At 44.3% G+C, this 576,716-nt stretch overlaps 1 protein-coding gene and 1 long non-coding RNA gene across 6 annotated transcripts; both read left to right on the top strand.

Annotated features, from left to right (window-relative positions):
- Positions 1-146,228: 146,228 nt before the first annotated feature.
- OTUD7A (OTU deubiquitinase 7A) lies at positions 146,229-471,838 on the top strand. Of its 5 annotated transcripts, none has more exons than XM_073586903.1 (16): positions 146,229-146,492; positions 246,461-246,569; positions 272,225-272,308; positions 274,201-274,347; positions 275,100-275,333; positions 323,217-323,379; positions 356,184-356,366; positions 356,749-356,967; positions 374,236-374,337; positions 376,986-377,113; positions 378,648-378,760; positions 410,156-410,283; positions 414,940-415,089; positions 454,138-454,252; positions 456,854-456,938; positions 470,210-471,838. In XM_073586903.1, the coding sequence occupies exons 6-16, from the start codon at positions 323,295-323,297 to the stop codon at positions 471,635-471,637; spliced, it is 2,736 nt and encodes a 911-aa protein (XP_073443004.1). In that variant the 5' UTR covers positions 146,229-146,492; positions 246,461-246,569; positions 272,225-272,308; positions 274,201-274,347; positions 275,100-275,333; positions 323,217-323,294; the 3' UTR covers positions 471,638-471,838. The 5 variants fall into 5 exon arrangements, with proteins under 5 accessions (XP_073443004.1, XP_073443005.1, XP_073443003.1 ...); XM_073586904.1 differs by lacking the exon at positions 275,100-275,333 and adding an exon at positions 250,191-250,289; XM_073586902.1 differs by lacking the exon at positions 275,100-275,333.
- Positions 227,610-228,016, top strand: LOC141098994 (uncharacterized). The gene is made up of 2 exons (XR_012234402.1): positions 227,610-227,673; positions 227,809-228,016. It is a non-coding gene; the product is annotated as an uncharacterized lncRNA (long non-coding RNA).
- Positions 471,839-576,716: the final 104,878 nt, after the last annotated feature.

The following is a 576,716-nucleotide window of genomic DNA, read 5'->3' as shown; positions in this document are numbered from 1 at the left end:
TTGTCTCTAGTATTTACCCTGGCCTCCAACACCGCCAGTTGCTGCTCAGAAGTGCCGTCTGCACAATCAACACTTGTTCCTGTGTTACTGGGGTTCAGTAACGTCAGCTGATCCCCTGATGTGTGTCCGGCAATGTCTCCTGCTCTGTCCACATTCCCACTATTACTGAACCCTAAATGGCGGCGGTGGCTTTTATAGTGCATCATGACATCATTTCAGCAGCCAATCACAGCCATGCCATTAGTTAACATGCCTCAGGCCTAACAGGATGTGCCCACACTTCTGAGGATTCCTCATTGGCTGAATCAAATCAAACTGGCTCATAGCATTATGGGAACTTCCGATTCCGGTATTCGATATGCTAAAAGTATCGGAACTCAGTATCGGAATTCCGATACAGCGAATATCGGCCGATACCCGATATTTGCGGTATCGGAATGCTCAACACTACTAGCAACTAGGCACGTGACAGCGGTGGGGGGAAGGACCCGCATAGGGCGTTAGGGGAGCTTAGGGATAGGCACAGGCTGTGTTAGAAGGTGCCCCTTCCCTCGTTCCCTATTGTCAGGACCTTCGTCTCCCTTGTTCCATCCCTGTTGTTGGTGTTTGCCATCCTCTGGACTGATCCTTGTGGTTTGTGACACCTGCTATGTGTAGCAGAAATGATCGTCTGCTATGAACACCGGCCACAGGTCTGCATTCATAGCAGATCTGCAATGACCAGCATAGTGGTCTCCTGAAGACCCCCGGCTGTCATGCCAACCCATCTGCGTGCCACAATCATGTGACAGGGGCGCCGATGGGCGTGGTTTATGAAGAGATTCCGACACGTTCATATTTAATGTCACTGTCAGTGATTGACAGCGGCATTTAACATGTTAACAGATCAGCTGTCATGTGCCTGAAAAGATTTGGGCTTCTGGCGACCTATGACGCATAGGTATGCTGTAGGTCATAAAAGGGTTAAATAAATCTAAATAATGTCTGTTTGTCATCACTTTTTTGGAAGTTCCACCTCAGTCTCCTGTATTCAGATTGTGTGATCATTGTAATCAAGCCAAATGGCTTCATTCCGCCAGATATCAGAACGTGATCACTGCAGGTGAGCCCATCAAACAGAATGAGGTCTAAGGAAGCTCACATTATGTAAAGCTGATTAAAGTCTCATTTATTAACATAGTTATAGTGTAATTTCTGTTTAAAGGTTCCATCCAGTGTGATGATTTTATGCTAGACTGCTAGCAGCTCTTTGCAATATATTATGTATGCTAACAAGAATTGAGTCTTGTCTTACTGTAATGTAATAATGTAAAGAAGCTTGTAAGTTAGAAAGCACTAAAAAAGGTCCCCAGTCTTCTAGCATGTTTGCTCAGTGTTTGTTCCTTGAGACAGCATTGTAAATTGTGCCCATATTAATTAATAGGGTTGTGTTAGAGATTTGAATTTTTCTTCTATAATTGAGCAATTCTATTAGATTTATAAGGATCTGAAGTCCAATGTACAAATGGTGTTTTGGGACGATAGGAGTAAAAAATGCAATATGATCAAGGTTATTCCCCCTAAGTGTAAAAGACACAGCTTATAGTTTCTGGATATTGAGCAAGTTTGGTAAATCACACTAGAAAACCATAGGTTTGCTCTTGACCAGAGATGAGCAACAATTGATGCAAAAGTGGCCTAGTTGCAAGGTTCAGTGCAAAGTGTAACTGACTAATTTTACTATTGCTAAAAGCAAATATGAGGAAGGAATCAGGAATCTTTTTAGGATATGTGATTCATGCCAGAAGAACAGTATACATACTCCGGCAGAATTTTTGCTTTCTTGGCCTTTTTTCAAAGAATATGAATCATAACACCAAAACTTTTTCTCCACTCATGGTTAGTGGTTGGGTGAAGTCATTGTCAAACTAATATGTTTTCTCTTTTTAAATTATAAAGACAACCCAAAACATCCAAATGATCCTGATGAAAAGTTTACATACCCTGGTGATTTTGGCCTGATAACATGCTTTAAATGGCTACTAAAGGTAACATCCTCACCAGTGACAAATGCCAGGAAAATTGGTCAGGATGCAAAGAAAAACCCACAAATAACATCAGCTGAAACACTGGGACTCTCTGAAAACTAGCCGTGTGGCTGTTTCAAGATGCACAATGAGGAGGCACTTGAAGAAAAAGGGGCTGCATATAGGTGCTATGTAGCAATTAGGTGCTATGTGTATGGAGTCCGCAAACTATTATAGGAAAATCTGCGCTCCAGGAGGCAAATAGCGCTCTGTCCCTCCTGAATCTTGCCGTGTAGCTAGCAGTAGTGTACAGCCATATACAGGGTATTGCTACATTCAGTAGAAATTGTGGGACAAATTTTGGTGACATTTTTACCCATTTACCAGTGTGAAATGTAAAATCTGGGACTAAAACAAAATTTTGGTGGTAAAAATGTAATTTTTTTTTTTTTTCACTGCCCAATGGTATAACATCCTGTGACCCACCTGTAGTGTCAATATGATCACTGTAGGTAAATTATTTGGGGTTCATATTCTCCTGTAATGTTGTGAAAATAAAAAATTTGGGACTAAAGGAATTTTTTTTCTGGAAAAAATGTGATTTTTTTTTTTTTCACAGCTCTACAGTGCCTTGCGAAAATATTCTGCACTGTGTGTAATCAAGTCTCCGTATAAATGCACCTGCTCTGTGATAGTCTCAGGGTTCTGTTTGAAGCACAGAGAGCATCATGAAGACCAAGGAACACAAAAGGCAGGTCCATGATACTGTTGTGGAGAAGTTTAAAGCCAGATTTGGATACAAAATGATTTCCAAAACTTTAAACATCCCAAGGAGCACTGTGCAAGCGATCATATTGAAATGGAAGGAGTATCATACCAGTGCAAATCTACCAAGACCCGGCCGTCACTCTAAACTTTCATCTCAAACAAGGAGAAGACTGATCAGAGATGCAGCCAAGAGGCCCATGATCACTCTGGATGAACTGCAGAGATCTACAGCTGAGGTGGGGCAGTCTGTCCATAGGACAACAATCATGAAAGTTCTGAGACTAACAAAGTGGCATTTGCAACGTGTGCCACGTTAAGATTAGCAGAGGCATGACTACTAAGGACCTAAGGACCATCAGTAGGATCAGGCACTTATCATCTAAGCACCTGACTCGGTGGGCCGAACGCCTGGATCCATGATTGGTGTTATCGGGTGACACCACTGCCTCTTCCCCTTTGTTATGTGCTTGCCAATTCCCTGTCCAAAACACTGACACAAATGTCTCCTGCCCTGCACCTATCCTTGCACATTCTGACTTACCATCTGTTAGGGTTCTTTAGAGAAAAATCCGAGAGTGAAACCTCTGGGTCGTGTCTCCTGAGCCCCCGAGGGCGAACGGACCCGGTGAAGACCACACCCTACACAGGGAGTGTTAGAAGCAGGCCCAAGGGCGGTGAAACCACAGCCAGAGCAAAAGGGGGGACTCAGGGCAGAGCTGAGTGGGTATGCAGGAGAGTGGAATTGCTGGGCCGGAGAAGTTACACAGGAACGGAGGATACAGGAACGCAGATGGCCACAGCTGAGACTCCAGGCAGGCAGGCAGGCAGGAACACAGGACTGACATGCACGGCTGAGACACAAGGCAGGCAGTTACGGCATGAACACAGGACTGACAGGCATGGCTGAGACACAAGGCAGGCAGGTAGGTACAGCAGGAACACAGGACTGACAGGCACGGCTGAGACACAAGGCTGGCAGGTACGGCAGGAACACAGGACTGACAGGCACGGCTGAGACACAAGGCAGGCAGGTAGGTAGGGCAGGAACACAGGACTGACAGGCATGGCTGAGACACAAGGCAGGCAGGTAGGTACAGCAGGAACACAGGACTGACAGGAGGCAAAAGGTTAGGGACCTGAGATGAGGGTAGTTACCAGGTGCAAACTTGCTAGCGCTAATCCCCAATGATAATCAGGCGTCTTACCTGAGCAGATGCCATGTAGAAATACCCGGTGAGCACCACCATGTTTGGGGCGGAGCCACCGGGTCAGAGCTCCCAGGGACCCTTGAGGAGGAAAGGGTGCAAGCGTGCATGCACAAAGCACCGATGTGCCAAGACAGCAAGTGAACAGTCGGGGAGCGGCGCGGGACAAGTACGGGGACTCGCAGGTGAGCGGGGACTCGCCGGTGAGCGGGAACGTGCCGAGAAGCAGGGAAGCGTGGGTGAGTACCGGCGGTGGCCGTGACACCATCATCAGGCACTTCCAAATCCTTGTCCCAGCACAGCGTTCAGCTGTACCTCCCCCAGACCTTGGAACGAAAAAAAAAGTTTCCAGACACCCACCCACAAGCCTAAATGCTAAACAGACACATTTCCAGGCATCTTGCCGTGGAAATGTTGCCAATTAGGCTAGTAGAAAAATATTTAGAATTGAGAGTCCTCAGTGGTTGATACCTTTTAATGGCTAACTGAAAAGACGGTAACAAATTGCAAGCTTTCGAGACTACTCAGGTCTCTTCATCAGGCAAAGACTAATACAACATCTGAAGAATCACATATTTATGCACAAAACAGCACAGAAATAACGCAATATATAAGACAAGTGACGTGAAGCAGAATTGTCATTATGGGAGAGGGATAAACATAAATGTCGGAACAGTTCATAGATAAGGATTGTGAAAGTTTTATTGTCCTCTGATTGGGGTCTGTTACTGTGTTGTGATGCCCCCACAAGGTCTGAAGAACAAATTCCTTAATTGATGTAAAAAGACTTAAATCCATGCGACACATTCATTCCTGCACTGAGTGTGTCAAAGGTTGTCAAAAATTTATACTCCCAGACCCTCCTGTCTCTCTGAGACTTGAAGTTACTGTCATGGTCCAGTCCAGAGTTTATCTTCTGCTGTCTTCACTCCGGACTGATCATGCGGGGGTTAATCTCCTCAGCCTCGTTCTGGAGCTAGCTGGGCTATTTCAGTCTCTCACAGCCTGCTGACCAGTGCTAGTGATAGCTCAAGCCCTCAGTTTAGAGCCTCTGACCCTTGTACCTTGGTGATTCTCCTGCCTTTGACTGATATTCACGTGTATGACCCAGACTGATCTCTGACCCCGTCTCTTGGTATTCGTCTCTGCTGTTACGTTCCCTCTCTGGCATCTGACCCCCCGGCTTGTACCCCGACCACGTATTTCGTCTCACGTTTTGGACCCCGTGCTCATGTTCTGGCTTTCTGACTCTCGGCTTGGTATTTTGACTACGTGCATTGCTGCTCCTTCTGGTACGTCTGCTCCTGCTAGTTTCTGACTCGGTTCGTCTGACTATTCTCTCTCGTTACCTGTGGCACCTGTGCTGTTGCTCAGGGTTGCTGCTCTTAGTGTACAACCTCTCTTCCCTCACCAGCTCCCCCTGGTGGAGGTTTTACTACAGTTACCTTTTAAAACAAGTAATTTGTTAGGTGTCGGGTTCCTGTCGCTGCACAGCAGGAAACTCAAGCCTTGCATCCGGCAGTCTCCCATTCCTCCTCAGCCGCATAGGAGCCTGCTCAGCAGACTCGTCAATCCCAGCGTTCTGCTCAAACTAGCTCTGTGGGTTTGGTTGCTGCTGCCACCTCTGGTCCAGCTATAGCAATGCATGCTGGTCAGCAGCGAGCTACTCCAAGGACTAAGTCCTCCTTTCAGTCCACTCAGCATGCCTGTGGGACGATCTTTCATTGGAGATCGGAGGTCACATTCTCAGGTCCTTCTCCAGCTCAGATTGGACCATCAGAAAGGTCAAAAAGGTCACGGAAGGACGCGGCTATAAAAGGTTCGCATGGCCGCTCGCCCATGCGCAAGTATAGACTGCATTATCAGACTATGAGTGAGTGTTGTATGCAGGTATGAATGTCTCTGGTGAATGACTCATTAAGAAACCCCTACCCTTGGTACGCATGTGTTGTGCAGCCTAGCCTGTTAAGCGCCCAGGCTTAGGTGTAGGTAGTGCATTATATTGACTCTTCACATGACCTTGTACACTTTTTTGTATGCTATTTTATAATAAAAATGATCGATATTTTTGCAAATCATCGTTTGCTCCCTTTCTTCTCTGGTTGTTAATGGATTATAGGAGCTGATGTGGCTTATACAGTGGGTGAACAAATTGTTTTGATATCACCCATTGGTAATTGAGCAATCTATATAGGATTTCTGTTAATAATTAGGTGTAGGTAGGACAGAGTCTGAGACAGGCATCAGTGTCTACCGGTGGCTCGGCACAGAACGGTGCACGTGCTCGACACTCCATAATCAGCGTCTATAGTGGCATCCACAGGTGCGACGCCGCGCGCTCAGAAGGTCTAGAAGGACTCTGACCCCATGTCCTTGGGGCAGAGTTCTGTGACCGCTTTCTGTGCGCTCCGTGGCCGGGTCCTGTGAGCTAAACAGGCACCGACATTTACCTTCTGCGGTAGCGTGGCTCTGTGAGTTCACGGAGTTCGCTTCTGTTCACACTGGGTGACGTTAACCCACGTGTGACCCTTTGTACACCGCTTTATACTTCCGCCATTACTAAGCAGCAGTTTACCACCCCTGCACGGTGGACCCCGGGCTGCAAACGCACCTTACTATTATTTTATTATTTGGTGCGTTCCGCCAGCCCTAACAATTTAATGTCCATCATGCTATGACCGGAGATGCAAAAATGTTTTGCAACAGGTAGATCCATTCTTTTTTCTCTTATTGTGTGGCAATGGGAATTCATCCTTGTTCTCAGTTTTTGCCCAGTCTACCCCACATACAAACCCCATTTGGACATTTAGTACAAATAATTAGGTATACCACATTAGATGTGATGCAGCTGAAAGTATCTGGGATCTTGTAGTCCTGATGTGAGTTGGGGATCTTTATCTTGTTCATGGTCATTATAAATGGAAAGGTTTTACATTTTGTTCTGGTTGCAAGGAAAGGTTCCTGTAGCTGTTGGAGAGAGCAAGGAGCTTCGGACAATGATGCTTCCTAAATTTGGGGGCTGCCTAAAACCCAGTAGTGGGGGGTCTGGAAATATGGATTGTAATCGGGCATCTTTTTATAGTAAAAGTTGTAACTTCCGTGCAGCTCCCCTTCGCACCTCTCCAAATTTGGATTGTAGGTGACCACTAGAGGCACCAGTTATTTTCATCTTTAGCTGTTATGATTGAGTCACCATAGTAGGCAAAAACAGAAATGCTAGCTAAGTCCAGGAAACCAGAGAAGTTGGCAGCTATCGGATTGCAGACCCCGAACCTATCAACACAACTAGCAGTAGCCGTGGGGGGTTCCTACGATGCCCTAGACCCCTCGATCACAGCCGGAGAATTAAATAGGCCTAAAGAAAGAAAGGGGAAATCTAAACTGCCCCAGAGCAGACCCCAAAGCAATAGGCAGCCCCCAACATATAATGACGGTGAAGCAAGATGAAAATACTAACACAGACAGAAAGATAGACTGAGCAAAGACGGGGCCCAAGCTAACTTAGATAGAAAAGGACAGGAAGGCTGCTGTCTGCAATCCGTGAAAAACCCTATGAAAATAAGAGCCAACAGACTGACAGTGAAAAAGGCCCTGAAGACGCTAGGCTTCAAAAAAGCTATGTCAGTACTCAGGAATATTCTGAAGACAGAGCTACAGGCAAAAGGAGATTCAGCTCACCCCAGCAGGGAATGGCAGAATACAGAAAAGCAAGGAAAGCAAAAAACAAAACAAAAAAGCTAACAGGCAAAAAAGAAAACTTAGCTTTAGAGGAGCAGGAATCAGACTGGTGTCCTAGAAGTCCACAGAGAAATCACCCGCAGGGCAGAAGGGCGTCGGCAGCCTTATATCCAGTCCGTGACTCCACTCAGCCAGTCATCTTTATTAGACTCAGGTGCCTGATAATCAGGCTCATTACCTTCCTTTACCAGAATAGGGAGTTCACCAGACCTCAGTGACGAAGGGGAAAATGAACTCACAACAGTACCTCCCCCTTGAGGAGGGGTCACCGAACCCTCAACCACGCCACCAGGGCGATCAGGGTGAGCCCGATGAAATGCACGCACCAATCATTTGGCATGAATATCAGAGGCAGAGACCCAGGAATTATCCTCATGACCATAACCCTTCCACTTAACCAAATACTGGAGTCTCCGTCTAGCCAGACGGGAATCCAGTATTTTCTCTACCTCATATTCCATGTTACCTTCAACCAATAAAGGGTCAGGAGGTGCCACCCCAGGAACAACTGGTTCAACAAACCTCTTCAACAAGGACTTATGGAACACATTATGGATTTTAAATGTGACAGGAAGAGCCAAACGAAAAGAGACCGGATTAATAATCTCCAAAATCTTGTAAGGTCCAATAAATCTAGGCTTAAACTTAGGAGAAGCCACCTTCATAGCAATATTTTTTGATGATAACCACACCATATCACCAATCTTAAACTGGGGACCATTGGTCCTATGTCGATTGGAAAACCGCTGGGCCTTTTCCTGGGAGAGAGATAACTTATCCACCACTTGGTCCCAGATCTGGTGCATTCTCTCCACCACAGTGTCAACACCTGGGCAGGCAGAAGGCTCCACCTGCCCTGAAGAAAATCGAGGATGAAACCCAAAGTTACAAAAAAAAGGTGACATCAAAGTGGCAGAACTAGCTCTATTATTTAAAGCAAATTCGGCCAAGGGCAAAAGTGAAACCCAATCATCCTGATCAGCGGAAATAAAACATCTCAAATACGACTCCAAGGTCTGGTTTGTTCTCTCTGTCTGCCCATTGGTCTGAGGGTGAAAAGCAGAGGAGAAGGACAACTGAATTCCCAGCTTGGAACAGAAGGTCCTCCAAAATCTAGACACAAACTGAACTCCTCTGTCAGATACAATGTTCTCAGGAATCCCATGTAAGCGAACCACCTGTTGCAAAAACAGGGGCACCAACTCAGAGGAAGATGGCAACTTAGGGAGTGGTACAAGATGAACCATCTTAGAGAACCTATCACAAATCACCCAAATAACAGTCATTCTTTGAGAGACCGGCATATCAGAGATGAAATCCATTGAAATATGGGTCCATGGCCTCCTGGGGACCGGCAAAGGCATCAACAACCCACTAGAGCGAGATCAAGATTTAGACCGGGAGCAAGTCCCACAGGACTGCACAAAATTCCTGACATCATGAGACAAGGTGGGCCACCAAAAAGAGCGACTCACCAAATCTCTAGTACCAAAAATACCTGGATGACCAGCCAATGCAGAGCAATGAACTTCAGACATGACTCTCTTCTTCCACTGGTCAGGAACATACAACTTTCCACTGGGACAACGCTCAGGTTTGTCCTCCTGGAACTCTTGCAGAGCAAGTCTCAAATCGGGTGAGATGGCAGAAAGAACTACCCCTTCGCCTAAGATGGTAGCAGGCTTGGTCACCACAGGAGAATCAGCAAAGAAGCTCCTAGAGAGGGTGTCTGCCTTGACATTCTTAGTTCCAGGAAGAAAAGAGACCACAAAATCAAAACGTGTAAAAAACGAGGCCCACCTAGCCTGTCTAGGGTTCAAGCGTTTAGCCAACTCTAGGTAAATCAAATTCTTGTGGTCAGTGAGGACCACAACTTGATGTTTAGCTCCCTCCAACCAATGTCTCCACTCCTCAAATGCCCATTTCATGGCCAACAGTTCCCGATTCCCCACATCAGTTACGTTCAGATGGTGAGAACTTTCGGGAAAAGAAAGCACAGGGATTCATTTTAGATGTTACAGGATCCTTTTGGGACAAAACAGCTCCTGCATCAATCTCAGAAGCATCCACCTCTACCTGGAACGGGAGTGAGACATCAGGTTGCCGCAAAACCGGGGCGGAGGTAAATCTTCGCTTCAGCTCCTGAAAGGAAGCAACAGCCTCAGGAGACCAATTCAACACATCAGCACCCTTCTTAGTCAGATCAGTCAATGGCTTGGCAATACTAGAAAATTTTGCTATAAATTTCCGATAAAAATTAGCAAAACCCAAAAACTTCTGGAGGGCCTTCAAAGAAGTGGGCTGAACCCAATCATAAATGGCCTGTACCTTGGCCGGGTCCATTTCAATAGTTGACGGAGACAAAATAAATCCCAAAAATGAAATCCTCTGTACTCCAAAAAGGCATTTAGATCCTTTGACATACAGGGAATTCTCCCTCAAGATCCAGAACACAGTCCGAATATGTTCCACATGAGAATCCCAATCCTTGGAGAAGATCAAAATATCATCCAGATAGATAATCAAAAATTTATCGACAAAGTCTGGGAAAATATCGTTCATGAAGCACTGGAAGACAGAAGGGGCATTAGTGAGCCCAAAAGGCATCACCAGGTACTAAAAATGTCCCTCCGGAGTATTAAACGCCGTCTTCCATTCATCCCCCTGCTTAATGCGGATAAGATTATACGCCCCCCTGAGGTCAAGCTTGGTAAACCAGCAAGCACCTCTAACTCTAGAGAATAGATCCGAAATCAGGGGTAACGGATACTGATATTTAATAGTAATTTTATTGAGGGCACGATAATCAATACAAGGCCTTAAAGAACCATCCTTTTTGGCCACAAAAAAAAAAAAACGGCACCTAAGGGTGAAGAGGATGGTCTAATATGACCCTTCTCCAACGCCTCCTTAATATAGGACCGCATAGCCTCGTGCTCGGGTACAGATAAATTGAAGAGCCGACCCTTGGGAAATTTACACCCCGGGCTTAGTTCAATTGCACGGTCATAACTCCTATGAGGAGGCAAGGACGCAGACTCATTCTCACTAAATACATCATAAAAGTCTGCCAAATAGTCAGGAACATCATGCGACTGAGGAGAGGTGGAAAACACCGGAGCCTCACTAAAGGCACACCGACAACCCCAACTCACCACAGACACAGATTTCCAATCCAAAACTGGATTATGAATTTGCAACCAGGGAAACCCCAGAACAACGGCATCATGCAGACCATGCAATACCAAAAATCTGCAATTTTCTTGATGGTCTGGGGCGACCCGCATGACCACCTGGGTCCAAAACTGAGGTTTATTTTTAGCCAAAGGAGTAGCATCAATCCCCCTCAAAGGGATAGGCGTCTGCAGAGGTGTCATCGGAAAACCACAACGTTTAGCAAAATCCAAGTCCATTAGGTTTAGCGCTGCTCCCGAATCCACAAAAGCCTTGGTGGAAAATGTGGACAGGGAGCAGATCAGAGTAGTTGCCAGAAGAAACTTAGGTTGAATACCAACAACAGAAAACAGAAAACGTGTGTGCAATGCGTTTCTCTTGTTTAGGACAAACAGAAATAATATGCGAGGCATCTCCACAGAAAAAACACAGCTTATTATGCCTTCTGAACTCCTGACGTTGCACCTTAGGCAAAACTCTATCACATTGCATAGGTTCAGACGTCTGTTCTACCGGTGGCAACACCTCTCGTGCAATCCTGCGTTCACGTAAACGCCGATCAACCAGAATGGCTAATGACATAGAATCGTCCAGACCAGAGGGAACAGGAAATCCCACCATAGTATCTTTTACGGCTTCTGACAAACCCTTCCGAAAGAGAGCAGCCAAGGCATTATCATTCCAGGTAGTAAGGACCACCCACTTTCGGAACTTTTGACAGTACAACTCTGCAGAATCTCGACCCTGGTTCAATGCCAACAGGGTCTTTTCAGCCTGATCAATAGAATTAGGTTCGTCATACAACAACCCCAAAGCTTGAAAGAATGCGTTCACATTAGTCAGAATAGGATCATCTGGTTTCAAAAAAAACGCCCAATCCTGGGGATCGCCACGCAGCAAAGAGATGACAATTTTAACCTGCTGCGCGGAGCTCCCTGACGAGTTAGGCTTCAAGGCAAAAAATAATTTACAATTATTTTTGAAACTCAAAAATTTAGATCGATCCCCAAAAAATACATCAGGTGTAGGGATCTTTGGTTCAACAGCATGCGAACGAGCAAGGTAGGCGGAAACTCCCCGCAGTTCCGCAGCGAGCTGCTCCACACGATTAGACAATTGCTTTATCTCCATTGAGAGAGAAAAAAAAATTCCCCCTACGGCCTCAGAGATATAGAGGAAAGAATATACACACACTTTTTTTTTTTTTTTTTTTTTTTTTTAAACACAATTCTTTCCTGCTATTGAGTACCCTAGGATCTGCGGTATGGCGCGTGATTCTGTTATGATTGAGTCACCGTAGGAGGCAAAAACAGAAATGCTAGCTAAGTCCAGGAAACCAGAGAAGTTGGCAGCTATCGGATTGCAGACCCCTGAACCTATCAACACAACTAGCAGTAGCCGTGGGGGGTTCCTACGATGCCCTAGACCCCTCGATCACAGCCGGAGAATTAAATAGGCCTAAAGAAAGAATGGGGAAATCTAAACTGCCCCAGAGCAGACCCCAAAGCAATAGGCAGCCCCCAACATATAATGACGGTGAAGCAAGATGAAAATACTAACACAGACAGAAAGATAGACTGAGCAAAGACGGGGCCCAAGCTAACTTGAGTGTTAAGTTGATGGGATGAAATTGATTAAACTGTTTGTGGAAAGTCTTTAGCTGTTGCTCAGACTCCATCCAGATGATTAAAATATCATCAAAGTAGCGGTAGTAGGCCAGAGGCCTGATGGGACATGAGGACAAAAAGTCTCTTTCAAGCTTGACCATGAAAAGATTTGCATACTGTGGAGCCATTTTACTTCCCATAGCTGTGCCAGTCTTCTCTAGATAGCTCTTGCTGTCAAATACAAAGTAATTGTGGGTGAGGATGAATTTTGTGAGTTTCACAACAGAATCAGCATCATACCCCATGTTTTAGGCTGGTAGACACTGAGGATTTCCGCCGATTCATGGCAGCAGACGTTCCTTGGTACTCGGTCCCCAGCCACCATTTTTTCTCCCGATGTGGCATCCCCACCTTGTATCAGCACGTGTCTAGGAACATCACCCGTGCCCTTACTATAGCACTTATTTGCATTGTCCACTTAACGACCAACCTATGGACAAGCACTTGTGGACAGGGATGCTACATTTCCCTGATGGCACACTATGTGAACATTGAGGAGGCTGGGGCCGAGTCACAAACTGACAAACTGACTGACAAACTGGACTCTGTGATAAAACACTCCGGGATCGCCTTTGCTGGGGTCAAAGGTCACGTGCGTTCAGCATGAAACTCAGGCGCAGAGCTGGGATTCGGGTATAACTGACACTGGGTCAGGTTTATTAACGGTGAAAGCAATGCATAAAAGAAATAAAACATAAAACAAATCCTTGCCTGTCCGGCACTAACTAAACAAAGTACAACCTAACTACCAACTGGCGGGCTTCTCCCGTCCAGCCAAACCACAGTTGCAGTGGGCACTGCTTCCACTCACGTGTGTGTCTCTCACACAGACAAGCTCTCTGTGTTCCCAGGCTGAGACACTCACACAACCACCTGGCATCCTTTTATATCCACCTCCCATTATCCATTAGTAAGCAGGTGCGATACTGACCAGACTAGGCCACATAGGAAAGGAATCTGGGCGAGATATACCTGCCCTCATCCACTATTCCCACATGATTCTCACATATCCCCCCCCTCTGCTCAGACCACTCCGGTCGAGCAATGACACCCGCCAAACAGTGCACTCGGGACAGGGCATCTGCATTCCCCATCTGTACCCGTGGGCGGTGCTCCACCGTAAAAGTGTAGGCCTGCAGGGAAAGGAACCACCGGGTCACCCGGCTATTCCGTTCCTTGTTCAAGTGCATCCACTTGAGAGGGGCATGGTCAGTGATCAGCCTGAACTTTCGGCCCACCAGGTAATATTTGAGGGCCTCTAGAGCCCACTTAATGGCTAGGCACTCTTTTTCCACGACTGCATACCTTTGCTCGTGTTTATTCAGCTTCCTGCTGAGATAGAGGACTGGGTGTTCCATTCCGTCCCTCACTTGTGAGAGCACGGCCCGATACCGGTATCAGAGGCATCCGTTTGTACCACAAACTCGCTGCGGACGTCCGGAGTCACCAGTACGGGCTGAGAGCAAAGTGCCCGTTTTAGGCCATGGAAGGCTTCTTCAGCCGCTAAACTCCATTTAATCATGACGGAGTCTTTCCCTTTTGTAAGATCTGTCAGGGGGGTAGCGATGGCTGCAAAATTGGGTATGAACCGGCGATAATAGCCGGCGATCCCCAGGAAGGCTTGCACCTGCTTCTTGCTGACAGGTTGTGGCCAGTCCTGAACCGCCTGAATCTTATCAACCTGGGGTTTAACAACACCCCTCCCAATTACATACCCCAAATACCGGGCTTCTTCTAGCCCGACGTGACATTTCTTGGGGTTCGCAGTTAGACCTGCCTCCCACAGGTCGTCAATCACAGCTTGTACTTTCTGGAGATGAGTCTCCCAGTCCAAGCTGTAAATGACAATGTCGTCCAAATAGGCCGAAGCGTACTGCCTATGTGGCCTCAGGACTCGATCCATCAGTCTCTGGAATGTCGCCAGTGCTCCGTGCAGTCCAAACGGCATATACACATACTGAAATAGACCTTCTGGGGTAGCAAATGCTGTCTTTTCTCTGGCAGCCTCCACCAGAGGGATCTGCCAATACCCCTTTGTTAGGTCTAGGGTCGTAATATACCGGGCTTTTCCTAACCGATCTATTAACTTGTCGACCCGGGGCATGGGGTAGGCATCAAATTTTGAGACCGCATTCAGTTTCCTGAAGTCATTGCAGAACCGGATGGTGCCGTCCGGTTTAGGAATTAGCACAATCGGGCTGGACCAAGCACTGTGCGATTCCTCAATGACACCTAACCCTAACATTGCCTTCACTTCTCGGGAAATGGCTTCACGGCGCGCTTCCGGGATTCGGTAGGGCTTTACGTGAACTGTGACACCAGGTTCCGTTACGATGTCATGTTTTATTAGCGTAGTCTGCCCGGGTTTTTCTGAGAAAAACTTTTGGTTGTGAAGTAGAAACTGCCTGACCTCAGTCTTTTGCCTCTCCGAGAGAGTCTCTGCAACCCGTACCTCCGGTACAGTATGCGAGCAGACAGGACGGGCCAGCTCCGCTGACAAGGCAGACCGATCCTTTCAGGGCTTTATCAGATTTACATGATAAATCTGTTCAGGTTTCCGTTTACCTGCCTGGTATACTTTGTAGTTTACTTCACCAACTCTTTCCTTAATCTCAAAGGGGCCCTGCCACTTTGCCAGGAACTTACTGTCCACCGTGGGAACCAGGATCAACACCCTATCTCCGGGTGCAAACGTACGGATCTTGGCGCCCCTATCATAGATTCTTTTTTGGGCTCCTTGGGCCTGTATCATGTGTTCTTTGACGATAGGCATAACAGCCGCAATACGCTCCTGCATTTGTGTGACGTGATCTATCACTGTTTTAAACGGAGTGACCTGACCCTCCCAGGTTTCTTTTGCAACGTCTAATAGTCCGCGAGGACGTCGGGCGTACAATAACTCGAAAGGCGAGAATCCCGTGGAAGACTGGGGTACTTCCCTGATGGCAAAAAGCAAATACGGAAGTAAATAGTCCCAGTTCTTCCCATCCTTGTCTATCACCTTTCTCAGCATCTGCTTCAGAGTTTTATTGAACCGTTCGACGAACCCGTCTGTTTGAGGGTGATACACGGATGTGCGTAACGGTTTGATTTGTAACAACCGGCAGAGCTCCTTCATTACCCTGGACATAAAGGGGGTCCCCTGGTCGGTGAGTATCTGTTTCGGTATACCGACCCGACTAAACACATGCACCAGTTCCTTGGCAATCGTCTTGGTGGCCGTGTTACGCAAAGGGATGGCCTCTGGGTAACGAGTGGCATAATCCAAGATGACCAGGATATGTTGGTGTCCACGTGCAGACCGTGGAAGGGGCCCAACTAAATCCATCCCAATCCTCTCAAACGGGACTTCAATAATAGGTAGGGGTACCAAAGGGTTACAGAACCGGGGCTTAGGTGCAGAGGCTTGGCAGTCAGGACAAGACTCACAATATACACGAATATCGTGATGCATGCCTGGCCAAACAAAACAGTGTAATATCCTTTCGGTGGTTTTCTGGACTCCCAGGTGACCTCCCATCACATGTCCGTGGGCCAGGTCCAGCACCTGCCGCCGGTAGGGTTTTGGCACGACTAATAGTTGCACCGTATCTTCCCCCTTTTTCTCTATCTGATAGAGTAAATCATTCTCCAGAACCATGTAAGGATATGCCAGCCTAGAGCCAGGTTCAACGGGTACCCCGTTTATCACTTTTACATTTGTCCTAGCCTGAGAAAGGGTAGGATCCTTTATTTGCTCGCTTTGGAAGTCATCTTTCTGAACTTCCAAATCCGGCAAACGGGGAGGTGGACGGCTGTCGGCCTCCTCCTCTTCCCCGGTCTCCTCCGTATCACCCGCCATGACTGAAAACGGGAACTGCAGGTCATTTCCCGCAGACTCTTCCCCCGAGTCTTCCGGGGAGACCTCTTCCAGGGGTTCGGGACCCCCACGCGCCCTGGGAGAAGAATCATGTACACGATTACCCAAGGGCATCAACTGATTCTCCCACAATTGCCAGAAGTGGGGAAAATCCCGGCCCAGGATAACATCATGCAATAACGCCGGGACGAGTCCCACTTTATGTTGCACAGACCCATAGGAAGTAGTAATGCATATGACCGTGGTGAGGTACGAACAGGTGTCTCCATGCACACACATTACAGAAAATTTGTCTGATGGTCCAGTCGGGGCTGACACCAGACTGGCCTTCACCAGAGTCACCACACTTCCCGAGTCTAACAATGCCACCACATTTTTGCCATCAACAGTTAAATCACACAAGTGTTTTTCCGCATCCTTTTGACCGGCATTCACACTCACTACCCGTGCAACCATCGAAATGCTGTTTTTAGAGTCTGTGACGTCGCACTGAATGGGTTCAGTAGTGACCGGACAGTTCGCAGCAATATGTCCCATCTCTTGGCAGCGGAAACACCTAACGGGCCCCTTGCTTAGACCATAGTTCGTTACTCTCGGCCTCGCAGTGCGGGCAGTCCCGTTTTCCTCCCCCACTGTCTTAGGGATTTTTCCATCTCCCCTACTCCCTGGAACAGTCTTACCGGTTCCACGTGGAGATGATGAAGAACGAGGTGGGGTAGCGTCGTCTCGGAGTCCTTCCGCCACGGAGTAACGTTCAACCAGATCCACCAGTTGATCTGCCGTCGTAGGATTTCCTTGGCTTACCCACTTCCTCAGGGCTGGAGGTAGAGCTCTCAGGTACTTGTCCATGATGACTCTCTGGATTATCTCTGGCGCTGTCAACACCTCGGGTTGTAGCCACTTCTTCGTCACGTGGATCAGGTCGAACATCTGTGACCGCGGTGGTTTATCCGGCTGATAAGTCCATTGATGCACTCTCTGTGCACAGACAGCGGTCGTCACTCCCAGCCGGGCCAAGATCTCAGCTTTCAATTTGTCAAAGTCCTGCGCAGCTTCAGGTTCCAAGTCATAATACGCCTTTTGGGCCTCACCGGAAAGAAACGGGGCAATCAGGCCGGCCCATCGTGCCTTCGGCCATTTTTCTCGCACCGGCGTCCGTTCAAACGTGGTCAGGTATGCCTCGACGTCATCTTTGGTCGTCATCTTCTGCCAGTACCGACTCACGTGAATCACTCTCGACTCGGCTTCCAGGTTAACCTCATGTAGGCTTGCCAGGCGCTGCGCCACCTGCTGGAGAAGCGAACGATCGGTAGCTGTCATGTCCACCAACTCCTTCAGCTGGGCCATCATCACCCGATTAGCTTCTTGCTGGACGGCGGTGGACTGTACCAGCGCTTTCACCACGTCCTCCATGCTCATGCTTGCAACGTGATGCCCGCGTTCTCCACCACAATGTGATAAAACACTCCGGGATCGCCTTTGCTGGGGTCAAAGGTCACGTGCGTTCAGCATGAAACTCAGGCGCAGAGCTGGGATTCGGGTATAACTGACACTGGGTCAGGTTTATTAACGGTGAAAGCAATGCATAAAAGAAATAAAACATAAAACAAATCCTTGCCTGTCCGGCACTAACTAAACAAAGTACAACCTAACTACCAACTGGTGGGCTTCTCCCGTCCAGCCAAACCACAGTTGCAGTGGGCACTGCTTCCACTCACGTGTGTGTCTCTCACACAGACAGGCTCTCTGTGTTCCCAGGCTGAGACACTCACACAACCACCTGGCATCCTTTTATATCCACCTCCCATTATCCATTAGTAAGCAGGTGCGATACTGACCAGACTAGGCCACATAGGAAAGGAATCTGGGCGAGATATACCTGCCCTCATCCACTATTCCCACATGATTCTCACAGCTCCCAACGCCAAGGATTGCTGGCCCTACTTTTATCAGGGTTTCCTCCAACTCCTACAGCAGTTCCTGCACCCCCTCCTGCTCCTCCTCACCTTCCATCTCCGATGTGTTATCTCAGAGCACATCATCCACATCAGCAGGAAGTTCTGCAGCCCTACCTCTATGAAGCAGCAATAGGTTCTGCTGAAGCTAATTTGTCTAGGAGACAAACCACTCATAGCGGCAGAGTTACTAAAAGGAATAACAAACCAGACATCTGTGTTTTTTGCTGCTGAACCTCCATACAGGTATGGTCGTGTATGATAATGAGTGTAAACTGGTGGCGGTTGTGAAGCTTGGCAAGCTCACATAAATACAAAGCTTGGAATACTTGCTCAATTTTTGGTTGTTCAGCGATTTCTGAAAATATTCCCAGATTTTAGAGAGCTTCTAGTCAAGGTACATCGCATCAGCACCCATTTCCGCAAGTTGACAACAGCGGCTGCCGCTCTGGCAGTGCTGCAGCAGCGCATGTAAATGCCAGCTCACATTCTGGTCCAGCTTGAAAACTATTAATCCCCAGACACGGATTTCGACATGGGACAGAACATTGGACAGGTGAGGGATATTTTTGTTTTATCACATACAACTCTAGGATTAGTAATGGATAGATGTCTTGTAGACGCCTCTCCATTACTAAGCCATAGGCTTGATGTCACCAGACAATACAAAGGTGACATCAATACCACAAATATGAAACAAACTTGCCACTGCTACAGGGCAAGTGGGAAGAGTCGGGCAAAGTGCCAGAATTGGTGCATCTAATAGATGTGCCTTTTCTGGGCGGCTGTGGGCTGATATTTTTAGGCTGAGGTGGTCAATATCCATGGCCCCTTACTGGCCTGAAAATACCACCCCTCAGCTTTCTGCTTTAGCAAGGCTGGTTGTCAAAAATGGGGAACCCCTTGACATTTTTTTAAATTATTTACTTAAATAATTTTAAAAAACAGTGTGGGGACCCCTCTATTCTTGATAACCAGCCTTGCTAAGTCTGACAGCTGGAGAGTTGCAGCCCCCAGCTGTCAGTTTTGCCTGGCTGATTATAGAAAATACAGGGAAACTTGATTTTTAATTTATTCATTTATTTATAGCGCAGGCGGCGGGTGATGAATACTCATTGTTATCACTTGAAAATAACTGTCATCATTCTCCCCTGCTCTCACTGATCACCAGCAGAGCAAGGGAGAATGATGAGAGCCGTCTTCAGCACCCAGCGCCGGGGAACAGCGATAACTGTACCGCTGCTTCTCAGGATACATGTCACACAGATGACTTCCCTGTGTGTTATTCATGTGCATGTGTGCGGTACGTTTTGCGGCACATGCTCCTGTTAAAAAATGAACTTATTAGCATGTTTTGCACAACGGACACACAGTCCATGAAAACACTCTGACATGTGCACAGACCCATTCACTAGAATGGATCTACGTATGTAAGTGTCTCCAGTACCTGTGAAAACTGTCACCACACATACAGGACACATTGACTTCTGAAAGAGGCTTTAGGCTGGGGCCACACATGCGAGAAACTCGCACGAGTCTTGCATGTCAATACCCAGCACTGCCGCTGGCAATCGGGACCGGAGTGCTCAGTTGCATGTATTTCTATGCAGCTGAGCGCTCCGGGCCCGAGTGCTGGCGGCAGTGCCGGGTATTGAGATGCATGACTCGTGTGAGTTTCTCGCATGTGTGACCCCGGCCATAGATTAAGCCTGGCTTGGCACATAGAGAGCACCTGCTCATTGGATTGTACCCAATAATTTCCTTTTCCTGCAAAAGTAAAGGGCTTTGCAGGACTGCAATCCTGCAGAACAGAAACAACAGAAAATTTATTATTCTGGGCAAGCCTTCCCTGACATTGTGCCTATTCTTGCAATTTTTTTTACTTACCGCTTTGGTTTTCGTGATATCACACAAGGGAGTGCCCCCTTTTCATTTTGCCTTTCAGACAAAAATCTCTCTGGAATATCCATTTATATTCATGGAAATGCAGAAATGAAACCCCCCTTTTCTCCTTCGCCTCATTGGGGGACAAAGATACTGTGGGGTGTATGCTTCTGCCGCTTGGAGGCTGTCATTAAGTGAAAAAGTGAGGTTAGCCCAAACCAACAACGGGCGAGCATGTGCGAGTATCGCCTCCACGTATCCTCTCCCGCAATGAGGGACATGTCTGGTCTTTTTTCCCAGACTTTTTTATTTTTTCCATGAAGATGAGACAGGGGCAACGGATCCTATTGAAAGGGTCCGATTTCCCCAAACCAACAATGGGCAAGTACGTGCGAGTGTCGCCACCACATATCCTCTCCCACGACGTGGGACACGATGCCGGACTTAGCCCTGACCACCCCTAGGTATTGAAACCATGGGCTGTACAGAGGCACAAGACTAGACCGTGCGGCCCCCACTGCTCCACCAATGCTTATACTGCGGTGCTGCAAGGCGGCGGACGGTCCCTCTCCTCATCCCCTGAAGGGGTTAGATGGAGCTAGGGTGCCTGCACCGTCCTATTGTTTGAGGCCCCCCTCACCTAGCTACTAAAACCCTGTTGCCCGTACCTAGTGGTTCTTTTATTGAGGATCCCACAGATCGCCTCATAGGGAGCTTGGCTCACTCAGTATATGAGGCGTCAGGATCACCGCTCTCTCCCTCGTTCGCAGCAACTTGGTAGCCAAGGCCATGATTTCATGGTCAGAATCGTGCAGGAGCAAGAACTACCTGCAGAGATATCGGAGATCACGAGCAAGATCGCGATGGCCTGAGACTACGTAATCAATGCATCTTTGGATACCGCCAATTGCGCGGCACTTGCTTCCGCTAACGCAATTTCTATCAGAAGAGCTCTATGGTTAAGGACATGGTGGGCCGATTCTACTTCCAAGAAGTCCTTGACTTCCCTGCCTTATCAGTACGGCCGGATATTTGGGGAGAAGTTAGATCAACTTATCTCTGACTCCACAGGAGGAAAGAGCGGTTTTCTCCCTCAACAAAAGGTCAAACCGCCTTTTTGCCACCCGTTTCAGGCATGTTTTCGGGCCTTTCGCAACCCCAGGGGGACCACAAGCAGCCAATTCCGCCGCTTCAAGCCGCCCCAACCAGGATAGGGAGCGGCAGGTCTCATATAGAACCACCCCATTGGGGAGAATGCGTGCTCAGCAGCCCAGATGAAGGGGAGCCAGATCCCAAAGTTCGCCAGCCAAAGGACTCGAGGCGTTTACCAGACGACACCAGCAAGGTGGGCGGCCGACTACTCTGGTTTCGTCACGTCTGGTTCAGTGTCGCATGCGATGCATGGGTAAAGGAGTTGGTGGCCTCAGGTTACAAAATAGAATTTGTCAGATGCCCTCCAAGATGTTTTTTTCTTTCTCGCCTTCCCAGGGTGGATACCCAGGCAAGGGCTCTGTTAGGAGCCATCGAATCGCTCCAGCACAACGGGGTCATTGTTCCCGTGCCAGAGCACAAAAGGGCTCAGGGTTTCTATTCCAACCTGTTTGCGGTTCCCAAAAAGGACGGACCTGTCAGACCGGTTTTGGACCTGAAGCTTCTGAACAAATTCATCAGGATCAGACATTTCCAGATGGAGTATCTCCGTTCAGTCATATCGGCCATGAAGCAGGGAGAATACTTGGCCTCGATCGACATCCAGGACGCATATCTGCATATTCCCATTTTTTTCCTCCTCATCAAAGGTTTCTACATTTCGCCATCAACGGTCATCATTTTCAGTTCGTAGCGCTACCCTTCGGGCTAGCCACGGCTCCCAGAGTGTTCACAAAGGATATGGCAGTTGTCATTGCCCTACTGCATTCTCGAGGCATAGTCATCTTGCCTTACTTGGATGACCTCTTGGTCAAGGGCCCTTCAATACGGGCATGCGGGGAAAATGTCAACATCACGCTAGATACTCTTGCCCGCTTAGGGTGGTTGCTCAATGCGAAGAAGTCATCGCTTGTGCGAGTTCAGAGGATTTCCTTCTTAGGAATGATCTTCGACACTTGCCGAGGGTTGGTAATTCTCCCTCAGGACAAAGCGCTCTCTCTCCGGCAGGGAGTCCGGACGCTTCGCCAACCAGTCCCTCATACCATCCGTTTCGGGAAGAGGATTCTAGGAAAAATGGTGGCAGCAATGAAAGCAATACCATTCACCCAGTTCCTTCTTCGCCCTCTGCAGCGTGCCCTCTTGTCAGCCTGGGACAAGAATCCTTTCACGCTCGATCGGCGGTGCCGATTGTCCCCTCAAGTCAGGCGGTCACTCGGGTGGTGGATCATCAGTTCCTCTCTGACCCAGGGGAAACCCTTCCCCCCAGACCATTGGTTGGTGATGACCACCGATGCCAGTCTCCTCGGCTGGGGAGCGGTGTTTCGCCACCACACGACCCAGGGGAGATGGTCTCCACAGGAGGCCCACCTCCCGATCAACTTATTGGGGATACGAGCAATTTGGCTGGCTCTGTGACAGTTTCATCACTTCTTAGCAGGCCGCCCCATCCGAATTCAATCAGACAACACCACGGCGGTGGCTTACATAAATCACCAAGGGGGCACACCCAGCAAAGCAACCATGCGCGAGAGGGGGCACGTGCTTCAATGGGCTGAAGCAAACCACTCGGTGATTTCGGCAGTCTACATCCCGGGCGTGGAAAATTGGGCGGCAGACTTTCTCAGCCAGCAGGGTCTTGCGTCCGGAAAGTGGTCACTGCAACCCGAGGTCTTCCAGCTGATTTGTCAACTGTGGGGAACTCCGGATGTGGACCTGATGGCTTGCAGAGTGAACCCCAAGGTGCCCACATATGTCGCTTGGGCCAGGGACCCGCAGGCAATCGCTGTGGATGCATTGGTTCTGCCATGGAACCAATTCCGCCTCCCATATCTATTTTCCCCGCTGCCACTATTTCCCAGAGTCATCAAAAAGATCAAGACAGAAGGGGTTCCGGCGATTCTGCTGGCCCCAGACTGGCCCCGTCGAGCGTGGTACGCAGATCTAATGTAGCTGCTCGCCGACGTCCCTTGGCGTCTACCGGAGCGCCCAGATCTACTTTCTCAAGGGCCAATTTGCCACCCGAACAGTTAGCGCCCGGAAGCCTGCTTCAGCACGAATTTACCACCACACCTGGAAGGTGTTCTTTGCTTGGTGTTGAGGCCGGGGTGTCTCTCCACTGAGATTCTCGATCCCCAACATCTTGGCTTTTCTCCAGTCAGGCCTAGACTCTGGGTTAGCCCCAAGCTCCCTCGGGAGACAAATATCGACCTTATCCGTTCTATTCTAGCGTAGAATTGCTACCAATTTGCAGGTGAAGACTTTCATCCAGGGAGTCTCCCATTTGGTACCTCCCTATAGGGCGCCTGTGGACGCCTGGGACCTTAACCTGGTCCTAAGTGTTCTGCAGAAAGCTCCTTTTGAACCTCTTCAGGAGGTCTCTTTGAGGTACCTTTCCTGGAAGGTGGTGTTCCTTGTGGCCATAACCTCAATCAGGCGGGTTTCGGAGCTGGCAGCCCTATCCTGCCGAGCTCCGTTCCTCATTTCCATATGGATAGGGTGGTGCTCAGACCAGCCCCTCCTTTTCTGCGGAAAGTCGTGACCTCATTTCATATGAATGAGGATGTTGTCTTGCCTTCATTTTTGTCCAGCACCGGTGCACCATGTGGAAAAGGCTCTTCACACGTTAGATATGGTAAGAGCGCTCTGGAGGTACATGTCGCGGACGGCACCCTTTCGTCAGACGGACACACTGTTCGTGCTCCCCGAAGGGCGCAGGAAGGGACTCGCTGCCTCAAAATTTACCATAGCCAGATGGATTCGTTTGACTATTCAGGAGTCCTACCACATTAGAGGCACACCGAGTCTAGTTAGGCGAAGGAGAAACATTTATTTTTGTGTTAAACTCACCGTAAAATCCTTTTCTCCGAGACGCTCATTGGGGGACACAGCACCCACCCTGATAGCCAAGTTGGCGTCTGTTTTGTTTAATTAATACTCATTTATTTATGTGATATGAGGGTGGTCTTTTTCTGGACATGTTGTACCTGTATATGGCTGATTTTGTTGTCCTCCTACTGCTTTGGCACCAAACTGATTTCCGCCCGCAATGGGGGCGAGGGTGTATACGGCGGAGGAGGAGCTAACCTCTTTTTTTACTTAGTGTCAGCCTCCAAGCGGCAGAAGCATACACCCCACAGTATCTGTGTCCCCCAATGAGCAAAGGATTTTACGGTGAGTTTATCACAAAAATCCATGTTTCCGTGCTATTGTATCTTGCACAATAATTAATACACTAGTCTTTTTTCACAATCAGCGTGTACCACTTAATATAAGAATACAGTATATAATCACACCCTGAGAGAATATATCTCAGGTCCAAGAAGAGACAATTGCTTGCCGATTCATACAATTTGCACATTTTTATTTAGACAATATATAAAAACAGAATATTAAAATAACAGGGAATACCTACAGGGGTCTCTACACACATAGTGCTGGACAATGAAGACTACTGACTAGAGATGAATGAACGTATTCGGAAAACGTTCATCAATTTCAAATTCAGCATGAACGTAGCACATTCGGATTCATGTTGCTTTCACAGTCATTTTTACTCAAAGTCAGCAAAAGTCGGTCACAGTTTATTAAATCATCGCGTTTCCACTAATGCTTTTGTTATTACTTTCACTAGAATAGTGATGCTGTATGTTGAGCTGCCTAAGTCACATGTCCTTGGCCATATAAAAAGCGGACATCTTGTTTTGCTGACGTAATTGTCTCAGTGTCACAGTGCAGAGAAGTGGCTGGTGCTGAAGGTGAACTTGTCAGCTAAATTGATAGGATCCTGTCCTGTGTGAAATCGATCTTCCAGCATCGAAGTAGATTGTGCTTTTGCATGTGTGGCAGTCTCCGGAGACACCGTTTGCTATTCAAAATCATTTGTGATAAAACGGTGTTTCAGTGGCAAATCAGAAGGCCAGATTTACACTTAAAAATTGTCAGGCCTAATATTGGGGTGCAACCTGAAGGGTCAATTAGCTACTCCAAATCATTTGTGGTAAAACTGTATTTCAGAGACGAATCATAAGGCCGGATTTCCACTTAAAAATCATTAGGACTAATATAGGGGTGCATCCACGAGGCCCAATTAGCTACTTCAAATTGTTTGTAATAAAACTGTGTTTCAGAGGCAAATCAGAAGGCCATATTTCCACTTGAAAATCTTTAGGCCTAATATTGGGGTGCAGTCACAAAGCCCATGTAGCTACACCAAATTGTACTGTATGTAATAAAACTGTGTTTCAGTGACAAATCAAAAGGCCAGTTTTCCACGTAAAAATTGTTAGGCCTAATATTGGGGTGCAACCTGGAAGGCTAATTAGTTAATTCAAATCGTTTGTGAAAAAAAACTGTGTTTCAGTGGCAAATCAGAAGGCCAGATTTCCACTTAAAAATCGTTATGTATAAGGGTACCGTTACACTTAGCGATGCACCAGCGATCCCGACAGCGATATGGATCGCTGTTGCATCGCTAAGTGCTAAGCAGTCGCTAGTGAGCTGCCACACAGGCAGATCTCACCAGCGACATAGCAGGGGTCGGGGGTCGCTACTTACCTGTCAGACGAGGCGATCCTGACGTCCTCCCGCCCACGTCCACGCGTCGCTCGTCGGCGCCACAGGAATCCCAGCAGGAAGCGCCAGATGAGAAATGGTCCAGGACGTTCTCGCCCGACCAGCGATGAGCAGCGGGGGAGCCGGTCGGAGGTAAGTATCACATGTAGCGATATCGCTAGCAATATCGCTGCTACGTCACAAAATCGGTGACGTTACAGCGATATTGCTAACGATATCGCTATGTGTAACGGGCCCTTAGCAGTGTTGCTCAGGCACACTATCTAAGAAAATATATAGTGATTGTTCATTTAGTGACAGGTGACTGACAGCTGTGGGCTTAAGGTTGTGTAACAGAAGGTTACAAGAGCAGGGAAGGCTACTTACAACATGAGTAGGAAAAAGCTAGGTCATGGTGGAAAGGGGAATAGGCTTGGTGTTCGACGTGTTCGTGAGCTAGGTGTTAATGTAAATGAAAGCTCAACTGAACAAACACCATCTCGTACTATCCAAAAACCACTGACAAGATCTGTTACTGGCCGGCCTACTCGACTATCTTTCTATGGCAGCCGCACAGCGGTATGCCTTGCAGATGAGGCACAGAACGAGCATGTGCTACAGTGGATGGCAAGCGCTGCATTAAGTGGCCTTTCCTCCTCTTCTTCTACCTTAACATCACACACAGTACAATCCTCAGAGTTGGCACCCTAGTCATCTTGTTTCCCCTGCATCAAAAATTTCCAAACGCTCAACTGACTGTGGGGAACCTCATATGGGCCATTCTGCAATGCTGTTCAGGCATTCTTTTCCATAGGTACCAGAATTGGTGGACTGTACTGTGGTGTCAGGGCAGCAAGAGGAGGAGGGTGACTCTCAGGGTGAGGAGTGTGAGAAACGAGAGGATGACGATGAGGTTGTAGATCCCACTTGGTGTGAACCCGGAGGTATGCAGCTGAGTTGCTCAGCAGAGGAGGTGGAGGAGGAAGATGAGGAGGTTATGTTGCGGCTTCCCACACAGACATCAAGTGATGCAACCATGACAAGCACTGCATCCTAAGCCCCAACTCTGGCTGTGGCCAGCACCGGTTGTGAGTGTGCAGTTCGCAAGGGCAGCAAGGGTTGCCTAGCCTGGGCCTATTTTGAGACCGCAAAGGATGAGCCAACACACGTTATCTGTCAAATTTGCAAAAAAACTCAGTAGAGGCAAAAATTGCAATAATTTGATAACTACATGCATGAACCATCACATGTGCGATCAACATGCCTTTGTGTGGGAATCTTACTGCGCTAAAATGCAGACTAGCGGGCCTCGCCAACCACCGGCCATCCCATCAATCCCAGAGGCCGCTATCTGCAGACCGGATATAACTTCAAGAGAAATGTGCTGTCTTCCAGGTGCAAAAATTAAAGATGTGTCTGACAGGATATCAGAACTCTTCAGACCTACAGATGACTACCCATTCCTGCTACTACATGTGGGGACAAATGACACCGCAAGAAACGACCTGGAAACCATCTGCAGAGACTTTGAAGACTTAGGCAAGAAAGTGAAAGAACTGGGAGTGCAGGTGGTCTTCTCTTCCATCCTCCCAGTGGATGGCCATGGAACAAGGAGGTGGAATAAGATTCTGCAGGTGAACAACTGGCTACGTCGATGGTGCCGTCAGCAACGATTTGGATTTCTGGATCACAGAATGAACTACTTATACGATGGACTACTTGCTAGAGATGGGGTGCACCTTACGAAGACTGGAAAGCATGTATTTGGAAGTCGCCTTGCTACACTTGTAAGGAGAGCTTTAAACTAGAACAACATGGGAAGGGAAGCAAAAGACCAGAAAAAGCCATACACCTGACAAATGCTATTGAGAACTCTGCTATTAGAAGTGGAAAGGAAGAACAAAGACAAAAGAATCTAATTAATAAAAATATTGGAGAAAGAGAAACCAATCACAAACTAAAATGTTTCTATACTAATGCACAAAGCATGGGCAACAAACAAGGAGAATTGGAACTACTAACACAGGAAAAGAAATACGATGTCATTGGAATCACTGAAACTTGGTGGGACAATACACATGATTGGAATACAAGACTAGAAGGCTACAACTTATTTGCAAGAAACAGACTTGATAAACGAGGAGGGGGTGTCGCATTGTATTTTAGAAACGCGTATATCTGCACAGAGATTGAAGCTTCAGAGACTGGGAGTTCTGTGGAAACTGTTTGGGTAAGAATACAAGGACAGAACAATGGAAAGGACACCATTGTAGGCATTTACTACAGGCCGCCTGTGCAAGCTGAAGATATGGATGAACTCTTTATGCATCAAATGGCCAAGTTCTCCAAAAAATATGACATAGTTGTCATGGGAGATTTCAACTATCCAGACATTTGTTGGGAATCTCTCTCAGGCAAAACTACCAGGTCAAGGAAATTCTTATCCTCTCTTGCTGACAACTTTATCTTCCAAAAGGTAAGGGAGAAAACAAGGGGAACTGCTACCTTGGATCTAATCCTTATAAACAGGGAGGAAATGGTTGAGGAGGTAAAAGTGGTTGGGACCCTAGGAGGTAGCGACCATGCTATTTTAGAATTTTGGATAACTAGAGGCGGAAGACCTGTGAAGACTCAGACGTCAAGATTAGATTTCAGAAAGGCAGATTTTAAGGGATTCAGAAAGAGAATTGGAGGGATCCAATGGCTGGATATCCTTAAAGACAAAAATGTCCAGGAAGGATGGGAAATCTTGAAAAATGAAATTCTCAAAGCACAGTTGTTAACAATTCCGAAAAGAGGGAAGAATAGGAAGCATTTAAGGAAACCAGGATGGATGAACACAGAACGTAAGCACATGCTAAAAAGGAAGAAAAAAATGTTTATAAAATGGAAAGAGGGAGGCATATCTAAAGAAGAATATAATGCTGTCTGCAGAACCTGCAGGGCACAAATCAGATTAGCTAAAGCTGAAAATGAATTGAAGCTTGCAAGAGATGTCAAAAGCAATAATAAAGGATTTTGGGGATATGTCAAAAGTAAAAGAAAAGTCAAAGATGCTATAGGATTTTTACAAGATGAAAATGATGAAATGGTAAGACAGGATGCTGAGAAGGCTGAACTTTTAAATTCCTATTTTGCATCTGTTTTCTCTCAGAAAGGAAATGTAACATCAACTGTTATTCACTGTTCTATTAAGGGAATAGAAGAATCCAGGATATCTATAAACAGAAAGACAGTGAGGAAACACTTAGCTAACCTAAATGAATTCAAGTCTCCAGGTCCAGATGAATTACACCCCAGAGTACTGAAGGAGATAGCAGAAGAAATTTTTGAACCCCTCTCCATAATCTTTGAAAATTCTTGAAGAACAGGAGAAGTGCCAGAAGACTGGAGAAGAGCAAATGTTGTTCCTATCTTCAAAAAGGGGAAGAAGGTGGACCCAGGCAACTATAGGCCGGTGAGTCTGACTTCTATACCAGGAAAGATCTTTGAACAAATTATTAAACAACATGTATGTCAATACCTGGATAAGAATGAAGTGATTAAACAGAGTCAGCATGGGTTTGTAGCTAATAAGTCATGTCAGACTAACTTAATTTCCTTCTATGACGGTATCACTGATTGGGTGGATCAAGGAAATGCTGTAGATATAGTATATCTTGACTTCAGCAAAGCATTTGACAAAGTCTCTCATACAATCCTTATTGAAAAAATGACTAAGTATGGAATGGACAAGGCAACTGTTAGGTGGATTCATAACTGGCTTAGTGATCGGACCCAAAGAGTGGTCGTAAATGGCTGCACATCCAGTTGGAAGAATGTCTCAAGTGGGGTACCACAGGGCTCTGTCCTGGGCCCTGTATTGTTCAACATCTTTATCAATGATTTAGATGAAGGAATTGAGGGTAAACTGATTAAATTTGCTGATGACACAAAGCTAGGAGGGATAGCTAATACTAGAGAAGAGAGAGAGGATTCAAAAAGATTTAAATAAACTGGAGAAGTGGGCAGCAACTAACAGAATGGTTTTTAACAGGGAGAAATGCAAAGTACTACATCTGGGCAATAAAAATGAAAAAAGCATATATAGAATGGGAGGAATAGGGCTAAGTGACAGCACATGTGAAAAAGACTTGAGTATACTAATAGATCACAGACTGAATATGAGTCAACAGTGTGATGCAGCAGCAAAAAAGGCAAATGCAATTCTAGGATGTATTAACAGAAGCATACAGTCTAGATCACGTGAAGTCATTATTTCCCTCTACTCCTCTTTGGTCAGACCTCATCTGGAATATTGTGTCCAGTTTTGGGCACCACATTTTAAAAAAGACATCAACAAACTGGAGCAAGTTCAGAAAAGAGCGACCAGAATGGTGACCGGTCTGCAAACCCTGTCTTATGAGGAAAGGTTGCAGGATTTGGGAATGTTTAGTTTGCAAAAGAGAAGACTGAGAGGAGACTTAATAGCTGTCTACAAATATCTAAAGGGCTGTCACATTGTAGAAGGATCAACTTTATTCTCATTTGCACAAGGAAAGACTAGAAGCAATGGGATGAAACTGAATGGGAGGAGACACAGATTAGATATTAGAAAAAACTTTTTGACAGGTAGAGTGATCAATGAGTGGAACAGGCTGCCACGAGAAGTGGTGAGTTCTCCTTCAATGGAAGTCTTCAAACAGAGGCTGGACAGATATCTGACTGGGATGATTTAGCGAATCCTGCTTTGAGCAGGGGGTTGGACCAGATGGCCCAGGAGGTCCCTTCCAACTCTACGATTCTATGATTCTATGATTCTATGATCTGCTGCTTCTTCCTCCTCCGTCACCATTCCAAGTCTTCTGACACAGGTCTCTGGCCGCAGAAACGACCAGAGGTGGACCTACCGCCTGTGCAGACCGTGCATTGCACGGAGGCCCCGGGGGAGAGGGGGCCCCTCCAGCCTCTAGCACCACATGGCTAATTATGTCAAAATTGAAATTAGCCATGTGTAGAGCAATGAGGAGAGCAGCACTTCAGGAGGCAAAGGGGCCCCCAACGCCGACTCCACCCTATCCCCCCCTCCCCGCTCCCCGCATTGAAGGAGGCAATGATGGAGCCTGGAGGAGAGAGAGTCAGCTGACGCTCCCTCTCCCATCATTCCCCGCTCTGCCTCTGACACAGCGGGTGCGCGATGACGTCATCGCGCTATCACTGTGTACCAGGCAGTGCAGGAGAGGAGACTGGAGTCGGGAGCAACGCAGGCACGAGGAGAAGGTGAGGAGTGTGTTGTTTTTTTTTAAATCAGTGTGAGTACTGGACTGTGGGACCATGCTGGGGGGGCTATATACCATGCTGGGCTGTATCATACCATGCTGGGGGGGCTATATACCATGCTGGGCTGTATCATACCATGCTGGGGGGCTATATACCATGCTGGGGGGCTATATAGCATTCTGGAGGGCTATATACCATGCTGGGAGGCTATATATAATGCTGGGCTGTATCATACCATGCTGGGGGGGCTATATACCATGCTGGGTGGGGCTATATACCATGCTGGTGGGCTATATACCATGCTGGGCTGTATTATACCATGCTGGGGGGGCTATATACCACGCTGAGCTGTATCATACCATGCTGGGGGGCTATATACCATGCTGGGCTGTATTATACCATGCTGGGGTTTGATATATACCATGCTGGGCTGTATTATACCATGCTGGGAGGGCTATATACCATGCTGGGCTGTATCATACCATTCTGGGGGGGCTATATACCATGCTGGGCTGTATCATACCATGCTGGGGGGCTATATACCATGCTGGACTGTAGGGCCATGCTGGGGGGCCTGTATACCATGCTGGGGGGCTATATACCATGCTGGGGGGGCTATATACCATGCTGGGGGATATATTCCTTGCTGGGGGGCTATATACCATGCTGGGCTGTATTATACCATGCTGGGGGGGCTATATACCATGCTGGGCTGTATTATACCATGCTGGGGGGGCTATATACCATGCTGGGCTGTATTATGCCATGCTGGGGGGGCTATATACCATGCTGGGCTGTATTATACCATGCTGGGGGGCTATATACCATGCTGGGCTGTATTATACCATGCTGGGGGGATATATACCATGCTGGGCTGTATTATACCATGCTGGGGGGCTATATACCATGCTGGGCTGTATTATACCATGCTGGGGGGCTATATATCATGCTGGGCTGTATTATACCATGCTGGGGGGCTATTTATCATGCTGGGCTTTATCATACCATGTTGGGGGGGCTATATACCATGCTGGGGGGCTATATACCATGCTGGGCTGTATTGTACCAGGCTGGGGGGCTATATACCATGCTGGGCTGTATTATACTATGCTGGGGGGGATATATACCATGCTGGGCTGTATTATACCATGCTGGGGGGCTATATACCATGCTGGGCTGTATTATACCATGCTGGGGGGGCTATATACCATGCTGGGCTGTATTATACCATGCTGGGCTGTATTATACCATTCTGGGAGGCTATATACCATGCTGGGCTGTATTATACCATGGTGGGCTAGATACCATGGTGGCCTGGGCTATATACCCATGTGGTGCTTGGCTATATACTATGCAGCTGTGTTATATACCATGGGGGGTACATTTTGCATTATATTCTATAAGGGGAGGCTGTGTTATATAATATGGGGGGCTACATTATATTCTATGGGGAGGTGGGCTGTATTATATTCTATTTGGGACTACATTATATTCTACAGAGGGGCTGTATTATATTTATTATATTCTATGGGGGCTGCATTATACTATATGATGAGGGCTACATTGTATTCTATGGAGGGGCTACATTATACTATATAAGGGGCTGCATTATATCCTATGGGGGGGTTGCCATATATTCTATGGAGGGGCTGCATTATACTATATGGGGGGGAATGCATTATATGCTATGGGGGGGTTACATTATGTTCTATACAGATATTATATCCAGCCCTGCATAGCCTCAATATTAGATAACAACAAATAAATAACTTTGTTGCCCTATGAAGGGTTGGGGGGCCCGAAAAATTTCTTGCACAGGGGCCCACTACAGTCTGTGTCCGCCCCTGGAATCGACACTTGTTTACCCCCTACAGACAGGGTAAGTGAGCTGTCAACTGTTACAGAAGTAGACATGACTGCTGCTTTTGTGTCACCTAGCACAACACATCTTTCTTAATCCACCATAAAATCTCCGCTTGAACCTCACTCACAGTCCAGAAATTTGTCCTGTTCTCCGTACTCCACCCTCTCTCAGTATAGCTGCCAGCCCTTGGTCCCACAGTTGTGGTCATGTAAATTAATGTTTTCTCCTTCATATGCCAAAAAAAAAAGCCGAGTTAGAGCAATAGCTGTCTCCACCCACTTAACCTTAAGTCAAGGCCATGTGCGATAACGATGCAAACCTAGTGGGGGCCCTATGCCATGGCTACCTCACACATCTGCCTTGCATGGCTCACATCCTCAACCTGGTGGTATAGCAATCTCTCTGTCACTATCCCGGCATGGATGCGCTGCTGCCCAAAGCACGGTCGCTGTGTGCTCACTTCCGATCGTACTCCGCAGGTCATTGACTTGCATCGCTACAGAGGTCTTTCGGCCTACTGGTTAACCATTTGATTGATTAGCAATGTTCCAACATGGTGAAACTCCACTCTGCACATGTTGCAGCGGCTGTGGCAACAGCGATGAGCCCTGGTACAGTATGTCCTTTTGCATAGCCTGGGCCAACGCGGTACAAACATGGTGCAAATCACGCTTGCGGTGTGAGCACAGATGAAGGACCTCCGCTCCCTTCTGACAGTTTCAAAATGTCTACTAAGATGTTAGTAAGCTGAGGATGCCGTCATCACCATCACTATTCCAGTCATACACATGCTGGAGCACACTTTGAATAGTCTGCATGAGGAGGTGATGGTCATAAAAGAAGAGGTGGTGGAAGAAAAGGAGGATGCAGAAGGGATAACAATATCTCAAATATCCAAACTGTGGTCAGACAGGTAGGTGCCATGGGAGGGTGGCTTACAGCAGTTAAGGGGGGGCTCATGGTACAAGACAAACCAGTGAAGACGCAGGAGCTGAGGGACAAATGGAGGAGGACAGAGTGATGGACGGGCAACAGTCAGGAGATGAAGAGGATAATGTTCCGCTCTGTGTTGTCTGTGGTTGGCGGGAGGGGATGGAAGAAGCAACCATGAGTGCTACACATACCATGGACTTGGACCTCATGGAAGTGCCCGACACATGAGTGCCTTTTTACTGCACTATTTTCAACACGATGCCCATATTCTTAGGGTTAGAAATAGTCCTGACTACTGGGTTGCCACTCTGTTAGATCCACGGTACAAGAGTAAATTTTGCCAGATGTTTTCCCCCATGGAAAGGGATGAATGCATGCTGGAGTATCAATACACACTTGTAGTCAATTTTAAGAGTGGTTTTGCAAAAGACAGCAGTGATGCACACAGTGTGCATCACAGATCTAGACGGTCAACCCCGGGAACGTCACAAAAACGTTAGCAACAGCAGCATTGTATGTGGCATAAGCAATTTCTGTGAGTCGTTTCACAAATTTTTTAGACCAGCTCGTGCACCAGCGCAATAGAGTATAAGTCTGACATGTTCTGAATGACTGGAGAGAATGGTGCAGGAGTATCTGGAGCTCAATATCAATGCCATCAGTGAGGGTTTGAACCTTTTTGCATTTTGGTCTTGAAAAATGGAAGATTGGCCTGAGCTTGCCTGTCAAGACTTGGAGGTTTTGTCATGCCCGGCAACCAGTGTTCTCTCAGAACATGTCTTCAGCACTGCTGGTGATGTCCTGATGGTAAGCGCATCCAGCTGTCCCCTTAAAATGTAGACCGCTGAACTTTCATCAAAATGAACAAGTCATGGATCTCCAATGACTTTTGCACCCCAGACAGATTGAGCAGACTAGGCGATGGTGTCATTTTTAGTGTCATGTATTGATCTTGCGTTATTGAAGTCTGTGCCATCTTTGTGGTTTCTTCTGTGCCTGCTGTTGCTACTGCTGCTGATGTTGCAAACATTTTTTTGAGATGTGGAAAAAGTTGGGTCTCCATTTGGTTGGTTGCCTGTGGTAGAAAGTGTGTCAGAGGCCTATTATACTGTTTCTACTCTGTGAAATTGATGCCACTTTAGTGGCGTGTGACAATTTTTTTTTAAACTGTGGAGACTACAAGTTGGGTCTTCATCTGGTGGGTTGCCTGTGTAAGTAGGGCTCCCAGACAGGCAGGCCTGCACTCAATTTCAGTCAACTATCTGTGTTACTTTTCATACATTTTTGTACCAATAGTACTGTACGAAACTGATGTGTGTGCCATCTGAGTGTAGCTGGAAATAAAATAAAAATAAAGGTGTTGAATAGGGTATCAGGGCTCCCAGATAAGAAGGCTTACACTGCTCCCTTAGCCACCATGTCTTAATTGAAACTTCAATTCAAAGCTCTAAATGCTGGCCCACACTCTGATTTCTCATCCATGGCACATGGCTGACTTCTGCTGTGCCATTATCAAATTTCTACTGTAGGTAAATTGATTCCACGTTTCCTGTTGTCTGACCCTAAATTTGAGAAATATTTGTGCTGCAAATTGGGTCTCCTTCCTGTGTGATTCCTTTTGCAGTATGACTCCCAGACCGGCAAACCTGCATTTACTTTTAGTCAACTACCAGTGTTACTATCCTTTCACTTTCTAACATTAGTGCTCTACCAAGCTGATATTTGTGCCACCTAGGGAGTCTGGCTGGGGAAAAAAATTGAGCTCTTGCATCAGGTATCAGGGCTCCCAGCAAAGAAGGCTTATACTGCTGCTCCCTTAACTACCACATCTTCATTGAAACTCCTAAATCTAAAAACTGGCCCAGACCCTGATACAGCATGCATGGCCTATTGCTGGATGCTGCTGTGCCATTCTAAAATGTCTACTGTGGATGAATTGATCAGTCAACTTCCTGTGTTACTATCCTTAAATTTTTCTACCAATAATAGTCTACCAAGTTGATATTTATGTCACCTGAGTGTGGCTGAGCAAAAAGTAGTTTGAGCTGTTGCATGAGGTATCAGGGCTCCAGCACAGCCAGCCTACACTGGTCCCTCACCAATCTCATCTTAATTTAAACTTAAATTCAAAGGTCTAAATGCTGACTCAGTCCCTGACACAACATGCATGGCCTATTGCTGACTGCTGTTGTGCCATTATAAAATGTTCTACTGTGTGGTTCAATTGATCAGTCACTTACCTGTGTTACTATCCTTACATTTTTCTACCAATAGTAGTTTATGAAACTGATGTTTGTGCCACCTGAGAGTGGTTGGGAAACTAAAAAAATTGAGCTGTTCCATTAGGTATCTGGACTCCCAGCAAAGAAGACTTACACTGCTCCCTTAACCACTATGTCCTCATTGAAACTTCAATTCAAAGTTGTAAATGCTGGTCCAGACCCTGACATCTCATACATGGCCCAGCAGGGCTCTCCTCACCAATCCCTGGCTAGCATCCGCTCCGCCTCTGACGCTGGCTGGACAGTGGACCCACCTCATACTTCCCCCATCTCAGGTGAGTACCAAGATGAAAGCATCTTTTATGTATATACAGCATTTGCAGTTTGACCTATATAATGTATGTAGACTGCTGTATATACAATATATAGGTGATACTGCTGTATATAATCACTATATCACCTATGCAATATATGTACAGCAATCTATATACATCATATAGGTGATACTGCTGTATATATATATACTGCCACTTCTGTGTATAGCCCATATAAGCCAGCCGCAGTGCACAGTGGGTACGGAAAGTATTCAGACCCCTATAGATTTTTCACTCTTTGTTTCATTGCAGCCATTTGGTAAATGCAAAAAAGTTCATTTTTTTTCTCATTAACCCCTTCATGACCCAGCCTATTTTGACCTTAATAACCTGGCCATTTTTTGCAATTCTGACCAGTGTCCCTTTATGAGGTAATAACTCTGGAACGCTTCAACGCATCTTAGCGATTCTGAGATTGTTTTTTCGTGACATATTGGGCTTCATGTTAGTGGTAAACTTAGGTCTATAATTTTTGCGTTTATTTGTGAAAAAAACAGAAATTTGGCGAAAATTTTGAAAATTTCGCAATTTTCAAATTTTGAATTTTTATTCTGTTAAACCAGAGAGTGATGTGACACAAAATAGTTACTAAATAACATTTTCCACATGTCTACTTTACATCAGCACAATTTTGGAAACAATTTTTTTTTTTTTTTTACAACAATATTTACAAAACCATTTTTTTTAGGGACCACCTGACATTTGAAGTCACTTTGAGGGGTCTATATGGCAGAAAATACCCAAAAGTGACACCATTCTAAAAACTGCACCCCTCAAGCTACTCAAAACTACATTCTAGGAGATTATGAACCCTTCAGGTGCTTCACAGGAACTAAAGCAACGTGGAAGGAAAAAATGGACATTTTATTTTTTGCACCACAAATTTTCTTTTATCATTAATTTTTTTCATTTTCACATGGGCTACAGGATAAAATGGATCCTAAAATTTGTTGGGCAATTTCTCCTGAGTACACCAATACCTTATATGTGGTCATAAACCACTGTTTGGGCGCACGGCAGGGCTCGGAAGGGAAGGAGCACATTTGACTTTTTGAATGGAAAATATGCTGGAATATTTAGCGCTTGCCATGTCGCGTTTGGAGAGTCGCTGTGCGCCTAAGCACTGGAGCTTCCCCACAAGTGACCCCATTTTGGAAACTAGACCCCCCAAGAAACTTATCTAGATGCATAGTGATCACTTTGAACCCCCAGGTGCTTCACAAATTGATCCATAAAAAAAAAATACTTTTTTTTCACAAAAATTATATTTTAGCCTCAGTTTTTTCATTTTCACATGGGCAACAGGATAAAATGGATCCTAAAGTTTGTTGGACAATTTCTCCTGAGTACTCCAATACCTCATATGTGGTCATAAACCACTGTTTGGGCGCACGGCAGGGCCCGGAAGGGAAGGAGCACCATTTGACTTTTTGAATGGAAAATTCGCTCCAATCGTTATCGGACACCATGTCGCGTTTGGAGAGCCCCTGTGTACCTAAACATTGGAGCTCCCCCACAAGTGACACCATTTTGGAAACTAGACCCCTTAAGGAACTTATCTAGATGTGTAGGGAGCACTTTGAACCCCCAAGTGCTTCACAAAAGTTTATAACGTAGAGCAGTGAAAATAAAAAATCATTTTTTTTCCTCAAAAATGATTTTTTAGCACGCTATTTTTTATTTTCACAAGGGTAACAGGAGAAATTGGACCACAAAAGTTGTTGTCCAGTTTGTCCCGAGTACGCTGGTACCCCATATGTGGGGGGAACCACTGTTTGGGCGCACGGCAGGGCTCAGAAGGGAAGGAGTGCCATTTGACTTTTTGAAATGAAAATTAGCTCCAATCGTTAGCAGACACCATGTCGTGTTTGGAGAGCCCCTGTGTGCCTAAACTTTGGAGCTCCCCCACAAATGACCCCATTATGGAAACTAGACCCCCCTAAGGAACTTATCTAGATGCATAGTGAGCACTTTGAACCCCCAGGTGTTTCACAGAAGTTTATAACGTTGAGCCGTGAAAATAAAAAATATTTTTTTTCTTAAAAAAAATATTTTTAGTCCGCAATTTTTTATTTTCACAGGGGTACCAGGATAAATTGGACCCCAAAAGTTGTTGTACAGTTAGTCCTGAGTACACTGGTACCCCATATGTGGGGGACCACTGTTTGGGCACACGTCGGGGATCAGCAGGGAGGTAGTGACATTTTGAAATGCTGACTTTGATGGCATGGTCTGAGGGTGTCATGTTACATTTGCAGAGCCCCTGTGTGCCTAAACAGTAGAAACCCCCCACATGTGACCTCATTTTGGAAACTAGACCCCCCAAGGAACTTATCTAGATGTGTGGTGAGCACCTTGAACCCCCAAGTGCTTCACAGAAGTTTATAACGCAGAGCCGTGAAAATAAAAAAAAAATTTTCCTCAAAAAAAAAGATTTTTAGCCCGCAATTTTTTTTCACAAGAGTAACAGGATGAATTGGACCCCAAAAGTTGTTGTACAGTTTGTCCTGAGTACGCTGGTACCCCATATGTGGGGGGGAACCATTGTTTGGTCACACGTCAGGGCTCGGAAGGGAAGTAGTGACGTTTTGAAATGCAGACTTTGATGGAATAGTCTGCGGTCGTCATTACGTTTGCAGAGCCCCTGATGTGCCTAAACAGTGGAAACCCCCCACAAGTGACCCCATTTTGGAAACTAGACCTTCCAAGGAACGTATGTAAGATGTGTTGTGAGCACTTTGAACCCCCAAGTGCTTCACAGAAGTTTATAATGCAGAGACGTGAAAATGAAAAAATCATTTTTTTCCACAAAAATAATTTTTTAGCCCCCAATTTTTTATTTTCCCAAGGGTAACATGAGAAATTAGTCCCCAAAAGTTGTTGTGCAATTTTTCCTGAGTACGCTGATACCCCATTTGTTGGGGTAAACCACTGTTTAGGCACATGTCAGGGCTTGGAAGGGAGGGTGCACCGTTTGACTTTTTGAACGCAAAATTGGCTGGAATCAATGGTTGCACCATGTCGCGTTTGGAGACCCCCTGATGTGCCTAAACAGTGGAAACCCCTCAATTCTAACTCCAACCCTAACCCCAACACACCCCTAACCACAGCCCTAACCCTAACACATCCCTAACCACAAGCCTAACCCTAATTCCAACGCTAACCCTAATTCCAACCTTAACCCTAAATCTAACCCTAATTCCAACCCTAACCCTAATTCCAACCCTAACCCTAATTCAACCCTAACCCTCTTTCCAACCCTAACCCTCTTTCCAACCCTAACCCTCTTTCCAATCCTAACCCTAACCCTCTTTCCAACCCTAACCCTCTTTCCAACCCTAACCCTAACCCTCTTTCCAACCCTAACCCTAACCCTCTTTTCAACCCTAACCCTCTTTCCAACTCTAACCCTAACCCTCTTTCCAACCCAGCCCTCTTTCCAACCCTAAACCTAACCCTCTTTTCAACCCTAACCCTCTTTTTAACCCTAACCCTAAAACTAATGGAAAAATAAAAATAAAAATATTTTCTTTACTTTATTAGTTGTGCCTACCTATGGGGGTGATAATCGGGGGGTTCATTTACTTTTTCTTTCATTTTGATCACTGTGAGAGTGATCAAAATGAAAGAATGGAATCTGCAGCTGGCAGATTCGGGCGGGCGCACTGCGCATGCGCCCGCCATTTTCCAAGATGGCGGCGCCCATGAACCGGACCCGCCGGACACCGGGAGCGACAGGGGGACTTAGAAGGTGTCGGGGGAGGTGAGAGGGGGTGAGGGGGTTATCGGAAGCTGGCGGGGAGCAGAGGGAATGGGAGGGGGGCAGATGATGACAGCGGCGGCAGATCGCCGCTGTCATTCAGTTGCGGGGGGGTGATCGCCAGTGGGGGGGTCGGATCAGTGTCACCAGCCATGTCCGATGCTACAGCAGCATCGGCCATGGCTGGATTGTAATATTTCATCAATTTTCATTGATGAAATATTACTATCGTGCTGATTGGCTGTTTCACTTTTAACAGCCAATCAGAGCGATCGTAGCCACATGGGGGCGAAGCCACATCCCCTGTGGCGAAGAACAAAGCCCCCTGTATCTGCGGGTCGGGTGACCTTTCAGTGACCTAGGTCACCCGACCCGCAGGGGGGCTTTAAAGTCATGACGCCACATAGGCGTCATGGGTCGTTCTGGCACGACTTTTCATGACGCCTACGTGGCGTCAAAGGTCGTGAAGGGGTTAATGTACAGTCTGCACCCCATCTTGATTGATAAAAACCAGAAATGTAGAAATTTTTGCAAATTTATTAAAAAAGTAAAACTGAAATATCACAAGGTCATTAGTGATGAGCGAACGTGCTCGCCACTACTCGGTACTCGCCCAAGTATCACTGTGCTCAGGGTACTCGGCGAGCATCGAGTATTTCCGGGATTACTCGGCGGGAACTCGGGTCTCCACCCAGCAATTTTGGCAGACTTTAGAGACCCAATCATGGTGCACAGATTGTCTGCCTGTATTGCCAACTGTTCAGCAATAAGGTTCGGATATGGCTTTAAAGAAGGCTACTACTTGGATATAACACAATTTTATTATACAATGATTATAAAACACCAAATTAATGGAATGGCAGATATAATATTACCCTGTCTTGTTAATTAATTTCATGTTAATCATACAATTATTATGAATTATAGTACATAGAGAAATAAGTATCCATACTATACATTACCAAGCATTGTAGCATCACTTCTCTACTGGAGGGACCACCGTGTCGAGAAGGAAAATACTCTGGTCTTGTCATCACAGAAACCGTGATAGCTTCTGGAAATGTCCCTTCCTGGAAATGTCCCCTCTCTTCACTGACATAGGGTCCACCTTTTTATACACAGCACTCCCACATTACAACTGTGCAGTATGTTTAGTCTGCATCAGAATCTTGAATCTGCACAGTACGTTGTTGTCTTGATAACAGCACAAGACTTCAAGGTCTGTTTGTTATAGACTACTACAATCTTAGCTTGTTTGCACCAACCAGAGATTAGTTTTCCATTAGCATGTCTCTTAACAATAGCACAATGTTTTGCTACTGATTATAACCCAGGATCTGTTTGCCTCTGGTCAACTTGTCAAAGATGTCTATCACCGTTCAAAGTTCAACATATGTTGCTTGTTACAAAGTTAACTCTTCATGCTCATAGCATAATGCTCTAAGATGGTAGCATTGGGCAGCATGACTTCCATAATCACCTATTCTGAAAACTGGATACCTATCGTAACCCAGGCACACACGCATACATGTCAAGATGTGTATCACAATCGGTCCTCGATTATTGATGTCATGCATGACCCAATATTGCTACATGAGACCATAACATTTTGGTCTCTCTTGTCAATCGAGAATCATACTATTATTGAGCACAAGACTTCTTTGTTCAAGCAGCATAAATATTCATTATCTATACAGTTGTTATTCCTATTGTAAGAATACACCACACAGAATTAGTTGGAAAGCTCCTTGTAGAATTCCCATCAACCACCCCCCAAGTGAAAGTATTCAATATCTATCACTGTTTGTCAACGCAAATATCACAGTGGTCACTTGTGTACAAATCAGGATAATGAATCTTTGAAACACAGAGCTTCAAAGACCACAGAACAATTCCTTGTCTTACGGTATTGACACAGAGCAAACGCTTTGTGGCTCAGTGTCAAAGTTCAGCATTGATGATATTACACCATAGTATATTGCAATATAGTGTTTTAGATTCAAACAACCATATTTCATATTTGCAATACTTTCCATCCTTGGTCTAATGACCACACTATATCAAAGCATATAAACAATATATTACAATATGTAGGCTATAAGATATCCATATTTTTATTAGCACCACACTGCCAGGCCACGAAACACCACCAGCCATCTTTCTCGTGGTCATGCAGTGATTGGCTAGTTGCACAGCATTATCAGGAGTATAAGGGACCGGACGCCGCCCTGCTCGGCGCATTCAGCTCCAGATTGAGAGAGTGTAGGGAGAGCGGCTGCCTTGATAGGGTCAGAATTAGGCATTTCTCAGTTAGTGTAAGGTCTACAATCCTAAATACTCACATCCAGCTAAACCAACAGTCCTTGTAAGGACTAATTCTGAAAAATATACACTACTGTTCAAAAGTTTAGGGTCACTTAGAAATTTCCTAATTTTTGAAAGAAAAGCACTGTTTTTTCCAATTAAGTTTACATTAAATGTTTCAGAAATACACTCTATACATTGTTAATGTGGTGTCGGGATCCCTCAGATATCTCTTTCATCTGAAGGACCGATGTTCTTGGGTGTAAGGCACCATATGTCTCTAATTGATTGCTCCGTCGAGAAGAATAACACAGACATAAGCTGTATGATACGACTCGGGATGCCTGCCAAGACGCCTCTGGCTTATCAGTTAGGCTTCCATCTTTTATAGCAAAGAATTTAGACATTTACAGACATGCGCAATAAAGAAAAGAAAAATAGTTACTTCTACAACAGCTTTGCCATGTAAGCAGGAAATATTTGACCTTGGTTCACAAGGGAGATGTCTGAGACATCTCTTCGAAGAAAAGATAAAGTTCAGCAGAATTCATTTAACTCATTCAGTTCTTATCATTCCCCCACTTTGACATCTTCATTTTCCACAATCTGGAACACTGGATCCTGCAACAACAGCGGATAGTGGCTCGTTCACCAGGTACTATCCCAGGCCGACGGGTTGCCCAAGGGAGACAGGTCTTCTACCTTCTCCATCCCCCAGACACTGAAGCCACGTCCATCATTGCAAGAGTACGCTCCTTCATGCCAGAAATGAGATGTCAAAGGAATAATAGTTAAATTCTTGTTGTTTACAGTCAAACTTCCTTATCTATTTCTACATCTTTTCTTGCATACAGAGATACACCAAAAAACAAGTTTCAGTAACACATATATTATAAGGAGACAAACGGCAATACGTAATAAACTTAGTATAATCCCAGCTATCCAGCCTCCAATACCCTTAAACCAATTAGCTGGATTAAGAAAAGAGAAGGTGTCTGACCACCAACTGTCCTTAGTACGATTATTGTCTTTATCGTACTGATCTCTAAGTCTCAGGACTTCAGAAGGAGACAAGCCAGTGTTTCTATTTGGAGTGCGTCTGACTGAAAAGAGTGCAAGAGGCAAGCACTCCACCCAGCTCTTTCCTGTGTCTGCCATGGCCTTTTGAATTTTCAGTTTGTGTCCCATTTAGTCTTTCCACTTTCCCACTACCTTGTGGCCTATATGGTGTATGAAATGTTTGTTATACGCCCGGGGCCTGCATGACTTCCCTCTTTATTTCTCCCGTGAAGTGTGCACCCCTATCTGTTTCTGTGGTTTCTGGGACACCATACCTGCAGATCAGTTCTTTCATCAGTTTGTCTGTAGTCATTTTAGCATTTGCACGTTTTACCGGATAGGCTTCCGGCCACCCAGAGAAGAGATCTACACATACTAGGATATTTGCATACACTCCTACCTTGGTAGCTGTATGTCGTCAATCTGCCGTCTCTGAAACGGGTAGAGAGGCCTAGGTGTCGCTTTCTTAGGGACTTTTACTGTTTTACCTGGGTTGTGCTGTGCACAGATGAGGCATGATTGTACAAGTTTCGCGGCTGCGTAACTGAAGCCAGGAGCGATCTAGAAGGCATCTACCATGGCACACATGTGACTTTTTGAGGTGTGATTGGGGCCATGTGCTGCTTGCGCCATGATTGGGAACAGGGACTTTGGTGGGCACATTTTATCCTTATTCTCCCATACTCCATTTGAGTTCAGCTCAGCTCCCAGTCTCCCCCGGTGTACCTTCTCTGTTTGGGCAGCTTTATGCTGGAGGGATTTCAGGACATCTAGACCCAATGTGGCTGGAATACGCTGACTCCCCGCCACCGTCCACTGCTCTCTCTAGGCCGCCTTGTGCTATTTTAGCAGCCTCGTTCACCCTTCTATTGCCCTCTACCTCCACGGAGTCACCTTTGTGTGTGCTTTTACCTTGACAATGCCAACCTGGACTGGTAACATCAATGCCTCCATCAATTGTTTCACCAGCTCTGCATTTTTAATGGGTTTTGAATCTGTGAAAATATTAGCGACTTTACCTGCAGCGGCTCTACACGCCTCAGTGAGTGCCTTCAACTCTGCCTCCTGCGCCGACATGTGAGGAGAGAGTGGTTCCGCTCGGATTACCTCATGTGAGGATACTACTGCATATCCAGTGTAGAATCGTCCATCCTGGTGGTATCTGGGGCCATCTACAAAAAAGAAACTCAAAGTCTGCATTAGGAACAGGTTTTTCATGAATGTGTGCAAACCCAACTGTCTCCTGACTCATCAGTTCTATGCAGACATGTTCATGCGTCATGTCAAAGTATCCTTCCTCACTCACTAATATGGTCACCAATTCCCGCTTTTCTGAATCCACAGGCAGGAGGGTGGCTGGATTCAGAACGTTACATCTTTTGAGGAGTGACATACTCAGGAATTAGTAGAGCACACTCAAGTCGGAGCTGTCTGGCCATAGACAGATGTTTTGGTTGAACTTGTAGGAGTATGGCATGGATGTCATGTGGGGAATAGATTGTCAAAAGAAACGTCAGTGTGATCTCACATGCCTTCCCTATTACGTCTCCACTTTTTTCCTTGTGCTCCAGCATACATGACAGGTTGTCTTATTGTCCTTGTTTGCTCAATTTCTTTAGCTACCTTAAGGAGGTCTTTCGGATCTACATGTCTCCATTCAGGTCTGGCTGTCTGTACTGCGTCTAGTAAGTCTTTGTTCATACCGTCAATGAATGCATTCACCAGTATTCTAACATCAAGTGGGTTTATGCAAATGTACCCCATGTCTGCCCATTTCAGCTGTAACCGTCCAAGGTATATCTCTACCCTCTCTCCTTTTTGCTGTGTCACATTAGTCAGGAGTACAGACTGTTCTGATTGTTCCACTGCAGCCCATTGTCTTAGTGACTCACAGTACGTCTCCCCAGATCGTGCAGATTTATCATCCATGCCCCAAGCCTGATCCTTTGTCACATCTGTGTGTCTTAATTATATGTCCTAGTGCGTCACCTGCCTTTAAACTCACCAACCTCTCTAGGTCTGCCCAGGTACACTTATATGTCTGCTGTACTTCCTTTATGTGTCTGTAAAACGGGAATGGTTGGTCTTCAGGGTCAGGCAGCTGCTTCAGCAAAGCTAGCTGGTCAGAGGGGCTCCAGGGATAATACACCTGTATCTTTCTTATTCTAGTCACACTTCTAGGTCCTGATGGGGTTGGTCGTCTGATGTCTACTGTCAGCTTACTCCTCAAGGGCCAATGTCCCCACTACCCACTATCCGCACTATTATGTCAGCTTCTTATGATCTTGTCTGGATAGGATTTAGTGCAATTCGCTTAGGTCAGTAGCACAGGTCACACAAGTAGCTATTCAGTCTGGGTTTGTCTGAGTCTGACCACAGTGTTTACAAGTCCATCTGTTTTGTCTGGGTCTCTGGTTACACTTTGTCAATCAAACATTCATAATACACCTTCCATACTGCTGCACATTCTCAAGCATCATTTATTCACTTGCTATTTTCTTCCCTTGTCTGTGCCTTTTTGTACATCCAAACATTCACACTCTGGTATTTTTGCCTTTTTCAATATTTGTCCCACTTGTTTTACTGCTTCCTTCCTTCTCTGTCTTTTGTAATTTGACACAATTTGCTATACAAATCAATCACACAACTAGAAGCAGGTTCAAACACATTAATGACCAAGCAATCACTTACAATGACCAAACAATCACTTACAATTCCCTTCTAAATTAGGCACCATATCTTACTTTTAACTTCCAATCTTCAATTAAGTACTGTTGCTTTAAAATGCACAAATCTTTCAGCGCGTACCTTACGGATAGAATTACAGAGAATTTTGAGCACAGCTCACACTCAGCAGAGATAAGAGCGAAGGGAGAAGAAAAACTGCGCAGCGCCATCCTTCCTCCCTCCCGTCAGAATGCAGCGTCGTCCTTCACAGAATTATGTAGTTCTTTAGACTTATCAAAATCAATTTCTACAAAGAAACTCAAAATCACGGGATTTCACTGTAAGGGCAGATAACTGTATAATGAGATTAACCATGCCTTGCCCTTTTTCTGGCCAAATGCATTCAGGAAACTTTACAATGTAATGCCACATATAACACGAACTATATCATTACTCAATTCATTCAGTCTCAGATGTAGATTTGAAATATCTATAACGCATCTGTCCGGGATTCCACCACAACTAGAAAGGTCACAAATCTCTTGACACAAAAATGATGTGTGATGATTCATTCATACGTGCTCATTCACTGATTTTTTTTTTTTTTTTTTACTTTTATACTCAATTACTCATCTCTCATCTTATTCAGAGGTTCTCATAGACATATATACAAGGATTCACACAGCCTGCCTATCTTGCACTTTGGATTTGATTAATACTTTTTCCAGGTTCTTTGCTGCACTACTTCCATATCTATCCTCAATTATATCACATAACCGGTCTCCTTCTTCGGGTGTCTTTCCCTGATTGTTCCCCATTTTATCTTTTATTCTTATCCTGTTTTTCTTGTTTCTTTCCTGTTAATCCTCTCTTCCTTAGGTGGTGTATTGGGTAAGCTCAAGACTAGGCTCTACTATACCTCGTTACCTTCTTCCTAAGGTGCCAACAGGTTAAACGGGGTGTCTGTTCCTCCTTGTACTATGTGTCTCGTGTACTTATATGCTAGGTAGCATCCGAACAGTAACACTCCCACAACACACAGGATTGTAAACAAAGTATCCATTTATCGGGGTTCTTCAGTCATATCCTGTCACAGGCTCATTTCGTGGTCCTGTGCTCATTCGGTCACACTCTTATCTGTCACAAGGTTTATTCGTAAAGGGTGTTGATTTAAGCTTAGGCGGTGACCTCCCCGAAAGGACGCTGTCACATAACCCAGTTAGGCAATATCACCACTCTTTGAACGAATACCTACTGTGCAGCTTATTTTTCTACTTTCCACAACCTTTCAAATCAAAGTAGCCATTCAACAACCTCCCTGATTCCTAACACGGAATCTTCTATTGTGGAGAACTTGTCCGTCGGGGCTTTGCAGCATGAACTGTTCACCCAGCCTTATATTCCGTAATGTCAGACCTCTCCCATTTCGATTTGCATCAGCTCTTTTTCTAAAAATAGCTGTGCACAGACAGAACCTACAGTAACCTCTCATTCGAGCAGAAATTACATATGCGTGTCACACCCGATTTCCTCAGAGTTCTTATATGGACCTGATTTTACGGCCCCATCCTCTACTAGATTCCCCTTGATACGGACCTTAGTTATAATGATAGATTATGAAGAGCAGAGAAGAGAAGAATTGATCTCTTACCTGGCCAGGTGTTTAGGTCTGCTGTTCACAATTTCATCAGTAACTGGAGTGGTCTGTAGATCGGGTAGTCTTGGAGAGGTGCCTATATCAGGTCCCTGTTCGGGCGCCAGGAAACTGTCGGGATCCCTCAGATATCTCTTTCATCTGAAGGACCGATGTTCTTGGGTGTAAGGCACCATATGTCTCTAATTGATTGCTCCGTCGAGAAGAATAACACAGACATAAGCTGTATGATACGACTCTGGATGCCTGCCAAGACGCCTCTGGCTTATCAGTTAGGCTTCCATCTTTTATAGCAAAGAATTTAGACATTTACAGACATGCGCAATAAAGAAAAGAAAAATAGTTACTTCTACAACAGCTTTGCCATGTAAGCAGGAAATATTTGACCTTGGTTCACAAGGGAGATGTCTGAGACATCTCCTCGAAGAAAAGATAAAGTTCAGCAGAATTCATTTAACTCATTCAGTTCTTATCAGTGGTAAATGACTATGCTAGCTGCAAATGTCTGGTTTGTAATGCAATATCTTCATAGGTGTATAGAGGCCCATTTCCAACAACCATCACTCCAGTGTTCTTATGATACTTTGTGTTTGCTCACTGTGTAAGAAGGCTAATGGATGGGCAGAATACCCTTGAAAACCCTTATGCAAGTATGTTAGCACAGCTGAAAACAGTTTGGCTGATTAGAGAAGCTATAAACCTGACCTTCCTTTGAGCTAGTTGAGAATCTGGAGCATTACATTTGCTGGTTCCATTAAACTTTCAAATGGCCAGAAAGAAAGAACTTTCATGTGAAACTCGACAGTCTATTCTTGTTCTTAGAAATGAAGGCTATTCCATGCGAGAAATTGCCAAGAAACTTTCCTACAACGGTGTGTACTACTCCCTTCAGAGGAGAGCACAAACAGACTCCAACCAGAGTAGAAAGAGAATTGGGAGGCCCCGCTGCACAACTGAGCAACAAGACAAGTACATTACAGTCTGTAGTTTGAGAAATCAACGCCTCACAGGTCCTTAACTGGCAGCTTCATTAAATAGTACACGCAAAACGCCAGTGTCAACGTCTACAGTGAAGAGGCGACTCCGGGATGCTGGCCTCAGGGCAGAGTGGCAAAGAAAAAGCCATATCTGAGACTGGCTAATAAAAGGAAAAGATTAATATGGGTAAAAGAACACAGACATTGGACAGAGGAAGATTGGAAAAAAGTCTTATTGACAGACGAATCCAAGTTTGAGGTGTTTGGATCACACAGAAGAACATTTGTGAGACGCAGAACAACTGAAAAGATGCTGGAAGAGTGCCTGACACCATCTGTCAAGCATGGTGGAGGTAATGTGATGGTCTGGGGTTGCTTTGGTGTTGGTAAAGTGGGAGATTTGTACAAGGTAAAAGGGATTTTGAATAAGGAAGGCTATCACTCCATTTTGCAACGCCATGCCATACCCTGTGACAGGGCCGGACTGGGACCAAAAAGCAGCCCTGGCACAAAAAAATTCACCAGCCCACATACAATGAATGTCCTCACTGCACACACATTACATTCACACACTTCAGATACTGCACACACATTACAGATACCGCACACACACTACAGATACCGCACACACACTACAGATACCGAACACACATTACTGATGCCGCACACGCATTACAGATACCGCACACACATTACACACACACTACAAATACCGCACACACATTAAACACACACTACAGAAACCGCACACACATTACACACTCACACACTACAGAAACCGCACACACATTACACACACACACTACAGAAACCGCACACACATTACACACTCACACACTACAGAAACCGCACACACACTACAGATACCGCACACACATTACACACACACTACCGATATCGCACACACATTACACACACACTACAGATACCGCACACACATTACACACACACTACAAATACCGCACACACATTAAACACACACTACAGAAACCGCACACACATTACACACTCACACACTACAGAAACCGCACACACATTACACACTCACACACTACAGAAACCGCACACACATTACACACACACACTACCGATACCGCACACATATTACACACACTACAGATACCGCACACACATTAAACACACACTACAGAAACCGCACACACATTACACACTCACACACTACCGATACCGCACACATATTACACACACACTACAAATACCACACACACATTAAACACACACTACAGAAACCGCACACACATTACACACTCACACACTACAGAAACCGCACACACATTACACACTCACACACTACAGATACTGCACACACATTATAGATACCGTACACACATTACACACACTACAGATATCACACACACATTACACACACACTACAGATAACGCACACACATTAAACACACACTACAAATACCACATACACATTACAGATACCGCACACACATTACATACTCACACACATTACAGATACCGCACACACATTGCATATACCGCACACACATTACAGTTACCGCACACACATTGCAGATACAGCACACACATTACAGATACCGCACACACACTACAGATACCGCACACACATTACACACTCACACACTACAGAAGCCGCACACACATTACACACTCACACACTACAGAAACCGCACACACATTACACACTCACACACTACAGATACCGCACACACATTACACACTCACACACTACAGATACCGCACACACATTTCTCACTCACACACTACAGATACCGCACACACATTACACACACACTACAAATAACGCACACACATTAAACACACACTACAGAAACCGCACACACATTACACACTCCCGATACCGCACACACATTACACACACACTACAGATACCGCACACACATTACACACACACTACAAATACCGAACACACACTACAGAAACTGCACACACATTACACACTCACACACTACAGAAACCACACACACATTACACACTCACACTTCAGATACCGCACACACATTACAGATACCATACACACATTACACACACACTACAGATACCGCACACACATTACACGCACACTACAGATAACGCACACATTACAGATACCGCACACACATTACATACTCACACATTACAGATGCCGCACACACATTACACACTCACACTACAGATACCGCACACACATTACAGATACCGTACACACATTACACACACACTACAGATACCACACACACATTACAGATACCGCACACACATTACATACTCACATACATTACAGATGCCGCACACACATTACACACTCACACTACAGATACCGCACACACATTACATACTCACATACATTACAGATGCCGCACACACATTACACACTCACACTACAGATACCGCACACACACACATTACACACACACTACAGATAACGCACACACATTACACACACACTACAGATAACGCACACACATTACACACACACTACAGATACCACACACACATTAAAGATACCGCACACACATTACATACTCACTCACACACATTACAGATACCGCACACACACTACAGATAGCGCACACACATTACAGATACCGCACACACACTACAGATACCGCACACACACTACAGATACCACACACAAGTATTACTTACACACACACTCTCGCTTCTGTGGTGCAGAGGAGGCTGATATCCATATGCAGCTCTTCAGGTTCTAGTGCTCACAGCAGCTCTGTCTCGTCACCTCCCATGATGCAGATCAGAGCAGAAGACGAAGTCACCGTGCTGACTTGAGCTGCTTCCCTAGCTCTCCCTGGAAGCACAGCACACACAGGCAGGTATGGTATTACCTTTTATGTTGCGTGCTGCTGGCTCTCTCCACTGTTTTCTGATGCTGATACTTTCCAGCGTCAGACAGAGAGGCAGGAGTCCTGTGCGTGCTGCTGTGGCGGCGGCCTTTTCAAACTTCTGACAAGGTCCTGTGTGCTGCGCACGCTCTCCTGTTTGCCTGCACTGAGGAGGGCAGCAGCCACGCACACAGTCACGGACGTGGGGCGCGCTCACGCACTGATGCCGGCAGGCGAGGCCCTTGTCAGCGCGTGCAACGAGAGGGAGCACGCACACAGGGCCTAGTCAAAGGTTTTAAAGGGCCGGCAGCCCATTTACTAGTTCAGAGCCGCCGGCCCACCGGGAATCTGCCCGGTTCGGCAGATTACCATTCTGGGCCTGCCCTGTGAACAACGCTTAATCTGAGCCAATTTCATCCTACAACAGGACTTTGACCAAAAGCACACCTCCAAATTTTGCAAGAACTATTTAGGGAAGAAGCAAGCAGCTGGTGTTCTATCTGTAATGGAGTGGACAGCGTAGGTACCAGTTCTCAACCCCATTGAGCTGTTGTGAGAGTAGCTTGACCGTATGGTACGCAAAAAGTGCCCATCAAGCCAAACCAACTTGTGGGAGTGGCTTCTGGAAGCATGGGGTGAAGTTTCTCCAGATTACCTCAGCAAATTAACTGCTAGAACGCCAAAGGTCTGCAATGCTGTAATTGCTGCAAAGGGAGCATTCTTTGACGAAAGCAGTTTGAAGGAGAAAATTATTATCTAATATATAAAGCTCAATGTGTGTGTATGTTTGTATGTATGTGTGTATGTCTGGGATTGGCATCTGCACCGTTGCAGCTACAACTACAAAATTTTGCACAGTCACACGACTGGACCCCGAGAGCGTCATAGGCTATGTTGTGAGGCGAAATTTTAACTCTGCACCTTCCAATTTACCAAACAATTTTGCTCCTAGGTACATAATAGGGGAAAAGTGTATGTATGTGTGTATGTCCGGGATAGGCATCTGCACCGTCGTAGCTACAGCCACAAAATTTTGCACAGTCACACGTCTGGACCCAGAGAGCGTCATAGGCTATGTTATGAGGCAAAATTTTAACCCCACGCGTTCCAATTCACCAAACAATTTTGCCCCTATCTACATAATGGGGAAAAAATGAAAGGAAAAGTGTTGGAGGAAAATTGACAGCTGCCAGTTGTGAACAAGGGGGACTTAAAGAATGAGAGTGATGGTGCCAAAGAGTATATACCGTACAGTTGCTAAGGTGGGGCCCTGACATGGGATACTCACCACACATGGGGATATGAACACACACACAAAATTATGCCACACACTACCATGTGTATCGTGAGTTCTCTCTCTGGCTTTACTGAAGGTAGTGGAGCTGGTCAGATTGACAGAAGGGTTGCAAGTTCTCTTTCTGGGTTCCCTCTGGTGGTTACTGGAGGTAGTGGATCTGATCTGATTGACAGAGGCTTGCCACCTGATGATGAGGAGGACGATTGGAGATCTGGGGTTTCTGATTGGGATTTAAGACAGCTGACTCCCTCTATCCCTGCTGGTGATTTTCTTGCTGTGCCTTCTGAGGTCTGATGTCTCCTGCTCTCTACTCCCCCCTTATCTCTTCTTCCCACAACCGCATACAAGACTTCTCCCATGCTTCCCCCATACTCTGGAACTCCTTGCAGCAACACATCAGATTCTCACCATCAACGGAAACATTCAAGAAGAACCTGAAGACCCACCTGTTCCGACAAGCTTACAGCCTGCAATGATCCTCGGTCTACTGAACCACAGCATTACCTGCTCTACCCTCTCCTACTGTATCCTCACCCATTCCTGTAGACTGTGAGCCCTCACAGGCAGGGTCCCCTCTCCTTATGTACTTGTGTGTCCCTTATCTTACACATGTTTACTATACTTGTCTATATTTCCCCTTTTCACATGTAAAGTGCCATGGAATAAATGGCGCTATATAAATGCATAATAATAATAATAATAATAATAATAATAATAGTAATTTGATCTGGTTTTGTTTATCTCAGCTTTGTGCGGGTCAGCCAGCTCCGGCTTGTGCTGTGCTGAATCACCACCCATATGTTAATGCTTGTGCCAGTTTGTTTTGTCCCCTTTTATATTGGTCTCTTTTTGCTTTGCTTTCAGAATATACCAGAGTGCTGATATAGTGGTGGCGAAGTTGTGTGACTTCAGTGTTTTTTGTGCATCAGACGTGTTGGACTTTTTGCAGGGTTTTTTGCGTGATTGCAGTGTCTTTCCTTTCCTGTCCTGTCTAGTCAGTGTGGGCCAGTCTATTTTTCTGCCTGCACTTGTGTTTTCATCTTGTCTCACAGACAATATATGTGTTTGGGAGCTATCTATTCCTTTGGGGTCTGCTCCGGGGCAGTTTAGATTTCCCCTTTCTTGCTTTAGGCTTAGTTAGCTCTCCGGCTGTGCCGAGGCGTCTAGGATCATCGTAGGTACGCTCCATGGCTACTGCTAGTTGTGTGGACAGGATCAGGGGGTCTGCAATCCACTTAGCTTCCAACCTCTCTGGTTTTCTGTGGCTTAGCCTGGGCCTGCTATCTTCCTCGTTTACCCATTCATAACACACATGCTCCAACACATATACCACCTTCAGCACACATTTCACCACACATACACCAACCTCGCCACATAAAAGTCGAAACACAAAAGTCGCCACTCAAAACTCGCCACGCTGTCCCAGAGCTGTTTAAAAGATGAAAGCTGTGATTGGTTGCTATCAGCAACAGTTTTCTTTGTAGACACTCACAAATGAAAATTATAACACGGAGGACTGTGAAATTACATATGAAGAACAAAAAGAAATTTCCTCCAATAATAATACAATTTTTTACATTTTTATTTAAACATATGTCATGATATAAAACAGAGTCGGCAAACCATACTTGAAATGAAATAGCGACAAAACACACAGCCTCTGGGTGAGAAACACTTTTTCATAAATAAGGTAGAATGTACTTTTACACATAAATGTGCAAACTGGCAATAAATGATCACATAAATCTCATAGAGCACATATTTTTAGCAAAAAAATTACTTGCATTAAAGAGCATACATGTATTTTCTGGACATTGCTGGTTCTTCACATTCAATCATTCCCCATATGGGAGATAACCCACAATACACAATTATAATAAAATTATTTTGTAAATTTAGATGAATGTGAAAAATACACCTTATGCATTAAAAAATGTACCCAAATATTCAAAATATTACTAGTTTCTCCCATCTCATCCTTCTCCAAAAGGGAAATATCCCACAATGTAAAAAGTTGTACAAAAATTGTAAATATAAATTCATAAGGAGAGTAAGGATAGATGTGAAAAAATAATACCTCGTGGCTCCATTGGTAGCATGCTGATAAGAGTCGTTACCAGAAAGAATCACCCAGGGACCCCCTTAGTAATATTTTGAATAGGATTAGGTACACAGCTCAGCAGACATTATCACACAGGATAGGGTTAGATACGCAGCTCAGAAACAGATTGTGCCAAAGGAGAGGACATTTTCATTCCAAGAATTCCACTCATTCCATCTGATTTGTTTTTTGATTTTAAACGCCTCCAGTTTCCAGTTCAACTGCTATTTGCAATGTCCCAGGGACGGGATAGTACATCACAGCGGTCAGCGGCGCCCACATGGTGAGCGCCGCTGATCACGGCCGGGTGTCAGCTGATTATCACAGCTGACACCCGGCACAATGTGTCAGGGGTGGTCACGGACCACCCCTGACACGTTAACCCCTTGCACACCGCGTTCAAATACGATCGCGGTGTACCGGGGGTTAAAGGGAAGCATCGGCAGGGAGGTGGCTCCCTCCGTGCTTCCCTGAGGACCCCACAGCAGCGCTGCTGCGGGGGGCTCCATCCCTGCAAGTCCCCGAATCCAAGATGGCGACGGGGACCTTCGGGGGCCTGCAGGGAGCTGGCTTCCTCAGTGCCTGCAAAGAGCAGGCACGAGGAAGCCAAGTGCAGTGCCTGTGACAGATCGTGACAGGTATGTCCCCCCTGGGACAATGTAATAAAGCTAAAAAAAAAAAAAAGTATAAAAATAATTAAAAAAAAATCGCTAAGGCTGGTTTCACATTAGCGCTTTTTAAGCGCACGCACGGCCGGGGGTAGCTCCGCCCCCGAGCCGGCTCTCTGCCCGGCGTGCCCGCCCCTTGCTTGTAGCGCCGCCTCCTAGCGCACAGCGGCGCCTGCGATCGGCGCACCCTATCTTTAGCATAGGGTGCGCAGATCGTGCGCAGGCCGTGCGCTAGTTGCGCTTTGACCTGCGCTGCGCACTTTTGATGGTGCGCCGTGCGCGCCAAAGTCAAACTTTTCGGATTTTGGCGCGCACGGAAAAAAACAATAAAAGTACACATATTTGGTATCACCGCGTCCGTAACGACCCGCCCTATAAAACTGTCCCATTAGTTAACCCCTTTAGCGAACCCCTTAAAAATAAAAATAAAAAACGAAGCAAAAAATAATGATTTATTATCATACCGCCGAACAAAAAGTGCAATAACGCGTGATCAAAAAGATGCATATAAATATCCATGGTACCGCTGAAAACGTCATCTTGTCCCGCAAAAATGGGCCACCATACAGCATCATCAGTAAAAAAATAAAAAAGTTATAGCTTGCAGAATAAAGCGATGCAAAAAAATTTTTTTCATATAAAATTGTTTTCATTGCATAAAAGCACCAAAACATAAAAAAACGACCTAAATGAGGTATTGCTGTAACCATACTGACCCAAAGAATAAAACCGCTTTATCAATTTTACCGCACGCGGAACGGTGTAAGCGCACCCCCCCAAAAGAAATTCATGAAACGCTTGTTTTTGTTCATTCTGCGTCGCAAAAATCGGAATAAAAAGCGATCAAAAGATGTCACATGCTCGAAAATTATACCAATAAAAACATCAACTCGTCCCGCAAAAAATAAGACCTCAAATGACTCGATGGGTCAAAATATAGAAAAATTATAGCTCTCAAAATATGGTGATGCAAAAACTATTTTTACAATAAAAAGCGTCTTTTAGCGTGTGACAGCTGCCAAACATAAAAACCTGCCATATATAGTAAATCAATCACCCCCTTAGTTAGGGTAAAATAATAAAATTAAAAGAAAATGCCCCGCTAGGGTTAGGGCTAGGGCTGGGGCTAGGGTTAGGGCTGAGATTAGGGTTAGGGGTGTGTTGGGGTTAGGGTTGGAGTTATAATTGGTGGGTTTCCACTGTTTGGGCACATCAGGTGCTCTCCAAATGCAACATGGCGTCTGATCTCAATTCCAGCCAATTCTGCGTTGAAAAAGTCAAATGGTGCTCCTTCCCTTCCAAGCTCTGCCATGCGCCCAAACAGTGTTTTACCCCCACATATAGGGTATCAGCCTACTCAAGACAAATTGCAAAACAACTTTTGGGGTCCAACTTCTCCTGTTACCCTTAGGAAAATAAAAAATTGGGGGCAAAAATATCATTTTTGTGGAAAAAAATTATTTTTTTATTTTCACGCCTGGGCGTTATAAACTTCTGTGAAGCACTTGGGGGTTCAAAGTGCTCACCACACATCTAGATAAGTTCCTTGGGGGTCTAGTTTCCAAAATGGTGTCATTTGTGGGGGGTTTCCACTGTTTTGGTACATCAGGGGTTTTCCAATCACGACATGGTGTCCGATCTCAATTCCAGCCAAAAAAGTCAAATGGCGCTGCTTCCCTTCTGAGTTCTGCCATGCGCCCAAATAGTCGTTTACACCCACATATGAGGTATCAGCGTACTCAGGACAAATTGCACAATAACTTTTAGGGTCATGTCACCCTTGGAAAAATAAAAATTGGGGGTGAAAAGATCATTTTTGTGGAAAAAATATGATTTTTTAATTGTACCGCTGTACGTTATATACTTCTGTGAAGCCCCGTGGGTTCAAAGTTCTCACCACATATCTAGATAAGTTCCTTGGGGGGTCTAGTTTCCAAAATGGGGTTACTTGTGGGGGGTTTCCACTGTTTAGGTACATTAGGGGCTCTCCAAACATGACATGGCGTCCGATCTGAATTCCAGCCAATTTTGCATTGAAAAAGTCAAACGGTGCTCCTTCCCTTCTGAGCTCTGCCATGCGCCGAAACAGTGGTTTGCTCCCACATATCAGGTATCAGCGTACTCAGCACAAACTGCACAATAACTTTTGCAGTCCAATTTCTCCTGTTACCCTTGGTAAAATAAAAAAATTGAACCTGAAGTATTTTTTTTGTGAAAAAAAGTAAAATGTTCCTTTTTTTTTAAATATTCAAAAAATTCCTGTGATGCACCTGAAGGGTTAATAAACTTCTTGAATGTGGTTTTGAGCACCTTAAGGGGTGTAGTTTTTAGAATGGTGTCACTTTTGGGTATTTTCTATCATATAGACGCCTCAAAGTGGCTTCAAATGTTATGTGGTCCATAAAAATAAAATGGTGTTGCAAAAATGAGAAATCGCTGGTCAACTTTTAACCCTTATAACTTCCTAACAAAAAAAATTTTGGTTCCAAAATAGTGCTGATGTAAACCAAACATGTGGGAAATCTTACTTATTAAGTTTTTTGTGTGCCATATCTCTGTGATTTAAGGGCATAAAAATTCAAAGTTGGAAAATTGCGAAATTTTAAAAATTTTCGCCAAATTTCCGTTTTTTTCACAAATAAACGCAAGTTATTTGAATGAAATTTTACCACTAACATGAAGTACAATATGTCACGAGTAGTGTTGAGCGATACCGTTCGATACCCAAAAATATCGTATCGGATGGTATCGCCCGATACAAAAAAAATATCGGGTATCGCCGATTCCGATACCGGAAGTCCCATTCAAGTCAATGGGACTTCCGGTATTGGAATTAAAAAAAGCCCTTTATTTCCTTGTTGGCTAATTCTACATAATTGAAAACAAATAAGAATCATGTAGAATGTATTGTGGGAGGTGGAGGAGACATTAAAAGCATAGTGGTTTATTCAAATCACATGGCATAGCATTAATTCCAATTTTTTTTTCAATACGTTCGGAGTTAAAAAGATATTGACTATGTTAACCTTTTTTATATTTTGACAGATATGTTCTGTATGTTTCACAACTTCCATGCTCTTCACCTTCTTTTGTACTTCTCCCACACTTTCTCCTTCATGATCCGCAGCAGTAGTATTTTTTTCATCAACTTTTTCTTCACCTTATTCATCTTCTTCTTCTTCATCTTCTTCCCATTAATTTTTTTTCCATTCTTCATATTCTTCTTATTCAGCTATTAATTTTAATATGCTATTTCTTCTTCTTCTTCCTATTCTTCTTTCTCTTCATTTTCTTATGGTGACAGGCATTCCTGTAGTACTTATCTATAAAAGTTATAAGATTACACCTTACGTTCTGCCTGTCACAAAAGATTTACAACAGGATTTGTCCGCGTTCAGTTTGGCCTGCAGTAGCAGGCATTTTCCAGGGGCACCACGAGGAGGAACCGACTCACCCCCATTTACTGCTTAGTCTTCTTCTGCTTATAATTTTGATTTCTTCTATGCTGATTTTTAGTCTTATGCTTAATGTTCTTCTGCTTTCTGTTCTTCTGCTTTTGCTTCTTCTGCTTCTTGTTCTTCTGTCTTTTGTTCTGTATCTTGGTGGTTGTCTTCATGTTCTTTGTCCTCTTGGTCTTATTATTTAGGGTCATATTTCTGGTCTTCTTTGGTGTGGTCTTCAGGGTCGTCATCATCAGGGTCGTCGTCATGGAGATCGATAAGGATTACCAAAGACAATTTCAAAAAGCTTGATCTTGGAAATGTAGCAGAAGGTACAAGAAGGCTGAGAAACTGGCAAGAACCAGCAGACAGTGCTGGCACCCGGATGGGTAGCAGAAGGAACAAGAGCCAATGGCACTAACGAGGACCAACTGACGGTGCTGGACCACGGTTACTAAGCAGAAGGTACCTGTGCTAAAAAGCACTACCAAGGACCAGCTGACGGTGCTGGACCTCGGATACCGAGCTGGAGGCACCTAGGCCAAAGGCTGTGGCGAGAACCAGCAGACAGTGCTGGCACCCGGATGGGTAGCAGAAGGAACAAGAGCCAATGGCACTACCGAGGACCAACTGACGGTGCTGGACCACGGTTACTAGGCAGAAGGTACCTGTGCTAAAAAGCACTACCAAGGACCAGCTGACGGTGCTGGACTTCGGATGCCGAGATGGAGGCACCTAGGCCAAAGGCTCTGGCGAGAACCAGCAGACAGTGCTGGAACCCGGGTGGGTAGCAGAAGGTACCCATTCAAAGCAGTCACCTAAACTGCAGGCACCGTAGAGTCGGCTAACCCGGCCGCAAGACGACAGGACAACGGATTGGTGGCATAGTGACCTTGACACTACCCGGAAACAGCAGGCGTGCTGAAAACAGGCTGGGCAACAGGGAGTACCCGTGCCAAAGACACTGCCGAGAACCAGCTGACGGTGCTGGAACCCAGATGGGTAGCAAAAGCTACAAGAGCCAATGGCACTACCGAGGAACAGCTGACGGTGCTGGACCACGGTTACTAGGCAGAAAGTACCTGTGCTAAAAAGCACTACCAAGGACCAGCTGACGGTGCTGGACTTCGGATACCGAGATGGAGGCACCTAGGCCAAAGGCTCTGGCGAGAACCAGCAGACAGTGCTGGAACCCGGGTGGGTAGCAGAAGGTACCCATTCAAAGCAAAGTAGCCAGGCCGCAAGCCGGCCGCAGTTACCGAAACCCACAGTCCTACAGGGGGTCCATGTCCCGTTGGCACTACGGATCCAGCCTTCAGTGCCAGTTCCCGCAGCCCACATAGGAGTCACCTAAACTGCAGGCACCGTAGAGTCGGCTAACCTGGCCGCAAGACGACAGGACAACGGATTGGTGGCATAGTGACCTTGACACTACCCGGAAACAGCAGGCGTGCTGAAAACAGGCTGGGCAACAGGGAGTACCCGTGCCAAAGACACTGCCGAGCACCAACTGGCGTTGTTGGAGCCCAGGGACAATCATGGTGTAGGCCGAGGCCTACTTGGTGGTAGTTTTAGATTGTTTGTAGGCTACAACAGACTGTCAACGTGCTCCAATTAGGCATCTGTCTCCACTCTGTTTCCAGGATTTCACGTGACCACCAACACCGCCAGTTTATGCGTACAGTAGCCATCTGCCCAATCCACACGTGTTCCTGTGTTACTGGTGTTCTGTAATGTCAGCAGATCCCCTGATGTTTGTCTGCCAATGTCTCCTGCTCTGTCCACATTCCCACCACTTGCAGTGGGAAGGTGGACAGCGCAGGAGACAGTGCCGGACACACATTGGAGGATCAGCTCACGTTACAGAACACCAGGAACACAGGAACAAGTGTGGAATGCGTGGACGGCAACTGTAAGCAGGAACTGGCGGTGTTGGAGGTCAGGGGAAATACTAGAGACAGAGTGAAGACAGAGGCCAAATCAGAGAATGTTTAAATCTGAAGTAGTTACAATTTGGAGTCAGCAGCAGTTTGCCCTCCACACAGCAGGGGATCAGCTGACGTTACCGACCCCAATTTCACATGAACGAGTGTGTTTTTCTGTGTGGACAGCACTTCCGAGCACCAACTAGCGTTGTTGGAGCCCAGGGACAATCATGGTGCAGGCCGAGGCCTACTAGGAGCCAGGTGTAAAGCTGTGGTATTTTGAATTTGGAGGCAGCAGCAGTTTGCCCTCCACACAGCAGGGGATCAGCTGTTCGTTACCGAACCCCACTTTCACATGAACGAGTGTGTTTTTCTGTGTGGACAGCACTTCCGAGCACCAACTAGCGTTGTTGGAGCCCAGGGACAATCAGGGTGCAGGCCGAGGCCTACTAGGAGCCAGGTGTAAAGCTGTGGTATTTTGAATTTGGAGGCAGCAGCAGTTTGCCCTCCACACAGCAGGGGATCAGCTGACGTTACCGAACCCCACTTTCACATGAACGAGTGTGTTTTTCTGTGTGGACAGCACTTCCGAGCACCAACTAGCGTTGTTGGAGCCCAGGGACAATCATGGTGCAGGCCGAGGCCTACTAGGAGCCAGGTGTAAAGCTGTGGTATTTTGAATTTGGAGGCAGCAGCAGTTTGCCCTCCACACAGCAGTGGATCGGCTGACGTTTCTGAACCCCACTTTCACATGAACGAGTGTGTTTTTCTGTGTGGACAGCACTTCCGAGCACCAACTGGCATTGTTGGAGCCCAGGGACAATCATGGTGCAGGCCGAGGCCTACTAGGAGCCAGGTGTAAAGCTGAGGTATTTTGACTTTGGAGGGAGCAGGACACTTTGCCATACACACAGCAGGGGATCAGCCGACGTTACCGACCCCCACTTTCACATGAACAAGTGTTTTTTTCTGTGTGGACGGCACTTCCGAGCAACAACTGACGATGTTGGAGCCCAGGGATAGTCATTTTGTAGGCTGAGGCCTACTTGGAGGCAGTTTAAGATCAGACGTTGTTTGAATTTGGAGGCAGCAGCAGTTTGCCCTCCACACAGCAAGGGGATCAGCTGACGTTACTGACCCCCACTTTCACATGAACAAGTGTTTTTTTCTGTGTGGACAGCACTTCCGAGCACCAACTAGCGTTGTTGGAGCCCAGGGAGAACCAGGGTGTAGGCCGAGGCCTACTTGGTGGCAGTTTTTGATTGTTTGTAGGCTACAACAGACTGTCATCGTGCTCCAATTAGACATCTGTCTCCACTCTGTTTCCAGGATTTCACGTGACCACCAACACTGCCAGTTTATGCATACAGCAGCTGTCTGCCCAATCCACACGTGTTCCTGGGTTACTGGGGTTCTGTAATGTCAGCAGATCCCCTGATGTGTGTCTGCCACTGTCTCCTGCTCTGTCCACATTCCCACCGCTTGCAGTGGGAAGGTGGACAGCGCAGGAGACAGTGGCGGACACATATTGGGCGATCTGCTGACGTTACAGAACCCCAGTAACACAGGAAAACGTGTGGAATGCGTGGACGGCAACTGTGAGCAGGAACTGGCGGTGTTGGAGGTCAGGGGAAATACTAGAGACAGTGTGGAGACAGAGGCCAAATCAGAGAATGTTTAAATCTGAAGTAGTTACAATTTGGAGTCAGCAGCAGTTTGCCCTCCACACAGCAGGGGATCAGCTGACGTTACCGAACCCCACTTTCACATGAACGAGTGTGTTTTTCTGTGTGGACAGCACTTCCGAGCACCACCTGGTGTTGTTGGAGCCCAGGGACAATCATGGTGCAGGCCGAGGCCTACTAGGAGCCAGGTGTAAAGCTGTGGTATTTTGAATTTGGAGGCAGCAGCAGTTTGCCGTACACACAGCAGTGGATCGGCTGACGTTTCTGAACCCCACTTTCACATGAACAAGTGTGTTTTTCTGTGTGGACAGCACTTCCGAGCACCAACTGGCATTGTTGGAGCCCAGGGACAATCATGGTGCAGGCCGAGGCCTACTAGGAGCCAGGTGTAAAGCTGAGGTATTTTGACTTTGGAGGGAGCAGGACACTTTGCCATACACACAGCAGGGGATCAGCCGACGTTACCGACCCCCACTTTCACATGAACAAGTGTTTTTTTCTGTGTGGACAGCACTTCCGAGCAACAACTGACGATGTTGGAGCCCAGGGATAGTCATTTTGTAGGCTGAGGCCTACTTGGAGGCAGTTTAAGATCAGACGTTGTTTGAATTTGGAGGCAGCAGCAGTTTGCCCTCCACACAGCAAGGGGATCAGCTGACGTTACTGACCCCCACTTTCACATGAACAAGTGTTTTTTTCTGTGTGGACAGCACTTCCGAGCACCAACTAGCGTTGTTGGAGCCCAGGGAGAACCAGGGTGTAGGCCGAGGCCTACTTGGTGGCAGTTTTTGATTGTTTGTAGGCTACAACAGACTGTCATCGTGCTCCAATTAGACATCTGTCTCCACTCTGTTTCCAGGATTTCACGTGACCACCAACACCGCCAGTTTATGCATACAGCAGCTGTCTGCCCAATCCACACGTGTTCCTGGGTTACTGGGGTTCTGTAATGTCAGCAGATCCCCTGATGTGTGTCTGCCACTGTCTCCTGCTCTGTCCACATTCCCACCGCTTGCAGTGGGAAGGTGGACAGCGCAGGAGACAGTGGCGGACACATATTGGGGGATCTGCTGACGTTACAGAACCCCAGTAACACAGGAAAACGTGTGGAATGCGTGGACGGCAACTGTGAGCAGGAACTGGCGGTGTTGGAGGTCAGGGGAAATACTAGAGACAGTGTGGAGACAGAGGCCAAATCAGAGAATGTTTAAATCTGAAGTAGTTACAATTTGGAGTCAGCAGCAGTTTGCCCTCCACACAGCAGGGGATCAGCTGACGTTACCGAACCCCACTTTCACATGAACGAGTGTGTTTTTCTGTGTGGACAGCACTTCCGAGCACCAACTGGTGTTGTTGGAGCCCAGGGACAATCAGGGTGCAGGCCGAGGCCTACTAGGAGCCAGGTGTAAAGCTGTGGTATTTTGAATTTGGAGGCAGCAGCAGTTTGCCGTACACACAGCAGGGGATCAGCTGACGTTACCGAACCCCACTTACACATGAGCGAGTGTTTTGTCTGTGCGGACAGCACTTCTGAGCACCAACTGGCGGTGTCAGAGCCCAGGGAAAATCAGGTAGTAGGCCGAGGCCTACTTGGTGGCAGTTTGCGATTGTTTCTAGACTACTACTAACTGTCAACGTACTCCAATTAGGCCTCTGTCTTCACTCTGTTTCGAGTATTTCCTCTGGCTTCCAACCACGCCAGTTACTGCTCTGAAATGCCATCTGCACAACCCACACTTGTTCCTGTGTTACTGGGGTTCTGTAACACCAGCTTCTCCCTAGAGGTGAGTCAGGCAATGTCTCCTGCTCTGTCCACATTTCCACTACAAGTAGTGGGAATGTAGACAAAGCAGGAGACATTGCCGTGCTCACCTCTGGAGATGAGCAGATGTTACAGGACCCAGGTAACACAGGAACAAGTGTGGATTGTGCAGACGGCACTTGAGAGCAGAAACAGGCGGTGTTGTAGGCCGGAGGAAATACTAAAAACAGAGTGGAGACAGAGGGCAAATCAGAGAACATATTAAATCAGAGGTAGTCAGAAGTTGTAGGCAGCAGGAGAGTTTGCCGTACACACAGCAGGGGATCAGCTGACGTTACCGAACCCCACTTACACATGAGCGAGTGTTTTGTCTGTGCGCACAGCACTTCTGAGCACCAACTGGCGGTGTCGGAGCCCAGGGAAAATCAGGTAGTAGGCCGAGGCCTACTTGGAGCCAGGTGTAAAACTGAGGTTGTTTGACTGTGGAGGGAGCAGGACACTTTGCCATACACACAGCAGGGGATCAGCTGACGTTACCGAACCCCACTTACACATGAGCGAGTGTTTTGTCTGTGCGGACAGCACTTCTGAGCAACAACGGGCGTTGCTGTAGCCCAGGGAAAATCAGGTAGTAGGCCGAGGCCTACTTGGTGGCAGTTTGCGATTGTTTCTAGACTACTACTAACTGTCAACGTACTCCAATTAGGCCTCTGTCTTCACTCTGTTTCGAGTATTTCCTCTGGCTTCCAACCACGCCAGTTGCTGCTCTGAAATGCCGTCTGCACAACCCACACTTGTTCCTGTGTTACTGGGGTTCTGTAACACCAGCTTCTCCCTAGAGGTGAGTCAGGCAATGTCTCCTGCTCTGTCCACATTTCCACTACAAGTAGTGGGAATGTAGACAAAGCAGGAGACATTGCCGTGCTCACCTCTGGAGATGAGCAGATGTTACAGGACCCAGGTAACACAGGAACAAGTGTGGATTGTGCAGACGGCACTTGAGAGCAGAAACAGGCGGTGTTGTAGGCCGGAGGAAATACTCAAAACAGAGTGGAGACAGAGGGCAAATCAGAGAACATATTAAATCAGAGGTAGTCAGAAGTTGTAGGCAGCAGGAGAGTTTGCCGTACACACAGCAGGGGATCAGCTGACGTTACCGAACCCCACTTACACATGAGCGAGTGTTTTGTCTGTGCGGACAGCACTTCTGAGCACCAACTGGCGGTGTCGGAGCCTAGGGAAAATCAGGTAGTAGGCCGAGGCCTACTTGGTGGCAGTTTGCGATTGTTTCTAGACTACTACTAACTGTCAACGTACTCCAATTAGGCCTCTGTCTTCACTCTGTTTCGAGTATTTCCTCTGGCTTCCAACCACGCCAGTTGCTGCTCTGAAATGCCGTCTGCACAACCCACACTTGTTCCTGTGTTACTGGGGTTCTGTAACACCAGCTTCTCCCTAGAGGTGAGTCAGGCAATGTCTCCTGCTCTGTCCACATTTCCACTACAAGTAGTGGGAATGTAGACAAAGCAGGAGACATTGCCGTGCTCACCTCTGGAGATGAGCAGATGTTACAGGACCCAGGTAACACAGGAACAAGTGTGGATTGTGCAGACGGCACTTGAGAGCAGAAACAGGCGGTGTTGTAGGCCGGAGGAAATACTCAAAACAGAGTGGAGACAGAGGGCAAATCAGAGAACATATTAAATCAGAGGTAGTCAGAAGTTGTAGGCAGCAGGAGAGTTTGCCGTACACACAGCAGGGGATCAGCTGACGTTACCGAACCCCACTTACACATGAGCGAGTGTTTTGTCTGTGCGCACAGCACTTCTGAGCACCAACTGGCGGTGTCGGAGCCCAGGGAAAATCAGGTAGTAGGCCGAAGCCTACTTGGAGCCAGGTGTAAAACTGAGGTTGTTTGACTGTGGAGGGAGCAGGACACTTTGCCATACACACAGCAGGGGATCAGCTGACGTTACCGAACCCCACTTACACATGAGCGAGTGTTTTGTCTGTGCGGACAGCACGTCTGAGCAACAACGGGCGTTGCTGTAGCCCAGGGAAAATCAGGTAGTAGGCCGAGGCCTACTTGGTGGCAGTTTGCGATTGTTTCTAGACTACTACTAACTGTCAACGTACTCCAATTAGGCCTCTGTCTTCACTCTGTTTCGAGTATTTCCTCTGGCTTCCAACCACGCCAGTTGCTGCTCTGAAATGCCGTCTGCACAACCCACACTTGTTCCTATGTTACTGGGGTTCTGTAACACCAGCTTCTCCCTAGAGGTGAGTCAGGCAATGTCTCCTGCTCTGTCCACATTTCCACTACAAGTAGTGGGAATGTAGACAAAGCAGGAGACATTGCCGTGCTCACCTCTGGAGATGAGCAGATGTTACAGGACCCAGGTAACACAGGAACAAGTGTGGATTGTGCAGACGGCACTTGAGAGCAGAAACAGGCGGTGTTGTAGGCCGGAGGAAATACTCAAAACAGAGTGGAGACAGAGGGCAAATCAGAGAACATATTAAATCAGAGGTAGTCAGAAGTTGTAGGCAGCAGGAGAGTTTGCCGTACACACAGCAGGGGATCAGCTGACGTTACCGAACCCCACTTACACATGAGCGAGTGTTTTGTCTGTGCGCACAGCACTTCTGAGCACCAACTGGCGGTGTCGGAGCCCAGGGAAAATCAGGTAGTAGGCCGAGGCCTACTTGGAGCCAGGTGTAAATCTGAGGTTGTTTGACTGTGGAGGGAGCAGGACACTTTGCCATACACACAGCAGGGGATCAGCTGACGTTACCGAACCCCACTTACACGTGAGCGAGTGTTTTGTCTGTGCGGACAGCACTTCTGAGCAACAACGGGCGTTGCTGTAGCCCAGGGAAAATCAGGTAGTAGGCCGAGGCCTACTGGGTGGCAGTTTGCGATTGTTTCTAGACTACTACTAACTGTCAACGTACTCCAATTAGGCCTCTGTCTTCACTCTGTTTCGAGTATTTCCTCTGGCTTCCAACCACGCCAGTTGCTGCTCTGAAATGCCGTCTGCACAACCCACACTTGTTCCTGTGTTACTGGGGTTCTGTAACACCAGCTTCTCCCTAGAGGTGAGTCAGGCAATGTCTCCAGGAGGGGGCTGGAAGTAAGCCCAGCTAGATGGAGGCCCCCCATGACTGCGTTGGGCAGGTCAAGGTTTTTTTTTTGAAATAAGGGTGGATTGGGTGAGGCAGATGATGGGAGGAGTATGGGGGAGGGACAGATGTTACTGGGGTGAGGAAAGTGCGGGAAAACCGCATTCTGGCTGGAAGAGAACGCCGAGGGAAGACCTACCAGAGGATCCTGATCCCACACTTCGCCGTCCGGTCTTGATGGAGTCGGTGGAGGCGCTCGTAGGCAGGCTGCAGGACGTGGCGAGGTCCAGGAGGGGAGGCTGGCTCCAGGCGCAGCTGTCCTCGCTGCTTCGTGAGGCCGGGACCCAGGAGAGCGCGGGCAGGAGAAGGACGCGGCCCCCAGAGAGACTTTCCCCGGAGGTAGCTACGCGTAGCAGGCGCAGGCTCCGGAGCCCCTCCGGGGACCCTGCGGAGGCTGGGTGCAGCGGCGCGGCTTCTCCACGCTGCCCCAGCTCCGGCAGGAATCCGCCCAGCCGGCCGGCTGGCGCTCAGAGGCGGCGGGTCACCACGGTGCGGCCTGGGCAGGAAGTGAGGGCCGTACCGGAAGTGCGGCCTGTCGCAGCGCGGCGGGCGGCGGCTCGGGCCCGCGGCGCTCCCGGGAGGAGGGATGATTCATCGAGGGATGGACCAGCGGCGGTGCAGGCTGGGAGGACAGCGACGGCCGGCACAGACGGTGTCGGGGACGCCGGGAGCAGCGGCGCAGCGGGCACCCCTAGTGGAGGCCGTGGGGGGGGCCCTGCAAGGAGGACCACGAGGAGGAGGACTTCGGCGGGCGGGCAGCAGGAATGGGATGCCCTGCTGCCAGGCCCTGGCACTCAACAGATTGCGGGGGGAGCGGCGGGCAGCAAGGACGTGCTGTCTGGCAGGGGTCGTGGATCGGACCAGGCAAACCTGCCTGGGTCTCGCGGGCGAACTCGCTCGCGATCAGGGTTGGGGTCGGGGGTGCGTGGTGCTGCGGGCGCTCCGGTCCCCCCTGGTGACGAGGAGGCCAGGGGCGCGGGCCTGGGGCAGCCAAGCGGCACGGAAGATTCAGACTCTAACAGCGAGCAACGGCAGGACGGAGAGCGGCAGGATTCCGGATGTCCGGCTGGCGGGGACACAGCACCCGCGCAGCTTGGTGAGTATGAGTCCATGTTTTGTCTGTCACCCATAGGGGCTGTATCTGATGTAGCGGGTGTGAGTCGGGGGTTTGAATCGGGCGTGAGAGGGATGGGGGGAGCGAATGGAGCGGAGGGGCCCGGCCTGCGGGATCTTTTGCTTAGCGTGTCGCAAATGTTGGAGAGGCTGCAAAGTGGGATGGCGTGCGGGTCTGGGATGTCACCAGCGGGAGCGGGGATCTCGGGGGCGGGGCATGGCCCAGCCTTGGCGGGGGACGCATTGGGGCCTGTGGGAGGGGTGCGAGCAGCTGCAGGGGGAGTACCCGTGTCCGCAGTGTCGCCAGCGGGGGCATGGATCCCGGGGATGGGGGCAGGGGCGCATGTGGCGAGCGAGGCAAGGAGGCCGGTTGGAGGCGGCCAAATACCAGTGGCGGGTATATCTGTGTCGGTCCAGACAGAAACTGAAAAAGGGGATTCGGTGAGATTGGATGACCGAGCGAAAGGGGAGGTATATGTGTGTTTTGAGGGGCCTTTGGGTGCACATTTGAAGAAAGAAGTGAAAGAGAAGATCTGGCGGGATGAGTTTGTGGAGATTTTCTCCCTTCCATTGGAAAAGTTTAATTTGGATAAAGGAAAGAAGGACGATAGTAAGAAGGAGGAGGACGAAAAGCGGAGATGGCGGTTGATCCCGCAGACATTTGTCAATTGGCTGCAGGCGTTTGCGATATTGGCAAGTGTGATTGGAGAGAGGTCTCCGGGCAATTGTTCTGGCTTGTTTTGCGATGAGCAATTTAGGCAGCGGAAGGCGGTGCGGCCGGAGATTCGGTGGGACCAAAAGGATATCGGGCATTGGTTAAAGGTGATGGCACCGGTTAGGTATGGGCAGCCCTTTCTTGGTGGCGGAGGGAGTGGCAATCAGCAGGCCGCACAAGGGAGCGGCAGTCAAGGGGCGTCAGGGGGAAAAGAGAAATCAGGAGCGTGCTGGCAGTTTAACGACGGTCAATGCAAGTATGGCAGTACCTGCAAGTTTAAGCATGTTTGCTCCCATTGCAACGGTAGTTCGCATGGAGCATCCAAATGTTTTAGGAAAACAAGGGGGAAGCCAGCAGCCGGTCAAGGGGGAGACACCGGTGTGGCTTCAAAAGATGGCCCCCTTTCTAAGTAGGTACCCTGATCAAGAAAAGGCTGGTGTGATACGGGATGGTTTTGCGGATGGTTTTATAATCCCTTCTCCTAGCCATACGGTCCCCTTTTCGGTTAAGAATTTGAGGTCGGCTGAACTGCATTCTGAGGTGGTGAGTGCAAAAATACTGAAAGAAGTTGAATTGGGTAGGATGGCAGGTCCATTTACGGAGGTTCCTGTGGAAGGAATGGTTGTTTCCCCATTGGGGGTTGTTCCCAAGAAGGAACCGAATAAATTCAGGTTGATTCAGCATCTGTCTTACCCAAAGGGGTTGTCGGTAAATGACGGCATTGATCAGGAGTTATGTTTGGTTGTTTATACCTCCTTTGACACGGCGGTGAAATGGGTTCGCAGGTACGGTAAGGGGGCCTTGCTGGCAAAAACTGACATTGAGTCTGCCTTCAGGCTGCTACCGGTACACCCGGATAGCATTCCCTTGTTGGGATGTTTTTGGAACGGAGGTTATTATTTGGATAGATGTTTGCCAATGGGTTGTGCAATTTCGTGTTCACTGTTTGAGACGTTCAGTACTTTTTTGTAATGGGCGGTTAAGGACGTTGCTGGTGTTTCGTCCGTGATTCATTATTTGGACGATTTCTTGTTCATAGGCCCACCGGATTCGGTTTTGTGTCAGAATACGTTGGCCGCAATGGAATGGGTGTCGGAGTTTTTTGGGGTACCATTGGCGAGAGATAAGACGGAGGGTCCTTGCACGGTCTTAAGTTTTTTGGGTATACTGATTGACTCTGAAAAAATGGAGTGTCGGTTGCCAGAGGACAAATTGTCGTTGCTGAGGCTGGAGGTGCGGCGAATCATGAGATTGCGTAAAGTGACGTTAAAAGAATTACAGTCACTTCTAGGCAGGTTGAATTTTGCCTGCAGGATTATGCCCATGGGCCGGATTTTTTGCCGACGGTTGTCGGGCGCGACGGCGGGAGCTCGGTCGGCGCACCACTTTATCCGGTTAAAACAGGAGCACCGGGATGATTTGGCGGTGTGGCAGCGATTTTTGGAGACTTACAATGGTAGATCTCTGATTCAACAAGAGATATTGAATGATTTTGATTGCGAAATCTATACGGACGCGGCAGGTGGCGTTGGTTACGGGGCTTTTTGTAAGGGGCGTTGGAGCGTTGGTAGCTGGCCGGATTGGTGGCGGCAGAGAGGCTTCACGAAAAATCTGGCTTTGTTGGAGTTGTTCCCCATTGTTGTGGCGGTGTTAATATGGGGTGAAATGTTTGAGAACCGCAGAGTTAGGTTTCACTGTGATAATATGAGTGTGGTGTCAGTAATCAACACTTTGTCCGCTTCTTCCCCCCCGGTTGTTAAGCTCATGAGAGAATTCGTTTTGCGGTGTCTGGCGTTGAATGCGTGGATTTCGGCTGTGCATGTGCCGGGAGTGCAAAATTCTATAGCGGATGCTTTGTCTCGTTTACAGTGGGAGCGGTTTCGGGAGCTGGCACCAGGCGCGGAGATTTCCGGAACGGAATGCCCTTCTCACTTGTGGCGGATTGTTACGGAGGAGCAGGAAGGTTAATTCGGGAGTCTGTTACAAGCCAGACTTGGGCGTCGTACGAGGCATCATGGAAAATATGGCGGAGTTGGGAGTCCCATTGGGGAGGTTTGGGGTCTGTAGAGGAGAAGACGTCGGGGGTTTTGTTTTTGGTTGCTAGGGCAGAGGAACTGCGGTGGTCTGTTTCAAGGGTTAACAAATTTATGGCTGGCCTTGCTTTTGGCTTTAAGTTGGAGGGTTCGGTGGATGTGACGAATGATTTTCGGGTCAAGCAGGCTCTCAAAGGTTTTCGGAGGTGTAACCGGGTTTTTGATAGGCGTAGACCAATTTCTTTTAGTATTTTGGAACGATTAGGTGGAGTCCTGGAGGTGGTTTGCTGTTCTACTTTTGAGTCGGCATTGTTCAAATTAGCTTTTTCTCTGGCGTTCTTTGGGGCGATGAGATTGGGTGAACTAGTGTCGCTCAGTAGGGGCAGGGCAGGTGGCCTGCTTGCGGAGGATGTTGAATTGGGGTCGTCAGGTGTTTCTTTTTGGATTCGGCGTTCGAAAACTGATCAGCTCGGGAAAGGGAAGCGTGTGGTGTTGGGGAGCGTGGGGGGTGCGTTGATGTGCCCAAAACGCTGTTTGGAATTGTATTGGAGTTTGTGGCCGGGTCGGGTCGGCCCATTGTTGTGCCACGAAGACGGGGCGTTCTTGTCTCGTTTTCAGTTTATTGCGCTGCTAAAAAGGAGTTTGGGAGAGTTGGGCCTTCCACCAGGCATGTATGGATCACATTCCTTTAGGATTGGGGCAGCATCTGAGGCAGATAGCCTTGGAATGGGGGAGGCCGCGATTAAGTGGATTGGTCGTTGGAGTTCGGGCTGCTACCGAACATATGTACGTCATTGATTGGAGCGGCATGGCTCGGACTGGGGGGATTTAACGATGTTGTTGTGGTTATGTATTTCAGGTCGGCAACCCTACTTGGCTTGGATTCTTGGACACTCGTTCGTTCATTGGGGTGCGCTTCGGGCAGACGTGAGGCCGGATGGCAGGCAGCTTGGTTTTAACAGGGACCTGGTCGTCATTCGTTGGTTGGGTGTTCGGGGATGGTGTGGAGCAGGGCGTTACCTGAGTTTTGCCAAGTTTGCTCGTTTGGATAAAGCGCCCGACATCTTGGTGGTGCATTTGGGAGGGAATGATTTAGGCGTTAGACCTGTTAGGGAGTTGATCAGGGATATCCGGTTTGACTTCCTTCGGTTGTGGTCGTCTTTTCCTGGGGTCGTTACTGTATGGTCGGATATCGTCCCAAGGCTGACATGGAGAGCTGCCCGATCTGTGAAGGGTATCAATAGGGCTAGGGTGAAGTTGAATAGGGCTGTGTCGAGTTTTGTTTCAAGGAATGGGGGTATAAGTGTGCGACATTTCGAATTGGAAGCTGGGGTGGGTAATTTTTGGAGAAATGATGGGGTTCATTTGAATGAGATAGGGATGGATTTGTGGTCACTTGCAATGCAAGAAGGAATTGAGAGGGCTGTGGCGGTGTTGGGGCACTCACGAGCCTGAGGTGGTCAGGGCTGTTCGTGTGTGGCGGGGGGTGGGGTTCTTGGAGTTGACGCTGATTCAGCGTAAAAAGGAATTTTAGGTAAAATTCCGGACAGTTAAAATTCTGTGGGTGATCTGGCATTTTGGTTACGGGCTCTGGACGGGGGTTTTACCCTGGGAGCTGTTTGGTGGTTGGCCTTCCCGGAACGGGATTTATGGTGCCCTCGAGCTGGTGGTGTACGGCTGGGGGTAACTTGGCGGTTGGAGTTATCGTTGGAAAATTTTTGCCAAAATATTTTAAGCCAGATTTTTATGGGCTCCAAGAACCCTCCCCTTCATGTCATTACATATGACATATTAATATTTAATATTTATTGTTAAACATGGTTATGTTTTGTTTGTTAATAAACTGGCCGCTGTGGCCAAAATTATCCAAAAATATTATTTTGTGTAGTGTTGTTATTTTAAAGGTAAGTTGGTGTTGCCTACCAGTTCGGGTGGGCATAAGATGGTTTCTCGGTAAGGAAAAAACCCATATTGGCCGTACGCGGTCAAGGAGGTGGCTGGAAGTAAGCCCAGCTAGATGGAGGCCCCCCATGACTGCGTTGGGCAGGTCAAGGTTTTTTTTTTTTAAATAAGGGTGGATTGGGAGGGGATTGGGTGAGGCAGATGATGGGAGGAGTATGGGGGAGGGACAGATGTTACTGGGGTGAGGAAAGTGCGGGAAAACCGCATTCTGGCTGGAAGAGAACGCCGAGGGAAGACCCACCCGCCCTCCCCTTTTATTTTTTGGGCCCCCCTCGTTTTGCGGGATGGGGTGGGGGGTTTGTTTGAGTCGTAATGGGGTGCCTGGGCAATGTAGTCTGGGTATATTCTGTGGGGAAAGTTACTTTGTCACAGTGGCAGGTGGCGGGGGGTGGGGTTCTTGGAGTTGACGCTGATTCAGCGTAAAAAGGAATTTTAGGTAAAATTCCGGACAGTTAAAATTCTGTGGGTGATCTGGCATTTTGGTTACGGGCTCTGGATGGGGGTTTTACCCTGGGAGCTGTTTGGTGGTTGGCCTTCCCGGAACGGGATTTATGGTGCCCTCGAGCTGGTGGTGTACGGCTGGGGGTAACTTGGCGGTTGGAGTTATCGTTGGACAATTTTTGCCAAAATATTTTAAGCCAGATTTTTATGGGCTCCAAGAACCCTCCCCTTCATGTCATTACATATGACATATTAATATTTAATATTTATTGTTAAACATGGTTATGTTTTGTTTGTTAATAAACTGGCCGCTGTGGCCAAAATTATCCAAAAATATTATTTTGTGTAGTGTTGTTATTTTAAAGGTAAGTTGGTGTTGCCTACCAGTTCGGGTGGGCATAAGATGGTTTCTCGGTAAGGAAAAAACCCATATTGGCCGTACGCGGTCATGCTCTGTCCACATTTCCACTACAAGTAGTGGGAATGTAGACAAAGCAGGAGACATTGCCGTGCTCACCTCTGGAGATGAGCAGATGTTACAGGACCCAAGTAACACAGGAACAAGTGTGGATTGTGCAGACGGCACTTGAGAGCAGAAACAGGCGGTGTTGTAGGCCGGAGGAAATACTCCAAACAGAGTGGAGACAGAGGGCAAATCAGAGAACATATTAAATCAGAGGTAGTCAGAAGTTGTAGGCAGCAGGAGAGTTTGCCGTACACACAGCAGGGGATCAGCTGACGTTACCGAACCCCACTTACACATGAGCGAGTGTTTTGTCTGTGCGCACAGCACTTCTGAGCACCAACTGGCGGTGTCGGAGCCCAGGGAAAATCATGTAGTAGGCCGAGGCCTACTTGGAGCCAGGTGTAAATCTGAGGTTGTTTGACTGTGGAGGGAGCAGGACACTTTGCCATACACACAGCAGGGGATCAGCTGAAGTTACCGAACCCCACTTACACATGAGTGAGTGTTTTGTCTGTGCGGACAGCACTTCTGAGCAACAACGGGCGTTGCTGTAGCCCAGGAAATAAAGTTCAGGTCATAGAAACATGAACACAACAGGAGACCTGGATCCTGTTGCCAGCCAATTATTTATTCTGGAAGAGGACTGGCAAATTCAGGTGAGATCCAGGCCTTGTTCATTTTCACAAAAGTAAGCCGGTCAACATTATCGGCGGATAGTCGCGTACGACGGTCTGTTACCACACCACCTGCAGCACTAAAGACACTTTCCGATAATACACTGGCAGCAGGGCAAGCCAGCACCTCCAATGCATACTGGCTAAGCTCTGGCCATGTATCCAGCTTAGAGACCCAATACTTGAACGGGGAAGAGCCATCTGGGAGAACACTAACAGGGCACGACAAGTAGTCTGTCACCATCTGACGGAAACGTTGCCTCCTGCTGACTGGAGCCGTCTGTGATAGTGTAGCCGTTTGTGGCGGTCCCACAAAACTTTTCCACATTTGGGCCATACTGGCCTTGCCTTGTCCTGCGGCACTGCCTCTGCTACCTCTTTGCGCAGAGCTTCCTCCACTGCCTCTACCCACATGGCTGCTTTGAAAAGCACTACCAGCAACACTTGCGGGGGGAATGGAGAACATGATGGCCTGCACAAGTGTTTCTTGGTACTCCCGCATTTTTTTCTCCCGGTTCAACTGTGGTATGAGGCATTGTAAGTTGTCCCGGTAGCGAGGATCTAGGAGGGTGTACACCCAATAATCAGCCGTGTGGAGAATGTTGGCGATGCGGCGGTCATTTAACAAGCACTGCAAAATGAAATCAACCATGTGCTGTAGACTGCCAACTGGACCGGAAACGTTGTCCCCAGCTTGAGGCAGCATCTCTGCCTGCTCAGCATCTCCCCACCCTCGCTGTACACACTGACTACTAGAGCCTTGTGTACCTCCCTCCTCTGGAGAGATGTGTTCCTCCTCCTCCATTGACTCCTCGTCATCCTCCTCACTAAGTGTCCCCTGCCTGGGCCTTTGTGTAGAAGCACGTTGCGCAGATTTGCCAGAAGCAGATGGCATTTCTGACTGCTCATCCTCGACCTCTTCAAAAACCTCCTCACTTAGTGCTTGTAAGGTTTTTTGAAGCAGACAGATGAGGGGGACAGTCATGCTGATTAGTGCATCATCTGCACTGGCCATCCGCATGGAGTCATCGAAGGCACGCAAAACTTGGCAGATGTCCCTCATAGTGGCCCACTCAGTGGTGGTGAAGTGTGTCCGGCGCACAGTGCGACTTGTTTGCGCCTGATGCAGCTGGTACTCCATTACTGCTGCCTGCTGCTCACACAACCGCTCCAACATATGTAACGTTGAATTCCACCTGGTGGGGAGGTCACATATGATGCGATGTTCTGGCAGGCGGAATCGTCGTTGCAGAGATGCAATGCGCGATCTTGCCATGCTGGAATGCCGCAAGTGAGCACACTCTAGGCGAACCTTGTGCAGCAGTGCATCAAGATCCGGATAGTCCCTCAGAAAGCTCTGCACGACTAAATTGAGCACGTGTGCCAGACATGGTATGTGAGTGAGGTTGCCTAGGCCCAGAGCTGCCACTAGATTTCGGCCATTGTCACTCACTACCAAACCTGGCTGGAGATTCGCTGGTACAAACCACACATCGCTCTCCTGCTTGATGGCATTCCAGAGCTCCTGTGCTGTGTGGCTCCGATTCCCCAAAGAAATTAATTTAAGGACGGCCTGTTGACGTTTGGCCACACCTGTGCTCATATCTGGCCTAACAGGCTCACGCAGTGCTGATTCCGAGGAACTAGAGTAGGAGGAGGACTCAATATGTACAGACTGCATTCCTGCAATCCTTGGAGTTGGCAGAATACGTACAGAGCCACTCTCCAGATCTGTACCCGGCTCCACAACATTGACCCAATGGGCAGTGAGGGAAAGGTATCGTCCCTGTCCATGGCTACTGGTCCACGCATCGGTGGTCAGGTGGACCTTGCTACTGACGGCATTTAGTAGCGCATTTTTAATTTTTCCCTCCACATACTTTTGCAGGGCAGGGACGGCTTGCCTGCTGAAATAAAAGCAGCTGGGCACATTGTATTGTGGAACTGCCAATGACATAAAGTTCCGGAAGGTGTCAGTCTCCACCAGCCTGAATGACAGCATCTCAAGGGCCAGTAGTTTGGCAATGCCGGCATTCAGAGCCAGTGCTCGGGGATGGTTTGCCGAGTATGGCCGCTTTTTCTCCCATGCCTGTGCTTCCGATTGCTGGTGAGTGGCCTGGGAGTGTGCTGATGACTGCAAACGTGGTTCAGTGGGTGGAATTTCACTGGGTCTCTGGACAACAGTGGCAGTGGTTCTTCCATGGCGTTCCAGTGAGGAAGCCGAACCAGCTGTGTGTGAGCTGGAGGAAGAGGCCCCAACACGAGCTGAAGAGGTGGTAGGTGCTGCTGAAGGTTGGCCTACATCTTCAGTGTGTCTGTGTAACTCCACCTCGTGCTTGGTACGCACATGTTTCCACATATTTGTGGTATTGAGGTTGGTCACATTTTTCCCTCGTTTCACTTTCTGATGACACAGCTTGCATTTGACAAAGCAAATGTCATCTGCAACTGTGTCAAAAAAAGACCACGCACTGCAAGTCCTGGGAGCGCCCATTTTGTGTTTTGGAAGAGGATTGCTCCTCACGGGTGCCAAAGTGGAGGCTACAGGCAACCAAGTCTGCCCCCGCCCTCTCCCTCCTCTTTTGGCCGTTCGGGGAATCTCTTCCTCAGAGCTGCTCCCACCACCTTCCTGTGGCTGACGCCATGATGGGTCAAGGACCTCATCATCTCCACTCCCCTCTTCAACCACCGGCTGGTCCTGGGTTGTCTCGCCAGCACCGTACGCACCAGAAATTGGCAACTGAGTCTCATCATCATCTGATGCATACTGAGGTGTGCTGACCATAGGCACTGGCCCACCCACCTCTTCAGATTCAGAGGGACAAAGCAGTTGCGCATCACTGCATACTCCCTCTTCTTCACGCTCTAGAATGCTGCTTGGCTGGCCACCTCTTTCCAAGCCAACAGATTCTGAGAACAGAAGTAAAGATTGAGATGGCTCCTGTCCAGGGCTCTCAGACTGCCTGGGCAATTTGGCAGGTGGTGAAGAGACAGATGGTTGCTCTTCAGTGCTTTGGCCTTGGGAGGATGCGGAAGTCATTGAAGTGGATGCGTTAGCTGCCATCCATCCGACAATGGCTTCAATTTGTTCGTCACGCAGCAGTGGGGTACGGCGAGGTCCTACAAAGCTGCGCATGAAGGACTGTTGCCTGGTAAAAGTGGGGGATGCCGGGTCACTGGTGGCCGCAGCAGACACCGAATCCCCACGTCCTCTCCCTGCTGAATCCCCCCGTCCTCTCCCTGCTGAAACTCCACGGCCACGACCACGTGCCTTACTCCCTGCCTTCTTCATCTTGGTAGACTGATAAAGATAGGCAGAAAAGTAAAAAAGGGGTGGCTTAGTGTTCTTATTCCTGAACACCTGCTAACCAGTATAAGAAACACTAATTTGGCTAAGAGTGTGTGTGCTACACTTTAATATGATCTAATGTGGCCTAGACAACTGTAAAGTGGAGTGTTTGGTGAACTTTATTTCCTTTTTTTTTTGGGGGGGGGAGAAAAGGATGTGACCAAAGTTTGAAAGCTATAGTATCACAAACTTTTTGGAGCGATTACAATGCAGGAAGCTAACCTACAATGCAATTGATGAGGCTCCAAAAAATAGGGTGATACTAGTCTGGCTGGCCCTGAAGGGCACAAGCCAGCAAAAAGGCTCCTCTATCTAATCCTATATAGTGTTTGCAACCAACCAATGACAATGGATGCGGTTGGAAGCACACTAATATAGGAGCAAAAATCTGGCTAAATTAGCTGCAAAAAAAGGACTATGTATGAGGCAGTGATGCACGCTGAGCGGACTACAGCTAGCGGTGGCTGTAGAACACACTGCAACGTGAGCTGCACTCACACACAGAGAGACCTATCAGACAGCCAAAAACAGTGCAGAGAAATGGGCTATAGCACTGAAAGGCTGCTGAAAGGCTCCGCTGTCCACTCCTTTAGTGTTTGCAACCAACGTATATGGATACGTATGGAAGCACACTATACAGGAGAAAAAAAAAGCAGCAATAAAAGAAAAATGTGTATGAGGCAGAGACACACGCTGGGCGGCCTACAAGCAGACGTGCCTGCAGGACACACTACACAGTGTGGGTCTGCACTCACACAGCCCTTGCAGACAGCTGTGAAAACAGCGCTGCTAGGGAAAAGCAAGCTACAGTGGTGGTTTATGTAGCCTGGGTTAAGCACTATATGTGTTTTGAGAATCGCTATTTCTAACTGTCCCTCACAGTTTTCAACAGCAGCCTGTCCCTAACTGAATTCACAGCAGAGTGACCAGAAATGGCGGCTGCAGCGGTTTTTATAGTGCATCATGACATCATTTCAGCAGCCAATCACAGCCATGCCAGTAGTTAACATGCCTAACAGGATGTGCCCACACTTCTGAGGATCCCCATTGGCTGAATCAAATCGAGCGGGCTCCTAGCATTATGGGAACTTCCGATTCCGGTATTCGATATGAAAAAAGTATCGGAACTAAGTATCGGAATTCCGATACAGCTAATATCGGCCGATACCCGATACTTGCGGTATCGGAATGCTCAACACTAGTCACGAGAAAACAATGTCAGAATCACCTGGATCCATGGAAACGTTTCAGAGTTATTACCTCATAAAGGGACAGTGGTCAGAATTGTACAAATTGGCCCGGTCATGAACGTGCAAACCACCCTTGGGGGTTAAGGGGTTAAGTAGTAGGGATCGATTTGCAATCTCCATGCTTTTCTCATGGTCAACTTTACGTGATCTGTTCAAGAGTTGGAACTGCCAAAAATCTGTTCATCTTTGCACCGAAAGGAAAAACCAAACATGTTGTTTATCAAAAGGCTCTTGAACGAGTTGAAAATAAAATACTATCAATACTTGGGTAATCATTTAGTTAATTTGTGTTGCAAATCCGTAGTGTTGAATACATGATGTGAAATGTTTTTATGTGCAATATAATCATTATAATTTGTTATAACTAACCACAGTTGGTTACTATGCCCAGGCAACGCTGGGCTCTTCAGCTAATTTCAAATAAAAATCTTTTTTTCGAACCTTGTCAATGTCTAGACTAGATTTTAAATTCATTTGGCAACTCATTTGATTAATAAAAGTATGAGTTTTCATGGAAGAAAACACAAAATGTCTGGGTGACCCCAAACTTTTGAACGGTAATGTAGGTTCCAGTGTTAGGCAGGCAGGGGAGTGTACGTCGCTGTATACACATCAGTGCAAGGCCTGCAGGCACTGTAGGTGTGTATATAAAGCATTGCATGTATCATATCTGTGCGTGCTGAAATTTTGGCCAGTTTACAGCTTTTTTCTCTTTTTTGCCTGGCTGTTAGTTTTGCTTAAATAAAGCAGTATTTAGGCCAAAAAAAAGGCCACCCATTTTTGGTGCGGTATCTTCATGCCAGCTCTTAACTGTACGTGGTGAAAGTTTGACCAGTTTACGTTGGTTTCCTTTTTTTGGCCTGGCTGTCACAGTTGTTATATCCAGCAGTCTTTTGTATCCAAAAAATAATAAAAAATTAATACAGTCAGTTATCTCAGGCTGAGGCCTGGTGTATCTGTGGTGGAAAATTGTTTGCTTTGCAGGCATATTATCACATCTAATTTTTCTCCCAAGAAATCCATTTGTATTGAGGTTTTGAAATCTTTCAGTAGTCCATTTAAAATGGGCAAGGCAAGGGGCAAGGGATGGGGAAGTGGGCATGATGCTGATGGTGCATGTGTAGGAGGAGGAGTTCCCGCTGTGTGTCCGGGCTGCAACCAAGGGGGCCATCACCAAGGTTCCTAGGGGGACTGTTTCCGGGGAACATAATTAGAGGACGGATCGCAGAGACTTCTAGAAAGGTTGGGAGAGGAGCTAATATAAAAGGGGCTGAGAACGCCAGCAGAGGGCAGTCGACGAAGCAGAAGAGAAGAAGCAAGGAAGCTAGAGGGTGCCAGAGAGCCAGAGCAAGGAGAGCAGAGCAGCGACTGGAGAGACTGAAGGGAGACTCACCGCCGACAGAAGGGAGATGCACTGACCCGTCCAACGGAGAGGCACCGACCGCCTGCCCGTGCTCCCAGCGGCTGCCACCGCCCGACTCCACCCAGCGGGTGCGGCCGCCACCTGACTCCACCTCGCGGGTGTGGCCCGTCCGCTGCCGCCCAACTCCACCCCGCGGCTGCGGCCTGTTTACCGCCACCTGCGGCTGCCGCTGCCCGTCCCCAGCTGGTGACTGTGGCCTACACCGTCCGGTCCCCGGGCAACGCTGTCCCACCTCCGACGGGAGGTGCGAAGCAGAGGAACTCTTCAGGGGCCTGCTGTTCCCCCATCTTCGCCGGGGCATAGGAACGCCCGAAGTCTCCGCCAAATCCTCGTCGGATGGGCCCAGCGATTAATACGCCGAAGCATCATCGACCATGGCACTGCCGGACGTCAGAGAGGATAAGTGACACATTATAGTTAACATTCTGGACCCGTAGTCGGCCATATCGCGGTCCTATAGTGACCGGTCTTTGCCGGGTTAGTCGTGTTTGTGTCACCAGTGTATTCTTGTTTTGATCCCTGCGAGGATAACTGCTGTTAGCTTGTTTGGTTGCTTGAGATAGCCCCTATAGGCATCTATATTTATATAAAAGTTACATCTTAAAGTTCATCCCGTCTCGTCACTGCATCCCGCGTACCTGCGATTACTATATTTGACGTAGTCGGCAGGATGCAGTCTCCGAGCGCGAGCAGAGATGGTGTGGGCCAGGGGGGCAATGGTGGGCCCCGGCCCAGCCTATCCTTGGGGGCTATGCTGAGCAATCTACCCAGGTTTTCCGGCAGAGATACTATACTGTGGAACTGGACGGAGCGAATGCAAGGGCTATTTAAGATGCATTCGCTGACCCCTGACCTAGAGGCAGAAGTGGCCCTAATGGCGTTGGACGGGGAGGTCCGGGATTCCGTAATGTTGAGGCCCCCGGGGCAGCGAAATACCTTTGTCAGGGTGTTGCAGAACTTAGAGAAGACCCATGGGGACCCGACTGATGTGGGACAACTGAGAACCCGGATATTTAGTCGCATGCAGAAAGAGGGGGAAACAGTGAAGCAATATATGAATATTTTGCAGGAATTGTTTGTAGCCATTGAAAGGAAGGACGGGATCGGCGTAGGGACTGTGGACAAAACATTACGTGACCTTTTAGTGACCGATCTATGAGACACCCTGACAAAACAGTCACTGCGAGAGCGGGTGCGAGTGGACCCGCATATGACCTTTTTGGAGATAGGAAAGGAGGCATGTGTTTGGGAACAGGAGCAATGGGTGAAGGTCCCTGTGAGGATGGCTCGGAGTATCGAAGCATCCGTAAGCACCCTGGAAGAACCCCACTGGGTACAAGAGATGAGGCAAGAGCTACAAAGTATTAAAGGTGAATTGGCCGAAGCGAAGAAAGAGGCCACAAGAAGTCGGCTGGGGCCGGGCAGAGAAGGCACGAACCATCGCTGCCCTCACCAGAGTCGGTTCCCACGACCACTCGCCTGTTACGATTGTGGAGGATTGGGACACTCCGCCCGAGAGTGCCCACATTGCAGGAGGAACCTGCCCCACCGGCCATTACAATCAGAGGACCCTGAGCTGGGAGAACGCCGCTCGGAACCAGAGCCCACCACACGGGGTGGTGGAAGTCATGAAGATCTGATCGCGCAGTATCCAGTGGTATGGGCAGAGGTCGAAGGCCGTGCCGTACGATGCTTAGTAGATACAGGGTCGCAAGTAACGACCATGCCAGACACTTATTTTCGGCAGCATTTTCCCGAAGCAGTGAGACCTCAGTGGGGGTCAGTGATAAAGTTGGTAGCCACCAACCAGCTACCGATTCCTGTTATTGAAGTAGTCTGGATGCAGATTTCGCTATGTGGCAAATCACTCGGCCACCGGGGAGTGATCCTAAACCAGGGAGACACAAACGACAAACATCCGGTTACCCTGGGTATGAACATACTGCGAGAGTTTGGCAACCTACTCCTCAATGAGCCCATGCAAGAGACTCTGAGCCAGTGGGGCTCCTGCATGCCCCAAGGGCGGGTCTTCCAGCAGTTGGTGCGGGGAGCACAAGTCCTCCAGGACTGCCAGGAGGGCGAGGTACTGGGGAAGGTGATCGCACCGGCGGCTCCTCCACTCGTGCTGCCGCCCGGGCAGACAGTAGTGGCCTTGCCTATCCAGGCCCCTGGAGGGAGTGGAGATGCAGGTGGAGCCGTGCTTTTCGGAGCGCCTACCCCCTGGAGTCCTGGTGGCTGCACCTTGGCCACTGTGCGGAAAGGGACCGTCCTCGTGTGCTGCGTCAACCTAGAAGACCAAGACATCGTCCTGAAACCATGGGCCGAAATGGCGAAGCTGGTGAGACCTTAGGAAGAGGTGCTTCCAACCCCTGCGTTCCATTTAAAAGTGCAGGCAGGGGACCCTTGGGCGTTATCTATCTGGTCTCTTCAGACCACCGGGTCCTCGACCGAAGAAAAAGGCCGAGCCATCCTGGAGAGAATGCGAGCTGAACTCTCTGGCCTTACCCCAGCCCAAATCCTCCAGGTAGAAATGCTTTTGGGCCAGTACCAGGAGGTATTCGCCAACCATGAGGATGATTTTGGATGTACCACAGCCATCACGCATGGCATCCCCACTGCAGGAACGGCTCCCATCAGGGAACGATACCGACAGATTCCCCTGCAACTAAATCAGGAGGTAAAAACATTACTGGGCCAAATGCTGTGGAAAGGAGTTATCCGAGAAAGCCAGAGCCCCTGGGCAGCCCCCATCTTGTTGGTCCGCAAGAAGGATGGCACCTTGCGTTTCTGTGTGGACTATCGAAAATTGAACACTTGTACCATCAAAGACTCGTACCCACTGCCTTGGATAGAGGAGTCCCTATCCGCCCTGGGGAAGGCTACATACTTTTCGACTCTGGATCTGGCCAGCGGGTACTGGCAGGTGCCAATGTCAGAGGAAGACCGTGCCAAGACTGAGTTCATGTTACCCATGGGACTGTTTGAATTTAATCGTATGCTGTTTGGGCTGGCCAACACCCCTGGGACCTTCCAACGGCTGATGGAGTGGTGTCTGGAGATCTCAACTTCAAGGCCACGTTGATATACCTGGATGACATCATCATCTATGCTGCCATATTTGAGGACCACCTGCGGCGGTTGGGGCAGGTGCTCGCGCAGCTGCAGAAGTACGGGTTGAAGGTAAAGCCCCAGAAATGCCACCTGTTTCATACACAGATCGAATACCTGGGACATACCGTCTCTGCCGAAGGCCTTAGACCGTCCATGGAAAAGGTCACCGCAATCCAAGGGTGGCCTACTCCCGAGACGGTAAAAGATGTACGAGCCTTCCTGGGGTTGGCCGGATATTACCATCGCTTCGTAAAGAACTTTGCACATCGAGCCCGAGCCCTGCAAGACCTGCTGAAGGGGGCCCCTGCCGGAGTGAATGGATGGAAGATTCAGTGGCGAGAACCGCTGGAAGAGGCCTTCCGAGATCTCAAAGCCGTACTCTCGGACACCCCGATGTTAGCTTATGCGAATTTCTCGCAGCCATTTGTACTGCACACTGACGGGAGCCTATACGGGCTAGGAGCTGTATTGTTGCAAGTCCAGGATGGCCAGGAAAGAGTGCTCGCTTATGGCAGTCGATCACTCCACGACTCCAAAGGTAATCCCGACAATTACAGCTCCTTTAAGATCGAGCTCCTCGCAGTAGGGTGGGCCATGATGGAGCAGTTTGCAGAGTACCTGGCGGGCTCCGAGGTGGTGGTACGAACCAACAACAATCTGCTGGCCCACCTCGAAAATGCCAAATTAGGGGCCCTGGAGCAACGATGGGTGGCCTGGATGGCCAAGTTCAAGTACAAGATCATCTATAAAAGGGGAGCAGAGAATGTACATTCTGACGCCCTCTCCAGGATTCGACGTACAACCCCGGGGCACAGTCGAGACGACGAACTGGAAGGAGAAGAGACGCCGCTCGCTCTAACCCCCGCCGGGCCCACAGCCACGACCCGAGAACAATCCCACATAGGACTCACTAGAGGCATGCTAGAACAATCCCGGGACAAGTGGATCCAGCAGCAACAAGAAGATGGAGAGATTGGGAACCTGCGCCAATGGGTGGCCACCGGCAAAATACCTAACGACACTCAGAGACAAACTTTGACTCAGGACACTTTGTTAATGTTACGCCAATGGGAGAATTTGGTAATCAAAGGAGGACTATTGTACCGCAAGTCGGTATCGCGGATGACATCAGCAATAGCTTGGCAAGTAGTCGTACCAGGAGCCCAACTCAATGAACTAGCTCTAGAGGCCCATGAAAAAGGGGCTCATTTTGGGGCTCAAAAGACTTTTCAGTGGTTATAACAAATAGCTGTCACGTCGCCGTCAGACTCGGGGCCTGCTGTCCCGGCCTCGGCCACTAGGAGGCGCCGGACTGTCACGTTGCCGTCAGACTCGGGGCCTCCTGTCCCGGCCTCAGCCACTAGGAGGTGCCGGACTGTCACATCGCCGTCAGACTCGGGGCCTGCTGTTCCTGCCTCGATCACTGGGAGGCGTCGTGGTTCGCCCGAGTGATGGCAGCGATAGAGAAGGAGCTCCTGCGCAGGCATCTGATGGACGCAGGCTCCGCTCCTCGGTCGGTCATGGAGGGGTTGGTGCATCACCATCTGGCCTGGTCCTGGAGGCGGTCCTGATGACATCATCAGTCCGGGAGCCTGTGAGGGATGACCTGATCCCTCAAATACCTTTGGACTGGTCTTGCAAGCCGCCGGATATAATCTTGGTTCCCCTTTGTGCTACCGTGTGATTTGCTATTGTTTGACTCTGACCTCAGCCTGGATTTCTGACCCCTCTGCTGCCTGACGATTTTGTACCTCTGCTATTCTCTCGGTTTGTGACCTTGGCCTGGATATTCGACTCTGCTACTGCCTGCCGTTTTTGTACCTTTACCGCCCTCCCGTTTTGTGAACTTGGCCTGGAATCTCGACTCTGCCACTGCCTGCCGTCTCTGTACCTCCGCTGCTCGCCCAGTTTTTGACTACATTTTTTGGCTCCCTGCCTTCTTCCCTATTGGCGACCGTCCTGCTCTGATGCACTGCTTCTAGACAGCCACCCCCTGGGCCTTGCTACAATTCCAGATCCCTGTATAGGGGTTAAGGGTCTCGGGGTTTCTCGGGGTGCTGTCCCTACTGTACAATACCCCGAAACAGCTGTCTGTGGATGGATACCATGTTTTGGCATAGGTGGTTTCCTTCATTGGAGACTGCCCTTCCCGTGGTTGTTCCTTCCCGGGGAAAGACCTGGCTAGTCATTGCTTGCGTTGAGAAACATGTGATGGTGTCTCCGCGGCTGTTGATTTACATGCTTTTGCATATTTCCCATAAGGGATGGGGGCATTGCTCTAGATCACTGCGTTGAGAAACATGTGATGGTGTCTCCGCAGTGTTGGATGTTGATCTCCATGAGGTCACTCATCCTTATGTTCATAGCCTTTCACTAGGCATTGCTCCTACTAGCCAGTTTCCTACTCCACACTGATGAGGGGCAATACCCCGAAACAGCTGTCTGTGGATGGATACCATGTTTTGGCATAGGTGGTTTCCTTCATTGGAGACTGCCCTTCCCGTGGTTGTTCCTTCCCGGGGAAAGACCTGGCTAGTCATTGCTTGCGTTGAGAAACATGTGATGGTGTCTCCGCGGCTGTTGATTTACATGCTTTTGCATATTTCCCATAAGGGATGGGGGCATTGCTCTAGATCACTGCGTTGAGAAACATGTGATGGTGTCTCCGCAGTGTTGGATGTTGATCTCCATGAGGTCACTCATCCTTATGTTCATAGCCTTTCACTAGGCATTGCTCCTACTAGCCAGTTTCCTACTCCACACTGATGAGGGGCAATACCCCGAAACAGCTGTCTGTGGATGGATACCATGTTTTGGCATAGGTGGTTTCCTTCATTGGAGACTGCCCTTCCCGTGGTTGTTCCTTCCCGGGGAAAGACCTGGCTAGTCATTGCTTGCGTTGAGAAACATGTGATGGTGTCTCCGCGGCTGTTGATTTACATGCTTTTGCATATTTCCCATAAGGGATGGGGGCATTGCTCTAGATCACTGCGTTGAGAAACATGTGATGGTGTCTCCGCAGTGTTGGATGTTGATCTCCATGAGGTCACTCATCCTTATGTTCACTGTCCCTACTGCAGTCCTGATCCGAGGACGGACGTCACATTATATCCGGCCCGAAAAACTGCTTCTTGTGTATATATCCAACATATACAAAAGCAGTCTCCCTGAACTTTTTTTTTTACTTCCATCTCCTGCCTGAGCACATTTTTGGCCTGAACACCTGTTACTTACTTCAGTGCACAGCCTGGAGGATCACTCTCATTTTCCTGCACAAGCATGCTGCAGTCTGGAGACTTCAGGGAGAAAGCTGAATGTCAGAGATCCATACTCCTGGGACATCGGCCCCTGGACAGCTCTGGCCATGGTTGCCCAGGGGCTCAGGTACTGCCTGCAGATGCGGCTAAAGTTTTATTACCTATCTCTCTTTCATTTGGTCAGAAATTTCTGTGTTTAAAAGCTTATGTGGATTGTGGATCTGAAGGAAATTTTATGGATTCTTTTGGCTGTTAGGAATCTTGGTGTACCGCTACTAAGACTTAATGCCCCTATTAAAACCACGGCTATTAATGGCACATCTATTATTCAGGAGGGGGTTAAATTTGTTACTGCCAAAATTGCTATGTCTGTGGGAGCATTACATACCGAGCTTATGTCATTTTTTGTGATGGATAATTTATCTTCTGCAGTTATTTTGAGGATGCCGTGGTTACGCCAGCACAATCCTGTCATCGACTGGCACCTGGGTGATGTACACTGGAGTTCGCAGTGTCAGGATAACTGCATATCATTAGCAGTAAACCAAGTTAAGGTTAAAAACCCCCTCATACCGTTTGCTTTCAGAGACTATGAGGATGTCTTTTCTATTGTAGAATCTGAGAAGCTACCCCCTCACAGAGAGTATGATTGCCCTATAGACCTGATTCCAGATGCCCGTCTCCTAAAAGGGAGAATATTTAATCTCTCCGGTCCAGAGCGTCAGGCCATGAATGACTATATAGCAGACAGCTTAAAAAAAGGGTTTATTAGACCATCCATTTCACCAGTTGGAGCCGGGTTCTTCTTTGTAGAGAAGAAAGATGGTGGTCTCAGACCCTGCATTGATTACCGGGAATTAAACGCAATCACTATAAAGAACCAGTATCCGCTTCCACTCATCCCTGATCTTTTTAATCAGTTAATGGGAGCCCGTTGGTTTACTAAACTTGACCTCCGGAGGGCATATAATCTGGTCCGCATAAGAGAGGGTGATGAGTGGAAAACTGCGTTTAATACATCTCTTGGCCATTTTGAGTACCTTGTAATGCCGTTCGGACTCAGTAACGCACCTGCTGTGTTTCAGAACTTTGCTAATGATATTTTCAGAGACATTTGTGGGGTGTATGTCGTCGTGTATTTAGATGACATTTTGATTTACTCTGCTGACCCTGTGACACATGCTCAACACATCTGTTCTGTGCTGCAGAGACTGCGAGAACACTCCTTGTTTGCTAAACTGGAGAAATGTGTTATTTTTGCTGAGGAGGTCCAGTTTTTAGGGTACATGGTCTCAGGCAAAGGGTTCCACATGGATCCTGCCAAGATCCAACCTATTAAAGCTTGGGTGCAACCCAAATCGCTAAAAGCGCTGCAGCGATTTTTAGGGTTTGCTAATTACTACCGCAAGTCCATCAGGGGTTTCTCTGAAATTGCCAAACCACTCACGTATTTGACCCGGAAAGGGTCAGACGTGGCCAATTGGAACCCTGAGGAAATTCAGGCATTTTCTACGCTAAAAGAGTGCTTTGTGGCCAACCTGGTTTTGGTTCAGCCTGATCTGGACCGCCCACTTATTGTAGAAGTAGATGCCTCTGAGGTCGGAGTGGGAGCAGTGCTGTCGCAAGGCACTGCATCCCTCACTCAGCTTCGCCCATGTGCTTTTTTTCCTGCAAATTCTCTGCCACTGAGAAAAACTATGATATAGGTAATCGGGAATTATTGGCAATCAAATGGGCCTTCGAGGAATGGCACCACTTCCTCGAAGGCGCCAAACATAAGATCACTGTAATTACTGATCACAAGAACCTGACCTACCAGGAGTCAGCTAAAAGACTAAATCCTAGACAGTCAAGGTGGGCCTTGTTCTTCTCTAGGTTTGATTTTTTAATCACCTTTCGCCCTGGTACTAAAAATGTAAGGGCCGATGCCCTCTCTCGCAGTTTTTGCCCCTCACAAGTCGAGGACTGTGAGCCAGTCCCGATATTGCCCAACGGGATCGTTGTGTAGGCAGTGTCTTTGGACCTTCTGGAGGAGATCCGTAGGTCCCCAGAACAAGCTCCTGACACTACGCCACCCCAAAAATTGTTCGTCCCGGCTACGTTTCGCCCACAAGTTCTTAAATAATCACATGACTCTGTTCTGGCAGGCCATCCTGGTCTCAATAATACCACCAGACTGGTAACTAGGAACTTTTGGTGGCCGACAGTGGTTAAGGACTGTAAAGACTATGTTTTAGCGTTTGAAGTCTGTGCCTGCGCCAAGTCCCCCCCCCCCCGGCTGGCTCCAGTCCTCGCCCACCCCTGAAAGTCCATGGACCCACATCTCCATGGACTTCATTACGGACCTGCCGCCCTCAGATGGGAAAACGTGTATCTGGGTGGTGGTGGACAGGTTCAGCAAATAGTGTCATTTTGTCCCCCCACGTCTGGGTTACCTAACTCCAAAACCTTGAGTGAACTGTTCATTGTGCATGTTGTACATCTTCACAGTGCTCCGGTGAATATTGTGTCCGACAGAGGTACCCAGTTCGTCTCAAAATTCTGGAGGGCTTTCTGCAAATGCATTGGGATTGAGTTGTCCTTCTCCTCTGCCTACCACCCCGAAACCAATGGTCAAACCGAGCGTACCAACCAGGCTCTGGAGCAACACCTCCGCTGTTATGTGTCAGAACATCAGTCCGATTGGGTGCAACATCTGCCACTAGCTGAGTTTGCCCTAAATAATCGATACCAGGACTCCATTAAGACTACCCCCTTTTTCTGGAACCATGGACTGCATCCGCGCGTTGGTTCGTTCTCGGCCAGGATGTCGGAGCTCCCTGGGGTAGAGAAAAATATACATCACTTAAAAACGATTTGGTCTGAGGTAAACTCGAACTTGAAAGTGGCCCAGGTTAGACAGGCTTCGGCTGCGAACAGATGGCGATCTAAGGGGCCGCACCTGGGAGTTGGAGACAAGGTTTGGCTCTCTACCAAAAACATCAAGCTTAAAGTGCCGTCTGCCAAACTGGGTCCCAGATTTATTGGCCCATCCGAAATTATAGGGGTGATTAACCCGGTAGCCTTCCGTTTAAAACTTCCTCAGTCATTTAACTTACCCAAGGTGTTCCACAAGTCTCTCCTCAAGCTGTATCGCTCCCCAATTCACCCTGTCCAGTCCCCTCCTCCTCCTGTTTCGGTCGGGGGGACCTTGGAGTATGAAGTCCGGGGTATCCTTGACTCCCGCCTTGTGAGAGGCTCCGTACAGTATCTTGTACACTGGAGGAAGGGCTATGGCCCAGAGGAAAGGTCCTGGGTCCCCGCGGGGAACATCCATGCTAAAGCATTAATTAGGGGATTTCATCTCCTTCATCCTGACAAACTGGGTTTTGAGGGTCCGGAGGCCCCTCTTAGAGGGGGGGTACAGGGTGGGCCTGCTGTTCCTGCCTCGGCCACTGGGAGGCGCCATGGTTCGCCCCGAGTGATGGCGGCGACAGAGTAGGGGCTCCTGCGCAGGCATCTGATGGACGCAGGCTCCGCTGCTCGGTCGGTCATGGAGGGGTTGGTGCATCGCCATCTGGCCTGGTCCTGGGGGCGATCCTGATGACATCATCAGTCCGGGAGCCTGTGAGGGATGACCTGATCCCTCAAATACCTTGGGACTGGTCTTGCAAGCCGCCGGATATAATCTTGGTTCCCCTTTGTGCTACCGTGTGATTTGCTATTGTTTGACTCTGACCTCAGCCTGGATTTCAGACCCCTCTACTGCCTGACGATTTTGTACCTCTGCTATTCTCCCGGTTTGTGACCTTGGCCTGGATATTCGACTCTGCTACTGCCTGCCGTTATTGTACCTTTACCGCCCTCCCGTTTTGTGACCTTGGCCTGCACTCTCGACTCTGCCACTGCCTGCTGTTTCTGTACCTCCGCTGCTTGCCCGGTTTCTGACTACGTTTTTTGGCTCCCTGCCTTCTTCCCTATTGGTGACCGTCCTGCTCTGGCGCACTGCTTCTAGACAGCCACCCCCTGGGCCTTGCTACAATTCCAGATCCCTGTATACGGATTAAGGGTCTCAGGGTTTCTCGGGGTGCTGTCCCTACTGCAGTCCAGATCCGCGGTCGGATGTCACAATAACTTACCATCCTCGCTTGCAGACCGCAGTGGAAGAAGCTTGCCGTGCGTGCCGCCTATGCGAGCTAACTAAACCACCCGCACAACGGGCCCAAGTACAGACCTTAGTAACATCAGCGCCCTCGAACTCTTGATGATTAACTATTTGACCATTGGCCACACGCACCAGGGGTATGAACATTGTCTCGTCATGGTGGACCATTTCACCAAATTCACCGTGGTAACCCCTACTCGAGATCAAACTGCAGAGTCGGCCGCCTACGCGATTTGTAAAAACTTTATCCAAGTGTACGGCTGCCCCCAACGGATACATTCAGATCAGGGTGCGTGTTTCCTGGGAAAAGTCATGGAAGTACTACACAATCTGTATGGTATCGTTAAATCCCGGACCACTCCATACCCCCCACAAGGGAATGGGGCCTGCAAATGATTTAAACGTACGCTAATCCAAATGTTACGCACCCTGGAGAGCAACTGGAAGGCCCGCTGGTCTGAGTACATCCCTGAACTGGTGTGGGTTTATAACAACCTGGTACACCGAGTCACCGGTTACACCCCTTACTCGCTGCTATTTGGCCGGGAAGGCAAGGGGATCACGGAGGTGGAATTAAATCAGGAAGAGCAACAACCGTGGACAGGGGTCTCATTGTGGGTCCGGAACCACCAGCATCGGCTACAAACCCTGCACTGAATCGTCCACACAAAACTCCAGGACCTGGATCATCCAGGGGGTACTCTGCCTCAACCCACCGACCTTCGGGCCGGGGATCCGGTACTCGTACGAGATCAGCGTGCTCAGAACAAGCTGGAACCCCGCTGGGAAGAGAGTCCATATCGAGTTTTGAGCCGAGTAAGCCCCGACGGGACAGTGTACGAAATACAACCTGAAAAAGACGGGGATCTCCCTACCCGTACCGTGCACAGTAATATGTTGCGGCCCTGTACTTCCACCAACCCCACACAACCCGAGACCACGCCTCAGGTCTCAGAACCTCTGCCAGCAGTATGGGATGAGGACGACGAGGAAGACCTCCCGGCAGTACAAATGGACACTTCAAAGAATAATATCCCAGCGGACCCAGTCGACACACCAGGCCCGTCCGACCCGCCACCTTCCACCACCCCAGAAGACTCCACCACAGTCGAACCAAGATGCGCCAAGCGGTCAACAGCTGGCAAACCCACCAAACGCTGCGAACAGATCAGTTTGTATGGCAGAGGAAGCTTTCGTTTCGAGAAGCTGGCCCAGGCCTCCCCAAACCCTTGCCCGAGCATACAGGAAGGGGGAGTGTAGGAGGAAGGGTCCCCACTGTGTGTCCGGGCTGCAACCAAGGGGGCCGTCACCAAGGTTCCTAGGGGGACTGTTTCCTGGGGACATAATTAGAGGATGGTCGGCTGGGCCCAGCGGCTGATACGCCGAAGCATCATCGACCATCAGGAGCAGAAGTGAACCTTCGCTTCAGCTCCTGAAAGGAAGAAACAGCCTCCGGAGACCAATTCAGCACATCAGCACCCTTCTTAGTCAAATCAGTCAATGGTTTGGCAATACCAGAAAAATTAGCTATAAATTTATGATAAAAATTAGCAAAACCCAAAAACTTCTGGAGGGCCTTCAAAGAAGTGGGCTGAACCCAAACATAAATGGCCTGTACCTTGGCTGGGTCCATTTCAATAGTTGACGGAGACAAAATAAATCCCAAAAATGAAATCCTCTGTACACCAAAAAGGCATTTCGATCCCTTGACATACAGGGAATTCTCCCTCAAAATCTGGAACACAGTCCGAACATGTTCCACATGAGAGTCCCAATCCTTGGAAAAGATCAAAATATCATCTAGATAGATTATCAAAAATTTATCCACCAAGTCTCGGAAAATATCATTCATGAAGCACTGGAAGACAGAAGGGGCATTAGTGAGCCCAAAAGGCATCACCAGGTACTCAAAATGTCCCTCCGGAGTATTAAACGCCATCTTCCATTCATCCCCATGCTTAATGCGAATAAGATTATACGCCCCCCTGAGATCAAGCTTTGTAAACCAGCAAGCACCTTTAACTCTGGAGAATAGATCAGAAATCAGGGGTAACGGATACTGATATTTAACAGTAATTTTGTTGAGGGAACGATAGTCAATACAAGGCCTTAATGACCCATCTTTCTTAGCCACGAAAAAAAACCCAGCACCTAAGGGTGAAGAGGATGGTCTAATATGACCCGTCTCCAACGACTCCTTAATATAGGATCGCATAGCCTCGTGCTCGGGTACAGATAAATTGAAAAGTCGACCCTTGGGAAATTTACACCCAGGGCTCAGCTCAATTGCACAGTCATAACTCCTATGAGGAGGCAAAGACGCAGACTCATTCTCACTAAATACATCATAATAATCAGCCAAATAGTCAGGAACATCATGCGACTGGGGAGAGGTGGAGAAAACAGGAGCATCACTAAGGGCACACCGACAACCCCAACTCACCACAGACACAGATTTCCAATCCAAAACTGGATTATGGATTTGCAACCAGGGAAACCCCAGAACAAAGGTGTTAGCACCGCTGCTACTTCGGGTCCCACTGTCCCTGCCGTCCCCATACTCACCGCTGCTGCGTCGGCGTCCGGCCCGGGTTCTTCTGGTCTCTCGCTCCCTGCGCGCACCGCCAGTCGTCCTCCGTTCCGGCGGGCGGTCTTCCGGCGCGTTCCTCCTCTGCCTTCGGCCGCGCGCACTGTGCCTCTGCGCACGCGCCGGGGGGCCTGACCGCGCGCTCTGTCGTATGGACGCCCGCTGCCTGACCTGAGCCTGACCCTCCACCTGGCCAATCGGGGGATACCAGCAGGTATTTCAGGCCGCCCTCCCTTAGGGGAGGCACCTGACTCTCGAGTTCTCCTCGCTGCGCTCAGGCCCTGCTTGCGCTCGCTGGCTCCTGCTCTCGCTCGCTCTCCCGGCTCCTGTAGCTGCATCAGCCATTGTCTCCCTGCTAACCTCCCTGTGTCTTCCTTTTTCAGCCTCCTGTGCCCCGCTTCCGCCTGGTTTCCGCTGCTCTCCTCACCCTTCCGCAACTACCTCCGTTCCCTGGACCCTGGTTACCCCGGATCTCTCCTCCTCCTCTCCGCTGCTCATCCTCTTGAGCTGACCCCTGGTCCTGGCCGCCGTGACGTTTGAGCTTCCTGAGCCTGCTCCCAAACGGTCCCTGTATAGGGGTCGGTCCACCTGGTGCGCTCGCTCAGGGAGAGTTCGGCGTCACGGTCCAGTGGGTCCACTCTTGCCCCCGTATCCAGCCCCGTGACAGAATAGTCAGGCCATGGACCCCGCCGGGGCCGCCGGCCAAAAGGAGCTAGTGTTCCTACGGGAAAACCAGACCCGTATAATGTCTTTTATGAAGACTATGGACTCCCGCCTCTCGGCCTTGCAGGCCGCAGATCCCAGTAACGCTTCCCAATTGGCCAGTCTCCAGCAGGAGCTGGGTCAACAGCGAGATACCCTGGCCCATATTCTGTCCTATATGGCTTCGGTCGACGATCGGCTGCTCTCCCTTCAGTCTGCAGCCGCACGTGAGCCGTCTCGCAGCCCAGATCCTGTCCCGTCCCCTAGGCTTGGAAAACCGCCACGGTATGGCGGCGACCCTAAGCTGTGCAGGGGTTTTTTGAATCAGTGCAGGTTGCATTTTGAACTCCTGCCCCAGCAGTATCCCACTGACCAGGCCAAGGTGGCCTTCATTGTGTCCCATTTGGAGGGAGAGGCCCTCTCTTGGGTGAATCCCCTGTGGGAGCGGGACGACCCCATAGTCTCTAGTCTCCAGATCTTCACGGACACTTTTCGGAAAGTTTTTGATGAGCCCGGCCGGTTGGCTTCCGCTACAGAGTCCCTTTTCTGCCTCACTCAGGGTTCTCTTACGGTCGGACAATACGCCATCCGGTTCCGCACCTTGGCCTCTGAGTTGGGGTGGAATAATGAGGCTCTGGTCGGGGCCTTCTGGCGTGGTCTCTCGGGCAAGATTAAGGATGAATTGGCAGGATGTGATACCCCGGCTACCTTAGAGGATCTCATTTCCTTGGCTACTCGGATTGCCCTCCGGTTTCAGGAACGCGCCCGCGAGGCCGCTAGGGAGAGGAGACCGCTTAGACCTTCTGCTTCTCTCCACAGGCCATCCAGTCCACGTTCCCTTGGGTCGTCCTCCTGTCCGGCGCCAGAGCCGATGCAAGTAGATCGGGTCAAGTTAGCGGAACAGCGCCGGAGGGAGAGATTGACGGATGGGTTTGTATTGCGGCAGCGCGTCTCACTTCCTGCGTTCTTGTACTGAGAGGCCGGGAAACTCCTCCACCTAGGCCAGGTAAGAGAGGCTGTCCTAGGTGTGTCTCACTCCTCTCATCCTCTTACTCTTTCTGTGCAGCTGGTTTTTGGTCCGAGACGTGGTTCGGAGGTGGCCTACGTGGACTCGGGCGCGACGGGGAACTTCATCCGGTTGAAGGAGGTGAAGAAGTACCGGATTCCCGTTATTACCCTGAGGACTCCACGGGTTATCGCCTTGGTTGACGGGAGACCTTTACAAGTGTCGGTGTCTCTGGTTACGGAAGAGGTGCGTCTCCGCATCGGGGCATTGCACCAGGAGCTGATCTCGTTCTATGTCCTACCCAACCTGTCCCACGCTCTGCTACTTGGTCTCCCCTGGCTTAGGACACATGAACCCGTATTGGATTGGCGTTCCGGTGAAGTTCTCCGCTGGGGGCACCCTTGCCAAGAAAGGTGCCTAGCTCCCGTCCTCCCTGTCAGGGCTGTGGAGTCGGAGTCGTGGAGTCGGAGTCGGAGTCGGAGTTAGTTTTGGTTGGAGTCGGAGTCGGTAGAAATGTACCAACTCCGACTCCAGCTTTAAAAAAAATGTATTAATATTTCATAATTGAACTTTCATATGAATTTTATAAATGTTACTCAAATATATATGTTCTATCAAACTATGAACAACAGTGATAAGCAGTTCTGCTGGAGATAGAGACATTTCTTACTTCTTGTGTGTCACTGTTCTCCACTGCCCTTATCTAATCTTATACTTGGTTAACCTCATGCTGCCCCAACCCCCCTACTTACAATGTATGAAACTGAAAGTGAAAATGTGTTGCAAATTCTTAGTAGTAAAGCTCCTCCTCTAGACTAGATCATACTAGGTGTGCGTCTTCCAAGCATCTCACAGCTGCCTGCTACTCAGAAGAGGAAGACTGTAAGAAGTATTATCCTTTCAACAAACTTTGCATCAGTTAACTGTGAGTACATGAGGAATAATAACAGTATTACTGACCACTATATCAGTTGTACGACCTGGCAATAATTTTGTACAATTGTTTTTAGGAAAAACAATTGTCATTTGGATTGTGAATGCAGAATTAAAAACCTGAGAATGTCAAAGAAGCATCACATTAAATCAGCTGTATTTGAACATTTCACCATCACTCAAGATAGAAAACATTATGTCTGTCAGTGTATGACAAATGATCCAGACGAAAACAAATGCTGTGAAGCCAAGATGAGTGCATATTCAGGCAAAGATAAAAATGTTCCTACCAGAGCTTCTAATCTAAAGAGACATTTACAGCGCTTTTATCCAGAAGTACTGAAAGCAGTGGATGAGAAAGACTGCATCCAAACCAATGAACCAGTGCCCAGCTCTTCCAGCCAAACAAAGGAGCAGAGAACTTTGCAGCCATCAGTTGAAAGATATTTTGTCAGTGACAAAGTTACTGTGACAATGACAGTAGATACATTTAAAAAACAGATCATAGAGCTTGCTGTAAAGGATAGTGTGCCTATTTCATTATTTTCATGACCAGCTTTTATGTGTCTGAATGGGGAAATGGCCCGCAAGCTTGGTGTTTCTCTGGAGAGAGAGAGTATTAGAAAATTAGTAATCGAAGAAGCTTTTAAACAAAAGGAAGAACTTAAAAAAACTCTCAAGGGACGCTTTCTGTTTCTTAAAATGGATGCCTGCACACGTCACAGAGTGAACTATTTTGCCATCAATGTCCGATTTGTTTGTGACAAAAATGAAATAGTTACCAAGACATTGGCAGTAAAAGACACCAAAGCTCATCACACCAGTGAGTTTCTCCAGGTCTTGGTGGAAAAGGTTCTGCAAGACTATGAACTTAAAAAAGAGCAAGTTCTTTCTGTCGTAACTGACAATGCTTCAAATATGATAAGTACTATTAAGCTAATGAATGAGAGTAATGATGGTGACCAGCAGCTAGAAGAACATTCTGGGTCCACAGACACAGAAATGTTTGAAATAGAGGAACACAGTATTGTAACTGAGGAGCAAACTGAAGTTGCTTCAGATGATCAGCAACATGATAGTTTAGATGATCTTGTTGAAACAGTGTCAATATGTTCTTTCATTCATCACATGCGCTGTGTTGTGCATACGCTACAGCTGGCTATAAGAGACAGTCTGCAAGAAGGACATGCTGCTGCACTGATTGGCAAGGTGAGAAAATTGGCTACTGTTGCCTGAACCCCTAAAGTTGACTCAATTTTGAAGAGACGTGCTGGAAAAGGGGCAATTATTGATCAAGCCACACGATGGGGCAGTACTTACTTAATGATTCAGCGCTTGGTTGAACTGAAAACCTTTCTTGTAGACATGGCTAACCCTCAACTGACGCTAAATGAAAGTCAGTGGAATCAGGTGACTGAGCTGGAAAAATTGCTAGAGCACCCATTTACAGTGACTAAAAAATTACAAGCAGAGGACTTAACTCCAGGTATTTTCTTAAAGGAGTGGAAGAACCTGATGTTTCGCCTGTCCCAAAGAGGAGGGTTAATTGCAAGTGGCATTGCTACATCAATGAAACGGAGAGAGGAGTTACTATTACAAAATAACATTCTTTTGGCAGCTGTTTATGTAGACCCAATGCATCGGATTCTTCTAGATGATCAACAGCTAAGTAAAGGAAAAGAAGCTCTGTTTGAAATAGCAGTAAGGATGAAAGGGTTGCAGAACAGTCAGGAGGAACAGGAAGAATTTGGTCGTCCTGCCACATCTTCACCCTCATCATCAACTGATGAAAAATTTAATTTCGAAAAATATTTGGATCACAAGGACCGTGCAAAGCGTTCCCGCATAGAAGAAGAGTCATCCCCATCAAGGAACACAGCCAGTACATTTCAGCAGAATTTTTCATGTGCACTAAAAGAAATTGAGAAATTTGACCGTTCATCAAAAATAACAGTGCAACGAGGGATTCCTCTGTATCCTGACATTGTCAGAGATGTTGCCCGAGTGGTTACTGCTTTGCCACCAACACAAGTTAGTGTAGAGAGGTTGTTCTCTGCTCTCAAAATAATTAGATCAGATTTGAGGGCATCCATGAAGGAGGATCTGACAGAGGCAATACTTTTTCTGAGGACAAATTTATAGATTTCTTCTTATTAACTGCATAAAAGTGTTTATTGCATATTTACTTACAGTTTAGAAAAGTTTATAAAAGTTATTTGCTATATTCTAATTGTATTCTAATAAATGTAGTTTTTGCTCTAAGTGGTCTGATTACTTATATGATGGTAAGAAACTGAATAAGCACGATGTTTAATATTTTACAACAGTAAATTTGTTGTTATGAATTGGCCATTTATGAAGGAGTCGGAGTCGGAGCCGGAGTCGGAGCCAGAGTCGGAGCCTGATAAAATCCAGGAGTCGGAGTCGCAACTGTGGCTTACCGACTCCACAGCCCTGCTCCCTGTCACTCCTCATCCAGTTTCCTCGGGTCCTGCAGGCTTGCCTGCCGCTTACTGGTCGTTTTCGGACGTCTTTGATAAGAAAGAGGCAGAGACACTTCCCCCGCATCGCCCATATGATTGTCCTATTGACCTACGGCCGGGGACTACTCCGCCCAGGGGTCGAATTTATCCTCTCTCTCCAGCGGAGACTACTGCCATGTCCGAGTACATTCGTGATGATCTTGCCAGAGGGTTCATACGGAAGTCTTCTTCTCCAGCCGGAGCCGGATTCTTCTTTGTGAAAAAGAAGGACGGTTCGCTCCGCCCGTGCATCGATTTCCGAGGATTAAACGATATCACGATAAAGAATAAATACCCCTTGCCTCTCATTCCTGAGCTCTTTGACCGCTTACATGGAGCCCGCATCTTCTCGAAGTTGGATCTGCGCGGAGCCTACAACCTCATTCGCATCCGCTCCGGTGACGAATGGAAAACGGCCTTTAACACCCGGGACGGGCATTATGAATATCTTGTTATGCCCTTTGGCCTCTACAATGCTCCCGCGGTGTTTCAGGAGTTCGTGAATGACATCTTCCGAGATCTGCTGTACTCCTGCGTGGTCGTGTACCTAGATGACGTCCTTATTTTTTCCCCGGATCTGGTATCCCACAGGAGGAGTGTTCGTCTGGTACTGCAGCGCCTGCGAGAGAATCACCTCTACGCGAAGCTTGAGAAATGCCTCTTTGAGCAGTCATCGTTGCCCTTCTTAGGCTACATTGTTTCGGATTCTGGGCTGGAGATGGATCCTGAGAAATTGTCGGCAATTCTTCAATGGCCTCGTCCGGTAGGGGTCAAGGCGATTCAACGGTTTCTTGGCTTCGCCAATTATTATCGTCAGTTTGTGCCACATTTTTCTTCTCTCATCAAACCCATTTCCAGTCTTACTCGCAAGGGCACCAACTCCTCGTCCTGGCCAGCTGAGGCTGAAGAGGCCTTCTCCAGGTTAAAACAAGCCTTTGCAACAGCCCCTGTGCTCCACTGACCCGAGGCCAACAAGCCATTCGTTTTGGAGGTCGATGCCTCATCCACAGGAGCGGGTGCAGTGCTCTCTCAACGATCTTCCTCCGGACGACTGGTTACCTGTGGGTTTTTCTCGAAGGCCTTCTCCCCTGCCGAGTGTAATTACTCCATCGGGGACCGCGAGTTGTTAGCCATAAAATTGGCCATGGAGGAGTGGAGCTATCTCCTTGAGGGAGCGGTCCACCCGTTTACCATCTTTACCGATCACAAGAATTTGGCATACCTCCAGTCAGCCCACAGACTGAATCCCCGACAATCCCGATGGTCTCTCTTTTTTGGCCGGTTCGATTTTGAGCTGCGTTTTCGTCCCGGACCTAAAAACGTCAAGGCTGATGCATTGTCCCGTTCTCTGCAGTCTCCAGATTTGGTAGAGGAACCGACTCACATCATCAATCCGGCTAAGATCATCACGGTGGCTCCTGTGAGTCTAATCACTCCTCCTCCAGGCAAGACCTACGTTTCTGAGGCGGACAGAAGAGAGGTGCTGCATTGAGGACATTCCTCTAAACTTTCCGGGCATGTCGGAGTCAAGAAGACACTGGACTTCATTGCTCGTTTTTATTGGTGGCCTTCACTTCGTCAGGATGTAATTGACTTCACGGCGTCTTGTTCCTCGTGTGCCAAGGTCAAAGTTCCTAGACGTCCACCCTCCGGTCTTCTGCTTCCTTTGCCGATCCCCTCGGTTCCGTGGCAACATATAGCATTGGATTTCGTCACCGATTTGCCTAAATCTTTTGGATGTACGACTATCCTGGTGGCAGTGGATCGCTTCTCTAAGATGGCCCATTTTGTTCCTCTTCCAGCGCTGCCCTCTGCTCCAGAGTTGGCGAAGATTTTTATCCAGCATATCTTCCGCCTTCACGGCTTCCCGCAGCATATTGTCTCGGATCGTGGTGTACAATTCACTTCTCGATTTTGGAGAGCCTTATGCAAACTTCTGGAGGTCAGATTGGACTTTTCTTCCGCCTACCATCCTCAGTCTAACGGGCAAGTGGAACGTGTCAATCAGGTACTAGCCTCATATTTACGCCTGTTCTCGAATGCGCACCAGGATAACTGGGTCCATCTTCTCCCCTGGGCAGAATTCTCCTACAATAATCATTCCAGCGAGTCCTCAGCTAAGTCTCCATTTTTTGTAGTATTTCGGATGCATCCCGGTATTCCACTGCCGATATCCACTGCTTCCGGTGTGCCTGCAGCGGATTCCCTGGCCATTGAATTCTCCAAGGTCTGGTCCGAGACTAAAGAAGCTCTCAAGAAGTCCGGGGAGCACATGAAGAGACATGCTGACAAGAGGCGCTTGGACTCCCCGACTTACCTCCCGGGACAACAAGTTTGGCTGTCGGCCAAGTATATTAGGCTAAAGCTCCCGTCTTACAAGCTTGGACCCCGCTACATTGGGCCTTTCAAGATTCTCAGGCGCATCAACAACATGTGCTACAAGCTGGAGTTGCCCGCCTCGCTCCGAGTTCCCAACACCTTCCACGTCTCTCTCCTTAAGCCAGTTGTCCTGAATCGTTTCCACCCTGCTCCAAACTCTTCTCCTCCACCAGTCAGCTCTGATGATGTTTTTGAGGTGAGAGATATTTTGGCCTCAAGAAGGGTAAGGGGTAAAACATTTTTTCTCATCGACTGGGAGGGTTTCGGCCCCGAGGAGAGGTCTTGGCAACCGTCCGAGAACATCAATGCTCCACGTATTCTTAAAAGGTTCCTTTCCAGACACAGTAGAGGGGGGTGTAAGGGAGGAGGTACTGTTAGCACCGCTGCTACTTTGGGTCCCACTGTCCCTGCCGTCCCCATACTCACCGCTGCTGCGTCGGCGTCCGGCCCGGGTTCCTCTGGTCTCTCGCTCCCTGCTCGCACCGCCAGTCGTCCTCCGTTCCGGCGGGCGGTCTTCCGGCGCGTTCCTCCTCTGCCTTCGGCCGCGCGCACTGTGCCTCTGCGCACGCGCCGGGGGGCCTGACCGCGCGCTCTGTCGTATGGACGCCCGCTGCCTGACCTGAGCCTGACCCTCCGCCTGGCCAATCGGGGGATACCAGCAGGTATTTCAGGCCGCCCTCCCTTAGGGGAGGCGCCTGACTCTCGAGTTCTCCTCACTGCGCTCAGGCCCTGCTTGCGCTCACTGGCTCCTGCTCTCGCTCGCTCTCCCGGCTCCTGTAGCTGCATCAGCCATTGTCTCCCTGCTAACCTCCCTGTGTCTTCCTTTTTCAGCCTCCTGTGCCCCGCTTCCGCCTGGTTTCCGCTGCTCTCCTCACCCTTCCGCAACTACCTCCGTTCCCTGGACCCTGGTTACCCCGGATCTCTCCTCCTCCTCTCCGCTGCTCATCCTCTTGAGCCGACCCCTGGTCCTGGCCGCCGTGACGTTTGAGCTTCCTGAGCCTGCTCCCAAACGGTCCCTGTATAGGGGTCGGTCCACCTGGTGCGCTCGCTCAGGGAGAGTTCGGCGTCACGGTCCAGTGAGTCCACTCTTGCCCCCGTATCCAGCCCCGTGACAAAAGGTATCATGCAAAAATCTGCAATTCTCTTGATGGTCTGGGGCGACCCGCATTACCACCTGGGTCCAAAACTGAGGATTATTCTTCGCCAAAGGAGTAGTATCAATACCCCTCAAAGGGATAGGCATCTGCAGAGGTGTCATAGGAAATCCACAACGGTTAGCAAAATCCAAGTCCATCAGGTTCAGAGCTGCTCCCGAATCCACAAAAGCTTTAGCGGAAAATGTGGACAGGGAGCAGATCAGAGTAATTGCCAGAAGAAACTTAGGTTGAACACCACCCACAACAAATGTGTGTGCAAAATGTTTCTCTCGTTTAGGGCAGACAGAAATAATATGAGAGGCATCACCACAGAAGAAACACAGCTTACTACGCCTTCTGAACTCCTGACGTTGCGCCCTAGACAAAACTCTATCACATTGCATAGGTTCAGACATTTGTTCAACAGGTGGCAACACCTCTCGTGCGGTTTTGCGTTCACGCAAACGCCGGTCAACCTGAATGACTAATGACATAGAATAGTCAAGACCAGAGGGAACAGGAAATCCCACCATAGTATCTTTTACGGTTTCTGACAAACCCTTCCGAAAGAGAGCTGCCAAGGCACCATCATTCCAGGTAGTAAGGACTGCCCACTTTTGGAATTTTTGACAGTACAACTCTGCAGAATCCCGACCCTGGCTCAATGCCAACAGGGCCTTTTCAGCCTGATCAGTAGCATTAGGTTCATCATACAACAACCCCAAGGCTTGAAAAAATACGTTCACATTAGTAAGAATAGGATCATCAGGTTTCAAAGAAAACGCCCAATCCTGGGGATCGCCGCGCAGCAAAGAGATGACAATTTTAACCTGCTGCGCGGAGCTCCCCGACGAGTTAGGCTTCAAGGCAAAAAATAATTTACAATTATTCTTAAAATTCAAAAATTTAGACCGATCCCCAAAAAACACATCAGGAGTAGGGATCTTTGGTTCAGCAGCATGTGAATGATCAAGATAGGCGGAAATTCCCCGCACTTCAGCAGTGAGCTGCTCCACACGATCAGACAATTGCTTCATCTCCATTGAGAAAGAGAAAAAAAAAATTCCCCCTACGGCCTCAGAGACAGAGGAAAAAATATACACAAAAAAAAAAAAAATTCTGACAAACTCTTTTTTTTTTTTTTTACAATTCTTTCCTGCTATTGAGTACCCTAGGATCTGCGGTATGGCTGGTGATTCTGTTATGAATGAGTCACTGAAGGAGGAAAAAACAAAAATACAAGCTAAGTCCAGAAAACCGGAGAGGTTGGTAGCTATCGGATTGCAGACCCCTGATCCTATCCACAACAACTAACAGTAGCCGTGGGGGGTTCCTACGATGCCCTAGACCCCTCGAACACAGCCGGAGAACTAAATAGGCCTAAAGAAAGAAAGGGGAAATCTAAACTGCCCCAGAGCAGACCCCAAAGCAATAGGCAGCCCCCAACATATAATGACGGTGAAGCAAGATGAAAACACTAACAAGATAGGTTGAGCAAACAATGGGGCCCAAGCTAACTAAAAAGGACAGGATAGAAAAGCTGCTGTCTGCAATCCGTAAAAAACCCTACCAAAAAATGTCCCAACCGTCTGATAGGAAAAACAGGCCCTGAAGTCGCTAGGACTTCAAAAAGACTATATCAGCACTCAGGTAAATTTTGAAGACAGAGCAAAGAGACAAACTGATCAGAGACAAAAATGGAACTCAGCACTCCCCCGACCGGGGATGGCTGAACTCCAAAAAACAAGGTAAACAAAACAAAACTAATAAGTTCAATAGCAGAGCAAAAACTTATCTTTTGGAAGCAGGAATCAGACTGGTCTCCAAGAATCCAGCAGAGAAATCACCAGCGACTCAGAAGGGCGTCGGCTGCCTTATATCCAGTCAGAATTTCCTGTTACCCAGTCATCATCTACCAGATCAGGTGTTTGGTAATCAGCCTCACTACCTTCCTTCACCAGAAGAGGGAGTTCATCAGACATCGACGGTGAAGGGGAACGTGAACTCACAACAGGAGACCCTCACTCTCCTTGGAGGCCCAGATGGCATCTTGAGTGCGATCCCAAATATTACGTGCCTCCACCGCCCAGTCTGCCACCCTAGAGTCGGCGGATGACATGGGCACAGGGATGCGCGGATGCTGGCCGTAATTAAGGAGGAACGGGGTCTGACCGGTGGAATCGGCCACAGCATTGTTCTAAGCAAACTCCTCCCACAGTAGCAAGGATGCCCAGTCATCCTGCCTGGCCGAGACAAAATGTCGTAGGTATGTGACCAGGGTCTGGTTGGCCTTCTCTACCAACCCATTCGTCTCGGGATGATAGGCCGAGGAGAGATTTAGCTCAATGCTGAGGAAACAACAGAGCTCCCTCCAGATCCAAGACATAAACTGAGTACCCCGGTCACTGACAATCTTGTCCGGCATGCCGTGTAGGCAAAAGACTTGCTTAATGAACAACGCTGCCAAGGCCCGTGCAGAAGGTAGCCGAGAGAGAGGCACCAAATGTACCATTTTGGAAAAATGGTCGGTGACCACCCAAATGACCGTGCTGCCACTGGACATGGGCAGTCCCACCACGAAGTCCATGCCGACCATCTCCCAGGGCCTGTCTGCCACCGGCAGGGGGTAAAGTAGCCCAGCGGGCCGTTGCCGAGGAGACCTATTCTGGGCACAAGAGACGCACACCCGAATATAGTCTCCAACGTCACGGGCCATATGCCGCCACCAGTATGTCCTTGCCTGAAGCTCAGAGGTCCGTTTTGTCCCAAAATGTCCACCCACCCTGGACGAGTGAGTCCAAGAAAAGACCTCCGGTCGCAGATGGGCAGGAATGAATGTCTTGCCCGGAGGCACCGACTCGAGGGCGACTGGAGCCACGGTCCTCAGGCTCTCGGATGGGACAATCAGCCCAGGGTCCTCCTCCGATGACACCATGGAGCGGGAGAGAGCATCGGACCGGACGTTCTCTCCGGAAAGAAAGTGGAGGGTGAAGTGGAACCAAAAGAAGAAAAGGGACCATCTGGCCTGGCGAGAATTTAGCCGCTGGGCTGTTTGCAAATACACCAAGTTCTTGTGGTCGGTATACACCTGGAAAGGGTACCGAGCGCCCCTTCCAGGAGGTGTCTCCACTCCGAGAAGGCAAACTTCATAGCTAGCAACTCCCTGTTCCCGATGGAATAGTTCCTCTCCGCCGGTGTAAAGGTCTTAGAGAAAAAGATGCAGGGTTGCTTCCGACCTTGAGCGTCCTTCTGGAAGAGGACCGCTCCGGCACCGACGGAAGAGGCATCCACCTCCAAGATGAAGGGTTTATCTACATTGGGGTGATGTAGAATGGGAGCGCTAGCGAAATGGGACTTGATTTAGGAGAAGGCCTTGGAGACTGGTTCCGACCACAACTTGGCATTTGCTCCCTTCTTGGTGCGTGCCACCAAGGGGGCTACCAACGTTGAGGAGTGGGGGATGAATTGGCGCTAGTATAATGTTAAGGGCTGGCGGAACGCACCAAATAATAAAGAAGGTATTTAGGTGCGTTCGCAGCTCGGGGTCCACCGTGCAGAGATGGTAACTGCTGCTCGGTAATGGAGGACGCTATATGGCGGTATAGTAAATGAACAAACACTGGTTAATGTCACCCGATGTGTACGGGGGCAGACTCTATTGCTTCACAGAGCCGCACTACCACAGAATATAGATGCCGAAGCCTGTTAAGCTCACAGAACTCGGCGTAGTGAGCGCTGGTGTAAAGTCACAGGACTCAGCCACAAAATACAGGGTCGGAGTCCCTCTAGACTCACCAGCACTCGGCGCCGCAGCTGTGGTGCCAAGGAGGACTAACTAAAGAGAAACCGCACTAAAGTGCATACAGTGCCACACTGGAGGACGCCACTAACCAGCCTAGACTTAGGACTGGAAAGCACACTTTAATAATACAGACGTGTGCATGGCACTGCTCTGACAGGCGCTACAGTAGATGCGATACAACCCTAAACCCTACAAACATGTGTATCCAAGGGAGGGGTGTTATAATGAGTCTGTCACCAGTTTCATGCATCCATCGTCACTCACACAATTAGCATAAAGAGTCTATACTAGCGCATGGTGGAGCGGCCATGTGAGCCTTTTTTAGCAGTGTCCTTCCGGTTCCTTCCTGATTGTCCAATCCGAGCTGCTTGAGGACCTGAGCATGTGACCTCCGACCTCCAAAGAGCGGTTGTCCCACGAGCATGCTCAGTAGGCTGCAAAAGTACCTAGCCTCTGGAGCTGCTCACTGCTGGCTAGTACGGATTGCTAAAGCTGAACCAGAGGTGGCAGCAGCAACCAACGTGACAGCACTAGCTTGAGCAAGGCGCTGGGATCGACTCCTTTGCTGAGCAGCCTCTGTTGTCGGGACTGAATGGGAGACCGCAGAAGGCAAGGCTCAGGATTCCTCCTGTGCAGAGGCAGAAACCTGACACCTAACATACCCCCATGGGGAAATGTTTGTCAGTCCATGCAATGCATGCATGGGCATTACAAGTCTAGGAGACCCGCTCCTTTACATTGGGCCTAGGTTTTGATGAGGCCTTCATCAATGTCTCCTCATTCTCCGTCACAAGAGCACCAGGGTTAACATCTTCTGTGCTGCTACAGGCAGTCTAATTTTTGGCAAGGTTGTCTCTGATGCCCATATTATACTTTTAAAAAATGTACCCCCCATGGGGAAATGTTTGTCAGCCCATACACTTACTGTATGGGCATGATGAGTCTAGGAGACCCGCTCCTTTGTAATGGGACATTTTTTTTTACGAGGCCCTCCTCCATGTTTCATCCAAGGGGGGATTGAGGTGCGTGCAAATTTAGGTCAAGGCGGCCTTTGCATTCAGTGCATAAGGAAACTGTATGGCAGGACCAACTGAAGACTGTGAAGTGGGTTTTCATGTGACCTTCCAGTATCTGGGTTCAAAGGCTTATTGGGGGGCATATGACTTGATATCAGGGCAGACCTTCCATTCAATGCAACATTTTTTCAGGAGACCCTCCTGTACCTCTCGTGAAAGGGGTATTGGGGTGTGTTGTAATTCTTGGCAGCCCAGCCACTCACTGCATAGGCAATAACAGCATAGGAGACACACTGTTTAATAAAGGCCTTTTAAGCAGATTAATGCCACCTGATGCCCCTCTAAAAATAGCCTTTGTGACTTTAACAGTCCCTCCTTCAGAAATTAAACAAGATGTGTCTCCTTATGTGTCACACAACACATGGCCAGCTAGGGTTGTTAAAGGTTACAATGACATTTCACAGTGAATGCATTATTATTGGTTGAAGGCAATGTTAAAGTTGAAATACGCTTCAAAAACACTGCGTCTGAACATAGCCCAAGTGGTGGAGGAACATTTTGGTCTGGGGTTAATTATTTTGCCTTATATACAAGTCATTATCCTGGAAAGGATGTTCCTTAACATATTTCCAAGCAAAATACGTTTTGGTTTCGTTTTGGTATGTTTTTTGGTGCATCGGTAAAAATGGCATGAAACTCTAAAAAAATTGTGTAAAGCTGTGAACTAGGACTCAGGAATGCTTCCAGGGTCGATCCCCTTTTGTTCTCTTGTCATCTTAGCAGTGTTTCCATCATTTTCAGACGTTTTTAGAGCCTAAAAGGACCCCTGGGGGGGGATCACGGTAAAAATGCTCGGGTCTCCCATAGACTTACATTGAGCTCGTTGTTCTGTCCGAGTACCCAAGTATTACAATTTGCTCCACCCGAACAACGAGCAACCGAGCATTTTAGTGCTGGCCCATCACTAATGGTCATAAGTATTCAGACCCTTTACTCAGACACTCGTATTTAAGGCACATGCTGTCCATTTCCTTGTGATCCTCCTTGAGATGGTTCTGCTTCTTCATTGGAGTCCAGCTGTATTTAATTAACCCCTTAAGCCCCAAGGGTGGTTTGCACGTTAAGGACCAGGCCAATTTTTACAATTCTGACCACTGTCCCTTTATGAGGTAATAACTCTGAAACGCTTCCATGGATACCGGTGATTCTGACATTGTTTTCTCGTGACATATTGTACTTCATGGTAGTGGTAAAATTTCATTCAAATAACTTGCGTTTATTTGTGAAAAAACCAGAAATTTGGCGAAAATTTTGAAAATTTTGCAATTTTCCAACTTTGAATTTTTATGCCCTTAAATCACAGAGATATAGCACACAAAAAACTGAATAAGTAACATTTCCCACATGTTTACTTTACATCAGCACAATTTTGAAACCAAAATTTTTTTTGTTAGGAAGTTATAAGGGTTAAAAGTTGACCAGCGATTTCTCATTTTTGCAACACCATTTTATTTTTACGGACCACATCACATTTGAAGCCACTTTGAGGGATCTATATGATAGAAAATACCCAAAAGTGACACCATTCTAAAAACTGCACCCCTCAAGGTGCTCAAAACCACATTCAAGAAGTTTATTAACCCTTTAGGTGCGTCACAGGAATTTTTTGAATATTTAAAAAAAAATGAACATTTAACTTTTTTTCACTAAAAAAATACTTCAGGTTCAATTTTTTTTAATTTACCAAGGGTAACAGGAGAAATTAGACTGCAAAAGTTATTGTGCAATTTGTCCTGAGTACGCCGATACCTGATATGTGGGGGGGAACCACTGTTTCGGCGCATGGCAGACCTCAGCAGGGAAAGAGCGCCATTTGACTTTTTCAATGCAAAATTGGCTGGAATTCAGATCGGACGCCATGTCGTGTTTGGAGAGCCCCTGATGTACCTAAACAGTGGAAACCCCCCAAGTGACCCCATTTTGGAAACTAGACCCCCCAAGGAACTTATCTAGATATGTGGTGAGAACTTTGAACCCACAAGGGCTTCACAAAAGTTTATAACATACAGCCGTACAATTAAAAAATCATATTTTTTCCACAAAAATGATCTTTTCACCCTCAATTCTTATTTTTCCAAGGGTAACAGGACCCTAAAAGATATTGTGCAATTTGTCCTGAGTGCGCTGATACCTCACATGTGGGGGTAAACCACTATTTGGGCGCATGGCAGAGCTCGGAAGGGAAGCAGCGCCATTTGACGTTTTTGGCTGGAATTGAGATCGGACACCATGTCGCGTTTGGAAAGCCCCTGATGTACCAAAACAGTAGAAACCCCCATAAATGACACCATTTTGGAAACTAGACCCCCCAAGGAACTTATCTAGATGTGTGGTGAGCACTTTGAACCCCCCAGTGCTTCACAGAAATTTATAACACCCGTGCGTGAAAATACAAAAATCGTATTTTTTCCACAAACATGATCTTTTAGTCACAAAGTTTTTCCATTTTCCCAAGGGTACAAGGAGAAATTGGACCCCAAAAGTTGTTGTCCAATTTTTCCTGAGTACGCTGATACCTCATATGTGGGAGAAAACTACTGTATGGACACACGTCGGGGCTCGGAAGGGAAGTAGTGACGTTTTGGAATGCAGACTTTGATGGAATGGTCTGCGGGTGTCATGTTGCTTTTGGAGAGCCCCTGATGTACCTAAACAGTGGAAACCCCCCACAAGTGACCCCATTTTGGAAACTAGACCCCCTAAGGAACTTATCTAGATGTGTGGTGAGCACTTTGAACCCCCCAGTGCTTCACAGAAGTTTATAACGACCGGGCGTGAAAATAAAAATATCGTATTTTTTCAACAAACATCATCTTTTAGTACCCATTTTTTTTATTTTCCCAAGAGTAACAGGATAAATTGGACCCCAAAAGTTGTTGTCCAATTTGTCCTGAGTACGCTGACACCCCATATGTGGGAGAAAACTACTGTATGGGCACACGTCGGGGCTCGGAAGGGAAGTATTGACGTTTTGGAATGCAGACTTTGATAGAATGGTCTGCGGGTGTCATGTTGCCTTTGGAGAGGCCCTAATGTACCTAAACAGTGGAAACCCCCCACAAATGACCCCATTTTGGAAACTAGACCCCCTAAGGAACTTATCTAGATGTGTGGTGAGCAGTTTGAACCCCCAAGTGCTTCACAGAAGTTTATAACGCCTGGGCGTGAAAATAAAAAAATCATTTTTTTCCACAAAAATGATATTTTTGCCCCCAATTTTTTTTTTCCTAAGGGTAACAGGAGAAATTGGACCCCAAAAGTTGTTTTACAATTTGTCCTGAGTATGCTGATACCCTATATGTGGGGGTAAAACACTGTTTGGGCGCATGGCAGAGCTTGGAAGGGAAGGAGCACCATTTGACTTTTTCAACGCAGAATTGGCTGGAATTGAGATCAGACGCCATGTTGCATTTGGAGAGCACCTGATGTGCCCAATCAGTGGAAACCCCCCAATTATAACTCCAACCCTAACCCCAACACACCCCTAACCCTAATCTGAGCCCTAGCCCTAACCCTAACCCTAGCCCTAACCCTAACGGGAAAATGGAAATAAATACTTTTTTAATTTTATTATTTTTCCCTAATTAAGGGGGTGATAACGGGGGGTTTGATTTACTATTTATGGCGGTTTTTATGTTTGGCGGCTGTCGCACGCTAAAAGACGCTTTTTATTGTAAAAATAGTTTTTGCATCACCACATATTGAGAGCTATAATTTTTCCGTATTTTGACCCACCGAGTCATGTGAGGTCTTATTCTTTGCGGGACGAGTTGACATTTTTATCGGTACCATTTTTGGGCACGTGACATTTTTTGATCGCTTTTTATTCAGATTTTTGGGACGCAGAATGAACAAAAACCAGCGTTTCATGAATTTCTTTTGGGGGGGTGCGTTTACACCATTCCGCGTGCGGTAAAATTGATAAAGCGCTTTTATTCTTCGCATCGGTACGGTTACAGCGATACCTCATTTAGGTCTTTTTTTATGTTTTGTCGGTTTTTTGCAATGAAAACAATTTTATATAAAAAATATTTATTTTTGCATCGCTTTATTCTGTGAGCTATAACTTTTTTATTTTTTTGCGGATGATGCTGTATGGCAGCTCGTTTTTTGCGGGACAAGATGATGTTTTCAGCGGTACCATGGATATTTATATGCGTCTTTTTGATCGCGCGTTATTGCACTTTTTGTTCGGTGGTATGATAATAAATCATTATTTTTTGCTTTGTTTTTTATTTTTATTTTTTAAGGGGTTCGCTAAAGGGGTTAACTAATGGGACAGTTTTATAGGGCGGGTCGCTACGGATGCGGCGATACCAAATATGTGTACTTTTATTGTTTTGGGTTTTTTTATTTTCAAAAAATGAATTTATTTGGGAATATTTTTTTTTTTTTACTAATTTATTTAGCGATTTTTAAAAAATTATTTTTACACTTTTTTTTTTTTTTTTTTACTTTATCACATAGTCCCAAGTCAGCTCCCTACAGGCCCCCGAAGGCCCCCATCGCCATCTTGGATCCGGGGGCCTGTAGGGAAAGAGCCCCCCGCAGCAGTGCTGCACATTGCGCTGCCGTGGGGGGCTCAGGGAAGCACGGAGGGAGCCCCCTCCCTGCCGAAGCTTCCCTTTAACTCCCGGTACACCGCGATCGTGTTTGATCGCGGTGTACAAGGGGTTAACGTGTCGGGGGCGGTCCGTGACCGCCCCTGACACATTGTGCCGGGTGTCAGCTGTGATAATCAGCTGACACCCGGCCGCGATCAGCGGCGCTTACCATGTGGGCGCCGCTGATCGCATTAGACGTACTATCCCGTCCTTGGAAATTAAGTCCCAGGGCACATGGACGGGATAGTACGTCTAATGGCAGAAAGGGGTTAAACTGATAGGACTTGATTTGTAAAGGCACACATCTGTCTACATAAGATCTCACAGTTCACATTGCATATTAGTCCAAGTGAGAATCATGAGGTCAAAGGAACTGGCCAAGGAGCTCAGAGACATAATTGGTTCAAGAAACACACCTGGTCAAGGTTACAAAATAATTTCTGCAGTATTCAAGGTTCCTAAGAGCACAGTGGCCTCCATAATCCTTAAATGGAAGAAGTTTGGGACCACCAGAAGTCTTCCTAGACCTGGCAGTCCAGCTAAACTCAGCAATCGTGAGAGAAGAGCCTTGGTGAGAGAAGTAAAGAAGAACCCCAAGATCACTATGGCTGAGCTCCACAGATGCAGTAGGGAGAAACTGCCACAAAGTCAACTATCACTGCAGCCCTCCACCAGCTGGGCCTTTATGGCAGAGTGGCCCGACAGAAGCCTCTCCTCAGTGCCAGACATATGAAAGCCCGCATAGAGTTTGCTAAAAAAAATACATATGAAGGACTCCCAGACTATGAGAAATAAGATTCTCTGGTCTGATGAGATGAATATAGAACTTTTTGGTGATAATTCTAAGCAGTATGTGTGGAGAAAATCAGGCACTGCACATCACCTGCCCAATACAATCCCAATAGTGAAACATGGTGGTGGCAGCATCATGCTATGAGGGTGTTTTTCAGCTGCAGGGACAGGACGACTGGTTGCAATTGAAGGAAACATAAATGTGGCCAAGCACAGAAATATCTTGGATGAAAACCTTTTCCAGAGTACTCTGGACCTCAGACTTGGCCAAAGGTTCACCCTTCAAGAAGACAATGACCCTAAGCACACAGCTAAAATAACAAAGGAGTGGCTTTTGAACAACTGTGGGACCATTCTTGACAGGCCCAGCCAGGGCACTGACCTAAACCCAATTGAACATCTTTGGAGAGACCTGAAAATGGCTGTTCACCAACGTTCACCATCCAACTTGACGGATCTGGAGAGGATCTGCAAGGAAGAATGGCAGAGGATCCCCAAATCCAGGTGTTCCCAAGAAGACTCATGCCTGTACTAGCTCAAAAGGGTGCTTCTACTCAATACTGAGCAAAGGGTCTGAATACTTATGACCATGTGATATTTCAGTTTTTCTTTTTTAATAAATTTGCAAAAATTTCTATATTTCTGGGGTTTTTTCACTCAAGATGGGGTGCAGAGTGTACAATACATTAATGAGAAAAAAATTAACTCTTTTGCATTTACCAAATGGCTGCAATGAAGCAAAGAGTGAAAAATGTAAAGGGGTCTGAATACTTTCCGAACCCACTGTGTATGTGTGTGTGTGTATATATATATATATATATATATATATATATATATACACACATGCAAACATACACACACTGTGGCTGTCCTATATGAGCTATACACAGTGGTCGCAGTGTATATACACACAGTGGTATCACCTATATAGCATACTTACCGCAGTCACAGTTTCACCTATATTATGTGTATGTATGTATCTGCGTGTGAGCGAGTGAGTGTCTGTCTATATACTGTATATACAGTATGTACACACACAGCACTCTGATTTAGGGCTCATACTCACTTGCGAGAGGCTCGCACGATTCTCGTGTGAGTCTCTCGCATGAAAACATGGCACTGCAGCCGGCACTCGGACTGGAGCATGCGGCTGCATAGAATCCAATAGTGCCTACTTACTACCTTCTACCAAAGGTCCATAAAAATCCTGTTGAACCCCCAGTGCGTCCGATTGTCTTTCGCATAGGAGGGCTTTGTGATTCCACTTGTAAATTCATCGAATATTACCATATGTACTTCCCATAGTGGAGACACTGCCCTCCTATGTCAGGGACACTACGGACGTCCTGAGGAAACTCGACGGCCTCAGTCTTGAACAAGGTATGCTTCTTGCTACTGTGGAGGACGAGTCCTTATACACCAGTATTAGACACATGGATGGACTGTAAGCTGTGAAATTTTCCTTTGCATGAGTAGCCTGAACATAGCACTGCCATCCTGGGTCCTGCAGCTATTCAGTCTTGTTTTGACTCATAACTTTTTTACCTTTAAGGACCGTTTTTTGCTTCAAAATTGTGACACCGTGATGGACGTAGCGAGCACGCCGTCATACGCAAATCTCTTTCTCGGTTCCTGGGAGAGAGAGATTTTGAGAGACGACGTGTGCGCTGCCTCCCGGGCACAGTACTAGTACAGATACATTGATGATGTATTCATTATCTGGCAGGGTAACGAGCCTGACTTTTGGAATTTCTTGAATCAAAATAATCAAAACATCAAATTGACATAAAAAAATCGCTATAAGCGAGATTGACTTTTTGGATATTAAAATCATGGTGCATACTGATGGTGCCATCCAAACTGATGTATTCTGTAAGGAAACATCAGTGAACACATTACTTCATGCAACATCAGCACAAACATCCTCAACAATGCAAGCGGTCCCTATTGGACAATTTTCGAGGATGAAATGGATATGTTCAATGGATGGGATTTTTGAGGGTCAGGCCCAGGACCTCTCAATCGGTTCCAGGAGCGAGGCTATAGTAATAGAAACATCAAGAAGGGCTATTAATTTGCCAGGAGGGCTCCACGAGAACAGTTACTCTGTAGGGCACCAACTAGTGTTAAAAAGGACCCACCACTTAGATTAATTTCGACATTTAACAATCAGTGGCACTGGCACATGATCGACAGATAATGCAGAAACATTGGTCAGTGCTAAAAACAGAATCTACTCTAAACCAAATCTTACCGGACCGCCCACTTCTTACTGCAAGAAGAGGCACGAACCTTAAGGCTATGTGCGCACATTGAGATTTGCTTGTGGAAATTTCTGCCAGGTTTCTGCATCTCTTGGCAGGCAAAAAGCTGCGGCAAAAACATCCATTTTTGTATGCGTTTTTGTACAACAATTAATGCTTTTTTGAGCTAAATAAAGATATTTAAAAAGAAAAGTTTTGTGATGTATTTTATTGGTTCAACACCACCTTTTTCATGCTGAGGCAGTGGCATCAGAAGAATGGGATTAGGGCTTGGTGTCAGCAGCTGTCATTGACAGAAAAAAGAAGGTATCCAGCTCAAGAAATAAAATCCAAAATCTTTATTGAAACAAATTAAAAAAATAAGCTGCTTGATAACCAGTATATACTGAAGGAAGGAATGTCCTGAGCGACTGGACGCGTTTCGAACTCGTGTAGTGCTCTTAGTCCTCAGTTTCACAATGAGCAGTCTTGCAAAAGTTAAAATACGCCCCAAGCAGGTGGTAAACAAATGAACATGATTGCTCCACCAAAAAAAAAAGTTTGACACTTAAGGGCCTGCCACACTAAGCAATATCACTAGCAATATCGCTATAACGTCACTGGTTTTTGTGACATTATGGCGATATTGCTAGCGATATCGCTATGTCTGATACTTACCTACGACCGCTCCCCCGCTGGTTATCGCTGATCGTGCGAGAACATCCTGGACCGTTTCTCGTCGGGCGCTTCCTGCTGTGGAGATGAGCGACGCGTGAACGCGGGCGAGAGGACGTCAGGATCGCCGCGTCTGATAGGTAAGTAGCGAACCCTGCGATGTCGCTGGTGAGATCTGCCTGTGTGGCAGCTTACTAGCGACCACGTAGTGATGCACCAGCGATCCTGACCGCGTCATATCGCTGGTCGGGATCGCTGGTGCATCGCTAAGTGTGACAGTACCTTTAAATGACATGGCAAGAAACACATAACATGTTTAAACTGCAACAATGCATGACACTTATAAGAAAAACAGACAATCAGTAGTGCAACATAAATTCCTTCTTCAAATTCAGACCCAAAGTTACTCGGGTATTTAATAAATCCAAAATGCTTCCCTATCCCGCAATTTCTTTTCTCTATCTCCACCGCGTATATTACCATGCACCTGTTCTATTGCATAAACATTAAAATGTGCAACTTGTCTGTTGTGCAGGTTTACAAAATGGTTGGATGCATTAGATGTATGACGGGTTGTGGGCTGAGTAATATCATAAAGTTGCTCCCTAATCCTGTCTATTAATCTTCTGATCGTGGAGCCTACATATAGTAGTCTGCACGCTGAACACTCTATTATGTATACAACATAATCTGAGTTGCAATTCAGAAAACTCTTTATTTTAAACTTCTTTAGATTTTTTGAACAAGAAAAAACAGATGTTTTTCTGGAGCATAGACATGTTTTGCAAGGAGATTGCCCACATCTGAAAAACCCTGTGGTGGACAACCAAGTGGAGACATTTTTTGTCTGAACAGCGCCATAAAGGCTATGGAATAATGAATTGGCTAAAGTCGGAGCACGTCTGGATACATTCCTGATACCATCTTTCAATATAGTATCCATGATATCATCATCTCTCAAAATATTTAGATTTCGATATTTTAAGTCAATTTCTGACATAGTTTAAGTACTATATGTGAGAACTAGAACCGGCTGTTCTGAACAGAAATTAGGGTTGTTACTTTTAGATTCGATCGGACACTCAGAATTTGGTTCAACAGTCGGTGTAATGAGTTCAGCTCTGGATTTTTTATCTACTATATTGAAAGCACGATTCACAGTCCAATCAGGATATTTTCTATTTTTAAGACGTTTTTCAATATTCCTTTTTTCACTATCAAAAACTACATTGTCGCTACAATTTCGTTTGGCTCTAATGACTTCACCCACTGGAATTGATTGAATAGTATGTGGTGGGTGGAAACTACGTGCCTGAAGTATGGTGTTTCCTGCAGTCTTTTTGCGATACGTACAGCTACTGATGATATTGAAAGGGGTACCGATCAAGCACAGATCCAAAAAATTAATACTTTTTTTTATCAAATGTATGGGTAAATTTAAGATTAAAAGGATTATTATTAATATAAAGCTGGAATAATTCTAAAGAAACGAAATCACCTTGCCACACTAGTAGCAGGTCATCAATATACCCAGAATACCATTTGATGTTAATAAACAATGGATTTTCTGTGCAAAAGATATACTGTTCTTCCCACCACGCCATGACTAAATTCGCTACTGACAGGCACAATTTAGCTCCCATTGAAATTCCATTTTTCTGGAGAAAATTTTTTTATCAAACATAAAAATATTATGAGATAAAAGAAAAGCAAGCACTGAAATGATATACACCTGTAACTCATGATTGTCTGAACTGTATTTATGCAAATGAAACTGGACAGCGTGCAAAGCAATTTTATGTGGAATGGACGTGTACAGGGCAACTACATCACAAGTTAACCATGACCATTCAGGGTCCCACGTTACCCCATTGAACATGCTTAATACATCCTTAGAATCCTTCAGGTAACCAGTTCTATGAACTAAAATTGTATCTAGCTATTCTCCTAAATGTTCGCTGATGGATCCTATCCCCGATACAATGGGACGCATGGGGGGTGGAAAAATGTTTTTATGGGTTTTTGGTAATGCATGCAAAATCGGAATGACTGGATTTAATACATGCAAATATTCAGCTTGTTTTTTGGTGAGAAAACCCAGACTGAATCCCTCATCAATTACATATTTACACATTTTTGAAAATTCGAAGGATCCGCTTCAAGAAAAAAATAAATATCACTATCTGATAGCATTTTATGAATGGCATTTGCATAATCAGATTTATTGAGAACCACTACAGATCCACCTTTGTCCGACATCTTAATAATGATGTCGGTATTTGTTTTCAATTTAGTTAAAGCATTTCGTTCATCTTTTGACAAATTATGTTTATGAGGACGAGAAGGAATCTCTGATGCGAGAATACGCAAATCTCGTTCAATATTGTTCTGGAAACGTTCCATAGAATCAGTTCTGGTGTGTACCGGATAAAAAGAAGGATTTCTGGTCTTAAAGGTGGAAATCACTGTCATTTTTTACGGTCATGTCAGTGGTATCCAAATCCATAAGGGATAACAATCCATTTTATTCCAAAAAACATTTTCCAACAAACTCATTGGTAACACAAGTCGATGTTGGGACCTGCGTTTTCTCTTCTGTAAAAAAACGTTTTTTCACTGTCAGATCCCTAACAAATTTATTAATGTCTTTTAAGGTAGAAAAAAATATTCAAATCTGTATTTGTTGGAGCAAAATTCAACCCCAACGATAACACTCTAGTTTCAGTTTCAGATAGAACAATAGAAGATAAATTAATTACGTCTAACGAGAGGTCTTGGATTGACTTCTCAATCTGTTCTTGAATATAGAAGGAATGTTTGCGGTGTTTCCTGCCGCTTCTCCTAGTGCGTTTTTTTGCACCTAGCTCTAGGCTTATTACTAAGCCAATAAGTAAACGCAAACACACACATAAATACACACAAACCTACACACACACATTGTCACCAGCCTATGTAGGAGCATTAACAGAATGAGCGTACATAGGCTGTAACCAGACAGCAACTGTCAATTTTAAAGAAAATAAAATGGCGTGGGCTCCCGCGTAATTTTAATAACCAGCATAGGGAAAGCTGACGGCTGAGGGCAGATGTTTATAGCCTGGGAAGTGGGTAATACATATGGAGCTTCCCACGCTCTTAATATCAGCTCACAGCTGTTTGCTTAGACTGTACTGGCTATTAAAATGGAGGATGCGTTGAGTTCTCGCCTCAATACCCAGCACTGTCGCCGGCGGTTCGGATCGGAGCGTTCAGCTGCATAGAAAGACATGCAACTGCCACTTCGGTCCCAAGTGCCGAAGGCAGTGCTGGATATTGAGGCGAGAAACTAGCGTGAGTTTCTCGCATTGCACTCGCAAGTGTGACCCCGACCTTAGCCTCGCTCATCCCACTTTCCCTGTAGTGGTGGCAAGTGGGGTTCATATTTGTGCAGATGATGTCACCTTTGTATTTTCAGGTGACATCAAGCCATTAGTAAGACACCTATACATTAGTAACCCCATAGTGATATTGTATAAAAACCCAGACCGAGAATAAAGTCCTTTATTTGAAATAATGACACAGACTCCTTTATTGAATCTTAATTAAAACATACTCATGGAACGCCTAATCAACCGAAGCCAACACTTCCTGCAACAAAAATAAAATAAACCACACTATCCCACACCTGTCCACAGAGAAGATTATCCATAATGTCCCACGACGATCCTGATCACTTTGAGAGCAGTCAAATCAGTGGTGTGACTGCTCTCAAAGACAGCTGGCGATACACTGCGGAAGCAATTAACTCCTGTCAGTGTATCACTGAGTTGCAGTGAGAGAGGTCACCAGAGTGTACCGCTGGTGGCCAGGTAGAGCGGTCACATCTCCCGATGTAGTTGTTTTACATGTGAGATCACCGTGGGACATTCTGGATTACGTGGACTACGGTGGACAGGTGAGTATATGTTGGTTTATTAATTTACATTATTTCTGACAGCATGATGTCGCAGCGCTGTGACCGACAGTATGCCGTAGCATTACTGAAGGTCACAGTCACAGCTACGCTGATATCTGACAGCATGATCCCACAGAACTCTGACCGATGGTCTGCGGTAGTGTTACCGCAAGTCACAGTCACAGCTGCGGGATCATGCTGATATCTACCAGCATGATCCCACAGTGCTCTAACCGACAGTCTGCAGTAACATTACCGCGGGTGACAGTCACAGCTATGGGATCATGCCGACATCTGCCAGCATGATCCCGCAGCGCTGTGACCGGCGGTACCGGCGGTAGCCTTACCGCAGGTGATAGTCAAGCTAAATCTCATGCAACACTAGCTATGTCATTTATTATGCTACTTGTACATTCAACTTGATTTAGATAGGTCTCACCTCTCGTGAATTTCGTATTAGGCAAGAGAACATGTCAGGGACATTAGGGCTGCCAGGTCTCTGACCTTAAGACGATTAGGCATTTCAAGCTCTGTCATGATTGCAATCCGAATGGACTCAAAATACGTAGCATAAAGAGGGTGCATTGTGGCATCAGAGGTGGTGACCTAAAATGGACATTGGCAGGGCTTGAATGCTGCTGCATAGTCTAATTGGGGACCATGTCCCCTTATGGCTTAAATGGGAAGCTCTCCTTTGTTCCATTTCTATGAAGGCTACTGATAAATCTGTCCTCTGTTGTTCTCAAACTTGTTCCCTGATTCAAAATAGCCGCCATGTTGCATGCATGCGTGTCAGTTCCTGCATCCACACGTGTCCCAGAAGTCACCCTTTTGGCACAGTGTGGGCTGTGGATGTCACAGGAACTTTTTCTTTTGACCCACACGGTTGCCGGGATAGCCAGAAGTGATGCTACCGAGGATGTGGACCCAACCCTCATGTGCTCATTAACTGCGGCGATGCCTGAATACACCTGTGCAGGGAATATTTACAGTACCACATCTACAGCAGCCCACACTGCCCCCCGATGAAGCCCATAATGCGAAACGTGCATCGGGGCTATCGCACGTGCGCTCACCAGTTTATTTCCCACATGGGGAAGCACTATTACTAGCACTTTACTTATGCTAAGACATTTCAGACCATGTTTTATACACTTTTTTGAATATATTATCTGATTGTACTGTTGGACAAAAACTGCTTGTATATCAGTTCTACTTACCAATTTGAATTGTAGGCTCATAACCCAGGAGAGACGGGTTTGTTCATTTAACTGTAGGCTGATAGCTTGAGAGGTACAGGGAGGGTGATGTCAGGCTTGGAAGCAATGAAGGGTCTCTCTGGCAGTTAACCATAACATGCAACACAGTTCCCTCTCCAGGCCAGCAGAGGGAGCTCTGAACCAATACTAAGGGGAAGAACTTCTCTCTGGGGGCCAGGAGGGGAAATCAGTCAGTTAGTGTGAGGAGGCCGAAGTGTGTAGCCGTGGAGAGAGAAGCTGGGAGACTGAGCGGAGTTGAGAGCTCGTTCCCAGCTGGAGCGCATGATCTGGAGCCTGGTCTCCAAGGTTGTATGGATACTGAAGGTCCTGCAACAGAAACCAGAGGAATAGGAAGCTGTAGATGCTCTATTCCCACCTAAGACTCGGAGGCACAACAGCAACGGGTGAGCCAAGAGATGAGATAGAAGGCTACAGCTGTCTGCCATACGAGATAGATCTGAGAGGGAAGAAGGAGGAAATACAGTGTAACACAGTACTGCATGTACCTCAATTAAGCGCTAGAGAGGAGACTACACAACCCATCTGATAGAGAGATTCCTAAGTTGCTTCCAGGCTAATCAGCTCCTGTGCCATCTGGACCCTGGACTGCACTTACAAAGTAAAGGTAAAGAATCTACACCCTGTTGTGTCCTTGCCTCCTTCCTGCAACCTCTTCAGCACTGCTACATCTCTGTGCCAAACACTGCACCCTCTTCCTAAACACCTATCCTCACTGCCCTGGGACTACAGCCCTGCCTGTGGAGGGCTACAACATCATTGCTGCACTACACCATCTGTCCCAGGGGATCTGTCTGCAGCGTCAGTTTAACACCTCCTTTGCCGAACACCACAGGTGGCGTCACGAATCATCCACTCAAACTTTATTCCCATCACTCAACCCCTTTTACATGGGCACCCAGGGCCACGGACCGGGTCACTGCTGCTGTGACAATCCCCTCTGAGAGACTGACCCGGTACCGAGTACCCCACAGCCCTGGGAGGGCGACCCATTTTAGCGTCACAAACAGGATTTATGGAGCCCGGTGTGTCCGGGTCCTGTGTGCCAGAGACTGTGTTGTGTGCTATAGACTGTTTGTGAAAGTGCCGCCATTACCCCGCTGCTTGGCACGCATGGGAAACCAACGAGGTGGGCCGTCGTGGGCGGAGCCTGCCGAAGAGCACGAAACAGTGAAGTACCGTGCGGGAAGAGGACAGCGCGCGAGAAGTGAGGAGCTGAGGCCTGCAGCCGGTAAGCCTGCTCAACCCCAGGGCCTGGCTAACATTAACTAGGGGGGGGGAAGAGAATGTCGGAGGCACGCGCCGATGCAGCGGCGGATGCCCCCACCAACCCCTCAGTACCGCAAGATGCAGGGCCCAACGCGGCTGCAGCTCCAATAGCACCCATCTCAGCGGTCCCCATAATGCCGCTGTCTATGCCTTACATACCAGGAGCAGCATGGCTACCGCAGTATTCAGGGGAGTCAGATACCCTGAGTGACTTCAAAGAGAGACTGTGCAGTTTATTTGAAGTGTATCCTCTGTCTGAAAGCCAGAAGGTGAACATCCTTATTGGGCAGCTAACAGGTGCAGCACAGAGAGAGGTAAAAGCCTGGCAGGACACTGATAAGGAGACTGTTAAAAAGATCCTGGCTAAGCTAAGAGGCACCTGACGCTGAAATCAAGATGAGATTCTTTGGATGTAAGCAGAAAGCGCAGGACAGTATACGGGACTATGCTCTTAACCTGCAGGAGGCGCTGCGGGCCGTCAAGCAGATTGATCCAGACAGTGTGAAAGATGGAGACGGACTGTTAAAGGAGCAATTCATTGAGGGACTCCTATCCAGTACCCACAGAGCACAGCTGCGCATCATAGCTCTACAAAACCCTGACCTAGACTTTGCTGATTTCAAAGACAGGGCTATCTGGGTGCTGCATGAACCAAATGTCAGCCGTCCAGCGCCCCCTAGGCGCCCAGCGATTACATACCACCAGGAAACATCTTTCCCTTCCATCCCTGTGGAGGCTGATGCACAGACTCTGGACAAAGATCCATCTGCAGAACTGCATCTTCAGTTCCAGGAGTTGACCAAGGGTATGGCTACACTTGCTAAAACCGTGCAGTCCCTGCAGGTATCCTCCAAGGAAAAGATCCAGCTCGTCTCCAGTCCAGAGAATGTCCCGTGGCTAAAGAAGAAGAGGATCCCGCCACTCTGAGGAAGGAACACGATCGCTATGACCAGGACGGACGTCCCATCTGTTGTCACTGCCACAAGGCAGGCCACATTTCAAGATTCTGTTATTTAAACGAGCATCCCCTGGGGCAGAGGGCCAACCCCCAGGAGTAGGACCACAAGGCCCAAAGAACTGGCGAGCCAAGTATGTTGGAGGGAGACCAGTCCTCCCAGTGGTGATTGACAGTATCCTCATGAACGCTTTGCTGGACACTGGCTCCCAGGTGACAACTATGCCCTATATCCTTTACAAGCGGTATTGGGCTGATTCTGAACTTACTCGCAGCCCAAGTGATGAACTCACAGTAGTTGCCAGTAATGGTCAGTCTTTGCCGCAAGTGGGATGTAAAGAAATTACTGTTAAAGTGGGTAGAGTAGAGTTAAAATCTCAAAGTCTGATAGTTGTAGATATTGATCGACAAGAATGTAACCCAATGATGACTCTTGGTACCAATGTGATTGAAAATTGTCTTTCCGAGGTTATTGTCTTGTTGCAACAGGTGGCTGAGACTGCTGGTTCCAGTGAACAATGAGTCCTGCAGAAGTAGATCAAGGCCCTGATGAAAAGACAACTGGTAGAACTCTCTGGTGGAGAAATTGGCAGCGTCAAAGTGAGTGATTCTTTCCCCATTGCAATACCCCCCAGATGTGAAATGTTGATTTGGTGTCGGGCAGCCATAGGCCTCAGAGGAAAAGATTACCAGGCATTGGTAGAACCAGTTTACTCTGACAGTAGGACCATTGTCCTGACAGCCAGAGGGGTAGTTGATGTCCGTAAAGGGAGGGTACCTGTACGCCTCTTGAATTGTGGGGAAGAGGAGGCCACAATACCTTGGTATGCCACGGTTGCTAAGTTGCTTACTATCAGCAACAACGCCATACAGGCAGCAGAGCCCTTGGTCTCATCCAACAAGGTGGACAATGGCTCTGTAAAGCAGCTGGAGGAGTGGTGTCAGCAACTGCAGGTGGGGACTGACTCCACCCCTTCATGCCAAAAGAATTGGGTTTACCGAGTGACTCAGGAGTATGAGCGGGTATTCAGTAAACACCCTCTAGATTTTGGGAAGGCAAAAGGTGTTCAACACCATATCCCCACTGGAGATCATCCACCCATAAAAGAAAGGTACCGGCCTATACCCCCAACACAATACCAGTGTGCCAAAGGTATGTTGCGGGAAATGAAGGAGGCTGGGGTGATCAAAGACAGTTGTAGCCCCTGGGCAGCTCCAATAGTCTTTGTGAAAAAGAGAGATGGTACCATGAGAATGTGTGTTGATTACAGAAAAATTTACAGCATTACACACAAGGATGCCTACCCATTACCCAGAATTGAGGAGTCATTAGCTGCACTTAAAACTGCTATTTTTCCACCTTAGATCTCACTAGTGGGTATTGGCAGGTTCCCGTGGCAGAGGCAGACAAGGGGAAAACAGCGTGTACCACCCCAATGGGTCTCTGCGAGTTCAGCTACATGCCATTCGGGCTCTGCACCGCCCCTGGGACATTCCAACGACTGATGGAGTGCTGTCTTGGACACAAGAACGTCGAGACAGTCCTGTTGTACCTTGATGATGTCATTGTTTTCTCCAAGACTTATGAAGACCATCTGAAGCACCTGGCTGAGGTGTTTGAAGCCTTGTACAACTTTGGCCTGAAGGTGAAGCCTTCCAAATGCCACCTCCTGAAGCCCAAGGTACAGTACCTCGGTCATGTAGTGAGTGCAGGTGTGGCACTGGATCCTGATAAAGACACAGTCATCCAGGACTGGCAGAAGCCCAGCAACCTCCATGAAGTACGTCAATTCCTCGGGCTGGTAGGCTACTACCGAAAGTTCATCAAAGGCTTCGCTGAGATAGCCACTCCTATGCAAAATCTTCTAGTGGGTCAGCCCAAGAAGGCCAGAAAGCAGAGTCCTACATTCGAATGGAATGAGGAGCTGGAGAGGTCCTTCACTCGACTGAAGATGGCTCTCACAGGAGATGAAGTTCTGGCCTACCCAGATTATAACCAACCCTTTGGGTTGTATACTGATGCCAGCAATGTGGGACTGGGAGCAGCACTGTCACAGGTACAGAATGGCAAAGAAAGAGTGATCTCCTACGCCAGCAGGAAGCTTCGTCCCACTGAAAGGAACCCTGACAACTACAGTCCCTTCAAGCTGGAGTTCCTTGCCATAGTCTGGGCTGTGACTGAACGATTCAAGCATTACCTAGCTTCAGCCAAGTTTACCATCTTCACGGACAACAACCCGTTGACTCACTTGGAAACTGCAAAACTAGGTGCACTGGAGCAGCGATGGATGGCTCGGCTTTCTAACTATGAATTCACCATCAAGTACCAAGCGGGGCACAAGAACGCCAATGCTGATGCACTGTCCAGAATACCTAATATGCCAGATGCAGGAGAAGACCCTGAGGCACTTGAAGAAATCGAGTTACCTGCCTTCCACCGGCCAATTGCAGCCCAACATGCCCAAGGAGTGAGAAACAGACGGTCTGGCTTGAAAGAGGCCACCCTAAATCCATTGCCTCATCATGACTGGGCAGAAACGCAGGATAGCGACCCCGCAGTCCGCCTGGTGAAGGAGCTACTGTCACAAGCTGACTCACGCCCAGAGTCGGATGCTCCTGAAGAAACCCAACAGTTGTGGAAGGAAAGAGGTCGGCTGTTCATCTATGAAGGAAAGTTGTGCCGGAGGAGTATCAATGCCCCCACTCATGAGCTGGTCTGGCAGGTGGTAGTCCCAAAGAGAGAAGCATCAATGGTCTTGGAAGCATACCATAATGGAGCTGGACACTTCGGATGGAAGAAGTTGGAAGCCATGCTCCGGGAGAGATTTTACTGAGCTGGTATGAGGAAAGCCATTGAAAATTGGTGCCGGGAGTGTGGACAATGCAACCTGCGCAGAAAGGACCATAACAGCCAGCGAGCTCCTTTTCAGCCAATAATAACCAAGCAGCCACTTGAGTTGGTCGCCCTGGACTACATTTATGCTCTTACCATCGTTGACCACTACTCAAGATTCTTGGTAGTTGTGCCTGTCAAGGATCAAACAGTCAGGACAGCAGTCAGAGCCTTGCAACAGCACTTTTGTCGACCACACGGATACCCCGAGCGAGTGCTTACAGACCAAGGTCCAGCCTTTGAGGCAGAAGTGTTCCAGGAATTCTGTAACTTGTACGGTTGCAAGAAGATCAGGACAACACCGTACCATCCACAGACCAATGGCATGTGTGAAAAGATGAACCAGGTGGTGATCGACCTACTGAAGACCTTGCCTTTGGAAGAGAGGAATCTGTGGCCAGAAAAGTTGCCAGATCTGGTAGACCTCTACAACCACATTCCTGTGAATTCCACCAACTGCACTCCAGCCTACCTAATGAGAGCGAGGCCTGGTAAGCTGCCTATTGATTTGGATATGGGAGTCCTTACACCTGAGGTGACGTCACCAGATGCTGACTGGGACACAGAGAGGCAGCAACAGTATCGAAGAGTACAAGAGTGTGTAGAAAAGAGTCTAGCTCAGGGAAGACAAAAACAAGAAAGGCACTACAATCAACATGCAACTGCAGTTCCCTTGTCACCAGGAGAACAAATCCTAAAGAGGAAGAGGAGGATGCATAAATTAGATGACCAATGGGAAGCTGAACCCTGCACCTTTTTTTAGCATCAAACTTCGATAACACCAAGGTGTGCCTTATCAGTAAGGATGGGGGAGAAACCTCAGCAGCAGTATCATGGGATCATTTTAAATTGTGCCCTGACCAGTTAAAAGAAAGAATGGAAGAGCAAAACAACATCCAACCCATAGAAGAAGAAGAAAAGGTCAGCACTGTACTTGAAGAATTCCCTGTAAATTGGACTAGAGCAAATAATGACATAGTGGTGCCAGTTTTGACCTTTCCCCAACTGGTAGTACAAGAAGTGACTCAAGAGAACTCTGAAAATCAGGAAGTTCAGGTAGCAGATGCCACAACAGCAGTGGAGCCAGAGAATCCTCGCCCTGCCAGTGGTGAATCTGTCATGCCCATGGTGAGTCTAAGAGTTCACAGACGGCTACTACCCAGTTTACACAGACCAGAGCCACGTAGGTCTGTCCGTAGTACGCAAGGCATACCACCCATCAGATATCGTGTCTAAATAAGTTCATGTAAATGTTAACCTGTACATGTATATAGGTAACGTTTTAAGTTTTGTGCCTACAGAGACTCTGTAAGAACTCCTTGTATATAGTTTATCCATTTGCCCAGGAATAGACCATGGACTAATCATCACAGGACTATTTTTGGAGCTTTGGGTTTTTGTATTTTTCATTTTTTCTAAATCTTGCACATTTATAATTGTTCATTTGTATCAAGGTCCTGACAGTGCAGGCGTACAGCCTCCGCTAATCAGTGACTCACCAGTACTGTAGGGACCCCTGGAGACAAGAACAGCCGGAAAATACTGATGCACAGGACCTGAACGCTGAAGTTTAGGAAGCCGGCACGGGACCTACGGTCATGTAACTGCAAGGGGGCAGGGCTTAGTGTCCTGCTTTCAGAGAAAGTAGAAAACTCAGAGTCGGGCAAAATGGAGGTCATACACAGTACAGGCAACAAGGTACAGGAGGGATAAATAGACGGGAGGTCAGACAAAGCCAAAGGTCATACACAAGAGGGCGGTACGGTACCAAAGGGACGGGCAGAGAGAAGTCGAGTCACAAGCAGAGAGTCATACACGAGAGAGCGGTGCGTGTTATGAATGGGTCACCGAGGAGGAAAAAAAACAAAACAAGCTAAGTCACAGAAAACCAGAGAGGTTGGTAACTATGCAGATTGCAGATCCCTGATCCTAACCACAACACTAGCAGCAGCCGTGGAGCGTACCTACGATGGTCCTAGATGCTTCGTCACAGCCGGAGGACTAAATAAGCCTGAAGCAAGAAAAGGGGAAAACTAACTGCCCCAGAGCAGACCCCAAAAGGAAAGACAGCCCCCACACATGTATTGACGGTGAAACAAGATGAAAGCACAAACACAGGCAGGAAAATAGGCTGAGCAAACGATGGGGCCCAAACTAACTAGAAAGGATAGGAAAGGAAAGACACTGTCTGCAATCTGCAAAAAACCCTACAAAAATAAAGTCCAACACTTCTGATAGCAAAATTAACCCTGAAGTCACTAGACTTCTCCCACTATATCAGCACTCTGAAATATTCTGAGACAGAGCAAAAAGAGGCCAATCTAATAAGGGACAAAAAGCAAATTGGCAAATACAGATAAATAAGAGTGGAAATTTAGCGCAGCCCCAGCCGGGGCTGGCTGACCACACAAAAAACTGAATAGACCAACAAAATCAAGTGTGAACATTAGCAGAAAAACTTAGCTTTAGATGACTGGAACAGAGCTGAAAACCAAGACCTGACAAGCCAGAAGGAATCACCAGCACCAGAATAGGGCGTCACCTGTCTTAAATCCAGTCTGAGATTCCTGAGGTCCAATCATCATCCTCATTATCAGGTGGCAGATCTCTACTGATTAAGTCAGCCTCACTACCTCCTGTTACCACCAGAGGGAGCCTGGAAGGAGAACTCACAACTGGTGGACCAGAAAATGAACTCACAACAGGTGCGGTACAAGAGGGGCAGACAGAACTCGTAACAGGGACAGAACCGGATCACAACCAAACAAGCAACAAGTAATCAGGCACAAGGCACACGTATACAAGAGGTCAACTAACTCAGCTGAGGGAAGGAGTATAACTGACACTGGACCTAGGTCCAATGAGCATTAAATAGCCGCCCTCTGCCAGAGAGAGGCAGAACAATTAACCTCCAGTCTGACCAGGACGGGCCAAAGTGAAACCCCATCCTGGATCATGACAGTACCCTCCTCTCAATGGGGGGCCACCGGACCCCCAGGTTTCTCAGGGTACTTGACGTGAAAGGCCTGGAGCAACCGATCCGCATGAACCGATCGAGCCGGATCCCACGAGCGTTCTTCAGGACCGTAGCCTTTCCAATGTACCAGATATTGAAGGGCACGACGGACCAATCTGGAGTCGACAATTCATTCCACCTCGTACTCCGACTGCCCGTCTACCAAAACCGGTGGCAGGGAAGCTGATGATCCCTCCCCACCAGACCTCACCGATTTCAAAAGGACCTTATGGAAAACATTTGGGATCCGCAGAGCTGGCGGGAGACGCAACCGAAAAGCCACCGGGTTAACTGCTTTGGTAATTTCATAGGGACCTATAAACTTGGGTCCAAGCTTCGCAGAGGGGACCTTGAGCCTTATATTCTTGGTGGACAACCATACCTTATCCCCAATCTGAAACACCGGTCCCACGGATCGTTTTTTGTCCGCAAAAAAATTAAATTTGTCCTGGGCCTTCGTAATGTTACTCTGGACCTCCCGCCATACCTCCCCCAACCGCTGGATAGTCTCATCCGCCCCAGGACACCCAGAATTCAAACGGGAAAATTCTCCAAAATGAGGATGAAACCCATAATTGCAGAAAAAGGGAGATGTACCCGTAGACTGGATAATGCGGTTGTTAAATGCAAACTCGGCCAACGGTAACGCAGAACACCAATCATCCTGTCGGGCTGAGGTCAAGCAACGCAGAATTTGTTCCAGAGACTGATTGGTCCGCTCGGTCTGCCCATTAGTCTGCCCTATTATAATTGCCAGACCTGAATTAACAAGCATTTCTCACCTACTGTGTCCCCCCATTTCCTTGTAGATTGTAAGCTTGCGAGCAGGGACCTCACTCCTAATGTCATTGTTTGAATTGTCTTAACTTGTATTGAATTTATTGTCTGTACATGTCCCCGCTTAATTGTAAAGTGCTGCGGAATATGTTGGCGCTATATAAATAAAAATTATTATTATTATTATTAGTCTCTGGATGATAAGAGGATGAAAAGGACAGACCAATACCTAACCTTTTACAAAAAGCTCTCCAAAATCTGGAAACAAATTGCACTCCCCTATCAGACACCACATTCAAGGGTACCCCATGCAGCCGCACCACATGCTCAACAAACAATCTGGACAATGTTTCCGCATTAGGTAGAGCTGGCAAAGGTACAAAATGTGCCTGCTTACTAAACCTGTCCACCACAACCCAGACCCAGACCAGTATTACACTTGGAGGGGGGAAGATTAGTAATGAAATCCATGGACAGATGAGTCCATGGTCTCTCAGGAATTGGCAGTGGTACCAATTCCCCGGCCGGTTATGGGGGGTTTTTGCACGGGCACAAACATCACATGCAGACACAAATTCCCCAACATCAGAGGCTAAAGACGACCACCAGAATACTCTAGCAATGGCCCTCCGGGTAGCCGATATCCCTGGATGTCCACCCAGAACTGAGTCATGGAACTCTCGGAGGACCTTGAGACGAAACTGAGCTGGCACAAAAAGTTTATCCACCGGCTTAGCCGGAGGTGCAAGAGACTGGGCTTCCTGAATCTCCCGTTCCAACATATTAGAAATACCTGCCACCACCACCCCAGGCTGAAGGATGGAGGTTCGGGGGGAAACACTGGATCTAGGCTGCGTGACAAGGCATCAGCTCTGACATTTTTAGATCCTGGCCGAAAAGTGATCGAGAAATTGAATCGAGAAAAATAAAAATGACCATCTAGCCTGCCTGGGAGTCAACATTTTAGCTGACTCAATGTAAGCTAGGTTTTTGTGGTCCGTAATTACGGTTATAGGATGGACAGCCCCCTCCAAAAAAGCTTCCATTCTTCAAAGGCCAACTTTACGGCCAGAAGTTCACGATTCCCCACATCATAGTTTCTCTCCGCAGGGGAGAACTTCTTTGAGAAAAAGGCGCAAGGTCTCAAATTGGTCAAAGTGGCGGGTCCCTGGGACAACACCGCCCCCACCCCCACCTCCGAGGCGTCCACCTCAACAATAAATGGTTCAGACGGGTCCGGTTGAACAAGAACCAGGGCAGTCATGAAACATTTTTTCAAAAACTGAAATGCCGCTACCGCTGCGGTAGACCAATTCTTAATATCGTCCCCCTTTTGAGTCATGTCTGTGAGGAGTTTAACCACCTGTGAGAACCCCCTTATAAATTTACAATAATAATTGGCGAATCCTTGGAAATGCTGCAGAGCCTTCAAATCACAAGGGTGAACCCACTCGACAATGGCCTGCACCTTATTAGGATCCATGCGATACCCTTCAGCAGACACGATGAACCCCAGAAAAGACAGTTCCTGAACAAAAAATAAACATTTTTCTAATTTGGCAAAGAGACAGTTCTCCCGGAGCCTTTGGAGAATTGCCCGAACATGACCAATGTGAGCCTGTTTATCAGGAGAGTAGATCAATATATCATCCAAATATACCACCATAAAATGTCCAATAAAATCAGAAAACACGTGATTTATGAAATTTTGGAAAACTGCTGGAGCATTGGTCAGGCCGAAAGGCATGACCAAATTTTCAAACAACCCTTCTGTAGTGAGAAAAGCGGTTTTCCACTCATCTCCGTCCCGGACTCGGATAAGGTTATATGCTCCTCGTAGATCTAATTTCGAAAACCACTTAGCTCCAGATAACTGGTTGTTTAAATCAGGAATAAGTGGAAGGAGATACGTATTCCTCACAGTTATCTTATTTAACTCACGAAAATCAAGGCATGGGCGTAAACCACCATCTTTTTTCTTTACAAAAAAGAACCCCGCTGCCACGGGAGAAACAGAAGGACGAATGTGTTCCTTACGGAGACTCTCAGAAATATATTCCTTCATTGCAGCCCGTTCAGGACCCGAAAGGTTATACAAGCGGGCTTTGGGCAATTTAGCATCTGGAACTAGGTCAATGGCACAATCAAATGGCCGGTGTGGTGGTAAAAACTCAGCCTAGTCTTTCAGGCACTCTGGAATACCTTCCAGACCCACGGATGACACAGACACAGTAACCAGACAATTTTCAGAACAATAGGGACCCCATCTAACAATGTCCCGAGATTCCCAATTAATCACAGGATTATGCAATTGTAACCAGGGGAACCCCAACACCAGTCTCGCAGGCAGGTTGTCCATCACAAAACATGTTCCTGGTGCAAGCAACTCACTTTAAGGAGAAACTCTTCAGTACGAAACATAACGTCATTCTTAACCAATGGTGTTTTGTCAATGACAACAATGTGCATAGGAGTCTCCAACCTAACTGTCCCTAACTTACACCTGGACACCAAGTCAGAGTCAATAAAATTCAATGATGATCCGCAATCCACGAAGGCAGAAGTTGATGTGGAGACACTCCCACAACAAAGTTCCACTGGCATCAACATTTTAGAGAAGGCAGAAAAGGGTACCTGAGAGCCTGGGTGACCTCCACGATAATCACCTGAGCTCAGTCGCTTGTTGGTTAGTGGACGGGAGGGGCAATCCTTTTTCCAATGTCCAGAATCGCCACAGTGAAAACAGCATTTTCCCACGCGCCGTTGTCTCCTTTCATTCTTTTTGAGGTCGATGGTCCCCATCTCCGTGATTTCCAATGTAGGACTGGCTCCCCTTCCTTGGGAAAATAACGGTGTCTCCAGTTGCATCACTCCCCTCGCCCGTAGCCTGCGATCCATTCGGACGGCCTGTGTCATAGCCTCCTCCAGGGAATCAGGCGGAGGGTGGAGAGCCATGGTATCTTTCAGATGTTCAGACAGGCCTCTATGGAATAAACCCCGGAGGGCGGCATCATTCCAGCAGACCTCAGCAGCCCATCTTCTGAACTCTGAGCAAAACCACTCGGCTGAGTGCTTCCCCTGCCACACACTCATCACCATGCCCTCAGCCATACGCATCCGATCAGGCTCATCATAAATATGCCCCAGGGCCTCAAAAAATGCATCCACAGTCCTACGCTCAGGGGCCATGGTCGGAAGGGAGAAAGCCCAAGCTTGGGGGACTCACCTTAACAGAGACATAATGACCCCCACTCTCTGACTTTCATCTCCAGAAGAGTGTGGTCTTAAAGAAAAAAAAAGCATACAGCCCTCCTTGAAAACTCTGAATTCTTTTTTGTCTCCAGCAAAGGTATCCGGTAACTTAACCGGAGACTCAGGGGAAACTAATGTAACCTCCCGAGCCCCTGACGAACAAACCCCCTGCACAGTGTCAGCGATCAGCTGCTGAGACTGAGCCAGGACTCGTTGTTCTCCAAGGAGTTTCTGAGACATCCGAGTCAGGTGCTTTACCTGCTCAGAAAGACCATGCATAGGATCCATCACACCCTCAGGAGAAGGGGAGCAGAAAAAAAAAAAATGGTATGTGGGTCAGTTATAATATCAAGGTCCTGACAGCGCAGGCGTACAGCCTCCGCTAATCAGTGACTCACCAGTTCTGCAGGGACCCCTGGGGACAAGAACAGCCGGAAAATACAGATGCACAGGACCTGAACACTGAAGTTTAGCAAGCCGGCACGGGACCTACGGTCATGTGACTGAAAGGGGCAGGGCTTAGCATCCTGCTTTCAGAGAAAGTAGAAAACTCAGAGTCGGGCAAAATGGAGGTCATACACAGTACAGGCAACAAGGTACAGGAGGGATAAATAGACGGGAGGTCAGACAAAGCCAAAGGTCATACACAAGAGGGCGGTACGGTACCAAAGGGACGGGCAGAGAGAAGTCGAGTCACAAGCAGAGAGTCATACACGAGAGAGCGGAGCGGTACAAGAGGGGCAGGCAGAACTCGTAACAGGGACAGAACCAGATCACAACCAAAGAAGCAACAAGTAATCAGGCACAAGGCATACGTATACAAGAGGTCAACTAACTCAGCCGAGGGCAGGAGTATAACTGACACTGGACCTAGGTCCAGTGAGCATTAAATAGCCGCCCTCTGCCAGAGAGAGGCAGAACAATTAACCTCCAGTCTGACCAGGACGGGCCAAAGTGAAACCCCGTCCTGGATCATGACAATTTGTTTATATGTTCATATGGTTTTTTTTTATGAGTCCAGGAATACTGAATTGCACTAGGGGGAATGTGGCGCCCCCAGGAGTATGGTCGCCACACTGGCATTGCCTTCCTCCAGGGAGGATGATGTCAGGCTTGGAAGCAATAAAGGGTCTGGCAGTTAACCATAACATGCAACACAGTTCCCACTCCAGGCCAGCAGAGGGAGCTCTGAACCAATACTAAGGGGAAGAGCTTCTCTCTGGGGGCCAGGAGGGGAAATCAGTCAGTTAGTGTGAGGAGGCCGAAGTGTGTAGACGTGGAGAGAGAAGCTGGGAGACTGAGCGGAGTTGAGAGCTCGTTCCCAGCTGGAGCACATGATCTGGAGCCTGGTCTCCAAGGTTGTATGGATACTGAAGGTCCTGCCACAGAAACCAGAGGAATAGGAAGCTGTAAATGCTCTATTCCCACCTAAGACTCGGAGGCACAACAGCAAGGGCGAGCCAAGAGAAGAGATAGAAGGCTACAGCTGTCTGCCATACGAGGTAGATCTGAGAGGGAAGAAGGAGGAATGTCAGTGTAACACAGTACTGCATGTACCTCAAGTAAGCGCTAGAGAGGAGACTACACCACCCATCTGATAGATTCCTAAGTTGCTTCCAGGCTAATCCGCTCCTGTGCCATCTGTAATCTGGACCCTGGACTGCACTTACAAAGTAAAGGTAAAGAAACTACACCCTGTTGTGTCCTTGCCTCCTTCCTGCAACCTCTTCAGCACTGCTACATCTCTGTGCCAAACACTGCACCCTCTTCCTAAACACCTATCCTTACTGCCCTGGGACTACAGCCCTGCCTGTGGAGGGCTACACCATCATTGCTGCACCCCACCATCTGTCCCAGAGGATCTGTCTGCAGCGTCGGCTTAACACCTCGCTCGCCGAACACCACAGGTGGCGTCACGAATAGTGTTGAGCATTCCGATACCGCAAGTATCGGGTATCGGCCGATATTAGCTGTATCGGAATTCCGATACTTAGTTCCGATACTTTTTTCATATCGATTACCGGAATCGGAAGTTCCCATAATGCTAGGAGCCCGCTCGATTTGATTCAGCCAATGGGGATCCTCAGAAGTGTGGGCATATCCTGTTAGGCATGTAGGCATGTTAACTACTGGCATGGCTGTGATTGGCTGCTGAAATGATGTCATGATGCACTATAAAAAGCGCTGCAGCCGCCATTTCTGGTCACTCTGCTGTGAATTCAGTTAGGGACAGGCTGCTGTTGAAGACTGAGGGACAGTTAGAAATAGCGATTCTAAAAACAATATTGTGCTTTATCCAGGCTACATAAACCACCACTGTAGCTTGCTTTTCCCTAGCAGCGCTGTTTTCACAGCTGTCTGCAAGGGCTGTGTGAGTGCAGACCTACGCTGTGTAGTCTGTCCTGCAGGCACGTCTGCTTGTAGGCCGCCCAGCGTGTGTCTCTGCCTCATACACATTTTTCTTTTATTGCTGTTTTTTTTTTCTCCTGTATAGTGTGCTTCCATACGTATCCATATACGTTGGTTGCAAACACTAAAGGAGTGGACAGCGGAGCCTTTCAGCAGCCTTTCAGTGCTATAGCCCATTTCTCTGCACTGTTTTTGGCTGTCTGATAGGTCTCTCTGTGTGTGAGTGCAGCTCACGTTGCTGTGTGTTCTACAGCCACCGCTAGCTGTAGTCCGCTCAGCGTGCGTCACTGCCTCATATATAGTCCTTTTTTTGCAGCAAATTTAGCCAGATTTTTGCTCCTATATTAGTGTGCTTCCAACCGCATCCATTGTCATTGGTTGGTTGCAAACACTATATAGGATTAGATAGAGGAGCCTTTTTGCTGGCTTGTGCCCTTCAGGGCCAGCCAGGCTAGTATCACCCTATTTTTTGGAGCCTCATCAATTGCATTGTAGGTTAGCTTCCTGCATTGTAATCGCTCCAAAAAGTTTGTGATACTATAGCTTTCAAACTTTGGTCACATCCTTTCCTTTCCCCCCACCCAAAAAAAAAAAAAGGAAATAAAGTTCACCAAACACTCCACTTTACAGTTGTCTAGGCCACATTAGATCATATTAAAGTGTAGTACACACACTCTTAGCCAAATTAGTGTTTCTTATACTGGTTAGCAGGTGTTCAGGAATAAGAACACTAAGCCACCCCTTTTTTACTTTTCTGCCTATTTTTATCAGTCTACCAAGATGAAGAAGGCAGGGAGTAAGGCACGTGGTTGTGGCCGTGGAGTTTCAGCAGGGAGAGGACGGGGGGATTCAGCGGGGAGAGGACGTGGGGATTCGGTATCTGCTGCGGCCACCAGTGACCCGGCATCCCCCACTTTTACCAGGCAACAGTCCTTCATGCGCAGCTTTGTAGGACCTCGCCGTACCCCACTGCTGCGTGACGAACAAATTGAAGCCGTTGTCGGATGGATGGCAGCTAACGCATCCACTTCAATGACTTCCGCATCCTCCCAAGGCCAGAGCACTGAAGAGCAACCATCTGTCTCTTCACCACCTGCCAAATTGCCCAGACAGTCTGAGAGCCCTGGACAGGAGCCATCACAATCTTTACTTCTGTTCTCAGAATCTGTTGGCTTGGAAAGAGGTGGCCAGCCAAGCAGCATTCTAGAGCGTGAAGAGGGAGTATGCAGTGATGCGCAACTGCTTTGTCCCTCTGAATCTGAAGAGGCGGGTGGGCCAGTGCCTATGGTCAGCACACCTCAGTATGCATCAGATGATGATGAGACTCAGTTGCCAATTTCTGGTGCGTACGGTGCTGGCGAGACAACCCAGGACCAGCCGGTGCTTGAAGAGGGGAGTGGAGATGATGAGGTCCTTGACCCATCATGGCGTCAGCCACAGGAAGGTGGTGGGAGCAGCTCTGAGGAAGAGATTCCCCGAACGGCCAAAAGAGGAGGGAGATAGGGCGGGGGCAGACTTGGTTGCCTGTAGCCTCCACTTTGGCACCCGTGAGGAGCAATCCTCTTCCAAAACACAAAACGGGCGCTCCCAGGACTTGCAGTGCGTGGTCTTTTTTTGACACAGTTGCAGATGACATTTGCTTTGTCAAATGCAAGCTGTGTCATCAGAAAGTGAAACGAGGCAAAAATGTGACCAACCTCAATACCACAAATATGTGGAAACATGTGCGTACCAAGCACGAGGTGGAGTTACACAGACACACTGAAGATGTAGGCCAACCTTCAGCAGCACCTACCACCTCTTCAGCTCGTGTTGGGGCCTCTTCCTCCAGCTCACACACAGCTGGTTCGGCTTCCTCACTGGAACGCCATGGAAGAACCACTGCCACTGTTGTCCAGAGACCCAGTGAAATTCCACCCACTGAACCACGTTCGCAGTCATCAGCACCCAGGCCACTCACCAGCAATCGGTAGCACAGGCATGGGAGAAAAAGCGGCCATACTCGGCAAACCAGCCCCGAGCACAGGATCTGAATGCTGGCATTGCCAAACTACTGGCCCTTGAGATGCTGTCATTCAGGCTGGTGGAGACTGACACTTCCGGAACTTTATGTCATTGGCAGTTCCACAATACAATGTGCCAAGCCGCTTTTATTTCAGCAGGCAAGCTGTCCCTGCCCTGCAAAAGCATGTGGAGGGAAAAATTAAAAATGCGCTACTAAATGCCGTCAGTAGCAAGGTCCACCTGACCACCGATGCGTGGACCAGTAGCCATGGACAGGGACGATACCTTTGCCTCACTGCCCATTGGGTCAATGTTGTGAAGCCGGGTACAGATCTGGAGAGTGGCTCTGTACGTATTCTGCCAACTCCAAGGATTGCAGGAATGCAGTCTGTACATATTGAGTCCTCCTCATACTCTAGTTCCTCGGAATCAGCACTGCGTGAGCCTGATAGGCTAGATATGAGCACAGGTGTGGCCAAACGTCAACAGGCCGTCCTTAAATTAATTTCTTTGGGGAATCGGAGCCACACAGCACAGGAGCTCTGGAATGCCATCAAGCAGGAGAGCGATGTGTGGTTTGTGCCAGCGAATCTCCAGCCAGGTTTGGTAGTGAGTGACAATGGCCGAAATCTAGTGGCAGCTCTGGGCCTAGGCAACCTCACTCACATACCATGTCGGGCACACGTGCTCAATTTGGTCGTGCAGAGCTTTCTGAGGGACCATCCGGATCTTGATGCACTGCTGCACAAGGTTCGCCTAGAGTGTGCTCACTTGCGGCGTTCCAGCATGGCAAGATCGCGCATTGCATCTCTGCAACGCCGATTCCGCCCGCCAGAACATCGCATCATATGTGACCTCCCCATCAGGTGGAATTCAACGTTACATATGTTGGAGCGGTTGTGTGAGCAGCAGGCAGCAGTAATGGAGTACCAGCTGCATCAGGCGCAAACAAGTCGCACTGTGCGCCGGACACACTTCACCACAACTGAGTGGGCCACTATGAGGGACATCTGCCAAGTTTTGCGTGCCTTCGATGACTCCACGCGGATGGCCAGTGCAGATGATGCACTAATCAGCATGACTGTCCCCCTCATCTGTCTGCTTCAAAAAACCTTACAAGCACTAAGTGAGGAGGTTTTTGAAGAGGTCGAGGATGAGCAGTCAGAAATGCCATCTGCTTCTGGCAAGTCTGCGCAACGTGCTTCCACACAAAGGCCCAGGCAGGGGACACTTAGTGAGGAGGATGACGAGGAGTCAATGGAGGAGGAGGAACACATCTCTCCAGAGGAGGGAGGTACACAAGGCTCTAGTAGTCAGTGTGTACAGCGAGGGTGGGGTGATGCTGAGTAGGCAGAGATGCTGCCTCAAGCTGGGGACAGCGTTTCCGGTCCAGTTGGCAGTCTGCAGCACATGGTTGATTTCATGCTGCAGTGCTTGTTAAATGACCGCCGCATCGCCAACATTCTCCACACGGCTGATTATTGGGTGTACACCCTCCTAAATCCTCGCTACCGGGACAACTTACAAAGCCTCATACCACAGTTGAACCGGGAGCGAAAAATGCGGGAGTAACAAGAAACACTTGTGCAGGCCATCATGTTCTCCATTCCCCCCACAAGTGTTGCTGGTAGTGCTTTTCAAAGCAGCCATGTGGGTAGAGGCAGTGGAGGAAGCTCTGCGCAAAGAGGTAGCAGAGGCAGTGCCGCAGGACAAGGCAAGGCCAGTATGGCCCAAATGTGGAAAAGTTTTGTGGGACCGCCACAAACGGCTACACCATCACAGACGGCTCCAGTCAGCAGGAGGCAACGTTTCCGTCAGATGGTGACAGACTACTTGTCGTGCCCTGTTAGTGTTCTCCCAGACGGCTCTTCCCCGTTCAAGTATTGGGTCTCTAAGCTGGATACATGGCCAGAGCTTAGCCAGTATGCATTGGAGGTGCTGGCTTGCCCTGCTGGCAGTGTATTATCGGAACGTGTCTTTAGTGCTGCAGGTGGTGTGGTAACAGACCGTCGCACGCGACTATCCGCCGATAATGTTGACCGGCTTACTTTTGTGAAAATGAACAAGGCCTGGATCTCACCTGAATTTGCCTGATTTGCCCTCTGTTTCCACTCTGTTTTGAGTATTTCCTCCGGCCTACAACACCGCCTGTTTCTGCTCTCAAGTGCCGTCTGCACAATCCACACTTGATCCTGTGGTACCTGGGTCCTGTAACATCTGCTCATCTCCAGAGTTGAGCACGGCAATGTCTCCTGCTTTGTCTACATTCCCACTACTTGTAGTGGAAATGTGGACAGAGCAGGAGACATTGCCTGACTCACCTCTAGGGAGAAGCTGCTGTTACAGAACCCCAGTAACACAGGAACAAGTGTGGGTTGTGCAGACGGCATTTCAGAGCAGCAACTGGCGTGGTTGGAAGCCAGCGGAAATACTCGAAACAGAGTGAAGACAGAGGCCTAATTGGAGTACGTTGACAGTTAGTAGTAGTCTAGAAACAATCGCAAACTGCCACCAAGTAGGCCTCGGCCTACTACCTGATTTTCCCTGGGCTCCGACACCGCCAGTTGGTGCTCAGAAGTGCTGTCCGCACAGACAAAACACTCGCTCATGTGTAAGTGGGGTTCGGTAACGTCAGCTGATCCCCTACTGTGTGTATGGCAAAGTGTCCTGCTCCCTCCACAGTCAAACAACCTCAGATTTACACCTGGCTCCAAGTAGGCCTCGGCCTACTACTTCATTTTCCCTGGGCTCCGACAACGCCAGTTGGTGCTCGGAAGTGCTGTCCGCACAGACAAAACACTCGCTCATGTGTAAGTGGGGATCAGTAACGTCAGCTGATCCCCTGCTGTGTGTACGGCAAACTCTCCTGCTGCTTACAACTTCTGACTACCTCTGATTTAATATGTTCTCTGATTTGCCCTCTGTCTCCACTCTGTTTTGAGTATTTCCTCCGGCCTACAACACCGCCTGTTTCTGCTCTCAAGTGCCGTCTGCACAATCCACACTTGATCCTGTGGTACCTGGGTCCTGTAACATCTGCTCATCTCCAGAGTTGAGCACGGCAATGTCTCCTGCTTTGTCTACATTCCCACTACTTGTAGTGGAAATGTGGACAGAGCAGGAGACATTGCCTGACTCACCTCTAGGGAGAAGCTGCTGTTACAGAACCCCAGTAACACAGGAACAAGTGTGGGTTGTGCAGACGGCATTTCAGAGCAGCAACTGGCGTGGTTGGAAGCCAGCGGAAATACTCGAAACAGAGTGAAGACAGAGGCCTAATTGGAGTACGTTGACAGTTAGTAGCAGTCTAGAAACAATCGCAAACTGCCACCAAGTAGGCCTCGGCCTACTACCTGATTTTCCCTGGGCTCCAACAATGCCAGTTGGTGCTCGGAAGTGCTGTCCACACAGAAAAAAACACTCGTTCATGTGAAAGTGGGGTTCGGTAACGTCAGCTGATCCGCTGCTGTGTGGAGGGCAAACTGCTGCTGCCTCCAAATTGTAACTACTTCAGATTTAAACATTCTCTGATTTGGCCTCTGTCTCCACTCTGTCTCTAGTACTTCCCCTGACCTCCAACACCGCCAGTTCCTGCTCACAGTTGCCGTCCACGCATTCCACACGTGTTCCTGTGTTACTGGGGTTCTGTAACGTCAGCAGATCCCCCAATATGTGTCCGCCACTGTCTCCTGCGCTGTCCACCTTCCCACTGCAAGCGGTGGGAAGGTGGACAGAGCAGGAGACAGTGGCAGACACACATCAGGGGATCTGCTGACATTACAGAATCCCAGTAACACAGCAACACGTGTGGATTGGGCAGACGGCTACTGTACGCATAAACTGGCGGTGTTGGTAGTCACGTGAAATCCTGGAAACAGAGTGGAGACAGATGCCTAATTGGAGCACGTTGACAGTCTGTTGTAGCCTATAAACACTGTAAAACTGCCACCAAGTAGGCCTCGGCCTACACCATGATTGTCCCTGGGCTCCAACAACGCCAGTTGGTGCTCGGCAGTGTCTTTGGCACGGGGACTCCCTGTTGCCCAGCCTGGTTCCAGCACGCCTGCTGTTTCCGGGTAGTGTCAAGGTCACTATGCCACCAATCCGTTGTCCTATCGTCTTGCGGCCGGGTTAGCCGACTCTACGGTGCCTGCAGTTTAGGTGACTCCTATGTGGGCTGCGGGAACTGGCACTGAAGGCTGGATCCGTAGTGCCAATGGGACATGGACCCCCTGTAGGACTGTGTGTTTCGGTAACTGCGGCCGGCTTGCGGCCTGGCTACTTTGCTTTCAATGGGTACCTTCTGCTACCCACCCAGGTTCCAGCACTGTCTGCTGGTTCTCGCCAGAGCCTTTGGCCTAGGTGCCTCCATCTCGGTATCCGAGGTCCAGCACCGTCAGCTGGTCCTTGGTAGTGCTTTTTAGCACAGGTACCTTCTGCTTAGTAACCGTGGTCCAGCACCGTCAGTTGGTCCTCGGTAGTGCCATTGGCTCTTGTTCCTTCTGCTACCCATCCGGGTGCCAACACTGTCTGCTGGTTCTCGCCACAGCCTTTGGCCTAGGTGCCTCCATCTCGGTATACGAGGTCCAGCACCGTCAGCTGGTCCTTGGTAGTGCTTTTTAGCACAGGTACCTTCTGCTTAGTAACCGTGGTCCAGCACCGTCAGTTGGTCCTCGGTAGTGCCATTGGCTCTTGTTCCTTCTGCTACCCATCCGGGTGCCAGTACTGTCTGCTGGTTCTCACCACAGCCTTTGGCCTAGGTGCCTCCATCTCGGTATCCGAGGTCCAGCACCGTCAGCTGGTCCTTGGTAGTGCTTTCTAGCACAGGTACCTCCTGCCTAGTAACCGTGGTCCAGCACCGTCAGCTGTTCCTCGGTAGTGCCATTGGCTCTTGTAGCTTTTGCTACCCATCTGGGTTCCAGCACCGTCAGCTGGTTCTCGGCAGTGTCTTTGGCACGGGGACTCCCTGCTGCCCAGCCTAGTTCCAGCACGCCTGCTGTTTCCGGGTAGTGTCAAGGTCTCTATGCCACCAATCCGTTGTCCTGTCGTCTTGCGGTCGGGTTAGCCGACTCTACGGTGCCTGCAGTTTAGGTGACTCCTATGTGGGCTGCGGGAACTGGCACTGAAGGCTGGATCCGTAGTGCAAATGGGACATGGACCCCCTGTAGGACTGTGGTTTTCGGTAACTGCGGCCGGCTTGCGGCCTGGCTACTTTGCTTTCAATGGGTACCTTCTGCTACCCACCCGGGTTCCAGCACTGTCTGCTGGTTCTCGCCAGAGCCTTTGGCCTAGGTGCCTCCATCTCGGTATCCGAGGTCCAGCACCGTCAGCTGGTCCTTGGTAGTGCTTTTTAGCACAGGTACTTTCTGCTTAGTAACCGTGGTCCAGCACCGTCAGGTGGTCCAGCACCGTCAGTTGGTCCTCGGTAGTGCCATTGGCTCTTGTTCCTTCTGCTACCCAACCGGGTGCCAGCACTGTCTGCTGGTTCTCGCCACAGCCTTTGGCCTAGGTGCCTCCATCTCGGTATCCGAGGTCCAGCACCGTCAGCTGGTCCTTGGTAGTGCTTTTTAGCACAGGTACCTTCTGCTTAGTAACCGTGGTCCAGAACCGTCAGTTGGTCCTCGGTAGTGCCATTGGCTCTTGTTCCTTCTGCTACCCATCCAGGTGCCAGCACTGTCTGCTGGTTCTCGCCACAGCCTTTGGCCTAGGTGGCTCCATCTCGGTATCCGAGGTCCAGCACCATCAGCTGGTCCTTGGTAGTGCTTTTTAGCACAGGTACCTTCTGCTTAGTAACCATGGTCCAGCACCGTCAGTTGGTCCTCGGTAGTGCCATTGGCTCTTGTTCCTTCTGCTACCCATCCGGGTGCCAGCACTGTCTGCTGGTTCTCGCCAGTTTCTCAGCCTTCTTGTACCTTCTGCTACATTTCCAAGATCAAGCTTTTTGAAATTGTCTTTGGTAATCCTTATTGATCTCCATGACGATGACCCTGATGATGACGACCCTGAAGACCACACCAAAGAAGACCAGAAATATGACCCTAAATAATAAGACCAAGAGGACAAGGAACATGAAGACAACCACCAAGATACAGAACAAAAGACAGAAGAACAAGAAGCAGAAGAAGCAAAAGTAGAAGAACAGAAAGCAGAAGAACATTAAGCATAAGACAAAAAATCAGCATAGAAGAAATCAAAATTATAAGCAGAAGAAGACTAAGCAGTAAATGGGGGTGAGTCCGTTCCTCCTCGTGGTGCCCCTGGAAAATGCCTGCTGCTGCAGGCCAAACTGAACGCGGACAAATCCTGTTGTAAATCTTTTGTGACAGGCAGAACGTAAGGTGTAATCTTATAACTTTTATAGATAAGTACTACAGGAATGCCTGTCACCATAAGAAAATGAAGAAAAAGAAGAATAGGAAGAAGATGAAGAAATAGCATATGAAAATTAATAATAGCTGAATAAGAAGAATATGAAGAATGGAAAAAAAAAGTTAATGGGAAGAAGGTGAAGAAGAAGAAGATGAATAAGGTGAAGAAAAAGTTGATGAAAAAAATGCTACTGCTGCGGATCATGAAGGAGAAAGTGTGGGAGAAGTACAAAAGAAGGTGAAGAGCATGGAAGTTGCGAAACATACATATCTGACTAAATATAAAAAAGTTAACATAGTCAATATCTTTTTAACTCCGAACGTCTTGAAAAAAAAAATTGGAATTAATGCTATGCCATGTGATTTGAATAAACCACTATGCTTTTAATGTCTCCTCCACCTCCCACAGTACATTCTACATGATTCTTATTTGTTTTCAATTATGTAGAATTAGCCAACAAGGAAATAAAGGCCTTTTTTTAATTCCGATACCGGAAGTCCCATTGACTTGAATGGGACTTCCGGTATCGGAATCGGCGATACCCGATATTTTTTTCGTATCGGGCGATACCATCCGATACGATATTTTTGGGTATCGAACGGTATCGCTCAACACTAGTCACGAATCATCCACTCAAAATTTATTCCCATCACTCAACCCCTTTTACATGGGCGCCCAGGGCCACGGACCGGGTCACCGCTGCTGTGACAATCCCCTCTGAGAGACCGGCCCAGTACCGAGTGCCCCACAGCCCTGGGAGGGCGACCCAGTTATAGTGACTTGTATTATTTTCCATGGTGTCGCCTGCTTTTGTCTTTAACATTTTCCCATCGAACAATGTTTTGTATTTCTATATATCTTTTTACATGAACGATCAATAAAGTTTTGCAATTTTATAAATAAAATGATGGTTACTCTCACTCTCCGGCTGGGATCACACACGCACTCGGCCGCATAGCAATACATGCAGCCGCATGCTCCACTCCTGAGTGCCGGCGGCAGTGCCGGATATTAACATGCGAGACTTGGCCGTATTCGTCGCACGTGTGATCCCGGCCTAAGTGTGGTGTGGGGCAGAGTACTGCAATTTTTTGTAGGATTCAAAAATATCCTACAGCTGCCTCCCAAAAACACCAAGCCCTCATACAGCTTTTGTCACAGAAAAATACATTTCTGTGTCTCAGAAAATAGGGACACAATAGCTGAATTTTTTTTAACCACAAAAAAATATATAAAGCTTTTTTTTCACTATTTCACAGCAATTAGACTTTTCTTCACACTCCAATTCAGCACAATATATGGTGGTGTCATTCAAAAGTATAACTCCCCCCGCAAAGCCACCTACCCCCACAAAAAGCAGCCCTCATAGGGCTACAATGACGGGAAAAAAATGGCTCTTGAAAGATGGGGAGGGAAAAAAACAAAGCAAAAGCAAGCAAATAATAATAATAAAAAATTCTCGGCACAGAAGGGGTTAAAACACAGAAAGCCGTTCTCTTCTGTTCCTGAGTCAGAGCCGACTGCACCGCTGCCCGGTAAGTGTTTGTGAGGCGGGCACGCACCGGCCCCTGAGAGGATGCGGCGCTCAGTACCAGCTGAGAGGTTTAAACCGACAGCCAATCACAACTCGCCTTCTATCCCAGCCTACACGTCGCCGCCACACGTTCCCCATCTCCCATGTGACCCCGCCCCCTATTGGCTGGCTCGCTCAGCCGCGCCACCTGCTGGGCGCTTGTGTTCACTACCACCGCGCCGTGATAGGCAGGTGGCTGAGCCAATGCTCCGGAGCTCGCTGGTGTCATTCACCGGTTCTTCTCCTTCACCGCGTTGTAGCGCCCGGGAGGGAGGGAGGGAGGAGTCCAGCCCGGTGATGTCACACGTCTTGAAGACAAGGGGGCTAGCTCTGGGTTCTGCAGGGTGAAGTGAGACGGGCTCGGATGCTGTGTACGCGCCTGGGATTGGAGCCCGCTGCACCAGCTGGATGCGCTGCACGGAGGATGGGGAGGACGCATGATCCGGTAAGCCGCGTCCGCAGCTGGGCAGGGATGCTGGGCTTTGTAGTCCCGGGGCTGCAGTGCAGTCACTCCGCATTGTGTGATCACCTTGGGCTGAGCTGCAGTGCCGGGGCTGTGACCTCCATCATGTGTGGTGCTCACATGTGAGCTGCAGCAGGGACAGCCATCCTGCACATGTCACATCACAGGATCCTGTGTAAACACCTCCTGTGTTTGCCGTGTCAGCCCCATCCACGGTGCCAGGGAGCTGTCTGCACGTCCATTGTGGGTGTCACATGGTACTTGTGGTGCCATCAGGGTGCTGTGTGGAATTTCTGTAGCTCTTGTGGCGTCACGTGATGCTAAATGAGGGTCACATTGTCGCCGTCACATGCCCTCGTCATATCGGGTGTGTGGCGTACATGTACTGAGGGCACTGCCAGACTTGTGCCCTGTTTATAATGGTGGCATACGGCTCTGTCGTCACTGCAGAAAAATGCCAGCCAGGTGGCAACCCTACCTGCCGCTGTGCCAGCCTGACCGGTAATGACGTACAGGCTTGTCTGGGCATTTACATGTAGACCGAATGCAGATGCCAGCAGGTCTTGGGATACCTCGATTGTGGCCGGTGTCCCCTACATCAACCAGATCACCATGTAATATGTCGGCTGGCGTCTGGTGTGCATGGCCTAGGCACTGTCCATGGTACATGAGGCCTGGAGGTGGCACATGGCTCTTATGGACCGTAAATTGCTCCATCTCATGAACGATCGTTTGGATCCATCTCTTCCAAATATGTTTCTGGAGATGTCACCCATTGTCAAGACACAGATGAGAGCATATAAGAACAATATGTGGCTCTATAAAACATGTGGCCCCTATGTAAGAACAATATGTGGCTCTATAAGATATGTGGCCTCTATGTAAGAACAATATGTGGCTCTATAAGAGATGTGGCCCCTATGTAAGAACAATATGTGGCTCTATAAGAGATGTGGCCTCTATGTAAGAACAATATGTGGCTCTATAAGATATGTGGCTCTATAAGATATGTGGCCTCTATGTAAGAACAATATGTGGCTCTATAAGATATGTGGCCCCTATGTAAGAACAATATGTGGCTCTATAAGATATGTGGCCTCTATGTAAGAACAATATGTGGCTCTATAAGATATGTGGCCCCCATTTAAGAACAATATGTGGCTCTATAAGATATGTGGCCCCTATGTAAGAACAATATGTGGCTCTATAAGATATGTGGCCTCTATGTAAGAACAATATGTGGCTCTATAAGAGATGTGGCCCCCATGTAAGAACAATATGTGGCTCTATAAGAGATGTGGCCCCTATGTAAGAACAATATGTGGCTCTATAAGAGATGTGGCCCCTATGTAAGAACAATATGTGGCTCTATAAGAGATGTGGCCCCTATGTAAGAACAATATGTGGCTCTATAAGAGATGTGGCCCCCATGTAAGAACAATATGTGGCCCCTATGTAAGAACAATATGTGGCCCCTATGTAAGAACAATATGTGGCCCCTATGTAAGAACAATATGTGGCCCCTATGTAAGAACAATATGTGGCTCTATAAGATATGTGGCTCTATAAGATATGTGGCCTCTATGTAAGAACAATATGTGGCTCTATAAGATATGTGGCCCCTATGTAAGAACAATATGTGGCTCTATAAGATATGTGGCCTCTATGTAAGAACAATATGTGGCTCTATAAGATATGTGGCCCCCATGTAAGAACAATATGTGGCTCTATAAGATATGTGGCCCCTATGTAAGAACAATATGTGGCTCTATAAGATATGTGGCCTCTATGTAAGAACAATATGTGGCTCTATAAGAGATGTGGCCTCTATGTAAGAACAATATGTGGCTCTATAAGATATGTGGCCTCTATGTAAGAACAATATGTGGCTCTATAAGATATGTGGCCTCTATGTAAGAACAATATGTGGCTCTATAAGAGATGTGGCCCCCATGTAAGAACAATATGTGGCTCTATAAGAGATGTGGCCCCTATGTAAGAACAATATGTGGCTCTATAAGAGATGTGGCCCCTATGTAAGAACAATATGTGGCTCTATAAGAGATGTGGCCCCCATGTAAGAACAATATGTGGCTCTATAAGATATGTGGCCCCTATGTAAGAACAATATGTGGCCCCTATGTAAGAACAATATGTGGCTCTATAAGATATGTGGCTCTATAAGATATGTGGCCTCTATGTAAGAACAATATGTGGCTCTATAAGATATGTGGCCCCTATGTAAGAACAATATGTGGCTCTATAAGATATGTGGCCCCTATGTAAGAACAATATGTGGCTCTATAAGATATGTGGCTCTATAAGATATGTGGCTCTATAAGATATGTGGCCTCTATGTAAGAACAATATGTGGCTCTATAAGAGATGTGGCCCCCATGTAAGAACAATATGTGGCTCTATAAGAGATGTGGCCCCTATGTAAGAACAATATGTGGCTCTATAAGAGATGTGGCCCCTATGTAAGAACAATATGTGGCTCTATAAGAGATGTGGCCCCCATGTAAGAACAATATGTGGCCCCTATGTAAGAACAATATGTGGCCCCTATGTAAGAACAATATGTGGCCCCTATGTAAGAACAATATGTGGCTCTATAAGATATGTGGCTCTATAAGATATGTGGCCTCTATGTAAGAACAATATGTGGCTCTATAAGATATGTGGCCCCTATGTAAGAACAATATGTGGCTCTATAAGATATGTGGCCTCTATGTAAGAACAATATGTGGCCCCTATGTAAGAACAATATGTGGCCCCTATGTAAGAACAATATGTGGCCCCTATGTAAGAACAATATGTGGCCCCTATGTAAGAACAATATGTGGCTCTATAAGATATGTGGCTCTATAAGATATGTGGCCTCTATGTAAGAACAATATGTGGCTCTATAAGATATGTGGCCCCTATGTAAGAACAATATGTGGCTCTATAAGATATGTGGCCTCTATGTAAGAACAATATGTGGCTCTATAAGATATGTGGCCCCCATGTAAGAACAATATGTGGCTCTATAAGATATGTGGCCCCTATGTAAGAACAATATGTGGCTCTATAAGATATGTGGCCTCTATGTAAGAACAATATGTGGCTCTATAAGAGATGTGGCCTCTATGTAAGAACAATATGTGGCTCTATAAGATATGTGGCCTCTATGTAAGAACAATATGTGGCTCTATAAGATATGTGGCCTCTATGTAAGAACAATATGTGGCTCTATAAGATATGTGGCCTCTATGTAAGAACAATATGTGGCTCTATAAGAGATGTGGCCCCCATGTAAGAACAATATGTGGCTCTATAAGAGATGTGGCCCCTATGTAAGAACAATATGTGGCTCTATAAGAGATGTGGCCCCTATGTAAGAACAATATGTGGCTCTATAAGAGATGTGGCCCCCATGTAAGAACAATATGTGGCTCTATAAGATATGTGGCCCCTATGTAAGAACAATATGTGGCCCCTATGTAAGAACAATATGTGGCTCTATAAGATATGTGGCTCTATAAGATATGTGGCCTCTATGTAAGAACAATATGTGGCTCTATAAGATATGTGGCCCCTATGTAAGAACAATATGTGGCTCTATAAGATATGTGGCCCCTATGTAAGAACAATATGTGGCTCTATAAGATATGTGGCTCTATAAGATATGTGGCTCTATAAGATATGTGGCCTCTATGTAAGAACAATATGTGGCTCTATAAGAGATGTGGCCCCCATGTAAGAACAATATGTGGCTCTATAAGAGATGTGGCCCCTATGTAAGAACAATATGTGGCTCTATAAGAGATGTGGCCCCTATGTAAGAACAATATGTGGCTCTATAAGAGATGTGGCCCCCATGTAAGAACAATATGTGGCCCCTATGTAAGAACAATATGTGGCCCCTATGTAAGAACAATATGTGGCCCCTATGTAAGAACAATATGTGGCTCTATAAGATATGTGGCTCTATAAGATATGTGGCCTCTATGTAAGAACAATATGTGGCTCTATAAGATATGTGGCCCCTATGTAAGAACAATATGTGGCTCTATAAGATATGTGGCCTCTATGTAAGAACAATATGTGGCTCTATAAGATATGTGGCCCCCATGTAAGAACAATATGTGGCTCTATAAGATATGTGGCCCCTATGTAAGAACAATATGTGGCTCTATAAGATATGTGGCCTCTATGTAAGAACAATATGTGGCTCTATAAGAGATGTGGCCTCTATGTAAGAACAATATGTGGCTCTATAAGATATGTGGCCTCTATGTAAGAACAATATGTGGCTCTATAAGATATGTGGCCTCTATGTAAGAACAATATGTGGCTCTATAAGATATGTGGCCTCTATGTAAGAACAATATGTGGCTCTATAAGAGATGTGGCCCCCATGTAAGAACAATATGTGGCTCTATAAGAGATGTGGCCCCTATGTAAGAACAATATGTGGCTCTATAAGAGATGTGGCCCCTATGTAAGAACAATATGTGGCTCTATAAGAGATGTGGCCCCCATGTAAGAACAATATGTGGCTCTATAAGATATGTGGCCCCTATGTAAGAACAATATGTGGCCCCTATGTAAGAACAATATGTGGCTCTATAAGATATGTGGCCTCTATGTAAGAACAATATGTGGCTCTATAAGATATGTGGCCCCTATGTAAGAACAATATGTGGCTCTATAAGAGATGTGGCCTCTATGTAAGAACAATATGTGGCTCTATAAGATATGTGGCTCTATAAGATATGTGGCTCTATAAGATATGTGGCCTCTATGTAAGAACAATATGTGGCTCTATAAGATATGTGGCCCCTATGTAAGAACAATATGTGGCTCTATAAGATATGTGGCCTCTATGTAAGAACAACATGTGGCTCTATAAGATATGTGGCTCTATAAGAGATGTGGCCCCTATGTAGGAAAAATATGTGGCTCTATAAGAGATGTGGCCTCTATGTAAGAACAATATGTGGCTCTATAAGATATGTGACCCCTATGTAGGAACAATATGTGGCTCTATAAGATATGTGGCCTCTATGTAAGAACAATATGTGGCTCTATAAGATATGTGGCCTCTATGTAAGAACAATATGTGGCTCTATAAGAGATGTGGCCTCTATGTAAGAACAATATGTGGCCCCTATGTAAGAACAATATGTGGCTCTATAAGATATGTGGCTCTATAAGATATGTGGCCTCTATGTAAGAACAATATGTGGCTCTATAAGATATGTGGCCCCTATGTAAGAACAATATGTGGCTCTATAAGAGATGTGGCCTCTATGTAAGAACAATATGTGGCTCTATAAGATATGTGGCTCTATAAGATATGTGGCCTCTATGTAAGAACAATATGTGGCTCTATAAGATATGTGGCCCCTATGTAAGAACAATATGTGGCTCTATAAGATATGTGGCCTCTATGTAAGAACAACATGTGGCTCTATAAGATATGTGGCTCTATAAGAGATGTGGCCCCTATGTAGGAAAAATATGTGGCTCTATAAGAGATGTGGCCTCTATGTAAGAACAATATGTGGCTCTATAAGATATGTGACCCCTATGTAGGAACAATATGTGGCTCTATAAGATATGTGGCCTCTATGTAAGAACAATATGTGGCTCTATAAGATATGTGGCCTCTATGTAAGAACAATATGTGGCTCTATAAGAGATGTGGCCTCTATGTAAGAACAATATGTGGCTCTATAAGATATGTGGCTCTATAAGAGATGTGGCCCCTATGTAGGAACAATATGTGGCTCTATAAGAGATGTGGCCTCTATGTAAGAACAATATGTGGCTCTATAAGATATGTGGCTCTATAAGAGATGTGGCCCCTATGTAGGAACAATATGTGGCTCTATAAGAGATGTGGCCTCTATGTAAGAACAATTTGTGGCTCTATAAGATATGTGGCCTCTGTGTAAGAACAATATGTGGCTCTATAAGATATGTGGCCCCTATGTAAGAACAATATGTGGCTCTATAAGAGATGTGGCCTCTATGTAAGAACAATATGTGGCTCTATAAGATATGTGACCCCAATGTAGGAACAATATGTGGCTCTATAAGATATGTGGCCTCTATGTAAGAACAATATGTGGCTCTATAAGAGATGTGGCCCCTATGTAAGAACAATATGTGGCTCTATAAGATATGTGGCCTCTATGTAAGAACAATATGTGGCTCTATAAGATATGTGGCCCCTATGTAAGAACAATATGTGGCTGTATAAGATATGTGGCCTCACATGCTTTGGAAGGGATAGTGGCCCCTTCCCTCTTGGACACCTGTGCGCCCCTGTGTTCACTCGTCCACTTTGGTTTTGTGAGGTGGTGTTTTAATTGCCAGAGACATTGCGGAAACGTCTCCAAAAATCCTTTCCATGCATGAGACTGAGGTGGCTTTAGCAGTAAGGGCCTGCAAGAAACCCATGCTCCATCTATATGAATGGCATCTGTCTTGTGTGAATATCCTCCAAGGCTGCTCATACACATTAGATCCTCCGGCCGTCGGCTGTAATCCCCGCCATTCACAGGCGCACTTGTTTGAGTGTTCATATATTCTCAATAGGGAGAGGGGAATAAAATGCTGCCTTCTGTCTTTTCAGGGAGCATTTACAGCAGTTTCTTTATTAATAGAGTCAGGATTACACTGACCGGTAACCCCTCTATACACGGTTGGTAATGCAGAATCCTCCAATCACAATCACAATAGGTGATGCCACAGCTGGTTGTCTTCACAATGTCTTTTGCACATGCTCATTAGATGCTTTAAAGCAAAATATGGGTCAGAGTCTGTGTTTTTTTTTTTTGTGGTTGATGTTCCTGAAACAACAGGACGTTGGAGTCTAAAAAGCTCCAGTGGTCAGTGTGAAAATTGTAAGATTTATAATTCTTATTTCCAATATAGATTGTGATAGGTAAAAAAACACATTGCCAAAATGTTAAAGAAATACACTTTGCACAAAAGCCTGATTTACACAATACGGACATTTCAGCTGATTATTTCCCCTGTAGATCATAAGAAGATTCTGGTATCTTGAAATCCAGCTGCCCCGTGCTCCTACATGTTAGACGGTTGGCTGTGCCTGTGGTGAGTCTGGTGCTAGGAGCCCATACTTGTTAGATGGTTGGCCGTGCCTGTGGTGGGTCTGGTGCTAAGAGCCCATACACATTAGATGGTTGGCTGTGCCTGTGGTGGGTCTGGTGCTAGGAGCCCATACACGTTAGATGGTTGGCCGTGCCTGTGGTGGGTCTGGTGCTGGGAGCCCATACACGTTAGATGGTTGGCCGTGCCTGTGGTGGGTCTGGTGCTAGGAGCCCATACATGTTAGATGGTTGGCCGTGCCTGTGGTGGGTCTGGTGCTAGGAGCTCATACACGTTAGATGGTTGGCCGTGCCTGTGGTGGGTCTGGTACTAGGAGCCCATACACGTTAAATGGTTGGCCGTGCCTGTGGTGGGTCTGGTGCTAGGAGCCCATACACGTTAGATGGATGGCCGTGCCTGTGGTGGGTCTGGTGCTAGGAGCCCATACACGTTAGATGGTTGGCCGTGCCTGTGGTGGGTCTGGTGCTAGGAGCCCATACACGTTAGATGGTTGGCCGTGCCTGTGGTGGGTCTGGTGCTCGGAGCCCATTCATGTTAGATGGTTGGCCGTGCCTGTGGTGGGTCTGGTGCTAGGAGCTCATACACGTTAGATGGTTGGCCGTGCCTGTGGTGGGTCTGGTGCTAAGAGCCCATACACGTTGGATGGTTGGCCGTGCCTGTGGTGGGTCTGGTGCTAGGAGCCCATACACGTTGGATGGTTGGCCGTGCCTGTGGTGGGTCTGGTGCTAAGAGCCCATACACGTTGGATGGTTGGCCGTGCCTGTGGTGGGTCTGGTGCTAAGAGCCCATACACGTTAGATGGTTGGCCGTGCCTGTGGTGGGTCTGGTGCTAGGAGCCCATACACGTTAGATGGTTGGCCGTGCCTGTGGTGGGTCTGGTGCTAGGAGCCCATACACGTTAGATGGTTGGCCGTGCCTGTGGTGGGTCTGGTGCTAGGAGCCCATACACGTTAGATGGTTGGCCGTGCCTGTGGTGGGTCTGGTGCTAAGAGCCCATACACGTTGGATGGTTGGCCGTGCCTGTGGTGGGTCTGGTGCTAGGAGCTCATACACGTTAGATGGTTGGCCGTGCCTGTGGTGGGTCTGGTGCTAAGAGCCCATACACGTTGGATGGTTGGCCGTGCCTGTGGTGGGTCTGGTGCTAGGAGCTCATACACGTTAGATGGTTGGCCGTGCCTGTGGTGGGTCTGGTGCTAAGAGCCCATACACGTTAGATGGTTGGCCGTGCCTGTGGTGGGTCTGGTGCTAGGAGCCCATACACGTTAGATGGTTGGCCGTGCCTGTGGTGGGTCTGGTGCTAGGAGCCCATACACGTTGGATGGTTGGCCGTGCCTGTGGTGGGTCTGGTGCTAAGAGCCCATACACGTTAGATGGTTGGCCGTGCCTGTGGTGGGTCTGGTGCTAGGAGCCCATACACGTTGGATGGTTGGCCGTGCCTGTGGTGGATCTGGTGCTAGGAGCCCATACACGTTAGATGGTTGGCCGTGCCTGTGGTGGGTCTGGTGCTAGGAGCCCATACACGTTAGATGGTTGGCCGTGCCTGTGGCGGGTCTGGTGCTAGGAGCCCATACACGTTGGATGGTTGGCCGTGCCTGTGGCGGGTCTGGTGCTAGGAGCCCATACACGTTAGATGGTTGGCCGTGCCTGTGGCGGGTCTGGTGCTAGGAGCCCATACACGTTAGATGGTTGGCCGTGCCTGTGGTGGGTCTGGTGCTAGGAGCCCATACATGTTAGATGGTTGGCCTTGCCTGTGGTGGAGTCGCTGTATTTGTCTGTATGGCCAGCGCTGGACTGTGTTCAGATTTCCTCCAAACTTGTTTTTTCCTCCATTAAGAAACCAACAAACCTGCAAATATAACGTGAGGCCCCTTTTGGTTTCCAAACTGTTCACAATGGCGCAAAAATGCAAATGCGCACATAGCGTCTGAACTGGTGGTAGCTTTTCATAAAATGCTGAGTAATAACTGAGCGGGCTCAGCAGATCTGTTCTACAAGTTGTCAGAGGTATACACCTCGGTGAGTGATGTGTGCCGAGAGGTTCTTTGCTTTGTGAAAGGCCGTGTTTCCTTTTGCTCTAGGTGTTTGGCTTAGTACAGAGCATCTGATGTGGCTCCCACAATTATTTACACATTGCTGTAGAAATATACGGCACTCCATCAAGAAGAAAGTGGCGCTCAAGTAGGGGTCCACTCCATAAATGTACTGAGAAACTCTGCCCTCTCTTGCAGTGAGTGAACAAAAAGTTTCTAGTGACAATCCAAAACAATATTAAGGCTGTGTGCACACGCTGCGGATTTTGCTGCGGTTCCGCAGCGGTTTTGGCCGCTGCGGACCCGCAGCAGTTTCTGCTGCGGTGTACAGTACAATGATTCCCTATGGGAATCAAAAACCGCAGTGCAGACGGTGCGGAATTTTCCGCGCGGATTATCTGCGGTTTTCAATCCGCAGAAAGAATTGACATGTCAATTCTTTCTGCGGATTCTCCTGCGGTTTGCCATCTCCTCCATTGAGGAGATGAAAAACCGCAGGGCAAAACCGCAGAGCAATCCGCAGGTAAAACCGCAGGTCTTTTGACCTGCGGTTTTACCTGCGGATTGTACAAAATCCGCGCGGATGAATCCGCACCTTTTCCGCAGCGTGTGCACACAGCCTTAATGTTTCGGCCCATCCGGACCTTCAGCAGATGCTGATTGCCGCAGTACAGGGGTTTTACTACTATTTACCAAACAGAGGGAAAAATCCTGCATAAAGCCACGCACCAGCTCTTGGAGACTAAATCTGATGAATGCAATCCGATAAAAAAAAAAAAAAAATCGGATTGCATTTGGACCAATGTTATGCTATGATTGTGTGCTCGACTGCATGTTTTGTTTGTTTGTTCCAGCTCTGATCGGATCAAGATCAGACTAGAAAAAAAAAAAAACCAGCATGTGAAATTTGGGTTGCACACAAGTCTATGGGTGCATGTGAAGCAACGCACTGCACTCTGATGTCACCTGAGTGCAGTGCGATTCCTGCCAACACCGGCAGCAGGGAAGATAAAGAAATTATTTTCTCTGTACCTGTGCTGGGATTCTGTGATGCGAGAGGATCAGAGCACTGACATACGGACCACACTCGTAGCAGAGCTGGATCCAAGTGTCATTAGCACATTGCATCCAGTGCCATACGATATTGTGACCCCGGTCTTAAAGAGCTTACAGTGCTTGTCCATACCTGATCATAGGGAGTTTATCAGGGATTATGCCCGAAATTATGACCAGTCTTGAACTACTGTCAAGTGAAGCTTTTCATGACTACCACTGATCTCATGTCACTCAGTGCATATGTGTAGCAAGATTGTTACTTGTGAAACCCCTCTACATGTGTGGTTCTCGAAGGGAACGCTATTCATGCTGCTCATACCACCGGACGCATGAGTCCGAGCCCGGCTATAATCACTATCTGATTGACAGGTCTCTTGCATAGTGAAACACTTGTCAGTCACCTGGAGTGGCAGTGGGGGCAGCACTGGACTAGTCTCCTTACTCCCTATAGTCCACAGCAGAATCTTCTACCAATATTTTCTCTGAAACACGTTCTGCAATCGTGCAACCGGGCTCTGCTTTATGATTTGGGCATCATGGCTGGTTTATCTGGCTGGAAAAGTATTGACACCCCTGCAATTCTGTCAGGTAATACTCAGTTTCTTCCTGAAAATGATTGCAAACACAAATTCTTTGGTATTATTATCTTCATTTAATTTGTCTTAAATGAAAAAACACAAAAGAGAATGAAGCAAGAAGCAAAACATTGATCATTTCACACACAACTCCAAAAATGGTCCAGACAAAAGTATTGGCACCCTTAGCCTAATACTTGGTTGCACAACCTTTAGCCAAAATAACTGCGACCAACCGCTTCCGGTCACCATCAATGAGTTTCTTACAATGCTCTGCTGGAATTTTGACCATTCTTCTTTGGCAAACTGCTCCAGGTCCCTGATATTAGAAGGGTGCCTTCTCCAAACTGCCATTTTTAGATCTCTCCACAGGTATTCTATGGGATTCAGGTCTGGACTCATTGCTGGCCACCTTAGAAGACTCCAGTGCTTTCTCTCAAACCATTTTCTAGTGCTTTTTGAAGTGTGTTTTGGGTCATTGTCCTGCTGGAAGACCCATGACCTCTGAGGGAGACCCAGCTTTCTCACACTGGGCCCTACATTATGCTGCAAAATTTGTTGGTAGTCTTCAGACTTCATAATGCCATGCACACGGTCAAGCAGTCCAGTGCCAGAGGCAGCAAAGCAACCTCAAAACATCAGGGAACCTCCGCCATGTTTGACTGTAGGGGCCGTGTTCTTTTCTTTGAATGCCTCTTTTTTTCTCCTGTAAAGTCTATGTTGATGCCTTTGCCCAAAAAGCTCTACTTTTGTCTCATCTGACCAGAGAACATTCTTCCAAAACGTTTTAGGCTTTTTCAGGTAAGTTTTGGCAAACTCCAGCCTGGCTTTTTTATGTCTCGGGGTAAGAAGTGGGGTCTTCCTGGGTCTCCTACCACAGGGCAGCTTGAACTTGTTTGGATGTTAGTCGAGGTTCTTTATCCAACATCCGCACAATCTTGCGTTGAAATCTCTTGTCAATTTTTCTTTTCTGGCCACATCTAGGGAGGTTAGCCACAGTGCCATGGGCTTTAAACTTCTTGATGACACTGCACACGGTAGACACAGGAACATTCAGGTCTTTGGAGATGGACTTGTAGCCTTGAGATTGCTCATGCTTCCTCACAATTTGGTTTCTCAAGTCCTCAGACAGTTCTTTGGTCTTCTTTCTTTTCTCCATGCTCAATGTGGTACACACAAGGACACAGGGCAGAGGTTGGGTCAACTTTAATCCATGTCAACTGGCTGCAAGTGTGATTTAGTTATTGCCAACACCTGTTAGGTGCCACAGGTAAGTTACAGGGGCTGTTAATTACACAAATTAGAGAAGCATCACATGATTTTTCGAACAGTGCCAATACTTTTGTCCACCCTCTTTTTTATGTTTGGTGTGGAATTATATCCAATTTGGCTTTAGGACAATTCTTTTTGTGTTTTTTCATTTAAGACAAATTAAATGAAGATAATACCAAAGAATTTGTGTTTGCAATCATTTTCAGGAAGAAACTGAGTTTTATATGACAGAATTGCAGGGGTGTCAATACTTTTGGCCACAACTGTATATATGTCCGGCTTGCAGTTTGGGCATCATGGCTGGTATGTGTCTGGCTGGCAGTGTAAGCATCATGGCTGGTATCTGTGTGGCTCACAGTTTGGGCATTGTGGCTGGTATACCTGGCTGGTGTACAAGTATGGCTCGCAGTTTGGGCATCGTGGCTGGTGTACAACACAGACCAAAAGTTTGGACACACCTCATTCAAAGAGTTTTCTTTATTTTCATGACTATGAAAATTGTAGATTTACTCTGAAGGCATCAAAACTATGAATTAACACATGTGGAATTATATAATTTTAACAAAAAAGTGTGAACCAACTGAAAATACTGTATGTCTTATATTCTAGGTTCTTCAAAGTAGCCACCTTTTGCTTTGATTACTGCTTTCCACACTCTTGGCATTCTCTTGATGAGCTTCAAGAGGTAGTCACCGGAAATGGTCTTCCAACAGTCTTGAAGGAGTGCCCAGAGATGCTTAGCACTTGTTGGCCCTTTTGCCTTCACTCTGCGGTCCAGCTCACTCCAAACCATCTCGATTAGGTTCAGGTCTGGTGACTGTGGAGGCCAGGTCGTCTGGCGTAGCACCCCATCGCTCTCCTTCTTGGTCAAATAGCCCTTACACAGCCTGGAGGTGTGTTTGGGGTCATTGTCTTGTTGAAAAAATAAATGATGGTCCAACTAAACGCAAACCGGATGGAATAGCATGCCGCTGCAAGATGCTGTGGTAGCCATGCTGGTTCAGTATGCCTTCAATTTTGAATAAATCCCCAACAGTGTCACCAGCAAAGCACCCCCACACCATCTCACCTCCTCCTCCTTGCTTCACGGTAGGAACCAGGCATGTAGAGTCCATCCGTTCACCTTTTCTGCGTCGCACAAAGACACGGTGGTTGGAACCGAAGATCTCAAATTTGGACTCATCAGACCAAAGCACAGATTTCCACTGGTCTAATGTCCATTCTGTCATGATCCAGTGTTGGATCTGGCAGTATTAAAAGCACAAAGTGAACTTTTTTTACTTTGGTTAAGTTCAAAGGTGTTTTGACTGTCCCCGGTGGTGGTTGTGGTATTGCACTTTGGGTTTTTGTGCACTTAATTAGGTATCAGGTGTGACACCCTATAAAGGTGTGCTAGAGGTGTGCAATCACGGCCTGTGATATTGTGTTCACTCTGTTTTTGGAGAGCCTGGAGGAAGGATGGAGCTGGTGAGGAGTCCTGCGCAGCTTAGCCAGGGGGGACGTGTTGCAGCTATGGTGTCTGGACGAAGGGCTGGCATGGCGTGGTGGGGTCGCAGTGATGGAGTCAGCGGGAAGTGTCTGCATGGTCCGGTGGAGTGGCTACTATGGAGAGTGGCACTCACCATGTGGGACTTGGCCGCTGAGCTGGACTCAAGCATGCTTGACTTCGTGGCAGAAGCTGAACACTTCCTTGGGACTCTGGTACTAAGCAGCTGGTCGCATGAAAATAAAGAAAACTCTTTGAATGAGAAGGTGTGTCCAAACTTTTGGTCTGTACTGTATATGTCTGGCTCGCAGTTTGGGCATCATGGCTGGTATACATGTGTGGCTCGCAGTTTGGGCATCGTGGCTGGTATACATGTGTGGCTCGCAGTTTGGGCATCGTGGCTGGTATACCTGGCTGATGTACATGTGTGGCTCGCAGTTTGGGCATCGTGGCTGGTATACATGTGTGGCTCGCAGTTTGGGCATCGTGGCTGATGTACATGTGTGGCTCGCAGTTTGGGCATCGTGGCTGATGTACATGTGTGGCTCGCAGTTTGGGCATCATGGCTGGTATACATGTGTGGCTCGCAGTTTGGGCATCATGGCTGGTATACATGTGTGGCTCGCAGTTTGGGCATCGTGGCTGGTATACATGTGTGGCTCGCAGTTTGGGCATCGTGGCTGGTATACATGTGTGGCTCGCAGTTTGGGCATCGTGGCTGGTATACCTGGCTGATGTACATGTGTGGCTCGCAGTTTGGGCATCGTGGCTGGTATACATGTGTGGCTCACAGTTTGGGCATCGTGTCTGGTATACCTGGCTGATGTACATGTGTGGCTCGCAGTTTGGGCATCATGGCTGGTATACATGTGTGGCTCACAGTTTGGGCATCATGGCTGGTATACATGTGTGGCTCACAGTTTGGGCATCATGGCTGGTATACATGTGTGGCTCGCAGTTTGGGCATCATGGCTGGTATACATGTGTGGCTCGCAGTTTGGGCATCATGGCTGGTATACATGTGTGGCTCGCAGTTTGGGCATCGTGGCTGGTATACCTGGCTGATGTACATGTGTGGCTCGCAGTTTGGGCATCATGGCTGGTATACATGTGTGGCTCGCAGTTTGGGCATCATGGCTGGTATACATGTGTGGCTCGCAGTTTGGGCATCATGGCTGGTATACATGTGTGGCTCGCAGTTTGGGCATCATGGCTGGTATACATGTGTGGCTCGCAGTTTGGGCATCATGGCTGGTATACATGTGTGGCTCGCAGTTTGGGCATCATGGCTGGTATACATGTGTGGCTCGCAGTTTGGGCATCGTGGCTGGTATACCTGGCTGATGTACATGTGTGGCTCGCAGTTTGGGCATCATGGCTGGTATACATGTGTGGCTCGCAGTTTGGGCATCATGGCTGGTATACATGTGTGGCTCGCAGTTTGGGCATCATGGCTGGTATACATGTGTGGCTCGCAGTTTGGGCATCGTGGCTGGTATACCTGGCTGATGTACATGTGTGGCTCGCAGTTTGGGCATCATGGCTGGTATACATGTGTGGCTCGCAGTTTGGGCATCATGGCTGGTATACATGTGTGGCTCGCAGTTTGGGCATCGTGGCTGGTATACCTGGCTGATGTACATGTGTGGCTCGCAGTTTGGGCATCATGGCTGGTATACATGTGTGGCTCGCAGTTTGGGCATCATGGCTGGTATACATGTGTGGCTCGCAGTTTGGGCATCGTGGCTGGTATACCTGGCTGATGTACATGTGTGGCTTGAAGTTTGGGCATTATGAATCGTGTATCAGGTCCCACTTGAATGAGGATTTTAAGTTATATAACTGATGCTGTATACAGGCAGATATGGAACCTTGTAATACGTTCTTGTTTTCATAATGACATTTTATAGACTGATAGTCTACTACTCTACTTAGTAACAAAACAGACAATAGGGTTTATTTTTTGTTTTTCATATGGACATCACAGCACATCTAGGTCATCAATCTTTTTCAGGTATGTGCACGGTTTTCTGAGGTGTTTTTTGGAACAAGTACACTCTGAAAAAAGCTTGAAAATTTAAGTAAAAAATGTTAGACCATAACAATTTTTTTTCTATTGTAAAACCACTTTACTGGGTCTCCTGTTATTTTTTTTTTATTATTATTTTTAGCATTTTACTTTTGCTTCAATTTTTGAAAAATGTCTGGTGGGAGAAAATAAAAAGTGCATGTCACTTCTTTGAAGCTTCTCCTGATGGAAAATGCCCCAAACTAGCCACTGTCAAATCAAAAGGCTGCAAACATCGTTTTATTAGGAAAAGAAAAGTCTGCAGAAACTCTTCAAAACAACATTTTACGGTTTCTATTTTGAACACCTGATTTTTGACTGACTCAAAAAAGCGGAGTGTGCACATACACTTGGATGCTGTTCTTATGTCCAGTCATCTGTTTGTTATTGATCAGTACTAAAATTACTTGAACTGTAAGGCTGGAGTCACACCATCGTCTGGCATCGGATGTGATCTGCTAATGACCCTCGGCTCCTGCCCTGCTGCGATCAGGAGCGGAGTGTCAGTGCTCTGTGCGCCGACCCTCTCACGTGATCGGAGCACAGCTGCGGAGGAGACGGAGAAAGTAATTTCTCCACCTCCTCTGCTGCCGGTGTCGGCTGGAATCACACTGCACTGAGGTGATTTCCGAGTTCAGTGCGATGTGTCTCTCTCACCCATAGACCTGTATGGGTGCGAGTGCGCCGAGCCTCGCTGCCAATCTCCGGATGCTGCCATTGTTCTGTCATGACAAATCGGCATAAGAAAATAAGATCTGAGCTGCCCCATAGAGTAACACTGGTCGAGTGCTATGCCAGGTTTTATCACATAGCACTCGGCCGTGTTCTACAACCTTACAGTGTTAAAACGGATGCACAGTTTGATTTCCGTTTCGGATCTGTTTTTCTTTCATTTTGTGATGGATCCATTTTCACTAAAGGTGTTCTGGGTATGTGTTTTGCTTGGAGAACTGATCTTTTAATGGATGTCCCATCAAATGACCATTTGCTATGATCTGCTTCTCCTAAACTCCAATGTGAAAAAAACAAACAAAAAAAACCAAACAGTTGCTATCCATTTTGTTTTGTCGGACAAAGAGTTGTGTAGAATACATTTTTTTAATCCACCTAAAATATGGATTGCAACTGAAAGGAGGCAAATGTCTGAAATATAATAAATTGCATTCAGCAGAACAATGGAGGATTTGCTGTAAATGTTTTCATAGGAATTTGGGAGAGTTATGAATCTGTGCTGCACTTTATGTACATGCTCAGTAGTGACCAGTGCTGTGGGGTCATAGCTGAGATGAATCTGTGCTGCACTTTATGGACATGCTCAGTAGTGACCAGTGCTGTGGGGTCATAGCTGAGATGAATCTGTGCTGCACTTTATGTACATGCTCAGTAGTGACCAGTGCTGTGGGGTCATAGCTGAGATGAATCTGTGCTGCACTTTATGGACATGCTCAGTAGTGACCAGTGCTGTGGGGTCATAGATGAGATGAATCTGTGCTGCACTTTATGTACATGCTCAGTAGTGACCAGTGCTGTGGTGTCATAGCTGAGATGAATCTGTGCTGCACTTTATGTACATGCTCAGTAGTGACCAGTGCTGTGGGGTCATAGCTGAGATGAATCTGTGCTGCACTTTATGTACATGCTCAGTAGTGACCAGTGCTGTGGGGTCATAGCTGAGATGAATCTGTGCTGCACTTTATGTACATGCTCAGTAGTGACCAGTGCTGTGGAGTCATAGCTGAGATGAATCTGTGCGGCACTTTATGGACATGCTCAGTAGTGACCAGTGCTGTGGGGTCATAGCTGAGATGAATCTGTGCTGCACTTTATGTATATGCTCAGTAGTGACCAGTGCTGTGGGGTCATAGCTGTGATGAATCTGTGCTGCACTTTATGTACATGCTCAGTAGTGACCAGTGCTGGGGTCATAGCTGAGATGAATCTGTGCTGCACTTTATCTACATGCTCAGTAGTGACCAGTGCTGTGGGGTAATAGCTGAGATGAATCTGTGCTGCACTTTATGTACATGCTCAGTAGTGACCAGTGCTGTGGGGTCATAGCTGAGATGAATCTGTGCTGCACTTTATGTACATGCTCAGTAGTGACCAGTGCTGGGGTCATAGCTGAGATGAATCTGTGCTGCACTTTATGCACATGCTCAGTAGTGACCAGTCCTGTGGGGTCATAGCTGAGATGAATCTGTGCTGCACTTTATGCACATGCTCAGTAGTGACCAGTGCTGTGGGGTCATAGCTGAGATGAATCTGTGCTGCACTTTATGTACATGCTCAGTAGTGACCAGTGCTGTGGGGTCATAGCTGAGATGAATCTGAGCTGCACTTTATGTACATGCTCAGTAGTGAGGCTGTGGAGTCATAGCTGAGATGAATCTATGCTGCACTTTATGGACATGCTCAGTAGTGAGACTGTGGGGTCATAGCGGAGATGAATCTGTGCTGCACTTTATGGACATGCTCAGTAGTGACCAGTGCTGTGGAGTCATAGCGGAGTTGAATCTGTGCTGCACTTTATGTACATGCTCAGTAGTGACCAGTGCTGGGGTCATAGCTGAGATGAATCTGTGCTACACTTTATGGACATGCTCAGTAGTGACTAGTGCTGTGGGGTCATAGCGGAGATTAATCTATGCTGCACTTTATGTACATGCTCAGTAGTGACCAGTGCTGTGGGGTCATAGCTGAGCTGAATCTGTGCTGCACTTTATGTACATGCTCAGTAGAGAGGTAGTGGAATCATAGCTGAGATGAATTTGTGCTGCAATTTATGTACATGCTCAGTAGTGACCAGTGCTGTGGAGTCATAGCTGAGATGAATCTGTGCTGCACTTTATGTACATGCTCAGTAGTGACCAGTGCTGTGGGGTCATAGCTGAGATGAATCTATGCTGCACTTTATGGACATGCTCAGCAGTGACCAGTGCTGTGGGGTCATAGCTGAGATGAATCTGTGCTGCACTTTATGTACATGCTCAGTAGTGACCAGTGCTGTGGGGTCATAGCTGAGATGAATCTATGCTGCACTTTATGTACATGCTCAGTAGTGACCAGTGCTGTGGGGTCATAGCTGAGATGAATCTATGCTGCACTTTATGGACATGCTCAGCAGTGACCAGTGCTGTGGGGTCATAGCTGAGATGAATCTATGCTGCACTTTATGGACATGCTCAGCAGTGACCAGTGCTGTGGGGTCATAGCTGAGATGAATCTGTGCGGCACTTTATGGACATGCTCAGTAGTGAGGCTGTGGAATCATAGCTGAGATGAATCTGTGCTGCACTGTATGTACATGCTCAGTAGTGACCAGTGCTGTGGAGTCATAGCTGAGATGAATCTGTGCTGCACTTTATGGACATGCTCAGTAGTGACCAGTGCTGTGGGGTCAAGTCAGATGTTTGGCCTACCAACTCCACAGCCCTGTTGTAAAGCACCCATTGCAAACAACTCATGAATTGGCTATCTATGTAACTGTACTTTCACTTTTTTTTTTTGGAGGGGTGTGTCTAAGTAAAATGTAATGCTTGCTTCCCTGAAATTTGGACTATTTTTAAAGGGAATCTGTCGCCTATATTTTAGCATATAAGATGCGGCCACCGCCATCAGGGGCTTATCTACAGCATTCTGTAATGCTGTCGATAAGCCCCCAATGTAACCTGAAAGATGAGAAACACAAGTTATATTATACTCAGCGGGGGGGGCGGTCCGGTTGCGGCCCGGGTCCGGCGCCTCCCATCTTTTAGCGATGATGTCCTCCTCCTTGTTTCCCGTCGCGTCTCCGGCACAGGCGTTCTGCTCTGCCCTGTTGAGGGCAGAGTTTTGCAGTTTGAAGACTCAAAGGTCAGAGAGGTCCAGCGCCTACGCACTGTAGTACTCTGCTCTGCCCTCGACAGGGCAGAGCAGTACGCCTACGCCGGAACCGCAACAGTAAGCAAGGAAGAGGACGCTAGAAGATGGGAGGCCCCGGACCGTGACACTCATCGCGCCCCCCTCCCTCCCGGTGAGTATAATATAACTCGTTTTTCTTCTCTTTCAGGTTTCACCGGGGGCTTATCTACAGCATTACAGAATGCTGTAGATAAGCCCCTGATGGTGGTGGCCGCATCTTATATGTGAAAAAATAGGTGACAGATTCCCTTTAAGTTTCGGCTGAGCATGTTTTAGTATAGAATGAATTCCCTTCCATAGGTCTTCCTAATATTTCTGTTCTCTTGAACTCTTTTATTTCAGTGGTTATAATTAGATGAACCCTGAAGAATTTACTATTCTTTACAGATCTTATTTTATAATCCACACTAAATGTTCCGGCTGCTTTTGGAGCCAGTCATGGGGTATATTCTGAATAGTTTAATGGATCTCTTAAAATGTAATGTTTACAGTGTTATTCAATGGTTACCTTTGCAGCATGAGGTTATGGTAAAGTTCCTGCTAATCAAAAAGCCAATCGCAAGATATGAACAGCCACTGAACAAGCAGGGAATGCTGACAAAACTGAGCTCCGGAGCCTGAAGTGTTAAGGGTGATCTTTATTAGAAAGTTGTAATAGATGGCTAATTACAGGTGAAGAATGTATTTACCTACAGTGGAATCTGTATAAAACAGCACTCTTATGAGATTAACAAGCTGGGTACTCGTACCTGCCTGCAGGGTTTTAGTATTTTTAGGTTGTGTGCACACGCTGCGGATTCTGCTGCGGTTCCGCAGCGGTTTTGGCCGCTGCGGGTCCGCAGCAGTTTTTGCTGCAGTGTACAGTACCATTATTCCCTATGGGAATAAAAAACCGCAGTGCAGACGGTGCGGATTTTTCCACGCAGTTTTGAAACCGCAGAAAGAATTGACATGTCAGTTCTTTCTGCGGATTCTGCTGCGGTTTGCCATCTCCTCTATTGAGGAGATGAAAAACCGCAGAGCAATCCGCAGGTAAAACTGCAGGTCTTTTGACCTGTAGATTTACCTGCGGATTTTACAAAATCCGCGCAGCCAAATCCGCACCCCAATCTGCAGCGTGTGCACGTACCCTAAAAGAGATCCTGTCAAAATTAAATTTAAGACCCCACGTTATAGAGCAGAGAAAGCTGAGCAGACTGAGATCTTGTTTTGTGGGAATTGATTCAGTATAACCTATGTTTTAATCATTTCTGTGATTTTTGGGGTCCAGTGGGTGGTCCTGTCAGTGACTGACAGCTTTCTTTTGTATAAGTGTACATACAGAGTAGCTGTCAGTCACTGATGGGACCGCCCACTGGACTGAAAATCCCAGAAAGAGCAGGGGATTAAATGATGAAATTGCGCATTATACTGAACCTTTTCTCATACAACTGTATGTAATTCTGCTCGGCGCCCCCTACTCTATAACGTGGTAGATTTTGCGGTATTTTCATGGTTACAGATTCCCTTTAGCCCTATTATTTCCAGAGCTTAGAGGGATTGTTATAAATGTGTCACCTTTTGTGCTTCCCCAGACGCATTTTAGCCAAGACTCTGATTTTCTGCTCTTTTGAGTTGTTCTTCCATGATTTATATGGCCGGGTTTGGACCATGAAAAGGTCGGCAGTCTGCTGCTATTTTGGCACGGGAGCTACTAAGTGCTGAGTAAGCAATAATTCACGACCGTCTGTCTCTGGATTAATGGCGTTTACGATAACTGTGATATTAAGACTTAGCAGAGAAAATAGGAGTATGATGGGTTTTATTTTGGCATCTGCCAGTTAAGTTCCTCGTTAGCTTGCTTGGTATATATCTGCATTTTGATCTCGCATGGATCGCAAGAGTTAAGCGATGCAAAATATACATTCTTACATCTTAAATTTCAGTATGCGATAAACAAGTCTGCAATCAACTAATAAGAGGAAAGCAAAGTCTAAACATTGCCTAGCAATACTCGTTGGCTACCCTGATCCGGGAATTGGCTGCTGCAGCGGTTGTGACCAGAAAGGACCATAATGCAAGTTTATAACTAGAAACTGTTCACCTCCGCAGTCTCCTGACTACAGAACCTCAGTACATGCACGCTGAAACCTTGTGTTTCACTGCTCGCGGAGTTTGGCGTCCTGCCTGGCTGGTCACCCAAGTCTTCCTTATAGTTCATAAATCTCAGCTGTATTTACAGCAAGGGTCTGTCAAAGGATCTACCAGGCCTTAGTCTTTAAGCCCATAGCAAAAAACAAACTGGTATTTGCTAACTACCTGACTGTTCTGCCCAGTGCGCCGGGTCGAAGTGGTCACCGGCAGTTAAGTTGCTCAACGTCAACAGAACAGGTCTTGTTCTTCCGTGCTGCTCGTTCAACGGGGCATGATTGCCAACGTCATACTGATTGTCAGTCAGCTCCCCACAGTTGGGCAGCAGGGAGCCAACTGTCAATCATCACGACACCAGCCGTTACACCCTGTCAGCAGAGCAGAAGAGAGGCACCTGCTCTGCTGACGTGATGTAACCAGGTGCCACTGAATTGCTGGAAGGAGCAGTCACTTGCTGCTTTCTGCCGGCAGAGTTTGATGCTGGGCACAACAGGAAGTGGTCAGCAACTAACTGCCTGTTTTAATTTTAGGCCCATAGTAAAAAAAAAAATAGTCAAGGATAACTCCTCTTTTTTAAGGCAAATAGTATATACGCTATGTGACGTACCTAAGCCAATGCAGTGGGGGCAGTCAATTGTCAGTCAGAAGACATGGGCATGAGTCAAGGCGAAAATATTGGCGAATACTTACAAAAACCGCCACAATATAGCTATCTATTTATGTAATTGCCTTGTAATGTTTTCATTTCCTGTTCTGTCCAGATTGCACCATGTCCCAGAATTCCAAGCGGAGGAAGTTCGCTGACCGCCATATTGGGACACCCAAGTGATGGGTGTCTCAATATGGAAACTGCTGCTGGTACCAACCTATTGCGCGGTACCACCAGCGGAACACCGTCACAACACACTCGCGCGCTCTCTCTCGCAGCCTCTTGTGCGGTACCACCAAGGAACACCGTCGCACTGCGCCTGCGTGAATCATGCGGCTGTTCCACCGGGAAATGCGCGACGTGTCTACAGGCAGAGGAATGCCAGTCACATTAAAGGGGTTTTCCCACGAACGAAAGTTCATTTTAAAAATTGTCTGCGTCTGACCGTGTACGTAGCATACCACATCTGCTGGGCAGGGAAGGAAGCAAAAGACAGTACTGACATTACAGCTGGGGATAACAGAGGATTCATTTTGTGAGTTAAAATATTTCACTGACTGTTTTTAAACAATATTTTACCTCACAAAATGTATCCTCTGCAATCTCCTGCTGTAATGTCAGTATTGTCTTTTGCTTCCTCCCCTGCCCAGGAGCTGGGGTATGTTCTGTACATGGTCAGACACAGGGGTGAGAGACAGAGCACAGGCGGAGACAGCTCAAATTGGACAGCACCTGAGGGGAGAACACAGCACAGGAAGGAGAGCGACAACAGACAAGCGGGATAGCACATGGGGTAGACAGGTCAAAGAAGAGAGCACAGATGAGAGAAGTCAGCACATGGGCAAAGAGAGTGTGGATAGTTGGGTGAGCACATGGGGCAGAGAGATTCTCAACGCTGCAAAGACTGCCCCATCGTGACATTACCGCCTTCCCGATGCGATATCTAGTGTAAAATAATGATGCAAACATGCATCACACTTAAAATATTTGACCACCGTTTTTTTTTTTTTTTCCCCTATTTGTGACTGCTTACATGAGGGCTGTAATATAGTTTTATCAGAAATCATCTGCCCTAAATGTATGACTTAGGAAAATGTTTCCCACATCGGTAAATTGTCATATAGATTAAAGATAACACGTCTAGGGATGAGCAGACCTGTGGAAATTCGAGTTCTGGTACCCGACCTTTATTCCGAACTGTACCTGAACTTGAACCAGAACCTGAACCCCATTCAAAGCATGGGGTCTAGAATTTGTGAGAGAGAAAATATCTCTCTCTCCGGACTTCCCCTAGAACTCCAAATATTCCAATGAACTTCTGGGAGAAGTCTGTGTTTGATGTTTACCACACCCAAGATACTCGGATAACACCTGAGCATGCTCAGATAACATGTTATCCAATCACGTTCGCTCATCCCTAATTGTGATGTAAAGGAAATTTCATGGAATTTGAGTTATCCTAATACAATGAGCTGACATCTTCTACTATTGGAATCTAAAGACTTGTCTGAATGAGGCCTAAGGTGGGAGTGTCCGCTATTCAGTTGTCCATATTTGAGCAGGTAGGTTGTAAGTATGACCTATTTGCAATGCAAGGGTTGCCAACTTCTCTGTCTTGGCTGATGATTTACACAATTAGGGCCGCAGTCAGACATTTGTTCTGCAGTCACCATTCATCTATAATTTCTCAAATCGTGGACTCTCACTGTTCAAGTGTAGCAAACTTTGACCATAGGGTTCCGTGGCGATCGGTGTTCCGTTCACATTCGCCATAATTAGTCTGGATGAAGCCTAAGTGGTAGTAGACAATGGAAGCGTAAAGCTTTTTATTGTCACATTAGGACTTGTGGCATCGCAATATAGAAGTCACAGGCTGTTAACATGTAACGTAGTTAGCCATTCATGTGTTTTGGCATTGGAGCACATTGTTTTCCTAAATTGAGACTCTGCAAGACCATAGGCTGGTTTCACACCTCCGAGTATCGGTCTGAGTATGCATGTCTCCTGACCTAAACAACAACCTGAGAAATGCCTATGCCAATCCATACATTATGGTTCATACTATATCAGTAATACGCCGACTTGTGAAATCGTCCTTATTTGTATGTTGCTTGTACATTCGCATGTACCTGAGCTGTTGCAGACATTTATTTGATGGAAAATGGGTTTCTTGCATGTGAGTTTGTCTCTGTATTTTTCCACTTAAACTGCCACGTGAATATTTCGTATATATTATACATGTATGGCTATATACACCCTCACTAATCACTACTGACAGTAGTCGGCCGTAAGCACAATAGAAACTCTGCAGACACAGATTCGGATAGGCGTGTCTATGAACAAGGGACGGCAGTGCCGAGATCTCAGCGATTAATTATAGGGAAAGGGTGGAAGATATGTCTCACAGGAAGTAACTTGGATCACAAATTTAAGGCAGCAGAAGTCTGGAACACAAATACCCTAACTCATCAAAAACAATATCTTGGGCCATCTAACTCAATGTTTTTAAGTACATTTTTCCTACAATGGCAAGCAACTAGCATCAGTCATCTGGGCATCAAAGTACCTTCACTGCGCAAAACATTTCAGCTCTCTGGTAGCTGCGTGGATACACACAGCCGTAGGGTTTTTATATCCCGACAGAATTAAGTTTATTGTCCTTCATAAACATTATAGATCCGAAATGAAAACAGCCTTTCTTCAGCACAAATGAATAACAAAACAGTCATTTCTCTGGTTAAGGCAAAGTAAATCAGATGGTCTCACCAACTTGGTATTACAGAAAGCTGTCAGGCTGCAGTGCAGACTATCCACCAGCTCTGTATATCTGCAGCCTCAGCCCAGCACTACTGCCTGAGCTAGACCAGGTGCATTTTGTTGCCAGTAAATCCCACGCTTAAAGGGAATCTGTCACCCCTTTTTTGAGATGTCATATAATGATATCATTCAATTGTGTGTCACATAAGGATTCTCTTAGTACTTTTGCTTCCCCCTGACCCCGCACCTTTCATGCATAAATACCTTTTTTATATTGGTTCAGATGTATGTAAACTGCCGCTGTCCGGTCCGATGGGCGGGGCTTATTCATCTGCTCCCCCCCTCCCTGTCTTGCTCTAGGCAAGAAGAAATGCGTAGAGCAAGACAGGGAGGGGGGGAGCAGATGAATAAGCCCCGCCCAACGGACCGGACAGCGGCAGTTTACATACATCTGAACCGATATAAAAAAGGTATTTATGCATGAAAGGTGCGGGGTCAGTGGGAAGCAAAAGTACTAAGAGAATCCTTATGTGACACACAATTGAATGATCTCATGATATGATATCTCAAAAAAGGGGTGACAGATTCCCTTTAAAGGGAATCTGTGACGACATTTTTGCTGTATGAGCTGAGGCCACCGCCATCAGGGGTTTCTCTACAACATTCTGTAATGCTATAGATAAGCCCCCGATGTAACCTGAAAGATAAGAAAAAACAAGTTAGATTATACTCACCCAGGGGTCCTGTCCGATGGGTGTCGCGGTCTGGTCAGGCGCCTCCCATCTTTATACGATGACGTCCTCCTTCTTACTTCTGCCGCGGCTCCTGCGCAGGCGTACTTTATCTGCCCTGTTGAGGGCAGAGTAAAGTACTGCAGTGCGCAGGCGCCGGACCGCTCTGACCTTTCCCGGCGCCTGTGCACTGCAGTACTTTACTCTGCCCTTAATAGGGCAGATAAAGTACGCCTGCGCAGCAGCCAAGGCAGAAGTAAGAAGGAGGACGTCATCGTATGAAGATGGGAGGTGCTGGACCGGACCGCGACACCCACCTCACCGGACCCCCGGGTTGAGTATAATCTAACTTGTTTTTCTTATCTTTCAGGTTACATAGGGGGCTTATCTACAGCATTACAGAATGCTGTAGATAAGCCCCTAATGGGGTGGTCTCAGCTCATACAGCAAAAATGGGGTGACAGATTCCATTTAAATCCCAGACCCCAAGTCCAGTCAACATAAACCATCTCGGTAACACATACCTGCCATCCTAGACCTTACCTCCTGCCTACTTGCATATTGTATAAATACCATAAGAGTTTCATGGAAGCATATTGTATAAATGTAATTATGAACATGTCTTGTTCGAAATTTAAAATGGACACACAAACTCACTAAATTTGAAGTCTTTTGATTGGGAAGAATAGCAGCTATTAAAATGTTTCATTTACCTAAATTACTATAGTTATTTCGAAACCTGGTAGAGCTTCCTAAGATTTTCTTCACGAAGGCCAACAGAATCGTCAAACCTTTTATTTGGTCTTTTAAAAAGTGAAGACTCTCTTACAAACTACGGTACATTCACACATCCATGTGACTTGTTCATGTGCTGCCTGATTTTTTTGTTTTTTTCAGACAGTACATGGTGGGCCCATAGCATTCCGTGGATCTATTCACACATTTGTGCAAATGATGAATCAGAGTTTGAGATCCATGAGGCTCAGAGCAAGTAATATTCTAATCCGATTTTGAGGATTACAATACAAAACAATATCACAATTTATGGAGAATGCTAAGAATCTAAAAGATGCGTTATTATTTATTCATATAGCACCATTGATTCCATTATGCTGTACATGAGAAGGGGTTACAGATATCACTTACAATAAACAAACTTACAATGACAGACTGATACAGAGGGGAGAGGACCCTGCCCTTTCGGGCTTACATGCTACAGGATGGTGGGGAAGGAGACAGTAGGTTGGGGGGTTGCAGCAGTTCCGGTGTTGGTTGAGGTGATATCTCCGGTAATGGGGTCATTGCAGGCTGTAGGCTTTCTTGATGAGGTGGGTTTTCAGGTTCCGTCTGAAGGATCCAAATATGGTTGATAGTCGGACATGTTGGGGCAAAGAATTCCAGAGGATGGGGGCTATTCGGGAGAAGTCTTGGAGGCGGTTGGGTGAGGAGTGAATAAGTGTGGAGGAGAGAAGGAGGTCTTGGGAGGATCGGAGATTACGTGAGGGAAGGTATCGGGAGATTAGTTCAGAGACATATGGGGGAGATGGTCTTGTAGGTCAGTATTAGTAATTTGAACTGGATACGCTGAGGGAATGGAAGCCAGTGAAGAGATTTGCAGAGGGGAGAAGCGGAGGAGTAGCGAGGAGAGAGATGGATTAGTCGGGCAGCATAGTTAAGGATGGACTGGAGAGGTGCGAGGGTGTTAGCAGGGAGACCAAAGAAAAGGATGTTGCAGTAGTCAAGGCGGGAGATGATGAGGGCGTGCACAAGCATTTTAGTAGATTGAGGGTTGAGGAAAGTACGGATTCTGGAAATATTTTTGAGCTGGAGGCAACAGGAGGTAGAAAGAGCTTGGGTGTGTAGTTTGAAGGACAGGGCAGAGTCAAGGGTTACTCCGAGGCAGAGGACTTCCGGTACTGGGGAAAGCGTGATGTCATTAATTGTGATAGGTCAGATAAGGAAGATCTTTGAGATGGAGGAAAGATGATGAGTTCGTATTTGTCCACATTGAGCTTGAGGAAGCGAGAGGACAAGGAGGATATGGCTGATAGACATTCCGGGATTCTGGACAGCAGAGAGGTGACGTCTGGGTCAGAGAGCTAGATCTGAGTGTCAGCATAAAGGTGGTACTGGAATCCATGGGACTTTGAGTTGACCCAGGCCAAGGGTATAAATTGAGAAGAGTAGGGGTCCTAGAACAGAGCCTTGGGGGACTCCAACAGAGAAAGAGGGTGGGAGGAGGCGGTAGTGTGTGAGTGGGAGACGCTGAATGTGCAGTTTGAGAGGTATGAGGAGATCTTAGGATAGGGTGAGGTCTTTGATACCAAAGGAGGAGAGGATCTGTAGTAGGAGGCAGTGGTCAACTGTGTCGAATGCAGAGGACAGGTTTAGAAGCAGGAGTATAGAGTATTGTCCGTTTGCTTTGGCTGTAAGTAGGTCATTCGTAATTTTGGTCAGGGCTGTCTCAGTGGAGTGATGGGGCGGAAACCAGATTGTAGATTGTCAAAGAGCAAGTTAGATAAGAGGTGGGAAGAAAGTTCAGCGTGGACATGCAGCTCCAGGAGTTTGGAAGTGAATGGGAACAGTGATATTGGGCGATAGCTGGACATAGCGGTTGGGTCGAGGGTTGGCTTTTTAAGGATAGGTGTGATTGTGGCATGTTTAAAAGCAGAAGGGAAGGTACCGGACGTTAGTGATAGGTTGAAGAGGTGGGTTAGGGATGGGATAAGTGTGGTGGTGAGGTTGGGGAGGAGATGGGATGGGGTCAATTGCACAGGTTGTGAGGTGTGATTTGGATAAGAGGCGATTAAGTTCCCCTTCAGTGATGTTGGAGAGGGAGGTTATGGGGTTTGGGCATTGGTCTGGTATAGAAAGGGATTGTGGTGGTTGAAAAATGAAGACTTGCCTTGTTTGGTCGATCTTATTTTTGAAGTGTGTGGCAAAGTCCTCAGCAGAGATGAGTGAGGTTGAGGGGGCAGTGGTGGGCGGAAGAGGGAGTTGAGAGTTTTGAATAACTGTTTGGGATTGTAGGATAGGGAAGATACGAGGGTTGTGAAGTAGGCCTGCTTTAGAAAAGGTGAGGGCAGATTTGAAAGCGAGTGTTGCCTGTTTGAATGCAGTGAAGTCGTCTTGCGAATTTGTTTTCTTCCAACGCCGCTCTGCAGCCCTGGACACTTGCCGGAGCTTTATAGTGGTGTTATTGTGCCAGGGTTGTCTGTTGGTACGTCGCATTCTGTCATGAACGAGAGGGGTGACCGTGTCAATAGCTGATGCGAGAGTGGCATTGTAGAAGGCAGTGGCACTGTCTGTGTCTTGGAGTGAGGATATGGATGCCAGTGGTAGAATAGAGTCAGAGCGCGTGGGTGTCTAGGAATGTAAGGTTTCTGCAGGGGTGTGCATGTTGCTGGACATGGGTGCCAGGAGAGGAGGACAGGGATGAGAAAGTGAGTAGATGGTGGTCAAATAGAGGGAGAGGGGAGGTGGTGAAGTTAGAAAGAGAGCAGAGGCGGGTGAAGACCAGGTCTAATGTATGTCCATCTGTGTGGGTGGCTGAGGAGGACCACTGAGTAAGTCCAAAGGATGAAGTAAGGGATAGGAGTTTGGCTGATGCTGACTGAAGGGTATCAGTGGGGATGTTGAAGTCACCCATGATGATAGTGGGGATGTCAGTTGAAAGAAAGTGAAGAAGCCAGGTAGAGAATTGGTCAATGAAGGCAGTGGTTGGGCCTGGAGGTCAGTATATGACGGCCTCTTGGAGGTTGAAGGGAGAGTAGATGCGGACAGAGTGGACTCCAAAAGAGGGGAGGGAAGAAGTGGGATTGGGTTGAAGGTGCAGTTGGAAGACTGGAGAAAGCCCACTCCTCCACCATATCTGTTGCCAGGGTGAGGAGTGTGGGTGAAGTTGAGGCCGCCATAACACAGTGCAGCAGGGGAGGCGGTGTCAGAGGGTGTCAGCCAGGTTTCTGTGAGGCCGACGAAGGCAAGATTGCGAGAGAGAAAGAGGTCATGAATCACATGAAGCTTATTGCAGATGGAGCGGGCATTCCAAAGGAGATGGATGTTCCTTTCAGAAATCATATCCATATGGGAATGAGAATTGGGTCCACAGTCTAGCTGTGATCAATGGTAACAGGCAGGGCCGGACTGGCCATCTGGCAATTCTGGCAAATGCCAGAAGGGCCTCTCTGGTTGTGGGCTGCCTTGTCTGATTCGTTGTTCACAGAATTGGTGTTTTCAAGACATCCACACTGTTAAGAGTTGTGATGGAGAACAAAGTTGCTGACTCCTTCACTTACCCCAGCAGGTCTCGGGTATCATTAGAAATATTGGTCTTGTAGACCTTTCCTCCATCCATGTTAATATTAGTAATATATCCCATCTGGTTCTTGGGGATGGGGACAACATTGGCCTGTGTGATTTCAAATCCCAGGGCTGAATTTCATCCCCAGTCCGTACCTGGTTACAGGCCATCATTTTACTACACAATGCATTGAAGCTTCCACTTAGGATGGTTTCCATTGGTGTTTCTATGGTGGTACCTAAACCCCAATGAACTGCACCCAGGCTGTTCACATGAATGTTGGAGAGATCGTAAAGGGAGAAGTTCTCTTCATGTCTTGTGGAGTTCCCCAAAAGTATGCATATTCTAGAATGGCTATGTAGATATTCTTGTATCTTATGTTCACCTAAGCTTACACTACGCTTTAACAATGATCCTCTCAAAGGATTTTATGTAGCTTAATCTGAGATGAAAGAATGTATTTATCAAGGGAAAATAGGTAGAGAATTGAGTTAGTTTTAGCATAAAGTGTTGGGATGTGTTCTATGATTTACTGTAATTATGTGAACAACGTTTGCTTCAATGTATGAGGCTAATAAGGCTAAATAGCACTATAATGCAGAGGGGACAGTGAAAGGGGAGATCTTAAAAAAGCAAGCTATGGGAAATGCAATAATAAAAAAGTTTGTGTATAATATCTGTGTGTATGTAATATATATACAGTGGGTATGGAAAGTATTCAGAACCCTTTAAATTTTTCAATCTTTGTTTCATTGCAGCCAATTGGTAATTTCAAAAATTCATTTTCTCATTAATGTACACTTTGCACCCCATCTTGACTGAAAAAAACAAATGTAGAAATTTTTGCAAATTTATTAAAAAGAAAAACTGAAATATCACATGGTCATAAGTATTCAGACCCTTTGCTCAATATTGAGTAGAAGCACCCTTTTGAGCTAGTACAGCCATGAGTCTTCTTGGGAATGATGCAACAAGTTTTTCACACCTGGATTTGGGGATCCACTGCCATTCTTCCTTGCAGATCCTCTCCAGTTCCGTCAGGTTGGATGGTGAACGTTGGTGGACAGCCATGTTCAGGTCTCTCCAGAGATGCTCAATTGGGTTTAGGTCAGGGCTCTGGCTGGGCCTGTCAAGAATGGTCACAGAGTTGTTCTGAAGCCACTCCTTTGCTATTTTAGCTGTGTTGGGGTCATTGTCTTGTTGGAAGGTAAACCTTTGGCCAAGTCTGAGGTCCAGAGCACTCTGGAAGAGGTTTTCATCCAGGATATCTCTGTACTTGGCTGCATTCATGTTTCCTTCATTTGCAACCAGTTTTCCTGTCCCTGCAGCTGAAAAACACCCCATAGCATGATGCTGCCACCACTATGTTTCACTGTTGGGATTGTTTTGGGCATTTGATGAGCAGTGTCTGGTTTTCTCCACACATACCGCTTAGAATTATCACAAAAAAGGTCTATCTTCGTCTCATCCGACCAGAGAATCTTATTTCTCATAGTCTGGAAGTCCTTCATGTGTTTTTAAGCAAACTCTATGTGGGCTTTCAAATGTCTAGCATTGAGGAGAGGCTTCCGTTGGGCCACTCTGCCATAAAGGTCCGACTGGTGGAGGGCTGCAGTGATAGTTGACTTTGTGGAACTTTCTCCCATCTCCCCACTGCATCTGTGGAGCTCGGTCACAGTGATCTTGGGGTTCTTCTTTCCCTCTCTCACCAAGGCTTTTTTCCCACGATTGCTCAGTTTGGCTGGACGGCCAGGTCTAGAAAGACTTCTGGTGGCCCAAACTTCTTCCATTTAAGGATGATGGAGGCCACTGTGGTCTAAGGAACCTTGAGTACTGCAGAAATTATTTTTTTAGTAACCTTAGCCAGATGTGTGTCTTTCCAAAATTCTAAAGAAAGAAAGCATCCGGCACTGTCCCTGGGAAAGAAATACCCGCAAAGCTGCTTTGTAACCGCTATCGGTGTAACACCTGTAACCCTTTACTGAACGGGTGCTCTATCCATGTGAAGAAAAAACATGAAATGTCATAGTAAAAAAGACAGCAGGATGGCTGCTTTATGAATTTAGTAGGGTTGCTTTTAGTAAAGATGGGGTGCAGAGTGTACATTGATGAGAAAAAAATTGATTTTTTTTTTTTTTTTTAATTTACCAAATGGCTGCAATGAAACAAAGACTGAAATCTTTTTAAAGGGGTCTGAATACTTTCCATACCCACTGTGTGTGTGTTTGTGTATGTATATGTAGTCACTTGGATATGCACAGTCACAGGGTTTTTATATCAAAACAGCATGAACTTTAGTGTCCATCATAAATTTTACATCTCCAAAACAGCCTTTCTCCAGCAGTACATGACGCCAATAGCATAAACAGTCCTTTCTCCAGGCACAGTGAAACTAGTGAATTGTAGCAGCCTCACATTATGCCAGTTTTGGGGACATCTATACAAGGATGGGGCACATTATACCAGTATAGAGTGCATATATACCAGGGTGGGGCACTTTCTCTCAGGAAGGGGCACATTATTCCAGGAAGGGGAACATTATACCAAGAAGGAGGTCATGTCACTGGGCCACTCCAAAACATTTACACATTTCCCTTTAAACTACTTGAGTGTTGCTTTAGCAGTATGCTTTGTGTCATTGTCTTGTTGGAAGGAGAACCTCCGTCCGAGTCTCAAATCACTGACAAACACGTTTTGCTCAAGAATATCTCTGTATTTCGCAACATCCATCTTCCCCTCGACTCGGACCATTTTCCCTGTTTCCGCTGCTGGACAACATTCTCACAGCATGATGCTGTTACCACCATTTTTCACTATGGGGTTGGTGTTCTAGGGGTGATGAGCTGTGTTGGTTTGGTGGCCAAAAAGTTCAATTTTGTTCTCATTTGACCACAGCACCTTCCGCCATACATTTTGGAGTTTCCCCCATGTGTTTTGGAAAACTGAAAACGATTCTCACTTTTTTTTTTTCTGCCCACTCTTCCATACAGGCAACCTCTATGGAGTGTACGGCTTATTGTGGTTGTATGGACAGATACTCCAGTCTCTGCTTAGGAACTCTGCAGCTACTGCAGGGCTAACTTTTGATCTCTGTGCTGCCTTTCTGATTAATGCCCTCTTTAGGTGGGTTGAGAGTTTTGGTGGGTGGCCCTTTCTTGGCAGGTTTGTTGTGGTACCATGTTCTTTACATTTGATAATAATGGCTTTGTGTAACGCTACTGCTGGTGCCCCTGCATGGTGTCCCCTTCCCCCTCCATGCAGGGACGCTGGCTTAACACACTGCCCCAGCCCAGCGGCTTTATCTCCCGGGATGTTCCTCCTGCTGTGAGTTTGCGTGCCGCAGTCCAGTGGCATGCTAGTACATGCGTGCCCGTGCTTCACCATTCTTAACGGGGCAGTGCGCACATTATGCTTAATGCTCTCAGCCAATAGCTGGAAAGGAAGGCATCTTGTATAAAAAAACTCGCTCTCCCCTAGGGAGTCACCAAGCAACGTAGTAAATCGTTAGTAAGGTAGTGTTTTGGGTTTTCTCTCTAGAGTTCTCTGTGACTAGTTTAATTATTAAAGGGAACCTATAACATTAAACAAGCGATCTGATCTGCCCGTAAGTGATTAACTAGGATAAGCTGAACAGACTGATGTGTAAATTTATGGGAGAGATTCTGTATAACTTTTTATTTTAGTGAAATTCCTGTTCATTCTTGACTTGGCAGTCAAGTCGAAGGTAGAGTTCAAGTCTGAGATGGAGGCGGAGTTTATGCCTTTCTTCCATCTAATGAAACGGGCACATAGGATATGCTGCTTTATGAATTTAGTAGGGTTGCTTTTAGTAAATAATCTACTATATAATCGTCTAATTCTGTCTGTCTCTGTTTGGTCGCTCCGGGCCCGGAGCGACCAATCAGCGACGCGGGATTTCCGTTACAATCAGCGACAGGCGCAGTCCGGCCGCGAATGGGTGCGGAATTCAAACGACGCATGCCACCCCTACCGTCGGAAGATCTGCGGCGCTAGCCGCTGATCTCCCGACGGTTGCCGCGGGTCATCTGCCGTACGGAGGTCAGCGGAGACGCAGTTGGGAGATGACCGGTGCTAGCCTGATTGGTCGCGCCCGACCAATCAGCGACAGGTGCAGGCCACCCGCGAATTGCCGCAGGATTTGAACCTCGCTTTTCTGTTTGGTCGCGCCCGGCGACTTTACCTGGAAAATTCTGTGTATTCATTGCATTATTCTTAAAGGGGTTTTCCGGGCTTTTCACATAATCTCAGTTCATATCTGGGATGCAGAATTATGACAATAAGTAATTTACTTTCTGTCACTAGTTTGCACGGTTTTCTAGATATTCTGAACAGAACGTCGAAGGGGGGGCTACTCCAAATATGCCCTCTGTAGCCACAACCCCACCCTCCATAGCTACAGGCCCTCCCCTAACACATGAAGCCCTCATCACAGAGTAACAAATCCTCCCCCTCTAGCAGCCTCACTGCAGAGAGCAGACCACCCAGCTGCTCCTCCCCCAGACACACGCTGAACAGTGATCTATGAAAAAGTGAAACTAGTGAGGAGGGAAAATTGTCCTGTATTCTGGGCCACTCCATGATTACAATACATAACTCATTATCAGTAATTCCTTCCCTTACTGTCCCAGGCTGCTGGCAGCAGTGAGAACAGGGGATGGCAGTCACTGATGTAATCTGTTGTGTGACAAAGCCTCTGCTGTGTGAATGAGACAGCTCTGTGTCACTGATGTCTTCACACAACAGCAGATTTGGTGCAGTGTATGTGTGAGCACTGTGTCTCTAATTGCACAAATACTGATGGGTTTTAGAAGCAGCAAGGCACTCACTCGAAAATTAGTAGCAGGTGCACAAGTAGGGTCTCCAGCCCACGTAGTAATATAAAAGAACTTGGCACTCAGATTGGCAAATAGAGTAAATTTTTTTGTTTCATTTTATTTGCATCCAGATTATGTGTTAAACGTTTTCGATCCGACAATGGATCTTCATCAGAACTTCTCTAAAGAAACATATATGCAAAAATAGAAATGAATCCATATTATTAAGTATCACAATTAGAAAAAATATCACATCTTACAATGCATAAGAGAGATATATGCTTCAAGAAAAAATAAAAACTATGTCAAGCAGTATAGGTCTTGTTAAATAGTAGACTTGAAGATGAATCTCCGGTGCAAGTAATCCGTGAGGTAAGATATATAGATCAGTGTCAAGGAAATATCCGCCAATAAATTCCTATTATATTTCTATATAACGTCCATGAGAAGACCTAATACAAGGATATTGTGGACTTCCGGTATCTAGGTATCAACCAAAAAGTGAAAGGTGATAATGGTATGCATGGTACGTGAATTATATCATTCCTATAAAAGAGCAAAGAAAAAAAGTCATAAATTGCAGGTCCCTAAAAATAATGCCCAATGCAGACAGTATTATCATGTGCTTATTGGTGGTAGAAAGGCAGGAAGGACGCTAGGAGTGAATATTAGCAAATACCTGTATTTAGTACATAATGGGAAGGCATGCGCTTGGTATAGCGATCTAAGTCGCTTATTTAGTGGCGCTGAAACAAGAAAAATAAACAAACAGGATTGCTGTATGTAGCTCAATATTATGTCATTTATGGTATGATATGGAAAAAAAAGGGATCTTAGTGTATTACCTGCTCCCTCTGGCCCAAGTAGCTAGCGGTGTGACCGCTGAAGTATAGGACGCTAGGAAAAACGCGGTCTGCCCGCTGAAATGGAGGACGCCAGACTGTTGGGAAGTGCATCCGGGTTTATATAACCCGGTGGGGAAACTCCCCTGGCTGCACCATGGAGTCTGCGCATTGCTGGCTTAGCGTGCACAACTAACCCGGCGGGGAAAGTCCCCTGTCAGCGTCACTGCGCCTGCGCATTGCAGACACAGTGGTCACATAATACATGTAGGAGCGCGCCTGCGCTGCTTGTTTGTATGCTGTTATTAGGATAGGGCAGGTGGTGTGACTGAACAACAATACAGAATAATCATGTGTTGACTCCATCCTGTGTCTGCGCTATGGTGGCTATATTTAACACTGTGTGTGTTTGTCCTATTTAATAGTGTTGGGGGGTGTATGTATGGAGATATATATGATACTAAGGATTCTGATACTATAAATAAAGGGCTTGTTTGTGTTTTTGAGGAGCCCTTCCTTCATTCCTTCCTAGCTTTTCACCATCTCCTTTCTGACCCTGGAATGCCTCCTGCCTGTGTAAGGTGTATACCTATATCCTATCACTTTATAATGTTTCTAGCAGAAATACATAACCGGTGCACGCGGACCATTCACCTCTGCCAGTGCTGGGAACGACAAGCTGCAATTTACTTATGTATTTTCCCATCACCTCCCGGCAATTTTCTGGTTTTTCTGTTTTTCGTTTTTCCCTCTCCATAACTTTTCTATTTTTCCGTCAATACAGACATAAACATATGTACATATAGTACTGACCCGAGGCATCATACCAACACGTCAGTGTTACCATATAGTACTGACCCAAGGCATCATTCCGACACGTCAGTGTTACCATATAGTACTGACCCGAGTCATCATACCGACATATCAGTGTTACCATATGGTACTGACCCGAGGCATCATACCGACACATCAGTGTTACCATATAGTACTGACCCGAGGCATCATACCGACATGTCAGTGTTACCATATGGTACTGACCCGAGGCATCATACCGACATATCAGTGTTACCATATGGTACTGACCCGAGGCATCATACCGACACATCAGTGTTACCATATAGTACTGACCCGAGACATCATACCGACACGTCAGTCTTACCATATAGTACTGACCCGAGACACCATACCGACATATCAATGTTACCATATAGTACTGATCCGAGGCATCATGCCGACACATCAGTGTTACCATATAGTACTGACCCGAGGCATCATACCGACACGTCAGTGTTACCATATAGTACTGACCCGAGGCATCATACCGACATATCAGTGTTACCATATAGTGAACATGGTGAATAAAGAACCCAAAAAACAAATGTGTAATTGCACTTTGAATTTTTTCCCAATCTCCAGTACATTATATGGTAAAATAAATGACATGATTCAAAAGAACAACTCGTCCTGCAAAAAACAACAACAAGCCTCATATGTCTGTATTGACGGAAAAATAGAAAAGTTATGGAAGAAGGAGAGGGAAAAACGAAAAACAGAAAATTGCCGGGAGGTGATGGGAAAATACATAAGTAAATTGCAGCTTGTCTTCCCCAGCACTGACAGAGGTGAATGGTCCGCGTGCACCGGTTATGAATTTCTGCTAGAAACATTATAAAGTGATAGGATATAGGTACATACCTTACACAGGCTGGAGGTATGCCAGGGTCAGAAAGGAATAGTGAAAAGCTAGGAAGGAATGAAGGAAGGGCTCCTCAACAACACAAACAAGCCCTTTATTTATAGTATCAGAATCCTTAGTATCATATATATCTCCATACATACACCCCCCAACACTTCACACTGTTACAGCTGATGATTGGACAGGCTGCTCCCATCAGTATTTGTGTCATTAGAGACACAGTGCTCACACATACTCTGCGCCAAATCTGATGCTGTGTGAAGACCTCAGTGACACAGAGCTGTCTCATTCACACAGCAGAGGCCTTGTCACAGAACAGATTACATCAGTGACTGACATCCCCTGTGCAGATTAGAAGCTGCAGACCCCCATCACTGGCCATCACACAGTCTGTTCTCACTGCTGCAAGCAGCCTGGGACAGTGAGGGAAGGAATTACTTAAAATGAGTTATGTATTGTAATCATGGAGTGGCCCAGAATGCAGGACGATTTTCCCTCCTCCTCACTAGATTCACTTTCCATAGGTCACTGTTCAGCGTGTGTCTGGGGGAGGAGCAGCTGGATGGTCTGCTCTGCACTGAGGCTGCTAGAGGGGGAGGATTTGTTACTGTGTGACGAGGGCTTCTTCATGTGGACGGGGAGGGCCTGTAGCTATTGAGGGTGGGGTTGTTGCTATAGAGGGCATGTTTGGAGTAGAGTAGGAGGTTACGACTAGTTCTCATTTCAATGCCATAACACCCCCCCCCCCCCCCCCCTTGGACGTTCTGTAAAGATTATCTAGAAAACCGTGCAAACTAGTGACAGAAAGTAAATTACTTATTGTCATAATTCTGCAGCCCAGATATGTACTGAGATTATGTGAAAAGCCCGGACAACCCCTTTAAATCTTCATAAATAAACTACATACATATTCTAGAATACCCGATGCGGTCGGTAGAATCGGGCCACCATCTAGTTATATGTAACCTTTATGGATCTGCCTTTTTTCATTCCTTTATACTGTGCCTTTCTGTTATTTCTGCTGAATGTACGGTAACTGAATTAATTAACATCTGGGTGCTAACAGTCTCCTTGTCAAAGGGGTATGTTATTACCCAGTCTGATACTTGCTGTGATAGTGTTGAATGTGGAGTACCAGCACGGCACCCTGCTACGTACTATATTCTACCGTTCAGCCCCATACATTCTTTACCTCGAGCCGCCATTAAAGCTTAAAACAGATGAACTGTAGGAGTGTCCAGTGCAAGACCCCCAATCTCTGATATTTAGTAACTATTATTACCATGATTCACCAATATCATAACTCCAGAGCACCCCTTTAATTACTGTTTTAAAGGAAATTATTTGTGCTTAATTGTATGTTCACATGGTATATATTTGTGTCTGATTTTTATTTTAAACCACTTTATTTAGGTGAATGGAACCGATTTCCGGCTGGGAAAATGTTTGCAACAAAATCTGCTGAATTCACTCATTGGGCTCGTTCAGATTTTTATATTATAAGGACATCTGCTGACCAAGTTGAAATTGGATATCATACTGGTCAGTGTTACTGAGTAGGTCTGTTAAGAGGACAGTTAGTCCTTTAGTTGTACAAAACACTAGATGAGTAATATACGGTAATAGAGGTTCTGTATTCTGGATGAAGCTGAACTAAAACTCGAACGCCAACGACATGGATCTTGGTTTAAATGGTTAATGTCTTCTCCATTGGAAATTCCCTGCTTGATAAAAATTCAGAAAGTCTAAGAAGTTTGTCACATACTTAAAGGGGTTTTCTGGGTAAAATTAATAGTATATCAGTGGCTTAGTACCAAAATACCAAACCATGCTATGCTCCCCTACTGGCACTTAGAGATCTAGTGCTCTTACACTGGAAGGAAGTCATAAGCATTCAATGCGGCAGCAGGACCTCTAGGACCTGTGGTTGTCTGCCGTGGTCAAGCGACCGCTAAAGACACCTGACCGGCAGCCAATCACAGGTCACAGTGGTCCTGCTGCTGCTTTGAGTGGTGATGACTTCCAGTATAAACGTAGATCACAGACTTTCTTGCTCTGGATATCTGTAAGTGCCAGTAGATGAGTATAGCGTTGATTATTTTCTAATGTACCAAGACCTTTTTCTGGACAACCCCTTTAAGTATGAGGAAGTGTCATTTGTGCTCCATACCTGTAGGTTATGAAATTTTCTAATTGCATGGCCTCCGTTTTCTTTTTTTTCCATTTTCTGCTGCTCATTGTTTGTAGATTTTATTGTATCTGGCATTAAGAATGGCATAGTTATTGCAGCCCAGACATAATTCATTCACATCTATAGACTCAAGGTTGTACAAGGGGTTACATGACTCTGCAAAGAAGCTACTTAAGTGAAATATTCGCCATTCACTTGGATTGCCAATTTCATGCTATAAAACTGTGTAAGTGGTCATCTTGCTATTAACCCTCAGAAGACAATTTGCTTGCTGGAGTGCCTGCTTTTCTCAGTAATTATTCCTAACCCAGGGCTTTAGAAATAATGCGTTCTTTTTAAATAAATCATTTTCTGATATTAAGATCCCACTTCTGAATGCTGCATGGATAAGCCTGGGAATATTATTATTTTACTTGGCGCTCCAACCAGTTTTCAGTAATTAGGCAACGCAGTGATATTTATAAGTTTCGTGTTACAAATTGCCTCTTCAGAGAGGAAGTTGAACTTGCCATATAACTTAGGCTAAAAGCCAGAACCAAAATCTCAGTTTGCAGATACAGTGATTCAGGTTTTTGCCCCTCATCAGTACAAAGTATGAGATCTGGTTTGGTTAGGTAAGAGGTTAAAGACCGTGATCTTCGGGGTAATGTTTCTCATTGTGGAGAGTGACCAGTCAGTGAGTGAATGTCAGAGTGAGGAGACTTATATGCCATGCATGGTCCTCTTGGTAATTTAAATATGTAAATTGCCTCTTCAGAGAGGAAAAGGATTTGAAGTCTAGTTCCACCCATTGGTAGTAGCAATCCACAAGGGGAAACATTTTGGCTAGGTGAGAGGCCTAAGACTGGGATCTAAGTGATAACATTTCTTCTCCTTGTTGATTGCTCCTTCCGGTAGGTGGCACTAGAGTTCTAGTTCTCTTCCGCTCTGAAGAGACAATTCACATATTTATCTTCCCACAGGAGCCTGCATGGTGTATAAGTCTCCTCACTCTGACATACCAGACCTGGCTTGCCAGTTCTCAAAAGGAGAAACGTGACTCCTTAGATCTAAGTTTAGTATTGACACCTCTAAACTAAAGCTGGATAGTCAAGTAATGAGGCAGCTGTTTCTCCAGTTGCATGATCATGTTTAGTTTAGTGATGAGAGAACACTTCTGGCAAGTATTTATCAGGATCAGACATGCCGGAGTTGAACATGCCTAATCCTTGATGCAAAGTTGAGGAACCCCTATATCCACTGTACCATTGGTTGTTCCACTGGCAGACACAGACAGAAAGAGGCCCATGTGCAAGAACACTATATTGGCCCTTTGTGTCCTAATAGTTTATTATGATGAACAATTACACCTGCTTTGGAGGTGGAAATAGGCCCTCTCACCTCTTGGGCCCCTAGTTTTTCATCAATGATATGTCTGCTCCTGGTTTGTTCCTGCTTAACTTGGAAAGTTTCAAAATTTTTCTTTTTAAAGTATATCAAACTTCAGAGCGTTGCTATCCAAAATGAAATGTCCCAAACTGGAAGTTCCCTCTAAGTGTCAAATTGCTAAAAATATGATTGAGCCTTTTCATAGTTAGTTTTCTGGAAAATCTTATATTATAGACTAGAGCATTAGTTTTTTTCAGCTTTTCCCAGAATTTTAAAGTGACGACCTTTTTTAGAGTGGCATGTAATTTGGACCAGGGGGCCCCAAATTTTTACAAGTGACTCAACCAATGCTAAGGTTAGACGTCCCAGCTGTGCAGCGCCCTGGAGGCAGAATGGTTCATTATCATTTCAAGGGTATCTGTCAGCAGATTTTTGCTACCTCCTCGAAGATCATCATAGGAAAAGAAAACTGAATCCAAGGATGTATCACTTAGTTTACTGGGTGCAGCAGTTGTGGCACAATCAGAGTTCTTGGATGTAGCAGAGATGAGAAAGCCAACCCCGCCCACAGCAGGCTCTCTGTGTACATGGTGTATTGACAGTGACTTGCTTAGCTGAGGAGGGGGCATGGTTGATCTAGCAGGCACATGAGCTGTATTACTGACAAAATCTGGTGATAAAACCTTTATTGTAAGTAAACAGCACATAGCCTAATAAGTAACTCCTCACTGAAATCTGTGTTTTAATCCCTATCTCATACTGTCTTCAGATTACATAGCAAAAACTTTCTAGCAGGTTCCCTTTAAAAAAAAATATATATTGCTGTACATATATAAGATTTTTAGGCAGGTGTGGAAAATATAAAAAATAGAAGTATTTATAGTTTTATTTTAATGAATAAACTGCAAATTGAATGAAGAAAATAAGAATCTAAGTCAATCTACATTTGGTGTGGACTCTCTTTGTCTTCAAGACAGCATCAAAGCTTCAATTCTTCTAGGTACGCTTGTACACAGATTTTTGGAGAAAACCGTCAGGGTGATTGTTCCAAACATTTTGGAGAGCGAACCACAGATCTTCTATGGATGTAGGCTTGCACAAATCTTTGTTTCTTCATGTAATCCCACACAGACTCTATGATGTGGAGATCGGAGCTCTGTGGGTCACACATAAATAATATGGCCATGTTAGGAGACTCCTGCTGCCCAAATCGCAGGGAAAATGATTCATAGCCTGGCTGCACAATTGCAGCCAGATATATCCCTCATCAATGCTGTGGAGATCCGGCTGTGGACCATAGTTAGAAACAAGATGCAGGTGATTGACAGATCTCTCCCTCGCTTATACACAAGGAGAGACCTGTCAGGCACCTGGAGCGGCAATGGAGTCAGACTAGTCTCCTCTCCGGCTGTGGCTCCCAGCTGGATCTTCAAAGTATATACACCAGAGTATTTGAGCAAAATATTCCAGACTGCAATTTGCATGCTTTAGGCCAGCGCTGATTGAACACCTTTTGTGAGATATTTTTTATTTACAAATATTGGTGGTTATTAAGTTTGTGGCTATGCGCAGATGTTGCGTTTCTGCTGCGATTTTTTTTTTTTTTTTTTTTTTTTTTTTTTTTCCCCCCGCAGGCAAAACAGGCTCTCTTGGCAGTAAATAAGTTGCTTACAAAAGGCAGGTTTTTCTGCTTTTTTTTTTTTTTTTTTTTTCTTTCTGCATTTTTTAGGATCCTAAATTTTAATCTTGCTTAAACCACAGAAGCTTAAACAATGCAAGGTGTTAGGTCACCAATACAAGACATGTGAAACCATTAAACTGTTTTGGAAAAAAGGGCAATCAGATTAAATTATTCAGTGGGGGGAAAAAGAGTTTTGAAAAAATACAGAATTACAAATATAACAGTGTTGGAAGTTGAATTGGTTGGGAATAGTTTACCTAAGACATGATAGGGGCATTGAGTTTGTAGGACACGGTTGACTTAGACACTTTTGTTTACCCTTGAGTTGGTCAGATATTGTTCAGCTTCTCACTTTGGTCAGCCAAAGTTTACTTTATAGATATTACTAATTCGAACTGTAGTAATCCTAACTGCCATCCTCGGGTGATGAGACATTTTGGTTTAAACTTGGGAAAATCACAAAAATGGGTTTCACATCCAGCTAGAGATGCTTTATTTTCCACTATAAAAGGCAGCAAATCCTGATACTTTTGTGTTGTGTTTTTTTTTTTTTTTTGTTGCATGTTTGCACTTACTTTTGCAATTACTTGCCTTCTATGGATGAAAAAAACATTACAAAAATGCTGAAAGAAGTGACATGCTGCAGTTTTAAAAAAACTCAGCAGTAATACAATTCAGTTAGGAAAAAAGTGTGTGCATGAAATTTCTGAATTCTCATAACTTTTGCTGATACTGTAAAACGCAGCTTAAAATTTGCATAAAAAAAGCAGCAAAAAGTTAACATGTGAACATAGTGCATTGGTTTACAGATTAAGACTAAGTTTTGGTCTGCAGTCTTAATCGTACTTTGAGTTTTCTTCATGTGGATGTATCCCCCTTCCCCATTAGTAGTACATGCTAGGTGTAGTCTCTTATTCCCCAATTAAAACCAATTGCCTACTAAGGTATTTATGCAGAGAGAAATGGATATGTAATGTATGGCGACCATAAGATTTACCATATATGAAGGATACTTCATGTCATTCAGGAAAGTGGTGACCTGATACTAGACCATATCGGGCCCCACATGGGGTGAATATCCAGTGTACACCTTTCTGGATTTTATTGTGGCTCGTTTGAAAGCACCGAACTGTAAAATATTCTAACATATGAAAAGTTAATTGCTGACCAGTCTCTCCCCAGATTCCTTTTATTGCTTTTTTTCGAAAATGGATTGTCAGAGCCAGATAGAAGTGGCCAAGGGGAGAGAAATGTAAAATAGCAAAAGGAGCTTCTTCGTCTTTCTTTTACTTGGCAGCAGTAATATCTCCACAAGTGACTGGTGCAACCAAACGCAGGAATCTGTGGTCAGGTGTGATGGGTGGTCATTTCTGCTGCGATTTAACAGGTGTGTAATGCTGCTTTTATTATTTTGTAGCATTCCCTTCCCACTTGCCCCATTTTTGATGAACCCGGGCAAACCAAGAAAAAATGTGTAAATCCCGTTCTCGTGCTAAAATCTCTAAAAGGCCTTTGATTTTGGAAATCAAGATTGGACCAAGGTTTCGGACTTCACCAAAGTAATATTCTTGGTGTAGATATGATGTATGAAATAAAAAAAAAAATTTAAAGGATTTCTATCAGCGACAGGAAAAGCAATAACAAATATTAATTTCTCTGCAGCATATCATGAGTGTCATGTCCCCCTGGGAGACCTGGAATTAGACGGTCATGTCGGATAATGATTGGCACTCTACTATAGATGGTGTGATTCATGACATATTTTAAATGGATTGCCTTTCCTTTGGTGCTGGGAGGGTTAAAGACTCTTTCCATGCTGGTTTAGACCATACTGCCTGGTTGTTCTCAGCTGCAATTGCTTATCATTTACTCCTTCTGTATATACTGGCTCTGGACATTTAATCCCTGCCCGTGAAATATTTGTCTTGCTGTGTTAAGTGCTAAATTTAAGTGGTTGGCGTGGAGTTGTAATTTTCTGCAGTACGTGTGTATTTATCTCGTGGTCCCTATTCCCATTTAGTATAGTCCTCCCTGTCCCTATCCTCCCTATTGTTGTTTTTTGCTTTTGTATGGAAGAGGTTTTCTGTTATTCCTGTTTTGTTTTTGTGTCTGGTTTAACATACATTTATATCCCATGCCTCATGGGATGGGGGAGGGGACAGATTTGGGTTCAACAGCAGCATAGTGAGGTCGGAGACCTGGGCCTCTCTACCTTCAAGAGTACCCCTGGGGCAGGGATGGTTAGAGTCCCAGGTCCAGGGAGAGTTTGAGGCCCCCCTTCCTTATGGACGATCGTCATTGCGTGACACAGCCACACTGGTAAACTGCAAGTAAATGGATTTTAAAGCATATATGGCACAGTAATTTGGTATTTTGGCTGCAGGGAGAAAATGAAATTGTATTCTCCCTACACCTGCTCGTTTGTAGATATGGCGCCATGAACTGTGAGCAGTCAAATGTTTCTACACGGTGAACTTGATGTAATAACGTTCTCTGCTCATTGACTGACTGACATCCTACTTAACACACATGCTGCATAGCTGGCTTTCCAGCAACGGGCAGCTGGAGTGATTACAGTGGGCTTGCTGTATTGTGAGCATGACTGATCACTGCCCAAGTGCCACCCCGATGACTAGATGCGTATGGCTACAAGGAGAATATAACTTTTAATTTTCTTTCTGCAGCCGCACTCCCAGTTAGACTGTCATATATGGGGTTTTGTTTTATTTTTTTTTGCTGACAAGTTCCCTTTTATTGGGGTCATCATTAAAGCACCACTCCAGTGTTTTCTCTTCATTGCATCACTGGAGTGGTGCTTTTAAATGCAAGTCCCCTGCCCCTTGTTTAATACTAATCTGCTGCTTCCTTCATTCATCTACAGCGTCGCTGCGGTTTGTCTTTGGTGAAAAGTGACTTGCTCGCTGCTCCGTTGTTCCATGGAGCGTGCCAGAGGTCGCTTTTAAATACAAGTCTAAGGCTAGTTTCACACTTGCTTTTTTTTGCAGCGCGTTTTTCCCGCAAAAAAACGCATTGAAAAAACGCATACAAAAGCATACAACTGCTGCGTTTTTTTTCAAGCATTTTTATGAGCATGCATGAAAAAAACGCAGCGTTTTTAAGCGTTTGTATGCGTTTTTAGTGCGTTTTTACCGCGTTTGCGTTTTTTTCCAACATTGGATGTCCCCTCACACTAACCCAAACCATGACTTTACTAACCCTGACCCTAACCCTGACCCTAACCCTTAACCAAATCATACTTAACCCTAACCCAAACCCTAAACCCTAACTAACCCTGACCCTAACCCTAACCCTGACCCTAACCCTAACCCTAACCCTGACCCTAACCCTAACCCTGACCCTAACCCTTAACCAAACCATACTTAACCCTAACCCTGACCCTAACCCTGACCCTAACCCTTAACCAAACCATACTTAACCCTAATCCTTACCCTAACCCTGACCCTAACCCTTAACAAAACCATACTTAACCCTAACCCTGACCCTAACCCTAACCCTGACCCTAACCCTTAACCAAACCATACTTAACCCTAATCCTGACCCTAACCCTGACCCTAACCCTTAACAAAACCATACTTAACCCTAACCCTGACCCTAACCCTGACCCTAACCCTAACCCTGACCCTAACCCTTAACCAAACCATACTTAACCCTAATCCTGACCCTAACCATGACCCTAACCCTTAACCAAACCATACTTAACCCTAACCCTGACCCTAACCCTGACCCTAACCCTTAACAAAACCATACTTGACCCTAACCCTTAACAAAACCATACTTAACCCTAATCCTGACCCTAACCCTAACCCTAACCCTGACCCTAACCCTTAACCAAACCATACTTAACCCTAACCCTGACCCTAACCCTGACCCTAACCCTTAACAAAACCATACTTAACCCTAACCCTAACCCTGACCCTAACCCTTAACAAAACCATACTTAACCCTAACCCTGACCCTAACCCTTAACAAAACCATACTTAACCCTAATCCTGACCCTAACCCTGACCCTAACCCTAACCCTGACCCTAACCCTTAACCAAACCATACTTAACCCTAACCCTGACCCTAACCCTGACCCTAACCCTTAACAAAACCATACTTAACCCTAACCCTAACCCTGACCCTAACCCTTAACCAAACCATACTTAACCCTAACCCTGACCCTAACCCTGACCCTAACCCTTAACCAAACCATACTTAACCCTAATCCTGACCCTAACCATGACCCTAACCCTTAACCAAACCATACTTAACCCTAACCCTGACCCTAACCCTTAACAAAACCATACTTAACCCTAACCCTGACCCTAACCCTGACCCTAACCCTAACCATGACCCTAACCCTTAACCAAACCATACTTAACCCTAACCCTGACCCAAACCCCAACCCTAACCATGACCCTAACCCTTAACAAAACCATACTTAACCCTAACCCTGACCCTAACCCTTAACAAAACCATACTTAACCCTAACCCTGACCCTAACCCTGACCCTAACCCTGACCCTAACCCTTAACCAAACCATACTTAACCCTAACCCTGACCCTAACCCTGACCCTAACCCTTAACAAAACCATACTTAACCCTAACCCTGACCCTAACCCTTAACAAAACCATACTTAACCCTAATCCTGACCCTAACCATGACCCTAACCCTTAACCAAACCATACTTAACCCTAATCCTGACCCTAACCCTGACCCTAACCCTTAACAAAACCATACTTAACCCTAACCCTGACCCTAACCCTGACCCTAACCCTAACCATGACCCTAACCCTTAACCAAACCATACTTAACCCTAACCCTGACCCAAACCCCAACCCTAACCCTAACCCTAACCCTAAACCCCCTTAACTAACCCTAACTCTAACCCAAACCCCTAAATTCCATGGTTAAAAAAAAAAAAACGCATATGCAAAAAAACGCATACATGAGCATGCCAGTGCGCACATATGCGCATCCATAGGCTATAATGGCCATTTTTAGCGCAAAACGTGCGCATATGTGCGCATGCGCTTTTTTGCAGGGCCAAAAAATGCAACATGCTGCGTCTGGAAAATACCAACGCACACCCCAAAAAAACGCAGCGCATGAAAATCGCATACATGCGCTTACAAGCGCGCAGGTATGCGCACCCATGTTAAATATAGGGGAAAAAACGCATGCGCACATATGCGTTTTTTTCCAGCGCTAAAAAACGCAAATGTGAAACCAGCCTTAGGACCTCCTTCTGGCTCTCATAGACTTGCACTGAGAGCATGACAGCTTCTGCCTTCCGGCCAGTCACAAGCTGTGCTCACAAGATGGCGTGTGGGGGGACCGGAGCGGCACCAAAAAAAACTGAAGATGCTGGAGGGTGAGTATGTGACCTGGGGCAGGGGACTTGGATTGAAAGCGCCACTTCAGTGCTGAAAAAAACCCCAAAATCGTTGGAGTACTGCTTTAAAAACTGGCATACACATTTTTTTGTGAAAATTTTTTTTTTTTCTTTAGGTAGCAAAAAACCTCAATCTGACCTTTTGTGAGAAATGAACGACACCTACACATCTTACTCTGATGAACGACTGTCCTATTTTATGTGAGAATGTTTGTGCTGCTGTTCTTCAACGTTTCCTTGCATAGAGGAGGATGACCATTTTACCCTATTTTATCATGCCATTGATTGGCCAAATCTGATCTGTAAACATGGCTGAGAATAGTACCTGCTTTGAGTCACACGCATCTCACATACAGCTCTGTGTTTTTCACGGGTTGGCATACAGTAGATCCATGAAACACTATGGATCCGTGTGCGGTCCGAGGAAAAATAATGGACCGCACGTGGATGTGTCACACGGATGTGTGAATGTAGTTTTCATCTTTCCAAAGCTCATTCCACATTTGCTAATTTATTAATTGGACCAGGCATCCTCTAACTTTTGGAACAACGTTGGGCTCCTGAAACTGCTTATGGATCAAGGGTAATTCGTAGAAGAAAGATGCAATTGCTGCACTCTCCAAGTGAAACAAATCATCTTTATTGTGGCATATACAGGACGGGTAGTAAAAGCAACCACCTATCCGAGGGGGAAATTATAGTTGCATATATAGTTGCTCTCCTTGAGATTACTGTGATGTCATTATCATGATGTTGCGTCCTCCTGTTCACTTGACATTGCGTTGCATCAGGCTCTACATTTTTTAAAATGTTTATTTTTCAAAGTCCTAGTAAATAGAATTGAATGATTTTGTAATGTGGATTTATAGTGCAAAAATACACACCATCTGTCAGAACCATTGCTCTACTTTTGAAAAGCTAGAGGTGATGTTTCATGCGTTAGGATGGATGTGTAATACAACCAGGGATGTGGAGTTCACATTGTAGTCTCTTGTTGTAGGATACTAAACTTGTGGCTTTTCTTTTGTCCGTCTTACTGCTGCTCATCTTCAGCAGCCAGGAGTGTTTGTTTTTTTTTTCTTCTAGTTTTGTATAGAAGTAGAAAGCATCTGGGTTTTTCGTTTTGGCTTTGAGGTCAGTCATGTCGCTCCCGCACGTGAGCGTTTTGTGAAGCTGACTTCTATATAAAGAAAAAGGAAGAACTAACCAAGGTGTAGGAAACAATCTGCAACTTCAGATCTGTAAATAATGATATGGTTTCTAAATGATTCATATGTGTGACTTTTGCTAAAATGTCATTGTTATGAACTTGGTGTTTGTTGTGTATAAACATTTCTGATCTTTTTGAATGCTTAAAGATATTATTATGCTTAAACCGTTAGGGCAGATGCCCACAATCAGAAACTGCTGCGGGATTGATGCTGCATAAATACTCAGCAGTCCAGACCCTTTGGTAAGACACATATTTAAGTCACATGCAGTCCATTTCCTTCTGATCCTCCTTGAGATGGCTCTACTCCTTCATTGGAGTCCAGCTGTGTTTAATTAAAGTGATAAGACTTGACAGGTTTGTGCCTTTGCAAATCTATATAAGAACTCACAGTGGATGTCAGACCAAATAAGTATCATGAGGTCAAAGGAACTGGCAAAGGAGCTCAGAGACAGAATTGTGGCAAGGCACAGATCTGGCCAAGGTTACAAAAGAATTTCTGCAGTACTCAAGGTTCCTAAGAGCACAGTGGCCTCCATAATCCTTAAATTGAAGAAGCTTGGGACCACCAGAAGTCTTCCTAGACCTGGACGTCCAGCCAAACTGAGCAATCGTGGGAGAAGAGCCTTGGTAAGAGAGATAAAGAAGAGCCCCAAGATCACTGTGGCTGAGCTCCACAAATGCAGTAGGGAGATGGGAGAAAGTTCCACAAAGTCAACTATCGCTACAGCCCTCCGCAAGTCGAGCCTTTATGGCAGAGTGGCCTGACTGAAGCCTCTCCTCACTGCCAAACATATGAAAGCCCTCATAATTTGCTAAAAAAAAAACACATGAAGGACTCCCAGACTATGTGAAATAAGATTCTCTGGTCTGATGGGATGAAAATAGACCTTTTTGGTGATAATTCTAAGCAGTATGTGTGGAGAAAACCAGGCAATGCTAATCACCTACCCAATACAATTCAAACAATGAAACATGGTGGTGGTAGCATCATGCTATGGGGTTGTTTTTCAGCTGAAGGGACAGGACAACTAGTTGCATTTGAAGGAAACATGATTGCAGCCAAGTACAGAGATATCCTGGATGAAAACCTCTTCCAGAGTGCTCTGGACCTCAGACATGGCCGAAGGTTTACCTTCCAACAAGACAATGACCCCAACACAGCTAAAATAGCAAAGGAGTGGCTTCAGAACAACTCTGTGACCATTCTTGACTGGCCCAGCCAGAGCCCTGACCTAAACCCAATTAAGCATCTCTAGAGAGACCTGAAAATGGCTGTCCACCAACGTTCGCTATCCAACCTGACGGACCGGGAGAGGATTTGCAAGGAAGAATGGCAGAAGATCCCCAAATCCAGGTGTGAAAAACTTGTTGCATCATTCCCAAGAAAGACTCATGGCTGTACTAGCTCAAAAAGGGTGCTTCAACTCAATACTTAGCAAAGGGTCTAAATACTTATGACCATGTGATATTTCAGTTTTTCTTTTTAATAAATTTTCAAAAATTTCTACATTTGTTTTTTTCAGTCAAGATGGGGTGCAGAGTGTACATTAATGAGAAAAAAATGAACTTTTTTGAATTTTTCAAATGGCCGCAATGAAAAAGAGTGAAAAATTTAAAGGGGTCTGAATACTTTCCGTACCCACTGTAGCTTGTGCTACTATTTTGCCTTTGACTATCTGTTTGAATAGCCACCTTGTCTTGATCCGCTACCTTCCTGGAATTCAGACCTCGACCGTGATCTGACTGCGCCTCTGTCTCTCCTTTTAGTTGACGACCAGCTGTCTTGATATCTGATCCTGAACTAACCTGCCTCACAGTTTGTCAGAGTAGTGCCTAGCGTCACAGTAAGCAGCCGTTTTACGCTTCCATAAGCTTGATATAATTTGCATTAAAAGGTGTTTTATTAATAATACTTGTTTTGGCTTACAAATACTGATGTAACATACTGACCAAAATACTGCCAAGAGGTGATCCAAAGCTAAAAGACTGGAACGAGGAATAGCAAGATCCTAAAGAGAGCTACTGACAAAACTGAGAGACTTTCCAGAAGAACAATAAGAATAACAATAAGATGCCAAGTAACAAGAAACCTGAGAGCTTGCTAGTAATAATCTTTATTAATAATCTTTATTTTTATATAGCGCTAACATATTCCGCAGCGCTTTACAGTTTGCACACATCATCATCACTGTCCCCGATGGGGCTCACAATCTAAATTCCCTATTAGTATGTCTTTAGAATGTGGGAGGAAACCGGAGTGCCCGGAGGAAACCCACGCAAACACGGGGAGAACATACAAACTCCTTGCAGATGTTGTTCTTGGTGGGATTCGAACCCAGGACCCCAGCGCTGCAAGGCTGCAGCACTAACCACTGAGCCACCGTGCCGCCCCTGCTAGTGTTGATGTTAATGGACCTAAAGAGGACTGAGAGCATGAGACTAATGGGGTCCCGAGCGATAGATCCACAGCGCCCATAGTGATGGGACACGGAAATGCTGAGTGACTAAAGAGAAACTCGCTGATCAGGATTGAAACAGATAAGCTGCAGAGCCCTGGCGTAACCTAAAAGGAAGGATACAGTGGGAATGAAAAAGGTTGTAACTTTGAAAGAAACGTGCTTAAGACTGTGTACCCTCTATCCCTTGTACATAACCATTATTAAGTTCAGTAATGTCCCCATGTTTGAATGGAAGTCTCCTATATTAATCTGTGGAATTCAAAATCCTGGCCAGCCAACACCATCGGCAAAAGGCGGCCTGCACGAGCCTAAGGACCAAACAAGACCAACACTCAGCCAGGACCCACTCTTTTATTTAGCTTGCTGGGAAGTGATGGGAGATGACAAGTGCCCTGCCTGCGGCTACTGCCCTGCGTCATGCTACAGATCTTCAGTAATAATATTTATCATCTATCATGTGGTAAATGTTTAAGGGATATCATAAGCTTCTATTTACACAGTTTAAGGTGAAGTATTTTTATCATCCTCATGCTCGTTTTTTAGTGTTTATTGTAATTTCCAATTATTGCCCTTAAAGGGATTTTCCAGTTCTTTTATATCTCTACTGTGCCGCCGCGAACTAGCTTGTGCTCATTTACAGAGTTGAACTGCATAGCTTTGTTAATATAGTGGCCGTGGCTGGGCACTGCCCATCTACAGCTATTCGTTTGAATGGGGAGAATGTGAAGTTCCCCACTGTGGCCACTAAACAGTTGCTAAAGCTGTGGTGTTCCGCTCCACAACTGAGCACATCTGGCCACCATTGCAGAACAGCTAATTGGTGGCTGTGGCTAGTGTTGCACCCTCACCAAATTATATCGATGACCTATACTAAGGATAGACCATCGAAATTACTGAACACCCCCTTTAACGAAAAAGAAAATGCAGAACCTCAAATGGAATCCTTTAGTTTCTGTTTCATTGGTTTGCCATTAAAAACTGTAAGATCGTTTTTAATTTATTTGTTTTTTTATCAGTTAACTTTGACAGGTTTGTCTGTCTCCTGAAGTACCTATTAGGGCCCGCTTTCATTTACGTAAAAAAAAAAAAAAAAAAGCTCTGATATTGGTCCTAAAAAGTAGGAAGAATGTCATGGGAGTATAATAGAAAAATATTCAGAATTGAGAGTCCTCAGTGGTTGATACCTTTTAATGGCTAACTGAAAAGATGGTAACACATTGCAAGCTTTCGAGACTACTCAGGTCTCTTCATCAGGCATAGACTAATACAAAATCTGAAGAGTCACATATTTATGCACAATACAGCACAGAAAAAATGCAATAGATAAGACAAGTGACGTGAATCAGAATTATGATTATGGGAGAGGGAGAAACATAAATATTGGACCAGTTCATAGATAAGGAGTCCGGATGTTTTATTGTCCTCTGATTGGGGTCTCCTAATGTGTTGTGATGCCCCCACAAGGTCTTAGGAGCAAGTTCCTTAATTGATGTAAAAAGACATAAATCCATGCGACACATTCATTCCAGCAATGAGAGTGTCAAAGGCCGTCATAAATTTATACTCACAGACTCTTCTCTCTCTCTGAGATGTGAAGTTACCTTTCAATACCAGTAATTTCATATCCCTGGTGTTGTGGTCCATCATACAAAAATGTTTTGCCACAGGTAGATCCATTCTTTTTTCTCTTATTGTGTGACGATGAGCATTCATCCTTGTTCTAAGCTTTTGCCCTGTCTCCCCCACATACAGAACCCCAGTTGGACATTTAGTACAAATAATTAAGTACACCACATTAGATGTAATGCAGCTGAAAGTATCTGGGATCTTGTAGTCCTGATGTGAATTGGGGATCTTTATCGTGTCTGTGGTCATTATAAATGGACAGGTTTTACATTTTTTCTGGTTGCAAGAAAAGGTTCCTCCAGCTGTTGGAGAGGACAGGGAGCTTCTGACAATGATGCTTCTTAATCATAATTCTGCTTCCAGTCACTTGTCTCATCTATTGCATTTTTTTTTCTGTGCTGTATTGTGCATAGATATGTGACTTTTCAGATTTTGTATTGTCTATGCCTGATGAAGAGACCTGAGTAGTCTCGAAAGCTTGCAATGTGTTACCATCTTTTCAGTTAGCCATTAAAAGGTATCAACCACTGAGGACTCTCAATTCTGAATATTTTTCTATCTACTGGCTAACACGGTTACAAAGATATACATCTTTCCTGTATGGGAGTATAATGTGATTTTTCTCAACTGGCATCCATATGACATGCATGTGCAATGCGTTTTTAACAAAACATACAGTAATCTGTATGCAATTTAAAACTGGTTTTCTAAGTAATAAAGGATACTTACATACAGCTATAAATAGCCATCAGATATTTAATAAGTTTTGTGGCGTAAGGTCACCCTTATTTCTAGTCTGTTAATATCATCTCACAGCTGTCAGCTTAGCTTTTACTAGTTACTAAAAAGGAAGTGCCCCCCCCCCCAAAAAAAAAAGAAACAAAAACAAACAAGAACCTTTTGGTTTCCCTTCTTTTTAATAACCAGCAAAGGATAGGCAGACAGCTGCAGGCTGATATTAATAGGCCAGGAAGGTCCACGGTTATTGGTCCCTTCCCAGCTTAATAACACCATTTTTAAAGACTTTTAATCAACAGCATTTAAAATGCAGCCTACAAGGGTTAAAGCAGAATTCTCATTAATAAGGGAGAGTCTAGGATTTAATGTGCTACCCCAGAAGTGGCGCATCCATTAGTTGCGCCAAGTCTGGTGCTTAACCTTGACTCATCCCAATTGCCCTGGTGCGGTAGCAATTGGGTAATGGTTTTTGGGTTGATGTCAGCTTTGTAACATCAGCTGACATCAAGTCCAGTGGTTAGTAATGGAAAGGTGTCTTATCAGACAACCTCATTACTAAACACGTAGTCTAAAGAAGCACATGCACACACATATCCTTTACTTGTAAGAAAGCAGTCCCCTACAAATTACCTCTTAACCATTTATCGCCAGAAAAAAATGATCCACAGGGTCTGCTGAAGTTCCTATGGAGGTCCCACGGCGATCCCAGTCATCTTCATCCAGTCTTTGGAGCCCCATTCAGATCCCCTTAAAAAACAATTTATTTAGATAAATGTTAAAAAACACCTTCCCAGTGAATAACTGGCAAATGCCAAAATATAAAAAGACTAATCTAGAATGCTGCACAGTCCTATCATAAAGCCTAGCTGATGCCTGCCTGACCGTGGAGGTCGGCACCCTAACAGTACGATATTGGCACCCCCACTCAACAAGGACTATCCCGCGCTTCCCTACTAGTCCCTGATATCACAGAAGGGAAAACAATTCTCAAATAGTGCAGGAATGAAATGAACAGAATGCCCTAGGACAAGTGCAGAATCCCAGACAAATATCCCAAAATATAACAATAAAAATACATCATATCCACATCATGGTATCATGTGACCCAAAATATGCTACCAAGGCATGATAACAACTGATCCCACTATGGGGGGTATATAAACTCAGATACACTCAATGAACAAGAAATAGTCACTTATGTCTGTGGAGAACCCTCAACGCGTTTCCCCGCCGTGGCGGTTCATCAGGAGGTATAGCTGATACTGTTACTGATACTGTTACTTCTTCATGCCTGATACTGCGATGCTACTTGATGGCCTCATTTCATTCCTGCACTGTTTGAGAATTATTTTCCCTTCTGTGATATCAGGGACTAGTAGGAAAGCGAGGGATAGTCCTCGTTGAGTGGGGGCGCCAATATCGTACTCTTAGGGTGCCATACTCCACGGTCAGGCAGGCATCAGCTAGGCTTTATGATAGGGCTGTGCAGCATTCTAGATTAGTCTTTTTATATTTTGGCATTTGCCAGTTATTCACTGGGAAGGTGTTTTTTAACATTTATCTAAATAAATTGTTTTTTAAGGGGATTTGCATGTTCACCAACGTTTTTTCTAATTTCCATGACATTAGTAGTTTGTTTTTTTTTTCCTTTGAGCCCCATTCAGAGAATGCAGCTCCATAGACTGGATCTGCATCTACTGCCGGTTCTCCTCTGTGTAGCGCGAGAACCCAGCTACTGTGACGTCTACAAGGCGATCACAGATGCTGAATTGCGGTAACCTTACTGACGTCACAGCTCGCAACGTGAGAACCGTCAGTAAGTCCTCCCTTGGACAAAACTTTCGGATGCAGGAAGTGTGATGTAACGATGTCACCTGTGCACCAGCACACACTGCTCTGGCGTTGCTGGAACGCATTGGTTCGCGAGGTGAGTGTGTGCTGGTTTTATTTTATATGGCGCACTGTTTCATTTGAGAAAAGGTTTTCCGCTGCTACTAATGGTTGCTGCAGCCCATCAGTGGCATAATTCTTTTAGCCAGTACATGTAACGCTAGACTCTTATTAATAAGAATTCTGCTTTTACCCTTGTCTGCGGCCTTTTAAATGCTGTTGATTAAAAGTCTTGAAAAATGGTATGATGTTATAAAACGTGACAGCCGTTTTGACAGCAGATCTTTCCATCGGCTTTGAGTCCAGAAGTGAGACAACCTGGGGCTGGCAAACAGACTTCAAAAGCAATTCTCACTGACTAGAGGCGCTGCGTTCAGTTTCATAGCGCGCTGAGCTACAAACAGCTGGGACTTTGCTAATTTTCTGAAGACCTGGCTTATGTGCTACTAAGCATGACTTGATTTTATCATGATCGTTATTCGGCTGCAGCTTTTTTTTCTCTTTTCATCTGTCATATTAAGGTTATTTGCCCTATTTTTTATATATATATATATATATATATATATATATATATATATTTTTTTTTTTTTTTCTTTACTGCTTTTAGGGTTTGACATAGATATGTTAAAACATAACAGGAAATTGACAGGTCCCTCTGCAGTTTTGAAGAATATTATTATAGATGGGATCTGGGCACAAATATGGTGCCCAATGTTTAATAGTTTAGACTGGGTAATATGTGGAGCATTATCATTGAATTCTTGACTGTACACTGTAAATCCTAATTTCCAATCTATAGAATTCGGCTGTTCGTCTTGCCTATAGATGTGCTAACTCTGGCCTGGCGGTACAAGAGAAGGTCATATTCTTGCAGGCACTTGGATGTTTCTTTTGAGTAGGAGATACCTTGCTTGGAAACAATGAGATCCTGTTGTAGAGCGTAAAGGTGTGTGTGTGTGTGTATATATATATATATATATATATATATATATATATATATATATATATATATATATATATATATATATTAGTACAGACCAAAAAGTTTGGACACACCTTCCCATTCAAAGAGTTTTCTTTATTTTCATGACTATGAAAATTGTAGATTCTCCCTGAAGGCATCAAAACTATGAATTAACACATGTGGAATTATATAATTAACAAAATAGTGTGAAACAACTGAAAATATGTCTTATATTCTAGGTTCTTCAAAGTAGCCACCTTTTGCTTTGATTACTGCTTTGCACACTCTTGGCAATCTCTTGATGAGCTTCAAGAGGTAGTCACTGGCAATGGTCTTCCAACAGTCTTAAAGGAGTTCCCAGAGATGCTTAGCACTTGTTGGCCCTTTTGCCTTCACTCTGCGGTCCAGCTCACCCCAAACCATCTCGATTGGGTTCAGGTCTGGTGACTGTGGAGGCCAAGTCATCTGGCGTAGCACCCCCATCACTCTCCTTCTTGGTCAAATAGCCCTTACACAGCCTGGAGGTATGTTTGGGGTCATTGTCCTGTTGAAAAATAAATGATGATCCAACAAAACGCAAACCGGATGGAATAGCATGCCGCTGCAAGATGCTGTGATAGCCATGCTGGTTCAGAATGCCTTCAGTTTTGAATAAATCCCCAACAGTATCACCAGCAAAGCACCACCACACCGCCTCCTCCTCCATGCTTCACGGTGGGAACCAGGCATGTAGAGTCCATCCGTTTACCTTTTCTGCGTCGCACAAAGACACGGTGGTTGGAAACAAAGATCTCAAATTTGGACTCATCAGACCAAAGCACAGATATCCACTGGTCTAATGTCCATTCCTTGTGTTCTTTAGCCCAAAAAAGTCTCTTCTCCTTGTTGCCTGTCCTTAGCAGTGGTTTCCTAGCAGCTATTTTACCATGAAGGCCTGCTGCACAAAGGCTCCTCTTAACAGTTGTTGTAGAGATGTCTGCTGCTAGAACTCTGTGTGGCATTGACCTGGTCTCTAATCTGAGCTGCTGTTAACCTGCGATTTCTGAGACTGGTGACTCGGATGAACTTATCCTCTGCAGCAGAGGTGACTCTTGTGCTTCCTTTCCTGGGGCGGTCCTCATGTGAGCCAGTTTCTTTGTAGCGCTTGATGGTTTTTGCCACTGCACTTGGGGACACTTTCAAAGTTTTTCCCAATTTTTCCGACTGACTGACCTTCATTTCTTAAAGTAATGATGGCCACTTGTTTTTCTTTACTTAGTTGCTTTTTTCTTGCCATAATACAAATTCTAACAGTCTATTCAGTAAGACGATCAGCTGTGTATCCACCAGACTTCTGCACAACACAACCCCATTTATAAGGCAAGAAATCCCACTTCTTAAACCTGCCAGGGCACACCTGTGAAGTGAAAACCATTTCCGGTGACTACCTCTTGAAGCTCATCAAGGGAATGCCAAGAGTGTGCAAAGCAGTAATCAAAGCAAAAGGTGGCTACTTTGAAGAACCTAGAATATAAGACATATTTTCAGTTGTTTCACACTTTTTTGTTAATTATATAATTCCACATGTGTGAATTCCGAGTTTTGATGCCTTCAGAGTGGACCTACAATTTTCATAGTCATGAAAATAAAGAAAACTCTTTGAATGAGAAGGTGTGTCCAAACTTTTTGTCTGTTATGTATTTATTTATGTATGTGTGTATACACACACATAATATATAATAAAAACATTTTTTTTTTAAAGAAAAAAAATTCACAGCATGCTGCGAGTAGCTCTGGAATTTGGATCATGTACACCCATACAAGTTAAACATCGAACCCCACTTAAATGACATCCGAATGCAGTCTGCTGACTCAGACAATGGGTAAGATGAAGAAATTAAATTTTTCATCTTCTGCATATCAGTGCTCCGATTCTCGCATGCGAGAGGATCAAATTGCACTAAAATTACACTCTGATAGCGTTTGAACAGTGGGTCATTTGCATAGTCGAGATCATTCTCTCGCAGGAGAGAATCCTTGCTCGTGTGACCACGGCCATAGAGCTGTAAGCCTGGAACTTATTATTTTTTCCATACCAGCACAGTTCATGTCCTCAATGTCAAGCCATGCTGCTACTGGTTGAGATTGACACCTATACATCTGCTGTAAACATGGTATTATATATAATTGAGGGCTGAATTTCAAGTCCTCTTGGATTATGAAAGTAAAACTTGAAATCCCAGACTGGCCAATTAGTGGGAATGGGAATTTCATCACAGCAACTCTTAGTGTGCATAGCCTTCACGTGCTTGCAGGTGGTGTCCCGGGGAATGTCCTCTTAACCTAGGTCATTGAACTCTTGGACAGTGTGGTATTACTTAGTGGCGTCGGCTGATCTGATGCATAATGTCCAAGAGGTTCTCAATTGGCATCTGGTCTTGTGAACAAGAGGGCCACTTAATTGCATCATTGCCTTCGTTACGCAGAAGCTTACACACTCCATCCATATTACGCCTGCCCCAGTGAGAACCTGTGACGCACTGCCCCTGTGTAAGGTCTGAGGATTTTATCATTGTACCTAACAGTAATTGTGGTAGCAATGTCTATAAAGCGGCGGTTTGTGTGGCCACCGACAGGCATGCTTTCCCAGATCAGCACTGACCTCCGCCACACCAGTCATGGTGGACAATACTGCAGGCAGCATAGTGGTCAGAATGGCATCTCTATATTGTGTTTTTTTTTTTTTGTTTTTTTAATGCCTATTTAGTAGTCTGTTCCAATCATGTCAGGCAGAAACATGCACACGAGTAGCCTACTGGAGATCATTTTGTAGGTCTGACAGTGCGTCTTCTGTTCCTCCTCACAGAAAGTAGTACCGGTCCTTTTGTTGGGTTGAGGTTATACTGTGTTGTCTTGCTCACCTTTTTGTAATAGCCAGTCTGCATTTAAATGCTCCACGATCTTGTGACTAAGCTAGAAGACACAGTAACCTTCTCATCATGGCACACGTGTGTGCCATCCTGAGGGAGATGTATTACCTGTGAGCCTGAATGGCTGGCAGGTATTGCTTTGTGCCACCAGTGGTGACAATGACGTTATGTACAACTAGAGAAGAATCAGTCAGGACGGATAAGATTAGTGTAATTTTTTGTGTGCCATCACCTGCTAGCCCAAACTGAGCACTCTCCGATGCCTCTATTTGAGTCTTTGCCTCTGCAGCATAAGACGCACATTGGAAATGGAAGCTATCTGGAATCAGAAATGATCTTTGCGCATCGGCAATCCTGTTAGCTTCTGAGGAGTACATCCAAACTCGCTATATAAGAGCTTGTAAGTACTGAACATGCTTCACCACTTTTTGTGAGAGGTATTGAAAACAGAAAAGAAAGCGGTATCAGATGTTTTGAGAGATGAATATACTGGCTGGCATATAAGACGTACTGTGGATAGATAACTGACTGTTTAGTTCATAGCAATGGTCCATTTTTATAGTGTTTTGAAATGATTAGAATATTCCTTCACATTGAAAGGCTTTAATGTCTTTAAAAAAAGCACGGTGGCTCAGTGGATAGCACTGCAGCCTTGCAGCGCTGGAGTCCTGGGTTCGAATCCCACCAAGGACAACATCTGCAAGGAGTTTGTATGTTCTCCCTGTGTTTGCGTGGGTTTCCTCCGGTACTCCGGTTTCCTCCCACATTCCAAAGACAAACTGATAGGGAATTTAGATTGTGAGCCCCATCAGGGACCATGATGATAATCATGGTCCCCAGCAAACTGTAAAGCGCTGCAGGATATGTTAGCGCTATATAAAAATAAAGATTATTATTATTAATGTCATCATTTTCTGGAGGGTGAGGGTCCAACTGCCAGGTCCCTCACCCATCCAAAACATTTTTATAGATGGGAGGCAGACAAGAACTACAGCATTTCCCAGAAACATTGCATTTTTTGGCCCTGGACTGTGCCTGGTTGTACAGTTGTGGCCAAAAGTATTGACACCCCTGCAATTTTGTCAGATAATACTCAGTTTCTTCCTGAAAATGATTTCAAACACAAATTCTTTGGTATTATTATCTTCATTTAATTTGTCTTAAGTGAAAAAACACAAAAAGAATTGTCCTAAAGCCAAATTGGATATAATTCCACACCAAACATAAAAAAGAGGGTGGACAAAAGTATTGGCACTGTTCAAAAAATCATGTGATGCTTCTCTAATTTGTGTAATTAACAGCACCTGTAACTTACCTGTGGCACCTAACAGGTGTTGGCAATAACTAAATCACACTTGCAGCCAGTTGACATGGATTAAAGTTGACTCAACCTCTGTCCTGTGTCCTTGTGTGTACCACATTGAGCATGGAGAAAGAAGACCAAAGAACTGTCTGAGGACTTGAGAAACCAAATAGTGAGGAAGCATGAGCAATCTCAAGGCTACAAGTCCATCTCCAAAGACCTGAATGTTCCTGTGTCTACCGTGCGCAGTGTCATCAAGAAGTTTAAAGCCCATGGCACTGTGGCTAACCTCCCTAGATGTGGACGGAAAAGAAAAATTGACAAGAGATTTCAACGCAAGATTGTGCGGATGTTGGATAAAGAACCTCGACTAACATCCAAACAAGTTCAAGCTGCCCTGTGGTAGGAGACCCAGGAAGACCCCACTTCTTACCCCGAGACATAAAAAAGCCAGGCTGGAGTTTGCCAAAACTTACCTGAAAAAGCCTAAAACGTTTTGGAAGAATGTTCTCTGGTCAGATGAGACAAAAGTAGAGCTTTTTGGGCAAAGGCATCAACATAGAGTTTACAGGAGAAAAAAAGAGGCGTTCAAAGAAAAAAACACGGTCCCTACAGTCAAACATGGCGGAGGTTCCCTGATGTTTTGGGGTTGCTTTGCTGCCTCTGGCACTGGACTGCTTGACCGTGTGCATGGCATTATGAAGTCAGACTACCTACAAATTTTGCAGCAGAATGTAGGGCCCAGTGTGAGAAAGCTGGGTCTCCCTCAGAGGTCATGGGTCTTCCAGCAGGACAATGACCCAAAACACACTTCAAAAAGCACTAGAAAATGGTTTGAGAGAAAGCACTGGAGACTTCTAAGGTGGCCAGCAATGAGTCCAGACCTGAATCCCATAGAACACCTGTGGAGAGATCTAAAAATGGCAGTTTGGAGAAGGCACCCTTCTAATATCAGGGACCTGGAGCAGTTTGCCAAAGAAGAATGGTCTAAAATTCCAGCAGAGCATTGTAAGAAACTCATTGATGGTTACCGGAAGCGGTTGGTCGCAGTTATTTTGGCTAAAGGTTGTGCAACCAAGTATTAGGCTGAGGGTGCCAATACTTTTGTCTGGCCCATTTTTGGAATTTTGTGTGAAATGATCAATGTTTTGCTTCATTCTCTTTTGTGTGTTTTTCATTTAATACAAATTAAATGAAGATAATAATACCAAAGAATTTGTGTTTGCAATCATTTTCAGGAAGAAACGGAGTATTATCTGACAAAATTGCAGGGGTGTCAATACTTTTGGCCATAACTGTACAAGTCAGCTCCATGTTAATGAATAGAGGTGATAAACAATACCAAATTCCTCTGGGAGGAAGAAGTTCACCTTCTTTCTGATCTTGCTATCCCTTTTTTAGGGTAAATCCAGTAGAGTTGTACACATGTATCAAGGGTCTCCCTAAAAGGCCACTTTCACTGGTTAATTAGACATTTATTCTTTTATTGGATTTACTTTTCAGTGCTTGGATATTACACTATATTACATTATCAAACTGCTGGAATAGTAAATGATCTCTTCAAGATTAAAAAAAACGGACCTGGTTAAGATTAGTCACACATTTGTGCTTTTCAAATCCGTTCTGTTTAAAAGACAAATACCAAGTAAATTGATTCCATTAAAGGCCAGGCTAACCATTTACCCTTTATCATTGATGGAAATAATAATGAGTCACTTAGAAATTACTCCTCACCTCTTGTAGTCTCGGTTTTCAGTGTATGTGTTACTCTGTGTGTGGGGGCTCCAAATTGACCTTCACACTTCACTTTCATGTGATGATTGTCGTTAAGATGGGTAGTGCTATGAAAGTCAAAGTTGTGCCCCCCCGACAACCAGTCAAGGGTCTCATCAAAACTGATAACTCCATCACCAATGCTCTTTGCTGTCCTTACAAAAAATATCGACGATTCATTCTCTGGGATCCTGTAAGTCTATTCATGCTACCCAAACCATGGGCAGCATGAATCTGAGCCTAGCTGCACGATTGCAACCAGGTATGTTTTTCTATGAATTGTCTTGACATTTCAAAAAAAATTCTAGTGTAACGATCTATCCAGGAATCAAAGGTAGAGATGTGACCAGTTCAGCACTGCCCCTGGCTGACGTCTACCTGCATCGCTCCAGGTAGTTGACAGGTTTCTCTCATACATGTACATTGCAAGAGACCTGCCAATCATCTAGAGTGTTGGGGGGGAGAAGACGACCAGTGGTGGTTCCGGACTGGTTGAGTCTAGAATTATGGTCACGATCAAGACATTTTTCTATTCTGGTTTTATTTTCTGATAATAGATATCTGTTCTCTTTTTTTTGGACGCGATTTTGGGGTATATATTGTGCCTGAGCCGATGTTAACAGCATTTATTATATACTTTACATAGACCCCATAGACCATATAAAACAATAATCTGAAGATTTTCACATACTTCTACTGAGATTTTTTTGTTGGTATTCTCTTTTGACTGTTCATGGGTAATTGTCACAGCTCATCTCCTGTTCCTCCCTATAAAATTACCTATTGTTACGGTTGGATCATACAGTGGTATGTAAAAGTTTGGGCACCCCTGATCAAAATTACTGTTATTGTAAAACAGTTAAGCAAGTTGGTGATGAAATGATCTGTAAAATGCCTAAAGGTAAAGATGAGAAGCTCTGGAAAGGGATGGACGCTCACACAAAATAACCTTGTGCTAAAACTAGCAGCCATGGGTTCTTCAAATCAGCTGCCTAGCACCCTGAAAATGAAAATGGTGGAGGCCCACAAAGCACTAGAAGGCTATGAGAAGATGGCAAAGCGTTTTGAAGTTGCCCTTTCCTCAGTTCAAAATGTATTTAAGAACTGTCCATTAACAGGATCAGTGGAGGTCAAGATAAGGTCTGGAAGTCCAGGCAACAGTTCAGTGAGCCCTGCTCGTAGGATTGCTAGAGAGGCAAATCGTAACCCCTCTTGACTGTAAAGATTTTCAGAATCTGGAGTTATGCTACATACATTCCGAGATATATGCCCAAATATCGCCTTCATGGAAGAGTCATCAGAAGAAAACCTCTCCTGTATCCTCTTCATAAAATTCAGCATTGGAAGTATGTTAAATAACATCTAAACAAGGCTGATGAATTTTGGAAACAGGTCCTGTGGACTAATGAGGTTAAAATAGAACTCTTTGGCCACAATGGTCAAAGGTAGGTGTGGAGAAAAAAGGGCATGGAATTTCAGGAAAAGAACATTTTGCCAACCATTAAGCATAGGGGTTGATCAATCCTGCTTTGGGGTTGTGTTACAACCAATAGCACTGGGAACATTTCACGGGTAAAGGGAAGAATGGATTCAATGAAATTTCAACAAAATCTTCATGCAAGCATAACACCACCTGTAAAAAAGGGTAAGTTGAAAAGAGGATGGCTTCTGCAAATGCATAATTATTCTACACATATGTCAAAATCCACAATACACTACCTCAAAAGGCACAAGCTGAAGGATTTACAATGGCCCTTACAGTCCCCTGATCTGAATATCATTGAAAATCTGTGGCTAGACCTCAAAATAGCAGTGCATGCGAGGCGATCCAGGAATCTCACATAACTGGAAGAATTTTCCAAGGAAGAATGGATGAAAATCCCTCAAACAAGAATTGAAAGACTCTTGTGTGGCTACAAAGTATTTACAAGCTGTGATACTTTCAAAAGGGGGTGCTACTATGTACTAATCATGCAGGGCCCCCAAATTTTTACATTGGCCAGTTTATCCTTTTTTGTAATTTTTAAAATGTAAAAGCTGAAAATATATTTTGGTTTAGCTAGCAAAAACCTGCTAATAGATTCCCTTGAATATGGATACAGATACTGCATAGAAACACTGAAAATTAAATTAAATTCCCCCCAAAATATGATGACAGTGTGTTTGGCATAGGAAGTAACCACCACCTCTTGATATTACTTCTCTCCAATTATGAAAAGTGTTTTGCTATACTCGAAACATAAGTGGAATTCCCTAACTACATTTAAAAGATTGTAAATGCTTCTGTTAAGTTATAGTATTGTTCCTTTTCCCCTGTTTTTTATTTTAATTTTTTTATTTTCCCTCCAATTATTTTGTTTGTCAATGAGCTTAATAAGCGAATGTATATCGTTTTTATCCCTTATAAATATGTGTCAAAAATTTGAGTAAAGTTTGTTTGAAAAAGGAAGTAACCACCCGTTTGGAGTCAAGAAGAGAAAAAATGATGCTGTTGCTGTGCTTTTGCTTAGAATCAGAATTTCTGAATTTGGGCATACTGGATCCCTATCTACACATTAGACCATTGGCCATATCTGTCGATATTGGCGGGTATGGCCAACATTAGTCTGTGTATGGGGGTCTTTTCTGCTATGAACCATTGTTTGCACTCTCGTATGTTTTCTACTGCCCCTTTTCCCCTGCCAGTGAGCTTGGTGGTCTTTAAGTGGAAGTACCATAGATGCTTCAATTGCTTTCATGTATTCTAGCTATCACATTACTGTTTGAGGTCCTTTGCCCTTTTTCGACAAGTGATTTTCGCATATTTTGAGATCTCCTAACATTTTTTTTTTTCCTCCTAAATCAGAACGATTTAAACTAACAAAGAAAGATTGTAGCTGCTACTCAGCCAAACCGATTTTGACTCTGTTTTCTATTAGAAGATGCAAAATAGAAGAAATTATTTGATAGGTTGTTTCTATTTTTTTTTTTTTTTTCTTTTCTGCGCTAAAAAAAATCAGCCGTTTACTTGGTTATATTCACATTCATGTTTTTTGGCAGTGCAAAAGACTCCACATTGTGGGGATAAAGGAGCCTAGGCGAGAGCAGCACCGCTGTGTGATGTATTTAGTAAGACCGTCGTTGTGCACACTTCTGCACTAGAATCGTTTTTCTCTATAATTGGAGGTACACCGATTTGTAGAATTAGATGCTTGTTACCTAGCAGAATCGCCGAGCAGGCGGCTGGCTAATTGTCCTTTTTTATTAGATCTGTGTTCTAAAGCTGTACGGAAGAACAGCTGCCAATGCTTAGGAACCTTCTGTGTTTGCACTTATTCCTGTCTGGTAGGCAGTGAAACATATTTTCCCTCTGTGGTATATGCAATGCCCTTTTGGTTATTCATTGGCTTACAACTTAAATTAAGGCTTAGAAACCAATGCAGAAAGGTTCGTTATGGCCATACCGGTAGATAATAATTATTGTCAATTTCTATAATTGGTGTAGTATGATGTCTAATAGGAAGCCAATTCGGACGGAAATATTTGTGTGAATTTCTGTATCAAATGTTCTTCTTCTTTTGTCTTTTTATTATCATCTTTATTGAGTTTGCATTTACTGCTTAACAACAAATTTGCCACAAAATACCATCTCCTTTTTCAACTAGTATAAGATTTGCCAGTGGGGAATGATGCCCACAGCAGAAGCATTTGAAATATATGAATCAGACAAGTTTGTCCTAAATGTTATGATCAGTTTAAGGGCTCATACTCGCTTGCGAGAGTCTCGCATGACAATCGTGCGAGTCTCTCGCATGAAAACCCAGCAGTGCTGCCAGCACTTGGACCGGAGCATTCTGCTACATGTATTTCTATGCAGCCGCACGCTCCAGTCCAAGTGCCATTGGCACTGCCAGGTTTTCATGCGAGAGACTCGCACAAGAATCATGTGAGTCTCTCGCAAGTGAGTATGAGCCCTAAGTCAGATTTGCCCACTCTAAAAGAAACTACCGGCCAAAAACCAGGGCTAGGACCTGACCTGGACATCTTATCCAGAAATTGCTGCCATCCCATATTACAAACATATTGATAAATATAAGGCGTATATTCAAAGTACACAACATTAAAAATTATGCAAATGCCATTTTCCTTTTGATTTTCCTAAATGGTCAAAGCAAATGATTCAGTATAATGTTTAAATCATCAACCGTTTGCGTATAAATCAAATTTTATTGGAAAAACCTCCGAATGCGAACAGTATTTTTTTTTTTTTTTTTCAAATCTTGAAAAACCCCACATATGTACTGTTGAATATTATACACAACAGTTTCCAAATATTTTATAGGTTGGAAAGATCTGAAAATGTTCATTAGTTGAATTTGCAGTGTTAAGAGGTCACATTTACTGAATTCAAAACCTTTTCCAATGAAAAACATCTTCACAGGCTGTTATATGATAACCTAGGACCCCATCCTTGATATCATGTTCACTATTCTTGCATCCTTTGGACTTGTGAGTTTTTGGATAGCTTCTGGTTGAATTTATTTACGAGATGTCAGAATAGCCTCCGAGAGCTGCTGTTTTGATGTGAACTGCCTCTCGCCCTCATAGATCTTTACTTGAGGACACTCCAAAGGTTCTCAATATGATTAAAGTTAGGGGGAAGATGGTGGCCACACCATGGGTTTCCTTCCTTTCATGCCTATAGCAGGCAATTGCTCAGAGGTATTCTTTGAAGCGTGATATGGTGTGTTGAATATGATATTGCTATGGATTGCACGGTTCTTTTTTGTACTGTGGAAGAAAGGGGTCAGTCAGAAACTCTATATACATTGCCTAGATCATTTTCACACCTAAAGGAGCCTACAAACTCTCTCTTCATGTTTCAGGCCTAAAACATGACTCTGCCACCTGCTTGATGACCTCTCAACCATGTTCAGACATGATGGCCAGTCATCAACCATTCATTACTCCATCCATCTGAACCATCCAGCCATGGTTGCATGGTACTCCTCAATAAAGGCTGGTCTACAATTAGTCTTCATGTATGTTTGGGCCCACTGCAACCATTTCTGCTTATGAGCACTATTTCGGAGTGGATGAATAGTAAGTTTATACAGGACTGCAAGCCTCTGGAGTATCCTACACCTTGAGGGTTGTGGGACTCCAGAGGCTTCAGCAGCTTGAAATGTATGATAGTTGATTTGCAGTGGTATTTTAGCAGCTCCTCTCTTAATCCAATGAATTTGTCTGGCAGAAACCTTCCTCATTATGTCTTTATCTGCACAAACCCGTCTATACTCTATATGAGCCACAACTCTCTTCACAGTATGATGCTCATGCTAAACATTAGTTATTTTATTAAAACTTTTCAATCCTTGTCCACTATTTGATTCTTTTCAGCTGCAGAGAGATCCTTTTTCTCTCTCTTATTGCTTGAAACCTGTGGCCTGCTTAATAATATGGAACATCCTTCGTAACTAATTTTCCTTTAATTGGGTCATCTGGCAAACTAATTATCTCAGGTGTTTGAGATTGATTTCAGTGATCCGAAGAGTCCTGAGACCTAATTCCATCCATGAGTTTATTTGAAAAACATGTTTTATGGCACTTAAATCCAATTTGCATAATAATTTGGAACAAAGTGTATGTCTGTGGCTTAGCATTTACCTGAGTGGATTAGTAGCATTATTTTTCTTCTCAGGAAATTGGAAACGAGTCTCCCATTTTATGGACAGAAGAATTTATGGTTGGTTTACAACCCAACCAAAGACCATCTTTATAGTTGACAGCGGGGTTGTCAACTATTGTCGGCTCTGTGGTCAGCACTGCAGCCTTGCAAGGCTGTGGTCCTAAGTTCAAATCCCACCAAGCACAACATCTGTGTGTTATCCCTGTGTTTGCGTGGGTTTCCTCCAAGGTCTCAGGTTTCCTCCCACACTGGAAAGATATACTGATAAGGAATCTAGATTGTAATCCCCAATGGGGACAGTGATTATGTCTGTAAAGCGCTGCGGAATTAATGGCATTATATAAATGAGTAAAATTTCAAAAATAAAATTTTTTTTTTCTTTTGTGGTTAGAGTATCCAAAAATCATGGACGGCCAACAATTCTCACATACATATTGGAAGACAGCTGCATTCCTTCTGAAATGTAAAATAATAATTGGTCATAATATCCTATACAAATTTCTCCAATCTTTAAAAAAAATCATGGAAATATCACTTTTGTTTTTTTGTTTTTCTTTTTATAGACGAAAAAAAATTCTGGGCAGTTGGCAACCGTGATTAACAGTGAAGACAGGTGACAACTGCTGTCCACTAGGATGAATTATTAATAAGAGTATCAAGCAGTCAAAACATATTTTCTTTCACTTCTAATTTGACATGGAAGCTGTAGAACAAAGATGCCGTTTTGGATATTGGTGTTGGCAGAGACAAGTAAACATAGTTGGCCAGAAAATAAAGCCATCATATGTCGGATACACTGTTATGTGTTTGGCTGATAATGATAAGTAGTTGAACAGAGAAAAATAATAAAAATAAACTGATAAGAAAAGAAATACACCACGCTATACTGGGAAATGAAAACCTAATATAACTGAGTACTCACTTGCTGGTGTGTGAAAAAATCACGTGGTGGTGGATGTATAGCAGTATCCTGAGACTATTCACCTTGTCATAGATGTATATTGCCTTTCATTTGGATGCCAAAACTGCTGAGTAGATAATATAGGGTTAAATGGGGGTGAGCCATTAGTGTGTTTCAGAGGAAAACAAAAATAAATAAAAAAAAATGAACTAATCTTGATTTAATCACTTGAGTATGTCAGAACCATATAAAATACATGCTGTAAATGTAGCCGTTGCTAGGTATTAAGATTGGAATGTTGCAGCCTGTTTCTGATGTAAAAAAAATATAATAGTTGAAAAATAAAATGAAACGCCAAAAAAAGAGGAGGATAAATAGATGTTTGGGATGATAACGGAATGCTGACCTTACTGCATGCCAATTTCAACAGGTGAGGTCAGAATGATTAATCCTGTGCAAAACAAATGATGGCACAGGTCCTGCAAAGTGAATGAGCGTTAGTGACCGCTTGTGCCCGCTAGTGGAACGGGGTGCTTGATTCTGGTGCACTTACTTGCAGGGCCAGTGCTCAGTGAGGCAGGCTTTGGTGCTCAGCGTGGGGGCTGGGGCTGCTGCTGCTAATCCGTATGGAAGTGGAGGCCGCCGCTGCCTCGTGCGCTCCGGCCGAGAGCAACGCTGAGGGAGTCGGCGTGTGATGGGGCGGGGCTAGCGTGACGTCACACTGGGGTAAGACGGTGGACAACCCTGATGAAGAGAGTAGCTATCTCTCGAAACATGTCGGTATTGTGCTGCCTTTGAGCCACCGTCTTACCCCCAGGACAAGGCAACTGTTAAATGGATTCATAACTGGCTTAGTGATCACACCCAAAGAGTGGTCGTAAATAGCTGCACATCCAGTTGGAAGAATGTCTCAAGTGGGGTACCAGAGGGCTCTGTCCTGGGCCCTGTATTGTTCAACATCTTTAGATGAATGATTTAGATGAAGGAATTGACGGTAAACTGATAAAATTTGCTGATGACACAAAGCTAGGAGGGATAACTAATACTAGAGAAGAGAGCGAGTGGATTCAAAAAGATATAAATAAACTGGAGCAGTGGGCAGCAACTAACAGAATGGTTTTTACAAAAATGTTTTTTTTTTTTACAGTACTATATCTGGGCAATAAAAATGAAGAAAACATGTACAGAATAGGAGGAATAGGGCTAAGCAATAGCTCATGTGAAAAAGACTTGGGTATACTAATAGATCACAGAGCTCCAATCCGAGTACTGTCGACAGTGCCGGGTATTGACTTGAGAGACTCGTCCGAGTTTCTCACAAGACTGACCCCAGCCAAAAAGGCAAATACACTGCTCAAAAAAATAAAGGGAACACTAAAATACCACATCCTAGATATCTCTGAATGAAATATTCCAGTTGCAAATTTTTATTCATTGCATAGTGGAATGTGTTCAGAACAATAAAACATAACTCTCATGAAAACCTTGGCACACGGCTATCACATTCGCAGGGGAGTTTATCTTAGTTATCCCACCGCTGCCACCAATGTAATGAAAAAACAGCAAACAAGTCTATTGACCTATCAATTTACCGCAGGGGGGCTTATTTTAGTTATCTCACCACTGCCACCAATATGTCACGAACTGCAGGGATTTATGTCTATCCCACTTTCTAGTTCCACTTTGGAACTCGCAGCTCTCTGGCGCCCCCCTTACCCTCAGGTCAGTCAGGAAACTGCATCTGGGATAATTAATCACCGGACGGGCCGCTTCGTTGTGTACTGGGTATTAGGCACACTGCAGCGAGGGAATTATAACTGCTCCTAGCCGCAGCTAGACAATAGGCTTATAAAACCCATTCCGTCACTACCAGCTTGGCCCAACCAGCCCAGAACACACTTCGCTGCCACCAGCTTCGATTTCTCAATACAAGGGTCCGAAGCCAACCCAAATTAGTAGCGTAATTCACTTCGGAGAACGTATAGATCCGTTATAGAGCAAGGAGAAATGAAACTAGTAATTTTATATTTTACTCCAAAAAGGTAGGCAGTGTTTACAGAAGGTATAAAAAGATTTTACAATATGAGACAATAAAGTATGTACAAGGCAATTCCAAAATAACAGGGATTAAAAAAGAAACACTCACATTTTGCTTGGATCATTTCAGGCTGACTATGCGGTGTGGGGGATGGGCGATACGTCATAGTGCATCACAGCTTTCCTAGGCAAGACTAGCTCCAGACTGACTGACAGTAACTTATACCTCTAGATTGTGACATCACTAAAGGGGCTGAGTTGTGGTCGCCCTCCCCTTTCTGCCAGGACAAACCTTTTGCTACAAAACTCGTAATTATCATATCTCACAGAGGGTACCTCGTATAGCGACAAACAGAGCATCATCTTACTCAGCATGACACTGGTGTCCATTCAAGTCCAAATGAGAGGCACCGGGCTGGCTCGGCTGTGCAGGAATCCATTTCTTGGATTCCGCTGAAGCTGGAAAAACACAGGCTGAGTAGCCCCATCGAAGCACGTCCCAAATATGTATTTTTCATATTCATGACATAAACTGGTGTCGAGTTATGCCCTATGGTTAGATTCTACATTTATGCTATTTGAGATCCAAAGCACATGGTTTTTTAGACAAAGACTGCTCTTGGCTAATTAACACGTTGGGGAGGGGGTGAGGAAGGAGTATAGTATTACAGGCTGTGAATGAAGAAGCTCCCCTGGTGCAGGGGAGGGGTCACAGCTGCAGCATATGTGTGTGTCAGAAAACCATGGATTGTTCTAGAAAAGTGTGGTGAAAAGGAAACCATACTTCATATTTACATTATCGTGACAATAACAATTATCAATGTAAATCAAAATGAATATCCCATGGAGGTCTGGATTTGGAATGATACTCAAAATAAAAGTGGAAAATCAAATTACAGGCTGATCCAACTTCAGTGGAAATGCCTCATGACAAGGAAAATATGCTCAGTAGTGTGTCTGGCCTCCACATGCCTGTATGACCTCCCTAGAACGCCTGGGCATGCTCCTGATGAAGCAGCAGATGGTCTCCTGAGGGGTCTCCTTCCAGACCTGGACTAAAGCATCCGCCAACTCCTGGACAGTCTGTGGTGCAACGTGCCGTTGGTGGATGGAGCGAGACATGATGTCCCAGATGTGCTCAATCGGATTCAGGTTTGGGGAACAGGTGGGCCAGTCCATAGCTTCAATGTCTTCATCTTGCAGGATCTGCTGACACTCCAGCCACATGAGGTCTGGCATTGTCCTGCATTAGGAGGAACCCAGGGCCAACCGCACCAGCATATGGTCTCACAAGGGGTCTGAGGATCTCATCTCGGTACCTAATGACAGTCAGGCTACCACTGGCGAGCACATGGAGGGCTGTGCGGCCCTCCAAAGAAATACCACCCCACACCATTACTGACCCACTGCCAAACCGGTCATGCTGAAGGATGTTGCAGGCAGCAGATCGCTCTCCACGGCGTCTCCAGACTCTGTCACGTCTGTCACATGTGCTCAGTATGAACCTGCTTTCATTTGTGAAGAGCACAGGGCGCCAGTAGCGAATTTGCCAATCCTGGTATTCTGTGGCAAATGCCAAGTGTCCTGCATGGTGTTGGGTTGTGAGCATGACTCCCATCTGTGGACGTCTGGCACTCAGACCATCCTCATGAAGTCGGTTTCTAACCGTTTGTGCAGACACATGCACATTTTTGGCCTGCTGGAGGTCATTTTGCAGGGCTCTGGCAGTGCTCCTCCTGTTCCTCCTTGCACAAAGGCTGAGGTAGTGGTCCTGCTGCTGGGTTGTTGCTCTTTAACGGCCCCCTCCAAGTCTCCTGATGTACTGGCCTGACTTCTGGTAGCGCCTACTGCCTCTGGACACTACGCTGACAGACACAGCAAACCTTGCCACAGCTGGCATTTTACTAAATCAAATCAATGTGGGAAAATGTATACAAAAATGCATGCAAAAAACAGGAAAAATGCCACGTTAAAAAAACTATTTTTTTTTTAACCTGGCGAGATGTGTCTTTGGTTCAGAGGTTCTGCTGTAAATACTCAACATGTTCACATATCCTAAGCATGCCCGTAAACAGCACACACATTGTAGTCTATTTGTGTGAAACATAGTGTAAGAGGGTCATTGATAATGTGCTGGAGGGGAGATATGTTTCATTGAGGTTATTAGCTTCAGTGATATGAACCTGGAAGTTTGCTCCAGCATGTTATGTGTCTAGAGGGATTAATTGGCAATGATAGGGCCAGGTATTTTTGTTTCACGGTGAAGAGTGGGGCGCGAGAGCTGTTTACCTTATCTATGCCCTAGGGTGTGGTCCATAAGGTAAAGGTGAAGCCCCTTTACTTTATGGTTTTCCGTCTGTGCTCTGAAGGTGAAGCCGACCTTCAGAGCTGTGCACTTGCTAAAGATAGCTGAACCCTGTTTCCTGAGCAGGCAGATGCCTGCAGTTATACGGACTGTAAAGGATGCTGTTTGTTTATCCTAACAAATCTGAATTCGGCTACTTTTCTGTTGACCTGGTTTATTGTACATGTTTTAATAAACCAGCTGAAGATTTAAACGAAAAGCACTCCTGTGACCAACTCATTAAGAGGCTGAGTTAGCCGATCTACCACAACAGTTAGAACACTTATGTAAAACACTAATGTCTGCTTTATACAACTTTAAAATAATTTAAAATCGATGGAAATTTACACTACACTACCGTTCAAAAGTTTAGGGTTACTTAAAAATTTCCTCATTTTTGAAAGAAAAGCAGTTTTTTCCAATGAAGCTAACATTAATTCATTCAGAAATACACTCTATACATTGTTAATGTGGCAAATGACTATTCTAGCTGCAAACATCTGGTTTGTAATGCAATATCTTCATAGGTGTATAGTGGCCCAATTCCAACAACTATCACTCCAGTGTTCTTATGGTACTTTGTGTTTGCTAACTGTGTAAGAAGGCTAATGGATGGTTAGAATACCCTTGAAAACCCTTGTGCAAGTATGTTAGCACAGCTGAAAACAGTTTGGCTGATTAGAGAAGCTATAAACATGACCTTGCTTTTGAGCTAGTTGAGAATCTGGAGCATTACATTTGTTGGTTCCATTAAACTCTCAAAATGGCCAGGAAAAAAAGAACTGTCATGTGAAACTCAACAGTCTATTCTTGTTCTTAGAAATGAAGGCTATTCCATGTGAGAAATTGCCAAGAAATTGAAGATTTCCTACAACAGTGTGCACTACTCCCTTCAGAGAAGAGCACAAACAGGCTCTAACCAGAGTAGAAAGAGAAGTGGGAGGCCCCGCTGCACAACTGAGCAACATGACAAGTACATTAGAGTCTGTAGTTTGAGAAATCGACATCTCGCAGGTCCTCAACTGGCAGCTTCATTAAATAGTACACGCAAAACGCCAGTGTCAACGTCTACAGTGAAGAGGCGACTACGGGATGCTGACCTTCAGGGCAGAGTGGCAAAGAAAAAGCCATATCTGAAACTGCCTAATAAAAGGAAAAGATTAATGTGGGCAAAAGAACACAGACAATGGACAGAGAAAGGTTGGTAAAAAGTGTTATGGACAGATGAATCCAAGTTTGAGGTGTTTGGATCACACAGAAGAACATTTGTGAGACGCAGAAAAACTGAAAAGATGCTGGAAGTGTGCCTGACGCCATCTGTCAAGCATGGTGGAGGTAATGTGATGGTCTGGGGTTGCTTTGGTGCTGGTTAAGTGGGAGATTTGTACAAGGTAAAAGGGATTTTGAATAAGGAAGGCTATCACTCTATTTTGCAATGCCATGCCATACCCTGTGGACAGCGCTTGATTGGAGCCAATTTCATCCTACAACAGGACAATGACCCAAAGCACACCTCCAAATTATGCAAGAACTATTTAGGGAAGAAGCAGGCAGCTGGTATTCTATCTGTAATGGAGTGACCAGTGCAGTCACCAGATCTCAACCCCATTGAGCTGTTGTTGGAGCAGCTTGACCGTATGGTACACAAAAAGTGCCCATTAAGCCAAACCAACTTGTGGGTGGGGTTTCTGGATGCATGGGGTGAAATTTCTCCAGATTATCTCAGCAAATTAACTGCTAGAATGCCAAACGTCTGCAATGCTGTAATTGCTGCAAAGGGAGCATTCTTTGATGAAAGCAAAGTTTGAAGGAGAAAATTATTTCAAATCATCTTTTTTTCGAACCTTGTCAATGTCTGGACTAGATTTTAAATTCATTTGGCAACTCATTTGATTAATAAAAGTATGAGTTTTTATGGAAAACGCTAAATTGTCTGGGTGACCCCAAACTTTTGAACGTTAGTGTAGTTTATTTCTTTTTTTTAATTACCCCCACCCACCAGTTGTCCCGCACTAATACCCTGGGGCGGTTCTCCTTTCTATAAATGGGAGTGGTGGTTATGGGTTGGCTGCATCAGAAGGGCCTCCAGAGCATTTGTACTGATTCCATGTGTGAAAGAACAAGAAGCGATTTATAGTTTCTTTTTTGCTTTACTAACAATTCGTACATGTTTTTCTTTTAAATAACCCATATAATGTTTGTTAACGCTGATATTACAGCCTTGCCGGAGTTTTGGTCCTCCGATCCAGCTGTGGTCAGTGGTATGAAAGTGTTTATATGCTTGTTTAGAAGTTCGTTTTCTTTTCTACCTCTATGTATTACAGTGGCTGGTACGGTTACACAATTTGTTATAGTTACTTGGCGAGCTTTGCTATTTTCTTTTGTTGTTGTGTTTTTCCCCCCAGTTCTTTGTTCTGATTTGCTACGCTTTTCTCTTATTACAAACAAAACACATAGCAATTCCCTATTGTCTTTTGTCAGGTGTTGCCTAGGAAATGTTTTGTGCTGAATCGATGAGGATGCTTGTAACATTAGTGGAAAAACAATATCTACCAGCTCGCTTTATAGAGGCCAATTTATGTGTTGTGTGTTCTTTGTATGGTTGCAGACCTATAAAATAACAATCACCACTGTTTCTCAACCTCTCCAGGTCACCAATCTCGGGGCTCACTGATGGGCTGCAGTGGTGGTGTCAGGACTTCATCGCCATCACCTTAACATAAATTTGTTACTAGCCGTTATTGATGGCGTTAAAAGCAAGACAAGAGGATCTCCTTTTCTTCATCCTTGTGATGTCATTAAAGGGGGATATATTAGGACCAAAGCATCCACACCACTAGTTTCAATAATGAACTTGACCTGACAGATTCCCAATAATGGAAGCAACACCGAGGTCCCGATTCATGACTTGCAAATTTTAATTTTTTTTTTAAGTGCATTTTTCTTTTTTGTCGACTTGTAGTTCATAATGGAATATGATCATGAATTTTGCATACATTTTTTTCATTTTTTCATGATCTCAAACTTGGTATTTCTATTTGTCTAACTTTTTTAGAGCGAACTGTTGCACATTCTGCAAAATATGTGCAAAAATCTTTTTTTTTTTTAAAAATTGTATTTGATGAATCAGTTTAAAACATCTGGAAAAGCTACATTGACATAAAAATGTGAAGTTTAAGTAATATAGAAAATCAAATCTTTTGAATTTGCCATGTTCGATATCCTACTCGGCCTGAAGTAACTTTTAGAACACTACTCCGAGGTCTCCTAGGACGGGCTGTGTCCAGTTCTTTTCGATCTCTCTAAAGGCAACCTGTTACTTAAAAAAAAAAAAAGATGCTGTCTGGTGCCGGCAACTTTCGGTTTCCAGTCATAGGGGCGGCACCTGGATGGTTTCAGTCACCGCTCACTGTATAGATAGTGGTGGCTATAACTGCGCCTCCAGAACTGACTGACCGCCGACACTACTCTTGATAGACTGAGCGCTGACTGAAACTTTGCCAGACCCAACCCTGTGACTGGAAGCCGAACGCTGCCAGGGGGGAAATAAACTTAATTTGCTCCTTGCAGCGGGGCTCTCAGTGCGGGCGCCAGGCAGGTTCAGAACCCTATTAAACTGCCGATTAATGGCATATTTGCAGGTATATGGCATTTTTTTCACATGACAGATTCTCCTTAAAGGGAACCTGTCACCCCCACCCCAGGCGTTTTTAAGTAAAAAAGCCACCTTGTGCAGCACTAATGCTGCATTCTGTCAAGGTGGCTCTTTTACTTAGCGTCCCTACCACCACAGAAATAATCGTTTTTAAAATTGTTCAAAGATACCTGAATTTTGACCGGGGGGGGGCAGGTCTTTCCTCCTCTCACAAGACGCCTCGCATCCATCAGTCATTTCGTATTTGGCGCCGCCTCCTCAGTTTTCTTTTGAAATGCTGGCGCCTGCGCTGTACTATAGTTTTGTGGGCATGTGGAGTTAGCGCTGCCCTACGTGCCCGTGCTCTCAGATCACATCCTGGCCTTCATATCGCATGGCCACAGATTCCACCCCACAGTCGCTTATGATTTATTCACACTGCGGGGCTGGGAATCTTGGGCATGATAGCTGCAGAGAACTACTGCTCTTGCCCAAGATTCCCAGTCCCGTTTTTACCATTAGTGTATGATCTGTGTCCGTTTTTACCATCAGTGTATGGTTGGTGTGTCTATTTTTACCATCAGTGTATGGTTGGTGTGTCTATTTTTACCATCAGTGTATGGTCCCTGTGTCCATTTTACCATCAGTTTATGGTCTGTGTCTCCGTTTCTGCCATTAGTGTGTCATCAATGTTTTTCAGGTATGGATAAGGAAAGAAATACATTACAAACGTCTATACTTTGTAATGTTAAACTGTACAGGGCTGTGGAGTCGGAGTCGTGGAGTCGGAGTCGGAGTCGGTGCTCATTTTGGTGGAGTCGGAGTCGGAGTTGGAGTCGGTATAAAATGGACCGACTCCGACTCCTAAAATATATAATAAATTGGGTACAGTAATTCAATGCAGGATGTGCTGAATATTTTTTCATAGGAGTTTGGGACAGTTATGAAATGTCCTATAAATGGCTGTTCTATTCCTGATCTAAGGCTACATTCACACACAGCGTTTTTCCTGTGTTTTTTGAGGATACGTTTTTCAGCTGCAAAAGCTGATCATCTTTTTAAAAAACCGCATCACCTGAAAGGTTTTTGAGCTCATAGATAATGTTTTCAATAGCAAAAGCAGATTAGAAATCTGCTCTATCTATCCATTTATCCATATCTGTCTATCCATATCATATCTGTACCAAAAAGAATGAAAACCGGGTAGTACACCAATATATATTCTGTTCTATCTAAATATCTTGATTATTGTACCATAAAAATGATTAAATGTCTGAGGTTCACATTGTACTACAATAAATTTTTCACTTAAATATAAGCAATATGTGTGGGAGTCGGAGTCGGAGTCGTGGAGTCGGAGTCGGAGTTGGAGTCGGAGTCGGTGTAAGGGAAATTGAGGAGTCGGAGTTGGAGTCGCAGGTTTGGCTTACCGACTCCACAGCCCTGGTTAAACACGGACAGCAGACAGATGCCACCCGTGTGCTGTACGTGATTTTTGTAGATACATAGACTTTTATTCAGGGCTGTAGAGTCGGTAAGCCAAACCTCCAACTCAGACTCATCAATTTCCTTGACTCCGACTCCTTACTCCATGACTCCGACACCACAGCACTGCCCCCTACTGAGCATGTACATAAAGTGCAGCACAGATTCATCTCTGCTAATAGTCGAGACCCTTAGATCATGAACAGAACAGACGTTTCTTAACTTTCCCAAATTCTTAAGAAAAAATTTACAGCACATCCCGCACTGAACTACTGAACTCAATTTATCTTAGGAGTCTGAGTCGGTTCGTTTTATTCCAACTCCACCAAAATGGACATTGACTTCACCGCACTGCTTCTATTGGCCTCTTTCATCCGTAATACTGGAAAAAAAATGAATGCCACATGTATTGGAAATATGGCTGTGTAAAGGAGGACTTAGAAGAATGGAATGAGGTCAGAGGTAATTGGTATGTGGGCGTTATTAGTACTGTAATTAGAAGAAAGGATTATGTAAATTATGTATCATTGCTTCATGAGTTCAAAGTATATTTTAAGCCTGTTATTGTATAATCATCAGAACAGGGGTGGAGTCTATATGAAAATAATATTCAATATATTATTGAATATTTTCATATAGACGCCACCTCTGTTCTGATGAATATACAGTAACAGGCTTAAATTATACTTTGAACTCATGAAGCAATGATACATCATTTACATAATGCCCACTTAATGCCACATACCTGACTGATTGTGTAACATCATTAATATTAAAGTATGTTTTGTGAAATATGTATCTAGTGGCAGCACTACATAGTCAATTCAACAGTTTACCCGAGAACAGGAGAGTGCTTAGCATTTTGTATTATTAGTTAACTAGCTGAAGAGCCCGGCGTTGCCTGGGCATAGTAACCAACTGTGGTTAGTTATAACAAATTATAATGATTATATTGCACATAAAAACCGTGCATCTAATCCTATCCTGTGTGATACTGACTGCTGAGCCGTGTATCTAATCCTCTCCTGTGTGATACTGACTGCTGAGCTGTGTTTTTCCATGGTACATGACGGCACCACGAGAGAGGGGATCCGCCCTACGAGGACAGGAAACCTTCAAGATAAAAAGGGCGGCTCCTCTCTCCGCATCAGTTGGTTTCCTGTCCTCGATGGGGAACCCTCAAGATGAAAACCTCTTGATGGAAGAAAGAAGAGGATGCCTGGGCCTGGGTCGGGTGATTAGTGGCAGGCATGGGTCTGCTACACCCGACACCGGGTACCGGTAGTCGCCTCGGGGGCCATATACACCTATGCCCCCCCTGAGCGAGAGCATGGCCACAGCCGGGCACATACCCAGGCGAACGGAGGTCAGCGAGGAGGTCCAGGGAGGCCACTGATAGTGTCCCTCCCTGTTGACATATAGTGGCCATGCAGCCCGGGAGGCACATCAGTGCCCGGGCAGAAGAGCTCCTCGGAGGCCACAGATTGTGTACCCTCCCTGTGAGCACCAGACACCAGACCCCGCAGCGGAGGTCGTTCCGCACATACCTGCGCCAGAGCAGGGAGATGGGGTCCACCATGTAGGTAAGAGGTGTCCGGGGGTCCCGAAATGCAGACGCTCACTCGGCCGGGCCGCACCGGGAGGCGCGCGCACTGAGAGCGCGCATCATGGCCGACGAACCGGAAGTGGTGCGGCGACCCGGAAGTAGAGCGGCGCGCACAACACCACGGGGCCTGGGAGAAGCAGAAGGTGTGCACGGTCCCGGGAGGGGCACGGAGCACGCATGCGCGCGCACGCACGTCCACACAGAGGCGCGGCAGGTGCAAGACCAGTTGGTCTAACAAAAAAAAAAAAAAGGGGGCTATTTAAGTTCGCCAGAGAAGGCGAGCAGGCGTCACAGCACCAATTTGGAGCAGAAGTAACTGCTTGCAGCATAAGCAGCGTAATGGAGAGCCCTTCGCCAGAGCATGTGCTAGCACGCCAGGAAGCGCGCTCGGAGGAGAAAGCACGTCGCAGCAGTAGTGTGAGCCACTCGGGCAGCGCACGGGCGGGTCGTCACTGCAGGAAAGAGGGGTCCGTAGTCTCGTTGGGAGACAGTGAAAGGACCAGCCAACCTCCAGATCCGGTACCCGTTCTATGAAGCGTCCGAGTGGTGAGTGAACTTCGAGAAAGTCCAGTTATCTAATATCTGTTCTCTTTCTCCTTTTCTTTCTCCCTCTCCTCCTCCTCCTCTTATATACATTGGCGGGGTGGAGTATAGGACGTCCCTAAGAAATATAGAGGGAAGTCGAAGAATAAGGAATGTGCCTTATGTAAAAACCCCACAGAGGCAGCCTGGAACAAAAAGTTGTGCCAGGAATGCATTAACAAAACCATAGCGGAGGAGACACCCTCATTTTCGGCTAGTCTGAGGACCATAATTCAGACAGAAGTTTCAAAATCAGTAAGAGCATTACAACCTGTAGATACAGAAGGGAAAAATAGGAGAGCAAGCCCCTCAGGGGTCTCTCAGCAAGACTCTACAGAGTCAGAGGACGACTCAAATAAGTCTCAGTATGTAGGAAGTAGCTCGGACGGGGAAGATACATTTCCAGTAGAAACTACGGATGAGCTCATTAAAGCAGTTAGATCTACCATGGGACTAGTAGAAGAACAGACAAAAAAGACAGCCCAAGATCTCATGTTCAGCGGATTGCAAAAGAAAAAACGTAAAGCCTTCCCTGTTAACGAGCAACTAAAAGCACTAATAAAACGCGAATGCGAAAAGCCAGAAAGGAAGTCCCAGATAACGAATTCCCTAAAGAGGAGATACCCCTTTGAGGAGGAAGCGTCCTCGTCCTGGGATAGGGCCCCCAAAATTGATGTGGCGATATCAAAGGTCGCCAGAAAATCTTCCCTACCCTTTGAGGACCTGGGGTTCCTAAAAGAGCCACTGGACCGAAAGGTAGACAATTGCCTTAAATCAGCCTGGGAAACCTCGGCTGGCGCACTAAGACCCGCCATCGCAGCCACTTGTGTGGCTAGGTCCCTAAAGATATGGACAGACAACTTGGAAGATCAGTTAGAACAAGGAGTTCCCAGGGACATGATTCTGGAATCATTACCGGCTATTAGAGCGGCGTCGGGCTTTCTTGCAGAGGCGTCAGCAGATTCGGCCAGACTAGCGTCAAAATCCGCAGCCTTAACAAATGTAGGACGGCGGGCGGTATGGCTCAAGTGCTGGCCGGGGGACACACAAGCAAAACTGAAGCTTTGTTCTCTACCATGTGAGGGAAATTTCTTATTCGGTCCAGCACTGGATGAAGTATTGGAAAAAGCGAGTGACACAAAAAAGAATTTTCCGAAACAACCGTTTCAGGCCTTTCGGCGCTCCTTTCAGAGGGGCCGAAAGTTTAGAAGGCAACAGTTCAAAGAACGTGACAGAAATAATTCTGACAGACGATACAGAGGAGGGAGAGGCTTCTATTTTAGTAAGCCCCCTAGAGAAGCCAAAAAACCCGGCCAGTGACAGTCCCTCTCAGGTGGGGGGAAGGCTCTCTCACTTCCTCCCAGCCTGGGAAAGGATCTCATCCAGTACCTGGATCCGACAGATAGTAGGGTCAGGTCTGGAGTTAAAATTCCACCACTGGCCACCACAAAAATTCATCCAAACTCCGGTACAATCATCCCAAGAAAGACAAAAGAGTTTAGAGGGGGAGGTGTTATCGCTTATACAAAAGCGCGTACTGGAAGAAGTTCCAGAAGGGGAAAAGAAGGAAGGTTTTTACTCCCCCCTATTTCTGATAAAGAAACCAGACGATTCCTGGAGGACGATTGTAAACCTGAAAGGCCTCAACAAGTATCTAGTAGTCCCATCGTTCAAAATGGAAACGATAAGGTCTACGGTGGAACTCCTCTTCCCTCGGTGTTACATGTCGGTCCTGGATCTCAAGGACGCTTGCTATCATGTCCCGATCCGGCAGCAAGACCGCAAATTTCTCAGGGTGGCAGTCCAGATAAACTCTCAGTGGCATCATTTTCAATACAAGGCTCTGCCCTTTGGGGTAGCAACAGCCCCCCGGGTCTTTACGAAGTTAATTGCGGAGGTCACGGCACATCTCAGAGAAAAAGATGCTCTAGTAATACCATATCTGGACGACTTCTTGATAGTGGGGAAGGATTTCGCTCACTGTCAGGAACAAGTCAAGACAGTAATAGAGACTCTTCAGACTCTGGGTTGGCAACTGAACTTCAAAAAATCCAGGTTGGAGCCAACGATGGTCCAGAATTTTTTGGGCCTAACAATAGACTCGGTAATGCAGGAGTGTCGCCTCCCAGAGGAGAAAGAAGAGAAAATCAAAAACCTAATCAGAACAACGTTAGGAAAGCCAACAATGACGCTGAGGAAAGCCATGTCAGTGTTGGGGTCCCTAACCTCCTGCATACCAGCGGTAAAATGGGCCCAACTTCACACAAGGGAACTTCAGTGGTGTGTGTTACAAAACGATCTGACGCTTCAGGGGCAATTGGAACAGAAGCTTACCATCCCGGATCCTGTACTCCAGTCGCTAAAGTGGTGGCTACAGATAGAGTCCTCTCCGAGGGGAGTACCCTGGACATATGCAGCCTCCAGAGTAGTCACGACAGATGCCAGTCCCTGGGGCTGGGGAGCCCATCTAGACACCCTGTGGCTTCAAGACCCTTGGGCGCGGGGGGAAAAAGATCTATCCTCAAACGAGTGGGAACTACTAGCCATCGAAAGAGCGCTGGAAAGATTACTGACACACCTAAGAGGACATCATGTGAAAGTCCTATCAGACAATCGTACGGCGGTTGCATACGTAAACCATCAAGGGGGCACTCGTTCTCGGTCTTTGACGGAAATAGCGAAAAGAATCTTGACTCTGGCGGAGCATCAGTTCCTTTCATTATCGGCCCTGCATATCCGAGGCGCGGACAACCTGAAGGCGGACTTTCTGAGCAGGAACCACTTAAAGCAAGGATAATGGTGCCTAAAAGAGTCCATTTTTCAGCAAATTGTGCAGAGGTGGGGAAAACCCATAATAGATCTCTTCGCCTCAAAAACCAACAGGAAAGTTCAAAAATTCTGCTCCCTAAGACCAGCAGACATGCCACTGGCAGTAGACGCCTTCAGAATAAGATGGACATCAGGTCTCCTATACGCCTTCCCTCCAATATGCCTCATTCCATTAGTCCTGAAAAAAATCAGGGAGGATCAAGCCAGAGTAATTATGATAGCTCCCTTTTGGCCAAAAAGGCCGTGGTTCTATTGGCTGAGGGTGATGTCAGTGACAGACCCATGGGTGCTCCCAGAGGATCACGACCTCCTAACACAGGGTCCCTTCAATCATCCTCCGAATTCCAGGCTGCATTTGACAGCCTGGAATTTGAAAGGTCACTGTTAGAGAAGAAAGGCTTTTCAGCAAGATTGATTTCCACCCTAATTAGTAGCAGAAAGCCAGTGACCACAAAAATATATGGGAGGATATGGAGAAAATTTTTGTCCACCTCGGGCCCAATACAGGAGGGGGAAGTGCCTGTGAGGGCGGTACTAGAATTCCTACAAAAGGGTTTGGACCTGGGCTTAGCAGTCAGCACCCTGAAAGTACACGTTTCAGCCCTGGCAGCATTATTTAATTATGACCTGGCAAGCGATAGATGGGTCGTCAGATTTATCCGGGCCTGTGCTAGAGCTGACTCTGTCCCATCTCCTAAACCTCCTCCCTGGGATCTAAATTTAGTCCTATCATCCCTAACGGAAAGTCCATTTGAACCAATAGACGCAACATCAGATAAAGTGGTAACTTTAAAAACAGCCCTGTTAGTGGCGCTCACATCGGCACGTAGGGTTGGGGACTTACACGCACTATCAGCAGATCCACCATACACTCAGGTTATGGACGATAGAGTCGTGTTGAGATTAGATCCAGCATACCTCCCTAAGGTAGTGTCAAAATTCCACAGAGCCCAGGAAATAATCTTGCCATCCTTTTGTCCTAACCCCGGTAACAAAAAGGAAGAGAAATTACATTGCTTAGACGTTAGAAGATGTATCCTACAGTATTTAGAGGTGACAAAACCATGGAGGAAACAGAGGGCCTTATTTGTCTCGTATCAAGGAGCAAGGAAAGGCCTTAAAGCCTCTAAGCAAACTATAGCTAGATGGGTGAGAGAGGCCATCATACTAGCATATAGTAGTGCAGGTAGGGCTGTTCCAGAGGGCCTAAAAGCCCACTCCACGAGGGCCATGGCAACGTCCTGGGCGGAGAAAGCGGACGCCTCCATCGACCAAATCTGTAAGGCGGCCACTTGGTCCTCTCCATCTACCTTTTTCAGACATTACAGATTAGACCTATCTGCCACCTCTGATCTCACATTTGGGAGAAGAGTGTTACAGGCAGTGATCCCCCCCTAAAAGAGAATACAAATCTCTGTAACTCTCTCGTGGTGCCGTCATGTACCATGGAAAAACACGGGTATTACATACCTGGTAATGTGTTTTTTCATGAGACATGACGGCACCCTTATATTCCCGCCCTATCACGTCATTAGTTGGGTGTTTCGTTAGTATTATACACTCCCTTGGTGTTGGAAATTTAGCAGTGTAAAATATGTATTGTTCATGTGTGAACTAACCTGCGGAGTTCCTCTCGTGCTCTGTAAAACAACTGATGCGGAGAGAGGAGCCGCCCTTTTTATCTTGAAGGTTTCCTGTCCTCGTAGGGCGGATCCCCTCTCTCGTGGTGCCGTCATGTCTCATGAAAAAACACATTACCAGGTATGTAATACCCGTGTATCTAATCCTATCCTGTGTGATGCTGTCTGCTGAGCTGTGTATCTAATCCTATCCTGTGTGATACTGACTGCTGAGCCGTGTATCTAATCCTCTCCTGTGTGATACTGACTGCTGAGCTGTGTATCTAATCCTATCCTGTGTGATGCTGTCTGCTGAGCTGTGTATCTAATCCTATCCTGTGTGATACTGACTGCTGAGCCGTGTGTCTAATCCTCTCCTGTGTGATACTGACTGCTGAGCTGTGTATCTAATCTTATCCTGTGTGATGCTGTCTGCTGAGCTGTGTATCTAATCCTATCCTGTGTGATACTGTCTGCTGAGCCGTGTATCTAATCCTATTCTGTGTGATACTGTCTGCTGAGCCGTGTATCTAATCCTATCCTGTGTGATACTGACTGCTGAGATGTGTACCTAATCCTATCCTGTGTGATACTGACTGCTGAGCTGTGTATCTAATCCTATCTTGTGTGATACTGGGCTCCCCCTGCAGTCTGTGTCAGCGGGTGGTCTGTGTTGGCATGGTAATAAATTGTGTTATTTCCAGCTTTACAAAAGGACGATTACACCATAGAAATGATAAGAATAATAGGCCAAATTGTTTGGTGAATTGGAATGCGCGGGGTTAAAATTTTGCCTCACAACATAGCCTATGATGCTCTCAGGGTCCAGACGTGTGACTGTGCCAAATTTTGTGGCTGTAGCTACGACGATGCAGATGCCAATACATACAGTACACTTTTTCCCCATTATGTAGATAGGGGCAAAATTGTTTGGTGAATTGGAATGCGTGGGGTTAAAATTTTGCCTCACAACATAGCCTATGACGCTCTCGGGGTCCAGACGTGTGACTGTGCCAAATTTTGTGGCTGTAGCTGCGTCGGTGTGGATGCCAATCCCGGACATACATACATACATACATACATACACACACACACACACACACACACACACACACACACACACACACACACACACACACACACACACACACACACTTAGGTCCATATATATTTGGACAGAGACAACATTTTTCTAATATTGGTTCTAGACATTACCACAATGAATTTTAAACAAAACAATTCAGATGCAGTTGAAGTTCAGACTTTCAGCTTTCATTTGAGGGTATCCACATTAAAATTGGATGAAGGGTTTAGGAGTTTCAGCTCCTTAACATGTGCCACCCTGTTTTTAAAGGGACCAAAAGTAATTGGACAGATTAAATAATTGTACATAAAATGTTCATTTCTAGTACTTGGTTGAAAACCCTTTGTTGGCAATGACTGTCTGTAGTCTTGAACTCATGGACATCACCAGACGCTGTGTTTCCTCCTTTTTGATGCTCTGCCAGGCCTTCACTGCGGTGGTTTTCAGTTGCTGTTTGTTTGTGGGCCTTTCTGTCTGAAGTTTAGTCTTACCAAGTGAAATGCATGCTCAATTGGGTTGAGATCAGGTGACTGACTTGGCCATTCAAGAATTTTCCACTACTTTGCTTTAATAAACTCCTGGGTTGCTTTGGCTTTATGTTTTGGGTCATTGTCCATCTGTAGTATGAAACAACGACCAATCAGTTTGGCTGCATTTGGCTGGATCTGAGCACACAGTATGGCTCTGAATACCTCAGAATTCATTCGGCTGCGTCTGTCCTGTGTCACATCAATAAACACTAGTGATCCAGTGCCACTGGCAGCCATGCATGCCCAAGCCATCACACTGCCTCCGCTGTGTTTTAGAGACGATGTGGTATGCTTTGGATCATGAGCTGTACCACGCCTTCACCATACTTTTCTCTTTCCATCATTCTGGTAGAGGTTGATCTTGGTTTCATCTGTCCAAAGACTGTTCTTCCAGAACTGTGCTGGCTTGTTTAGATGTTTTTAGCAAAGTCCAGTCTAGCCTTTTGATTCTTGATGCTTATGAGTGGCTTGCACCGTGCATTGAACCCTCTGTATTTACTTTCATGCAGTCTTCTCTTTATGGTAGACTTGGATATTGATACAGCTACCTCCTGGAGAGTGTTGTTCACTTGGTTGGCTATTGTGAAGGGGTTTCTCTTCACCATGGAGATTATTCTGCAATCATCCACCACTGCTGTCTTCCATGGGCGCCCAGGTCTTTTTGCATTGATGAATTCACCAGTGCTTTCTTTCTTTCTCAGGATGTACCAAACTGTAGATTTTGCCACTCCTAATGTTGTAGCAATTTCTCGGATGGGTTTTTTCTGTTTTTGCAGCTTAAGGATGGCTTGTTTCACCTGCATGGAGTGCTCCTTTGACCGCATGTTTCCTTCACAGCAAAACCTTCCAAATGCAAGCACCACACCTCAAATCAACTCAAGGCCTTTTATCTGCTTAATTGAGAATGACATAACGAAGGGATTGTCCACACCTGTCCACGAAATAGCCTTGAAGTCAGTTGTCCAATTACTTTTGGTCCCTTTAAAAACAGGGTGGCACATGTTAAGGAGCTGAAACTCCTAAACCCTTCATCCAATTTTAATATGGATACCCGCAAATGAAAGCTGAAAGTCTAAACTTCAACTGCATCTGAATTATTTTGTTTAAAATTCATTGTGGTAATGTCTAGAACCAAAATTAGAAAAATGTTGTCTCTGTCCAAATATATATGGACCTAACTGTACATACATACATACATACATACACACCCACATTGAGCTTTATATATTAGACTAGCTGAAGAGCCCGACGCTGCCGGGGCATAGTGACTAACTACGGTTAGTGATAACAAATTTTAATGAATATATATATATATATATATATATATATATATATATATATATATATATATATATATATATATATATATATATATACACTCACTGGCCACTTTATTAGGTACACCATGCTAGTAAGGGGTTGGACCCCCTTTTGCCTTCAGAACTGCCTCAATTCTTCGTGGCAGAGATTCAACAAGGTGCTGGAAGCATTCCTCAGAGATTTTGGACCATATTGACATGATGGCATCACACAGTTGGCGCAGATTTGTCGGCTGCACATCCCTGATGCGAATCTCCCGTTCCACCACATCCCAAAGATGCTCTATTGGATTGAGATCTGGTGACTGAGGAGGCCATTTGAGTACAGTGAACTCATTGTCATGTTCAAGAAACCAATCTGAGATGATTCGAGCTTTATGACATGGCGCATTATCCTGCTGAAAGTAGCCATCAGATGTTGGGTAAATTGTGGTCATAAAGGGATGGACATGGTCAGCAACAATACTCAGGTAGGCTGTGGCGTTGCAACGATGCTCAATTGGTACCAAGGGGCCCAAAGAGTGCCAAGAAAAAATTCCCCACACCATGACACCACCACCACCAGCCTGAACCGTTGATACAAGGCAGGATGGATCCATGCTTTCATGTTGTTTACGCCAAATTCTGACCCTACCATCCGAATGTCGCAGCAGAAATCGAGACTCATCAGACCAGGCAACGTTTTTCCAATCTTCTACTGTCCAATTTCGATGAGCTTGTGCAAATTGTAGCCTCAGTTTCCTGTTCTTAGCTGAGAGGAGTGGTACCCAGTGTGGTCTTCTGCTGCTGTAGCCCATCTGCCTCAAAGTTCGACGCACTGTGCGTTCAGAGATGCTCTTCTGCCTACCTTGGTTGTAACGGGTGGCAATTTGAGTCACTGTTGCCTTTCTATCAGCTCGAACCAGTCTGCCCATTCTCCTCTGACCTCTGGCATCAACAAGGCATTTCCGGCCACAGAACTGCCGCTCACTGGATTTTTTTTCTTTTTCGGACCATTCTCTGTAAACCCTAGAGATGGTTGTGCGTGAAAATCCCAGTAGATCAGCAGTTTCTGAAATACTCAGACCAGCCCTTCTGGCACCAACAATCATGCCACGTTCAAAGGCACTCAAATCACCTTTCTTCCCCATACTGATGCTCGGTTTGAACTGCAGGAGATTGTCTTGACCATGTCTACATGCCTAAATGCACTGAGTTGCCGCCATGTGATTGGCTGATTAGAAATTAAGTCTTAACACACAGTTGGACAGGTGTACCTAATAAAGTGGCCAGTGAGTGTGTGTATATATATATATATATATATATATATATATATATATATATATATATATATATATTTTCTCTGAATGTAGAGCCCCGCCCACTCCGCATAGCCACAGTCACTATAATATCCCACATCATCCCGTCAGCCAGAGCTACCGGACTACTACCCCTAATATCCCACATCATCGCATCAGCCAGAGCCACCAGCCTACTAATATCCCACATCGTCCCGTTAGCCTGGGGTCAGAACCAGAGCGCTGAGTGGAACGGCCCTAACTTCAGCTCAGCTCCTTTTAAACAGCTCTGCAGAAAGATGCTTTGTGATTGGTTGGTGTTACATACATACACATACACATACACATACACACACACACACACACACACACACACACACACACACACACATACACACATAAATAAATTTATTATTTTTGTTATTCAAATTACTTGACATTCAAATTGAAATAATGGGCACAAGTGTGTTTGGATAGGTCTTCTTTAAGCTCTGCACCTTCTAGGAAACTTTTTATGAGGCAAAGAATAAACAGTTTATCAAATCAACTGTACAGTGGCATGTAAAAGTTTGGGCACCGTTGGTCAAAATTACTGTTATTGTGAACAGTTGGTTCACTGAAATGGTCACACTGGCGCACAAAACCCTAATAAAATGTTTAATCCTCAGCTGCTGGTAACACGACAAGGATAGTGCCAGAACCTGTCAATTAATAAGAAACCATGCATAGCTAAAAGTGATACCGCGCTTAAGGATAGGTGCCTGGCAGGCCCGGATTGGCAATATAACCAACCGGGCATTTTCCCGCTGGGCCGCTGTCACGTGGGCCGCGCCGCTTGCTAGCGGCTGCGGCCACTGTTGCTCCTGCCGCCGGCCCTCTGCGGGCACGGCGGTGATAGTTTCAAGTTCCTCCCGCACTGCAGGGAGATAAGCCGCCACGCCCCCCCCACGCACCCCATCCTCGCCTTAGCATGAGACCCCCTCCCCCCCGCAGCCACTCACAGCGTCGCACTCGCTTGCCTGCTCGCTCTGTTCGCAGGACCTGTGATGAGGTCACAGGAGGGGAGGAGTCAGGGGGGTCACATGATCAGGAGCCTTTGTCCAGAGCCCCGATCATGTCACCCCTGACTCCGCCCCTCCTGTGACCTCATCATAGGTCCTGTGCGCTCAGCCTTGCCTCTACCGTCTGCAAGACTCTGCTTTGCTGTTGTCATGGTGCTGGTTGAGGTAAGTATGTGTGGGGTCCTGATTTACAGTGTGGATGTAGCAGAGCCGTGGGTGTACGAGGTGTACGGAGCGGAGCCGTGGGTGTACGAGGTGTACGGAGCGGAGCCGTGGGTGTACGAGGTGTACGGAGCGGAGCCGTGGGTGTACGAGGTGTACGGAGCGGAGCCGTGGGTGTACGAGGTGTACGGAGCGGAGCCGCGGGTGTACGAGGTGTACGGAGCGGAGCCGCGGGTGTACGAGGTGTACGGAGCGGAGCGGAGCCGAGGGTGTACGAGGTGTACGGAGCGGAGCGGAGCCGAGGGTGTATGGAGAGGAGCCGCGGGTGTACGAGGTGTACGGAGAGGAGCCGCGGGTGTACGAGGTGTACGGAGAGGAGCCGCGGGTGTACGAGGTGTACGGAGAGGAGCCACGCGTGTACGGTGGACGGAGTGGAGCCGTGTGTGTACGGAGTGGAGCCATATGTGTACGGGATGTACGGAGCGGAGCCAAGTGTGTACAAAGCGGGCTTTTCCCACGGACACAGGAGTACACGGCGGAGCCCCGAGGAGCATTTTAAAACTCACACATGACGTTCCACCGGAAGTGATGTGCTGGAAGCTGACCGGAAATGAGATAATTTCTTGAGGAGATTGTGACGGAACCAGGAATGCTTCAGATCCATCACCGTGTCATCCTCCGACAGCGCAGACAGCAGGATCGCCTTGGAATTGGGGATGCCGGCCATGTGAGCGGATCATGATAGGTCCTGCATCGGGAGGCTTAGGTGGGCACTACAATGGGAGCCGGGCTGCTATAGTATCTTTGTAGAATCTTTCTTTATTTCTTTCTCTCTTTTTCTTTCTTTCTCTGTTTTTTCATTCTCTGTTCTGTCTTTCCCTCATTTTCTTTCTCTCTCTGTTCTTTCTTTCTCTCTCTGTTCTTTCTTTCTCTCTCTGTTCTTTCTTTCTCTCTCTGTTCTTTCTTTTTTCTCTCTGTTCTTTCTTCCCCTCTTTGTTTTTCTTTCCTCTCTTTCTCTCTGTTCGTTCTTTCTTTCTTTTCTTTACTTCTTTCTTTCTCTCACTGTTCTTTCTTTGTCTCTCACTGTTCTTTCTTTCTTTCCCCTTTCTTTCTCGCTCTCTGTTTTCTTTTTTCTCTCTCTGTTTTCTCTCTTCCTTAGTGCCAGTCAGTGTGCCCATAATGCCAGCCACTGTGCCCTCAGTACCAGTCAGTGTGATCAGCAGTGCAAAATGGGTGCGATTAGGTGTGGACATGGGTGTGACTAGTTGTGAAATGGGTGTGGCTGGGCGTGACCAAAATTTGCAGCGGCGCGCTGCGCGCGACGCAGTCTTTGTCCATCTTTCACTTCTTCAAAAGTTGGGAGGTATGATAGGGGCGGCTATGACCAGGGGGTCTGGTTGCCCAATAGAGAGCAGTTCTGCCAGGAATTCTGTAATCATGCATACAAAAGGGGACAGAGATTTGGGAGGAGTACTGTACCTAAAAGCAATAAATAGGACTGAGCTGAAATACTGGGCACAGCTGTGACATGTTATATAGTCGTGTTAATCTCCTCTCACTTCTTGTAAACTACAAGTGTACAAAGATATTATATAGTCACCATGTGACTAGTGGGCCTGTGTAACTTCAAATGCCAGGGCTGAATTTTAGTCCCAGTCCGGCCCTGGTGCCTGGGTACACCTTATACATGCAAATGAGGAAAGTAATACAAAGCACAATCCTAATCCCAATTATGGCATCCACTGAGGACAGCATGAGGAAGGGGTTAAACACTGAATTTAGTGATGTCACATATCAGTCTGTGAGCTGTTTACTTACCGTGAAAGTTTTATCACTAGTACATTATCATTGACTAGCATATAAGCAATTAATTGTCTTGCTCCACCCCCTCCTTTGATAAGCAGCTAACTGTCTATAGACAATGTACTGTATATACAGAGCCTGGTGTGGGCGAGGTTAGCTTTCTCAATTCTGCTACATCTCTAACTAAAAGAACTCTTGATAGTTTACTGGGCGCAGCAGTTGTAAAACAAAGTGATACATTGCTGGATTTGCAGTCTTTTTTCCCCTACATCATGCTTCTGTCAGATGAAGTAGAAAAAATCTGTTGACAGATTCCCTTTAAGGCCAGACACATTAGAATAGAGTCAAACCTCACCAATATGGGGGGAGATTGGCCAAAAGTATAATATGTATGAATGGAGGCCTCCCAATTCTCCCGGGACAGATGATATTGGGGGAGAGTAGTATGGGCACATTGGAATTCCTCTCGTTAAGTGCGAAGAAAAGCCACTATCAAAGATGTCTGGCAGTTCAGGCAGACAACACAGGAGCCATGTGTTCCTGTGTATGATGGAGTCGAGGGAGATGGCTCTTCTAAATGAGACACGCTCTCTTTTCAGAGTATGGAGTGATAATTTTAGGGCAGATTCAGACAATGTAGTTAAAACCGCATCAAAAACCACATCTGGACATCTACATGCAGCTTTGCTACAGTTTATGAAGCTGTTTTCACAAATGAGATATAAAATAAATGTATTTTAATTACAAAAAAAAAGTTTACCTGTCAAACTGCATCAAAAGTGCAGAAAAACTGCATCTTTGTCATATGCAGCTTTTCTGTCTGCCATATATATTTTATCTTTTGCCTAGCATATTGGAGGAGATGAGCCTTAGGTCCTTATTTTGGATCCTGATTGGTGTTTACATGTGGCAAACTTGTTCTGGCCTTTTTAATTGTTTTTAAATTTTTGTGACTTTTTGTGTGTGCTTTTTTGTGTATGAATAAAAATTATTTTTACATGAAATATGGTGGTTATCTTTATAGGGTTGATCGTGTCCTCTATACACACTTCTTTCTTTGTTTTCAGTTTACATGTATGTGTGTGGTCGGCGATCCCCTTTAAAATTTGGTAGTGCCTTCAAGTTTTCTAGTTTTCAACATAGTAAAAAAGCAAAGCAAAAAAACAATTGTGGAATTGCACTTTTTTTTTTTTGCAATTTCACCGCATTTGGAATTTTTTTTCCCGTTTTCCAATACATGATATGTTAAAACCAAAAGTACCACTCGTCCTGCAAAAAACAAGCCCTCACATGGCCATATTGACCGAAAAATAAAAAAAAAAAAAGCTATGGCTCTGGGAACAAGGGGAGCAAAAAACGAAAACGCAATAACGAAAATACCTCCAGGGTTTAAGGGGTTAAAGTGAACTTTTTGGGAAAACCCCTTTAAATATAACTACGGTATTTAACTAACAAAGTTGAGACACATTGTTTCCAAGGCATCAGAGTCATCATTTCATTCCTTTTATTTATCCAAAATGCCTGATCAAAGCAACGTTTTGGCCAGTTAGCGGCCTTTTTAGAGCATAAGCCAAATGGCGGATAAAAACGAACCTGTGGGCATTGGTTAAATAAAAAAAAAAAAATATATATATATATATATTATAATATTATTTTTTATTTTGCCCACTTCACTGCTCCAATAGCATAATATTAGATATGCACACACGCCGCCTGAATACTGTGAACAGTTTTTTGCTTAGATTTTCTTTCTCATACGATCTTATATAGTCATGGTCATGTTTTTTTCACATTTAATATAAAAGTTCTCATTTTATTTTTTTTAATAAGTTTTAATTGTCTACTTTAGATACAATATAGCCTGTGACCGTACTCTCCGCTGATGCCACATGTTCATTTCCAGTAGTGAACCTACGTGTTCAAACTTCACAGCCTAGATGATGTAACCTCTGACAGCGACACTAGCAGCTCTAGACCATGTTCTGCTCAAGTCCGCCTCCCCCTCTGCAATAACACTTAATGTTACACAGAGTGGAATATTCAGTCAATCAGTAACCTGTTTCCGTTCTGTACCATATAACTTACAGCACCCTGGAGGCAAAGGAGCATACTGGAGGAGAAGAAATTGTTCAGTTTGGTTTATTGGAAGAAATGAACAATCAAGCTTTATTCTTGGATGAAAAGGAGCCAGAGGATATGGATAACATCATTTTCATGCCAAGCTGTGTTGCTGGGTCTGCGAGTTAAGGCGGTAGAGCCTTTGACAGTGGTAGTAGCCCTCTGAGTCAAGGCAAATCTGAAGGTGGGAATCAGGAAGGTGGACAAGGAGCTCTGGCCACTTCCCTGGAATGATGATGATCATAGTCTGTTGGACAGTATCTTGTAATCGGACAAGGGTACCAAGGAGGTGATGTCATCAGAGTGGAAGTTATTGGCCTTAGCAATATACAGTGCAGACAGTGTGTGGTTAAAACAGCATCTGAGGCAAAATCTCCTTGTTCTGCACTGGAGCAGTTGATGTTGCAACTTGTTGATGGATGCTCAACAGTGCCTGAAAGCTCTGGTGATGGTCGTGGTGGTAGCAAGTCCGACGTTCTGGTATCTCATGAGTGTGAGTTCTTTTCCACCTTGTTGGAGGACCATTCTGTTGCTTTGTGCAGACAGTGTTGTTGGAAAATTTTGTTCTAGATTCTGCGGGTAAAATCTGTAGCGTAACTGCTATGTGTGCAAATTATGCTGTATTGTGAGTATATGTCCTGAAGCTGGTCTTTCTTACATGCAAGTTTTATCCTCATTTTTGATTACCATTTACCTTTTAAGTAATCAAGAATGTCTGTCTGATAATCCTGTATTCAACACTTTCTATTGACCTGTTTGAGATTGGTTACAAATTTTGAGCTGGTCCAAGACCTTTTTACACACTAATATATTTTCCATTGCACAATATCTATGCAAAAGCACAAACAACTTGCCACAAGAGGTTGGCGTCTTTAAATATAGCGCATCTTGTAGGAGGAAGGAAGTTTAATGAGATTTCTTGTTTTATTTCACAGTTATATGGAAATAATGACCCTCCTTTTCAAGAATCCATTCTAAGAATGAACTACCTGAATGGCTCTCAATGACTATACAGTACAGAATAGATGAAATGTATGACTTATCTCATGATCTCGTGGTACAAGCATGTTGTTTTGAAGATGGTAATACAAATTACATACCTATTGGCCTACAGTCTACATAAAAAAATGCCAAAAAATTCCTCATTAGCAATAAAAAAGAGCATAACCTTGGCCATATGTGTGCCTTGCCACAATTCTGTCTCTGAGCTCCTTGGCCAGTTCCTTTGACCTCATGATTCTCATTTGGTCCGACATGCACTGTGAGCTATGAGGCCTTATATTAGACAGGTGTGTGCCTTTACAAATCAAGTCCTATCAGTTTAATTAAACACAGCTGGACTCCAATGAAGGAGTAGAACCATCTCAAGGAGGATCATAAGGAAATGGACAGCATGTAACTTAAATATGAGTGTCTGAGCAAAGGGTCTGAATGCTTATGACCATGTGATATTTCAGTTTTTTTTCTTTATTAATAAATTTGCAAACCTTTCTACATTTGTTTTTTTCAGTCAAGATGGGGTGCAGAGTGTACATTAATGAGGAAAAAAAATGAACTTTTTTGAATTTGAAAATGGCTGCAATGAAACAAAGTGAAAAATTTAAAGGGGTCTGAATACTTTCCGTGCCCACTGTAGCAACTAGGAAAGGTCTAGGGAAGATAGAATGTGTATTACCCTATAAGTCCCTTCCTGATAGCGGAGATTGGCATCCTTGATACACAAAATGGCGCCCCTGCTACATGTCGACTGGCCCTCCCTGACCTTCAAAGGACTCCATAGAAAAGCCACCACCAACACCTACATAAAGTGCTTAAAGTGCATAGTATAGTTGTGTAATGCTATGTGTCTAGTCAACAGTGATACCTTCAAGGTATCTTGCTATATTCTGACTTGGAACAGTTGTGGCATAAGGCTCAGCATTGTAAGGGACGGTGTACCAACTTCTTCTATAAAATACCCGATGAAGGAAAAAACATTCTGACCACGCATACATGTTCATTGGAAGCCATTCAAGGTGACTGATGAAGTTACTTGAGAGCATGCCAAGGGGGTGTAAAGCTGTCAGCAGAGTTAAATCGGGATACTTTGAAGAATCTTAGGTTGAACACACATTCTGGCTTGTGTGGGTGTCGTTTATTCATAATGAAGTAAATAAAAGACCACCCCTGAGGACCCTACTCCCTTACTGAGACCAGATTTCCTGTGACAGATTTTCTCTTCTACCATATATTATTGGTAGGAAGTAGTGTTTCAGAACGGATGCTTTTTTTGGGTTAATAGATGCTAATTTGTAAGTAAGTCCAATTTATTAAAGTAAGATTTGCCCGTGTTCTTGCAGTGTTCAGGTATTCCAGGGTGAAGTGATGAATGGAGTGGATTGCGGTGAATAGCAGAGGAATGCCTGAGCAGAATTAATAATTGTACTTTCTTGCTTTTTTGCTTCCGCTGTTAATTTTTCTCGCATAAATGACAGCAGCTTTGTGAAAGGAAACGTGTGTCTCAGCAAGGCGTGTTCTGACCTTTCTCTCAATGGAAGAAACAACCTGCAGAGAACTTGCAGCAGAGCGTTTTCTTTCAGCGCTGCCTGCTTGTGGGATTACATATGACTCATTTAAGTGCTGGAGAGGATTGGATGACATTTTTGCCTGTTTTTAGTAGGTAACTTTATTCCATAATCATATTACTTAGGATTCATCACGATTCATTGTTATTTCTGTCTAGTATTTTTTACCACGTATATAAAATTGCAGCGTTCAAAGCCGATGTTGCCAGAATGGTGACCATAACCTGAAAGGCCCCATAGTTCTCGGTCAGCTGATAGCTCCTATGGCTGATCAGAAATACGGAATTATTTTGGTGCTGAAAAAATGGAATACCGTAAATGGTAGAATACATTTTCCTTCAGTCGTCCGTTCTGTACGTGCAGGGGATGCTGCACAGTTCTTCAGTACGGAGTCATTTAATCAATTGATCCATATGAGTTCCGGTGAATTAATAGATTGCATATTGATTGCAACCTACATTATTCATTTCATTTCTAAAACTATTTTAATCCCCTTATTCTGGGAATTCTGATAGTCTACAACTGCAGTCTGTATTTGTTTAGTTAACCATATAGAAAAATCTTTGTATGAAAAGTCGATCATTTCAGGCAGCCTTAATGAGATGGGCTATATAGCTTGTGCTGTTTGGAAAGTGTTCTGCGTTTATACACATACTGTTCTGGAATTGATGGAACAGCTTTATGGCCACAGACTTTTTTTATTGATGTGGTTTTTTTTTTGTTTTTTTTCTCCCATTGTTCCTGGAGCCATAACTTTTTTTTAATATATTTTTCCATCAGTGTTTGCTGTGTAGACGTTTGTTGCCTTAGGCATGTTGTGTGATATCTGATTTAACTTACAGTACACAATGGATCAGGGAACCAATGATACGGACATTTCAGTGTTCTTGTTGCCGTTTTTCAACACCACAATACCAGGACACATGTTGCTCATGTTACTGTGAGCAGCCTACGTGGCCTAAATAAGCTTAAACGTGGCCTGCAGAGTCTTCAGACTTTTCGGCAATCAAGCGGAATGTCAGAAGTCATCAATTGCAAAGAGAGCTGCCAGCAATGGATTCTGAGGATTTGCAATCTGCGTGGCAGGACGTTCCTCAGTCATCCATTAATAACCACATTGATGACATGCCAATGCTGTCAGTGCGTGTGTTTGTGCTCATTCTTGATGCTGAATAAATCTACCGTGTATTTCGTATTATAAGACGCACCTAGGTTTTAGAGGAGGAAATTAGGAAAAAGAAATTGAAGCAAAAAATGTGGTCAATTCTGTACTTAATATCCCCAGACCTGGTATATATGGTCCCCTCACCCCTATCCTGATACACATACCCCCCCCCCCCCCCCTCATCCCTACCTGGTATGCATGACCACCCTCATCCCTATCTTGGTATGCTTGGCCCCCATCTCTCCTAGTATGCATGGCCCCATCCTTATCTTGGTATGATTGGCCCCCACCCCCATCCTGGTATGCATGACCCCATCCTTATCTTGGTATCATTGGCCCCCACCCCCATCTTGGTATGCATGGCCCCATCAGAAAACTTTAAAAAAAAAAAAAACACTTCCCTTCACAGCGCTCCCTCAGTGTCCTGCTCCGGCAACTGCTTTATGTTTGTAAGCAGCGCATGGCAGGGACGTCATGCGCTGCTTTCAAGCCGAAGAGCAGCTGCCGGAATACTCACTGGGACTGAGCGCACAGAGAGCAGTGAGTATTCATTGCTATTCTGTAGCGCGCAGTGTCAGCCACCGGCTTCCTGCTACTGCCGGCGGTCACATGTGCCGATACTTAAAAGAAATGAATTAATAGAATGCTGTAGATCAGCCCTGAAAGGCGGTGGCCGTATCTTATATCTGCCAAACCTGGTGACACGTTCACTTTAAATGGTGAAACTGCAACAATCGGAATGTGCTTTCTTCGCTGCAGTTATAGGGGAGTAACGATTACAGGTGGAATGGAATTCATAATGCAGGTGTGAACTCCACCAAAGAAGGTTTTGTAGTTTTTGGATTTATAACAAAATGACCTTTGTACTTGGCTGCAAATCACTAAAGGTTTTGTGAAGACTTCTGGCTTATTTGTAATTCATGAATTCTCTCCAATGAATCTTCTGTCTGTATTAGGCCATTCATTTCAGATACCACATTGGTTTTGTAGTAGACAATCTGCATTCTTCAGCTCTTTATTCTTCAGATCATCATTGTGATACAGGTCTCTTGCAATCATGTGCTATTTTCAATCCTTGGTGCGAGTTCGGCTGTTTTATTTTTACTGTTCACACATTCTTAGTGAATTTGTAATTCTATGTATCGCGCAGCAGCATCTGGTTGACTTCTGTTTTGTTTTCATTGATTTTGCAGGGCAGACAGTCCTCATAACAACAGTTGGATGGGTGTCAATCCTCCTTCTCCTAAGAGCATAATCAGCCGAAATGCCTGGAAACAGTTAACCTGACAGTAGCAGCCAGAAGTGAGTGCTTTTACCAATGCTTCTTTTTTTCATTGTATCTAGCTCTAAGTCTTAAAAGCATAAAGACTGCAGTTGGCTATGGCCTGCTTTCATACCGTGTTCTGGACTCTTTGTATCTGACACAAGCAAGATAAAACACAATTTCATTTATTTCATCACATACCTTCTTGACTTTTTGTAATTTTATTGTAACTGACAATCCGCCATTAAAATGGTAGTCCGATATCCATAATGCACTTTGTAAGTATATATCTTTAAAGGAGTTATCTGGGACTTTATATATATATATATATATATATATATATATATATATATATATATATATATATATATATATATATATATATATATATATATATATTTTTTTTTTTTTTTTTTTTTTTTCTATATTAAAGAAGACTACGTGGGGACCCATACTGTATATAGGAGGCTACATGGGAGCTAATACTGTAGAATCATAGAATCGTAGAGTTGGAAGGGACCTCCTGGGCCATCTGGTCCACCCCCCCTGCTCAAAGCAGGATTTGCTAAATCATCCCAGACAGATGTTTGAAGACTTCTATTGAAGGAGAACTCACCACCTCTCGTGGCAGCTTGTTCCATTCATTGATCACTCTAACTGTCAAAAAGTTTTTTCTAATATCTAATCTGTGTTTCATCCCATTGCTTCTAGTCTTTCCTTGTGCAAATGAGAATAAACATGATCCTTCTACAATGTGACAGCCCTTGAGATATTTGTAGACAGCTATTAAGTCTCCTCTCAGTCTTCTCTTTTGCAAACTAAACATTCCCAAATCCTGTAACCTTTCCTCATAAGACAGGGTTTGCAGACCGGTCACCATTCTGGTCGCTCTTTTCTGAACTTGCTCCAGTTTGTTAGTGTCTTTTTTAAAATGTGGCGCCCAAAACTGGACACAGTATTCCAGATGAGGTCTGACCAAAGAGGAGTAGAGGGCAATAATGACTTCACATGATCTAGACTGTATGCTTCTGTTAATACATCCCAGAATTGCATTTGCCTTTTTTTCCTGCTGCATCACACTGTTGACTCATTCAGTCTGTGATCTATTAGTATACCCAAGTCTTTTTCACATGTGCTGTCACTTAGCCCTATTCCTCCCATTCTGTATATGCTTTTTTCATTTTTATTGCCCAGATGTAGTACTTTGCATTTTTCCCTGTTAAAAACCATTCTGTTAGTTGCTGCTCACTTCTCCAGTTTATTTATATCTTTTTGAATCCTCTCTCTCTCTCTTCTCTAGTATTAGCTATCCCTCCTAGCTTTGTGTCATCAGCAAATTTAATCAGTTTACCCTCAATTCCTTCATCTAAATCGTTGATGAAGATGTTGAACAATACAGGGCCCAGGACTGAGCCCTGTGGTACCCCACTTGAGACATTCTTCCAACTGGATGTGCAGCCGTTTATGACCACTCTTTGGGTCCGATCACTAAGCCAGTTATGAATCCACCTAAGAGTTGCCTTGTCCATTCCACACTTAGCCATTTTTTTCAATAAGGATTGTGTGAGATACTTTATCAAATGCTTTGCTTAAGTCAAGATATACTATATCTACAGCATTTCCCTGATCCACCCAATCAGTGATTCTGTCATAGAAGGAAATTAAGTTAGTCTGACATGACTTATTAGTTACAAACCCATGCTGACTCTGATTAATCACTTCATTCTGTGTACAAGATCCTATCAGCTAAAACTAGTGACTTCATTCTTCTTGTGGCTTCTAGAGATGAGCAAGAGGGCTCAGTTAAGGTGTTATCTGATCATGCTCGGGTGCTAACCGAGTGACTTCAGTGTGTTTGAAAAATATGTTCGAGTCTCCGTGCCTTCATGTCTCACGGCTGTTCCACAGCCCCATCACATGCAGGGCAATCCCTGCATGTGTTATGGCTGTTGAACAGCTGCAACACATGCAGGAGCGGGGACTTGAACATATTTTTCAAACACGCCGAAGTCACTCGGTTAGCACCCGAGCATGATCAGATAACACTTCATCCAAGCCTGTTCGCTCATGCCCAGTGGCTTCCCCTTGGAAGTCGCCAATATATTTTATACTAGCTGAAGAGCCCAGCGTTGCCTGGGCATACTAACCAACTGTGGTTAGTTATAACAAATTATAATGATTATATTGCACATAAAAACCGTGTATCTAATCCTATCCTGTGTGATACTGACTGCTGAGCTGTGTATCTAATCCTATCCTGTGTGATACTGACTGCTGAGCCATGTATCTAATCCTATCCTGTGTGATACTGACTGCTGAGCCGTGTATCTAATCCTATCCTGTGTGCTGAGCCGTGTATCTAATCCTATCCTGTGTGATACTGTCTGCTGAGCCGTGTATCTAATCCTATCCTGTGTGATACTGTCTGCTGAGCCGTGTATCTAATCCTATTCTGTGTGATACAGTCTGCTTAGCTGTGTATCTAATACTATTCTGTGTGATACTGTGTGCTGAGCCATGTGTCTAATCCTCTCCTGTGTGATACTGACTGCTGAGCCGTGTATCTAATCCCATCCTGTGTGATACTGGGCTCCCCCTGCAGTCTGTGTCAGAGGGTGGTCTGTGTTCTCACGGTAATAAATTGTGTTATTTCCAGCTTTACAGAAGGACGATTACACCATAGAAATGATAAGAATAATAGGCCTCAGTTACCACAACTGTCTACAGAGAAAACTGTTGCTGATAACAACCAATCACAGCTCATTTTTCATCTTTTAAACAGCTCTGGGACAGCGTGATGAGTTTTGAGTGGCGACTTTGGTGTTTCGACTTTTATGTGGCGAGGTTGGTGTATGTGTGGTGAAATGTGTGCTGAGGGTGGTATATGTGTTGAAGCACGTGGTAGTGTGTGGCGCATTTTGTGTGTGTTCATATCCCCGTGTGTGGCGAGTATCCCATGTCAGGGCCCCACCTTAGCAACTTTACGGTATATACTCTTTGGCGCCATCGCTCTCATTCTTTAAGTCCCTCTTGTTCATATCTGGCAGCTGTCAATTTGCCTCCAACACTTTTCCTTTCACTTTTTCCCCCATTATGTACATGGGGGCAAAATTGTTTGGTGAATTGGAATGCGCGGGGTTAAAATTTCGCCTCACAACATAGCCTATGATGCTCTCGGGGTCCAGACGTGTGACTGTGCCAAATTTTGTGGCTGTAGCTGCGTCGGTGCGGATGCCAATCCCGGACACACACACACACACACACACACTGAACTTTATATATTAGATATGGAATTAAAAAATAAACCACTGTCTCAAAAGGGCCGTAAAAGAGGTCAAAGAATACTTTAGGAAAAACCATGTATCCCATGTGCACATACCCTCAGGAATTTAAGATGATATGTTGTTTAGCAAATTACCGTAGGTCAAAGTTGAATTTTTTTTTTCCTTTTTATTTATCTTAGGCCGAAATAAAATAAGTAGATAAACAAGATGTAAGTCCCTAGTGACTAATGTAAGTCCTGAGTGATTCCCTCATCCTTGCTGTGCCCCACCATATCATGTAAATGGTCTATATTCTTTATGGTTTAGCTGCCAAAGCCCCCCTTGAGGAATGGACTGTATTAACCTGCTTTCCGGTAAACTCTCCATCTTTTGCAGGAACCCTTTCATAGTGAAGCCTAATGGGTAAATGTTTGCACTTAAGTGAGCATCAATTGGATTTGTCTTTTACCAGCACAGCAAATGCAATAATGCGAGGTAATAAAAAATACATTTGTGGAAATGCTTTGTCGTGGAGTAAAGTTTGGCCAGAGCACCTGCTTTTCGGCTGCGTTCCTTTTGTAGTCCATAACAGATCATTAAGTATGTAAAGCACAGCCGGTTTTCATTGTAGATATTGGGTACTGTTCATGGGAACATAGATTATGTGATACACTAAAGACTTAAAAAAAAAAAAAAAAACCTTACAATGAAGAAGTTGAGCCAAAATGAGTGTTTCTTACCAGTAATTAATAGAGTATTGTACTCCCCTATGGACTTACATGAAGTTTGTGCTCTCTCTTGCTTTCATAATCACCTTCTCCAATATAAATAAATAAATAAATATATATTAGACTAGCTGAAGAGCCCGGCGCTGCCCGGGCATAGTAACCAACTGTGGTTAGTTATAACAAATTATAATTATCCTCCATCCCATAGTCCCGTGCCAAAATACCCGTCATAAATATCCACCATCCCATAGTCCCGTGCCCATATACCCGTCATACATATCCTCCATCCCATAGTCCAGTGCCCATATACCCATCACACATCCTCTATCCCATAGTCAACCATTGACATCAAAATGAGCGGTGGGGCTTGCAACCTATGATGAATCAGCGTCGCCATGGCAACCATTGTGACATCATGAGGGGCGGGGCTTGATGCACACACACTTTTTCCCCATTATGTAGATAGGGGCAAAATTGTTTGGTGGATTGAAACGCACGTGTTGAAAATTTCGCCTCACAACATAGCTTAGGACGCTCTCAGGGTCCAGACGTGTGACTGTGCCAAATTTTGTGGCTGTAGCTGCGACGGTGCGGATGCCAATCCCGGACATACACACACTTGAGCTTTATATATTTTATCTAATATATAAAGCTCAAAGTGTGTGTGTGTGTGTGTGTGTGTGTATGTATGTCCGGGATAGGCATCCGCACCGTCGCAGCTACAGCCACAAAATTTGGCACAGTCACACGTCTGGACCCCGAGAGCGTCCTAAGCTATGTTGTGAGGCAAAATTTTAACCCCGCGCGTTCCAATTCACCAAACAATTTTGCCCCTATCTACATACTGGGGGAAAAGTGTGTGTGTGTGTGTCAAGCCCCGCCCCTCATTATGATGTCACAATGGTTGCCATGGTGACGCTGATGTCATCAGAGGTTGCAAGACCTGCCGCCGCTCATTATGATGTCATAATGGTTGACCATGGGATGGAGGATGTGTGATGGGTATATGGGCACTGGACTATGGGATGGAGGATATGTATATGGACACTTGACTATGGGATGAAGGATGTGTAATGGGTATATGGGCACTGGACTATGGGATGGAGGATGTGTATGACGGGTATATGGGCACGGGACTATGAGATGGCGGATATGTATGATGGGTATATGGGCACGCGACTATGGGATGGAGGATATGTATGATGGGTATATGGGCACTCGACTATGGGATGGCGAATATGTATGATGGGTATATGGGCATGGGACTATGGGATGGAGGATGTGTGATGGGTATATGGGCACTCGACTATGGGATGGAGAATATGTATGATGGGTATATGGGCACGGGCCTATGGGATCGTGGATATGTATGATGGGTATATGGGCACGGGACTATGGGATGGAGGATAATTATAATTTGCTATAACTAACCACAGTTAGTTACTATGCCCGGGCAGCGCCGGGCTCTTCAGCTAATAATATATATATATATATATATATATATATATATATATATATATATATATATATATATATATAATATAATATATATATATATATACACACACACACACATACAGTCATGGCCAAAAGTTTTGAGAATGACACAAATATTATATTTTCACATGATCTGCTGCCCTCTGGTTTTCATGTGTGTTTGTCAGATGTTTTTATCACATACAGAAATATAATTGCATATTATGAGTAACAAAAGGTTATATTGACAGTTAGAATGAGTTAATGCAGCAAGTCAATATTTGCAGTGTTGACCCTTCTTCAGGACCTCGGCAATTCTCCCTGGCATGCTCTCAATCAACTTCTGGATCAAATCCTGACTGATAGCAGTCCATTCTTGCAAAATCAATGCTTTTATTTTGTCTGAATTTGAAGGTTTTTGTTTGTCCACCCGTCTCTTGATGATTGACCACAAATTCTCAGTGGGATTAAGATCTGGGGAGTTTCCAGGCCATGGTCCCAAAATCTCTGTTTTGTTCCCTGAGCCATTTAGTTATCACCTTTGCTTTATGGCAAGGTGCTCTGTTGAAAAAGGCATTGTTGATCGCCAAACTGCTCTTGGACGGTTGGGAGAAGTTGCTCTTGGAGGACATTTGGAGGACATTCTGGTACCATTCTTTATTCATGGCTGTGTTTTTAGGCAAGACTGAGAGAGAGCCCATTCCCTTGGCTGAGAAGCAACCCCACACATGAATGGTTTCAGGATGCTTGACAGTTGGCATGAGACAAGACTGGTGGTAGCGCTCACCTGGTCTTCTCCGAATAAGCCGTTTTCCAGATGTCCCAAACAATCGAAAAGGGGATTCATCAGAGAAAATGACTTTACCCCAGTCCTCAGCAGTCCACTCCCTGTACCTCTTGCAGAATATCAGTCTGTCCATGATGTTTTTCCTGGAGAGAAGTGGCTTCTTTGCTGCCCTCCTTGAGACCAGGCCTTGCTCCAAGAGTCTCCGCCTTACAGTGCGTGCAGATGCACTCACAGCTGCCTGCTGCCATTCCTGAGCAAGCTCTGCACTGCTGGTAGCCCGATCTCGCAGCTGAAACTCTTTTAAGAGACGGTCCTGGCACTTGCTGGTCTTTCTTGGGCGCCCTGGAGCCTTTTTGGCAACAAGGGAACCTCTCTCCTTGAAGTTCTTGATGATGCGATAGATTGTTGACTGAGGTGCAATCTTTCTAGCTGCGATACTCTTCCCTGTTAGGACATTTTTGTGCAGTGCAATGATGACTGCACGTGTTTCTTTAGAGATAACCATGGTTAACAGAAGAGAAACAATGATGCCAAGCACCAGCCTCCTTTTAAAGTGTCCAGTGGTTTCATTCTTACTTAATCATGACAGATTGATCTCCAGCCCTGTCCTCATCAACACCCACACCTGTGTTAATGGAGCAATCACTGAAACGATGTTAGCTGGTCCTTTTTAAGGCAGGGCTGCAATGATGTTGAAATGTGTTTTGGGGGATAAAGTTCATTTTCTAGGCAAATATTGACTTTGCAAGTAATTGCTGTTAAGCTGATCACTCTTTATAACATTCTGGAGTATATGCAAATTGCCATTAGAAAAAATGAAGCAGTAGACTTTGTAAAAATTAATATTTGTGTCATTCTCAAAACTTTTGGCCATGACTGTGTGTACACACACACACACCCACCCACACGGTCAAAATTGTTGGTACCCCTCGATTAATGACAGAAAAACCCACAATGGTCTCAATATGATTCTGCGCATCAGTATGGTTACGGTGATACCAAATATGTCCATTTTTTATTATTTTAGTGGTTTGAGGACAAAAAACAAATTTGGGGGTCATGTTGCCATATTCCGAGAACCGCAACATTTTCTTTTTTTTGTTGGTCGATGGAGCTGTGTGAATGCTATATTTTTGCGGGGTGAAATGACGTTTTTTATTGATACCATATTGGGATAGATAGGCCGATTTGCTTGTTACAGCATTTTTTGTGTTATCAATTTTTGTGCTACCAATAAACCCCATAATTTTAGCATTCTTGAATTTTTTCAATTTAGGGGACTTGAACCTGTGATCTTCTGATCACCTGTGCTATATACAGTGTTATACTTCAGTATTGCTGCGTATAGTAAAAATCACGGTCTCCACAGGGTGGGTTTCAAGGGAGTTCCATAATGACAAGCACTGAGGTCTTCAACAGAACCCCCCGGCTGTCCCAGTGATCCACGATCCCGTCACTGGCGCGCTGATGGGCAACTACTGTAGAATAATGCCAGGCATTTAACAGACTAACAATTCTTAGAGGCCAGTCCTGGCTGTAACACATTAAGAACATATATGTGGCATGCACAAGTGTGAACAAGTCGGTAAGACAATGCTCACACGACCCAATGGCTGAGACACAACAAGAAAACACAAAATGACAAATTTGTAAAAATACTCTGCAGTAAAAAACCATGACAGTAATCAGCAAGTGCTGTATAACAAATACAGGGTGTTTAGTTGATACGTTTTTTGCAAAAAATATATACCAAGCTGCTTCACCACGTCACGGTAACCCTTCACGAAGCAGTCCCTATCTAATGTATTTAAAACCTCAGCATGTGAACAGTGTCTAAATGAGCAGGATGCAGACAGGCGCTTCCCAGTATATGGGCTTTGTGATGCAAGACAGCTCATTTATGTGCATGTCACACAGGAGGAGGGTGGGGTCTCCCAAACCGTGCTGAGCACGGAAAAAATGGATTAAAAACATACATATGTGACATGCACAAGTGTGAACAAGTCGGTAAGACAATGCTCACACCACCCAATGGCTGAGACACAACAAGAAAACACAAAATGACAAATTTGCAAAAATACTCTGCAGTAAAAAACCATGACAGTAATCAGCAAGTGCTGTATAACAAATACAGGGTATATGTTCTTAATCCGTTTTTTTCCGTGCTCAGCACGGTTTGGGAGACCCCACCCCTCTCCTGTGTGGCATGCACATAAATGAGCTGTCTTGCACCACAAAGCCCATATACTGGGAAGCGCCTGTCTGCATCCTGTTCATTTAGACACTGTTCACATGCTCAGGTTTTAAATACATTAGATAGTGACTGCTCCGTGAAGGGTTACCGTGACGTTGTGAAGCAGCTTGGTATATATTTTTTGCAAAAAACGTATCAACTAAATACCCTGTATTTGTTATACAGCACTTGCTGATTACTGTCATGGTTTTTTACTGCAGAGTATTTTTGCAAATTTGTCATTTTGTGTTTTCTTGTTGTGTCTCTGGCTGTAACACATATCCATTACCTCCTGCGTATGGTGCAAGCTCAATACATGAGCCTGCTCCATATACCTGTTACCGACTTGCGCCGTAAATACATGGGGGATGGCGTGAAAGGCTTAAAAAATAAAAGGAAAATGTTCTGCATGCAAGACTTTTCCTTTATTGTGATAAAGGGATACCAAACGGCCCCTCTACTTCGGTTTTTGTAATTGATGCTTAAAGGGGTTGTCAACCTTTGGGACTTTTATTTATTTATTTATTTATTTTTACTTAAATGCATGTACCGTATTTTGGGCTGAAATTCATTTTTCCTATGCGCCTTCATTAAAAATTTTTCACTGTTTTGCAGACTATCTCTGCACATTTACATTTGATGCGGTGTATGGTCATAAATCAGCTGAGAAGAGCTCATTGTGGTTGAAATGAAATTACAAACATTATTTTTAGCCCCCCCCAAAAGATGTATTTAACAATTGAAATGTAAAACCTGCAAACAGAGCCTTATTGTAACATGCGAGCCTGTTACATGCAAAATAATAGGCAGTGCAAAGAACTGTCATTTTAGTGCCGTTATGCCTGCAGGCCCCTATGCGACTACACGGCTTACATTATAGTACGTCCTCCCCCTATAATTTTATGGTAGTAATTTCCTCTGGAGCCCACTTGATGTAGTTAGGACCCCTTAATGTCTGTATACCAGCCCTGTGCCGGCCCTTCCTCCTGGATCACGAGGATCATGATCATTCTAGTTAATCCCGTGAGACTCCGATTATGTATTTTATGCCAATATAATGATTGTTACTAATTTGCTACTATTAAAGATCATTTATCGTGTACGTTTATTACCTACATGTTTTCCTCTCCCGGATTTATTTTCTTCTTTTTTTTTTTTTTATCTTATATCTTTGCTCAGTACGCCAGGATTACGTCTGTATATTATCCTTGTTTATCCATAAAGAGGATTAATTGGAGTACTCCCATAACATAGGAAATTCTAAAATTGTTTTCTTAAATACATTGAAAATAGTGCAGCTTTGTTAATATTAGTACAAAGCTGTATCAAAATAAGAGATAAATTGCATATATCTGTGTGTTGTGTATATTCCCCGCACTGTCACAAATTTTCAGTTGTGTAATCCTGTAGTATCTAGGCCTTAGCAGTACGACCAGAGCTGTTATCCTATCATTTTAATCCCTCATCCTCCCTTATAATATGATGATTCTGCTGACCCTGTCCCAGTTTTATAGAACTAGTTGCACTATATATTTTATACATATTTTAGGTTACAGGAAATCAATTACTACATGATAATTTGTGTCAAAAATCTTCCATACGAAGCTAAGTAATGCTTGCGTATTGTGTACACCCAATGGTACATGTTACTGCTGTTCACTGACCAGACCTTTCCTGCTTTAGAATGTTAGGCCTCAGTCATGCTTGCTGTCCATATTTAAAAAGCTGAGGATAGAAGATTTTTAATTTTGTTTATCTCATTATCCATCCATGAAAAAAACTGATGACACACGGATATTAAACTCGGACCATACACTGATGCTAAAAACAGACACACGGACCATATACTGATGACACACTGATGGTAAAAATGGACACACGGACCATACACTGATGACACACTGATGATAAAAAACGGACACACGGACCATACACTGATGACACACTGTGCTAACAGACACATGGATGGTAAATATGGACACACTGACCAGCCACTGATGGTAAATACAGACGCATGGATGACACAATGATGGTAAATACAGAAACATGGACCCTATATTGATGACGAACTGATGGTATATATGGACACCACACTGATAGTAAATACAGACTAAGGCTTCATTCACACATCCTGGTGATTCCTGTACAGTAAAAACCAGTACTGGTGAGATCCGTGGTTCGTATGCCATCCATATGTATGTATTTGACACTCATGTGCTGTCCATGTGACACGAACCAGCACCTGGGAAAATCCCAGGTGCTGGCTGCTGTCGCCTGGTCTCCCTGAGATTAGCGCGACTAGGCGAGAATGTTGGTAGTTTTATTCAGCACCCGCTGGGTACATCCTGTGTAAAATTAAGAATTAAATAAAACAAATGGCATAGGCTCTTGGATAATTTTCTTAACCAGCAGAAGGAAAGCCCATGGCTGGGGGCTGATGTTCATAATCAGGGGAAAGGGACAATATCCAACAAGGTTCCCATGCTGTTAACAGTTTGCTCAGCCTTTACTTGTGAATTTATGGGGGACCCCAGAAAATAATGTAGGGTCCCCTTATAAATTCCAACCAGCAAAGGCTAATCAGACAGCTGTGGGCTGATATTAATAGCCTGGGAAGGGGCCAGAGATATTGTCACCTAGGCTACCAACATCAGCCCTCAGCAGCCCCGGAAATAGCACATCCATAAGATACGCCACATCTGGCGCTTAGCCTCTCTTTTCACTTGTCCTGTGGCGGTGGCAAGTGGTGTAGTAAGATTGGGCTTAATGTTACCTTTCTATTGTCAGGTGACATCAAGCCCAGGGTTAGTAATGGAGAGGTGTCTATAAGAAGTCCCTATTTCTAACCCCATAGTAAGTTTTGAAATACAGTGGGGAAACAAAGTATTTAGTCAGCCACCAAGTGTGCAAGTTCTCCCACTTAAAAAGATGAGAGAGGCCTGTAATTGACATCATAGGTAGACCACAACCATGAGACTCAAAATGAGAAAACAAATCCAGAAAATCACCTTGTCTGATTTGGCAAGATTTATTTTGCAAATTATGGTGGAAAATAAGTATTTGGTCATTAACAAAAGTTCATCTCAATATTTTGTTATATATCCTTTGTTGGCAATGACAGAGGTCAAACGTTTTCTGTAAGTCTTCACAAGGAACTATAAGAACAAGAGGAGTCGCAAGTAAAATACATGTGTAACATAGATTATGACTCTTCCCAACAGCAACCTACCTCTACTGTGTCATTAATATGTCAGTTACAGTTTTAAATAAGGCTCAACTTGAAATACTGTCTAAAGGCCTTAATTTTTTGTTCCTTTTATTCGAATGGATTGATTTAATCCCATTAGAGATGTGAATAAATTTGTGAGATTACTTACAGTAAAAAGACAATTTGTTTTGAATATAATTCAATGGAATTGACTAAAGAAAAAAATCTGGATGTTCTCCTTTATTTTACAGTCAAATACACTTATTTGTGGGCTGTTATGACAAATTCATTAAAAATCAGATAAAGTACCCACACGATCTTCTGATCTGGTTGACTTTAATGACAGTAAAGTACCTAATCCCACCGTGTAACCCGTCTGTATTGAATTTGACTAAACCTGAGCAAATGGCTATAAAGCAACTTCAATGTAATCAACATATTCTTATTTGTCCTTCTAAGAAATACGGTTCTAAGCTTCTATGGGGACATTTTCTTCATCATCGAGGGAAAAAGTGAACACCCCCAGAGAAGAATCGGTTACTAACCTCTGCTTAATTATAGTTGAAATTAGCATACACATTTACATAGTAACATAGTTATTAAGGTTGAAGGGAGACTTTAAGTCCATCTAGTTCAACCCATATCCTATCCTAACTTGCCCTAACATGTTGATCCAGAGGAAGGCAAAAAAAAAACCCATGTGGCTAACAGTAAGCTTCACAATGGGGAAAAAAATTCCTTCCCGACTCCACATCCAAGCTAACATCTCTGCCAAGGAAGTTATTCAACTCTTCAGCCTGTTAATCATGATGTGATCAGTTTAGCATGTAAAAATGGTGAAATGGCCACTTTGAATTACAGACCCACAGAAACGTGTTCAAAAATTGGGCAAAGACGATCAAGATTATTAAAATATATTAAATGTTATTAATGCATTATAAACCGTGACGAAGCGGTGCAAAATCCGCGTTGGAGTTTGTAGAGTGGGATGTGGTGTGCACTATTGGTGCTGGTATGTATCTACTTTCCATCAGGCTCAATGCATAGGCCTATTAGAATCCACTGTGTTCTCTGTAGATGGTATTTATTCACCTTTTATTGTTATTCACACACTAGCTGAAGAGCCCGGCGCTGCCTGGGCATAGTAACTAACTGTGGTTAGTTATAGCAAAATTATCCTCCATCCCATAGTCCCATGCCCATATACCCATCATACATATCCACGATCCCATAGTCCCGTGCCCATATACCCGTCATACATATCCTCCATCCCATTGTCCAGTGCCCATATACCCATCACACATCCTCCATCCCATAGTCAACCATTATGTCATTATAGTGAGCGGCGGGGCTTGCAACCTATGATGACATCAGCGTCGCCATGGCAACCATTATGACATCATGAGGGGCGGGGCTTGATACACACACACTTTTTCCCCATTATGTAGATAGGGGCAAAATTGTTTGGTGAATTGGAACGCGCGGGGTTAAAATTTCGCCTCACAACATAGCCTAGGAGTCTCGGGGTCCAGACATGTGACTGTGCCAAATTTTGTGGCTGTAGCTGCGACGGTGCAGATGACAATCCCGGACATACACACACATACACACATGCATACATACACACACTTGAGCTTTATATATTTGATTATGTGATTAAATTTTGTTTTTGGATCTGGGTGTCATGCACTTCCCCTCGTTCCTTGATGTCCTTTTCCATAGAAGTGAAAGTGGTGAATTGATCACAAGCAGTTATGGTAAACCTATAGCCACCAATTCCCTTCTGAGGTGGGAAAATGGGTATCCAAGACCCCTCAAGAGGGCCATACCAAAAGTGCAATACCTCAGAATGCGACAAAATTGTTCAGATCTGACAAAATTTTAAAGAGCAGATTCAACAGGAAATTATCTCCCAGTCACTTCATACCATGCACTGTCCTCCCTCCCCCACTGCATCTAGTTCACTCTCTGATTTTGAACCAGTCACAGAAGAAGTAAGCAGGCTCCTTGCATCTTCTCGCCCAACCACTTACACCAGTGACCCATTTCCGTCACATCTCCTCCAGTCCCTTTCCCATGCTGTGACCCCTCACCTAACTAAAATATTTAACCTCTCTCTCTCTTCTGGTATTTTTCCTTCCTCATTTAAGCATGCCATCATACATCCACTACTTAAAAAAACCATCCCTCGACCAAAACTGTGCCGCTAACTATAGACCTATCTCTAAACTTCCCTTCATCTCTAAACTCCTGGAACGCCTGGTCCACTCCCGTCTTATCCGCTATCTCTCAGAAAACTCTCTTCTCGACCCTCTCCAATCCGGTTTCCGCTCTTTACACTCCACTGAAACTGCCCTCACTAAAGTCTCTAATGATCTGCTAACAGCTAAATCAAATGGTCATTACTCCATGCTAATTCTCTTGGATCTCTCTGCAGCATTCGACACTGTGGATCATCAGCTCCTCCTCACTATGCTCCGTTCCATTGGCCTCAAGGACACCGTTCTCTCATGGTTCTCCTCCTATCTCTCCGACCGCTCCTTTACTGTATCTTTTGCCGGTTCCTCCTCCTCTCACCTTCCCCTTACTGTTGGGGTCGCTCAAGGATCGGTTCTAGGCCCCCTCCTCTTCTCCTTGTACACTGCCCCTATTGGTCAAACAATCAGTAGATTTGGTTTCCAGTACCATCTCTATGCTGATGACACCCAATTATACGCTTCTTCTCCTGACATCACGCCAGCCTTTCTAGAAAACACCGGCGATTGTCTAAACGCTGTGTCTAATATCATGTCCTCACTATATCTGAAACTGAACCTGTCAAAGACTGAACTCCTGGTGTTTCCTCCCTCTACTAATGTACCTATACCCGACATTGCCATTTCTGTGTGTGGTTCCACTATTACTCCCCAGCAACATGCCCGCTGTCTTGGGGTCGTACTTGATTCCGAGCTTTCCTTTGCCCCCCACATTCGATCACTGGCTCGCTCTTGTCATCTGCACCTCAAAAACATTTCTAGAATTCGACCTTTTCTTACTTTTGACTCTGCAAAAACTCTTACTGTTTCTCTTATTCATTCTCGTCTCGACTATTGTAACTCTCTTCTAATCGGTCTCCCTCTTACCAAACACTCCCCTCTCCAATCTGTCTTGAATGCTGCAGCCAGGATCATATTCCTCACCAATCGCTACACCGATGCCTCTACCTTGTGCCAGTCATTACACTGGCTACCCATCCACTCCAGAATTCAGTATAAACTTATTACCCTCACCCACAAAGCCCTCCATAGCTCAGCACCACCTTACATCTCCTCCCTTATTTCAGTATACCACCCTACCCGCGCCCTCCGTTCTGCTGATGACCTGAGGTTAGCATCCTCAATAGTCGGAACCTCCCACTCCCGTCTCCAAGACTTTACACGTGCCGCGCCAATTCTTTGGAATGCACTTCCCAGGTCAATACGATTAGTCCCCAATCCCCACAATTTTAAGCGTGCCCTGAAAACGCATTTATTCAGACTGGCCTATCGCCTCAACACATTAACCTAATCTATCCCTGTGTGGCACAGCCAAAAGTTTTACCATAACCAGGTTCCCTGCATCATGTTCCCACATGCTTTATGCATCTATTAGCCCTCTGTGTCTGTACTGTTACACACTTAACATTATCGCTGGTCCATACAATCAGGGCAACTGTTACCACCCACCTTTCGTGTCTACCTCTTTCCTCATAGACTGTAAGCTTGCAAGCAGGGCCCTCATTCCTCTTGGTATTTGTTATAATCTACTGTATGTGATTATTGTTATGCTGTAATGTCTATTGTCTGTACAAATCCCCTCTGAAATGTAAAGTGCTGCGGAATATGTCGGCACTATAAAAATAAAATTTATTAGTATTATTATTATTATTATTATTAAAGAGCAAGCAGACGACCTAAAAAGGCAGTTTTCAGAGAGAGGTTATCCCAAAAATATCTTGAATGAAGCATATAAGAAATCCCTCTTGGAAGATCGTAAATAGTTACTTACCCCCACACCTCCAATAGTCGAGAACAACTTATTACGCTTTATTACGAAATATTCTAATGAGTCAGGGGAGATCTGAAATATACCCAAACACCATTGGTCGATCCTTCATATGGACATCAAGGACGCAGTGGGTCCTTCACCACAAATCACTTTTCGAAATGGCAGGTCCCTCAAGGACAGACTAGTCCACAGCCATTTTCAGAGCCCTAAGAAACCCATCCTGGTTGGGTACACAGCCTGTAGGGTGCTATAGATGTGGCAGATGCAAGGCGTGTAGATCAATCTCACCTGGAAAAACATTTAAAAGTAGCAATACAGGCAAGGTGTACTCAATTAGACAGTTTAGTAACTGCCAAACCATTTGTATTGTCTACAAAGTGACATGTGAGTTTGGTATAGAGTATATCTGAAAAACGAGAAGGGTGTTTCGAAGGAGAGCAGGGGAACACATTCGAGATATCGCTAATGAGAGGGATATAGACACCGAAGTAGGTAATATTAACAATTACCATCAGAGTGACTCTAAGAAGATCACATTTATGGGAATAGATAGGGTAAACCCCTGATGAGAGGGGGCAACTGGGACCAGTTGATCCTTCAGAAGGAATCCAAATGGATTGCCAACCTCCGCGTCAGGTAGAGTCATCTTGTTCATCAAAGTACCCATCTCTGCTTCCTTCCTCCCTCCAATTTTCTTTAGGGTGACGGTCTGTAGTAATGCACGTGCGAGTTATTTATTATTTTTTATCTATTTTGATCCCCACCTATATTTAAAATGTTACATGATTGGTGTGATTGATTTTTGGGGGTGCACTTTGTATATTTGGTTTATCTGTTATATTTTTAGTTTTTTCTTTCATTCTCTTTTTATGGTGTTATGGTTTATAATGTATTAATAAAATGTAATTTATATTTTAATCATTTTGATTTTCATTGCCTAATTTTTGAACAAATGTTTGTGGGTTTTTAGTTGGTTTGTTCGTACATATTTGTGTTCTTTATCTTTTGGTATTTCCTTCTAATTAGGTTTATAGACTGTAAATTATAGACTAGACTTACATTCAGATTAATCATGCTGTTTCTATAACTATGGGACTACATGTATAGAAGTCAGCATACTCTAAAGTGGGGTGTTCACTAATTATAGAGAGTCTCAGCAGCATCAGTATTGAGGCATCCTGATTGTATAGGGAACCATTCTTATAATACAATTTTTTGTAGGTTCTCCTCTGTACTTTGTCCACATAAAGACATGGCAGCAAGTATATCTAAGAATCAATAGGTTTTTGGTGTACTTTTTAAAGGGAACTTGTCACGCCATTTCAAGTGTCTAAACTGTCCCCAGTTCGTTGTTACTGATATAATGTGCATCATGAACACATTTTTTTTTCATTAAAACCGGCGCTGTAATGATGTCCAAAAAGCACTTTTATATAGCTGTATGGTACCTGCTCATTTAGTCATAGGGGTGTGCTTCATTTTCTGTTCAGTCATGAGCATCGCCACCCATTCAATTTGATTGGAGTCTGCCGTGCTTGCGTATTGTTGAGCAGAGAGACGCGCATCACGGCGCAAGTGCAGCCTCCACACTACACGCTGTGCAAGCGCTGCTCCAAGCGATTTACTCAGCAAGTGCGGGATTCCAGGGACATCACTACAACCAGGGAAATCGGTCAAATTGAAATGACGTGACAGGTTCCCTTAAATTTGCATTTCGTTTGATTTTCGGAAGCTTGCGCCGAAGCTTTGTAATTTCTTTTCTATAAACGGAATCTGTCACCAGGGTTTTGTTATGTCATCCAAGAGTGGCATAACCTAGATGCCGAGACCCTGATTCCAGTAATGTGTCACTTACTGGGCTGCTTGCTGTCATTTTGCTAAAATTGCTGTTTTATCGGCTACAGATTTGGCAGTTCTCTGAATGCTGAGCTGTGTATAACCCCGCCCACACCACTGTACATGGACAGATGCTAATCCATATTCGGGCTGCCGTGACAGATTACATAGTGCATTATATTTCGTGTATCTTGCATTTTTCACCACTTTGCACCTGTTGTGCTCCATTTCTAATTTGCATTTGATTCTAAAATTAGCTACTGGGACTCATTGCCTTAATGTTTACACTGAGGGATTCCGGCTCTTTTCCCTTTATTTGTACACCGAAAGAAGCATAGAGGAAATGTTACCGTAGTACTGAGCAGTGTAGCTGTTAATGTAGATCTGGGGTAAGCCAGCTAGATGATCTGCATGATCCATATCTCTGCCTCTCATTCTGCTCCTCACTCCTCATCCCTTCTACCCTCTCAATTGTCTTTTTTTTTTTTTTTTTTTTTTCTGGCCAAAAAAAGAGCAGCAGAGAAAACTGCAGTGTTAACCCTCCATCGTCTTACAAGGTTTTTTTTTTTCAGTAAATACTTTATGAATTGCTAGGTGATTATTGTAAACATACCATTAGGATACAGTTCAGTCCTCATAGATCAAATTTGACATTTTGTAACTCATATGGCGTTTCATAAAGCAATTTAGAACTAAGGACCTGTTGTAGAACGTTCAACAAATCTGCAGTAATATTACATTCCCTTAAGGTTGGAGGTTAAAATACATTATGCAGGATTCAGAAAAAAAAAATTGTAAAAAAAAAAAAATTTGTATTTATTCCAAAGGTGAAATATAGCCTCATTGATACAGAGGAACTGTCATTAGGTCAAAATTGACCAATTTTTGTGATTATTTTATCTGCTGCCCTTAGTATTAATCTGGCTTAGGCTAGTTTCACACTAGCGCTTTTGAGCGCAGCGACGGCCTGCGCACGGCCGCTGCTAAGCCCCGCCCCCTGCCGAGCCTCCGCCGGTAGCTCCGCCTACCGGCGCATGACGCTGCATGTGTCCTGCGTCCCCTATCTTTATCACTGGGGGCGCAGGCCGTGCGCAGTATGCGTTTGGCGGCGCATGCGCCTTTTTGACGGTGCGCCGGCGCAACCAAACTGCAGCAGGTTGCGTTTGGCGCAGGTCGGCGCACCGTCAAAAGTACGCATGCGTCGCCAAACGCATACTGCACACGGCCTGCGCCCCCAGTGATAAAGATAGGGGACGCATGCAGCGTCATGCGCCGGTAGGCAGAGCTACCGGCGGAGGCGCGGCAGGGGGCGGGGCTTAGCGGCCGTGCGCAGGCCGTCTCTGCGCTCAAAAGCGCTAGTGTGAAACTAGCCTTACAATTCTAGAAATATAGGCCTTTTTAGTTAGTGCTAACTGTTTTCTTTTTTTTTTTTTTTTTTACCAAATTTAAATTGTTTAAAGAGAAGCCCCCAAATTTTCTAGACAATGGTGGTCATCCCCACCGAAGATTTTATTTATGTTTTGTTAGTGGGTGTGTGGGTGGCTACTGTGCACAAATACATAAGCATGATGAATGGTATAGTGTGGGTAAGCCTGCAGTACGTCCTGACATAATGTCTCCGTTATCCGGCATTAAAAGGACGTATCCCCCCCCCAAGGTTTTATTTATATTTCATAAGTAAATGTGTGGGTGAAAGATGTGACCAAATAGATAAGTATCATAGCTAGTGTTGAGTGGCAAGGGTTATTGCAGTATGTAGGGTGGATAATGTGGCTAGTCCTCCAGAACATCTTGGCTAACTGTGTACAGTGTTTCATATAGTAGATTAAGAGATCCGTAGACCAAGAATGGGTGCCACCCGGCAAGTATGAGATATATATATATCTGTGTGTACAATGTTTCTTTATTGCTTTGGGAAAAATAATCATTAAAATCCTATCTTCATTGCAATAATCCCCATACAATAGATAATTACATTTCCACCATAGTCACTAACTTTGTGATTAAGACCCGCACATGGCTCCTGTGATCAACAAGCTAGTTTAGAACGGTTTTGAAGTAATGGAAACTGTTGAAAAAAGCGTGTGAGATATGGACCTAGTTTAAATAACGTCCAAAGTTCATATACAAAAAGGGTCACTCGGTAATTGGCGAATACGTGCGGATGTACTAAAAACATCTAAAATGCCCAGATATATGCTCCTAAGTATGAGGGAAAGCTGGGACTTATTAAGATGTGCCCTTTTCCAACATGACCAAGATCCAAAACTCACCTCTAAGGCCACTGTTGCATTTCTGAAGAACCAGGTGAAAATGATTCCGTGGCCACCTGTTTCCCGATCTGAGCTCAATTGAATATGTATGGGAAATTCTGAAGCAACAAGTTGTGATCACTCTCCATCCAGCATCCAGCCTCTAAAAGATGTCAATTTTGAAGAATGGAAAAAGATAGATATGTCACTAACTTGTTCATTCCTTGGCTAGAAGACTTGGTGCTGTCTTACAAACTACTAGATGGAGATGTTTTTTAATGTGGGGTGTATTCATTTTTGTATCAACTAATTTGAGTTAGGCTGAGGTCACACTTGCAAAAAACTCACACGAATCTCGCGTCTCAATACTCGGCACTGCCGCCGGCACTCGGGACCGGAGTGTGCGACTGCATGTTTTTCTGTGCAGCTGAACGTTCCGATCTGAACCGCCGACGTCAGTGCCGGGTATTGAGATGCGAGACTCGTGCGAGTTTCTCGCAAGTGTGACCTCGGCCTAAAACTGAAGATTTTTTCTAATAAAAGTTTTTTATATTACTTTTATGTTATGGATTATTAGACAAATGTTCTATGAAACTCCCGTCTTGTCAAAATGTTGAAAATTGTTTTTGTTGTGTGAAAATTAATGAAAATCTTACTTTTCAAAGGGGTTATACTCATTTATGCTGCGCACTCTGTATGTGGTTATGAAGTTTACAAAGTATGTATTGCATTACATTTATGTATTTATCTAGTGAACATTTTGAGTGTTTCTTACGACGCTGAGTTAGCTTGTCTTTTAGTACTAAGTAATGATGCTATCTTGGTTGTATGGGATATTGTCTTATTGACAGATATAGCTAATTTATGTGTATCCTATAGTAGCTGTTATTTTTTATATAATATACATAAAGTGACTGGGTCTCATGCGGTATCGCCATGGTAAAGGTCTGGAGATCTGTTTTAGATGCCCATTGAAGCCATGTGCAGGTCTTGATCGTGAAGTTAGTGACTACCATGGAAGTTTAATTATTTTATGTGAGCTGTTACTATGGTATGGAAATAGAATTTATTGAACTTTTTCTATGTCAATGAAGAAACATTTGTTGCGTTTGTATATTTGAAACTGTATGATGTAGAGTATTGAGAGATTTGTTGTTTCCACAGAATTCAATTCAAGTTCTCTTTTATCATATTTTTATTAAAAATTTTTTGGATGTAATAGAGCTCAGCATTCGGAGAACTTATAGATCTGCCAAAGGTAAGTGATTTTATCAAAACCTACAGCAAGAAGCCTAGTAAGTGACACATTGCTGGAATCTGGGTCTTTGCCCTACTTTATGCTGCTATCAGACGGGCTAGCAAAAACTTTGGGTTAAATTCTCTTTAAGCACAAGTGTGAACCCAACATTACACGGCATGCAGTGAGATCTTCGGTTACTCAGACAAAAAGGAAAGCATTTTGCAATGGCTTGCTAATTTTTTCATTCTGAATTTGACCCTTAAAGCCAACCAGACTGTAACTTGCATAGTAGTGCTAAATATTCGTCTTATAATCGTATGATTCTTCGCACTAAAGTGATGAGGCCTTTTGTACATCATTATGTAGAATATATACAATTGTTAAGGTAATTTGACAAAAAGGTGACCACCATCTCCGCGTTTTAGGTCTACCGTATGTAATATCGTGTTCCCTCTAACAAGGTGACCACCATCTCCGTGTTTAGGTCTTTATGTAATGTTGTGTTCCCTCTGACAAGGTGACCACCATTTTCATGTTTAGGTCCAGATGTACTGTCGTGTTCCCGCTAGCAAGGTGACCACCCATCTCTGTGTTTAGGTCTTTATGTAATGTAATTTTGTGTTCCCTCTTTCAAGGTGACCACCATCTCCATGTTTAGGTTTCTATGTAATGTCGTGTTCCCTTTGGCAAGTTGACCACCATAGGAAGAATATGTTCTACATCCAGAACTAAACGCACTCGCCCCATGAAATGAGTAATCCTGTTCCTCCCCTGTCATTTACACAGAGGAAGGCAAAATCCTCCAAGCCAAAAATGCAAATTGCAGGGGTCTGAAATAGGAGTCCTACATTTTTGTACCACTTTTTAGCACATGACAAATAAGGATTTTTAGTTCTGGTCTTTTTCCGTGTTCTTTTGTGAAGTAGTAGTGTGACAGGAGCACATTAAAGTGTTTTTTAACATTTGATTTTTAAAAAATATATATTGCCAGTTGTTCCACTCATCTTCCAGTGCTGCCCTGTCCACAACACCCTTGACTTTTGGATATGGGACGGACCCCCACTCCATCTTAAAATAACTATAACTACAGTAAACCTAAACACTGAAAAAATACACAAGACACGTTATTTTGGCTGTCAAAATGGCTAAGCTTTATTTAAAGGGAATCTGTCACCCCATTTTAGCCCTATCCGCTGCCGGCACCGTCATCAGGGGCTTATCTACAGCATTCTGTAATACTGTAGATAAGCCTCCGATGTAACCTGAAAGAGAAGAAAAAAGTTAGATTATACTCACCCCGGAGTTCGGTCCGGTCCGATGGGTGTCGCGGTCCGTTCCGGCGCCTTCCATCTTCATACGATGATTTCCTCCTCCTTGCTTCTCCCTCAGCTCCTGCGCACGCATACTTTCTCTGCCCTGTTGAGGGCAGAGCAGAGTACTGCAGTGCGCAGGCGCCGGACCTCTCTGACCTTTCCCGGCGCCTGTGTAGGAGGAAAGGCCCCCGCCGAGTGTGCGGGCCGGAACCAAGGGGACCGTCATCTTTCTTAGGGGGTTTGTTTCCGGGGAGCAGAGTTGGGGGACGGACCACTGAGACTGACAGTATGGTTGGGGGCGGAGCCTATGTAAAAGAGCTGAGGACGCCAATCAGAGTGATTCACCAGAACGGGAGAGAAGGAGCAGGAGACCGTGGGAGCGCCAGGGAGCAAGAGCCACGAGCAGAAACCAGAAAGGAGGACAGCGACAGGAGGGAGGCTCACGGTGGACTGCAGAGAGATGGCGCCAAACCGACCGACAGAAGACCGCTGCTTCACTCCAGCCTGCGGCCGTTGCCGCCTCACTCCAGCTCGCGGCTGCGGCCTGCCCGCCGCTGCACACAGCCACTTCCGCTCCACTCCCAACCGTGGCTGCGTCTTGTCCATTGCCACCGCCCCACTCCAGTCCGTGGCAAGGGCCGGGCCGTTGCCCGCCACAGGTCCCCTAGTGCAGCCGCTGGCTGTGCCAGTGGCCTACCAACTGCCACTCAGCCCCGCCTCTGCCTGCCCCCATTCAGGGGCTGCGCCCTCGACTCTCCCACTCCCAGGCATTGTCCTGCTGCCTCTGCTGGGGGACATTCCACCAAAGAACCCTTCTAGGGCCTGTTGTGCCCCTGCTTCACCTGGGCGTCGGAATGTCCGAAGACTACGCCAGATCCTCAGCTGCTGGGCCCAGCGGCTGTGACGCCAAAGCACCATCGTCCAGGACGCCGAGGGACGTCAGGACGGATAAGTGACACTACATAACTAAGGACCCGTAGTCGGCCATACTGTGGCCCTATAGTGACCGGCTTTTGCCAGAGTAGTCGTGTTCTTATAACCAGTGTTTGCTTGTACTGGGTCCCTGCGAGGACAATTTCTGTTATTTTGTGTGGTTGCTTAGGATAACCCTACTGGCATCAGTCCATAAAAGTTATTACCTAAAGTTCAATCCGTCTCGCGTCTCGTCACTGCATCCCTCGTACCTGCCATTACCACACCTGCGCACTGCAGTACTTTACTCTGCCCTCAACAGGGCAGAGAAAGTACGCGTGCGCAGGAGCCGAGGGAGAAGCAAGGAGGAGGAGGACATCATCGTATGAAGATGGGAGGCGCCAGACCAGACCGCGACAAACACCGCCCCCGCCCCCCGGTGAGTATAATCTAACTCGTTTTTCTTATCTTTCAGGTTTCATCAGGGACTTATCTACAGCATTACCGAATGCTGTAGATAAGCCCCTGATGGTGGTAGCTGCATCTTATAGGCCAAAAATGGGGTGACAGATTCCCTTTAAATCACAGGATTAAAGCAATCACAGTAGGAGTCAAATGAAGTGCTAGTACATTGGGATTCACAAGTACTGTGATATCCCTAGCTGTCTGACATACAGCACAAGGACAGACAGCCATAAAGGGGCGGCATGCACTGGCTTGCCATTTCAAGCAGAGCCAGTAAACTATCAGGGCTCTATTATCTTCTTCTCTTCTGTACTTAACCACTGTGCCCGCCTTTGATTGACGTTACCATTATAACGTCCTTGAGGCTGGCCACCAAAGCCTAGCCTGTTCACCACCATGAGGTTTTACATTCTCTATTAGCTAAAATGAGTCCCAAGTCACATTTGACACTTTTAGCCATTTTTTTAAAAATTATTATTATTTATAAATAACTTTAGTAAACTCAAAGTAGAAGTCCCTGCAAAAGCACTAAGGGGACTAAACTTGCAAACCTCTGACTTACAAAAAGTCATCCTACAGCGCTCAGGAGAGTAAAAAAACCCTGTGGATGAAACCTCAAGGAACCATGGTTGAAGGATTGCCCTTCCCTTGGGTTTAGAAGTTAATGCTAATGTTAACTCTTTACACCCATAATAAATCTGGACATGGTACAAGATATACAATAAAGCATTCATCAATATACAAGTAATGGTTAAAGAAAATGTTTTAGTATTGTGATAATGACAGTGCGGGTGATGTTTCCTCCAGTTCATCCGGTGAGAGAGAGAGGGAAAGACAGAGTTACATCCTCTATATAAGCGCTACCCTCATCACAGTAACACACCAGGCACAGACATACTGGGCTCCTTCCTCTTAAAGCAACATCACTCCTGCTTAATTCTACACCGCTATACAAAGAAAGTGTCATGGCTCAGGACGAGATTTCCTTCCCCGTCCTGGGCTTTTTGGGGTTAACCCTGTATGGCCTCCCTTTGGTTTGGGGAGGACCATTTGTGCCAGCTCTGGTGCTGGGCTCTTTGTCAGTGATATTTCAGTTCTCGACTGAGCAGCCTACCTAGTGACTCTAGTGTATACAGTTTGTTCCTCTGTGTGCTTGTTCTGTGTATGATTTGGCTTGTCCCACGTTTTGTGTCTGCTTTGTGATTCTGTTCTTCTGCTATATCTCCGATTCTGACCTTTGGCTAAGTTTTCTGACTTCCCTCCTGTCTATGCCCCTGGTTACTGCGTTCCTGTCTGGTTTCTGACTTCGGCTTGTATTGCACCATCCTTCTGCCTCATCTCTAGAACACTGCTTTACCCTCTGGTTACTGAACACTGCTTGTCTGACCTCGCTCCTGGCTCCTGCTTCTATTTTCTCTCCTGTACGGGAGTTAGCTCCACCTCCGGCCCCTCCCCCGGTGGTCATGTGTCTCAGGTCCTGCTCTCGTGCGGCTCGCATTTAGCTGTGGCCGCACGCTCTGACTCCAGATTGCTGCCTCGCTCCTTACTCCCTCTGGTGTTCATTACACAAAGCTGCAGGAGTTAAAGGTCCACCCCTTCCAAAGTCATGTATCCCTCTGCCTAGTTCTCCGGGGTTTCTTTTTCATCTGGAGATAACAGGATGCACAAAGTGACTGCTGCAGACAATCACTGGTAGTGATGGTGATCAGCTGCAGCAGGCACATTCTTGTCAGACACAGAAAAAGTGTGGGAATCTTGGAAGAATTGGGAGAGGTGAGGGGATGAGTAACTTGAGTTTATTTTATTATTTTACAGCATCCTGAATGTGTTTTTCACCAAAAATTATCTGCATCCCTTTTAATTCAGTCATCCGCTCATCCATACGTTTACACACTTGATACCGTAATTTTACCTTTGAGAACAGTTTCTGACCTTATCCTTTTAACAACTTTAGGTCCCAGAAGACATGGCTCACAGATTAGCCCACCCAGCGTTTATGGCCGACTTAACCTGTCTGCATTTTTAATTGGTCTACAAGGTGAGTGAAAAATAGGCAACAACGCTTCATGTCAGAAATATGATTATTAATGTTTTCAACTCGTCCGTCAATTGCTGAACATGTGTTCTGTATGCTGTGGCTGAAAGGGAAACAAAATGCTGTTTATTTTAACGTGTGACCTTCCTGGCCTCTTAAAGAGCTCATTGTCAGAGGGTTCTTGTGGGGCTGACAGATGGGCACCAGTTTACCGAATGTTGAAAAGAGCTCTGCAAGCCTATTCATGTACTTAACTGAGCTAGAATAATAGATATGTATGAAAAGAAGAGTGTTAAAGACCCGGAAAGGCGCTGAATAGGCAGTTACATGGTCGACCTCTGTAGAAAAATTTGGACATTTTCATTTAATATCATGTGATACAAAAAAAAATTGTTTCCTGTAGAAAACAGTCAGGTCTCTTTTATTTTATTTATTTTTTTACTGTTTTTTTTTTTTTTCAACCTTTACTAAAGGAAGAGCTATTTTTTTTTTTTAATGAAAAGACTAGACTGGTAAAAAAATAACAAATCAAGTACTACTGGCCCGATCAGTCCCTCTGCCATTCCATGATTTCTCGGGTCCCCCAGACCTCTGTAGAGAACAGTAGTGGGGAAACCTCCAGAAGCATTGGGGCATAGATATCGATAAGTGGCGTATTAATGTGTTATTTTATACCATTCTAAGCTTTTGGTAACCATCTCCAAGTTTCTGGACAACCACTTTAGCACATGAGGAAGTGGGCAGAAGGTGGGAGAACACAATTGGCTCAGGGGGGAATATATATTATTTTAATAAGGATATATTGGTTGGATACAAAGATGAGTTTTTCACTGGATGTGTACCAGTTTCTCTGCATTTCATATTCATGTAGTTGAGGAGAGGTCTTTTCTTTTAACTGTGCTGTAACGTGCTTGGTCACTAGAAAAGTCTGTTATGTTTGTGGGTAGCACACAGTATCTCCTGGAAGTCTCTTGTCTACTGTGACTTCAGATAGAGTATGAGATACATACTGTATATATCAGTATGTGTGCATATATACAGCTCTGGCAAAAACTAAGAAACCACCACATGAAAACCCTGTCATGGGCAGCCCATTCTCCAGGCCTGAACTGACCCAGATACTGACCCAGTGGTCAGTATTGTAAAAATTGACCCGGTCATTAACATGCAAACCACACTTGGGGTAAAGGGGTTAATGGGGTTGGCAGCTGCTGTCGACCCCAGGCTGGAATGAAGGGATGTTCGGAGCGGAGGTGCCACACTGTGGGCCTTCGGTGGTGCTGAGGCTCCGCCGACCTTTTATAAAAGCATGGAACCGCGCACATCCATGATTTACATTGTGGTGCACTCTGGGGAAAATGGCCGCTGGAGGCGGCGCAATGCACACATGGAGATCTCCCCGCCGAGATGTCGGGATATATATTAATCATAGCGATATGGGAATTAAACATGATCAAAAATGTTTTAAAATATATTTAAAATTATATCTGTTTTTTTTTTTTTTTTTGTGGTGTTCCAATACACACAAAGGAAATAAACATGTGTATAACAAAACGTGTAATTGAAATAATTTTCTGGTAGAATTACTTCATTTTCTGGAACAATTTCAAGGGTGCCAACACTTTTGGCCATGACTGTTTATATAAATGATAACACTTCGCCTGTAAGAGAAATTGCACCAAAAACCCACTATATCATTGAAAAGCGAAACTCGCTTTCCCATGTCAAATGTGTTGTTTCTTTTTCATTGTGAACAAATTACAACAAATTAAGGTCATTTACTGCACATCTTTTATCTTCTGATTTTATGCAAAGAATTAATAATTTATTTTTCAAATCTCCCATGACATCAGTGATGGAAATGATTCTAATGCGGAGGGGTTTTCCAATTCTAGATAACTTTGAAGACGCCAACCAGGATCATCCGGCGACTCTTCTTGGAGCAAGCTTCAATACACCACAGCGGAATGCGAGGCAATACAATACAGCATGTTACCCGCTTTAGGCTTTTCAGTCCGCGTGTTGTTCAAAGGCTAATGAAAGTAAGTACACGCTGCATTCTGAATGGATTTAATCGTCTCCAAACTCGCTCACTGCCACCATGACTAACAGTATCAAGGGACCACATTTTGTTCTGGCTGAATGTGCACAGCTGCTCTCCACTCTCTAATGTCAATACACTTTACATTGCCTCTAAGTGATAAGTGGATTATATTATAAGCTGATGGCCACGGAATGCACCGTACAGCCTAGAAAGGCCGTGTGATAGTCTCGCAATCAATATCCGCTGCAGTGCACAGAAAATAAATGGTTAATAATGATCTACAGGTATCACATGTCCAATTACAAGTGCCTAGAATCCCCCTCCACAATATCTTCCTTGATAATAGAAATATGCCATAGCTGGCAAACTAATGATCTTCGATCAGGAGAGGTTGATCGTTCCTCATCTCCTAATGCCCAATTAGGACGGCTCCAGCCGATTGTGGACAGAGACTGGGGTTAATAATAAGACTTTGCTTTGAAATGAGGAATAGCTTGTTGGCATAATTTCGAGCAGTGGTGGACACAAGCAGAAGAGGCCCCTGTGCAAGAACAATATATGGAGCTTTTGCAGTCATTATAAGGCACAATTCACCTCGTTTAGAGGTAGGTGTGGCCCCTTATTCTCCTAGGGCCATGGGTGGCTCTACAGGTTGCACCAATGGTATGTCCGTCCCTGATTTCGAGTTCCCTTTTAATTTTGCCTCCATGTAATAGGTTTTATATCCCCGTTTTTTTTTCATTACTGCAGCTAGAAGTGATCATACTACGCAGATGGAAACCGCGATTTGATATTCTAAGCACATTACAGCCATGTTCTCCTGATCGTTTTGTTAGACCACGGCTAGATAGACCTGCTTGAGGCAAAACTTGGATCGGTTTGATTTATCTGTATGTGGCAATCCGTAATTGAAGATTGATGTTCCACGCTTCACTTGTATGAGAATTACATAGAGACCGTAATGGATTAAAAGCTTCATTCTAAGTACGTTTCTGAATATTTTTATTTGGTTGCTTCCGCAGATTATTACAAAATTATACATTCAATTAAATACACAAAGACAAAATGATTATTAATTGATTCTTAATTATAATTGATGATGTTGTCATCTCGGCCGTAGACATTTAATCATTGACAGTCATTGATGCTGTCGTGAAAATGGAATTTATAATGGATGTTAGACGCCTCCCACTTCACCCACTATTCACCTAGATGTCACGCCATTCTTTATTTTTTGTCTTGTTGTATATATACCAAAGGTGTTTTCATAGAGTTTACAAACGCTCAGGCTCTTCATAAGTGGAATGTAAAGAAAATTTCACTCCTTAAATTAAAAATTACTAACTTTTGAAGAAGATCTTAAGGCGAACATGTCAGGTGCCATAACTATCTAAAGCACTTATTTAGCAGTATTTTTGCCATAATAAAGTCTTTTAAGCAGCACAGTAACTGCTGTCATTTATAAATGAAATTATAATCTGCAACTTTGCATGTACTATTGAGGCAAGACTATGTCGGCGGGTCACCTGTCTGTGACCGCCCAGAGCAGTCATTTGACCACTCCTAGCGCCTATTCTCACACTTTGTGACATCACATTGACAGAGCAGTTCATTCGCTGTAGCTATTTTCTGTCAACGGGATGTTGCTGCCGACGTCCTGGTCATTGAGGCTATGTGCACACATGCGGAATTGCCGTGGAAATTTCCGTGGCAATTCCGCAACTCCCTGCCACGGGAAATCCGCATGTGGAATTCCCGCGAAAACTAGCGTTTTGCAAGCATAATTAGCTTGCATAATTCTAGCGTTTCCAAGCGATCTGTAGCATCGCTTGGAAAACTGATTGACAGGTTGGTCACACTTGTCAAACATAGTGTTTGACAAGTGTGCCCAACTTTTTACTATTGAGGCCGCCTATGCAGCATCAGCAGTAAAAGATATAATGTTAAAAATAGTAATAATAAAAAAAAAATTGTGATATTCTCATCTTCCAGCAGCTGCTGCAGCCTTCCCGAGCCTTGCGATGCTCCCAGCAACTCCCGTTTCCAGCGATGCCTTGCAACAATGACCCCAGATGACGTAGCATCACGCGAGACCGCTACACCATCACAGGTCATTGTCGTAAGGCATCGCTGGGAACGGGACTTGCCGGGAGCATCGCTGAGGCCTGGGAATGCTGCGGGGGACACCGGAAGGTGAGAATATCATGATTTTTTTTATTTTAATTCTTTTTTTAACAGGGATATGTTACCCAGGGCCTGGAGGAGAGTCTCCTCTCCTCCAGACCGTGGGTACCATCCGCACATTTTCCACTTACTTTGCCCATGGTGGGCATAGCCACATGCGGAAAGTAAGCAGATCATTGCATTCCTATGTGTGCAGAATCCAACGATTCCGCACAAGGAATGAGCATGCTGCGTATTTTTCCGCGATGCGATTCCGCCGCTGAAAAATACGCAGCTTTAGCACAGCATTTGTGGAATGCCATTGAATTCAATGGGTTGCTTATTTTATGCGTTTTCGCAGCAAAAAAATGAGGCAAACGCACCGTTGCTGAGTTAAGCAGCAAGGAGCCAGCTATCAATCAGAATGATATCAGCATTGACAAGTCACCGACGAAAGAGCGGAAGAGAAGGAACAGCTCTGTCAAGCCGGTAGGAGTGGTCACATGATCACTTTGTGACTGTTCTGATCTGGGAAAGATCGGCGCATGGCAGAACAAGAAGCTTCTTAGCAACTACATAGTGATAAGTGCTTAGTCCCACGAGAAAAAAAAGGATTGGATAACGGGAGACTGTGAGCACAAAATAGCCGAGCTGCGGGGAGCCGGCTGTCTATCAGCATGGCGTTGGCAGTTACACCCCATCAACATATCAGTAAGAGAAGATGCTGCTCTATTGATGTGAGGTGAAATGATGCAGGAGAGTTGCCGGCTGAACTGGTAGACAGAACACGCAGGTAGCTAGCCAGTGTAAGTTCTTGGCAGAATAGGAAACCATAACCAAAGTCCTGGAATAGCATAACATTTAAAACAATGGTAGAATTTCTGTTTTGTGTTGTCTTTCCCCGGTTTTTTTTTTTCTTCTCCCCATTAAGAGTTAAAAAAGTGCGGTAAGATGTATGTATCCTAAAATTGTGCTTCTGTGACATGCAACTAATCTTACAAACAAAAGAAAATTTGAGTGAGCTACAATGAAAGGAAATCGGTCACCCCCTGGGGTGTTTTTAACCTATTAATATTGGCATACAGGTGATAGAATAGTAAAAATAGCCATACCTGTACACCTCATATCAGCAGTATTCTTGTGGAGAAATTCTTTTATACTTTTATGGTAGCCAGTTCCTTCCTTCCCATCAGCGTCACAGTGCCCTGTGACGTGTAATGGTGGTCCCGGAGACCTGCGCGTGCCTGCCCCCAGCAATACCTTGATAACACATCACACTTCCATCCTTTTATGTGCGATGGCTTCTTTGTTGTTCTGCGCAGGCGCCGGCTAGTCTCTGCTACTTCTGCTCCAGTGACCTCTGGTGTGCACGGTAATAAGGTGCTCTCCCCACTTCCTTCCTCCCTGCATAGTTAGGAACCATAAAGATTGCAATTCCCCGGTCACCCAGCTTTCTGTACCAATTTAAAAATGTATGCATTCATCCCAGTGACATGATTGTTTAGTGCTTGTGGCGTTGTTGGAAACCTACTGATCATCCCCCTTGTCTCAAAACATAAGTATCAAAGCATAGAATATAAATTTTATATATATATATATATATATATATTGCATATAATATATTGTTTTAATGAATATTTATCCCATAACGTGAACCCCAAAGGAGAAAAAAGTTGAAAAGGCAGAAGGACTGTCCAATTTCGACATGCCAGCTGTTTTGTTCTCCCAATGATTAGCCGTTGCCAGAGATGTCTGGATACGATGTTCTCGTAGAGAGCACAGGAGTGCTAGTCCGACCGAGCGTTCCTGTCTGTAGGCTAGCTGTCTGAGATGGCTGTCAGACAAAAGATTAGCTGGGGCTTTGGCCATCCAGTGTTTACAGCCTTTTTTTTTTTACTAAGCGGAATAATATTAGGCAAACCTGTATCTATCATTCCTGATACCTTCCATCTTTAGTTGAAGACTTAATTTGGCTACTTCCATTCCTTTATTAGACATCCTGATTTGCAGGCACTGGAGGTGCGAAAAGTGGGAGAGAGGCATGATGGACACCTCCTGTCATACATGTAGAAGATGTACTGTTTTTTTATTTGTAGTTTTTTTTTTTTTTAATATATTCTTGCCATGTGATGTTAGCAAATAGGAAGTCATGGGAAGTTTTTATTTGTAGTTAATCAACACAATTCATTTCATTGTTTCTTTCATCCTATCCATACTGCTTCTGCATAATGGATGATTTGGGGATGAATGCATGCAATCATGAATGTGGCCTAGAGAAAAGGCGAATGAGAATCTTGTGTCTTATGTCCCCAGTGATGAATCAAGAAATTGTCAGATGTGACGTTGAAAAATAAATTTCACCTCAAATGTTTTCTCCATCTTCCATGTGTTGAGTGGAAGGTCACGGGTCAGATAAACAGTTTGCTTTTTCGAAGACTATGCTGTCTCCTCATGTCTTGGCGGTAACTGATGGCACTCATTGCTTAGATTGATACGCTGTGGCTTTATTCTTTATTCTATTACCTAGTACTGTTTCAGCACCTTTTTCAATAAAGTGCTCCTTGTCCATGACTTTGTTGGTTTTTCGCTGTACTGTTGAGATCAATCATCACACACATGATTGGGCTACATTTGTTAACGTCAGCTATAGTCTGCTGCTAGGTAATGCTGAGTAGTCACATTACTGGTTTACGGAGCAATATTTTGATTTGTGTTTTGTGTCAGCCATATGAGATCCCTTGGGTTGTCGTAAGCTTCTCTAGACTACATACATACCCAATCAGTAATGCATAGGTTAGGAAAACCGGTAAGGATAATATGTATGTGTATATTGTCTATGAAGTATTTTTATGCCTGAATGGATAGCTCAGCGCTCTACATCTGGGCAATTCAGGCTTTTTCTATTTTTTGTTTTTTTTGCAAAACTGTTCTGCTCTATTGGTTGCTTGGGTGCTTTGGTGAATAGTTATTTAGCTCTGTCAATCTGAGCCATACATTGACTGGAAGATATTTACATATATTTCATCCATCATGTGTTTTCTGAGGGAAACGCATTGAAATTGTACCTTTAGGACAATCTCATTGGTATATTGGCACTCGTCTAGTCTATCGTGCTCCTGAATCTACATTACTGAGCTATGGACCCGTTTTCCTTGTATGTAAATACAGTCTTGCTTTCCAAAGGGGATGAGATCCTCATGAAGATGCCTAAAGAGGAGAGTTGAGGATGAAGCACCTTCTGCAACAAGGATAGATGTACATACAAGGTAGGGGGGACTATATCTGAAATTTTGGGGCACGGGAACAAACTACAACACCAGTCAGGAGAATAGTGGCATTTACAACAGTAAAAAATTACCTGACTGGCAAGTGACAAGTCCTTTTTAAGAACAGTTCCTCCCAAAATGTAAATTTGAGCAGAGTTTGACAGAAAAAATAGTTTGGCATTCCTGGTCCAGCTGAATCGTGGCTCTTCGTAGGGTTGCAAATGGCCAATATGTGAGGCTTATTAGTATTATTCATCTGAAGTTAATATCTAATGATTCTCTGCAGACTTCACAGATGGAGTACACTATGAGACTTGAGGAAGACATTTTTACATGTAATGGTCTTAGAACACAATAAATTGGTTGCCCAATGAGTGTCTTTAACATTACAGGTGACTATTGCCAAAAGAATAAATGCATAAAATGCAATTAAAAGTCTTATTTCTAAAGTGAAATCTGTGATCTTGTGCTTGTTTTGTTGCAATGATGAAACAGGGATTCACATATGAAGCCACTGTAAGTTCAGAATGTATATAGAACACGGCAATGTCCTTGACATGAGCGGAGCCGGTGTTTGTCAACTATGTCTGCTAACAGCTAATTTGTCAAAATGGGAATGTTTGGGCTTTCCTTTCTTGTAGGATCCTTCAAGAGAAGGGAGCAATAATTATCCAGTATACATAACAGCATGGTGAAGAGAAACTACGCAAGTAATAGGATTGCTACCAACGGGAATGTGGCAGTCCTGGTGTCATTTCATTAGTGTATGTCCTTCACAATGTTCATGCAAATCTTAGATCAGTTTTTCCATCCTCATCCACTTGGGATCTGTTGCTAGGTATGGACCAAACATAGCAAAGCAGTTAGGTGAGCCTGAAGGACTCGGCAAACACGACTACAAAAGCTATTTTCAATCTTTTTTTTTATATTTCTATAGTGAAATTGTCTATCTGCAGTGCAAAACCTTGGCCATTTTGGTGCAACCATTTCCAACGGACTCCAATTCTGGGGAAAAAGACCCAAACTGTCTGTCAGACATATGACATATTCAAACCCTTTATTGACTATGCTAGATGTCATGGCGAAGTTATCAGGCTCTGTAACCCATCAAGTAAAATTACCATAGTTTGCGCAGTAAATTTCTGGATGGGCCTATTTATTCGGGAACTCCTTGCAAAATGACATTATTTCTAGACCTAATTATTTTGTACTCTTTATATACATATCCATTATTCTTTCTATCCCTTTATCTCGCAAGTACAATGTAGAAGAATCCTAATAAAGTCCATATTTCAGGAATGAATAAATCAAATAACCCTCAGTTTGTACCATGAGGTTCCTCTGCAGGAAAGCAGAAGACAATGCCTGCTATTTATATGATTGTGATGGTTGTGTTGCATAGCAATTTAAAGTGGCCCTTGCGTCTACCTGCAAAGGCCTTTTCCTATTCCTGCTGTACATGGTTTTCTCAGTTTTTTATTTCATGCTAAATTTCAAAATGACCTTGAGTCCTATTATGGCCATTGATGTAAACCTTTTTTTTGTATAATGCAACAAAAAATTAAGTGATCTTTTTATCGATGCATAGAGTTTTTTTTTTTTTAGGTGGGGGCAACCTATGAAAGAATTTACACTGTGAAACACTTAGCTTCTTCCCACCCACTGCCCATTCTCAAAGTCTCTGCATATAGACAGGTATATCGAGAGACCGGTCACTCCAGGTTACTGGGCGAAAGAAGCCCCTGAGAACCTGTCTATTCGACTAGTCTCCAGTGCAGCTTGGTCCCCGACTGCTATTTAACTGTTATTCTCTGAAACACTGCAGTGTTTCAGAGCGAAACATATATGGCTGAAATCATGCAGCCAGTGTCTGATACATGCGGCCTTGGAATCGGGCAGCATAGATCAGCTGTCGGGTTCCATTTGAAGAACATAGTTTACAAAAAATAATTGTTTGTGTCTTTGGACCAAATGCTGTATAATGTTCAACCCTACAGGGTTATTTTCTTCTAATTACTTTATGTAGTGATCCTCCTGAATTTCATTTACTAAACAATATTTACAAATTTATCAAGCTTTCCCTGGAAATCTGTCATTATGTTCAGACATATTCTGCTCCATTATCCAGAAGTACTGTATGTACAGTACCAGATGTGTCTCCTGATGTTTCTATGGGTCAAGTGATCAAGGGAGTGATCGACCATTTCTCATTTATATAAGATGTGGAATTGTTAAGATTTATATCGTGCATTATGAATATTTATCGCACCCCCACCAATCGGATATTGATAGCTAACGTATCTATGTTTGCCATTTTCTCTACGACATCTTTTAAGGAATATTAACAAGTCCATTACAAGGACAACAGCGCCTCCAGTCTCTGGACACTATGCTGACAGACACCGTAAACCTTCTTGCTACAGCTTGCATTGATGTGCCACCCTGGATGAGCTGCACTACCTGAGCCACTTGTGTGGGTTGTAGAGTCCGTCCCATGCTACCTTGAGTGTGAAAGCACAATCAACATTCAAAAGTGACCAAAACATCAGCCAGAAAGCATTGGTACTGAGATGTGGTCTGTGGTCCTCACCTACAGAACCACTCCTTTATTGAGGGGGTCTTGATAATTGCCAATAATTTCCATCTGTTGTCTATTTCATCTGCACAACAGCATGTGAAATTGATTGTCAATCAGTGTTGCTTCCTAAGTGCACAGTTTTATTTCACAGAAGTTTGATTTACTTGGAGTTATATTCTGTTGTTTAAGTGTTCCCTTTATTTTTTTGAGCAGTGTATTTCATAAATGGCCAAGAAAATGCAAAAAGGAGGTGTGGCATAGGTAGTAATGCTGACTAAGGAACCAAGAGGAGAGAAAAGACTGCCTAATGAAAAGTGAACGCTCAATATAAAAAAAAAAATATGAATCAACTTTATTAATATCAACACAGCAAACACATGAATATAAAAGCAGTTAAAAAAAGATATGACTATGAGGTCCCAGACCCAAATGCCAGTAAGACAATTATGAGTGCGATAAGATATCAAAACTGGCAGTATGCAGCAATAAATGAGACAATAAAGATGCACCATATGGTGGTATAGTGAGCGTGCAACAAGCAAACCCAGCAGTAATAAAGGTCTGTTAATAGCAAATAAATAAATCAAGAACTGAGCTTATCATAGGTAAGGCTACTTTCACACATCAGGTTTTCGGCGTCAGGCGCGATCCGGCGTCGTGCCGGAACGCCGGATCCGGCAAATGTTTTGTAAAACCTGATGTGCCGGATCCGTTTTTCTGCCGGATCCGTCTTGTTCTTGACAGAAAAAACCGGATCCGTCTCATCCGGTTCATCCGTTTTTCTATCCGTTTTTCGACGGATTACGCCGGATCCGGTTTTTATAATTGACCCTTGTGGCCTTCCGAACGGGATTGGCTACTGGAAAACTATATATAGCATGTTCCTACAGCCCTTCTTTGACAGGTTGTAGAGGAGAAAGTGCAGGTTGGAGAGAAGAGCAAGTTACTGGCGAAGATGGATGTTGTGATTGGAAATATTTTGAAGAATTTGGCGGATTTTATAGCGGAGGCGAATCGTTTGAGGGTGATTGTTCTGGAGAAGGAGAGAGCGAGACAGCAGCGCATCAGGCATCGTAGACGACGTTTGTGGATCCACCCCATCACAGCCAAGAGAATGACGCGTGGGGTCTATTCTACACTCTGCATGGACCTTCGACGAAACCCGGATACATTTTTTGGATATGTTCGGATGAAAATGGAGAATTTTGATTACTTGGAGGAGCGCATTGCACACCTCATAAGAAAAGCGGACACCTATTGCCGCTTCTCTGTTTCACCCGCAGAGCGTCTGATGGTGACTTTAAGGTAAGCCACATTTATTGGATATGCTCGCATCAGAGCACACTTTCACTGCAATCTTGTTGGTGGTAGTTTGTATCTCCAAGTGTTATAGCTGAGTTTTGGTATGTAATGCTGTGATTTAAAACTAATTTATTGTTTTTTAATTCCCCACAGATTTCTTGCAACTGGAGAATCCCTTTCGTCACTGCATTTCCAGTACAGACTCGGGATTTCCACCATATCTGGAATAGTGAAGTACACATGCCGTGCACTGTGGGACTCCTTAGCTGAAGAGTTTTTACCAGAGCCCACAACAGAGAGGTGGATTGAAATTGCTGACAAGTTTCAACAGATATGTCAGTTTCCCAACTGCTTGGGCGCTGTGGACGGGAAACATATCCGCATTGTAAAGCCAGCCGGATCGGGATCGGAATATTTCAATTACAAGAAATATTTTTCAATTGTCCTCATGGCCATCGCTGACGCGGAATACAAATTTATTGCTGTTGATATTGGGGCCTATGGCCGCTCCAATGACTCTCAAGTTTTCAAACTGTCTGCCATGGGGCGTAAACTGTATGGAAACACCTTCCAGTTCCCACCACCTAGACCGCTGCCGCAAACATCTGGTCCACCTATGCCATTTGTCTGTGTAGGGGATGAAGCCTTCCAGCTGTCAGAACACCTTTTGAAACCGTACTCTAGCAGAGGATTGACAAGACCAAAACGCATTTTTAATTACCGCCTCACAAGAGCAAGAAGAATGGTTGAATGTACCTTTGGTATTCTGACAGCCAAATGGCGGGTCCTATTGACTGCGATCAACCTCAAGACAGAAACTGTGGACGAGGTGATCAAAGCTTGCGTGGTACTCCACAATTTTGTTATCTGCAAGGAACCCATTTCCATTGAGGACACCTCTGAAGAAACCACCTTGCAAGATTACCATGACATTACCACTAGAAGTTCTGTGACGGTTTCAGTAATGAGGGACAATTTTGCACTATACTTTGTCACCTCAAGGCAGAGTACACTGGCAGGATGACAGAGTGTGAAAGATTTGTGCCCAACCAAACTTGTGTACCTTCTGTACCAACAGTATATACCTTTGCCAACCAAAGTTGGCTATCTTGTCATGGTCTCTATTTTTAGCTTTAGGCCACAGGTGTGTACCTGGTTGTGTTTTATGCAAAGTATTTCACCTTTTAACAAAAGTTGTGTACATTGTTAGGAAATCACCAACAATAAACACAACTTTTTAGGTGAAATACTTTGCTTCAAACACAACCAGGAACACAACTGTGGCAAAAAGCTAAAATTTACCCACAGTTATATACCTGGTTTTGAATACCTTTTTACCTTTTAAATACCCTGTATTTAACCTTTTTTTTAAACATATTTCGCCGCAGAAAGAAATGACAGACAACCAGTGTAAACAATAATTTAACTTTTTAAAATATTTTTTTTTTGTAAACTGTTTTTAAAGTTAAAAAAAACTTTTTTAATAAAGGTTTGAAACCAACCAAATGGGCATTTTTATTACAAAAAAAAATTATAACTCGGTGTAGTGTGGGGTGGAAATACTGCTGGAGGGGCTGCGGGACACTTCGACACTGGGAGTGTGGAGAGAGGACTGGGATCGTGGTGGGGAAGGAACAGTTAGAGGTGATGGTGTGGAAAAAGCTACAGAATGGGTGGACATGTGGGAGGCAGAAGAGGTGGTGGGCGGTGGAGTGGAGGGTTGGGCAGGGACTGTAGGAGCAGATGATGTTGATGGAAAGTTGTATGGGGAAGGAGTTTGGTACGGGGAAGGAGTTTGGTACGGGGCAGGTTGCTGGAAGTGGGGAGATGTCTGGTACTGGGGAGGTTGCTGGTACTGGGGAGGTTGCTGGTACTGGGGAGGTTGCTGGTACTGGGGAGGTTGCTGGTATGTAATAGGAGGGGGAGGATGGAAAGTGGCTGGAGGGGGTGCAGATGTAATAGGAGGGGGAGGATGGAAAGTGGCTGGAGGGGGTGCAGATGTAATAGGAGGGGGAGGATGGAAAGTGGCTGGAGGGGGTGCAGGTGGAGGAACTACAGTGGTGGGAGGTGGAGGTTGGGAGGTAACCTGCTGTAGAGCACCGTTGCACGAATGCATTACATGCATCTGCTGGGTAGTTGCCATGCGCTCCACAACAGACCTGAAAAAGGTGTGGTTTGGCGAAGATCTTGCTTCTGAATGCATGGTTTGCAGAAGTGTCTTCACCTCCAGAATGCTGGAGTTGATCTGCTGAAAGCCTGCGGAGATTTGCTCTTACAAGACTTTTAGACAGTTCTGGAAAGATGCATTCAGATGCAAGAACTCTGGCGCATAACTCTTTTCCTGACCCCTCTGCCGCTGCCGCCCAGTACCCGCAGGTGTACTAGAGGTGGCAGGGGCAGAAGGGTAGGGTAAAGGGAAAGCGATCTCCTCACCAGCAGCTTCATGTAATGTAGGCGGCCACGATGCTCCTGTGCTGGTGGATGGGACAGATGGGTCGAATGTGTGGGAAGGCTGGGAAGGTGCAGATGTACCAGGGCGGTCGAAGTGTCCCTCGGTGCCGGTCTCCTCAGGGATCGCCTCAGAAGGGTCCAATCGTGCAGGCTCCCGAGTGCTGCTCACCGTGCTGTGGAATAAAGAGAAAAAAAAACAATTAAAATAGTGACATGGTATGGCCCTGGCTGAAAAAAAAAAAAGTTACATGTAAACATTTTTTTGTCACATGTGGTGTGTAATATTTACCTTCTGGTGAGCATTGTCTCCCGGAGGAACGACAGGGCTCGTGCGTACTTGTACTTGCTCCTGCGTCCTCCAGATCCACTCGGGGCCCGCATCTCTTTATTGAACTCCTTCTTGAAACGATCCCTCACAGACCGCCACCGCTTCACAATTCTCTCCCCTGAAACGAGAAAGGACAAAGTGGTTAGTATACAACATCAGTGTTTCCCAAACTCCAGTCCTCATGGTCCCCAGGGGTCATGTTTTCAGGATTTCCAAAGTAAATAGAAATCCTGAACACATGATCCGTGGGGACCACGAGGACTGGAGTTCGGGAAACACTGGTTTAAATCAAGCAACCGGTACTGTATATACTTACGCTCTTTAATCTGGGCCCGAGCTTCGAGGTCCTCCCAGCGGTCCACAAGGAGCGAACAGATTTCCTCCCAGAGTCGTCGGGTAACGATAAGGTCAGCGTGGCGGCGGTCAGCCATATTCCAGAGCGGCTCCCTTTCTCTGACGAGATCGATGAGGCGGTCCACATCAATCCCTCCATCCTCACCGTCAGAGTCGGGAGCACGCTGTGAAGGCTGTTAAAGAAAAAGACAAAAATAACATAATTAGCCTCCACAAAAGAAATGAAATAAAAAGTGCAAAAAAAACAAAGCAAAAATATTTATACTTACACGCTGGTGACCGCCGCTTTGCTGTCGCCGACGACACCGGGAGGCACTGCGAGGACCTCTTGGCCGAGCACCAGATTGGGAAGACTAGAGAAGAAAACAAAAAATGTTATGTCTTTGGATGTAGGCATTTGTTTGCTGTGTGTGGTCTGCAGAACATTGTTTTCTATGTGTTGTGTGTAGTGTGATGTTGTGTTTCTGCGTTTGATGCAAAAAACTTACCAATTGTGAGCCCACTCCAAGTGTCTGTCCACCCCTTCCTTCTTCTTCTGGGAGCTCCTCTTCATCTTGTGATTCCTGTTTTGAAATAAAAGGCAATGAATAGACATATATTCCAGAGATGATGGATTTTGGAAATAAAAACTTACCGTCAAACGCTGACGATGCGAGGGAGGGCTCCCAGAAGAAGATGTGCTGTCTTCCTCATGGCCAGACTCCATGGCTGTGGGTGGTGTTCCTGCTGCTGCCATTGCTGCTGCTGCATCTATTGGGCGGCTGTTGAATAAAGAGAAACAAAGGGCCAATGAATATCTTGATATTCCATAGCCCTAGTTTGGAGGAATGGGGGATTTGATAATTACCGTCTCTCATCTGCTGCTGGACTCCCCTCCCGTTGTTCAGCATGCTGCTCCATTTGGGGTGGTGCTGATGGTGCTGCTGCTGCAGATGTCTGCTGCCTTCTCCTGGTTCTTGGCTTGGGTGGCATGTTGGGTGTGGCTGAGGGTCACACTGTCTTGCTTTTATATATGTCTTGTGGGCAGAGCTACTGAGCATGCTCAGACCAAAAAAGCGGATCAGGCGCATTGCGGCGCTCATAGGCTTTCATTGTATGAAAAAGCCGGACACGCCGGATGCGGCGTGTCTGGCTTTTTCACCGTAGACAAAAAACGTTACAGTAGCCGTTTTTTCCAGACGCCGGATCGCGTCACATTGCCGGATCCGGCGAAAATCGGATGAAACGCATGGCCATCCGGCTCTAATGCAAGTCAATGGGGGGGAAACCGGATCCGGCATTGCATTTCGCCGGATCCGGTTTTTGTCAAAAGCGCCGGATCGCGCCTGACGGCGAAAACCTGATGTGTGAAAGAGGCCTTAGACGAACAATGAGGACATGGTACCTAAAATACCAATAGTAAAAGGTCGAGGCTGTTGCCAAAATAAGAGAGACAGCCTGATATGAACACATAAAGTATGCCAAGAGGAAGGATTGGTGGCAGTGACCAATAAGAAATGCCTTTCTGGAGAGGTACATATCACCTGAAGGGATGCACCTAAGAATCAGAGTCAGTTGCACCGGGTCTGGGAGCCAACCCCATGGGTATCGCTGCGTGGACTGCAGCTTCGTCAATTTCCCTGACGAAGCTGCTTCTTATTGGTCACTGTCACTGCGGGCTGTCATCGCTACAGAAATTCCAAATGTGGATGCTAAATGTGGTTTAGGCACTCTGTGGGGCCAAGAAAGGAAAGGGGCATTTGGATTTTGGAGCTCATAATTTGCGGAATTTCTTTTTTTTTTTGGGGGGGGGGGGGCGGCGAAGAGCCATTTAGCTTTTCCCGAGCCTGTTATACCAGTAACAAGGAAATCCCCTATATTTCCATTGACAGATGACGGACCTGAATGGGGACTTTTTTTGTGGAATGAGTTGAAGCTTTTATTATGAACATTTTTCAAAACATTTGGTATGACATTTATCCGGCGTTCTAGGCTGAGCACTTACTTTGGGGTTTCCATCTAAATCTGAGTGACGTTATTTAGATGAAACCCCTGAAGGATCTATTCACTATAATGAGGCAGCAGAGTTGCCTCTGTTCAGCGATGGCCTTTTTTTTCAGAAGTGCATAAAACTGTGGATGACTGCATTTTTATGTACACCAAAAAGGACAGACACCGCTGGATCACAGGCCATACTGCGTTCACAGTGCCTCCATCTGCCTCATTATAGGGAGTCTTCTGCCAGTGGTTTCGTCTGAATCACATCTTTCAGAGATTTACATAGAAACCCCAATATGAGTGCTCAGCACAGAGCGCAGGATAAATGTGAGCCGAACCTTAGTGCGATCTTTTAGAGACAAAGTGAACAAATTAACAGCAGGTGAAGAATTATTTTTTTATTTTTTATGCAGTTTCTCATGAGGTACAAGTTATTAGATGAATTTATTCTTTGTGGCGATTACAGTGATACCAGATTTATGTTGTGTATGTTTCTTTTTTTTGGTTTTTTTGTTTTGTTTGGCTGCTGTCACACACTAAAAGACTCTTTTTTGTTTTGAAAAACTAGTTTTTGCATCACAATATTTTGAGAGCTATAATTTTTCTATATTTCGGCTGACTGTCATGTGAGGGCTTGTTTTTTGTGGGACACGTTGGTACCATTTTCGGACACATGACATTTTTTGATTGCTTTCTATTTATTTAAATTTTGGGAGGCAGAACGAACAAAAGCTAGCAATTCATGAATTTTTTTGTTTTTCATGCCACATATATTTCCGCGTGTGGAAAAATTAATAAGGAAGCTTTATTCTTCTGGTTAGTACAATTACAACGTTAAAATATATTTATGTTTTTGCTTTTTTTAATTTTTGCTGCTGATGGAGCTGTATGGCTGCTTGTGTTTTTTTTTTTTTTTTTTGTTTTTTTTGTGGGACAAGATGACTTTTTTTTTTTTTTTTGCATTCGTGTTTTTGATCGTGTGTACTTTTGTTATTTGTTTGTATTTTTTTATATATTTATCTATGAATAGTGTGGTGTAGGTATTTGTAAATATACAGCTCTGGCAAAAATTAAGAGACCACTTCCAAATGTTCAGTTTGTCTGATTTTTTTTCTTTATAGGTATATTTTTGAGTAAAATGTAAATTGCTCTTTTAGTCTATAAACCTCTGACAACATGTCTCTGAGTTTCCAAGCAATAAGTTTTGTATTTTTTTTCTGACAAAGAAAAATGATCAAAATAAAAAACAAACAGTGCAAGTTCATAATCATTTAGAAACAACAATACTAATGTTTTAACACAGGAAGAGTTCTGAAATGAATATTTTGTGGAATAACCATGATTTTTAAAAACAGCTTTCATGCGTCTTGGCAAGGAGAGAGAGAGATGCAAAAAAATTGACGGATCCGCAAAAAAACGGATTGCCATCCGTCAAGATCCGCCGGTAATGCAAATCAATGGGGAAAAAACGGATCCGCCAAAAAAAATGGCGGATCCGTTTTTTTTTGCAAAACGGCGGATTTTGACTGATGGTCAAAAACGGAAGTGTGAAACAGGCCTAATAAGGCAAAAAAAGGGTGACAGATTCCCTTTAAAAGGGTTGAAATACATATGAAGCGTCATCTGTAATTTTAGTCCTGTACAGGCCCATACAGACGGCTTAGGAGGGTTGATCAACAAAGTGCAGGTGTCGGGTATGTCACCACGGAGCAGACAGACCAGCAGTTAAAGGGTTTATTTACAGGGATGTATACTGGCAAAATAACAGTGCAAGTATATGCAGAGTGGAACAAATTCTCAAACAGGCAAACAGTGTAAACATTAATAAACAGAATTTCTTGGGAAGAACTTAACAGTCTGAGGACTTGCTTGCAGGGTCGTCTTCTCCAACGTAGGCGCGGAACAACAGCGGCACTTGTTGTCTCCATACTCTGTAGTCTCTAGTAACCCACAGCTGGGGTCTCGGGGGTTACCGCAGGAGGCAGAGGGGGTACTAGGCAAACGGGGTCCCCTCTGCTGTGAGTCTTTTGCTTCCACACTACAGTCTCCCGGAGGAACATTGCTCAGTCTGTCATTAGGTCTCTCAACAGGAGTCAGGGGCTCTGCACTAACACTGTGGGTATCGGGGCTACGCACTGGGGTCACTGTCTCTGCACGGGTCGCCGTCTCTGCAGACTCCGGTTCCAAGTACTCACAGTCAGCAATACTTCTGACACGTACTCCTGTCTGTGCCTTCTGACCAGGAGTTCTCTTCTCCCCTGCGTGCAGCTGCGACCTGCCCTGTCCCCTGCACACGCTGCTCTGAGCTTCGCGCGCGCTCTCGGCCTACCTTCCTTCCTGTTCCTCCCTCCTCCCAGCAGCCACCACGTCCAGGGCAGAAAGTCTTCCCCCTAGCAACCCTGCTGTGTGGCCAAGTGGTTCCAGATCAGGAGCGCAGAAGGTAAACCCCCCTCTGAGTCTTCTTGTGCTTCACCCCCTTACATATGCACCATATTCCAGTTCCCCGACCAAAACCAGTAATGGATGTTTTCATTCTGGTTACCATTGAGTGTAAGAACTAAATATATGTACTTGTTCCACTTTTGTTTATTCTTTTTGCAAGTTAAATTCCACTTAATTTTTTTTTTAAAGAATACCCTTGACCAAAGACTGTTAGGGCTTGTAGACCTCCAAGCACAGCTGATCGTTGGAGGTTCCTAGGGAGATTCACTGCACTCGGCAGATTGCTACATTGGCTGTTTTTAAAGAATTTATTAAAATTCAGAAATAATACAAAATATATCAATATTCCCTTCTTAGTATTTCTAGTATAACCCAGAGAGCAAATTGTACTAAGCATTACCCCTGACATACTAAGGAAAGCACTATAATCCCTTAATTTACAGTTAGTATTACAGGATTATAATTTCAACGTGACTAAAAACAATGCCATAGAAGTGTGAATGTCTCATATTCTAATATGTGATATTACATCTGTGCTGTTAGAAATCTTCATGACTACTTTCATGCCAGGTGAGCAAGCAGCTGAGAGCCATCTGTGGTCCTAACTCATTACCATTTTGTGCAGGGTTGTATTGCTGAATTGACATGCAGCAGTTGTCAGCCATGACGTGTAGACATTTATGCTTGTAATGACTTTGACAGCTAATCATATCTAACAATACAAGGTTGTCTGTGAAAGATGTTGTCTAATTTATATACGTTAGTCACATATTGGAATCTGGTAATTGTTCTTTGTATTGTAGTGGTATATCTAACTTAAAGTGGTTCTGCACATGGATGGAAATCTCGGTCTGTTTGTCTGTCTAGCTATCTGTCTATCTCATATCCCTCTATCTCATATCTCTCTATTATCTATCTGTTCATCTATCGTTACAATGTAACCACTTTTGTAACTTCCTTTATTACACCATTCCCTACACTTTTCCCTTTTTAACTAATCTCTATATGCGTTTACTGTTCTTCTTGTGACATTTCGTTTGAGAGGAGTCTTAAACGTCACGTTGCAGGAGGTTGGGGCTGCACTCATTTCCCATGGCATCCATCACCCCTCCTGGAAGAGGATGTCACAAGAGGCAGTGCTTCAGTTACTAGTTTTTTTTGTTTGTTTTTTTTCATCGCCGCCTCTCTGAAGACGTCTTGGATGCTGGGTGATGGACACTTTGGGAGATGCAATTGCAGCTCCAGATCCCTGCTTCTATCTCCGCCGCTGCTATAGCTTCTGTGAAAGAAGATGTAGTCAGGGGGCAGGGAAAGAAGCAGGTGCCGAACTACCGCTGTAAACCTAAATGTAAGGATTGTTTAAAGGTCATTTATAAATTAAGATTCTTAACACGGGTTTACCGCGACATAGAGGAGCCGGAAGACCGCAGCGTCTGATTTCTCCTCCTCCTGCACTGATTAGAAACACCCTACCTTAATATTAAACTGTGTAAATTTTTCTTAGTAGTGCACGGGTTAATTGTTTCAGCTGAGAGCTCCTGTGTTAAGGTTCTCAGCTATGCTCTATTAGCCACTCCCATCTCCTATGTAAACTATTTTAGCACTCATTGTCAGAGTTATCTTATGCTGCATGGCTGGAGGTTGTTGTTGGTTATTATAGGAGAAGGCGTTTGGTGGGTTTATCTGTGACTGTGTCTAGATTTTGAGTGTTTTTGATAATTCCCTTCTCCTACTTTGGTTTTACCCCATCCTCCACTCCCAGATGCATTGCTCTGTTATATGTGTGAGTATATTTGTATGTTTGGTATCTTTTGTTACACCCGTTCATATTACCTTGTTAGTCTTGTACTACTGTATACTACTACTCCCCTCTTTCCTGGGTGGGGGAAGGGTACTTGGCCACGGAAACTTCTGAGGAACAGGGCAAGCTAGGGCTCCCCTAGTGTTAGAGACAGGGCAGCAGCTTCTGGTCCAGGGACACCCGGCAACAGAGTCATGACAGCATTTATTAATTTTACTCATTTATACACTGCCATTAATTCCACAACGCTTTACAGACGCCGATGGGGCGTCTTTGGAATGTGGGATGAAACCGGAGTACCCGGAGGAAACCCACGCAAACATTGGGAGAACATACAAACTCCTTGCAGATGATGTTCTTGGTGGGATTTGAACCCAGGACCCCACTGAGCCACCGTGCCTCCCTCATCATGCCCTCAAATCACACCAGTTAGAAAAGATTGTTACACCAGTTTTTTGTCTCAACAGAAATTAGGAGAAACCGTTTTTAAAACATATTTGTTACTTTTACTGGTAATGTATATTTTTGTTTAAGACTTGACCCCTTAACACCCACGTTGGACTCACTCCCTTTGATGTGGGCTCTGGCACTGAGTCCACTTCTTTCCCAGCACATGTCAGCTGTTTTAAATAGCTGATATGTGCCTCTAACAGTCGTGGGTGGAATTGCGACCCACCCGCGCCTGTTAACCTGTTAAATACTGCTGTCAGTCTCTGACAGCGGCATATAACTCGCTCTTCTGGGAAGCTCGCCAGAAATCCCGCCCATCGGTGACCTTGTGATGTGATTGCAGGTCACCGATGAATTTGCATGACAACCAGAGTTCTCCAGCAGACCTCTATGATTTTCAAAGACAGAATGCTATGAGCACCGCCTGGTGGTCAGCGCTCATAGCAAGTGAGCTTTTCTGTTGCATACAGGCGATCTGATCATCGCCTGTATGTAGCAGAGCTAATCGGACAACTGCAGCTCCTAGTCTCCCATGGAGACTATTGAAGAATGTAAAAAGTAAAAAAAAAAAAAAATTAAGAAAAAAGTTTTTAAAAATATATATAAAAAAATATAAAGTTCAAATCACCCCCCTTTCGCCCCTTTCAAAATAAAACAATAAAAAAAAAATCAAACATACACATATTTGGTATCGCCGCGTTCAGAATCGCCCGATCTATCAATATAAAAAAAATAATTAATTTGACCGCTAAACGGCATAACGAGAAAGTCAAAACGCCAGAATTACGTTTTTTTTGTCTCCGCTAAATTGCATTAAAATGCAATGGGCGATCAAAAGATCATAAGTGCACCAAAATGTTATAAATAATGTCAGTTTGTTGTGCATAAAATAAGCCCTCACCCAGCCCCAAATCACGAAAAATGGAGATGCTACAGGTCTCGGAAAATGGCGCTTTTTTTGGGGGGGGGGGATTTTTTTTTCCCAACTTAAAAAAGAACCTAGACATGCTTGGTGTCTATGAACTTGTAATGGTCTGGCGAATCATAGTGGCAGGTTAAGCATTTAGTGAACATGGTAAACGAAAAAAACTGTGGAATTGCACTTTTCTTGGAATTTTCCTGTTCTCCAGTACACGATATGATAAAACCAATGATGTTGCTTTTTGCGGGACAAGTTGTACTTTTGAACAAGCCCTCACATGGCCATTTTGACTGAAAAACAAAAAAAGTTATGGCTCTGGGAAGAAGGGGAGCAAAAAGAGAAAAAGTCAAAAGCAGAAAATGGCCCAGGGGTTAGAGGGGTTTTCCCATGAACAAAGGTTCATTTTAATTAATGGGTCTGGGAATAATTTCTATGTCGGATGTTCTTTAAATAAAATGTTCCTGTGCTGAGATAATCTTATACATGTCTCCCTGCTGTGTACTGTGTAATGGCTGTGTCTGACCATACAGGAACATGGTCTGTTCATACCACAGCTACTGGCCTGGGGAGAAGCAAAATAGAGTATACAGCCATTGCAGCATGGGATCACAGCTGATTCTTTCTTTTGAAGGAAAGTATTGTTTAAAAACGTATATATATAGGTGTGACTGCAAGTAAAATTCTTCGCTTAGTGCGTACAAGTTGAGTGCCAAAATTTTATTGATATTTGTCCTGGTGTGGGAACCTTTTTGTGCACCGACACAGCTGTGCCACGATATACTCAAGCACTGTATACTCTTTTGCGTCCACCCTGGCCTGAAGCTGTGGTATGATCAGACCATGTCCCTATGCGGTCAGACACAGCCATTACACAGTACACAGCAGGGGCACATTTATAAGATTATCTCAGCACAGGAACATTTTATTTAATCACATCCAATTGTGGAAGTTGTCATTCCAAAATATATTGATTAAAATGAACTTTTGTTCTTAGAATCATAGAATCATAGAATCGTAGAGTTGGAAGGGACCTCCTGGGCCATCTGGTCCAACCCCCTGCTCAAAGCAGGATTCGCTAAATCATACAGTCAGATGTCTGTCCAGCCTCTGTTTGAAGACTTCCATTGAAGGAGAACTCACCACTTCTCGTGGCAGCCTGTTCCACTCATTGATCACTCTAACTGTCAAAAAGTTTTTTCTAATATCTAATCTGTGTCTCCTCCCATTCAGTTTCATCCCATTGCTTCTAGTCTTTCCTTGTGCAAATGAGAATAAAGTTGATCCTTCTACAATGTGACAGCCCTTTAGATATTTGTAGACAGCAATTAAGTCTCCTCTCAGTCTTCTCTTTTGCAAACTAAACATTCCCAAATCCTGCAACCTTTCCTCATAAGACAGGGTTTGCAGACCGGTCACCATTCTGGTCGCTCTTTTCTGAACTTGCTCCAGTTTGTTGATGTCTTTTTTAAAATGTGGTGCCCAAAACTGGACACAATATTCCAGATGAGGTCTGACCAAAGAGGAGTAGAGGGAAATAATGACTTCACGTGATCTAGACTGTATGCTTCTGTTAATACATCCTAGAACTGCATTTGCCTTTTTTGCTGCTGCATCACACTGTTGACTCATATTCAGTCTGTGATCTATTAGTATACCCAAGTCTTTTTCACATGTGCTGTCACTTAGCCCTATTCCTCCCATTCTATATATGCTTTTTTCATTTTTATTGCCCAGATGTAGTACTTTGCATTTCTCCCTGTTAAAAACCATTCTGTTAGTTACTGCCCACTTCTCCAGTTTATTTAAATCTTTTTGAATCCTCTCTCTCTCTTCTCTAGTATTAGCTATCCCTCCTAGCTTTGTGTCATCAGCAAATTTAATCAGTTTACCCTCAATTCCTTCATCTAAATCGTTGATAAAGATGTTGAACAATACAGGGCCCAGGACAGAGCCCTGTGGTACCCCACTTGAGACATTCTTCCAACTGGATGTGCAGCCATTTACGACCACTCTTTGGGTCCGATCACTAAGCCAGCTATGAATCCACCTAACAGTTGCCTTGTCCATTCCATACTTAGTCATTTTTTCAATAAGGATTGTATGAGAGACTTTGTCAAATGCTTTGCTTAAGTCAAGATATACTATATCTACAGCATTTCCTTGATCCACCCAATCAGTGATACCGTCATAGAAGGAAACCCCTTTAAAATCTCCATCCCAATATATTTCAAAGGTAAAATGCTTCAAGAGATTCCATCTTTAGAGCATTTTCACTGTATGTTTTTGATATTTAGAGAAAAAAACATAGTGGCTTGGGAAAGTATTCATACCCCTTGGCAGTTTTCGTGTTTTGCTACCTGACAACCTGAATTTCATTGTTTTGTTTTCTTTTGAGGGTCTGCATCAGTTCTTGTTGTAGGCATGTTCTTAAGTCTGAACATTTGATTTTCTTTTTATTTATTATGAAGCAAACAACAAATATGACAAAATAACTGAAAACCTCAGTGTGCATAACTATTCACCTCCCTAAAATCAGTACTTTGTAGAGCCTCCTTTTGTAGCAATTACATCGACATGTCGCTTTGGATAAGTCGCCATGTTTGGTGATTGTCAAGTTCTGTTTAGAATAGTAGTTTTGTTTTTCCACCTGTTAGAATCTGTGATGTTTGGCGCATTTTCCATTTACAAAGCTTACGTAAAAATATATAGAGGAAACCAAGCATGGGCGTCCACCTCTGTTCCTGACAGCGCACAAAGGGGACTTTCAGCTATCAGACATTTATGGTAGATCATGTCCATGTGAAATAAGTTTCGGATAGAACAACTCCTTTAATGTTAACTTTGACAGTGCAGTGCTCCTTCCCCTGCTGGTCAGGAAATTACAAATGAGTAGAAAAAAATGTAGTTGAAATCCACAATCAAAGGGCAGACATACTATTGGTACAATCTTTGCGACTGCACAGGAATCCGATTCTTCCTCAAGCATCTACTGTCAAAAACACATAAAGGGGTGAATTATGGTTAGCTGTTCCACTGCAAGGAGCCCATATGCTGTTCTTTCACGCCGGACCTATTCTTTCTGCATTTGTTCCTGCCACAGTCTGTGGTTGATACTAATGACTAGGCTAGTTGAGTATCATTATCACTTGAATCATGAATGATGAATGTTATAATTCAGGTTTTGTAGGATACATGCCAAATGTGCCAAATGTACTGGAGTACTCTGCTTACTTTAGTAGTCTACTACGCACATATCCTATCCTTAGAAACCAGTCTGGTTTTATTTTGTGTTAAAAGGGGGGGGGGGAAGTCCAGCAATATAAAAGTACATGACTTGTTTAGTAAAGCTAAATTTATGAAGCTTGCAATTTATTTTATTCTGAAAAGTACCAAAAGCTCAAAATCAGCCCCCTTCTCATCTTTCTGAAAATGGAGTGTCTTCTCTGATTTCAACCAGGGCTGTGGAGTTGGTAAGCGACACCTCAGTTAATTTTCCTGATTCGGGCTCCACGACTCCGGCTCCACTGCCTCTCTACTGAGCATGTCCATAAAGTGCAGCACAGATTCATCTCCATTATGACCCCACAGCACTGGTCACTACTGAGCATGTACATAAAGTGCAGCACAGATTCATCTCAGCTATGACCCCACAGCACTGGTCACTACTGAGCATGTACATAAAGTGCAGCACAGATTCATCTCAGCTATGACCCCACAGCACTGGTCACTACTGAGCATGTACATAAAGTGCAGCACAGATTCATCTCAGCTATGACCCCACAGCACTGGTCACTACTGAGCTTGAACATAAAGTGCAGCACAGATTCATCTCAGCTATGACTCCACAGCACTGGTCACTACTGAGCTTGAACATAAAGTGCAGCACAGATTCATCACAGCTATGACCCCACAGCACTGGTCACTACTGAGCATGTACATAAAGTGCAGCACAGATTCATCTCAGCTATGACCCCACAGCACTGGTCACTACTGAGCATGTACATAAAGTGCAGCACAGATTCATCTCAGCTATGACCCCACAGCACTGGTCACTACTGAGCATGTACATAAAGTGCAGCACAGATTCATCTCAGCTATGACCCCACAGCACTGGTCACTACTGAGCTTGAACATAAAGTGCAGCACAGATTCATCACAGCTATGACCCCAGCACTGGTCACTACTGAGCATGTACATAAAGTGCAGCACAGATTCATCTCAGCTATGACTCCACAGCACTGGTCACTACTGAGCATGTCCATAAAGTGCAGCACAGATTCATCTCAGCTATGACCCCACAGCACTGGTCACTACTGAGCATGTCCATAAAGTGCAGCACAGATTCATTTCAACTACAACCCCACAGCACTGGTCACTACTGAGCATGTACATAAAGTGCAGCACAGATTCATCTCAGCTACGAACCCACAGCACTGATCACTACTGAGCATGTACCTAAAGTGCAGCACAGATTCATCTCAGCTATGACTTCACAGCACTGGTCACTACTGAGCATGTACATAAAGTGCAGCACAGATTCATCTCAGCTATGACACCACAGCACTGGTCACTACTGAGCATGTACATAAAGTGCAGCACAGATTCATCTCGGCTATGACTCCACAGCACTGGTCACTACTGAGCATGTACATAAAGTGCAGCACAGATTCATTTCAACTACAACCCCACAGCACTGGTCACTACTGAGCATGTACATAAAGTGCAGCACAGATTCATCTCAGCTACGAACCCACAGCACTGGTCACTACTGAGCATGTACCTAAAGTGCAGCACAGATTCATCTCCGCTATGACTCCACAGCACTGGTCACTACTGAGCATGTACATAAAGTGCAGCACAGATTCATCTCAGCTATGACACCACAGCACTGGTCACTACTGAGCATGTACATAAAGTGCAGCACAGATTCATCTCGGCTATGACCCCACAGCACTGGTCACTACTGAGCATGTACATAAAGTGCAGCACAGATTCATCTCGGCTATGACTCCACAGCACTGATCACTACTGAGCATGTACATAAAGTGCAGCACAGATTCATCTCAGCTATTACCCCACAGCACTGGTCACTACTGAGCATGTACATAAAGTGCAGCACAGATTCATCTCAGCTACGAACCCACAGCACTGATCACTACTGAGCATGTACATAAAATGCAGCACAGATTCATCTCAGCTATGACACCACAGCACTGGTCACTACTGAGCATGTACATAAAGTGCAGCACAGATTCATCTCAGCTATGACTCCACAGCACTGGTCACTACTGAGCATGTACATAAAGTGCAGCACAGATTCATCTCAGCTATGACACCACAGCACTGGTCACTACTGAGCATGTACATAAAGTGCAGCACAGATTCATCTCAGCTATGACCCCACAGCACTGGTCACTACTGAGCATGTACATAAAGTGCAGCACAGATTCATCTCAGCTACGAACCCACAGCACTGATCACTACTGAGCATGTACATAAAGTGCAGCACAGATTCATCTCAGCTGTGACTCCACAGCACTGGTCACTACTGAGCATGTACATAAAGTGCAGCACAGATTCATCTCAGCTATGACACCACAGCACTGGTCACTACTGAGCATGTACATAAAGTGCAGCACAGATTCATCTCAGCTATGACCCCACAGCACTGGTCACTACTGAGCATGTACATAAAGTGCAGCACAGATTCATCTCGGCTATGACTCCACAGCACTGATCACTACAGAGCATGTACATAAAGTGCAGCACAGATTCATCTCGGCTATGACTCCACAGCACTGGTCACTACTGAGCATGTACATAAAGTGCAGCACAGATTCATCTCCACTAAAAGCCGAGATCCTTAGATCAGGAACAGAACAGACATTTATAGGACATTTCAAAACTTTTCCAAATTCTTATGGAAAAATATTCAGCCCATCCTGCATTGTACTACTGCATCCAATTTATTATATATTTTAGTAGTCAGTCTGTCCATTTTATATCAACTCTGACTCAAAATGGTCACCAACTCCACAGCACTGGTTTCAACACAGGCAGAAAGCTTCACTTGGTTTTTGTGTCAGTGATGTGATGAGTGACTTGCAGCATGACTCCGATCATTAACTTAGCCAATCTCCTTTTTGGTCACAGCATTTAACAGCTGAGATCTGTATAGTATGAGTGTAGGCATTAGTAAGATAAAATTGTTTTGATGGTCAGAATATCTGTAAGGCTCAGAAAGAATTTTTCCGGAAAGGAATTCTGTTAAATTAATTTCATAAAGACTAAAGGACTTTACAAACAAGGTCTCCAAAATGTTCCTCTACTAATTATTTTAAGCAGATGTGTGGTAAGCCCCATTGTGTAGATACCCCAGTGGGCAGGCTGTACCTGCTGCCATCAACCTAAACTCATATTTCGGTAAATGCACAATGAGATGGTGAAACGTCACTGATCAGATAGTGATTTCTTGTAACTTCTCACTTGCTCTTGTGAGCTGTCAATGAATTTCAATGTCAGTCGGAAACGTTCGATAATGACGTTAAGTGACTCATTTCATAATAAATCTAAATCCTGAAAACATTGAGAACTTTCTTTTCTATCAAACCCCATTGGCAAAAATGAAGCATAACTGCTATGTTAAATAGGCCTGGCAAGAAGTGCAATTTCCGAGTAATGGTAAAAAACAAGTGTGTATTTGCATATTCGTAGCTATATCTGAGGTCCCGTCAACTTCTCCGAGTCGCCAGTGAGTCATTGTCACACAGAGCCGGGTTTGTTGCTCTTCTGAGCAGAAGCAGCATGGTACAGGCAGCCCACGGTAAGCAGTAACCATTGGCACACTGTGTATCTCCTTTCTAACAGAGACCAACTATTTAGGGAAGGAAATCTCACTTCCCAAGACTCCTTTTAGATCATTTCATGTTTAAGATGTCCTTTTTCAAAGCAACACTTTCCAGCTTCTTGGCAGCTAGCCTCGCTTTTGATTTCCTCCCTTTCTATGGGATTTCATTGATAAATAATTCTCTGTTCTCTGATTATGGATGAATCGCATATTGTATTGCTAGTTTCTAAATTCAGCTTTTTGTGTCTCAAAGACTTTACTTACAAAATCTATGTATTCTTAGATGATTGTGTTCTAGTGGTTGTTTTGGGATTGGAACATGTTTGTGTTCATGGTATTGTATGTATGAGCGTATACGACCGCATTGTAAAAACTAATCTACCGCGATATGGCCAGTCCCATTGGGTTAGCATAGACCCTGTAAACTTGCACTGACAAGAAAAATGTAGGCTCCACATGGGACATAGAGGTACCGAAGTCTTTTCTAACACAGGCGGGCGAAGAAACAGCAGCACATAATAATTTCATTGGATTTACAAGAGGCCAAATAAATTTCTCAGTTCTTCGAGCCATCACTCATCGCCAAGCTTCTATCTTTTCAGTGATTGCAAAATTTCTATACTCTTTAAATTTTAATGAAATTGTCAACTTCCACTTCCTATATTCTGATACGCTTAGTATGTTCCGTCAGATTGAAGCTGAATTCACATGAATGTATACAAAAAATTGTCTGATTTTCATTAAAAAAAAGTTTGATTTTTCATCTATATTGTCCTGTATATGGTTTCCGTATGGTATTTGTTTTTATATAAAAGCAGTGAATCAAAACTTCAAGATCCAAACCAGCTACCTAGGTTAATAATGGCAATGTCTCTTTAAAAAATTGGATGCTGTAAGGTTGATCCGTATATAATCTGATTTTTTTTTTTTTTTTTTTGTGTGTGTGCGCACCCATATACGGTACTTAGATAGACAAGTCTCATCCAAAATACAAACGCGAATACATGCCGCTATTTCTCTTTTCATGCAGACATCTGAAAAGCCGAATTGAATAACATTGGTCCAAATGATGTCCATGTTTTCCACGGATAGCACGCAGGCTGAAAATACCGCCGTAAAAATGTAGCCTTATGGCTTGCCCACACCGCTGTATTTTCAGTCTGAGTGTGATCCAACAAAACATTGTGTAACACTTGGACCAATGTTATTCTATGGGGCTATTCACATATCATTTTTTTTTTTTCACAGACCGAGCCAGTCCAGGACAAAAATCACAGCTTGCTGCGATTTCTCTCTGAAAATGGAACCCGCTCATCCATTCAAGTCTATGGGTGTTTGGAAAACATTGGACTGCACTCAGATGACCTCTTGCACTCGCACAATGGAGACAATGGACACATTTTTTTTTTCTCTACTCCTCACAGTGTGCTTCAATTGTCTCATGTGAGAGAATGGAATCACACTATGATCAGTTTAAGCAAATTCGGATCAGAGTTTGTAATGTTCGTTAGTATAATTGACCTGATTCTCTATAGAAATAAGCTACGGTTGTGTGACTGTCATGCCAGTGTAAGGAAATGTCCGGCAAGCAGCGCAAAAGAGAGAGAAGGTTAAGGGTGTCCTAGTGACATGGAGAGGGGACACCCCTAAACACTGCTCCCTATCATCGCTAGACTGGTCTTTCCCCCATGCCGATCACGTGCCTAAGCCCTGGTTGGCCCTGAGCTAGCCTTAACTAGTGAGTAGGGCAGCAATACAATAGTCTTACTGCTCAAGTAAGGAAATAAAGGGAGGAAAACAAATATGGAGAAATCAAGCAACAAATGGAAGTTGACAGCTTAATCTGGAACAACTTCTTCAGGGAGGTCAGCGTAGAAAAGCTATAACTGGCATAGGAGAGAGCTAAGAGTGAGTTTAAATAATGAATGGGAGTAGCAGCAAAATGCAGCAGCTGAGATTAGAGCCATATGGAATCCCAGCGGGATCAAAAAGGAACCTTCTGATTACAGATACCCCAAAGGTCCTGGCAGGATGCGACACGTTCATGACAATGACCCGGGCCTTAGAATATTTCAAGTCTCCTAAGAACCTCATGTTTTGCAGATCACTGCTGGTCCATCCATAATGTAAACCGACACAAAAATACAAGAGTAAGGGCCCAAAGCAAAATAACCAACCATGTAAAAAAAAACCCTAAAAAGTAGTATTATTAGATATTCATTAAAATAGCACTCAAAAACCAAACAAAGACCACATAAAAACTAGAAAAAAAGAGCTAAAAAAGGAGAATTACAGGAACTCAAGTCAGCTAGCGCTGGGCCTATCTTTTCCTAGATTTGTGCTGAATTGTCCATGCCTGTAGCTTTGAGATGGAACTTTTTTTTTTCCTTGTTTTTTTTGTCTTATCTTGGTTTTGTTTGAGTGTTTTTTTAATGCATGTCTTGTAAAAATACTTTTTATGGTTTTGTTTCTACATGCTTGGTTCCTTGGTCTATCTGTGATCAAATACTTCACCCCAAGATCTTCTTGTTTTTACTCCATATCAGCTGATGATTATGCTTAGGCCTGTTTCACACTTAAGTTTTTTGACGTTTGTCCAAATCTGCCAGAGTGTGAAAAAACGGATCCGTTTCCGTTTTGCCGCAAACGGATGTCACAGGATCCGTTTTTGGAGGCAAGGTGATGAAATTTAAAGGGAAATAACGAGAGAGAGAGAATTGTCCGCTGCCAGAACGGACTTTGTGGTTAAATTTCTGGCAAGAAAGTTCTTCCGGGAATGCTCAGTGTCAAAAAGCAGATCCGTTGCCGGATTCCGTGTAAAAACGGTTGGCAACGGATCCGCCGCCCATTGGCGACCTTTATAACGAATGGCGGATCCGTTGCTATCCGCTATTTTGACGCAGCCAAAAAACGTTTCATATGTCCGTCAACTCAAGTCAGCACACGCCAAAATTATGGCAGATCGTCAAAAAACGGATCCAACGAATGACCATCCGTCAAAATCCGCCGCTAATGCAAGTCAATGGGAAAAAAAACGCATCCACCCAAAAAAATGGCGGATCTGTTTTTTTTTTTTGCAAAACTGTGCATTTTGACTGATGGCAACAAACGGAAATGTGAAACAGGCCTGAAATGTAAAGGGTAAATAAAGAGGGTAGATTCCCTGTGTGGCTGCTTTACTATTGGTGCAACAATGGTTAATAGATGCCGATGCTATAGCATGGCCACAGTTCTCAGATCCATCCCATAATAAGTGATGCACAGCACTTCTGTGGTAGCACATTGTCCGTGTTCATGTTGCTTGAATATCAGTGGGTGACAGAGCACCTGGCATGAGGTGGGAGACCCAGGAGTGTATGTGCTACAGCATGTTGACCTCCATGGAAATGTGCGTCTGGAGTTGTATAGCGAGAAGGAGGATTTAATAGTAATAGAACTGCCTTAGATGAAGCTTGGACCTCCTTTTTGGACTGTATGTCCTTGTGAGCAAAGAAGATGTAAAAATCATGTTGCAGTTTTGTCACACAAGTGTCCTGCAGAAATCCTTACGTACGGTAAAGGAACCACTGATTCTCATGTATGGAATGAGCTTTTAGACAAAGACATTTCTTCAATGAACCTACTACATGTTAATGCCATGCTCACGCGATGTGATCTCAATGTGCTGTGGGGCAGGGCAGGTGTTCCAAACATTGTGGCAGTGACCGTGCGATCATGGCCTAATGTTTTTTTTCTGTGCGTTTTTAATTTTGTCCAGATTTGCAGCCAAATAAAAACCTGTAGGCTATTACTAAATCTCATCCAGTCGCTGTGTAAGAAGTCTGTAGCGGATTTTAAAATCGCCACGTGACAATTTATGCTGCGGATTTTCACAGTGGATTTTGCCATTGAACATGTATGAACATACGACAACTGATAAGTGTGCATATGAATACTTATGGTCTTAGATTATTTTGATATAAAGGGGTGGTCACTGATGACACTTCAATTCATGGAGGAGGAAGGGGCTGTGATATTGACTGCAGCCTCTGCCCCCCTGATGACGCTTCGTTTCAGGGAGGGGGCAGGGGCTGTGACATTGACCGCAGCCTCAGTCACCTGATGACGCTTCGTTTCAGGGAGGGGGCAGGGGCTGTGACATTGACCGCAGCCTCTGTCACCTGATGATGCTTCGTTTCAGGGAGGGGCCGGACCTGTGACATTGACCGCAGCCTCTGTCACCTGATGACGCTTCGTTTCAGGGAGGGGGCAGGGGCTGTGACATTGACCGCAGCCTCAGTCACCTGATGACGCTTCGTTTCAGGGAGGGGGCAGGGGCTGTGACATTGACCGCAGCCTCTGTCACCTGATGATGCTTCGTTTCAGGGAGGGGCCGGACCTGTGACATTGACCGCAGCCTCTGTCACCTGATGACGCTTCGTTTCAGGGAGGGGGCAGGGGCTGTGACATTGACCGCAGCCTCAGTCACCTGATGACGCTTCGTTTCAGGGAGGGGGCAGGGGCTGTGACATTGACCGCAGCCTCTGTCACCTGATGATGCTTCGTTTCAGGGAGGGGCCGGACCTGTGACATTGACCGCAGCCTCTGTCACCTGATGACGCTTCGTTTCAGGGAGGGGGCAGGGGCTGTGACATTGACCGCAGCCTCAGTCACCTGATGACGCTTCGTTTCAGGGAGGGGGCAGGGGCTGTGACATTGACCGCAGCCTCTGTCACCTGATGACTCTTTGGGTATCCCAGCATGCCCTGGTGATATGCAAGATAATCACCCTCAGACAGGAAATAGGAAAAAAGACAGTGTAGTTGGGGAACGGTAGGGAATTTTTAAAACAAGTATGTTATAAAATAGCTTAGACTATGGGACTAAATAGATAGTAAGTTAGGAGAAAAATGCTTTGCCTTCGGACCACCCCTTTAAGTTAAAGAGAATCCGTCATCACGTTTTCCCTATAAAAGCCGCTGCCACCACATTCTTCAGCCTTTTATTATTATTCTAAAAGGCCCCTCACTGTATAAACCGCTCTACGCCCTACGCCACATACAGTACATTATAAAAATGCTTTGAAGTTGTCCATCGCCGTAATTCTACTGAGCGCCGAGCAGTCTGATGGGAGTCTGGACCCGGCCCAGCACCACATCTCTGTATTGTAAATCATGACGCCATCTTTGTGTGCTTTGTTTATTAATTCGAGCCCTGCCCTCTCAGGCCCTACGTTATGCAGAAATGCTTTCATTTTACCAAGGCTGTTTTAATATATGAAAGTTGCTCTCTAACTGATTGCTATAAGCCCGTTATTAGACCGTTCCATAAATCTGTCTTATGTATTTATTCGAAGTCTCACCTCAGTATAGCGAACAGATGCAGTGTAGACTCGGGTGAAGATGTGAGGAGAATTTGTGCCATCTGGTGCTACTAAGGTCTCATTGAGTCATACCTGTTTTTCACATATTGGAATAAAATGGTGTTGGTGTCGTCAGCATTTTGGATGTGAGTTTCATCAGTGTTCGGTCTCTTTTTTTTAACGTATGGATAAATAAGTCTAAACAGCAAAGCCACATAAATAGGACTAACAATCCTCCCAAAAACTCAAAGCAGCAGAATAAAGGCAGCAATGTTTACCTGCCCAGGTCTCCAAACAAATACAGCTGACCCATGTAGTTTAGATGGCGGCAACGCAGGTGCAGAAATACTGATGAGACAACCACTCTCGGCCTACCAATCCATGGAGGGTGTGTGCACACGCTGCGGATTCTGCTGCGGATCCGGCCCTGCGGATTTGGCCCTGCGGATCCGCAGCAGTTTCTGCTGCGGTGTACAGTATCATTATTCCCTATGGGAATTAAAAACCGCTGTGCAGACGCTGCGGAATTTTCCGTGCGGATTTTGCTGCGGTTTCAAATCCGCAGAAAGAATTGCATGCCAATTCTTTCTGCGGATTCCGCAGCGGTTTACCATCTCTTTCATTGTGGAGATGATAATCCGCAGATAAACCGCAGGTCTTTTGACCAGCGGATTTTGCAAAGTCCGTGCGGATGAATCCGCAGCGTGTGCACACAGCTAGGGGGTTTGGTTGCTTAGTATATTATTGCGTAATAGAGGCTTGTATATGGCACTGTTCACATATAGGTAATGCACAGCATCCAGATTAACAGCCTATTAGTGACACCCACACTATTCGATCAGGCAGGCTGCCTAGCACTATCCAATTACATCCCATGTGAAGGGACACCACAGTTTACAAGAATAAATGGGCCCAGCAGCATCCTGAAAATTAAAGTACAGAAAATATATATAAAAATGTGAGGTATTGGTCAATATTTTGGCCAAGATATGCAAGCTCGCAACCCACGCCAAGGGTCCTCACGCTTGCGAGTCCTAACACTAAACAGCAAAGCCACAAAAAGAGGACTAAAAATCAGAGAGACAGAAAAGTCTGGGAGTACAAGCTCATGACGACCCTTGACACTCTCAATGCAGGAGTGAATGTGTTGCGTGGATTTGTCTCTTTACATCAATTAAGTAATTTGCTCCTATGACCTTTGTGGGGGCATCACAACACATTAGGAGATCCCAATCAGAGGACAATAAAACTTTATGAACTGGTCCAATATTTGTTTCACCCTCTCCCATAATGATAGTTCTGCTTCACGTCACTTGTCTCATCTATTGCATTTTTTCTGTTCTGTGTTGTGCATAAATATGTGATTCTTCAGATGTTGTATTAGTCAATGCCTGATGAAGAGACCGGAGTAGTCTCGAAAGCTTGCAATGTGTTACCATCTTTTCAGTTAGCCATTAAAAGGTATCAACCACTGAGGACTCTCAATTCTGAATATTTTTCTAATAATCCTCCAAAAATCAAAAAACCACAGAAAAAGGGCAGCGATGTTTACCTGTTCAGGTCTCTAAACAAATGCACTATCAGGACGCAGCGGACCCATGTAGTTAAGATGGCGGCAACACAGGTGCAAAAATACCGATGTGTGTGTATATATAAGTTGCAGAGCTTTGCAATATTAAACACCGATATTACACGGGTGTGCTGTACGTGATTTTCATGGACCCATAGACTTGTATTGGCACATTTCATCAGTGCTGCTGGGGAAAAAAAGACATGTCTTGTGTTTTTTGCGTGGAAACTTAGTCTGTGAAAAAAATTCGGACATGTGAGTTGCTGAATTGTAAGTTGCTGAGTGCTTTCTACCTGTTCAATTTTTGCGGGGCTTTGGGGGCTTGTTTAACCTATATTTTCTCTCTTCAGGGTTAATCTCTTATTTTACTATCTGTGTTTTTAAGGGTAAACTATATTGCATTTAAATCTTGAGGTGTAACTATATTCACAAGGGGTTAATTAAGGGTGGGAGTTCATATAGTAATTAAGGGTTTATAAGGGGCAGCTGGTTGGGGCTCAACTCCTTTTGGAAGTGCATTGAGCAGCAAGGTGGTGTGCTGATAAAAGGGGAAAAAAAAACAAACCTCTTTTAAATCTTCTTCCTGAGCGAGTGTGAACGAGCTGAGTGTGACCTGAGCGTAAGTGCGAACTGTGGTAAGTGTGTGACTTGAAATTCAGTGACTTTAGATTCAGGGAGTTTCCAAGGGAGGTCTTACTGAATTGCTGTTATATTAATTTTTTTTTTTTTTATTTATTTTTGCTTATCTTATTGTCTGGTGCAATCCCCATTAGGATGTGCTCCACTATTGCCAATGCCATCCAGTGCACGTCTTGCCGCATGTATGAAATCCTTGAACAGCCGGTCGAGGGTGCATACTGCTGTGCAAGATGTGAGCACGTTGTGCATTTGGAAGCCCAGATACTGGATCTAAATGTGCAGCTGGCAACACTGAGATCCATGGACAATATGGAAAGGAGTCTTCTGCTCACTGAGCAGACGCTCAATGGGATAGATGAGGGGGGATGCTAGGTTGGAGCTGCAGGAAAATGAAGCAGCTAGCTGGGTGACAGTTAGAAGGCGGGGTAGAGGGAAGAGCACCAGGGAGGCTAGTCCTGATCTGGCACACCCCAATAAGTTTGCCAAGTTGGCAGATGAGGGGAGTGTTAGTGCAGGAGTAGCACTGCTGCAGCAAGGCATGTCCTCTGAAAGCAGTGTCTGCTCCAGTAAGGGGGGAAATAGGAGAGTAGGGCAGGCCAGACAGGTTCTGGTAGTGGGAGACTCAATTATTAGGGGAACAGATAGGGCAATCTGTCACAAAGACAGGGATCGTCGAACGGTGTGCTGCCTACCTGGCGCTCGAGTCCGACACATCGCTGATCGGGTTGACAGATTACTGGGAGGGGCTGGAGAGGATCCAGCGGTCATGGTGCACATTGGCACAAATTACAAAGTTAGAGGTAGGTGGAAGGTCCTTAAAGATGATTTCAGGGAATTAGGCTGTAAGCTTAAAGCAAGGACCTCCAAGGTGGTATTTTCGGAAATACTTCCTGTACCACGTGCCACACCAGAGAGGCATCGGGAGATTAGGGAGGTTAATAAGTGGCTCAGGAATTGGTGTAGGAAGGAGGGGTTTGGGTTCCTGCAGAACTGGGCCGACTTCTCAGTTGGCTACAGGTTCTACGCTAGGGACGGGCTGCACCTCAATGGGGAGGGTGCCGCTGTGCTGGGGGAGAAAATGGCTAGAAGGTTGGAGGAGTGTTTAAACTAGGGACGGGGGGGGGAGGGTATTCCTTTTATAGGAGGGGAAGACAGTGCAGATAGAGACCTGGGCACAAATAATGACATTGGGGGTGGAGGTGGCATGGGGGGTGGGGTTAGAACAGTTAATAATTTAAGAAAGAATAGAGGTACAGAGAGATACATAAAGTGCATGTATACTAATGCCAGAAGTCTCGCCAACAAAATGGAGGAATTGGAGTTAATGTTGTTGGAACATAATTATGACATGGTGGGGATATCTGAGACATGGCTGGACGAGAGCCAAGACTGGGCGGTTAATTTACAGGGCTATAGTCTGTTCAGAAATGACCGAACAAATAAGCGAGGGGGAGGCGTGTGTTTATATGTAAAATCATCCTTAAAACCCATCCTTCGTGATAATATATATGAATCTAATGAAAATGTAGAGTCCCTGTGGGTAGAGATAAGAGGAGGGGGGAAAAATAATAATTTACTGATAGGGGTTTGTTATAAATCTCCAAAAATAATGGAAGCTACAGAGAATATCCTCATAAAGCAAATAGATGAAGCAGCGACTCAAGGAGAAGTCATTATTATGGGGGACTTCAACTACCCTGAAATACATTGGGGAACCGAAACCTGCAGTTCCAGCAAGGGTAATAGGTTTCTGACAACGATCAGAGACAATTACCTTTCACAACTGGTTCAGGACCCAACAAGAGGGGGGGCACTGCTAGACCTAATATTAACAAACAGGCCAGACCGCATATCAAATGTAAGGGTTGAGGGTCACTTGGGTAATAGTGATCACAAATTAATAAGTTTTCATGTATCCTTTAATAAGACGTGTAGTAGAGGGGTTACAAGGACATTAAACTTCAGGAAGGCAAATTTCCACCGGATGAGAGATTATCTTGGTGCAATTAACTGGGATGATATCCTGAGACATAAAAACACACAAAGAAAATGGGAGACATTTATTAGCATCCTGAATAGGACCTGTGCACAATATATACCGTATGGGAATAAACATGCGAGAAATAGGAGGAAACCACTATGGCTAAATAGAGCTGTAAGGGGCGCAATAAGGGACAAAAATAAAGCATTTAGAGAATTAAAGCAAGTAGGTAGTGATGAGGCATTAACTAAATACAGAAGATTAAATAAATTCTGTAAAAAGCAAATCAAGACAGCAAAGATTGAGACAGAGAGACTCATTGCCAGAGAAAGTAAAAATAATCCCAAAATATTCTTTAACTACATAAATAGTAAGAAGCTAAAAAATGATAGTGTTGGTCCCCTTAAAAATAGTCTGGGTGAAATGGTGGATGAGGATGAGGAAAAAGCCAATATGCTAAATAACTTTTTTTCAACAGTATTTACACAAGAAAATCCCATGACGGATAACATGATCAGGGATAAAAATTCTCCATTAAATGTCACCTGCTTAACCCAGCAGGAAGTACGGCGGCGTCTACAAATCACTAAAATTGACAAATCCCCGGGCCCGGATGGGATACACCCCCGAGTACTGCAGGAATTAAGCACAGTCATAGATAGACCACTATTTTTAATCTTTAAAGATTCCATAATAACAGGGTCTGTACCACAGGACTGGCGTATAGCAAATGTGGTGCCAATATTCAAAAAGGGGACAAAAACTGAACTTGGAAATTATAGGCCAGTAAGTTTAACCTCAACTGTGGGTAAAATCCTGGAGGGTTTTCTAAGAGATACTATACTGGAGTATCTGGAGAAGAATAACCTTATGACCCAATATCAACATGGGTTTACAAGAGACCGTTCCTGTCAGACTAATCTGATAAGCTTTTATGAAGAGGTAAGTTCCGGACTGGACCAAGGGAATGCAGTGGACGTGGGGTACATGGACTTTTCAAAAGCTTTTGATAAGGTGCCACACAAAAGGTTGATACATAAAATGAGAACAATGGGGATAGGGGAAAATATGTGTAGGTGGGTTAAGAGCTGGCTCAGGGATAGGAAGCAAAGGGTGGTTATTAATGGAGCACACTCGGACTGGGTCACGGTTAGCAGTGGGGTACCACAGGGGTCCGTTTTGGGCCCGCTTCTTTTTAACATATTTATTAATGACCTTGTAGGGGGCATAGAGAGTAGAATTTCAATATTTGCAGATGACACTAAACTCTGCAGGGTAATTAATACAGAGGAGGACAATTTTATATTACGGGAGGATTTATGTAAACTAGAAGCTTGGGCTGATAAATGGCAAATGAGCTTTAATGGGGATAAATGTAAGGTCATGCACTTGGGTAGAACGAACAAGTTGTATAATTATGTGCTTAATTGTAAAACACTGGGCAAAACAGTCACTGAAAAAGACCTGGGTGTATGGGTGGACAACAAACTCACATTTAGTGGCCAGAGTCAAGCAGCTGCTGCAAAGGCAAGTAAAATAATGGGATGCATTAAAAGAGGCATAGATGCTCATGAGGAGAACATAATTTTACCTCTATATAAGTCACTAGTGCGACCACACTTAGAATACTGTGTACAGTTCTGGTCTCCGGTGTATAAGAAAGACATAGCTGAACTGGAGCGGGTGCAGAGAAGAGCGACCAAGGTTATTAGGGAACTAGGGGGTCTGCAATACCAAGACAGGTTATTACACTTGGGGTTATTTAGTTTGGAGAATCGAAGGCTTAGGGGTGATCTTATTACAATGTATAAATATATGCGGGGACAATACAAAGACCTTTCTAATGATCTTTTTACTCTTAGACCTGTGACGGGGACAAGGGGGCATCCTCTACGTCTGGAGGAAAGAAGGTTTAAGCATACTCACAGACGCGGATTCTTTACTGTAAGAGCAGTGAGACTATGGAACTCTCTGCCATATGATGTTGTAATGAGTGATTCACTACTAAAATTTAAGAAGGGACTGGATGCCTTTCTTGAAAAGTATAATATTACAGGGTATATACACTAGTCTCCTTAATATTGCGTTGATCCAGGGAGCTAGTCTGATTGCCGTATGTGGAGTCGGGAAGGAATTTTTTTCCCCAATGTGAAGCCTACTGTTGCCACATGGGTTTTTTTTGCCTTCCTCTGGATCAACATGTTAGGGCAAGTTAGGATAGGATATGGGTTGAACTAGATGGACTTAAAGTCTCCCTTCAACCTTAACTATGTGAACAGCAGCATGCATTTTCCCCTTATTGACGTAAGCTGCATATGTACAGCACAAGTCAGTATCAGATGTATGGAGTGGGCTTACGGGGTGAGCGTACCCCCATACCTGGACACACTGCCAAGGCCTGCCTTTTATCAGCCGCGGGTGGAGTGGAACGCCATCTGTGCCTGTTAACCTGTTAAATGCCGCTGTCATTCTCTGACAGTAGCATTAACAGTGTTCCAGCATGGGTGGCAAGTCATTCTATGCAGCCTATCAATCCGTGATGCGATCATAGGGTGCTGATGGATTGCTGTGACAACCCAGGGATCTGTTGAAAACCTCCTTGATTGTCAGTACGGAGCTCCCTTGAAATCCAGATCATCAAACCCTAAGGGTACATTCTAACGTTCAGAATTTGCTGTTATATGCAAATTAGCGGACACTCATTTACATTTTTTTACATATGCGGATTTTCCTCATTAATGCAAGTCTTTGGAGAAAATCCGCATCCGTAACCACAAGAGAAATTGACATGCTGAGAATCTAAGACACGCCGCATGTCCGTTTCTGCTGGTGATCCACAGGTGCACATAGGCGCACAGTGGACACAGGATTTCTAGAAATCCCATCCACTATGCTGTAACGTGCATAAATACGCAGTGTCAAAACTGCAGCAAATCCTTATCGTAGGAACGTGTCCTCGGGGAACTAATAAATACTGCCAAAAAAAAAAAAAAGGTTCGAATTACCCCCTTTTTACCTGTCAAAAATAAAGGTAATGACAAAATGTAAAAAATACACATGTGGTATGGCTGGGACCAGAAAAGTCCATTCTAACAAAATATCACGCATTGCATAGACATTACACCTCTAAGGCTAGTTTCACACTTGCTTTTTTTTGCAGCGTGTTTTTCCCGCAAAGAAACGCATTGAAAAAACGCATACAAACGCATACAGATGCTGCGTTTTTTTCAAGCATTTTTATGAGCACGCATGAAAAAAACGCAGCGTTTTTATGCGTTTGTATGCTTTTTTAGTGCGTTTTTACCGCGTTTGCGTTTTTTTCCAACATTAGGTGGCCCCTCACACTAACCCAAACCATGACTTTACTAACCCTAACCCTAACCCTGACCCTAACCCTTAACCAAACCATACCCTGATCCTAACCCTAACCCTGACCCTAACCCTTAACCAAACCATACCCTAACCCTGACCCTAACCCTGACTCTAACCCTTAACCAAACCATACCCTGATCCTAACCCTGACCCTAACCCTAACCCTTAACCAAACCATACCCTGATCCTAACCCTGACCCTAACCCTTAACCAAACCATACCCTGATCCTAACCCTAACCCTGACCCTAACCCTTAACCAAACCATACCCTGACCCTAACCCTGACCCTAACCCTGACCCTAACCCTTAACCAAACCATACCCTGATCCTAACCCTGACCCTAACCCTGACCCTAACCCTTAACCAAACCATACCCTGATCCTAACCCTTAACCAAACCATACCCTGATCCTAACCCAAACCCCTAAATTCCATTGTCTAAACTAATGGTAAAAAAAAAAACGCATGTGCAAAAAAACGCATACATAAGCATGCCAATGCGCACATATGCTCACCATAGACTTATAATGGGTGTCTTGCTGTAAAAAAACGCATTGCGCGCGCATGCGTTTTTTTGAGGCAAGTCGGACGCCCAAAAAATGCAACAGGTTGCATTTTGTGCGCCCGAGCGCATACCGCAAAAAAACGCATGCGCGGAAAAACGCGTACAAACACGTGTATGCGCACATAAGCGCATCCCATGCAAAGTATAGGGAAAAAAAACGCATGCGCTATTTAGCGCTAAAATACCGCGAAAAAAAACGCAAGTGTGAAACCAGCCTAACTTTGTGCCTGTTTATTGTTGTTTTTTTTTATTTTTTTTTTAAACTTTTGAGTAACTTCTTAGCAATAAAATAGTCACTTACTCCACATCTCGCTGGATCCCCTTTGTATTCCAGCTGTACTTTTCCAACCTTTACCACCCAAGGCTCAGTATTTGTATGATCATTATTGTGTGGATGCCCAGACATCACGAGCGCTCTTGAGACGCTGCTGCAGCCGGTTCCTGGTGCACTTGGACCTCCACCATACGCTGACCCACAGTGTTGTTCCCGCTCACTGCACAAACCCCTACGGTGGGTCGGTACTAGCCTGGGGCCATCTTGGAAGTTATTGTGTTGCAGAGCGGCATATTTTTTTTTTTTTTCTTTCCTCAGCCCATGTTTTGCTACCATCATGGTTAGCCTTTTCATCTCCTCTATAATTTCCTGTTTCCCAGTTGATTTCATTCAAATCTCAGTATTCTTTCCTTAGACAAAATCTCTCCTTTTTCTTGGCTTTTTTATAATTTTACATAAATGCAGGGCAGTGTGGGACTCGTCACCTCAGAGCTGTTCTCATCCATCACATCAACAGTGTGACTCCTATTTGGATGCCTTCAGGTCTTTTTAGACATTTTACATTTTATACAGGTATATCAAAGGTAAAGGGGGAAAAAAGTATTAATTCTGCCTGTAAACCAGCAAGATGCAATCTTCCTCTTACAAAATGAAAAACCTACTTCCACCCTATTTTATGTCTGCATAAACCCTACAGACTATGTGCCCGATTCATTAATGCATTTATGCCTTTTTTGGTCTAGTTCTTTTAGTTTTTGCCTGTTGTTCATTTGTGCCTTATTCGTCTATCATTTTGCACCTTTTTTTAAAGTCTAATTTATATAAGTTAATCTGTTTTTAGTTTTTTTTTTTTTTTTTTTTATAATCAGGGTTTGTGGTTTACAGATGTTCTTGGCCGATTCATTAATTGTGAATTTTTAAGAAGTTGCTAAATTTTTGCACAAATGTGTTCCAGTTTCCCTCCTGAAGTGACTCAATTTGCCTGAAAATTTTGCACAAATTTTGCAACGTTTTAATGGAACCTTTTGACTCTTTTTACGCTAAAAAGTCACAAAAAAAGACCAATTTAAAAAGCAAAATTCATGAACCGAGTGTGCGGTTATGAAGAATTTTGCACAAAAACGTCTGAATACCACATGACGGAAAAAATAAAGTGACTTAAACGCTAATGATGAATCGTGTTTTCTTTCATATACAGTTTGCCACAGATTGACCAATTTTGAGGCACAGTATGACATTGGCGACTATGAGAAAAGTATCAAATACCCACCATGTTTTTTCATAAATGTAGCTTTATTTTGATTTATTGGCACATAGAGTTGGAAACGCAAACTGGAACAAAACAACTGATGTCTGCCGATGTGGACTCAGTGACCCAACACTGCCAGTCCCGTGGTCCTCCACTATTGTTACCATTGCTGCAGTGAATGCATTCTAGAGTTATACTGTAATTTCCACACAAGAAGATCAGTTAGAGCTTTAATGACGACAGTCTTGCTATCTAGTATCTGACGATAAAATATGCTTAAGACTGGAGGTAGAGAATGTGACCGCTGCCAGATATTGGGATAGCAAGATGGGCAAGCTCATGACGGTAGGATCTGACTACACATAGTTTTTGTAGTCTGTAACCATGGAGACACCCAGCAGCTTAGTAGCTGTAGACACAATAGTAGGAAATATGAATTTCTTGCCCGTTTCCACTCTTGTATGTCTGTTTTCAAAGTAATGTATTTCCTGTATTTCTGGAGCATCGTCTCTCTGAATTTTTTGCAGTGTTGTTCCTCTGATGCTCCTCCTGAATACTTCTAATATCATTGACTACTGGGTGTTACCCTTTCTACCCTTCAGTCTGGCACGCTCAGTCCTGATTGGACAGGAACACACTCTTAACTGTTGATGGTAGAAAAAGAGGCAAAAAGCATGATATTAAAATTTCTTCAAAATGTATTTACTCAATACATAAAATAAACAAGGGAATAGGCACAAAATGCCATGATAATACACAGACCATGTTTGAGGAAGCCTATGAGGCGAAACAGCGCCTTCGGGGGTGGCTGTGATAGACCAGACCAGACCTCCTGGAACATATGTAAGTTCAGGAGATCATTATGCCCTTAGGTGACTAGCATTTTATATGTAGCAAAATAAAGAGATTTAAGTGGCTAGCAGCTTTTCATGCAGCAAGTGGATGAACATTCCTAATGAAACTGAATCACTGTTTTTTTGTTTTGTTTTTTTTCTCTCAGTTGTGACTTGGTAGGTGCACTGAATATAGGACTGTGCTTTTTCAATACGGTGGCTAGCTGTCACGGGGGCTTAGTTCAACTAAGGCTGAAATACCCGGGGCCCCTGTGGTGTCCCTTTTACTAGGGGAAACCCTGTCTGACCCTCAACCCAGGGTTTTTGCTGAAGGTGCAAATGCCTGAGCCTCCGACCTTTCCTTATCTCCTGCTCAGCCCTGCACTTAACCCTCCACCCTCCACCCAGTGAGGAGTCACACCACCAAAGCTCCCACACAAATAATGACAGACAGGGAGAACTTAAACTGCACTGCGCCACACACACACACACAGGAATAAACAGTAATGTGAACAGGGCACAACTAAACACAAATATGGGAAGGAGAAAGGATAACGACGGATCATACGACACCAGATATGAATCTCTCTCTCTTGAACACCTCCACTCCAGACCGGAACCACTTGGTATGAAACACAAGCTATAATCGGCGACGCCCATATGCCAGTAAGACTATTTAAAGACCGTGGGCGTGACTAACCTTCCAACCTGGTCTCCAGCAGGATTAACCCCCGAGAGCCTGAAGATCAAGCCGGCGCCACTGAGGCTATAGTGGCTGGAGGTGGAACTACCTCTGCCTGCCGGACGCTGTGGTGTGAACAGCGTCTGACATGACACTAGCATTTATTTGCAGCAGGCAACTATTGGCACCTTTTTTATGCACTTTTCCTGCATATTTTGCACACAAAATCAATTTTATTGCATTAAGCACTTTATTTTTCTGAGGTATAGGTGAGTCGAATTTATATAAAATAAGTGAATGCTCATTCTGAGTGGCACTATACACCATTTTCTCAACAGTGGATTTTTGTGCATTTAACCCCTTCCTGACCAATGACGTCACATAGGCGTCATGAAAACCGGTGCCATTATGACCAGTGCCACCTATGTGGCGTCATGACTTTAAAGCCCCCCAGGGGTGTGGCTTAGCCCCCACTTGCCTACGATCGCTCTGATTGGCTGTCAAAAGCGAAACAGCCAATCAGAGCGATTGTAATTCACCAATGAAATTTGGTGAAATATTACAATTCAGCCATGGCAGATGCTGCAATAGCATCTGCCATTGCTGGAGAAACCGATCAGCCCCCCCACCAACTGGAGGCGCCGATCGGCTGCCGCCACCGACTGACGGCACCGATCGGCAGCTGCCGTTATAATCTGCCCCCCCTCCCCTTCCCTCCGCTCCCCCCACCTTCCGATTCCCCCCTCACCCTCCACGGTGCCTCCGACGTCTCTCCGGCCGTCCCGGGGTCCCGCTGTCTCCGATGATGGGCGCCGCCATCTCGGAAAATGGCAGGCGCATGCGCAGTGCGCCCGCTTGAATCTGCAATGCTGCAGATTCATTCATTTAATTTGATCACTGTGATAAAGTCTCACAGTGATGAAAATAAAAAAAAAAGTAAATCACCGCCCCCCTTATCACCCCCATATGTAGGGACATATAATAAAATAAAGAAAATATTTATTTTTTATTTTTCCATTAGGGCTAGGGTTAGAATTAGGGTTAGAAATAGGGTTAGGCTCAGAATTAGGGTTAGGGTTGGAATTAGGGGTACAGTTGGAATTAGGGTTAGGGTTGTAATTAGGGTTAAGATTAGGGTTAGAGTTGGGATTAGGGTTAGGGGTGTGTTGGGGTTAGGGTTATAATTAGGGTTGGGATTAGGGTTAGGGGTGTGTTGGGGTTAGGGTTGGAGATAGAATTGAGGTGTTTCCACTGTTTAGGCACATCAGGGGGTCTCCAAGAGCGACATGGCGCCACCATTTATTCCAGCCAATTTTGCGTTCAAAAAGTCAAACAGCGCTCCCTCCATTCCGAGCCCCGACGTGTGCCCAAACGGTGGTTTACCCCAATATATGAGGTATCAGCATACTCCGGAAAAATTGCACAACATCTTTGGTGGTCTAATTTCTCCTGTTACCCTTGGGAAAATAAAAAATTGGGGGCTAAAAAATATATTTTTGTGGAATTTTTTTTTTTTTATTTTCACGGCTTTGCGTTATAAACTTCTGTGAAGCATTTGGGGGTTCAAAGTGCTCACCACACATCTAGATTAGTTCCTTGGGTGGTCTAGTTTCCAAAATGGGGTCACTTGTGGGGGGTTTCCACTGTTTAGGTACATCAGGGGCTCTGCAAACGTAACATGATGCCCACAGACCATTCCATCAAGTCGGCATTTCAAAACGTCACTACTTCCCTTCTGAGCCCTGACGTGTGCCCAAACAGTGGTCCCCCCCCACATATGGGGTATCTGTGTACTCAGGACAAACTGGACAACAACTTTTGGGGTCTAATTTATCCTGTTACCCTTGTGAAAATAGAAAATAGTGGGCTAAAAATCATTTTTTGAGGGGAAAATTTTTTTTTTATTTTCACGGATCCTCGTTATAAACTTCTGTGAAGCATCTGGGGGTGCGAAGTGCTCACTATGCATCTAGATAAGTGCCTTAGGGGGTGTAGTTTCCAAAATGGGGTCATTTATGGGGGAGCTCCAATGTTTAGGCACACAAGGGCTCTCCAAACACGACATGGTGTCTGCTAACAATTGGAGCTAATTTTCCATTCAAAAAGTCAAATGGTGCTCCTTCCCTTCTGAGCCCTGCCGTGCGCCCAAACAGTGGTTCCCCCCCACCATGGGGTATTGGTGTACTCAGGACAAATTGCACAACAACTTTTGTAGTCCAATTTCTCCTGTTACCCTTGTGAAAATAAAAAATAGCAGGCTAAAAAAATGATTTTTTTAGGGAAAAGAAATGATTTTTTATTTTCACTGCTCTGCGTTCTAAACTTCTGTGAAGCACTTGGGGGTTCAAAGTGCTCACTACACATCTAGATAAGTTCCTTCGGGGGTCTAGTTTCCAAATTGGGGTCACTTGTGGGGGAGCTCCAATGTTTAGGCTCACAGGAGCTCTCCAAACGCGACATGGTGTTCGCTAACGATTGGAGCTAATTTTTCCATTCAAAAAGTCAATTGGCGCACCTTCCCCTCCGAGCCCTGCCGTGCGCCCAAACAGTGGTTTATGACCATATATGAGGAGAAATTGCCCAACAAATGTTAGGATCCATTTTCTCCTGCTGCCTATGTGAAAATGAAAAAACTGAGTGTTATGAATGAGTCACCGGAGGAGGAAAAAACAAAAATGCAAGCTAAGTCCAGAGAACCGGAGAGGTTGGTAGCTAACGGATTGCAGACCCCTGATCCTATTCACACAACTAACAGTAGCCGTGGAGTGTTCCTACAGTGATCCTAGACACCTCGTCACAGCCGGAGAGCTAAATAAGCCTAAAGAAAGAAAGGGGAAATCTAAACTGCCCCAGAGCAGACCCCAAATCAATAGACAGCTCCCAACATGTATTGTCGATGAAAACACAAACACAGACAGAAAGACTGGCAGAGCAAACGATGGGGCCCAACTAACTAGATAGGAAAGGATAGAAAAGATGCTAGCTGCAATCCGCAAAAACCCTACCAAAAATGTCCCAACACGTCTGATAAGAAAAACGGCCCTGAAGTCACTAGACTTCAAAATCCCTATATCAGCACTCCGATATATTCTGAAGACAGAGCAAAAGAGATTTAACCGATCAGGGACAAAATGGAAATTCAGCAAAGCCCCAGCCTGGGCTGGCTGAATACAAAACTAAGAAAATCAGACAAAATCTCATGGAACAATAACAGAGCAAAACTTAGCTTTCAGAAGACAGGAACTGAACTGGAGGCCAGAGCACAGAGCAGAGAAATCACCAGCAACCTTACAGGGCGTCAGCAGCCTTATATCCACTCAGATTCCGGATGTCCAATCGCAATCCACCTGCTCAGATGACAGGTTTCTCCCATCCAAATCAGTTTCACCACCTCCTTTCACCAGCAGAGGGAGTTCATCGGACATCAAAGGTAAACGAGAAAATGAGCTCACAACACTGAGGCTAAAGAAAATTTTTGTGAAGAAAATGTCTTTTTTTTTTTTTTTACGGATCAATTTGTGAAGCACTTGGGTGTTCAAAGTGCTCATTATGCATCCAGATAAGTTTCTTGGAGGGTCTAGTTTCCACAATGGGGTCACTTGTGGGGGTGCTCCAATGTTTAGGCACACAGGGACTCTCCAAACTCGACATGGCAACCGCTAAATATTCCAGCATATTTTCCATTCAAAAAGTCAAATGGCGCTCCTTCCCTTTTGAGCCCTGCCGTGCGCCCAAACAGTGGTTTGACCACATATGAGGTATCGGTGTACTCAGGAGAAATTGCCCAACAAATTTTAGTATCCATTTTATCCTGTTGCCCATGTGAAAATGAAAAAATTGATGCTAAAAGAAAATTTTTCTTGGAAAAATTAAAATGTACATTTTTTCTTTCCACGTTGCTTTAGTCCCTGTGAAGCACCTGAAGGGTTAATAATCTTCTTGAACATAGTTTTGAGTAGCTTGAGGGGTGCAGTTTTTAGAATGGTGTCACTTTTGGGTATTTTCTGCCATATAGACCCCTCAAAGTGACTTCAAATGTCAGGTGGTCCCTAAAAAAAAAAAATGGTTTTGTAAATTTTGTTGTAAAAATGAGAAATCGCTGGTCAACTTTTAACCCTTATAACTTCCTAACAAAAGAAAAATGTTGTTTCCAAAATTGTGCTGATGTAAAGTAGACATGTGGGAAATGTTATTTATTAACTATTTTGTGTCACATAACTCTGGTTTAACAGAATAAAAATTTGAAAATTGCGAAATTTCCATTTTTTTCACAAAGAAACGCAAAATTATCGACCTAAAGTTACCGCTAACATGAAGCCCAATATGTCACGAAAAAACAGTCTCGGAATTGCTAGGATCCGTTGAAGCATTCCTGAGTTATTACCTCATAAAGGGACACTGGTCAGAATTGCAAAAAATGGCCAGGTCATTAAGGTCAAAAATAGGCTGGGTCATGAAGGGGTTAATAAAAGGCTGTGCTTTTTTCAATAGGGTGACTAGCATTTTATATACAGCAGACAATTATTGGCAACTCCTTGCATGTAGCACTTTTTTCATTGTGAATTTTGCATATAATCTGTCTATTACATCAAGCATTTTATTATAATTTTTGCTGTCTATCAAACAATAAGTTTTTCGATTACATGAGTTTTATGGTGTTTTCCTGTCATATTTTCTGATATGGTTTCTGGTCTGTGTATTATCATGGTATTTTGTGCATATTCCCTTGTTTATTTTATGTATTGAGTAAATAATAAATTTTGAGGAAATTTTATTATCATGCTTTTTGCCTCTTTTTCTGCCATTTACTAATGGTAGTTATGGTTTATGAATAATTTTTGAGGTGGTATTTATACATCTTGGACATTTTTGATATGTTGAAAATGGTATCTGATTTGCAGGCAGAAAGTTATAGAGCAGGAGGGTTTGATCAGATTGATATTCAGTTTTGTGGGAAATGTTTAATTGAAACATGCTAGGCTGTAGATTGAACTCTATGGACTTGTGCCTATAAAAATATAAATACTTTAGGGAAAATCCGCAGGTAAATCCGCAGGTCAAAATACCTGCGGATTAGCCTGCGGTTTTGCCCTGCAGTTTCACACCTCACAATGGTGAAGGCGTGAAACCGCAGCGGAATCCGCACAGAGAATTGACAAGCTGTGGATTGTAACCCGCAGCAAATCCGCACGAAAAAATCTGCAGCATGTGCACAGTGTTTTTGGCTTTACCATTGCAGAGAATGCTACTGTACAACACAGCAGAAACTGCTGTGGACCCGCAGGGCCAGAAACACTGCGGATCCGCAGCAGAATCCGCACCGTGTGCACATAGCCTTAGCTGCTTTGCATATATGTTTCATTTATTTTTTACCCTTGTGACTTTTTTATTTTCTAATACTAGTACTTTCACATTCAACATGCTTCTAGTAAGAAATCTGAGGATTTTAATAAGATGTTTGTTTTTCCTCTTATATTTTAGATGGACTCTTTTTAGTGACCACTTTCTGCTCCTGCTGCTGCTGCTGCTGCTGGGCGAGCAGCGTCACTACATGATCACATGACTCTGGATATGGACTCAGTCCTGTCCGACTTTGTTCGGTCTACAGGAGCTGAACCTGGTCTGGCAAGAGATTTGCTAGAAGGTAAGACCGATTTTGCTGGTTTTTGTAGCCTTTAAAAAAAAAAATTTGGGCACACATTCACTCTCCAAGCATGGGAGATGGGTAAGAATGCAATGGGTTGTCTTTTCCACTTGTTCAGTCTTCTACTTACAGTCTGTTCACATTGTTAAATGTATAGATGATAATCAAACACAGTCCACATATCTAAATTATACACCCTGCTGCTACCAGTGTTCAAACATAGTGTAAGCCCAACACTATAAACTGTTGTCCAGCAAAAGGCTAAAGACCCTATGAGCAAAGGGCTAAAGACCCTATGAAAGGCTATAAATTCTTTACAGCATACCAAACTTATTAAAACGATTGTCCACTACTTTATTATTGGTCCTAGGGTTGTTGAAAAAAACCAACTGAACTGGTGCTGCCTCCTCCTTCGTGCTACCGGAATTCCCTTGCCGATCTCCTGACTTCCTGTTCCTCTGTACTGCTGCAGCATTGACATTGTAGTCATGCTGAAAGAAACTCTCTCTTTAAAAGACAACTTTTTTAGTAGAAAAGTTACAGTGCTTAGAGGATCAGATAACAAAGATGGTATACAAAAACAAGTAAGCAAAAATGGAAGATTTAATACAGAAAATTTACACAAAAATATCAGTAGTTATTCCTACCTTGAAGGGGTTCTGCAACCTTAGGCGGCAAGTCTGCACTCTCTCTATGTGACTGCATATTTGTTAATTCTCACATTGTGCGCACTGCATTCTATGAGGATACCCTGATGTCGGGAGCGGGCGGTCTTGCGATTTGCATACTTCTGGCCACATTCCGACTAGACGACGTGTTTGGCCTCGCTCAATAAACTTGCATTGAGTGAAGCTATGTACGTCTAGTCGGCATGTGACCTTGTGTTTGCAAATTGCATACTTGCGTCCATGCTCCCGCCGCTCCCTACACAGGCAATGAAGATTCCTCACAGTTTGCAGTGTGCGCACTGTGAGTATTCATAAGTCTGCAATCACTGAGTGACTGCAGACTAGTAGCCGGAGATCTACTTTACTCTAAGGGCACATTGAGACTGATGTATAACACGGCTGACGATCACATCGCAGTGCACGGACTGGCTGGCACCTCTCCTGACCCGAGCATGACAGTTACATAGAAATACATGACACTGTCACACTCAGGTCAGAAGAGGTGCCAGCCTGTCCATGCACTGCGATGCAATCATCGGCTGTGTTATATGTCCGTCTGCCTGTGCCCTAAGACCCATATATATGTGCTGCAGATCGTCGAAGATGAAGCAAAATGCTCAATCATTAGTAGATTGGATTGCCAATTGGCACTCTGGGCAGAAATGGACTTGTGGTAAGGCCCTAAATATCCTTTTCTTTAATCCTATTTTTCCTGGCTACCCAGAAGCCTCCATGCTGTGACCTATCTGCTGTATAACAAAAGATCATTAAGCCCCAATCTATTGGGTAAGGGTTTGTTTACACGGATCTACTGGCAGCAAGCCGTTACCGATAGGCGGCTGTTTGGTCTGCCTGTTAACAGACTATTAAAGTACAAGATGAGCACCAAGCAATCTGTCATGGATCACTCAGTGCACATAGGCTGCCACTGTTTTCGGCAGTGTGAATCCTGTTTACACGGGATGTTGCACTGACAAGAATTATGATTTTTTATTTTTTTGCTGAGCAAAGATCATTTCACACAATGAACAATGAGAGTTTGCTCATTCATTGGGCGATCGGCAGCCTGTTTACACTGAAAGACAGTCATCAAGTGAGCGTTCTTAAGAACACTTGTTCTCAATTATGTCATTGTAAATGCAGCTTTTTTAAAGGGTATTACTTTAGTGAAACTGATCAGTAGGAAACTAAGGCTGATCACACACATGGGATTGCTGTCAGCTCAGGTTTCTGCCCATCAGCTCATTTAAGTAAATGTGACGTTTCTGAATAGACAGTCACTTATCATGGAAGGAGGAAAAGGGATAGAAAAACATATTTTCCTATTACATGTTTAACCCCTTCAGAAGTCTGCTTTGGTGTTTAGGAATTTGATTGAATTTGGAAAGACCTGCTCTGACTTTATGTAAAAATACTAACTTACAAAACCGAAGATAAAAGCAAAATGAGCAAATGGCAAATAAACAAATTTGCGGCAAATAAAAAATGAATGGCAAAAGAGCATGAAAATGACATGGTGAACTTTAGTTAACAACATAATTTTGATTTAAAAAAAACAGTAACATCCATCCCACCACGTCAAGGTGACCCTATTCGGGATGGTCCTGACCTCTAGTATTAAACCTTTCCATATGTCAAATGAGGTAAATGGGAATAAAGGAATACTAACTTAGCCTGAACTGCTACTGTGTGCATAAACTAGTTACTCCAATTGTCACAAATACATTACGTGCAAAGGAGAATTGTGTGATGCTGAGCTCATTAAGGGTTTATCTCTATGCAATGATAAAGTAATGGAGATATGTTCACCCTGATTTGTAAACATCCATTTTATCTGGTGATGCTTGTAGAATCCGTTCCGATCCATAAATACATCCTGCATACAGTAGAAGGTGCGTGGAAGCATGCTGGGCCTACTATGTTTCCTTTTGAATATTGGCAGATATGTAGTACCCAGCAGGGGCCACTATAGAGTTGATAGATCTGTGCTGTACAGCTCTAACCTGATGACATCCGACCGCCGCCAGTAGTGCTGGGGGTCTCCCCCCACTGATCTGGTAGTGATGGCCGATCATAAAGGCCCTGTAACACTAAGCGAGATCGCTGCTGAGTCACTAGAACTGTGATGTAATAGCGATCTCACCAGCGAGATCGCTCTGTGTGACAGTGACCAGCGACCAGCCCCCATGCCGGGTATCGCTGATCGTGCCCGAAATGTCTGGACATTTCTTTGGTCGCTCATGTCCCGCTGAGTCGCTTATATCGTCACGTTTGACACCTAGCCTAACGACCTCGTTAGCGACTCAGAAGCAAGACAAGGCGGGGATTAGCGTTCCCGTTTCCACGCCTACCTCGGCTCTGATTGGTGGTCACTACAGCGTCCTGATTGGCAGGCTTCCTTTTAAAAGAAGATAACAAAGTAGCGCTTCAGTTCTTTGTTCCTGACCCGGGTGTGTCCAAGTTGAGATCCTGTTTTTGTCCAATGGCTGCGACTCCATTTTGGATCATCTGCTTTTCCATCTTCGTTGCTTCTCTAGCCAGTTAATGGTAGGTATTTTTTGAATGAAATGGAGCACTAGTACGTCACCTTCTTTTAAATGCACGGCCAATCAGGACGCGGTAGCGTCCACCATTCAGAGCTGAGAGGGCGTGAGAAAGGGAGCGCAATCCACGCCTGTGTAAATACAGCGTCACACAGTACATCCCTCATCGAGGGTGTGAATCGTCAATGGAACATGCAATGTGACAGGGTCCCAACGACCACCGACATCGTTACAAAGGTCGCTATGACACGCTAGATCGTTGCTCCGTCGTTGGGTAGATTGGACTGTCTGACATCTCAATAGTGACCACATAGCGATGCGGCAACGATCCCTGTCGTGTCATATCGCTGTCGGGATCGTTATAGCGTCGCTAGGTGTGACAGGACCTTAAGGATAGGTCATCAATACAAAAGTATTGGACAACCCCTCTAACTACAAAGTTGACGAGATACGATCACTGGCTGTAAATATGTGACCTCTCAGCCCACTACATTATAGCCTAAATGTACAATAAAGCAGATTAATTTTCACATTCTTATACATGCGAAAAGCTCATCTACTTATGGACACCATCGGCGGTGTAAGATCAGTACAATCCATTATGGTAAATCAGACGGTAATTCACACCTCGCAGCAGCTCATTACTACCGATGTATTCTATCAGACATGTAGGTATCCAAAGATTATGCGCAGACCTTTTCTGACCTTTAAAAACCCCTTCGTGCCGGGGCCAATTTTTTAAATTCTGACCAATGTCACTTTATGTGGTCATAACTCTGGAATGCTTCAACAAATCTCAGTGATTTTGATACTGTTTTTTCGTGGCACATTATAATTTATGATAATAGTAAATTTAGGTTGATATGTTTTGTGTTTATAAAAATATCAAAAACTTGACAAAAATGTAAAAAAAATTGCAGTTTTCAAACTTTGAATGATTATCCCTTTAATCCAGATAGTCATACCACAGAAAAACATGAATAAATAACATTTCCCACATGTCTGCTTTACATCAGCACCATTTTTTAAACTGTAATTTATTTTGCTAGCCTTTTAGGAGGTTTAAAAATGTAGCAGGAATTTTTCATTTTTTCAAGGAAATTTACAAAATTTATTTTTTTGAGGGACCTATCCAGGTTTGAAGTGACTTTAGGAGTGCTATATATTGGAAAACCCCAAACGTGATACCATTTTAAAAACAGCACCCTCTGACATATTGAAAACTGCTGTCAGGTAGTTTTATTAACCCTTCAGGTGATTTTTAGGAATTAATGCAAAGTGGTATAGCCGGAATGAAAAAGTGTTTGTTTACCACCTACATGTCGCTAACTTCTGAACTGACCGCTATAGCCGGCAGACTCTAAGGCCGCTATTTGGCCATGAACAGCTATGGCAAACATCAGGACCACACAGTCATGATCTCGGTGTGTCAATTAGATTAAAGTGCAAGCCCCCACAATCTTTTAACCATTTATTTGATGTAGTCACTTTTGACAGCAGCAACTAAGGGGTTAAACAGATATGGATGGTGCCAACACCGATCATTTGTGATACAGCAAGTTGTCAGATATAGTGGACAGCCGACAGCTGCTGGATTGTCACCTGTATGGGGATATTCTCTTATATCTCAGGTCAGTATATATACGTATTGGCGGTCTTGAAGGGGTTAAATTGGGTCCTCTGCTCATTCCTATGGGAGTTTGAATAATAATCCTATTACTTTAATTAGTAGTGGTTTACAACAAGTGTCGTGGCCTCCATGCCCCACTTCATGACATTACCGGCGACGTTTACTTCTTCATTGCTTCTAGGCAGGTGGACAACAGCTAGTATTAAATCTTTTCAGATGAGACTGCAGGTTTATAGAAAATCTATTTTTAATAAACCTACGTATGTACTGTACATGCATCAGTTGCTCCTCTGACGAAAAGCAGACGTAGCATTAATATTTTTGTTGCAAGTCTTGCATTGCTCTGAAATAAACCCCAGTTGTGTGACTATACATGGTGTAACTAGAACAGGTGCGATATCTTAGTCTTAATGTTTCAGTATGTGAACATAAAGCATTCAGTATATAACGATATTGTGCCGCTACTTATATTACCTTCTAGCATAATGATAATGAGCTTGTTACTACAGAGACCTGATCACCATACATTAGTGTTACTAAACCTTGAAGGTCACCAGGTTTTGATATGTAATCTGAGAGCAGCATGATGTAGATCCTAATTCGAGTGATGTCACTTGTTGTTCTGCATGCTGTCATTTTGAGAAAATCACTGTTTTGTCTGCTGCAGATCTACCAGTTTTCTGACTGCTGGGCTCTGTATAACCCCATCCATACCACTGATTGGCAGCTTTCTGCCCATGTAGAATCAGAGATGGGTTGTAGTTATAAAGAGCAGTTGATTAGGAGGCACAAGGCACCTAGTCCTGTAATGATGATCCTGAGAAAACACTGGAATCAGGCTCTCAGCCCCTGCACCATGATTCTCTCAGAATACATATGAGAATGTATATGTAGAGTTTCATGAAGCCATGACGAGTTGCAAGGTGGGTAGTGCTGTGTTTAATGGAGGGCAAAAACAGCAAATGCAATGGTCTGCTTTCATTCAGAATTCTTCATCACCTGCCTCAGGGTGGTTTTTGGTAACGCTTAGGAACAAGGTTTAATTATCTATACATTGTATGTCACTTGCTATATAAGTAATATAAATTGGTGTTTGATCATGTAAGGCAGGGGTGGGGAGCTTCAGGCCCACTGGCTGTTTCTGGCCCTCTATTTCCTTTTATCCGGCCCCCGGGCAGATTCTAGGGGACCGCAGTGCTTGGGCCAGCAGCTGTATTTTGATGGCTACCAGCCCTTTAATTTTTTTTTACTCTGTTAGCACGCACACAGTGTGAAGGTGTATGCAGTGGAAGATTACTTCCCAACACCAGTGCCAGAGTGAAAATGTACATTGAGGGTAGAGTTAACACCCGACTTGTACAGCCCCCAAAGGGTGGTTTAAGTATCCAAATGGCCCTCGGTAAAAATAAGCTTCCCAACCCCTGAATTAAGACATTATTTCCCCATTTTTTGGTCATGTGGTGGGATGATGTGGGCTATCTATGGTTCTCTAGCTTTCTTTGAGTTGTGATTGTCCTGTTGTTCTTATAAGGAATCAGTCACCTCCTTAAGTGCTATTAGCCAGTTGATGTAGTGGTAATCTACAAGTAAGAAGTGTGTCTTACTGGCTTCCTGGAGCCGCAGCTGCAGGGAGAAAATGAACTTTTATTCTCTAGTCATCGAGGCTGTCATCCAACGTACTGCTGCTCCAGTAAACCAGCGAGGCATGATTAAAAGGGAACTGGCATGTGAAAAAAAACGCCATCAACTAGCAGTTTTAGGGGGTTAATATTCAGAATAATGGCATACTAAAGCGGTGTGATCGCTGAAAACCCGGCTACCGGGAGGAAATGAACTTTATTCCTCTGGCCTTCAGTAATCGAGGCATGGCAGTACATAGTGAGCGGCAGCTGTACCCACACATCGGCACTATGACACTATGGCCCACCGCTGTTTTGAATGATAACAAACATTCATCAATTAGACATCGATCAAAATGATCGATCGTTTGATTGACCAAACATTGGATAAATGTTCATTATGGTCAAAATCGGTCCTTTTGGACAGCTTCCTCTGTTCATGGGCGCTGTTACACTACCGTGGGGTCTCCAAAGGTCTGGAAAGATCCACGCACCCAAGAGACATAGCGACAATGGCTGAACATGACAACGCGGAGTGTACCTGTGTGCTTCAGGGAGGCCATTGAAAGCATCTAAGCATGTCAGTGTTTCTATGGAAGACAGAGGATGCTGTACAGGAGGCTGTGCGTCCTTACTGTGCCATATCCCCAGCGTAGTAATGTATCAGGATACAAATCCAGCTCACCAGACATGGCATTCCAACATTGGAGCACGAGACCGCTGTGTCAAAGCGCACAATCCAAGGCAATGAGAAAAAACTTTGTCCAGCTCCACGATGTAGTGAAAACTATGCGTTTCGAGTGGCTAAGCACTCTTAATCATGATACCAAGTAATGTATGTGGCAGTGTATAATGTTCTAAAGGATGGATACAAATGCAATAATAGTATCATTGTAATTATGCACGAGTTTGGAGTAGCAGAAAATACAGCACAAGATACAGCCATGAGGTATATTTGTGTCCCGCGTATCTTTACTATGCTTACTACTATACGGCAATTATGTACACTAAGCAATCATTGTGCTGTATCTACAAGTCATGGGAAAACGGGATATATTTTCAATGTGAGCCTGATTAAGTCTTTCCAAGTTTGTAGTGAATGCTTCCAAGATGTCCGGTACTTCCTGATCAAAACTGCCAATTCCTGCCTTTTATGTCTTGAAGAAATCTTCCAGTGTCTTGTGAGCCATTGATGTAATTGCTGGGCTGACTGGAAGGACTAAAATGAAAGGCATTGTGCAGTGATGGGAACTAATAATCTGCCAAAAGAGCTGCAAATCAGAAGCTGCATGCCTGTCTTATTTCTGAATGGTTTCTGGCGGCAGTGCCATTCCTGTAAGGGTCATAGTCAGTCATAAAGCGGAATAAATACCCACATACAGCCATTGCTTTTGAAGGCTGCGTTTTAGTTGACAATGAAAACAGTGTAGACTGTTCGACGAATGTGACACATCAAAGCTTATTGTCATTATGTTATGATAGCTGCAATTATTGCCGTCTTTATCTTCGGCCAGCGTCTTGGTGTGAGAAGTATATTGAACAGTGTATTGTTTCTATAAACACCATCCAAAACTTGGTGCAAGCCCCCCTTCTACTCTTGATGGTTAGACCGTTGTTTCGGTCAGACCAAGTTAAGGTTGGCTATACATTTCCATGCACAGTATACAGTATTGTATACCGGTCATTGACACAGGCCAATTCTGCCAGAATGAGAGTTGTGTGTAGTTGTCTCAATCTGATGGTATTTTCAAGATGTCCGCCGATATTGAAAACAGGACATTGATGCAATTCAAAACCAGTCAACGTCACAGAATGTGGCGAGTGCCAACTGTTGAATGTCATGGATGTGGGAAAGGAGAGGCTAATTTTATACACTTAATATGGCAATGCCCCCCCAGTTTCTCAATTCTGGACAGAAACTATAGGCATCTTTACAGAAAAGTCTTGGCTAATTATTTTCCCCTAGTCCCTCCCTCCTTATTATGTGTAATACTGTGTAAATGTATTGATCGTCATCTTCCTCAGTTTCCAGACAGCCTCGGTAATTTTCTGGCCCGTGTGGTTTGAGATCAGACTAGCCGCTCACACAAGTCACATTCTCAATGTAATTCTAGTGAGCTTCATTCTGGGCCTCATAGACCTTCACTTGGAAAACGGCACTGCCCCATTCAGTTGACACTGTGCAAGTCAGTAAAGCTGCAGAGGGCCAGAAGAGGACCAGAGCGGCGCTGCAAACTGGGGAAGATGACAGTCGGCAAGTATTTTCATACCTACACGCCGCTACGTACATTTTACATGGTTACAAAGGTTTAGAAAATAAAAATTTTGCTGAGACTTCTTCTTTCACTGAAGTTTTCCCAACCCCTATTCGTTTAACCCCTGCAGTTTGATTAATAGGCCTTACTGGAACTCACCTTCAAATTTTACTGATGGGCAGTTTTATTCATGACTAGAGATGAGCGAATTTGTTTGGATTCGGTTCCGAATATGATCGGAATGGAATATTGTTTTTGCAATATTCGTCGAACACAGCCGAATGTCATTAGAGTCAATGGAAGTAGAAATTACCGAATATATTCGGAACCGATCATAAGACATACATTTGACACGAATAGTGTTCGAATATGGCTCGAATATGTCAAAATCAGATTTGGGGACAAAATCTGAACAAATTCGCTCGTCTCTATAATCATGACACGTTCGCAGATGCCAGTTTAGGAAAAAAAGGCATGATCGGGCACTTATATGATTAATATATGATTATAGCATCTTGGCTATATTGCCTACATGGGTCTAATAGTACTTTTGTACCTTCCCCAGATCTCAATGTTCAGATTGGCCGCTGTTGTTGGCGGAGCATAAACTAATGTAAATAAGTAGATTGGAGATGGAGTTTTCTCATTAATATAGGAATTAATTTGATGCTTTTTTTTTTTTGTTGTTGTTGTTTTAGACCCACAATAGCCATAAGGCAATGGTGAAAGTAGTAATCTTTCTATTTTACATTACTAGCTGTAGACCTCTAATTTATTATTTTTATGTCATTGCCATCTCCTCAGATCATGTCCTTTTCTTGTCTTTGTTCCTGACCTTGTATTGTATGTTTAATATCTTCTGGTATTTTTACCTCTTTCAGCTCACTGTGTATGTCGCTGTGTGTTTCACATACTGTAATTACCTATGATGCGTTATTCTCTCATCTTTCTTTGCACTTTTTTTATATCTCTATTTTCACATGTTTTACTGTTCTATACTTTATATACTTGATGTGTTTTATATGCATGTACACTTTCTGTAGTTTCTCTAAAAGAAAAAAAAAGGTCTGGTAGGATAATGCCATGCCACATGGAAATAAATTTGATGTACTGCAATTGTTCTCAGTAATCTGATCAGAAATGGAGGTTTCCATCACGAGTAAACAGTCTATTCCTGTTTTCATTTCCAGCTCTTAGTTGAATCCATGTCACAAGTCATTTACGTTACGTTTTGGGACATATTAGGGTGTTAATCAGAGCTGTGGAGTCAGTAAGCCAAACCTCTGACTCCGACTCCTCAATTTCCATGACTCCGACTCCACCAAAATGAACTCCAACTTCACGACTCCAACTCCACAGCCCTGCCTATGCTCATCAATCGTGCGGGAGCTCAGACAACATGAGTTACCGTAAATAATTAATTTAATATAAAAAGTGTGGTAGTTTCCACAAGCCATTGTCTTTAAAAGCTTATTCCAAGAGACAAAATGTACTTTAATCAGCTGTAAAAAGACAGTTCTATGTTCTGTATTTCTGTTAGTCCAGATGTCCTGATCTTTTGGTAGTTGCTAGATCTTGGTTGGGTTCTAGCTGCTTTCTTTAAGGTCGTGTTCTCAACACAGACACTGCTTCCTTATTTCAATAGCTAAATCAGCGCCTTCATTTTGTTATACATTATAGAAGGGGCTGGCTTAGGTTTTGTAATTAGCAACCAACTGACACGTTTCATTAAAGAGGATCTTTTACCAGTTTGAGCATGATATACTGGCTATATCATGGAATAGTAGCTGCAGAGCTTAATCATTTTTTTTATTTTTTAATTTCTCCTCGCTATTGTGGAGATATTAACTTGTGAAGTTTAGGTTATAATGTATTAAGTTGACTAATCATAAGCAGGCAGCAACATACAAGTGGAAAAGCACATGCCCCCAAAATAGGTTAGAACAGGCTTTGTAATGACAAGCTTATCTCCTCACTGGTCTCCTCAGAGCTGTGTGATTACATACCTGGAGTAGAGCAGAGATGAGTGACATTACTAATACTACTTTAGCTTTTATTTCACATTGGTCAGCATTGAGGAATAAGCAGTACAGCAGAGCTGAGCTTTGTTTAATTTCAAACATGTCTGCAGCTCTCCTCTCACACTGCTGTCAAATGTGTAGTATTTTCAATCTGCTGGGGGTGTGTTATTTTTTCCCCTGCATGATGCCTCCTACTTATGATTGGTCAACGTCATGCAGGAGAAGTAGTAGACTCCTGTTATGATTGAGTCACCGTAGGAGGCAAAAATAGAAATGCTAGCTAAGTCCAGAAAACCAGAGAAGTTGGCAGCTATCGGATTGCAGACCCCTGAACCTATCAACACAACTAGCAGTAGCCGTGGGGGGCTCCTATGATGCCCTAGGCCCCTCGATCACAGCCGGAGGACTACATAGCCTAAAGACAGAAAGGGAAATCTAAACTGCCCCAGAGCAGACCCCAAAGCAAAAGGCAGCCCCCATCATATAATGACGGTGAAGCAAGAAGAAAGAACAAAACACAGACAGAAAGATAGACTGAGCAAAGATGGGGCCCCAGCTAGCTTAGATAGGAAAGGACAGGAAGGCTGCTGTCTGCAATCCGTGAAAAACCCTCTGAAAATAAGAGCCAACAACTGACAGTAAAAAAGGCCCTGAAGACGCTAGGCTTCAAAAAAGGCTATGTCAGTACTCAGGAATATTCTGAAGACAGAGCAACAGGCAAAAGGAGATTCAGCTCACCCCAGCAGGGAATGGCAGAATCCAGAAAAGCAAGGAAAACAAAACACTAATGCAAAAAGGCAAAGCAGAAATCTTAGCTTTAGATGAGCAGGAATCAGACTGGTTTCCTAGAAGTCCAAAGAGAAATCACCCGCAGGCCAGAAGGGCGTCGGCAGCCTTATATCCAGTCATTAACTCCACTCAGCCAGTCATCATCATCAGCCCCAGGTGTTTGACAATCAGGCTCACTACCTTTCTTCACCAGAAGAGGGAGTTCCTCGGGCCTCAGTAGTGAAGGGGAAAATGAACTCACAACAGTGCCTCCCCCTTGAGGAGGGGTCACCGAACCCTCAACCACGCCACCAGGGCGATCAGGGTGAGCCCGATGAAAGGCACACACCAATCTTTTGGCATGAATATCAGAGGTAGAGACCCAGGAATTATCCTCCTGACCATAACCCTTCCACTTAACCAAATACTGGAGTCTCCGTCTAGCCAGACGGGAATCCAGTACTTTCTCTACCTCATATTCCATGTTACCTTCAACCAATACAGGGTCTGGAGGTGCAACCCCCGGAACAACAGGTTCAACAAGCCTCTTCAACAAAGATTTATGGAACACATTATGGATTTTAAATGTGACAGGAAGAGCCAAACGAAAAGAGACCGGATTAATAATCTCCAAAATCTTGTAAGGTCCAATAAATCTAGGCTTAAACTTAGGAGAAGCCACCTTCATAGCAATATTTTTTGATGATAACCACACCATATCACCAACCTTAAACTGGGGACCAAGGGTCCTATGTCGGTTGGAAAACCGCTGGGCCTTTTCCTGGGAGAGAGATAACTTATCCACCACTTGGTCCCAGATCTGGTGCATTCTCTCCACCACAGTGTCAACACATGGGCAGGCAGAGGGCTCCACCTGCCCTGAAGAAAATCGAGGATGAAACCCAAAGTTACAAAAAAGGTGAAATCAAAGTGGCAGAACTAGCTCTATTATTTAAAGCAAATTCGGCCAAGGGCAAAAATGAAACCCAATCATCCTGATCAGCAGAAATAAAACATCTCAAATATGACTCCAAGGTCTGGTTTGTTCTCTCTGTCTGCCCATTGGTCTGAGGGTGAAAAGCAGAGGAGAAGGACAGCTGAATTCCCAGCTTGGAACAGAAAGTTCTCCAAAATCTAGACACAAACTGGACTCCTCTGTCAGATACAATGTTCTCAGGAATCCCGTGCAAGCGAACCACCTGTTGTAAAAACAGGGGCACCAATTCAGAGGAAGACGGCAACTTAGGGAGTGGTACAAGATGAACCATCTTAGAGAACCTATCACAAATCACCCAAATGACAGTCATCCTTTGAGAGACAGGCATATCAGAGATGAAATCCATTGAAATATGGGTCCATGGCCTCTTGGGGACAGGCAAAGGCATCAACAACCCACTAGAGCGAGAACACGATTTAGACCGGGAGCACGTCCCACAGGACTGCACAAAATTCCTGACATCACGAGACAAGGAGGGCCACCAAAAAGACCGACTCACCAGATCTCTAGTACCAAAAATACCTGGATGACCAGCCAAAGCAGAGCAATGAACTTCAGACATCACTCTCTTCTTCCACTGGTCAGGAACATACAACTTTCCACTGGGACAACGCTCAGGTTTGTCCTCCTGGAACTCTTTCAAAGCACGTCTCAAATCGGGCGAGATGGCAGAAAGAACTACCCCTTCGCCTAAGATGGTAGCAGGCTTGGTCACCACAGGAGAATCAGCAAAGAAGCTCCTAGAGATGGCGTCAGCCTTGACATTCTTAGTTCCAGGAAGAAAAGAAACCACAAAATCAAAACGTGTAAAAAACAAGGCCCACCTAGCCTGTCTAGGGTTCAAGCGCTTAGCCGACTCTTGGTAAATCAAATTCTTGTGGTCAGTGAGGACCACGACTTGATGCTTAGCTCCCTCCAACCAATGTCTCCACTCCTCAAATGCCCATTTCATGGCCAACAGTTCCCGATTCCCCACATCATAGTTACGTTCAGATGGAGAGAACTTTCGGGAAAAGAAAGCACAGGGATTCATTTTAGATGTTACAGGATCCTTTTGGGACAAAACAGCTCCTGCACCAATCTCAGAAGCATCCACCTCTACCTGGAACGGAAGTGAGACATCAGGTTGCCGCAAAACCGGGGCGGAGGTGAATCTTCGCTTCAGCTCCTGAAAGGAAGAAACAGCCTCAGGAGACCAATTTAACACATCAGCACCCTTCTTAGTCAAATCAGTCAATGGCTTGGCAATACTAGAAAATTTTGCTATAAATTTCCGATAAAAATTAGCAAAACCCAAAAACTTCTGGAGAGCCTTCAAAGAAGTGGGCCGAACCCAATCGTAAATGGCCTGTACCTTGGCCGGGTCCATTTCAATAGTTGACGGGGACAAAATAAATCCCAAAAAAAGAAATCCTCTGTACTCCAAAAAGGCATTTAGATCCTTTGACATACAGGGAATTCTCCCTCAAGATCCGGAACACAGTCCGAATATGTTCCACATGAGAATCCCAATCCTTGGAGAAGATCAAAATATCATCCAGATACAGTAGATAATCAAAAATTTATCGACAAAATCTCGGAAAATATCGTTCATGAAGCAATGGAAGACAGAAGGGGCATTAGTGAGCCCAAAAGGCATCACCAGGTACTCAAAATGTCCCTCCGGAGTATTAAACACCGTCTTCCATTCATCCCCATGCTTAATGCGAATAAGATTATATGCCCCCCTGAGGTCAAGCTTGGTAAACCAGCAAGCACCTTTAACTCTGGAGAATAGATCAGAAATCAGGGGTAACGGATACTGATATTTAACAGTAATTTTGTTGAGAGCACGATAATCAATACAAGGTCTTAATGATCCATCCTTTTTGGCTACAAAAAAAAAACCGGCACCTAAGGGTGACGAGGATGGTCTAATATGACCCTTCTCCAACGCCTCCTTAATATAGGATTGCATAGCCTCGTGCTCGGGTACAGATAAATTGAAGAGCCGACCCTTGGGAAATTTACACCCCGGGCTCAGTTCAATTGCACAGTCATAACTCCTATGAGGAGGCAGAGACGCAGACTCATTCTCACTAAATACATCATAAAAGTCCGCCAAATAATCAGGAACATCATGCGACTGAGGAGAGGTGGAAAACACCGGAGCCTCACTAAAGGCACACCGACAACCCCAACTCACCACAGACACAGATTTCCAATCCAAAACTGGATTATGAATTTGTAACCAGGGAAACCCCAGAACAATAGTATCATGCAGATTGTGTAACACCAAAAACCTGCAATTTTCTTGATGGTCTGGGGCGACCCGCATTACCACCTGGGTCCAAAACTGAGGTTTATTTTTAGCCAAAGGAGTAGCATCAATCCCCCTCAAAGGGATAGGCGTCTGCAGAGGTGTCATCGGAAATCCACAACGTTTAGCAAAATCCAAGTCCATTAGGTTTAGAGCTGCTCCCGAATCCACAAAAGCCTTGGTGGAAAATGTGGACAGGGAGCAGATCAGAGTAATAGCCAGAAGAAACTTAGGTTGAACACCACCAACAGAAAACGTGTGTGCAAGGCGTTTCTCGCGTTTAGGACAGACAGAAATAATATGCGAGGCATCCCCACAGAAAAAACACAACTTATTACGCCTTCTGAACTCCTGACGCTGTTCTCTGGAAAAAACTCTATCACATTGCATAGGTTCAGACATCTGTTCAACAGGTGGCAACACCTCTCGTGCAGCTCTGCGTTCGCGCAAACGCTGATCAACCTGAATGGCTAAAGACATAGAATCGTCAAGACCAGAGGGAACAGGAAATCCCACCATAGTATCTTTTACGGCTTCTGACAACCCCTTCCGAAAGAGAGCAGCCAAGGCATTATCATTCCAGGTAGTAAGTACTGCCCACTTTCGGAATTTTTGACAGTACAATTCTGCAGAATCACGACCCTGGTTCAATGCCAGCAGGGTCTTTTCAGCCTGATCAATGGCATTAGGTTCGTCATACAACAACCCCAAGGCCTGAAAAAATGCGTTCACATTAGTCAGAATAGGATCATCTGGTTTCAAAGAAAACGCCCAATCCTGGGGATCGCCACGCAGCAAAGAGATGACAATTTTAACCTGCTGCGCGGAGCTCCCTGACGAGTTAGGCTTCAAGGCAAAAAATAATTTACAATTATTTTTGAAATTCAAAAATTTAGACCGATCCCCAAAAAATACATCAGGTGTAGGAATCTTTGGTTCAGCAGCATGTGAATGAGCAAGGTAGGCGGAAATTTCCTGCACTTCCGCAGCGAGCTGCTCCACACGATCAGACAATTGCTTTATCTCCATTGAGAGAAAAAAAAATTCCCCCTACGGCCTCAGAGATATAGAGGAAAAAATATACACACTTTTTTTTTTTTATAGAATTCTTTCCTGCAGTTGAGTACCCTAGGATCTGCGGTAGGGCGGGTGATTCTGTTATGATTGAGTCACCGTAGGAGGCAAAAATAGAAATGCTAGCTAAGTCCAGAAAACCAGAGAAGTTGGCAGCTATCGGATTGCAGACCCCTGAACCTATCAACACAACTACCAGTAGCCGTGGGGGGCTCCTATGATGCCCTAGGCCCCTCGATCACAGCCGGAGGACTACATAGCCTAAAGACAGAAAGGGAAATCTAAACTGCCCCAGAGCAGACCCCAAAGCAAAAGGCAGCCCCCAACATATAATGACGGTGACGCAAGAAGAAAGAACAAAACACAGACAGAAAGATAGACTGAGCAAAGATGGGGCCCCAGCTAGCTTAGATAGGAAAGGACAGGAAGGCTGCTGTCTGCAATCCGTGAAAAACCCTCTGAAAATAAGAGCCAACAACTGACAGTAAAAAAGGCCCTGAAGACGCTAGGCTTCAAAAAAGGCTATGTCAGTACTCAGGAATATTCTGAAGACAGAGCAACAGGCAAAAGGAGATTCAGCTCACCCCAGCAGGGAATGGCAGAATCCAGAAAAGCAAGGAAAACAAAACACTAATGCAAAAAGGCAAAGCAGAAATCTTAGCTTTAGATGAGCAGGAATCAGACTGGTTTCCTAGAAGTCCAAAGAGAAATCACCCGCAGGCCAGAAGGGCGTCGGCAGCCTTATATCCAGTCATTAACTCCACTCAGCCAGTCATCATCATCAGCCCCAGGTGTTTGACAATCAGGCTCACTACCTTTCTTCACCAGAAGAGGGAGTTCCTCGGGCCTCAGTAGTGAAGGGGAAAATAAACTCACAACAGACTCCCCCAGAGAAAAATCTCTGGTAGCACCAGTTAGGATTTTCATAAATCATATCCTAAATTTTACAAGCCAGTGTCTCTGCAATGGAGAGGAGAAATTAAAAAATAAAAACATTTTATTCAGCTCTGATGCTTAAATTGGTGAAAGATCTTCTTTAAAGCGACCTGCCACCCTAGAACTGAACAGTGACTACGTTTTTCACATGTGGTCACCCAGTCTGATTTCTTCTGTTTGCCTTCTGCTGCCGCCACTGCTAAGATCAGAATTCCATTCACACACTTTCCAAAATGACCTACCTCAGTAACATGGGCGGTGCATTTGTAAGAATAAACCACGTCCCCTGCCATTTCTATGTTGCAGGATAGTAAAGGTAGAGGAGCCATAATCTAGACTTACTACTGCACTCCCCATGCCACTGTGATGGCCATCTTGGAGCAGAAGGAAAGAAACACAACTTTAAGCAGAGTAGGCAATGGAGGGGGCAAACGGTCATCATTTATGGTGACTATACATGAGAAATGTCTAGTCTCTTTTGAGTCCCAAGTGGAAGGTCACTTTAACTGTTTTGGTCAATTGCCCACACAAGAAATATTGAGATGTATGGAGGCGCTACTAGGGCACCTCGGCTAAACGATGTAAATAGGATGTAAGTTTTAATAACTTGTGTGGTTCTATTTTAAGTATATTTTCCCTGGTCCTTTTCTTAGCCATTTACCTGTATATACCTATAGATTGTAAAGTTAAAAGCTGCTGAATAAAATATCTAATAGCTTCATGGAACAGTGGCGCTGCTTTTACTGAATTGCCAAGCTTTTTACTAAGAAAATGTGGTAACTAAAACCAAAAGATCAGGCAGACAGCCAAATGTGAGTGAAATATCTGTGAAGCCTCAGGTTTAGTGCATTTGCAGCTTTGGAGTTGATTTATGCTTAATCCCTTTAGGCTGAATTTTGAGACTTTAAAATTCAGCAAACCCAATTTCCATGAGGTTTATTTATTGTAGGCTCCATGTCTTGCCTCTGTTCCAAGAGAATATGCGCCAGTTTTACATGATGTACTTTTCATGTTGTCAACTGCTAATTTCCATTAATGGCACTTGGCAAAGTCCTCATGGTTCACACTGATTGCCTCTGCATCCTAAATATATTTGTATTCAAGCACTTTTCAAATTGAGTAAAGTGGTAGAATGCATGTCACAAGGCAATTCAATTACTTATTGATATAGATTTCCCCTGGCATCTGATTCAAGCTCCAGAAGCAGCTATTTAACGACAGCTCACCATACTTTCCGGCAAAGAAGTTTTAAGAAGTGCAGGTAATTCTAAGAGGATGTGATTGTGGTCATATTTCCTGTTCTTCATGTGCACCAATCTGCTCCACGTCAATCATTAGCCAGCATTGGGCATCCTTCTCTGTCTCGGATTTATACAGAGCTGAAATAAGTCAGATTATATAAAAAGCAGCACTTCTGGGTTCAAGGTAGTCGTTTAATATACCAATTCTCTGTAGAATGAAGCCAATTTATTTAGGGTAGAGAACAGTGGTGGGATGTACAAATGATGGCCGTGCACGCACAGTAGCGGGAGGTAGGTGTCTGCTCGGAATTACACTTGCGGCTAGAGAGACGTTGCTAATCCTGGATAGACCTCTCCTAACCGGATATGTAGAAAGAGTGTCCTTTGGGCATATGTCTGGATGGTATTTGTCCATATACCTTGTTTTTTTTTGTGGGGGAAAGTATCAACTATGCATTTACTTACAAAGGCATCCGGCAAAAAAAAAAAAAAAAATTGACGGGTCAATGGTAGATGAATACAGTTGTATGATATGCAGCTGCATATTTTTACACATAACATATTGCAGCGTGGATTGGGATGCTTGCATTACTAGCGACTTACTTGACAGCTATAACTAATGCTGAATTCTCCATAATCAAAAATTGGCTAAAATATTTGCACTTTTTTTTTATCACTTGATTTAAACTGTTTTCAGTAAATGGTAGAAAACCTGAACATAAAGCCGAAAATCAGTAGTGCGTATGCACCGACATACGCAGTTGTTTCTTATGTCCCAGAAGTATTTCGCGGCCATGCACACTACTGATTTTTGGCTTTGCCCTCAGTTCGGCAAAGCATACTGCGCACGCGCGAGGTCACATTTCATGCGCATGCGCAAAATATGTACACGATCTTCACAGCAAAGAATGCGTACAGCAAGCCAAGGAGGGATGGAGTGATGGAACAGAGGCAACTCCCATTGGACTGGACCAAACAGATTAACATACAGCGCGGGACAAATAAAAAAGGTTTTATGATTGATACATGGGGAGTCAGGGGGTTTCACAACTAATTGTGGAATGCATAGCTGACCTTCAATTAAATGATATTTTACGTTGTAGGCCAAAAAAGTGGTGACAGGTTCCCTTTCATAAACAACAATATTATGGTTAAAAGGTTGTTCTTATATATGTTTTTCATAGGGGCACTATCCCCCCAGCCTCCCGTCTTCTTGCTTGCCAGAGCACCTCTGAATTATTGACAGTCAAGACCAAGTGGCGCTTATTTCCCAAACTGCGCCCTCTAAAATGCTCCAAGTAACAGAACCTGGAACCTTGGCTCTGGAGCAGGACAGATGCACAGGGATACTGAAGCTGACGGGATTAAGCAATATGGCCAACATCAGAGCAGCTGCAAGCTCTAGTGAAGAGTTTACAAGAGTTTGCTCCTTGCCTAAAGGTACTTTCACATTGCGATTAGCTACACACTCTGTGGCACCGTCGGGGCATATGTCCGAATCCCCCCTTTTCACCCATCCCCCCTGAAAAACACGGTTCAAATGTATGCTCCGACGGGGCCATAGACTCTAATCGTGCCCTCTGCCATGTATCATTTTCGGGCGTATTCGCCTATGCAGTCGACTATGTTTGAGGGCTCACCCCCAGTAGGGGTACATGCCCAAAAATGAACGGCAGAGTGAACGTTCTCTCTGCTGACACAATTAATAGTTTTTGACCCCATCAACGCAATACGTCTGAATCCTGTTTTGCAGGGGGGTTCGGACGTATGCCCCGATGGGGCCACCAAGCATCTAACTAAATGCAGTGTAAGAAGCTGGTCACCTTCAATAGGCTGTAGAGGTGTCCGATAACCTAGGCAATGACCAGTGTGCTTTTAATTTAACAGCAGAATCTGCAATATGAAACCAACTGAAATATCCCTTTTTTGTTTTCACAAAGATTTTTTTTTAATTGAAGAGTATGGTATATGTCAAGTTTTATAGTACTCCCCTTTCCATAGGATAGGTGAAAACGTACTGATCAGTTGGGGAATCCTAAGACCCGCTCTGCAGAATTCCTTCTAATCGAAGCAGAGGTGGAGCGAGCGCTCATCCGCTCCATTCATTCTCTGTACGTCTGCTGGAGACGGCTGAGCGCTGAAATCTCTTGTACTAGATGCACTTTTTAGTTATTAATGGAAAATTAAAGCAATAGTGTCCCTTTAATGTAGAGTTCCACTTTCTTAGTCTTTATTTCTGCTTTGTAAGTTCTCCAGGTTCTGTTCAGTATTATTTCACAGATCGAATTTAAATGCTTTGTCAGTGTGTCGCACAATCCAAGAATAGAGCTAAGTGTTACCAAAGACTTGTTCTGGAAATGTAGTGTTAATGGACGTGCTGCACGGGCTATGGATGTGAGTGCTGGAAAATATGCATCATGTATGGTGTAATGGGGAAATTGTCTTAAAAACAGACGTCGCTCCATTATACTGTTTGTGTACCTAGCATCATGGTGCATGGGAATGCTTTCTGAATTCTTGCTGTTCTGGATGCGTCTGGTTCCCTCACTGAACATATTATTGTTTCAGTATATCATTGTGATAAGGACGGTTGTATGATGTGAAGATGTGTTGGGTACTAAGTCACTCTACCTTTTTAACCAGTTACTCTATTGTTTGTTTTGCACAGATTTGTGTGGCAGCCTTGGAGTTTGGCATTTAGTCCCTTTAAAGAGGACCTGTCACCCGGTCAAAAGTGGCAAGTTTTTGCCCTTATTTTATTCCCACTGCTTCACTGAGTATTTTTTTTTAATCTGCCATTTTCATGGCCTTTACCAAAGGGTGTGGCTCTCAGTGTAATAATACAGAGCAGCCGAAAGACACGCCCCCAGATAATCATGCGAGTCACGCCCACTTGGCAAAGACCGTAAGAATTAGATCCATATCTCTGGAACCATATGGGAGATTTAAAAAAAGAAGAATACTTGGGAGCAACAGGAATAGAATAAGAGCCAAAACTGGCCATTTATGAGCCGGTGACAGGTTCTCCTTAAAAAGAACCTGATGCATTCCTCCCACTCTGTGGCCAGCATGTATCAGGCACTGGCTGTATGATCTGTTTGACTCTGAGATGCTGCGACCTATATGTGACTTGTCAATCCAGGGCAGCGATCAAGAAGTCATCGGGGACCAGCCTGTCCGACTAGTCTATAGTGTGGTCTCAGTCCCCGGCACCATTGGGGACCCGCCTGTCCGACTAGTCTATAGTGTGGTCTCAGTCCCCGGCATCACTGGGGGCCCGCCTGTCCGACTAGTCTATAGTGTGGTCTCAGTCCCCGGCATCACTGGGGAACCGCCTGTTCTACTAGTCTATAGTGTGGTCTCAGTCACCGGCATCACCGGGGACCCGCCTGTCTGACTAGTCTATAGTGTGGTCTCAGTCCCCGGCATCACTGGGGGCCCGCCTGTCCGACTAGTCTATAGTGTGGTCTCAGTCCCCGGCATCACTGGGGACCCGCCTGTCCGACTAGTCTATAGTGTGGTCTCAGTCCCCGGCATCACTGGGGAACTGCCTGTCCGACTAGTCTATAGTGTGGTCTCAGTCACCGGCATCACCGGGGCCCGCCTGTCCGACTAGTCTATAGTGTGGTCTCAGTCCCCGGCATCACTGGGGACCCGCCTGTCCGACTAGTCTATAGTGTGGTCTCAGTCCCCGGCATCACTGGGGAACCGCCTGTCCGACTAGTCTATAGTGTGGTCTCAGTCACCGGCATCACCGGGGCCCGCCTGTCCGACTAGTCTATAGTGTGGTCTCAGTCCCCGGCATCACTGGGGAACCGCCTGTCCGACTAGTCTATAGTGTGGTCTCAGTCACCGGCATCACCGGGGACCCGCCTGTCTGACTAGTCTATAGTGCAGTCTCGGTCCCCAGCAACTTTCAAAGTATGCTGTAGCATTTCAAAGTCAGACATATCTCCCTGAGCCCATGGCTGCTACATGCTGCCCAATCCACGGATCAGCTGACAGGTTCACTTTAAATACTTACATTTCGATTAGAAAAATATATATAATATACATTTTAAGAACTTTGATAAATCAATTAAAAATTCCCATAGGTTATGTACAGTAGAAAAAAATGAAACTAGCTGTTTACTGATTTATTTAATTGTATTTACTTCTATGAGTAAAATAAAAATAAATGCCTAAACCTATATAGCTAAAACTTCTCCTGAAGAAGAAAATGTACCCATTCAGTTACCTAATACAGAAACGTTATGCAGCCCGGTAATAAATATAAAGCTGTATAATATTGAGAAGAGGTTCAGTAACAGATCAATGGATTATTGCCAAGACACTCATCGAAACCTGCAACATGGTCGACATGTGAATTGCCCGCCACCTACTGGAAGAAAATGAGAACAGCGAGGAGAACAGTAAGGTGAAATAGGACATCCACAACCTTGGACTCTTCCAAGATGATGATTTTGATAGATAATAATAGTAATAATTTTATTTCTATAGCGCCGACATATTCCGCAGCACTTTACATTTCAGAGGGGATTTGTACAGACAATAGACATTACAGCATAACAATAATCACATAGATTATAACAAATACCAAGAGGAATGAGGGCCCTGCTCGCAAGCTTACAGTCTGAGGAAAGAGGTAGACAGGAAAGGTGGGTGGTAACAGTTGCCCTGATTATTTGGACCAGCCATAATGTTAAGTGTGTAACAGTACAGACACAGAGGGCTGATAGATGCATAAAGCATGTGGGAACATGATGCAGGGAACTTGGTTATGGTAAAACTTTTGGCTGTGCCACACAGGGATGGATTAGGTTAATGTGTTGAGGCGGTAGGCCAGTCTGAATAAATGCGTTTTCAAGGCACGCTTAAAATTGTGGGGATTGGGGACTAATCGTATTGACCTGGGATAGAGAAGTAATAAGATTATTTTATATTATTTTTTTTACATATTCCACATGATAAAGCAAAGATGAATCAAAATAGAAGCTCGGATGAAGCAAATGTCTATACTGAACTAAAGCAGAAAATACAATACGTGTACTTCTCATATAGCAGTATAGTGACATTGAGCACAGTAGTCGTGTTACTGAGAAACAAGTAAAGTGAATAGAAGTCAAATGGGCACAGTGCTATTGCCCCTTCAGTTTAGTGATTGATGGGGGAGTCTCCGCACCTGAACCCCCACCGAACAAAGCTTGCTTTTGCAAGAATATGACAGTATGATCTTCACAACCTTAAACCCATCCCTTCATATTTCATTGATAGACATAATAATATACCTTAAAATTACCATCTTTTCTCAAATTGATAATGCTAGGCAGTAGAGAGATTAAAATTCCATGTACACATATAGATTATCATGAAACAATATATAAGGATCTTGTAGTGTAAACAGGTTTCCAATCCCCTGAAGAATGAGCAAAATGCTGGTTTGTCAGGCGCAATGATCTTTTGTGTTGCAAAAAAGATCATTGTTCTCGGTGTCGTATTTTCTGTGTAAATGGTAAATGTGCTGCCGAGAACAATGGCAGCCTATGTGCACTGAGTAATATATTACAGGTCATTTAGAGCACATTGGTACAGCGGTCAGCCAGTGTAAACAAGCTTTTAAAAGACCACCGATCTTTTGCTGATTGGTGTCATTTCATGCCGCCAGTCCACTCTTGCATTGCAGCTGGATATCCTGGAATAAATCTGACCAAAAGTTTGTGTGGGTTTCTTCCAGGCACTTTAGTTTTTATCCCAAACTATGACGAAGAGATTAGATTGTCAGATATGTTAGTGCGATATAAGAAACATTAAGAAAAAAATAATAAAACTAAAACAGTTCTGTTTTTTATTTTATGAAGGAGAAATACATTTTTTCCTTAAACCGCAGCCTTTAGGAATTTTTTTATTAGGTGCCTGTCACTGTAGGTTAGCAAGGACTGTTGGCTGTAGTTTAGTCCCTCAAGCTAAAGGGACCCTTGACTATTCCTGTCCCCAGGATTACCCCTGATGGTGGGGATGCCTGGATCTCGTACTCCGCTATTCTCCTGCACTGAACTAATCTGGAGTTTGTGTAGTAGATGTATTGTCTAAGGGTCCCATCTCTTGGAAAGCTACCTCCATGTGTCTTTTTCTCTAAGAAACTGTCGTCGGCTGAACATAGTTATGATATAGGTAACAGGGAATTGCTTGCAATCAAATTAGCATTTCAGTAGTGGTGACAAGAATAGCGAAGTACTAGGCCCAGGCATCCCTACCATCAGAGGTAATCTTGGGGACAAGGATAACCTGGGGTCCCTTTAGTTTGAGGGAATAAACTAAAGCCCACAGTCCTTGCTACCCTACAGTCACAACGTGAAAGGCACCTAATAAAATATAAAGGCTGCTGTTTAACCTCCACAATTAAACCTATTAAAATACAATGATTAATAAACTTGTCTTGGTGTAAGATGCTTTGCAGACTCCAGGCAGAGGAAATATTTTATGGTCTGTAATCTCTATAACAGGATGGATAGCACCCTCCAAAAAGTGTTGCTACTCCTCAAATACTAATTTGATCTTGCGCAATTGTCTGTTACTTATATCCTAATTACGTTCAGCCGACCGTTTCTTAGAGAAAAAGGCGCATGGAGGTAGCTTGCCAAGAGAAGGACCCTGAGACAACACAGCTCCTACACTAACTTCAGATTAGTTTGGTGCAGGAGAATAGCGGGGTACAAGACACAGGCATCCCCACCATCTGGGGTAATCATGGTGACTGGGATAGTCTAGGGTCCCTTTAGCTTGAAGGACTAAACTAAATCCCACAGTCACAATGTGACAGTGCCTTTTAATTTGTCCCAATACCTCAGCCTGTCTTTACTCTTCACACCATATCTTTTTGGCACTTGATAAAGATTTTAAATTAGTTTGAAACATGTTTTACTTTTTGATAACATTTGGACAAGAATAGGCAAATGTAAGCTGTAATATGTATAGACTGTAAATATTCTACAAATGTATCTTTCAGTCTGCAACAATAAATTGCTAAAAGATGAAAGTGTTCTAAACCCAACAATTTTGTCTGAATTAGTCTACCATCTAATGGATATGGGGTCTGTGACATATCTAATGGATATGGGGTCTGTGGTATGGACCCACTGCACCACTGACCGGACTTACCCTGGAGGGGTGTAACTAAAGTGCTGTGCAAATTAATTGGGACAAAGCATTTTTTTAAGTAAAATCGTAAGTTGGTTACCAGTCAGTGATTCAAACCAGTTTTAACTGCTTTGAACAGGCACTCACACCTGTTCAAAGCAGTTAAAACTGGTTTGAATCGCTGACTGGTAACCAACTTACGATTTTACTTAAAAAAAAAAAAAAAAAAAAAAAAAAAAGAAAATGCTTTGTCCCAATTTGCACAGCAATGTAAGTGACTATCTGGTCTTCACTAGAGCCTCTGAGGATAGGTAAGGATAGGCTTGTGCCGTAAGGGTAGTCACTAGGTACTACTCCAGGGTAGTCCCCGAACCTGCAGCAGCTGACCAACGTATCAAAGGTGGAATACGAGACACCGATGGCGAAGACAGAAATGTCACAAAGTCCAAGGTTGGGGAGGGAAGCAAATATTCTAAATACGAAGCCAGAGTCAGGAGCGTAGAAATCAGATAAAACTAGATGGGCATTTCCTGAAGGAAATACATGGTGCTTGAACAGCGCTGCCAGCTTTACAGCAGTGTATCAGGTGTCTACTGTAAGAAAGTAAAGTAAAAATATGAATGTTGTGTATAGCCACTTTGGCACATTCGGCACCTCTGTAGCCACTTTGGCCACTTGGTAGCCACTTTGGCACATTTGGCCCCTCTGTAGCCACTTTGGCCCCTCTGTAGCCACTTTGGCCACTTGGTAGCCACTTTGGTACATTCGGCCCCTCGGTAGCCACTTTGGCCACTTGGTAGCTACTTTGGCACATTCGGCACCTCGGTAGCCACTTTGTCCACTTGATGGCGACTTGGTAGCCACTTTGGCCGCTTTGGCACATTCGGCACCTCTGTAGCCATTTTAGCCACTTGATGGCCATTTGGTAGCCACTTTGGCACATTCGGCACCTCAGTAGCCACTTTGGCCACTTGGTAGCCACTGTGGCCACTTGGTAGCCACTTTGGCACATTCGGCACCTCAGTAGCCATTTTGGCCACTTGGTAGCCACTTTGACAGATGCTGCCACTTTGCCTTGGGGGCCACTTTGGCGCTCCGGGCCCCTCAGTGCCACTTTGGCACACTGGGCTTCTAAAGCCACTTTGGCATCCGACTGTAGTGATGGCGAACCTTGGCACTCCAGCTGTTGGAGAACTACAACTCTCATGCCTCAACTGCTGACTCAACTGCTGCAGGTTGCAAGGGCATGCTGGGAGTTGTAGTTTTACAACAGCTGGAGTGCCAAGGTTAGCCATCACTGGGTGGGGCTTTTCAGAAGCCATTGGCATGCTGCGCCTTTTAAGACCTTGAATCAGCGATCTGTTAGCTTCTATTAGCTAATAAGGGTCATGTGTGGAAGCTGCATTTGCATAGCTGCCATCTTTGTAAGGTCACTGCACCTGCGCAGTGGCTTCAATCCATGTCATTTGGGGGTCATGGAAAGGTCGCCATTAATTCCTATGGGAAATTTTTTTTAAAAACACAAATTGCGCAAAAACTACAAATCCGATCAACACGAAAAATACTTAGCACACCACTCGTGGACGCTGGCTTCGAAACGACGCCCAACGGAGTCTGTGCGTGTAGCGGTTCGGGCCGCATTAATTGCAGAAATCAACTGAATAATAGCTAGATGTGTATTTCCTGAAGGAAGTACAGATAGTGCTTTGAAATGGTGCCCAAGCTGCCCCTTTAAGAGACTTGCTTGTTGCTTCAGCAAGGCTTTCACACTTGGGCACCCCACTCAGTCTCTGATTTGGGGGCCAGGGTCGCTCAGCCACTGATTTGGAGGCCGGGGTGGCTCAGCCTCCGATTTGAAGGCCGGGGTGGTTCAGCCTCCGATTTGAAGGCCGGGGTGGCTCAGCCTCCGATTTGAAGGCCGGGGTGGCTCAGCCTCCGATTTGAAGGCCGGGGTGGCTCAGCCTCCGATTTGAAGGCCGGGGTGGCTCAGCCTCCGATTTGAAGGCCGGGGTGGCTCAGCCTCCGATTTGAAGGCCGGGGTGGCTCAGCCTCCGATTTGAAGGCCGGGGTGGCTCAGCCTCCGATTTGAAGGCCGGGGTGGCTCAGCCTCCGATTTGAAGGCCGGTGTGGCTCAGCCTCCGATTTGAAGGCCGGGGTGGCTCAGCCTCCGATTTGAAGGGCCGGGGTGGCTCAGCCTCCGATTTGAAGGCCCAGGGTGGCTCAGCCTCCGATTTGGCGCGCCGGCCCTTTAAGAATCACTTTGGCGCACTGGGCTTCTAAATCCACTTTGGCGCACATTCTCTTTCAGGGGCATGCGTCATGTGATGAAGCTAGATTTGCATTTGTGCTTTGGGTTTCGCTTTAAGAGCTGATATCTGGCAGAAACTGTGTCCTGGTGGGGTCATGTAAAGTTCATAGGCGTTGGCATAGTAACTGGGTCTGCCTGCGCATATCAATGAGCTTAACTGCCGCAACTGGTCCTCAAATTTGAATCGCCTCACGACTGCCCCATGTATTTTTATGGCAAAATTTTCCCATTGAAATGCATTGAGACAATGCATTCCAATAACTGGCAAAAAAATTTTAAAACGCAAAAACTACAAATCCGATCAACACGAAAAATACTTAGCACACCAATCGTGGACGTTGGCTTCAAAACGACGCCCAACGGAGTCTGTGCGTGTAGCGGTTCGGGCCGCATTAATTGCAGAAATCAACTGAATAATAAGAACTAGATGTGTATTTCCTGAAGGAAGTACAAATAGTGCTTTGAAATGGTGCCTGGGCTGTCCCTTTAAGAGACTTGCCTGCTGCCCCTGCAAGACTTTCAACTCAGGATCCGTTTTAACTGTGGGTGCCTCTTAGGGGCCACTTTGGCCTGTGGGGCCCCTCATAGTCTGATTTGTTGGGTGGGGCCCCTCAGGATCTGATTCGGTGGCCTGGGCTCCTCAGGGCTTGAATTGGTGGACGGATCCCTCAGGGTCTGATTTTGTGGCCGGGCCCCTCAGGGTCCGATTTTGTGGGTGGGGCCCCTTGGGGTCTGATTTTGCGGGCGGAGCCCCTCTGGGTCCGATTTGGTGGGCGGGGCCCCTCGGTCCGGTTTGGTGGGCAGGGCCCCTCTAGGTCCGATTTGTTGGGCAGGGCCCCATAGTGTCTGATTTGGTGGGCGGGGTCACTCTGGGTCTGATTTCGTGGGCGGGGCTACTCTGGGTCTGATTTCGTGGGCGGGGCTACTCTGGGTCCGATTTGGTGGACGGGGCCCCATAGGGTCCGATTTGGTGGACGGGGCCACTCTAGGTCCGAATTGGTGGGCGGGGCCACTCTGGGTCCGATTTGGCGAGCGGGGTCGATCAGCCTCCGATTTTGGAGGCCGGGGTGGCTCAGCCTCCGATTTTGGAGGCCGGGGTGGCTCAGCCTCCGATTTGGAGGCCGGGGGTGGCTCAGCCTCCTATTTGGCACGCCGGCCCTTTAAGAATCACTTTGGTGCACTGGACTTCTAAATCCACTTTAGTGCACATTCTCTTTCAGGGGCATGCGTCATGTGATGAAGCTAGATTTGCATTTGTGCTTTGGGTTTCGCTTTAAGAGCTGATATGATCTGGCAGAAACTGTGTCCTGGTGGGGTCATGTAAAGTTCGTAGGCGTTGGCATAGTAACTGGGTCTGCCTGCGCATATCAATGAGCTTAACTGCTGCAACTGGTCCTCAAATTTGAATCGCCTCACGACTGCCCCATGTATTCCTATGACAAAATTTTCCCATTGAAATGCATTGAGACAATGCATTTCGATGACGGGAAAAAAAAAATTTCAAACGCAAATTGCGCAAAAACTACAAATCCGATCGACACGAAAAATACTTAGCACACCAGTCGTGGACGCTGGCTTCGAAATGACGCCTCAACAGAGTCTGTGCGTGTAGCGGTTCGGGCCGCAATATTTGCGGAAATCAACTGAAGAATAATAAGAATAAGTTAGCAGCGTTCGGATTACATGATAGTGGTTTCTTCAAAGCACTATAAATATAAGAAATCGGATTACAATATGTTGCTTGAACCTAGAGGTTCAAGCACCATGAGTAACAAGCCTGGGTAACAAGAGATTCAGAACAGTAATACTCTTTGACAGGTAACTAGAAACAAACTGCAACTAGGACCTGAACTCAGGCAAGATGTGTAGGGAGATTCTGCCTAATACATCACCTTCTGGCAGGGGATAGGCCAGGGAAGCAGAACACTGCAGGATACAGTGGCTTTAAATTCCCGCAGAATCTGACCTCGCCACCCTATAGCCGGGTGGAGACTCTCCAACAACAGGAGTATGTAGCAGTTCTGGATATATCGCACAAAGCAGCGCAGCAAAATTGTTCATCACTGGGAGGAGCAGAGAGGTGCACGCATTGTGTAGGATGGCATGTCACCGACATGACAGGGGCCCCTCAGTTGTACATCAGGTTATGTCGGGGTACATAAGGAATAAGTAGTTGGAATTCAATCACTGGATCTTTTTGCTATATGGAGAGCTAAGCCGCCACCTGTGGATTCTCTGGTAGCGGCTTCATCAGAGAACATAGGAATGCTCAGCCAAATCAGACTGGGGATGATTGATTGTGTTTGTATATAGTATTTTTTTGGGTTAATAAAGGTTTTTATTGTTTAGACCATTGCCATCCTATTATCAGGATACTAGTTGAGGTCCACGTGAACATTTATGTTCATAGCTGAATAAATGCTATGTAGAATCTAATAGATAAAAATGAGAAATAAAAATATTTCCAAGCAAAGTAAGAATACTTTCCGATACAGAAGTTGTAATAGTTTATTTTATATTTTTTTTTACCAATTAGCAAAACATAAAGTGAATGAACAAAAGAGAAGTCTAAATCAAATCAATCAATTAAAATGTCTTTATGGCAGTGATAAGGCGTCAGAAGTTTCTCTTGTACTGAGCTCCAGCCCCTAAACTTTCCCTTTGACAAGCATCACTGGCAGCAGAGGTCGAGTGCCGTTTTACTGGCATGGATCATCCCTAATACAAGTAGCACATGACCACTGATTCAAATGACTGGCTGCAGCAGTTACATATTAGCAACTTGTCAAGAAAGCTTGTCAGTGATAGCTGAAGCATCAGCGTTGGAGCATAAGATTAAAGGGACAAGTAGTTTTCTTTTTTTTTTTTTTTTTTTTTCCAGAGCAAATCTTTTTATTTTTTTTCTCTTTTTTTTTTTTTTTTTTTTTTTCAAAAACTAGACAATTCCTGAAATGATAATATTATGGCTGCCAGTAGCCACCACTAATATTCGCTTTGAATTATACTGCATTCAGCATTATCGATGTCAACATATAACAGTATATGTTTTATCCTATTTTGGGGACATGATTTTGTGGCACTTAGTAAGCCGAGTTTTACAGACACCTCTTCCTCACATACTCGAGGCTGGCTGATGACATTTGGGCTGTTATCATTGCTAATGACTCTCTTCCTCAATATCCCAAAGCAACTATAATATTACATAGTGATTATTAGAGTTTTACTACCAAGGGAAGACCACTGCTACCTTTGATTTATAGACTTTTTATGATACTGTTTTGAGGCCGATTAACATGGCAAAATTGCCATCTGTATTAGTATATATAACCTCTGTTAATAATACAAACATGGTCAGTGGTACTTGCAAGTTTGTGAACCTTTCAGAACTTTTTTATATTTTTGCATTGATTTTACCTAAAACTACATCCCATCTTCACAAAAGTAAATACAGATAACCAAATTAAACACAGGATTCAAAAATATTAGACTTTTGTCATTTTTTAAATTATGAAAATGATCATATGTCACATCTCTGTGAGTGACAAAATTATGTGAATCCTTAGGATTAGCAGATAATTTGATGGTTTACTTATGGTCTGGTGTTTTCAGTCAATGGGATGACAATCGGTAGTGAGTGGGCAGCCTGTTTTATTTAAAGAACCGTGATCTATCAATGTTTGACCATTACAACAAATGTTTGTGGAAGTATATAATGGGACAAAGAATGGGGATTGATGAGTTGTTGATGCTCATCAGGAAGGAAAAGGTTACAAAACCATCTTTAAAGTGTGTGCACTGCACCAATACACAGTCAGATTGTGTACAAATGGAAGAAAATCAAGGCCATTGCTACCCTAACCAGGAGTGGTTGACTATAAGAGTCCCGTTACATTTAGCGATGCACCATCAATCCCGACAACGATACAACCTGGTCAGGATCACTGGTCCATCGCTGAATGGTCGCTAGTGAGCTGCCAAACAGGCAGATCTCACCAGCGACGCAGCAGCGATCCAGCAATGCTCGGCGGTCGCTCTTACCTGTCACACGGCAACGATGATGACGACTTCCGCCTGCGTCCATGCGTCGCTAGTGGGCGCCAGCGGGACGCCAACGAGGAGAAAGTGGCCCCGGCCGTTCCAGCGCGATCAGCGATATCCATCGGGGGCCGGTCGCAGGTACGTGTCACACAAAGCAAGATTGCTAACGATATCGCTGTTGCGTCACAAAATCGGTGACACTTTAGCGATATTGCTAGCGATCTCGCTGTGTATAAAGCCCCCTTAAGTCAGGAGGATACTGAACAATTATGGTGTGTACATGGCAGAATTTCAAGGAGAAAGCTACTGATCTCCAAAAAGAATATTGTTGTCTATCTTAAGCTGGATAAAGATCACCTGGATAAACTAGAAAGATACTGGAACAAAGTTTTGTGGCCGAATGAGACCGAAATAGAGCTTTCTGGTTTAAATGAGAAGTATTATATTTGGAGAAAGAAAAACACTGCATTATGGTATAGAAACCTGATACCATCTTTGAATAGTGTTGGTAGTATCATGGTTTGGGCCTGTTTGGCTGCATCTGGCCAAGGACAGCTAGTCGTCATTGTTGGAAGAATGGATCCTGAACTATATCAGCAAATTCTAAAGTAAAATGTCAAGACCTCTGTCCATGAGTTGAATCTCAAGATGAAATAGATCATGCTGCAAGACAACGACTCAAAACGTACATATTGTTCTACAAAATAATGGTTACAGAAGAGTAAATGTAAAGGTTTGGGTTGGCCAGGTCAAAGTAGTTATGATTCTATAGAAATGTTGTGGATGAGTCAGTAGCGAGTGGTTCATAGGAGAAAACCCACATAACAGAAGTGAAACTGTTTTGTGGGGAGGAAAGGGCTAAAATTCCTCCAAACCGATGTGCAGGACTAAATAACAATTACCAATAACTTTTAGATGCAGTTATTGTCATCCAAAGGGGTCACACTAAATAATGAAAGCAAATATTCACATACTTTTTCCATTCACAGACATTTGCTATTGGATGATTTTCCTCATTTAAAAAAGTTGGTTTAATATTTTGACTCATTTGATTAATTTTGTTTGTTTTATCTACTTTTAGGACTCCTCAAAATACGTTGTCTTTTTAGGTCAAATTTATGCAGGTTATTTGGAAAATTGTGAAGGGTTCACAAACTATCAAGTACCACTCTAGCACACCCTGAATGTTAATTTTAAGCGTTGTGAAGTGTGCAATAATTTATCATTTACAGTTAAGTCACTGATTAACTTGTATAATTTCACTTGTCAGGAAAGAACTGGGACCTGACGGCAGCCCTGAGTGACTATGAACAACTGCGACAGGTGCACACTGCAAATTTGCCGCAAGTATTTAATGAAGGGAAATACTATAAGCAGCAGGACAGAGAAATCACCCAGCATGTCAACAAGATTGAGAGACCAAACCTCCAAAGACAAGAAGACCTAGCTCAAGGTAAAGACATTTTGTAGGATTACGTTATTTTCTTGTCACATTATTGTTATGCAAACGCATTATGGATATGACTAATTCTCTTTAGCCCAACCACCCCGGTGAGTGAAATAAATATTGATCTGCGACATCCTTGTGTAAAGAGCAATGTGTCTTCCGTTTGCGTTTCAAAAGAAATGCCACTCTTCAGGACTATTCCAATCCAAAATTATTATTTTTTTCATGATCCTCACATGTATTTCAGTGTCTTGCACGTTTTTCTGTGGCTCATCATACTGTTCTAGCTACTCCCATTTGACAAGCAATTTGCAGGTTTTCATGCAAATTCTTATGTTTTTGTTTGAAAAATTAGGTCTTAATCGATTTTCTTTCTTGTGTTCTTTAGAGAAAAGACTGTCCAGAGGGATCTCTCATGCCAGTTCAGCCATTGTTTCTCTGGCTCGGTTGCATGTGGCCAATGAATGCAGCAATGATCCATTTCCCCTAGAAATGCCCATCTATACATTCCAACTACCTGACCTCAGTGTGTACAGTGAAGACTTCAGAGTCTTTATTGAACGGGATTTAATAGAGCAGTCAACAATGGTGGCCTTGGAGCAAGCAGGTAAGTAGTATGGGTTATATTACCATTTTGAGCCTTAATTATGGTTGTAAGTGAAGACCCTAAAAATTTAGAAACAATTAATAAAATCTTTTTTTATCTTTTTTAATGCATTAAGATGACCAATTGACCATGCCAACATTAGAGAACATTACTAGATATGCACCTTAACCATGCAGCATTTTCATTTCTCAAAATAGCATACATTAAAAGGGTTGTCTGGCCTTGGACTACAAGTCTGCTGTCTCTCTCTGTGACTGCAGACTTGTGAATCCCCACATCATGCACACTGTGTGCAAAAAGCAAGTAGCCACAAGTAGGTGGTTTGCATGCATGTGGTCACTTGCCTACTAGACGGACGCAGCCTCACTCAATGCAAGTGTATTTAACAATGCCGGATACAGTCTAGTCGGAATGTGGCCAGAGGTGTGCAAATCACATACTTGAGGTCACATGACCCCTCCCCACTCCCGGCACCGGAGAAACCTCACAGTGCAGTGCTCACGTTGTAAGGATTTACAAGTGTACAGTCATGTAGATGACTGCAGACTTGTAGTTTAAGACCGGACAATCCTTTTAATGTAGCAAATCAAGTTTTAACTACTCTGATGAAGAATTATGCATCTTGCCTACTGTGCCATTTTTCATCACAAACCTGCACACTGAGTAAGAAATGTAGGAACATTTGACAAAAGAGGCAACATGAGAAAAATTACTGTCATCTAGTGTACAGAGAAGTACCAAAATCTTGTATACATAAATTAAGTTTCAGAAATAAATAATAGTATAGTGGCGCTAAAGAGATCCAGCAGCAAAAATAAAAGGCAATGGTCACCACAGTGTCAGTGTTAAATATCAAACAATAACATGAAATTATTTTGCGCTCAGATACACTTGTAGAGGGCTGAATATAGGTAGAAAATAAAAAAATAAAGTGAAAATTAATGGTAATACTAATATAATAGGTAATGGTTGACCAGATTTAGAAGAGACCAAATCACATCAAAATGGTCACTAATCTAGATAGAAAAACACTAGAAAAAACTTTGCTTAATAATATTCAAAAAGTCCCAAATAGTTCAGTATGTGAAACCTCTGCTTGAAGTTGATCTGGTCATTTATTCAGTCTTTTTCACCAACCCTCCCAGAAGCTGCCCATCACAGCTCTGCAGCATTTGAGACTACTAGATCAGCTTCTGTGAGGAAGGGGTGAAAGCGGACACCTCCAGAGAAGACTCTGGGGGAAAAAAAAAACCTCTTACTTGAGATCAAGTAGAGATTTCACATGTTGTACTTCAAAGTAACAAATGTCAAACAATCTCTGCTGCAATGGAGTGATGCAGCACAAAACCAAAAAGATAGGCAGAATCATGGCAGATCAGGTATTTTTATAAGGTATTTAACTCCATTTTTTTCGCAAGTTAAAGATCCTTTTTAAATCACTAGCTAGAGACTGGTGGTTTAAAAAGTTGTTCACACAGATTTGTTTTCCATGTGGACCATCCTCGTATCCATTGTAGACTTCTCTGCCAGGCAATATGTTCCATTTGTAGCCTAAAGTCTCTTGTAAGAGCTCTGTGGTGGGCAGCAGTGTTTAAAATAAATTAGATTTACTGATTATGACTCTCTTCATTTATTACTGTAAAGGCCGGAGCTGGTTCCTCTTGTATAGAGAAATGAAGGGCAGAGGGATGTGCTGTTCAAGGAATTGGCAGCAGGGATCTGAGCCATCTACACTTAAGCGCAGTACCCCTTGTAGGAGATGCGGCAGGCCACTGGTTAAGGCCAGATCCTTACCTAACCTTGTGGTATTTGCAGTCTTGAGTTTTCGGTACAATGTAGGTTCATCAAGAATTTTTGCTAATATATGTTTATGTGGGCTTAAGGCTGAGTAAGAACAAAAAAAAGAATCTTTAATCGCCAAAAGTGACCGTCATGGCCCCTCCGCTCTCTGTACTGCATCTCTCGCAAGTCTCCGTGCAGGGATGGTGGCAGTCTGGTATGTGAATATAGGGGTGGCTATGTTCAACTTTATAGTACTAAAGGCTGCCTTTTAAACTAGCAAAGGAATATATTCATGGTATTGTTGTGATTAATATCTTTATCAAGTCTTCTAAACAAACGGTTTGTTACACGAGACGTTTTTCACTTACCATATGTTACAGTCAGTGACTTGGTAATCCCGTATTTTATAGAGGAGCACTGATTTTTATTTGGGTGTTAAATGGATATGAGACCAGAACTTGACCCCTATCACTTATGTCTCCTGTGGGATCATAAAACCAGTTAAATGTTCTTTCTTTTCTTTTGTTATAGGCACAATTTTCAAGTCGATAAATAATTTTTCACATTCCATTATTTCCTGTGATACCTTCTAATCTCATAAGCACATAAGCATCTTGTTGTTGATGTAATATACAATCTGTTATAAGGAGACTAAAGACACATTTCTCATTACCGTTTCTTCACAGTTCTTCACATCAGTGATAAAGCGGTGTATAAAATGTACCATATTTTAGAGGACACACTGCATGCACAAAGGGTTCCTATATTGTGGCTGACTCTTAAATACTTAAATAGTAGGGGCAAGAACCGTGTGAGTAGTAGTTAGACAATAGCTTGTCTACGTGTGTTTGTGTGTGTGTGTACTGTATGTACAGTGCCTTGCAAAAGTATTCGGCCCCCTGGAACTTTTCAACCTTTTCCCACATATCATGCTTCAAACATAAAGATACCAAATGTAAATTTTTTGTGAAGAATCAACAACAACTGGGACACAATTGTGAAGTTGAACGAAATTTATTGGTTATTTTAAATTTTTGTTGAAATTCAAAAACTGAAAAGTGGGGCATGCAATATTATTCGGCCCCTTTAACTTAATACTGTGTTGCGCCACTTTTTGCTGCGATTACAGCTGCAAGTCGCTTGGGGTATGTCTCTATCAGTTTTGTACATCGAGAGACTGAAATTCTTGCCCATTCTTCCTTGGCAAACAGCTCGAGCTCAGTGAGGTTTGATGGAGATCATTTGTGAACAGCAGTTTTCAGCTCTTTTCACAGATTCTCGATTGGATTCAGGTCTGGACTTTGACTTGGCCATTCTAACACCTGGATACATTTATTTGTGAACCATTCCATTGTAGATTTTGCTTTATATTTGGGATCATTGTCTTGTTTGAAGACAAATCTCCATCCCAGTCTCTGGTCTTTTGCAGTTTCCAACAGGTTTTCTTCAAGAATGGTCCTGTATTTGGCTCCATCCATCTTCCCATCAATTTTAACCATCTTCCCTGTCCCTGCTAAAGAAAAGCAGGCCCAAACCATGATGCTGCCACCACCATGTTTGACAGTGGGGATGGTGTGTTCAGGGTGATGAGCTGTGTTGCCTTTACGCCAAACATATCATTTGGCATTGTTGCCAAAAAGTTAGATTTTGGTTTCATCTGACCAGAGCACCTTCTTCCACATGTTTGGTGTGTCTCCCAGGTGGCTTGTTGCAAACTTTAAACAACAATTTTTATGGATATATATCTGATAAATGGCTTTCTTCTTGCCACTCTTCCATAAAGGCCACATTTGTGCAGTGTACGACTGATTGTTGCCCTATGGACAGACTGTCCCACCTCAGCTGTAGATCTCTGCAGCTCATCCAGAGTGATTATGGGCCTCTTGGCTGCATCTCTGATCAGTCTTCTCCTTGTTTGAGATTAAAGTTTAGAGGGATGGCCGGGTCTTGGTAGATATGCAGTGGTATGATACTCCTTCAATTTCAATATGATCGCTTGTACAGTGCTCCTTGGGATGTTTAAAGCTTTGGAAATCATTTTGCATCCAAATCCAGCTTTAAACATCTCCACAACAATATCACCGACCTGCCTGTTGTGTTCCTTGGTCTTCATGATGCTCTCTGTGCTTCAAACAGAACCCTGAGACTATCACATAGCAGGTGCATTTATACGGAGACCTGATTACACACAGGTGGATTATATTTATCATCATTAGTCATTTAGAACAACATTGGATCATTCAGAGATCCACAAGGAACTTCTGGAGTGAGTTTGCTGCACTGAAAGTAAAGGGGCCGAATAATATTGCACCCCCACTTTTCGGTTTTTGAATCTCCAAAAAATGTAAAATAACCAATAAATTTCAACCGACTTCACAATTGTGTCCCACTTGTTGTTGATTCTTCACCAAAAATTTACATTTGGTATCTTTATGTTTGAAGCATGATATGTGGGAAAAGGTTGAAAAGTTCCAGGGGGCTGAATACTTTCGCAAGGCACTGTGTGTGTGTGTATGTATATATATATATATATATATATATATATATATATATATATATATATATATATATATATATATATATATATATATAAGGAAAAAAAAATAGGCAGCACTCAGATTAAATGTGAAAAAAGTGGATACTTTACTGATCCTCAGATGGCAACGTTTCAACGGTGACCCGTCTTTGTCAAGCTTGAAACGTTGCCATCTGAGGATCAGTAAAGTATCCACTTTTTTCACATTTAACTTATGCATGTATATATATATATATATATATATATATATATATATATATATATATATATATATATATAATCAAGAAAAAAGGGCAGCACTACCAAAATAGTACAGCAGGTGCAAAACCTATTCAGCAGTGTCCAAACAGCCAAAAGGAAAAAAAAATAGGCAGCACTCAAGTTGAATGTGAAAAAAGTGGATACTTTACTGATCCTCAGATGGCAACGTTTCAACGGTGACCCGTCTTTGTCACCGTTGAAACGTTGCCATCTGAGGATTAGTAAAGTATGTATAGTCTTTGTCACGGTATGTATATGCATGCATGTGTGTGTGTGTGTATATATATATATATATATATATATATATATAATATTCGTGTATGAGCCGAGGCACCTAGTTTTGCCACGAAAAGCTGGGAAAACAGTATTTAGTCAGCCACTAATTGTGCAAGTTCTTCAACTTAAAAAGATGAGAGGCCTGTAATTGACAATATAGGTAGACCACAACTATGACAGTCAAAATGAGAAAACAAATCCAGAAAATCACCTTTTCTGATTTGGTAAGATTTCTTTTTCAAATTATGGTGGAAAATAAGTATTTGGTCACTTTAAGTGGAAGAAAATGCACAATTTGTGGCTGACTAAATACTTTTTTCCCTCACTGTATTGACTCGAGCATAAGCCAGGTATCCATTGTCCCTACATCTTGGTATGCATGGTTCCTTATCCCTATCCTTGTATGCATGGCTCCTCATCCCTATCCTTGTATGCATGAATCCTTATCCCTGTTGTTGCCTGCATGGCTCCTCATCCCTGTGCTGGTATGCATGGCTCCTCATCCATATCCTTCTATGCATGGTACCTCATCCCTATCCTTGAATGCATGGCCCCCCCCCATGAGAAAAGCATTAAAAAAAACCCTCCTACTTACCTTCCCTGCACGCACTCGCAGCATCTTGTTTCGGCTTCCAGCAGCTCCTGCGGCAGGGCAATCATTAAGGTAATGAATATTCACCGCTCTTCACTCAGTGGGGATACGTGATCGCTCGGCCGCAGGAGCTGCTGGAAGCCGGAACAAGATGCTGCGAGGGCGCACAGGAAAGGTAAGTAGGAGGTTTTTTTTTACAGGTGTTGGAAGCCTGCGGCTGTAATTATGCGCGCGCTATAAGAGCAGTGAATATTCTTTGCCAGTGCAGTGAATATTCATTTCTCTTTAGCAGTGCGCACAGTTAGAGCCGTCTCCTACCTCATATGACCCACTGCTCCGTCGCTTCCTGTCCCGCTCTGGCTTCTGGGACAATGATTCGTGCATAAGCCAAGGGGGGCGTTTTCAGCACAAAAAAATGTGCTGAAAAACTCTGCTTATACACCACGAGTATATACTGTGTGTGTATGTGGGTGTGTGTGTGTATATATATAATATATATTATAGTAACACAGTAGGGTGTTTTAGGGCATCGTGGCAGTGACATAAGCAAACACAGTCTAAATAAGGAGAACGTGGGGCTTTATTTTTAGCCAAAATATAATAAACCGTTAAAACCAAAACCTACTCCCCATACCTATTTTTTCCTTACTCTTACTACTATGTCTTCTCCCTCATGTCTTTTCCTTCTTTTCTCTACTTCCATACTTAAATAATGCTTAACTACCCAGATAATGGTAGCATATGGTCTATTGTATTGTACCCTTTCTTTGTTATAAAAAAACTCTAATAAATATTTTCTGAAAAAAAAAAAAAACCAAAACCTACAAAGCCTTGTCCGGCTAGGCGCTAACTAGCACACCATACCTTTAACTCGTGCTACCAGGGATATGTGCGGGGCTTGACGTCTCTATTTAGAACCGTTAACCGCTGTGCATATCCTTCTCAGAACCACGTCATATCAGTTCACTGGCTATGACGCTCTGAAGCTTTTTCCTACAGCCTTTTCTATGTCTCTAAGGCCTGTTTCACACATCCGTCTGTTACCATCAGTCAAAATCCGCCGTTTTGCAAAAAAAAAACGGATCCGCCATTTTGCTTGGCGGATCCGTTTTTTTCCCCATTGAGTTGCATTACCGGCGGATCTTGACGGATGGCCATCCGTTGGATCCGTTTTGTTGCGGATCCGCCAAAATTTTGGCGTCCGCCGACATGCCTGGACGGACAATGCAACGTTTTTTCGACCGGCCAGATCCGCATTTTACACTACGCATGCCCGGAGGACTTGGCAAATTTAACTCTGTTCTGGTGGCTGAAAAATTCTCTCTCTCTCTCGACAGCGGTTCCTTTAAATTTCTTCCTTCAACGGATCTGTCAAAAACAACGGTCCGGTGGCACACGTTGATGTCTGCACGCAGGCGGATCCGTTTTCCGCCATTTTGGCGGATTCCAACTGACAGAAAAAACTGATGTGTGAAACAGGCCTAATGAGATGACCTATCTCAGCTGAGCTGGCTAAGCCTCCAGTATTACCCGTACTGGAGTGAGAGTGAGGAGTCTCACCGCTAATCCTCCTCATCACTCAAAAAAAAAAAACCTAGCCAGGACCTATCGTAAATACAATGGGTCAGCACCGAAGCTGCTGCACCAAACAGCACTACCTGGCTTTTAATATCTCGTCCAGCTTAACTTTCTTGGAGAGACATACATGCCGTCCAATATCTTCCCTGTCAGTCGCCTACAATATTTATAATATGCTGTTCCCTATATCAGCCGTGCTCCAAAGGGCATTTAATAACTGAAGGCTAGAGTTATATTGATATAAAAAAAAAAGTTTCTAAAATGACAATCAAATATTAAACAGTTTTGTAGCTAGAATTGTTATTGTAAATGATGATCCTTAAAGATTTAGAAAGTAAGGCAACTACAAATTGAATATCCACTCCCGTTTTACATTTACAGCGCCTAACTCTCTTCACTCTGACCTGGCAGTCGCATCATTTATTTATTTATTTATCTTGCTTATATAGCGCCATTAGTTTCACAGCACTTTACAGACCTCATCATCACTGTCCCCATTGGGGCTAACATCATCTTCCATCTGTCCGTTATTCTGACTACTGTGCATTTGACAAGTTAACAAAAAGTACGGAATAGGTAAAAGGGAGAATACATGCAAGATCATATATCTTGGTTTCTTTGTTTTCTATTACCTTGTAAACATATAAGTCTGCATCAAAGCTGCCTATTTTTAAATCAAGGTTATTTGTACATTTGCTTCATTTATTATTTTTAAAAAATATGGCAAATGTGTAGTTATCCTTTAAAATAGATCCATATCCATACATTAAAGAAGCACTCCCATCATTGTTTTTATCCTCTTAATATATTGCAGTCATCATATTATGTAGCACTGTGTACTTACAATTGCTCATTTTGCCTTTCTACAAAGATAATTCTTCTCTTTTCTCTGCTCTATGTAGAAACAGGAAGTCTATTTTCCTTACATGAATCATCCCACTCTTCAACTCCTGACCCTGCTGTTCTCTCCTCTCCCCTGCCAGGGACTTTTGTAGTAACTGATGAGTCATGCAGGGAACATTGACCTCCTGTTTCTACTTAGAACTTAAAAGGATTCAGCTAGTCTGTTTTTATTCACATGATATCATAGACTGGAAAAGAGAAGAATTAATTGGGTAGAAGGGCAAAATGAGCAATTGTAAGTGGCATCCAAGTGCAGTCTGATTTTTTTTTTTTTTTCTTTTTTCTTTTTTTCCACTGACTTTCCATAGACTTTAATTGGTGAGTTTGATCTGATACTCTGAGCAATATTGAACAAGTCCCTTTGGTTTTGGGCAGACTACTCAGCCCAAGGAAAAAATCTGACAAGTGAACAACTCTATAAACTATCATAAGTACTAGTGCTATCTGTAAAAATCAGACATCACTTGTGTGAGGAAAAACTTCAACACTTCAGTTTTGCAAATACGAGTGCTATGTGTGTTTTTCACAGATGGCACTCGTACCTATGATAGTTTATGGGGCTGTTCACATGTCAGATTTTTTCCTTGGGTTTAGTGGTCCTTGCAAAATTGCGGAAAAATGGCCGATATTGATTTGTGTGTTGAATCAAAATCAGCAGTGCAGTGCTATGGGTCAGTGAAAATTCATGATGAAACTGACCACATGTTGATGAAAATCACTGATGAAAGCAGTTTGTTTTTATCATATATCAAAAAAAGCTAACGTCTGAATGAGGCCTTACTCTGAAATGAATAAATAAAGAATAATGAATTAAAAAAAAAAAAAAATCAGGTGCTCTACGTTTTTAAATAGTGTGGTAGATTGGCTCAAGCGGCTGCACATAAAGGTAGACCTAGGATCGCAGTTTTTTTTTACATCAGCCACTGGTTTATTAAAGGTGCTGCATAAACCAATGCAACATTGGCAAAACAAACACGGCGTTTCTGGCCTAACGAGAAAACAAAACATAACATATGGCACAGTCCGTATTGCTGCTGGGATCCGCCCGCTCAGACATAAAAAACAAAGTTCAGCTTTTCTGATCATGAAAACACAGCTCTGGAGCTTGCACCTCCAGGCACACCCAACACTGAATGAGCCAGAAGGCTGTGTATTTATCCTCTAAACTTCACCCACGCTACACTGTTCACGCAACCTAGCCTTAACCTAGCTTAGTTCATTGGAGTGTTTTCCTAGGTTCATATATCTGAATCTAACGAACCTCTGTGATACTTATCTTCCCTCCAATACTTTGCAAATGACTTTGTCACATATCCCCACCTCTGCCCAAAGGAGAGTTTCCTACTTAATTATAGGACTGGCTGTTCCTCCCCGTTTACTTCCTGGGACAACACAACTCCTAGCTCGACCTCTGAGGCACCCGTCTGGACTACGAATACCCTACTGAAGTCAGGTGCGATCAAAACCAGATGCCTACGTAGGACGAGCGTCAGCTCTTGGAACACCATCTCTGCTTCAGGAGACCATTTGGCCATCTGGAAGGTACCTTTAGCTCCTTGAAGCCTGAACGGCATTCTGGTATACTGGAAGCAACCTTCAGGTATAGAAAAAGTTTATCTTCTCCTTGGCACTTTGAGAGAGGAGGATTTGCCAGTAACCTTTCGTTAGATCCAGGGTGGTGATGTATCTGACTGACCCTAGCCTCTCTAGGAGTTCATCAACACAGGGCAATGGATAAGTGTAAAATTTTGACACCTCATTTTTCTGTAGTCGTTGCAGAAACACCATTCTCTCATCAGACTTCGGCAGGAGAACAATGGGGCTCGACCAGCTGATCTTTAACTCCTTGAAGATACCCAGGCTCAAAATTCTCCTCATCTCCTTCTAAATCACCTCATGGTGGGCTTTGGGTATTCTATATGGCTTTTGATTCTACCGCACATGTGGTTCCATCAGAATTTAATGTTAACCTGCATATGTCTTGGCAACTCCAAAACCAGGTCCCAGTTCCGCCGAAGCAGTTCTCAGCACTGTTTCTGGGCCGGTGTCAGTGTCTCTGCTACTGTGACATCCTTGATCTTGGCTTCAGGATTGTCCGCAAAACACATAACTTCCACTAGTTCCCTGTCTCGCCATTGTTTAAGCAGGTTGATGTGATAGACTTGATATGGCTCTTTTTTATCCCTGACTGGTGGACCTTGTAATTGACGGCACTCAGCTTTTCAACCACCTCATCCGGCCCCTGCCACTTTGCCAGAAATTTCCTTTCAACCGTGGGGAGCAATACCAACACTCAGTCTCCAGGACTAAACTTTCTCAGCCTCACCGACGAATTGTAGACTCTTTCCTAGGTCTCTTGTGCTTGAAGGAGGCTTTTACGATCGGCATCACCCTCACGTTCCTGTTCTGCATCTGGGCCATATGATCGATGATACTTCTGTAGGGCGTAACCTCTGTTTCCCAGATCTCCTCAAGTCCCCGAGGGTGCTAACTATAGAAGAACTTGAATGGCAAGAACCTCGTAGAGGCCTGTGGCACTTCCCTGATAAAGAACAGCAAATACGGGAGTAGGCAATCGCAGCCTCCGACATTCTTTTCCACGACCTTCTTGTACTTCAAGGTCCTACTAAAACTCTCCACCAGGCCATCCTGAGTTGTGTAATCTGTAGAGTCTTGTATAATTCTCTCATTACATTGGACAAGAATGGCGTTCCTTGGTTTATCAGGATCTCTATTTTGTATGCCCATCTGGAAGAAAATATGAACTAGCTCTCATGTTATACTCCTGGTGGAGGAGTTTCTTAGTGGTACCGCGTTTGGTTACTGTGTTGCATAGTCTGTGACCACCAGGATCTATTCGTGCCCTCTGGCAGACTTAACTATTGACCAGACAAGTTCCATGGCAATCAGGAGACTGCAGAAGCGGGAGACAAGAGCAGTTAGCTGACTGATAGGACACGGCAAAACTTAACTCTCTCAATGACACCCTGGCCAGTAGATTCTTTAAAATACCCGCTGCTGGGTTTTATCTATGCACAGATGCTAACCCAAGACATGAGAATTGGCCAGGTCTAGTACCCTACGCTTATGTCCTGGTGCTAACAGCTGCTCTGAGACCTGATATAGCAGATCGTCATTTATACTGTGAAACATGGAAACCTGGTGTCGGCCCCCTGCTCTTGTGCAACCCCATTTTTCACAGTAACCTTGTCCCATTCCCCTTTTAACTTAAGGTCCTCCATTTGAGAGTATTTCTCACCCTGGGATCTCACCAAGGTCACGGCAGTTCAGCCCAGCAGGGAAAACAGCCTCAGTGACCGGAGGTAAACTCGATGAAGTCACTGGTGGTCACTGAGGCTGTGCATGCAGCAGCTCATTCACCAGTGTTTCTCAGCCTGGATGTTTGCATCTTGGCACCATCCAGGTTGGAAACTACTAATACTCCAGACATGGATTACGGCATGGGACAGAACGACGGACATGTGAGGGATATTTTTCTATTTTAGTTTTCTTACAGGAGAACAAGGACTTCGGTGGAATGAGGGATTGGGTGAGTATAATTGTGTTTATTGTTTTTAAATAAAAATGGAAAACTGTTTTGTTTTATGTCTAATAAAGAGCTTTATTCTGGCTGTGTCTTTATTTACGATATAACTATAGGATTAGTAATGGATAGGCGTCTCCTAGGCGCCTCTCCATTACTAATCCGTGGGCTTGATGTCACCGGACAATTCAAAGGTGACATCAACTCCACAAATATTAACCCCACTTGCCACGTGGCAAGTGGGAAGAGCCAGACAAAGCGCCCGGATTGACGCATCTAATGTGCCTTTTCTGGGCAGTTGCGGGCTGCTATTTTTACGCTGGGGGGCCAATATTCATGGCCCCTTACCAGCCTGAGAATACCAGCCCCACTGTCTGCTTTAGCATGGCTGGTTGTCAAAAATGGGGGGGACACAACGCCGTATTTTTAAGTTATTAATTTAAATAATTTAAAAAAACAGCGTGAGTACCCCTTTATTCTTCATAACCAACCTTGATGAAGCGGACAGTTGAGGGTGCAAGTCCCTAGCTGTGCGTTTTGCCTGGCTGTTATTAGCGGCAGCAGGTGTTGGATGATGGGAGCCATAGTCTCATCCGCTGATTCCAGTGACCGGAGGTAAACTTTATACCTCCAATTACAGCTCAGCGCTCACGCTAGCTTTTGACGACAGCATGTGAACGGCGTCTCTGACCGGCGAGGAATGATTTCAACCCCGATCAGAAGCGGTGTTTGCCGCGCTGTCATACATATAACAGCGTGACAAACACCCGGTGTTCGGGCAGCCGAACGCGAACAGTAACCCAGACTTCCTGGTGAAGTCTATGTTCGGTGTCCATGCCCGGAGCAGTAGGTGTTCTGTACGGACACTGAACTTTACTGTTCGGGTTCGCCCATCTCTAGTAATATCTGGCCCATGTGTAGTCTTTTGTGTGTGGACCCATTTACTGCAGTAAACCCACTGCTCAGCAACAATAGGCAACACCCGGCTTCTCTTTTTTTTTTCAATTTTAAACGAGCCCCTGACAGCAGTTCAAGCAGTACGACCATTATGGCAGTGCAGCTCTTAGTGTGCACATTGGGAATGCTAGTTTACCTTTGTTATTCACTTCTATATATTTCATGGTATTTGTGAGAAAATATTTTCTTACAAAATTGCCAGTTAAAGTATTGCCTGTTATTAGCTGTGATTGTGATTACTTTTTTCCCTAGATGTGATTTATAAAAGCCTTTCCACTATATAACAGGAGTAATTCATCTATTATAATACTGCCCCAGACTGTCATTATAGCGGAAGCAGTGTAGTGTGGACGTGGGATTTCTCATGTGTCTAACGTACGTCACAATTGCCTGCTTTCTGGACATGGAGTCCTGGCATTAGAGCGCTCTCATGGCAATAGCAGTAGACCATAGCTGGTGATAGAAGATCACACATAATAAAGATTCATTACTTTTCTACAAGTTTATCATTTCTGGCTTATTTAGCATATTTTACAAATCATTCAATTATTTAGTATACAAGAGCTTAAGACTTAAAATATTTTCACAAAAAATGTTAATCTTACATTTTCTTCCACAGAAGACAGGAAGTTGGGGTTGACAACTCATGATTCCTGTCATTGAGTTTTCACTGGAATTGCCTGTCTGTGTCATTGGGATATTTTATTTCTTTACAGACAATCTTGGAGCTCTATGGAAGGAGTCTTATACAGGGTGGGCCATTTATATGGATACACCTGGGTGGGCCATGTATATGAATACACCTAAATAAAATGGGAATGGTCGGTGATATCAACTTCCAGTTTGTGGCACATTAGTATATGGGAGGGGGAAAACTTTTCAAGATGGGTGGTGACCATGGCGGCCATTTTGAAGTTGGCCATTTTGGATCCAACTTTATAAATGGCCCACCCAGGTGTATCCATATAAATGGCCCACCCTGTAGTGTTAGAATAAATTGGCATTTCTCATCATGTCAATGGCATCCATGGAGTGGTGTAGTACTTTGTTTTACAGATAGGACATCATTGAGGATATTTTCTTGCTGTAATAGCATGAAAAGCTTGCAGTATTCCTTTAGTAATCATTTAGTTTGAGCCCCCCCCCCCCCATGTATTAATGGTTCCCTGTGACTTCTCTGCAGTGTTTTAATTTTAGTTCTTGTAGTCCAAGGGCTCCTCCAAATAATGAATATGGTGAACACCCCTGGGAACATTTTCTAGAATTACCCCAAACTGGAAAAATCTAATTCTGTGTCGTACTTTGGTATCACTACACATAAATCTGATATCAGACCCCCTGGCTGCATACAGAGTGAGTGATGGTTTTACATGACTGTTCTGTGCTGTGGCTCAGCTGAGAGTAAATTGACTAGTTCTAAGAATTAACTCCATATCAAGTCCATGTCCTACGACATACTCTAAGGACCTAATTTATCATTTGCATTTTTTATGTAATTGTTCATTTTTTTTATTCATGCATTTTGTTTTTCACCAAATTCTTATAAGTGGGAGCTTGAGGTTCATGAATTTTGTGGAAAATCAAGAGTCTTTATTTGTATCTTTAGTCTTTTTCAGAATGCTAAGTCACACCACATTCCTCCACATCTGTTGCTTTTTGTATCACTGGACTTCTTCTCCATGGGTAATATTACTTTCCAGCTTTCTCTTTCTGAATCGATAGTCTGCCCAGCCCTTCATTCATATACTAGAGAAATTAAATACATCTTTTCGGTCTTCCAAGATGCATATCTCCCATATATGGGGTGCTATTCCTTCCAACACTACTTGTTGAATTAGGGAGAAATGTGTTCTACTCCAGTGGAACGAGCACCCTTTCTCTCGTTTGCTATAGAAATTGGAGGTTGATCGATGGACTTGTCTATGGTGTAATGATAAGACTTCTGATTATTCTTCTGTGCAGTATAGGCAGCACAGTGGCTCAGTGCAGCGCTGGGGTCCTTAATCAAGGGAGCTTAGTCTCCAGAAACGCGTCGGTATCATCACTTGTCTGCCACTGTACTGAAGGTTTTTATCCTCTATGTATGAAGTTTTGGTGAATAAAACTTGTTTTTCACTGAATAGGCCGAGCTGGACTCCTTTCCTTGGAACTTCAATACCTGCAAACCGCAAAACTTCAGGATTACCTCCATGTACATTCCTAATATGGCTAATTAGTCTAGGAATCCCTTTACCAGAAGCAATGGAGTTAAAGTGTTCACGAAACCGCACAAATAGGGGACGACTAGTTTTTCCAATATAGTGAAAACCGCACAGACAGAAAATAACATAAACAATGCAGTGAGTGCGACATGTTCTAAAATCTCGCACTCTATGTGAAAGTCCTCCCAGGCGGAAATATTTTGTTGTCAAATGGAATGCGCAAAAAGAACCATTGCCGCATCTATGGTTACCTACTGGGATATTTTTTTTGTAACCAATTATTTGATTCAGGCCTGACCCGCTTTTGGACTAATAGATCTTTAATATTTTTTTTTCCTTCAATATATAACAAGAGGACCCCTCGCAATTGTATTGTATCAGAGATTTCACTTTCTCCCTCTAACAAATGCCAATTTTTATTCATGGCAGATCTAATTTGTCTGTCCATAGGTCCAAACTTAAAATTTAAATATGATCCTTTTATCTTTTTTACCCTGCAATATCTGGGTTTCCTTATTTTGTTCAGTGGAAAAATTGGTGTTGACTCTTTTTAAGGCTGCATCTATACCGATTTAGGGTAACCCCTTTTAGAAAATCTATTATAGGGGTCCATTGATTGTTCTTTATACCTAGCAGGATCATTATTTATCCTCTTAAGCCTCAGAAATTGGCTGTAAGGTAACGACTTTCTTAAGTAAAAAGGGTGGGCAGTCTTAAAATGTAGCAGGGAATTAGTGGAGGAAGACTTGCAAAAAACCTCAATCTTTAAAATATCCTCTTTAACCTGTAATTAAACATCCAAAAATTCTAAATTGTTGCCTCCAAATTTGGACGTAAACCTGTTATTCCTGGTATTGTATGTATTCAAAAAGTCTACAGACTGAGAAAAAGAATCTTGAGGACCGTCCCAAACTATGAATATGTCGTCCACATATCTTAAGAAAAGCCTGATGTGTTTTAAAGAAGGATTTTTAGTGGAATAGATAAATCTTTCCTAAAATATCGCTAAATACAGATTAGCGAAGGTGCATCGCGGTACCTACCTGCTTCACATACCATGAATCCATGAATCTGAAGGCGTTGTGTTCCAGAATAAATTTTAACCCCTCACTAATAAAGTTAGTAAACTCTTCATCATTATCAGTACTGGATAAAGCTATTCCAATCGTTTCAACCCCTTCTACTTGTGATATTCTCGTCTATAGATAGTCTATATAAGTCAATGAGAAACCATCTCGCCAAACTCTTTCAGGGCCGACAAAAACTCACCCGTGTCTCTTATGTAAGAAGGTGAAAAATATTTAGAATTGAGAGTCCTCAGTGGTTGATACCTTTGGCTAACTGAAAAGATGGTAACACATTGCAAGCTTTCGAGACTACGCAGGTCTCTTCATCAGGCTAAGGGACCTGAGTAGTCTCGAAAGCTTACAATGTGTTACCATCTTTTCAGTTAGCCAAAGGTATCAACCACTGAGGACTCTCAATTCTAAATATTATTCTATCTACTGCTTAACACGGTACAAAGATATACATCTTTCCTGTATGTAAGAAGGTGTAAATTTAAGAAGGGGACGAAGTAACCAATCTAAATACTTAGATAAAGGTTCCGTAAGGGAACCTATCCCAGCAACGATAGGATGTCCAGCGGGATGGGAACGAGGCTTGTGGATTTTAGGTATATGATACCTTTGGGGTCTACAGGGAATTTCCGGTAGCAATTTTTCTGCCTGTCTGTGAGATTTTGTACCTTTTTCCACATGCTTGCTAAGAAATGTTCTCAAATCATTTTGATATTTATTAGTGGGATCGCCTTTAATGGACAGTAGGTAAGTACATCTGACAAATGTCTAGACGCTTCCTCCAAATAAAACCCCCTAGACAACAAAACTGTGTTGCCCCTTCCTTATCAGCCCTTCTTACAGTAGTATCTTTCCAACCCCTGATCTCAATTAAAGACTTTTTCTCATCATCAGTAGTTAAATTAGGAGGCATTTTAAATTAAAGCCTCTACATCTCTCACAACCTGATCAGAAAAAGGAATCGCAATGTAACGTGAAACGATCGTCGTGTTGTACCTGGTCCACTTAGATGCCTGCCTGCTGTGTTTTTTTAATGACTCCACAATAAAGAACAAATTTGTTTATGGGACGGTGAGTGCCTATTTGTTTCATCAACACAGTCATACTGCCTATAGACATATCGCTGCTTATCAAAGGAGATGTGGAGTTGGAAGTTGGACGACTTGGCAGGAGGCACTTAGTCAGGGCAGTGATGTCCTCCTGGTGATAAAACCTTTTTTGTAAGTAAATGGCACACAGTCTAATAAGTGACACATAGCTGAATTCAGTGTCCTCAGAGTTACATAGCGAAAACCTCCTGACAGATTCCCTTATATTGATATGAGCTCCTTTTTTCCTCATTAGAACTGTGATGCTGGACTGATATTAATAGCAAATTCAATTGTAATAGTAATTCAGTTCAACAGGGAAGCTTTTTATGTGCAGATGATCAAATTCCATCAGTAATTAGCAATCTTTAATCATCTTTTGTCATTTCTTGCAGTCACTATGGCAATGGCACTTGACAATGTCACCTTTTATTTGGCAGTCTTATAAGTATTTCTATCATTTTTTCCTAGGGAGACTCAACTGGTGGTCTACAAATTGCTCAAGTTGCAAACGTCTGCTGCCATTAGCTACAACCGGTGATGGGAACTGCCTTCTGCATGCTGCTTCTTTGGGTGAGCTCCTGACTTGTTCAGCACGATGTCTGGCTTATTTGCATTTCTTTACTGTAATATAACATGCCCTTGCACTCAAATGTTGATGACTTGGTATGTGATCTACTTACTAACTTACATATGTACATCAGCATCCTCAAATAATAAAATACATCTAAATTGTGCATATTCAACATTGGGGTGGCTGTGAATTATTGTACAAAAGTTCATTTGTCACATTGGACTGGGCAATTAAAGAAGCACTCCTCCAATCAAAATTATCCTCTTAATATATTGCAGTCATCATACTATATAGCAATGTGTACTTACAATTGCTCATTTTGCCTTTCTACCCAGCTAATTCTTCTCTTTTCCATTAGGTCTGTGACATCACGTGATTAAAAATTGACTAGAGGAATTCTTCTAAGCTCTATATAGAAACAGGAGGTCAATTTTCTCTGTATGAGTCATCAATCATTGCAAAAGTTAATGGCAGGGGGAAGAGCAGAGCTGTTGGGTCAGGAATTGAAGAGGGAAATGAATTTTGCAGCGATAAGAGACTCCCTGTTTCAATATAGAGCAAAGAAAAAAGAATTATCTAGGTAGAAAGGCAAAATGAGAAATTGTAAGTACCCACTGCTATATAATATGATAACTGCAAAATATTAAGAGGATAAAATCTTTGATGGGAGTGTTTCTTTAAGCCAAAAAAAATAAAATCTCAGTTTTTTTTTTACTTAAGCACAATGTTTTTGATTTCAGTCTCCATTTTCTTTTTTCGTCATTGGAACTCAGTGGGAAAGTGAGGCCAAATGCAGCCCAACAAATTGACTATACTCTACACCAGAAAGTGCTGTAAATTATAGTAGAACTCTACTTCAGCATATACTACTTTTTTTGGGGGGGAAGCGTGGGGGGAAGATATGACTGGTCAGCATGGGGGAGGGGAGATGGAGGTGACAGGCAAGGGATCATACATAATCTTTATTGCAATTCATGGTGGGCAGAAGTGAGAAAACAGGTGATGAAATATAGAAAGGAGCACAGGAGAGACAACATGGGGAACCACACACCAGTTGGATTCAGATGAAGTAAGGGTTAACCCTGTTAAACCTCTAAAGCCACGGTCACACAAGCGAATTAAAAAAATCTGTTCCATTCTCATCCAGAAAAGTGGGACCATTTTTTCTAGCTTTCTGTTTTTTTTTTACTCAGCAGCTATTAATCTTTTACAGGACCGTTTACAGTTCCCTATGCTACAGATTTGTAAAGTATCCATACAAATCGGATGCCATGCTCATGGTCCACATGACATCCGTTTTTTTTTTTTCTCACACTGAACCGATTTCGGAGTCAAATCGCAGCTGAGAAGCAATGTGCAGAACTGCATGGCCTCATCGAATAAGATTGGTCCGAGTGCAATCCCTCGCTTTATCAGATTGCACTCGTTCTAGCGCACAGAAAGGTGAAGGGGAATAGATCTGATATTTAATTATTCAATAGGTAAGGGAAGGGGACACATTTTAGCACTGAGGAATGGAGGAGGACCACAGAAGCATTTATCCTAGAAGGCTGCATGTAGTAGACTTAATGGATGCGCCTAATTGTTGGGGCACAGTCTACATCAGGAATGCTTCAGCAAATCTTTTGTTCTGCTTTATTTTATCACCTATTAGTCTGAGTTGACAGAAGTCACAGGAACAACAACTACAAATTTGCTGCTGTTCTTGCACTTAAGCAGCTGTTCCAGCTGTGCTCCAGGTGTTGAGGTTTATGGAGGTTGTGTATGTGACCAAGACACCAAATCAGTTCTCCCACCACCTGCTAGATCTCCTCTACTACTGCTCAAACATCTTCTCCTGGCTACCCTACTCACCACCTTTCTCACAAGTATGAGCTGTTCTACCCAGTCGAGAAGCTCAGCAGCTATTCCTCCTACAGTATCTGTTCCAACATGGATAAAAAAACGCTCCCAAGATGAGGGGGCTCAGCCAAAACCAAATTATGTCAAAAACTAGAATTGTGCCAACCACAAGTGGCACCTTGATCAGATTAATTTGATTGATCATGCAGCTCTAGAATTATACATCAATTTACAATACATATTGATATATGTATTTTTAATCGGTCTTATTTTGTGATTGTGACATTTTGTATTATTTTCAGTATTCGATTATCAGGTCGGCCATATTGCCTAACCTTCCGTTAACAGCCTTTAGAGATATGACACATTGGCCATTGATGGCAATAGTCAAGTTTGACTCATTAACTTCAATGTGAAAGTTTTCTATGAATGCTCTGTGATCTATGCAGAGGTCCCACTACTGAGAGAGAGGTCGTGTCAGCGTATTATCATGCATGGCCAGAGTGAAAATGGACATATTTTTTATTTAATATACAGTAGATGGTGACATTGGTCATTAAAAAACAATACCTACAAAGTGAACAATGTTTGTCAAAATTTATTTAAACAATAAACCAATTTCTCTTTTTCACATTCCCTGGAATTGTAGTTAATATTATCATCTATGTCGTTATCGCTTAGTGCTCTCACTTTCTACGCACCGGATGTCAGAAGAAGAAAGAAGCTGAGCAATGAAGCTTTTAGCTTAAGACATATTATCTGTGTATTTAATTTTTTCAGTAAATTACTTTGTCTTATACAATAGGAATGTGGGGATTTCATGATCGAGATCTTGTTCTGAGGAAAGCTCTTTACACCATGATGAAAAGTGGGGCAGAGCGAGAAGCACTGAAGAGACGGTGGAGGTGGCAGCAGACACAACAGAATAAGGAGGTATTGATTTCTAGTTTCTTAGCTCCTGCTGCTTGTGCACATTAAGGCATCTGTAAGAACTTTCTTATAACCGCTTGATTACTCAACAAAGACACCAGTCTACAGCGACACTGTAATTGGACTCTAGTGGATTCCTCTGCATTTACCAGATTTTACCTTTCGTGCAGGCTCTGAGCTACATACTCTAGAGTCTTCGTAGAGTCATGCCAAGGTCACCCTGTACGATGCCTCAAGAGTGTTGTCATAGTTGTTTTCCAGTGGAAGACAAACTATAACTTAATTATTATGTACATTATCGATGGCAAAAGAATGACCTGGGAACGCAGCCACTGAACATCAATTATTACCTTGGTCCTTACATGGGCAGATTTGTGTATTATAGCAGTGTAAACCTATATTGGGAAACCAGAACAATTTGGTTTGCAAGTTTCGAAGTGCAGAGGCTTCTTCTTTAGACAGATTTACAAATGATTGACCTGTTTGAACTAAAGAGTTCTCTTCTGGAGAAATGTTAACATCAGCATTTGTAGTAATCATAGTATCTTGGGGGAAAAATAATGACATCCCAAAAACTGTTAAGGAAGAAAAAGTACGGAATGACAGGTATGTTTTAACGCAACAGTGTTTCAGAGAAAAAACATGGTTTGAAAACCAGCCAGGGACCACTCTTCTCAGATGACTAGTCCGAGACTGGTCCCCAGGATCTTCTCTCTGCCCCTCTTCCTCTATTTGACAGGTCTCTCTGTGTGTCTGTATAGGGAGAGGCCTGTCAGTCTAGGGAAGCAGGGTCGGGAGAAACCACTCACAACCAACCTTGGACCAGTAGTTCAAGATGCATGGTCCCTGATGGGTTTTTCAAAGTATGTTCTCTCTGAAATGCCTGAAGGTTTCAGAGTAACACATAAACGGCTGTAATAACGCTGCCAGCCTCTGATTTATGCTGCCCAAACCACAGGTGGTTAGGTCACTAATAGTAATCCCACCACTATTCTGATAATAATGGCCTCTCTTCTAGATTGAACATCAAAATTTTAAATCTCGAAATCCCCATTAACATGTACAGTATGGGCCAACTCCCCACCGCCTACAATTGACACATTCAGAAAAGTCTCACTTTTGAAGAGAGTCTGCGCACATGCAGGTTTAAGGCTTAGCCAGCTGCATGGATGAAGTCATACACCATAATAATAGGCAGAGAAATTGCATTACAGGGCAGAAAGGTGGCACCGAGCATCGGACCACTTGGCACTCATTAGAAAACAGCACAGGATCATTTCAAAGCTTGTTTTTATATGGTACGTGGCACTGCCAGGATGAAGTGGAGGGCTTGTTAACAGTAAATTAAAAGGCTGCGGAATGTGGTACAAAAAAACACGGCTAGAACTCATGCAGAAAAACTGACGTCTGGATGAGCCCTGAGTCAGTGTGTCGATCAGTGGTAGTTGGTAATGAGCAGCATAATAACTGTTCAAATAAATCTTTATATTCAAGTACTTGGCCTCAGTTTGTTCTTGGTTTGACCTTTTCTTTTCAGTCTGGACTGGTTTACACAGAAGATGAGTGGGAGCGGGAGTGGATTGAGCTATTAAAGTTGGCCTCCAGTGAGCCTCGAACACACTTCAGCAAGAATGGAGGCTCTGGTGGTGGGTAAGTTTGGTTATTAGATTACCTTTGGATGGATGTCATTTGTTTTCTGTGAAGAAATATAAAGTCATATTTTAAAATACTAAATATTTTCCTATTAATATGTAATTTTTAATTCCCTTATTTATCTTGGCAATGGTCATAATTTTTTTTAGACTTGTTATATTGGTAATAGCTATTTCATTAATTTACTTAAGCATTCATTAAAAGTGTAACCGGAATGAGAAGGAAGACACAGACATTATACTGCAAGTTCTCATGGAACAACATAGTCATTTTTGAACGCCATCTGCCATCTCCTATTTCCGTAATGGGAAAATCTGTATTCTCTCGAAACAGATTTTACCCATGAATCGATAATTTTGAGAGTGAAAGAACAGTTCAGGAGTAGTGATCGGCGAACCCATGGATGTTCGGGTCCGACTATGGGATTTTAGTCTGGGAGTGGGCCCAATATTCATGGTCCTTTCCTAGGCTTTTAATATCTGCCTGCAGCTGTCTACATATACTTTGCTGGTTATTGAGTATAAGGGGGACCCCACGTCATTTTTTTTTTTTTGGGGGGGTCGCCCCTATATTAACCAGTAAAGGCTAAGATATGAAAAGCCTGGGAACCTTTATAGCTATTGGCTCCTTCCCAGAATATTAACAACAGCCCTTAGCTGTCAGTTTTGCCTGTGCTGGTTATCAAAAATAGAAGAGACCCCACGTAATTTTTTTAATTAATTTATAGCAGAGGCTCCAGCTGTTGAATACTCCCATCAGTGATGCCTTCTCTCGTTATCATCAGCAACAGCAGGCATGGCTGATGAGAGTAGTACTCTCTCATCAGGTGATGCCTGTGATTGGCGGTAACCATTTTACCGCTAGTCACAGCTGCAGGCTCACATTGTCATATGACAGCGTGTGAACCGCAAAACTCCAGCTTTACTATGCTTTACAGCCGATCAGACTGCAAAAAGTCCCATAGTTAGGCAAAGTAAAAAAAAAAAAGTGAAAAATAGTAGAAAAAAAATAGTACAAATATTTTTAAACCAATCACAAAATAATAAAAAACAGATAAAAATATATTGTACCCCAAAAAAAAAAAAAAAAAAAATATATATATATATATATATATATATATATATATATATATATATATTATTTTTTTTTTTTTTTAAAGTACGCATTTGGTATCACCACGTCCAGAATGACACGACCCTATTAAATTGTCCCACTTGTTAATGAACGGCGTAAATAAAAATAAGCTAAAAAATGATGCTTTAACACCAAACAAAAGTGTAATAAAATGCAATCAAAAAGACAAATGTAAATAAATATTGTATCTCTGAAAATGTCATCTTGTCTTGCAAAAAACAAGCCACCATACAGCTCAATCAGTGGAAAAATTAAAGAAGTTATAGCTCTCGCTCTCAGAATAAAGCGATTCATAAATGATTATTTTTTTCTATAAAATGGTTTATATTGTGTAAAAGCGCCAAAACATAAAAAACAATATAAATGTGGTATTGCTGTAATCGTACTGACTTGAAGATAAATCTGCCTTATCAATTTTGCTACACGTGAAATAGCATAAAAAAAAAACCTGAAAACCATTCCTGAATTGCTGGTTTTTGTTTATTCTGCCTCCCAAATATCAGAATAGAAAGCAATCAAAAAATGTCATGTGCCCGAAAATGGTTCCAATAAAATGTCGACTCGTATTGCAAAAACAAGCCCTCACATGACTATAGGACAAAATATGGAAAAATTATAGCTCGTAAAATATGGCGATGCAAAATCTAGTTTTTGGAGAAAAAAAGCTAAAGTGTTTTTTAGTGTGTGACGGCTGCCAAACATAAAAGCCCGATATAAATCCTGGTATCGCTGTAATTGCACCGACGCACAGAATTAAGTTGTCTAATCACTTATACTGCACGAGAAACGGCTTAAAAAATAAAGAAAAATAATTCTTCACCAGCTGTAGATTTGTTCATTCTGCCTCCCAAGGCCGGAGTCACACTATCGTTTAATACAGCTGTGTGCTGTGCAAGAAAACATTGCATAGCACTCGGCCCAGTGTTTATCTATGGGGAAGCTCACATCAGCATTTATTTTCTCAGCCGTATTTTCTCAGCCGTAACAGTGTGGCTGTTTCAAAATACACAATAAGGAGGCACTTGAAGAAAAATGGGCTGCATGGTCGAGTCGCCAGAAGAAAGCCATTACTGCGCAAATGCCACAAAGTATCTTGCCTACAATAGGTAAAACAGCACAGATACAAATCCCACAATGTCTGGAACAAGGTAATTTGGAGTGATGAGGTCAAAATTAAATTTTTCCTCTTCGCCACGACAGCACCCACTGAGAGAGGGGATCCGCCCCAGGAACAGGAAACCTACAGAGAGATAAATGGGGCGGTCCCCCTCGCTCCCTCAGTTTGGTTTCCTGTTCCTAGGAAAGAACCCGCAGAAGAGGATACCTGGTCTGGTAGCCGCCTGCCTGCATAATATGAGCAGCAGGGGCCCCAGGACCGGAGGCAGCATCGGGCGGAGAGGTGTATTTCCCCCCCCAGAGCTGGTGTAATGCAGGTGAGGCTGGAGGCCAAAGTTGTGCCAAAGCTCACTGGGGTTATGGCTATACTCCCCCCCCCCCCCCCGAGGGGGTGGACGCATTACAAACGCCATCGGGCGTACGGAGACCGGCGCCCCCCCCCCTCCCAGTGTGGCAGAAGGGCTTGTGCGGTGTGTGCTGAGCGGCGCTGCTGGGAGTCATACCTGGCAGGAGAAGGACCCCGTGCGTGGAGGGGGGCGCAGACGCGCGGTGTCGCTGGCCGCATCAATATTTGCGGTGACCCAGCGCTCCAGGAGAGGCAACCTGGAAGTGGAGGAGGACTTCCGGGTTCAGGCTGAAGGCAGAGACCGCGGGACAACGCCCGCGCATGCGCAGTAGGGGCTGAAAAAAAAAAAAAAATGGTGGACAAAAAAAAAAAAAAAAGAGGAGCAGCTATAGCAAAGGCTTTAAAAGGAAGCCACAGACACAGCGCTAGTGCGCAGTCATGTCGTCCTTAGATGACTCAGCGCTCCCATTAGGTCAGCTAGTGGTATCCCCACTTGGCAGTAGAGAGAGCAGTGCTACGAGGAGATCCAATAGCACCAGAAGAAGTGGCAGCTCTAGGAAGGAATCCATTGGGCCTTCCAGACAAGATGAGCCGTTAGAGAAGAAACGTAAGGAAAAGAAGTCGTCCCATGCCTCGCCTCAGCCTGGGTCCCGGACACCGCAGCCGGTAGTTGCTGACGAAATTCACGGGTGAGTGTTTTTTGGTCAGGTTAGATAATTGATAGCCTTCTCCTTCTGGTCCATACCCCTTTTAGGCTAAAAGAACAGAGAAGGCGAAACATAGTGAGTGTGCCTTATGTTCGCAGCCCCTCCCGGATGGCCACCCAAAGAGATTATGCCAATCATGTCTTGAGGAGGCCTTGCAGGAGGAATCCTCACGGAAGAAGGAGGATATCCGGGCACTGATAAGAGAGGAACTACGGGCCTTAGGCGGTTCCAGTAGTCTAGGGGGTCACTCCTCCATGAGAGAAATGCGTTCACCTAAAGGAGGAGTCTCGCTGGCGTCCAGGTCGCCGTCAGATACCGGAGAACTAGATTCCGATAAGTCCCAGGAATACCTTTCCTCAGAGGACGAGGATCAGACGTGTTTCCCCACGGACAGTGTCAGTAATCTTGTGAAGTCTGTCCGAAATACCATGGGGTTGCCGGAGAGTAAGGACCCTAAAACCCCTCAGGACATAATGTTTGCGGGTATCTCCCGTAAAAAGGTCCGAGCATTCCCAGTGGTCCCAGCTGTTAAAGACCTAGTTAAGAGGGAATGGGAGAAACAAGGTCAGAGGACCTTCCTCCCCTTAACGTCAAAGCGTAAGTATCCCTTTGACGATGAGGAGTTAACGGCTTGGTCGAGAGCCCCCAAGGTGGATGCGGCAGTGGCCTCTACCTCCCGTAGATCCTCCTTGCCAGTGGAGGATTCGGGAACTTTGGCTGATTCTTCGGATCGTAAGACCGATACATTCCTCAAAAGATCTTGGGAAGCTTGTACGGCAGCCTTTAAGCCCGCAATAGCAGCCACATGTACGGCAAGATCTATGTTGGTGTGGCTGAACGACTTGGAGGACAATATTAAAAGTGGAGTAGCCAGGAGTAGGCTTCTTTCCTCTATGCCCCTCATTAAGGGAGCAGCGGCCTTCCTCTCCGACTCCTCTGCGGATTCTCTCCGGTTGTCGGCTAGAGCCGCGGGACTGACCAATGCAGGCAGGCGGGCCTTATGGTTGAAGGGGTGGAAAGGAGACACACAAACAAAAACTAGATTGTGTGCTATACCCTGCCAGGGTAAGTACCTGTTTGGTACAGAACTGGATGAAATTTTGACAAAAGCGGGGGAGAGGAAAAAGGGGTTCCCTAACCCGTATGTTCCGTTCAACAGGAGGGCCTACAGGAAGCCGCCGTTCGGAAAAAAGAAAGACTTTAGACCCCAGGATCGCTGGGGAAATAAGGACCCCAAGCAAAGAGGCAAACTATTCGGGAAACGTCCCTTCAGAGGAGACAGATCCCGATAAAACCGTTATACCGGTAGGTGGCAGGCTATTAAGATTCAGCCGCCAATGGATGAAGGTGACATCAAACCCGTGGGCCCTAAGTATTGTATCATCAGGCCTAAAATTAGAATTTGTTCGGTATCCACCGAACTCCTTCTTATTGACTTCTATGAAGTCCCGTTCTCAGCAGGAAGCACTGGAGATGGAGATTGCGGTACTGCTATCTAAACAGGTTCTAGTGGAGGTCCCAGACGACGAAACAGGGATGGGCTTTTATTCTCCTCTATTCTTAGTCCCAAAACCAGATGGCTCTTACAGGACTATAATAAATTTAAAAAAACTTAATACCTTCCTAAGACTGAGGTCGTTTAAAATGGAGTCGATTAAGTCTGCAATAAAGCTTTTGTTTCCCAGGTGTTATATGGCGGTCTTGGACCTAAAGGACGCCTACTACCATCTCCCCATATATCAAGGGCACCAAAGGTTCCTGCGGGTAGCAGTCTGGTTCAGAGGTCGGATTCAGCATTTCCAGTTTGCGGCAATGCCATTCGGGCTATCCATGGCTCCTCGGGTATTTACCAAATTAATGCTGGAAGTAATATCATATGTAAGGCTGAATGACACCCTAGTTGTCCCTTATTTAGACGACCTACTCATAGTGGGGAATTCTGTTTCACAGTGTGAAGCAAGAATAGCTAGAATTATCTCATCCCTACAAACACTGGGTTGGCTAATTAACTGGGAGAAATCCAGACTAGAGCCTGTGACCTGTCAAAGGTTTTTGGGCCTGCAAGTAGACTCCGTAACTGAGGAGTGCTTTCTGCCAAACGCCAAAGTAATGGCCATAATCGACAAAGTACAGAATGCTACAGGAAGACCCGTAATATCATTGAGACAGGGCATGTCCTTGCTGGGGTCACTAATATCATGCATTCCAGCGGTGCAATGGGCTCAGTTCCACTCTAGAGAACTACAGTGGGCTATTCTGCAGGAGATAGACTGCAGGGGCGGCTGGAAGGGAAGATATCCCTATCGCCCGAGGTGGTTGAATCCCTAAAATGGTGGTTAATTCCTTCCAATCTATCGAAGGGAGTACAGTGGTGGGTGACTCCCTCCAAGATACTCACCACAGATGCCAGCCCCTTAGGTTGGGGAGCCCACCTAGAGGAGCACATGGTACAAGGCTGGTGGCGGGAGAATGAAATAGAGGCCTCCTCTAATGTAAAGGAGCTAACAGCAATTTTTTATGCGATATCTCGCTTCCTCCCGCAGTTAAGAGGCGCCCACGTAAGGATCCAGACAGACAATACCACCGCAGTGGCCTATATAAACCGGCAAGGAGGCACGCGGTCAATGCCACTGATGTCTATCGCAGGAAAGATTCTGGAGATGGCCGAGGTCCATCTTCTCTCCTTGTCAGCGCTCCATATAAGAGGAGTGGACAACTCCCGAGCAGACTATCTCAGTCGCCAGGCCCTATACCAGGGAGAGTGGGTCCTCAGCAGAGACGTCTTCGAAATGATAGCGTCAGAATGGGGCAGACCGGAGATAGACCTTTTCGCAACCAGAGCCAACAGGCGCGTAAAAAGGTTTGCTTCTCTCTACAGGTCGGACAACCCAGATATTCTAGATGCCCTCCAAGCACCCTGGGCATTCCAACTAGCCTATGCCTTTCCTCCGATGGTGCTACTACCAACAGTAGTCAGGAAAATAAGACAGGAGAGGGCGAGGGTCATCTTGATAGCCCCGTTTTGGCCAAAAAGACCGTGGTTTTCATGGCTGAGAGCCATGTCGGTAACCGACCCGTGGATCCTGCCGCTGCACCAGAATCTTCTCTCGCAGGGACCCTGCTACCATCCACAGGCCAAAGCCCTGCACCTAGCGGCCTGGAATTTGAAAGGGAGCTACTGAGGCAGAAGGGTTTCTCAAGGAACCTAATCAATACCCTGCTACAAAGCAGGAAGGAGTCCACGACAAAAATTTATGCTAAGGTGTGGAGGAAGTTCCTGGCCTTTCACCCAACAAAACTAGCTGGTGAAGTACCCATTACGGCCATTCTAGAGTTTCTACAAAGAGGCCGAGAACTTAGACTCTCAGTAAGCACTCTTAAGGTCCACGTGTCAGCCCTAGGAGCCCTGTTTAACTATAACGTGGCAGCAAATAGATGGGTGACTCGGTTTATCTCGGCCTGTCAACGAGCAGAACCGGTGCATGTGCCTCGACTTCCAGCGTGGAACCTTACTCTGGTTTTGGATGCCTTCACTCAGGCACCATTTGAGCCCATAAGCTCAGCATCAGTAAAGTGCCTCTCATTGAAAACGGCTATGCTGGTGGCCTTAGTATCGGCCAGGAGAGTGAGTGATCTTCATGCTCTGTCAGTAGACCCACCGTTCCTGTTAACAACACGAGACAGTCTCATTTTAAAGACGGACCCGTCCTACCTGCCCAAACGGGCAACTAAATTTCATAGGTCTCAAGAGATATGCCTACCTTCATTCTATGAGAACCCGTCAACACAGGACGAGGAGAAATATCACACCTTAGATGTGAAAAGAGCTGTGCTAGCCTACCTTGATAGGACCAGTCCCTGGAGGCAGAGTAGGTCTCTGTTTGTCTCATTCCAGGGCAGCAGGAAGGGGTCTGCAGTTACATCAGGCACGATATCCAGATGGATTAGAGATGCGATCACAATGGCGTATCTGACAAAAGGAGAAGACCCTCCACTGGGGATTAAGGCGCACTCTACTAGAGCCATATCATCCTCCTGGGCCGAGAGGGCGAACGTCCCAATTGTACAAATATGTAAGGCTGCAACCTGGTCTTCTCCATCTACCTTTTATAGTCACTATAGACTAGATTTGTCCTCTACCGAGGATCTAACTTTTGGTAGATCAGTCCTTAACACGGTGTGCCCGCCCTAGTGATTATCTCTGAAAATCTCTCAGTGGGTGCTGTCGTGGCGAAGAGGAAAAACCGGATTACTTACCGGTAATACTCTTTTGTAGAGTCCACGACAGCACCCGCTCACTTCCCTCCCGTAAGAATTTTTTCACACATGGGTCTCCTTGGTGGTGGAGATTATAATTTAAGTTGGATATGTGATTAAACTTAGTAAGCTTAAAACTGCATAGGGGTAAGATATATGAATCGCCCAAGCAAAATGACTAAAACATGTATGGCGGTTCCTCCGTTGTTCTCGGTAATACAAACTGAGGGAGCGAGGGGGACCGCCCCATTTATCTCTCTGTAGGTTTCCTGTTCCTGGGGCGGATCCCCTCTCTCAGTGGGTGCTGTCGTGGACTCTACAAAAGAGTATTACCGGTAAGTAATCCGTTTTTTTTACCACAACCATAAACGTTAAATTTGGAGAGAGGGCAACAAGGCCTATGATGAAAGGAACACCATTTCTAATATAAAGCATGGAAGTGGATCGCTGATGTTTTGGGGATGTATGAGCTACTAAGGCACAGGAAACTTGATCAAAGTTAAAGGAAAAATGAATGCAGAACTTTATCAGCAAATACTGGAGGCAAATTTGTAATTATCAGCCCAGAAGCTGCGCATGGGAGGTACTTGGATGTACCAACATGACAACGATCCAAAACACAAGGCCAAGTCGACCTTTCATTGGCTTCAGCACAACAAAGTGAAGGTTCTAGAGTGGCCATCTCAGTCTCCTGACCTTAATATCATTGGGTCACTCTGGGGAGATCTCAAGCGCACAGTTCATGCTAGACAGCCCAGGAATTTACAGGAACTGGAGGCTTTTTGCCAAGAATAGTGGGCAGCTTTACCATCTAAGAAAATAAAGATCCTCATCCACAACTACCACAAAAGATTTCAAGCTGTCATTGATGTGACAGGTTGCCTATAAGACCATTGGTCTGGTCACCCCACTGGTCCGAACTGTGCCCTCTTCCATGTTGCAAGCTTTGGAAGCGTCACTTTTCCTATTCTATAGAGGCACAGTGCTCTTTGCCTAGGTAACTGGCCACCTTTGATAGACTGCAGAGGTGACTGTTAACCATGACAATGAGTAGTACATGATAGAATTGAAAATTTTAATCAAATTTTACCCATTTCGTAAGTTAAGACAACCCCAATAAAGCTTGCAAATGCCTTCTAATAGTCACTGCTTTCTTTTTTAATGCTAGGGGTGAAAGAGCCTCAGCACAGCCTGGCAGACTATCCCTTTTGACTCTCAATCATCTAAAAAATGCTTACTTAATTTATTTTGTAGCATCTTCATTACATAAAGTGTCTTTAAAATAAATGAAAAATGTTTTACACAACTGATGTGCACATTTGGTAGATAATTTATATATTACATATATATTCTATATACTATTTTGTAGCAATTAAACTATATAGGGAAATGAGCATGAATTGCAAGGCATGTATGTACCGTCATGATGAATGCAGAAAAAAGGCTAGTAACTACTGCGATGAGCAGATATTTATAAGTGACATTGGTGGAACTGCTGGGAAACCTAACTGTATGCAAATGGATCTGCACTGGAAATGTGAAATGAATGGCGCTGCAGTGGCTCATTACATAAAGGAACAAGGTTCCACAGTAAATCAGGCATAATTAAATGCAATACTGATTTATTTTTCTTATGGAGATACTCCTAAAGAGACATGGCAGTTTTACATAACTTGTGTTTGTCAGATAATAGATGATTGTATAAATTCTGAATGATGTGTATGGATCAGATATATACTTTAGTTACCAGTAATAACCTGCAGAACTGTGCGGTGCACAAATCCTCCAGTCTGCAATGTTTTCACAAACTACAGCCTGTAATCTGCCGTCTTATGTAAGGGGCACTGTGGAGGTTTGGAGCACTGTCACACACAAATATGTCTATCCTTGCCTTCTCAGTGGTTTAACCCCTTCATGACATTGGGTCAATATGGCCATGTGAGGGTTTGTTTTTTTCGGGAAGAGTTGTACTTTTGACCGACACCATTGATTTTACCATATAGTGTACTGGAAAACAGGAAACCAATTCCGAGTCTGGTGAATGCTAAATGCTAAAACTGACCTGCCATTATGATTCTCCAGGTCATTACGAATTCGCAGACACCAAACATGTACAGGCTCTTTTTTATTTAAGTGGTGAAGAAAAATTCCAAAGTTTGTTTATAAAAAAAAAAAAAAAACCCACAATTTTATGAGACCTGTAGTGTCTCCATTTTTGGAATCTAGGGATTATTGAGGGCTTATTTTTTTAAGCGCCGAGCTTATGTTTTCATTGATAAGATTTGAGGGTATATAGGATGTTTTGATCGCCTGTTATTGCAAAAATTGTAATTCTGCCATTTTGATTTTTTTTTTTTTTTCTCGTTACACCATTGCCAGATCAGATTATTTTTATATTTTTATCTAGCATTTCTGAATGTAGCGGCACCAAATGTGTTTTTTTTTTTTGTTGTTGTTGTTTTTCTTTTTAATAGGGCAAAACGGGGTTAATTTAAAAATGTTATATATATATTTTTTTTAAATTTAAAGTATTTTTTCAACTTTTTTTTTTTTACTTTGCTTCAGTAATCTCTTTGGAGACTTGAAGCTGCGATCTTCTGATTGCTTGTGCTACACGTAGCATGGCTGTGTAGCAAAAATGGTCATCTGCAATTTCAAGCACGTGGATCTCCTAAAGACCCTCGGTTGTCATGCCAACCCATTGGCGCCCCGCGATCATGTAACGGGCGCTAATGGGCGAGGTTTGTGATGCGCTTCCAGCGTGCATGTTAAATGCCGCTGTCCGAAATTGACAGTGTCATTTAACATGTTAACAGCCGCAGGTGAATCGCGATTCTACCCGTGGCTGTTAGGGGCACCTGACACAGCTGATCAAATCAGCTGTCATGTGCCTAAAGAGATGCAGGCTCAATGCTGGACCCAGCATCAACGGGGGAAACCCGACCTATGATGTACCTAAACATAGATCGTGAAGGGGTTAATATATCTCAAAATAAGTAACACAAAGTGAATAGGCTTGATTTAAAAAAAAATTACATTGTTTATCGGGCACGGTTTGTTTAATTTGGCAGGAGAAAAATGTATTGAATTTGTATTGAGGAATTTGAGTCCATAGCAGTATTTACATATACAGTCATAGCCAAAAGTGTTGGCACCCTTGAAAATGAAGTATTTCTAACAGAAAATTATTGCAATTACATATGTTTTGTTATACACATGTTTATTTCCTTTGGAACAACACAAAAAACTTGATAAAAAAAGGCAAATTTGGCAAAATTTCACAGAAGAACCCCAAAATGGCCCAGACAAAATTGTTGGAACCCTCAACTTCCCTCAACTTAATATTTGGTTGTGCACTATTTGGAATAAGTAACTGCAATCAATCGCTTCCTATAACCCTCAACAAGCTTCTTTACACCTCTTAACTGGAATTTTGGACCACTCTTTAGCAAACAGCTGCAGGTCTGTCATATTTGAAGGGTGCCTTCTCCCAACAGCAATTTTAACATCTCTCCACATGTGTTCAATGGGATTTAGATTTACACTCATTGCTGGCCACTTCAGAACTCTACAGCACTTTCTTTCCATCCATTTCTGGGTGCTTCTTGAAGTATGTTTCGGGTCATTGTCCTGCTGGAAGGCCCATAACCTAGGATGCAAAAACAGCTTTTTGACACTGGGCAATACATTTCGGCCCAAAATCCTCTGGTAATCTTCATATTTCATGAAACCATGCACACAGTCAAGACACACAGTGCCAGAGGCAGCAAAACATCCCCAAAATATCTTTGAACCTCCACCAAATTTGACTGTAGGTGCTGTGTTCTTTTCTTTGTAGGCCTCTTTCCTTTTTGAGTAAAATGTAGAAAGATGTGCTTGTCCAAAATGCTCATCTTGGTCTCATATTTTCACAAGACACTTTACCAGAAGGATTTTGGCTTACTCACATACATTTTGGCAAGGTGTAGTCTAGCTTTTTCATGTCTCTGTCGGCAGTGGGGTCCTCCATTTGATTTCATTTAAATGTCAACAGAAATGCCAAAAAATTTCAGTAAACTGTACATATACAATTATCACAATTTTTATTAATTAACATATTACATAGGGAAGCACATAATCAATATACAGTATAATTAGAGTTGATTAGTAGCAAGATTCAGATGTTAAAGCCATGGCATCCACTATCCATTGTAACCTGGGATAAGTTGAGCACATCCAGTTGTATTGCTATAAAGTGCTAGTGCTAGAAGCATTCAGTCACAGTAACTATAGTGTCTATCTTTTGTATAGTATATCCAGATGTTTTATGCTTGGTTTGTTATGTATTTTTCAATGAACTTTGATATAAATGATTTTAGACAAAATCTCTCTATCCTATTTGTGTATATAATATATCAAGAAAGCTATACAAATCCCAAGTTGCTAAGTGCTTGGTGATAAAGATCACCTTAGACCATATGCAGTCACAGAGACAACACAAGAAAAGCTCATAGCCATAATTGACCCATGTGGTATGTCACAGCAGCAGCCCCAATGCACGTTTCGTGTTGGCTTCCTCAGGGGGCTTGTGGCATACTGTGTGTCTATTCACATATAAATAGAGCTCACCATAGGTGTACATCCTTTCCACGTTATCAGAGTGGTGCATGCATGGTACTGCGCGCACCAAGGATCGCATTGATTCCGGCATCCTACATGACGCGGCCGGAAGGGAAATCCCCTGTGAAGTCAATATCCCTGCCGCGTCAGGTGAACTGCGCCGTCGGCAGTGCTTCGAATCATACCACATATCAGGCATGTGCACTGGCCAACCACAATATTCTTTATGAGCATGTGTAAGGGCACATGAATAATCACCATATAATATTTTAATAACTGGCACACATGACCTAATTAGGGTAAGTATGAATGACCACAAATTTTAGGAACGAACCACTACAAAGTACTTAGTGCGTATTTAATGTGACAGTGTTTCAAAAATCAGCTACTTCCATTTCTGCAAAAAAGGGAAAAGCATGAACTATCAAGTATGATGTTTGAAACCAAACTAAGCTAGTGTTAACTTATAAATGTAAAAAGTGCATGATCTCAATGAGTTTATAGATGTACATTATAGTGCAAATCTTTAAAGTGACAGTGACAATTAATCCAAATTAACACATATAGATGGCTAAAGAGTAAAATCTAATAATACCTTCATATAAATATATGGCCATGTACAAGTACAAACAAAAAATATACAGTGGGTACGGAAAGTATTCAGACCCCTTTAAATTTTTATCTTTGTTTCTTTGCAGCCATTTGGTAAATTCAAAAAATTTCATTTTTTTCTCATTAATGTACACTCTGCACCCCATCTTGACTGAAGAAAAAAAAAAGTAGAAATTTTTGCAAATTTATTGAAAAGAAAAACTGAAATATCACATGGTCATTACTTGTAGTATTCAGACCCTTTGCTCAGACACTCATATTTAAGTCGCAAGCTGTCCATTTCATTGTGATCCTCCTTGAGAAGGTTCTACTCCTTCATTGGAGTCCAGTTGTGTTTAATTAAACTGATAGGGCTTGGTTTGTAAAGGCACACACCTGTCTATATAAGACCTCACAGCTCAGTGTATGTCAGACCAAATGAGAATCATGAAGTTAAAGGAACTGGCCAAGGTGCTAAGAGACAGAATTGTGGCAAGGCACAGATCTGGCCAAGGTTACAAAAGAATTTCCGCAGTACACCAGTTGGGCCTTTATGGCAGAGTGGCCCGACGGAATCCTCTCCTTAGTGTCAGACATATGAAAGCCCGCATAGAGTTTTCTAAAAAACACATGAAGGACTCCCAGACTGAGAAATAAGATTCTCTGGTCTGATGAGATGAAGATAGACCTTTTTGGTGATAATTCTAAGCGGTATGTGTGGATAAAACCAGGCATTGCTCATCACCTGCCCAATACAAGCCCAACAGTGAAACATGGTGGTGGCAGCATCATGCTATGGGGGTGTTTTTCAGCTGCAGGGACAGGACAACTGGTTGCAATTAAAGGGAACATGAATGCAGCCAAGTACAGAGAAATCATGGATGAAAACCTCTTCCAGAGTGCTCTGGACCTCAGACTTGGCCGAAGGTTCACCTTCCAACAAGACAGTGACCCTAAGCATACAGCTAAAATAACAAAGGAGTGGCTTCAGAACAACTCTGTGACCATTCTTGACTGGCCCAGCAAGAGCCCTGACCTAAACCCAATTGAGCATCTCTGGAGAGACCTAAAAATGGCTGTCCACCAATGCTCGCCATCCAACGTGATGGAGCTGGAGAGGATCTGCAAGGAAGAATGGTGGAGAATCCCCAAATCCAGGTGTGAAAAACTTGTTGCATCATTCCCAAGAAGACACATGGCTGTACTAGCTCAAACGGGTGCTTCTACTCCATACTGAGCAAAGGGTCTGAATACTTATGACCATGTGTTATTTAAGTTTTTTTTTTTAATAAATTTGCTAAAAATTTCTACATTTGTTTTTTTTCAGTCAAGATGGGGTGCAGAGTGTACATTAATGAGAACAAAATTAAAGGGGTCTGAATACTTTCCGTGCCCACTGTTTGTAAGTGCTAAATAAAAACATAATAAATTGACTGGGTTTTGCAAAATTCAATACATACAACTCAATGTACATTTAAAAATAGGTCCATAAACAGGCCAGCAAAATATATAGCATTTCACCTTCAAAACTCATAGATATACAGTAGAGGATCCAATTCATCATGGAAACCATTTCTGATAGAATCATTAATCTTGATGAAAGGACTGTGTACATCAAGGTGATAAGGAATCATCAAAAGGTTAAAAACAACTGGAAATTTTAAAATAGGAAAATAATGATAAACACACAGATTAAAATCTAAACCAGAGACCACATATTAAAAATACAGAATACAACTCAGATGGTCATTTAGACCAAACGGTGTCATAGTATCCAGGACTGTAATCCACCTACATTCTCCCTGTGCTAGAAGATACTTAATATCTCCTTCCCTTATTCTGGTATGCACCCTATCAATACCCTAGGCTTTCAATTCTTTAGGGTTGAACTTATGGTACACTTTGAAATGCCTGAGAATTGTTTTTAGGGTGCTTACAACCTCCACACTTTGCGCGGCCAAAATATCTTACATGTTCACGATTCCTTTCATGTCCTTTCAGGACATGCAGTTCCTGAAATGTAACACCAATAGAGATTACACGTGCACACAGCATAATATACAACGTGTTATATTGCATGTGATGTAGTCCTTGATTTTATTTTCTTTAAGGCCATCCGATGATGTGATGGATGAGGCACGTAGTAAGTTTTTACAGATGAGGTAGTCCCCGCAAGGATAGCATCCCTATTTTTTTTTCACCCACCTTAAAAAAAATTCAGGGGATTTCACCACGTAATGACTGCTGTATGGGGGCTATTTTACTTTGTATAGGGGCCATTATACTGTGTGGTGGCAGTTTTTTCTGTAGGGGGCCAACATACTGTTTTGTGTGACTGTGCGGGCCAGCTACTATGTTGGAGATTACTGGGCACTACAAAGTGTGTTGGGTAATATTGGGGACACTACTGTGTTAGGGCACTGTGGGGGCATCATACTATGTGTGTGTGTACGGTACTGTAGAGTAATTCCTTGTGGAGGTTATCAAACTGTGTTTGAGGGGCATTTTTGATTTGGCCTCATACTCTGAGGCCCATGAAAGGGTATCATAGTAGGTGAGATCACTAAGCTGCTTCAGTAGGGGAAAAATTACTTTGCAACTGCCTCAATAAATGTCCCTTTGTCTGTCTTTAAGGGTACAATCAGATGATTGAATAACACTGACGATGATCCCATCGCAGTGCTTGGACTGGCTGCCTGCTCTCCTAACCCGAGTGTAACAGCAGGTATTTCTATGCAGCTGTCATGCTTAGGTCAGGAGAGCATTGCGATGCGATTGTCGTCCGTGTTATACGGCCGCCTGAATGTGTCCTAAAAGTTGGGAGCTATGCCTGTCTGTGATTATTCAGTGTGACGCCTCCAACACTGCCAGTTAGGACTTTTGCTATAAGACCCCATGATTTCGATGTATGCCCATGGCTATAACTTCACTGTTAAGCAGCATAGCTTTTCATAAAATGGGAGATGCGTTGGGGACGGTGTATATTTCTCAGTGCTGTTCTACCTGTTTTCTAGAATAAATGTGTGGTTAAAGAGCTGTTTAAGTTGCCTACCATCAATAATTAAAGGGAATCTGACACCTATTTTTTCGACTATAAGCTGCGGCCACTGCCATCAGGGGCTTATCTACAGCATTCTGTATTGCTGTAGATAAGTTCCCGATGTGACCTGAAAGATAAGAAAAGCGAATTATACTCACCCTGGGGCGGTCCGGGTCCGATGGGTGTCGCGGTCCGGCGCCTCCCATCTTCTAGCGGTGACGTCCTCTTCTTTGCTTCCCGTTCCGGCTCCTCAACAGGGCAGAGCAGTGTGCCTGTGCCAGAGCCGCGATGGGAAGCAAAGAAGAGGACGTCATCGCTAGAAGATGGGAGGCGCCGGACCGCAACACCCATCGGACCCGGAATGCCCCTGAGGGAGTATAATCTAACTTGTTTTTCTTATCTTTCAGGTTACATCGGGGGCTTATATACAGCATTACAGAATGCGGCCCCTGATGGCGGTGGCTGCATCTTATAGTTGAAAAAATAGGTGAAAGACTCCCTTTAATAAAAAAGTATTAGTCACTTCAGTTTTCTAAATGTATACTCTTTTTATTTCCGGTGCCTAGAACTCATGTGGCTAGCAATTAGGATAGGATGTTACTGCTAAAATAGCAATGTTTGCCTGATTCGCATTCCTTGAGTTTCCACAATGGAGTCGGATGAGTGCTGTGTAGGCTGCCACATAGTACCTGTGCTGCATAGAAGTCTAGTCATAGCATGAATCATGCTGATGGGGGTCTTAAAATTCTTTGAGTATGCAGCTGTTCAGTAGCCTTGCTACCTAATATAATTTGTGAAAGCAACTTTTTTTTTTTTTTTTTACATATTGTCTCATATGTTAGTCCTGTAAGTGTCTGTTAGGAAACAATGTAAAAGGAAATTAACTGGATGGTGTTGATGTGATCGTCAAAACGAAACTCTAGTTTTCTGTCTTAGGCCGGGTTCATACGGCCATAGTTCATGATTCATTTACAGACCGCGTTGAGCAGCCTGACCGCAGGTCTCCTGGTCTTAACTTACAGTTATACATTTGCCTATGAGGCTTTAAGTTTTGGTCAGTAGACCTATAGTCAGTCCCTGCATTGTAATCTATATACAGTCTGCGAAGTACAGTCATCTGTATCTGGCCTTAGTCATATGTCCTTTGAGTTCCCAGAGCTAGTTCCACCCTATAATTGTTCCAAGTAGTGGTGTTCACAGTAGCTATGCAGTGATGCTTCTATTCTACATTTGTGCCCATGGAGAAGTGTAAGCTAAATAGTAGTGTCAGCACAATAGTATCAACATGGACTTCCCCTTGATATAGGCACTGCCACACAGAATTACCAATATTATGGCTGGCACCTAACAGTATTAAGTTACAGTGATCTTGTAATTGATCTTATGTTCCTGTACTGCTTTCCAATCCTCCAGCTGGAAGTTATAAATGGGCAGAGTTTTCAACCTTTCTCCAACAAATCAAAGACAATCAGAAGCAGAGATGTATATAGAAATCATGAGCCCCCATAGTAAAACCTCTAACTGGGCCTCCCCTCCCCCTAAGATAAAATATATTTGACAAAGTAGGCAGTGTCATAGCGCATAGGCATACTTAGTGAAGCGCATACTGACCAACATTTAAAGACAGAAGTACAAGTATTGCGGCACAAACACGGTAATGCTGCCCCTTAGTGTTCTCACCTGCAACAGTACCCCTATCATGGCCCCCATAGAGTATTATGTCACTCACATTGAAAATCACAACACAAATTACCCCCATAGTACCCCTCCACACACAGAAAATGATGCCCCCAACAAAATATAGTTCTGCCATAATGTCCCCAACACAGTTTGATGCCTGAATCGTGCCCCTTCACACATTAGCATGCTACGTGTCACCAGCAGAGTATGATATCCCCTAAGTGACCCCAACACAGTGTAATGTCACTCAGTCCCCTCATACAGTTGAATACCCCCAAAACAGCATGATATCTCTAAAGTGCCCCCTATCCCACATGTCTCCATAGTTGTCCTACAATCAACCCATCCACAATATGATTGCCTCCACAAACTCCCCACTTACAATATGATGACGCCTTTAGTTTAATAGCCCCCACAGCTTCCTGTACAATATAAGGCTCCCATAGCCACCCCAAAAAGTATCGTTGCCGCCACATCCCTCTCTCCCATACAATATCATGGCTACCCAAACACTATCGTGAACCCACATACACATATTAACAATGCCCCCACACACAGTATTATGCCCCTTACAGCTCCCAATACATATATCATGGCCCCTACAGCTTCCCTCAAATAGTATAATGCCCTCACAGTTCACCACAAACAGAATGATTCCTTCACAGTTTCCAGCACACAGTATCCTGTTCTCCACATAATATCATGTGCCCACGAAATACAGAGCCATAGCTTCACTCACAGTGCCCCCACAGTACCCACACACAGTATCATGTCCCCCTCCCGTGGACACTGTATTATGGCCCTCTGAAACACAGCATCACAGCCTCTCCACACACAGTATATTGATGCCTACAGCCCCCCCGCTCAGTGTCATGACTCCAACAAACAATATCATAGCCTCGCACACAGTATGATGCCCCCACAGCCCTCCATACTCAGTATTATGGCACATACACACAGCATCATGGCCTTCACAGTCCCCTACACACAGTATTATGGCCCCCATGCACAGTATGATGCCCCCCACAAATAGACGGATCGCCCCCCACAACCCTTCACACACAGTATGAAGCCCCCATAGCGTCCCCCACAAGTAAATACAATGTTAACAATTTTTTAAAACTACTTACCTTGCCCCAATCCCCCTATGCATTGAGGGTCTGCACAATAGGCACACTCAAATGACATCACCACACCTGCAGCACCGAGACTCAAACGCACAGGTTAAATGGTAGAATAGGGAGTTGACAGCTTCATATTATGCAGTTTTCTTCAACTTATATCTGCAGCATCAAAATTGAGACACATGGCAGTGAGGGAGTACCACTCAACACTGAGCACCTCTGTTGTGAATTCCCTGGCTCAGACTTCTGAGCCGAAGCTCCCCCTGCTCCCTCCGGTGGTTACTGGAGGTAGTGGAGCTGGCCAGATTGACAGAGATCTGCCACATGATGATGATGATGATGATGACGACGACGATTGGAGATCTGGGGTTATGGATTGGAGTATTTAAGTCTGCAGACTTCCTGCAATCCCTGCTGGTGATTGCTTTCCTGTGCATTCAGAGGTCTGATGTCTCCTGCCCTGTTCCTGCATTGTTCAGCTAAGTGCTCATTTGCTAATCCTTTGCATCTGATCTGGTTTTGTCTATCTCTGCTTGTTATGCAGGTTCAGCTTGCTGTGCTGGACCACCTCTCCATATGTTACTGCTTGTGTCAGCTTGTCCAGTCCCCTGTTATATTGGTCTCTTTTGCTGTGCTTCCAGTTAATACCGGAGTGCTGATATAGTGGGGGCGAAGTCGTGTGACTTAAGTGTTTTTGTGTACATCAGATGTGTTGGATTTTTCAGGGTTTTTTGTGTGATTGCAGACAGTGTCTTTTCTTTCCTATCCTGTCTAGTCAGTTTGGGCCCCATCATTTGCTCAGTCTATTTTTCTGCCTGCGTTTGTGTTTCATCTTGTCTCACCGACAATATATGTTTGGTTGCTGTCTATTCTTTTAGAGTCTGCTCCAGGACAGTTTAGATTTCACCTTTCTTGCTTTAGGCTGTTAGCTCTCCGGCTGTGCCGAGGCGTCTAGGGCATCGTAGGTACACTCCATGTCTACTGCTAGTTGTGTGGATAGCATCAGGGGTCTGCAATCCGCTTAGTTACCAACCTCTCTGGTTTTCTGGTGGCTTAGCCTGTTCCTGCCATCCTCCTTGGTGACCCATTCATAACACACCTCCCAACTCGCAGGCGCCATAGCGGCTGCATGGTCTGGCGCTATTAGTAGTGTACAGGGCTGCCACCAGAAATTTCAAAGCACCATCCCAGCAAAATTTTTGAGCCCCCATTGAAACTCAGTCTATGCTCCAAACCTGCTCCACCTCCACCCCTCGAACCTTCCACAGTCCCACCACCCACTCTTGGGAAAAACTCCACTTCTGCACCACGTTCTCATCAATCACACATTAACCGTTCCCATCGAACACAATATCACAAACATGGCCATAATCTTTTGTTTTGGCCAAAAGATTTTAAGTTTGTCACCATAATGTAGGCTCTTTTGGCAGAGTCCTACTCTACTCTAATCTATTAAACATTTCTTAAAATATCTAATACTCGTTTTAGGTGTATTTTTATTTATTTTACTCTAAGGGAATGTGTCACATACATTTTTTTAAAATGACCAATAATAGTACATACAAGGAAGAAATATCATCACACCATGACCAGATCACATATTCCACCACATAGTGACCGAATAAAAGCACATAGAAGGAAGAAATACCTCCGCACCATGCCCAGAACACACATTACCACCACATAGTGACCGGATACTACGATACTGATCATTAATTAAAAAAAAAACACAATACCGATATTACCATAAGTGCCATTACACATAGGAGCCCTGTATATATTATATAGTGTAAGTGTACAGGTAATACAGGGATCACCAGTGTCATTATACACAGGAGCTCTGTACATAGTATACTGTATATAATGTACAGTGATCACCAGTGACATTATACACAGGAGCTCTCTCTCTCTCTCTTTTTATATATATATATATATATATATATATATAGTGTAAGTGTACAGGTAACACACTGATTCACTGATGACATCTCTAGTTGAAATCATTCATCTTCACTTTTCGCCATCCAGCGCAGACAGCCATCACGTCTTCCATTTGTCTCTGCAGAAAAAAACAGTTATCTAGAGCACATTCCCCACTTTTTCCCCAACTTTTAGGCCGGGGTCACACTTGCGAGTGCAATGCGAGAAACTCACGGAAGTCTCTCGCCTCAATACCCGGTACTGCCGCCGGCGGTTCGGACTGGAGAGTTCAGCTGAATAGAAAGACATGCAGCCGCACACTCCGGTCCTGAGTGCCGGCGGCAGTGCTGGGTATTGCCCCCATTCTGTACCTCCCTCTCCCTTAGTTCATCATATTTACATGCCCCTCCACCTCAATTCATTATGTCCTCTCTCACCCACCCCCACTCTCAATTCGACATCATTTGCTCTCCCCCACCTTCAATAAGACATAATTTGCTCTCCCCCACATTCAATACATCATTTACTCTCCCCCCCACCCTCAAGTTATCATTATTTGCTGCCCTCCACCCCAAATTCATCATTTTTTTACTGGCCTCCATCCCCAGTCTCAATACATCATCATTTACTCCCCCAACCCTCAATTCATCATTATCATTTGCTGTCCCTCACCCTCAATTCATCATTATTTGCTCTCTCAACCTCAATACATCATTCACTGTCCCACACCATCAATTCATCATTATTTCTCCCACCCCCATTTTAATTCATTTTATAAAGAAAAATGAATGTCAAAATTCTCATACAATACCCTGCAGGCGCAGCTCCGCTTCTGGTATCCTGGTGAGTGGTGCGTGTACATGTCGGCACGTACACGATGACACAGCACCTATGTGATGACTACCATTCTGTTTTTACAGCCGTTCAGCACCAGGAAAGCTCCCTGGGCCAAGATGTGCACCGCTGATGCCCATAAGGGCAGTAATGCCCTGATGGCGGCCCTAACAGTATACCACTGGTCTCAAGGCCCTTTAGCAGTGGAGAATAATAGATGAACAAACATTATTAATAATGCTCTTTCCTGAATATCGATCTTTGCAAAATTGCCACTGATCAAGTGTACAAAACACTCATTTGTTGGGTGATTAGATTGCCAACAGCAAATGTGCCCTAGGTAGGCTGGGTATGTGCTGGTGACAACGGATTAACGATCATTCTTCCTTGTGCAGTGTGAACGGGCCAGTAAGCCGAGCCCTGTATATGACCAATTGGCTTTCAGAACTTAACCAATGTAAATGTGTCGAGTTGTGCACACTTGATTGAATTGAGGGTGTGTAATTAGGAGCTCCTTTTTGCCAGTTAGATTGCCTAAGCCATTGATTACTCATAGTAGAAAAAAAAGAGTATTTCAGAAGACAGAAAACCTCAAAGTTGTGAATATTAGGAAAAAGCTATTATGAGCCAGCAACACTGAGCAGCTGACTAAACTCCAGACTCTCTGCAATCAGCAAATCATGATTATCATCAAATACCCTAGTTGGCCTCTGCTACGCCTTGCCATATCTACTGCCTGATTGTGTGCATTTTTTTTCAGCTTCCATTTGCAATTGCTTGAAAGAATTAGCAAAGCAGCAGCGATTATGAATGCATTCATTAAATCTAAGGCTAAATGTATTTTTAAATGCTTCAGATTAACTGTGATAAAAAGTGTACCAGACTCAAGAGATTGTCGTTATACGCTATTATAGAATCACGTAGTCTTCCATGGGAATAAATAGTGCATTAATGGATATGTATGATGAATCAGCCAACCTGCAGACACTGCTTGTGCCATCTCATTATACAGAAATCCTTTTGTCCCTTCTGGGTATAGATGTATAGATTCCGGTAATGTGGCTTTTTTGATAATGCAACCAAGCCTAAGCTGATTTTTGCTCTCTGTACGGTCATGCATTTACTTTACTTTGGCATTAACATAAGTTTTTCACATTTGATTATCTTATTTCAAATATTTTTTATTTTTGTTTTAAATGATGCATATAGCAAATGCTGTACTTCTATGATACTGTGATCCATAGTGATAGAAAATCCAACATCCACAAAAAGGAGAAGAATTAAAAAATAACTTTTAATTATACCATGATTAAAAACTACTGCATTGAGACGCGTTTTGTATCTCTCCTATGTTTAATCATAATCAGTATAATTAAAAGTGATTTTTTTTTTTTAAATTCCACTTTTTTATGTGGATATTGGACTTTCTATCATTAATAAACACCTCATGAATACCTGAAATTTAGCTTTTTCTTCTGTTGGGGAAGTGAAAATGCCCCGGCATGATAGCCCATATCCAGAGTCAGTAACCACATAAATATGTCCCAGAAGACAGAGGGTAAATTGTCAAGGTAAAACCAAGAAAGGTACATGGTGTCGTAGCAACAAATGCATAAATGGAGCATACCGCATAGCCGAGTGGCCAAAAAAGAGAGGCTTACCAAGCACAGGCTAGGCATGCAGGAGCACACAGGTGGAGGGGTGTGTAGGGAGCCCCGACGCGCGTTTTGCGTCCGTTCTGGTTGCTTTCTCAAGGGGAGTGAGGTATAGTCACCAGCATGGACCTCTTGTAACCATAGTAGCGTGTCACGTGACTGAAGCCAACCAATCCGTTCGGTAATAGCGGCGCATGCGCAGTGCGACCGCAAGGTCCTCTGTGAGCTCAAGATGTCAGACGCCCCAGGGAGCGCGCATGGAGACCGCTCACACACAATGGGACAGACTCCCAGACCCGCAGAGGAGACAGGCGGGACACCGCGCATGCGCACTACCGGAGGATTAATAGTAAATAAACAAAACAATGCATATCGTCACAGAAACATCAGAGCATAATGCAATATATTAAAATAGAATAACAGTAACAAGGACAGATATACAGTTGAAAAAAGGAGCATACAAATAATCACACTAGCATAAACATGATAATTTCTATAATGCTCCAAGAAAAAGTCGATCCTCCAGTTATGATCCAGCATGTTGTAAAAACACCGATCAGGGGGCCATGGATAACAGGGTACAAAAAAACATCTTAAAAGGTGCTTGATAGATGCAAAAAAGGTTAAAAAGAGTTCAAAACAAGAAAGACACACCAACAACCGCTAAAGTAAAATACGATGGGTGCAGACAAGAGGAAAACAAATTATTTAAAATCAAATATATAAAGCTCAATGTGGGTGTGTATGTATGTATGTCCGGGATTGGCAACCGCACCGTTGCAGCTACAGCCATAAAATTTTGCAGTCACACGTCTGGACCCCGAGAGCGTCATAGGCTATGTTGTGAGGCGAAATTTTAACCCGCACGTTCCAATTCACCAAACAATTTTGCCCCTATCTACATAATGGGGAAAAAGTGAAAGGAAAAGTGTTGGAGGCAAATTGACAGCTGCCAGATGTGAACAAGGGGGACTTAAAGAATGAGAACGATGGCGCCAAAGAGTATATACCGTATGGTTGCTAAGGTGGGGCCTTGACATGGGATACTTACGTTTCTTTGTAGACAGTTATGGTAACTGAGGCCTATTATTCTTATCATTTCTATGGTGTTATCGTCCTGCTGTAAAGCTGGAAATAAAACAATTTATTACCGTGCCAACACAGACCACCCTCTGACACAGACTGCAGGGGGAGCCCACTATCACACAGGATAGGATTAGATACACGGCTCAGCAGTCAGTATCACACAGGATAGGATTAGATACACAGCTCAGCACGCAGTATCACACAGAATAGAATTAGATACACGTCTCAGCAGACAGTATCACACAGAATAGGATTAGATACACGGCTCAGCAGTCAGTATCACACAGGATAGGATTAGATGCACGGTTTTTATGTGCAATATAATCATTATAATTTGTTATAACTAACCACCGTTGGCTACTATGCCCAGGCAACGCCGGGCTCTTCAGCTAGTCAAATCATAAAAAGAAAACAAAATTCAAAGATTCATTCAAGCCATTGGGAACCATAGTCCCCAAAGAAAAAATCAATTTCGCTTCCCATTGGGCCAAGAATTTCTTATAATTCCCTCCCCTAAACCCCAGATGAACACTATGTATTCCCCTCACCATGAAAGTCTTAGGGTCACTGTCATGAAAGGCCCTAAAGTGCCGGGGAATAGTTTTCAGCGTGGAGGGATCAGTCACCGCCTTGGCTGCATGAATGTCACGCACATGCTCGCGCACCCTCACTCATAGCTCCCTTGATGTAAGTCCAACGTACATCATGGGGCATCCGCAAGTAGCGTAATAAATCACATTGCTATTCCCACATGATATACGTTGTCTGATGTCAAAAGTTCTCGAGCCGTCAGAGGAGTTAAATGTCGAGCATCGCAGGACTTTCGGGCAGGCAACACAGTGACCACATGGTATAGATCTGGGGTTGGGCCCCTTGAGCCAAAAGGATTAGTATAATCTGGGACATAATGGCTTTTGACCAAAAGGTCTTTCAAATTTTTAGACCTTCTAGAGGTCATTTGTGGATGGTCATCAATGGCTGATTTTAAGGAGGGTTCAGCGTCAAGAACAGCCCAGTGCCGTTTAAGAATCTCCCTCACATGTTCCCACTAATGATTGAAGGTAGAAATGAAGTGAATCACCTCATTACCCGACCTCCCCCTCTCGCCCACACCAGCCCGTGGATAAAGTAAGTCATTCCTAGATGTGTTTCTCGCCTGTGTATAGCCCCTCCCTATACACCTGTTACTGTAACCCCGTTTCTGAAAGCGCGCCCTGAGATCTAAGGTGCGTCTCTCAAAATTGGCGTTGGAGGAGCAGATCCGTCTCATCCTGAGGAACTGCCCGACCGGAACGGCCCTGATGGTAGAAGGGTTGTGCGAGGATTGTGCATGGAGGAGTGAATTGACGGAAATAGGTTTTCTGTATATATCAGTTTGAATACACCTATTATCATCAAGACTCAATGTTAAGTCCAGAAAATCAATAGTATGATGGTGAAATTTATATGTCAACTTAATATTAAGATCGTTAGTATTCAAACCCTCCATGAACTCCCCGAGCTGCTGCACCATCCCATCCCAAAGAAAAATATCATCAATATAGCGATGCCAGCACAGCACATGGGAGGCAGCCGGCACCTCCATCGCCCAAGAAAGATCTCTCCCAGTGACCCAGAAAGAGATTGGCGTATGAGGGTGCACTGGCCGCGCCCATGGCCGTGCCGCACCGCTGTAGATAGTAGTGATCCTTAAACACAAAAAAATTGTGTGTAAGGACAAACTGCAGCAGCTCAAAGAGTAACCTCCACAATGGGCCGTCTGGGTTGGACATCCACAGGAAAAAACGGACTGCCTCCAGCCCCGTGTATGGTCAATACAGGTGTATAGGGATTCGACATCAGCTGTAACAAAAAAGGCAAGGTTGTCCACAAGGACACCTTCGACCCGGGTGAGGACGTCCGTTGTGTCTCTAATGTACGATGGCAACAGTTCGACTAGTGGTTTTAAATAGTAGTCCAAAAATTTGCAGATAGGATCATACAGTCCCTCTATACTGGACACAATCGGACGCCCCGGGGGGTCGGCGGCATCCTTGTGGACTTTGGGAAGGAGGTAGAAGGTGGGGGTCCTGGGGGTTCTCGCCATCAGCCCATCAAAAACATTCCTTGTTATCATCAAGCGCTCGAAACAAAATCTGCTGAAGCTCAAGCGAGTAGGAGGATGTGGGGTTATAAGATAGCTTCTGGTAAGTATGTACATCTCTAATCTGTTGAAACGCCTCCTGTTCGTACAATGTAGTAGGCCAGATGAAGATGTTTTCCCCCTTGTCTGTCGGCTTAAAGATCACCCCAGGGAGTGACTGAAGCTAAAAGACAGCCTGATGCTGTCTGAGTAAGATTGTCATGTATGTGTCTAGTAGATAATGTTTTAAGATCCCTGGTGACCAACTTAGTAAAAATGTCAATAGCCGGACTTAGAGACAAAGGGGGAAACCTCGTCGATCTGGGTAACACAATGGAGGGAAACTTACCCCGTACGGTGGGGGATTGCTCCTCCAGAAGATCCTCCAAGCCACGAAGTGCCTCCCGCTCGCTATCACTCAGCAACTCATCAAATTGATTTTTATTGTGCAGCTTGCATAGAAAGAGTTTTCGTAAAAAAAGATGAAGGTCTTTCACTGTTGAAAAATAATTAAATGAGTTAGTGGGCGAGAAGGTGAGACCCCCTACCCAAAATATCAAGTTGAACATCAGTGAGAACATGTGAGGAAAGATTAAGCACCTGCAGGCCACTCTGTGAACCACCTGGAGTTGTAGGTCCTGCCTTGTTTTTGGTTTTAGTGGATTGTCGTGTAAAACACGTTTGAAGAAAACATCAAAGGATGGATGTCCGTCCATATTTGAGGATTGGGAGGAGGCATCTTCATCCTGGGATACATTACATTTTGATGAAGCGGATCTAGACCTAGATGTATTTCTATATTGCTGGCGAGCACAATTGATAGGGTTACGCCACCTATATTCCCTGGGTGCTGTTTTATCCTGTATGTCCCTTTTTAAATGTTTTTGTTTTTAGGGCCTGTATATCCTGAGCCCATTTCTGAAATTCAGTGTCCACTTCATCATTAAATTTCTTTATGGCATCATCTGTGAGATCTTTCTGAAGCCTCACTTGTAAACCCTCAATCTCACTTTCAAGAGCATCAAGTGATTTTTGATTATTAGATTTTAATAACTCCAAAAACCTTTTGAGCAGGCATTTGCTAATTCTTCCCATTTATCTTTAAAGTCATCATCCTCTATGGGGAAGGATGGAAATACCTGGATCCTAAGACCCCTAGGTATAAAAATTTTTTGAATGTATTTGTCTAGATAAGCGTGATTCCACCAAATGGGGGTTCGCTTCTTCAATAAATCCTTGAATTGTCGCATAACCTCATGTGAATCCTGACTGCACCAATCAGTACCCCCATCATTGCTGTCCTGGAAAACATCATTCAGCTGTGCACGCCACGTGCGATGGCGTGCACGGAAGTCCATATTAGGGCACAAAAAATCTATGAAAAACACAGAAAAAACAATTACAAACAATAATATGCCACAAATCTTAGTGAGGGAAAAAGGCGGACATATTTGAAGTAAACTGCGATATTAGTAGATATTCCACTCCGAATACATATTCAGCAACAGGCGAAGAAAAGGAGAATAGGATTCAATAAACAGTAAAGTGTAACAATTTTTATTCAGTAACAATCACATATAAATATATATTTGCCACAAAATAGCAATAAAGTATTACAAAAAGGACAGAAGATGGGGACGTAAAAATGCCCCGGCATGATAGCCCATATCCAGAGTCAGTAACCACATAAATATGTCCCAGAAGATGGAGGTTAAATTGTCAAGGTAAAACCAAGAAAGGTACGCGGTGTCCTAGCAACAAATGCATAAATGGAGCATACCGCATAGCCGAGTGGCCAAAATAGAGAGGCTTACCAAGGACAGGCTAGGCATGCAGGAGCACACAGGTGGAGGGGTGTGTAAGGAGCCCCGACGCGCGTTTCGCATCCATACTGGTCGCTTTCTCAAGGGGAGTGAGGTATAGTCACCAGCAAGGACCTTTTGTAACCATAGTAGCGTGTCACGTGACTGAAGCCAACCAATCCATTCGGTAAAGCGGCGCATGTGCAGTGCAACCATAAGGTCCTCTGCGAGCCCAAAACGTCAGACGCCCCAGGGAGCGGCACGGAGACCGCACACACACAGTGGGACAGAGACGCCCAGACCCGCAGAGGAGACAGGTGGGACACCGTGCATGCGCACTACCGGAGGACAAATACCACCATACCATGACCTGACACCATATTGCCACCACATAGTGACCTATAATACCACATACAAGAACAAATACAGCCACACCATGGCCGGACCACATATTACCACCATATAATGACCGAATACTACAATACTGATTATTAATAAAAACACAATACTAATACACAGAAGCTCTGTATATAGTGTCAGTGTACAGGCAATACAGTGATCACTGTATAACCTGTACACTAACACTATGTACAGAGCTACACAGGAGCTTTTTCACAGGTGGTAGAGGGTAATTCTGTTCATTTATCATGATGATCCAGATTGATTTTTGTGTATCGTGTAATAATGTTTTTGTTTTGAATGTTTTTAACCATTTGAGCGGATGACTTCTATTTTCCATTTAAGTTTTAATTAAATTGTATATTTTTCTGATACTCACTAATGTGCACTACTATTATTCATATAGCCATTGGTCTTTTCTTTTGGTACATTTATTTTGCTATAAGAGTTTGTAGCACCTAGGCATTATATGTGGTTTGAAATTGTACCTATTGATTTGCTTCATATAAAAGGAACACATACACACTGCATGCTACACACATTACATATTACACACACTACATACAGGTGCATCTCCCAAAAGTATAATATCAAAAATTTTATTTCAGTTCTTCAATACAAAAAACTCATATTATATAGAGTCAATACAGAGTGATCTATTTCAAGTGTTTATTTCTGTTAATCTTGGTGATTATGGCTTACAGCCAATGAGAACCCAAAAGTGATTATCTCAGTAAATTAGAATAAGTATCAAAAACACCTGCAAAGGCTTCCTGAGCATTTAAAAATGTCCCTTAGTCTGTGTCAGTAGGCTACACAATCATGGGGAAGACTGCTGACTTGACAGATGTCCAGAAAGCAGTCATTGACACACTCCACAAGGAGAGCAAGCCACAAAAGGTAATTACTAAAGAACCTAGTTGTTCACAGAGTGCTATATCCAAGCATATTAATGGAAAGTTGAGTGGGAAGGACAAAGTGTGGTAGAAAAAGGTGCACAAGCAACCGGGATAACCACAGCCTTGAAAGGATTGTTAAAAAAAAAAGGCCATTCAGAAATTTGGGGGAGATTCACAAGAAGTGGACTGCTGCTGGAATCATTGCTTCAAGAGCCACCACACACATACATATTCAGGACATGGGCTACAAGTGTCGCATTCCTTGTGTCAAGCCACTCATGACCAATAAACAACGCCAGAAGCGTCTTACCTGGACCAAGGAGATAAAGAACTGGACTGGTTAAATTTTGCATTTCATTTGGAAATCAATGTCCCTGAGTCTTGAGGAAGAGGGGTGAGGCACACAATCCACGCTGCTGGAGGTCCAGTGTGAAGTTTACTCAATCAATCAGCTGATGGTTATGTTTGTGATCTGGTGATGGGGACTGTTAATGTGTGATTGGTGAGAAGTGTAGTTTTTCCAATAGAGAGCGGTGGGACTGTGGACAGTTTGAAGCGTGGAGGCAGAACTGGGGTGGAGCCTGGGCGGAATCTCAAGGGGGCCCTGAAAATTTTGCCAGTATGGGGCTCCAAAATTCCTAGTGGCAGCCCTGCTTTGATATAAGCAAATATTAAACCTTCTGCATGTTTTATCTCAAATAGTTTTTCGTTCACTTTAAGAAAAAACTCTTAAAATTAATCTGTCACCAGATTTTTGCAAGTTATTGTAGGAACAAAGATCTTGATTCTAGTGATGTATCAATTACTGGGCTGCTTAGTGAAGTTTTTATAAAAATTGTTTTCTCTTTAGGAGATTGTCACTAGAGGACTAGTAAACCTGATGCCTTGTCCAGTCTCGCCCCCAACACTGATTAACAACTTTCCGTCTATGCACAGTGTACACAGAAAGCTGGCAATCAGTAGTGTGGGCAGGGTTATACAGATCTTGGCATTTAGAGAACTGGTGGATTTGCAGCGGAAAAAAACTGTTTTTAATCAAAACTCCAACAGGCAGTAAAGTAACTGATACATTTCTATGATCAGGGTCACTGCTCCTACATCATGCTGTTCTCAGATGGGGCAGCAGAAACCTAGTGTCAGATTCACTTTAATTTGCTACATAACTAAAAAGGCCCCCATTCACATTAGACTAATGTTGGTCAAACCCGCCGATATCAGTGGCCCCCAACACATGATTGATGAGGAAGATAAGGATTTGGCATACCTGACTTCAGACTGCAGGTCCTTTTGTTCTCTACAGGTAGGCCACTACCAGAGCAGTGTATGGGTGAGATAGTTGTTTGGCCAACAAGTGTCTAAAGTATATGGGGGCTTGAGGGGTGTAAAATAGGTCTACCCATGGGATAACACTGGAGAATCTTTGATACTTTAAAAAACAAAAAACACTACACACTAAGGCTGTGTTCTATATTTTGCAACCCATGTGTGGCTATGATGTAGCCATTAATAGGGCCGACATGCTGAACTGCGCTATTTGCAAATTATGTCAGCTAAAAACATTTAAATTACCATAAAAAAGTCTTCATTTTCTCTTTGTTTTTTATTTTAAATTATTTAATTATCTGGTATTATTATTAATGTTATATCACATGTATAATGGAAAGTTAGGCAATGTTTCAGCCTATACAATACTTTTTGTTTACATTTTTCAGTTTTCAAGAAATGTTTCTTGTAATTTATTCAAACTTTTAATGTATGTTCCCATCGATGAAATTCTTTTCTGGTCATGTCACTCATTAGAAAATAGAGCTCTGGTCCATAGGCCATATTCGGAATCAGCCCTTATCTGTGTGTCCCTTACATGACTAGGGTAAATTTATATTCCTCGTTGGTAAAACAATGAAAGTTCCTATTGAATGACGGCAGGCAAAGATCCTGAAAACTGATGGGAATTTATACAGTGGGTATATTGTAAAACTGCATAGTTTAATAAGTGGCCATTTGATATTGCAGTAATCATTGCAAAGTCCAAAAACTACAATGGAAACATAATGTGTATATACCGTATATATATTTTCCAGAGTGGACAATGCCGAAGATCCAGTGTATGAAAGTCTAGAAGAGTTTCATGTATTTGTCCTGGCTCATATATTAAGACGGCCTATTGTTGTAGTCGCTGATACAATGCTACGTGACTCAGGGGGCGAAGGTAAGACGAGTGTCCTTCTATTTATTAGTATTTGTTAGGATTGATAATCAGGCGGGCGTCTGACACTCGGCACCCCACCGATAAGCTGTTTTCAGCGCCAATGGCGGTTAGTTCTTAGCATTTGTGGAGCTGAATAGCACAGCTTCGTAAACTATGTAGTAGCCACATCCAGTTACTGCAAAACCACCACTATTCAATCCAAAAGGCTTATTCAGATATATTTTTTTCTTGTACAAGAAAGAGTCCAAGTTTAATGTGTCATCAAAGTTTGGTCAGTGTACCATCAGTTTGATCAGAGTTTAATCAGTTTTTCTAGAATGGAAAAATAGATATCTTAAGGTTCCTCTATCAGTCTGTGAAAATCCTTGAGCTATCTGATATTTTTTTTTTTTCATTGAGCCATAGACTTGTATTGGCAGTTTCGATAAGGGAATCGGATCAATATTGACCACATCTCCTTGTTTTTGCGTGGCTCTCTCGGTCCAAGGAAAGAATCGGACCTATGAACTATCCCATAAACTATCATATGTAAGAGTGCTACCTTTGAAAAGCATAGATAACACTTGTACAAGAAAAACTGATGTCTGAATGAGCCTTAAAGGGGTGGCCCACTACTAAGAGAACCCCTTCTTGATTTAAATGTTTGGCCCCAATATTTCACCTTCTAAGAAGCTGGACGCGAAACGTACGTCGGGGTGAGGAGGGAAACTAAGGTTTATCCACACAGCTGTGCTCCACCTGGTAACACCTTTTATTTACCATACTTATGCTATTGTATCTAGTGTTCTGCATAGTAGTCTTCATACTGTCTGCACTGTATTCTTAGGAGGTCACAGACCTTGATGTATACATTTTGTTTACTGAAAAAGATAAATTTCAGCTCACCTCTTGTAAGTTCGTAAGAACTATTGAAAAGCTCTGAGCGCGGACACGTCTCTGCCAGGACGTATAATGACTCCAAGAAGAGGAAGAAAGGTCCAGCTCCAGAAATTTAAAATCCAGGATTTTTATTGTATCATGTTTAAAATACATTCATGGCTGCTTGTGATCAAGTAACGGCAACAAAGTTCACGGCATGGGGATATTCTCCAGGTCTCTGTACGCGTTTCGAGCACAAATGCTCTAAGACTCAGAGTAAAGTCTAAGAGCATTTGTGCTCGAAACGCGTACAGAGACCTGGAGAATATCCCCAAGCGGTGAACCTTGTTGCCGTTACTTGATCACAAGCAGTCATGAATGTATTTTAAACATGATACAGTAAAAATCCTGGATTTTAAATTTCTGGAGCTGGACCTTTCTTCCTTTTCTTGGATACATTTTGTTTACCCTACTCCCATGGCTTTGAGTGCAGCTCTTTTTCCACATCTGACTTATAGGATAGCAGTATAGCACAGTGTCCCCCCTTTATTTGCGCTCTGTTTTTGTTATATTATTATTGCATTTTATTCTATGTTTTTAAGAAATGACCTAATAAAAATTATGAGTTTTAGTTTATATTCTGGTTCTCTTAATTTGGCTACTTATTATGTTAGTCCGAATTTGTGTTGCTGTGTTGACTTGAAGTGCCAGCCATTTTCTATATGGTCACCCTTGAATCAGTTGTTCAGAGTTTTTAGATGTAGCATGTAGTAGAGCTGAGAAAGCTGCCCCCATCACAGCTCTCTATGTATATTGTCTATTGACAGTGAGCTGCTTAGCACAGGATGGGGAGTGGTCGTTCTAACAGGCAGGTGAGACCTAGTTCAGAAATTATAATATCCTGGTGATAAAACCTTTGTTGTACGTAAACAGCCGCACATAAGGATAAGTGAGACATCGCTGAATTCAATGTTTTAATCCTTACACCATGCTCTCCTCAGATTACATAGCAAAAACCTGCTGACAGATTCCCTTTAGCAAGTTCAGGAGAAGAACCTGTGATGATAATACAAATATTACTATGTGCCATAAACCATGTCATCAGTACATTTGTTATAATGGGGACAACCCCTTCTCCTTCTGCCTGTATGACTCCATGGATTTGTAGTGAAGGCTTTTTTTTAATTAAGAAACTCAAGTTTAATTAGTATTTATATATTTTTGTTATTTTTATTGATTCACTTAATTTTGTGAATTGATCTATTTAGGCTTTTTTTTAGACACTTTGTCCTTGAGCATTTTACTACTTATATCATACTACATATTAAGAAATATTTTTAGTTTTTTTTTTCTGATGCAGATGGCAGATTGTCATTGTGAAGCAGAAAGAGATAGACGTTTGACATTGAAAAATGACCACTTGTGATACATTTGAGATGACAGTGCCTTGGGTTATTCATTGGAGCTTAACCCTTTGCTTACAATCCCCTTTTTCCCGCAAACAGGGTTAAGTAGAAGATTGAGATTTCCATTGTTGTTGTCAGTTGTTTAGACATGAAACTCCTCTTTATTGATCTGTCCCATGTTTGTCTGATTTACTTATGCTTCCTCTGTATGGTACATGACTGTATATGATCAAGATTTAAAAGATGTTTTTTTTTGTTTCAGGTTTATTTAATCACTCTAGCAATGGAGGAAAAATATATCTTTCTACCATGTGAGCCAGTAGATAGAAAAATATTACAATTTGAGAGTCTTCTGTGGTTGATAACTTTTAATGGCCTACTGAGCCTGATAAAGAGACCTGAGTAGTCTTGAAAGGTTGTTACAGTGGCATGTAAAAGTTTGGGCAGCCCTGGTCGAAATTGCTGCCATTGTGAACAGTCAAGCAAGTTGAAGATGAAATGATCTCTAAATGGCCTAAAGTTAAAGATGACACCTTTCCTTTGTATTTTGGGCAAAAAAAAAAAATATTTTCAAAATTACAAAAAGGAAAATGGTCCTGTACAAAAACTTGGACGCCCTCAGAGATTTGTTTGCACAGATAACTTTGACCAAGGGTTCATATCATAATTAACCTGTTAGGGTTATGACATGTTCACTATCATCATTGTGAAAGGCCAGGTAATGTAAATTTCCCAGCTTTAGAAAACCCAGCCTCCTCATCAGCTGCCTAGCACTCTGAAAATTAAAATGGTGGAGGCTTACAAAACAGGAGAAGGCTATAAAAAGATTGCAAGGCGTTTTCAAGTTGCTCTTTCCTCAGTTCCAAATGTAATTAAGAAATTACAGTTAATAGGAACAGCGGTGGTCAAGATAAGGTCTGGAAGACCAAGTCAAATTTCAGTGAGATCTGCTCGTAGGTTTGCTAGTGTGTGAAATCGGAACCCCTGCTTAACTGCAAAAGACTCTGGACTTGTGATACATTGTCCTACCTTTCAGAGACACCTGCACAAATATGGCCTTCATGGAAGCGTTGTCAGAAGAAAACCTCTCCTGCGTCCTCACCATAAAATTCAGCTTTGGCTGTATGCAAAAGAACATCTAAATAAGCCTGCTACATTTTGGAAACAAGTCCTGTGGACCAATTTGGTTAAAATGTAACTTTTTGGCCAGAACTTTTTGACATAGAACTTTTTGTGGAGAGAAGGAAGGGCACAGAATTTCAAGAAAAGAACACCTCGCCACCAATTAAGCATGGATGTGGATCAATCATGCTTTGGAGTTGTGTTGCAGCCAATGGCATGGGGAACATTTCATGGGTAGAGGGAAGAATGGATTCAATTAAATTTCAACAAATTCTTGATGCAAAAATAATCCCATCTGTAAAAAAAAACAGCTAAATTTGAAATGAGGATGGCTTCTACAAATGGATAATGATCCTAAGGTCAAAATCCACAATAGACTACGTCAAAAGGCGTAAGCTGGAGGTTTTATAATGGCCCCTAGCTTGTTTATCTGTTCACAACAACCGTAGTTTTGACCAGGGTTGACCAAACTTATAAATGCCACTGTATTTATTACCATCTTTTCAATTGGCCATTAAAAGGTATTGTTCAGTGAAGACTCTCACATTTTAATTTATTCCTATGGTAATAGAAATTATTGATCTTTGTCATATACTTTGTTTCAATTTCTGACCATTTTAGGCTTGGCTGGCTGTGAGTAAAATAATGTTCAGGTATTGCGATCCGAGCACGGTTTGTAGATCACAGATGTGTGAATGCTGCCTTATTCACTGGCTGCAAACTAATATCTTGAAACTGCTGACAAAAGGAAACATAAATTATACAGAAAATATACGGTACTTGTATATGTATTGTAAAGCTTTTCATTTAAAGGGGTTTTCCAAGGAACAAAAAGTTATTACCTATTCACAGGACAGGTGATATCTCGTTGATTGGTCGTGGTCTGACAAGTGGGAACCGCGCCGATCACCAGAATGAGGCACTTTTATCCCTACTAGAATAAAGCTACAGCGGGCTGCGCATGCTTGTCCGGCGCTCCACTCATTCACTGTGGTGCTGCTTAGTGCATCTATCTGTTTTTTCCAGCAGCCCAATAACCATGACTGCAGAGGCAGTAGGTTATCCAACCTGCTTATCCATTTATGTAATGGGCTTCAAAGTGCCCCATGGGGAATAAAAATCATTATTATAGGTGATGACTCATTTTCACCAGACAATCCTTTTAAAGTCCTACAATATATTATTGACTTAAAACCTGTAATTTACTGTTGGTGATATTATGGTTTTGTTTTTATAGAAACTTTTTAATTTTGTGGTTTATGTTTTCTAGCATTTGCACCTATTCCATTTGGTGGGATTTACTTGCCTCTTGAAGTTCCGCCCAACAGATGTCATTGCTCACCTCTGGTCTTAGCTTATGATCAAGCTCATTTCTCAGCATTGGTTTCAATGGAGCAGAAAGATCAACAACGTGAACAAGGTATGGTAAATAAAGTGTTAAATGAATGCTCTAAAAAGTAAAACACATCGTAACACTTAGGCTATGTGCGCACATGTTCTCCGCTCACACACATATTCTCCGCCCACACACATTCTCCGCCCACACACATATTCTCTGCCCACACATATTCTCTGCCCACACACACATTCTCTGCCCACACACATATTCTCTGCCCACACACACATTCTCTGCCCACACACACATTCTCTGCCCACACACACATTCTCTGCCCACACACACATTCTCCGCCCACACACACATTCTCCGCCCACACACACATTCTCCGCCCACACACATATTCTCCGCCCACACACATATTCTCCGCCCACACACATATTCTCCGCCCACACACACATTCTCCGCCCACACACACATTCTCCGCCCACACACACATTCTCCGCCCACACACACATTCTCCGCCCACACACACATTCTCCGCCCACACACACATTCTCCGCCCACACACACATTCTCCGCCCACACACACATTCTCCGCCCACACACACATTCTCCGCCCACACACACATTCTCCGCCCACACACACTTCCTCCTTCTGACATCATTTCCTTTGACAGTTCTGCAGCGCTTTTGGCAGCAAATCTGCAGCAAATATGCAAAACAATGTAACTATTGTATCAAATAAGTGACTGCAAAATAAGTTAATAAAGCTACACAAAGTATATAGATATACATATATAAGGAAATATTCACAACTAAATATATTGTAGTAGATCAGAGAAAATAAAGTACATGAGACAATTAAATGGCTGATCAATATATACAGACCCCACACGCAAACTGCAGCTGCCCAACTCAAGTTTTGCCTGAGCTTTCACGAGGGACTCAATATATGAAGCTATTAAAGGGGTTCTCCAAGAATGAGATAAAATGCAATCCTTGATATAATTCAAACAGCAGCCTGTCATAGTCACTTGTCAGGACAAGGTGCACACTGAAAACATACGGCTACCGAAACCTGTGTCTCAATGACCAGGTCTGTATTACACATGTACCATCAGCATCCAGTACCTTGGCTGCGATATGTGAAGAAATATGTTTTAATCCATATTGTGCTCGGTGAGGGGATCTCCAGCTTCATCCTTCTTCTCAGTCAGTCTGACTGCTTCATAGTAGCACGGAGACTAACCGCACCCAACTGGAAAACAAATAAACATTGAGGATGATGAAGCTAGAGACAATCCTCATTGGACTCAGGGATAAAAAGATCTGTTTCTTCACATATTACAGCTATGCACCTGGCCAACTACTGAGGTATGTGTGATACAGCTCATGTCAGTGAAGACTCGGATCTCGGGAACTGTATGTCTTCAGTCTGCAGCCCATATGGGCACGTGACTAGGACATGGGCTACAGTTTGAGTTATAACAGAGATGCCATTTTATCCCATTTACGGAGAACCCCTTTAAGTTCAGGTCAGGAGCCCCATGACCAGTCTGTATATTGTGTCCCGTACTCAGATTGGTTTTACACTTCTGACATTGATGGTCCATTTAAAATAGTGCAATACACAAATATTGTTACCCCTTTCTCATAATATTCTACTTCTGAAAATGTTGTTACTGGGTGACAAAACAAAATATAACTTAATTAATTGAATCAGAATCCCATGTGGTATGTCTGGACAGCAGTGTTTTGTAGTTTTTGCTCCTCACCAGTACAGGACAGAGTTCTGGTTGGCAGTGAGAGATATTCTATGCACTGTCTTTTTGAGGGTACCGATTGTCCTTGAAAAGATCCAGCTAGCATGAACATACTGCATAACCACCTATAGGTGGCACTGGAGAGACAAGTTATGTATTGTAACAAATATTCATTCACTCACTGTAGTCAGGCAATGAGTAAAGGAGGAAAAAAAGTGTGGCTCTCTTAATGTATGTGATTATAATTTACGTAAAACCTCTTCAATGAAAGGTGGAGCATTTCCACATAAGGCTACACCCGACACACAGTGATGGACTCCCAGCAATGCTTACTTGGTTTGTTTCTAACTAACTTTGGCAATTGGCAAAGATCCTTTTTGTTGTGCGGGCTCTTGTCATTACGCAGTGCGTAAATCTGTGTGGCGTTTAGATTTCTTCTCTGTAGAGATTGGTATTTGATGCGCTTTGAAGAGAGCTCTTAGTTTAGCGGGACGTGTGAATAAGTTATTAGCTGTCACCTATTTTAGTGTTTCAAAATTATAAAAAAAAAAATTCTACCTGATTCTGTCATTTTAGATCTTATAGCTGTGACACAATCGCTATAAAAAAAATTATGGAACAGAGTGCTGGAATGGTTTCTAAAGAAAATGGCAAACAGATGAGAAAAATAAAATCCCCATGAGGTCAACTAGCACAATAAGAATTGTTTTTCCCATAATTGGTTTATTAGAAACAGAATATGGTTATTCATATTGATTAATATTCGATATCTTAACATTTGAAATAAAGAAGCTGTATTCTTGCCGTTCCTGATTTTCATGTATATTTTCATAAACCACCTGTTTGAAAAGATATTTAGAAGTATTACTCCCACTAGAGTTGACTTGAGCAAACTCTGGCCCAGCAGTGAAATTGGTAGTCTTTGGCCACCGATCCAGAGTCTTTCTAACCTCCTCCTACCTGCTGGCATCCTCGGCACTCCTTCTGATTGACTTGTCTGGCATGACATCATGCCTGTGTCACACTGCAAAAATTACATCTTGCTGGGCCTGCTAATCAGAAGAAGCACTGGGAATGCCGGCACACAGAGTTCTGGTTGGTAACATCAGTAGGCCGTGACTTCTGGACCAGAGCTTTGCGAAAATTTTATCGGCGACTCTTTTGATTCGTATGTTCAACAGGAGCATAATCGTGCATCATGCCACAATGATGATATCTTGACGGACCTACAAGTCAGAAAAGACACCAGGGATATGCTGGCAGATAGGATGAAGTTTGCAAATAACTATTTCAGAAGCCATGAACTAGTGATGTAGATGCTGGATCAGTTCCTACTAATTTGTTTTGCTCATCTCTAGATCCATCCTCAGTATACAGTTGTGGTCAAAAGTTTACATACCCCGGCAGAATTTTTGCTTTCTTGGCCTTTTTTTCAGAGAATATGAATGATAACACCTATATTTTTCTCCACTAATGGTTAATGGCTGGATGAAGTCATTTATTGTCATACTGAGTTCTCTCTTTTTAAATCATAATGATAATCCAAAACATCCAAATGACCCTGATCAAAAGTTTACATACCCCATTTCTTAATACCGTGTATTGCCCCCCCTCTAACATCAATGACAGCTTGAAGTCTTTTTTTATGGTAGTTGTGGATGAGATTCTTTATTTTCTTAGATGGTAAAGCTGCCCACTCTTTTTGGCAAAAAGCCTCCAGTTCCTGTACATTCCTGGGCTGCCAAGCATGAACTGTGCGTTTGAGATCTCCCGAGAGTGGCTAAATGATATTGAGGTCAAGAGACTGAGATGGCCACTCCAGAACCTTCACTTTGTTCTGCTGTAGCCAATGACAAGTTGACTTGATCGTGTTTTGGATCGTTGTCTTGTTTGAACGTCGAAGTACGTCCCATGCTCAGTTTCCAGGCTGATGATTGCAAATTTGCCTCCAATGTTTGCTGATAACGTGCTGCATTCATCTTTCCTTCAACTTTGACCAAGTTTCTTGTGCCTTTGTAGCTCACACATCCCAAAAACATCAGCGATCCACCTCTGTGCTTTACAGTAGGAATGGTGTTCCTTTCATCATAGGCCTTGTTGACCTCTCTCCACATGTAACGTCTATGGTTGTGGCCAAAAAATTCAATTTTGGTCTCATCACTTCAAATGACCTTGTTCCAGAAGTTTTGATGCTTGTCTCTGTGCTGTTTTGCGTATTGTAGGTGAGATACTTTGTGGCATTTGCGCAGTAATGGCTTTCTTCTGGCGACTCAACCATACAGCCCATTTTTTTTCCAAGTGCCTCCTTATTGTACATCTTGAAACAGCCACACTGCTAGTTTTCAGAGAGTCAAGTATTTCAGATTGTATTTGTGGGTTTTTCTTTGCATCCCAAACAATTTTCCTGCCAGTTGTGGACAAAATTTTTGTCTACCTGACCATGGTTTGGTTTTTACAGAGCCCCTGATTTTCCATTTGTTAATCACAGATTAAACGCTGCTGACTCGCATTATCAATTCCTTGGATATCTTTTTTGTATACCTTTCCTGTTTTATACAGTTCAACTACCTTTTCCCGTAGATCCGTTGACAATTTTTGACAATTTTTTTGCTTTCCCCATGACTTACCATCCAGAGTATCTGGATGAAAGATAAAAAGTCTATCTGGATTCCAGAAACTCACTCAGCTTTTATGCCCACACTGATTACAAGCAAACAGGTCACAGGTGAGGATGTTGCCTTTAGTAGCCATTCAAACCCATTTGTGTCAACTTCTGTGCATGATATCAGGCCAAAATCACCAGGGTACATGAAATTTTGATCAGGGTCATTTGGATGTTTTGGGTTGTCATAATGATTTAAAAAGAGAAAACACAGTAGTTTGACAATAAATGGCTTCACCCAACCACTAACCATGAGTGGAGAAAAAGTTTTGGTGTTATCATTCATATTCTCTGGAAAAAGGCCAAGAAAGCAAAAATTCTGCTGGGATATGTAAACTTTTGAGCACAACTGTATGGCTTAAAGGGAGTTTGTCAATCCAAATTGACATTACAAACTACGCACATAGCCATGGAGGCGGGACATGTATAACAAGTGGCTGGTACAGTGCACTGAGCTTCTTGGCCAAATCTAAGGTTCATCAACCTCCTTAATTTATATATTTGATTAAATTTCAATTTCTGCAAAACAGATGCAGCAATTTGTAAAGGGGCTATATCCCCACAAGGCTTTGTGCATAGTTTAGACTCCCATTTTGGGCTAACAGATTCCCTTTAAATAACTGAAATATTTAAATGGCATACCGGAATCAAAAATAGGTGATCCACTTCCTACCTAAACATGTGGCCATCACATTCACGCTAAGAATGAATGGAGAGGTGACGTTGTGGGTTTTCTCCATTCGTTCAAATGCTTGTTACAGAAACAGCCAAACAACTGTGCTCTTCCGTTACTTCTCTAGAAAGGTTAATTTTCCGGGTCTTCCTTCAGTTACTTTAATAGTGTAACTCATAATGGTGTAAGGCTGGTGTGGTGGTGTTCCACTGTACCGTCTCCATAACTTTAGCACATAACTCATTCTGTCTCTTGTTTCATGATTGGAGTAATCACAGCCCTGGTAACTGTTTTTTTTGTTTTTTTTGTTTTTTTTTAAATGTGCAAGAGATTAAAGAAGTAAAGCCTTCTCATAGCTGGAAGTTCTTTTTGACAGGTGTTTGAAGCCTCCTTGGAAATAAATCTTGTTTACAATTAGATTTGAAATGTGTCAAAACCTAGTGAAGATATGAAAGAGTTGTAGTTATTATCAAGATGCCTTCTCACCGGAGAAATCTAGGCAATCTTTTCCCAAAATCATATACGGATATATTTGTATTTGCGGTATGTTAGGTAGACTTAATGAATGCATATGCAATCACGTAGTGCTCAGCTAAGACTTTGTTGAGATTTTGGATATTTCCCAAATGATTATAATTTTACAGTACATTACACCCAGCAGCAGGGACTAATATATTATGGCATGCATTAATCCTTCAATCGGAGGAAGAGTGTTAGGAGAAATCCACCAACATACTCAGAACTTGTTGGAAAGAACCTAGAAATAATCTTCTATTCATGTACTATATACATTAGTGTGCTCAGTGCACTCAAAGGGAATCCATTGTTATATTGTATTTATTGGATACTAGTGCACAGGGGTAGACAGGCCATTGGTGCAATCTGTACAGCCACACAGGGGGCCACTACTGCTTCCAAAGCAGGAGGAATTGCACATTATGATGAGCTAATAGACTACAAAGGGCCCAGATACTGTTCTTGCACGGAGGCCTCTTCTGCTAGTCCATGCATATGTGAACTAGTACATGAATTTATAGTACATGAATATATGCTGTTTTGTAGTTCAGTATAAAGAGGATACTGCTTCTTTGATCCAACCTACGTCTCCTTTTTTCCTGCCTCTTAACTCTTTGTAAAAACTTGTAAAAACCTTTTAAGTTTACAAAGAAAATGATAGCAAATAGAGAAGATGGAGGAGGGGGATGCAGCTGCATTTTTTTACTTATTGATGTAGTAAACTGGCATGATAAAAAGGGGGAGTAGACATTGTGAGAAATCTGAATTGTCTCAGCAGGAGGAACTAACTCGGAGCAATTGAGTTTCGCCACTATAATTTTTCTTTTCTGGCAAAAAAAAAAACCCCATAGAAAAAATGTATTTGATGAGTTCAGTCTTCATTTTGCATTTAGTACTAAGTTTAGTGATATCAAACACATTTTAATAGGGGTCATTGAACGCTATTCAAAATTCTCTAATAGAATGAAGTGAAAGAATAAGTATTGCCAGTGTATATAATACATTTTAAATTGTGTTACTCTTTCTGTTACAATTATGTTTATATATCGAACATACCGTATGTTTTGTTTTTGTTTTTTTGTTTTTTTTGTGTGGTTGGCCTAGAAGCACAGGTTTGGACTGGCAATGGCTTATTTCTTATTTTCATAACCCTAAAAGGTTTCTGCAGGGCATTTGAAAATTTACGGTAAATATAGGGTGAGCCATTTATATGGAAACACCTAAATAAAATGGGAAAGGTTTGTGACCCAGATCGGCGCGCTGAATTTGCAGAATGGGCAAAACAAAAATTGGAACAGGACCCTCAGTTTACACAGAATATTGTATTCGGTGATGAGGCAAACTTTTTTTGGGTAGGTCATTTATGTGGATACACCTAAATAAATTGGGAATGGTGACAGTTTTCTTGCATAGGGTGTCTTGCATTGAAATACAGGGCTTTGGTTGAGGGGGAATCAACTTAGGAGTAACGCAGCACCAAAACCACCATCAGTGCAGAAATAGGTCACCAGAACTACATTCGATACATGAATATACTGCTTACTACAGCAATCACGTGCAATGTCAGGTCAGCCCATATACAGGTGCATCTCACAAAATTAGAATATTATCAAAAAGGTAATTTATTTCAGTTCTTCAATACAAAAAGTGAAACTCTTATATTGTATTAGTCATGGCAAACAGAGTGATCAGAGTGATGTATTTCAAGTGTTTATTTCTGTTAATGTTGATGATTATGGCTTACAGCCAATGAAAACCCAAAAGTCATTATCTCAGTAAACTGGAATACTTTATAACACCAGCTTGAAAAAATGATTTTAAAATCTGAAATGTTGGCCTACTGAAATATATGTTTAGTAAATGCACTCAATACTTGATCGGGGCTCCTTTTGCATCAATTACTGCATCAATGCAGTGTGGCATGGAGGCGATCAGCCTGTGGTACTGCTGAGGTGTTATGGTGACAGTTTTCTTGCATAGGGTGTCTTGCATTGAAATCTGCTGCAATGACCCGGGTACTGCGTTCACCAGACAGCAACACAATTTCTATCCGCTCCTCACGTGTTCACCTCTGCGACATGTCAATGGCTGTAAACAAAGAGAAACTTGTAAATAACTCATGGAAAATAAAGTTACGTTAAAGCCAAGCACACCATTGTTTTTCTTGTGAAATTTTCAAAAAGTTTGATGTGTCACATGACCCTCTTCCCATTGAAAAAAATAAAGTTGGATCCAAAATGGCCGACTTCAAAATGGTCACCACCCATCTTAAAAAGTTTTCCCCCTCCCATATACTAATGTGCCACAAATAGGAAGTTGATATCACCAACCTTTCTCATTTTATTTAGGTGTATCCATATACATGGCCCACACTGTACATTTTAATTAGTGTTGATTTCCCCCGTAACTGTGGCTCGCATATTGGCCCCAGTTGTAGTGCAAATTCAGGTTTCTCTTCCTGCCGCCATCACAGAGCTGATCTGGGTGTAACCAGTTCTTGTGGGACACTTATTTTTTAATACAATTTACATTAGCTTGCATTTCATTTTCTCACATTCCTCAAGATTTCTGCTTGTAATATTTCAATAGGAATCTTCATTGGTTATAGTACATCCCGGAAATAAGGACCAGTTTTGTTATGAGATGATCCTGTCTAAAATGTTTGCACTAGTTCTAATACTGGTGTTAATTTTCAGAAAAGTGCATGATTTATAATCTCATATTACCTTTTTAAGTGGTGTGAGCAGGTTGGCAGATCAGTGACAGACAGGAGGAAGATCATGGGTTGACAGGTTTTAATAAAACAGGGAGTTGCTCCACGTAGGGAGATAGGTAACCGTGAGGTAAATAACAGGCAGTACAGGAAATACAGGGCTTTGGTTGAGGGGGAATCAACTTAGGAGTAACGCAGCACCAAAACCACCATCAGTGCAGAAATAGATCACCAGAACTACATTCGATACATGAATATACTGCTTACTACAGCAATCACGTGCAATGTCAGGTCAGCCCATATACAGGTGCATCTCACAAAATTAGAATATTATCAAAAAGGTAATTTATTTCAGTTCTTCAATACAAAAAGTGAAACTCTTATATTGTATTAGTCATGGCAAACAGAGTGATCAGAGTGATGTATTTCAAGTGTTTATTTCTGTTAATGTTGATGATTATGGCTTACAGCCAATGAAAACCCAAAAGTCATTATCTCAGTAAACTGGAATACTTTATAACACCAGCTTGAAAAAATGATTTTAAAATCTGAAATGTTTGCCTACTGAAATATATGTTTAGTAAATGCACTCAATACTTGGTCGGGGCTCCTTTTGCATCAATTACTGCATCAATGCAGTGTGGCATGGAGGCGATCAGCCTGTGGTACTGCTGAGGTGTTATGGAAGCCCAGGTTGCTTCGATGATAATAATAATAATAATAATAATAATACATTTTATTTTTATAGCGCTGACATATTCCGCAGCACTTTACATTTCAGAGGGGATTTGTACAGACAATAGACATTACAGCATAACAATAATCACATACAGTAGATTATAACAAATACCAAGAGGAGTGAGGGCCCTGCTCGCAAGCTTACAGTCTATGAGGAAAGAGGTAGACACGAAAGGTGGGTGGTAACAGTTGCCCTGATTGTATGGACCAGCCATAATGTTAAGTGTGTAACAGTACAGACACAGAGGGCTAATGGATGCATAAAGCATGTGGGAACATGATGCTGGGAACCTGGTTATGGTAAAACTTTTGGCTCTGCCACACAGGGATAGATTAGGTTAATGTGTTGAGGCGATAGGCCAGTTTGAATAAATGCGTTTTCAGGATTCGATAGCAGCCTTCAGCTCATCTGCATTGTTGGGTCTGGTGAAGCAAATTGACAATACAAAAAGCTGAAAAATCCAAACAAAATCATAACTAAATCATACGAGATGATAAATATACATTATTGGTCCAGCTAAGGTTTAGGACAGTGTAGGACACACTGCAAATCAACTAAAACAACCACAAACGAAACGCAATGCAAAAGAGTCCAAAAATAATATTTTAATAGAAAAGTGAAAAATCTTTAATTAGGACAGACAGGTAAGCAGCATAAACAGGCTAAAAAGTGACAATGTCTGTAAAAATAGCGGTGGAGAAGTGGGGGATGGCTCCAAAGGTTTATAATATCACAATTGTATGCAAAAGCCTATATACATGGCCAACAAATGCGTTATATAGAGTACATACAGCAATGACCCTGATCACTTGCAATAGGGCCCATATACAACATGGCGAATGCATTAAGATAAATAAATGGTGACTAGCGGGCTGTTTTGTAAATGGTGGTCAGATAGACCAGCATTAAGTAACAGATGGATGTAGCTAATAACCAGACTGCCAGTCACCACAGTATATGGGTCAAACGGACCTGTCATCATAGTAGATGAATAGACCTTGTGGAAAAAAATGGCCACACAGGACCTATTCACATATTGGAAACATGTGTTCAGTGAATGGCCATGATCACTGCTGCAAAGGAAAGGTCACATACCAGGATTGTAGACTCCACACAGCCCACCGCTAACCCCAACGCGCGTTTCGAAACAATTCCTTCCTCAGGGGACGTCAGATGTAAACCCCGTTGTGGCTATTTATAACAGGCATGCAAAGAAGCCGTCCACTCAGCGCCACGCCAAGATCCCGCCCACCTATCAATTACCACCTTGGCAGCTGTTGCTGACAGAACGGGGCCCCGTGAGGTCAGACAACAAACTGTGGCAGAAGTGAAGGAGGTGGAAGCAGGGCAAAGCCACGCATGCGCAGTAGAGCAACAACACGTAGCGGCCTTATTGGATAAGGGTGAATGACTGAAAAACATAGAGATTGTATGCCAATGCGTGGTAAAGAAATCAAAACATATAAAGCAATACCTGCCAAGTGTTACAGGATGTAAACTACATGTGCAGCCAGAAATAGTCAGACGGGGGAACATATGGCAAAACAGAGGAGCGCTGATAAGGAATATTACTCTTAAACCCCATATTAAGCCAAGAAAACATACAGTCATATGTAAAAGTTTGGGCACCCCTATTAATGTTAACCTTTTTTCTTTATAACAATTTTGGTTTTTGCAACAGCTATTTCAGTTTCATATATCTAATAACTGATGGACTCAGTTATATTTCTGGATTCAAATGAGGTTTATTGTACTAACAGAAAATGTGCAATCTGCATTTAAACAAAATTTGACGGGTGCAAAAGTATGGGCACCCTTATCATTGACTACTTTTTACTGACTTCCTGAAGCACTAAATTGGTTTTGTAACCTCATTGAGCTTTGAACTTCATAGCCAGGTGTATCAAATCATGAGAAAAGGTATTTAAAGTGGCCACTTGCAAGTAGTTCTCCTATTTGATTCTCCTATGAAGAGTGGCATCATGGGATCCTCAAAACAACTCTCAAATGATCTGAAAACAAAGATTATTCAACATAGCTTTTCAGGGGAAGGATACAAAAAGTTGTCTCAGAGATTTAACCTGTCAGTTTCCACTGTGAGGAACATAGTAAGGAAATGGAAGAACACAGGTACAGATCTTGTTAAGCCCAGAAGTGGCAGGCCAAGAAAAAAATCAGAAAGGCAGAGAAGAATGGTGAGAACAGTCAAGGACAATCCACAGACCACCTCCAAAGACCTGCAGCATCATCTTGCTTCAGATGGTGTCACTGTGCATCGGTCAACAATACAGCGCATGCATAACGCCTTTTTGTATGACCAAACAACTCAATCTTTGTTTCATCAGTCCACAGGACCTTCTTCCAAAATGTAACTGGCTTGTCCAAATGTGCTTTTGCATACCTCAGGCGACTCTGTTTGTGGCGCGCTTGCAGAAACGGCTTCTTTCGCATCACTCTCCGATACAGCTTCTCCTTGTGCAAAGTGTGCTGTATTGTTGACCGATGCACAGTGACACCATCTGCAGCAAGATTATGCTGCAGGTCTTTGGAGGTGGTCTGTGGATTGTCCTTGACTGTTCTCACCATTCTTCTTCTCTGCCTTTCTGATATTTTTCTTGGCCTGCCACTTCTGGGCTTAACAAGAACTGTACCTGTGTTCTTCCATTTCCTTACTATGTTCCTCACAGTGGAAACTGACAGGTTAAATCTCTGAGACAACTTTTTGTATCCTTCCCCTGAAAAGCTATGTTGAATAATCTTTGTTTTCAGATCATTTGAGAGTTGTTTTGAGGAGCCCATGATGCCACTCTTCATAGGAGAATCAAATAGGAGAACTACTTGCAAGTGGCCACCTTAAATACCTTTTCTCATGATTTGATACACCTGGCTATGAAGATCAAAGCTCAATGAGGTTACAAAACCAATTTAGTGCTTCAGGAAGTCAGTAAAAAGTAGTTAGGAGTGTTCAAATCAAGAAAATGATAAGGGTGCCCATACTTTTGCACCGGTGAAATTTTGTTTAAATGCAGATTGCACATTTTCTGTTAGTACAATAAACCTCATTTGAATCCAGAAATATAACTGAGTCCATCAGTTATTAGATATATGAAACTGAAATAGCTGTTGCAAAAACCAAAATTGTTATAAAGAAAAAAGGTTAACATTAATAGGGGTGCCCAAACTTTTACATATGACTGTATACGTTAGAAGGGTCAGGATAGTAGTTTAGATTTATATGTGTGTGAATATAAACCACATATACCTGTATGAAAGGCAAAAATTGTATAAAAAGCCATCATAATAATACAAATCACAAATGGTCTAAGATATATAGATAAACTACTTGCAATTGCATCATAGTAAACAATAATACTAGTATTAACAGCAGTTATTCCTGACCAAAGATGGAAAAAGTTCATGTATACATATATACATACATATAGAAATGTATATAAAAAAATATATATACAAAAAAAGGGGTTATAGATGCTTCAGCATGGTTATAATGATGGCACTTGATGCGTTCACTCTTGATAGAAGATACAAAACGATCGGATCTCACCACATGTTCAGTAATCAGCAAGAATGCAGAAAATATCGTCCCTGCAATAAAATACATATTATTAAAATACAAAAAGAAATAATAAAATATAACAGAATTGATGCCACACACGGTATAGAGCAACTGGTGAATAATTTAAAGAAACTGAGCGAATGAGAGGCATTCATTGAGACCACACGGTTGTGTAGTCTTCAGTTGCCAGATCCATCTGGCCTCGGGTCTAGCCAGTCGTCTCTTGGCCAGCTGACCACCACGAATATTAATCTTCAAGGCATTGATGCCACGCACCTTCAAAAGGGTAGCATCGCTATTATGGAAATTCATAAAATTGCGCGATATAGTCTTAAGGGTGGCTGAGTCCGTCTGGCCACCGGCCTCAAGGATACCCAGAACGTGTTCTCTTATTCGGACTTTTAATTGACGTGTGGTCGTACCTACGTAGATTAACCCACAGGGGCAAGTAGCATAATAGACAACGTATCTGGTCGTACAGGTGATGCGCTGTCTAATTTTGAAAGTCTTGCTACAATCCAAATTGGTAAAAGAATCGCAGCGGAACACGTTAGGGCAGGCGACACAACGGCCACATGGGACGCACCCACACCTAGCAGGGAAATTATCCAAAAATGTGGATGGCTGCTGGCCAGAGAAGTGGCTCGAGACCAGATGGTCTCTGAGATTTTTGGCTCGTTTGAAAGACATTGACGGTCTTTCAGTAATAAATTTCCCAGTTATGGGATCGACACGAAGGATGGGCCATGCTTTTTGCAAGATCTCCCGTACTCTATTGGACCTAGAGTCAAAGGTCGTAACAAACCTCACTGTTGAATCCTTAGTGGAAATCTGTGGTTTTGAACTATAGAGGAGGTCAAGGCGAGATGCATGCTTAGCCCTGTTGAATGCCCTCTTGATCGATGTATGGCTGTAGCCTCGTGCCAGAAACCGCTGGCGAAGTTCATCCACTCTAAATAGGAAGTCACTGTCCGTGGAACAAATACGGCATAACCGTAAAAATTGTCCCACAGGGACAGCTCTAATCATGTGATCAGGATGTCCAGATGGTGTAACGAGTTAGTAGCAGTTGACTTCCTAAAGATGTCAGTCTGCAGCAACCCAGCAGAGTCCCTCCTGATGGTAACATCCAGAAAATCCAAAGAATTGGTATCCTGCACAAAAGTCAAATGGATGTTGAGGTCATTGTTATTCAAAGAGGATATCAGCTGCTGCTTGTTGGGTCTGGGGTCTCTCATCTCCCTCTTGACAATACCTCAGACGAGTTTGACAATACCTCAGACGAGTTTGCTCGCCAATCAAGCACAGTGATGGTGATACTGTTGTACCAAGACTTGGTAGTGTGGACAGGTGCCAATTACTGCTAAAATTTCCTGGTACACGGCTGCGCTGACTTTGGTCTTGATAAAAAAAACTGTGGACCTACACCAGCAGATGACATGGTTCCCAAAACCATCATTGATTGTGGATACTTCACACTAGGCCTTGGAAATCAAGGTCACAGAGTCTGGAGGAAGAATGGAGAGACAGACAATCCAAGCTGTTTAAGGTCTAGTATGAAGTTTCCACAATAACCGATGGTTTGGGGAGCCATGTCATTTGCTGGTGTAGGTCCTCTGTGTTTTATCAAGACCAAAGTCAGCGCAGCCGCCTACCAGGAAATTTTAGAGCACTTCATGCTTCCTTCTACAACAAGCTTTTTGGAGATGGAAATTTCATTCTCCAGCAGGACTTGGCATCTGTCCACACTGCCAAAAGTACCAATACCTGGTTTAAAAATAACAGTATCACTGTGCTTCATTGACCAGCAAACTCGACTGACCTTAACCCCATAGAGAATCTATGGGGTATTGTCAAGAGGAAGATAAGACACCAGACCCCACAATGCAGATGAGTTGAAGGCAAAGCAACCTGGGCTTCCATAACACCTCAGCAGTGCCATAGGCTGATCGCCTCCATGCCACGCCGCATTGATGCAGTAATTGATGCAAAATGAACCCTGAACAAGTATTGAGTGCATTTACTGAACACACATTTCAGTAGGCTAACATTTTGGATTTTAAAATAATTTTTTCAAGCTGGTGTTCTAAAGTATTCTAATTTACAGAGAAAATGACGTTTGGGTTTTCATTGGCTGTAAGCCATAATCATCAACAGAAATAAACATTTGAAATACATCACTCTAATGACTCTCTATAATATATGAGCTTCACTTTTTGTATTGAAGAATTGAAGTGAATTAACTTTTTGATGATATTCTAATTTTGTGAGAAGCACTTGTACATTTGTATCACATGACCCTACAACTCCCAATATATCCTTAACAATGGTAAAGAGATACTGGAAATTGTTACTAGCCATTATCAGACTGCGGATGATACAGAAACCACAGTACTGATGAGAAGTAGTAACCATATAACTCTGTCCTTCAGTCATTGTACAATATGTGCACTTTATTGCCTCAGTTTTATATTTTACTTTCTGACAAATGCACAGCAAGTATTGCAGATGTTTACTTCCCGTAAATCTTCATCATAAAGACACAAACTAAATATTCAGAGAACATTTATATTGATTGGACAGAAAGAAATCTTCAGAGTATTAAATCCCTGGCTCATTGTGGAAATGGCCTGTAAGAGGAATCTGATGTGCAAGTGCTGCTTGGATCAATGAGCGATACATTTCTGCTTTCTCCTTGTGTTATTGATCTGTTGATAATTATTTATAAAATTATGAATTAGTGTGACTGGACGTCAGCAGGAGTGTCTGCCATTTCCAGTCGTTTTGTTGATTTTTACCGCGGGTATTTTACAATGTAATCTGGAGAAAGATTGAACTAACAAGTGCAGAACTTGTAATACATGCTATATATTAGAAAGTGCCTTAAAATCATGTCCCCAACACATTTGATTAAATAAAGATAAAGTAGTCAAGTCAACCCATTTAAAGGGAAACTTTCAGGTCCAGGAATGTTATTTACCTGCTATGATGGGGTTAATATGCAGGGTAATAGCATTAAAATCCTGCCTCCCTGCCTTACCAGAAACACCGCTACAGGCAGAACATGAACTGAAACCCTTCCGGTAGCTGCCTGCTTGCAGTCATCAGCGCAGTGTGGGTTGCTCTGCTGTCAGCAGCGGGTGTAATCATTACCTGGCACTTTGACAGCTTTCTCGGCAGAGTGCGTGTGCAGATCAGATTGTCAAAGTGATGGGGAGTGATTACACCCGCTGCTCACAGTATAGTGGAAGCGAGGATATAACTTCATTTTCTCCCTGTAGTCGCACTTCCAGTTAGGCAGTGAGGCATGATTTTACCTATATTTACCTCTAGATTAACCCTATATATGCAGGCAAATGGTATTTCTGGACCTGATCTAATCCCATTTAAGGGGTATTCGCATCTCTGAGAACCTAGGTGTAATAGTAATGTTAGCAAATGCCTCGAATTAGAAATGTAGTATAGTTCTTCTCATTTGCTTTGTTTCTTTTCCCCATGTGCAGGCATTGCAGTAGCTTGGGTATCCGACCACTCGTATAGTGACAGTTGTTAGTGGTCGTAACCATGGATACCTAAGCTACTGAGAAGCCTTGCACAAGGGGAGAGCAACATAGTGAATCAAAAGAACTATACTAAATTTCTAATGGAGGTATTTGCTGATATTATTATTATTATTACACCTACTACATATTGGGATAGGATCTTTGGGATTGGAATACCCCTTTTGGTATATCCATCCAGGACCGTTTGGAAATCTTTTGGATTCCTTGGAAATAATTCAAGGATTACATAATATTCAGCAGCACATGCTGTCGCCTGTCACATTGCCAGTTGAGATGGCAAAGAATTCCAGTCTGCTCAAAGATCTTTGGAATTGGACAGAAAGTCAACAAAACTTTCCAAGTTTTTCACATATAAGACTAGGACTTGTAGTTCCACAGAGAGTAAACTGTTTTCATGAAACACTGACCTAGACTGGCGGGAGCCATTATTTTCCATGTACAGCTCTGAGAAATTGCATAATATATGATTGGAAAATATAATATTAGTACAGTTTTAATGAGAATTATTACAATGCAGATCGAATCTTCTAATAGTAGTTGCTGGAAATCCACAAATAACCAATGATGATTGACATCATGAGAGAAGCTTGTTAGCAGCAAAGTTGCAGATTTGGATGCAATCCTCCTCCAACTAATACTGAACGCTCATTAACATCCTACTTGGCTGGAAACATTGGGTTGGAGCCAGGTTGGAGATGCCTGAATCTGAACCTGAGTGTAGTGTGACAACACTAAAGTGACTTAAACATTTATAATGTGTTGTGGCCGAGCGCCAATCCGGCATGTAATGTACTGACACAATTACTATACGTGTTAGAGGCAGGGATCAAATACAGAACATGCAACAGATAAGTTCGCAGCTGGATATATTATATTATCATCTAATACCGGAGATTTATCTCTAACGCTCTAGTAGGACCTGTATATATGAAATGTTTTTTATACAAACCTGTATGCATCAGTATACAACATATTAGGATGGTGGCATTAATTAATGATTAGTGTGAATATTCCGTCATATTCTGTTGGTTCTCTATCCAATATACAGTCTCAATTGTCTGCAGTCTAGGCAGTAACATTTCTAATATGGATCACGTGTCTTGTCATTCATGTTTTAGTAATTTCTGCAAAATGGCACTTTAGAAAAAGTGTCCATTGTTTTAATTTTTATTTCATAGCTGAATAGTACCTATGAAAAAAGATTATTACAAAGTTACTTCATCAGAGACATGTGCTGCTTTCTCCTCCTGGGTTGCTCTTTCACTCTCAATTCACAGGTAAAATCTAATCAGTGATGACTGAGTTTCCCATTACTGAGATAGGAGATGACAGTTGGTTAGGGAAAAAGCACTTTCATGTTTTTACTTTGATTATTACAGAGGATGTGTATGTGTCTTTAAAGAGAATCTGTCAGCAGGTTTTTGCTATGTAATCTGATTGAAGCTTGAGATATGGGCTGAGACAGTGTTTTCAGGGATATCACACTTATTAGGCTCTGTGCTGTTGTTTCCATACAGTGAATGTTTTATCACCAGGACATTATCACTGCCTAGATTAGCTCCTTCATGCCAAAGTTGTCTGACCACGCCCTTTCTCTGATAAGCAGCTTACTGTCAATATACAATGTACACAGATAGCCTGGTGTGGGCAGGGTTATTTTTCTGAGCTCTGCTACATACTGGATCTAAGAACTCTGGGGAGGGGCGCTGTGGTCTTCACTTGGCAGTCATCTTCAGTACCATGTCACTTCTGGAAATATGTACCATTTACCCTCTATATTATGGTACGCTTAGTTAGCTTTCATATAGCCAGGTAGCAATGATTTTGATGTTTGCCCATTAATGTATTTAATCACTAGACTTTATATGTTCACCTCTGGCATGGGCTTGTAATTCAGCATACCATATATCGTAGCCCAGTGTCCCCCCTAGTTTGGGCGCTCTTGTATTTTGCCCTAGTGTATGTTTTTATACTTGTACCCCCTTTTTTAAAAAAAAAGTATAAATTAATAAAGCATTTGAATTTTATTCTATTATCTGGATCTCTTCATTCGGCAATCTGTCATGTAAGTCTGAATATTGTGGTTATTTGATTTGAAGTGCTAGTGATTGATAATTTTGGACATTTATGGATTTATCTAAGAACTCTGATTGGGTCACAACTGCTGCACCCAGTAATCAAAGTGATACAGCCCTGGAATCAGGGTCTCTTACTACATTATGCTGCTCTCAGATGAGGTAGCAAAAACCTGGTGGTGGATTCCCTTTAAATGGATTCTATTTCTAGAAAGTTCAAAAGTTTTAGATGTGAAACATATTTTTACACTTAGCCCTCTATATAGGCTGATGTTTCCTGATATGTTGACATCACTTTTTAGTTTGTTCTGTGCACCGTGGTGAGGGTTACTTTGCATTAGGATCAGAGGGCAGGATTACAGTTTCTTTTGTGTAAAGCTTTAGGCAGATAGAACAGGATGACATCCTATAGACCCCAATAAACATTGATAGGTGTCAGCTGAATCTTTTGACAGACCTCTATCTCTCCTAACTCCCCAATACACAGGAATGCTCATCTTGGCTGAGCACTCCTACATTCTCAGAGAGTCACTGCTACCGGAGCAGGTAATCTGGATGGAAAAACCAAATCAGCCATTCCAATTCAACAGCTGTGCTCCTTCTCTCCACTGGCATTTATCATGGGAGAGTCAAGAGCCCCTCCTGCCAATGTTGACAGGTTTTAGTCTAATGAGTAGTCGGGGGCATTAGTATAGTGGATACCGATTAGCTTCTCCTAAATTGACACCGACATGCCCACAATACTGTCCCATAGAAGTCAATAAGTTTCGATGACCAAGTGCCTGCCATAAAGCAAATCTCCGGAGCTGCTCAGGCAAGATGGCTGTCCAGAAAAAATAGAAAATGGAATTAAAAAAAGCTTTAGCATATTTTATAAACTGTAAAAAAATAAAGTGTTCAATTCTCTTAATGTAGATTATATATGCAATTACATATCCTTTTTAGAAAATGGCTTATTGCTTGTGTAATTATCCCGATTTCCGCAGTTGTTGACCCCACAACACATCAGAATTGAACTCCGTTCTTCACATTTTCCTTTGTGAAATCACGTTAGGAGCTGAAGTTAAAAATCTAATTAGTATCTGACACTTGTCAAAGCCGCAGCCCACACAAGAGCAGAACAGAACTCAACATAAAACCTCGGAGATCTCGCCAGTAAAATTCTGCATTTTCTGTGTCTGATGAATTAGCAATAAGCGAGAGCTGGGTTCTCCTTGATATCAGAGCCTTTAATTTTCTGTAGCAGAGCATTGTCCTTAGGGGTTGAAAGACTAAAACCGCTTGGAATTGTATGACTTAAATATACATCGCCCGCTTGTTTTTAGTTCATCTCAATGAAATATGATGGATGTTCCAGGCTTCATGGAGGATTTATTTCAATATGTCCTAGAAATATGAAAAAATCAAGAAAGGCACATCCAGCCCATAAACCGCAGCGCTTCCCAGGACTCACATCCAAAGATGATATTCCATATTTTTTTATTTCATAGGTTAAAAAAGAGATACAACGTGTTTCGGATACAGTGTATATCCTTCATCAGGTATCATAAAAACAGAGTACAAATCCTAATAGTATAAAATTCAGTTCACTTATATATAGTAGCAACCTTTTATCCCAGTCTCAGAAACTTGATTTAGGGTGTGGACAAAGTTCAGGAACACACCCACTGATTGATCCAACCTTGACAACATAGATGCAAGAAGGAAAGAAAAAAGGAAAAAAAAAACCTGAAAGGAAAAAAAAAACAGAGAAAGAAAAAAAAAAAAAAAGGCAACGTTCAAACTCTCTCTATGATATCATTCAATCCATTTGGATATAATGTTCACAGACAATATATCCAAAACGTTTCTTTCCGGTTTAAAAGAGCATTCCTATTTGCAACACCAGAGGGTATCTGCTCCACCGGAGTTACTTTTATGTTAAAAATTTTGTTATGTTTAATTAATAGATGCCTTGAGAGACTATGTTTTAAAAAGCCGTTTTTTGCTCTGTCTGTGACCATTAATGCGGGACCGCAGTGTCTGCACAGTGCGTCCCACATATTGCAAACCACAACTGCATGTGATGACATATACAACAAAATCGCTGTTACAGCTGAGTCTTTGTGAAATCTCAAAGACCTCACCAGTACTATTACATTTGATAGTTTTAGCCCCGTGATCTAGGATCCCACAGGTACAACATTTTTTAGAGGTGCAGTTAAAAAGTCCGGTTCCTTGAGAAACACCACATAAAATTTGATCCCTACTTTTTTTTTATAGTTTTTTCCTTTTGAATCCAACTGTTTTTTTAATTTACTGGGGGCCACCAAATTTTTCAAAGTTTTCCCCCTTCTATATGTAATCCCTGGTTTATCAGGGAGATGTTTTCCCAAAACAGGGTCACGCTTCAAGATATACCAATATTTTGAAAGCACAGTTCTTATTACTTTATTTCCCCTATTGAATGTGGTCACAAAATTCAATTTCCAGCGATCATCACTTTTTTCTTTAACAATGGTCAAATTATTCCCCTTCCTATTTTTTCCTTTTAAACATTCCTCCTGTGTTTTTACTTTGTTATCCCTATATGCACTATTTATCAAATTTTACTCTTCGCCACGACAGCACCCACTTGGAGAGAGGGATCCGCCCATAGGAACAGGAAACCTACAGAGATAAAAGAGGGCGGTCCGCCTCTCCTCCTCAGTTGGTTTCCTGTTCCAGTGGAAGACAGCAGGATTCCTCTACAGACATACCTGGGCCAAGGAACCGCCTGTGCAGTCTCTGTGGGAACGGCAGGGGTTCCGGTCCAGAAGCAGCGACGGGGGAGTGCTGTAATCCGGCTCCCTCCTCGACTGAACAGCCGCAGCAGCGATGGCAGAAACAACGGGTCCGGGTGAGGCCGCCCGGGGTTCTCCTGCATATACACGCCACCGGGGTCCGGAGATGGCCGTCCCGGTCCGTGTGGGAGCGCAGAACTGGAGGGACCAGATGCAGCCTCCATTTTCCCATGGCTTCAGTCCCCAGAGGGAGGACGCACATGCAGCGCCGATACCGGAAGTGGTAAGCGGGAACTTCCGGGTCACCGGAGAATCCCCAGCGGCAAGGTGCACGCGCGGTCTCAGGAGCATCGCGAGACCGCGCATAAGCATGCGAAGCGCTCCCCACCCCCTCCCCGCAGAAGCTGCAAAAGGAGAAAAGGGAAAAAAAAAAAAAGAGGGACAATATTCAGCGGCGCGGCTCGGCGGCTGTATACCAGGCCGAGCATGCGCAAATTAGCTGCGCCTACCCTGAGGAGGTGCTCCCGGGGGGGAGGGAGTACCGGCAAAATAATGGTGGAGCAAAAAAAAAAAACCCTGCTGCGAAGGGTTTAGCAGGCAAGCATGTTTTGCAGGTGACACGGTGGCATCCAAGCACCACTCTAGCAGAGGTTCCTCGGACAGAAGCCACGCCAACAAGCCCCCATCTCAGCCTCCTGAGCCGGTACCTACAGCTTCTCTGGGTGAGTGGACGACTCTCTGCCTATCAAGCTGACAAATACCTCTCCCTTCCTCTCTCCCTCTTCTCCTCTTCGCTACATCTCCTCCCTCAGGAAAAAAAAAAAAAAGGCTATGTAAAAAATGCTTTAATGAGACTGCGAAACGGGCTTCAGCGTCAGCCACAGAAGTTACGGGCCTTAACCCAGTCTAGTAGTACACCTACACATACTAAGACTAAGAAACCGACTGTGGCCAGCTCAGACTCTGACGAGGCTGTGATCTCTGATAGCTCTAACATATCCACATCGTCATCCTCCTCAGGTATGGAGGGGTGTTTGCATTTCCCCTTAGAGAACATGGACAACTTAGTTAAGTCCGTGAGAAACACCATGGGATGCACAGACACAAGGGAGCTCCAAACAAATAATGTTTGCAGGACTAACTGATAGGAAGAGGAGAGCCTTCCCTGTTATACCAGTCATAAAAGCCTGGTTAAGAAAGAATGGGAGAAACAGGACCAGGAGAGGTTACCTCCCCTCGGCTTCAAGGAGAAGGTACCCCTTCAGTGACAAGGAGTTGGTAACGGGGTCTAAGGTCCCGAAAGTGGACGCTGTTGTCGCCTCTACCTCAAAACAATCAGGGCGTGCTAAAAGATCCACTCGACCGTAAGGCCAATGCCGCACTGAAAAGGGCATGGGAGGCAGCTACCGGCACGTTTAAGCCGTGAATAGCCAGCACTTGCGTGGGCCGTTCTATGCTGATCTGGATTGATCAACTAGACCAGCAAATAGACCAAAAAGGAACAGATTACGAGCCGCTGTTCCCATGATCCGTGGCGCTGCTGCGTTTATAGCGGACGCTTCTGCTGACTCATTACCTTTGGCATCCAGGACAGCAGGCTTACTTAATAACGCCAGGCATAGTCTATGGCTTAAAAGCCGGAGAGGCGATACCCAATCCAAGGCAAAGCTCTGTGCCATTCCTTGTGAGGGAGGGCGTTTAGGAGATGGCCATTTGGCAGAGGAAGGCCAACGGAAAACCAGAATCGTTGGGCCATAAAGGAGGACAAGATCCTCCCGTAGAGACAGAAACTAAAGGGCTAGTCCCTACAGTAGGAGGAAGACTAAAATTTTTTTCCTCTGAGAATTGGGAAAAATCACAGCCAGTTCTTGGGTCCTGGACATTGTTAGAAATGGGCTAAAGATAGAGTTCCATCATACCCCACATAACTTGGTTATTATAGCATCTCTCAACTCACCAATCCAACTGCAGGCCCTGGAAGTTGAGATTCTAAGCTTGTTGGACAAAGAAGTATTGGACCATGTGCCCAAAGGGCAGGAAGAGAGAGGGTTTTACTCCCCTCTTTTTCTGGTACCTAAGCCAGATGGCTCTTTCAGGACAATCATCAACCTGAAAAAGCTAAATACATTTGTCAAAAATCAACGATTTAAGATGGAGTATATTAAGTCTACAATTAAACTTCTCTTCCCCAATTGTATGATGGCGGACCTAGACCTAAAGGATGCTTATAACACTCTTCCCATCCACTACAGGTATCAGAAATACCTGAGTGGCGGTGTCCCTCGATGGCACCATACACCATCTCCAGTTCACAGCCATGCCATTCGGCCTCTCCATTGCACCATGGGTCTTTACAAAGGTGATGCTGGAAGTAAAGGCCTTCCTATGCCAGAAACACAGCTTGATAATACCCTATCTGGACGACTTCTTAATAATAGGGAACTCAACTCGACAATGTAATAGACGAGTTGCTGACGCAATCTTAATCCCTACAGGCTCTAGGTTGGATAATAAACTTCAAGAAGTCCAGAGTCGAGCCACAATCCGTCCAGTCCTTCCTAGGTCTCCAACTAGGCCACCGGCCATTCTAGACCGAGCGTGATTGCGTTCGTCGGGTGGCGGCCGCTAAGCAGCCTGGGCCCGAATGGGAGACCACCCACGCTCACAGGTCCGAGGTCATGCGTTACAAAAATGTCTGCTACCACAGGTAAAGATTGCAATGATCAAAACAAAGATCACATTAGCAATGGACATACCAGGCCTGTCCTTGAGGGAAGCAATGTCCCTCTAAGGGTCTCTTACCTCCTGCATCCCAGCGGTTCAGTGGGCCCAGTTCCACACCAGGGAACTGCAACAACAGATTCTCCTAGAGGAGGCTTGTGTCCGAGGGAATTTGGCAAAGGAAATCACCTTATCGCAAACAGTCCTAACTTCCCTAGTATGGTCGTTAAATGACAATAATCTATCGAGAGGAGTGTCATGGATGATAACACCTTCCGGTATAGTTACTACTGATGCCAGCCCTACAGGAGGGGGGGGCTCATATGGGGGGATCTTCTCCCAAGGCCAATGGGATATAAGCGAGAGACAAGATTCCTCAAACTTAAAAGATCTGAATGCGGTTAGTCATACGTTATATCACTTCTTTCCACAGCTACAAGGAGAACACATGAGAATCCTTTCAGGCAACACCACAGTGGTAGCATATCTGAACAGGCAAGGCGGAACTCGATCGAACAGCTTAATGTCTTCCGCAAGAAAATTTTTATTCTTAACCGAAAAACAATTTTTGTCTCTCTTGGCTGTCCACATAAGAGGAAGAGACAATTCAGAAGCAGACTTCCTAAGTCGCCACACGTTATGGCAAGGAGAATGGTGCCTGAGCCGGCAAATATTCAAACACGTCGTGTCACTGTGGGGTCTTTCCCAGATAGATCTCTTTGCCACCAAACAAAACAGACAGGGGCGAAGGTTCGCCTCCCTGAACGTGGCAGACTGTCTGGAAATTCTGGATGCCCTCCAAGCCCCGTGGCAGTTCAGATTGGCATATGCCTTTCACCCAATCATACTACTGCCGCAGGTTATCAGGAAGATCAAGGCAGAAAAGGCGAGAATAATCTTAATAGCGCCATTTTGGCCCAGGAGGCCAGGGGTTTTTGTGCCTACAAGCAATGTCAGTGACAAACCCTTGGGTGCTCCCTCAGCCCACAAGCTCCTCTCTCAGGGGCCATTCTTCCATCCTCAAGTGGACAATCTCCGCTTGACGGCTGGATCTTGGAAGGGAGATGTTGAGAGCAAGAGTGTTCACGGGGGGACTAGTCAATACCCTCCTACAGAGTCGAAAATTGGCTACTACAAAGAGTTATAACAGGGTATGGAGGAAGTTCCTAGAGTTCCACACAGCTTCCGACTCTAGAGAAATCCCGATAACACCCATTCTAGAATTTCTACAAAAAGGGGAAAGATCTAGGGCTATCCGTCAACACACTAAAAGTTCAAGTGTCTGCTCTAGGGGCCCTCTATAATTATATCATGGCAGGCAATAGATGGATAGCCAGACTCATCTCTGGCTGTGAACAGAGCGAACCAGTACACATACCCAGAGTGCCTCCCTGGGACTTGAATCTGGTACTAGATGCCCTAACGCGCTCCCCCTTTGATCCATTAGACTCAATATCCCTTAAACACTTATCTCTTAAGACGGTACTGCTAGTGGCACTAACTTCAGCCGGAAGGGTCATCGACATACAGACACTTTCAATAGAACCTCCGTTCCTGTTAAACATTCCAGGATCAGTTGATATTAAAACCAGACCCCTCGTTTCTGCCAAAAGTAGCGGGGAAATTTTATAGGTCGCAAGAGATCCACCTCCCTTCATTTTACAGTAACCATTCTACTCCAGAAGAAAAATTCCATACACTAGACGTTAGAAGAGCAGTGTTACAATACATCGAGAAGTCTAACAGCTGGAGGAAGAGTAGGGCTCTGTTTATTTCTTTCCAGAGCCAAAGAAGGGATATGAAGTCACAAGGGGTACTCTGTCTCTGTGGATTAGGGACGCGATCTGTCTAGCAAACTCCGCGAGAAATAAAGATCCTCCGGAGGGTATCAGGGCACATTCCGCCAGAGCTATGGCATCCTCGTGGGCGCAGAGGGGAGACGTCGCAATCGAGTCTATATGTAAGGCCGCAACTTGGTCGACGCCTTCTACTTTTTATAACCACTATAGGCTTGACTTATCATGCTCATCTGACCTAGCCTTTGGTAGAGCGGTCCTCAGCACGGTGGTCCCTCCCAGGTGAAGGTCTCTGAAAGTCTCTCCAAGTGGGTGCTGTTGTGGCGAAGAGTAAAAAGCCGGATTACTTACCGGTAATGCTCTTTTAATGAGTCCACGACAGCACCCGTTCACTAACCCTCCCTAGAAGTTAACAATGTATATACACCTTCTTAGATGTAAAATTGATAAATTTTAAATATTGATTAATATAATGGCCTAATAATTGGCGGTCCTCCGGGTACTCTGAAATACAACTGAGGAGGAGAGGCGGACCGCCCTCTTTTATCTCTGTAGGTTTCCTGTTCCTATGGGCGGATCCCTCTCTCCAAGTGGGTGCTGTCGTGGACTCATTAAAAGAGCATTACCGGTAAGTAATCCGGCTTTTTTGGGGTATCTTTTTTCCTTAAATTTTCTTTTTAGAATTTTAGACTGAGCTACATAATCAGATTCTTTCGTACAATTCTTTCTTATACGAAAAAATTGGCTGTGGGGTATATTAACCTTCCACTTCTTGTAATGTGCACTGTTAAAATCTAAAAAGCCGTTTGAATCCACCTTTTTGAAGTGGGTTTTTGCAATAATTTTTTCCCCACTATTGCTGATCTCTAGATCAAGAAACACCATTTTTTCTTAATTTGTGATGTAAAGGTAATCCCCCAGGTGTTATTATTGAGCTCCTTTATTAACTGTGCCGCTTCCTCCTCTGTCCCCTTCCATATAATAATCAGATCATCAATGAAGCGCTTATAAAGCCTTATTTTGTAATTGAAAACAGGCTTAGAGTGACGATGAGGGCTCGAATCGCCCCATGAATAAGTATGCGAATCTTGGCGCGACCCGAGTCCCCATCGCGGTGCCGAGCAACTGTAAATACAGTATGCCTTCAAAAATGAACACATTGTGTTCAAGAATGAATTTGAGACCCTTTTAACAGAAAATCTTTGTTCAGGGAGCATCTCCGTCTTTGCTAAATAAAAACCCACCGCATTTACCCCCATTTCGTGATCTATGTTGGAATATAATGAATTTACATCCAACGAGATAAAGGAATAGTTATCTTCCCATTCAATATCCCTCAGTTCCTCAATTAATTGTGTGGAATCTCTCAAATATGAAGGAAGAGACTTTACCAGATCTTGTAAAAACAAGTCAATATAATGAGACAGATGTCAAGTCAAAGACCCAATTCCTGATATAATCGGTCTGCCAGGTGGTTTTTCAGGGTTCTTATGCAGTTTTGGTAAATGATAAAATAACTCCATGGTTGGCGCAGAATTTGTTAAAAACTTTTTTTTCTGTTTTATTAAGAATATTCCTCTCATAGGCTTCCTTGATCATATGGTGATAGTCCCGGACAAAGCATTGTGTGGGATCTTCTTTTAAAATTTTGTAATATCTCATATCAGACAATATGTTCAAAGCTTCCTCAATATAGTCAGATCTGTTTTGCACAACTACTCCCCCCCTTTATCAGCTTGTTTTATTACTATATCTGTGTTTTTTCTCAAATCCTCCAATGCCACTTTTTCTCTTTTAGAGATATTGTTCTCCTTTTTTACCTTGTTTTTTTTCCCAATTCCATGCTTTTCAATTTTATTTTTATTATTTTCCCACTTCCTAAATTCTTCAGATACTAATGAAAAAAATGTGTCTATATTTGGTCCTCTGTGTTGATGAGGATTAAATAGAGATTTTGGGTGTACTTCCTTGTGGATATATTCACTTTCTTTGTTTGTCTCTGTTGGGATCAGTATTTTTTTGAGATCCCCAATGTCCCCATTTTTTTCAGTCAACAAGAAATGCCTTTTAAGAGTAAGTTTGCGAGTGTATTCATTTAAATCGAGAAAATGATCAAATGCATTCATATCTTGAGCAGGGCAGAAATTTAGTCCCCTACTTAAATTTCCATTTCTGAAAAGGATAAAATGTGGGATGATAAATTAAATATTTTAACCAGAGGCAGATTTGATTGTTTTAGTTTCTGGGTTCCTTGTTTTTCTATATATTCTCAAAATTCTATTAGATCCCTTTCCTCTTTTTCCTCTTACTCCACTTTTTTTTTTTTTTTTTTGGACCTTGATGTTACAGCCGGTGCGAAGTAATTTGTAATATGATTCTTTTGTATTGGACTTAAAATTTGGGCTGTTTGTGAGGAGCTGATTAGTGGTGGTAAAATTATTTCTGAACACTTGGACGTGTGGGACCTAGCTCTAAAAAAAGAGATGTTGGATATTACTAAGGATGGAGATGGTGTAGACGCTTGTATTAGGCTAATTTCACACTTGCTTTTTTTTGCAGGGCGTTTTTCCCGCAAAAAAAACGCATTGAAAAAACGCATACAAACGCATACAAATGCTGCGTTTTTTTCAAGCATTTTTATGAGCATGCATGAAAAAAACGCAGCGTTTTTATGCGTTTGTATGCGTTTTTAGTGCGTTTTTACCGCGTTTGCGGGTTTTTCCAACATTAGGTGGCCCCTCACACTAACCCAAACCATGACTTTACTAACCCTAACCCTGACCCTAACCCTGACCCTAACCCTTAATCAAACCATACTAACCCTAACCCTGACTCTAAACCCTAGCTAACCCTAACCCTAGCCCTAAACCCCCTTAACTAACTCTAACCCAAACCCCTAAATTCCATTGTCCAACTAATGGTAAAAAAAAAAACGCATGCGCAAAAAAACGCATACATAAGCATGCCAATGCGCACATATGCGCATCCATAGACTGATAATGGGTGTCTTGCTGTAAAAAAAACGCATTGCGCGCATGCGTTTTTTTGAGGCAAGTCGGACGCCCAAAAAATGCAATAGGATGCATTTTGTGCGCCCGAGTGCATACTGCAAAAAAACGCATGCGCGGAAAAACGCATACAAACGCATGTGTATGCGCACATAAGCGCATCCCATGCAAAGTATAGGAAAAAAAAACGCATGCGTTTTTTACGCAAGTGTGAAACCAGCCTTACTGTGGTGAATGTAGATGAGGATTCTGTATTGTCATGGATAGTTAGTTCATTTATATCAAATTCAACATTGGAAATTTCCAACTTGTGGGGAACAGTTGGAATTTCCTGTGGGGGAAGTCCTGGATTGGGGGGAGGAGGTACACCCAAAATCTCTATTTAATCCTCATCAACACAGAGGACCAAATATAGAAATTTTTTTTTTCATTAGTATCTGAAGAATTTAGGAAGTGGGAAAATAATAATAAAAATAAAATTGAAAAGCATGGAACTGGGAAAAAAAACAAGGTTAAAAAGGAGAACAATATCTCTAAAAGAGAAAAAGTGGCATTGGAGGATTTGAGAAAAAACACAGATATAGTAATAAAACAAGCTGATAAAGGGGGGGAGTAGTTGTGAAAAACAGATCTGACTATATTGAGGAAGCTTTGAACATATTGTCTGATATGAGATATTACAACATTTTAAAAGAAGATCCCACACAATGCTTTGTCCGGGACTATCACCATATGATCAAGGAAGCCTATGAGAGGAATATTCTTAATAAAACAGAAAAAAAGTTTTTAACAAATTCTGAGCCAACCATGGCGTTTTTATCATTTACCAAAACTGCATAAGAACCCTGAAAAACCACCTGGCAGACCGATTATATCAGGAATTGGGTCTTTGACTTGTCATCTTTCTCATTATATTTACTTGTTTTTACTAGATCTGGTAAAGTCTCTTCCTTCATATTTGAGAGATTCCACACAATTAATCGAGGAACTGAGGGATATTGAATGGGAAGATAACTATTCATTTATCTCGTTGGATGTAAATTCATTATATTCCAACATAGATCATGAAATGGGGGTAAATGCGGTGGGTTTTTATTTAGCAAAGACGGAGATGCTCCCTGAACAAAGAGATTTTCTGTTAAAAGGGTCTCAAATTCATTCTTGAACACAATGTGTTCATTTTTGAAGGCATACTGTATTTACAGTTGCTCGGCACTGCGATGGGGACTCGGGTCGCGCTAAGTTTCGCAAACTTATTCATGGGGCGATTTGAGTCCTCATCGTCACTCTCTAAGCCTGTTTTCAATGACAAAATAAGGCTTTATAAGCGCATCACTGATGATCTGATTATTATATGGAAGGGGACAGAGGAGGAAGCGGTACAGTTAATAAAGGAGCTCAGTAATAACACCTGGGGGATTACCTTTACATCACAAATTAACAAAGAAAAAATGGTGTTTCTTGATCTAGAGATCAACCATAGTGGGGAAAAAAATTATTACAAAAACCCACTTCAAAAAGGTGGATTCAAACGGCTTTTTAGATTTTAACAGTGCACATTACAAGAAGTGGAAGGTTAATATACCCCACAGCCAATTTTTTCATATAAGAAAGAATTGTATGAGAGAATCTGATTATGTAGCTCAGTCTAAAATTCTAAAAAGAAATTTTAAGGAAAAAAGATACCTCAAAAATTTGATAATTAGTGCATATAGGGATAACAAAGTAAAAACACAGGAGGAATGTTTAAAAGGAAAAAATAGGAAGGGGAATAATTTGACCATTGGTAAAGAAAAAAGTGATGATCGCTGGAAATTGAATTTTGTGACCACATTCAATAGGGGAAATAAAGTATATCTTGAAGCGTCACCCTGTTTTGGGAAAACATCTCCCTGATAAGACAGGGATTACATATAGAAGGGGGAAAACTTTCTCAAGGAACCGGAGTTTTTAAATGCACCTCTAAAAAATGTTGTACCCGTGGGATCCTAGATCACGGGGCTAAAACTATCAAATGTAATAGTACTGGTGAGGTCTTTGAGATTTCACAAAGACTCAGCTGTAACAGTGATTTTGTTGTATATGTAATCACATGCAGTTGCGGTTTGCAATATGTGGGACGCACTGTGCAGACACTGCGGTCCCGCATTAATGGTCACAGAAATAGAGCAAAAAACGGCTTTTTAAAACATAGTCTCTCAAGGCATCTACTAATTAAGCATAACAAAATTTTTAACATAAAAGTAACTCCGGTGGAGCAGATACCCTCTGGTGTTGCAAATAGGAATGCTCTTTTAAACCGGAAAGAAACGTTTTGGATATATTGTCTGGGAACATTATATCCAAATGGATTGAATGATATCATAGAGTGTGAATGTTGACTTTTTTTTTTTTTTTTTTCCTTTCTCTCTGGGTTTTTTTTCCTTTCGGGTTTTTTTTTACTTTCCTTCTTGCATCTATGTTGTCAAGGTTGGATCAATCAGTGGGTGTGTTCCTGAACTTGGTCCACACCCTAAATCAATCAAGTTTCTGAGACTGGGATAAAAGGTTGCTACTATGTAAGTGTAACTGAATTTTATACTATTAGTATCTGTACTGTGTTTTTATGATACCTGATGAAGGATATACACTGTATCCGAAACGCGTTGTATCTTTTTTTTAACCTATGAAATAAAAAAATATGGAATATCATCTTTGGATGTGAGTCCTGGGAAGCGCTGCCGTTTATGGGCTGGATGTGCCTTTCTTGATTTACTCATCCTGTGTGAGCCTGAACCTGGCTCTTTCACTTGGATCCACCCGAGGCAAGCTGCAAGCCCTGTCTACTTAGAAGTATCCCAAAAGGAAGGATTTTTGAGGTTACACAATTTAAAGCTATATTAGTCTTCTATCAGGTGAGTGCATAAAATTGTGCACCCTTTAAAGACTACAATATTGTGTTTACGCACTTAGGGCGCCGCGATTTGTCTGTTCTCTCCCAAACAGGGTTTTTTTTTTGCATAGAAATATGAAAGCCTTTCACAGATTCTTGTGAGATGTTTGACCATTGTGTATTTGTGCCCCACTTTTCAAAGCCAAATAAAATGGCTGACACCACATTACCCTTACAAGAATTATTATTTTGGGCCCAAAGTCAGATCTTTATATTATAAATTAATACAATGCAATATGTCCCAATACAATGCTCGGAGATTAGACCCCTGAATAATAATATATTGTCAACATATTCTACAGCATTTCACAAAATATCACACAAGTAAAATGTAGAAAAAAAGTCAGAAGAAGCTTATAATTAGTAAGATGAAGCTCCTTATTAGGCCTCCTTCACACGTCCATGTTTCCGGTAGGTATGGTGTTCATTTTCACATGTACCAGAAACACATACATACGCACACCCATTATAATATAATCTATGGTGCTGCTTACGTGTCCGTGTGAACCTGAGACATGTCCTTTTTTACCAGCAGCACTGATCACACAGACTGTAAAACACATATCACATACATCCATCTGAAATCCGTGTGCCTCGTACCGGAATATAATGCACTAAACAAATTACAGATTTTTAAGTGATGTGCAAAGATGATTGATAGATCAACAGATACTAGATCAAGGATGTCAAACTCAAATACACAGAGGGCCAAAATTAAAAACTTGGAAAAAGACGCAAGGCAACCTTGATTTTTATTTTTAAAAAAAGTGTACAATTGAGGAAGTTTCTCCTTATCAAATACTAGATTATGGCCCGATGCTATCGCATCGGGAGGATGCGATAGCATCACACCTCTTGCCATGTTAACCCTCAACACACACACTCCTCAACACACACTCCTCTCACCTTTCACCATCTCCACTCACTCTTTCACTCCACATACGACCCCTTCTCTCACTCCGTCTCTCATACTCACGCCGTCATCGCCGCTGCTCCACGATCCCCGACATCTTCCGCCGGCGCCATCCTGGATCCAGACGTTGTCCACGCCGGCGACATGTTCTTGCGGCGACGCCATCTTGAGTATCGTGAAATCCCGCGATAGTCAAGATGGCGTCGCCGGAAGAACATGTCGCCGGCGTGGTCGACGTCGGGATCCAAAATGGCGTCGACGAAATCTCTGTTGTTTTCGCCGACGCCATTTTGGATCCCGACGTCCTCGCCGGCGACATGTTCTTGCGGCGACGCCATCTTGACTATCGCGGGATTTCGCCGATCCAAAATGGCGTCGCCGCAAGAACATGTCGCCGGCGTGGACGACGTCGGGATCCAAAATGGCGTCGGCGAAATCTCGTGAGTTTTCGCCGACGCCATTTTGGATCCCGACATCATCCTCGCCGGCGACATGTTCTTGCGGCGACGCCATCTTGACTATCGCGGGATTTCGCCGATCCAAAATGGCGTCGCCGCAAGAACATGTCGCCGGCGTGGAGGACGTCTGGATCCAGGATGGCGCCGGCGGAAGATGATGTCGGGGATCGTGGATCAGCGGCGATGACGGCGTGAGTATGAGAGACGGAGTGAGAGAAAGGGTCGTATGTGGAGTGAAAGAGTGAGTGGACGTGAGTGGAGATGGTGAAAGGTGAGTGGAGTGTGTGTGTTGAGGGTTAACATGGAAAGAGGTGTGCGGTGACGTCACCGGTTACAACTGGACGGAAGTTGTTACAACCGGAAGTTGCTTAGGGCATTTATTATTATAGACTAGATTATGGCCCGATGCTGTCGCATCGGGAGGATGCCATAGCATCACACCTCTTGCCATGTTAACCCTCAACACACACACTCCTCTCACCTTTCACCATCTCCACTCACTCTTTCACTCCACATACGACCCCTTCTCTCACTCCGTCTCTCATACTCACGCCGTCATCGCCGCTGCTCCACGATCCCCGACATCTTCCGCCGGCGCCATCCTGGATCCAGACGTTGTCCACGCCGGCAACATGTTCTTGCGGCGACGCCATCTTGAGTATCGTGAAATCCCGCGATATTCAAGATGGCGTCGCCGGAAGAACATGTCGCCGGCGTGGACGACGTCGGGATCCAAAATGGCGTCGGCGAAATCTCGCGAGATTTCGCCGACGCCATTTTGGATCCCGACGTCCTCCACGCCGGCGACATGTTCTTGCGGCGACGCCATCTTGACTATCGCAGGATTTCGCCGATCCAAAATCGCGTCGCCGCAAGGACATGTCGCCGGAGTGGAGGACGTCTGGATCCAGGATGGCAGGGATCGTGGATCAGCAGCGATGACGGCGTGAGTATGAGAGACGGAGTGAGAGAAAGGGTCGTATGTGGAGTGAAAGAGTGAGTGGAGATGGTGAAAGGTGAGAGGAGTGTGTGTGTTGAGGGTTAACATGGAAAGAGGTGTGCGGTGACGTCACCGGTTACAACTGGACGGAAGTTGTTACAACCGGAAGCTGCTTAGGGCATTTATTATTATAGATAACTATGAACCTTTTCATATGGAAAGAATCTTAAATGGGTTGTCTCCCACCAACAAAGTACATTTTATTTACTAGATCTTAAAACTCAGATCACGTGACCTGAGCATTGGTTATTTCCTTGCGGGCAGGGGCTTACATAGAAATTATGGGGCCCCATAGCATATGTTCTAATTTGGCAACCCCCCCCCCCAAAAAAAACAAAACAAGAAAAATTTTAATATACGGTGGGATCCCAGAAGGGCACACACTTCACAACTTTGCTCTTAGAAAATCATTTTCCTTCTCTTGAAGTCCCTAGATTGTCGTTTCATTGCCCCAATAAAATATGATGCCAGCAAAACACAGTGAATTTTTCCACAGTACCCTCCACGGGCATGGTGTAATAACCCTACTTTACACTCTTTCAGCCCCATCGGCAAAGTATGATGCCCCAACTGTGATCCCCACACAGTCCTCCATGCAGTACAGTGAGCCCAACATAATCCTCCATACTGTATAATGGCCCCACCCTGTCCTCAATACAGTATAATTGGCCCCACATGGTCCTCAATGCAGTATAATGTGCACCACATGGTCCCTCCATACAGTGCTAATTGGGCTCAGGGCTCACGTGTCCTAACAACCGCACAAGAGCGATGGCATGGCATCGGCACGGGAGGTGAGTATAGATGGTTTTATTTTATCAAGACCAAACATGAGGAATGAGACGGAGTTGTCCTAGTTAGTAGTGGACAACTCATTTTAAATAAAAAAAAAAAAAAAAAAAAAAATTTGCCCCAAAAAGTGGCTAACCAATTTAAGTGTGCAATATACAGAAGACCGAGATTAGAACCGCAGGTTTAAAAGAGGACTATCCTTATGACAGACCAACCCTGATGAAGGAAGCCGTATACTTCCGAAACCGGTAGAAAGGATTTGGTCCGTACTACTCGCTGAATCAACCCCGTGACTTGTGACGTCACGAAGGTCCTAGAGCTTCCCTGCAGCCGGCGGCACCACGCTGTGAACAAACGCCGGCGCACCGAGGGAGCAATGAGTAACCGAGAGACTGTCACCGGCCGGGACAGTGCTCCCAACTGTTGATAGAAAACGTATCATTACTCTCTTCTTGTATACTGCATAGGTGTAGCACAGTATCTTAACATCAACGCAGCATTGGAGTTCTAATCCTATTAGCCTATATGCAACTGCTACACTCTGAACTCCACCGCGTGTTTCCGAATGCTCCATTGACTGCATCTAAGGTATACACGCATAGATATATATTTCCTCTGCAGTGTTCCTAGAATATATATGTCAATTGCACATTTCTATTTTTTATACCCATGCAGTTGTAATTTATGCAATTTATTCTGGTATGGTGTTTTAAAAAGCCTCTATTGGGGCAATTTATGGGATTGCGGTATTTTTAGAACACACATGCCTATGGAATACTCTTGATTTTTACACATTTTTTTTGTGCGCGTTTATCTATTTATTTGCAATTCATTATCGCAGTGCACTGTTCGATAGCCCTACTACTAGGGTGACATTTGGATCTATGTGAAATATTCAGCGCAGACATATTTTATTATTTTAATTTCAATTTACAACATTGTGGTGTGTTGTTTCGTCCTGCAGCGGATATTTCTCCTTTAGTACTAGCGCCCCCAAAATACTTTCACTCTTTTAATTTGGAAAGTTATTAGTAGGCTGTGAGAAGTCTTGTAAAACCAGTGGGATACTGCCATAGAGACGGGCGTGATGCAGATGCAATGGAATGTGGTAATCACTGGTGCCCAGGAAGACTGGAGCCCTGGGCGGCAGCAGCATAATGACTGATTTCATTTCAGTAAGGGGAGAGTCAGACAGCTTTATAAGTTGGACAATGATTGCAACACAATGCACGGACTGGCTGTCCAACTCTCCAGACCCGAGCGTGACAGCTGCATAGAAGTACATGCTGTCAAGCTCCTGTCAGGAGAGCCGACGGACAGTCCGAGCATTGTGTTGTGATCCTCATCCGAGTTATAAGGCTGTTGTGAGTTCATTTTCCCCTTCGTCACTGAGGTCTGTGAACTCCCTATTCTGGTAAAGGAAGGTAATGAGCCTGATTATCAGACACCTGAGCCTAATGAGGATGACTGGCTGAGTGGAGTCACGGACTGGATATAAGGCTGCCAACGCCCTTCTGCCCTGGGGGTGATTTCTCTGTGGACTTCTAGGACACCAGTCTGATTCCTGCTCCTCTAAAGCTAAGTTTTCTGCTTTGCTTGTTAGCATTTGTGTTTTGTTTTTGTTTTCCTTGCTTTTCTGGATTCTGCCATTCCCTGCTGGGGTGAGCTGAATCTCCTTTTGCCGGTTGCTCTGTCTTCAGAATATTCCTGAGTACTGACATAGCTTTTTTGAAGCCTAGCGTCTTCAGGGCCTTTTTCACTGTCAGTCTGTTGGCTCTTATTTTCATAGGGTTTTTCACGGATTGCAGACAGCAGCCTTCCTGTCCTTTCCTATCTAGTTAGCTTGGGCCCCGTCTTTGCTCAGTCTTTCTGTCTGTGTTAGTGTTTTCATCTTGCTTCACCGTCATTATATGTTGAGGGCTGCCTATTGCTTTGGGGTGTGCTCTGGGGCAGTTTAGTTTTTCCCCTTTCTTTCTTTAGGCCTATTTAATTCTCCGGCTGTGATCGAGGGGTCTAGGGCATCGTAGGAACCCCCCACGGCTACTGTTAGTTGTTGTGGATAGGATCAGGGGTCTGCAATCCGATAGCTGCCAACCTCTCTGGTTTTCTGGACTTAGCTAGCATTTCTGTTTTTGCCTCCTACGGTGACTCAATCATAACATAAGGCCATGTGACTTCCCCCTAAATCAGCTTGTTTTCCTTCACTTAAATGTTTCTTATGTGAGGAAATAAATATGCTAATTACCTCTTCAATGAGAAAGAGGACTTGAACTCTAGTGCCCGTCTACTGGAAGTAGCAATCCTAAAAGTCATTATGAACCCTCTGGCGAGCCTTGCCCACATGACATGGGATAAAAGCCAAACCAGAATCTGTTTGCAGACATTGTTTCAGGATGTTGCCCTTTCAGTACAAAAGTAAGGCATGATCTCAATTAAAAATTATAGATGAATTAGTCTTTTTATAGCAATTTCAAGTGCTAAGTTAGATTTGAATGCTAAATACCTGTCATTGTTTTGTGCCTTAAAGTGTCAGTCTCCACCCTGGCAGAGTGACCTCACATTGCACATGTAATGTATAGCCGCCCGACCTGGTGTTCTCCATTTGGTATTTGATGTTTCATATTTTATTTTCCATTATGCTTTTTTTGTCCCATAAATGAATCCAACAGAAGAAAAAATATACAATAAGTCAGTCTCATAACTGAGAAACAGGAGAAAGGCAGCACGACACATGTTCACTAAGCAATGCTTCAGCTCTCCTAAGAAGTGGAGTGCTGCTCTTCTATTTGCAGAAATACATTTCTCTGCATGAGTGAAGACGTGCATTTAGTCTCCCTTTCTTCCGCCAGCATTAGAGCTTGTGAAGCAGTTGTTCTGCTGAACCACGGGGGGGTTATGTTACTTTGGTTCTGGCTAGGAGCTAACTCGCTGCGGTAAAGTAATCTTCGTGGCAAGATCAGTAAAGATGAGTGAATTTGAGTGGAATTGAATTCTCCATAAAAAAAAATGCATTCACTAGAATATGGATTTATTGTAATTTGCCCTTCATGAGTTCAGCAAAATGACAGCCAGAGATGAATATATATTATGGAGCCTGGTGGCTCACGGTGGGGTCCTGGGTTCAAATCCCACCAAGGAAAACATCTGCAAGTGTTTGTATGTTCTCCCCGTGTTTGCGTAGGTTTCCTCCGGGTACTCCGGTTTCCTCCCAGACTCCAAAGACATACTGATATAATTATATATATAAAGTTTCTGTGTGTGTGTATATGTATGTGTATATAATATATATATATGTATGTGTTATTCACCTGTCCTGTCTTAATATAATATTCAGACCTCCATACCTCTTCTTTTTCCCCTTCATCCTACTCACTCCAGGCCAATACTTCCGGCATGACTAGGCCTCTGACGTCCCTACACGCTGTGACATCATGATGTTATGACAAGCAGTGATGTCCGAGGCCTAGAGGCGCCAGAAGACATGGCTTGGAGTAGAGGCTGGAGATGTGTGTGATGGGGGAAATGGGAATAGAATAGGTAAAAAGACAGGACTGGATCCTGCGTGCGGGGTCACCAGGACAGGTGAGTGGTGAGGTTCGTGCTACCATCCTTTTTTTTTTTTTTTTCCTTTTTTACATCCTACTTTTATTATGCTCTGGGGTCTGGATAGAATTTATCTGTAAAATCCCGTACAATCTGGCGAATTCGAATCTGTGCAGCTCCTCTCTGTCCTCTAGGTCTAGTGTTGATGGTCCTCATAACAATCTGCCATCGACCTCTGAAGAGCTGAAAACTGATATAAGAGCAGCATCTAGAGCCAGCGCTCACTGGTATATATCTCTGCTGCAGTGGGCTACTGTCTGTGCCAAATAGTAGCAGTATTTGATGATTTTGACAGAAAATAGCCTCCAAAATAGATGTTTGGTTTTTTTAAATAAATTCTAGAGATTCCCGTCTTTCACATTTTTGAAGATGTAAATAATTTCTAGGTGTGTTCTGTATATTTAGTGCTTTTTCTGAAGGTATTTCTCTTTTATTCAACAAGGATCGTGTTTTTTGAAACCTCATATATGAAATTGTCCATAACATTAATTAGTGTTAATGTTAGCGATCGGAGATCACAGCCCTTATTGGTGCACCTGGGGGATGTCGGGGGAGTTGACACTTTCCTCTGGAGTCAGCAGCCACAATGATCATCAGCACTGAGTGGTCTCTGTAGCATGTCTCCTGGATGCAAACATGCGGTCACCTGAACTCTGCTGCCATCTTGTGGCTGTAATTCCCTACTACAACACAAACAGATATTCCATATAAGTTTATAGTTAAAGGTTTTTTGTTTTAGAACAGTGATAAAATAATCATGTTAACCTTTATCTGCATTAGTCCATACTCCACTATGATATATAGTTTTTTGCATCAAGTTAATTTCTAGGTCTGAACACATGGTCCTATATGTTTTTTCCCCACAGCCGTTATTCCGTTGACAGACTCTGAACACAAGCTTCTACCTTTGCACTTTGCAGTTGACCCTGGGAAGGACTGGGAGTGGGGAAAGGATGATAACGACAACATTAAGCTGGCCAGGTAATATTCATTTTTTACAGTTCAACTCCATTTCTGCACATGGTTTCAGAGGATTGTCAGTGAACTATTTTGATTACATTATTTAAAGGCTACAAACATTGGGGGATTTTTAATACTTAATTGCATATATTTTGAGCTTAAAAATTTGTTTTTATACACTTTTGTGTTAACGTGGATTCAACTTAGCTTCTATATATGACTATACATAGCAATCTGCAAGAAGAACAAGGATGATTTTGTAGTAAAGCACCACTTCAGCATTTTTTTTATTGCAGCATTTAGTGGTGCTTCTAATCTAAGCTGCCTGCCCCTAGTCTTAAACTTAAGAGCTGTCATCTATAGCTGTTCCCAGTGCCGCTCGCTCTAGTCCTGATCTGTCATCTTCTGACTGGCCGGATGTCAGCGGTAACAGTCAGAAGCTCTCAGTGTGAGTCTATGAGAACCTTGTTTTGGCTCCCATAGATTTACACACGTGGTCAAAATTGTTGGTACCCCTCGTTTAATGACCGTAAAACCCACAATGGTCACAAATAACTTGAATCTGACAAAAGTAATAATAAATCAAAAATCTATGAAAATGAACAAATGAAAGTCGTCTAGACATTGCTTTTCAACCATGCTTCCACAGAATTTAAAAAAACTAAAACTCATGAAATAGGCCAGGACAGAAATGATGGTAGCCTTAACTTAATATTTTGCTGCACAACCATTTGAGGCAATCACTGCAATCAAACAATTCCTGTAACTGTCAATGAGATTTCTGCACCTTTCGACAGGTATTTTGGCCCACTCCTCAAGAGCAAACTGCTCCAGTTGTCTCGTGTTTGGAAGGTTGCCTTTTCCAGACGGCACGTTTCAGCTTTTTCCAAAGATGCTCACGAGGATTTAGGTCAGGGCTCATCGAAGGTCACTTCAGAATAGTCCAATGTTTTGCCATTCTTGGGTGTTTTTATTTGTGTGTTTTGAGTCATTATCCTGTTGCAAGACCCATGACCTAGAACTGAGACTAAGCTTTCTGACACTGGGCAGCACATTTCTCTCTAGAATCCCTTGATAGTCTTGAGATTTCATTGCACCCCACACAGATTCTAGACACCCTGTGCCAGATGCAGCAAAGCAGCCCCAGAACAAAATTTTTGGTCTCTCTTTTTTTTACCATTCGTATTATCCGTCTCTTTGATTTGTCATCGACTTTCCTCCTGCGGCCATGTCCAGGGAGTTTGGCTACAGTCCCATGGAGCTTAAATTTCTGAATAATATGTGCAACTGTAGTCACAGGAACATCAAGCTGCTTGGAGATGGTCTTATAACTTTTACCTTTAACATATTTGTCTATAATTTTCTTTCTAATCTCCTGAGACAACTCTTTCCTTCGCTTCCTCTGGTCCATTTTGAGTGTGATACACACCATGAAACCAAACAGCACAGTGAGTATCTGTAGCCCCCTATACAGGCCCACTCACTGATTCCAAGATTGTAGACACCTGTGATGCTAATTAGTGATTTAACATGTCCCTTTTGTCACATTATTTTCATGGGTACCATCATTTCTGTCCAGGCCTATTTCATGAGTTTAATTTTTTTTTTTTATTCTGTGGAAGCATGGTTGAAAAGCAATGTCTGACTTTCATTTGTTCGTTTTCATAGAGTTTTATTTATTATTTCTTTTGTCGGATTCAGGTTATATCTGTCACCATTGCGGGTTTTTCTGTCATTAAACGACGGGTACCAACAAATTTGACCACGTATATATATTGAGAAGTGACCTCTAGCTCACCCAGCAAACACTGCAGTGATCGGGCCATTCGCAACCTGCTGGAGACCGACTGGAGCGGTGTCAATAACAGATCGTGGCTGGTAAGACTAGGGGCAGAGAACTTACATTAGTGATGGCACTCCAGCGGTAAAATTAAAAAAAACAAAACGCTGGAGAGGTCCTTCAAATAGTCAGGACATCTAGGTGATGGCCTCTGGGGGGACATGTAAGCTCACTATCCTGTATCTCTGCTTAAGGCCTCGTTCACACATCCATTTTTCATGTATGTGTTTATGTTCTTGAAGGTAGCACACATATTTGTTATAATCTATGGAGCTGTTCACATGTCCATGTTTTTGCAGATTATGTGTTGGAGGCAAGTCCGTTTTTTATCTACGTTACAGATAACTTGCCTGTGCAAATTAATGTCTATGGAAAAGATGTCTGGCACATGGATGCCATCTGTATGTTATCTCATTGCTGTCTGTCTTTACTGCTTTTATTTGGTAAAAGACGTTTAGAAATTTATAGAGAGAAATATATATTTTTTTTATCATACAAGAAAAGTAGATGCCACATCAAGGAAAAATGGACACTCAGGCAAAAAAATCAATCCAGCACATATTTTTTTGTCGTTAAATCTGAATAAGGCCTAATGTAGATTTTTTTTTTTTTTATTATTTCAGGGAGAATATTCTAATGCTGATTGTCATTTATTAGGCTACTATCTAAGTAAATGGTGTATTTCTTACATTAATAAATATATACCTTTCCAAACTGAAACCAAGTGTAATCTGTGTGAGCGTGTAATGTTTCCTGCTGTCCTCTTCATATTCCCTTTACAGTTTGATCTTATCCCTGGAGGCCAAACTGAACCTTCTGCACAGCTACATGAATGTAACCTGGATACGCATACCCTCCGAGACACGGGTAAATCCTAGCTGATCACATCCAAGATTTACGTTTTTGTATATTGTACTGTGTATATGTGTGTGTGTCTGTGTGTGTATATATGCATATATGTGTATATATAATAATACATTTTATTTCTATAGCGCCAACATATTCCGCAGCACTTTACATTTCAGAGGAGATTTGTACAGACAATAGACATTACAGCATAACAATAATCACATAGATCGTAACAGATACCAAGAGGAATGAGGGCCCTGCTCGCAAGCTTACAGTCTATGTGTATGTAATTTTATGGATGTGACAATTTGATACAATGTAAAGTGATCAATGTACAGCTTTTACAACAGTGTAAATTAGGTGTGCCCTCAATAACTCAACACACAGCCATTAATGTCTAAACCACTGGCAACAAGACAGTACACCCCTAAGTGAAAATGGCCAAATTGTGCCCAAAGAGTCATTATTTTGTGTGGCCACCATTATTTTCAAGTGCTGCTTTAACTGTATTGGGCGTGGAGTTCACTAGAGCTTCACAGAGTTGGTGGATGTTAGAGACCTTGCGCTCTTCCACCTTCTGTTTGATGATGCCCCACAGATGCTCAATAGGGTTTAGGTCTGGAGACATGCTTGGTCAGTCCAGCACCTTTACCCTTTTCTTTAGCAAGGTAGTGGGCATCTTTGAGGTGTGTTTGGGGTCATTATCTTGTTGGAATACTTCCATGCAGTCCAGTTTCTGAAGACAGAGGATCATGCATTGCTTCAGTATGTCACAGTACATGTTGGCATTCATGGTTCCCCTCAATGAACTGTAACTCCCCACAGCTGACAGCACTCATGCAGCTCCAAACCGACACTCCCACCAATTGACTATAGGCAAGACACACTTGTCTTTGTACTCCTCACCTGGTTGCTGCCACACCATCTGAACCAAATAAGTTTATCTTGATCTTATCAGACCATGGCAAGGCCAGTCCTAAGTGGAACCTGTCTTGTTAAACCGCTGAACATTCTTGGCCACCATGCTACAGCTCAGTTTCAGTATCTTGGCAATCTTATAGCCTAGGCCATCTTTATGTAGAGCAACAATTCCATTTTTCAGATCCCCAGAGAGCTCTTTGCCATGAGGTGCCATGTTGAACTTCTAGTGACCAGTATGAGAGAATGTGAGAGTGATAACGCCACATTTACCACACCTGCTTCCCATTCACATTTGAGACCTTGGAACAATAATGAGTCACATGACATGGGGAGGTAAGATCGTTAATTGGGCACAATTTGGCCATTTTCGCTTTGGGATGTACTCACTTTTGTTGCCAGCGGTTTAGAGATTAATGGCTGTGTGCGGAGTAATTTAGAGGACAGACCAAATATACACTGTTATACAAGCCGTACACTGACTACGTTGTATCAAAGTGTCATATCTTCAGTGTTGTCCCATGAAAATATATAGTAAAATATTTTCAAAAATATATAGTAAAATATTTTCAAAAATGTGAGAGATGTAATCACTTTAGTGACATAGTGTGTGTGTATGTATGTATGTATGTATGTATGTATATAGCTGGGGACAATGTTGAGAGTAGTAGTAAACAGTTAACAGCTAAAGCAGGCGGCGGCTAATAGTATTCATCAGCTGCTGCCTGTGCTATAAATTAATATAAAAAAATGCTTCGGGTTCCTTTGTATTTTTGATAGGCAGCAAGGCAAAACTGAGCTGCGGACTGCAGCCCTCAGCTGTCAGCTTCAGCAAGGCTGGTTATCAAGTATAGAGAGGTCCCCACGCTGTATTTTTTAATTAAATAATTTAAAAAAAAATATTATTGGGTCCCCTTCATTTTTGACAATCAGCCAAGCTAAAGCAGACATCTGGGGGTTGGTGTTCTCAGGCTGGTAAGGGCCCATGGATCTTGCCCTCCCGAGCCTAAAAATAGCAGCCCTCTGCTGCCCCTTTGCTTCTCGTGTCTCTTGTTTCCATGTGCAAAGAATAAGGATGGTCCCTCTACACAGTGACATCCCTTCAGATATTTGTAGACAGCTATTAAGTCCCCTCTGACCCTTCTTTTTTGCAAGCTAAACATTCCCAAATCCTTTAACCGTTCCTCATAGGACATACTTTGCAGTCCACTCACCATCCTGGAAGCTCTTCTCTATACTTGCTCCAGTTTTTCAATGTCTTTTTTACAATGTGGTGCCCAGAACTGGATATAGTATTTCAAATATGGTCTGACCAAGGAGGAGTAGAGGGGATAATTTGCTTCTCATAATACATCTCTAGAACTGTTTGCCTATTTTTGCTGCTGCATCACATTGTTGACTCATGTGCTGTCTGTGATCTATTAATATACCTAAGTCTTTTTCACACGTGCTGTTGCTTAGTTCTATTCCTCCTATTCTGTAGATGTAATTTTCACTTTTCTTGCTCAGATCTTGAATCTTTCATTTCTCCATGTTAAATACTGTTCTATTAATCACAGCCTATTGTTCAAGCTTACTTGGGTCCTTCTGAATCCTTTCTCTGTCTTCTCTAGTGTTGACTATTCCTCCTATCTCTGCATCGTCTGCAAATTTGATTAGTTTACCTTCAGTTCCCTTATCTAGATTATTTATAAAAATGTTGAACAACACTGGGGCCAGGATAGAGCCTTGTGGTACCCCACTTGAAACACTCTTCCATTTGGATGTGCAACCATCGTCCCGCGATATCGGCGTTATTTTTTTTTTCAGAGCGGCTCCTTTAACTTTCCCGGATCAGCGGATCCCAGCGCACCAACGGTCCGATGGCTCCCGTTGGTATTTCGACGCCTACAGATCCGTTCTCCGCCATTTTGGTGGATTACAACTGAGAACAAAAACGTAAGTGTGAAACAGGCCTTACCAGTCAGTGATTCAAACCAGTTTTAACTGCTTTGAACAGATGTGAGTTAAAACTGGTTTGAATCACTGACTGGTAACCAACTTACGATTTTACTTAAAAAAAAAAAAAAAAAAATGCTTTGTCCCAATTAATTTGCACAGCACTGTATATCTGCCACATTTTCCTGATCCACCCAGTCTGTGATTCCATCATAGAAGCAAATTAGATTAGTCTGGCTTAACTTGTTTGCTACAAACTCATGCTTGCTTTGGTTAAGTACTGTATTTGTATCCAAGTACTTGCATACATGCTGTTTAATAATTTGTTCAAAGATCTTTCCTGGTACTGAAGTAACACTCACTGGCCTGTAATTTCCTGGCTCCATCTTCTTTCCTTTATTGAAGATAGAGACATCATTTTCCCTTCTCCAATCTTCTGTTCTCCAGTATTTTTCAAAGATTCTGGCTAGTGGTCCTTCAATTTCCTCTGCTAACTCTTTCAGTACCCTAGGATGTAATTCATCTGGACCACGAGATTGAAATTCATGTAAATTAGCTAAGTGTTCCCTCACCATCTCTCTGTTTATAGATAGTGTGGATTCTTTTATTCCTTCATTGGCACCGTGACGACCAGTTGATGTTACAATTGCTTTCTTAGAGAACACATACGAAATAGGAATTTAAAATTTCGTCCTTCTCAACATCATTTTAGAACGCTTCACCCTTTTCATCCTGTCAAAATCCTATAGCATCTTTGACTTTTTTTTTTTTTTTTGCTTTTGACATACCCCCAAAATTCTTTTTTACTGCTTTTGGTCTCCGTTGCAAGCCTCACTACAATACTGGATGTAGCTTTTCTAACTCTTGCTCTGCATTCCCTGCAAACAGCATTATATTCTTCTTTAGCTATGCCTCCCTCTTTCCATTTGATATGTATTTCTTTTTTCCTTTTTTAACAAGTTATTAAGGTTTGTGTTCATCAATCCTGGTCTCTTTACATGCTTCCAAATCTTCCTTCTTTTTGGGATTGTTGCCGATTGTGCAGTGAGAATTTCATTTAGCAAAATCTGCCATCCTAATTGGACATTTCTGTCCTTTAGAACATCTAGCCATTGGACCTTTCCTACCTTCTTTCGGAGACCATTAAAATCTGCCTTTCTGAAGTAAAAAACTTAAAGTCTGAGTTCTTGCTGGTCTTCCGCCTCTTGTAATCCAAAATTTGAGGATAGCATAATTGTCGTCTCCCAAATTCCCAGCCACCTTTACTTCCTCAACCATTTCCTGCTTGTTGATAAGAATTAGGTTCAAGATTGCAGATTCTCTTGTTCTCTCACTCCTACCTTTTGAAAGGTAAAGTTTCCAGCAGGAGAAGAGAAGATTTTTCTGGATCCATTACTTTTGTCTGAGTGAGATTCCCAACAAAAATCTGGATAGTTAAAATCTCCCATGATCACTATGTTGTACTTTTTTTTTTTTTTTTTTAGAACAGAGACATCTGATGTAAAGAGTTCATCCATATCTTCAGTCTGTCCAGGTGGCCTATAGTGAACACCTACAATAGTGTACTTTCTGTTCTTCTCTCCTTGTATTCTTATCTAAACAGTTTCTGCAGATATACCGTTCTCTGCAAAAACTGCGTCTTCTCCTATAAGAAACTTTAGCACCCCAAATCTTTTTCATTTTTTAATGTCTTAGTTTTATGTGTTATGCAGCATCTAAAAGAAAGATTGCAGAACATGTAAGACTTGCAGATTTGTATTTTGTCCTAGAGGTGGCAGCGTTGCTACAATTCTGCAGTGTAACGCAGTTTACAGTATGTGGACATTGCAATACATCATCCAGCTCTGGAAACTTCTCAAAACAGACAAAAAGGAAGATATTTTATTCCGCTATTTCTAGTTATCGATAAAATATATGTTTCATTTGGTTAATTTAATCATCGTTTAAGTTATTTCTTTTAGGCTGTGTTCACTCACAACTATGATACTGGGACTTTTAATCACAGAAACACGGCCAGTGCGGTCTTTCCACTGTTGCCCTGCACATTCACTTAATTTTGCTTAACCTGCAACACTGTGCTGCCATTATGATTGCCTGCGTAGTCTTGTAGGTGAAACAGCTGTAAGATCAAATGATTGTGCAGTGAAACTGGAAAACTGTGACAGCCCCAGCGTGCCTGTTGTGTGAATGCAATCTTAAGATAGCTTGCATTTTTATTACAAAATCGTCACACTGTTATGCACGTAATGTGTAAAAGAATAATGTGATCTGGATATTGCATCTCATATGTCATCCTATTATCTTATACATAAATATATATCTCTATATACAGTAGACACACCCATTACCAATGAATGAGAAGTCAAAATCTTGTCAATAATTGATGTGATCACCCTTTGCATGCAAAATCAACATTAAAGAATCAACTCTTCTAGTATTTGTACACACTTTTTGAAGGTACTTAGCAGGGAGTTTGCTCTAAACATCTTGGAGAACTAACCACAGATCTACTTTGGTTTTAGACTTGTGTAACTTTTGTCTCTACATGTAATCCCAGACAGGTTTGAGGCGGCTTCTTGTTCTTCTTTATGCTGAAGATAGTTTTTAATAACATTGGCTCCAACTTTATTCTGCAGCAAAACCTCAACCCCAAACATACAGCCAGAAGCCTCTCTGATGGGATGGTATGATCAATGTATCTACCTTTATTTCTCGGCATTGAGGACACCATTAATTGTGAATAGTGATGAGCGAGTATACTCGTTACTCGAGATTTCCCGAGCATGCTTGGGTGATCTCCGAGTATTTGGATGTGCTTGGAGATTTAGTTTCGGTCACCGTAGCTGCATGATTTGCGGCTGTTAGCCAGCCTGAATACATGTGAGGAATGCCTGTTTGTTAGGAAGTCCCCACATCTATTCAGGCTGTCTAGCAGCCACAAATCATGCAGCTACGGTGACAGAAACTAAATCTCCGAGTATGCCAAAATACTCGGAGAACACCCGAGCATGCTTGGGAAACCCCGAGCAACGAGTATACTCGCTCATCACTAATCGCGACCAAATCCACAACTGGGTTTTTTTTTGTTTTTTTTTTTTTAAATGCAGCCCAAAAGTTGCAAGAAGCATCATCCATTCATCAATGTTTCCTGCAGGATCCCATTATTGTACCGCTTTCCAGCTGATTGGTGAACAAACTGCTTTCTGTTAAAGCCAAATATTTTACATTTTGACTCCTCAGTCCCAGAGCAGCTCCTGCAATTTTTCTTTACCCCATCTTCTATGTTTCTGTGCATAGTTACCGTATATACTCGTGTATAAGCCGAGATTTTCAGCCAATTTTTTGGGCTGAAAGTCCCCCTCTCGGCTTATACACAAGTCATATACCAGGGGGGTTGGCGGGGGAGGGGGAGCGGGGGTGTCACAGATCATACTTACCCCCCCCGATGCGGTCTCTGCAGCCCCCTGCTTCTCTACAGTCTCCCTTCGTGCCTTCAGCGGTCACGTCGTACCGTTCATTAAACTCATGAATATGCGCATATTCATGAGTGTAATGAGCGGTACCACGTGATCGCGGAAGGCAGGAAGGAAGACCGTGGAGAAGCAGGGCTGCAGAGACAGCGCCAGGAGGGGGTAAGTATAGTGATATTCACCTGTCCGTGGTCCATCGCTGCTCAACGCTGTCTACTGCATCCTCTGTCTGTGACATTTAGGCAGCAGGGGGCGCGGTGACATGGTTAGTGCGTGTTGCGCCCTCTGCTGGCTGAACAGTCACTGACACAGGAAGGGCAGACAGCGGTGAGCAGCGATGGACCCTGGACAGGTGAATATCTCAGGTGCCGGGTCCTGAGCAGGAGAGGTTTTTTTTTTTCCAGCAGCAGCATATGGGGGCATAATATATGGAGCATCTTATGGGGGCAGCATATGGCGGCATATTCTATGGAGAAGCATATTGGGGCATATTGTATGGGGCAGCATATGGGGGCATAATCTATGGGGCAGCATATGGGGTCATATTCCATGGAGCAGCATATGGGGGCAGCATATGGGGGCATATTCTATGGAGCAGCATATGGGGGCATATTCTATGGAGTAGCATATGGGGGCATATTCTGTGGAGTAGCATATGGGGGCATAATCTATGCGGTAGCAAGTAGGGGAATAGTCTATAGGGCAGCATATGGGAGCATATTTTATGGAGCAGCATATGGGGGCATAATCTATGGAGCAGCCTAAGGGGCATAGTCTATGGAGCAGCATATGGGGGCATATTCTATGGAGCAGCATATGGGGGCATATTCTATGGAGCAGCATATGGGGCATATTCTATGGGGAAGCATAGTCTATGGAGCAGCATATGGCGGCAGCATATGGGGACATATTCTATGGAGCAGCATATGGGGGCATATTATATGGGGGCATAGTCTATGGAGCAGCAAATGGGGGTATATTCTATGGAGCAGCATATGGGGGCATATTCTATGGGGCGGCATATGGGGGCATATTCTATGGGGCGGCATATGGGGGCATATTCTATGGGGTAGCATATGGGGGCATATTCTATGGGGCAGCATATGGGGGCATAAGCTGTGGAGCAGCATATGAGGGCATCATATGGGGCATAATCTATGGAGCATTTTATGGGGGCTTAATCTATGGAGCATTTTATGGGGGCTTAATCTATGGAGCATTTTATGGGGGCTTAATCTATGGAGCATTTTATGGGGGGCTTAATATATGGAGCATCTTATTAGGGCATAATCTATGGAGCATCTTATGGAGCCATAACCTTTATGGAGCACTATATGGGGCATATTATTCTATGGAGCATCTTATGAGGGCATTATTAACCTTTGTGCAGCATTATATGCGGTGTATTTTGTATGGAGCATCTTATGGGGCCCATCATGAACTGTATGGAGCATTATATGGGGCTCCTGATTCAATATGGATATTCAAAAACATTTAACCTACTGATGTCTCAATTAATTTTACTTTTATTGGCAGCTATTTTTATTTTTGAAATTTACCAGTAGCTACTGCATTTTCCACCCTGGGCTTATACGCGAGTCAATAAGTTTTCCCAGTTTTTTGTGGCAAAATTAGGAGGGGGCAGTTCATACACGGGTCGGCTTATACACGAGTATATGCAGTAAATCGCTTGGCCTTATTCCCATGTGAAAGGTAAGGTTTTTGGTCACAATTCTTCCATGAAGACCACTTCTTGCCAGACTTCTGTGAACAGTAGATTGGTGTAATTGGGTCCCACTTATTGATTACAATTCTGTGCTCATAAGTTTTCAGACATACTTGACAAGATTGGCCAACACAGCGATTTAGAACGCAGATTTGCAATTAACAGCAATCACATTCACAAATACTCAAAAAAATGGAAGACCTGGAACAACAAATTTCATATCAACTAGACTTAACAAGAGGCACTATATTTTGAAGTTTAAACCTGGGCGCTTTAGTACTGGGAGCTGTATCTCCTTCCAAGAATGTTACCCCATAATAAGGATTGTCGATTTTTTTTTTTTCTTTTATGTTGTTATTCGATATGTTATTCTATGCCTGTTTGTGGGTTCTCTAGTTTTTAAATTTTTTTTCCGTACCTGTACAAGGTTGTTTATTCCCCACTCCCTTCCCTCCCTTCCTACCTTCCTTTCCCTACCCTGTTTATTTCCAAAAAAACAATAAAATTATTTGAAAACAATTCTGTGCTCATGGCATTGCTGGACACCGTCTGAATTCAAAGGGGTGTAAGCATGATGTGTTTCATCCAAACATACAGCTATTGTCATTAAGAGCTTTCTTCAGAATAAAGAACAACAATGAGTTTTGGAAGTGATGATGTGGGGCCTGCAGAGCTGTGATTTCAGCATCATCAAATCTGTGTGGGTTTGCATGAAGAGACAAAAGGATTTGTGCATCCATGCTTTGTAATTGCCGACCAAGGATGTCTCAGATGTGCTTTATGTGAGACAAGTCCAGAGAGTCTGGAGGCCATGGTAGCACATTTAGGTCCTTTAGGCTCCTCACAGTAGCACAAGCAACATGTGGCCTGATGTGGTGAAAGACCGATCTTAGGACACTGAAGTGTTTGCCATACCACTTGTTAAATGAAATGCACACCAAGCTTTTACAGTATCTGGAAAGAAGTGTGTCCAGGTATCATACATTATGCCACCCAATAAGATAATCCAAAGAGTAGGATCGGCATGATGTTCCCTTGTGAATTCCTTTTCATTGCGCTGCCCTACTAATTTTGGGCCATCATTACTTCTAAAACAAAAGTGGGACTCCTCCCTGACGTGTACAGACCTCCATTCCAGACGCTTTTGCTGTTCTGGTCTGCACCATGATAGCCTTTTAAAATTGGTGGGATGATGTCATTTGAACATCTGTAACTGTACATCTGGCTTGTAGCCTAGTGTCGTGGAAATGCCTTTTAATAGTTTTTGTAGACCTTGCGTTAGGCTTGGCATGTGAAGTCCATTTTTACTTGCAGCAAAGAATGGATTAATCATGGAAGCGGTGCTATAGCCATTTTTCCAAAGTGCCCCAGGAGCCATTTTTTTCAACACTATAAAGGCCAGCCAACTTGTTGCTCATGCTTCTGTGAGCAACCTACTGTATGTTTAAACGTGCTACCACAGCCTGCAGCCTGGGACATCATTGTTTTGCAATTGCAAAGAGAGCAGCCAGCAGCGGATGTTGATGATTGCCGTGCCTATGTGTATTCAGTGTGTCAGAACATTTCTCAGACAATCGTTAATAATCTCATTGATAGCATGGCAAGGTGCATAAGTACAGGGATTTCTTTGTGTAGTGCTCATATTCAATACTGAATAAATTGAGATGTTTTAAAAATGTTGTTTCCGTATTTTCATCATTAACATGTCTATTGATCCTGTGATTTCCTCCTTGGTGTTGCAGTTACAATGTTGAGGAGTGTGTATGTCTTTATCCCTTTATACAATTTCGTAGATTAAGGATTTATGTTCTTGATGTATAGATTTGTGATGAAAAAGAGCATGTAAATATTCCTGCAGCTTCTTTATAATGCTAGCAGAGAGGTGACCTGGAGTTATTTTATATAGATCTGCAGTTATTTTTTTATATTTGTTTAGAGCAAGAGCCATAATGGAATTATTTTTATCACTTTTTAGTGGATTCTTACATGTATTATTGACTTATTAATTTATTTTCTTATATATATGGACAGCTTCTACATTATTTTGAAATTACTATTTATCACTATATTGAAAATACTTGCGTTACCCAAAAATGATCATGTAAAATTAGTAGCCAAAATGGAAAAGGTTTTTTTGTGGTTAAAAAAAAAAACCATAAGAAATATATTCATAATGAACAAAATTTTTAAAATGAATGTGTCGTCAGGAAAATGACCTATTGTTGAAATCCGGTTTCTCTGTTACGTGTATTTTTCTTTTTAATTTTTGGCAATTTTTTTCACATTGCATGCTGCCCAAACCAGGGGTGTAGTGAATCGGAGCCAGGCTGCAAGATTGCAGCCAGGTATAGTTTTCTCTGAAGCATTCTGGCATTTCAGATAAAATGTAGTTTGAAGAGCTTTTCCCCATGCCATTCTAGATGGCTGACAGATCTCTCACATATGTACTCCGAATTGTTGGAATATTTCAAAGAAAAATATACCGTGTGCATCCAGGCTCTGATTCATGCTACTCGTCATTTTATCAGCCTGAATCAAGTGATTGTATTATTTTTAAGTCCCTTTTTCTTTTTGTTCTTGTGGTATTCGTTGTCATTTTTTGCTCAAAATTCCTCAAAATGGGCCCTTGTGTTTCATTGATTTTTTGCAAAATAAAAATTTTTTAATTTTTGTCTTTTAACTTTTTTGCACATTATTAGAGCAAAAATTTGTAAGGTCCTGGAGTGGCCTAGCCAGTCTCCATATCTCAACCCCATAGAAAACTATTGGAGGGATTTGCAAGTCAGTGCTGCCCAGCGGCAGGCCCAAAACATCACTGCTCTAGAGGAGATCTGCATGGAGGAATGGACCAACATACCACCAACAGTGTGTGCCAACCTTGTGAAGACTCACAGAAAACGTTTGACCTCTGTCATTGCCAACAAAGGATATATAACAAAATATTGAGATGAACTTTTGTTAATGACCAAATGCTTATTTTCCATTCTCACTCTACCCCTCCACCAGACCTATCCATCAATGTCAATGGCTGCTCTCTTTCCCCAGTCCCGCACCCTCGGTGCCTTGGGGTGATCCTCGACTCTCTGCTCTCTTTCAAACCACATATCCAAGCCCTTGCCTCCTCCTGCCGCCTCAAACACAAAAATATTTCTCAGATCCGCTCATTCCTCAACCACAAAACCACAAAAATACTAGTGCATGCTCTTATCTCCTGCCTCGACTACTGCAACCTCCTACTCTCTCGCCTCCCCTCTGGCACCTCTCCAGTCCATCCTACACTCTGCTGCCCGACTAATCCACCTGTCTCCCCGCTATTCCCCAGCCTCCCCCCTATGCCAGGCTTCACTGGCTTCCTATTGCCCAGAGGCTCCAATTCAAAACCCCAACCATCACATACAAAGCCATCCATAACCTGTCTCCTCCATACATCTGTGACATGGTCTCTAGGTACCTACCCGCACGCAACCTTTGATCATCTCAAGATCTCCTTCTCTACTCCCCCCTTATCTCTTCTTCCCACAACCTCATACAAGACTTCTCCTGTGCTTCCCCCATACTCTGGAATTCTCTGCCGCAGCACATCAGACTCACATCATCACCGGAAACCTTCAAGAAGAACCTGAAGACCCACCTGTTCCGACAAGCCTACAGCCTGCAATGATCCTCGGTCTACTGAACCACCGCACGATCTGCTCTACCCTCTCCTACTGTATTCTCACCCATCCCTGTAGACTGTGAGCCGTCACGGGCAGGGTCCCCTCTCCTTATGTACTTGTGTGTCCCTTGTCTTACACATGTTTATTATACTTGTCTATATTTCCCCTTTTCACATGTAAAGCGCCATGGAATAAATGGCGCTATATAAATGCATAATAATAATCATAATTTTCTGGATTTGTTTTCTCATTTTGACTCTCATAGTTGTGGTCTACCTATGATGTCAATTACAGGCCTCTCATCTTTTTAAGTGGGAGAACTTGCACAATTGGTGGCTGACAATACTTTTTTCCCACTGTACTTGGATTTTGATAATCTTTCAGTGAATTGCACCCACTTGGTGCCTGAATGTAAGTCTATATAAGAAAACCTGCAGATGAGCTGAGGGGCAAATCATTTTAGATACTTCTGAAAACTAATATACCTGCAAAAAGGAGGTAACAATGGCTTTTAAAACGAGCATCAACTGGAAGTACTTTAAGCCTTCCTCTCTACCTTTAGGCTTATGTATAATTCCTTTGTTTGACTAAATACTTTTTTCCCCACTGTATATTACAGAAAGAAAGGGGCAATACTTAACAATACATGGTCACCGTGCCAATATAGTGCAGGTTGCAGACTGATCCCTAAAATAAAAGGCGCAGGTAGCTCAAAATACTGATAAACAACCAATCGCACACCTATCATCCATTAGCATGTGTGATTGTCATCTTACACAAGCCTTCTCTGTGTACATTTACAATACTAAGCAACCACCTCCCAATGGATGATAGGTGATTGGTTGTTCATCAGTATTCTGCACCTGTGCTACGTCTGCCTTCTTACTTTATCCTATATATCATGTGGGTGCATCCTTTTTGCGAGATACATCAGCCTTTGTGATTATATCTGCATGCACATCAGAAAAACATTACAATTTGAGAGTCCTCAGTGGTTGATACCTTTTAATTGCAAACTAAAAAGATGGTAACAAATAGCAGCTTTCGAGACTACTCAAGATTCTTCATCAGGTTCAATATAACACAAAATCTGAAGGGTCACATATTTTTACACAACAGGGCATAGAATAGTGTTGTACTAAGACAAGAAATGTGGCGCAGAATTATCAATATGGGAAGGAGAGAAACTCCATCTTGATGCAACGTTTTTGGGACTTCACCCTTCCTTAGGCAATTACCATATTCGGAAGTGATGAGGAACGTCTATAACGTCACTGTTGCCTAATCAGGGTGAATATTTTGTTTTCTGTACTTTACAGTATGTTATTTATTGGAGTACGGCTATACAAAAAGCATTGAAGAAAAACATTTTATGGATTGTGTGTTTTTGCTGGGTTTTTTTTTTGTAATAATGGAGTATTTAGAGAGATTCTTAACTATACACAGTTTCTCCCGGAGTGCAGTGAGGTTTTTTTTTTTTTAGGGGGAAAGTTACCTTTTGACCATTCCTAATTGGTCATATATGTATAACAAGCTTTATTTTTGTGCAGTCGTCACTTAATGCATACTCTTTTATTTTAGGCTCCATTGGCCCAACCAGAATCTCCAACAGCTTCTGCAGGAGAAGACGTCCAGTCACTTGCTGACTCTGTAGACTCGGACCGTGAATCAGTCTGCAGTAATTCCAATGTTAACAATGGGAAAAATGGGAAAGAAAAGGAAAAAGAAAAACAAAGGAAAGAAAAGGAAAAGAATAGAACTGACTCTGTGGCAAACAAGCTTGGGAGCCTCAGCAAAACACTGGGCATTAAATTGAAAAAGAACATGGGAGGCCTAGGGGGCCTAGTGCATGGCAAAATTAGCCGAGCAAATTCAGGCAATGGGAAAAACGGTGACTCCTCTGAAAAAGTAAAGAAGTCCAAATCTCGCAAAGGAAGCAAAGAGGAGTCAGGACAGTCTGCTAGCACCTCGCCTTCAGAGAAGACCACTCCATCACCCACTGATAAAGCTAGCATATCACCCATTGATAAGCTAGCAAACAGATCACTATTAGATAATAAGTCAGACCCCTGGAAATATAGCACAGATGTTAAACTCAGCCTTAATATTTTGAGAGCTGCCATGCAAGGGGAGCGCAAATTTATCTTTGCTGGACTCCTCCTAACCAGTCACCGGCATCAGTTTCACGAGGAGATGATTGGTTTTTACTTGACCAGTGCCCAGGAACGATTCAATGCCGAGCAGGAACAGAAAAGAAAGGAAGCTGAGAAGAAAGCTGTTCTCAATGGGGCTTCCAGTAGGAAGCTAGATCAGGAAGGATTTGTCAAAGAGAAGTTGGAAACATCTCCTCAGGATAGGGCATCACCAATCTTGCCTCAAAGCCATACAACACAACTAGTTCTAAAATTAAAAGATCGATCCAGTCCTACCCCAGCTTCCTATCCCTCACCCAGCAACGGTGCTAAGAAATGTGGTCCCGTGCCAGTATCTGCTCATTACAGCCATACCCCACCAGTCCAAAGGCAAAGTGTTATTCATCTTCATGATGTCAACTCCAAGTCACCAAGCTTCCAAGACGATCCATATAAGCCAGTTGTAGGCTCTTTGAAAACTTGTGCTACATATCCTCAGCAGAATCGTTCATTGTCTTCACAGAGCTATAGTCCAGCTCGATTATCGGGCATACGCACAGTGAACACAGTGGAATCCCTCTCATATGAGAAACCCACAGAGCATAAATCTCAAACATATACAAATGGGTTTAACTCCACAGACATTAGAGATTGCTTAGAATATGCCGATGAGGAGTCTTCGCAGACATGGTTGAACAATGACAAAAATAGTAGAGGCAGAATTACAGGATGCCCAATATATTCACTTCACCAGAGCAGGTGTAAGAAGGAGAACTGCTCTTTCTATGGACGCCCCGAGACTGATAATTTCTGTTCTTACTGCTATAAAGAGGAACTGAAAAGACGTGATCGGGAAAATAAAGTGCACAGGCACTAAATTGATTGAAAGGTCCAGACCTCTTGGACCATTTATCATTTTTTTTACATGCAAAAATTCCGTACTGAAATCACTTTAATTGTAATGGAACGAAATAGCCAAATTAGAGAGCAAGGGAGAAAAAAATAGTCGCTTGCTGTTATACAGGTCAAGCTTTATTAGACTGCTCAGAATGAAAAGGAATAAAAAGCCTTTGTTAGATTTTTCTTTCTCTATTCATTTTCATATATTAAGCTGAACGGGTTGGTCATGTCACAGTCAGTGCTGCGTATGATGTGTGGTTATTTACTAGTAAGGTGCCTGATTTCTTTTGCTATCACTCAGGTAAGTAGGAAGGATCATTATAGCGGATTTATTACTTATACACATTGAAAGCAGTCGGTTTGTGGCTTGTTGCAATATCACCACTCAAATTGCTAGGAACTAGAGATATCGTTGATCCATGAGCCATAGCAAATCTGATGCTTGTGTCATGTCACTGATTTCAAGTTGTTTGCTTGAGACGTATTGGTTCAAACCACAAACAAAACTGACTCCACTGTGATGAATAATCCACTCTTTCCTAATATCAGTTTTAGTTGTATATTGCCAAAGAGCCTATGGTTTTTTATGCACTTTGGTTTCTATACGTGGCTTGGTTTCTTTGGGAGAAATATGCATACATTTGTACACCTTTTAAGTTCCGTCACTCCACGCATATTTTACATATTTTCGTAATTGTCTTGTGCATGGTTAACATCCAAGCAAAATATGACATTGAAAAAATGCCCAGGGGTGACTGCTTAATTTGTAGCTATGCTAAATTAGAATTTAATGTATAAGTCTGGTTACTTCACCTTCAGAAGCTCCTCTTACAAGTCACATCTGTGTCTTCAGGGGTAATGGTGGTAAAAGGTTTGTTGTGTTCTATATCCGTGCAATTTCCTGCATTGTCACATGATTTCATAAACTCGATTTAAGAATATTCTTTTTTGGATTTGACAATATTTGTCCCAGCAGAGAACGCTTTTAAAAAAGGATTCTTCTAAGATCAGTAAGTACTTTAGAGGAGAGTGGAAAATAAAAGCAAAGTTGACACACGTGCACTCCTGCTCAATGTCCAAAGAGTTCATTAGGACCCTGATTCTTGGGATTGTGGGGATCCCAGCAGTCAGTCCGCAATGTTCATAAATGAGTCACCTATCCAGTGGATATGTGACTAACCCTCACCTGTATCCTCACCCATCCTTTGTAGACTGTGAGCCCTCCTGGTCAGGGTCCTCGCTTCTGTTCCAATCTGTGACTTGTTTTGTCCCAGATTAATGTACTTGTTTTCATTATGTATACCTCTTTTTACATGTAGAGTGCCATGAAATCAATGGTGCTGTAATAATAGTAATAATTAAATGTGTTTAGATGGAAAGCCCAATTACACAAATTATTATAAAGGGGGTAAACAATTTGTTCAGAAAAGCAATGGAAAGCAATATATTGGGGCAGATTTACTATTTCTAATGTAGACAGTGTAACCTTAGTCTAGGCCAGAGGTCCCCAACCTTTCTGACTTTGAGAGCCCCATTCAACTCTGAGAGAGGGTCACGAGCCACATCCAACTCCTGCCCCACTCATAGTAGTGACACTCAGAGCCTATATTACTGGTATTATTACAGCCAAAGCTTTTCCACTTAAATCACACCAAAGCAGTATGCCAAGCTTCAGGGTTTCCTATCTTACCCCCATTCAGATCTGCTCTTCCATGCACACAAGTCACCATCTAGAGATCGGCTCTTAATGTTTGCTATACCTGGTGCTAATGCACCAAGCTGACAGATAGCTGTAAGCCACACACCACGTGCCTGCGAGTCACATGGCGACCTCAAGTTACAGGTTAGGGACCCTTGGTCTTGTCAGTCTGAAATTGCTCCAAATGTATCTTAGTAGCTCATGCTGTATGATAAGTTTGGTGCTTCTTTATGGACATATTGGACACTTTTATCTTGTGCTACACATCTGTAGTTGACCTACTTTGCGTTAAAATTTTGTTAAATATTGTTGCATTTTAAGTCAAGCTTTTTTCCTCCTAAATCGTCACCCTGTATCAAGAGAGCCCCAAAAAAGTGTTTAAAATACATAATACCTGTGGTCCAATGGATGTACACCAGGTTGTTTTTTGTTTTTAAAGCTTGAATTTGAGCCATAATTCTGGTTTGTTTAGCCTGGTAAATCTCCTCTTATTTATAGTCTATTATTTAGAAATGGACACAGCATTTAATATGAAGAATGCCACGTTTTTATAGTTTTAACTATGCCATGTTTTTATAGTTTGCACCATTGTATGAGCTTAGGCCAGTAATGATGTGAATCTCTTCTCTATGTATACTAGATTTGGTTTTAATGTGTGATCAGAACATATTAAATACCACTATGGTCTAGTATAATTGCCAACCCATAGATGTGCACGTAAAACATGAATGCCCATAGATGTGCACGTAAAACATGAATGCCTCAAGAAACTTTACCAACCAGATTTTTCTCACACATTACTACAGATTGCTGCTTTTATTCTTGGGGTACTTGGCCCACCTGAGACCAAACTATGAGGGACATTTTGGTTTCTGATGCAAGTTACGTATATCCACAAGATCACATTGCCACTTTCTGTCTAGATGACCCTGCTCAAGCTCTCCTTCTACATCAACTGTTGACAATAAAAGTCTTCAGACCACATAGTATAGGCCTTACATGGCTTACTTGATTAAAGCATGGTCTCCTATATGATAGTGTAAGGGTCCCGTTTCACTTAGCGACGCACCAGCGATCCCGTCAACAATACGACCTGGTAAGGATCGCTAGTGCGTCTCTAAATGGTCGCTAGTAAGCTACCAAACAGGCAGATCTCTTCAGCAACGCAGCAACGATCCAGCGATCCATATCACGACCTCGGCGGTCATTGGTACCTTGTCACACAGCAGCTTTTCTGACGATTCCCGCCTGCGTCCCTGAGTTCAGCGTCGCCAATGAGGTCGCTCGTCGGGTCAAACACAGCGATGCGAGCTGGCCAGCGGGACACTGACGATGAAAAAATGGCCCAGGACATTTGTGCATGATCAGCGATATCCAGCGGGGGGGGGCGGTTGCCGCTGCGTGTCACATGTGGCGAGGTCGCTGTTGCGTCACAAAATCGGTGACGCTTCAGTGATCTCGCTAGCGATCTCACTATGTGAGACGGGGGTTTAAGATTATATATTGGGCCCAGCATTTGGCTATTTGCTAACACAATCTTATCAGCCTAATATCCTTCCACCCCACCTGTTCCGCCACGACTTTTTTCACCTATTGAGGTGTGAACTCCAAAAAACCTCTGAAGGTGTTCTGTGGTTTCTAGACATTGGTTGTGTGGATAAGGAGACAACATACCTCAAAGATGCTTGATCAGACTGAGAGTCTGGGGATTTGGAAGGCCGGGCAACACTTTGAATATATATATAGATATATCTATAGACAGATAGATATAGATAGATAGATAGATAGATATATATATATATATATATATATATATATATATATAGATATATTTCTAAAACTATTCCAGTACAATTTTTGTAGTATGGTAGGGAACTGCACAATACGCTGCTGAAAGAAGGCACTGCCATTGAGGAATTCTGTTTCCATGAAAGAGGAGACAACATCTGCAACAATGTTTATATAAGTCAAAGTATGATTCCAATGAATGCCGGGTCCCAAAGTTTCCTAGCCTTGCCCAATGCATCATACGGCCCCCTCTAGTTACTTTCTTCCCCTAATGCATCTTGGTGACACCACTTTTGCTGGTAAGCAGTCCACACAAATGCAGACACATTCCTCTCCAGTATCATGGTTCATTTTTTGTTGATTTAGCGGCCACTGTACACTATCGGTGCTGGACAGGGGTCATCATAGACTCTGTATCTACTGTCCCTTTTTTCAGCAGATTGTATCTCTTCTGTTTTATCTGACTAGACATGAGAGTCCCCGAGAGCAAGGGCACTGGGCAGCCAAGCTGCAATATTAAGAATGAAGCAAAATAAGATAACGAAGTATCAAAAAAATAGCATCACTTGGACAATGCTGCACAATAATTATTTACACAGCTAGAAAAAAAATATTTCACCACTTTTTCCCAGAAAATTATCTACAAATTTATAGGGAATCTGTCTCCAAGATTTTGCCACCTATTCTGAAAGCAGCATAATGTAGAGACAGAGACCTTGATTCCAGCAATGTGTCACTTACTCCGCCGCTTTGCTGTAATTTTGATAAAATCACTTTTATCAGTAGGAGATTATCACCAGAAGACAATCCTGCGGCCATGTAGTCCTTGATATTCATGAACGCTCTAAAACCTCGCCCCCACCACAGATTGACAGCTTTCTGCCTATGCACAGTGTACACAGCTGTCAATCGGTGCTTTGGGCTGTGTTTAGGGCTCAACATCTGAGAACTCGCACATTTTTGTTAGCAGGGGTAATGAAACACTACAAATGGATGTTTGTTTGTTTTTTGGCTTTTTCTTATCCAAATGGAACCTTTTTGCTCCTAACACTAAACCACCACAAAATAAAAATGCTCGTAGATCATAAAAGCTGCAAAATCCTCTGTATGATGAATGCTTAACCATGATTTAACGTGCATATCACATATCAGTATTCAATTTAGGTAATTGGTAGCATATGAAAATATATTCATATTATCAGTAGGACCCAATATGTCTGTATTCTCCCTAGTCAGGTTTATATCGGTGACTTTAAGGGAAAAATCATTACATACTTAAATGTATGTCTACAGAGTACTGAAGTTTAGGTTAGGAGCAGCCATTTGAACAAGTCTGTGCACCATAAGGGAAAAAATCTCTTCTCTCTGTCTCTCACAGCTATAAATGTCTTCACAATTTGGAACCAGTAACTGAATGACTTGCAGCCAATCCATTACTTGTGACCCGAAATTTGCTTGTCTACCTTGGAGAATTCTGCTTAGGTTTAATATCACTTCCTACATTAAGCAAAACATAGCAATAATACAAAGACAGAAAACCTTTCTGTGTGAAAGGAGTATTTAGCCTGCGTGGTCACCATGAATGGGTGTTCCTAGGAACACTTATTTTGTGATAATTCAACAATTTAAACAGGCTGCCAATCGCTTGACAAGCAAAATGCTCATTGGTCAGGTGAATGGTCTTTTGGTTTAACCAAAAAATCAACGTTCTCCACAGCACAATGTTCTGAGTAAGCAAGAGCTACGCTTCCAAGAACAGTGGCGGCTTGTGCGTGGTCTTTCTGTATGAACAGGCTATTTAGCAACCACTGATCAATAAATATTTCATGATTCATTGTCATTTAATGTTGTAAAGTCGGCTACTGAAAATGCACCATAAAGGGGTATTGTAAAGCTTGCAAGTTATTCTCTATCTATTGGATTGGGAATTACTTCCCGATTGCTGGGGATCTGACCACTGAGACCCCCACCAATCCCCAGAACCAGGGCACTTCAGCCTTGTATGATTGAATGATTGAAGCAGAGGTCGATTATGTACAATACTGCTCCATTCATTCTTGTGGGAGTGTCAGACACCAGCTGTGTGCTCTTCAGAGCCCTTGGTATTGACATCGGTGGGAGTCTAAGTGGTTGGACCTCAGCTATCAAGAAGTTATCCTCTGGTTAGGGAATAACTTCCAAACTGGAGAATAGTCCTCTAAGCTTTGAAGTTGTACAGAGCAGGTATTCTGTTATAACATTACATTTAAGGCTCAGAGTGATATATGATCAACCACAAAGAACACCGATGACCTCTTTTGACCATGGTGGAATGTTGACTGTAGACACTATCCTAATATGCATTTTGTCACATTGTGGTTTATAGCCCCTTTTTAATAGCATTTGACAACCTTTCCAGTAAGTGCGGATATCACATTTGCGGTCAGTCAGTGGAAGGTGGGTAGCGGTAGTTGGTTGCTCAAAAATATTCGGGGCTCCACTGCACAAGCAGAACTCAGAAGAGTCCAGTGCTACATCTGACAGCTTTCTTGCAGTACTTTCCATAAAATTACACCTTATGACACATAATTGGAATTGGGCTCTCTATCACCACTTTTTTGCACTCAGGCAGCATAAACCTGGCAACGAGTTCCCAGTAAAGCAGTAAAGTACAGGTTACCACAGTATAGAAGAAGCATTTTGCAATATCTTGTTTGTGCAGAAGTAATCACAAACCATTACATCATATGAAACAGGACATTTTATATTGAACAAAAGGTTCTCTTTGTGAGCTGAACATCATTGCGAAATTTCTAAAAAATGTAGAGATGTGGGTATCATAGAAAATGTGTTTTTCAGCAAACTTTCCCTCTTGATATGTGGCATCATGCAGCAATTCAGAAAAAAAACCTTAGTCTGGGCACAATTCACTTACATATTATGTTGGCGCTATAGAAATAAAATTATTATTTTTATTACACATTTCTTCTACCAACTTCAGCTCATCATTGTCATAGCCCTCTTCAGTGTTAGTTATATTTATTTTCTTTTAGTTGACTAGAATTATCCATAAGAAATTTAGCAGCATTTTATTGTATTTAGGAGTTTTCTGACAACAAAATATTGGTCCAGAATGCAGAGAAAAATCTAAATTCTTAACTTTCAGAACCATTAGCGACTATGGCTTTTATTAAAACTTTATATATCTTTACTACCACTTAGAAGTGTTATGCAAGACAATAAAGTCCTCAACAAGTAAACTAATCCTGTAGAATATAAAAGAACAATCTTTACCAGTTTTCTACCATTTACTTGCTGCAACCGGTTGTGTGAAGGCTAATAGTATACTAAGGACAGGTAACATAATAGTACATGATAGAAAGAGCATTGAAAGCTGACCCCTATCAGGCTCATTACCAGACCCCAGGGGTGCAAGGAATGATTTTGATGCAGTTTGAGTGACCATCAATTGTGAACCTCCAGTACATTTTATAGAAGTGTTTAGGTTCTGTGTTGCTTGTGCAAGTCTGTGAATAATATTGATGTGCGCTAACATGTTTCTGTATCCTAGGAGTTACTATGCAAATGTGTACCCTCATATACTGCCATCTGTAAGGGTTAAAATGTGTGGAGGGATCACTCTTTGGTTTGTTTTTTTTATACTATATGGAATAGTTACAGGGGTAATGTGTTCACCAGTCCAGTCTGGATTTCATCTTTTGGGTTGGGATGATGTATTGGATATCAACACAAATTAAGGTTTTCACAATCTGGTAGTTAATAAAATGTACATGTAGAAGATTTAATTGGGCATTAATTATGCCAACTGTACAGCCCCACTTTCCGCTATAAGGCATCTTGTTCGATGGTCTCACACAGCTACTGCCTAGGCACTGTTTTGGTGAAATGTGGGAGAATCAATGGCTGTTTCCTTGCTGTAAACCAATTAATTTGGTAATGATAACTTGGCCAAAAGTTAGAATACCACAAGGCAGCCTCTCACTTTACCAATTTTGGCCTCATTCAGAAAGATTTTTTTTTATTTGGACCATTTTTCATCAGTGTGCTGGATCCAATTTTCATCCATTTTTGGTTTGTGTCCATCAGTATAGCATCCGCTATTTCTTTATTTTCTGCAAAAAATCAATGAGGTTCAAGACTTTCCGTACCAATAAATTGGAAGAAACGGACAGCACTTGGATGACACACAGATGGTATCTGTAGCCGTCTGTTTTGTTTTTTTTCATAGACCCACTGATTTGAATAGGGAAGTTAGATTTGTGACTTGCATCAAAAGCAGACATGTGTTTTGTTTTTTTGCTAATTTTTTTTTTCAGTCACTCACCATTGAATAAAGCCCACTGAAGTATGAACAGCTCCATAAACGATGACTGGTGTGTTTTTCTTTCTGTGAATAACACGGATGACTAAAAGTAGCCATATGCAACACTCAAAAAGACACTGATCTCTGAACAGCCCCAATGACTTATTTCATGTTTGTTTTTCCTGTGAAACGCATAGACATCTGAATAAGGCCTAATAAGAGTTACTGTATGTGCAGCTGTTTTCAGACTGTATAGCAGGTGTCCTTGAATGTGTCATAAGGCATGTAGGTCATAGGAAGCTGAATAAAATGATACCTTGATATCTGTGATCCAATGTCTTATTCCAGAAAAATCCACATTTTTCTTATAAGCAAATGGTCTATGGGCCATACACTGATCTATATGAGAACCTGCCTCCAGGTATTACTATAAATGAAGGGGGCATTACCAGTGTGAGACAAGTAATGGCTAACACTTTGCTGTCATAACTACGCACAGCTCTGCACTGAGATTAGAGCAGAACAGCAGAGCTAACTCAGTACAACAGAAGTGACGTGTGTTATTACAAAAACATTTGCAGCTGCTGTCCTCTCATAGTACTTCATCTTCCATGTCACAGGCAGCAAGTGTCAGGGAAAGGCAGTGCAGCTGAGCTAACAGCTCTGTGAGAAGACTACTGTAAATGTGGTTGTGTTTGTTATTACACAAGGTTCAGCTCTGCTGTACTGTGTTGGTTTGAATCAGACACAGCTATGCAGCAGCGCTATCAGCACTATGAGAGAAGAAATGCTACAGCAATTGTTTGTAATGAGACAGAGCTACTTCTGTTGCACTGAGTTAGTTGTGATCTCACTGCAGAGCTGTGCATGAGAACAGTGTGTCATTCATTACTCATCTTGCACTTGTAACAACCTCTTTCAACTAAAATAATCTCTGGAGGCAGATTCTCATGTAGATCAGTGTCCAGTCCATAGTTCTGAACAGCTTGTTTGCATACAAGGAAAACATCATAATATCACTTGATACGATCAAGTCCAATCTTGGGAATTAAATGATTCCCACTCGACTTTATGAATGCACCATATTGGTGCATCTATGTATGATTTAATGTGCAAAGTTAACGGTCAGTAATGTATAGTGATATAGGAGCCGAACATTTTTGTGACAGTCCAAAATAAAAAAACAAATTGGAAAATTAAAAAGTTTAAAAGAGTACTATTGGAGTAAGTGAACATGGTGGCTATTGTCATCCCCTCTTACGTTTGTATTCTAACTATTGAAAGGACTGACGATAATTGTATGTAATGTTTCAAGCTCTGCTTTTTCATGATATTAATCTGTGTGTATCCGAATATTTTTTTTAACATGTTGTAAGTAGTATTTTTAAAGGCCAAAGGTGCCATTATGAATGAACTATGGCCTTTTCAGATTTTTGGTTTGTAAAGGAATTCTCTCATATACTTTTTTATCACATTGCTGTATGATAGAAAAAAAAATTGTATTTTTTTCTTTGCAATTTACAACCTTTCTAATTTCTTTGCACATTGCAACATTAATAATATAGTGAAAAAAATAAATAGTATATTGTTGAGAAAATAAAAGAAAGGTGTTTGTATGTGTTCTGTTTGTAGATTAAAGGCTGTATTATGTTGAAATTTTACAAGCCAAGTTTGAATTGTAATATAGAACTTATTTTTATATTATTTTCAAAATATGCTATAGAGCAATATTTTGCGCCTTTATTATATACAGGGTTTGTCATTTTAGTAGATTACCTGCAGAGCCATTGGTAGACCATGACATAAAGATGCTTTGTAAACAGTCTAGTAAGTTATGAATGCTATTTATTGTTATGCACACAAAATGTTTATTGAAAGTTGAAATATATGAATGGTTTCTATTAAAATTGTCTTGTTTTCTTTCTTTTTGCTGTTTCTTTGGTCTTTCAGCCATATTCTCCCCAACTAAATTGCTTAGTTGCAACATGAGGTTTCTGTAAAGAGAACCTGTCTTTTTCCCCAGCCATATCTGTAAAAAATTGTATTTCCCATGAAATAACAATTCTGGAACATCTTTCTCATGACTGTTTCTCTGTTTTTCCTCTTGAGCATTTATGAATTAATTGACAATTGCTTGTTACCTGCATCTTGTTAAGGGTGTATGTCTCTACACACTCCAACAATGTCTGCTCTGATTGGGTAGAGAGACTGTGGAGGAACATGCCCACAACTGGTAACACCCAATTGTCAATTTACTGATATTTTTCAAGGAATAATGAAGGCACTGTATAACATTAGAGTTTTAAGGATAGATGCTGCCGAAAAAATACAAGTATCACAACAGATGTGTCAGAAGAGGTCACAGGTCCTTCATAAAGAGCTTTTACTTCTTAAGGCAAACTTACAAGATGTCAACGTTGAATTGTATTCCTCTATATCTTGTTTATTCTAAAGAGATGGAGGAAAGATACAGAGTGGTGTGCATGCAGTGTGTAAAGCCCCCGTCACACATAGCGAGATTGCTAGCGATCTCGCTAAAGCGTCACTGATTTTGTGACGCAACAGCGATATCGCTAGCGATCTCGCTACATGTGACACTTACCTCCGACCCGGCTCCCCGCTGGATATCACTGATCGCGCGAGATCGTCCTGGTCCATTTCTCGTCGTCGGCTTCCTGCTGGCGCCGACGAGCAACTCCATGGATGTGGGTGGAAGACGTCACCCTCGCTGCGTGTGACAGGTAAGTGCCGACCGCTGCTGCATCGCTGGTGAGATCTGCCTGTGTGGCAGCTCACTAGCGACCATTTAGCGATGCACCAGCGATCCTGACCGGGTTGTATCGTTGTCGGGATCGCTGGTGCATCGCTAAATGTAACGGGACCTTAAGCGCACGTTCACACTGGCCACTGAACAGAAAAAAGAATAAAGACATACAATGACTACCCTGCAGTAAATAAATAAACAGCATAGTGCATGAAAATAATCTAGCTATACGGTGACCCTAATTGTGCATATAAAGGTGTGGCATGCCTTTCCTTAAGCAGTCCATATCAGCCCTTATCTACATGCATGACACTTGACTAACGGTAAGATTTTTAATATGGTTATGACTGCCCCAATTGGGGTCACCATGAAGTGGTGGGATGACTTGGGCATGTTTTTTTAATCAAAAAACAAGTTAACTAAGTACCCTATATTATTTTCATGCACTATTGCTGTTTATTTAATGCAAGGTATTCAATCATTATGTGTCTGTATTTTGTTTTTTAAACCTGAAACATAGTCAGACCTCAAGCTTCTGGCAGCATTCTGGAGTTGAGCAAATATCTTCGGTTCCCCGCTTATTCGGTAAGCTATATCGCTTGCCGAATAAACTACAGCGGGAACCAAACTTCCTGGATCGCGCCTGCTGATCAACTGTTCGGCTCTGTAGCTGCATGTGTCACGGCTGTGTCACTGTCACAGCACATGCATGGAGAGCCCAATACACAGGCTCTCCATGCATGTGCTGTGACAGTCATACAGCCGCAGATGATCGCAGCTTCCAGTCTCCCATGGGGAGAGTATAACGTTTTTTTTTTTAAAAAAGTTTTTTAAAAAATATAAAAATGTAAATCGCCCCACTTTTGCCTCATTCAAAATAAAGCCATTAAAAGAAAAGAATGCACATATTTGGTATCGCCACCTTCTTAAAGGGAACCTGTCACCTGTTTTGGTCGATAAGATTCGGCCACTGCCTTTCAGGGCTTATCTACAGCATTCTATAATGTTGTAGATTAGCTCCCGGTCCGACCTGGAAAATAACTTATTTTACTCATCCGGGGGCGGTCCGGTCAGATGGGTGTCGCAGGTCCGGATCCGGTGCTGCCCTCCTGTTGGTTCATCGCTCCCCAGCATCGCAACAACTCCACTTGCAAAAAACAAGCCCTCACACAGCCATATTGATGGAAAAATAAAAAAGTCATGGCTCTGGGAAGAAGTCGAGCAAAAAATGAAAACTCAGAAACAGAAAAACCCACGGTGATGAAGGGGTTTAAAGGGAATCTGTCGCCCCATTTTCGGTCTATAAGCTGCGACCACCGTCATTAGGGGCTTATCTACAGCATTCTGTAATGCTGTAGATAAGCCCCCGATGTAACCTGAAAGATAAGAAAAACAAGTTAGATTATGGGGTGACAGATTCCCTTTAACATCAGTGCCTGTTACCACCAAAAATTGCTGCAGGGCTTTTAGGGTATGTGCACACGTTGCGGATTTGGACCTGCGGATCCGCAGCAGTTTTCCATAGGATGTACAGTACCATGTTATCCTATGGAAAACAAAAACCGCTGTGCACATGCTGCGGAAAAATCCGCACGAAAAAGCAGAGGTTTATTTTCGGCAGCATGTCACTTCTTTGTGTGGATTCCACAGCATTTTTACACTTATTTCATTATAGGAATCCGCAGGTGTAAAAACGCAGGCCAAATCCGCACAAAAAACGCTAAAAATCCGCACTAAATCCGCAGGTAATCCGCAGTAAAAATGCGGGTCTTTAACTTTGAACTTGTGAACTATGCGTCTTATTTGTATCACTAAGAATATTACATTTTCAGAAGTCCTGGAAGATTCTGCAGTGGCCATCACAGTTGTCTAACTTGAACCCCATACAAAATCTTTGGTGGGATTTGAAGGAAGCGTTCTTGGCACACAAAGCTTATTTGTAGGGATGAGTGAATAAATGCAGATGGAATTAATTTCTACTCAAATTTTTAAAAAATTCACATTCACCAAAATGCAGATTCTTTGTAATTCGCATCTATAATTCACCTCTGTGAAGGGACATCTGGAGGTTAAAAAAGTTATTCTCAACACTCCAGCCCCTCTGCTCCTCACCGTCCTTCGTCCGGACCTCGTGACATCTTCAGATCCCCAGGTAGAATGTAAAAAAAAGGTGTTAAACTAGGAAACAACTTCCTGAAAGAAGTTGGCCTACTTTATACTTATTTTTTATGCTCAACAATTGGAGCATATCAATGATAAATCTGGCATTTTCTGTCTCTTATTAAGGAAGATTCACAAAGTGTATAAATATTTGATACAACACGTGTCACATTTTAATTGCAATTTATGTCAAAATTCTGGTTCATTATGTTTAGTAACTTAGCAACATAGTTATTAAGGTTGAAAGAAGACTTTAAGTCCATCTAGTTCAACCCATATCCTATCCTAACTTGCCCTAACATGCTGATCCAGAGGAAGGCAAAAAAAAACCCTTGTGGCAAACGGTAAGCTTCACATTGGGGAAAAAAATTCCTTCCCGACTCCACATACGGCAATCCAGACTAGCTCCCTGGATCAACGCAATATTAAGGAAAGTAGTGTATATACCCTGTAATATTATACTTTTCAAGAAAGGCATCCAGCCCCTTCTTAAATTTTAGTAGGGAATCACTCATTACAACATCATATGGCAGAGAGTTCCATAGTCTCACTGCTCTTACAGTAAGTTTTCCTCTTGCTCGATCTTTTGTTTAACGACTGTTGTCGCTATAAAGATTTGTCTCCTTGCTTGGGTTAATATATAGCTGTGGGTGCTGTATTATATCCCTGAATAACTTGTGAAATATTAATTTATAATTTCTGTAAGGTTAAATTCACATTATGTCTAGAACTATGTTGGGATTTTTGCCATAATCCCAGAAAAACAATATTCCGACAGCAACCCTGATAAAGCCTTTCCCTTGAATAAAACTTAGTTACTGTGGACACTTTCTGACCTCCATCCTGGCACTAGAAGTCTTTTCATTATGTTCACAAAAACATGGTTAAAGGGGTACCCAAGAAGTGATAAAATGGGACCCCATCATGTCATTCAATTGGCAGCTCTTCCTAGTCAAACGTCAAGATAGGCTGTAGTCTGATGAAGCACAGCTTCCGAGGCCTATGTCTTATCTGACAGACTATTATAAGTAGAGATGAGCAAGCACTAAAATACTTGGGTGCTCGTTACTCAAACCCATCAATTCCTAATACTCGCATGCTTGTTTCGAGTAATGAGTATAATGGGAAATCCAAGCATTTTTCCAGCAGACCCTCCAAAGTTGTCTAGGGGGCAGTGAAAATGTTTAAATGGATGGAAAAAAGTGTTGAATGGAAGGAGAATAGCTTAGGAAAGACCCCTGGAAGCATCTCCTGGAAGCATCTTTGTCTCTCAGATCACTGCTGAGAACAATGGTGTCATACTTTTACACCACTTTAAGGACTGACAGTAACACATTCAAAATGGATGAGAAATTGGAGTTTACAGGAAAAAATGTTAAGAAACATTTTTTCTGTATAATGACTTATATATTAAGATATATTTTAAAACAGTTTAAAAAAAATATATAATTTAAGTAAACCAAAATTGAATTTTCTATTAAAACATTGGAAATTTCAGTATAAATAATGAAGGAAGCAAGAAGTGCCAAAAATTAGGGGCTCAGATACACCTTGTATTAGACATAGAGGATTCCTCATTCACATTCTGTTCATAAACGCTATCCCCAAAGTGCAAATCCTGCCCAAAATTAGAAGCAGGGTCATTAATGCACCCTTGAAGGCACTAACTAGTGCCTGAATGAAATATTGTGAACAAAGTGTAGTTGTGGTACTCCTACACTCATAAAAGTTCTGCACAGTGCAAAGCCTGTCAAAAAGTACAAGCAGGGTCATCCATACATCCCTGAAGGCACCAACTGTAGTACCTAATTCAAATAGTGTGAGCAAAGCATACTTGTGGTAGCCATCCACTCATAAAAGTCCTTCACAATGCAATGCCTGCCAAAAATTACAAGCAAGGTCATCCATACACCCTTGAAGGCACCAACTATAGTACCTAATTCAAATATTGGAAGCAAAGTAAAGGTGGGGTACGCCTATACTCCTAAAAGTTATGCAGAGTGCAAAGCCTTCCAAAAATGACAATCAGGATCATCTATACACCCTTGAAGGCAACAACTGGATGGCCTTATTAAAATATTTAGAAGGTGTACACCTGTTGCAAGCCAATTTTATTTTTTATTTCGAACCAGCAAAATTTCACACAAAGCAAGTTCTACAGTATATACGGCAATAGTCAATTTTTTTTACTAAAAATATTTTGTGAACTGTTCGAGGCCAAGCGGTTTTTATAAAATTTAAATACCCATAACTTTATACAAAGTGCCCTAAACTGTATGGATGAATCATTCAATCCATAAAAAGTTTTGGAAATTTTTTTTAGAGTTTAATATACCAGCAAAATGCAACAAGAACTGCGTTACTGTGTATGGATGAATCATTGAATCCATGAAATATGTTTGAAGATCTTCTTAGAGGGTAAGAGAGAAATCCTCTTCAAGTGCAGGGTGCTTCTTTTCCTTCCTCGGGAGTCTAGGGGGACCAAACACACCAAAATATACCACAAAGCATGTAATACTAAATAGATCACACAATATATTACATTTTTTCACACAAAAAAGCTGCAGCTATATATTTTGCAAAGGACTGCACAATTCTAATCCATGTCTACAGAATGTATTTTGCCCTGCTCCTGCAACTCTCTCTCCTCCCTAGACTAAATGTAGAATGTATGTGATACAAACAGCGAAGCAATTAGCCCTTAGAAGGGCTTAGTATAATGGCTCAGCTTCAGCACCAGTATCAACACTGCAGGCCTCTGATTTGTTATACTTTGCACACACAGGCCTAGACATGAACTTTCTCCCAATATGAAATGTCACAGTGCAGTGAAATCAGTGTGCTGAGCCGGGCGGTGCTTGGTCTTTTATAACCCCTGATGATGTCACATGGCCAGCCAATCACAGTAATGCCACTACCAATATAGCTACGGCATTACAGTGACACACAGGCAATCCTATCATGTTTAATGGCTGTGCAACAGGCGCCAAACATGCAGGGATTCAAGTTTAAAATTGAGCACCACCCAACGCTTGCCAAGTAACGAGCACATCCAAGTACCCAGATACTCGAGTGATATCAGAGTATCACCAAGCACGTTCGCTCATCCCTAATTATAAGCACGGAAGCACTGAGGCTGGAGAAAAAAATCCCTTGTGCTCAGTCAGGAACGGGCTATATTGTTTGCTTATTTTGTCCCAATTTCCTGTGATTGCCAGTGTGAGTGTACATTCATGTTTGCAATTTGCTGACTAGACGCATTCAGCTTCTCTCAATAGAAGTGAACTGAGAGAAGCTGGATACGTCTAGTTGGCACATGACAGCAAGTATATCAATCACATGCATGCTCGAAATACCAGGGAACTGTGACAGCATGCACACTTTTGCCTCAAGCCTGGACATCTCCTTTAAGGGGCTTCTCTGGGTAACCTATTCATAACCTACCCATTGGATAGGTCACCAATTCAAACATTAGATACGAGGGGCGCCCATGAAATCTTTTTTGCATGGTCTTGTTTTGCAATGCAATATGTTATTTAGTTAGTTGAATGGTCTCATGAGCAATCTGGATTTATTTTGATTTTTTTTTTGTTGCCGTTACAGCATTTTAAAGTTGGGTCGCAAGGCTGAAATAAAATATGGAAATAGAGAAGTTGGCAAAGTTCACACATCGGCTGCTGCAATTCACTCCTGTGGTTTCCAACTGCTTCAGCACCCACCCTATTCCCCTGATTTGGCCTGATTTGGCTCCCTCGGACTATCACCTATTCCCACAGATGAAAAAGCACCTTGGTGGAAGGTGGAATTGCAGTCATTGCAACAGCCAATGTGTGAACTTTGCCAACTTCTCCATTTCCATATTTCAGCCTTGCGACCCAACTTTAAAATGCTGTAACGGAAAAAAAAAAATCAAAATAAATCCAGATTACTCATGAGACCATTCAACTAACTAAATAACATATTGCATTGCAAAACAAGACCATGCAAAAAAGATTTCATGTGTGGGCCTCGAAGTTTTCAGGCGCCCCTCGTAAAATTGTTAGTACCTTTCTGTTAAAGTAAGAAATACTCATAATGGTCACTGATATAACTTGAATCTGACAAGTCATTTTCAATTTAAATTTATTGAATATTAACTAATGAAAATCAGATATTGCTTTTGAATTGTGGATTAACAGAAAAATGGACATGTCCAGGAAAAAAATTATGGTACCCTAAAGTAAATATTTTGTTGCACAACCTTTTAAGGCAATTACTGCAAACGATTTCTATAATTCTCAATGTGTTTTTGCACCTGTTCTGTCGTCTTACATGTTCTCATGGTGTGCAATCTGACATACAGCATAAACTTTCTCTGTCTTCCAAAATAAGCAGACCGTTCTTTGTAGTCTAACCTGTTTATTGGTTAACAGATGGATGTACAGTAGGTATGGAAAGTATTCAGGCCCCTTTAAATTTTTAACTTTTTCATTGCAGCCATTTGGTAAATTCAAAAAAGTTCTTTTTTTTTTCTCATTAATGTACACTCTGCACCCCAACTTAACAAAAAAAAACAGAAATGTAGAAATTTTTGCAAATTTATTAAAAAAACGAAAACTGAAATATCACATGGTCATAACTAATTCAGACCCTTTGCTCAGTACTGAGTAGAAGCAGTTTTGAGCTAGTACAGCCATGAGTCTTCTTTGGAATGATGCAACAAGTTTTTCACACCTGGTTTTGGGGATCCTCTGACATTCTTTCTTGCAGATCCTCTCCAGTTACATCAGGGTGGATGGTGAACGTTGGTAGACAGCCATTTTTTGGTCTCTCCAGAGATGCTCAATTGGGTTTAGGTCAGGGCTGTGGCTGGGTCAGTCAAGAATGGTCACAGAGTTGTTCTGAATCCACTCCTTTGTTATTTTAGCTGTGTGCTTAGGGTCATTGTCTTGTTGGAAGGTGAACCTTCGGCCAAGTCTGAGGTCCAGAGCACATGAGGTTTTCATCCCGGATATCTCTATACTAGGCCGCATTCATGTGTCCTTCAATAGCAACCAGTCATCCTGTCCCTGCAGCTGAATAACACCCCCATAGTGTGATGCTGCCACCACCATGTTTTACTGTTGGGATTGTATTAGGCATTTGATGAGCAGTACCTGGTTTTCTCCACACATACCGCTTAGAATTATCACCAATAAGGTCTATCTTCATCTCATCAGACCAGAGAATCTTATTTCTCATAGTCTGGGAGTCCTTCATGTGTTTTTTGCAAACTCTATGCGGGCTTTCATATGCCCTGCACTGAGGAGAGGCTTTCATTGGGCTACTCTGCCATAAAGGCCCGACTGGTGGAGGGCTGCAGTGATAGTTGATTTTGTGGAACTTTCTCCCATCTCCCTACTGCATCTCTGCAGCCCAGCCACAGTGATCTTGGGGTTCTTCTTTACATCTCACCAAGGCTCTTCTCCCACGATTGCTCAGTTTGGCTGAAGACTTCTGGTGGTCCCAAACTTCTTCCATTTAAGGATTATGGAGGCCACTGTGCTCTTAGGAGCCTTGAAGTACTGCAGAAATTCTTTTCCTTGGCCAGATGTGTTCCTTGCAACAATTCTGTCTCTGAGCTCCTTGGCCAGTTCCTTTGGCCTCATGATTCTCATTTGGTCTGACACCGCTGTGAGCTCTTATATAGACAGGTGTGTGCCTTTACAAATCAAGTCCTATCAGTTTAATTAAACACAACTGGACTCCAATGAAGCAGTAGAAGCATCTCAAGGAGGATCACAAGGAAATGGACAGTTTGTGACTTGCATATGAGTGTCTGAGCAGCGGGTCTAAATACTTATGACCATGTGATATTTCAGTTGTTCTTTTTTAATAAATTTGCAAAAATTTCTACATTTGTTTTTTTTCAGTCAAGATGGGGTGCAGAGTGTACATTAATGAGGAAAAAATTAACTTTTTTGAATTTACCAAATGGATGCAATGAAACAAAGTGAAAAATTTAAAGTGTCTGAATACGTTCCATACTCACTGTATATGAATCAAAATATATGTGGATGGTAAAACAAGAATACAAATAACAGGTAAGTATTGAGCTTAGAATAACACATTTATGACATTTACAATTAACCGTGAAAGCACACAGCAAGATGTAGCTTGTACATGTGAACACATGACTTCGTAGCAATCACCGTCTGATTTAACAACCGTTCTGAATAAACAATACCACAGAACAGAGAGTGCGCTTACCAGATACACTTTTTCCAGGATAATGCAGTTTAAGTAGCAATGCAAGAGAAAGTGTTACTGTTCTACTTGATGGCTTCATACAAAATGACTGATTCACAAGGACTTTCTTACCCAAAATGCATTGGTTTCTCCCACAATGCAATTGACTGCTTAACAGATAAACAACTTGTAATACAATTAAACATCATCAGATGGAGATAATACCATATTAGAGGTCACTGTCAGAGTATTACAGCTTATTAAAGTGCCAACATTAATTTAACTTAGTCTTTTACCCCAATGGGCAGAAAGCTCTTTGTCATCAACTGATTCCACTGCTAGGCTCCTTTGGCAAAGTCAACCAAACAAGTTCCTCTACTGGCCTGAGGAATGGTTTACTCTCACCAGCCTTCCACACTCTGATTATGTGCATATTATCATCCTGGCAGGCACGGTACTAATTAAGGAACGTGCCTCTGACAGCGAAGCCCCTATAACCAAAGCTGGAGGAAATTACCATTCAGTGAGCAATTCCCCCTCCCAAGTACATCTCCAGGTGATGCATTAATTAGGATGCCCAACTGACCAATAGAGGTGAAGAGGAAGGGGCGTCCGGCCACACCTACACGGGTTAAAATCAGGTTCCAGGGGTCAGTCCTTTCTCTTTCTCCCCGGCTGACCCCTGGAAATTGTGGTTTCTGTGGACCCCCGGAGCTCCCTGCAGTTATGTTGGATGCCACCATTGAGGCCCTCCAGAGAGCAGTACAGGGAGGTGAGCCATGGTTACAAGCCCTTATGACTGGCCTCGGAGCTTGCCTCCCTGTGCACTCTCAAGACCTCCTAACCGTGCCCCAGGCTTCTTTCTCACCCCCCAGGCCATTGTCCTCTCCTCCCCTCTCCTCAGGCTGGTCCGCATGATATCCAGTGCCCTCCACTGTTATCCCACCTTCGCTGGCCTCTGGTATGGCAATCTCCAGATCGCCTGCCACTACCCCCTCCTCAGTTAGCGCTCCAGTTCCGGGGCAGCATGCTGCCCCCCCCCTCGTCCGGTGGCTCTTCCGGTACTTTGGTGCAGGTGGGGAGGCTCTCCGCTCGGTTCACCCGCCCGAACAGCTCCATGTTGGCGCATCAGCCAGCGCTAGCCACTGCACTTGCGCCGCTGCCCCATCTGGGACATGCCAGGCCCGAGCTCCTGCAGCCTCAGCCCACCTCCTGACGCGATGCCGGCAAGCCTTGCCCACATCCGTGCATCATATTGCGGGTTCCACGGGTTACTTCTGGGTCAGCCCAGGCCTGCTCCACAATGTCCCTCAAGCAGGTGTTGCAGCACTGCCTGCATGGGGGGATGTGGGGGCAGGCAATAGATCTTGTAATGCTGCTGCAGAGCACAGGGAGGTGAGCCATGGTTACAAGCCCTTATGACTGGCCTCAGAGCTCGCATCCCTGTGCCCTCTCAAGACCTCCTAACCGTGCCCCTGGCTTCTTTCTCACCCCCTAGGCCACCGTCCTCTCCTCCCCCTCCTGCCCTCTCCCCAGGCTGGTCCACATGATATGCAGTGCCCTCCACTGTTATCCCACCTTCGCTGGTCTCTGGTACGGCATCCTCCAGGTCACCTGCCGCTACCCCCTCCTCAGTTCGTGCTCCAGATCCCAGACAGCACGCTGCCCCCCCTCCTCCGGTGGCTCTTGTGGTACTGCAGTGCAGGTGGGGAGGTGCACCACTCGGTTCACCCGCCTGAACAGCTCCATGTTGGCGCAACAGCCAGCACTAGCTGCCGCTCTCGCGCCGCTGCCCCATCAGGTCCTCCCAGGAACTCTGCTACATCCAGGCTGCGGTCTGGGACATGCCAGGCCTGAGCTCCTGCAGCCTCAGCCCACCTCCTGGCGCGATGTTGTCAAGCCCCGCCCACATCCGTGCATCATATCGCGGGTTCCACGGGTTACTTCCGGGTCAGCCCAGGCCTGCTCCACAATGTCCCTCAAGCAGGTGCAGCAGCACTGCCTGCACGGGGGACGTGGGGGAAGGCAATAGATCTTGCAATGCTGCTGCAGAGCACGCTGATGGGTCCAACCTGAGTGATCAGTGCGCTCTTCAGCAAATGCTTCCAGTCGCGCGTACGCAATCCGCGACACTGGACCTATGCACGTCAAATTTAACTTGCGTACCACCAACTCAACTCAATGACCCAAACTCAACTAACCACCCCCTATACAAACATGACCCATAATACAACATGTTGGAACGTAATGTCATCCCCATGCTACACAGCATTATACCACCAGATACAGCCCATAACATGCATAATGACAATTGTCTAAAATAGCATCAGAAGGCGGTTTATTTAACGAGGACATAGTCATTTGCAGCGACGCTCTGCACATTTGCGTACATAAATCCAAATGTGATCCCACCGGTAGGGACACATGGGTCCTGGTGAACTCAACTGTGGGCCCAGTATGCCCACTAAAAATAGTTAAATGCTACGCGGTAATAAGACGTGCAAGTAGATTTTTTTTCTTTCACATATAGATGGGTCCACTCTTACCAAGTATCAGTTCCAGGCAATTTTTAAACAATGCCTAGAAAAAAAAGCGCTAAACCAAGGGATTACGGGACGCATTCTTTCCGAATTGGAGCAGCCACCGAAGCAGCTAGGGTAGGAGTTTCGAAGGCTGAAGTGCAGAGTGTGGATTGATGGAAATCCGCATTCTTTGCCAGCTATATAAGACCCGATTTGCTCAAGTGACACATCTTGTCTCTTACAGGCAGTGGTAAACTCGCAGTTTGGTACTAGGACATTCATATGTCTACTGAGCAAATAAGAGGGCCGAACTGCGGCCAGGTGGAAAAAATCTTGGCTTCCTGAGACTGTAGGTAAACTGGAGAGGTATCAGAGGCCTCCAATAGCAACAGATTTTCCCAGAAATAGTCAACATCGCTAAAAGGGCCAGAGGGCCGGTGGTAATGATTTGGGTAAGAAAAAATGCTGAGCTCTGTACAGTGATGTCATCAGAGAATAGAGCGTTTTACATGTCTCTTACTGGATATGGTTGTGGTGTGGTCAGAGATAGTTCCATGAGCCATCTGGCATGGAGCAAGGGACACAAAAGCCATTGAGAAAGCAAGATGTAAGATCATTGTGCGGATGGCGAGATTTGTAAAAGGAAGATATGGCATCGTGGTTCGCCACCACCAGCTAGAAGGGGATAACTCGGCACTATTGAGACCGGATGGAATTCACGTCAATAACATTGGGCTCGACATATTTTTGTCCGGCTTGCAGGACGGAGTTGAACAGGCCCTAATGCTGATGGGTGGGGGTCAGAGTCCTGTGTAGGTCATACACAGGATCATCCATGGCGGAAGTGTAGAGAGGGGCAAAAGTTTGTAATGGCCCGTTGCAAAATATAATTGCCCTTCTCTGCGGATGTATTTAGTAAACTGACCGACCTGTTTCAACCCATCTAGGCCTGTCAGGGTTTTATTATGGTTTGGTGGGAAGGGGGAAGGCACTGTTTAAGACACACGGGTCTTTGCAGTCTGGCAGGCACAGTACTAATTAAGGAACATGCCTCTGACTGTGAAGCCCCTATAACCAAAGCTGGATGAAACTACCGTTCAGTGCCCAATTCCCCCCTCCCAACTACTCTCCCCAGGTGATGCATTAATTAAGACGCCCAACTGACCAATAGAGGTGAAGAGGAAGGGGCATCCGGCCACACCTACATGGGTTAAAATCAGATGCCAGGGGTCAGTCCTTTCTCTTTCTCCCCGGCTGACCCCTGGAAGTTGGTGTCCCACCCTCCTTCCCTTATATATTCACCAATGTTTTGTGCTGCCAGAAATAGAGATTTGTTAAAAAAATAAATTCCTGTTTTTAAGTAACAGCGGAAGTCTAGAGAGGGCCAAAGATTTGAAATGGCTCATTGGCCAGCTTGCTTGTCGCTCGCGGACAGGGCCTGCAGCGATGAGCCCGTTGCAAAATGTAATTGCGCTTCTCTACGGATGTATTAAATAAACTGTGACGACCTGTTTCAACCCATCTAGGCCTGTTGGTGTTTCATTACATGTTTGGTGGGAGGGGGGAAGGCACTGTTTAAGATACACGGGTCTTCGCAGTCTTACTTTTTGGTAACAAGTCCTAGTGGACACTCATTGCGGTGTGACTGGCTTTCTTTCATGAATGCAACATCACCAGGTTTAATGATCAGTTTCTTAGTCTGACACGTTTTCCTTGGTTGTAAAGTAGAGAGATACTGCTTTCTACATCTGTCCCAAAAAACATTAGAGATACAAGTGCTTCTCACTAAATTAGAATATTATCAAAAAGTTAATTTATTTCAGTTCTTCAATACAAAAAGTGAAACTCCTATATTATATAGACTTTACAAACAGAGTCATCTATTTCAGATGTTTATTTCTGATAATGTGGATGATTATGGCTTACAGCCAATGAAAATCCAAAAGTCATTATCTTAGTAAATTAGAATAATTAACAAACACCTGCAAAAGCTTCTGAAGTGTTTATAAAGGTCCCTTAAGCTGGAGTCACACATAGCAACTTACCAGCGATCCCGACAACGATATCAATGTGTCAGGATCGTTGGTAAGTCGCTATGTGATCGCTGGTGAGCTGTCAAACAGACAGCTTCACCAGCGATTAGCACAGCGACGCCGAGCGCGCGGCATCGCTGTGTTCGTTAGCGCTGATGCCATATTCATGTCAAAAATAGAATTAAAATAAAAAATATGGTTATTCTCACCTTCCGACGTCCCGCTCAGCATTCCCGCCTCCCTCCATGCTCCGGTCCCAGTAATCCTTTGCGTCCGTTCTCGCGGGATCGCGAAGTCTCGCCGTCATTCTTGCAAAGGATTACTGGGACCGGAAGCGTGGAGAGAGGCGGGAAGACTGCGCGGGACGTCGGAAAGTGAGTAACAATATTTTTAATTTTTTTTATTATTTTTTACATCCTAGTACAGCTGATCGCTGGTCTCCCGCCTGTCACACGCAGCGATGCGTGCTGGCCAGCGGGAGATCAGCGACGAAAAAAATGTCCAGAGGTTTCTTGCAGCGATCAGCGATACCGGCAGGGGGACCGGTTGCTGATCGCTGTTACACACAGCGATCTCGCTGGTGAGATCGCTGTTGTGTAACAAAAGTTGTCACTCAGCAGCGATCTCGCTAGCGAGATTGCTATGTGTGACGGGGCCTTTAGTCTGTTTCAGTAGACTCCACAATTATGGGGTCAACTGTCGACTTGACAGATGTCTAGAAGGCAGTTCTTGACATACTCCACAAGGAGGGTAAGCACAAACGGTCATTGCTTTGTTATTTTAGCTGTATGCTTAGGGTCATTGTCTTGTTAGAAGGTGAACCTTCGGCCAAGTCTGAGGTCTGGAGCACTCTGAAAGAGGGTTTCATCCAGGATATCTCTGTACTTGGCCGTATACATGTTTCCTTCAATTGCAACCAGTTATCCTGTCCCTGCAGCTGAAAACACCCCCATAGCATGATGCTGCCATCACCATGTTTCACTGTTGGGATTGTATTGGGCAGGTGATGAGCAGTACCTGGTTTTCTCCACACATACCTCTTAGAATTATCCCCAAAAAGTTCTATCTTTATCTCATCATACCAGAGACTCTTATTTCTCAGTCTGGGAGTCCTTCATGTGTCTTTTAGCAAACTCTATCCAGACTTTCATATGTCTTACACTGAGAAGAGGCCACTCTGCCATAAAGGCCCAACTGATGGAGGGCTGCAGTGATAGTTGACTTTGTGGAACTTTCTCCCATCTCCATACTGCATCTGTGGAGCTCAGCCACAGTGATCTTAGGGTTCTTCCATACCTCTCTCACCAAGGCTCTCTCCCACGATTGCTCAGTTTGGCTGGATGGCCAGGTCTAGGAAGACTTCTGGTGGTTCCAAACTTCTTCCATTTAAGGATTATGGAGGCCACTGTGCTCTTAGGAACCTTGAATACTGCAGAAAGAATCATGGGGGAGGCGGGGCCCCATCATTCGCCTTCATCACCTTCCAGGATCCACGGAAGGCAGAATACTCCATGAGTGAAAGCAATGGATACAAGTTTTGTTCACGTCGTTTGCGTGCGGAGTTTCCCAGCTCACGCAGGAGACAAAGGGGAGGTTATGGAAGACTCTGCTGGAGGAACAAGTTACTTTCTCTGTGAACTGAATACAGAGTCCTCGTCTCAGAGCTTCCCCACCTTGGGAAGTTAGCAGGATCTAAAAGATCATATGAGAAAACCTGGAGATGTCTGCTATGCTGATGTGCACAAGGATGGCACGGGGATTGTGGAGTTTGTTCAAAAGGACAAAATGGAATATACTTTGAGGAAACTGGATGATACAAAGTTTTGTTCTCATAAAGTTTAGACCTCTTACATTCGTGTCTCTGTTTAAAGACATGCTAAGGGACTGTCCCGACAAGTAGAGTAGGATGACCGGAAGCTTATCACATCAGGTTAATTTAAGATGGGGGAGCAATGTGAAGAAACCAGAGTATATCTTAATTGCCCAGACGGCTATGTTTTTGCAGGCCTGGAGGAATTGATTTTTTGTCTGTATATTTGGCTTGTGGATTTAAGTTTTGATTCTGGTGGGTCAAGAAGACTGACCTGCACAATGATATGCCATGTAATATAGTGTGTGCTTATCTGATGTTTGCTTATATTCTGGAATCAGTTTGTTGACTTTGAATGTAGATAGGGAAAGGCGGTGAGGGTGTACTGAAAGACACTGGGTAATTCTAAAAAATAGCTTACCTGCCTCGGGTATAAAAAGACCCTGAGACAGAGAGACCAGGTCTCATCTCATCACATAGAGCTACCAGCCGGACATTCTGCTAAACACCCAACGGACAAGAAACTTCAGGATCCCAGCTGAGGGTATGTCAGACCCAGCTGAAAGAACACAGGACTGCTCTCGGTTATCTTCCTATGCTTGTTGTGACCTCCTCTCTGTGTGTTATCACAAGTGGAATAGCGACCCTGGGAGCTATGACATAACATCCACTAGCATCCCGGTGAGTCAGCAGAGGGGGTGAGACCCTGTAATGTCCACCATCTTGGGGAAATTGCTGGAATTGTTCTGTTTGCTAATGGGTGTTGTGGTTCAATAAAGCATTTCCACACTGTTTTACCCTAACCCTGTGTTGTCTGTGTAGTGTTCTGCCCACAGGGAGATAGAGTGGGCATTCAGTGGCATGAGCACTGGTCCATGCAGTCTTGCTAAAGACAGCTAGGCCGACGGATGAGAGCACCCACTGACCCTGTTTCTCCACAGTAACCTTGGCCAGATCTGTGCCTTGCCACAATTCTGTCTCTGAGCTCCATGGCCAGTTCCTTTGACCACATGATTCTCATTTGGTCTGACATGCACTGTGAGCTGTGATGTCTTATATAGACAGGTGTGTGCCTTTACAAATCAAGTCCTATCAGTTTAACTAAACACAGCTGGACTCCAATGTAGTAGTAGAACCATCTCAAGGAGGATCACAAGGAAATGGACAGCTTGTGACTTACATATGAGTGTCTGAGCAAAGGGTCTGAATACTTATGACTAGAGTTGAGCGAAACGGGTCTGTCAAATTCAAAAATAGTTGATTTTAGCTAAAGTCGGGTTTCGCCGATCAAAACCCAACCATAGCGTGAGGTCGGCCATGAGGTCGCCGATCAGAGCACCAAAGTCTCGTTTCAAATAATGCTTCCAGCGCCTTTTCTCAGCCAATGATGGAGGACGCACACACTGGGCAACACGATGACATGGGCAGCGGCCACCACCATCTTAGGGAAGGGCATTGAAGTGATTGGCTTTGTATGGCGTCACAGTGGGTATAAAAGGCTGTGACCACCGACCGCCATCTTACTTCTGCCGATCTTACAATAGGGAGAGGTGCTGCTGATTCTAAATAGGGAGAGCGTTAGGCAGGGAAGAAGAAAAACAAAATTGCTTCTGCTGATAGCGCTTTTCACTGTACAGTTAGTGTGCAGTGAAAGGGGAGGATTTTTGTTGTGTGCAGCAGTGCTGGTGGTGATTAGGCTGCCTTTTAAGGCTACCTGCTAGCTGCATTGCTGTGTGCACACTACTGTTCAAACTGCTTTTTTCAAAGCACTCCAACTTTTATTATTTTGTTCTGGTGAGTTACTGAGCGTTCATTTTTTCACACACCATTTAGCGATGTACACTCCTCACACACTACCGTGTACCGGCTGGTATCACGGACAAATAGAAGCTATCTGTGTGTGACTATGGAAATACAAGCCGAGGAGATTTTCCATTTTTCCAGACCTACACCTTAGAGAGCTGTCCGCTTTTCAAACAGTTTCGTATATCTGCTGCTTGATTACGGTCAAAACTAGACAGACAGCATGTGCCAGTCTGTATAAAAATAGACTGAGATTGACAATTTTCAATACACACACCGTATAGAGCTGTCCAATTCTCAAACAGTATTGTATGTCTGCCGTTCGCATTACAGTCACATCTATACAGAGTCAGCGTGTGTTTGTGTGACACTCTGTAAATACATATACGGATATTGTTAGTTACACAAAAACGTATACAGCTGTACACTTCTGATACAGTTCCGTATATCTCCTTGTTGGATTAGGGTCAAATACATGCTGTGAGAGCGTCTGTGACTAACAACAAAATATATACGTAGATTTAATTTTTTTAATACACCTTACACAGGTGGACGCTCCTCATAAAGCACCATCTCTCTGCTGGTATTTTTGGTACATTTTCCCAAACATGAGGAAGTATGGTGGAAGAGGCCGCGGACGTGGGCAGGGGGGCTGTTGTGAATTCAATTTCTGGCCTACCTCTGGTTGCTGGTGAAGGTAGTGGAGATGGCTGTAATGACAGAGGGGTCGCGAGTTCTCTTTCCAGGCTCCCTCTGGTGGTTACAGGAGGTAATGGAGCTTATATAATTAACAGAGGCCTGCCACCTGATAATGAGCAGGACGATTGGACATTGGGAGTTTCTGACAGGATTTAAGACAGCCGACTGTTATGAATGGGTCACCGAGGAGAAAAAAGCAAAACAAGCTGTCACAGGAAATCAGAGAGGTTGGCATCTATGTAGATTGCAGATCCCTGATCCTACCGCGCAACTAGCAGCAGCCGTGGAGCGTACCTACGATGATCCTAGACACCTCGGCACGGCCGGAGGACTAAGTAAGCCTAAAGCAAGAAAAGGGGAAAACTAACTGCCCCAGAGCAGACCCCAAAGGAAAGACAGCCCCCACACGTATTGACGGTGAAACAAGATGAAAGCACAAACACAGGCAGGAAAATAGGCTGAGCAAACGATGGGACCCAAACTAACTAGAAAGGAAAGGTAAGGGAAAGACACTGTCTGCAACCTGCAAAAAACCCTACAAAAATAATGTCCAACACTTCTAATAGCAAAACTAACCCTGAAGTCACTAGACTTCTCCCACTATATCAGCACCCTGAAATATTCTGAGACAGAGCAAAAAGAGGCCAAACTAGTAAGGGACAAAAAATCTAATTGGCAAAATAAGAGTGGAAATTCAGCAAAACCCCAGCCGTGGCTGGCTGACCACACACAAAAACTGAATACACCAACAAAATCAAGTGTGAACGTTAGCAAAAAACTTAGCTTTAGATGACTGGAACAGAGCTGAAAACCAAGAGCTGACAAGCCAGAAGGAATCACCAGCAACTGAATAGGGCGTTGGCTGTCTTAAATCCAATCTGAGATTCCTGAGGTCCAATCGTCATCCTAATTCTCAGGTGGCAGATCTCCACCGATCAAATCAGCCTCACTACCTCCTGTTACCACCAGAGGGAGTCCGGAAGGAGAACTCACAACTGGTGCTGAATTTCCATCCTTATGTTATTGTTTGTGCCAGTTTGTTTTTGTCCCTTATTAGATTGGCCTCTCTTTGCTCTGTTTTCAGAATATACCAGAGTGCTGTTATAGTGGACAAAGTCTAGTGACTTCAGTATTTTTTCTATCAGACGTGTTGGGAATTTTTTTGCAGGGTTTTTTGCGTGATTGCAGACAGTGTCTTTCCTTTCCTGTCCTGTCTAGTTAGTTTGGGCCCCATCGTTTGCTCAGCCTATTTTCCTACCTGCGTTTGTGTTTTCATCTTGTCTCACCGACAATATGTTTGGGGGCTATCTATTCCTTTGGGGTCTGCTCTGGGGCAGTTTAGATTTCCCCTTTTACCCTTCGCCACGACAGCACCCACTGGAGGTATCGGATCCGCCCCATTTGGAACAGGAAACCCTACAGGAAAGATAAAAGGCGGCGGTCCGCCGTTCCTCCTCAGTTTTGGTTTCCTGTTCCAAACGGAGCCACGTTCCTTCAGGAAAGCATACCTGGGCCATGCATGCCGCCTGTGCGGTCTCCACGCGAACGGCAGGGGCTGCGGTCCGGAGGCAGCATCGGGGGAGACTCCGTTAGACGGCTCCCCCCTCGTCTGGTGTATGGAGGGTGATGGCCGGGTCCGGGGTGGGCCGCCCGGTCTCACCCAGGAGCGCGTCGGTGGCACCAAGATGCGCAGACCGCCGCTGCTAGGAGCGGTAAGTGCGCCAGTGGCGCGAAGAGAAACCGGCGGTGGCATGGAGAGCGCGGGCCGCATACAGAAGCGGGGGCGCAGTAGCCGGCCGGCGCAGAGGCTCCTGACCCCCGGAAGTAATGATTGAACTTCCGGGGCAGGGTGGCTGAGAGCGTGACGGCGCATGCGCAGTGATCCCGGGGAGGAGGAGTGACTTCCGGGGGCAGAAAAAAAAAAAAAAAAGACGAGCAATCTATTTAAACAGTGCTGCAGCTGTGCGGTGGTGAGCCATGTCGTCCCCAATGGAAGCACACGCTCCAGCAGGAGACTCTGCGGGGAGCAACTCCACCAGGGACCGCAACGCTAGGACAGACACCGGCCGCAGGAGCGAGACAGGAGAGTCAAGACCTAGGACGGGATCTCAGCCATCCGATCCGGTAATATAATGCTTCACTGGGTGAGTGTGCAAAGTATATACTCTACCTATTAAGCTGACCTCTTCCTACCCCCCCCTCCTTTCGGCTCCACTTTCCAGACAAAGAAAAAAGAAAAATCTAAGCATAAGGAATGCGCATTATGCTCTGAACCTCTCCCTGACTCCTACCCCAAAAAGCTCTGCAAGCAGTGCACCAGAGAGACTAGGCAGGGGTCCGCAGTGTCGTCAAAAGACATTCGAGCCATAATCAGGGAGGAAATACAGGCTATCAACCGTGCCAGTACTCCCTCAGAGACTAGAAGCAAAAAACAGGTGACCCTCAGCTCAGAGTCAGAGGAAGAACAGGGGTTAATCTCCGACTCCTCACTCACATCCTCGTCATCATCATCAGACATGGAGGGACGGTCATGTTTTCCCCTGGATAGTGTGGATAACCTGGTCAAATCTGTGAGGAGCACTATGGGGTGTGAGGAACCAAGGGGTGCCCAGACCGCGCAAAAAATAATGTTTGCGGGGTTGGCGGAAAAGAAAAGGAGAGCGTTCCCAGTGATACCGGCAGTTAAGGCCCTAATAAAAAGAGAATGGGGAAAAACATGATCAAAGAAGTTTTCTCCCATCGGCCTCAAAGAGGAAATATCCTTTTAGCGATGACGAGCTATTAAAATGGACCAAGGTGCCAAAGGTTGATGCCGTTGTAGCCTCTACCTCAAAACAATCTACTATTCCGGTAGAGGACGCAGGCTTATTGGCAGACCCGCTAGACCGTAAGGCAGAGTCATCATTGAAAAGGTCTTGGGAATCTGCCACGGGTATTTTTAAGCCAGCAGTAGCCAGCACGTGCACCGCCAGATCTATGCTTGTGTGGTTGGACCAATTGGATCAACAAATCGAGCAGAAAGTGTCAAGAGAAAAGCTACGGGCCGCTATTCCATTAATCAGAGGGACAGCTGCCTTTATGGCTGATGCTTCGGTGGACACTCTGCGGCTGGCAGCAAGATCGGCAGCTCTTGTGAACAACGCCAGGCGGGCACTGTGGATGAAGAGCTGGAAGGGGGACGCACAATCAAAATCTAAGATTTGTGCAACCCCGTGTGAGGGTGAGTTTCTCTTCGGGAAAGCCCTAGACGACATACTCGCCAAAGCAAAGGAGAGGAAGAAGGCGTTCCCTGACTCTTCTATCCCTTTCTATAGGAGAACCTTTAAAAGACGACCGTTTGGAAGAAGGAGGCAAACGGATAGATCAAATAGATGGCCCGCAAAGGAAGAAAAACAAAAGGGTAGCAAGTTCAGGGGTTCAACATTCCGGAGGGAAAATAAAAATTAAAAAATCAGACCCACCAGTAGGGGGTAGATTAAAATTTTTTTTTTCAAAATGGCAAAAAATAACTTCGAGCCCATGGATCTTAGGTATAATTAAAGAGGGAATGAAAATAGAATTCCTTCAAACCCCTTATGATTTCTTTATCATAGCCCGCCTTAACTCTTTAGTTCAACAAAAGGCCCTCGAAGAAGAAATTCGGAGCCTACTATCTAAGGGGGTTTTAGTGGAGGTCCCAGTGGGACAGGAAGGTAGAGGATTCTACTCTCCTTTATTTTTAATTTCCAAACCAGACGGTACGTTTAGAACGATTATTAATTTAAGGAAGCTTAATACGTTTATAAGAAATTATAAGTTTAAGATGGAATCAATCAGATCCACCATAAAGCTTCTCTTTCCAAACTGTGTAATGGCAGGAATTGACTTAAAAGATGCTTACTATCCTCTTCCTATCCATGATAGATACCAAAAATACCTAAGGGTCGCAGTGGTGTTCGAAGACAAGATCCGTCATTTTCAGTATACAGCCATGCCTTTCGGCCTCTCTACAGCGTCAAGAATCTTCACCAAGGTGATGGCAGAGGTGATGGCCTATCTTCGCCAAAAAGACACTCTAATCGTACCTTACCTAGATGACTTCCTAATAATCGGGAACTCGGTCACCCAATGTACCAATCGTGTGGCTGACGCAATCTCATCTTTGCAGGATCTAGGTTGGATCATCAATATACAGAAGTCCAGACTCATTCCGCAATCCCTCCAGATGTTTTTAGGGTTCCAGTTAGACTCCACAACCCAGAGATGTCTACTTCCTCAGGTAAAGATTGCACTCACAAAAGAGAAAGTAGAGGCAGCCATAGATAGACCATGCATGTCTCTGAGAGGGGCAATGTCGCTATTGGGGTCGCTAAATTCCTGTGCCCCAGCAGTCCGGTGGGCCCATTATCATGTCCGCACACTTCAGCATCAGATCCTCCAAGAGGACAGGCGACATGGTGGTCACCTCGAGAGCAAGATAACCTTAACTCAGGAGGTCTTGACTTCTCTAATAAAGTGGTGGCTAGATGATGACCATCTATCCTCAGAAGTCCCATGGGTCATAGTACCATCCTGCATCCTAACCACCGATGCTAGCCCCCATGGCTGGGGAGCCCATATGGGGAATAGCTTTTGTCAAGGAAGGTGGAATAGAGAGGAAAGGGAATACTCGTCTAATTTAAAAGAGCTGACAGCGGTATACTATGCTCTACACCATTTCCTTCCACAGCTCCAACAGAAACATGTCAGGATCCTATCGGACAACACCACTACAGTGGCCTACATAAACAGACAGGGAGGTACTCGATCAGAGACTCTGATGTCTTCTGCGGCAAGAATCTTAAGCTTAGCCGAAAGCTGTTTGTTGTCCCTCTCGGCGCTTCATATCAGGGGGGAGAACAACCAAGAGGCGGACTTCTTAAGCCGACACATACTTCGGCAAGGGGAGTGGTGCCTCAACCGCTGAATCTTCAAGGATATAGTAACTTTATGGGGACAACCTCAGGTGGACCTCTTTGCCACGAGGGAGAACAGACAGATAAAGACGTTTGCTTCCCGGTCTCCATCAGATCACCCAGACATAGTGGATGCCCTCCAAGCCTCATGGAAGTTCAAGCTGGCATATGCCTTCCCTCCGTTGATTCTCCTGCCACAAGTGATTCGGAAGATCAGAGAGGACAGGGCGAGAGTAATCCTGATAGCACCATTCTGGCCCAAGAGGCCGTGGTTCTCGTGGCTACAAATTATCAGTCAGTGACAGATCCTTGGGTCCTCCCTTCGATTCCCAACCTACTCTCCCAAGGCCCTTTCATCCACCCCCAAGTGGACAGCTTACACTCGACGGCGTGGAATTTGAAAGGCAGCTACTAAGATCAAGAGGGTTTTCTGAAACACTGATTGCTACGCTCCTACAGAGCAGGAAGGAGTCCACGACCCAGATTTATACAAGAATATGGAAAAAATTCCTACAGTTTCATATAGCACCCCATACAGCAGAAGTCCCGATAGTTCCTATCTTAGAATTTCTACAGAGAGGGAAGGACTTGGGCCTGGCAGTAAACACACTGAAAGTACAGGTGTCCGCGTTAGGGGCACTGTACGGCCATAATATAGCAGGAAATAAGTGGATATCACGATTCATCACAGCCTGCGAACGAACAACTCCAGTCCACATACCTACAATCCCCGCATGGGACTTAAATCTGGTCTTAGACGCCTTGACGGAGGAACCCTTTGAGCCGATAGACACGATATCCCTCAAATACTTGTCACTCAAGACTGCCCTCTTGGTAGCGCTGACATCTGCTAGGAGAGTGGGTGATATCCAGGCCCTGTCCATAGATTCACCCTTTTTTCAAGTATACCAAGATAGATTAATATTAAAGCCAGACCCCTCGTACCTGCCTAAGGTATCAACAAAATACCATAGATCTCAAGAGATACTCCTCCCAACCTTCTTTTGAAGATCCCTCCACTCCAGAGGAGCAGAAATTCCACACTTTGGACGTCAGAAGAACTGTCCTAAAGTATATTGAGAGGTCTAGAAGCTGGAGGCAGTGTAGGGCTCTGTTCGTTTCTTTTCAGGGCTATAAAAAAGGGTACGGAGTCACGAAGAGCACCATTTCCCGATGGATCAGGGATGCCATTCGTTTAGCCTACTCCACAAAAAATGAAAATCCTCCGGAAGGCATCAGAGCGCATTCCACTAGAGCAATGGCGACCTCCTGGGCTGAGAGGGGAGACGTTCCAATTGAAACCATATGTAAGGCGGCAATTTGGTCATCCCCTTCCACCTTCTATAATCACTATAGACTTGACCTTTCATCAACTTCTGACCTAAGCTTTGGCAGGATGGTCCTTGGTACGGTGGTCCCACCCAGGTGATGGTCTCTGGAATCTCTCCAGTGGGTGCTGTCGTGGCGAAGGGTAAAAAGCCGGATTACTTACCGGTAATGCTCTTTTAATGAGTCCACGACAGCACCCGCTCACTTCCCTCCCTTCTAAAGATATCGATAATAAAGTATATCTGCTAAAGATGGATAAGTAAAATTTAGATATACAAAAACATTGCCTAATCCTTGGCGGTCCTCCTGGTACTCTGAAATGCAAAACTGAGGAGGAAAGGCGGACCGCCCCCTTTTTTCTTTCCTGTAGTGTTTCCTGTTCCAAATGGGGTGGATCCGATACCTCCAGTGGGTGCTGTCGTGGACTCATTAAAAGAGCATTACCGGTAAGTAATCCGGCTTTTCTTGCTTTAGGCTTATATAGTTCTCCGACTGTGTCGAGGTGTCTAGAAAACAGCCACCAGCTCTATTGCCTCCTCTTCTGAACATTCAAAACCTGCAAGCACGGAGTCGTCAGTGCAGGATTCTGGTCAGGAAAAACACCTTTCCGTGTGTCCTTCACCCCACCAAAAGTTAAGGATGCGGCAGCCCACACTTCAGATAACTCTATGGAGCTTTTTTCACATACCATGCCTGGATTATCCAGTCAAATCCTGAATTCCCCAGTCCAAGATGAATCTGACATGGAGTGCACTGATGCACAGCCACTGCTAGATGATTCTGCTGGTACATTGAACCAGAGCACTACATTGCCCTCGCAGTCTATTGAGCCAGAATCTGACCCTGATGAAACTCAGGTGCACCTTCCCGCATACTATATCACCTTACACAGTGACACAGAGGAAGGTAAAGAGGAAGGTGCAGATGACTTTGAAGAGGAGGTGATGGATGACCCATTTCTTGACCCGGATTGGCATCCATTGGGGGAGGAGGGTAGCGCTGGCAATAGTTCAGATAAGGAGAAGGATCCGGAGCAGGCATTGACATCGCAGCAGCGGTTATCTGGCAGGCCCGTAGCTGTCCAAAAACGTGGACCAAAAACTAAAAGAGTTGCAGGATAGCTTGGCCAGACGGTCAACTTAGCACAGCGTGCAAGGCCAGAAAATGTATACCATAGTAGGAAGAGTGCACTTCTTGGTCCAAAATCCTACTGATGAGGCAAAGGTTACCTGTAAGAAGTGCGAAAGGACCTTTAGCCGAGGTAAACGACTCAGAAATTTGAATACCAGTTGCATGCTTAGACATTTAATCAACATGCACTTGCAAGCGTGGACGGACTACAAAACCTCAGGTAGCACATGTGCACCTGCTCCGACTGAAGGTAGCCAGCAACGCTCCATTGCTTCCCGCACTGTAAGACCACCGCCGCCATTAAGCACACCACCAGCACTAAATGTGGAGGTGTCGTCACCGGGCCAAAGCACTCTAGGAATCACAATGGTTTTGCAACACAACACTGAATCTAGGCCATCACCAACCCCCTCTCAATCCATCCGGTTCACGGCTACTTCCCCCATATGCAGCTCTCCAGTCCAGCTCTCCCTACCAGACACTGAGTAGGACAAGAAAGTACTCATCCTCTCATCCACGTACACTGTGTTTGAAAGCCTACATTGCCAAACTAATCTCATTTGAGATGATGCCCTACTGTTTGGTTGAAAGCGAAGCTTTCCGCAAGCTCATGGCCTACGCTGTCCCATGCTATGACCTACCCAGTCGGCACTTCTTTTCTCGAAAAGCCATCCCTGCCCTTCACCAGCATGTGAAAGACCGCATTGTCCAAGCACTAAGGCTAGTTTCACACTAGCGTTTATGAGCGCAGTGACGGCCTGCGCACGGCCGCCGCTAAGCCCCCTGCCGCGTCCCGCCTGTAGCTCCGCCCACCGGTGCATGATGCTGCATGCGCCCTGCGTCCCCTATCTTTATCACAGGGGGCGCAGGCCGTACGCAGTATGCGTTTGGCGGCGCATGCGTCCTTTTGACGGTGCGCCGACCTGCGCCAAACGCAACCTGCTGCAGTTTGGTTGCGTTGGCGCACCGTCAAAAAGGCGCATGCGACGCCAAACGCATACTGCGCACGGCCTGCGCCCCCTGTGATAAAGATAGGGGACGTAGGGCGCATGCAGCGTCATGCGCCGGTGGGCGGAGCTACAGGTGGGGCGCGGCAGGGGGCGGGGCTTAGCGGCGGCCGTGCGCAGGCCGTCGCTGCGCTCATAAACGCTAGTGTGAAACTAGCCTTAAACAGTCAGTGAGTGGAAAGGTGCACCTCACAACAGATGCATGGACCAGTAGGCATAGCCAGGGCCATTACGTGTCCATCACTGCGCACTGGGTTAATGTGGTGGATGCAGGCTCCACAGGGGACAGCGGCGGTGGAACAGTGCTGCCTAGCCCATGGTATAAGAAACAGTTGGCTGTAGGCTTTTGACCCTCCTCCTCCATCAGCGAAAGCTCATCCACAGAGCGCAGTCGCACAAGCACTCCATCCGCAGCTGGCAGTGTTGCACACAAGGTGTCCCACTATCGAACAGCTAGTGGTAAGTGTCAGCAGTCTGTGTTAAAGATGATGTCTTTGAGAGACAACAGACACACCACGGAGGTACTGGCCGACTACTTGCAGTGACAAACTGAGTCATGGCTGGGCAGTCTACATCTTGAGGCAGGCAAGGTAGTGATAACGGCTGTAATTTTGTGGCAGCCATAGCCCATGCAAAACTCACACACATACCTTGCCTGGCTCACACTTTGAACCTGGTGGTGCAGTGCTTCCTTAATAATTATCTGGAGTTAACATCCCTGCTACATGAGGTGCGAAGACTGTGCTTGCACATCGTTGCTCAAACGTCCACTCCACTCATATGCAGAAGCTGCAGCGATTGCTCCACCTCCCCAAGCACTGCCTAATCATAGACATTGCAACAAGGTGGAACTCCACCCTGCACATGGTTGAGAGGCTGTGCGAACAGAGGCAGGCTGTAATGCATTTGTGGGAGGATACACGGGCAGGCAGTTTAAGGGAAGACATGGAATTGTCGGGTGTGCAGTGGTCAAAGCTGAAAGACCTCTGTAAAGTCCTTCAGTGTTTTGAGGAATGCACACGGCTGGTAAGCGCAGACGACGCCATCATAAGCATGAGCATCCCACTTATACGTCTGCTCATGCAAAGTTTGACGCACATTAAGGATTAGGTGTCTGCAGCGGAGGAGGAGGAGGAGGGAAGCCTTGATGACAGTCAGCCATTGTCTGGTCAGGGAACTGTCCTGGACGAGGTGGAGGAAGAAGAGGAGGAGGGGATGATTATTTTGGGCAGGAGGATGCTTCTCCGGGGGAAAGAGAAAATGTTGGCATTCCAAGGTCAGGTACAGTGTTTGTGCATGACTGTAGGGATGTGGATTTGCCAGAAAGTGCACCTCCACCCACCAGTGGCAGTGCAGTATTGACACCTGGTACATTGGTCCACATGTGCGATTAGGCCTTGCGGATCCTAAAAAGAGACCCCCGCATTGCCAAAATGATGAGGGATGAGGACTACTGGCTGGCCAGCATCCTCGATCCACGCTACAATGGCAAATTACGCAACATCATGTCACAGGAGAACCTAGAGATAATATTGGCTAACATACAAGCAACTCTGGTAAACTGTTTGAAGCTTTCCCAGCACACAGCAGCGGTGCTGGTTCTCCCACGAGCCGTAGTGGGCTCAATGGAAGAGGTGTTCGTGGTGCACACAGCCGAAGTGGCATTGGAGACAGGGGTTTAATGACCATGTTGTGGAATGATTTCTCAAGTACCGCTCACACGACTGCTAATACTGCATCGATTAAAAGTGACAGGAGACAGCAGTTGTCAACTACAGTCATGGCCAAAAGTTTTGAGAATGACACAAATATTAATTTTTACAAAGTCTACTGGTTCATTTTTTCTAATGGCAATTTGCATATACTCCAGAATGTTATAAAGAGTCATCAGCTTAACAGCAATTACTTGCAAAGTCAATATTTGCCTAGAAAATTAACTTTATCCCCCAAAACACATTTCAACATCATTGCAGCCCTGCCTTAAAAGGACCAGCTAACATCGTTTCAGTGATTGCTCCATTAACACAGGTGTGGGTGTTGATGAGGACAGGGCTGGAGATCAATCTGTCATGATTAAGTAAGAATGACACCACTGGACACTTTAAAAGGAGGCTGGTGCTTGGCATCATTGTTTCTCTTCTGTTAACCATGGTTATCTCTAAAGAAACACGTGCAGTCATCATTGCACTGCACAAAAATGGCCTAACAGGGAAGAGTATCGCAGCTAGAAAGATTGCACCTCAGTCAACAATCTATCGCATCATCAAAAACTTCAAGGAGAGAGGTTCCCTTGTTGCCAAAAAGGCTCCAGGGCGCCCAAGAAAGACCAGCAAGCGCCAGGACCGTCTCTTAAAAGTGTTTCAGCTGTGGACTGGGCTACCAGCAGTGCAGAGCTTGCTCAGGAATGGCAGCAGGCAGGTGTGAGTGCATCTGCACGCACTGTGAGGCGGAGACTCTTGGAGCAAGGCCTGGTCTCAAGGAGGGCAGCAAAGAAGCCACTTCTCTCCAGAAAAAATATCATGGACAGACTGATATTCTGCAAGAGGTACAGGGAGTGGACTGCTGAGGACTGGGGTAAAGTCATTTTCTCTGATGAATCCCCTTTTCGATTGTTTGGGACATCTGGAAAACGGCTTATTCGGAGAAGACCAGGTGAGCGCTACCACCAGTCTTGTCTCATGCCAACTGTCAAACATCCTGAAACCATTCATGTGTGGGGTGGCTTCTCAGCCAAGGGAATGGGCTCTCTCTCAGTCTTGCCTAAAAACACAGCCATGAATAAAGAATGGTACCAGAATGTCCTCCAAGAGCAACTTCTCCCAAGCGTCCAAGAGCAGTTTGGCGATCAACAATGCCTTTTTCAACATGATGGAGCACCTTGCCATAAAGCAAAGGTGATAACTAAATGGCTCAGGGAACAAAACATAGAGATTTTGGGACCATGGCCTGGAAACTCCCCAGATCTTAATCCCATTGAGAACTTGTGGTCAATCATCAAGAGACGGGTGGACAAACAAAAACCTTCAAATTCAGACAAAATAAAAGCATTGATTTTGCAAGAATGGACTGCTATCAGTCAGGAATTGATCCAGAAGTTGATTGCGAGCATGCCAGGGAGAATTGCTGAGGTCCTGAAGAAGAAGGGTCAACACTGCAAATATTGACTTGCTGCATTAACTCATTCTGTCAATATAACCTTTTGTTACTCATAATATGATTGCAATTATATTTCTGTATGTGATAAAAACATCTGACAAACACACATAAAAACCAGAGGGCAGCAGATCATGTGAAAATATAATATTTGTGTCATTCTCAAAACTTTTGGCCATGACTGTATGGTTACCAACTACTTCTCCTCCCATATCGATGTTCTTCCTCACAGGTCATTCCCCTTTGACTTTTGGGCCTCTAAACTGGACACCTGGCCTGACTAGGCACAATATGCCTTACAGGAGCTCGCTTGCCCTGCTGCTAGTGTGTTATCTGAAAGAGTCTTCAGTGCTGCTGGATCAATCCTGACAGAAAAAAGGACCCATCTGTTGACCCAAAATGTTGATGATCTAACCTTCATTAAAATGAACCATGCATGGGTTTCAAATGATTGTGTCCCACCTTCCCCTGATGACACATAGGTTGCCAGAAAACTGCCTTGCTTTTGTCCTCCTCTTCCTCGGACTTGCCCAATTCCGCCCTTTGCAGCAGCTGAATGTCCAGCCAACATATCAACATATGCCATTTTTTAAACCTCCCTAAGTGGGCTTGCCCGCCCACCCCCCAATGGCTGGGGTCAACACCTGGCGCACCCGGGCAAGTGCCGTTGCTCTGAACAGGTGGATGGGCCCACTGATGGCTGATGGCACTGGCACAGGACCCCTCATAGTACAATACAGTGTCTCTGATGGTGGGGGGGCCCATTCGCCATCAGACACACCAGCGTACTATGAGGGGCCCTGTGCCAGTACCGTCTACCACGAGTGTGCCTCCCCTGCTTGGTCATGGCCACAGCACTTGCAAGTTGCAATACTTACCTCTCCCTGCTCCACTGCTGTGTAGTCTGGGCAGTTAAATCCTTCACAGGGATGGCCACTAGAAATTTGTTGTATTGATCGATGATGGTTAAGATGTAGCTATGGCCTGTCCAGCTGGCCTCTACTTTCAGATGATCAATGGCTACCATTTGTAATGGACATCAACTTACAAGCGGATGCAGTGGTGCTTTATGATCACCTTTCACAGTTGTGATAGTCACAGACGTGTGACATTCCTGCCACCATTTTCAATATCTCCTCTCATGCCAATCCAATAGAATGGCCTATGGCCTGTGGCTTCTGTCTTTTGCACTCCAAAATGACCAGACACATCATGATAGGCAGTGAGGACCATGTCTACAACTCTCCCTGTGATCACAATTTGATGGAGACAAGTAATGGTAATGTGATCCACGCTACTGCGATAAAGCAATCCTTTCTTCACAAAGAACCGTTTTCACTGTCTCAACAGACACCGTAATTGAGGGTCTGCATCACCTCTGCAACTTCTACCAGGAGGTTTTCCCGCAATGAGTAATTCCAAAATTTCTGCTAACACTCGACTTTCCGTCTGTACTTGTATCCATGTAGTTTCCAGTAGTGGAGAGTCTGGACTGGTTTACTGAGATTGAAATATATACAAAGATTTAAAAGTACCACAACACTGTATACTGTTGTACGCTTCGACTACCTTTCCCTTTTTCTACTTTTTAAATTCTGGTGTAATACATAGTGAGCCTGTGAGTGTCTGTGTCTGACTCCGGAAGTATAGACGGAAATTTACAATTACCTCTAGACTGGATACACCTGATGTGCTGATACAGTACTGTCATGAACTCATTTTCTGCTCCACCAGTTGAGAGATCCCCTTCCGTTCTCCCTCTGGTGGTGACAGGAGATAGTGCGGGTGGTTTAAGTGGTAGTGATCTGCCACCTGATGAGGAAGATAACGATTGGATCTCTGGAGTATCAGACTGGATATAAGACAGCCAACGCCCTATCCGGGTGCTGGTGATTCAGTCTGCTTCTCAGGTCCTGGACTTCAGCTCTCTTCCAGTCTTCTCAAGTTAAGTTTGTTTTTTGCTATTGTTCACACTTGTGCTTGTTAGTCAATTCAGTTTTTTGTGTAATCAGCCTGCCCCTGCTGGGGCTATGCTGAAATTCCACTCCTATTAATCAGTATTTGCCAATCTGCTTTTTGTCCCTTATTAGATTGGCCTCTTTTTTGCTCTGTCTCAGAATATAGATATAGGTTTAGAAGTCTAGTGACTTCAGGGTTAATTTTGCCATCAGAAGTGTTGGTCAATATTTTTGTAGGTTTTTTTTGGCAGATTGCAGACAGTGTCTTTCCTTTTTCTGTCCTTTTTAGTTAGCCAGGCCCCATCGTTTGCTCAGCCTATTTTCCTGCCTTTGTTTGTATTTTCATCTTGTTTCACCGTCAATACATGTGGGGGGCTGTCTTTCCTTTGGGGTCTGCTCTGGGGCAGTTAGTTTTCCTCTTTTCCTGCTTTAGGCTTATGTAGTTCTCCGGTTGTGATGAGGCATCTAGGACCAACGTAGGAACGCTCCACGACTGCTGCTAGTTGTGCGGTTAAGATCAGGGATCTGCAATCTGCATAGTTCCCAACTTCTCTGGTTTTCTGAGACTTAGCTTGTTGTCTTTTTTTCCTCCTCGGTTTCATAACAGAATCACCAGCCCTACCGCAGATTCTAGGGTACTCAAAAGCAGGAAAGAATTGTTAGAGAAAGGAAAAAAAAAAGGTGTCAGAATTTTTTTTTTTTTTTTTTATGTATTTTTTCCTCTTTTTCTCTGGGGCCGTAGGAGGATTTTTTTCCTAATGGAGATTAAGCAACTGTCTGATCGTGTGGAGCAGCTTGCTGCTGAAGTACAGAGAATTTCCACCTACCTTATTCAGTCACATGCTGCTGAACCCAAGATTCCTACTCCTGATGCGTTTTCTGGAGATCGGTCTAAATTTCTGAATTTTAAGAATTGTAAATTATTTCTTGCCTTAAAGCCTAACTCATCGGGGAGCTCTGTGCAGCAGGTTAAAATTGTCATCTCCTTGCTGTGCGGCGATCCCCAAGATTGGGCTTTTTCTCTGACACCTGAAAATCCTATTCTGACTAATGTGGATGCATTTTTTCAGGCCTTGGGGTTGTTGTATGATGAACCTAATGCCGTTGATCAAGCTGAGAAAACCCTGTTGGCATTAAACCAGGGTCAGGATCCTGCAGAGTTGTACTGTCAAAAATTCCGAAAGTGGGCGGTCCTTACTACATGGAATGATAGTGCATTGGCAGCTGTCTTTCGGAAAGGTTTGTCAGAGACCGTAAAAGATGTTATGGTGGGATTTCTGTTCCCTCTGGTCTGGATGGCTCTGTCATTAGCCGTTCAAGATGATCGGCGTTTACGTGAACGTAAAACTACACGGGAGGCGCTGCCACCTTTTGAACAAATGTCTGAACCTATGCAATGTGATGGGGTTTTGTCTAGGGCGCAATGTCGGGAGTTTAGAAGGCGTAATAAGCTGTTTTTTTTCTGTGGAGACACCTCTCATACTATTTCTGTCTGCCCTAAACGGGAGAAACCTTTTGCACACACATTTGCTGTGGGCAGTATACAACCTAAGTTCCTTTTGGCAATTACTCTGATCTGCTCCTTGTCCACATTTTCCACTAAGGCTTTTGTGTATTCAGGAGCAGCTCTGAATCTGATGGATTTGGACTTTGCTAAATGTTGTGGTTTGTCCATGACGCCTCTGCAGACGCCCATTCCTTTGAGGGGTATTGATGCCACTCCTTTGGTGGAGAATAAACCTCAGTTTTGGACCCAGGTGATAATGCGAGTTGCCCCAGACCACCAAGAAAATTGTAAATTTTTTGTGCTCTATAATTTGCATGATACTATTGTTCTGGGGTTCCCCTGGTTGCAAACTCATAACCCAGTTTTGGATTGGAAATCTGTGTCTGTGGTGAGTTGGGGTTGTCAGTGTGTTCTTAGGGACGCTCCTGTTTTCTCCACCTGTCCTCAGTCTCATGATATTCCTGATTATCTGGCTGATTTCTCTGATGTTTTTAGTGAGAGTAAGTCTGCGTCTTTGCCTCCTCATAGGAGTTATGACTGTGCAATTGATTTGATGCCTGGGTGTAAATTTCCCAAGGGTCGGTTTTTCAACTTATCTGTACCCGAACATCATGCTATGCGATCCTATATTAAGGAGTCGTTGGAGAAGGGTCATATTAGACCATCCTCGTCACCGTTAGGCGCGTCTGGTTTTGTTTTGTGGCCAAGAAAGATGGTTCATTAAGACCGTGTATTGATTATCGTTTCCTTAACAAGATGACTGTTAAATATCAGTACCCGTTACTTCTGATGTCTGATTTATTCTTCAGAGTTAAGAGTGCCTGCTGGTTTACTAAGCTTGACCTCAGGGGGGTGTATAATCTTATTCGCATTAAGCACGGGGATGAATGGAAGACAGCGTTTAATACTCCGGAGGGACGTTTTGAGTACCTGGTGATGCCTTTTGGGCTCTCTAATGCCCCGTCTGTCTTACAATCCTTTATGAATGATATTTTCCGAGACTTTGTGGATAAGTTTTTGATCATCTATCTGGATGATATTTTGATCTTTTCTAGTGATTGGGATTCCCATGTGGAACATGTCCGGACTGTGTTCCGGATTTTGAGGGAGAATTCCCTGTTTGTTAAGGGATCGAAGTGCCTCTTTGGTGTACAGAGGATTTCATTTTTGGGATTTTTCTTGTCTCCATCGACTATTGAAATGGACCCGGCCAAGGTACAGGCCATTTATGATTGGGTTCAGCCTACTTCTTTGAAGGCTCTCCAGAAGTTTTTGGGTTTTTCTAATTTCTATCGTAAATTTATACGTAATTTTTCTAGTATTGTCAAACCACTGACTGATCTGACCAAGAAGGGAGCTGATATGCTGAATTGGTCTCCTGAGGCTGTCTCAGCATTTCAGGAGCTTAAGCGGAGATTTACTTCAGCTCCAGTTTTACGGCAACCTGATGTCTCACTTCCATTTCAAGTGGAGGTGGACACTTCTAAGATTGGTGCAGGAGCTGTGTTGTCCCAAAAAGACCCTGTGACTTCTAAGGTGAATCCCTGTGCCTTCTTTTCTCGAAAGTTCTCCCCATCTGAACGCAACTATGACGTGGGGAATCGGGAACTGTTGGCCATGAAATGGGCATTTGAGGAGTGGAGACATTGGTTGGAGGGAGCTAGACATCAATTTGTGGTCCTCACCGATCACAAGAATCGGATTTATCTGGAGTCGGCCAAACGCTTAAATCCTAGACAGGGTAGATGGGCCTTGTTTTTCACGCGTTTTAATCTTGTGGGCTCTTTTCTTCCGGGCACTAAGAATGTTAAGGCAGATGCCCTTTCTAGGAGTTTCTTTGCTGATTCTCTTAATGTGACCGAGCCTACTACTATCCTAGGTGAGGGGGTAATTCTTTCTGCAATTTCGCCCGATTTGAGACGCGCCCAGGAGGAATTTCAGGAGGATAAACCTGAGCGTTGCCCTATGGGAAGATTGTATGTTTCTGACCAGTGGAGAAAGAGAGTGATGTCTGAAGTCCATTGCTCCACATTGGCTGGTCACCCGGGTATTTTTGGTACCAGAGATTTGGTGAGTCGGTCGTTTTGGTGGCCTGCCTTATCTCGTGATGTCAGGAATTTTGTACAGTCCTGTGGGACTTGTTCTCGGTCTAAACCCTGTTCTCGTTCTAGTGGGTTGCTGATGCCTCTGCCGGTGCCCAAGAGGCCATGGACCCATATCTCAATGGATTTTATTTCTGATCTTCCTGTCTCTCAGAGAATGACTTATCTGGGTAATTTGTGATAGATTTTCGAAGATGGTCCATCTTGTACCACTCCCAAAGTTGCCATCTTCCGCTGAGTTGGTGCCCTTGTTTTTACAACAGGTGGTTCGGTTACATGGGATTCCTGAGAACATTGTGTCCGATAGAGGGGTCCAGTTTGTTTCCAGATTCTGGAAAGCCTTTTGTTCCAATCTGGGAATTCAGTTATCCTTCTCTTCCGCGTTTCATCCCCAGACCAATGGGCAGACTGAGAGAACAAACCAGACCCTGGAGTCTTATTTAAGATGTTTTATATCTGCTGATCAAGATGATTGGGTCTCATTTTTGTCCTTGGCCGAATTTGCGCTGAACAATAGAGCTAGTTCTGCCACTCTGATGTCACCCTTTTTCTGTAATTTTGGGTTTCATCCTCGATTCTCTTCAGGGCAAGTGGAATCTTCGTCCTGCCCAGGTGTGGACACTGTGGTAAGGGAGAATGCAGCAGATATGGGACCAAGTGGTGGATAAGTTGTCACTCTCTCAGGAAAAGGCCCAGCGTTTTTCCAACCGGCGTAGGACCATTGGCCCCCGTTTAAAGTGGGTGATATGGTTTGGCTGTCGTCTAAGAATATTCCTATGAAGATTGCATCTCCAAAATTTAAGCCAAGATTTATTGGACCTTATAAGATTTTGGAGATTCTTAATCCTGTTTCTTTTCGATTGGCTCTTCCAGTTACGTTAAAAATCCATAACGTATTTCACAAGTCACTGTTGAAGAGGTTTGTTGAGCCAGTAGTTCCTGTGGTGGCACCTCCTTATCCTGTATTGGTTAAAGGCAATGTGGAATATGAGGTAGAGAAAATATTGGATTCTCGTTTGGTTAGACGGAGACTCCAGTATTTGGTCAAATGGAAGGGTTATGGCCAGGAGGATAATTCTTGGGTCTCTGCCTCTGATATTCATGCCAATAAATTGGTTAGTGCTTTTCACCGGGCCCATCCTGATCGGCCTGGTGGCATGGATGAGGGTTCGGTGACCCCTCCTCAAGGGGGGGTACTGTCATGAACTCATTTTCTGCTCCACCAGTTGAGAGTTCCCCTAAAGTTCTCCCTCTGGTGGTGACAGGAGGTAGTGTGGTTGGTTTAAGTGGTAGTGATCTGTCACCTGATGAGGAAGATAAGGATTGGATCTCTGGAGTATCAGACTGGATATAAGACAGCTGACGCCCTATCCGGGTGCTGGTGATTCAGTCTGCTTCTCAGGTCCTGGACTTCAGCTCTCTTCCTGTCTTCTCAAGTTAAGTTTGTTTTTTGCTATTGTTCACACTTGCGCTTGTTGGTCAATTCAGTTTTTTGTGTAATCAGCCTGCCCCTGCTGGGGCTATGCTGAAATTCCACTCCTATTAATAAGTATTTGCCAATCTGCTTTTTGTCCCTTATTAGATTGGCATCTTTTTTGCTCTGTCTCAGAATATTTCAGAGTGCTGATATAGATTTAGAAGTCTAGTGACTTCAGGGTTAATTTTGCTATCAGAAGTGTTGGTCAATATTTTTGTAGGTTTTTTTGGCAGATTGCTGACAGTGTCTTTCCTTTTCTGTCCTTTTTAGTTAGCCAGGCCCCATCGTTTGCTCAGCCTATTTTCCTGCCTTTGTTTGTATTTTCATCTTGTTTCACCATCAATACATGTGGGGGGCTGTCTTTCCTTTGGGGTCTGCTCTGGGGCAGTTAGCTTTCCTCTTTTCCTGCTTTAGGCTTATGTAGTTCTCCGGTTGTGACGAGGCATCTAGGACCAACATAGGAACGCTCCACGACTGCTGCTAGTTGTGCGGTTAAGATCAGGGATCTGCAATCTGCATAGTTACCAACTTCTCTGATTTTCTGAGACTTAGCTTGTTGTCTTTTTTTCCTCCTCGGTTTCCCATTCATAACACAGTATCTTTGTTCAAAATTTTGTGTTACGGTATCATCCATAGTGAGTGAGCGTGTGTGGTTTACACCTTCTATATATATGGTGAATCGGAGATACCAATTTTTACCCTATACTCGATACAGCTTGTATCTTGTTATACATTACCTTTGTTCGACATTTAGTATTATGGTCAAATCCATACTGAGTAAGCGTCTGAGAGTGACTACGGGACTATGTATATGGAGATTTCAATTGTACCCTATAATATATACTTGCTATCTTGTTATCCAGTACCTTTTTTACAACATTTTTTATTATGGTCAAACCCTGACTGAGTAAGCGTCTGAGGGTGACTCCAGAAATATATACCGAGATTTCAAATTTGGCCAACACTGTATACAGCTGTACGCTTCTAATACAGTAACCTATTTAGCTATTTAGATTCTGGTGTAATCCATAATGAGCCTGTGAACATCTGTCTGTTACTCCGGCAATATATTAGGAGCTTTAAGATTACCCCAACACTGTATACAGCTGTATGCTTGTGTTACATTACCCATTTACAGCTTTTCATATTCTTGTGTAATCCATCTCCTGAAATGTATACGGAGATTCAGAATGTTTACATTATACTACATATAACTTGTATCTGGTGATACTGTACCCTTTTTCAACTTTTTATTTTATTGGGTAATCCATACTGAGCCTGTGAGCATCTGTGTATGACTCATGAAATATATTTGGAGAATTACTGTTATCCCTAGACTGTATAGAGCTATATGCTTCTGATACAGTACCATATATCTGCTGGTATTTTGGGTCCATTTTCCAAAACCTGAGGAAGTATGGTGGAAGAAGATGTGGACATGGGCGTGGGGGGCCACCTGGTACTGATGGTGGTGGTGCATCTGCTGGTAGTGCCAAAAACACAATAGCAGCTAAGGCAGGAGGTGTTGAGCCTGCGTCATGGTATAGCTTTGGAAGGCCAGTAAGGCTCCATTTTCTGGGAGTAGGTAGACTGCTTTTAAATCCGGAGCATCAGGAATTGTTTTTGCCTTACATTGCTGAAACAGCCAACAACTCTATCGCCTCCACTTCTGAAGTTTAAAAAAATGCAAGCACTGAGTCGTAAGTGCAGGCTTCTGGTCAGGAGCAACCCCTTTCCTTGTGTCCTTCACCCACCCCAAAAGTGAAGGATGCGGAAGCACACACTTCAGATTACTCCATGAAGCTCTTTTCACATACCATGCCTGGGTTAATTAAAAATGGGGCCCATCATATACTGGAGCATTCCAAATGGGAGACATCAGACACTGGAGCAGCATTTACGGGGCCCATTATACACTGGAGCATTAGAAATGGGGACCATTATATATGGAGCATTATTAGGGCCCATCATACACTGGAGCATCATCCATGAGGCCTATCATATACTGGAGCATTCCAGATTGGGGAAATCAGACACTGGAGCAGCATTTACGGGGCCCATTATACACTGGAGCATTAGAAATGGAACCCATTATATATGGAGCATTATTTGGGCCCATAACACACTGGAGCATCATCCATGAGGCCCATCATATACTGGAGCATTATAAATGGGGCAGATCAGACACAGGAGCAGCATCTATGGGGCACATTATACAGTGGAGCATTAGAAATGGGGCCCATTATATATGGAGCATTATTAGGGCCCATCATACACTGGAGCATCATCCATGAGGCCCATCATATACTGGAGCATTCCAGATTGGGGACATCACACACTGGAGCAGCATTTACGGGGCCCTTTAAACACTGGAGCATTAGAAATGGGGGCCCATTATATATGTAGCATTATTAGGGCCCATATTACACTGGAGCATCATCCATGAGGCCCATCATATACTGGAGCATTATAAATGGGGCAGATCAGACACTGGAGCAGCATCCATGGGGCACATGATACACTGGAGCATTAGAAATGGAGCCCATTATATATGGAGCATTATTAGGGCCCATCATACACTGGAGCATCGTCCATGAGGCCCATCATATAATGGAGCATTATGTGGAGCTCATCATATACTGTATGGAACATTATATGTGAGTGACCAATTCTGTATGGAGAAATATATGGGGCTCATTATTCTGTATGGCGCACAATGTGGTGGCCATAATACTGTATGAAGCAATATACTGTCCTTTTTTTGAGCTATTGTACAATTTAAAATAGATCAATCATGTCATGTAAGCAATGAAGTATTTGTCATTGTACTATACCTATATTTCTGTGCCGTATCGGAGCATCATGAGTTGTGGTATATGTTAAAGGGGCGCACTGACACTCTTTGGCCCTTTGGCCCAGGGCACACGAAAACCTGGAGCCAGCCCTACCCCCCCACAACTTTAGACAAATAACTCCCAGTTTTCAATGTGTAACTACTATTATGAAGTAAATTAGGGTTGACAAGCTTCAGTAATAAGAATTGATGTTTTTGGCATTGAAATGGGCACTGTAGGTGTGTTTACTGTCCTCCACTCCCTGCCGACTTTGCTTCCCCATTGACTTGCATTGGGTTTCGTGTTTCAGTCGGCCTCCGACTTTTCCCTATAGTCGGCTGATTTCATTTGACCCGACTTTTGCGAAAGTCGGGTTTCATGAAACCCGACTCGACCCTAAAAAAGTCGGTCATCTCTACTTATGACCATTGATATTTCAGTTTTTCTTTTTTTTAAAAATTTGCAAAAATTTCAACATTTCTGTTTTTTTACAGTCAAAATGGGATGCAGAGTGTACATTGAGAAAAAAATGAACTTTTTTGAATTTACCAAATGACTGCAATTAACAAAGAGTGAAAAATTTAAAGGGGTCTGAATACTTTTCATATCCACTGTAATGTCCAAAACAGTGTATCTTCAATGGACATTGTGACCCTGTTTTCTTCTCTTGTCCTTAGGAAGACTGCACCCTATGTGATCTTGCTCACCATCACGGAAAGGTCTGCGAAAGGACAAGATTGAGGAGCACTGTGTGGCAATTCTTTTACCAAGAAATTGCTCTGACAAGGCTTTAAGAGAGACCGACATCAATTTTCAAGTGTACCAGTGAACATACTGTTAGCTGAAGTTGGCTTGTGTGCTCCTTCTAGACAGACGTCTCCTATAATGACCCATCAAAAATTCTATTGTTTTGTGTCATATTAGCCTTGTTCTCTGTGACAAAAATCTATTGCTCTGTGTTATATAAAACTTGTATTCTGTTGCAAAAAATCCTATTGCTCTGTGCCATACAAACCTTGTTCTCTATGGCTAAAAATCCTATTGCTCTGTGGCAAAAAATGCTAGTGCTCTGTGCCATATAAACCTTGTTCTCTGTGGAAAAAAATCCTATTGCTATGTGTCATATAAAACTTTTACTCTGAAGCAAAATACCCTATTGCTCTGTTGCATGAAAAGCTTTACTCTTTGGGGAAAAAAAACTCTGTGGCATACCGGTAATTGCCTTGAGTAGAGTGCTCGATCTGGACGGGTTCCAAACAGCAAACAGATGATTGGTTGGTGCTCGTGAACCTCAAACCCGGTCTGGTGGTTTGTGATAACAGTAGAAATCTGGTAGCAGCTTTGGGCATAGCCGGTATAATTCATATCCCTTGCCTGGTGCATGTGCTGAACTTTGTAGTGCAGAGCTTCCTGTGGAACTACCCAAATATATCTCATTTGCTGCAGAAAGTGAGTGCTTTCAACGTTCTTACCATGCTGCTGTCCGCCTGTCTGCACTGCAGCGTCTTTTCTGCCTTCCACCTCATAGATGATGCACCAGCATGGTGGAACTTCACCTTGCATATGCTGGAGAGACTGTGTGAGTAGCAGCAGGCAACAGTGAAGTTTTAGCTGCAGCACGCACACACCAGTTGCTTGATAGAGCACCACTTCACTACAAATGAGTGAACGACCAATTTGGCCTGCTCTGATGGCGCCATCATCAGCGTTACTTTCCCATTTCTAGGTCTGCTTGAAAAAAATCTTTCAGCCAATAATGAATAAGGTGGTGGCACAGAAGGAAGAGGAGCAGGAGTACCAGGCAACATTCACACCTTTATCAGGTATGTCATCCACACATGGCTTGGAGGGTGGGTTTCTGTACCCACATCATCCTGGTATGCAAGGGTCCAACCAAGGGACAGTTTTGCATGATGAGGATGTTGAAGAACAGTGTTTCCAGCCGGGTTGCACTCCAAGTTGCTCATGTGTATCACTTGAGCGTGGCTGTTGGGATACAGTGGACCCAGACCATACTCTTCTCACGGAGGACATCTTGTCATTGACTCTGGGCAGCCTGGCACACATGAGAAAGCACACGTTGCTGTATCTATGCATCAACCATCGAGTTGCCCGTATTATTACCAGTTCTGATTACTGGGTTGCCACTCTACTGGATCCCTGCTACAAGGACAACGTACCACCCCCACTTCCATCCTTGGACCAGGATTGCAAAATGTGTGAAAACAAGCACATCCTGGTAAAGAAACTATTGATGGCTTTTCCACTTGACAGCGGGGACTAAGTGGAAGAACGAGTTAGTGGCGGAGGAGGAAGTCGTCAACGCAGCTGGGGCACCATCAGCTCCTCAGAAGGCAATGTGGAAACAACAAGGCTGAAATGTGGATACAATTATTCCACACACCACAACATCAAGCACCACCATCTGATACGGTCCATAGCAGGAGGCAGTGTTTCCACAACATGGTGGAAGAGTACATGTTCATACATCTCAATATTACAACTGATGGGTCTGCCCCACTTAACATTTTAGACTCAAAATTTGACCCATGACCTGAGCTTGCTCTTTATGACTTGGAGGTGCTGGCCTGCCCTGCAGCAACTGTACTGTCTAAACTTGTTTAGCATGGCATGGAGTGTCAACACAATCAGGCCCATTCGCCTGTACACAGAAAATATGTGCAAGCTCACATTCATCAAAATGAACCAGGCATGTCTTATGAGTGTAAGAGGGTGCAGAGCTTTGAAAAAGATCTGTATAAGATCGAAACGCGTCGCTTGTACCATTGCATGCACACTGCTTATGGAGTTTTTACTGCACTGATATATTTCTGGAAAAGCACCAATAAAATGTCAAGATTTTTTAAGGAGCTGGAACACTCTTTTTCTCTTCACTATTGGAAATATGGCATCTAGTCAAGATGGAGTTCTTTGCACTGCAGGTCAAGTTGGTGAGCTGGCTAAGGTCTTGTACCTATTTTCTATAGACTTGTCCATACCTTTGGCTGACTACAGTAGACAACTATGCCAGCCGCACCCAGTCATGGTTAGACTCTACTTGTTGTTCATTTAATTTTGTTGCCTCTACCACTAAAAAAATGTAAAAGAGTTGCTAGCTACTTCCTCCTCTTCCTCTGCCATATCCATCTCCACTTCATCCTCATCCTCCACTTGGACCTCGGCCTCCTGATTCAAGATATTTTGTTTTTGTATTTAGTTTGCTATTTTCATTAGTTTCCCTTAAAAATAAAAAACAAAAGTGCTGGCTACCTCCTACTTGGACTGTTATACCTACATCACAATGTGTACCTCATCCTCAACTTGGACCTCAGCCTCCTTGTTCAAGATAATTGTTTTGTTTTGTATTTTATTCTCTGTTATTTCCATTAGTTCCCCTTAAAAAAATATGAAAATACCCAAAAAATCTAGAAATGACAAAAAAAAACTGTTGACCAACTCCTACTTCGCCACGTCCATCACCACGTCCACCTCCACATGACAAAAAAAAATTAACCTTGGTCTCCTGATTCAAGGTCTTTTTTTGAAATTTATTTTAAGCCTTTCCAACATGTGGCATAATAGTACGCACATGACGGATTCCCCCTGTTTGGTGCGGGCTCCGAGGCTGAGCACGCACCTTTCTGGGCACATGACAGCTGATCTATTCAGCTGACGTGCCCTCAACAGCACGGCTGCTGACTAGTTAAATGCTATTTTCAATCTCTGACAGCCGCATTTAACTCATGCTTACAGGAAGTGCATCACTAATCCCGCCCTTCGGTGACCCGTCACATGATTAAGGGACACCGATCGGTCAGAGGTCTGCAGCAGACCTATATGGTTGTCATTGCCAGATTGCTATGAGCACTCATAGCAAGTGAGCATTTCTGCTAAACGCAGGCGATCTGATCATCAAATCGCTCCCCTTTTCGCCCTATTCAAAATAAAACAATAAAAAAATCAAATATACAGATATTTGGCATCGCTATATTGAGAATCACCAGATCTATCACTATAAAAAAAGAATTAACCCGATTACTAAACGGTATAGTAAGAAAAAAATTTAAACTGTCAGAGTTAAATTTTTTTGCTCGCCGCTACATTGCAATAAAATGCGATAACGGGCGATTAAAAGATTATCTACTCCAAAATGGTATCAATAAAAACATCACCTCGGCGTGCAAAAATTAAGCTTTCACTCAGCCTCTGATCACGAAAAATAGAGATGCTACAGGTCTCAGAACTTGGGATTTTTTTCACCACAAATAAAAAATACGGTAACCTATACTTGTTTGGTGTCTGTGAACTCGTAATGACTTGGAGAATCATAATGGCAGGTCAGTTTTAGCATTTAGTGAACATGGAAAAAAAAAAACTGTGAAATTGCACTTTTTTGCAATTTCACCGCACTTGGAATTTTTTTCCCCATTTTTCAGTACACTATATGTTAAAACCAATGGTGTCTGTCAAAACTACAACTTGTTCAGCAAAAAAATGAAGCCCTCACATGGCGATATTGACCAAAAAATAAGAAAGTTATGGCTCTGGGAAGAAGGAGAGCAAAAAAAAAGACAAAGATGGAAAATGGCCCAGGAGTTAAGGGGTTAAGTCAGTGCCCTATTCCTTTTGTAGAGTGCAAGAACCTTTGACCACCCCCCTCACAACAGAACCCCTTTAAGTAGTTTATCCACATTTGTTTGAAGCCAATTGTCCTGCTCTTACCCCCCTTTTACAGCACCCTACCTCTTACTACCACCATTTTACAGCACAAAATTTATGGCACCCATTGCCTCTTGGGGTGAAATTTGAGTCTGTCTCTCAGGGGGTATTGTGCCCCATGCGATCTGGGTGAAATTAAAAAAAAAATCTTCTGTGGAGGTATTATGCCCATGCTCTGTTGCTGAAATTTAGTGTAATATTCTTGTTCCCCATGCTTTGAGGCTAACATTAAGGCTATGTTCACACGTTGCGGATTCTGCTGCGTTTCCGCAGCGGTTTTGGCCCTGCGGAAACGCAGCAGTTCCGCTGACCATGTACAGTACAATGAAACCCTATGGGGTTTCAAAAGCGCTGTGCTGACGGTGCAGATTTTTCCGCGCGGTTTTGCTGCGGTTTACAAACCGCAGCATGTCAATTGTTGCGCGGATTCCGCAGCGGTTTCATACCTTTACCATAGTAGAGGTGTGAAACCGCAGGGCAAAATCGCAGACCAAACCACAGGAAAACTGCAGGTCACTTTACCTGTGGTTTTACCTGCGTTTCTGCGCGGAAAAACCCGTAGCGGAATCCGCAACGTGTGCACATAGCATAAAAAAAAAAAAATTATGTGGAGCATTATCATGCCCCATGCTCTGTTGCTGAAATTTAGTGTAATCTTCTGTAGGGGTATTATTCCCCATGCTCTGTGGGAGAAATGTGAATCAGCGTCTGTGGTTGAAGTTTGTAAGCTTTCTGTTGGGATACTCTCCCGAATTTTTGTCATTCATTTACTTCCTATTTTACCATGATTGCTATGGTGAAATAAACCCTTTAAGTGAATTTCCTATCCTCATTTGTTTGCATTGCAATTGTCCTGTTCTTACCCTCATTTTTCTTCCTTTTGCAGCCAAGCCCTTACTACGACCATTTTATAGCCATTTTACAGCTCTGAGGTTCAGGTACCCTTTGACGTATATAGAGTCCAAGGTTAAGTTTGCGACCTGAATTGGACTTAAAAAAAAAAAAAATTCCATCCAAACCAGTCTAACATGGACATCCATAGGTTTGCTCATGTCTAGACATTAAACTTCTGAAGAATATGTGCAACTTTAGTAACAGGAACATCAAGTTGTTTGTAGATGGCCTTCACCTATAATATGTTTGTCTTTCATTCTCTTTCTAATCTCCACTGTTACCTCAGTTTTCTTAATTCCATGTTCAGTGTTGTACACACCAAGATACCAAACAGCACAGTGACTACTTTTCACAATTTAAATAGGCAAACTGACTGATTACAGATTTGTAGACACCTGTGATGTTAATTACATCACACACCTTAGTTTGTCTCTGTGGCCAAATTATTTTCAGTCTTTTCTAGGGGGTAACAATTTTTGTCCAGGCCAATTTCATTATTTTGTTTAAAATTTTCTGTTAAATCACAGTTGTAATTCACTAATTTTAAACTGAAAATTACTTTTGGCAGTTTTAAATTATTTCAGTCACCATTATAGGTTTCTCTTAATTTAAGAGAAGAGAACAAACAATTTTGTTCATTTGTTTCCTTTTATTAAGCGAGAGTCCAACAACGCCACTGATCTCACATTGCACATAAACTGCAGTGCTCGGCAGCAGTCACTAAAACACCTAAAGAGCATCGGTCTGCTACCATAACATATATCACCAGTGTGTCGAACCCCACCAATCTCATATTGATGACTTATCCAGGGAATAAGACATGGATATGCTATTCCGGGACAAGCCCTTTAACTGAATTCTTTTTTTTACAGAAATGTTGATTGAAAGTCTATTACCTATCAGTTCGTGAATGATAATGATAAAATGCTCTGCAGATACATCTCATACAACAAGAAACTTTCCCAGATAACCACATAACTCAGACTTTAACAAAAAGGTTAATTCATCATTGGATAACTGGTGCTGAAATGTAGCATTTTGCTGCAGTTTACAATGCATAAACTATGGGGCCCCAAGCTACAGACTTTTGCAGCTCCCGCTAGCCAGTTATTTTACTTTTTAAGATAAACTTTCTGAGTTAGAGTTCAGCTAAGGTTCTGTTTTGCTACCTAATGTAATTGCATTGGACAGAGGCCAAATCTGATATAGTAAAAGCGTGCACACATACATTTTCCACACAGCCTGCCACGTTCCCATTTATAATTAAATATATCCAGCTAGCGGCTATATGGAGAAGCACTGTTACACACATTAGTGCTGAATTACGATTACTGCTGCAAATTATGTTTTTAGGTTGCCAAATATAGTTTTACTATGTTGGACCATATGATAACTACCCAAACGCTACCATTCATTTTACTATAACATGTGGCCAGTTTGTGCAATACTGTAACGTATCTTTGCATTTTAGATATCTTGATTGTATTATTATTTAAGGAGCTATGTCTGTAGAATAGAGTTTCTATAAAATTATTTTCCAAATCAATAAACGACTACGGTATATATAAATAAAAGTGCTGCCCTGAATATACTTGTTACTGTGTATTGGTGTTATATTGCTATTTTACAATTCTTCAAATATTGCTTCTTAGATACGTATTCATTTCTTCATTTGAAATCGCGTATCAAGGTAATATAACAATTAACAAATGAACATCCACATCTGAAAAATACTTCAAGAGTTTATAAAAACATAAAAAAGAACAAATATGGAGTACATACACAATTGACCATAAACAGCATATGTGAATCCACTTACCATTCAAAACCTACACTGAATCACTTAAAATGCACAACCATTAAAGAAAGCATTTAGCAATGAGACAAAATGTGTTCTCTCAGCTTTGCATACTTGTATGAGAGTTATCTCATTTCTTTTGTAGTGCACATTAAGCTCATGCCTTATGTGAAATTCTCTGTGTTGAACATTTGGGCTAGACATATGTGCAAACTTTATTGCATACATATGTGAGGTGCAGAGGGCGGTAGTCATGGACGAGGGGTTGCTGTGTTTCCACACCCTGCACCCTACAAATAAATAGTGTCCCCATTCCCTTTTGCTCTGTGTGTGCTGCAGAACACTCGCATTTTGGTCACAGACCTCTGCAGTCTCCAGGCTCCCGAATCCAGGGACATCTGCTCACAAATCAGGGGATACTCGCTTAACAGTTCAGCTTTGCTTAGCATTTTGAGTTCAATTGATGGTACAGCACAGTACTTTTCCACGTTCTCTGTTCTGCCTGAGCTATCTCTTCACTTAATGGCTCCCTCTGCCCCCAGGATACTCCGTCCCCCTTCAGTTTCCATTAGTATCTCATACAGTAAAGATGTATATCTTTGTACCTAGCCAGTAGATAGAAAAATATTCAGGATTGAGAGTCCTCAGTAGTTGATACCTTTTAATGGCTAACTGAAAAGATGGTAACACATTGCAAGCTTTCGAGACTACGCAGGTCTCTTCATCAGGCTGGATTTTGTATTGATGAAGAGACCTGAGTAGTCTCGAAAGCTTGCAATGTATTACCATCTTTTCAGTTAGCCATTAAAAGGTATCAACTACTGAGGACTCTCCATCCTGAATATTTTTCATTAGTATCTCATGATTTTCCCAGTTCAGCTTCCACTTGTTCTAAGGGAATAAGGCACACTTCCCAGTGCCTAGTTTAGGCCATAGGCTTCGAACGTTACAAGAATGTCCGCTGAAGATAGTTGCCGACAATCTTATATTGTCAAACAGTCCGTACTTCTCGTGCCCTCCAGCCCTCTAACCTAAGACTCCTGCTAATATTTTATCTATTACAGATCTAATCTCCAACTCTAGACTCCCTGCACTAACCAGGAAGTGCTTTCCTTCTTAACTAATCATGCACCTCCCAGCCTGGAATGGTACTAACCATTTAACTGTATATTAACCTATGAACCCACTTCCTGTATCCAAGGTGCCCACAACTGAGTCTTCTCCCTTTATAACTTAATCTCTATGTACTATCCTATACCTATGTCCTATACGTAACCCTTTACTTTCCCTATTTACTACAAATAAATCACATTTTACATTTATCACAGTACATAACATTAACACCACACTTTAGTGCCTATACAACTCTATGCAGTTCCACACATTAATACTGTCACAAAAATACAATAAAATCACACATTTTCTACAAACACTGTTTTGAGATGGAGAGGCATATTACAGCCCCTGTTACACCCTTACACATATGTAACTTGGCACAGGGCGCTAGTCATGGGTGAAGTACTCCTCGTTTACGCCCCAACCACATTACATGAAGATGGGATAAATGGGGAGACTTTGGCTATGACGGTGCTATGCCCTTGCAGACCAGGTTTGGATGTTGAACAGTTCAATGAGGGAGACCACCACTCAAAAAGTCTTTTACTGAACATCAACTTGGTGAGGATAATGTACAATAGATTACGGGTGAATAATTTCACAAATGTTTCCTTCACAATGCGGAGTGTCTTCACACACTGTCTCTCTATCTCTTCAAGTTTACTTGTTCCTGCCTCACGTTTCTCTGACTGACACCACCCTGGACACTACAAAAGCCCAGATACTGAGACTTCTATTCTCAGCCCGCCGTTCGCCCCGTCATCTTCCCTCTGATGGTAAACAGTTTGCCAACATGGTAAACTTGCTGACGCCTTGGAACTCCCGCATGGGACACTCTCTTCATCTCATGATCTCTGGCCCGTTCCCTCTCCGAGTTATAAACTCGAGGCTGTGATGCTAGAAGTCCTATCCCAGGACCCGTCTTCAATGCATCGCTCTGTCCTTTAGTAACCTAGTAACATAGTTAATAAGGTTGAAGGAAGACTTTAAGTCCATCTAGTTCAACCCATATCCTATCCTAACTTGCCTTAACATGTTGATCCAGAGGAAGGCAAAAAAACCCATGTGGCAAACAGTAAGCTTCACATTGGGGAAAAAAATTCCTTCCCGACTCCACATATGGCAATCAGACTAGCTCCCTGGATCAACGCAATGTAAAGGAAACTAGTGTATATACCCTGTAATATTATACTTTTCAAGAAAGGCATCCAGACCCTTCTTAAATTTTAGTAGGGAATCATTCATTACAACATCATATGGCAGAGAGTTCCATAGTCTCATTGCTCTTACAGTAAAGAATCCGCATCTGTGATTATGCTTAAACCTTCTTTCCTCCAGACGTAGAGGATGTCCTCTTGTCCCCGTCACAGGTCTAAGAGTAAAAAGATCATTAGAAAGGTCTTTGTACTGTCCCCACATATATTTATACATTGTAATTAGATCACCCCTAAGCCTTCGATTTTCCAAACTAAATAACCCCATGTGTAGTAACCTATCTTGGTATTGCAGACCCCCCAGTTCCCTAATAACCTTGGTCGCTCTTCTCTGCACCCGCTCCAGTTCAGCTATGTCTTTCTTATATACCGGAGACCAGAACTGTACACAGTATTCTAAGTGTGGTCGCACTAGTGACTTGTATAGGGGTAAAATGATGTTCTCCTCATGAGCATCTATGCCTCTTTTAATGCATCCTATTATTTTATGTGCCTTTGCAGCAGCTGCCTGGCACTGGCCACTAAATGTGAGTTTGTCATCCACCCATACACCCAGGTCTTTTTCAGTGACAGTTTTGCCCAGTGCTTTACAATTATGCACATAAAAATACATCTTGTTTGTTCTACCCTAGTGCATGACCTTACATTTATCCCCATTAAAGCTCATTTGCCATTTATCAGCCAAAGCTTCTAGTTCACATAAATCCTCCTGTAATATAACATTGTCCTCCTCTGTATTGATTACCCTGCAGAGTTTAGTGTCATCTGCAAATATTGAAATTCTACTTTCTATGCCCCCTACAAGGTCATTAATAAATATGTTAAAAAGAAGTGGGCCCAATACTGACCCCTGTGGTACCCCACTGCTAACCGTGACCCAGTCCGAGTGTGCTCCATTAATAACCACCCTTTGTTTCCTATCCCTGAGCCAGCTCTTAATCCACTAAAGGCCCTGTCACACTAAGCAATATTGCTAGCAATATCGCTAAAGCGTCACCGATTTTGTGACGCAGCAGCGATATTGCTAGCGATATCGCTATGTGTGATACTTACCTCTGACCGGCTCCCCCGCTGGTTATCGCTAATCGCGCGAGAACGTCCTGGGCCGTTTCTCGTCGGCTGCTTCCTGCTGGCGCCGACAAGCGATGCGTGGATGCGGGTGGAGGACGTCTTCATCGCCGCGTCTGACAGGTAAGTAACGACCGCTGCTGCATTGCTACATCGCTGGTGAGATCTGCCTGTTTGGCAGCTCACTAGCGACCACTTAGCGATGCACCAGCGATCCTGACCGGGTCATATCGTTGTCGGGATCGCTGGTGCATCGCTAAATGTAAAGGGGGCTTTACACATATTTTCCCCTATCCCCGTTGTTCTCATTTTATGTATCAACCTTTTGTGTGGCACCGTATCAAAAGCTTTTGAAAAGTCTGTGTACACCACGTTCACTGCACTCCCTTGGTCCAGTCCGGAACTTACCTCTTCATAAAAGCTTATCAGATTAGTCTGACAGAAGCAGTCCCTTGTAAACCCATGTTTATATTGGGTCATGAGGTTATTCGTCTTCAGATACTCCAGTATAGTATCTCTTAGAAAACCCTCCAGGATTTTACCCACAGTTGAGGTTAAACTTACTGGCCTATAATTTCCAAGTTCAGTTTTTGTCCCCTTTTTGAATATTGGCACCACATTTGCCATACGCCAGTCCTGTGGTACAGACTCTGTTATTATGGAATCTTTAAAGATTAAAAATAATGGTCTATCTATGACTGTACTTAATTCCTGCAGTACTCGGTGACACGCCGTTCTGTCTGTATCTGCTTGTCGGCGTGACAATGCATGTGGCTGCTTTAACCCCTTACTCCTTTCCCCCTAATTGAGCTGGGATAGTGCTGGCTGTTACCTGTATGGAGCCTGCTCGGTTCCCTGCTCTGCTGCGTAGCTGCACATGTGGTGTTAGGTCTTTGCTCTGCTGCTTGACCATTCGCATGTGCGGTCCCTGGTCGCCGCTGTGGAAGCTGTCCATGGATTGTGAGGTCATTTGCAGCTGGTGCATGACTTTCCACGTGTGTTTAGGCTTGCAAACGATGCCAGGTGCTCTGATTGTGCTGCAGTGGTTTCTGTGTGTGCTTAGGGTGTGCGCGGCCACACCTCCCCTGCTTTTATCAGGGTTAGTGTGTGCACTTGAAATGCTGTCCCCAGCCAATTGCTGAGGGGCAGCTCCTTTATAAACTTACCCTGCAGTAAGTCCCAGTTCACAAGCAGCAGAGTTCATTGCTCCATAAATCCAAACTGCTTACCAAGCGCAGGATTGAGCAACCTAGTCCACTCCCAGCTGGGATCCGAGCCATCTCATCCGCTGGCCAAGTGGGGCTCAGAAAAAGTCCTACCGTCTATACATGCTCAGCCGAGTCCAAGGCCAGAGCTTCTGTCACGACTGCGACCGCAGACGCGGCCCAGCAGGCGCCTCCATGCCGACGGCGAGCGTCCCACGGGGACGCAATATGGACCCTCTATACCACAGAGGGAGACCCGGGCCTACCCGAACTAGGGAAGGGCAGCCACCGGGATACTGTGGCAGCTGAGCATGTGTACAAGGACACGTAGGACTTAATGACACTGCACAACTTCAGGTATAAATAAAGTAAAGTTTACTTAAAGTCACAGTACATAGACAAAACAGGGCTAAACCAGGCTCCCAATTCCACACCTCCCAGAAGGGTACCAATCAGTGGACCCTAAGGCACCATCAGATCACTGTGGCACTCATAAGCGGGACATCGGGACACAGGCAGGACGTCAGGACACACTAGGTCATAAGGACATCAGGGTCACCCACAGCACATCAGAGTCACCGGCAGACATCAGACGGGAGTCGTTTGGTTCCGGACATTCAACACGACCTACTGGCACCACGGCGGTCATCCGGCTCCAGGCAGCGGTCATCAGGTTCCAGACTGCGGTAGTCAGGCTCTGGGCATCGGACCTAGGAAGGAACTCAAGAGTGATGGTGCTAGAACCGCAGGATTGCTGTGCCTGCATGGAGCTAGCACTGCATGGCAGTCAGAGCACAGGGTAGTAGATGCTCAGCAGGAACACCGGTTACAAGAGATTCAGAGTCACTGGGTGCGAGGCTCCAAACACAGAAGGATTCCAGAAACATAACAGCAGACATAGTTCAGACATAGTCCGGTACGGGATAGGCACAGGATTGGCACAGGATTAAGGATCCAAGCCTGGATACACAGCCTCCAGGCCAGGGTGAATTTAGACGGGGTCAGGTACAGGATCAAGGATTCAGGCCCGGATTTCCCGCCTCCGGGGCAGGGCGAGGGAACAGGATAAAGCAGGAATCAAGGCAGGGACTTTGGTACCAAAGCAGAGACAGGCGAGCTCCAGGAACACAGACACGAGACACACATGGCAAGGTTCAGGAGCTTTGTGAGCTGTGAGTAGCTCTGGCCCCGCCTATAGGGCAGGGTAAGTTTATAAAGGAGCTGCCCCTCAGCAATTGACTGGAGACAGCATTTCAAGTACACACACTAACCCTGATAAAAGCAGGGGAGGTGTGGCCGCGCACACCCTAAGCACACACAGAAACCACTGCAGCACAATCAGTGCAGGAACTGCAGCTTAGAGCACCTGGCATCGTCTGCAAGTTTAGACACACGTGGAAAGTCATGCACCAGCTGCAAATGACCTCACAACTCATGGACAGCTTCCACAGCAGCGACCAGGGACCGCACATGCGAATGGTCAAGCAGCAGAGCAAAGACCTAACACCACATGTGCAGCTACGCAGCAGAGCTGGGAACTGAGCAGGCTCCATACAGGTAACAGCCAGCAGTATCCCAGCTCAATTAGGGGGAAAGGAGTAAGGGGTTAAAGCAGCCACATGCATTGTCACGCCGACAAGCAGATACAGACAGAACGGCGTGACATTATCCCCTCCTAAAGCCCCCTCTTCTGAAGTCCCCAAAAAAAAAAATACACATAACTTTTTCTTGGGATGGGCGGTAAGTCCCAGTTCACAAGCAGCAGAGTTCATTGCTCCAGAAATCCAAACTGCTTACCAAGCGCAGGGTTGAGCAACCTAGTCCACTCCCAGCTGGGATCCGAGCCATCTCATCCACTGGCCAAGCGGGGCTCAGAAAAAGTCCACCATCCATACATGCTCAGCTGAGTCCAATGCCAGAGCTTCTGTCACGACTGCGACCGCAGTCGCGGCCCAGCAGGCGCCTCCATGCCGACGGCGAGGGGGCGGGCGTCCCACAGGGACGCAATATGGACCCTCTATACCACAGAGGGGGACCCGGGCCTACCCGGACTAGGGAAGGGCAGCGACCGGGATACTGTGGCAGCTGAGCATGTGGACAATGACACGTAGGACTTGATGACACCGCACAACTTCAGGTATAAATAAAGTAAAGTTTACTTAAAGTAAAGTCACAGTACATAGAAAAAACAGTGCTAAACCAGGCTCCCGATTCCACACCTCACAGTAGGGTACCACCCAGTGGACCCCAAGGCACCCTCGGATCACCGAGGCACTCATAAGCGGGACATTGGGACACAGGCAGGACGTCAGGACACACAAAGTCATCAAGGTCACCCACAGGACATCAGAGTCACCGGCAGACATCAGACGGGAGTCGTTTGGTTCCGGACATCCAACAGGACCTACAGGCACCACTGCGGTCATCCGGCTCCAGGCAGCGGTCATCAGGTTCCAGACTGCGGTAGTCAGGCTCCGGGCGTCAGGCTCCGGGCATCGGACCTAGGATGGAACTCCAGAGTGATGGTGCTAGAACCGCAGGATTGCTGGGCCTGCATGGAGCTAGCACTGCATGGTAGTCAGAGCACAGGGTAGTAGATGCTCATCAGGAACACCGGTTACAAGAGACTCAGAGTCACTGGGTGCGAGGCTCCAAACACAGAGGGATTCCAGAAACAACAGCAGACACAGTTCAGACATAGTCAGGTACGGGATAGGTACAGGATCAAGGATTCAAGCCTGGATACACCGCCTCCAGGCCAGGGCGAATTTAGACGGGGTCAGGTACAGGTCAGGTACAGGATCAAGGATTCAGGCCCAGATATTCCACCTCCGGGGCAGGGCGAGGGAACAGGAAAAAGCAGGAATCAAGGCAGGGACTTTGGTACCAAAGCAGAGACAGACGAGGTCCAGGAACACAGACACGAGACACACATGGCAAGGTTCGTGAGCTGTGAGTAGCTCTGGCCCCACCTATAGGGCAGGGTAAGTTTATAAAGGAGCTGCCCCTCAGCAATTGGCTGGGGACAGCATTTCAAGTACACACACTAACCCTGATAAAAGCAGGGGAGGTGTGGCCACGCACACCCTACGTACACACAGAAACCATTGCAGCACAATCAGTGCAGGAACTGCAGCTTAGAGCATCTGGCATTGTCTGCAAGCCTAGACACACGTGGAAAGTCATGCACCAGCTGCAAATGACCTCACAACCAATGGACAGCTTCCACAGCGGCGACCAGGGACCGCACATGCGAATGGTCAAGCAGCAGAGCAAAGACCTAACACCACATGTGCAGCTACACAGCAGAGCAGGGAACTGAGCAGGCTCCATACAGGTAACAGCCAGCAGTATCCCAGCTCAATTAGGGGGAAAGGAGTAAGGGGTTAAAGCAGCCACATGCATTGTAATGCCGACAAGCAGATACAGACAGAACGGCGTGACACTCGGGGGTGTATCCCATTCCGGCCCAGGGATTTGTCAATTTTAGTGATTTTTAGACGTCGCCGTACTTCCTGCTGGGTTAAGCAGGTGATTTTTAACAGAGAATTTTTATCACTGATCATATTATGCATCATTTGATTTTCTTTGACCACTTTTCCTTCCTTTACTCCACATCTCGCTATCCACTGCTTGGTCTCCATTCACGTCTGGGACACCCATGTCACGCGGCTCTGCTTCTGGTGTCGACTTGACCCTATCTAACTTCTTGATAGGACAAGCTATCCCTTTACCTTAGCCCCTCCCATTCTGGGCTAGTCCTAAACATTAACCCTAACTCTCCTTACTGTTGTCACATGCAAGCTGATCAGTATTCATTTAGTAGCCAGTTTAGACTGGCCAACCAAATTTCCATGTGCACAGCACGATCATCAGCATAATAATATTGGGAGCACAGCGTGTCTTGGTGATCAATGTATTTGTGGTGTGATACATGCTTAGTCAAGTTGCTTTGGCACTCTAGAGAGTTGACTGTGGATTAGACAGCTGACTGTGTCAGAAACTTATTCAAACAGTATTTGACATGGTTTTTATGTGGATTTAAGAGCAGAATCTATTTTTAAATCCTTGTCAAAAATTAATTGTGTGAACAGTCATAGAGGGTGATTTTTGGAGGTAGCAGTCCTGTAAGTAGAATTTGTACTCACCGGACATTTATGGTATAAACTTTTGATATGTCACAGATAACACAGAAGTTAGTACCACTTTCATTAGTAGTGCAGAGTGACTCTGGGTTGGTTCAATATGACAAGGTGGCCCTTAGAACAAAAAAGTTTGTGCACCCCTTGTGTAAAGTATACCCAGTGGCAAGATATGTTGTATTGTTGTTATCTCTACAAGTAGCCAAATTGTGTAAAATGTGCTTTATTTGTTCCAACTGTTGCATAGACTTTAAGATATGAAATAAGAATAATATTTTCCAAGATAACAATGGTAATCAAAAGGAACCGATACTGTGCCCACATCCCTTCATCACTGCTGAGTCACATTAGCTCAGGAAGCAAACGGGCTGTTTTTTGATTACTGTAATTGCAGATTTTGCTTGATGAAGCAGGGAGCAATTGTGTATAATCTTAGCTTTTTGCATGATCCTTTGGGACTCCTCCTCGGTGATGATTCTGTGTCACATTATTCACAGAAATGTATGTAGCAAATAATTGCAGAATATTATAGTGCAGTATTATAGTGCAGGACAATGGAGAAAATGTCCGCCTGCATGCAGCTGTTTGATTATATTGTACGGTCATGTAAGTAGGATGCACTTTACGTGCATATTAGGTGAATATCTTGCATATTTGGTGAATATTGACAATAGTATGGCTCGCTCACAGCACCGTAAAAACCAAACAAGTGTTATCCCATGCTGTTGTTATGAACGTAATTCACTCATACATTTGTATTCAGATGCGGGCTGAATTGACTGGACTCTCGCTGCAACAGGTGAAAACTGTACTAGAGCACTACCAAGAGGTCTTTGCTCGCCATGAAGATGACTTCGGGTGCACCCAGGCTATTGCTCACGAGATACCCATGGGAAATGCTGCGCCAGTCCGGGAAAGATATCAACAGATACTGCCTCAGATGTACAAGGAAGTGAAGGAAATGCTGACTCACATGTTGCAGAGTGGAGTCATAAGGGAGAGTCAGAGCCCGTTTGCAGCTCCCATTGTTATAGTTCGGAAGAAAGATGAGACCCTGCGCTTCTGCATTAGACAATTGGATGCTCGTACGGTGCGGGACTCCTACCCATTGCTCAGAATTGAGAAATCGTTGTCTGCCATGGGAAAGGCAAAGTATTTTTTGTCCAGGGATCTGGTCAGCGGGTACGGGCAGGTGCCCGTGGCTGAACACGACTGGCCGAAGATGGCGTTTATACTGCCCATGGGATTGTTTGCGTTTAACAGGATGCCCTTTGGCCTGACTAACGCTCCTGGGAGGTTCCAGCGGTTGATGGAAAGATGCTTGGGGGACTTGAATTTTGAGGCAACACTCATCTATCTTGACGATATCATTGTCTATTCGGCCACTTTAGAAGAACATCTCTGGCGGCTGGAGCAAGTGTTGAGTCGGCTGCAGAAGCACGGCCTACTAGTGAAACCCCAAAAATGTCACCTTTTTCTCAAACAAATTGAGTACCTGGGACACATCGTATCATCTGAAGGAGTGACACTGGCACGAGAAAAGATAGCGGTGCAAGAATGGCCCACCCTGAAAACGGTGAAAGGCATTCAGGCCTTTCTGGGGCTTCTGGGTACTACCGAAGGTTTGTAAAAAGTTTCACCCATCTCACCAATCCGTTCCTGGAACTACTAAAGGGAGAGCCATCTGGTTTGAAGAATTGAGGTATCCAATGAGGAAACAGCCAGGAAGGAAGCCTTCAGAGCCTTGAAAATGGCCTTGACCGAGGCCTCAATACTTGCCTACACAGATTTCTCACAGCCCTTCATTCTTTACACTGATGGAAGTCTACATGGTCTGGGGGCCATTATATCACAAATGCAGAAAGGAAAGGAATGAGTGATAGCCTATGCAAGCCGGTCTCTTCACGACTTGGAATGGAACCCGGACAATTACAGCTCTTTCAAGTTACAACTGCTGGCGTTGGTGTGGGCCATGACCGAAAAGTTCGCAAAGTATTTGTCAGGGTTCGAAGTCCGGGTGCGCACTGATAATAATCCCCTGGCCCACCTGGGAAATGCAAAATTGGGATCCTTGGAACAACGGTGGTGGCCTACATGGTGAAGTATAGGTAGAAGATCATTTATCGGGTTGGGGCCGAGAATACGCATGCTGATGCTCTCTCTCGAGTGACTCATGAGCGGTCTGAACGTGACTGAGATGAAGAATTGGAGGCAGAAGAGATTCATGGTTTACGGGGCCTTGCTAGATCATTGGTGGTGACGCAGGGACAGATCGGAGAGGCGTCTGGAGAACAGATGCTGGGATCACCTCGGGATAACTGGGTGCAACTCTAGCAAGCAGATAATGAACTTGACCAGCTGAGACAGTGGGTGGCCCTGAAGCAACTTCCCAGCCGGAAAAAGAGAGACACTCTGTCCCCAGGGGCTCTGCAGATTCTGAGAGAGTGGGAGAGGCTCCAGTTGGAAAATGGATTGCTATATAGAAGAGTTCAGCTGGTGCGGGAATTAGGGGTCACTTGGCAAGTAGTGCTCCTCGAAAAGTTGATCCGTGTAGTGGCTACAGAGTCCCATGAGATAGGGGCTCACTTTGGTCTGGAGAAGATGCTCCAGTGGTTGCAGAAAGCTGGAGTATCACCCCCGATTGAGGACTGTAGTAGAGGAGGCTTGTCAAAAATGTTGGAGCTGTGAACTAGCTAAACCTCCAGAGCAGAGAACCCTGAAGTAGACCACTGTGATATCTGTCCCTTGGAGCTATTGATGATTGACTACTTAGCCGTAGGACTGGCACATCTCAGGTATGAACACTGTCTGGTGATGACCGATCACTTCACCAAGTTCGCTGTGGTAACTCTGACCCAGGAGCAAACTGTGCAGGCAATTTGTCAAGATTTCATCCGGGTATACGGTTGCCCGAAAAGGATACATTTTGACCAAGGTGCTTGCTTCCAATGTCGAGTGATGGAGGAGTTACATCGTTTGTAACGGATCGAGAAGTCAAGGACTATGCTCGATCATCCTCAGGGGAATGGGGCCTGAGAACGTTTCAATCGAACGTTGATTCAGATGCTCCGAACATTGGAGGAAGTTTGGAAAATACATTGGCCTGAGTTTGTGGCTAAATTAGTTTGGGTGTACAATCGAGTGCACAGTACAACATGATAAACCCCGTATACTTTTCTGTTCGGGCAAAAGGGATGAGAGATCACGGAGCTTGAGTTGGATCCGGAAGAAGATTACCCACAGACGGGTGTGTCTTCCTGGGTCCGAGAACATCGACATCGACATTGACTACAGACTCTTCGTCGGCTAGTACAGACGAGGTTCTGAGAACTTAGCACTACAAAACAACGTCCATTCGAGGGTCAGCTCTAAGGACAGGAGATCGGGTGTTGATCCGGGACAAGCGGCCCCTGAGGAAGGAAACGTGTGAAAAGCGCGTTGGAATGAGAGGTCACAGCATTCACATGCACAGCATGAATCCAGGTCGGTAGTTTATTTAACCCCTTACACTCAGGGTTTAAATTATTTTTGTAATGTGAAATATGCACTTTATAGTCTCTTGTATATTTATGATATTGTGCCACTTGATATATTATGCGATGTCTCCAGTAATGTGGGCGAAGTGGATCAGTAGTAAATAGTATGCACATGAGCACTGCACTTTAATATAGATGATAATATTTTTTTTGCTTTTCAACACTCTGGAGACATCATATATCCGGGGAATTATTTCTTATATTCCTTATACTTCTTGCAGTGTTTGTTGACCTATTTCCTCTATCGAATTTTAATAATTTTTAAAAAATTATTTGTTGGTGTCTATAATCAAATAAAAATTGTCTATTTGAAGATTATTATTGAAATAGTCTGATTTTTAAGTAGTTTCTATTGGGTTTACGATTCTAGTGTGTCTACTTAAATTAATATAAAAAACATTTAGAATCATAGAATCATAGAGTTGGAAGGGACCTCCGGGGCCATCTGGTCCAACCCCCTGCTCCATGCAGGATTCGCTAAATCATCCCAGACAGATGTCTGTCCAGCCTCTGTTTGAAGACTTCCATTGAAGGAGAACTCACCACCTCTCGTGGCAGCCTGTTCCACTCATTGATCAATCTGTCAAAAAGTTTTTTCTAATATCTAATCTGTGTCTCCTCCCATTCAGTTTCTTCCCATTGCTTCTAGTCTTTCCTTGTGCAAATGAGAATAAAGATGATCCTTCTACAATGTGACAGTCCTTGAGATGTTTGTAGACAGCTATTAAGTCTCCTCTCAGTCTTCTCCTCTGCAAGCTAAACATTCCCAAATCCTGCAACCTTTCCTCATAAGACAGGGTTTGCAGACCGGTCACCATTCTGGTCGCTCTTTTCTGAACTTGCTCCAGCTTGTTGATGTCTTTTTTAAAATGTGACGCCCAAAACTGGACACAGTATTCCAGATGAGGTCTGACCAAAGAGGAGTAGAGGGCAATAATGACTTCACGTGATCTAGACTGTATGCTTCTGTTTATACATCCAAGAATTGCATTTGCCTTTTTTGCTGCTGCATCACACTGTTGACTCATATTCAGTCTGTGATCAATTAGTATACCCAAGTCTTTTTCACATGTGCTGTTGCTTAGCCCTATTCCTCCCATTTTGTATATGCTTTTTTCATTTTTATTGCCAAGATGTAGTACTTTGCATTTTTCCCTGTTAAGAACCATTCTGTTAGTTGCTGCCCACAGCACCAGTTTATTTATATCTTTTTGAATCCTCTCTCTCTCTTCTCTATTATTAGCTATCCCTCCTAGCTTTGTGTCATCAGCAAATTTAATCAGTTTACCCTCAATTCCTTCATCTAAATCATTGATAAAGATGTTGAACAATACAGGGCCCAGGACAGAGCCCTGTGGTACCCCACTTGAGACATTCTTCCAACTGCATGTGCAGCCATTTATGACCACTCTTTGGGTCCGATCACTAAGCCAGTTATGAATCCACCTAACAGTTGCCTTGTCAATTCCATACTTAGCCATTTTTTCAATAAGGATTGTGTGAGATACTTTGTCAAATGCTTTGCTGAAGTCAAGATATACTATACATCATTTCCCTGATCCACCCAATCAGTGATTCTGTCATAGTAGGAAATTAAGCTAGTCTGACATGACTTATTAGTTACAAACCCATGCTGACTCTGTTTAATCACTTCATTCTCGTCCAGCTACTTACATACATGTTGCTTAATAATTTGTTCAAAGATCTTTCCTGGTGTAGAAGTCAAACTCACCATCCTATAGTTCCCTGGGTCCACCTTCTTCCCCTTTTTGAAGATAGGAACAATATTTGCTCTTCACCAGTCTTCTGGGACTTCTCCTGTTCTCCAAGAATTTTCAAAGATTATGGAGAGGGGTTCAAAAATTTCTTCTGCTATCTCCTTCACAACTCTGGGGTGTAATTCATCTGGACCTGGAGACTTGAATTCATTTATGTTAGCTAAGTGTTTCCTCACTAACTTTCTGTTTATAGATATCCTGGATTCTTCTATTCCCTTAATAGGACAGCGAAGAACTGTTGATGTTACATTTCCTTTCTGGGAGAAAACAGATGAAAAATAGGAATTTAAAAGTTTGGCCTTCTCAACATCCTGTCTTACCATTTCATCATTTTCATCCTGTAAATATCCTATAGCATCTTTGACTTTTCTTTTACTTTTGACATATCCCAAAAGTCCTTTATTATTGCTTTTGACATCTCTTGCAAGCCTCAATTCATTGTCAGCTTTAATAATCTGATTTGTGCCCTGCAGGTTCTGCAGACAGCATTATATTCTTCTTTAGATATGCCTCCCTCTTTCCATTTTATAAACATTTCTTTCTTCCTTTTTAGCATGTGCTTAAGTTCTCTGTTCATCCATCCTGGTTTCCTTAAACGCTTCCTATTCTTCCCTCTTTTCGGAATTGTTAACGATTGTGCTTTGAGAATTTCATTTTTCAAGATTTCCCATCCTTCCTGGACATTTTTGTCCTTACTGATATCCAGCCATTGGTTCCCTCCAATTCTCTTTCTGAATCCCTTAAAATCAGCTTTTCTGAAATCTAACCTTGATGTCTGAGTCTTCACAGGTCTTCCTCCTCTAGTTATCCAAAATTCTAAAATAGCATGGTCGCTTTCTCCTGGGGTCCCAGCCACTTTTACCTCCTCAACCATTTCCTCCCTGTTTATAAGGATTAGATCCAAGGTAGCAGTTCCCCTTGTTTTCTTCCCTACCTTTTGGAAGATAAAGTTGTCAGCAAGAGAGGATAAGAATTTCCTTGACCTGTTAGTTTTGCCTGAGAGAGATTCCCAACAAATGTCAGGATAGTTGAAATCTCCCATGACAACTATGTCATATTTTTTGGAGAACTTGGCCATTTGATGCATAAAGAGTTCATCCATATCTTCAGCTTGCTCAGGCGGCCTGTAGTAAATGCCTACAATGGTGTCCTTTCCATTGTTTTGTCTTTGTATTCTTACCCAAACAGTTTCCACAGAACTCCCGTTCTCTGTAGCTTCAATCTCTGTGCAGATATACGCGTTTCTAACATACAATGCGACACCTCCTCCTCGTTTATCAAGTCTGTTTCTAGCAAATAAGTTGTATCCTTCTATCCTTGTATTCCAATCATGTGTATCGTCCCATCAAGTTTCAGTGATTCCAATGACATCATATTTCTTTTCCTGCGTTAGTAGTTCCAATTCTCCTTGTTTGTTGCCCATGCTTTGTGCATTAGTATAGAAACATTTTAGTTTGTGATTGGTTTCTCTTTCTCCAATATTTTTATTATTTAGATTCTTTTGTCTTTGTTCTTCCTTTCCACTTCTAATAGCAGAGTTCTCAATAGCATTTGTCAGCTGTATGGCTTTTTCTGGCCTTTTGCTTCCCTTCCCACATTGTTCTAGTTTATAGCTCTCCTGATGAGTGTAGCAAGGTTACTTCCAAATACATGTTTTCCAGTCTTCGTAAGGTGCACCCCATCTCTAGCAAGTAGTCCATCATATAGGTAATTCACTCCGTGATCCAGAAATCCAAATCCTTGCTGACGGCACCATTGACGTAGCCAGTTGTTCACCTGCAGAATCTTATTCCACCTCCTTGTTCCATGGCCATCCACTGGGAGGAAGGAAGGGAAGACCACCTGCGCTCCCAGTTCTTTCACTTTCTTACCTAAGTTTTCAAAGTCATTGCAGATGATTTCCAGGTCGTTTCTTGCTGTGTCATTTGTCCCCACATGTATTAGCAGGAATGGGTAGTCATCAGTAGGTCTGAAGAGTCCTGATTAGTGTTGAGCGATACCATCCGATATTGAGAAATATCGGATTGGATTGGATCGGCCCGATACCCAAAAAAGTATCGGTATCGCCGATTCCAATACCGGAAGTCGCATTCAAGTCAATGGGACAGAAATATCGGAATTAAAAAAACCCTTTCTTTACTTGCACATCCAGTTCGGGAGGGGGGAAGAGTGTGGGCGGTGCATGGGCGGACTCTGTGCGGGCCTGCCGGGGGTCTGTACGGGCCTGCCGGGGGCTTGTGCCGGCTGCCGGGGGTCTGTACGGGCCTGCCGAGGGCTTGTGCCGGCTGCCGGGGGTCTGTAAGGGCCTGCTGGGGGCTTGTGCCGGAGGTCTGTGCGGGCCTGCCAGGGGTTTGTGCCAGCTGCCGGGGGCCTGTACGGGCCTACCGGGGCTTGTGCCGGCTGCCGGGGGTCTGTACGGGCCTGCCGGGGGCTTGTGCCGGCTGCCGGGGGTCTGTACGGGCCTGCCGGGGGCTTGTGCCAGCTGCAGGGGGTCAGTGCGGGCCTTCCGGGGGCTTGTGCTGGCTGCCGGGGGTCTGTACGGGCCTGCCGGGGGCCTGTGCCGGCTGCCGGGGGTCTGTGCGGGCCTGCTGGGGGTCTTGTTTGTGTGCAGTCCGATGGGACTACAAGTCTGGAACTTGTGCGCATCATGATGCCCACAGACCGCGCATCATGATGACATCATTTCAGCAGCCAATCACAGCCACAACAGTGGCTCATTGCATTATGGGGACTTCCGATTCCGGTATCCGATATTGAAAAAATATCGGTACTCGGTATCGGAATTCCGATACAGCGCATATCGGCCGATACCCGATATTTGCAGTATCGGAATGCTCAACACTAGTCCTGATATCCTGTCACATCTTTAATTTTTGCACCTGAAAGACAGCACATTTCTGTTGAAGTTATATACGGTCTGCAGATAGCGGCCTCTGTTCCCCTCAACAGGGAATCCCCCATTACCACCACTCTCTGTTTCTTCTTCATAAAATTTTTCTTTCTCCATCCAGGAGGATTCTGAAGGCGTACAAGGTTGGTGTTTGTGGGCAAAGTGTTATCCTGATGTATTTAGGGTGGATAGATATTTTAGGGTGGATATATATTTTTTCTCCTTTTGTTTGTAATAAGTATATTGATGTGAAAAGACCCGGCATCAAATTAAATTCTGAGTCGGTTCTGATGGTCCGGTGTATGAAGTTCAACCCAAACGGGAAGAAGGAGCACTTACCATAGTCCATCGCAGTATATTAAGACCAGTGGCGTAGCGTGGGGGGGCAGGGGGGGGCGGTCCGCCCCAGGCGGCACATGTGTGGAGGCGGCGCGGCAGCAGAAGCAATTCCTCTCCTCTGTGGGAGAAGCGCGGAGCCTGGACTCACTGACTGTACATTTCGGCCTGCTGGGCTGTGCAGTGAGGGGATAATGCAGCCTCTTCTTCCCACCCTTCCTCCATCCTTCTCCTCCGCCTATCGGGAGCCGCTGTTCCCCTGCTACCTAGCAGCTTCTCCCTCCTCTCCGCCTGGACCCTCAGTGAGCGGCGCTGCGCTGGGCAGAGGCAGTGCTGACGTCAGCCCCGCTGCACTGGAGGACTGTCATGGTGGGATGGTCGCGGCTGCCAGGAATGTGATGCACACAAGGAGCCATGTTAGGAAGAGCCAAGCAGTGAGCTGGTGAGTGCGGGGCTGGGGTAAGGTGGTCTGCAGCTGCCCTCGGCAGCCCTGTGTGCAGGCAGCTGTCATCCTCATCACAGGCTGCGCTGGGTGTGTGTCTGCCTCCATTGTGTGCAGTTATGTGCCACCATGTGCAGCAGCGAAAGGATCTGTGCCTGCAGCCACACTGTGTGTGTGTGTATGTACACCTATGTGTGTGTGTGTGTACGCCTGTGTGTGTGTATCCACCTATATGTGTGTGTGTGTGTGTGTCTGTGTGTGTATGTATACACCTGTGTGTGTGTATCCACCTATGTGTGTGTACACCTGTGTTTGTGAATGCCTGTGTGTGTGTGTGTGTCTGTGTGTGTATACACCTGTGTGTGTGTGTGTCTGTGTGTGTGTATATACACCTATGTGTGTGTGTACGCCTGTGTGTGTGTACGCCTGTGTGTGTGTACGCCTGTGTGTGTGTATCCACCTATGTGTGTGTACGCCTGTGTGTGTGTGTGTGTGTGTGTGTGCATCCACCTATGTGTGTGTGTACGCCTGTGTTTGTGTATGCCTGTGTGTGTATGGATACACCTGTGTGTGTGTACGCCTGTGTGTGTATACACCTATGTGTGTGTGTGTGTGTGTACGCCTGTGTGTTTATCCACCTATGTGTGTGTGTATGCCTGTGTGTGTATGTGTCTGTGTGTGTATGTATACACCCGTGTGTGTGTATCCACCTATGTGTGTACGCCTGTGTTTGTGTATGCCTGTGTGTGTCTGTGTGTGTGTATACACCTGTGTGTGTACGCCTGTGTGTGTACACTCTGCGCATGTGTCAGCCCAGCAGCAGCTCTGCTTTCCTAGGTTTTCTGTCCTGTCCTGGCACCGTAGCAGCTGCAGAGGCTCCTCCCTATTGATGCTCCCGGGAGGAGGAAAGAATATGGCGGTGCTGCTGCCCCGGCTGGGAGCGAGAGGAAAAGGGTAGGACAGTACTGCACCGGGTGAGGTGGGATACTGGGGAGCATGGTATGGGGGCGACTTGTGGGAGAGGCTGCTGGGTGCACCACGGCCTTTACCGGAGAAAGCACCACCAACATCTGTACGGGAGAAGCCACAGACAGCTGTCACATGCCACATAGACATCACACCACAGGTGTCCTAATACAATAATCATTCATCCCCCATATAAATGTTCTCGTACATCCCCCCATATATACGTGTCCTCGTACATCTCCCATATATGTGTCCTCGTACATCCCCCATATCCATATATACGTGTCCTCGTACATCCCCCTATACGTGTCCTCGTACATCCCCCCATATACGTGTCCTCGTACATCTCCTCCCCATATACTTTCTGGTTTTTTTCTGTCACATTATTTAAAATTATTATTAAAAAAGTCATTAGGTCTTCATCCAGCATCATCAAGCTAATACATATATATATAGAGGGAGAACTGCAAGAAGATGAAAGTCTAGAAATGTAGAAATAATAACAGCAGAGTTAGTAGCAGACTAAAAATTAGATATTTGAGTGTAGTGTGGGCTCTTCGGATGCTTCCGGATTATCAACGACCAAAGGGGCAGCAAATTTTTAGACCGCCCCGGGCGCCACAAACAGTTGCTACGCCACTGATTAAGACCCTGTCTGTTACACGGTCCTGAGGATGGAGAGAGAGTGCCGGACATCACCGAAGCGCCCACTCCAACGGTTCTCAAGGAAGAGACACTCGCCGCAGCCCCAGACTTGAATGACTCACCGTCTACAGGCACAAAGGAAGTGTCCTGAAGCGACAGAGATGGCAGATTCATCGTGCCAAAATATTCTCTTACCTAATATCAGTCAACCTGAATTACGCCGGTCTGAGTGAACAACAGCCGAAGTACCTGCACAATGTCGGGTCCAGAACTGTTAAAGCTGCATCTAGTGTTGCCGGGGCAAAAAAGGCGAGCCGGACAGGACCCAGCACCTAGTGAGAGGGGACGTGGCGAAACAGGAGAGAGCTGTAAGCGCTGTAAAAAGAGCAGTTTTCTGCCAGCAGGGGGAGGAAGCAGGTGTGCACCGCGCTCTGTGAGGAGAGAGAGACTGCGGAGTCACTCCCCGGCACAGGTTACTTGAAGGCCCCTGAGAGTCAGTGAGCGTACAGAGTGTCTGGGCCCAGCCAACATCTGTGCAGTGCTTGCATTGAGAAGCGAGTGCCAGGTGCAGGATCGTGAGGTATATTTCCCCTCTTCGGCAGGCATGTCTCGGAGCACGCATTAGGCAGAGACTTCTATGGCACTTCCCACCTCGGCACTACCGATTGATAGCTCAACAGTCAAAACCTATGACTGCCTGTTGCTAGCTGAAGCTGCACCATTTGATGGCAGGTAGTGCCTGAAGACACCATGTCGGCCGCTGCCAGCATAACAAATCTCATTGGACTGCATGCGATTAAGGACAGAGAAGTCACGATAAGTGAAGTTTAATAATAAGATTGTTGTGTTATATCATAATTCTATTGTTAATTACTTGTTATCTCCCTGCGAGGAGTTCACTATTGTTATAAATTAAATAGCGCTGTGTTAGACCTTGTTCTGCATACCCTGCGTTACTGCATCCATCAACCTGTTTACACGTGCACGCCACTGGTTCAGATAGGGGTGGGACAGGTATCATGAATTCTTTGGAACTCTGGGTGAACCGTTACTCAGGGAAACCATGCACTGCAGCTTCCTCAGGCACAAGATGGATCCACTTGCTCACACAGACACAGTCCTCCTGAACAGATGAACAGTGTAGTTTAATATCACAGCATGTCCAGTACAATTCAAATCTCTTAAGCATAGGCTTCATGAACAGTACAGCTGCTTCTGAAAGGCACATTGACTATCAGTCTCTTTTGATAGCACAGTTCAGCACAGATCAAGACTCTTTACAAAGGCACAGCAGTACACAGCATTTCTTCTAGCACAGTGAGATGGAGGATGAAGGAGGGTGGTTTGGTGAGGGAGATGATCCCTGTGCACAATTCCTTCCTGTCCTTATCTTCCTGCTCCTGATAGACTTTCTCAACTAGCAGTTAGCCCAAATTCACACTTTAATGTAATCCTGTGTCCCTATGGTTCACTTGCCTGAACTTTTGTGAAAGAGAGACAGATCACACACAGATCAGTGGTGACTCATCCCTAAAGGCCCCGTCACATCGATCCCACCAACGATCCGATATGGATGGGATCGCTGGGACATCCTTAGGCTGATCGCTGGTGAGCTGTTGTAGGGTCGGTGGCCGAGCTGGGGGGGTGATCCCTCATCATACCACGCAGAGATGAACAGAGACAAATAGAGGCCATTTTCGGGTGCAACAGGTCCAAGCTTTATTCACTCGCTGTCCGCATGACAGCCTCACAGCACTCCACAATTTTCGTCAAGGCTCTCCGGTTACAATGCACCACAGAACACTGTACTTTCACCAGGGATGTACTGTATATATACGTACCGTCCCTTTTCTCTTGTTGACGCTTTTGACAGGTCCATCACTGTGGCCACCTTAGGCCAGTAAACCAACAGTAATTTCACTGGTCACAACGTCTTTCTTAACACGGTATCCGTAACCTCTGTGCCTCGTCGATATAACCTCTGTGTCTCGTCTATATTGCGGTATTCCTGTCAGGACCACCCCCCTGACGTTCTCTCTCCTCAGTCCCCCTGGTTTGGATTCTCCTCACAGCGCACAGACTGTCACGGTCCTCCTGTCACTGGAGCTCCCCCTGGGGACTGGAACCTTCTGGAACCCTCCCTCAGTATTTATAGCACTCCCGGTCCCCTGTCACTGTAACTCCGCCCCCCATGACCAATGGTTTCTAAAGCCCTAAGCTGATGTCAAGTCCTTTGCTCACACTCTTCCCTGCCATCTAATGTTCAACCCAAGGTACTGCACGTCCACTACACTTTCCTAGCTGTTTCCCCACTGTAGTAACTGACACCTGTCTAAACTGTGCAAACCTATCTTTCTCTATACTGACACGTCCGTCCGTCCATCAGGTCACCTTCCCTACACTGTCACATAGACAGCCCCAGCGATCAGGACCAGCGACGCTGGACGCTGGTTTCTAATGTAAACGTCGGGTATCCAGGAGTCGCGCGACTCCTGTATACCCGCTGTTTACCTTGGAAACCGGCGTACACGATGGTTTCCAAGGTAAACATCGGGTATCTAGGAGCCGCGCGACTTCTGGATACCCGACGTTTACCTTGGAAACCAGCGTCCAGCATCGCTGATCGCTGGTCTCGCTGCCACACACAGTGATGCGCGCTGGGCAGCGGGAAACCAGCTATCAAAAAACGGCCCAGGCCACTCGAGCACGATCAGCGATAACCGGCAGGGGGGCCGGTCGCTGATCCCCGTCACACACAGCGATCTCGCTAGATAGATCGCTTAGTGTGATGGGGCCTTTAGGCTGCTGCCAGAATAGTAAACAAGTTCCCCACAATCCCCCTGAGGTTCTGCTAACCACTCCCTGTCTCCTGTGATGGTGTTAACCCCTCTAGGTGCTGGATGTTTTTGAAGCAACAGAACTCAGCACTACTTCTGCATGTCACACATACAATAAAATATTCAAAGGGAAATGGTTATACAAAAATATTAAAAACACACATGATGTGAGGAAAAATAACATATGAATCATATATTACACAAATGGAGTTTCAAAGTGACCAGTGTTATGCAAACTATATAATGCAAATGCTCCTGAAGAGATGTCTTTTTTTTATTCTGGGCAGCGGTGATTGTTGTGAGTTCATTTTCTGGTCTACCAGTTGTGAGTTCTCCTTCCAGGCTCCCTCTGGTGGTAACAGGAGGTAGTGAGGCTGATTTAATCAGTAGAGATCTGCCACCTGATAATGAGGATGACAATTGGACCTCAGGAATTTCAGACTGGATTTAAGTCAGCCGACGCCCTATTCTGGTGCTGGTGATTCCTTCTGGCTTTTCAGCTCTTGGTGTTCAGCTCTGTTCCAGTCATTTCAAGCTAAGTTTTTCTGCTAATGTTCACACTTGATTTTGTTGGTCTATTCCGTTTTTTGTGTGGTCAACCAGCCCCGGCTGGGGCTGTGCTGAATTTCCACTCTTATTTATCTGTATTTGCCAATTTGCTTTTTGTCCCCTATTAGATTGGCCTCTTTTTGCTCTGTCTCAGAATATTTCAGAGTGCTGATATAGTGGGAGAAGTCTAGTGACTTCAGGGTTAATTTTGTTATCAGAAATGTTGGACATTATTTCTGTAGGGTTTTTGGCAGATTGCAGACAGTGTCTTTCCTTTCCTATCCTTTCTAGTTAGTTTGGGCCCCATCATTTTCTCAGCCTATTTTCCTGCCTGTGTTTGTGTTTTCATCTTGTTTCACCGTCAATACATGTGTGGGGGCTGTTTTTCCTTTTGGGTCTGCTCTGGGGCAGTTAGTTTTCCCCTTTCTTGCTTTAGGCTTATTTAGTCCTCCGGCGGTGACGAGGCGTCTAGGATCATCGTAGGAACGCTCCATGGCTGCTGCTAGTTGTGTGGTTAGGATCAGGGATCTGCAATCTGCATAGTTACCAACCTCTCTGTTTTTTCTGGGATTTAGCTTGTTTTATTTTTTCCTCCTCGGTGACCCATTCATAACAGGTGATTCCACTTATATGTTCCCGTACTTGTAATTTTAGCTGGCAGGTACTAAGGCCAACATAAATTTTGGGGCAAGGACACACAGCATAGTATATAATTTCTTTAATTTCCCAGTTAATAAAGTGGTTGATTTTAAATTCCTTTGATCCTGCAGAATTACCAAACGTATTAGTCCTACCAATGTTAGGGCAGGCGACACAGTGACCATATGGAAAACTGCCCTTGTTGGTTCTGATTGAGAAAAGTCTGTGGATCGTTTTGGTAATGGCTTTTCACCATTGTGTCGCATATATTTTTGGGTGACAATGGGTGATACTTGGTTCACGAGATTGGTATTGGGACAAAGTCTGGACAGCTAGGAGAATAGGCCATGCTTTTTTTTGGGGAATTCCTCACAATATCAACTTGGAAGTGGTTGTTGGTAATGAACCGAACTTTGGTAGAGGAAGATGGTCTGTGGGAATAATATAACAGGTCATTCCTGAAGGTGTGTTTGACTCTATTGTAAGCACGCTTGACACATCCATGGCTGTAACCCCAGTCCCTAAATAGCGATTTGAGATCTCTGGCCTGTGTTTCAAAATCTAGGTCTGTAGAACAAAGACTAGAGTTGAGTGAAACAGGTTGGTCAAATTCATAAGTTGCCGACTTTCGCTAAAGTCGGGTTTCATGAAACGAAACCCGACCATAGCGTGAGGTTGGCCACGAGGTCGGCTACCAGAGCGCCAAAGTCACGTTTCAAATGATGCTTCCAGCGCCCTCTTTCAGCCAATGATGGAGGACGCACACTGTGGGCAACGAGATGACATGGGCATCGGTCACCACCATCTTTGAGAAGGGCATGCAAGTGATTGGCTTGCTTTGTGTGGCGTCACAGGGGCTATAAAAGGGCGTGCACGCCGACCGCCATCTTACTTCTGCCGATAATAGCATTAGGGAGAGGTTGCAGCTGCTGATTCTGAATAAGGGAGAGCGTTAGGCAGGGAAGAAGAACAAAAAAACTGCTTCTGCTGATTTCCACTGTACAACACAACAGTTTGTGTGCAGTGACAGGGGAGGCTATATTTTTTGTGCATCAGCTCTGTTGGTTATTAGGCTGCCTTATAAGACTCCCTGACAGCTGCATTGCTGTTTGCACACTGCTGTGCAAACTGCTTTTTTAAAAGCAAATATACTTTTCTTCCTCTTTTCTGCACAGTTACCAAATGTTCATTTTTCCACAATTTTGTGTGCAGCAGTCCTGCTTATTAGGCTGCCTGCGTCCATACTTGGACTGAGAGCATCATTGTCAGCCTCCTAAAATCTCTAGGGAGCTTCCAATTCTCCCCAATACTATATACACACCTTGTACTTTGTCATACACCAGCCAATTTCAGCCTGTTAAATTGAGGTGTAATCTATAGTGGGCCTGAGATAATAGTTCAGCCTCCTAAAATCTAAAGTGAGCTTCCAATTCTCCCCAATACTATATACACACCTTAATATAATAATAATAAATTTTTATTTCTATAGCGCCGACATATTCCGCAGCACTTTACATTTCACAGGGGATTTGTACAGACAATAGACATTACAGCATAACAATAAGCTTACAGTCTATGAGGAAAGCGGTAGACACGAAAAGTGGGTGGTAACAGTTGCCCTGATTGTATGGACCAGCCATAATGTTAAGTGTGTAACAGTACAGACACAGAGGGCTAATGGATGCATAAAGCATGTGGGAACATGATGCGGGGAACCTGGTTATGATAAAACTTTTGGCTGTGCCACACAGGGATAGATTAGGTTAATGTGTTGAGACGATAGGCCAGTCTGAATAAATGCGTTTTCAGGGCACGCTTAAAATTGTGGGGATTGGGGACTAATCGTATTGACCTGGGAAGTGCATTCCAAAGAATTGGCGCAGCACGTGTAAAGTCTTGGAGACGGGAGTGGGAGGTTCTGATTATTGAGGATGCTAACCTCAGGTCATCAGCAGAACGGAGGGCGTGGGTAGGGTGGTATACTGAAACAAGGGAGGTGATGTAGGGTGGTGCTGAGCCATGGAGGGCTTTGTGAGTGAGGGTAATAAGTTTATACTGAATTCTGGAGTGGATGGGTAGCCAGTGTAATGACTGGCACAAGGTAAAGGCATCGGTGTAACGATTGGTGAGGAATATGATCCCGGCTGCAGCATTCAAGACAGATTGGAGAGGGGAGAGTTTGGTAAGAGGGAGACTGATTAGAAGAGAGTTACAATAGTCGAGACGAGAATGAATAAGAGAAACAGTACTTTGCACTGTAAAAGTACACCTTGTACTTTGTCATACACCAGCCAATTTCAGCCTGTTAAATTGAGGTGTAATCTATAGTGGGCCTGAGATAATAGTTCAGCCTCCTAAAATCTCTAGGGAGCTTCCACTTCTCCCCAATACTATATACACACCTTGTACTTTGTCATACACCAGCCAATTTCAGCCTGTTAAATTGAGGTGTAATCTATAGTTGGCATGAGATAATAGTTCAGCCTCCTAAAATCTCTAGGGAGCTTCCAATTCTCCCCAATACTATATACACACCTTGTACCTTGTTTTACAGTACCATATAGCTGGTGGTATTTTGGGTACATTTTTCCAAAAATGAGGAAGTATGGTGGAAGTGGGCGGGGGTTGCCAGATGGTACTGATAGTGGTGGGGGTGGTTGTGCATCTGCTGGTAGTGGTAAAAGCACAATAGCACCTAAGGCAGGAGGTGTTTAGCCTGCATCATCGTCTGGCTCCACAAGGCCTCGAAGGCTCCCTTTTCTGGGAGTAGGTAAACCGCTTTTAAAGCCAGAGCTTCAGGAACAAGTTTTGGCTTACATTGCTGACACAGCCTCCAGCTCTATCGCCTCCTCTTCTGAAGTTTTAAAAAATAAAAGCACTGAGTCGTCAGTGGAGGTTCCTGGTCAGGAACAACACCTTTCCTTGTGTCCTTCACCCCTACCAAAAGTGAAGGATGCGGCAGGCCACACTACAGATTACTCCATGGAGCTCTTTTCACATACCATGCCTGGGTTATCAAGTCAAATCGTGAATTCCCCAGTCCAAGATGAATCGGACATGGAGTGCACTGATGCACAGCCACTGCTAGATTTTTCTGCTGGTACATTCACTCAGAGCGCTGCATTGTCCTCCCAGTGTACTGAGCCAGAATCTGACCCTGATGAAACTCAGGTGCCCCTTCCCGCATACTATACCACCTTACACGGTGACACAGAGGAAGGTGCACATGAAATTGAAGAGGAGGTTATGGATGACCCAGTTGTTGACCCAGATTGGCATCCATTGGGGGAAGAGGGGGCCGCTGCCAATAGCTCAGAAGAGGAGGAGGAGGATCTGTAGCAGGCATCGACATCGCAACAGCTGTTATCTGGCAGGCCCGTAGCAGTCCAAAAACGGTTTACAAAAACCCAAAGAGTTGCAGGACAGCTTGGCCAGACGGTCAAATTAGCACAGCGTGCAAGGCCTCAAAATGTCTTCCATAGTAGGAAGAGTGCAGTGTGGCACTTTTTTGAACAAAATCCTAATGATCAGGCAAAGGTTATCTGTAAGAAGTGAGCAAAGACCTTTAACCAAGGGAAAAATCTGAGAAATTTGAATACCAGTTGCATGCTGAGACATTTAACCACTATGCACTTGCAAGCGTGGACGGACTACCAAACTTCACGTACCACATGTGCACCTGCTCCGAATGATGGTAGTCAGCAACGCTACATCGCTTCCCCCACTGTAAGCCCACCGGTTAGCACACCACCAGCAGCAAATGTTGAGGTGTCGTCGCAAGGCCAAAGCAGTCAGGGAATCACAATGTTATTGCTACGAAAGACTGAATCTAGGCCATCAGCAAGACGACCAACACCATCACCATCACCAACCCTCTCTCAGTCCGCCATGTCCACCGCTAGTTCCACCATATGCAGCTCTCAAGTCCAGCTCACCCTACCAGAGACTCTCAGTAGGACAAGAAAGTGCTCATCCTCTCATCCGCATACACAGTGTTTGAACACCCACATTGCCAAACTAATCTCGTTAGAGATGATGCCCTATCGGTTGGTTGAAAGCGAAGCTTTCCGCGAGCTCATGGCCTACGCAGTACCACGCTATGACCTACCCAGTCGGCACTTCTTTTCTCAAAAAGCCATCCCAGCCCTCCACCTGCATGTGAAAGACCGCATTGTCCATGCACTCAAGCAATCAGTGAGTGGAAAGGTGCACCTCACAATAGAGTCATGGTCCAGTAGGCATGGCCAGGGCCGTTACGTGTCCATCACTGCGCACTGGGTTAATGTGGATGCAGGGTCCACAGGGGACAGCGGCGGTGGTACACTGCTGCCTAGCCCATGGTATAGGAAACAGTTGGCTGTAGGCGTTCGACCCTCCTCCTCCTCCTCCTCCAGAAGCAAAAGCTCGTCCACAGTGCGCAGTCGCATGAGCACTCCATCTGCAGCTGCCAGTGTTGCACACGAGGTGTCCCACTATCAAACAGCTAGTGGTAAGCGTAAGCAGGCTGTGTTGAAGATGATGTGTTTCGGCGACAACAGACACACCATGGAGGTACTGGCCGACTACTTGCAGCAACAAACTGAGTCATGGATGGGCAGTCTACATCTTGAGGCAGGCAAGGTAGTTAGTGATAACGGCCGGAATTTTGTGGCAGCCATAGCCCTTTCAAAACTCAGACACATACCTTGCCTGGCTCACACCTTGAACCTGGTGGTGCAGTGCTTCCTCAATAATTATCCGGAGTTAACAGCCCTGCTCCATAAGGTGCGAAGACTGTGCTCGCACATCCGCCGGTCGCCCGAACACTCCAGTCGTTTGCAGAAGCTGCAGCGATTGCTCTACCTTCCCAATCACCGCCTAATTATCGACGTTGCAACAAGGTGGAGCTCCACCCTGCACTTGGTTCAGAGGCTGTGCGAACAGAGGCAGGCTGTAATGCATTTGTGGGAGGATACACAGGCAGGCAGTTTGAAGGCAGACATGGAGTTGTCTGGTGTGCAGTGGTGGAAGCTGAAAGACCTCTGTAAAGTCCTTCAGTGTTTTGAGGAATGCACACGGCTGGCAAGCGCAGATGACACCATCATAAGCATGAGCATCCCACTTATGTGTCTGCTCATGCAAACTTTGATGCACATTAAGGAGCAGGCGTCTGCAGCCGAGGAGGAAGAGGAGGAGGGAAGCCTTGATGACAGTCAGCCATTGTCTGCTCAGGGAACTCTCCTGGACGAGGTGGAGGAAGAAGAGGAGGAGGTGGATGGGGATGATTATTTAGGGGAGGAGGATGCTTCTCTGGGGCAAGAGAAAATGTTGTCATGGCAAGGTCAGGTACAGGGTTTGTGCGTGACTGGAGGGATGTTGATTTGCCAGAAAGTGCTCCTCCACCCAGCACTCGCAGTGCATCATTGACACCTGTAACATTGGCCCACATGTGTGATTATGCCTTGCAGATCCTAAAAAGGGACCCCCGCATTGCCAAAATGATGAACGATGATGACAACTGGTTGGCCAGCATCCTGGATCCACGCTATAAAGGCAAATTCCAAAACATCATGCCACAGGAGAACCTAGAGCTAATATTGGCTAACAAGCAAGCAACTCTGGTAAACCATTTGTTTGAGGCATTCCCAGCACACAGCGGCGGTGATGGTTCTCCCACGAGCCATAGGGGGCAACATGGAAGAGGTGTTCGCAGTGCACACAGCCGAAGTGGCGTTGGACACAAGGGTTTCATGACCATGTTGTGGACTGATTTTTCAAGTACCGCTCACACGACTGGTAATGCTGCATCGATTGAAAGTGACAGGAGACAGCAGTTGTCAACTATGGTTACAAACTACTTCTCCTCCCATATCGATGTTCTCCCTCACAGGTCATACCCCTTTGACTATTGGGCCTGTAAACTGGACACCTGGCCTGAATTGGCCCAATATGCCTTACAGAGCTCACTTGCCCTGCTGCTAGTGTGCTATCCGATAGAGTCTTCAGTGCTGCAGGATCAATCCTGACAGAAAAAAGGACCCATCTGTCGAACCAAAATGTTGATGATCTAACCTTCATTAAAATGAACCATGCATGGGTTTCAAAGGATTTTGTCCCACCTTCCCCTGCTGACACGTAGGTTGCCCGAAAAATGGATCGCTTTTGTCCTCCTCTTCCTCGGACTTTTCCAATTCCTCCATTTTCAGCTGCTGAATGTCCAACATCAACATATGCCATTTTTTCAACCTCCCTAACTGGGCTGCCTCCCCCCAGGGCCGGGGTCACCACCTGGCGCATGCACCCGTGCGAGTGCCGTTGCCCAGGACAGGTGGGTGGGCCCACTCTTGGGCGAAGGCACTGGCACAGGGTCCCTCATAGTACAATCAAGTGTCTCTGATGGTGGGGGTGCACACCCGCCGTCAGACACACCGGCGTACTATGAGGGGCCCTGTGCCAGTACCGCCGCCAACGAGTGGGCCCCCTCTGCTTGCTCAGGGCCCCAGCACTTGCAATACTTACCTCTCCCTGCTCCACCGCTGTGTAGTCTAGGCTGTTAAATCCTTCACTGGGACTGCCAATACAAATTTGGTGAACTGATAGATGATGGTTAAGATGTAGCTATGCCCTGTCCTGCTGGGCTCTATCTTCAAATGATCAATGGCTTCCATTTGTTCTGGACGTCGACTCACAATGAGATGCAGTGGTGGTTTATCATCAGCTTTCACGATTTTCCGACTCACAGATGTGTGACATTCCTGCCCACATTTTTAAATGTGTCCTCCCATGCCAATCCAATAGAATCGCCTAAGGCCTGTGGCTTCTGTCTTTTGCACTCCAAAGTTACCTGACAGATCATGATAGGCAGTGAGGACAATGTCTATATCTCTCCCTGTGATCACAATTTGATGGAGATGAGTAACGGTGATGGGATCCACGGTACTGCGATACAGCAAACCTTTCTTCACAAGAACTGTTTTCGCTGTCTCCACAGACAAAGTAATTGAAGGTCAGCATCGCCTCTGAGAATTCTCCCGGGAGTTTTTCCCGTGATTAGTAACTCCAAAATCTCTGCAATCACTCGACTTTCCGTCTGTACTTGTATCCATCTCGTTTCCTCTTGTGGAGAGTCTGGACTGTCTTACTGAGACTGAAATATATATGAAGATTGAAAAATACCCCAACAGTGTATACTGGTGTACGCTTTGAATACATTACCCTTTTTCTACTTTTTAGATTCTTGTCTAATCCATACTGAGGCTGTGAGTGTCTTTGTCGGACTACGGAAATATACACGGAGATTTTTAATGTTTAAACTATGCTATATATACCTGGTATCCAGTGATACTGTACCCTTTCTCAACTTTCTACAATCTTGTCGAATCCATACTGGGCCTGAGACCGTCTGAGTCTGCCTCCTGATATATAGACATAGATTTTTAATGTGTAAACTATGCTACATATATACCTGTTATCCGGTGAAACTGTACCCTTTCTCAGCTTTCTACAATCTTGTTGAATCCATACTGGGCCTGAGACCATCTGAGTTTGCCTCCTGATATATAGACATATATTTTTAATGTGTAAACTATGCTACATATATACCTGTTATCCGGTGATACTGTACCCTTTCTCAACTTTCTACAATCTTGTCGAATCCATACTGGGCCTGAGACCGTCTGAGTCTGCCTCCTGATTAGAGATGCAAAACAGAAGCCACGGAGACACCATCACGTGTTTCTCAACGCAAGCAATGACCAGCCAGGTCTTTGTCCGGGAAGGAACAACCACGGGAAGGGCAGTCTCCAATGAAGGAAACCACCTATGCCAAAACATGGTATCCATCCACATACAGCTGTTTCGGGGTATTGCCCCTCATCAGTGTGGAGTAGGAAACTGGCTGGTAGGAGCAATGCCTAGTAAAAAGACTATGAAGAGGAGGATGAATGAACTCATGGAGATCAACATCCGACACTGCGGAGACACCATCACGTGTTTCTCAACGCAGTGATTCTAGAGCACTGCCCCCATCCCTTATGGGAAATATGCAAAACATGCAAAACAGAAGCCGCGGAGACACCATCACGTGTTTCTCAACGCAAGCAATGACCAGCCAGGTCTTTGTCCGGGAAGGAACAACCACGGGAAGGGCAGTCTCCAATGAAGGAAACCACCTATGCCAAAACATGGTATCCATCCACATACAGCTGTTTCGGGGTATTGCCCCTCATCAGTGTGGAGTAGGAAACTGGCTGGTAGGAGCAATGCCTAGTAAAAAGACTATGAAGAGGAGGATGAATGAACTCATGGAGATCAACATCCGACACTGCGGAGACACCATCACGTGTTTCTCAACGCAGTGATTCTAGAGCACTGCCCCCATCCCTTATGGGAAATATGCAAAACATGCAAAACAGAAGCCGCGGAGACACCATCACGTGTTTCTCAACGCAAGCAATGACCAGCCAGGTCTTTGTCCGGGAAGGAACAACCACGGGAAGGGCAGTCTCCAATGAAGGAAACCACCTATGCCAAAACATGGTATCCATCCACATACAGCTGTTTCGGGGTATTGCCCCTCATCAGTGTGGAGTAGGAAACTGGCTGGTAGGAGCAATGCCTAGTAAAAAGACTATGAAGAGGAGGATGAATGAACTCATGGAGATCAACATCCGACACTGCGGAGACACCATCACGTGTTTCTCAACGCAGTGATTCTAGAGCACTGCCCCCATCCCTTATGGGAAATATGCAAAACATGCAAAACAGAAGCCGCGGAGACACCATCACGTGTTTCTCAACGCAAGCAATGACCAGCCAGGTCTTTGTCCGGGAAGGAACAACCACGGGAAGGGCAGTCTCCAATGAAGGAAACCACCTATGCCAAAACATGGTATCCATCCACATACAGCTGTTTCGGGGTATTGCCCCTCATCAGTGTGGAGTAGGAAACTGGCTGGTAGGAGCAATGCCTAGTAAAAAGACTATGAAGAGGAGGATGAATGAACTCATGGAGATCAACATCCGACACTGCGGAGACACCATCACGTGTTTCTCAACGCAGTGATTCTAGAGCACTGCCCCCATCCCTTATGGGAAATATGCAAAACATGCAAAACAGAAGCCGCGGAGACACCATCACGTGTTTCTCAACGCAAGCAATGACCAGCCAGGTCTTTGTCCGGGAAGGAACAACCACGGGAAGGGCAGTCTCCAATGAAGGAAACCACCTATGCCAAAACATGGTATCCATCCACATACAGCTGTTTCGGGGTATTGCCCCTCATCAGTGTGGAGTAGGAAACTGGCTGGTAGGAGCAATGCCTAGTAAAAAGACTATGAAGAGGAGGATGAATGAACTCATGGAGATCAACATCCGACACTGCGGAGACACCATCACGTGTTTCTCAACGCAGTGATTCTAGAGCACTGCCCCCATCCCTTATGGGAAATATGCAAAACATGCAAAACAGAAGCCGCGGAGACACCATCACGTGTTTCTCAACGCAAGCAATGACCAGCCAGGTCTTTGTCCGGGAAGGAACAACCACGGGAAGGGCAGTCTCCAATGAAGGAAACCACCTATGCCAAAACATGGTATCCATCCACATACAGCTGTTTCGGGGTATTGCCCCTCATCAGTGTGGAGTAGGAAACTGGCTGGTAGGAGCAATGCCTAGTAAAAAGACTATGAAGAGGAGGATGAATGAACTCATGGAGATCAACATCCGACACTGCGGAGACACCATCACGTGTTTCTCAACGCAGTGATTCTAGAGCACTGCCCCCATCCCTTATGGGAAATATGCAAAACATGCAAAACAGAAGCCGCGGAGACACCATCACGTGTTTCTCAACGCAAGCAATGACCAGCCAGGTCTTTGTCCGGGAAGGAACAACCACGGGAAGGGCAGTCTCCAATGAAGGAAACCACCTATGCCAAAACATGGTATCCATCCACATACAGCTGTTTCGGGGTATTGCCCCTCATCAGTGTGGAGTAGGAAACTGGCTGGTAGGAGCAATGCCTAGTAAAAAGACTATGAAGAGGAGGATGAATGAACTCATGGAGATCAACATCCGACACTGCGGAGACACCATCACGTGTTTCTCAACGCAGTGATTCTAGAGCACTGCCCCCATCCCTTATGGGAAATATGCAAAACATGCAAAACAGAAGCCGCGGAGACACCATCACGTGTTTCTCAACGCAAGCAATGACCAGCCAGGTCTTTGTCCGGGAAGGAACAACCACGGGAAGGGCAGTCTCCAATGAAGGAAACCACCTATGCCAAAACATGGTATCCATCCACATACAGCTGTTTCGGGGTATTGCCCCTCATCAGTGTGGAGTAGGAAACTGGCTGGTAGGAGCAATGCCTAGTAAAAAGACTATGAAGAGGAGGATGAATGAACTCATGGAGATCAACATCCGACACTGCGGAGACACCATCACGTGTTTCTCAACGCAGTGATTCTAGAGCACTGCCCCCATCCCTTATGGGAAATATGCAAAACATGCAAAACAGAAGCCGCGGAGACACCATCACGTGTTTCTCAACGCAAGCAATGACCAGCCAGGTCTTTGTCCGGGAAGGAACAACCACGGGAAGGGCAGTCTCCAATGAAGGAAACCACCTATGCCAAAACATGGTATCCATCCACATACAGCTGTTTCGGGGTATTGCCCCTCATCAGTTCCCGGACAAAGACCTGGCTGGTCATTGCTTGCGTTGAGAAACACGTGATGGTGTCTCCGCGGCTTCTGTTTTGCATGTTTTGCATATTTCCCATAAGGGATGGGGGCAGTGCTCTAGAATCACTGCGTTGAGAAACACGTGATGGTGTCTCCGCAGTGTCGGATGTTGATCTCCATGAGTTCATTCATCCTCCTCTTCATAGTCTTTTTACTAGGCATTGCTCCTACCAGCCAGTTTCCTACTCCACACTGATGAGGGGCAATACCCCGAAACAGCTGTATGTGGATGGATACCATGTTTTGGCATAGGTGGTTTCCTTCATTGGGGACTGCCCTTCCCGTGGTTGTTCCTTCCCGGACAAAGACCTGGCTGGTCATTGCTTGCGTTGAGAAACACGTGATGGTGTCTCCGCGGCTTCTGTTTTGCATGTTTTGCATATTTCCCATAAGGGATGGGGGCAGTGCTCTAGAATCACTGCGTTGAGAAACACGTGATGGTGTCTCCGCAGTGTCGGATGTTGATCTCCATGAGTTCATTCATCCTCCTCTTCATAGTCTTTTTACTAGGCATTGCTCCTACCAGCCAGTTTCCTACTCCACACTGATGAGGGGCAATACCCCGAAACAGCTGTATGTGGATGGATACCATGTTTTGGCATAGGTGGTTTCCTTCATTGGAGACTGCCCTTCCCGTGGTTGTTCCTTCCCGGACAAAGACCTGGCTGGTCATTGCTTGCGTTGAGAAACACGTGATGGTGTCTCCGCGGCTTCTGTTTTGCATGTTTTGCATATTTCCCATAAGGGATGGGGGCAGTGCTCTAGAATCACTGCGTTGAGAAACACGTGATGGTGTCTCCGCAGTGTCGGATGTTGATCTCCATGAGTTCATTCATCCTCCTCTTCATAGTCTTTTTACTAGGCATTGCTCCTACCAGCCAGTTTCCTACTCCACACTGATGAGGGGCAATACCCCGAAACAGCTGTATGTGGATGGATACCATGTTTTGGCATAGGTGGTTTCCTTCATTGGAGACTGCCCTTCCCGTGGTTGTTCCTTCCCGGACAAAGACCTGGCTGGTCATTGCTTGCGTTGAGAAACACGTGATGGTGTCTCCGCGGCTTCTGTTTTGCATGTTTTGCATATTTCCCATAAGGGATGGGGGCAGTGCTCTAGAATCACTGCGTTGAGAAACACGTGATGGTGTCTCCGCAGTGTCGGATGTTGATCTCCATGAGTTCATTCATCCTCCTCTTCATAGTCTTTTTACTAGGCATTGCTCCTACCAGCCAGTTTCCTACTCCACACTGATGAGGGGCAATACCCGGAAACAGCTGTATGTGGATGGATACCATGTTTTGGCATAGGTGGTTTCCTTCATTGGAGACTGCCCTTCCCGTGGTTGTTCCTTCCCGGACAAAGACCTGGCTGGTCATTGCTTGCGTTGAGAAACACGTGATGGTGTCTCCGCGGCTTCTGTTTTGCATGTTTTGCATATTTCCCATAAGGGATGGGGGCAGTGCTCTAGAATCACTGCGTTGAGAAACACGTGATGGTGTCTCCGCAGTGTCGGATGTTGATCTCCATGAGTTCATTCATCCTCCTCTTCCTGATTAGAGATGAGCGGTGTTCGAGTCGACCTGTTCGCCAAGTTCAAATTCGAGCTGTTTTGGGCGGTGTTCGAGCCGTTCGTCGAACTCGAACACTTTGCTTAAAATTCGGCTGTTAGAGGTTCCGTTCGAGAACGGTTCGTTCACCAAAAGCGTAACTTTATTTACACATTAATAATGGTTTTAAATGTTAATAGACAGTTTCATGGCATAGTAGCGGTGTCTGGTAGCCAGCGGTGTAGTGCACCTGTCAAGGAGCTACACCGTGTGTGTTTCTAATAATTTTTTACCGCATCTTGTCCAGAAAATCCTTTTGGGCCTTGTAGCACTGTCTGCTACTCAGCAGAGGAGCCCACCCATGAACCTAGCTATGCCACCTGTTTATGAAAGAACCAGTTTTTGACTGCATTTAGCCCAGATAATAGTTTGGGCCTAGTACCTGTGTCTACTGCTCAGCAGAGGAGCCCACCTGTGAACCTAGCTATGCCGCCTGTTTATGTAAGCACTGTCTGCTACTCAGCAGAGTTGCCCACCCGTGAACCAAGCTATGCCGCCTGTTTATGTAAGAACTGCATGCTACTCAGCAGAGGAGCCCAGCTGTTAAGCAAGCTACAGCAGCTGTGGTTTGGACAATTAATTTTTTCACATTCTTTCTGGAAAGCCGGTAAGGCCTAATTCCGGAATTCCGGTTGACCTGCACTTACTGGGAAATCCTCTTTCGTGGGGAAGAATTGGAATCCCAGATCACCATCACTAACGGGGTTCAGCGGGTTATCCGCACCTGTAAGCGACACACGCAGGTCCTTTCAGTGTAGCGCGCATGTAAGGGCATGACAGACCTGTTATTGCTCGATCTCACGTGCCAGAGCCTCGCGTGTCCCACTAGTAAGCTGGCCGCGGACCGCGGGGTCATGCCGGAGTCTCATTCGTTCAGAATTAAGCTGACAAATCGCTAGCACAACTAAAAACGGCCATGCACCACCACCCACAGAATCAGCAAAGCTTGCAATCTGTCCATCTTTTCCGTAGCTGGCATGGTTGAGGTTGCCCGTGTGGAGTCCAATTAAGCCACAGGTTCCACTCCTCGTGGTGCCCTTCTGGACATTACTTTAAGGTTCAGCGTTGCAACCATACTGCCCCCAGAAACCAAACACTTTGCCTTCATGGACGCTGTTTGGAGGGTCGTGGGAATAGCGCCGCCCGATCGGCAGTTGGCATAATTTATGGTGGGAAGTCCAACGGTATATGATCGTCTTCGATTTTAGAATTTTAGATTTTTTTTATTTTAGATTTTTAGTCCAGGCTTTCTTGACTTTATAAGGGCATGACATGCCTATATCTATGTTTCCTCCTCCTCCTTTTACTCCTCCACCTCTTTTCTATATGTAATTGCCCTTTTCCATATGTTATTTTTGTCTTCTGAGCATTGTGTCTGCTTTGGGACACCTTTTAAGGTGTTTTGTAATTGTTTTCTATGTGTTTGTATGTGTTTGTGTTTGCCTGCCATTGTTTTCAATGGGCTCGACAGTGTTCGTTGAACATTCGATGAACATTCGTCGAACTTGCCTCCTGTTCGACGAACCGAACCGAACTCGAACACCAGCGGGGTGGCTCAACACTACTCCTGATATATAGACGTACATTTTTAACGTTTAAACTATGCTATATATACCTGGTATCTGGTGATACTGTACCCTTTCTGCCAGGAAGTCCTCCTCTACCCACCACTTTAAGTGTATCATTGACACCTGGAACATTGGCCCACATGTGTGATTATTTCTTGCGGATCTTCTTTTTATATTGTGGTGTGATCTATCCTGAGCATGTGAGAGTCTGTGGGTTACTCCTGCAATTTATATGTAGATTTAAAAATTACCCCAACACTGTATACAGCTCTACGCTTGTCATACATTACCAATCTACTGCTTTTTATATTCTGGTCTAATCCAAACTGACCAAGTGAGAGTCTGTTTCTGACTGTGGAAATAAATACTAAGATTGACAATGACCTCTACACTGTGTACAGCTGAACGCTTCAGATCCATTACCGTTTTACGGCTTTTTATATTGTGTTGTAATCCATACTGAGCCTGAGAGCGTCTATGTCTGCCTCCTGAAATATATATGGAGATTTAAAATGTTTAAACTATACTATATATACCTGGTATCTGATGATACTGTACCCTTTTTCTACTTTTTATATTCTTGTCTAATCCATACTGAGCCAGTGAGCGTCTCTATGTGACTCATAAAATATATAGGGAGATTGACAATTATCCTTTGACTGTATAGAGCTGTACGCTTCTGATACAGTACCTATATCTGATGTTATTTTGGGTACATTTTCTCCAAAATTTGGAAGTATGGTAGAAGAGGCTGCGGACGTGGGCGTGGGGGGGCCAGCTATTACTGATTGTGGTGGTGCATCTGCTGGTAGTGGCAAAAGAACAATAGCAGCTAAGGCAGGAGGTGTTGAGCCTGTGTCATGGTCTGGCTCCGGAACGCCTGGAAGGCTACCTTTTCTGGGAGTATGGTAACCACTTTTAAAGCCGGAGCATCAGGAACTGGTTTTGGCTTACATTGCCGAAACAGACTCCAGCAAATATGCCCTCTTCTGAAGTTTCAAAAAATGCAAGCACTGAGTCGTCAAGTGTTGGCTCCTGGTCAGGAAGAACCACTTTCCTTGTGTCCTTCACCCCCACCAAAAGTGAAAGATGCAGCAGGCCACACTTCACATTAGTCCAAGTAGCTCTTTCCCACATACCATGCCTGGGTTATTAAGTCAAATCGTGAATTCCCCAGTCCAAGATGTATCTGACATCGAGTGTGGGTGGCCAGCCAGGGCAGTGGGGTCAATCGGTACCGGGCCGGTGTCTCAGAGGGATGTGTCACGGTGGTGGTGACCCGGTCCGTGGGCATGGGCGTCCATGCAAAGGGGTGAATAACGTTTATAGGTGAATGATACGTGACGCCACCTGTGGTTTCTGATCAGATTGACCAGCACTGCAGTGTCGCTTCTCTGGGACAGATGTTATGGTGCAGCTAAGATGTAGGAGCCCTGCACAGGTAGGGCCGTAGTCACAGGGCAGATGAAAGAGTTGGTAGATGGTGTGCAGTGCAGGAAGTAGCAGAGCCATGCGCCAGGCGCAGGAGAAACATGACAGACACACTCGTGCAGTTCCTTTACCTGTACTTGGTAAGTGCCGTACAGGACCCAGAGTACAGATGGAGAAGGAGTTGGTCAGCCTGGAAGCAAATTAGGAATTCTCTCTCTGCAGATAGGTAGTGTGGCCTCCGTTCTAGCGCTTATCTGAGGTACTCGCAGTACTGAGTTCACTGAAGTTCCCCCTGTTGACTCTTTTGAAACGTTCTCGTATGGCTGGCAGCCATAACCTTTTCCTTCTGGCTCACACAAGTCGCTGCTGGGGCCTCCGAGCCTTAGTTGGGAACACAGCATTTACAGCTGCTACTTCCTCTGGTTTCTGCTGCAGGACCGTCAGTGTCCCTACAAACTCGGAGACCAGAAACCGAACCATGCGCTCCAGCTAGGAGTGATCCTTAACTCTGCTCGTCCTCCAGCTCCCCTTCTCACATCAACACACTTCCCCTTCCCTTCACAGACTGCCCTAACTTCCCTCCTCCCGACCACAGAGAGAAGCTCCTCAGCAGTCAGGTTCAGAGCTCTCCCTGCTGGCCTGGAGTGGGAACTGTGTTGTGTGTTGGTTTAACTGCTAGAGAGATCCTTTGTTGCTCCCAAGCATGACATCACACTCCCTAGGAGGAAGGTAATGCCACTGTGGCGACCGTACTCCTGGGGGCGCAACAAGTGCACTGATGCCTAGCCACTGCTAGATGATTCTGCTGGTACATTGACCCAGACCACTACATTCCCCTCGCACTCTACACAGCCAGAATCTGACCCTGATGAAACTCAGGTTCCCCTTCCCGCATACTATACCACCTTACACAGTGACAAAGAGGAAGATGCAGGTTCCTTGAGCAGGTGGGGGGCATACTCATGGGCGACGGCACTGGCACAGGGCCCCTTATAGTACGCAAAAGTGTCTCTGTCGGTGGGAGGGCCCACCCGCCGTCAGACACACCGCCGTACTATGAGAGGCCGTGTTATGATTGAGTCACCGAGGAGGAAAAAACAAAACACAAGCTCAGCCCTGAAAATCAGAGAGGCTGGAAACTAGTGGATTGCAGACCCCTAATCCTATCACACAACTAGCAGTAGCCGTGGAGTGTTCCTACGGTGATCCTAGACACCTCGTCACAGCCGGAGATCTACATAAGCCTAAAGAGAGAAAAGGGAAAAACTGACTGCCCCAGAGCAGACCCGAAAGCAATAGGCAGCCCCCAACATATAATGACGGTGAAGCAAGATGAAAACACTAACACAGATAGAAAGATAGGTTGAGCAAATGATGGGGCCCAAGCTAACTAAAAAGGACAGGATAGAAAAGCTGCTGTCTGCAATCCGAGAAAACCCTGCTAAAAAATATTACCAACACAACTGATAAGCAAAAAGGACCCTGAAGTCACTAGACTTCAAACCCTATATCAGCATTCAAAATATTCTGGAAGCAGAGCAAAAGAGAACACTGATCAAGGAAAAAGAATCCAGCAAACCCCCGGCCGGGGATGGCAGAACTCCAAAAAACAAGGTAAACAAAACCAAAACTAATAAGTTCAATAGCAGAGCAAAAACTTATCTTTGGGAAGCAGGAATCAGACTGGTCTCCAATAGTCCAGCAGAGAAATCACCAGTGACTCAGAAGGGCGTCGGCTGCCTTATATCCAGTCAGAATGAAGCAGCTAGCTGGGTGACAGTTAGAAGGCGGGGTAGAGGGAAGAGCACCAGGGAGGCTAGTCCTGATCTGGCACACCCCAATAAGTTTGCTAAGTTGGCAGATGAGGGGAGTGTTGGTGCAGGAGTAGCACTGCTGCAGCAAGGCATGTCCTCTGAAAGCCGGAGGAGTGTCTGCTCCAGTAAGGGGGGAAATAGGAGAGCAGGGCAGGCCAGACAGGTGCTGGTAGTGGGGGACTCAATTATTAGGGGAACAGATAGGGCAATCTGTCACAAAGACAGGGATCGTCGAACGGTGTGCTGCCTACCTGGCGCTCGAGTCCGACACATCGCTGATCGGGTTGACAGATTACTGGGAGGGGCTGGAGAGGATCCAGCGGTCATGGTGCACATTGGCACAAATGACAAAGTTAGAGGTAGGTGGAAGGTCCTTAAAGATGATTTCAGGGAATTAGGCTGTAAGCTTAAAGCAAGGACCTCCAAGGTGGTATTTTCGGAAATACTTCCTATACCACGTGCCATGCCAGAGAGGCAACGGGAGATTAGGGAGGTTAATAAGTGGCTCAGGAATTGGTGTAGGAAGGAGGAGTTTGGGTTCCTGCAGAACTGGGCCGACTTCTCAGTTGGCTACAGGTTCTACGCTAGGGACGGGCTGCACCTCAATGGGGAGGGTGCAGCTGTGCTGGGGGAGAAAATGGCTAGAAGGTTGGAGGAGTGTTTAAACTAGGGACGGGGGGGGAGGGTATTCCTTTTATAGGAGGGGAAGACAGTGCAGATAGAGACCTGGGCACAAATAATGACATTGGGGGTGGGGGTGGCATGGGGGGTGGGGTTAGAACAGTTAATAATTTAAGAAAGAATAGAGGTACAGAGGGATACATAAAGTGCATGTATACTAATGCCAGAAGTCTCGCCAACAAAATGGAGGAATTGGAGTTAATGTTGTTGGAACATAATTATGACATGGTGGGGATATCTGAGACATGGCTGGATGAGAGCCATGACTGGGCTGTTAATTTACAGGGCTATAGTCTGTTCAGAAATGACCGTACAAATAAGCGAGGGGGAGGCGTGTGTTTATATGTAAAATCATCCTTAAAACCCATCCTTCGTGATAATATATATGAATCTAATGAAAATGTAGAGTCCCTGTGGGTAGAGATAAGGGGAGGGGGGAAAAATAATAAATTACTGATAGGGGTTTGTTATAAATCTCCAAAAATAATGGAAGCTACAGAGAATATCCTCATAAAGCAAATAGATGAAGCAGCGACTCAAGAAGAAGTCATTATTATGGGGGACTTCAACTACCCTGAAATACATTGGGGAACCAAAACCTGCAGTTCCAGCAAAGGTAATAGGTTTTTGACTACTATGAGAGACCATTACCTTTCACAACTGGTTCAGGACCCAACAAGAGGGGGGGCACTGCTAGACCTAATATTAACCAACAGGCCAGACCGCATATCAAATGTAAGGGTTGAGGGTCACTTGGGTAATAGTGATCACAAATTAATAAGTTTTCATGTATCCTTTAATAAGATGTGTAGTAGAGGGGTTACAAGGACACTAAACTTCAGGAAGGCAAATTTCCAACGGATGAGAGATGATCTTGGTGCAATTAACTGGGACGATATCCTGAGACATAAAAATACACAAAGAAAATGGGAGATGTTTATTAGCATCCTGAATAGGACCTGTGCACAATATATACCGTATGGGAATAAACATGCGAGAAATAGGAGGAAACCACTATGGCTAAATAGAGCTGTAAGGGGCGCAATAAGAGATAAAAATAAAGCATTTAGAGAATTAAAGCAAGTAGGTAGTGATGAGGCATTAAATAAATACAGAAGATTAAATAAATTCTGTAAAAAGCAAATCAAGACAGCAAAGATTGTGACAGAGAGACTCATTGCCAGAGAAAGTAAAAATAATCCCAAAATATTCTTTAACTACATAAATAGTAAGAAGCTAAAAAATGATAGTGTTGGTCCCCTTAAAAATAGTCTGGGTGAAATGGTGGATGAGGATGAGGAAAAAGCCAATATGCTAAATGACTTTTTTTCAACAGTATTTACACAAGAAAATCCCATGACGGATAACATGATCAGGGATAAAAATTCTCCATTAAATGTCACCTGCTTAACCCAGCAGGAAGTACGGCGGCGTCTACAAATCACTAAAATTGACAAATCCCCGGGCCCGGATGGGATACACCCCCGAGTACTGCAGGAATTAAGCACAGTCATAGATAGACCACTATTTTTAATCTTTAAAGATTCCATAATAACAGGGTCTGTACCACAGGACTGGCGTATAGCAAATGTGGTGCCAATATTCAAAAAGGGGACAAAAACTGAACTTGGAAATTATAGGCCAGTAAGTTTAACCTCAACTGTGGGTAAAATCCTGGAGGGTTTTCTAAGAGATACTATACTGGAGTATCTGGAGAAGAATAACCTTATGACCCAATATCAACATGGGTTTACAAGAGACCGTTCCTGTCAGACTAATCTGATAAGCTTTTATGAAGAGGTAAGTTCCAGACTGGACCAAGCGAATGCAGTGGACGTGGTGTACATGGACTTTTCAAAAGCTTTTGATACGGTGCCACACAAAAGGTTGATACATAAAATGAGAACAATGGGGATAGGGGAAAATATGTGTAGGTGGGTTAAGAGCTGGCTCAGGGATAGGAAACAAAGGGTAGTTATTAATGGAGCACACTCGGACTGGGTCACGGTTAGCAGTGGGGTACCACAGGGGTCAGTTTTGGGCCCGCTTCTTTTTAACATATTTATTAATGACCTTGTAGGGGGCATAGAGAGTAGAATTTCAATATTTGCAGATGACACTAAACTCTGCAAGGTAATTAATACAGAGGAGGACAATTTTATATTACAGGAGGATTTATGTAAACTAGAAGCTTGGGCTGATAAATGGCAAATGAGCTTTAATGGGGATAAATGTAAGGTCATGCACTTGGGTAGAACGAACAAGTTGTATAATTATGTGCTTAATTGTAAAACACTGGGCAAAACAGTCACTGAAAAAGACCTGGGTGTATGGGTGGACGACAAACTCACATTTAGTGGCCAGAGTCAAGCAGCTGCTGCAAAGGCAAATAAAATAATGGGATGCATTAAAAGAGGCATAGATGCTCATGAGGAGAACATAATTTTACCTCTATATAAGTCACTAGTGCGACCACACTTAGAATACTGTGTACAGTTCTGGTCTCCGGTGTATAAGAAAGACATAGCTGAACTGGAGCGGGTGCAGAGAAGAGCGACCAAGGTTATTAGGGAACTAGGGGGTCTGCAATACCAAGACAAGTTATTACACTTGGGGTTATTTAGTTTGGAGAATCGAAGGCTTAGGGGTGATCTTATTACAATGTATAAATATATGTGGGAACAATACAAAGACCTTTCTAATGATCTTTTTACTCTTAGACCTGTGACGGGGACAAGGGGGCATCCTCTACGTCTGGAGGAAAGAAGGTTTAAGCATACTCACAGGCGCGGATTCTTTACTGTAAGAGCAGTGAGACTATGGAACTCTCTGCCATATGATGTTGTAATGAGTGATTCCCAACTAAAATTTAAGAAGGGACTGGATGCCTTTCTTGAAAAGTATAATATTACAGGGTATATACACTAGTTTCCTTGATATTGCGTTGATCCAGGGAGCTAGTCTGATTGCCGTATGTGGAGTCGGGAAGGAATTTTTTTCCCCAATGTGAAGCTTACTGTTGCCACATGGGGTTTTTTTGCCTTCCTCTGGATCAACATGTTAGGGCAAGTTAGGATAGGATATGGGTTGAACTAGATGGACTTAAAGTCTCCCTTCAACCTTAATTACTATGTTACTATGTTACTATGTTACTATGTAGAAGTTCCCGTTACCCAGTCACCATCCACCTGATCAGGTGTTTGGTAATCAGCCTCACTACCTTCCTTCACCAGAAGAGGGAGATCCTCGGACACAAAAGATGAATGAACAGATGAGCTCACAACAGGGCCCTGTGCCAATGTCGTCGCCAACGAGTGGACCCCCCCTGCTTGCTCAGGATCACAGCACTTGCAAAGTTGAAATACTTACCTCTCCCTGCTTCACCGCCGTGACGTCTTCCGCGTTTCCTGACAGTGACATTCTGATCAGAGAGCGCGATGACATCACGTCTGTACGCTCTCTTCCTAAACAGTCCAAGTGCAGAGAGATGGAAGATGGGGACGACGAGGAGTCCAGACTAGTACAGGGATTCCCTAGCGTGGAGACTTATTTAATTGTTTTAAAGGTTGGGAGCAATTTTTGGGGAGCACTATACTCTGGAGAATGATATATGGGGCCCGCCATGCACTGGAGCATTCCAAAGGTGGGCATCACACACTGGAGCAGCATTTACAGGGCCCATTATACACTGGAGCATTAGAAATGGGGCCCATTATATATGGAGCATTATTTGGGCCCATAAGACAGTGGAGCTTCATCCATGGGGACCAACATATACTGTAGCATTATGTGGAGCTCATCATATACTTTATGGAACATTAAATGGGACCAATGATTCTGTATGGAGAAATATATGGGCCTCATTACTCTGTATAGCGCACTATGCGGTGACCATAATACTGTATGAAGTAATATACTGTCCACTTTTGGAGCTATTGGAGAATTTCAAATGGATATCAGTCATGTGATGCAATAAGTGAAGTATTTTTCATTGTACTATACCGCTATTTCTCTGCCGTATCAGAGAATCATGAATTGTGGCATGTACTAAAGGAGCCTATTGACACTCTTTGGCCCTGGGCCCACGAAAATCTGGAGCCAGCCCTACCCCCCCCACAACTTTAGCCAAATAACCCCCAGTTTTCAATGCCTAACTATTATTATAAAGTTAATTAAGGTTGACAAGCTTAAGTAATAAGAATTGATGTTTTGGGCATTAAAATGGGCAATGTAGGTGTGTTTCCTGTCCTCCACTCACTGCCGACTTTTCTTCTCCATTGACTTGCATTTGGTTTCGTGTTTCAGTCAGCCTTCGACTTTTCACAATAAACGGCCGATTTCGTTAGACACGACTTTTGCGAAAGTCGGGTTTCATGAAACCCGACTAGACCCGAAAAAAGGCAAAGTCGCTCATCTCTAACAAAGACGTCTTGATCGTAACGATTAACTCACTGGTATTGAATGAACCAGAGGTGCAGGATGAGATGAGGATGCGTGTAAAAGTTCATTTGTTGATGTGGATTTCCAAAATATGTCTGTTTGTATTATGTTAGAAGAATCATGTTTGACTCGATGCGATTAGCATCATAATGGAAAGCGAGATGGATGTTCAAATCATTGTCATTAAGGTGAGACATAAATTCATCCAAAGTTTCTGATGTTCCCTGCCAGATGAAAAAAATATCACCTATGTACTGCGGTGCATCCATTGACAGTTGTCAGAAAGAAAGAGGTTCCTCTCCCACAGCCCCAGGAATAGATTGGCGTAAGATGGTGCATACGACGTGCCCATTGCAGTATCCATCAAGACGAAGGCCGTCATTTTTTTAAAAATAGTCACCAGTGTCTAGAGTAAATGAGGGAAGGCATTCTACTAAAGGTTTGTTTGGAGTCGATGTATTTTCCAATATTTTTCAAGAAGTTTTGGTTTCCCAAAACTATTGGTCTACCAGGAGGATTTTCAAGGTTTTTATGTACCTTGGGCAACAGGTAAAATGTTGGGATAGTGGGTTCTTTAATCAGTAGTGCCCCTAAAAACTCACTTGTGATAACCCCCAAGGATTTGGCTTTGTCCAGAATGCCAGTGAGTTTTGAGGAGAAAGTTATCAGTTGAAACAAAGTTGTTTTTTTTTATAACACACTTTGGTTTTTAACTGACTAAAGGCTTCTGTTTCTTACATTGATGACGGCCATAGAACAACGTTGCCCTACTTATCAGTGGGTTTAATTAGAACATCATATTTTTTAGCTTCTCCAAACTTTTGCGTTCTTAATCATGTTGCCATTTCTTATACTGCATGGCATCTTTTGAAAATCCTCACTGACAATTTTGACAAATCAATATTTCAACAGGATGAGAATGGAGGAAACTTTTTTTAAGAGGGGAGCTATGCTTGGAGGAATCTTACCTACTTCAGTTGTAGTATGTTCTTGAGCAAGTTTGTTTAGCGTTTGTAATGCTTCCTGCTTTGTATCTGTGGTGAATAGATTGTGTATATTCTCATCATGGAAATATTTTTTGAAAACCAAGGATCTTGCAAACAAATGGAAGTCCTTGATTGCAGTAAATGCTTTGAAATTGGCATCGGGACAAAAGGAAAGTCCTTTATTAAGGACCTCTAAGTATACATTTGAAAGTGAATGGGAACTTTGGTTGATTTCCTTATTCCCTTTGTCTTCAGGAGAGTATTCATAGTTGGGTCTGTAAGGAAGATTACGCAAGGTCCTCTTGCGTTTAGAGGTATCCTTTAATGATACAGAAGATGATGTAGATGCATCAGAGTACTTGCCAAGTGATGGAACAGAGGACACTGATGTAGACCGGATCCGAGTGTGATCTTTTGTAGGAGATCTTTTCCATGGATAGATGTTATTAGATTGTAAGTCTTTCATATCTCGTGCCAATTTACTGGCACTATTCTCTTGGATGTTTTTGACCCAAATGTCAAGTTCTTTGTCCATGGTTAGATTAATGGTTTGGAAATTTTCTGTTATTCGATTTTTTTTTGGCCAGGGAATACGATGTCTCGAGTTGTTTTTTCAATATTTGGAATAGTTTTAGTATTTTAGATTGATTAGTAACTCCATGAATTTTTTAGAGTTATTATTAAAAATTTCCTGCCAGCTATTAGTAAAGTCATTGTCTTCAATTGGGAATGACAGAATGACACAATCCGCTACCTTCCTGATATTATGACCTTGGACTTTGATCTGACTACTCATTTGCCTTTCCCTGTTGTGAACACTCTTAACCTAACTTCTGAGTTTGGGCTCTCTCTGGTGGTTGTTGCGGGTAGTGGAGCTGGTCGGGTTGACAGAAGTCCATCACCTGAAGACGATGAGTGGAAGTCAGGTGTTACAGACTGGGAAGATTTAAGTGAGCAAGCTTCCCTCAGTTGCTCCTGTTGATTTGTTTTTCTTCCTGTGCATCTTGAAGTCCGCTTGTTCCCTGCTTGGTCCTGCATCGTTCAGATAAGTTATTTGTTTGCTGGAATCTTTTTGCATTTGATCCAGTTTTGCCTTTCTCTGCTTTCTGCTTTGCTGTGTGGGTTCAGCATTGTTCCCTGCTGGGACCGGTGCTGGACCCCGCTCCATATGCCACAGCTTATGTCAGTCTGTTCAGTATTGCTAATCCCCTGTTATAGCAGTGTCTTTGATTTTGCTTCCAGCTCACACCAGAATGCTGATCTAGTGGGGGAGAGGTCGTGTGGCCTCAGTATTTTTGCATATCAGACGTGTTTGATTTTTTAGGGTTTTTGCGTGATTGCAGACAGAATCTTTTCTGTCCTGTGCTATCTAGACAGTTTGGGCCCCATCATTTGTTTACTCTATTTTCTGCCTGTGTTTGTGCCTCATCTTGTCTCACCGGCAATATATGTTTAGGGGCTATCTATTCCTTTGGGGTTCTGCTCCGGGGCAGTTTAGCTTCCCCCTTTCTTGCTTTAGGCTTAGTTAACACTTTGGCTGTGCCGAGGCGTCTAGGGCATCGTAGGTACGTCCCATGGCTAATTCTAGTTGTGTTGTTAGGTTTAGGGGTCTGCAATCCGCTAAGTTACCAACCTTTCTGGTGTTCTGGTGACCTAATCTTAACAGAATCATCAGCCTAAACTGTAAATTCTAGGGTACTCTAAAGAAGGGAAAAATTGTAAAAAAAAAAAAAATGGTGTCAGAATTTTTTATATAGCTTTTCCTCATTTTCTCTGGGGGCCGTAGGAGGATTTTTTCTTTA

Source organism: Dendrobates tinctorius, unplaced genomic scaffold (genome assembly GCF_039654945.1).
Source record: "Dendrobates tinctorius isolate UK_male_01 unplaced genomic scaffold, ASM3965494v1 ptg000097l, whole genome shotgun sequence".
NCBI lineage: Eukaryota > Metazoa > Chordata > Amphibia > Anura > Dendrobatidae > Dendrobates > Dendrobates tinctorius.
The sequence above is the reverse complement of the archived record's forward strand: the minus strand, read 5'-3'. Positions and strand labels throughout refer to the sequence as shown.

Bases quoted from the DNA above. Each gene is read 5' to 3' on its own strand.
- OTUD7A (XM_073586901.1), top strand. From the start codon at position 342,720: ATGCTCCAAGTAACAGAACCTGGAACCTTGGCTCTGGAGCAGGACAGA. The intron at 356,367-356,748 runs GTAAAGACATTT...TGTGTTCTTTAG, and splicing joins ACAAGAAGACCTAGCTCAAG to AGAAAAGACTGTCCAGAGGG. The intron at 410,284-414,939 runs GTAAGACGAGTG...TATGTTTTCTAG, and splicing joins ACGTGACTCAGGGGGCGAAG to CATTTGCACCTATTCCATTT.